Raw genomic sequence first — 492318 nt, 5'->3', positions numbered from 1 at the left:
CGAACGGGCCGTGAATCGACGAGCGACGGTGCCCGCGACAAGCCGGTCTGAGATGGAGCAATATCTAGAAGATCGTATCCGAGTGAGCAGTGTTTGCCTACTCTGTTGCGACCTTCGATTGTGAGCCGCGTATGTCGTCCGGGAAACTATGTTGAAGGACCGACAGAATGCGATCATGATGTAACCATGAACTCGTTCGTTCGTCGTTTACCAATATAAAAAAAACAACCGTGTCTACTAATAGTTGACTGTTGGGTTGGACCTCCCCGCCACCGTCCTGATCCCCCACTCCCACTCCTACATGCTCCCACCCCTTCCCTCCCCCGATCGGCCCAGCCCAAATGAGCATTCGCCGCCTCTCTCGCAGTACAGTACTGCACCTACTCTACTCTACTCTACTCTACTCTACTCTACATAGAGATGAGTGAGCCCGAGTAGAGTGGAGTGGAGTAGTTAAGCACTCGAGTACCGTAGATACCTACTAGCAGACAAGGCGAGAACGCCACCAAACTGCCGTGCAAGACACATGTATCTAGTAGGCACATACGAAACTCCGCTCAGACGGCGTTAGTGACGGAAATCACTCGTTTATTCCACTTGGGGCGTAGCCCGGCCCACCTCGTAGATCCTGGTTTCTCCGATGCGATTCTGCCTAGAGTAGTTATCGACAGCTTTGCGAGATTGAAAAAAAGCTTCACCCGTCCGGATACAAGTTAGTGAGTGAGTGAGTCCCTGCGCATAGAGACTAGAGCACCTAGGGTGGATACATGGACTCTCCTGAGGCGCAGGCCCTTGGTGGGTTTACGGATGGATAGAGAGGGAGGGAGAGAGAGAGGGAGATACCTAGAGAGAGGCGCGAGAGAGAGACTCGGCGCCTTACATTCTCTCGAGTCCAGTACAAAGTGCTCGGCGCCTTGAATCGCTTCCATTCGGATTTCCAGTCCAGTGCTCGGATGCGAATTAATCGCCAGGGCTTGCTGTGGGCATGTGGCTTAATAATCGATGATACCAGGTTTGCGGCGGACGACTCTGAGCAAAAAAGTCCTATCGAATCGGGTTCCGCACTCGCCTGCCATCCTTGTCCTCGCTCGCTGCCTCTCTCGCTCTTGAGTTCTCTTTCTCGCGCTCTCTCTCGCTCTTGAGTTCGTCAGTCAGTCCGTCAGTCAGTTCAGTCCGTTGCTGCTCAAATTCCGCCGAACGATTCGAACGCCGAGGGATCTTACGCATTCCGACAGCTAAACTCTGACTTGTCCGGTATAGTAGAGCGATTGGCCAGTGGCCACTGCCGTAACCACCACCTCCACCACCACCACAACACTCCTGCCTTGTACCTTTTTTCCAATCATCTTCTTTTTCCCATCCCACACCCCTCATCCCATCCCATACCCACCTACCTTCTTACTTACCTGCCTCCACCCGTGCAACACTCATATTCATCGCAGTCTCACCGTTTCCCTGCCCCCACCCATCCCCCCCAGATATTCCTTCGGTCTGCTACCTAACTGCTACTGCTGTGTGCGGTCCCGCTGCTGCAAGCCTCTACCCTCGATAATAATAATCAGAAATCCTGCAATCTACGCCCAATCAATTTTCGCGCGCCTTCGTCGTCGTCATTGTCCGCAGCCTCGAATCGGTCTCTCTAACCCACCCACTACCACCCCCTTCCCTCACCCACCCCCCCGGCTTGTCTCATCTGGGAATATTGGTTGCCGGGCCACCCCCCCCCCCATTTCCTTCCTTCCACTCCGGTCGTCTGGAAAGCTGTGTTGAATACTTCAGCTCCCAAGCTTTAATTCCTCACCTCTCCGCCAAACACATATTAGAGTAAAGAGTCCTCGTCTCGCAAACCCCGGCCGGCGCTGCACGGAAACCTACACTTACGCCCTTAACCCGCCGTCTCGTCCCCCCCCTCCCGCCCCGCGCTCGCCTGTCCGGAGAGAGAAATACCTTCCATACTTTGACCGGCAAGGCCCTCCGAAAGCCAAACGCGCAATGAACCACCAATACATGGCCGTCTCCGACGACCGCTCAACACCGCAGATGTACTCGGGAGACACCTACGTGCCACATCTCGGCTCTACGCACTCTTCTCCGGAAGGCTTCGACGACGAATCCAATATGCTTGTTAACGGGTCCGGTTGGCAGCAGCACATTCCTCCGCACATACCCACCACGCCTGCATCCGCCGGCAGCAACACGTCCTCCGTGCCGACGAAAATCGACGGCCTGCCGCAGCAGAAGAGAAGAAGAGTCACACGCGCCTGCGACGAGTGTCGGCGGAAGAAGATCAAGTGTGACGGCAAGCAACCTTGTACGCACTGTACGGTCTATAGTTATGGTTCGTGGGTAATCTTTGCGTCGGGGGTGGCGCGCGCGCGCGGGACGTTGGTGCGGAGAAAAAAATAAAAAGTGAATACCCTCAATCGCTAATCTCAAAGAACTTGACTTCATAGAATGTACATATGACCAGCCGTCAAATAGGCGTCGAAATCCCGCACCGGTGTACCTTGAGGGCCTTGAAAATCAGGTCCAGCGCTTAAAGCAATTGTTGAAGATCTTTGCCCCCCACCTAGACCCCGACAACCAAGAGTTGGACATCTCGAAGGTACCCACCGGATCTCAAGCTCCGGCCGCTAAACCGCAAGATTCGAAAGGAATCTTCCCCGGTGTGAATTCGGTCGGACTATCGGCGGCAGCGGCAGCGGCGGTGGACAGGGACTCCCGGCTGGACTCGATGGTGGAAGCGACAGGCCGATTGGATATAGACGAGGGACACAAGGTGGAATTCCACGGCCATTCCTCTGGCATGACATACCTCAACCAACTGAACAGTCAGTTTGGAGGAATTTTGGGCGAAGTGAGATTAAACGCAACCACTTGGCCTATGCCGAAACCACCGAAACTGCTGGCGCAGGATTCGCCTCATTCGTCGTCCTACTCACCACCGGAAAACATTTCGGACGTAACATTATTACCGCCGAAAGAGACGGCGGCGTCGTTGGTGGAAACGTGTCTGGACAAGGCGTGCGTCTTGATGCGCTTCATCCACAGGCCGTCCTTCGTGAGCATGATGCATCGTCTCTACAGCAAGAGACCGGAAGACTATGATGATGACGAGAATACATTTCTGCCTTTGTTCTATCTCGTCCTGGCAGTCGGTTGCTTGTTCGTGGTCGATGATGATGCGGCCGAGGGGTGCGAAGTGGGCGCCGGTGATGCGTAAGACATCCAGCCCTGCATACCGCGGTTCACCTCCGCCCAACCACATTTGCTGATTACCAGTAGATTAAAATACTTCAATGCCGGTCGTCGGATGATTGAGATGACGGACATCCGCGACATCTACTCGATCCAAGCGGTCCTCTTGATGGCGATCTACCTGCAATCATCCACGAGGATGTCGACATGCTACTCGTATGTCGGAATTGCGCTGTGCGCTGCGGTGAAGATGGGTATGCACAGGGCAGTCCCCGATGCTAGGTTCAATCCTATCGAGAGAGAAGTAAGAAAGAGGATATTCTGGACTTGTTGGAAGATGGACACATACGTCGGCGCCATCTTGGGACTACCGAAGGGAATTGCGCCGGAAGACATCGATCAGGAGATGCCGGCGGAAGTAGACGATGAAAACATCACACAAGACGGAATCGCCCCCATGAAGGATGGTGAAACGTCGACCATGGCCGCCGCAAACGCGCACATCAGGCTATTAACCATCATGGCGAAGACGGTCAAGTGCATATACCCGCTGAAGGGCGTCGAGGCAAGCGTGGCCGGGAACAACCGAGGATACAGCGTTAGTCAGATGCAGTTGCACGAGATCGAACTCGAGTTGGCAGCATGGCTAGAGTCGGTACCTGCTATCCTCAAGCCTGGAGATAATACTCCTAGAGAGTTCCTGCAGTAAGTGTCTTGTCGCTTGTGAGTACTTGCGCTAAACGCTCAATGTCTACAGGTGTCAATACCTGCTCAAAATGTCTTTCGCCCACGTGCAGATGATGCTGTACCGGCCGTTCGTTCATTACATCTCACGTTCCGAAGAGCGGCCATTCGCCATCGCTGCCGCTTGTGTGAAGGTGTCGAGGAATATCGTCAATACCGCCGAGGAGATGCGACGGAACGGCTTGCTGAACGGAGCCTACTGGTTCACCATCTACACCACCTTCTTTGCGATCATCACCCTCATCTACTATGTCTTGGTAAACCCTCCCGACAAAATGTCGAGAGAAATCTTGAAGGACATCATCACGGGGAGAGACTGCCTAGTCAGCATACAAGAGAAGAGTGCCGCCGCACATAGATGTATCAACACGTTAAATGTGGGGCCAAGGATCCACTCTACTCCGAATCTTGGAGTTGGTGTGCTAACCGGTTTGCAGCCGTTGTTCGAGAAGGCCTTTGAAAGGATCAGTAACGCTCCGCCTCTGGCTCCGGCTCCGGCGGAATTGGTTCCTCCGAAAAAGAAGAGGGCAAGGGCACTTTCGGGGGCCACGGACGCGGAGGGCGAAGATGGAGAGTCTCCCTCGTTTCACGGTCATTCCAGTCCGGGAACGGTATCTCCTACCGAATCCCCAGTCCACCGGGTGATTGCCACCCCAATCTCGCCGACCGAGGCCAGCAAGCGCCTATCTACTCCCCCCAATGTTTTTGGTACCAAATTCACTGTCTCTCCTGATCCAGTCAATCGAAGACGTTCTTACGATTCGTACCAAGCTGCAGATTACAATGCGCAAAACTCGGAGTCGCCGAACCAGCAACCACCAACAACGTCGATGGGCTTTCAGACAACTATGGCCGGCAGCGGAATGCCGGATCTCACCAGCATGATGTTCCCGACGAACGACTTGTTCAGCTTCGTACCGCACAACATGGTGCCGGCCGTGCAGCAACACACCACAAAAGACGAACAGACCAACCAGATAAACTCCCCAGTTTACCCAACGGCGCCCAACGGCAACCAATTCGGCAGTCTGGAGGGCAACATCCTGGGCCCGCTACCGCCGTATCTCCTGCAGGGCCAACAGCCACTGATGGGCGATTACCTGGGATCCGGAACCCAGTCGCAAGGCCAGCGCATGGATGGCAACGGAATCGACACGTCCATGTCGGGACAGTTCTTCATGTCGAATGGCGGCGGGGGAGACACGATGGTGCCGGATTTCTTCCGCGATGATTGGGACGACACACTCATGCAGCATTCCTTCCGGAGCACGTAAACCACGAGGGTACAATCATTCGATCGGGGCGAAGGTTCCACCTAGTCTTCTCTTTCTCTGCATTAAAAAATTGGGGACTGTAGCGATGTTTGGGGTCGTATTTACACACAGCCTACTCTCCCCATATCTTGTCCATCTTTCCTTATTTCACCTTTCCTTTCCTTTCGTTTTTTCTTTGTCATACTTTATAGAGGATTTTCGGGGGGGTCCATGCATGCTCGGGTTTATCTTTATGTTTTTTTATCTTGTATCTTCGGTACGGTGCGGTGCGGGTTTGGCGCTTCTTTTTTTTGTATATTTCATTACCTATCTTTTGCATCTGGTCAGAAACTGGCAATGGCAATGGCATTGGTAACTATTAAATCTCGATGTGTTACAAATTTCTTGATGGGTTTCAAATTTCTTGCTGGGTTCTTGGTAGGTTGAAGTCTTGTGTCGGCTGTGTCGACTGTGTTGGGTGTGGTGGTTATGAGTGATGAGTGATGAGGCATGAGTGATGGGACATGAGGCATGGGGCGTGAAGGTCTGTTGGCTGGTTGGCTGATTGGCTGATCAGCTGGTTGGCTGATCAGCTGGTTGGCTGATCCGCTGGTTGGCTGATCCGCTGGTTGGGTTGGAATGGGATAGTGGGGGATGGGATGGTTCGGGTCGGGATGTGATGGGATTAGACGGGTTAGTGGGGGACAGGATCGGATGGGGCGCGGGTTCTAAGGAGTATGTATGCGAATACATGTATTTGAATAATGGAATTGCGTACAGCCGTTCAGTTGTACTCTACTCTATGATTGTCGTGGCTAAATGGGTTGACCGAATGGGTTCAGCGAGACGTGATTTTCTGATTCCCCGGATCTCGACTCTCGAGTGAACGACAATCGCAATGCTTGGTGAACGACAATGGCTGCTCAGTGCTGGCTGGTGAACGATAATGGCAATGGCAATAGCAATAGCAATGGTGAACGATAATGGCAATGGCAATAGCAATAGCAATGGTGAACGACAATGGCAATGACTGGTGGACGACAGTGGCTGCTGGATCTCGAAGTGAACGACAATGGCAATGGCTACTGGATCTCGAGTGGACTACAATGGAAATGGCAATGGAAATGGCCATCGTAAGACTGGCTATCGTAACTCGTAAGTACCGGCATGATGCTGCACCGGCTAGCTGGCTAGCACAGCTTGAGGTTGAGGCTTGAGGCTTGGATAGCTACGACCACTACTCCGTCGGAGATTAGAGGCTGCTTAACGCATCAGCAGGAATGAGTCATCGCAGAAGTCACCGCACCTCTCCCTTCCCCTCCTCACCCTGGCTTGGAACTCACGGCCAAATGTATCGCGGGTATCACATTATATCACTCACTCACGCCTCCGCAACGGCTCCGCAAGATGGGTAGGTACAAGAATGAGTCATCGCAGAAGTCACCGCACCTCGAGCTCGCCCATGGCTTAGAACTTCGTCCACGCAATATCACTCACTCACGGCTCCGTAAAATGGGTACTTAGGTGCTCATTCACGTTTCATCATTGCACGTACTGCTCACGTACTGCTTCTCCCCTTGGACTTCCAACTTCCCAAGCTCTAGCAGACCCCCTCCCTACCCCCTCCCGTCCATCGCCCATTCATCCACCCATTAATCCACCCATTAATCCAGTCTGTACAGTCCATACAGGTCCGTACACTCCGTAGAGTCAGACAATCCAGACAACTCATACAAGCAAGGAGAAGCAGTACGGTACTCTTTTCGTTTCATTCATTCCCACGAGCTACAACAACCAGTTCGAGCTCTCACTCCTCAAGATAAGAATACACAGCACATCACAGTAAAATAAGTACCTATCGGATCTCAAAGCAACAACGAACAACACAAGTCAAGTCAAGTTCAAGTTAAAGCAGACATGCAGATCACCACCACCTATCCCAAAAAAATACAAACGAAAAACGCACATTGAATCCAATCCAAGCCAAACCGAGCAAGCAAACGTAGTAGTCAAACAAAAAAGGAACCGTAAACACCTTGGGTAGCAATAAAAACACACAGGAAAGAAAAATAAAAAAACAAACGGGGAGAAGGAGAAGCACGCATTACCAAAGCACACTGGCGGTAAAGAGAAAAAAGAAAAGTAAGAAGTAAAAAAAAAAAAGTCAAAGGTGGAATCCTCAAGAGCGCTGTCTATGACTCCATGCTCCCACACAATCGACACTCAAACAACAACAAAAGCACAAAAGCACAATAAAAGATACGTAAAAAGAAACGGGAATCATAATCATGCCCTCCCCCCAGGCCAAACGGAACCGAAATAACTCCCATACACACACACACACACACACACACACACACACACACACACACACACACACACACACACACACACACACACACACACACACACACACAAAATACACACACTTTCTCTTTCTCTTGCTTTCACCCCCAGCCGTAACTCCAGTAAAATCCTCCAGCTTTCAGGTAGTGTAGTGTAATACCTCCGAACCCGAACAATGCAAAGTGAAGTGCCCTAGGAACCGAATGAAGAAGGAAGGAAGAAGCAAGCATACAGGTGGGGATCTGCTAACCCTTGGAAGTAGACTAGACAGATGCTGTCTGCCGTTTCGTAGGTACGTAGCTTGCTTCTTCAAGTCCGGGTAATAGAAGGAGCTTTGGGTTTCGTCAGTCAAACCAGCCCCCTGCCTGGTCTCAAAGAAGCCTATTACCACTACTACCTCCCCCATCCAAGAAAAAGGAATAAATCCAAATAAAAAAAAAACCTCCCCCACTTCTCATCATTCTTAGCCAGCAAGAGGTGGCTAGCCAAACAAAACGCTCACAAAGAGGGGTTTGTTTTTCCTCCATCGTGAGTGTAACCGATCATCTCTTGACTCATTCGATAGCGCAAGCAAATGGTTCGTCGTGTGTGTGCATGTGTAGACACTGATGCCATTGCCACTGTCGCTGCCGCCGTACAATAGCCCATCAAAGTCGTTCATGATTCCGCAGTGACCTTTTCTTGGTGGGAGTCCCGGCACTCGTAATCTTCCCCGCTCAGCAGGGGCGACGGTAATTCGAGTGGCGATGGGCGGTCAACATTGATGAGCGGCTCAAGTATTCTTTCGGCACTCGGTTGAGGCTGCTGAAAGAAGTTATTATCAGCGGGTGGTGTTGGGTACGAGCCTGGCGGTCGTGATAGATATGATTGCGGTTGTGACTGGGCTTGGGGGTGATGTGGTGTTGGTGCTGCTGGTGGTGGTAGTAGTGGTTGTGATGGCTGCGTCTGCGCCTGATTCTGGGTTTGCGCCTCTGCAGGTGGAGGTAGAGGTGGTGGTGGTGGAAGAGGTAATCGCCTTCGGATGGTTGGGGTTTGTGGGACGGTTTCAATATATGAGCGTCCCTCGGCTGTCGTGAGTAACCTGATGTTACTGCTGATGAGAGGTGCGACTACCCTCCGCACTCTCCCAGCAACACTCTTCCCGCCGGTTTCTGTCTCGTATATTCTGACTCTCGGGCACGGAAGGGTCGGTTCGATGTCGAGATCAACGGAGGGTACACGTTTCCGCTTTCGTTTTCGCTTGGCGGAGTTCGTCCCGATCTTACTCGGGTCGACCACGATGTCGTCGTAAATCATATCCTGCTGGCTCCAGCTAGCATTGTTCCAGAGTAATTCCGTCTCGATGGTTTCACCCCCCTCGTAGACCCGATCCTCCTCCTCGATACGAAATCTCGATTTGGTGGCCTCCTGGATTTGATACGGAATCTCCCAGATGCTTCTTTCCTCTTCCAGCGTTGGCAGGAAGAGTCGCTTTATCTTGGCCTCGACCGATGCAAGCATCTCTGGCACGCCGCACGGAAGCTTGTAGTAGCCCCCTCCGTCCAACATCCCGAACCAAGCCAGATCGCAGGTCCCACTCCTCTCATCGATCCAACAGAGTAGCTCGGCGGGAACCACCCATTGGACCCAATCCATGTTCTGCCAGAACCTGGTGCGCCACGTCTCCTTGATCTCGTGCGGAACGCATCGGTTGGGGTAGCTGTTGAGAAAGCTCTCGTAGGCTCGGCAGAGTGCGTATTTGGTCGACGGGTGGAGGCCGATGAAGATGATGTCGTCTTCGAAGTTGATGTGAAGGACGGTGGCTTTAATTTCGGGGATGACGGAGTGCTTGTCGTAGAGGGAGCGCGGCAGTCGGATTGGTGGTGTCAGGATGAGATGTGATGTTGGCGCCGAAAGGAGGGTAGAAAGGTATTCGTAAGGATCGGATGTTTGAAACGAGGCGAAAAGAGCGACAACGTATGGCGGCGCCGGGTGGGCGGGGACGATGGCCACAGGGCCGTCCATTGAAGCGACGGACGAAAGACTTTTTAACTTTTTTTAAGTTCGAGGGTGGGGGTGTACGTAGAGGTAGGAGGTGGAGGTAGGGAGGGGAGAGGAGGGAGGGAGGGAGGGGGGGGCGGGGAGGAGTGGAGGAGGTTGAGGATCGGAGGTGGTATGTGGTCGGGTGGTAGTGGTGGTGATGGTAGTGGTGGCAGTGGTGGTGGTGGTGGTGGTGGTGGTGGTGGTGGTGGTGGTGGTTGCGGTTGCGGTGGTAGCAGTGGTTGGTGAGGTGACGTTGAGGGGGGATGGAAGGTGTTGGATTTGATGCGGGTGCGGCGACGGGGGGTGATCCACAGCTTCGGGAATGTGTTTCGATTGGCGGACGACTAATCGGAGGAGGAGAACGGAGAAGGGAAGGACCCCGACGACAACGGCGAAGTCGATGACGGCGAAGTCGATGCTGGCGGGAACATTTTTTTTTCCTCGCAGCGACGGCGGGCGAGTTGTAGTTTTTCCGATCGACTTTTTTTGTTGGCAGAGTACTGGGCAAGGCAGCGAGTAGTGGTAGTGAGTGGGTGAGTAGCGAGTAGTGAGTAGTGGAAGTGGTAGTGGGTAGTGGAAGTGGTAATGGTATGGTATGTGTGTAGAGTATGTAGTTGTTGCTACGTTACGTTGGAGCGATGTTGGGGATTCGATCGGTGGATTGATTCGGCCAACACTGCCGATTAGGGGGACGTGAGGGATTCCGACACAGCAGAGATTTCGGGCTCTCTCTCTCTCTCTCTCTCGTTCACGGGGAGGAGAGATGGAGGATCGGAGAAGCGGTGGTTGCCGCCGGTACCTGGCGATGATGGGATGAGACGGGAGAACCGATTTTAAATTTTTCTCTCTCGCCTGTAAAGGGGCTGCGGGGGGTGGGGAGGGTTGGGGGTTGCTGGGTTGAGCGAGAGAGTGTGAGGTTCGAGCTCTCGAGTGTATGTATTGCGCAGTGCGTGTTGGTATGGTTAGTGCCGCCGCGGGATCGAAGCAAGCTGGAGGGAGGAGTGATCTGATCTGATTACAAAGTGAGTTGAAGGCTGACGGGCTTGGACGACATGGGAGGTGGGAGGCGCAAAGGGCGATTGTCTGGATAGAGTACGGCTGAGGTTGCTTGGCGCCGAGTATCTTTTTTCCCAAGAGTCCGCCCCAGACTGTGCGGCTGTGCTGACGGTGGTTGTTCTCGTCCTGTGGCGCAGCTTTGCTGACGGTGGTAGTTCTCGTTCTTGTTCCGCGGTGAATGGTAAGTTTGAGAGTTGTGAATGACACGCTCGAGAGTCGTGGGTACTTTACGCCTCGAGTGAGGGCTAGGGGAGGACGAGCTGGGCTGCATGCTCGAGACTCAATTCACGCGCGCTAGCGTCGAGCGAAGTGGTCGTCGAGCCTCTAGTTCACCAAAACCCCGAGCCATATCTCGTGGTGGTAGTGGTATCCAGCTGCTATCGGTGCTTCGAGGATTGCGGCTCCATGTCTCAAGGAGCCATTGATAGCCAATGCTCCGAACTGGCAGTCCGGCACAACTGTCCTTCCAAGCGATCCAAGCGATCCTATCGATGAAACCATTCGAGGGGGTAGTCGCTCTATACGCTCCAAGCTGTCAGCCGTTTCATCTACACGGTATGTAAATAGGTTCAAGTAGTTGTTGAGCGGCCGATGTTAAAGCTAACCCTCGATGTCTCAACCGTGAATGTCCAATGCGCATGCCGGGGAACCGTCATGAGTAGGTAGTCCGTGTAAATACCGTAGATACTCTACATACCGATCAACACGCCGCAGCTTCAACCCGGATGCCCATTGCCCACGAGCATCTACGGTATCCTGCCCTTCCTGAGATCTTCACCCCTTTGTGCAACCCCTTCCACCGTATCCAGCAATGCCTTGCAGCGATATCTTCCCTCCTCAGCCTCCCACCCACCGCCTCCGTTTGTTTCACATTCCCTAGTAACACTAGCCCCGTTCCTAAAGTTCGGAAAGTTCCACGCTGGTGGTAACTAGACGCTACATACATGCTAGTGAACAGGTACCGCCGCACCCTCCGATCCGAATCGCGCTTCGCTCCCCACCCTCCCACCCACCGCAGCCACCACCACCACCCACAGAGTCAGTGCATGAGATGCTCCGGATCCGGCTCCGGCTCCGAGATTTGTCTATTCGTCTATTTGTTTGTGGGGTACATAGAGTCTAGTACCCAGGTAGAGTAGGTAAGTGGGTAGAGCACGCGCAGCGCGGCGGCGGCGCGGCGGTGCGGGGGAGCTGGTGGGTGCGTGGGTGGTTGGATCTACCTACTCTACCTTGGTAGATACTCTGCTCTACTGCGCGGTGCTCTGCTACGCGGTCCCAAACATAGGTAGGATTTCACCGCGGCCGCCTACCCCCACGCGTGTTTAGATATCCCCCCTCCCCCCCTTCCCCCCACACACGTGCCTGCTAGAGACAAACCCCCCACATTCCCAATCCCATCCCAATTCCCAATTCCCAATTCTACCCCATTCCACGATACCGACGGAAGTCAATTCCATCCTTGCGGATGCGTTCTGCATACACGCGCACGCGCGCGTCCCCCACAGTCTCAGCTTGCTCTATGCCCTTTGCTCTTTGCCATCCGCGCGTGGCAGTTCTGGTCGGGTGCGAGTGCACCAGTGTGCTCCGAACCTCGCAGCCCAGGCGCGTAACGAGGAGGATGAGGACTCTTCCGTAGCTCGCTGGTACATAACTGCACACCCGTAATCCACAATGTCTTCTGGCTTCTGGCTTCCGGAGGGGAATATCTACTTAGATGTTTTCCTTCCCTACGCGCCAACCACAACATATCTATCCATACCTATACATCTAGTACTAGTATGCGTGTCTGTTCCTAGTGCCCACTCAGCACCTGCCTGCCGCCGCCGCCGCGCCGCGCGTGTAAACTGTGCGGGATGCTGCTATGTACCGGTAAGTACGGTAGGCATTCGCCGTGCTGCTGGATAGACACGCGGTGGTCGGCCGCCTTGCCCTGATCCTCATCCTCGATCCCCCAGTCGCCCTGGACGGCAAGACCATACATACCCGATAGATAGAGTATGCTGCACATGTTTCCATGCTCCTCCTCCAAAACCCGAAGTCCCTCCTTTAGAGCACGCGATCACGCCGCGGGCTCCAAGTTCCAAGCTCCGAGTTCCAAGCCTCCAACCGTATGTAGGCGCATCCAGAGGTAGCAGCTTGGACCGCCAGTTAAGACCGCCAGTTGGGAACTTGGAAACTTGGGACGGATATCACTCGACTCGACTCAACCGCGTCCATTCCACTGTGGTTATGTAACCAAGTAACCAAGTATCCAAGTACGCGTCTCGTCTGTACGGTAGTCTTGCCTCTGCCTTTGCTACTCTACTCTACTCTGCCTATTAGTGCCAGGATCTCCTCTTGCAGTAACTATAGTAGCACACGAGATCACTCGCTCGCCCCCTCCAAAAGCGAACACCCGTATGTACGAACACACACACACACTCTCTCTCAACTCCCAGGCAAAAAAGTAATGTTTGAACGTTGGTAGCAGCAGCAGCAACACACGCATCCCGAATTCCGCATCCCGCATCCCGCAGTGCATCGAACACAACAATAGTACAGTATACACTACCACTACCGGTACTACATAGAATAGAGTCTAGGTAACTCCTTTCCTATATCCTCTCGCTCGCCCACTCTCTCTCGCTGACTGCTCGCGGTGACCGCTTCCCCAAACTCCCCAGATGCTGCCCTAGAATAAAAACTAAAAAAAAAAGCCGCAATATGAAATCCCTTTCAGCAAAACGAAAGAACGAAAGAAGAAGAAGAGAAGTTTTTCCAAACCCTATCAGAAAAAGAAGTAAACGTGAAAAGAAAAGAAAATGTGTGCAAGTGAAGCACGATCATGAAGAAAGAAAAAAGAAGAAAGAAAGAAAAAGGCTACAAAGCTATCTACAAGAAAGAATGAAAGAAAAAACCGGACAGAAGACTGGAAGGAACCAACCAAACATTTAAACGCCAAATATTGGGATCATTAATATGAAGACACGTTAAAAGACAAAGTAGGAAAAAGAAAGAAAGAAGAAGAAAAAAGAACTACCCGTAACCCCAGAAAGCGTCACGGGTAATGGAAGATGAAGATGAAGAAACAAGAAGTGAATTTGACGTGGTTCTCGTCGGCTCGCTTTCGCCAGGAAAAAAACAGGCGGAATGACGATTTCCAATACTGCCCAGCTACAAAGCCTACCCCTCCCACCCCTTCCCTCCGAATCCCGCCTCCACGCTGACTAACAGTGATTACACTATATCCTCTGTAAACTTTGAAGCTCGAGATCCATCATGTGACGGCAATGACCGGCCAAGTCCATCTCTACCAGCACTGCTCCCAAGTTGCGGTCGCATTATATAATCGGGTGGTGGTCTGGGTAATGACGGTACGGGTGTCATTTCCCGCGGGACATCGTCTTGCTGGTCACCTTCATCTCGCTCTTCCTGTATCTTGGTTGGAGGCGGGAAGGCAGTGGCCGCGCCGCCCACGGGACTTGTGGGAGATGCGGCAAACGGGGTCGTCGAACTTGCAATGGTGGGAGCCATGGATGTCACGGTGTAGCCAGAGAACCTGGAAGGGCCGGGGCCCGTGGACGATGTTGGGGTCAGTGGGCCTTTGGTACCATCGTCGTCGTGAAAGTATGACTGTTGGCCTTCCATCGAAGGTTGACCTTCCTCCATGGCGCCTGATCCACCGGGACGTGGCCCGCCAATGACGGGCGGCAGCTTCCGGCCGGTTCCAGCGACTCTGTAGAATCCACGCTCTTCTGCAGCTGGCTCGGGGGCTGCGCCTTGAGCTGTTCGGCAACGTATACCGAAGAGACCGGCGGCAGCAGCGAACGGGGTCATGTTGGTTCGTTCCGACATGCCCCTTGAGCCAGGTGGGAGTGGACCGCCGTATGCTGCTTCGTCGCGAGCTGCTATTGCCTTAAACTTCTTGTACCGCCTGACGGCAAACAGCAACGCCACCAGAATCAGTGCAAATCCCGCGAGACCTCCGAGGATCCCCCCAACCAGTACGGGGTTGATACCGGGCGCCGAGTCGGATGCGGTACCGGTGGGCGATGCAGTAATAATCGTGAATCCTCCGCCTGTGGCTGTGGCCCCAGTGCCAACCCCGGCTCCACCATCGGTAGCCAGTATTATCGCAGACGATGATGGCTGGGTCGAAGTAGTGCTAGTCGATGTTCTGCTAAAATTCGTTGAGCTCGGCGTTAGAGGCGAACGGCTAGATGTCGCCGTGCTGAAACCAGACGCTGGAACGGGTGTTGGCGAAGCGATTACGATTACTGTTCCATTGCTGGTGGTGGTGGAGAAGCTCCATGAAGTGCTGATGCTGGCAGTCGAGTTCTGCACCGGAACGATGGGCCTAGAGATGAAAGAAGTGATTGTTGCGAGGGATGGCGTGGCGGTCGCAGAGAAGCTACTGCTTCTGCTGCTGATGCCGCCGACACTGGTGATAGTACTAGACCTGCTGCTAGTGATGAAGCTGCTGCTACCGACACTTGGGTTCACAGCGGCACTGCTTGGACTGGAACTTGCGCTTGGACTGGAACTTGCACTGAAAAATGGAGTCGACAGCGAATTAGGCTGCGATTCGGCAGGCGAGGGTGGCGGCGTAGAGCTCAAGACAATCTGACTTCCACTTGAAGATCCCACGGAAAAGGTATTAATTGTAGTAACTGTATGTGTAATTGTGGTTGTTGGTGTCGAGGTGGATGATGTTGCGGTTGGTTGGTCCTGGGCCGGCGATTCCCGGCTTGATGACGACTCTTCTTGTAGCGAAGCAGCAACTACGCTCTCGGGCGTATCCTGTCGTCCGTGCAGGTGTCCATACAGAAAGCGCAGCCCAGCGTTTTGCATTTGTCCGGCGACCCGATTTCGCGGAGACTTAGAAAATCCCCGATCCTTCGTGCCGACCCACTGCACAATACTTCCACCCAAGTCCTCGTCATCGTCTGTTTTCTTCCCAGACTTAACTCCACTCCCACCTCCTCCGCCGCCGCCTCCCCCACCCCCTCCGCCGCCTTCGTCTCTCGTAGATGTCTCTGACTTCTCCATATTCCCAAGTATCCGAGGCAGCCAGCGCTACCAGTCAAAAGGTCTAGAAAAGACCCGTCACAAGCTGAGTCGTAAGGCAAACTGAACCGAGACGTCCGGAAACCACCACTTTATCCGCCACTAACCGTGGAAAAGATCGTTGCAGTATGTCGACGGTGTAGATGCTTCCTAGTTGAGACCTATCCTTCTCCCTCCTTCTCTCTGTCTCTTCTTCTTCTTCTTCTTCTTCTTCTTCTTCTTCTTCTTCTTCTTCTTCTTCTTTTTTCTTCGTATCCTCCTTGGTGATCGGCGAGACCAGTCGCAGCTTGGTACAAAACACTCAAAACCCAAAAATCCGGAGTCGCGAACTTCGTTGGGGGAATTTTTCGTTTCGGACGCCGAAAACGAGTGATTGGCGAACGAGCGATTCCGGTGGGGGGAAGGGTAGGAGGGATGGATGAAGGTGTCGTGTACTGTTATCGTGGGTTGTCGAAGCCTAGGAGCGGGCTCGGTCGCGGGTGTGCAGGAATCCGAATCAACGGTTTACAGGCTGTTGTTCTCGAACCGGTGTCGATTGAATGAGTGGAATGCTGGAAATCTAGCTGATGGAGCTGAATAGAATTGCGACCGCGCAAAGGTCAGCAGAAGCTCTCGCTCGTTCGGGACGACGACGGACGGGGTGGTTGCCGAGATTTTTCGTGTCGTCGCGCATCGAGGATTCCGTGTTCCCCATCCCGCGTCATTGCCTACGACAGGAACGGAAGAGGCGCAACCAACCAACCCAGCAGCGCAACGGAACAACAGGTGGTGGTGGACTTACCGATGGGGTGATGCATGAATGAGCGATGCAAGTAAATTGAAGATTTCGACGGGGGTGTGTGAGCTAGACACCAGTGTAAAGAGTGACTGGGCCACGAGCAGCTGTAGCAGCGCCGGGCGGTGGTGGGCGAAGGGTTTTTTGAAAGGTGTTGATTATTATTGTAATTGTATGTATGTATCGTCTCCGTTTCGATGGAGTTGGTTTTCTGTCCTTCTATCCTCTATCCCAGACGGACCAGAAACCCCGTGAGAGAAGCGCGTACGGGAGAGAGGGAAGCGCAAAACGAACAGAAGGGGGAAGGGGGGGAAAGGGAGAGTGGGGGGGGAAGGAGAGTGATGGGCCGATTCGCGGAGGGGCGACCTCGAAGGTAGGAGGAGGAGGAAGGGGGAGGAGGAGGAAGAGGAGGGAGGAGGAGGAGGAGGAGGAGGAGAGAAAGAGGAACGGCCGCTGGGGTTTCAAGCAAGACGACAGGCCGGGACTGGCTGGGTTCGTAGACGCAATCTGGGTTCAGCAGATGTGGTGGTAGTGCTGAATTAAATTATGCGCCAAATAGGCAAGCGACTTCGGGGCGAGTTGGATGGATGGAACCGTTCGAAGATTCGGGTTCGGCAGCAAACACACGCAATGCAATAACAGCAGAAGCAATCGCAGGCGGCAGGCAGCCGTTAATTAAGATAAGTGTAAGTCGGGCAAAAGCAGAGAGCGAGCGAGAGAGGTGGGCAAGTATGTGTGTATGTAGGTGTCGATAATCTCGTGCGGCACATTCATTCATTCACTCATTCCGCACCGGCGCCAATGAAGGATGCGAGAATTGCAGGTGTGTAGAGGGTACTCGATCACAAGTGTCCGCGCGCGCAGTTCGGCGAGGGACGGCGCTCAGTGAGTGGAGGGCTGGGGGGGTGGGAGGGGGAAGGTTATTGGTTATTGGTTATTACAGGAGCCCCAGCGAGCGGGAAGCTAGAGATTAAATTTCTGAGAACGAATTCCAGGTCAACGGCGAGCGAAAAAGTACCCACTCAACGACGATCGCGACGTCAGTCGGAGGTGGTGGAGGTGGAGGTGGAGGTGGAGGTGGAGGTGGAGGTGGAGGTGGAGGTGGTGATGGCTGTGGTGGTGGTGGATGGCTGATTATTGTCGACTATGGGTGGACCGCCGGGGGGTGGATGGATGAGTGAGTGGGTGAGTGAGCGAGCGAGCGGAAGTGAACGGACGAGCAGAGGGGACAGCGGACGGATTGATGGACGGACTGACGGACAGACAGTCAGACAGACAGAGTTTAGACAGACAAGCGGACAGACAAGCGGACAGACAAGCGGACAGACAGACCAGCGGGCGAAACGTGGTTCTTGCTCGAACGAACGGACGGGCTGGCTGGCTGGCTGGCCACGGGTACATGTACTCTACTGACTCTACTTCTTGTCTCTGCCCCGCTGTCGAAAGTCTGCATGTCTGTATGTACCTGGGTTAAAAGTCAACTACATGAATGCCTACATGAACTGCGACTGCCTTACTCCTCCATAGCCTCCTTCGCAGTTGAGCGAGCGAGCGAGACGGCCCAATTATCATGGCTTCACCTCGCCATCTCTCCACTCGGCTGCAGCATTTCCTCGTGAGCCAAGAGATTATTTATAGCCGTCAGACCAGCACTGATTCCTGAACCAGTGGGCCAGTCAACCCACTGATTCCTGAACTAGTGGGCCAGTCAACCCACTGATTCCTGAACCATACCGGAGCCATCCCGTATCGGTGCAAGGCAATCGTGATCCACGCACGGCTCGATGGAGTTGCGTTTCTTTGGGTAGGTGAGAAACGAGTCTGCAGAGTCTGTCCTTACCGATGTAGTCAACCACTCTGCATACAACTCGTACTCTATTCCCGTGCCTAGGCTCGCTATCTACAGCTAAATAGATACTTTAAACTCGACAGGACCACGCCGCTCTCGCCCTTCGTTTGCGCGGCTTTTCCGTCGTCAACATCCTCGATCGACAATTGAGGGGGGGCATCTGCCTTCTGGCTCGTGCCCACCTTCGCGCATCCGCGGGCGGGCGTGCGGTGGCCTAAGTACATAACCAACAGGTAAGTGACTACTCTCCAGCTGTGAAGTCTACATCGGTACTTACCTAAGTGCTATCACCATACATGCGCCCGCTGCCTAGTCGATAAGTCCCCAGGCATCTGCACTGCTGCGCGCGTCCGATGGTGAACGAAGACCGAGAGGAGGGAAAAAAGGAAAGCGGAAAAAGGAAAGAAAAAAGAGGGAGGGAGAGACTCGAGTTTAACCGACAGCAGACTCGTGCTATGAAGAACTCGCGAAGGTGTCGTCGTCGCCACTGGTGGGTACCTGGGTACCTGGGCCAATGTCCCCCTGGTATGAGGCATGTACCATAAACTCCAGGTATGCTGGTTATCTACTGGCAAACGATGGCTGCGCTCGCGTGTCGCATGCCACTTCCACGCCCACGATGACCGATGACCATTGACCACCACCCACAAAGTATCGAAATACTTCCTACTGGCTGGCTGGCTCCAGACTCCAGAGACCACTACTAGTACTGGCTTTAGAGACGGGACGTGGCCGTACCTACATAATCTACGTACCTCCCCATCCCAGGACCAGGCCTGTGGAACCATCGTGGCTTCAGGCACCCGAGACGCCGGAAACGGACCGGAACCACCAGTCCGCCCGTCCACCAGGACCACGACGGAAGGCTGCTGAGTGCTGGCTCTCCATAGTGCGTACTCTAACCATACTCTGTATACTATGCTCAAGCCGATAGTTGAAGGGGGGGATCACTGATCAATCCGTTGCCGCCTTTAGCCCTCCCCCCTCACTGCTCGTCTAACGCGTTTGCACAGATCGTGACTCATGCACCTGTCAGTCAGTCAGTTGCACGCACATGAAACGGAACGGATCGTGCAAAAACCTCTTTCAGACCCGCAGAGCGCCTTCGGAGGTGTAGACAAGGTGTGTGTTTCGCGATCGAGGTTGCGCCGTGGTGGGTAGGGGCTCAGGGCTGTGCTATATCCGTCTCCGTCTCCAGCCCCGTCCCACTCCCACGCCTTGCTTCCTTCCTGCCTGCCTGCCAGGCTGCCATCTGAGAGGTCCACCATCTACATAGGAGTCTGGGAAACCGCCACACTCCAGCCCGGCAGGTGTTGCAACTTACTCTATATTGCACCTGCACGCTTCCGCCCGATAGTTACTCTACTCTACATACCTTCCTTCCTTCCTTCCTTCCTTTGGCTTCTATGTAGAGTATTTGCTCCAATCACCCACGACGCATGCGCATGCAATACACACATCCTAGAGTGCGTACTGTACTGTACATACATACGATGTATCTACAGGGTGTGGTAAAGTTTCCTTCTATTGCTACATAGTCCCCCCGAAACGATCGCGAAAAAGGGAACTCGACCCCGACTCGACTCGACCCGACTACGGGTATTTCGTCGCCGACAGCATTAGGCATTAAGTAAGCCGTTGCCGTTGCCATGGCGTCGGCCATGGCGTGGCCCAAGGCGCTGGCCAGGGGGTTGGACGGGGGACGGGGGTGCAGAGAAGAGCATAAATCACGAGCTGCGCATGCCTTACGCATAGATACTCGCATGCTCGCAGAGTCGCAGTGGAGACTTTTGCGACCAGTATGTAGAGTAACCACCAGCTGGCCACATACATCCCAGCTGGACAGGAGGACAGGAGATCATTGAACTTGCATACGCTAATTTGCCATCGTGCGTACTTGCGTACTTGCGTAGCGCAATCTAGATTTGTTTTCTTCCTGAGGCGGAACGATGGGAATGGTGGGAAGGTCTGGATTCTGGATTGATCGCGGTAACTACAGGGTAGGGAAGTGGTGGTGCAGGTTCTTGCACTGGGGATCACTCGCGGAACTGGAACTCAGCTGAAATTTGAAAACGGGGCCAGCCAAGAGGTCGACACTCGACATATGCGAGGATAAGATTGATTCTCCCCTCCTCTCTCCCTACCTCTCCCGGTCGACATATCTAAGGTATGCACACCGCGGTGCCCAGATATGGCTTTCGTGTATGTATGATACGACGGCGCCATGGGTACCGTAGATTAGCATACCGTACCGTACCGTATCCGCAGCGAGCCCAATGCCCAATACACACTGCCTACCGGTGCAGTTAGCATGTACGCAACTTGCCCGCAACAGCCACCAGACCAGCGGCCAGCCTTCCAGGAGAGTACGTCTCCCAAGTCCCAGCAGTGTTTCCTCCAACCTCCAACCTCCAACCTTTGCTCGTCCACCACCCACCGCCCACTACCAGTCCACCGCAAAGGCTAAACCCGTCACCCGTATGGCCTTTCGTTTCCGTTCTAGAATGGGTGTCCGAGCCCGGCAGCCCATCGACAATGACGACGATGGACGATGTAGAGCACACTCGACCACACTCGACCATCGGCCAGGCCAGGGGAATGACCATGCGAATGTTGGTGGCTGCATGAAAGTATGAAACCATCGTCCGATGGATGATGGATGATGGATGATGGATGATGGATGGTGGATGCAGAGTACGATAGCGGTAGCGGAGTACTCTGCCTGGGCGCTTCGAGTGGTGAACACCCAAGTACCCAAGTACCGGCACCTACTCCATGTGCCATATGGAACCATGCCCGCCGCACCAGCTCCCCCCGTCCAATCGGCCAAGCACCGTCATAGTGCCCGTCCGCAGCCTGCCCAACGCCCAGTATGCATGCCTCCCCAATCATAAGCGGTCCCGGACAGATCCTCGCGGCAACTTTCTCGTATTCGCGGCCAATGGTCGCACCGTGTCCCTCGCTCCTAGGTACGGTGTACGCCAATCCTCCGTCGACGTTTCTACATGCCGGGTTCGGTAGGCAGCAGTTACCAGGCAGCAGCAGCTGGGTATTCGTCGACCGGCATGCCTGAAAGTCATTAAGCGCGTCTGACGCCGATCCAGGGCAGCCAAAGAGCCCACGGGGGGAAGGATTCTGTCAGAGTGACGTCCGCCCATCACCGCCCATCACCGTCCATCACGGTTCACCCCCCTGCTCCGATAAGCATGTGGTGGTGGGCGGTGGACGGCGGACCAATTACTGACACCGAATCTTCGAATCTCCGATGCATGAGGCTGGTTATGGATGTGGATGTGGATCTGGATGTGTGCATCCGTTCCATGAGATTCCATGATTTATCCATCCAGCCATTCTCGCTGGCTGGCTGATTGGCTGCGACGACCAACGGTAACCACTCATTTCCTTCCACTGTGCATGGCAGACTTTGGCAGTACAACGTCATTATTTCAGTCCTCAATTGAACGGGCGGCACCTTTGTTTTTCCTCGAGAGAGAGAGTTCAGTGGCCGCTTTCCTCGAGGGCTGAAATGATATGTCGGGTGTGCAATACCTATATGCATCGCAATGTTTCGATGCTTCGGTGTTTCTTGACATGACTGCTGCGGCTGCCGGAATTGTGTTTTGATTTGTAAGTCCTACATCTCAAATACACTCGACGTCTCCGAAGAAGCCCGCATACCAACCAGTCGAACCAGTAAACAAGGAACTGGATTTCCCTTGCAACTTGCCCCTTCCGAGTCGTAAGGTAGGCTAGATCATAGGATCGGAGGCTGTATCCGTCTTTCAATGCCTGCGATGGCAAAGTCAATAATTCGAGACTTCCGGGATGCGGAACTGAACTTCTGCTTGCAATACCTCAATAATTGAGCCGCAACGCCTCAATCCATCGGATCCTCTTTCACAATCACCCTCTGCCAGTTTTTGGGAATCGGGATGCTCCCTTGTGACGATCGTATTGAGCTGTTTCTCGATCCTCATTCTTCGTGACTTCGTCTGGATACCTAGTGGAGATTTTTAACGGGCTCTAGCAATACATCTAGTTGAGGTCCTGAGAATGCTGTCTTCGCAGCTGCCACGGAGACGGCCTAGAAATCACGCCGCGGCCCGTATCGGGAGGCTTCTGGAAGATAAATTATGAATCAATCCGCCACTGCCGACTCTGTTTAATCCGCCACTCCTCTCACTGCCGAATCTACGTTCATCATTTCCGTCACTTCCACCACTCATTCCCTGCCGGCCCTCAGTCCCCCCAACGATCACCGAATCACCGACGGTCTGTCAGTCCCTGCGCGAGCCTCACAGCCACCACCTGCCAACAATGAACCGCCGACACTGTGATCTCTCTTATATTGACTCTTGAGTGCGGATGATGATGTTGATGATGTTGATGATTGTCATGAAGGATACGCCATTTTTTGCGGATACGAAGGGTTGCAATACAACATGAGCTAGAACCATGCACTGACGTAAGGATGTAGCTGTCAATATGGCCAAAGGAAAAAAATAGATGGTGGTATGAGAGCCTAAAACCGTGTAAGTAGCCTACTAGCCGGTTGGTGGACTGGTGGTGGAAGGCTCTGGCGACATTTGGTCGATAGCGGGTCGAAAGCTCTGTATTTATGTCTCTCTTCCTCCTTCTCTCGTAGCTAGAGCTCCTAGACACAAACACACCACTTCTCTCATCCTTCCACCCCGTGATCTCCACCACCATCGATCCGTCCAATACCCTCTCTCTTCCACCCTCAACTCCATACCGTAGCTTCCGCATCGCCGCCGCCGCCAATGCGACACTCCAGCTTCGGGGACGAGTTCATCGAGTTCATTTTGTGTGGCCCGATTGTTGAGCGCTGGGGACCGGAACTGTGGCTGGGCTGCTGCTAGGGCTGTATAGAACCGTCCTCGTTACTGCCGCCGATCCGTAGCACGAATATCTTTTTCTCTACACAGTGAGTGCATAGCGATGAGGCGAGTGACACCACGTGCCCGTACCCGCCCCCCGTGCCCGTGTTCGGATTTCGGTGATGACCGAAGAACCTCGGGTCCTCGGGATCATCCTGCATTGGGAAGTTCTCCGATCCGCATAGAAAAAAACAACTTTATTCTATCTACCACCCGAAAGAAAGAAACGTCTATGTATTCATCGCTTTTGTAATTACAATCTAGATATGACTCCGCTGCGAAACATATGAAATGACCAAACTACCTACCTAGCTGGAAAATGTTTAAGGGTGTGTTCTTCCTTCGCCCTCATTGTCGCCATTGCTGTTGTTGATACACAGGGCTTTGGAACGGTTGCTGGAATGGCTGCTGGAATGTTTGCTGCTGTGGCTGCTGGAACGTCTGTTGTGGTTGTTGTTGGAACGGCTGCTGAAACGTTTGTTGTTGTTGCTGTGGTTGCTGAAACTGTTGCTGTGGTTGCTGTGGTTGCTGTGGTTGCTGGAACTGTTGTGGTTGCTGTTGCTGCAGTGGCGGATTCACCGGCGACGGCGAAGGTGCTTGGTAAGTCTGCCGATATGGCGGGGCGAACTGCTGCATCGGTATCGGCGGCTGCTGTTGCACGTATTTAGCGTCTGGTACCTGAACGTAGCCTTGCGTGGTCGGCGCGGCGGAGGGGGCTACCACTGCCGCGGGCGTGCCGGCAACAGCAGCGGGCGGGGGCTTAATCCGGAGTTTTCGCGAGTAGATGCATGTCACCAAGAAAGCCAACCTGCCGAATGCCTCCATCAATAATCGTCCCCCGCTCGACAGAGGATGTTTTTGGGGCTACGAACAGGAGAACGATCGATAGGCCAAGAGTCGCCTTGAAAAAGACCGCGTGCGGACTGGTCTTGTTGAACACTTCGTACTCTTCCATCACCTTGGCCAGAATCGCCATCCCGATCACCCACATCACGAAGAGGAACATGTCCATCTTGTAGGAGAACACCATCGCCTTCTGCCAGAACCGGACGCAGAGCATGGTGCTCAGAGATACGAGGGCGGCGACAAGGGAGATGACGCTCTACACCATCAGACCATCTCAGCAGGGGATGTTCAGAGTGGGAGGGATACAGGAGACATACCACACCGAGCAAGAGCATCAACGGCATCTGCGGGTCGGTAGGACTCTTACTGCCACCACCCCCGCCGCCGCTGCCGCTGCCACCAGAATAGGATCCACCGCCGCCACCGCCCCTGCCGGGCATGGCCTCGCGCTTGCGTCGATATCCCATGGCATAGTCGCTCTTTGCGATATCATTGCCGACGAAGTAAAACACCAGCGCGCTGCAGACGTAGAGGTGCGCGGCGCAGAGTAGGAGCTGGCCGACCCGGATGAGGATATATGCGATGGGGCGTGAGGTTTTCGTCGTCATTGTTGCTGCGATTGTTGACTGCCGTATCGATGCAATGAAAATGTCTGTCTGGAGGGGAGCAGGCGGCGGCGGCGGGGGCCAAACAGAGGAAGCCGCCGTTCTTTAAATCCCACCAGACCGACTTGACGAATTTTGGCTTCCACCTCCTCTTCGCTCGTATTAATCCCACGATCGCTGCCGTGGGGGAACGTTGGTGGTGTCGAATACGAGATCATTAAAGGGAGGCTTGTGAAACCGCAGGTTAAGCATGAGTTCGTGTAACACTGCCGCAGTAGGGCTGATTGCCGGTTGGATATATAGTCCCGCTTCGGATATCCTTCTCGATTGGAAGCTTAGTTAGCTATAACTGCTGCTATAGGTACGACCTTCGGAGGTGTCCAGAATTCGTTCAAGTCCTGGGGGATGTGTGACACATCGACTGGAAAGGGGTGAAGGCATGTCTACAGGACATCACGTTCTACCTAAGTAGGAAGAGCCTGGAAAGGAGGGATTCTTTGAGCTTTGGTCAGGGTTTGGGGTTATTATGTGGATATTTTGTTGCCCGTACATAGTTGCAGCAGATCATATCGCTTTCAAAAGCTCTGGCGTAGCCATTCAGACCAGAAAAATACCCATCGACCATCGCCCTGGCGGCTTTGACCAACCTGTATTTGCTTTGTGTTCTGCCCAGACACACGGGGCGGCGGGCCATGACGGAGTCGTGTTACGTGCATACTCCTTGGTCTCTCACTCAGCTGAAACCCGAAAGGATTTCAGATTAAACTTTAAAGGCACGGCGGAGACGTCTGGATCTACATTACCGTATCCACGGCTCCGTTACACTGGAGTATTCTCGCTGGCCTATAATCTCGCACATTTGCTTGGTGGCTGAGTTGCTCTAGATAGGTACGACTCACGAGAGAGGTGTGTTTCCCTCGCAGCTCCACCAGGCGCAGGCCTGCGGAATCGGGATCGGTGCCGCAATACGAGCAGGCACAGGCCTTTGTGCATGCTACCAAGAGTTCGTTGGAGTCTCGAGCCGAGTGATCACTCGGATGTATCCCGAAGTGTTGAACACCGTGCCGGCCCGTGTGATGGGCCGTAGGTTGGTTTCGAAGGAGTTCGCGGTTGGGCCGGTCGGGGAGTTGACCGACCGAAAAGCTATCACTTCCTGTCGGGCCAGGGATCTCCATTCACTAGTCCAGAAGCACCGACACGGCTCGGTGCTTCTCATCCTCCAGCAGAAGGTCGGCCGTAGGTGACACCGGTATTGGGGTGATACGGCAAACTGGCTAGGTAGCCGACCCCAGAGCAATATGGTTAGCCAGCTTTCAGGAAGCTTAAACACTGCTATTCCCGTACCGTAGTCGTCAAGGCTTGCGGGAACCGTGGATCTGGTGGGCTTCCACGGGAAAAGTCGATTGAGGAGGGATTCCGGAGTCTGGACATGGCCGAGGAGGATGTTCATCCTGTTCGTGCTGGGAGCTCCTTTGTGGTCTAGCCTACTAGGTATACTGGTGGGGCACACCGAAGACGGAGTCTGGTCGTGTGATGGGGAGCCCCCACATCGGATCGACTTTGCGTTGGCGGATATTAACCGCCCGCATACGGTCTTCGGGCAGACCGAGGGAACTCAAGAAACTTCGAACTGGCCTAGCGCAGCTCGCCAGCTAGTAATGATTACGGCTTCCCCTCCTATGGCGACGACCTAGAGATTCATGTAAGCATTAATACTACTAGTAGGTGGTGGTGCGCGCGGTAACTACTCGGTGTCACTCGCTGCAGGCAACGCCTCAAACTCATGGGCTCTTTTGGCCAGGAAACCCAATTTGTCTTATTGGAGGGGATCTCATTACAGATACCGGTATGCATGTAGGTACTCGTGCTAGGCGAGATGGTATTTGTGGACCGTTATCCGCGACTCCCCGAGACGTAGGTTGTACAGCGTTGTACCAGTACATACAGACAGAAATCTGATATCTATAAAACCTCGTGTCGAGAGCGCCACCAAACTTTCTCCAAATCTCTAGCCTATGTACATAGGAGGCAAAAACTATGGTCCCAATTTAGAGTAACGTCCTATCCTCACGATGCCGGTCCTTCCGAGCACCAGCGGGCCATCCTTGCAATCGAACATCGTGAGTCACAGACAAGCTTAAGCCAACTTCCCGCTTCAGACGGGCAGGCAGATTAGTTAGAGCACCGGAACCCCTCCTAGCTCTCCAGAAGCGAAGTTTTTAGCACTATGATAGTTTAAGCACCCCTTTTAAGTTTTGCTCACACGATACTCTCGGTACGTCGGAAGTATGTATAAGAACGCGTTCCACCACCGCGACTGGATGAAATCCACCCATCCATTCATTCATTTATTTTTTCACGCGTCGAACCGACTCGACCTCCTACGTTCGTTCTTTGTTTTTTGTTTTCTGTTGGTCAGCAGGATCGGCCGAACACGGATATCACTCGTTTTTTGTCCTACATTGCAAATCGTCGAGATGCCTGACGCAAGATGGAGCCTCTGGCTGGCGTTGCCAACACTGCTATTTCAGTTCATTGCACTGATCTGTGTCATCGGCCTCTCCAGTTCTTTGTAACGTCCCCTCCCCTGCGTCCCTATCATCTCGCCATCAAGGACTCCGCACTAACACCGTACCCCCCTCGCAGTATGAACAACGGCTTCGTCGTCTCTATCGGCCCGCTCTCGATCGCGGCTCTCGGCGTGATATCCGCTCTAACGCACTTGATATGCTACGTGACGTCGTCTTTGCACCCGCTCGTGGTGCTGACCATCTCGTGCGAGTGGATGGTGCTGTGGATCGCGACGACGGCGTTTGAGATCGTCATCTACACGCAGGATCCGTCGACGGGATGCGGCAGCAGCGAGGACTTCGACTATAATTACTACTATGGCTACCACGATGGCAGCGACGACGAGAAGAACGCGGAGAACAAACAGATGCTTGACGATTACCGCAAGAAGGTCTGCCAGAAGAGTGGTGGGATTTTGGCGCTGATGGCGCTGATCACGTGAGTACCCCCCTCCCCCCCAACCTGGAGGCTGCAGGCGAGGTGCGGTGGAAAAAAGAGAAGGAGACTGATAGAGGACGTCTGTAGGGTGTCGTACATCTGGCTTGTAGCGTACTCGGCTATCGTCAGGAAGCACACGCGAATGCCCTTTGTGCCGTCCGACCAGAGACCGTTGATGGGGCAAGTGCGACAGCAGCAACAAGAAGATCCGGAGAGGGCTATGGGTACGACAGCAAGCCCCATTGCGGGAGCGACAGCGCGGAGGGCACCGTTGGTGGGAGTGCCGGAGGAGGAAGAGGCAAGGCGCTCGCCGGTGGAGAGGCCGAGTGGGGATGCCATCACTCCCGTCGCTCCTGCTGCATCTGCGCATGCGGGGACGGCGGTATAATGGTAGTAGTTATCTAGCAGAGGCACGGAGGTGTATCATGGTTACTTATGTACATACATACGACGCTTACGTGTAGTACTTGATTAATGCCTAATCGGAAGCTTGGGGTGGGAGGTGTTCGCCATACTAGGCCTGTGCGGTGAGGCTACCTAATAATCCAGGAGACTCGCGGGTCTTCCTGGACCACTTTTGCCCAAGTGAGGCCGACTGGGAGACAAGGCTCACACGAGTCAACAGCCGAGATCGCTTGTTATAGGAACCGAGTGATCACCGCTGCGCCCTCGAGTGACGTAGTCAAGAAATAAGCTCTCGCTTTCTCCTAGAGAACCCTGTGGATCATCTCATGGTTCTGTGGACCACAGTATCGGGCACAGCAACGACAACGCCTCACCATAGGGTATGATTTTTTCCATTGATCTTCGTCGCCCGCATATCAACGATTTCTGACAAGTAACCATTGCAATCATCATCCCATCTCCCATTCCGTTTCATCGATCATGTGACTTCCCAACCCGCCCGCTCCATTCGGACAGCCACACGTCGTCCGCACCCACTACGGCTTACTTCTTTCCGCTGGCGTTTCCGGAAGAGGGAGGCGTGTATGAAGCACTTCCCTTGCCGTCGTTGTAGTAGGAGGAGCCTGAACACCCCATCAACTTTCGCTTTGCGGTATCATAACGGGCAGAACATACCATTGGCATTCGAGTAGTAGTAACTTCCGTTCCTACCCTGATTGTCAACGCTCACCCACCGAGCTTGCCTTCCTCGATGGCTAAATAGTAATTACGTGTTGGAGTAATGGTACGAGTTCGTGTTCGGGGCACTGGAACCGTAATCGCGGCTGCAGTAGTGGTTACCTGTACGCGTGTACCGTGTTAGGGCCAAGGAGAGAGAAAACATGAAATAAGAACGCGGGGAGGAGAGGACCCTGGGAATTGGTGCCAGATCCCGAGTACTGGTAAGACTGGCCGCGGTTGTCGGTAGGCATGTTGACTGCAGTCTAGAGTAGCTGGGTATTAGAGAGATGGAGGATGTGAAGATCGCTGGAGGTGGGGAAATACTGTTTGCTTTATGGATCGATGATGTGAAGATTATTGGTGGATGTGGAAAGGAGTGAAGTGTAGAAGAGATAAAAGAAAGGGAGGTCGAGCTGGTCGGACGTTTTAAGGAGGAGGGGGGGATGAATGGAGACCGGAGCAAGTTACCCTCCCCCACAGCCTTTGTTATTGAATGGTGTGTGCGACAATCTTGATAACTTGCATGTAGAGCACATCCCCCGCATGCAAGGTCATTCGGGCGACGACACCGATGCCGGTGAAAATGCGGGGAAGTCATTGTGCTCCCCGCCCTGCTGTGGCTGATGCAGGTCATGTGCTCGTAAGTGTGTACGAAGCACCGTACTAGTACCTACCACTGGGTCTCTATCGTATGTATGAGGGTCAAGTTGCCTGTGCGGAATGCATAGCGAATCCTGTATTCTTCATTCACCTATGATCACTAATTCCCCAAAATCCATAAAATCCAACATGTCTTGTCCGCAAAGAGGACGAATCGACGTGGATATCTGCAAATTTCAGGGTGGTGAATCGTCCTTCCGGACCCCCAGTCCAATATGTAGGAGACCGTGGGACAGGCTGTCCTGGACAGGCTTTCGCGAGGACTACATAGTCCGTCCAGTCCGGAAAATTAAAGGCTCAAATACCCTACAGATACAGGTCGGCCTGCTCAGTAGCCCGCCTAGCGAGGAGCTGGCTCTCTGACTGGACTGGCGCGGCGCCCAAAGGCGGACGGGCTAGGCGCTTCTTGGCTTGAGCCTACGATGGCTTGAGCCTGCAAAGCCCTGTGATTTGTGTCTGGAATACCAGTTGAGGATGCGCAATAGTAGTATAATAGCTGCGTAAACGAAGGGGTGAAGACCATGGCCAGTTACCTCACACTCGGCCTGTTAAGGTGCTAGCTGCATTTTCAAACGTGGGGTTTCTGACGAGTTGAAGGTTACCAAAGCCGTGGTTATATAGCTGCAAACTCATATGTCCCCTGACGACCCATTCGGTAACCTAAATGTTCAACAGCACGCCACACTTTTGTTTGTATTGTGGCTCCGCCAACAATACCTATGCAGTTTCTCAAATTGTTAACTTGGGGTGAGATACCGAACGCTCGCCCGTCGCCCGGAAACTGAATGTTTCAAACTGCATCTCAATTTTGTGTGGTAGATTCAAAATGCAGCTGGCATAGCGAATCCAACAATCCCGCGGACGACGCCATCATCTCTAGCCACAACACTGTGCGCAGGATTATCTGACCAGCCGGTACCGACGCCCAGATAGAGTAATGGCGGTAATGAACTGCGGTGAAGTCACTGTGCCACAGATTCTGCGGTTGCTAACGCGGGGTCTTTACAAATCCCGCCGACGACCAGCATCCGGCGCTGGAAGTGCTGGTGGAGAAGCTGGGGCACTCGTGGCTAATGTCACCAATGAAGAGACGGATTGGCCTTCACTATTCTCGCTTATCTCTTGCTGCCCTGTCTAGGAGCCGAGTGATCGCCGCTGCGTCTTCGAGTGATGGCACCACAAACAAGCTTTCTTGCTTTCTCCTTACAACTCTGCGGATCATCCCATGGGCCATGGATCGATTTGGACACGTCACCGGCAAACGCTTCTCCATCAAAAGATAGCATTTCCTTTACTCCTCCTCCCCCCCTCCCCCCCCCAACCATCCCCAGCCACCGTTCGCACCTGGGCGAACTTCGACCAGTACAGAATCATCACCATCAAATCTCCCCAACCATGTGATTTCCCGCTTCCGCCTTCCGACCTATCTGCTAGTAGGTACATAGTAATAGTTATATATGAGTTAAGGCATCCGAACTGCCCAAGAACTTCAGCCCTCTGGCTGCGTTCCGGAGCGATCTATACCCTTGTCTTCGCCCTCGGTGATCGTTGCATCCATGGGTCGGAAGTCCTTGGAGCAGTTGACCGTTCTCCGGCAACTGCCTTGGTGTCATTTACGCTAAGCCGAGCTAGTGACTCAACTGCGATGGTCAACATCTCGACATGTAAACCCAAAGAGTACATAATCAACCAATCTTCAGTAATACCTTCCTCGTCTTTCTTGGATATCTTAAACTCAGGGCCGTCTGCAAACGGGGGCTTGGAGGCTGACAATGGCCTTGCAACTGCAGGCGTCGCAGCGTTCTTGGTCTGTCCAGGAGCCAAGTTGAGCCGAGCTAGCGAGTCGGCGGCATCTGTCAATACTTCGATCAATTTGCGCCTGGATATCATGGAATCGTCATCACGGAGCATCTCGACGGTGTCCAAGAGAGATTTTTCGACTTCCGCGGACACCCGTTGGACTTCGGCAGTCACACTGGCGTTGTCGGGCGCGGGAGGCGTGTAAGTAATATTCCCCTGGTTGTCTTTGTAGTAGGTGGAACCTGTTGAACACCCTCAACATCCGCAGCCCATCCCACCACGAGAGGCAGAACTAACTTACCATCAGGGTTGGTATAATAGTAGCTACCATCGCTACTCCCGTTTGTTAATACCCATCTATTGAGCCTCGGTAGCTGGATTTGAGGGGGACACTTACGTGCTGGAGTAATTGTAGCAGTATCTGTTCCGGACATTGGGTCCGTAGTCGCGCGTATGATATCGAGTGCCTAGTGGGCCCGTATACTGTGTTAGAATCGCGCTGCTGAAGGAGAATATGGCGCGAGGGCTCAGGGAAAGGACCCTCGTGGTTGATGCCAGATCCAACGCACTCATAGTGCTGGTTGTGATTGTCGTAAGGCATGTTGACCGGACTCTGGAGTAGATTATCGAGGGCGGTGATGGAGACGGCGAGAGAGAGGGGACTGCTGCTTCTTCGATTCGGTTCAGCGGGGCAGTATTTATGATAGTATTCGCGAGGGATGTGAACAGAAAAACGGAGCAGTGAGGAGCTAGAGGAAGGAAGAGGGGGAAGAGGGAGAAGAGCGGGGGTTTGGCAACATGGCCGTGTAACTGCTACTCTACGCCAGAGGTCTGGTTCGCCACGGCCTCTAACTGCGTGGCCTGCAGGATGCATGTGTAACGTCCTGATACTTGTTTTGAGCACGGACATGCGCACATTCGGCGACGACACCGGTGCCCCGGGCAAAGAGCTGTGATCGTGGCGAAGTCACTATGCCACCGATGCCCGCGGAGGCTAGTAACGATGGTTTTTTACTCGGTTATGAAGTGCTCTCTTTCAGCCGCATACTTGTTCGTCCATGATCTGCGGTACTGCATAGCCGCCAGAAACATCATGCGCTAAGCTGAAACTGCCAGTTCCGCCACGAACCCAAGCTTATCCGCTGAAGGTCAATCTTGGGATGCCTTACGACTATTGGCTATATGGAGCGCTGGGCATATCTCCGAATTGCGGCCCGCCATCGTTGCAGATGTCGCTGACGATATAGTGGTTTACTAAGCGCATCACCCAAGACGCACAGAATCGGGTTTCCCATGGGGTCTGGAAGGAAGGAACAAGTCGTGTTGGAATTCACGTACGGACTATGCCTCATCCTTATGCGTAAAACCGCGTAGTCCTACGCTCCTTCTACGAGCAGCCGATCGTAATCAGTAGCGATATCACCCGGAATTCTGTCCTACCGGTACTTGCACACTGAGAGATCGCTTGCCGGGGTGCCGGCTGGTACGGTACCGGTAGTGTTCCGTCGCCCAAAGTTGGTACACTGGTACCTACACCTCATGCGCTTTCGATTGGCAATGGATGTGGTACCGTGGTACAGTGGTATGTAGCCTGGTAGGAACCATTGAGGCTAAATCACAACTATTCACTTGACGGAAACAGTCAAGCACTTATTATTTATAACACTCGTTTATGCTTATTTGTGAGCCGTGAGGACACGGACCACTTCCTTCAACCTTGGCGTTGCAGAGATTTCGCACTGCAGTCTTCAAAGTTCAGCCCCAAGTGTCTTATATTTTATGCTTGATAAATGTTCAATGCTACTACCTACTGGTATTTACAGCTTTCTTGTCACAACTTCCAACAGCACCCGCCGAACCTGGTATGGAGGATTCAGCCTGGTATCCTTCTAGGAGTTTCTGTAGTGCAGTTCCGCGACCACTTGGTAATGATCAGGCCCTGAATACTGCGGCGTATCTACAGCCTTTCCCGCGGGCCGTCCGATGCTGCCAGCCCTACATACCTACACAAACTGTGGCTGGTTGATTGATGCAAGCCGTGTGTATAGCCGAGAGGCTTCCACCGTTGCCGTCCCTATCCAACTAGCCGCCGGATCCGCGCAACCCGCTCATCCACTTCACATCCACTTCATATCCGCTCGTGAGTCGCGTCGTACATACATGGTTCGAACTTCGCTGAGACAAAGCTCGGCGAAGCGCGAAGCTCGAAGCGCATGCCGAGGCGGAAGAAGCAAACCCGGGCGGGCATCTGGTCCCCAAGCTACAGTACAGAGGTACTCAACTGTACTCTGCTGCCGCGACTGTGCATGCAAGCCCTCCGGACCTCCGGTGAATCGTTTCGGGGTGCGAGCGACCGCGGGCGGAAATATTCTTCTCTTCTAGCGGCAAATGTCGAGACTTGAGACTTCTGCGCCTGTGGGATCGTGCATACTAGTATACTTAGTACACGTTGCTCGACGTGTAAATGCGTGGCAAAGGTCTTGCATACCAACTGAGATGAGTAGATACCAGGACGGAGCGCTGCTCCGTCGAGGTCTTACCGTCTCGCGCTACATTACGTCTATTCCGTTCCCGCTCTTGATATAACATATACTGACTTTACCCTAGGATTATCCCTATAGACTATCATTGCACTGTCCTATCCGTCGCTTCGGGGTTTTTATGTACTTTCCCCTCATTCGAGTGACGGCGCACCTACACGGATTCTCACTCGAAACACGCACAAATCCGTTGTAAGTTGTAAGTTGTAAGCTACAGCCGAAATACGTATCGCCACAGTCTATTTAGCCAGACCGTATGCAACACTGACAGCTCTCTCTCCTACTCTGCCGAGATACGTAAAGTAACACGACTACGTATGGGTGTTTTTAGGAAAGAATGGGCCTTCACAAGTGTGGTACGGTAAGGAGCGTCAGAGCAGAGTCACGCTCTCGATGCTCAACCCCCCAAAGAATCACAGCTCCTGCGGTACCTACTACCGATAGGCTCCGGTGACGATGAGACTACGATGGGGCATAATGGGGAGTGGTAGTCTGCCACAACTCACGACAATCACTCGACCTTCCAAGCCAGTCCTTCCAAGACCAAAAACAAATCGGCCGAAACAAAGCCTTCTACGTGCCCTTTGCGGGATGACACTGAACCCGCAGGGCTTAAGGCTTGAGCCGAGGGCCTGGTGAAAATGGATGTTGAAATCCCCTCTCCGTGCCATACCGATTTTTGTTTTAACTTTTAACGACAGGAGAACCACACCCGTGGTTGTAACTTGTAAACCTCTCCGACTCCGCATCCAGCACACCTGCGATATATATAGGCTTGGAGTTGTCAAAAACCGAACGTGCTGCAATCACTCGCCCGTATCCAGTGCAGCACCGCCTATCTACGACCACGAGAACCAGCCTCCAGGGGATCTTCGCCTTCGGTCAAGTAGGTAGTCCCAGCACGCGTCATCGCCGAGGACTCCAGAGTCCATGGCAGTTAGGTAACCTGCTGCTTTCCCCGCCGCCATCTCAATGACTCACCACCCATAAGTCCACGACGCCCCACCCATCGCGATCCTGTACCGTATTCCGCTCATCCAAAGGCGCGGACACGACGACCGGCTATGCAATACGCAATACTCGACACGACCAGCCCAGCCCAGCCCGTCAGTATTCTGTCGAGTCGAGACTCTGTACGCCCACATGCCACGGGTCGATTCGCTTTCCACCACCGTCGCAGCGTCGCGGCGTCGCACACTAATCTCGCTCCTTCCTTCCCTCTTCCTGCCCCCCCTCGCTCCCCGGAGAAACTATTCCGGCGAAGGCTCGCTTTCAGCTGGTGACGCTATAACTATGGGTCACGAACACACGTACGCATACACATCATGTCAGCTCCGGTGCAAATACCAGAAGAGAACCGAGCGCCGGCTGTCGCATCTCACGACTCGCGACTCGCGAAACGATGGGCGGCGTGGTAATCTGAGTTTGGCGAGTTTTATGCACCGTAACAAGGTGCCTCGGGAAGCCGAAGTGGGAGTTTGATGTCCAGGTCATCCTGTGTGCCGGCGCCGTGTCCTCGGGGGTGGCGGGGGGACGAGCAGGAATCAGGAAGAGTGGTCGCGCAAATGAGAACACTGGAGGAAGGGGAGGAGGAGTGTTCGCTGCCCGTCTATGGGTCAGCCGGGGAAATTGGCCATGTCATGTCGTGGGACTGGATTGGATTGGATTGAATACGTATCAATCACTCGCCCCCGGTTATTTTTCACAAGCGGAAAATTGAAATGTTCGCAATCACCCCCACGCCCACGGCCGGATATTCCTTCTTCCCGTGGCCTTTCGAGACTCGAGTACAGACGCACCTTCATTTCGATGATGGCTTTTTTCTTTCTTTCAGTTTTGGTGGGTTTTGATGTTTTGATGACGACGGGGGAGAGGGGAGAGGGGAGATGGGAGAGGGGGTTAGGGTCCTGGACGTTTCATGCAGTAGATAAAGCAAAGCACAACTATGATTCGGCGGCGCACGTGCAGCGTCCGGAAAATAACCCGTTGCGTTGCGTAATGACGGACGGACTTGGAGGAGCACAATGGCTTTGTCGGGAGGCGTAGGCACCGTGTGTTGCTGACTACATATTACTCTCTCCCGACCATTGGGCGCTAGAGGATTGGCCTTACCGTCAGTGCAGCTAGTGCTTCATCGTTACTGGTTCGCTGGTGCCGAAAGGTACCGTCTGCTACTCTACATGCTCTATAGGGCATGCACCGTGCATTACATACAGACATACATCTGCAGCTAAAACCCCAGAACTCATCCGTTTGGCTGTACTGCACTCTATAGTACTCTACTCTACTCTCCATCATGCACGTACGAACGTACATACGTACCTATCTCTGCATACCCGTCACAGCCTCACTTTTCTATTGCAGCTTATATAGAAGATGATGAGCGCCGCCGCACAGGATATATATAAAAAGCTTTCGGGGGCGTCCAGGACACCACAGTCACAGCCACAGCCACTGCCAGCCCCCTCCCCTCCCCTCCCCCGATGGATGATGATTACATCGGGGCCCTACGAATCGATCACCGCCTCCGCGCCTTCGAAGCTAGACCGCCCTCTTTGACCGTAAAAAGGACCCAATCACGCCATTCCCCATTGCCCCTAAATTCCCCATTTGCAGGGAACCAGTGGTCTTGGTATAAGATTCGTGAAGCAGCTGTGATGTGAGTCTGTGACGCGGCCACCGCCATCCATCCATCAAACCACTCATCCATCCATCCCGTCCATCCACTCATCCATCCCATCCATCCATCCACTCATCCCATCCATCCATCCATCATCCGTCATCCATCCATCCCACCCGCTCACACTGCACAGTGCCTGCGCTTGACAAGTTGACCTACATGTTGCGATGAGCAGGCAGGCCGCAGGCAGGCTTGCCCTCCCCCCCTCCCCTCCGGAGTCCGGACTACTCACTCATATTAAAATACGCTTTTTGCGGACAAAAAACTAGAAAACCTGCCAAAGCTGAAACGCTTGCTGTTCGCCCCCCGCCCCCTAAGAGGAGGGGAAAAGGAAAGACGGAAGAAGAAGAAGAAGAAAAACATACGACGGCGGCGGCGGCCGGCGACGAAGACGACGCGCGCTGGTGGCGGGGTCCAGGGAAATCCGGAGTTTCTGCGCTGCCTGACCTGGGCTAATCTAGATTACAGTTCCCCGTCCATCCAGTTGCGGAAGACCTTGCCCGTCACATGCTGCACGGCGAGGAGGAGGAGGAGGTTGAGGAGGAGGACTGGCCAGGCGGTGACCGCCAGGCCCCGTCGACTGAGGGCTGAGGAGATACGCGTAGGCGGCGAGCCAGTAGGAGCGTCCGCGCACCATCCTGGCCCTGGCCCCGCCGGACGGTTCCTGTTGGAACTTGGAGCGGAGTACCATGCCCCCCTTCCATACACGTGAAGAGCACTGGACGACGACGAGGTATCATTTGCCGGAGCCATGACTGGGGGAATCCTCGCTAGTTGGGCTCCATGGTCGGCAGGTGGTGTGTAGCACTGTGTGTGTGTGTGGGGTGGGGGGGGGGAGTCTTGCTTTTCCTTTGTATGGACGAGTCTTGATTTCCTTTGGGGGCCGATGATCGATCAGGTCCTTGTTCCTCCTGTGTGTGTGTGTGGGTGCCCTCCCCCTCTCACCGTACCACCACCATCACCTGCTAGCCTGCCTTCCTGCCTGTCTGTCTGCCCACCTTCCCCGCTCCATATGTACCCAACGGAACAGACGGCCCTCCAAGACGGCCCTCCAAGACGTCTGGCGCGGCGCTGAAACGCTGTTTCTGTCATTCAGGGGGGGGGCTACGATAATGGCCATGGTGCCTGTGGTGGTGGTGGGGATATCGATAACCACCTGCAAGGTATATCAGTGGGTGCACACTGCTTGTCTGGACAGACAGACGGACGGGAGCGGTGATCACAACACCTTCTTCTCTTTTCATTCCTTGCTCCGGCATTTGCCCTGACGCTTCAGGTCCGGGTTCATCCTATCTCGTCTTCCTGTGTTTGGCTTTGTTTGCCTGCACCACCTTTCGGTGCGGGCGCCTATGTATCACTGACTGACGGCCGCATAGTAGATAGTAGGTACCCAGAACCACCGGCTTAGACTTAGACTTACGCAGGCCCTCCTCCTGACACAGACTTCACTGCTGCTGCTGCTGCTGCGCGGCCCACCTCCCGCTGGTGCGCCCTGCGGCACCAGGTCTGCACTTGTTGCTTTTCCGCTTTTCTGCAAACTTCTCCCTCCCCCTCATACCTAGTACCGTATCGTCCAGACTCCAGACGCCGGTCTGGTCTGGTCTCCCCAGTTCAAAGTCCCAGTCCCCCCCCCCCCCCCACCCCGCACCTCGATGGCCCGCTTTTTTCTCACTGCATACATCCCTTGGAAGTTGGGCCCTTGCTGCGCTGTACGCGAAGCTTGCCCTTCTCATGGATGCTCCTGGGAGACGTACAGCCTTGTACATCATGGGTCGTTCGGCCGTGTATGTACTAGGTATGTAGTAGCCTTGCCAGCCTTGCCAGCCCAGCCTTGCCAGCCCACCAGGCTCCCGCTCCCACACGCACACGGTACCTACCTTCATACCTCGTAGCACAGGTGATTCGTGAAGAACGTAAAACTAATCCTCCACCTCCAAAAAAACTCTTCCCTCAATCCTCGCATCGCGTCTCCAGCGGGGGCAGGTGTATCCGAGCCCTCAGCGATGGTTGGCCAGCAGTGGAGACGGCGGAGGCGGTGGAGTAACTAACGATGCCCAACGGGCAACAACCGCCCATGATCGTCCAAACAGATCACTCGGTGTTTTTCTACGTTCCCTACCATACCTACCATGACCATGCCCAATAATCCTCCAGAAGAGCCCACGAAAGGCAAGGAGAGGAAAGAAAATCCTGCGCCTTCGATGTATACCGTACCGGCGTACGTAGCCTGCATTATAAACACCCAGCCCAGCCCAACCCAACCCCAACGATGAGAGAGTATTTCGTTTCAATTCAACGATCTTCCTCCGCTTCGCTTCGCTTCAGGCTCGTCTAGTGTCCACGTCGGCCATCCGCACACGGGGTTGGGGTTAGGGTTCCATGCGCCGTTGCTCCCGAGTCGCAATCATCCCGTGCGCCCGTGCGGCCGGATCGAAAACCAGCGCACGGCCGTTGCGACCGACCGAGCGGCCCGGCCCCGAGCCACCGAAGCGGGAAGCGGGAAAAAACCAGCGCACGCACGCACGAAATGAACTCGCTCACCACAACGCAACGCAATGCGAGCGGTGACACAGCTATACCTAGAAGGTGCCGACGCCACCAGGAAACGTGCTCACGGCCATTGCGAATGAATGAATGAATGAATGAGCGCGTTGGTGGTGGTGGTGGCGGCGAGCTGTGGGTAGCTGGGTGTGTATAAATGGCTACCTACCACCGGACGGAGGGGGAGCTTGATGCTCAATACTCAGTGCTCAGTGATCAGTGCTCAGTGCTCCGCTCGACTCCTGCCTCGATTCTCGACTCTCGACTCTCGACTCTCGACGACGACGACATCGACGACACCGAGGACATCGGCTCCGAACCGAACGAACGGTGGCAACTCGCAACGCAAACACAGGAGCATCTTAATCGCACCTCACCTCACCTCCCTCGGTCCCTCGGTCCCTCCCTCCCTCCGAAAAGATGTGCAACGGCTTCTCCCACCGGACCTCTCTCGGCGGCGCAGGTACGTACGGCCCAGGAGTTTCCCCTTCGCATGAGGCCCTCATGATGAGGGTCGGGCACACACACACTAACCCGCAGGCTCGCCCTGCTCTGAGTAGTCGCAAACCTCCAGTCCACCTCCCTCGACGCCGACATCGACGACGGCTTCAGCAGCTTCCAGTTACATTTCCACAACCCGCTGCCTCCCCCGCTGCCCACGGAGGTATCATACACGTTCGCGGTCCCCGAATGCGAGATCCGGATACAGTCAGTCCTCACCCCTGCCCGCCCGCCCGCCCGCCCGCCCGCCGGCTGGATAGCTAGCTAACGAGGGGATAGTAACCTGGGCGACCTCACGGGCGGCGTGCAGACCGCCGGCGAGATATTGTTTTCGCTGGAGGTGGCGATGGAGAAGGCGGATGGGCTGCCGCTGGATAGACGTCTGGATCTGGGCGTGGGCGGCGACGGGATCATTGGTAGGTCCGTCTCCGTTGTTAGGAAGGGCGTCGTGCTGGGGGAAGGAATTATTGGGTGGAATTGAAGGTTGAGAGGCCGCTGTGATGGGGGGGAGGTGGCCGGTCAGGTCCGTGGCGTTGGGTACGTTCGTTCGTTCGTTTCTGTGGCGTCTCTGGAGCGGGGCTCTGGAGACTCTGGAGAGACTCGAGAGTGTACAGTAGGTACGGTACGTACTACGGCGAGTAACGGAATGAAATTTGGATGGGACGGTGTTTTCTCTCTCGATGTTTGTGGAAGATGTAGCCAAACTTCAAAGTGTAGCCAAAGTGTAGCCACAGACACCTGAGAACTCTGCTCGTCGAAGACAACGAGAATGATCAGCGAACGCGTGGAAACGCAGTCCTCAAGCACGGTATTGATCTCGTTAACTTTGTGATGTGCGATGTGTCCTACTTTTCGCCCGTCAGTGCAGGCCTTCCAAGTTCTCACGAAGTGGTCGGCGACGCTGGGAGCCTGGGACTCAGTCTCCCTGCCACGATTCTACGAACCGTGGTTTCATCCAAGAATAACTCTAGCAACACAGTCAGTACGACGATACAATGTACATAGGCGCTGTTCTGGGCAGTGGGGAGGGGGGACGGGGGAGGGGGAGGGGGGAAGTTGTGCTCACCAGTCATGCGGTGGGTTTCGCCCGGCGGTCTTGAGTCCTGAGTCCTGACAGGATTGCGTGCTCACGGCCGAGGAGAAAGGTAGTCTCGTCCTGCCTGCTTGCCTGCATCCATCCATCCATCACCCCCCGGAATAGCTGGGTGGGGGAGGGGAGGGGAGGAGACGAGGTCCGAGGAGGTGCGGAGACGATGGACGACGGGCAGATGCCCGTCCTCAGTAGCCGGCCGGTCCAAGTTCCAACGTGCGTGCGAGCCCCATGATCACGAGAAGCAGTTGGAACTTGGATGGATGGGATCGCCGACGTCTGTACGTACGTGCAGCACAGTCCGCACGCACGCAAGAGACTCCAACTTCTGGCGACTGCATTGCAGCGAGTCGACAGCACTCCCAACGCCGTTCGTCCTCCTCCTCCCCTCCCCCTTCCCCCCTCCCCCGACGAGCAGGATCAGGATTCCGGATAGGAGGGGGATCGGGCGCCGGGGCACTCAAGTAAGGCTGTTTGGGCTGGGCTGTCTGGGCTGTCTGGGCTGTCTGGGCTGTCTGGGCTGTCTGGCTGGCTGAAACCTCCGCCATACACCGTATCCGATGTGCGATATGTAGTTACATGTTGGGCGGGGGGAGGGGACGGACATGATGGTCATGGCCATGGCCATGTATGTACCCAGGTATCTCTCGGTCTGCAGTTGGCATTCGTCTGCTGAAGTCTCTGTTGCAACTTGCAAGTATCATACATACTCAGCTACATGTACATGTGCAGTAGAGCGCATATCTTCCCTTGAGCTCCGTCGGTGCATTCCGAGTCCTCACAACAGCAGCCACCGGCCCACCGCCGCTCGAGACTCGAGTTTGTGCTGCACAAGCTCGGACCCGGAGGCTGGCCAGGACCATGGGAAGCTATCTTAGAACCGGAGCGTACCGTGGATATCATTCGTCTGGCTGGCTGGCTGATGGCTGATGGCGCCTCCGTCCGGGCCGGTGGTGGAGGTGGAGGTGGAGGTGGAGGTGGAAGTAGTGGAGGTGGCTGGCAGGCAGGCCAGCAGTATCGTCCCCAAATCCCAAACCCCAAATCCCAAACCAAACCCCATCTCCTCTGTAAAAGCAAGAAATTCCGCGTGCAAGAATCCGAATCCGAGTTCTCCTCCAAATCTCCGCCCGGTTAACTTGGGTAGTTTCCCCCAGTGGCAGTGGTGGTGGTATCTCACTCAAAGGGGAAAGCGAGATTGATGGGAGGGGGTAATCGAAAACCAAGTATACTTGGGTGTAGTATCTAACTCTACATATCCCGGCCCCACAGCGCAGTTGCGAGATCGAATAGCGTTGCGTTTCTTCAAAGCTCGGCCCTCATTGGCCACATCAGATTTCCTGCAGCACCCCTCCCAACTCCCTCTCTTCTCTTTCTTCCCCCATCCACATCCACATCCATAATCCACCATCCACCATCCACCATCCACCATCCACCATCCACATCGTACTACGGTACTACATACAGGACCTCGGGAACTCGAGCAGGAAGGTAATGCGAAAAATAACCGAAGGGTGAGGTAAACCCATCCAAGCGGTTTGTGTGTGTGTGTCTGTGTGAGTGTGTGTGGGTTCGGGATGGGGGAGGGGAGGGGGAGGGGGGAGGCCGGATCAATTCATTTCTTTCTTTACAAAATTAGTTCTCCTATGGGGTTTTCTATTATTATTAGTATTATTTTATCATATTTTCGCATTTCGCAATTCGTTCTCGGCATCATTATCATTATTATCATTATATTTTTCCTCTCCTTTCTTTTTCCTTTCTTCCGAAACAGACAGACAGAAAACCGACTTGATTGATGATTGATTGATTGACTGGCTGATAGCTCGAGCTCGCAGCTCGCAGCAAGAAGATGCTGATATGCTGTTGCAGTTCCATTATCCACCCAGCACGCAACGCACGCAACGCACACGCAGGAACCGGGTTCGAGAGTTGCAGTTGAGATGGCTGCAATGGCAGCAATGACTGACATGACATGACATGCTGCAGTGCAGAGTTTCATGCAAGCGTGTGGAGGAGGGAGGGAGGGAGGGAGGGTCTGTCCTGGCCATACAGATAGACGGACAGACAGACGGACAGACAGATAGATTTGCGGGAGGGAGGGAGGCAGGAATCGCTGCCACCATCCACCACTCACACCCATACCCACATCCATACCAGAAGCGCAGAGAGTACACTATCTATCTCTTTGGTCATGGCAGCAGTTACATCTTAGCTAGTATCTAGTAGCTCCACCCTTCCGTGAGGGGAAAGGAAAGCAAATGCCGCCAAAGCCATCAATTTTTCGCCTCGCCCCGCCCCGACCCGCCGTCCGCAGAGCGGAGCTGATCCGCGCTTCCTCATTGTCGTCGCCGGAGGAGGAGGAGATCGTGGTACTGACATTTTACCCCTCCCCTCCCCTCCCCTCCTCCCCCCCGCACGCCCCATTCACATGGGAGAGCATGGTAACTAGGAGGCATGGGACTCGACCAATTGGAATGAGTGACGGACAGTGATGTTTCACAGCACCACACAGCACCACACCGCACCGCACCGGCGCACCGGCGCACCCCCGGTCCGCCCGGTGCCAGTTAGCACGTGCCACCACCACCTTAAGCAGCAGTACCGCCCATCAATCAATCATCAACGTCCTCCCCCATCCTCCTCCAATATCAGATCCGAATCAACCTCTTGTCCCCCCACAGGCCGTTCACCGCACTCCATTCCCTTCCCCTCCCTTCCCCTCCCTTCCCATCCATCCCAGGCCACTCGCAGAGTCGCACTGGCAGGGAATCCGGATACGACGAGTCAACTGCTGCTGCTGCTGCTGCTGTGCCTACTACGGTGCCTGCAACTGGCCCGCCTACTTCGCTATCAAAACTATCAAAACTAGTCCGTTTTCTGCCTTCTCGTAAAAATCGAGATTCGAGACCTGGCCGTTCCTACCCCACTCCACACCACACCACCACCACCACACCTAAGGGAATGGAAAGGAAAAAATGATGTGTGGGTGAGTGGGTGAGTGGGTAGGTGGGTGGGTAGGTGGATGTGATCAAGCTGCTGCAGCGCAGAACGAGAATCATAGGTAAGTATGCAGGAAAACGGCGTGCGTGCGTTCAGGGCTAGATATCTACGGTGTCTATCTATCTGTTAGTATCTATCTGTCTGCCTGTCAGTTGAGTATAGTCGTTAGAGTAGTAGTAGTAGTAGTAGTAGTAGTAGTAGTAGTAGTAGTAGTAGTAGTAGTAGTAGTAGTAGTAGTAGCAGTAGCAGTACGTTGGTTGCATTTACCGTACTGCAGTGCAGCTGTTGGCCCAACATGAAGATCAAATCAACGGCCTGACATGCCAGCCAGTACTCTAGTTACGTTCTACGTTCTAATTGATATCTCGATCCTCGCAAACCTGTAACGGCGGCGCGGGGAAATCCACCAGACTACAGTAAAGTCACGAACGAACGGCGGAGAAGAAGTACCCAAGAACTCAGTGACAGTGACAGAAGTGGCTTTGTATTTCATCCACGATCCAATGCTATGTAGAGACCGGTCCGCGCTTCCCATCCATTCACTCCCCTCCACCCATGTCCAGCCATCCACCTCCCAAGCCCCCAAAAAACTAACCCAAGAAAAGAAAATCCTTCAAATGACCGAGCTGTGCCTCCAAGCAAGCAACTCCCCAGCCCGAGTGTGGTTTCCCCAAGTTTCCCCAAAAGTAAATTATCCCGTAACAACCCCAAACCTCCCAAACCCCATCCTCCCAGAACCGTCCCATCCAAATCCAAATCCCATCCAACCGTCCCGAAACCCAAGCCCCCTTGTCGTAGCTCGTTACATACGATTCAATCGAAGTGCAGTGCGTGGTTTTATACAAGCCAAAAGCAAAGAAAAAACGATAAAATCCAAGAATCCAGAAATAAACAGACGTAAAAGATAGTGGGGTACAAGTAAATGCAAAACCAAAGACAAAGACACACAATTAGAGCCCGGTTTCCAGAAGAAGAAAAAAATGAAGAAGAAAAAGCAAAACAAAATGAACGTTATGGACTGTTCCAGCTAGCTGGCTCCTCCCCCACCTCCCCCAAATCCACCCTAGGCTATACCACAAAAATCAAAATCAAACCCCGTCCTTCAACCGCCCTGCCCTGAAAACAAAGGAAAAGGTCCAGAAAAGGAGAAAAGATAAATACCATCAAAAATTCACAGAGAAGAAGAAAGGAAGAAGAAAGAGAAAAAAAGATACAGGTAAAACACAGAGGAGAAAGGAAAAAAAGATGAAGAGAAGAAGAAGAAGAAGTGAAAAGGAAAAAAGATGAAAAAAAGGATGAAAAAGGGGTAGAAAGAAGAAATACTAAAGTAAAAGGCAAGAAGAAAACTCAAAAACCCAAATTCTCCGGTTATTGTGCTTGTCCCCGATGTTTTTTCCGTGCATTGCTGCGACCGTCTTATAAAATCCCAAAAAATCGTCCTGCGAAGAGTAGAGAGAAATGAAAAACAAACCATGAGAACGCAAAAGAGGCAGTAAAAACCGATCGCCAAAAATCAACCGCTAAAAAAAACAACGCTTGAAGACTTGAACGCTAAAGACATAAGAAACGCCGTGGAAACCCCTCTCACAATCGTTAACCGTACAAGGAAACAAGGGAATAAAGAAAAGGGAAAGAGATATGAAGCCGAGAAGAAACCAGCCGAGAACAATACATGGCCATTAGTTTCGTTGTTGAGGTGATCCGCGCCGCGTATGGTAGTGATTTAATAGTCGAGAAATCATCGCATGGAAATCGTCAATTTCGTCCCTTTGTTGCTCCGTGCTTATCGCCCGTCGTCTTGGCCGCCAAAATTCCCCTGCCCATACTGATCGCACTCGTCTCGTCCTCGCTCCTGGGAACCGCCAGCTAGTCACATCGTCGCACCGTAGTCCTGGTAGCGGTCCCAGCCAAACCCTCCAAATCCGCTTCCCACGCTGCACTGCTGAGCCACCATACTGGGTAGCGGCAGTTGCGGGATCGACATGGAGAGGGTTGTAGGCGCTTGAGTGTACTGCGGTCCCGGAGAGCAGGTAACGGGCATGTCATAGCCAGTGGTCGGGCCCCAGATTGTCGGGAATCCTCCAGAGCTGGAAACAGGCGAGTTGTCCTCGATGGGACTTGACGGCAGAATCTTCCAGGACTCAACGGGAGGCGGAGGGGGCGCATTCGAAGGCACCGGCGAAGGGTTCCACCAGTTTCCGGGGTTGCTTGGCAGCATCTGCGCAACTGGCCGCACAACGTCGACAACTCGTGGCGGTGGCGGCATGAGCGGGTAGAACAGCGCTAGAACCTGCGCCTTCACATCCTCGCTGCGTCCACAGAGCAACTCTCCCGCTCCGTCGTCCTCCAGCCCTTCCAAGGCGATCGCATCCGTCCGGTACACATATTTGTTGACCGCCTGATGGAACTCGTCGTGCAGCTTCTTCACCTGCGCTTCCTTCTCGGTCCACGGCCATGTCGTGTCCGTCTGATCGACCAGGTATATGTCCTTGTGGTATTCGCAGAGATCGTCAATGGTGTCTTTCGTCAGCTTGAATGCCACCTCGTGGGACAGCACCAAGTCGATATGCACCACATAGGCCTGAACGTGCAGCAGCTCGAACCGGGCGAAAGCCTCAACCAACGGGTTGTCGTGCCTGTCAAGTTGCGATGCCGGGGCTTTGGGCACCATCAACGTGCAGAGATTCCAGATTGCGGATTGCTGGGAAAGCGTCTCGGTGAGACATTTCATGTGCTGGGGAACGCTGTTCAGTGATCTTTTGATCCGGTTGATGCGCTTGAGCGTAGCCGTTAACCACGGATCGACCTTGGTGTTCAGAACTATGGTCGGCGAAGACCGAGGCGCAAAAGGCGACGCTGTGTTGGGGAGTAGTAGGGCGGGCATTCTCGACATAAAGCGGAGGGATGCCGATGATCATGCACGTTGGGGGGGGCAAATTCGAGAAAGGCGAAGAGTCGTTGGGAGTCTTCAGTCAAGTGCCAAGAAGTCCAGTTCAGTATGCCCGGCGGGGCGAGTAACGCAGTAACAGTCGGTCAAGACCGCAGGTAGGTGAAAACGAAAGGACTTGAGTTAAGAGCAAGGAACGGGGATGGTGGTGATGATGACGATGGTGATGATGGTGGTGGTGGTGGTAGTGGTGGTGGTGAGATCGGTGGTGTTGATATATCGACTTGAGGTTATCCAGAAGAGAGTGTGTAAATAAGCCGAGAATGGAAGGGTTGAGGGCAGTGGCGGTGAGGGACAGGTCGCGGTTCTTATAAAGTCCCACACGGGCCACCGGTATGTAGGACATGGATTCCGGAAGGCAGAGTGTGGGTGGTAGCGATCGTTGCTCTCGCCTGTCGACGTTCGGGAACCCATGCCCTGCAGCTTAGATCCCCCCCCTCCTCCTCACACCCCCCCTCCCCCCGACCACACGAACACACAGGGTATGGGACGGATTGCGCCCGAATCATCGGCTCTTGCAGAAGAGAGTACCCCTCATTTTTCTTTTGGCGTCGAGGCGGAGGAAGAGGCAGCGAGCGAGCGAGCAATTTGCAGGCTGGGGCCAGGCTAGGCTCCGGAGAACACAGCAACGCTACAGCAGCAGCAGAGCAGGTGGAGCTACCGAAACCAGGAAAGTGAAACACACTCGGAGCGGCGACAGAGATGTGAGCACAAGCTCCCGTTTCACACATCCATCCATCCATCCATCCATCCATCGCCGCTCGGGCTTGTTCAGTCGATATCGGTATGGAATGCAGATGCATCCAAATACGGTTAAAAGTCAATATCAGTGAGTCCAAGCAACCCAGGTCTCTGGCAACGGACCGATCAATCATCATCCCAGTGGCGCAAAGACATTCCATCCCCACCACAACCACCACCACCACCACCATGACCACCATGACCACCACCATGAGTCCATGACCACCACCACAACCACAACCACCATCTCTAGCACCCACTCCTCCTCCTAGTCCTCCTTCCCCTCCTCCTCCTCTTCCCCTCCCCCTCATGCACTCCCTCGCCCTGCAGGCGGTATTTGGTTGACACCACCGCGCCGCCTCATCGTCGACCTATCGAGGGCCCGATATGTATGCCCTTCCTACTGCAACTATCCCGTACCTGCAGAGTCTCTCTCGGCGGTATGTAATCTTGAGGCCCCCAATCTTACTGGGCTGGGGGGGGGGGATGGTGAGCCAGATACGAGTTGCGGTGACAGGAGGGTATCGCTACTGTAGGTCAGAGTCTTTCCGTGCCTGATCGGAGGGCGCGGCTGGGCGGCTGGAAAGGGCTTTCCGCCCATCAATTTCGATACTCCACCTCTAGCATCCCGCCGTCGTTCCTGACCCTTGGGCATACATAGGAAAAGGCGGTGCTCTGGGATGATTTTTCCGCACCAGATGGGTTCACGGAGGACCTAGCACCCTAGGTAGTGTCCCCACCCCCCTCTTCTCTTTCCCTCAGCTCGGACGCAGACATTCACGTGGCGAATCCAACAATCGATTCGCTGAAGTCTTGTGTTTCGATCAGCCCTTGTTTGGAAGGAATGGGTTGTGATTGGATGACAACTGAAGTGAGGTTGCGGATAACCCCTGCCCCAGTGCCGACTAGTGTGGAAATGGAATAGGCCGAGTCACCGATTTGTGACCGAGTCACCGATGGGTCCGGGAGGAGAAATCGCAGGTAGGGCATGATGGGAGCGCGGGCGCGAAGAGCAAGAGAGGGGTAGCTTGACGGGCAAGACCTAGGTATCGCCGGTCGGCACGTCTCCTGCTTGCTGCTCCCCGCGTGCTATCTCCCTCCCCCTCCCCCACTACTACACCGTTCGACTTCATCATCGTGCATTTCACGATACGTCGACGTCAAGGTGGTGAACAGACAGATAGCGAGGAGATGTGCACGCGGTGCGTCGGACGTCGTCATACTTGGTTCTGGAGAGGGGGGGTTGCTGCTGTGTTGTGGCGATTATAGTAGAGTACCTAGAGCCGTTGACTTTGTGCTGCTCAGCTGCGGTGCAGCAGACCACAACGTCAGCTCGCCGCTGGGTTGCTTCGTTCCTGCGGTGCAGTGCAGTGCGGTGCGGTTCCGATTCCCGTATGGAAGGGCGGAAGGATGTACATCCAATCGCCGTCGGCAGCAATGCAGGTGGGCAGTCCGTCAAGTCAGGCAGTTACTGCGGGCTGCAAGTCGCGTGACAAGCGCTACATACTTCAACTAGCTTACATGGCCAGACCAGAGCATTTGACTCTAGAGTAGGGACGGTACGGTACGGGGCCATACCGGCAATCATGGGAGCTGGAGTCGCAGCGACGAGCGACGGCATTACCTGCTCTACCCATAAGGCACCACCACGAGCGAAATCGCTACGGAGAGCCACTCAGCACCAGCGGGCATACTCGGATGCAGCGGTCCCGCTCAATTTCCGGCCGCAGAAGGACTGGCCGAGTGCAAAGGTACTTACAAAATAGCAGTCGGATACTTGATGTCCAGGCGCTCCGTCCGCACGGCGTTGATGTACATCAATACTAGTAGTAAGGCAGCTGAGGGTGAAATACCGTACCTAGAGTATCAGACCTACATCTCTCGAGGTGCAGAATATTCAAAAAATAGTCATGATGTCTCGTCTGGCCAGTAGCCACGGTAGGGCAGGCAGGCAGGCGGGGCGGTCGGACGGTCGGTCTATCGGTCGGTCGGCCCCCACTAGCATAGCGGCGGGCAGTCAAGGACGAAACCCTCGACCACGACCCACGACCCACGCCGACGTCCACAGAACTTACCTTACTCACCTCGCTCCCTTCCCTCCGCCCCGCTCGATCTCCTGCAGAACCGAACATCCCATATATCTGGTTTAAGTCGAGCATGCACGCCGCTGCAGAGAGCCTGCAGGCAATGCACTTACTGTGTGTGGGTATTCCACCCAACCCTCCGCTGCCCGCTCTCGCCCTCGCCCTCGCTCGCACCCGACATCAACCCTTTTCTTTTCTTTCCTTCGCATCGTTCACCAATGCTTCCGCCGCGCGTCACACCCCTCCTTTGCTGCCGTGGGGTGGGTTTCGGATCCCGATGAAACGGCAATCGAGGCTTCTTTCGGGGCGGTCACGTTCTTTGGCTTTCTTTATTTCGCTCTTTCTTTCTTTCTTTCCTCCGACGGTTGACGGGGCGGGGCGGGCGGGGCGGGCGGGCGTCTGCTGGCGCAGAACAACAGTCCCGCTGGAATGGATGGAAGCCTTGGTCCAGCCAGCTCGGTTCTCTGCTGCGGCGCTGCGCCTCAGTTGACCCGCATACCTCGCTGCGCTGCGTAGGTATCCTCAACACTATCATCATCATCATCACCACGACCACGACTACCACCACCATCATCATCATCACCAACACCACGACTACCCTTGCGGCGCGCGCTCGGTCGCGCTGTCGTCGTTGTCGAGGATAACTACCGCCTCACCACGCTCTGGATGCTTTGGAACACTCATGGAGAAAGAAGTAAACAATACGTGACGTTGCTATGTCATCACGTACTCTACATAGCACATTTTCGCGCGGACACGTCAGTTGGGCGGCAACTGAAGCGGTGATAATTAAAATCTCGGACGACAACGAGGCTGGCGGAGAGGTGGTGTTGTTGTTGTTGTTTACGGTGCGTGCACGAACACACGAACACACATATCATACAACACTCGATTTCTCCTGCTGCTCCACGTAATATAGATCCATACCACGAAAAAGATATAATTGAATTCTGACTGTGGTAGATCCGTTACAGGTCATGTACGGGAGCTCGATATGTACTCTACTGTATGGTACCTACTATGCTCTGGTTAGCTCGGTAGCTATTTTCCGGTTCGAGCTCGCGAATCCCCTAAGACAGGTCCGGGGCCGTGCTTGTTTACCCAGCACCCAGCAAGCCCAGAGTAACATGTTGGGTCTATGTATGGTATGTACCGTACCTACTCTACCTACACTAACCACCCAACTGCCTACTGACCTATGCATAGAGCAGATATCTACATGGAGTGGGAGCACACCGCATGCTCTACATGCTCTAGCCACGGCCGGCTACCGTACGTACTCCATTCGTCTTTATCGATTACGGATAGATAGCGATAAAACCCGCCGAAACCAAACCAACCTCAGGTGTCGCAGGAACATGGGTTAGGAGTGTCTGTACACAATGTACCTACTTACTCGATACACTCGGTGCGCGTCGAATCGGATCCACGGTTTGGCAACGAATGCGGGCGCGAATAAGAGCTCTCGGTGGCAACTACCGAAATCCCTTTCCTTTTCCTTTTCCTTTTCCTTTAGTGAGGAGGGTTGCAGTTCGCCGAAGGGAGATGCACGAGAGGCTCGATATGGGGTGGCGAAAGTCCAGCATCCACATACGTAGTTGGGAAAAACACCCATTTCGTTGCGGCACGCGCAAGGCACGAAAGCAAAGGAAACGTTGCAGTTGGCAGGCGAACGTGCAGCGTTCTGCGTTCTGCGAAGATACGGTGCTGGTGCTGGTGCTCTAGAGTACTCTGCTCTACAGTTCTGCGATCGAACTTGCAGGGAGTCATACCTCCTCACCTACCTACTCACTCTACTCACCTACATGCTCTACTCCATGAGTCCATCTGGGAGCGCAGGCGCAACCTCCACAGATGTGCGCCGTAGCTTGGACACGTCTATTGCGGAACGATTTCCGTTGCGACTGCTTGCCTGCCTGCTTGCGTGCCTGCCTGCCTGTGTGTCTGGCTGCTTGCTCATACACATCAGACCGATAGACTGACGGACAGACATTCGGAGTTGGCGGTGCATGAATGATGAGGACGAGAGCGATGTTGGCATAGCACACTCCCTCCTTCGTGTGTGCGACGTGAATGACTACTGCTCAGTTACCTGCGACTCTACCGTACTCTACCGTACTCTACTGTACTCTATTGTACTCTACTCTACCCACTCCACTCCACTCCACTCCATACGACAAGTGTGGCTTGCGTGCTTGGGTGCCCCGCCTGACGAGCGAGCGATGCAGGGAAGCTAGGGCGGACCAGCAAGACCTCAACGGCCATCCGAAAGCCTGGCTGGTGGAGCGATGGTGCCGGGATACCAAGGAATCAAGCAGTGAGGCTTCCGAGTCGCCAGCGCCAGCTACACCCGGCCTAGGTACTTGCTTGACTACTCATGCAGCCTACTATTTCTCAGCTGTACAGGGATCCTCCGTCTCGACCGGCGGCGTTGTTGAGGGCCACGCAACTGCGGGCCTGCGCCTCACAAAGCCACACGTATTCATCCCAAGATTTCCCACCACCACCACCGCCTCCACCACCACCATCACTGCTGGGACCGGGATGGAGGGTCACATATCAACAACCAACAACAGCGACCAGCATGCAGCCTGCTGTAACTATCGCATTGCACGCCCTAAAAAACCAGCATATCGCAACTGGGGACGCACCGCCCACGCACGTGCACTGAACAGGCCAAGCACCCACCACATTCACCACATTCACCACCATCACCACCACCATCACCACAACCACTATTATCTATCGACACACGATGATGCCCTACCCTACATACAGACGCATGCCAGTCTCCTACATCAACCTACACGTCCTTCTCTCTCTCCGCAGGCATATTCCATGGCCACAGCGGATGGGCTGTGGGGGCCCATGTCGAGTCGAGTCGACCGATTCCTTGCTTTCACCTGTCTGTCTGTCTGTCTGTCTGTCTGTCTGTCTGTCTGTCTGTCTGTCTGTCTGTCTGTCTGTCCCTTGACTTTCGGGCCGCCCATTCGGCGTCCAACTAACTACTGCGGCCATGACGACTTTGGGACTGTCTCGGCCCGTCGATCTACGCGCATGCGATCACTCACAGCTTTCAACTTTCATGCACGCAGCTTTTCAATGCGAGTTCGTGTGTTCGTGTTGGCGCTGGGAATGTGTAGGCGAGCTGTGCCCTGGTCCGCTAATTTCCAACCTTCCCCCCCTCCCACTCCCTCACAAGCGCGCATCGCACCGCAGCAGCGCAGGTGCCGGAGGACGGGACCCAACCTCCCCACCCCAGCACGTTTCCCCGGACTGTCCGGGAATTACATAAGTGCACAGATACTTGGGTAAATACTTGCTTTATGTACGCCCCAACGAGGCGGTGGCCAGGTCCGGGAATGTTGGATGTCGAAGGCTCCTTGGAACCCTAGATACCTACCTACAGGAAACGTGAAACGCACTGCAGTGCTTGGGACCGACGAACAAACAAAGCACTCATCGTTTTGCTTTTACTATTCTGTGGCATAACCAACTATTACTAGGTACTAGCCACTTGCTTGCCTACATACCTAGCTCGACTCGGTGGAATGAATTCGACGAACTTCGTTCGCGCACTTCACTTCATGCGGGGTCGAGGGATCTGATCGCCAACATCCATCGGGCGATTCCTCGCGGGAGCGGGGCTTCCTACTCTTTGTGTGGTATGTATGGTATGTATGGTACACATTAACGCACAAGAAGGACATATGTACATACATGGCATACCTAGCATACCTAGCTGGTTGTGAGCTTTCTCCCGCATCCTGGGTCAAACCTTCGTGTGCTTCTGCCCCTGGTGGCCTGGTGGCCTGAGTTCTAGCCTCGACGACAGACGACTGAGACGACTCAGACGACTGAGACGACTGAGACGACTGAGAGTTGGCTGTTGACGTGATCGCATGGAAAGCCACGGCCTACGGCTTGGTTACGAAACTTCATCACTCATCGGCGGAGGCCGTGTACTTACCTGGGAGAGTGATACATGTTGGCCGGGTGGTTCCGACATACCTACATCCTCGAGGTCGGGCGTTCGATGATGGCGGGGGTGTGGAAGGCTTCAATTGAAGTTCCCACTTTGCTATATAATCCTCGCTCCGCAATCCCTCACCACATCTCAAATCTCTACATGTCTATGCCAGCCCCATACCTACGCACAGAGACATTTGCACTTTCCCCTTCACTTCCCTTTCACTTCACTTCCCTTCCCTTTCCGTTTCCCGTCGCAACGACCCTCGCGCTCGCCGACCATCGCCGAGAGCGAGCGAGCGAGTGAACCTAAATCCCTAAGCGAGCCGTCGCGTGGCGACCAGGATGACCAGGATCAGCCGGTAGGGTGGATATGATAGCCGGATGGATGGGGGATGGTTGCAGTCGATGGCGGGATCGCGCAGATCTTTGTAGTTCGTATCATAGCTTATGGTCCATAGCTAATGGCCTATACGGTAGCCCGTGGACGTCGAATCTATACCATCAGCGTAGGAAGAGGATGATATAGGGACCGTGGTGGGTGGGATGTGCGAATGGGAAGATTGTTTCCACCGACACCATATCGTGGCAGTGCGTAACCATCACGTCCACGTCTCGGGCCTGCCGGCCAGCCGGCCGAACATTCGCAATCGCACCCCAAAAATCCGCTCGGGTCCAACGGCTCCCCATGCCACTGCTGCGGATTCGATGTCTCTCTTATTTTTTAATTTTTTTCTTCTAATCACCGGGCCTTCCCAGTTTGGACGCAATATCCAACCTCCTCGTGCTCCTTGTGCTCTGCGAAACAAAACGAATGGCATGTACTCTACAAGATGTAACCCGGACTCTCGCGCTGTCTCGCTGTCTCGCTGACCGATAACGATAATCGATAGCTGACCGATACGAGACATTTCTATATACCTGGTACCTGGTATGTACATACATCCTAAACATATCGCTTGGAGCAGCAGGAGAAACGACAGCAGCAGCAGCAGCAGCAGCAGCAACAATCGGTGCCGCCGGTGGGTGAAACAAACAATATGTCTGTCCATCAGTTGTCGTCGTCGGCGATGTTGATCGCTCCAGCCTCCTGGAAGACGTGCTATATTCTCTGTAGAGTGTGATACATATGATGCATTTGATACATATGCATACCAGGTATACGGTACCTTGATGCCTGCGAGACTCGAGAGACAGACAATTGGCTAATAATAGAGCAGCACGCGGAGGGCGAGTGCGAATGCTGAGTTGGGGCCACTTTCTGAGCTCTGAGCTGGGTTGGATATAACTACAAATGAACGAAAAGTGATGATCGGGAGCTTTACTCTAGCTTTACTCTACTCTCCTCTACTCTAGCTTGGGGAGTTCAAGTTCGGCCCCAGTTCTTTCTTTCCAAGTCGCCCGCCAAGCTGGGGCCAAGCTGGGGCCTACTATTCTAACTAATAGTTAACAAGCAACTAACCGAATAGAGAACAGAGAACAGAGAGAGACAAAACATCTCAGCTCCCCCGGCCTAGCTAATAACTAAAAACTACTAGTAACCAGCAGCAGCGGCAGCCAATGAACAGCCAGGATTCACACACCTCACACTTGCAACCACTTGCAACCACTTGCAACCACTTACAATTGAGGCATAAAGAGCCCCCCCTCCATCCCCCAAAGAATGCGCGCAACACAAGCACAAGAACCCACGCAGGCTGAATGGTAATTCGCAAAAACTCCAACTGCAACTCCAACTGCAGGAGTAGTTAGGACACACTTGCTGGAAGCTTGGAGAAATACTCCAGAAATGTGAGGGATTGAGGGAGGGATTGAGGGAGGCAGGGAGGGATTGAGGCGTTATCGCGATCACGACACGATGCGATGCGATGCTTTATCTCTAGCTCTCTATCTAGCTCTCTGGCTGGAGAGCAGGGGGATTGATCACGAGCTGTAGGGGGTACGAACTGGGGGGATGGGGGAGGGAACACACTTTCCTGCAGATGAGGTTTGTGACACGAAAGAGGCAGACAGACAGACACACAGTGCACACACATAGTGCACACACACTCACACTCACACCTGCAGATATCTACACCTACAGATATCTACACACCGTATCCTACCTACCCCCGTCTCCGTCCCTCGGTGCAACCGCATGATTTACTACCTAGCAAATACTAAAGGGTGGGAGGGGGGGCTATCTATCTGCGATTACTCTACGGTACATACTAGCAGGGCAGATTGAACTCAATTCCACATTTGCAGTTGACAGATCGATACAGTACTATGTACTAGTGGATATATGTGATAATATGAGCTTGCGTTTCTGCCTCCCGGTTGCCGGCTACTCTAGGTAGAAGCCTAGGAAGGACGTGGGACGTGGAACTGGAGCCGCAGATACCCGTGTCGGTACGAATGCGAGTGCTCGTGTCCGTGTGAGTGCGAAGGGAGGGAGTGCGAGGGAGGGAATCGCCAGATCTGAGATACGGACCGGACGAAGTGGGCATGCGGTGAGTGGTGAGGGTTTATGCTGAGGCTGATGCTGGGACAGCTGGCTAGTATGTACAGCTATCGTACGCAGAAGTCCCGCTGGGAGGGAGGAGGGCACAGGGGGATGGTTACGATTTATGAAGCTGAATGAATTATTGTTGTTGGTCTGGAGGCAAGACCGAGCGGAGGAGATGGTATGGGATGTATACGTACCAGATTACGGTTAAAGTCTGTACATGACGATATTTTTTTGGAGCGGATGAGATTATACGATCCTATGTATAATGTACATACAATCCTACGATCTACATACAGGCTTCAAATGTGCAGTGCCAGTGCCAGTACCAGTCACACAGAACCACGCCGACTACTCGAGTAGGTAACGATCGCTCACGGACACTCGTGACTCGATACTCGGTACTCAACCGGCGGATTCCCGAAATATCCGTATGTACCATACTTGCCCAAGTATATAGCCTTGGCTACCTGGGCAAAGGAAAAACAAGCCACTCTTCCAGTGGCTCACCCCCCGCAAACAAAATTGTGGCTCACACAAAACTAGGCAGCAGGAAACAGGCAGGAAGAGGCCACGGTTTAACCACGGTTCAAACTTCAACCACGGCAGCGGATCCAGATCGCGCTGAACAAGTACCGTAAGCACCCTATGTAGTAACCCGTGCTTGGCACGAGTAACAACTGTAATTTGCACTTCGTCAAGGCACGGGAGTTGGGACGAACCTTATTTCGACATCGAGTCCCGAGGACCGAGGACTGACGAGGACCAGGAGCGGACTGGAGCTCCAACTACGACAGAGTCTTCAACCCGCCCCTGGCCACGGTGATCCTCTGTTACAAGACCCAGACTACAGGCAACCGTATGACAGTGAGTCAGTGACAGTGGAATCGTCGGTACTACTACTCGAGTACCTAGACCAGACGAAACCCCCGCCCGACCAACCTGGGGATTCGAGGATTCGAGCCTCAGCTCTACCAGTGGGGAAATACATATCGTAGGTCCGTAGCTGGAAAATACACCGTCGTCCCACCATCGTCCTACGGTACCGGTACCGTGGAAACCAGGCAGCGTGCCTGGTTCGTAGTGTAACTACTTACCATACGGCCGTATGAAATACCTACCGGTCGAGGAGATTTTTAGGGGAATCTACTGCAATGCCAACAGTGCTGCTGCCGCTGCCGCTGCTGCCGAAGAGATATCCGGAATACCCCCCCCCCCCCCCCCCCCCCACCATCCCACCCCAGCAAGCACGAGCCCGGAGACCTACCTTGTACCTACAGACTACAGTCTTCTTGGTGCCGATATATGTAGTACTACATACATACATACATGCCAGTTGTCACGACCCACGACGAACCCGTGGCCACACGTGTGATGGTGTGACGTCTCCGACGCACTGGTGGCAGCCTGGCAGGTGGATATCAATGCAGTACCGTAGGTAACTGTGCATCGAACCGGCCACGTCGTTGAACGGTGTCGTTGTGCATGTACGTATGATATGTATGAGGTATGTATGATATGTATGATATCGGCCAGACCTGCGGCCAGCGGCCAGGCTACGCGGTACAGCTCATCTTGATTCTTCGCCGGCATTGCAGACCGCACTCCCGATCCGGGGACACTTGGAAGTTGGTCGGCTCTGGGGTCGTTCTCAATATCCTTCGGTGGCAGTTACGACGACGGAGAGAAGTTGCTCGGAGTCGGCCGTTTGCAAATTCCAAAATTGCACCGAGGAATTGATATTGACGGTCCACGGATGGACCTGCACTGCTGGTGGGTGGATAGTGAGACTCGTGTATAGTATGGTACATACTTCCCATAATTTAGCCTCATAAATCTCGCATCAAATATACGCATCTCCAGACTCCAGATCTATCATCTTTGTCCGCGCACCATCACATCACATCCCATCCCACCACCACCACCACCTAAGATGCATAAGCTCGAAAGTTCGAAACAAAAAAAATGTGACATAACCCCCATCCCTCCATCCTCCCTCCTCCTCCTCCCTCCTCCCTCCTCCCTCCTCCTCCTCCCTCCTCCCTCCTCCCTCCTCCCTCAAAAAAACGACCGGCGTTTTCCACCAGCTGAACTCCATGTATCCGCACATACATACGGCAGGTGGCAGGTGGTAGGTGGCAAGGGCCAAAAAAACAAAAAAACAAACAAAAGACCGCTAGATAGATACATGGGGATGATGGATAAACGAGCTCGCAGAACCAGGACCAGGACCAGGACCGGGGCCGCCGATGGCGATGTTACCCGTCCCGGAGATCAAGTTGATAATTGCTTTTTTGTTTGGTGATGGTGGTGGGGAAACAGCTATGAGACTAGTAATTGACTAGTGATGCGATCCGATGTCGATATCGATATCTATGCGGCGTACCAAAACCGGGCTTCGGAATCGGACACGGCGGATCGATGCCGATGCCGATACCGATATGTATCCGCTCTTCAACTACTAGCACTTTGGCACTTGGGCTTTGTGGTGTCTGCCACCACCATGAGGAGCGATATGTTCGATGGACAGGGGATCAGATAAGATATGATGAGGGGCTAGTCTGATCGGGTGGCACCGAACGTTGTGCCTATGTAGGCAACGGAGGAGAGCCATGAGATGAGATGGCTCTTCGAAATTGAACAGAATCTCAACTTTTCTATCATCCTTTCATTTTCGCCGTTTCCCTTCCAAGGTTATGACACCCTGGGCCTTGGAACAAACTACTGGTACCGGCACATGGATTATGGATACCAGTGAGCACACATGCCTTGCGGACTGACTTGGAAAACGTTCTCCATTAGATAACTATTGCGCACTCGCTCTTGAGTCTTCTCGTTCTTCTCGGTTGTCGCTTATCGCTTGTATGTAAGTTGTTGGATGCATCTCTCAGTTGGACTCTCGAGTCTCAATCTCCCACCAAGCCCACCCACCCCCCGGTACTCTCCATAAATTGGCAAAAGTTTGTGGGTCCGCCCCCCCCCCTCCTTAGGCCCCCGCCCCCGCCCCCCCTCTCCAAGTCCTGAACTGGACCTGAAGACAGCTCCGCAATATTGGTGGGGAAAAATCATCCCACCACCGCCGCCACTATGATGGGCACTGGGCACCAACGAACCAACTTTCACCTCCACCTCCTGAAACGAACGAGTCGACGCGGATCCGGATCGCCACGTTACCGTGGATGGATGCTGGATGCTGCCATGCTGGATGGGACGGAGATTGAGAAGCACAGCACTAGGTACGTACCAATACACACAACTGCCGACGGCGGGGACTGGGGCCAGGTACGAGGGGGGGAGTGAAAAAACGATAACTCCCGAGCTGTGCTGTGTTGTTGGAGTTTCGAGCTTCGAATTCCCATTCGTGGTTCCTTCTACTCATTGGAAAATGGTAATCGGATAACGAGACGAGACAGCACTAGGTACTCTAGAGTAACTACGGTAGAGTACGTTGGAGAGTCGAAACCCTGGAGGGGAAAAAACACGAGATTGTCTTGAACGCGTTGTGGTTTGGTTGGTTGGTTGGTTGCGCAAAGAAGAGACCTCGTCGTCGTCGGGGCCGGAGATACGGGGATACGATGACGTGACGACCGAACCCCTCCCTCCCATCCCCCTTCCGAGCGAGCGAGCGCGAAGGGGAATTGAGTTTCCATCGGGGGTTCCGGCGGATGATCCGATTCCTTCCCGCTGGTCTAGGCCCTGTGTAAGCCTCCTCCGTCATGAGGGTCCACCGTGCAGCTTCCAGCCAGAGAGAGAAGCGCCCTGACGTCGCCGCACCCTGGCGGTCTGACGTCGTCGTCCCTCTCCCCCCTCCCCCCTCCCCAATCCCTTGCACTTTACCACGGCGATCTGCCGGCCGGAACGCGAGCCGCCCGCACTTTGGAGGCCGTAACTGCCCTTCCCCCTTCGCCCTTCTCCACTCTCCACTCTCCACTCTCCACTCCGCCGCAATCACATGTAGATAATTATCGAGGTTAGTTACCCCTTGCCCCCATAGTTGACATTCTCTATCGCCATGACCATGACACTGCACTGGCGACTGCATTGCATACCCGAGTCGTATCCAAGTCCCATCCAGCACATGTGTAAGTCGCACGACAAGCTCCCGAATCCCGCCCGTAAGTACTCTACATACTTTTCTATGTACGTGCGCGCGCGCGGCGAGTCGATGCGGCAGGCCCGCAGGCAGGTAGGCAGGCAGGCAGGGGGAGCAACTGAGGGTCTAGAGCGCGCGCGGAACGAAAAGTGCCCATGGCCATGGGAAAGGCAGACAGACAGACAGCGGAAGCGGAAGCGGACCGACGATGTCCGGCGGCGCTGCGAGTCTGCGACGGGGGTGGCATGTGCGATGATGATGTTTCGCGCACGACGTGAACGGGGCAGGGCCAGACCTGGTCCGCGCCCTGGCCCTGGCGTATGTCGTTAACGAGGTGGGTATACTCTATATCCGCGCGTGCGAGGGGGCGCTCGAGAAACAGACCCCGACCCTGACCCCGCCCGTCCGCCTGCCTGCCCGGCACACTCCCTGGCGCACGTGGTACCTACCATCGCCGCACCGCCCGCAGGTGGGCACACAGACAGACAGGCGGATAGGCAGAGCCCTCGACGCGACTCTTTCGCTGCTCACTGCTCACTGCTCACTGCTCACTGCTCACTGCTCACTGCAGAACGGCAACTTGGAGCACCCCCGCTCAATTACTCTAGGTAATCCAATCCATTATCCATTATCCATTATCCATTATCCATTATCCATTATCCATCACCGCCACGGGTATCCGGCTCACCTCCCACTCCAGTGACTCCACTCTCCACTCCACTGCACTGCAATGGACTGCACTCCACTTCGATTCACAGTTCACAGTTCACAGCTCGAATTCGAGGTCACAACCTTTTCCCACTGAGAGCCTCCTCCGACTGTCCGGCTGTCCTGTCCGACACCTTCTTCCTTCCCGACACCTGCTTCCCGACACCTGCTTCCCTCGCCTTTGCGAGCCACTGTTCGCGTGCATTATCCTTCACGAGCGTGCTTCGCATACATACCTCACACCCACTCGTACAAAAAAACAAGATTGAGCGATGAAAAGAAGAAAAAAAAGTAAAAAAATCCACTCCCCCCTCCTCGACGACTTCTTGCGAAAACGAACGGCGCGATGCGATGCGCGCGGGGGAGAGGGGGTGGGTTGCACACTCCAGATCAAGATCTTGCTGCCTGCCTGCCTGCCTGCCTGCCTGCCTGCATATTAGGTCAACTTGGGTATTCACTCACTCGGCGCTCACCAGCCCTCACCAGCCCCACAGCCCCACGTACCATAGATAATCCGCATACTCTAAACAATAATCCGCATCGCATCGCAACCAAAGCGAGCGGGCGAGCGTCTGTGCCCTCGAGCCTCGAGCCTCAATTTCCCCCGCAGTAAGCAGGAGTTAAGCAGCCAGCCACCACCGTCGCTGCCTGCCTGCCTGTCGGGCGGCTGAATCCGCGCGGCGCGGCACCAATTATCCCCCAGTGAGTGACTGGTAAACCCCGCGCTCCCGACCGCCCGTCGAAACACATCTCCGATAGGTAGGTAGAGTACATCCACCGAGTCACCGACCGACCGAGTATCCACAAAAACACCGCAAACTGCAAACTCCAAGAGTCCGAGGGTCCAAGCCCGAAACGAAACAAAAAAAAGAAAATCCCCCGTGCACAGTGAATAGTGAAGTAAATCGTTACCCCCCACCAATCCGCACCCCACACGAGATCCCCCATCCGCAAAAACTCCTCAATAACCACAACGTTCCACACCCCCCCTCCGCAGTCCCTCCCGATGGCACAAGCACGCCCTACACCATAGCACCCCTCCCAGCACCCCTCCCTCCCACCTCCCCTCCCACCACCTCCCACCACTCTAGAGTAACCAGAGTAGATTACTGGCCGGATATATAGAATACCCTAGGTGGGTACCACCACACACCACTCACGTGATCAAAAGCTCATGCGGGTCATGCTGCTTAGCGCCCGGGTCCCTGTAACTATCCTGTACTATCTATGGTCCTTGTACTATCTATGGATCTGTGGGAGTAGCTCGGAGCGGCCGTGGGCAGCCGGGTGTATGGATGGAGAGGAGAGAAGGGGGGGAGGGGGAGGCGTGCTCCTTGTTTGTGCTCCTTGTCTGCTCTGTTCTCCTTGTTTGCGCTGCGTGCTCCGTGGTTTCTGTGTTTCTTGTGTTCCTTGTGTTTCTCATCCATCCCGATTTGATTCGAGACTGGAGGCTGGAGAAACGAGAGAGCACACGCCCATCCCATCCCGCCCATCCCATCCCGTCCGAAAGCGGGTACACAGGCGAGCACGAGCGCGAAAGCAGTGCGGTGTGGTGCAGGTGTGCACGGCATTCCATAGCATTCCAAGGTGTACTGCGAAACAATGGACTCTGGAGAGGACTCAGGAAACAGGGAAACAAATGAAAAGAAATCGGGAATAGTGGTGGATGGTGGTCGAGATGGGGATGAGGATGAGGATGAATGGAGGGTACCGATGCCATGCGATACGATGCGAAAGTCATTTGACATGCAGAATCCTGCGTTTTCCCGTTTTCCCGTTTCCCGAACACCGCCTGCTTCATCCTTCTCCTCCTGCATCCTCCTCCTCCTCCTGCATCTCTATCCGCATCTCTTCTGCATCTCCGGCTCTTCTGTATCATCTCCATAATCTCCATAATCTCCATCCATGTCCCGGATATTCAGCCCGTTCCGTTTACACTATCCAGTATCCAGTATCTAGTATCTCAAGATCGATCATCGGAGCAAGTTTCAACTTTCTTCAGAAAAAAAATGGTTCATTCCCATCCCATCCACCCATCCCCCCACCATCCCTCCTCGATTCAATATGTAGGCCCATACCGGTATGTAGGAAAATAGAAACGAATCCCCCTCCATGAATCCTTGATACGATAAACGAAACACCCCCCCCCCCCCAGGAGTACATAAAGAAAGAGAAAATAAAAATAAAAATAGTTCCCCACCACATGGTGGTTATAGTTATCATAAATAGTACAAGATAAGTTACGGACTGGACTTCCCTTCGAACGCCCGCTAACTAGCCGCTGCTGCGGACCCTCCCCCATCCACTACTACCAGTGACCACCTGCTACTGCCATCATGACTGACGAACGATTGTGCCGTCAAACAGGTGAGTAACAAGCAAAGGAATAGATAAATAAAAAACTCCCGTAGAAAATATGGGGAAACAAGAAATGAAGGTATGTATGTAGGCCCGCTCAACGTCACCGTGGTTGTTGCTGTTGTTGTTGCTGTTGTTGCTGTTGTTGCTGCTGCTGCTGCTGCTGCTGTTGCTGCCGCTGTAAATGTCCCCCGTTGGCACCGGCATGATACACCGCCGTGCTACTCAGTATCCCACCAGGGGGAACACTGGAGGTACTTCCACTCCCCGGCCTGTCCGCTCCAGCCTCGGTAACACCTCCTCCGGCGGCCCCGCTGGCCGCCAACATCCCAAGCGTATCCAGCCCTGTAGGACCCGTTTCGAAGCCCGGCGGCACCGAGTTGAACGGCATGAACCACGCGCTGCTGCTCGTCTGGTGGTGGTGGTGGTGCTGTTCCTGGAACGCACTCACGTCCGCCGTGTTTATCGGCTGGTCGAATCCCTGCCAGAGGCCGCTACTAAGCGCCGCGATCAAACTGGAGTCTGAGCCGCCCGGATACGAATCGTAGGAGAGGTATGGAGCTTGCGATACTGGCTGCTGCTGCTCTTGAGACACTACCGGTTGCTGCTGTGGGTGATTGTGATTGTAGTTTGGTGATGGCGTGGATGATACAGCATTCTGGGGTGTCATTGCCGCTGCTGAATAGCCGGTGAATTGTTGCGGCGAGGCTGGAATACTGGGTAATCGTGCTGATAACGGCGATGCCAATTGAGACGTCGTATTTCGTTGCACGAAACCTGTTGGGCCTGCTCCGTATGGAGGTGGCGATGCTTGGGACATGCTTGCTCGTCGCACATGAGACGCCTTGTGCGTATCTATTTTGCGGGGTCGATCCCCCGGTTTCGAACTCAAAGAAGAAGAAGGGGTACTCGTTGGCGCTGGGGCCGCGTGGAGTGCCGACGACTGCTGCATTGGGGAGGGACCTGGTACTGGATGATTCATTGGTGATTGACCATGACCAGCTGAGGCTGGCGAGCTACGGTTATCCGGCGGTGAAGCGTGCATGAAGGTTTGCGGGTGTTTTATCGTGGTCGGTAGCGATTGCGATTGTCGTGTGTCGATACGTGGCCCCAATCGAGTGAAGAATTCATCGGCCGTTTGCAGATCTGGCCGGTGACTCAGTGCACCATCGTCGGCGAGAGACTGCGTATCTCCGTGCATAGATCCTCGTGCTTCGTCATCAAAGTCCCCAGCCGAATAACCTTGAGGATATTTCAAGAACCAGTCGCCATACTGCAACATGCGAGAAATCTCTTGGTGCCCCGACACGAACAATCCTTGCGCAGAGCTCTCCGAGAATCTCCTGTAGATCGACTTCAAGTTGTCCGTGATGGAGTGGAATAGACCCCAATATTGTTTTAGCTGTAGCAAAAATTTGAGGCACGTCTCCATGTGCTTCTTGGCCACCAATTGGATCTTCTTCTGCCGGTGAAACATCCTGACAAGATGCACCAGACTGGCATTGAAGGCGCAGTATCCAGTGAACGGAGCCACAACTAACACCCCTCGTTCCTGTGAGTCTTGTATGATCTCTGCAATCTTGGTAGCTGCATCGAGGGTGGTCTCTCTGGCCGCTTCCCCAAAGTCTGCCGGCATTACTGACGTTGCATCGCTCGGCGCGGACCCGGACATGGTCAAAGCTGACCGATGGAGGAAAAGGCGGATCTGCTGACATCCCACATGCAAGAAGACGAACTGGCCCAACGTCCTCTCCGTATGCTGGGCCTGAATGTTGGCTGGTGTGTATTGAAACGTATCCGGGAGATCGTCAATGAACTGCTGGATTTCGGAGCTAAGCTCGTAGAATTGGGATTCTTGGTCCCATATGTCACAAGCATCCTTATCCTTTCCGCCCTATACCGTGTCAAAAATCAGCAAAATTTCCCCACTAAAATACCTCGAGTGACATTGGGTGAACGAACCCGGCTGAGATACTTGACGACCCTACCATAGATGGCCACCACGCGAACCATATACGCCCCGATACCCATACTCTCTGCGGCCTTTGCCATCTTCTCCTCCTCCGAAAGTTCCGATGTATCCTTGACCCCTCCGTCCAACTGCTCGGTGATGGCCGCTGCGTCGAGTTGCAAGTTCCTGTCATGAACCGGAAGCTGTATCTCCAACTCGCCTTCGTTGATGATGCACGGCCTCTCCGTACCGGATGAGTTGAAGCGATCCATCACGAAGCAAGCCCACATGCACCGTCTCCGTATCTCTTTGTCGGTGAATGACATGTAACCACCCATGTGGCCACCGTCGTGGTTGTAGTCCGGCCGCATGAGTGGATGCACCTTTCCCATCGGATCCTGGTCCGCCTCCTTGTGTAATTGTAAAGCGTGGGCCATTCTGGTCGCCATTCCACCCAGCGCCCAACTTCTGCCGCCGTGGCATGTCCCAAACTCGTGCAGGCCCAGGATGATGCAGACGATCAAGTTCGTTATGTTGGGAGTGTCGAAATTCTTCAACAGTAGCCGACGAGCTTCGGAAGCGAAGTTTTCACCGGCGAGGAAGGGCGGCTCATGCCGTACAGCTGGATGTTTTGAGAATCGAGCGGACACGGCGCATATTGACAGAACCAAGATTGGAGGTGCTGTCCCAGCCCTACAATAAGACACGATTAGTCTGGCTACTCGTGCTGCCCCCCTCCCAAAACGAGACCGGAAAAGAAGAATCCCCACCTCAGACGCCGCATAAACGATGGTTTATGTAGTAGAAAGTAGGGCTGGCCGTAAACACAATCAAAGAAAACCTCAGCAAGGTGTTCCTGTATGTCCTTCGACGGCAAAGCGCGGGAACCATCGTCGGTGTCCACGGATGCGTCCTTTGTTGATGATGGTGGTCCGCCGAGTGCGCTTCCATCCATGGCACGTTGCTTCGTTCTGGGCCCTGTCCGGCTCCAAGAACTGATTTCGTCTTCGAATGCCATTTCAGCCGTGCGTTTCTTGCCCGCCGCTGTTATTGCGGGCCTGACCACGGAACGGCCGGTGTTGGCAAGGATGGCGTTGATTTCTTCCTTCGGTACACTCTTGAGCAATCGTTCTTCCATCCTCTTTAGTCGCCGATCCAGCATGGTCATGTAATCCGTCCGAGGCACCGTTTTTCGAGCGGTCTGCTTGTAAACGCAGGGTATCCGTGATCGAAGGCAGTGTTTGCAGGCCGGCTTTTCTCCCGAACATCGTATTCTGTTCGAACGGTCAGTAAAGTAAAGCAACGACCCGTAACCCTCACATGGAGGTTGGGACCATCTCACTTCTTTCTTCGACACATGATGCACGCCAACGGCAACCGTTTCCGTTCTTTCCCAGCCTATCGAAAGTCAGCTCACCACTCTTGTTTGGAAAGCTTTCGGTTCCAGACTGCACTACCAAAGGTTTCACAGGCTCAAGAGCCCCATTGGCGGGTCCGCCATAGCTTACCTTTGTCTTCGTCTCGGTCCAGGTGCCGGATTGCTCTTGATCCTGTCCCTCACCCTCAGACTTCATCTTGAAGAGACCGCGCGCGGCCTCCGAGTCGTCGACTCCATCCTGCTCGCCGAGATCGCCAATTGCATCCTGGCCGTCATAGTCTCCACCATCCATGTCATAACCCGGACTGATACGGCCGCCATGCATTCCGAACTCTCCGAGTCCAACACCACCCATCATGCCACCTCCACCACCATACCCATCGTCAGTACCGCCAAACTCACTCTCCCGCCTCACCCCATAACCGCCCTCGTCCTTCATTCCACCGTATGAGCTGGTAGAGGTCGGTGTGGGTGCGCCTATGGATCTGTTGCCGGCCATCATGGCCACTTCATGTTCACTCATCCGTCGCTGTGACTGGGCCATTTCACGGGTTGGTGAGATGCGGCCTGTAGGATAGGTTGCTCCACTGGCCGCATCTGCTGCTAGTGGAATATTTGGTTTCGTGCTTGAGCTCCGCTGGGGTGACAGGCTTTCCGACGCCGGGCTTGTCTCTTCGGCAACGGCGCGCCTAACAAAGTCCGGACTGACTGGACTCTGGGCGACGGAGGAGGGAGAGGAGGAGGAGGAATGGTGGCGTGGCGAGTCCTCGCCGTGAGAGGAGTCGACGTGAGACCGAAACTGAGGCTGTTGTGACTGCGGCGGCTGTATCGACCGGCCGCTTCGTGTGGTGCGAGGCGTCGTCGTCGAGGTTGTAGGACTGGTGGCCGTGATCGGGGCCGATGCACTGGAACGGGCTGAATGGGTGGCAGGCATCCTTATACTTGTAGCGATGCAGGTACTTATAACGGTAGGATCCAGTAACTGACTGAGCTGCAACCAACAAGATCCCCCCACAGCAGTAGTCGTTCGTTCCTTTTGCCTCCGTCGCAGACAAAGCTTCCACTTCACAACCCACCCCTGCAAAGTAGCTCCCCGCGTTTCAGACGGCCCAAAGCTCTCCTCGGTACAGAGAGACGTTGCTTTTTGTCGAGGTATGTAGTAGCCCTTATTTCGGAGACCGCGAAGAGAGAGGACGTAGAGAGGAACGAAGTTCGTTGGCCAGTGGTCCAACAGAAAGCGAAGTTCTGGTTTCCCCAACAGGAGACAGACCTTTCTCTGCGCGTAGGGCACGGGCAAGTTGGTTTAATTATAAAATTTTCCCCGAACGAAGATCCTCCCGCACGCCTCTGTGTTTTTTTTTGATTCTCGCTTGTTGGGTCGCCCGCCTGTCCGCGAATCTCGCTTCGAAGCAACAGAAGCTTCCACAGAAGGGCCCAAATGCAAAAGCGAGGCGCCCAGCGAGATAAATCCCGGATAGAGCAGATAAAAGATTAAAAAAAAATAGAGAAAAAATAGAAAAGATAAGAAAGAGACGCCGCCGTGACAGCCGAGAGAAAAGACTCACACTCACAAATCAGGCTGTTCGCTGGAGGAAAAGTGTGACACCGCCTTGGCTAGTGGCTGCTGTTGCTTTGGGCAATGGTGGTGGTGGTAGTAGTGGATGTGGTGGTGGTGGTAATGGAGGCTGTGTGGAGGTTGAGGTGTTGTGAACGTCTAAACCAATTACACTCCGCAACGATTGCTATTCCGGCCACTTCCCTCTTGCCTCAAAGAGCGATCAACGAGCGCAACCTGGGGCGCAGAAAGGATGCGAAGAAGGCACTCGGAGACCGACACGTCCCGGGAGGTGTGGTTCTTGACGGCGAAACTCAAGGCCTCTGCTGGAAGCCCCTCGCTTCATGCGTCGGGTTGGTTCCTGACGTCCGAGCTGTTTCGAGTGAGTGGAAGTCACTAAGCTTGGGTGATCTAGATTTCTCCGCGTGGAGTGGGAAAGAAAAAAGCACAGCCTCCGGCCTGGCTACTGGCGACGTAATCGATCAGGAACGGATTCGCCGCTCGGTGGTGTCAATTGATAATCCTGAGCAATGATGGCAGGTTTCTTGAAATAGATTTGCCGGGAAAAGGGAGGTCTGAAGTCGATATAACCGGGATCGTGGGGAAACTGTATGTACGAGTTCGGTATCGATGCTGCTGCGGCTGGTGTTGTTGCTGCTGCGGCTGCTGCTGTATGTGCGTATGTGGGTATATGATCGGAGATTTGGGGGTGAAATGGAGGAATCTTGCTTCGCAGCTCTATAATACACGTACATATGCGATTGAGAAGCGTAGATTAGTTGAAGGGACCCACCCAGCAAGCTCCACTAGTTGATTAGGGAATTGCAGGTAGAGTGTGCGGTGAAGCGGTTATTGGCGGTATGTACTCAGAACTCGGACCCATCTACTGGAGTGCCTGGGGGCGATGTTTCCAACTGTCCGACTGCCCGACTGTCCGGTGTGTTTTGGCGGCGGCGGTGGCGGCGGAGGTGGGCGGCGACGGCGGCGGCGAAGCAGATTGAGTACAGGAGCAGATGTGTGTGTGTGTGGGGGGGGGGGGATCTCTGTGTGGGTAACTCAAGGTGATACAGCGGGTTGCAGATCGACGCGTGTGAAAGGTGGGAGCCCTGGAATTTCAAACGCGACTGTCGTACGTTCCTTTCAGTGGAGAGATGCCAGTAGACGCGCAAGGGGGGCGGCAGGCGTTTGAGTTGGTATGGCTGGCTGGCGGACGGCTTGTGAGCGAGGCAAGGCGATCGAGCGAGAAGGTGGCCGAGGGATCCGGGGAAGGCAGGTTGGTTGGTTGGGAAGGCGGAGTCGGAGTCGGGGGAGTGGGGGGAGGTTGCGTCTGGCCGGCACGGATCGTTCGGGGTTTACTGGAAAGGCTGGGCTACTTCCACCGGTCGTATATAGTGGTACACTGGACGGCCGAGAGTGCGAGCGGTCCTTCGCCGGAGAGATTTTTCGGGGGTGGGGAGGGGGGGAGGACGTGTGATCGAGAATGCCGAGGAAAACACCAACTGGCGATGGCGCTGACTGACTGGCGGACTGACTGGCGGACGGTGCGGCGAAAGGGACGACACGCACGGCGGAAGGGGAGGGGCGAGTGTCGAAGAAAGCGCTCAACTTCGAAACCGAGAGAAGCCTCGAGCCCGAGCAAGCGCACGGGTTTAGTTTGCTTTAGAGGACAATCACCAACCATCCTCTTTGCAGGCTTAGGCAGGCCCGCCCCCAGACTACAGGACATGAGCATGCACATCCCTTGTGGGCAATAATAATGACACTACCGTGTAGGGTATATTGCACACAATAGGATTGTGGAAGGGGGGCATGCGATGTCTCATTACGCCCTCCCGTCACGACTATGCAAGAATGCACTTACTTTGTACGTACTCTTGCGTAGACAGTTATGTAACCACTTCGTATACGTACTCAGCATCGGTGATGTTGGTCTGACTGGCTGATGTCTTGCTTGCGCTGCGGCTGCGGACACCCTGCTATTCCCGGTGTACATAGGTACATCAATACACATCTTCATGGGATTGGCATCTATTCACAATGCGCATCGTCCCTTCCCTCCAGAGAACGAAACGGACGCTTTAGAGTTGATAACTCTACGCCAAAAGCAAATTAATAACGGTGCCGCTCCACGTGCGAGGGATCATGACATCCTTGTCCGTCCGCGCAATGAGCCTACCGTGTGTATGCAAGAAGCCCTTCTGCAGTTGGGAAGAAGCACGCGTCGCGGTGGTGGTGGAGGATGAAGGACGGTGAAGGGTCCCGTGGAGGCACGATGGTCGGTCGACGCGGGTGTACTAACTAACTCCATCTACCGGTACTACGGTAGTGTGTATTGTACATCACTCCCTGAGGAACTCCATATGTATAACTACCACCCTCCGATTTACGAGCAGTCAGCTGCTGTGTGCGGGTTTCTTCATCTCGGGCCTCCTCCCCCTCCCCCTTCTCCAGGTCTTGGAGGGCTGGGAGTACTCTACTTCTAGTTACTCTACAAGACCGGCGACGGTAAGCTGAAAAAGCCCGCGAACATTTTCCGCACAGACATCCATCCATCCATCCCACCCCATCCCTCCCCATCCCTCCCCATCCCTCCCCATCCCCCATCCATCCACCCCATCCCCCCATCGATCCATCGCTCTCAGCCCTCTCCGACGGTCGGACCAAGCAAGCCAGCCTCCGCAAAGCCTCCGCAAACCTTCCCCTCCCCCGGACGGACCAACCCCCGCCAGCGCCAGGCCAGTACTTAACCACTCTACGAACTTACCAATCAAATCCTCGCAAACACCTCTGGGCCAACCCCAACCCTGGCCAGGACTGAGGAGCCCACCGGTTTCGCTACTGTAGTTAGCGGCGGTGGTACAAGGTTGAAGGCGCGCGCCGACAGCCGATGACAAACGGAAGAAGCCATAGATATCAACCGAGGTCATGGTCATGGACCACCAAGGCCCAAGCCCCGACATAACCAATTGCCGAACCCAGGGAGAGATGGCAGTTCGAACTTCGGACGAGCATGCCTTGAAGAGTATAGTAACGCGGTGCTCGGTATTCGGACCGAGTTTTCTTTTTCTTTTCCTTTTTATTCCTTTTTACCTACCATTTTATTTATTTTCTTTTATCCCGCACCAGCACCCTCCTCCCCCAAGTACCGTAGGGGCCCAGCAGCAAAAGGCTTGTTTATTTGTTTTTTTCCTGCATCGTTCCCTCGATTTGACCGCTTCCTGCAGCAGCAGCAGCGCGCTCGGAAATTGTAAAATCGTATCACCGGCGAGCACTCGAACAGACTCGACTCGACGAGACGCCCCATGCGGCAAGTGCTCCCCGGACCCCGGGGGAGGCTAGGCAGTCGGTCAGGAAGGAAGTCAGGCAGGAAGGAAACCAACCAGGGTACCGTAAGTTGAACTATCGAGTACCTATGATATGCACTTTATGTACTATGTAGAGTACCAGGAGCTGAGTACTTGGGATGTGCAAGAAAGAAGCAAAATTTCCGGCAACGTCCATAGAACACACACATACGCACTCTCACTCTGCACGGATACGAAGTTCGAACGGGGATGGGGGAGGGGGAAACATCCCAGAGCCTTGTCCCCTTCCTACACTCATATTTCTGCACCCAATTCATCCAGTGCACAGGCTCATCAGCACACGTACATACGGTACATTACATATCTACACGAGTACATACCGTACATACACGAGTACTCTACATACACAAGTTTGTAGAGCACCTACCTACCCACATACGCACACGGTAGAGTAGATTACATGCGGATATGTCTCGGAAGGCGGTACATATTCGCTCGGAGATTCACACTTTATCTACATCCTCTACACATCTACTCTTGCACGGAACCTTGACAGCCCCGGATCCGACTGGATCCGCCATATCCCCCGCCGGCGCAGTGGCAAATATAGTATGGTAGGGCTGTCCCCCTCGAGTCCTCAGGGCCGCAAGGCTTGCTTAACACCGGTACATATCATACACTCGCCTTTTTTTTCGGACTTGACTTGACTGGAACTCGAACTTGACGTGAAGAACCACCATCACCATACTAGGTATAAACGGTAAATCCACATCCATTGGGGGGGGGGGGGTTCGGTAACTACTGCAACTGCAGCAGCAGCAACAGACAAAGCCAAAGCCAAAGCCCATCTGACCTCGCTGTGCTGTGCTGGGGTGTTTATCCGTACCACAGAAAGAGCACCCTACACACGGTACATGCGTCCAGTTCAGTTCGCCTCCCGGTTGCAACTTGCTGCAGGTCCGGCCAGCACCAGGTACTCTACATACCATTGGCTGTCCATGTCCATGGTGGCCATTAATCATTACACGCGCACACATACACAAGCCACAGGCCACGAGAACTGTCAATATGTACTACTGTTGTTCTTACACACCAGTTTGTTTTCGCCATCATGGAGGATCGAGAATCGATCGCATCAATGGCCGCGCAGCAGCGCAGATAGATCGCCGCAATCCCGCCGCCGCCACCGCCGCCGCCGTTGTTGCGCTGCGTTGCGTTGCGTGGCCCGGCGTGGCGATGTAAGCATGCGCATCGGCATGGGGGTGGGCTTGCATAACCGTATGCGTGGTGAATGGTGAATGATCAGCGCGGCCGTGTTGTCGCGTCCGTTTCTATTTCTGCCCGCGCCGCCGATACATAGAGTAGAGTATGATAGTCCGATCAACCGGCGCACTCTGCTCTAGATCGTTGATCGTGAGCGGTTCGGCCGACGAGGGCTTGGGTTTGGGTTTGGGTTTTTCTGTGGCTGTGGCTTTGGCCACAGCGGCGTCGGGCGTCGTCGTCGTCGTAGAGCGTCATTGTAGAGCGTCGCCGGATTGAATACCCGCGAGCAGTGTGGGATGGGATGAGATGCGAATCAGAGGGATGCATGGAAAAGGGAGGTGTGGAGCGTGGAGTGTAGATATGTGTGGATGTGGATATGTGTGTGGATACATCTTTGATGATGATGATGATGACGGTTATCGTTCGCTCGTGTTCGTTCGTGCATTGCATAGACATGAAGCGCATCTCCCCCTCCATCTCCTATCTCCCACATCTCCCACATCTCCCACATCTCCCACATCTCCCACATCTCCCACATCTCCCACATCTCCCACATCTCCCACATCTCCCACATCTCCCACATCTCCCACATCTCCCACATCTCCCACATCTCCCACATCTCCCAGCATTCATCGCGCATCGGAGGGCGTTTGATTGAAGGGGAGGCGTGGGAGTGCGAGGGGAGAGGAGGGAGGGGGGCAAATGCCGTGCTGTGGGCCTGTAGTCCTGTGGCGAGGTGGGTGGGCCGGACGTTGGGATAGAGTTTCGGCGGTGCCCTACCTTCGCTCCCACCTCAAGGCTCGAGCATCCGCAGCGGGATTGCGCTTTTCGATGGATATATACACACACGCATACACACGTACACACGCATAACTACCACGGTCCACAACGGGATGAACGGGATGAACGGTACATACGGTACCTACCCGGGTATCGCCCTTGGCCTTGCATTGGCCTTGCCGCGGTGGCCTTGTAGGGACGAAAGTTGAAACATGTGTTTGCCCCCCCCCAGCCCCGCAAAAAAAAGCCGACCTACATACAGCCATACATCCAATGTGATCGCCGCGATGAAACCGAAGCATCATACCTGTAGTACCTAGTCCACCGCATCTTCCCATGGCCCATGGGATCCCATGGGAAATGGCAGTGGACCAATGACCAGACCAGACCAGACCAGGGGAAAAAAACCGCTGCAAATGCATTGATCGAATCGAACGAAAGAGAAAAACAACAGCCAGCAAGCAGTATAGTATCCCAACCCGACGAACCCGACGAACTCGACGAACGAACCAAACAGAGTACTAGAAACTCCTCATGCATGCATGCATCCATCCCATCTCCTGAACACTCGCTCCCTCGCTCTCTCCCTTGATGATCTCTCTCTCTCGCTGCTGCTGCTGCTGCGGGCATATGTATCGAACCACTTCTCCTGAATATCAATCATACCTAGAGCATTCATGATAACATGCAAGCCAGCAAGCCAGCAACCCTGAAAAGAGAAATTCTTCGCACCCCCCCCCCCCCAACCAACGCCTTCCCAGCCAGCCAACCATCCCAACAACATATCATCACATCATCTCGACTCCCAAGTCCTCGCCACTCGCCTTGCGCGCCGGGGGGGTCTTTGAGCCAACGGCCAGCGTCGTCAACCCCTTGACGCTGTCGACCATGGCCGTGACTCCTGCTCCTCCCGGAAGTGCAGGCCCAGCAGCAGCAGCAGCGGACGAACTACTGGATTGAGTTGCTGTGTCTGCCACCGTAACACCAGCAGCAATGATCGGCGGGGCCCCGTTCATCTCGTGGTCCTCGCGGCCCCAGCACTGCGCCCACCACTTGATAGCGCCGGGGCCGGTTCTGGGAAAGAGCACACGGCCGCCCTCGACCTCGCGCTCGTGCTCCTGGCCGTCGAACGCGGGGTTGTACTGGTCGTTGAGCCACATCTTCCTTCTTGCCAGGAAATAATCCCACACGCTGCGGGTGCGCTCCTTGACACGCGAGTCCAGCCGCTCTTTGTCATTGTTGTGCAGGAACGTCCCGTACTGACACGAATACAGGTGGAACAGCAGCCTACGCAGGAACCGTTCGTTGTACTCGAAGCGCGTCGGGTACTGCGCCATCAGCTGGTACGTGCCGTCGAGGAACTGCTGGAACATTGGAGACACTTCTTTCGGTTTCGTCACCATCGGAGCTTCGACTACGCGAGCTACCTTGGTGCGCCGGTCGTAGAGATCGTCCGAATCCATGTCTGGAACTGGAGACGTTGCGCGTCCGTTGTTGGCATTTGAAACCGTGCTGAAGAAGTTCTTCGCCTGGCCGAACATCGCTTCGCCAAACGCCGCGGCTGCTCTGCCGGGCGCCGATGGAGCCGACTGCGCTGACTCGTCCTCGTCTTCACCAATAATACCCTCCTCTGGAGCGGCTGCCGGTTGTCCATAACTACTCTTCTCGACGAACCACTTCTCATGGCCGAGATAGCCTGAACGCTCCCGGAAGCGATGACCGAACGACACCCAGTCCTTCTCTACGAGGGTGATGAAACCGTCGATGGTCCTGAAGTATGGATCCAGACAGATCTGCGCAAGCGACGAGAGTTGACTGGTTCGGTCCCAGCCGTCCGAACAGTGCACCAGAACATGGGCGTGTTCCACGGCGACCTGTCGTACAATCGCACTCGTGCCATCCATCATGAGGCCGATGTGTTTCAACCATCCCGACTTGGCCAGAAGCTCTCGGTTTGGCGGAAGCGGGGTGATATCCGAGTCCTTGATCGCTTCTATCACTTTGTTCAGGGAGTCACGCATGACGTGGATGTTATCGATTCCGAGGTATATCTTTGTGCATGGCGGCGACGAGCAGTGTCGATAGTTGTCCATGTCTTCACTTCCCATGCCTACTACTTGCATGGCGTATGCATTGACCGTTGGACGGGCATCGACAATGAGGTTGCGCTGTTGCGCACCGTACACCCGGCCAACCGGGGAATCGGGATCTGAAGTTGGCGTCGCCGCCGTCTCCAACGCTGGTAGATCCGAGGATGACCCTAGCGGCGACGGTGTCGTGTTCCGCAGATACGCGGGAGTTTGAGAAGATCCTGGTGGTTGCGAAGAGGCAAATATCGCTGCCACAAGCTTTTCATCCTGAATGCTACGATTCCCGCGCACTCCAGTGAGAGGCTGCGCGCACCGCGTAATCGTGCAGTTATTGAGGGGATGCAAATAGCTGTATCACAAGGCTGAGTCAGTTGACAAGTACGTTGGTGATCTAGATGGATCGGAAACAGACGTTAAAGCGGGGATTCGAGCTCGGGAACGATAAGATTTGGCATGGGTCAACGTCGTATCACTTATTGTTGCTGGAACAGCCAGTGTCGCAGGATATGTGGGAGAAAACTACACCCATCCATCAGCGTGCATACTCACGATATCAACGCATCGGTAAAAACCGCACCGAGTAATCGTGGTTGAGATTTGTGATTCTCCATCCCTTACTCCTGTCAGTTCCGACACCCATGCGCTCAAACTCTTTTACAGGGTTGTAAAGCAACCAGCCGTTGCACCTCCGCTCGCTTGACTTCGGCTGGTAGTAGAAGGCGTAGAGCTTCTCAAGACCACCTCTCACTACTGTCAAAGCCTTGATCGAATCAAACACGTCTCGACATTCACGATCTGTGTCAAAGCGGAACTGCAGGAACGAGAAATCCCTGTTCCGTAGTCTGACATGGGCAGGAGCCGACGCGCACGACGGATACCTGAATGCCGTCGCAATGATGGGATAGGCAATCCATATCTCGGTTGGGGGTTGGGGGGTGGACAATGTCGATAGCTCTTCTTGTTCGGCTTCGGAAGCGACACGTCTGAAGATCAGATGATGGGCGGTTAGGTGTAGGGTTCCCCGCTGCTCGGATCCGTGATGGAGGATAGCGACGTTGTCTACCTTCGGGGGGCCCGCCGTGTCAGTTTCTATCGTTCAGCAGCGAGCCGGCGGAGCTGGTGCGGCACTCACTTTCGCGACTTTAATATGCTCCATGACAAATTGTCCGCCTCTTCTGGAGCAGGCCGAACCCTCCAGACGGTTTCGACCTGATCGTGCGTTAGAGGGTAGGAGGTTTCCGAGAATGCAGAGCCGTAGGATCGTATGCCGAGGGTGGTAATGACACCAGGCGAAGTGTGTCGATAGTGTCAAGGTGTCCGGTTGTTGTGAATGGCTGGCTTATAGTTGACCAGAGCTCCCCCCGCTATCGCATGCATCATCGCGGAGCCGCAAATGGTTACGTAACCCAGCCTTCAGGTCACTCCACCTCTAGCTCTGACAGGCAGTTTCGGAGGGCTTCAATTACAAAGATGATGTGGAATGGCCCCAGAAGAGCCCTTTACCTACCAAGTCGATTCAATCCCAATAAAAATGTTAAGATGGCGTGCATTATAATTCTTGTTGGTCACTTGATGCATAGAATGCGATTTCCGGCCCGGAGCGAAGTTACGCCGGGCTCCGGATTGAAATCCACAAGAGCAGAATCACTGGAGGATAACCATTCTTTACAGCAGTCACCCTGTAGGGCGTGTAGAGCACTCTACTCCGTGAATGCATATCTTCGTCCAGCAGAGTGAATTTTAACTACCGCTTGAGGCCGAATTTCGACCGATTCCATGGAAACTCACACAGGTAACTGCAGCGAAACACTCGAGTACTTTCACTAGGTTTGTACATACTATTGCGACTCGGACTTCCTTGTGTGTACATACGACCTGTCAACGAGCAAGGTTATTAATCATAGACCATCACTCGCTTGACAATCTCGTACTCACTCGCCGGCAATATAATCGAGTGGGGGGGGTTCAGGGAGCGGGAAGAGAGACAGGCGGAGAGGAGGCGAGAGGAGGAGGGGGCGCTGAGGTTGCGGAACTGGGCAGCCTAACTTGACATATTAATGAGATACTGCGCCGAGCCGAACGCTTATGAAGTCAAATTATGCGTGAAAAACGATGTGTCAAATTTGTGTGGTAACAGAATGACATACCGGGAGAAGAACAGGCCCTTAGATCATGGCAATATCTACCCGTTCACCCCCCCCCCCCCCCCCGCCCGTTTCCACGCCACTGTCCAACCCGACTTTCATCAAGCGGCCCGATGTGGCTTTCCCTGCCCTCCGGCCTGTCCCAGCAAAGTAGATCCACGGTAAAGACTGATATGGGTCTGCATGCCCGCTCCTTCCCACCTCTCCTCTCTCCCCTCTCCCCTACGGGCCGATACGCTGGCTCTCCCCACCAACCTTCTGCCCTTCTGATTGAGGGTTCTATCGCCTCCTATCTGTACCTCCATTGGAGGTTTTCCCGGCTCTGCTGGTTTGTGGGATTTGCGTGCCTTTTGCGGCCTGGAGTCCTTGTTCCCACCAATGAAGACGGTTACCTGTGCGAATGCTGCCCCTGCTGCGAGCTTTATCAGCCCGCGATGGGACGCTTCCCTCTCTTCCAAATCCCGCCCCTCTCTTCTCCGCTTTCCGTTTCCGCTTCTTTTCAACCTTCTTCCATCCCTCATCCGTCTCAGTGTAGCGAGGTGTAGGCACCGCGGACATGTTAGATGTTAATGGTTCGGATTTTACGGAGTCGGTCCCCAATTCCCTATGCTCAGATTACTCAGGCGTCGGGATGGGAGAGGTGGATCTCGCCAGCTTCTTCGGTTGGTGCGGGGTTGACGGCCCCGTCCGTTTCCGTTTCGGCCGCGGAAAATCATCTGAAGCTTTTCGTACAGTAGGTGGATGTTTTTGGCAATGGTGGGCGACGTGACAGATCCGTGGTAACCAAGGACGGAACGGTCATCTTCCTCCATTGGCTCAGAGAGCGGTGGAGGGAAGGCGGTGCACTGGTGAGCCAGGTACTCGAGACGATCGCAGAGCAACATCGCAAATTTTACTTCAGCTTCATTTCTCCCCTCTTGAAATGTCGTACCGCAACTGTTACAATGGCGCTACGTGTCACGCTGGCATTGAAGTTTATGGATCACAGGCGAGTGATGGGCAGATGAACTTCGGCGTGCTCTGTATACATGAGAGGGCCAAGGGCTCAAGATCAACATGTCGCACACTGCATCGCCAACTTGTGGCTAAAGTGGGGCTCTTGTCACGTGCTATTCGTTGTGACCCCGTTTTTAGCGCTTAGGGCTATACCCCTAGTGAACGCACTGTCCGGCTGTTCACACACGAACATTTCGAACCCCACGAAATGTAGCTTGAGTGCAACGAGACTACGACGACTGAACGAACGACGATACACCGCCCGCCCTCCACAACCAGCCAACTCGACAACCCCGGTCTCGAATACCCAGCAAATCTACAACCATGGCGTAAGCTTCCCCTCTCGACGGCAATTTGTTCAGCCACAAAAGAGCGCGGCTGTGTGGGAATGGGAGAATGGAAACGAATGTGGAAAGCTGGGGCGGGGTGGTGGATATGGATTAGTGGAGGTTTTGGCAGACGCAAATTGGGCTGACGGAAGTTGCGCCGTATAGTGCTGCTCAATCCACTACCATCTCCAAGCGTCGCAAGTTTGTTGCCGATGGTGTTTTCTACGCCGAGTTGAACGAGTTCTTCACTCGTGAGTTGGCTGAGGAGGGATACTCCGGTGTTGAGGTCCGCGTTACGCCCACTGTCACCGCCATCAGTACGTCATACACACAACCGAGGGGCATTGCATCGACAAACGATGCTCGTCGAGGCTGCATAGAGGTCGATCGCTAACTGTAGCTCCCAGTTATCTCCGCCACACACACCCAGGAGGTTCTCGGTGACCAGGGACGCCGCATCCGTGAGCTCACCTCGCTCGTCCAGAAGCGATTCAAGTTCCCCGAGAACTCGGTCACCCTGTACGCCGCCAAGGTCCAGAACCGTGGTCTTTGCGCTGTCGCCCAGTGCGAGTCCCTGCGATACAAGCTCCTCAACGGTCTTGCTGTCCGAAGAGCGTGCTACGGTGTCCTCCGTTTCATCATGGAGTCGGGAGCCAAGGGTTGTGAGGTTGTTGTGTCCGGAAAGCTGCGTGCTGCCCGTGCCAAGTCGATGAAGTTCACCGTACGTTACCTGCTCGTAGATATGGAGGAAACTATGCTGATATCTATGTAGGACGGTTTCATGATCCACTCCGGTCAGCCCGTCCGCGACTTTATCGACTCTGCCACACGTCACGTTCTCCTCCGCCAGGGTGTCCTCGGTATCAAGGTCAAGATCATGCGTGGAACCGACCCTGACTCCAAGGCCGGAAACAACAAGTCGCTTCCCGACACCGTCACCGTCATTGAGCCCAAGGAGGAGATGCCCATCACCACTCCCTCATCTCAGGACTACGTATGAATCACTCAATCTCGGTATCATGGGCAACAGAGAGCTAATCCGTCTTTACAGGGTGCCAAGGCTGCTGCTGCTGCCGCTGCCGCCCAGCAGGCTTCCCAGGAGGCTGCCCAGGAAGACAAGGTCGAGACCGGAAACGAGGGCTACGTTCAGGAGGAGCAGCCCGCTGCTGAGGCCGCTGTTGAATGGTAATCTGTTTTCGAATTTCGCACTGGGTTTTTTTTGTAGAAAGGGGCCAAAATACGTCACGGTAAAATGACGACCTGAATCACACAAGTCATGCGGTGTAGTGCATTTGTCCTACATACTGGGGAACTGGCGTAAACAATGGAGTCTGGGATATTCAACCAACCAACGGCGAGAGTTTCCACTGAATTGCGGGGTGAACATGCAGTCCAGTGTAGTCCGCTACCTATCAATTTTGGCTCCATTCACGACTCGATTACGCAATTGTCTACTTCCATCTTCCCATTGCGTTCGGTGTAGAACCTTAAGGCGAGAGTCTATTCTCTAGCGCTTGCGGGTTTACATATGTCGTGGGGCCGAACTCTCCTTCACAAGGTAGCACTCACAAGCTGGCATCTGCCCAGAATAGTCTATGATATGAAATCATGAATGGGTGGTTTATTTACTGCAAGATCTCCGGTTCAACTTCAGACCTGGGGGGAATGTGGTTGCGTACACAGCAGCGGCAGGACATAATTGTCTGAGTGGACAATAGGGTATCCATATGGTGATAATGGGTGAATGTAACTGCCAACCATGAACCACATACCCAAATATCTCCAGATCTAGCGAGTATATCATGGGCATCGTGTGCTGTAAGTATTCATAAGAGTTGATTCAACGTATGGGGAAGCATTCGAATGGAATTAGCAGGAATGGACAAGACCTGAATTGGAGTTCGAGATGTTCTGGGACTTTTATGGAAACTATGACTGACTTAAATTCTTGTCGAGCCAATTGGGTAGGAAGGATCGGCACCAATTGGCACAGAGCAGATCGCACGGCGGGTATCAATATTGCTGAAGGATATGTAAAAGTGGAAAATGAAAGCTTATCTGTCGCCCATGGATTGGTCGCGTGTCCTTGACACGTCCTGTGTGTCAGTGCGAGCCAGCGTTTTATGTATTGGTACATAACATGTATCTACGACTTCATTCTACATACTAGTATTCATTCATGCTGTATTTGCGTTTCCCATTGCTCGACTCGCTTCCATTTCATGGTGGGTGAAGAACTCTTTGTTTGTTTTTTGTTTGAAACCATCATTCTGGACTCGATCGTATCTGGTCATTATTCTCTGTATTTTCTTTTCTTTTCTTTTCTTTTTTTTTTTTTTTTTTTTTTGGGGGGGGGGGGGGGGGCTTCATCGTTGAAGTGCGTGTGATCCATCTAGAAATTTTCTTTGCGTGTACATAATTGAGTACAATGTACCGGTTTCTCGGTAGCCTTCACTATGTCGTGGCCAAGTAACTAAAGTGCGGTGAATTCCAAGCCGTCACCAACTCTCGCTACGTCACACCATAGCCAACCCCGACCAGGCTGCTACCTACTCTATCCTCCCCCAACCTTCCACCATCCCTCCACATCACCTGCATCCCACATACACACATCCACACAACATTTCACCACTGGCCACTGCGCAATGTCATCCACATCGCCCCTACGACGCGCCTCGCGCAAAATTCCTACAAAGCTGAAGCCTGTACTGGCGGTCGTGCTGAACTTGGGCCTCTCCACGCTGCTCGGATATCTCGCGTCGCCATGGATCAGCGGCGATCTCGCGGCCGTGGATAGGCCCATCAAGACGCTGGCCGATTACTCGAGCCTGGTGTCATGGCGCATCGTGGAGATCCTTGGGTATTGGATTGGCGGATGGGATGGTAGTTTCCCCTCTCCCCCCGCGCGACGCAGAACCGTGGACTGACGAATTGAACAGCGACTCAAGCCGCGTCCCTGAGCATGCTCTCTCTCGCACCCGGACTCCACTACTTCCACACCTACCACCCCACGCACTCGCCGCTGGTTCCGACCCTCGCCGTCAGCACGTTGATCGACGTCCTCTCCGTGTATCTCCCGATGCGTTTCCTGCGCCCCGACAACAACGCACGGTCCTCTGCGGCCGACTCGGCACGCATCACGGCCGCACTCCTCACCTCCGTGATCTACCAATTGATCCTGCAAGTTGCTTCCAAGAAGTTCCTCACCTCATGGCTCCTCACTTCTGGCTGGGAGCTGGAGAGCGTTGCGAGCGTGCACTTGGTCACCGAGGCGCTGATGTTGACGCGTGCGGTCATGATGCTGCCGGTTGGGTGGGCAGTCACGGAGGTGTTCAGTGGCGGGGAGAACAAGCAAATTAAGGAAGAAGGGATTGAGGAGGATGCCGGGGGCCTGCTGAACTGGGTTGCCAAGATGTGGATGGAGAATTTGAGCCCGAAGACGAGGAAGATTATTAAGAGGACGGCACTGGTTGCGGCGTATCAATCTGCGGGCGCGACTGCAGGTGTTGCGGCGACAGTTAAGGGCGGTGACTTGGTAGGTGCGGCGGGGCTGAGTGGGGTTTGGGTTGTCGCCACAGCGGTTGTGGGGATAGTTTTGGGGTGGGTTGGTGATTTCTAGGTGGGAGAGAGGGGTGGAGATGGAATGGGCGTTTCTCGGGGGTGGAGCCGTAGGATTGGGCTGGGGGTTGATGGTTATTGAGTTCTAACGTTATTTTCATGTCTGATTTTGTTCTTTGACAGCTACTTCTGGCGGGTTGCGGACTCGTGTTGTAGGCTCTGAACTTTTGATTTTGAATAAATACCTTGTGCTTTTGCTATTGCCTGCTGAAGTCAAGTACTTTGTATCTACAAGTGTTTGGGCTCAAGTCCATGTTGTGGCCACGAATTCATCCCTCTGGCACGACTCGGTGGGTGATCTCGTATGATTGTCCATGGTCTCTTCACCCCCGCTCTCTATCCCAAAATACAATCATGGCTTCAACAACACCCATGATATCTCCCATCTTACGTACAACTGTCCGCTACTCCAATACTAAGCCAACACTGAATTCCAGCAAAAACAGATCCCAAGCAATTACGCCATGTTCTCCTAACCCATCATTGCAAAGACGAAAAAAAGAAAAAAGTAAAAGAAAAAAGTTGAAGTAAAAGTACAAAAAAAAAGTATTAAAGTGTCACTGAGAACCCCCCGTTATGGAGAGCTCATTCCGGTGGGCTCATCCCGAGCTCTTTCCACTGGCCATTCAGCTTCGGGCACAGCTTCTTGTTTGTACCTACACACACAGGGGTCAGTGGTCTGCAGAGGTGAAATGAGGAATGGGGGTGGACTCACGGATGTGCCCGGCTTGACCACAGGTGGCGCACTTCCTAGTGGTGGCTGCTTTGCCAACATTAGGAGTGGCCACCATAGGCGAGCCGGGGCTCATCAGCGCGTCTGGCGACATGGCATCAGCGGCTGGTCTCTTGCCGGATTGGCGCTCGCGGGCTTCGCGGCGCTCGCGGTTGCGGTGGAGACGGGCGAGTTCGATTTGTAGTCTGAAACGGAAGTGGAGTTAGTAAATTACACACAAAAAGAGGATAGAAACGGTAGGTAAATGTTACCTCCTCCTAGCGAGTCTATCTTCCTCGGGGTTACCAGTTGGTAGTAACGTCTCCACTTGTGTCTTCTCGGCGTCGATTTCCCGGCGCCGTTGGAGGTACTGTCGGATCACCTTGGGATCTCGGACGACTTCCACCGCGGTTTCAGGCTCGCCTGTATCCTTATTGATGACCTTCCTGGTGATGCGAAGGACTTTCCGACTCTGGGTCTTTGCACTCATGCGGGAGAACTGACTCGTAGTCTCGTCATCGCGGTGCATCCAGGTGCTCTCTGACCGTGGTGTACGTCCCTCTTCGAATAAGTCGTCGTCTTCGTCACCGCCGCCGTTTTCGCCATCCATGTCGATATCCAGGGGCTCCTCATTCGAGGCGAGAGACTTGTGCTGTGCACGCCAGATGCGATCGATGGCTTCTTCGTACTGTTTCTGCTGTCGTGCGACGTTGTAACTATGGCCGCCGAGCTCCTTCAAGCGCTGCTTGTCCATCTTCTCATCGATACTCTCCCCAACATCCTTAAAGCCTCCCTTCATGCTTGTCCTCACGAAACTAAACGCTTCTCCGCGGCCACTAGGGTCACCCTCGCCATGGAGTTGCAGCATGGCTTTGCCCTGGGTGGCGTTGATGAAGTTCTTCGTCGAAACCCACGGAGTAAGTTGCTGCTCTAAACTCATGATGTCCTTGCCATCATCATCTGTGTCTTCCACCGTCTTCGAATATCCAGAATCTTCCAGGTTGCGAACACCGACTTGCATGGCCTCGAGCAGGCATATATCCTCAGGTTTAATCATGCTCCGGATGTGTCGCTCGTCCATGACTCCCTCACCCGGCCTGATCTCCCACAAGCCACTATGTTTCTGATAGTGCATGAATTCCTTCATCTTCTGGCGGTTTTGCATATCGTTATTCTCGGGGAAATGCTTTGAAATGTCCTTCACAGCGATGGCTTTCTGCTCCTTGCGTTTCACCACCCGGTAAGCAATCATCTTGAGCCTGTTTTTAGCTGCCGTTGTGACCTTTCGCGAGTGCGGTCCGGGGACTTCGGTAACAGGAAACAGCTGCCCAACTACAAACAAATATGGGATGTTTCTCATGTAGTACCTGCTGGCGTTGTCGTAACTGCTTCTCACAACCAAGAAATCTGTATTCTTCGGTTCATGTCTGAAGATCGGTGCGCGCACCATCTTATTGTACAATGTAGGTACCGTCTCGCCTGGATCGACGGTTCCGAAATTCCAGAACGGCGACCTATCCTGCGGCATGAGCACATGCGTCTCGCCGACTTCAATCTTTGGCCGAGACTCATCCTCTGGGCTCTTTCGTCGGTAGTAATTTATGAGTCGACTTCCCATACCGAAGTTGGACAAGACAGTAGGGTATTCTTCCGAGTATTCGAGGAGAACAAACGTCGAGCCATCCGAGAGCGAGATGTCTTTTGTACTGGCAAAGATCTCCTGGATTTCCTTGCCCTTCCACGTCTTCCTCTTCCGACTCTTGATCTTATCAAAACGGATTTCGTGCTCTGTGGTAAAGTGCATATTGGGTCGATGGAAAGCACGAGCTTCCTTAACGGAAAGCTTCGTCTTGTAGTAGGGTGATTGCATTCTCAAAGCAGGCAAGGTGTGCTCGATGTTCAGTTGGCCGATTGTGCTCCTGACCCGGTTCTGGTGGTTCTCCTTCAAGAGGTCGTACGCCTCATCGTTGCTGATGTTGTACTTGTGTGTGATGTCCTTATTAAGACGTCGTTTGAACTCTCCACCAATTCGTCTTGTCCGTCGGATCTGATCGGGTTGTCGGATATCGACCAGGAGATGAGGGTCATTCAGATCGAGTACAACCTTGGAAGAGATCATCGAAAGGTCGCCCTCAAAGATAGCCTCCTCATCAATCCATGAATCGATCACATCGAGATACATAGGCTCTAGTCGTCGGCGCTAGGAATAATTAGTTGAGTGAATCATTGCAAAAGTCAGGAAGACATACTTTGACGGGACGTCCAAGCTCAATGACATCGTCCAAGTCCTGAAGCTCCCTCGGTGGCGATGGGGGTGGCGTCAACATCGCCGCTTCAAGTTTACTATCCCAATCATCACAGGCGATCTCCAGGTCGCGATCAAAGATTTCATCCCTCATGTCCTCTACATCCTCCATCTCCTCATCTTCATCGCTCACTTCCTCAACCGCGGGTTCGATGAACACTACGCCTCTGCTGCGGCTTGCCACAGTGCCCTTGTGGGTTGCACTAGTAGCCTTGTTGAATAGATTGGCCTCGTCGGATGCCATCTCGATGTTGATCTTAGTCGGCACGCAGACCTTGGGAACCTTCTGGGGACCAGTCTGTAACGTTCCGGGCTTCGCCTTAAACAGCGTGGAAAAACTCAGGACCGAGTGCGGAGTGAAGTCGGCATAGTACTGCTTCGCCAGCTCTACAGGGTCTTGCACCGCCGTCACGCGTCGCATCGCCATGTCCTGCATGCCATAGTGAAACAGATCGTCCACCGAACCAGCACCCGAAGGCGGCTGCGCGGCCTCATCCGAGGCTCTGAAACCCAAGTCCATATCGCCATCCAGAACCCCCAACTCGTCGTCTGCGCGCGGCACCACAGGATCGCTCAACATATTCTGATCCTCCATATCGCCAAACAGTTCTGAGAAATCCACCTCTCCCCCCACCTCTTCCCCCTCTTGCGCCAGCTCTCCTAGTAGGTCGTCGTCTAAATCCATAGTGACATCGTCGCCGGCGGGTTTCGGAGACGCGTCTTCTTCGGGGGGTAAATCGTCGTCGGAGATATCTTCGTAGTCAACCGCGTCGTCGACTTTTCCGACAGTGTCGCCGAAATCAAAAGTTCCACCGGCCGCATCCATTCCCTGGTTGTTCAGAAATGAGGAAATGAGCGCATCATCTTCGTCCATTTCGTCCTCGGCGGGAGGATTTTGCTCCTTGTTCGCCATCGTCGCGCGCTCGTCTCGTGTGGATTGGGGTCGATTGGGGTTGTGTGGTCGCAGTGTGTGTCGTGTCGATTGAGGTTGTGTGTGTCGTAGTGTGTGTCGTGTTGCTGAATTGGGAGAGTTTCGGAGGAGATATTGAAGCTGTCGTCGAGTTGCCGCCCACAAAATGTGCCAAGACTATTGCGTAGTGCTAGCGCGCGTTTTTGGTGATTGTCCTCACGTGATCTTGTACTCTAGCCAATCAACGTCAAACAACGTCACGCTTGCCTCTGTTCCACCGAGTTAACCTGCAGCAGCCATTCAACTCCACGAAACCATCAACCTCATCACAGCAACACCTTCAACCCGCCGCTTTCAATCCTTCAACCCTTCAACCACACCATTCAAAATGTCGCTTACTGAAGAACGGGAGCTCCAAATCACCCCGCTGGTCGTGGAAAATGTCATGCACAACACCAAGGTAACATACCGGAGACCGAGACAGCTCCCAGTTAGCTAACTCGGCGCCAGACGATAACCGACATTCGCTCCCTCACATCCTCCGTCCTCGGTGTCGCAGCGGGTATCCTCGGCCTCGAGTCGCTCGTGGGGTTTATCTTCTACCTCGTGGGCAGCTTATTTGTCGGAGTACTCATGCTCCTCCTCATCGCCGACCGCGCGCCAAAAAGCTACTTCCAAAGCCAATTCGACATCTGGGCGCATGAGGTGTTCGGAACGAATTCATTCTTCTCTTTCGTGTTGACATGGACGCTATTCTACAATCTTGTGCGGGCATGAAGGGATACCTGGTTAGGGGATGTGTATTTAATAGTGGTGGCATCGGCGTCTGGTGTTCTGTTCTTGCGACAATGACAATGATGACAGTGGTGGAAATGTTTGAACTTTTGTAATAACGCACCGGACTACATCTATATTACACCGAAATATGGTTCCGTCCGCTTCCTTTCTTATGCCAAAGTTGCAAATCCACGCTTCTTCTTGTTGCGCTCCTCCATGTCCTTGAACTCCTCCTCGTCTATAAAGTTCTTGGATTTCTTCGCGTCGACACCACCCTTGATGTATCGCACTGCCGCAAGGTTGAAGCCCATTTCATCCTTTTGGTGTTTCAGCGCTGCCCGCAGATGACCGCGTATACTATCCAGCATGTTCCTCATCGTCTTGCTCGCCACGATCTGTTTGTGATGTGTCTTGAGGAGGAAGAAGAGGACGCGACAGGCGAGAGGGATATTCCATTCCTAGAAACCGCGTCAGTAATGAAGCGAATGCATTTTACGAAGAAGCCTATACTCTTTCAGCAAAGATGTCAAGGAAAGTGAGCATATCCACAGCCTTATCGAACGGCAAAACTAGCAAAGCATCCTGCAAGCTTGCTGCCTTGATCTTCCTGACAACATCGAGCACATGCCTCTCCGCACTTATCCCGCCGAGTGCGATGTACAGCGCATTTCTTGGTGGCATGGCAAGGTTTGGTGTTGACTCCTTCGCGGCGTAGTACTCCTTCATCAAAGCAAGATCGTTGATACCCAGTTCAAGCGCTTCCATGATGTTCTCTCCCGCCGTGAGAGTCTCCAAGGTCTGCTTTCCGGCGGAGGTTGCTTCACCATCCTCACCTTCGCCCTCAAGGGATGTGGTAAGAGTGGTCTCATAGAGTTCTTCGAGTTCTTTCTCCCGCTCTTCCTCGAGGAATATCTGGTGACACTGTTAGTGAGCATTCTAGCATTTGCTATGCAGTCAACTTACAGGCTCGTCGGTTTGCTCCCATACTCGGATACTCTTGTCGTGACTCGCACTGACAATGATATCACTGGACTTACCAGCCGCAAGCGCAAGCACCTCTCCGAAATGGCCTTCAAGCTTCATGATATGCTCAAACTTATCACCATCCCAGTACTTGATCAACTTATCTTTACTAGCGGAGAAAAAGTTGTGCGAGTTCTTCTCGAACTTGACCTGCATGATTGAGTCCTGGTGAGCAAAGAAACTTTTGTGGCAATCACCGAAGTCAAGACCCCAGATTTTGACGTTCTTGTCTGCGGAACATGTGGCGATCAGCTTCGAGTCGTGAGAGATGTCCATGTTCAGCACGGGCAGCTTGTGTCCGTACAAGTTGAGGAGATGTTTTAGGGTGTCGGTGAAGAAGACTTTGACGGTGTTGTCGAGCAGCGCCAGGGCAAGGAGCTTTCCATTGGGAGAGTAGCAGACACTCAGAACGTCATCGGTGACTTTCAGGACGCGGGTCTGCTTGAGTCTCAGCCGTGGCGTAGTTCTCTGGAGAGCTGTTAGCAAATCTAGATGTATCCATATAGGTGATTCTCGCTGACCTTTGTTCCTGGGATCTCTTCCTCTACAACTTGGAAATCCCAGAATTTTGCAGACTTGTCGGCGCTGCTGGTCACCATGCTCTTTCCATCCGGGTGGACTTGCAAGGCCCACACTGCACCCTCATGGGCATTGATGGTCTCGATCAGTTGTGACGATGCCACATCAAACATCTCAATTTCTCCGGTCTTGGTTCCCACTACGACCTATTTCGTCTGGTTAGCAACTCGAGACACCGTAAGAAGGGTTCAAGGAAGGGCTCACAATCTTGTCACCGGGCAGGAAGGAACAGCATAGAGCGTAACCGCATTCGAATGTCCTAATACATATCCCCGTCCTTACGTTCCATATCTTCAAAGAGCCATTTGACGCGGATGCCAACATTCGATCATCTGTGCTCAATGACACCGACCGGATATCTGTTCTGTGTCCTGGGAGCTCAACGGAATATAGCTTATTGTACTCAGGTAACTCCGCGGTTTTCTTTTCTCCTTGCTTCTGGATAGTGTAGAATTCCAACGAGTTGTTAGTGCAAGATATGAGCAGTTCCAGATCAGAGCTCTTGCTCCGAGGCTTCACCGCCCAATCTACGCTCTTCACTTTCCCACCAGACCGTACCACCACATAAGAGACAAATATATCCCCTATGCTTGCCGCCATTATTCCCTCATCTTCCAACTTCTCGCCCTTTTGCTCCTTGCGCTTCCGTTTCCGCTTCATCGCTTTCTGTACCTCATCTGCATTTCGTATCCGCCAGACCTCCACATTCTTGTCGATGCCATGCACCGCAAAGAAGTTTCCATCCGGATGGAAATTTATTGATGCTGTTCGGTCTCTGATCTGCCGATATAGTGTTCCCCGGTCGACCAGACAATCCATGCCACTACTCGCGCGCGATTCGAGATTCTCCGTGTCGATTGACCATACCTTCATCTCTCCGTCTTGGCCTGCAGTGATACACCCCCGGTGGTCCGGCATGAGCGCCATGGTCCAGCACTCTCCGTGGTGTGCCACATGTGTCTCCACGCAATGTTGCGTAGACAGATCCCACAACTTGATCAGAGTGTCCTTTCCAGTACTGAGAATCCAGCCGCCGCCGTCCGCCGCATCCCGCATCTTATGGTCCCCATCGTCCTCCGAATGCCGCAGGAATTGTAGTCCGGTAATCTGATCCTTATGTCCACGAAGACGGTATAACCCCACTTCCGCAATCAAGTCCCACACAATGATATGTGCATCGCGCCCACCACTCGCCAGTCTGGTGCCGCTCTCGTCCCACGCTAGTGCCGAAACCGCAGATTTGTGCCCATTGAACGAGATCACAACCGTTCCCGTCTTCGAATCCCACAGGCGAATAGACCCATCGACGTAACCGACCGCAAATATATCGCTGTCCGTCCTGCTCTGCGAGATCACCGACACCTCCGACTTGTTCTTGGGGTCGTTCCAGCGGGAGAGAAGCTCGCCCTTCTTGATATCCCAGGTGAGCACTTCTTCGTTTGCGGGGACAACTGCGCGACCTGCGGCCGTGGTACGCGTTGTGGCGGCCGTGGTAGAGGGTTCGGGTGTCCAGACGGCGTTCGCGGTGCCAGAGGCGACAACACCGAAGGTTTTTAGGTGTTCCCACCGGCTGTAATTTCACAAAATTTTGTTAACGGGCAGTTCGGAGGGTGAGGAAAGGGTTTGGCATACAGATATGACTTGACCATGGCTGTTTGGGCTGTCTAATCGAATATCGCCGTTTCGAGGTGTTTCTTCAAAAAAAAAAGTGAAACTCGGAGCAAAGCTAATGCGGTTCCCTGTCAGTGCCCAGGCTTAAGCTACACCATTACACAGGGTAAGCGACTGGCATTGAGAACCCTCTTGAACCCGCCATCTCCGCGTGTCACCAGTTTCCAGCTCTTCGCGTGAAAGATCCAACAACACCCCCGAAACACCCATCAATGTCGAAACGCAACTTCCTCGAGCAAGAAGCGCCGGCAAACTACGTCGCCGGATTGGGCCGTGGTGCCACCGGCTTCACCACCCGATCCGATATCGGCCCTGCACGGGAAGGACCGTCGGAAGAGGCAATCAAGGCAGCTCTCGCACGGCGGGCGGAAGCTCAAGGTCTCGCGCCTCCCACTGCCTACGGCGCCGACAAGAAAAAGGACGATGACGACGACGACGACCCCCGCTTCCAAGATCCTGAGAATGAAGTCGGGCTGTTTGCCGGCGGCGCGTACGATGAAGACGACGACGAGGCCGATAGGATATACCAAACGGTCGACGAGAAAATGGAGAAGCGGCGGAAAACTCAAAGGTACTACCTCCCCCACTATACCATTTCTACGGTACTTTGTTTATCCCGTCTGTGTGTGATCTTTACTTTAGATGGAATACGTTTACCGACGAGATTTTTTGCGGCGCGTTAGGGAGCTGAGAGAAAAGGCCGAGCGAGAGGAATACGAAGCGATGAACCCGAAGATTCAGCAGCAGTTTGCCGACTTGAAGCGAGCGCTGTCCACCGTCAGCGACGACGAGTGGGCGAATCTACCGGAGGTTGGAGATTTGACTGGTCGGAATCGCCGCGCAAGGCAAGCCATGCGACAGAAATTCTATCCTACACCAGACTCGGTGCTTGCCGGTGCAGTCAGTGGATCGGAGTTCGAGACATCCGTACAAGAGGATGGAGCGCCTTCCTCGGCGAGTCAAGATCAGGTCGATGGTACGATGACGAATTTCGTCAACATTGGAAAGGCGAAGACGAAGGTGCTCGAGGCGAGGCTGGATCGGAGTATATCTGGGACGAGCACGAGCGATTCAGCATCAGGCTCGACCAATATCGACCCCAAGGGATATCTCACCAGCTTGTCACGGAATACTACGCAGAGCGCTGAGCAGATCGGCGACATCAAACGTGTACGCGAACTGTTGGAGAGTGTTATCCGTACCAACCCCAAGCATGGACCGGGCTGGATTGCCGCTGCGAGATTGGAGGAGGTGGCGGGAAAGATGGTGGCTGCGCGGACGATCATGCAGCGTGGTTGCGAACATTGTCCCAAGAATGAGGATGTGTGGCTAGAAGCGATGCGATTGAATGAAGTCCATAACGCCAAAATCATTGCAGCAAATGCGGTGAAACACAACCCGAAGGCGGTGCGATTGTGGGTGGAAGCTATGAAGCTGGAAACTGATCCCAGAGCGAAAAAGAAGGTCATCAGAAAGGCGCTGGATATCATTCCGCAGTCGGTAATGCTGTGGAAGGAGGCAGTCAAACTGGAGGCAGATCCGAATGATGCTAAGATCCTGCTGGCTCGTGCGGTGGAACTTATCCCTCTGAGTGTGGAGTTGTGGCTGGCATTGGCCCGTTTGGAGACATTTGAGAATGCGCAGGCCGTCCTCAACAAAGCCCGCAAAGCCATCCCAACAAGCCATGAGATTTGGTTGGCCGCCGCAAGACTCCAGGAGCAGCAAGGCAATGCGAACAAGATCAACGTTATGAAACGTGCCGTCCAAGCACTCGCGCGTGTGGAAGCCATGTTGTCCCGTGAGGACTGGATTAAGGAAGCTGAGAAATGCGAAGAAGAGGGAGCGGTGGAAACCTGTCATTCCATCATCCGTGAAACCCTTGGCTGGCAATTGGAAGAAGACGACGGCCGTAAAAAGATCTGGATGGATGACGCCGAAGCCAGCATCTCCCGCGGCAGATACGAAACTGCACGAGCAATCTACGCCTATGCTCTGCGAGTCTTCTACACCAAAAAGAGCATCTGGCGCGCCGCCGCAGAATTGGAGAAGAACCACGGTACGAAGGAAGCGCTGTGGAGTCTTCTCGAAAAAGCAGTCGAGGCGTGTCCACAGAGCGAGATCCTGTGGATGATGCTCGCTAAGGAGAAGTGGCAAGCCGGTGAAATCGACGGCGCCCGTGTCGTCCTCGGGAAGGCATTCAGCCAGAACCCCAACAACGAAGACATCTGGCTTGCCGCCGTCAAACTCGAGGCGGAGAACCAACAACATGAGGCTGCACGAACACTCCTCGCCACGGCACGACGGGAAGCAGGTACCGACAGAGTATGGATCAAGAGCGTGGCGTTCGAACGACAACAGGGCAACACCGACGCCGCCCTCGAACTTGTCAACGAGGGTCTACAACTCTATCCCAAAGCTGACAAGCTATGGATGATGAAAGGCCAAATATATGAATCCGAGAACAAACTCCCACCTGCTCGAGAAGCCTACAACGCCGGTACCAAAACCTGTCCCAAGTCGGCACCACTATGGCTCCTCCTTGCGCGTCTCGAAGAAAAAGCCGGTGTTTTAGTCCGCGCCCGTTCCATCCTCGACCGCGCTCGCCTCGCCGTGCCCAAATGCCCCGAGCTCTGGTGCGAATCCGTCCGCATCGAGCGCCGCGGCAACAACCCCACACAAGCAAAGACGCTCATGGCAAAGGCTCTGCAAGAGTGCCCGCACAGCGGACTTCTATGGGCGGAGAGTGTATGGTATCTTGAAGCGCGCACCCACCGTCGCCCACGACTAGTCGAAGCTATCGAGAAAGTTGGCAACGATCCCATCCTCTATGTCGCCGTTGCCCGCAACTTCTGGGCGGAACGAAAGCTTCCCAAGGCTATGAACTGGTTTGAGAAGGCAATCCTCGTGGACCCGGACTATGGCGACACCTGGGCGTGGTACTGGAAGTTCTTGGCCCAACACGGCAGTGAGGAGAAGCGCGCGGATGTGCTGGTTAAACTCTCGATCACCGAGCCACGGCATGGTGAGGTGTGGCAGAGGGTTGCGAAGGATCCGCGTGCAAGATTCAAGAACTCGGAGGAAATATTGCATGCGGTTGTTAAAGAGCTGGAATGAACGGAGGTGATAGACTGAATTTTTTCCGCTAAAGTACTTGACATGTTTTTTTACTTACGGGGTTTGGAGCGAATTGGACTGGCCGACGGCTTCTCATTGGAGATTGGAAGGAGATGTGTATATTATAGCTGGGTAATCACGAAGAGGGTCGTAACTTGAATCTGGAGCATGCACACATCTTGATTCTTCACTGGGCAGGCCGTCATCTGCAGCAAAGGCGGATCAAGTATCAGCACCAGTGGCCACTAGGGCATATGATAAACACATGTAAAACAGCTTTCCCGTCATCACGTATGGCGAACAGGCACAAGAGATCCGAGAATCGCCAATCTAGCGGCCGCAAGCGAGTGGTATAGTTTTCCCGGTTCGACGGATAGCAGGCCATCGTCAGCCGAACGTTCCCGAGGATCCCGATGCCCGATTTCCGAAACTGTTAACGTTCGCCTGGCCCCATGAACAGCCAAACAGAAACTTTCCCCACAAACAAATAAGCTTTCCTAGTTGTCCGGATACCCTGAGGCGGATCGACCGTACCTGGCGTATCTTACCTGGCGGTAGATCGTAGGGCTGAGTTGACGTCGGCTTAGGCTTCGGAGTGATGGGGACCGAGACACTCCACCGACCTACTCTATGTAGGGCTGGCCGTATGAAGGGACCACGGTAGTGGGTGAGGCTTGCATGATAATCAGTGGTTTTGCTATACTTTTGGACTTGTTCATGTCAACGGCCTGTGTAGAGTTGAGGATCTACAGCGGATGCTGAAGCCGACGACCGACAGTCACGTATGATCACTCGTATCATTGCAAAAATTGTGTTGTGACCTCACTGGGCATCACACATGCATCTCAAGACCTTTCCACCCCCTCTTAGAGGAGCCATTACTACTGGGAATAGATGTATTTGAGTTCCGAGGTCAACCCTTTGGGCTAACACCGCTCGAGCCTTCCGTAGGTAGAGTGACCGGCCGTGCCAAGTGTCGTCAACCTTCTGTCCAGTGCTCTGCGGTTACACACTCTCCGGCCATTTGCTGCCCGTTCTGCGAGGATTTTTTTCCGGATGCTGGTCCGCTGGCCGCGATGACTTTACATACTCATCACCCCCATCATGCAGGAACTATCTTGAAAGCCCGAGACATCGGACACGCGTACGGCGGGGTCGGGGGTCGGGGATTGGTGGTGCTCGCCGAGGCGGGGATGAACTTGAAGTTTCAAACTCGGAGTTGCATCCGCGGGTGGCGCGAGAGCCGTGGCGGCCGGGGAGGGGTTCCTTATCTGTCGCTAATTAGGTCGGCCATGAGACGGTCGTTGTCAAACAGCCAGTCCTGTGAGCCCGTGTGTAACTGAAGACTGGGTTTTCCTCAACAAGATGTTGTCCCCACACCTTTCCTTCTTTTTCGGAAAATGTACGTAAATTTTCTGCACCTTGGATTTTTTTTTTCTTTCTCGCCGTTCTTGGGGATTTTTTAGATGTCCCACGGTCTAGCTGATGGAGCTCGCCGATGATGCATCAGGACTAGTTGGATAGGGCGCCGCCTGCGGCTTACACACTGCTTTTAGGAATTAGATATCCTTGATGGTGTTTTATTTCTTCGCGCTGGTCTGGTCTGGCGTTTGGTATCTGTTACAAAATACGCACCGCAAGACTCGGCAGATAGAGGCATGAGATCTACACGGTGGAATAGAATGTCTTATACTCTCCTCACCGTGGTGGGGGTAAGCATGCCGATTTGTCGACGGACTGGATAGAAGCTGTGTGTGGCCATGAGGCGAGAGGAAACGAAACTAGGCCAGATGGCCGGACACGACGTCAGCCGTAGTTATCGAGCCCTCGTTGCTGCGGGAGAAGACACAGATGAAGCCGCCATGACAACTAGCGCATATATTTCTCAAAACAACAAACATGACCATAGCACCATCTTGGGAGCTAAAAGGAACCCCTCATATCGCCCGCCAAAGAAAAAAAGTCAATCTCTCCCACCATCACCTCCTCCTCCTCCGCCACCCTCCATCCCCAACTTCTCTCTCTTCCTCTTCCTTCTCCTTCTCTTCACCCTCCTCACACATCCTCTTCGCCCTCCTACATCCCTCCTACCACCGCCATCATGTCCTACGCCAACGAGAACGTTAGCACCCACTACGAGTGGTTGAGCAGGCTCAATGTCGACAACCGCCCTAAGAACAACTACAGGCGGACGTCCATCATCTGCACGATTGGTATGCTACCACCCACCCCGCTTTCCCTTCTTCCGGGCTCATACCTGCGCCGTTCTCCGTGCACCGTTGGATATATGTGTTTGTGTATCCATTTGCTGACAGCGCATCGTGAATAGGTCCCAAGACTAACTCCGTGGAGATGATTAACAAGCTCCGTCAAGGTATCCATCAGCTCGCAGACTCCTGGTAGTAGCTGGCGCACGATTTGGATCCGGTTCGCTCATCATGTTATGCAATAGCTGGACTGAACATCGTCCGTATGAACTTTTCTCACGGTTCTTACGAGGTATTTACTTGATCCTCCTTCATTGCAATGTTCTGCTCTGCTTTGTCGTGGTTTTGAGGGCTGCGGGGTAGTAGTGAGCTTATGGTGGGGGATGCATCTCGATATTCCCCTTTACGCCTAGCTTGCCGCTACTTCCCACCCTGCGTCATACCTCCTGGATGTTGTGGCTGACGAGAGCTCCGATCGTCTAGTACCACCAAAGCGTTATCGACAACACTCACCAGGCCGAGAAGGAGTACCAAGGACGTCCCGTTGCCATTGCTCTGGACACTGTGAGTGCTACCCAATTCCGTGGTTCGCTATTCGGCGAACTCGTATGCTGACGGCTGCACAGAAAGGACCCGAGATCCGTACTGGAAACACCAAGGGTGATGAAGATTTTCCCATTTCCGCTGGCACGGAAATGATTATCTCCACCGACGACCAATATGCCACCACTTGCGACGACAAGATCATGTAAGCTTGATACTGCTGGTTCTCCTCTACGCTGTAGTACCGCGCTGACGACCGCAGGTACGTCGATTACAAGAACATCACCAAGGTCATCGAGGCTGGCCGCATCATCTACGTTGACGATGGTGTTCTGTCTTTCCAGGTCTTGGAGGTCGTTGATGAGAAGACCATCAAGGTCAAGTGCTTGAACAACGGAAAGATCTCTTCCAAGAAGGGTGTTAACCTTCCCAAGACCGATGTCGACCTTCCTCCTCTGTCCGAGAAGGACAAGGCCGATCTCCGATTCGGTGTCAAGAACAAGGTCGACATGGTCTTCGCTTCGTTCATCCGCAAGGGATCCGACATTGCTGCCATCCGTGAGGTCCTCGGTGAGGACGGAAAGGATATCCAGATCATCGCCAAGATCGAGAACCAGCAGGGTGTTAACAACTTCGACGAGATTCTCAAGCAGACTGACGGTGTTATGGTTGCCCGTGGTGATCTCGGTATCGAGATTCCCCCGGCGCAGGTGTTCATTGCGCAGAAGATGATGATCGCGAAGTGCAACTTGGCCGGAAAGCCCATCATCTGTGCCACTCAGATGCTCGAGTCGATGACCTACAACCCCCGTCCCACTCGGGCCGAGGTTTCTGACGTAGGAAACGCCGTTCTCGATGGTGCGGATTGTGTCATGTTGTCCGGAGAGACCGCCAAGGGCAACTACCCCATCGAGTCCGTGTCGATGATGCACGAGACCTGCTTGTTGGCCGAGACCGCCATTCCCTACGCCCCTCTGTTCAACGAGCTCCGCTCGCTGGTCTCCCGCCCTACCGGCACCCCCGAGACTTGCGCCATCGCTGCTGTTAGTGCCAGTATGGAGCAGAGAGCTGGTGCCATCATTGTGCTCTCCACTTCGTGAGTTCATTTGTCCTCCCCAAATACTGAGTTCCATGGCTGATGATCTGGCGCACCTAGTGGTATGACTGCTCGTCTTATCTCCAAGTACAGCCCGACCTGCCCGATCATTATGGTCACTCGCAACGCCGCTGCTGCCCGCTACTCGCACTTGTCGCGTGGCGTGTACCCCTTCCACTACCCCGAGCAGAAGCCCGATTTCAACAATGTTATCTGGCAGGAGGATGTTGACAAGCGGTTGAAGTGGGGCATGGACAAAGCTAAGGGTCTGGGTATCTTGGAGGGCGGCAGCACTGTCATTGCCGTCCAGGGCTGGAGAGGTGGTTTGGGCCACACCAACACGTAAGTTTCAAATCCCTCAGACGACTACTCTTCCGTGCCCCGCCTGTTTGGCTGGCTGGCAGTATGAAGGGATATAAGCGTCCGCGCTGCTTTTGATTTCCAGATGAACTGATAGATTAACATAGGCTTCGTGTCTTGACTGCTTAAAGCATGAAAATCCTTTGCGCGGCGGATCAACCCTTCGCATAGAATCGCGAGTGAGCGAGCGGAATTTGGGGAGTTTCATAGGAAAATGGGTGTGGAGAACTACATTAGGATGTAATACGGCCTTTAAGTGTAGCGTTAATGATGATGGGCGATGAAGGGCTTTTCTTTTTGTTCTTAGCAACAAAAAATAATGGAGAAGTGGGCTGGGCTTCTACCGTTTCGCTATGTCAATTAGCTTGAACTGTTAGATACAAACGTGTGGATAGCATCTGAAACTGCTGTGCTCTTGAAATGATCGGAACTCGTCGGCCCAAGACATTCTCAGCGGTCCCCACTGGCAAGATGGCCATTGGCCACTGGGTATCGCCGACTCGGTACTCTCTTCCGCTGTTTGATATCAATTGATCCAATTCGTATTTTTGAGTGGACTCTAACACGTATGGGGGAGATGCGGAATGGGTTGTAAACGTCATTCGCCGTTTCACTTAAATGGCCGTGGATTCGCGGGCTGAAATCGATACGTTTCCGCGGCCATGCCAGCGAGCGGCTGATCCATAGTATCAGGTGAGAACAATGCAATGGCCAGAACCTAAATAGAAACATTATCCTCTCCGCGTGTTCTCCACGTTTGGAACGCTTCAGAGAACTCTAGAATCGCTTTAGGTTGATCAATCAATCATGAAATATTGATATCATACATGATATATAGAATATCTCATTCCTCTCTCTATTACTGGGTTCCTCCGTTTCATCCCAGCGGCTCTCAGAATAATCTTGGCGTCAACTCAACGGAGATCTGCTTGTGACCTACTCTAATTGGCTGGAGCACTCTACTCTACACTACTAGTGTCCTATTCCTTACTCACCTTGTCTGCCTGCTCCTGTAACGATAATCCCATCCCGTATCCTTTTACGACCCCCTCCTACCCTTCCTCTCGCCCAGAACCTCGGAACCCCTCAGTGGAGCTGCTTTCCCCAACGACAGATCCACGAACTCTTACCGCCCCCTCACAAGCTCTTTGTTCGCTAGAGAAGCTCTCCTCCCCTTCCTCGTCGGCAAGAGAGAGCACAAGATTCCGAAACCATGGTCTCTCTATTAGAGATCCAGAAGAACGGTACGACATACCTTGAAGATCCCCCACCCTCCCCTGGGAATCTGTCAAACTAATGGTGCCTTTCCTCAGCTGTCATTGAGGCCATACGGACTACAAACCCCCCGAATACGGTCCGCATTACCTACCCAACCTGCCCTCGACATTCTCCTTGCCATACTAACGAGTGTGGATAGTGGCGATGTGTCGTCACCGACGAAAAGAGCTACAGGCTGTTGACGAATGTGATGGAGGAGCACCATATTTTGGACGAGAAAGTGTCGGGTACGTACGCCGCCGCTACTGTCGTCGAGTGTTGGCAAAGAGTGCTGATGGATGTCGGGCGGGATCAACAGAGGTGAGGAAGATCGAGGAGAAGCGCGTGCCACAGCCCATGGAATGTATCTATATCCTCACGCCAGACGATTTCTCGGTGAAGTGCCTGATCTCCGACTTTGCGCGGGAACGGCCACGGTACACTGCTGCGCATCTGTTGTGGACTTCTGGTATGCATACGGGATTTGAGGGGAGGGGGAGCTCGAGGTTAGTGCTAATGGCACGACACAGAGCTCGATAATCAGTTGCGGCAGCAAATCCTCAATTCCCCAGCTCGTGGTTTCATACGCGGCGAACGTGTCCTCTCGATCGATTTCTTCCCCCGCGAGTCCCATCTCTTTACCATGCGCGAGTCCACCTCATTCTTCAACCTATACCACCCGGAGTGTCGGGGCTTGGTGTCGCAGCATCTCGCCGACATGGCGCGTAAGATCGTGTGTGCGTGTGTATCGCTCGGAGAGTATCCCACAATCCGATACTACCGACCTCCGGGGTTTATGTTGCACGAGGCACGCGTACTGTCGGAGATTTTGGCAAAGAATGTCCAGGAAGAGCTGGACGAATACACAAAGAGACACCCGGAGTTCCCGCCACCCGCGGGAAATCGCCCACGTGGTGTGTTGTTCATCGTAGACAGATCCATGGACCTGTATGCGCCATTCCTGCACGAGTTTACGTATCAGGCCATGGCACAGGATCTTCTCGACATCAAGGAAGGGGATACGATCACGTACAAGGTGGACATAACGACCTCGACGGGGGAGTCGGAGGAGAAGGAGATGACCATCAGCGACGAGGACCAGGTCTGGGTTGCCAACAGGCATCAACACATGAAGGATACCATCGACCAGCTGATGGCCGACTTTGATAAGTTTTTGGGAGACAACAAGAACTTCGTCGACAGCCAGTCGTCGACAAGTCTGTACGCCATCAGGGATATGATGGCTAGCTTGCCGCAATACCAGGGTCAGAAGGATATGTACTCGTTACATTTGACTATGGCCCAGGAATGTATGGGTCAGTTTGAAACGAAGAAGTTGCCGGAGGTTGCGCTTTTAGAACAGGTATCTTCTTGATAATCGAGTGTCTCCATCATGGTCTGTCACTTACGTTGTGAATAGTCACTCTCGACTGGACTGGATGAAACCGGTCGTCCACCACGAAATGCTGCCGATACTCTTGTCCGACTCCTGGATGATCCGGCTCTAGGGTAAGCTCTCTGTTGCGATCGCAGCAATGCTCACTTGCTAACTGCATCTAAGACCTCCTGAGCGATTACGTTTGATAATACTCTACTTACTCTTCAAAGACGGCCTGCTGGAAGGCGACCTTCAGAAGCTGATCTTCCACTCGGTCCTACGGCGCATTGACGAGCGCGTGGTCCGCTCCCTCCACCTCCTCGGCGCCCGCATCACCAAACCTCTGAAAGATCCCACACCCAACCGCAACAGGTTCCGGAAACCCCGGCCTCTACCCGGAGCCGACGAAGAGCCCAACGACTTCTCACGGTACGCAACCGCGATGAAGCAGATGCTCGAGGACCACAAATCTGGCGTTCTGGACCCCTTGATCTTCCCCTACATCAAGCCCGAACTAGTATCTATGAGTACCGGAAGCTCCACCGACTCGGGTTCCCAATCCCTCCGCTCCGCCAAACCCACCTGGGCCGCCAAATCCCGCAACTCCATCATCGAGCCCCGCCAACGTGTGATTGTATTCATGGCCGGCGGCGCAACCTTCTCGGAAGCGCGCGTCTGCTACGAAATGTCCCGCGCCTCTCTCCGTGACGTATTCCTCGGCACCAGCCACATGATATCACCCAATTCCTTCCTCTCGCAACTCCAGGGCTTATCCGAATCGCGGGACAAACTCAAGATGCCGGCCGATGTCCCGGTAAAGACGGTACCGAAGCATCTCACGGACCCCGATCCGGTAATCCCAAAGCCTGCGCCACCACCGCCACCACAGCCTGTCCATAGACCTGCTGCACCAGCGACACCGGCACCGCAAGCCCATGCGCCCCCAGTAAAGGAGATGGGCGGGCTCACCGTGCATCATAAGCCTAACCGTCCGTACTACGAGGAGGACAAGAAGAAGAAGAAGAAGAAGTTTGGTATGTTTTAGATGCGTGGATGCGTGGAGTGGTGATTAGGGTGGGGGGTTGTAAGAAGATTGGACGACGGTGTGCGCTTTTTTCTTTTTTTTTCTTCTTTTCTTTCTGTCCCCGTTGGCGTAAATAGGGATATAATTCTTTGTGTTGTATTTGATTTCTAAAGTCGGTTCTTTTATGCGAATGGTGTGTTTTATTGATTGATTGATTGATTGATTGATTGATTGATTGATTGATTGTTGATTGATTGATATTGATACCTGCTCAGCTCATGCCGTGGATTTTTTTGTAAGTAAAGTAAAGTAAAGTAGCACCTAAGTAGCACCTAAGTAATACCTAAGTAACACCTAAGTATGGAATGAACGCTGGAAATGATTGACTGGACGGGACTGAGACTGGGATTGGACTGAGATTGGGACTGGGGCACGAGTGAGATATCGGGATTGAGATTGGAGCATCGAACGCAGGCACTTGGACTCCGTTAATGATGTCCTGCCATCTACGCCGCAAGCAGTGGGCCTTTTTGGGGGGGTTTGTTTAATCATTGATCGCATGCGGCCTGAGATGTGGCTAGATCATGGCAATATACACACTCCGTTTCGGTTTCCATGTCCACTGTCCAGACTCCAGCTCAACTTTCGTCAAGCGGGCCGATTTAGCTTCCCCCAGCTACTTATCCTCCGCCATGGCCTGCCTCATCTGGCATCGATACGTGTATATGTAGAACGCACTAGGGAAATAATGCTGGGAAAAGATACATTCCGCTCCTGCCTCTCCATCAGGAGATGCCATGAAAGATACCGTACATAGTGTGGCGAGGAACAGCGGGAGTGATCCCGGCTCCCCGACTTCAGCGCCCTCCTCCTTTATTCCCGTTTCCTGAGCTCCCAACGCGCGCAGTATCGTGATTTTACGTGTATGCACGAGTGATATACGGAGAACGAACTCGGTATCCGGACCAAAAACCCATCTCTCTTGAACCCCATATGTATGTACCATCCCAACACCCGCAGAACAAAAAAAAGACACAAAAAAGACATAGAAAAGACACAGAAGAATAGGAAAACTAGAATTACAATCGGTATCATCGCTGTTGCATCCCACATGCCATGCCATGCCACAATGCCACAATGCCACCATGCCAACCAAAAACACCAAAAACGCATGTGTACTTCCCAGGTGGGTATCAAATCATCTACTCAGCCCTAGCCCTCGCCTTCTCCTTCTCCCTCTTCTCCTCCTTCAACGCCTTCTTCTTCTCCTCCTTCTTCCGGTCTCCCTCAATCTTCTTGACCTTCCTGGTCTCCCACCACACCTGTCCGCCCGCCAACCCGGCCACAATAAACGACAGCGCGACAAACAACCCCGTGCTCCAGCTCGGGCGGTCATACCGGTTCATCCCCCACATGAACCCGCTCAGACACGCCTGGAAGAACGTATTCCAGACGTACAGCCAGATGACGTAGTCGAGCTTCCAGCTGCCGGTGGGGGGCGCATGTTGGCCGGTCAGGGTTTCCTCCTCTTCCTCCTCCCCGTCCTGCGCGGCCCCCTCCTCGTCCTGCGCGGCGGCAGAGGCAGTGGAAGCCTTGGGCCGGTACCAGTCCTGGTTTATCTCCTGCAGCTTGATGTAGCCCATCTTGTTACCCTTGAGGCGCCAGTTGAGCAGGTGGAACAGGTCGCGGAAGCGCCACGGGATCAGCCCGAACCCCGTCAGGCAGAACAGCGTGTTCAGGATTTGAGAGGTGATTTCGATCCAGATCCGCCGTGGTGACTGCAGGTCGTTGCAGGTTGGGTGGCACATTGCGGGTGAGGCGTTGCAGAGAAGGAGGAAGAGCATGCCGCCCCAGGCGATTACTGTGTTGCTGCGTTAGTGCTGGGGGGGGGATGGGGGGGGGGATGTACGTACCGTTGAGCATGTAAATCGTCACGAAGAATCCCGTCCACGTTTTGAAAAACTTCCAGAACGCCTTGAGGCCGCTGACTGTGACCGCCCACCAGCCGGGTTTTTCGTCATCGTCATCATCACCACTCTCCACCTCCCCATTCCCGACACCATTACGCTTCTCCACACCCTCCCCCAGCTGCACCCCACCCCCCTCCACCGCAGCAACAACAACAAGCCCACCCACCCCACGAGTATCTTCACTCCTCCTCTCAGCAATAGGCGGACTCGCGGACGTCCCAAGGGCACTAACGGAGCTTGCGCGCCTCGCGGCGCCCGAGCTCCTCCGACGCTCAACACTGTGCCGCCGCAGGTCTGCCAGCGACGGCGCACTGCCGATTGCGTCGCCCGTTGCCGCGAGCGCCCCCAGCGGCGCCCGCGAGTTCATGTACGACTCTGTAAACGATGGGCGGCGCGGCCGCGCTCCGCGGGCTTGCCCGGCGAAGGCCGCAGCCGGTGATGACGGAGAGGCAAACGGCGCGGTGGACATATGTAGGGGTGGAGGTGGAGGCTAGGTGGCGAGCTACGTTTAGGCTTGTTTCGATTCGTGCGTGTCGCTTGCGCGGGCTTGCTGGCGGTGGTGGGAGGGGGGTTTGTGAGGATTTCGCGCGGGCGATGAGAGGTACGGGAGAGAAGGAGGAGAAGAGAACAGCAAGCAGGCAGGCCGCAGCAAGTAGTTAGATACTCTATTTCTCGTTTCCGTTCCGTCCAAGGTTTTTCTCAGACAGAGCGATCGAAAACAGGTGTCTTCGATTATCCAGCCAGCCAGCCAGCCAGCCACCCCTGTCACGAATGGAATGCCAGTGACGCGGTGAAGTGGGAGACTTGGATTGGATAGTGGCGCCAAGCACGTGTAAGGACTCGGGAGACGTGCGATTGCGCGGTCTTCGAGAACGGAGCATGGAGAATTGCGGATTCCGATATCTAATTCTGTTAGGCGTCGTGGAAGGTTCCCTGCTCCTCCTCCTTGGAAATAATGAGTTCCATACTTCATCCTGCTCCCGAACCCATGGGCTCCTACAGTAGGTATTCTGGTTTCTGGGGCTTTGCCCGGTACCGGAACGCTGCTCCGCCTGCCCAATGTCTCCTTCCTCCAGAGTATGCTTCGGAACCCCGCCGGCCCGAGTAGAGCTGATGCGATGGCGAGATGGCGAAGCTTTGTGGCGGGGAAGATCGCGCGGAGGATGGATGGGCAGCAGGGAGTGAGGCTATGGCACTGGGCACTGGGCAGAGGATCCGACACTCTACTATAACTACACGTGAATCGAAGCAGGCTAGAATCGCTAGATAGATAGCACGGCTGCTTGCGTACCGTGCCGGCCTCTGACATCGGCGGCACCCGACATTCCGGCAATATAATTCTCCAGATATCTATGCCATGGCACCTATCCCACGTGAATCGCGGATCCCCAGTTCCCCAGTCTCAGATCCAGCTGAGGCCCTGAGGGGCTGCTTCACGTCAGCGCTGACATACCCACCTTTGTATGTACCACCATCGAAGATGAAACAACCGCGGCCCCGTCTCGGCCAGCGTCTCGGTCAGCGTCAGCGTCACCGTCCGTCGCCGACGATAACACAAGAACTTCGTCCACCTCCCCCTCGTCACCACACGCAAACCTGCCTCCGCGCGCACAAAATGTCCACCACACTGACCTCCGACGCCCTACCACCCGCCACAGCGCTCCAAAAGCTCTCCAAGCTGAACGTCTACGACCACACGGGGGCGGCCACAACTTTGCCGCAGCTGCTGACCACAGGCCAGCCAGACTACATACTGACCATCTTCATCCGACACTTCTACTGCGGCAACTGTCAAGAGTCCCCCTCCCCCTCCCTCTCCCCCCCGCCTCCCCTCCCCCACCACTCTCCCCTTGGACTAACACCCCACAGCTACATCCGCACCCTCATCTCCGCGCCCTTACTATCCCCCTCTGCACTGGCCGCGCATGGCAAGAAGCTGATAATAATCGGGTGCGGCTCGCCGTCGCAGATCGCCGGGTACAAAGCCGATCTGGGGGCGCCATGGGACATCTACAGCGACCCGAGCGGGGCGGTGTACAGCGCGCTGGGGATGCACAAGTCGTTCGGGCTCGGCGCAAAGAAGCCAGAGTACATCACCACACCCGTGTTGACCGGGATCTGGAACGGTGTTGTCGGTGGCCTGAAAGGCGGCGTGTTTAGTGGCGGGAACTTTGCCAGGGTGAGTGGTTGATGAGAACCTATATACATAGGGAGGGAGGGAGTGGGTGGCATGGGTGGGATGGGTGCTGATGCGATATACACTTGCATAGAATGGTGGGGAGTTCCTGTGGGTGGATCAGAAACTGGAGTGGTGCCATCGGATGGCGAATACTCGGGATCATTTGGAGGTGCCGCAGGTGGTCAAGCTGTTGAACGACTGGCCAAATCTGGGGTGAAGGAGGTCAAGGTCAGAAGGGAGACACATCACAGCACAAACACGAGCATGCTAGACATGCAGCACGAGCGTACGAAGGAAGAACAATTGTTGTATTATTCTTCAGGATAACTATTACAAGTTATCAGAGTGTTTACCAGTTGATGGTAACAATGGCTGAACCGAAGAGATCGAAATGCACCCAGACGAGAAAACCCTTTTCCAACCCATACCCTGAAATGAAAATGAAAAGAAATCGAAATCCGCAATAAAAGTTGGACTTTTTGCACCACAAAACGCCGATGTTGAATCCTTCCTACCTCACAACCCCTATCCTAGAGATGCTACAAATTAAAATCGTGAAAAACACAAGGAACCGACAAATTAAGCCTTGGAGTGCTTCTCACGGAAGAACTTGGCAGCAGAGACCATGTTCTTCAGAGCGGCACGGGTCTCGGCCCATTGACGGGTTTTAAGACCACAGTCGGGGTCGATCCACAGCTGCTCAGGCTTGAGGTAGGTTAACATCTCCTCGATGCGGGTCTTGATCTCCTCCTCTGAGGGAACACGGGGAGAGTGGATGTCGTAGACACCGGGGCCGATGTGACGGGGGTAAGCCTCGTCCTCGAAGACCTTGAGGAGCTTAGCGTCCGACTTGGAGTTCTCAATCGAGAGAACATCGGCGTCGAGCGCAGTGATGGCGTGGAAGAAGTCCTGGAACTCAGAGTAGCAGAAGTGCGAGTGGATCTGAGTGTTGTTCTCGACACCGGTGGTGGCAAGACGGAACGACTTGACGGCCCAGTCGAGGTACGCCTCACGCTCGGCACCCTTCCTCAGGGGAAGTCCCTCACGGAGAGCAGGCTCGTCAACCTGGATGACCTTGACACCAGCAGCCTCGAGGTCAACAACCTCGTCACGGAGGGCAAGAGCGAGCTGCTCGGCCTGGACGGACTGGTGAACGTCGTCACGGGGGAACGACCACCGCAGACAGGTGATGGGACCAGTGAGCATACCCTTCATGGGGCGGTCGGTGATCGAGGCGGCGTACTTGGACTCCTTGACGGTCATGGGAGCAGGGCGCGAGATGTCACCGACAACGATCGGGGGACGCACGCAACGGGATCCGTAGGACTGGACCCAGGCGTGGGTAGTGAAGACGTAACCGTTCAGGCGCTCACCGAAGTACTGAACCATGTCGTTACGCTCGGGCTCTCCGTGGACGAGAACATCGAGGCCAAGAGCCTCCTGCTCGCGGACGACGAGCTCGATCTCCTGCTCGATGAACTTCTCGTACTGCTCGGCAGTGATGTCACCCTTGGTGAACTTCTGACGGTTGATACGGATTTCCTTAGTCTGGGGGAAAGAACCGATGGTGGTGGTGGGAAAGAGGGGGAGGTTGAGGTGAGCCTGCTGGGAGGCGATACGCTCGGGGAAAGCAGACTTGCGGTTGTACATCTCGGGGGTGATCTTGGACTGACGCTCCTTGACGGCGGGGTCGTTGGTGCGGCTGGATGTGGCACGGGCCTTCATGGAGGCAGCGTTGGCCTCGAGCTCAGCCTTGAGCTCAGCGGGGCCAGCGGTGACAGCCTTGGCAATGGTGGTGACCTCCTTGGCCTTCTCGGCGGCGAAAGAGAACCAGTCGGCAACCTCGGTGGGAAGGTTCTTCTCGGAAGAGAGGGTGTGGGGAGTGTGGAGGAGGGAAGAAGAGGTGGCAACGATGACACGCTCAGCGCCGAGGGCCTGGACGGCCTTCTGGACAGTGGCAATGGCGGTCTGGAAGTTGGTCTTCCAGATGTTACGTCCATCAACAACACCAACGGAGAGGACCTGGCTAGATCCGAGGGTCTTGATGACCTCCTCGAGCTGCGCGGGAGCACGAACAAGGTCGACGTGGACACCGGCAGTGGTCTTGGGGAGAACGTCTAGGTTGTGGACGATGTCACCGAAGTAGGTGGCCAAGACGAGCTTGGGGATCTTGCTTCCGAGAGCAGCGAACTTCTCGTAGGCGGGGCCAAAAGCATCCTTGCTCTTCTGGGGAAGGTCGAGAACCAGGACAGGCTCGTCGATCTGGACAGTCTCGGCACCAGCCTCGGCCAACTTGATCAAGAGCTGCTCGTAGACGGGCAGGAGAGCGTCGAGGAGGGTGATGGGGTCGACAGAGGCACCACGGTCAGGCTTTCCGAGGTGGAGGAAAGAGACGGGTCCGAGGATGACGGGGCGTGTGACGATACCCTGGGCCTTGGCCTCAAGGAAGTCGCGGACGGGCTTGGGGTCGGCAGACAGGGTGAAAGTCTGACCGTCCAGGAGAGTAGGACGGACGTAGTGGTAGTTGCTGTCAAACCATTTCACCATCTCCTATAGTACAGAACAGCGCCATTAATATTTCTGTTTGTGGCAAGACCAGCCGGTGGGGTAACTCATTGAGTCCAACACAGCTGCACAAACCCCGGAAGCAACTTACCAAAGCAGTAACATCGACAGCAGCAGTCGTCTCAGTGGCAGCACGCTGCAGACCACGACCCATGGCGAAGAACTCGTCAAGAGCGTTGAGGTCGTACTTGCGGTACCTCTCGGGGACAGCCTATCATCCACCCAGTCAGCGAATTGAGTCAAGGAGGTCAATTGAGCGGTGAAGGGCTTACGTTGAACATCTGGATGTGGTCAAGGACCTGGTCGTAGAACGAAAAGTCGTTGCTGGCAATGATGTCGGCACCGGCATCCTTCTGGAGCTTCCAGTGAGCAGCACGGAGGGTCTTTCCGGTCTCGATCAAAGACTCCTGAGAGATCTTTCCGGACCAGTAAGCTTCAGTGGCCTTCTTGAGCTCACGGTTGGCTGTGGAAAAGGAATTGAGTTAGCAACTTCATCCTCCGACATCCCCAGCAAACATTGCACTCCGGTAAACGGTAAACTGACCTCCCATGCGGGGGAACCCGAGGACTGATCTGTTCAAACTGTCAGCGAATCCAACTCAATCATCACAGTGGGGCTCAATTGACTTACGATTGAACCATTTTGCTTAGAACTCGACTCGTAGGTGGAAATGAGAAGATGTCTAAGGGATGGGAGGGAGAGATGGAGGACGGAGGGAGAGAATGGCGGGTGGGAGACAAAGATAAAGGGGCGGCGGGGGGACTGGCGGGGTAGTGTGCATGGAAAAAAATCTAAGCAAGGGAAATCTTGGCAAGTTGGATTGCGTGCTGTCCAAGGGATCTCCTCGAAAAAGAGACCCTGCTCTCAGCCAGCTTTCCAATTCGTCGAGTTCGTGCACCTGTGGTCAGGCAGGGGACCAAACGCGGACTCTTCCCGCTCTGTGTGGCTGGGACGCGAGCGAAGCACTAATTGAGGACGCCGGACACATGCACGATAAGAGACGAGCCATACACATCACCGTCACTCGCTTGCAGGACTTGGAGTAGCGTCGGCAACCTCAATCAAGAGTAAATCCAAGCTCTCATAACGCCCGCCAATGCCTAAATCATCACTATGCTCCATGGATATCCTGACTACGTACAGCGTACAACAACATAAATTCCGTCACCGCTCAAACTGCCCACTCTGCGAGATCATCTGTAGGAAGGACAAACGGCTCATCGATCCTCTTGATAGCAAACTCACTGCACAGGATGCTGCAGGTAGCGTATATAGTTAGCCTTTAGGTTCCCCGCTCCATCAGCAATAGGAAGGACTCACCATTCGGATGCAACAAGATTGTCAAGATCTTCTACTGCTTTTTCCCTCTTCCTCCCTGTGACCAGTCCGCGTTGAATGCCGTTCTGCAGGTCTTCGATCCTTCGGCTTTTGCCGACGCCAGAGTGTCTAACAACCTCCGTCGTCAAGCAGTCGCCATGGAATGCATGTTGACAGGGGAAGACGAAGAACTGACGCGACAACAACGGGTATTGACAGACATAACACCGCTCGCCCGGCTCGACAATCGCATACCTTCGGTCGAGCGACGCGATGTCACCCCGAATATGTTCCGCCGTCCGAGCAGATTCGTCCATTTCCTTCTTTAGTTGGTCTATGTTGTGGCTATAGTCCTCCAAAGCGGTGCAAATTTCTTCCTTGAAATCATCGATCACTACAAAATCTGGGAAAAAGGGTATCAGATCTTCAATCTTGAGAAGCTCGCATCGCCGTAAGAACTCAATGGCGCTGCAGGTAGCCTTCGGTTAGTAATCGCTGTAAAAAGATAGAAGGGCACACAAACTTCTTGGTGCTGTCCGACTTCGCAATGACCTTCTTTGCCACTGACAACCACAGCTTCTTGCGCAACACAGGATCATCTTCTGGTCTATCTGCAACGATGCTCGCTAGCTCGACATTTCCGTGCTTCAGTGCCAGTTCGACCGCGTCGGCGTATTGCCCCATGCTCGAGTAGATGTGCACGCAGCTTTGCACATGGCCGTGTTGGATGCACAATCTCAACGCGAAGTCTGAGTCGTACTGCGAGTCGCCGGTGTGTGCCTCGAGGTATTGCAACAGTTGCTGCTCGTCCTGCGAAAGATGTGACGCGTAGATGCTGATGAGGGTATTATGTACGGCGGCATCCTCGCTACCCAGCTGGTGGATTACGTAGAGGAGGTAACGGACTGCTTGGTTCTTCATACTGTCAACACCCATCATTACACCAAGAATTTCATACGCAACATACCTGGTTTAGGGGAACATTCGTGAACTTGTTGTAGTTCAGCAGTGCGGGTATCAGATTTCTTGGCTTCAGGTTGGATTGCCGCATCAGGATGTCCACAGTCTCCATGGGAACATTGGCCATCAAGACGCTCGAATACTTGTAAAACATCTCAGGATCGGTCTGGCGTTTCAGCACATCCAATCCCTCGAGCCACTTCTCTCTTTGCACCCAGTAAGCTAGCACGTAGCTGTAATCGTTGATGCTATTCGCATAGTGGAGCAACTCGTGCTGTCGCCCGTGCGAAGATATGATCTCATATGTGGTCTTGCGGTCCAGATCGCCTTTGTACTTATTCACAAACTGCCGGTATTCCTCCTTGACATTTGCGAGCTGAGCTGCGATGGCGTCTGATGATGTCTGTGACGCGTGGGCATGTGAGGTGATAGTAGAGAGCTGGTCCTCAAGTGAATTGAGCCGGGACATAAACACCTCAACAAGCCAACTGGCCACCATGATCCGCTGCATTGAAGACTGCAATAGTATTAGAATTTTCAACGAGGAGATCTTACCAGATGGACTCACAGATGGCTTTAAGGTCACGAGTTTCTCCAATAGATACGTCCTCAGAGCGTCCTGCTCCCCGTTCTCCAAGAACGTAAGAGCAACTTCTTCGAAACTCTTGCTACTCCTCCCATACACACCGGCTGCCTCCACATACTTTCCATGGGCGACGAGGTGGTCTCCATGAGCCACGGCGACCTGGTCCTTCTGAGTCGGCAATCTAGCAAATCTCATCGCAGCATCGAAAGATTTTTCTGCCAGGTATATTTTCCACACGTCTCTGTCTTCATCCGACACAACCACTTCAAAGATCTCTGCCGTGGTGAAGACCCAGAACGTGGACTTTTTGACGTCTGAGCAAAGACCGAGTACTTTGGTACCAGGATCCACAATTGCTTCCTGGAAGGCAATGGAGTCGTCCAGTCGGTTGACCGCATATATATCCGTTCCGCAGAGAATAAGCACATGGTATTCCGTCAGAGCTATCGAAGTTATGGGTGATTTCATGGTGGGTATTGCCGCCTTCGAGAATAGTTTTGAGGTGGAAAACACATGTGTACCAAGTTCAGGGCTACTAGGCTGGGTAAGGAGCTTCCCATGGTAAACACCAGCGGCAGTCAGCCAAGCGTATATACGCGCAGGATCGTCTTCGTCCGTGGACTCGGGCGATATCGAAAGCATGCTGTATGGCGAAGAACTATCCCTGAAATCCTCGACACCTAACCATCGTTCAGCCCCCAAGATATTTTGACTTAAAATGAAGCTTGTTGGAGCTTACTAGGACCCTCGGAATCAAAGAACTTTGCAAAGATAGACGCGATGTCCGCATGTCCGTACCGTTGTATCCGGCCAACCCAATGCATGATGGAGCTCGGTGTTGTGAGAATCACCCTGCGTAGGTCCGGCTTGCCTGGTAGCATATCCACCCACAGTCCAGTCACAGGCGACCCATCCGCCGTCTTGTACACGAGCTTGGAGTATTTCTCTTCCCGCCGCATAAAGCTTTCTTCCACTCCCTCGATGTAGGTTTCATACACACTTCCATCTTGTGCACCGACCAAGATCTCGCGCGTGGACGTTGAAGGAAGCGCCGGTGACCATGCAATGCACTCGATATGTACCGACTTTAATCGCGAGAGATGGCGCGGCTTCGTTGAGCGTGAGTGTAGATAGAAGTTTTCGCCGTGGCTCGTGGATATTATGAGGTGTGAGGCTGTAGGATCGAGAAAGACCTTTCGAATGGTGCCGACTTCGGATGCTTTCTTTGGGAGGTCGATGTCTGACAACGAACCGTCAGTCGCGACAACCTCACAGAGCTCCGAGAGGTATGCTCCCTACCATCTACGTCTTGCGGATTTGCCAGATCGATGCGCAGAAGCCTTCCGGAAACAAGAGCTAGAATGATGACATTGTTCGCGACCTGAACAGCAGCAAAATCAGCAGCCACTTGGAACTGCAATTGGACCTGTTCGACATGGAATATGGGCGACAAGTCGGCGAAGTCGGGAAACCCCGCAGCTGGGTTGAAGGACGCCGGATCGAAAGCCATTCAGCCTGAGAAGTAGAATCAATCGATAATTGAAGTAGTGAATCTCTCCGTCTCCGAGGGTGGGTTGTTGCACACGGGTGAGCTCCGACTTGTCGAGCTGGAGGTCACGGGGATTGGAGTGTTGTTGTGTCTTGCGTCGTGAGGTGGTGACGTCTCGTAGCAATGAGCCGCAATAAGCCTCGACTCAAGCGAGGACTCAGAGCCAATCCTCAACAACAGTTACATGCAACCTTTGTGCCATGCAACTCCAGAGATGTCTCCCCGCTGCTTAAAGACACTGCCCAAATACCCTAGGAGTCTACATGTGAGCTCACAGTGATGATGAGGCCTTTGCACAGCATCTACCAGGCCTCAATTCACTCACAGTCCACAGGGTACCCATACGTCCGTGGATCCGGATATCCTCCAGATTTCCGAGTTTTTAATCTACTCCGCACTGGAGCCACGGCCCACAAATGCCCGAAGAAAATCTGCAGCCAAATTCTTTGGTATAGCAATCCAATTCATCCAGCTATCCAGCCGTGTCTTTCCCCGAGTTGGCGGAGCACCCATCTAGACAACCGTAGATACGCGACGGATAAATGCGCGGATAAAGTGGGAGCTTTCACAATAGCCAAACTAGAGCACTCCCACCGCCATCGAAAATCAAACGGCAGCAGAAGCAGGTACAAAAGGTGCATCACGACTGCGATGTTTCTACCATCCGTCTGTCTATCTATTCTTCCAGGATCTCTGTCGCTCATACCGTTGCACAATTTTCACCAAATAAATCTCTTCCATTGTCCCTGATTGTCCAAGCTCCAGCTATGCCCGCAACATACATCGGATTCGACCTCTCCTCCTCTGGTTTGAAGTGTACGAACCCCGCATCGGAGTAAGTTGAGTCTTGTTCTGACGTCCCGAACAGGTCTTGCTGTGACCGCCGACCTCAAGCCAGTCCACGAGGAAGCTATCCTCTTTGACAAAGACACGCCCCACTATGGCGTTCATGGCGGGGTCCACAAGAACGAGGTAGACCACGAGGTTTACGCACCAGTTGCCATGTGGATTGAGGCGCTCGATATCCTCCTCACTCAGATGAAGGCGAGCGGCTTCGACTTTTCTTCCGTTAAGGGTATTTCTGGTGCTGGACAACAGCATGGCAGTGTGTATGGCGAATCTACCCCGTCATACGACCCTTGCTAAAAGCGGGACAGATACTGGTCAGAAAAAGCGGAGGAGATTCTTGCGTCGCTCGATCCCAAGGCGTCCCTCGTCGACCAACTGAAGGATGGAGCTTTCACACACCCTTGGAGTCCGAACTGGCAAGATCACAGCACGCAGAAGGAGTGTGAGCAATTTGAGGAAGCCACTGGTGGCGGTGAAGCACTAGCACGGATTACGGGCTCGAAGGCGCATCATGTCAGTCACGTTTCTCCAGCGTTCCCGGCCAGTTTCCGGCTGACTTGTGGTTGTGCAGCGTTTCACCGGGCCGCAGATCAAGAAATTCCACCGTCAGAACCCTGAGGTATACGAAAAGACTGCACGCATCTCTCTCGTCTCCTCATTCCTGTGTTCACTATTCCTTGGACGCATTGCACCGCTTGATATCAGCGATGTATGCGGAATGAACCTCTGGGACATCCAAGGCGACTGTTGGGACAAGAAACTGCTTGCCCTCACCGCCGAAGACTCCAAAAGTGGTGTGGCGGGATTATCTGCAAAGCTTGGGAATGTCGCGCATAACATGGGCAGTATTCTGGGGGGTATCTCGAAGTGGTTTGTTGAGCGCTTTGGGTTCAGTTCTGGTGGGTTCTTCCCTTACGGCCACGTACGACCTGGAGGCTGACATATCCACTTTACAGACTGTGCAATTCTGCCTTTCACTGGTGACAACCCCTCCACAATTCTTGCACTTCCTTTGAGGCCTCTGGATGCAATCGTCTCCTTGGGCACATCAACAACCCTCCTGATGTCCACTCCCACCTACTATCCCTCAACCGAATACCACCTCTTCAACCACCCGACCACCAAGGGGCTGTACATGTTCATGCTCTGCTACTGCAACGGTGCCCTTGCTCGTGAAGGCGTACGAGACGAAATAAACAAGTCCAAAGGGGTCACTGACAAGTCCTGGGCCGAATTTGGCAAAGCCGTGGACTCGACGCAAGTCGCTGGACGGTCCACCTCCTCAGACCCGGCCAAAATCGGCGTCTACTTCCCGCTTCCAGAAAACATTCCCAGCGCGAACAAAGGCACCTGGCGATACAATTACTCTGCCACGGACGGAACGATCAAGGAGACGCAAGAGGGCTGGAACCTCCCGCACGATGACGTCCGCGCCATTATCGAGTCCCAAGCACTATCCATGCGTATGCGCTCAGAAGCACTGCTCTCTCCCGACGCGCACAACGGACACAAGGCCCAACCGCGCAGACTGTACTTTGTTGGTGGTGGGAGCAGGAACGCGGCTATCATGAGTATTACAGCCGAGGTCCTCGGCGGCTTCGAGGGTGCATATAAGTTGGATATCGGCAGCAATGCGTGTGCGCTAGGTGCGTCTTACTATGCTGCGTGGGCGCTGGAGAGGAAGGGGAGTGAGGCGTTCGAGGATTATGTGGATAGATATTGGGAGGAAGAGACGCACGCGGTTAGGATCGGGGATGCGTATAAGGAGGGTGTTTGGGAGGAGTATGGCAGTGTCATGAAGGGATTTAGGATAGTGGAGGAGGAGATCATGAAGACAAACTCGCATGCGTAAATGCTGTCGGGTTAGCAATTGCTTGGGAGGATGGATAGGCGAATAGTGGTACGTCAATGAGATTCAAGTAGATCTGGTCCCTGAGCACTTTTACGTCCCCAGCCTGAGGCCAATGGATCACTTTCCTGCGGACTCTCGTGAATATAACCATCACAGCCTCTTAATTGAACATACTGGTAGGCCTATGGGACGAGTTTGTTCTTGTCCTATCGCCTCGTCTTCCCTAGACTAGGAATAAACCATCACCAATTTCCTCCTACACTCCATCGACAATCTTGTTCCCGACGTTGATACACCTTTCTTCCTCAACCCCTAAGCGGACAGTTGCCGGGACAAACGACTCACGAAGACATCATACTCATCCATCCTTACGGGCTGGTTGTTAGCACGCCCAAAGTGCTGTTCCGATTGTTGACATTGTGCGTCTTATTGCCTACCTATTCCGGTGTCACTGGCACTTTTCTCTGTCCCTTTGCATCGCATACAGCCTTCATGGCCTTCGTGGCTTCTTAGCATTGTCCCTGGCTTCTCACCAGAATCAGCCTCTTTAAGCCCTCAGCCCTCAGCCCAGTCCGGCGACGGCTATCGTCGCATTTTCTGTCTCCGGCTTCATCTCCGTCTTCCATTATAAGCAGTCTTCTTCCTCGTCTTTCTCATCTTTCTCGTATCATTACATCAATCAAGTCAAGTTCTTCTCTTAGTTTCAACTTTCGAGTTCGGAAATATCCGAGTCATTTTATGTGAAGAGCTTCGCCTGATGCTGCTAGTTTTTTGTCCCAGTGGTATGGCCTTAAGCTTGAGCTTAAAATGCAAATACGCTACTCTGGTCATTTATCGAAAACCCCTTTCAGAGCCAATTGAATATCTACTTGCTGGGTTGCATCTCGCATCAGCAAACAGCTCAGCCATGCTCCACCAGCGCTTCCCGTGCTACGACCCGCTTTGGGGCTTTCGCAGGGTTATGTGTGTAAAGCTCTTTGGGCTTAGTCCGGTGATGCCGGTGCGAGTGATAGGCGGAGCAATCCAGTGCCGAGACATTTTGGGAGCCTCCGACGCAACAGCCTAACGTAAACGTTCATCCCCCCGCCTCTCCCCTAACACTCCAAACAGCTCACCACGAACACGCTTAGATTCCATTCAACTGTCATCTGCAGCTTTCCAATATCGACGTGTAGATACCATCCTCCGCTATGGCTTCTCAGACTCCAGCCGTTGTCATGGACAAGTAAGCTCCCGCGCACCTCCAGCTTCGCCGGCCACGCATCCCCAGAATCAACGTTTACTGACACAGCTTCCAAACAGCGGCACAGGGTATTCGAAATTGGGTTCGTCGCATCGCCTCAGCCCAATTCGGTCTTCTCTCGAGCTAAGAGTATACAGGATTCGCCGGCAATGATTCTCCTTCCTTCGTTTTCCCCACGGCGATCGCGACAAAGGGTCCGGCCGGCGGCGGCGCCGGAGGTCCGGGACGTCCAGCTGTGGCTCAGAAGCCATCATATCTCACTGGAGGAGGAGGACCTTCCGGTCATCTGAGCGCAAAGAGAGGAACTGAGGATTTGGACTATTTCATTGGAGATGAAGCTCTTGCTCAAGCTGCGGGTCCCGGTACGCTAGCTCGGTTTCCCGTCCCGGGAGCTATAGTTGGCTCAACGACTGATGGAGAAGCACTGCAGGATACAGCATCAATTACCCCATAAGGCATGGACAGGTTGACAACTGGGTATGTGATACGGAGGATGTTTTGCGTATGCTCTTTGGTAGCTGACGTGTATCGCAGGATCACATGGAGCGCTTTTGGCAGAATTCCATCTTCAAGTACCTACGCGTTGAACCCGAGGACCACTACTTCCTCCTCACCGAGCCGGTATGTTCTGGACTTCTTGAAGTTGGATAGACATAGCAGCAAAGCTAAATGCATCCACAATTTAGCCACTCAATCCTCCGGAATCCCGAGAAAACACTGCCGAGATCATGTTCGAATCCTTTAACTGTGCCGGTCTCTACATCGCCGTCCAAGCTGTGCTCGCTCTCGCCGCAAGCTGGACCAGCAACAAGGTTCAGGACCGGAGCTTGACAGGAACCGTGATTGACTCTGGAGACGGTGTCACCCACGTTATCCCAGTCGTAAGCTTCCCTCCGCACACACTCCCACAGGCTACTCCGAACTAAACCGGACTTCTCTCACAGGCCGAAGGATACGTCATTGGTTCATCTATCAAATCGATCCCCATTGCCGGACGAGACATCACGTACTTCGTTCAATCGCTACTACGAGACCGTGGCGAGCCCGACTCGTCGCTCAAGACCGCTGAGCAGATCAAGGAGGAGCTTTGCTACGTTTGTCCCGACATCGTGAAGGAATTCACGCGCTTCGACCGCGAGCCCGAGCGCTTCCAGAAGTACGTTGTCGAGCAGCTCGGCGGAAAGAAGGTAACCGTTGACGTGGGTTACGAGCGCTTTTTGGCGCCGGAGATCTTCTTCAATCCCGAGATCTACTCCAGTGATTTCTTGACGCCGCTACCCAATGTCGTCGACAATGTCATTCAGTCCTCTCCTATTGATGTTAGGAGAGGCCTTTACAAGGTATGTTCACTCCCTCCCCACTCCCACAACCTATGGCTAAGCCGCATGGGTAGAACATTGTCCTCTCGGGTGGTTCAACACTCTACAAAGACTTTGGTCGTCGTCTCCAGCGCGACATCCGCCACCTAGTCGACGACCGCCTCCGCGCATCAGAGGCCCGCTCCGGTGGCGCCAAGTCCGGCGGCCTTGAGGTCCAGGTCATCACACACAAGCGACAACGTCACGGACCATGGTTCGGAGGAAGTTTGTTGGGTCAGACTCCCGAGTTCAGGAGTTACTGCCACACCAAGGCCGAGTACGATGAGATTGGTCCTAGCATCGTGAGGCGGTTTGCCCTCTTGGGTGGGCCTGGCACGTAATTATTCTTCCTTTTATGGGAAATGTCTGAGATACCTTGCTTGGCTTGTGGATGGGGTGCTTCAGTAGTGTAGTGGTCGGTGGGATGGGGGGATGTTAGATGGAAAAGCGGGATTTATTGATCGTGGGCAGTCGAAACATAAAGACATTACTTGCAAATGCGCGTACGTGAATCGGTGTCTGTTTTGATCACATAGGGGGTTCAAGCAGCTCGTAAAAAAACCTAACCAACCCCCACAAATTTTGATATTCGCTGCGCCGCCTACAATTGTCTATCGGTAGTAAAGAAGTATAAGACTTTCCAACCCATCATTATCCCGCCATCCAACTTCGCTGCAAAAAGGTACCAAAGTTTTTCGTGAGGGTTATCGAAGCAAGCAAGTAAAATCGACAATGCTACACAAGAAACCCGCAAATTTACTCCTCGACACTACTGACCTTCTCCCATTCACCCTTCAATGTCTCCTTCCACAGGGTAACCTTATTATCTCCTCCGCTGGCCGCCAGCACGTTTCCGCTAAGACTCCAAGAGACCCGCCACATGACCGAGTCCATGGGGAGCACCTTCTTCGTCCAGGGGCCCTCGGCGCTCTCGGCAGTCCAGATGATCACGCTCTTGTCCTGGCTCGCCGACGCGATGTAGGATTTGGGGAGGATGCTGGGCGCCCAGGCAACATCACGGACCCAGTCCTGGTGGCCCTCGAGCGTGGTTTCTTCGGTGTAAGTTCCGACCTCGGCACTAAATCAATCAGCAACTATCCTTCCATAGTTCCTTCGTCCGGGAGGGGGGGACAAACTTGAAGCTCCAGATCTTGACGAGGTTGTCGCTACCACCGGTAACGAACTTTCGCTGAGTGGCGGGCGCAGACGGCTGCGAGGTCTGCACGAGGCTTCCGGGGGTGGTGGCAGGTGCCCAGGAGACACTGTTGCAGCCGATTGCGTGCGCGCTGAAGGTCTTGGTATCCCACGAGCCATCGTCTTTGAACTCGAGGACTGAGACTTTTCCGTCGCTGGAGGCGCAGGCGAGGATCGCGCCGAGCTCATGCGGGCCCCACTGTACCGCGTTGACTATGGCATGTTTAGCTGGATTGGGAAGAGAGGGAGGGGAGGGAGGGGGGAAACGCACCAGAGGCGTGGTGGTTCGCGTGCTCAATCAGCTTCGACCATTGGCCTTGTCGCTCCTGCCAGATTATCACCTTGCCGTCGTAGGAGGCGCTCGCGAGGATGTTGCCAAATTTGGGGTGCGCCCAGGAGACCTGCCAGACGGGGCCGTTGTGGCTGTAGAGCACAGCATGTCAGCCGTGGGTATGGGAGTATGAGGGGGTGACGGCGTGTACCCTCGTAGTGTCTCGAGCAGGCGGTGGTTCTCGCGGTCGACTTCGAAGATCTTGATGGTCTTGTCGGAGGAGCAGGTCTGTGTATAGATGTCTTAATAAGGTTTGCTGGCCAGTTGGTTAGGAGGGGCATTGTGCATACTGCGAGGCGCTTGCCGTAGTAATCCAGAGCGGCATCATGCTAAAGGGCCATACGAGTCAATACTGGTATTGTTTGTGTGGATCCGGGATTGGGGCGCTCACGATCATGTCCTCGTGGAGGTTCGACATTTGGGTGTGCGTCTATATACCACATTTGGTCAGTCAACCCTGCACTTTTTTTCCCCCTACTGCCTGAGTAAAAGCTTACCATGATGGCAAGATTCTATTTCTCGTTCGTGACGTCGTGATAGTGCGTGTGGTTGGTATGTGGTGGTGTTGGAAAGTTGTTTCTCCAGGAAGGACAGCTTGTTAGATTCAGATCGATGATGGCTTAGAGCAACAGCCACAGCTCTCTTCTCCGTGTTCGCAAAGAGAATGGCGTAACGGGATTAGCGCGGGTAGTGATGTTCTTTACCCGGCTAGTCGGTTTGAGGAGTCCCTGGCGTGCCCGCTTGTGGAATGCCCCTCCATCCCCCCACAGCTCGTATCCCCGCCAACCAATATAACTTTTTTTTTGTTTGCTTGTGCTTTTCTACTGTGCGTGTTCGGAGTGCTCTTGTGGGGTCGTCTTGAGAAGTTCTATTGTCGCGGAACGCTGACACGACCAGAAGCTTTAATTCAACCGTTCCAAGCCGTTTGGAAGTCGAAGAAAAGAAAAGTTCGGAAGCTCTTGCCAGTCCATACCTGCGATCACTTGCTGCAAAACGCAAACAACAAGCAGACATGGCTTCCAACTCAATCAAACTTCTCACCGGAAACTCCCACCCCGAGTTAGCGAAGCGAGTAGCAGACCGGTATGCAATCACAATATTCTAGCGGTGGGCGCGGTGGTGGTGGGTGGCGATGGCGGTGAGCGCGGTGGTTCAAAGCATGCGCTGACATCTACGAGACTGGGAGTTGAGCTTCTAGACATGAGCGTATTCAAATACTCGAACCAAGAGACCTCGGTCATAATGCGAGAGTCGGTCCGCGACGAGGATGTATTCATCCTGCAGACAACATGTCCCGGCGAGGATTTGAACGACCACCTGATGGAGCTTCTGATCATCGCCAAAGCTTGCAAGACCGCGTCTGCTCGTCGCATCACCGCCATTATGCCAAACTTCCCATACGCCCGTCAGGACAAGAAGGACAAATCCCGTGCACCGATCTCAGCGAAACTCATTGCGAATATGATTCAGCGCTCCGGGTGCGACCATGTCATCACGATGGACCTCCATGCGTCGCAGATACAGGGCTTCTTTGATGTACCAGTCGATAAGTGAGTCTGATTCACCACGCGCACTCAATAAGGACGCAAGAGGACTGATAGTAGAGTAAATAGCCTGTACGCCGAACCCCTCACCCTCCGCTACATCCGCGAACACTTCGACTACAAGAACGCCGTGATCGTCTCTCCCGACGCCGGCGGAGCAAAGCGTGCCACCGCTCTCGCCGACCGACTGGACCTGAACTTCGCCCTCATTCACAAGGAGCGCTCACGGCCTAACGAGGTGTCCCGAATGACGCTGGTCGGAGACGTGACCGGGAAGATCGCAATCCTGGTGGACGACATGGCAGATACCTGCGGAACCCTCTGCAAAGCTGCCGACGTGCTGATGAGCAACGGAGCGAAGGAGGTGGTTGCCATCGTAACACACGGTATCCTCTCGGGTGATGCCTGCGAGAAGGTGTCAAACAGCAGGCTGAGTAGATTGGTGGTTACGGATACTGTTCCGCATGAGGACAAGAAGAAGAGATGTCCTAAAATCGATACGATTGACGTTGCTCCTACGGTTTGTTCCCCGCGGTGAACGATGAAAGGCGCGAGTGCTGATGTGTGATGCAGATTGCGGAGGCGTGTAGGCGGACACACAACGGTGAGAGTGTGTCGTTCTTGTTCAGCCATGTGATGGTATAGAATACCACAGTTCCGATTGACACGAATTGAGAAAACTCCTGCTTTGTTACCCTACGAGAAGCGGAATTGGGCGGATATGGATTTGCGTTGATGATGAATCGTGTTTTCAGTTTGGCTGGGTATCAAAAAGTTGGGTCCTGTTACTTGTGTTAAGGGTGTGTAGAAGGAGGAAGCCTTAAGTCGTGACCGTCTCCATTGCAGTTGTACGGGAGGCCAGCCCTAAAAGGGCCATACACTGGCCGGTTGCAGCGAAATAAGTGAGATTTTGTGTGGAGATCAACTAGATACTAGGCCTCATGCTGGAGATCGCCTTGTATGTAGTGGGGATGGATGTTGGAACTTGGTTGGTGTAAAATAGACTATTTTAACTATCCCGCGCAACTCGGATGTGGGGAGTCAACATTGACTCGGCAGCACTGAGAAAGCAAATAGTGCAGTTGCCATTCAAATCATGGAGTCGGGACTCTGAGAGTCTATATATCACACTTACGACGAATTTGAGGTGGTCACGACTTACCCTTTCACCCTTGTACTTTACTAGGCTGAAATTGACGGAGAATCCCGTGCCAAGCTTCTCGAAAGGCATCTAGAGTATCCAAGTCGCATCTCTGAGTAACCTACCATTCACCACTCAACTCAACCCCCACCATGCCTCCAGCACCAAAGGTCGCCCGTGCCGGCAAGCAATCCACATTGCAATCAGCGACCTCACCGCCAGTACCCATCGCCACCGAAATTACAGAAGACACCCCGCTGTTCGGTCCCGGCCCTTCAGGTACGAATTATTCCGACTCAGAGGACAACGAGACAACTACCACATGCAAAGCTCCGGCACCCCCGAGGCTCAATGTCGACATCAGCGATGACGCCAGCGACTCCGAGCCAGCCTCACCCAGCGAGGACGACGACGACTACGAATCCGACGAGGATCCCGTAGTCCGCGAGTATGACATCTTCATGACCGAGGAACTCGCTGAGAGCCTATATCTATTCCAGTACCCGGTGCGCTCAAAGACGAAGCCGTACAACAAGGCGCAGAGCTCGTGTCCCGTCGACGCGAGGTGGAAACCGAAGGCAGGACTGGTGGAAGTTGATGTGCCCGTTAATACCGCGATCAACTTCGATCAAGAAAAGGGCAGGATCTGGGGTGATGTGCTGAGGAAGAATCAACAGGCGAAGGAGAGCGGGTTGCCAGGGAAGGCGATCGGTCCGAGGGCGGGGAAGAGGAGGAAGGTTAAGGGAGAGGATGATGATGAGGAAGAGGACGATATTATGTTCGTGGACTTCCAGGAGGCGGTCAAGAAGGGGAGGATATTGAGTAAACAGACACTGGGAAGTAAGATACAGGCCGATGAAGCCAAGTATATGGTTGGGGTCTTTACGGGCGGTACGTTATCTACCTGCACGCCTCCATCTTTGTTTTGCACATATCTAAACCTCTGTCGCAGACCAACTACACGTCACTCCGGTTCGCTCCACCCTTCAACTACGACCTCAGTTCTATCACGTCGACGCGCAACATGCTGCAGAGAGGGCGCAAAGCAGGTCTCTCCGCGACGCCGAGGAGCCTGAGAAACCAGCGCAGGCCCGCGCGGTGCACATGACAGTCAACCAGGAAGTGTCCCAGATGAGCTCGACTATGAAGGCATTGCGTCTCGCCGAAGAGGAGGAATGGAAGAAGCTGCACTGGATAGATCAAGACGAGGATGCAGCATGGGACCAGTACGAGATGCTCTGCCTCAAGGATCCTGAGCTCGCGAAGAAGCTGAAGTGCAGTACTTCGAAGAGCGAGTATATGGATTGGCTCAGCGGCGCCATGCAGAGGAAGGGTCTGACTAGTAAATGAAGAGGGTTTACTTCTCGGCGGGGAAAAGTTTCTAGGAACGGAGTTTACGGTGCATTATATTAATGGGCTGAATATCGCTTTTTTTTTTGCTATGATGCAGAGAGGCCTCGAAGCTTTCTTATGGGGGCAAGAATAGATTTTTAGAATTGAACAAACCAAAGACTTTCGATTCAACTTTTATTCCAGCAAGTTTGCAATTGATAATCCCCGGTATATATATAAAAAAATCCACCATAACGCATCACTCGCGCAGAAACCCTTCTATGAAACCTTTAAAACACCTCTACTTTTACCTCGCACCAATGGAAATACCTGTGACCGCCTCTCCCTCAAGCTCAAATACCAGCGCAACACCATCATCACCCGCCGTGATGATACGGTCCCTTGTCTGTACAAAGCCGAGCACACCACCCTCACCCTCATTCCCATTACCACCCAGATGTCCCTTCAAGTTCGCAATCTCCACGCCCGCTCTAGCATCCCACCTCTTCACTGTGCCATCGATACCACAGCTAGTCAACACCCACGCATCGGTAGGAGCGAACTCTACCTTGACGACGGCATCAACATGTGCATCCAGCATCTTCCTGAGCGCAAACCCACGAGCCACATCGTAGAGTCCAATCTTGCCATCGACGGAGCCCGAGGCGAGGAGAGGAACAGTCGGGTGGAATGCAAGACTCTCGACGGACTCGGAATGGGTGTTCAGCGCCGCAAGGATCTGACCCGCCTGGCCTCCTCCGGTGGATCCACCGCCGCCAGCCTGCGGGCGACCAGCAGTGCGCTTTCCTCCCGTGGCAGGAGCGGCGCCCATGGGGAGTCCAACGATACGGATTTCACCGCTCGCACCGCCGACGGCCGCGACGCTGCCGCTCGGCGAGGTGGCGACGGAGTAGAGTCCACCCTCGATTGCGAACCGCTGGTCGTTCGATGTGAGAGCCACGATCGCCTGGCCAGAGGACGTGTCCCAGGCAATGAAGCTCCCGTCTTCAGAGACGGTACACAGCAGCGTGCCGGATTTCGTGAAAGTTCCTGCGGTGCATGAAGTGGTGTGCGAGTACAGCACATGTCGGATGTTGAGCGCATCGCTGTCCACATCGTATAGCCACACGGAACCCTCGTTCGTTCCCACCGCCACCAGTGGGTCGCTAGGGTGTGAGGCGATCCACACGATCTCCTCCACCTCTTGCGCAGAGTCGACCTTCTTCCAGCCAACGGCGGCGGAAAAAAGTTGGAGCTGGCCGTCGAGGCCTCCCGTGACCGCGTAGGCGCCGTCGGGCGCGGTAAACGCTGTCGCGATGACCGAGTCCTTGTGTGCTTCGAGTTTCCGGATGCTCTTGCATTCCCGCGGGGTGACGGCGGCATCGGCGGCCGACGACGGCGCGGACGTCCAGATGTGCGCTACGTCGTCGCCTCCGCCGGTGAGGAACAGTGAGCTGTCGGTGGGGTGGACGGCGATGCTGAAAATACTGCTGCTGCTGTGCCCGTCGAAATAGGCTTTGGAGTCATTGACGACTTCGAGCTGCATGTCGTCGTCGTTGTCCTCGTCCATGGGCGCATCGTCGTCGGAGTCCTCGTCCATGGCGTGGTCGTGGTCACTGTCGTCCGCGATTATCTCCTCGATCTCGTTCATGTCCAGGGTGTTGTCGTCATCGTGCTCGTCTTCGACGGTGGGATTTGTCGCTGTTGGGGCGGCCATTGCGGATGTGTGTATGTGGTGTATAGTTTCGGTGTGGCCGAGGAGGGTTCGGGTTCTGCTGGGAGAGAAAGTGCTAGTAACTTTAGTACTCAAGCAATATTCGAGTGGATTTAAGGATTGATAATACCTACCGGTGGAGCAAATAGAGGAGGTCGCAGATGAGTGAGCGTGGGCAGTTGTGGTGTCTTCGGTGCAGATGCGTGTTCGGTTCGAACTCACTCGCGATGAATTTGTAATTCAAAATTTATTTGCGTGTGTTGCCGCCATCTGCCCCACCATAGTTAGCAGGAATAGCGGGGTGACCGCGCCGGAATTTACCGTCGCCTCCCAAGAGTGTAGCTACAGTTACACCACTTTATACTCGAGTCTATATCCACTCTTGACATCACCACACCTCACCTCGGCAGCAAAGATGGAGATGCAAAATGCCAACCCCACGATCCTCAGCATCGCCGACCTTCCCACACGGAAGCCCGCGGCTTCCGCACGGCCAAAGCGAGCGCATGCGTTTCTTCCGCCGACGTACGCGGCCGACCCGTTCGCCGCCACCTCCGACCTGGTGGCCGACGAGGGCACGGACGAGAGTGAGGATGATGATGAGGCTGATGGTATCGATGCACAGGAGATCTACGGTATACTCTTATTTCCCGTATCCACATTATGTTGGGCCAACTAGCTGACGCAAGAAAACAGACCTCGTAGCAACAATGTGCGATCCCGAACACCCAATCACCCTGGGCGAGCTCGCCGTGGTCAACCTGGAGCACATCTCGGTTCGCGATAACACTGACGAGCTGACCGCAAACGTCACCCTCGAGTTTACACCCACCATTACCCACTGCCACCTCGCGACGGTGATAGGTCTGGGTCTAGTAGTGCGGTTGCAGCAGGCCTTGCCCCCAAGGTTCCGCATCGATGTTAGGTGCAAGGAGGGAACTCATACGACCGATAAGCAGTTAAACAAACAGCTTGCGGATAAGGAGCGGGTCATGAGTGCTCTGGAGAATGAGACATTGATGGGGCTGGTGGGGAAGATGATTGAGACTTGTAAATAAATTTACGGAGGGATAGCTGGGATGGACCACGGCGTTTTTTAATTTCGATTTCTGTTGGGTTGGCTTGCACACTCTTTATACCTTCACAATCACTCGTTGTTTGCAGAATCTATTCGCATTCTCTGCCGTGCTGATACTGCAACTCTTCGCTGCCTACAGAACTGGCTTGATAAACCACCTCAGTCCCCCAAGTCGGTAGGTTTCTTGCACGAGCCCCGAGAGCGCGATGTCTGCTGGTTCGGATTCGGGACCCCCGAGGGACCAGAGAACTTGATGCCGTCCCAAAGTTCAAGAACAACGAATACCACCACCAGTGCGAAGCTTGCGCTGGTCTAAGGAATGTCCCTAAGTACCTCATTGAATAAATTCTCACAATAGTAGCAAAGGATTTCAACTCGTATGATACATCACCCAATGCATTCTGGACGATGCATCTTTCAGGCAGAACGGAAGGCTCAGCAATAGCTAAATTCAAAGGTTTAACCATACTATATACTTCAGTGCACAAATTGTTCGGCATGGAACTTCCTCCGATTCACCGACATTCATGGATACATTCGATATGCGGTGCTGACAAATACGTAGTTCAAGTTCCCACCGACTTCGCGGCATGTGACAGTCCCATGTCTTCAAAACGGCGGTTGCCTCCCCGGTCGTCCATCGTCTCGGAGTGATCCCCCGCGGAGCATATCTACATACCGTACTCTGTGGCTGGCTCGGCCTGTCGGCGAGAATGTGTATGTAGACGATGTCTGAATTCTATAGGTGGAAAGCTCGGAGTGGAGAGAACCGAAGGCAGCCGGGTGGCCACAGAGGAACTAATCACGGAGGACTTTTGTGCGAAAAAGGATCACAAGCTTTAGGTTCCAGAGCATGAACGTCTCGAGTGCAGACGAAAGAGAGGTCTTCGGGTATTTAACTAAAGACGAATAGAAATTCTGCCTCACGTATCATCTCATCTCCGTTGCTTGCTTTTTGTGCGGGCCAATGGGTATTCACGGAGCAGACGTCATACAAGCCCTTAGCCTCGGATACCTACCGTCACCTTCTTCCCCACAACCCGTCCCTTCCACGTCGACGTCCAACACTAAACACGCGACATAGAGTGGAGTCGAGATCGATTCCGAATCTACTGACTCTAGAGATAATCTCCGTCCCGCCGTAGCCCAACATCGCACTACCATCATCTTCTCCGATCAGCGGCACGTTTTCTACGGTTGGGAATGCCAGAAGCCTTGACTTTCAAGGGCCACGACCAGTCCCTCGTCGCCGCCCAAGTATCAAAGACCGCCGAAAATGCTGCTGCTACGGTAACGTCGACGACGCGGGGGCCTTCCTCGCGCAACGACAAGATTCATAAACAGTCCCTCGACTACATGCTGCGCAGTGGACTCGCCGGAGGTGCCGCCGGATGCGCCGTAAGCCACGCTCACTCCCTCTACCCTCGGCCCACAAACTCACATCTTCCAGGCAAAAACCCTCATCGCGCCGCTAGACCGTGTCAAGATCCTCTTCCAAGCCTCGAACCCGAAATTCCTCAAGTACTCAGGCAGCTGGTCGGGGGTCTTCCACGCGGTACAAGAGATCCGACGGCACGACGGGCTGCTCGGGCTGTTCCGCGGGCACTCGGCAACACTGCTACGGATCTTCCCATACGCGGCGATCAAGTTCGTAGCGTACGAGCAGATCCGCAGTGTTCTGATCCGCAACCCGCAGCAGGAGAAGTCGTGGCGGCGGTTCGCGTCGGGGTCGCTCGCGGGCGTCACATCGGTGTTCTTCACCTACCCGCTGGAAGTCGTGCGTGTGCGCTCCGCCTTCGACACAAGGAAGGAGAGGGTCGGGTTGCGCGCGCTGTGCAGGAATATCTACCGCGAAAAACATGCGTCGTACCCGGTCCTCCGGGGGTTCAGTAACTTTTACCGCGGGTTCTCGCCGACAATGCTCGGCATGCTGCCGTACGCAGGCGTTTCCTTCCTGACGCACGATATTGCTGGCGACTGGCTGCGCTCTCTGCCGGTGGCAAGACACTCCCCGCCGTATGTAACTCCCGGCGGCAAGGCGAAGAAGCCGGTGCTCAAAGCGTGGGCGGAGTTGGCGGCTGGTGGGTTCGCGGGCATGGCGGGACAGACGGCGAGTTATCCGTTGGAGGTAATACGGAGGCGGATGCAGGTTGGTGGTGCCATGGGCGATGCGAGGTTCCCCAGTATTGCGGAGACGGCGGTGAAGATTTTTAGGGAGAGGGGGATCAGAGGGTTCTTTGTTGGACTGTCGATCGGCTACGTTAAAGTCATTCCCATGGTTGCGTGAGTAATCCCTTCTCGTCCCATCCCATCCCAAGTCCTTCTCGAGTCTTGACGCTCATACTGACTTCTCTCTCTCGGCCAATAGAACCAGCTTCTTCGTCTACGAACGGTGCAAGCTGTACCTTGGGATCTAGGCAGAACGCCACACGCCACATGACACATGCCTCCCTTGTTGTTGTACCTATTGTTTTTATGTTCTCGGCATTGTATGGGGATTTCTTTTCACGTTTTGCGTTTGTTTGTTCTTTCCACATGTTCTTTCCACATGTTTTTTGTCTTTCTTTTCGTATATGAAAGATGTTGGGATATCCTTTTTGGGGGGTGGCAGGTTGGTGTTTGGTTTGGGGTTCTCTGCTTTCCGCCCTTTGAACTTTGAAGTCCTACGGTACTGTCCTAGATGTAGATGCTATAAATGTATGACGATTGCTACCTATTTGATTCTGCCTGCCTCAGATCTGGATTCTGAAAGATGAGTGGGGGGAAGTGTAGGGACCGGGCAACGGCCAAATCTCCTAGATACCGCGTCTGAAGGAGTTCAACGGAGCTCGTTGGTTAAATGTGTCTCCCTGGGGGCCTTGAAGCTTCGTCTCCACGTCGGACGGTATATGTCTATCCAGCCCAGCCCTGGACATATGTTTTGATTCAATGTCGGCTACATCAAGCTTGTAGATATGTAGATACCGAGGAGACCGACTGACCGGTCCGCGCCTTTTGGACAGGTCCAACCGAGCTGTATGATTCCCGGTTCTCGATTCCCGACGTGTCTGGGTAGGTATCGAGAGGTCCAACGCCCAACGCTCGGTCACGGTCACAGTCGGTATGTACGATGGTCGTGCCGGCGACAGATAGGTACCGACGCTGCAAGACATTGAAGTTGCTCGATATAGAAGATTTCCACAGACTTGCTTGCTTCAACCCACGTTTCATAGGGGAGTGGACTTTGAATGACTCGAGCAGCGAAGGTGGATGAGATGGATGGGAGAGGAGGGGAAGAAAGAAGAAAAGGTGGAGAAGTGGAGATATAGAGAGCAGGATATCCACCCGAGTACGTTGGGTGCTACAAACCCACAGCCGTACAATATATACCTGTAGCTGACTGTGCAAATCAAGCCCAACCAGTTCCACGAGATGGGGGTATCTACTCGGGGTATCACTCCTGGCTATTCGCAGCTCGCATTGATGTTGCCCTGCAGCCGTTGTCATACTGCGTTTGATGTAAGACGACCGGTGTATTGTACTCCTTAAACACTTGGCTGCTATATACCTGCTTCGATACCTGCCTGCCCGTCAATCCGGTAATCGGAACTCAATCCCCCCCTCCCCCCACACACACATCGTTATCGCCGTGGCACCGTGGCACCACCAACTCTCACTCGCAGATGTACCGGTACCGTCGTGATGGATCGGATCGGATTGACAGGCTGTTGGAACTTGGCCACTCCCCCGCGTAGATCAATGGCACATACGAGAACGAGAACGAGAACAAGTCCAATCTTCCCCTCACCGCCCACCCAGCTGCAATTTTCCATTCCCCGAGGCGTCTTTCGCTTTCATTTCCGTATCATCTTTCTTTCCAGATACCAATCCCTTCCCCACCTAGCACCCATATGTCAAACCAACCTGCCCCCCTCCCCCCTCTCAGAACCCGCCGATCCTTCCCCCAGCACCGGGACCCGTGTCGATCCCACCGAAAACCCTGGAAGCGGAGTAGGTAGAGGTTGACATGTGAAAATATCGGCAGGGATGTCGACGTCGACGTGGGTGTGGATCCTCAACACTTCACTTTGCGAAGCGGCTTCACTTTGCGGCGGCGGGGGAAGGGGTGACGGGGAGGAAAGGAAAGGAAAGGGAATGTGCGAGAAGTTCGAGCGACAGCGGGCGGATAGGTAGAGTACGTAGGTCCGCTGGATTTCCGTCGAGGACGGTACGGTAGGAAATGCGCAGGTGACGGTCAATTACCTACGGTATGTGCGGTCCGGAAACGTTACGTGCGTAGCGAAGTGTACTCTATTCTGTGATGGGCTGCGGAGAGGACAGCAGCGGGATCACAAGCTTCTGTCGATGTCTGCATCCATCCCCGGATACTCTACTGAAGGCTGAGGATAAAAAAATAATGCGGCAGTTATTACGCTTCATCGGTAACGATGACAATGGCATTTTTTCTTTGAAGGGGGCGGGGGGCGGGGAGAGGATTCGGCACGAATTGCGTATGCTAAATCTCACGTTCAAAATTGGTCTATGTATCCAGCTACATAAACTACCGTATTGACCGGTAAAAAAAACCGTGCGTGACCTGACCTTCGCTCCATCCCATCCCATCCTATTCTATCCTCACCTCACCAGTGAGCGACGAACGAACGACAACAACCGAGACACCCACCACCGTCCACCGTCCACCGTCCACCGTCCACCGTCCGCACCGCTACCACGTACATAAATCCACCACCTTTCTCCTCACACACACGCACACACACACAGCGTCCTCTCCTCACACACAGCGCACACACACATACGCCATCACCACCACCACCACCACCACCTCCCCCCATCTTCCCATCCCCACCGTTCCCCATCACAAAACAAACAACCAGCACAACATGACGGACGCAACAAGCCCCCTCCTGCACCGCCCGGTTCCTCGCCGCCCCTTCGACCTCCCAGGCGACTCGGAGCACCTCGACCCCTACTCCTCAGACGCGGACCGGGACGCCCCCCCTCGGCGCAACCGGTCGGCCGTCTCTCTGACCGCCAGCACTCTCTTCGGAATCTACGGCCGCACCTATAACACCGACGAGTCCTCCACTCCCTCGCAGCTAACTCGCAACAACTCTATGGCGGACTTTAACACCAACGGGCTCACGCCGCTCACGCCGTCCAACGGCTTCGCCCCTCGCAAACCCAGCCTGGCCGCGCGCTCCTCCGCCATGGACGCGGCGCTGCACCGATCGAAGGAGACGGCGACGGGCCTGGCGCTGAAAGTGGCAAGCCTGTTCGTGTTCGGCGTCGCGTACGGCGTGATTATCACGCACCTGCACGAGGGCGGCGCGGGCGCCGCGCTGCGCGTCGACGTTGACCGCTGGTCGACAAGGTACCTCGCGTTCTGGGGCCTGGCGGGTGTCGGCCTGGGGAGCGTCCTGCCGTGGCTCGACGGGAAGGATACCGACGACGAGGAGGTCAATGAGGGTGCCGGAAGGACCGAGTGGATCCCCGTTGTTAGAAGCATTGGCGCGTTCGTCGGGATCGCTTATGCAATTGTACTTCCCCCCCCCCTCCCCTCCCCCCTCTCACCCCCAGATCCGGATGCTAACACCCCCCAGCGCCGCCTCCCATGGCAATCGAACCTGCAAGTCTCGCTCGCACTTGCGCTCGTAAACCCGTTCCTGTGGTTCCTCGTGGACCGCACGCGCTCCGGTTTCTGGTTCGCGTCGCTCGTCGGCGTCGCCGGCACCGCATTCCTGCTGCAAATCAGTCCCGAGATGATACAGGCGCCGGTCGGCGCGCTGCACGACGAGCTCGTTGTTGGCGGGCTCGTGTCAGTGGGATCAATCGCGGTCGGCACCTGGATCGCTAGCGTCCTGTTCTGTGCTTGCGTCTGTTTTGGAAATATCGGACGGAAGCTGGCGGTTAAGGGCGTGGGCAAGTAAGGGATGCGGAGGGGACCGGCGGGCGGGGGAAGGGGAGCGGGCAGGATAAACGAACGCGCGGAGAGATCTGTATCTACATATGCTTATTTATCCCGCTACTTGGTGCTTGGTGCTTGGTGCTTGGTGCTTGGTGGTCGGGTCATACATGTACTGGAATGTTGTATTTATACCTCCTGCTAGCATAGCATTTCTTGGTTTAGTTCTGGTTTGGTTTGGTTTGGTTGTTGAGGCTTGTTATTGTGCCGTCTTTGTTTTGCACTTGTCCGCGTTTGCTTTGCTTTGCTTGCTTGACGATAACGATGTTTCTTGGAGGGGAAGGGAACGAATACTTGAGCAGTGGGATGTTTCTCTATGACACGACACGAATCAATGATATTTCGTGATTGCGCGCACACCCCATCGGCCATCATCATCATCAGTTGTAGATCATCGATCCTCTCCTCTACCACCACCACCACCACCACCACCACTACCACTACCACCACTATCCATCGTAACGCAGTGGTATTCTATCGCCGCCCCGCCTCTATAGCACCAGCACAACAACAAAGAAGACAAAGAGGTTTGAAGTCCTAGCGTAGTATGGTACCCAACCCAATAAAACTGGAAGGACAAAGGACTATGCTATCGAAGCTGCTTGAATGTGGACTATTTCGTGACCTTGTTGACCTTGTCGGCCGCGGTGTTCACGGCGTCCTTGATGGCACTTGGGGTTCCCTGTTCCGCCAGGTGCTTTTCGCGACCTCCGTTGCTGTGGAGGAAGAGAAGGTGTTGTTAGCAACAATAAAGTGTGTGGGTGCGGAATATCGAGCATGAGGGAGGGAGGTATGTGTAGACGCGAAGGGTGCAAGGGAAAGACGGTGAAGTGCGGGGAAGCATGATTGCGGGGAAACAGCACGACGGCATATATGCAGGTGAACGCGCGGGAGATCTGCGCCAGGTGGGGAGAGCGTGGACGACACTGGGGCAGACAGAGTGTTTGTATAATGTGTGGTCATAGTTCTCATGCAATGCAGGACAGACGTCGAGCAGGCGAGCGGGCAACCAAGCGAGAGAGTGCGGGGGAAGGGTGTTGGGGCGCATGTGGAGAGGACGGTGATGGTAGGTGGGAGCAGAGTGGGAGGAGAAGAACGTACTGCCAGTACTGGAGGTAGCGGTAGCCTTGAGTCAACTGCGAGATCTCGTTGACGAAATGGCAACCTGTGTTTCGTTCGTTGTCAGATAACTGTCCTCTGCTACGTCGGAGTTTCGGAGGTAAGGGAAGAAGCTGGCCGGGTATAAGGTGGTACGGACCGAACAACAAGTAGTTCGCAGGAGTCACAGCCATCGAGTAACGCATGAAAACCGCGGAGTAGACCACAAGCGCTGAAGTCATCTTTCCCGAGATACTGTATCGGACAAGAGTTTCGTCAGTCTCCGCAGCTGTCTTTTCTCGCTGCCGCCGTTTCAAGTTCCGGGGATGTCGCATACACTTCAGGGTCCTTGCCAACAATGTCCATCACTGCGGCGACGGGGATACCGAAGTTGGAAGCTGGGCCCCAGAAGTCTGAATCCGTCACGCCGTATCAGCATTCTGCGTGCGAACAACGCGAGACACGGTTCGTCTCATGTCTTGGAGGGGCATTGGTGGTGATGGTGGTGGGGGTAGTGGTAGAACAGGGTAGCGTACGGGTCGAACAGAAGTAGTCGGTGTACTTGTTGCTACGGATTTTAGCATTGAGTGCTTTGATCGCGGCCGCCATTTCTGAAGCTATGAAGGGGGGTGTGAGGGCTGTTTTTGGTTGTAGGGTGGAAGGTGGCGGGGTGGGTGTTGGGGATGCGAGCGAGGGTGGAGGAGTGAGTGGGGAGTGGGTGGTCGTGTGTTTGTGGATGACGCCGGTAGTGCAGGCGAGCAGCGTGACAGAACAAACGAGAGGGTTACTTCTATCCCTGCTCGATTCTGATTATTTTGTGGTCGTCAAAGTCGTCGCGGGTCGGGTTTGGGGGTTGGTTGGGCTAGGAGGGGGAAGTGGATAGTTGGTTGGCCGGATGGACGCCGACGGGTGGTAATTTTTGGCTTCTGCAGGCATGGCTAGGATTCCCTGGGTTCAAACTTTCTGTTGCTCGGCGGCTTCCGGCAACGAAGGCCGGTTTGGGGTCTGCGGTGAGTTTGTCACCCAAACTGCACCCCCTCTCCGATCCCACGTTCGGTCTCCGATCGCAATCTCTGGCCGCCGTCTGGCTGCGCCTTTTCGGGCCTCCGAGGACAAACAACCCTCGCCCTCGGGTTCGGCGGCACAGTCGCCAGCGGTGACAGCGAAAGCGCGGGATGTCTCTGGATAGCACTCTATGTGTGCAAGTGCCTACGTAAGTACTTACCACGGGCACCACAGTCTCAAATGCATGTAGGTATTCCAACCCATCCATCGCCGTCTCCACCTCCACATGGTCCACTCTCCTCCAGTAAGAACCGAGGGCATGATTCCCGTGAGCTGGAGGAGGGTTCAATTCGACAGGGTGTCCCACCATCCTGGGCCAACCATCACCATCACCACCACCACTATCGAGACTGGCCATCCGCTCTGTGTCCGTCTCACTGGCCACTGCTGAGACCGTCGGCTCACATAGGGTTTCGCCGGTCCTGGGATGAATGCACGCATAGCCCATGAACACCGTGGGCATGAACAGCGTAACCGCAACCTTCACGGTGTGTTTAGTCAATAGTTTGACGCCCGAATGCATCGAACATCGCCGCTATTCGTACTTGCCGGTCGTTGCAGGTCTGAGACGTTGAAGCGTTTCGCTAGCCAGCTGGAAGAAGTAGTGGTGGTGTTGGTGTTGTTGGTGGTGGTGCTGGAGGTGGTGGGTAAAAGCCTCACTCGCATCATGGGTATGCTCCAGAACCTAGAGCCTAGAGCCCAGAGCTCGAGCGAGTATACGCAGGGAGGAGTGCACGCAGAGTGGAGATGTCTTCAGGCTGCTTTCTGCTGCCTTGCTGCGACCTGCACACCCATCCTCCATGCACGCTCTTTTTCCGGGGTGCTTCTTTTCTTCTTCTCCCGACTTCTAATTTATGCGTCGGTCCAAACATCGCGTTACTCAACGGTAACCAACTGACTTACCCACCAACTTACCCCTCCTCGTCCTCCGCGGACCGGGCTTCCCTCCCTCACTCCGTGCACCCCCCCCCCCTCCCCCCCTCCCAAGCCATTGCGTGGGGCTGGCTGGCTTACATGAACAGTAATCAGTAAACGCGTACTTAACTCTGCGAACCCCTCCCCCTCCATCAACCCCTCCCTCCCACTAGAAACTCCGCAACCTCCCTATCCTCCCTCTACTCATCTCCATCCAACCCGAAATCCCATACCCACCCCACACCGAACATCTCAAAACGTCAAAATGGCTGATACTAAGGCAGTGTGAGTATCCTGTGCGTTTTGCTTGTTTCTCGTTTCTCGTTTCACGCTGCTCGTTGCTCGTTGCTCGTTGCTCCGTCTTCCTCTCATCAGCTTGTGGCCATGTCGTCATCGTGCCGATGCCCCACCAGTTTCTTCTGCCCTCCTCTGGTGCTGTGGACGGCGGCGGCTCAATCAACCCCCTGCATTCGCACGCCCGCTCCGTGATGCGAAGAACGACGAGAGGGCCTGTGTTTGGTGCCAACGGTGGCTCTATTCATGGGCTCTTACGTTCTCCAGTCAATGGCTTTTGGTGGAACTTTATGAGTGTATATTGAACTCGAGGCTGACTGTAGGGCGCGACTGGCTGCCATCACTGGCGGTCTTGCGCATTCGCAACCCAGTGGAGGTTAGTAACTCTTGTTCTCGATACGATGACGACCATACACCCCCCACGAAGTCGCACGCCGCGGAGAAATCGATGTCTCTTGGGCGTTTGCACGGAGAAATTCTCCGCGCGCTTGTTGACGTTGTTTTTGACATCGCCATTTACTGACGCTATGTGCCCGAAGATTTCGGTCTTATCGGCCTGGCTGTCATGGGTCAGGTAAGTCAAAAGAAAAACCAGAAAAAAGAAAAAAATCTGAAGAAAAAAATATTCCCCAACCGCTCGTGGTGATGTCCAATCCCGGGACGTTCAACCAGAGGGGGGGTAACGTGTGCAGAGGGCTAATGCAGGTACTCTATGGGACAGAACTTGATCCTTAACGCTGCCGACCATGGTACGCCTCGCATCCTACACCTGCATCGCCTGCGATCATGAACTATGTGTACTGACAAAGCCGCGCAGGTTACACCGTTGTTGCTTTCAACCGGACTGTGTCCAAGGTTGACCACTTCCTCGAGAACGAGGCCAAGGGTATGTTTGGCCCCGCACGATTCCCGCGTCGAGTCCGACGTGTGCTGATGAAAGCGCTCCAGGCAAGTCCATCGTCGGAGCCAAGTCGCTCCAGGACCTGTGCGAGAAGCTGAAGTCTCCCCGAAGAATCATGCTCCTCGTCAAGGCTGGTTCGGCCGTTGATGACTTCATTGCCGCTCTCCTCCCCTTCCTCGACCAGGGCGATATCATCATCGACGGTGGTAACTCTCACTTCCCCGACAGCAACCGTCGCACCAGGGAGCTCGCCGCCAAGGGTATCCGGTTCGTCGGCGCCGGTGTGTCTGGTGGTGAGGAGGGTGCCCGCTACGGCCCTTCGCTCATGCCCGGCGGTAACGAGGAGGCATGGCCCCACATCAAGGACATCTTCCAGAGCATTGCCGCCAAATCCGACGGCGAGCCCTGCTGCGACTGGGTTGGAGACGAGGGTGCTGGTCACTTCGTCAAGATGGTCCACAACGGTATTGAGTACGGTGATATGCAGTTGATCTGCGAGGTGCGTTGAACATTTGGCCGTTCCCTCGAGTGCATACGACTGACCCTATTGGTTTAGGCCTACGACATCATGAAGCGCGGATACGGCATGAGCAACTCTGACATCGGTGATGTCTTCACCAAGTGGAACACCGGTGTTCTCGACTCGTTCCTGATCGAGATCACTCGTGACATCATGAAGTACAACGACCCCGCTGATGGCGCTCCCCTCGTTGAGAAGATCCTCGACAGCGCTGGCCAGAAGGGAACCGGAAAGTGGACTGCCATCAACGCTCTGGACCTGGGTATGCCCGTCACTCTGATCGGAGAGGCTGTCTTCGCCCGATGCCTGTCCTCCATCAAGGAGGAGCGTGTCAGGGCTTCCAGCATCTTGGAGGGACCTGAAATTCCCGCATTCACTGGTGACAGGGAGGCTGCCATTGCCGACCTCGAACAGGTTAGTTTCCATTCCGTCAGCGGAGTCGGTGATAGAGGTTTCGGTGATGTTGAGAGGGAGCGGGGGGCAACACCCGCTCTCGCAAAATCGCTCAGCTCTCTTCCGGAAGACTTAGGCTAATATCCGCGATCCAGGCTCTCTACGCTTCCAAGATCATTTCGTACGCTCAGGGCTTTATGCTGATTCGTGAGGTAAGACGATGCCCCACTTCTTCCCCCGCCGGAGGTCCCCCACGTGTGTGGGGCCTGGACGGCGGTTAAAACGAGTGTTTACTAATGCGACAATTATCCGATAGGCTGCCAAGGAGTACAAGTGGAAGCTCAACAACCCCGCCATCGCCCTCATGTGGCGCGGTGGATGCATCATCCGCTCGGTCTTCCTTGCCGACATCACCAAGGCTTACCGTGCCGAGCCCGATCTTGAGAACCTGCTGTTCAACGACTTTTTCAAGACTGCCATCCACAACGCCCAGGCCGGATGGAGGCGTGCCGTCAGCAAGGGTGTTGAGTTCGGTATCCCGACGCCGGCGTTCTCGACCGCCTTGTCGTTCTACGACGGTTACAGGACCAAGAACCTGCCCGCCAACCTGCTCCAGGCCCAGCGTGATTACTTTGGTATGCTCTGCCCACTTCGTTGTTTAGAGTGTGATGCTAATATACGACTACAGGTGCCCACACTTTCCACGTGAAGCCCGAGAACGCCTCTGAGTCGCTGCCTGCTGGTGAGAACATCCACATCAACTGGACCGGAAGGGGAGGAAACGTTTCGGCCAGCACCTACCTCGCATAAGGGAAAAATAATTAATTTCAGTTCCCTTTGTATTTCTTGCATGGCTTGTTCTTTTTTTCATCTTCCTTTATGTATGTCCTTATGCGGTACGACAGGCAGGATAGTGGATGATTGGATGATTGGATGGTAGAGTAAAAAAATGAGGTGCTGTCATGTCCGCCTTGTATCGTGAATTCTCGGTGACTCAGCGGTGACACCTCGTTGAAGCTCGTCCGCCCTACAAAATCGCGTGTGTGAGTCAATGGATGGGAAGATCACGTGCCATCGCGTCTCCTTGCCCCACCATAGAAAAACCCCCCTCCATCCGCAAAACGCAAGCCCCGCCGCCATCGAAGAATCCCCTCTACAACATCACATAACCACAACCATATCACCACCACAACACGGTCCTTCTTGTCCTTCCCACCAGTCCGAAAACCCCCCACCCTTAAATCAGCCATGCCCACCGCCACGAGCACCCCCACAACCCCTGTCCCCACGGCCCTCTTCGGCGGCGCCCTGCACGTCCTCCTGCCACCAGGATACCTCGACGCCTCACTCATCCGCGAAGTGCCCAGTACGCAAGAAGTCTTCGTGCCGCAGTCCACTAGCACAGACACGTCGATCATCTTCGATATCCTTGAGCCGCCTTTGCCGATTCCGGCTGTCGGCGGGGACACAGACACGGACGGAAGCGGGGGCAGGGGCGGGGATGGAAGTGGGGATGGGGGTAGGGACAGCGATGGGGGTAGGGACAACGAGGCGCTGAAGATCCACTGGGACGATATCGTGTCCCCGCGGGCGTCGCGCGTGGTGAGGGTGCAGGCTGTGGATGTGCCCGGCGCGCAGATGCCTGGTGCACAGTCACAGCTGCGTGAAGGGCGCACACGGAATAGGGCGTGGTGTATTTGCGGGACTGTTGGCGAGGGCGAGGGCGCGGAGGGAGAAGGGTACACGGCTATCCTGGCCACCGTCGTGCGCCTGCACAACGTCGCAACGGATCTGGTCGTTACGGTTAACGTGCCCGTTTCGGCGGAGGAGGCGAGGGCGGAGGGGCCGGGGGCGGTGGGCGAGACTATGGCCAGGGCATTTGAGCTGAGGGATTTGCTACTGGGATCGTTGGAAGTAAGGGATTGGGGGTTGTTTGTTAATGAGTGAGTGAGCTGGGTTTTTGTGGGGTGGGGTGTGGGGTGCGGGGTGCGGGGTGGGCTTGACTTTGTTCGTGCCATGGATGAAGGACGTGGGAGCGTGGAGCGTGGAGATGGTGACGGGATATATGGGGCTGTAAGGGAAAGAGGGTGGTGTTCACGGCGTATATGGCAAATGGAATGGGATGGAGGGGAATGATGGGAGGAGGGAGGATATTGGGATACGGATTAGATAGCTTCCATAGCGTCCATAGCACAGCATACAGTAGCATCATAGCATAGCATACCTACCACAGCATGGCATAACAGCATAGCCAGCATAGCCAGCAACACAAGCAACAGACCCAACAACTGAAGGTCACCACAAACATCACATCCAGCCACTGCACAACGGCAAGTGAAAAAACACAGCGGTATATTCCATTCCCACCCCTCCTCATCCCTCCCTGTAGCGTTGGTATCATACCAAACCAAACCATCATCACGGTCATATCATTCATCAACCAACACCAACTCGACCGAGCCTAGCCCAGCCCAGCCTAGCCCAGTCCATTCATCCAGACAGACTATCAAGATTCAAGAAGAACAACAAATTCTTACTTTACTCGAAGAAAAAGAAAAGGAAAAGAAAAATAAGAAACTCATTGCCACCAAACGAAACGGAACGAAACGATTCCCAAACCCCATAACCTACGTATACGCCAGCCAACCAACCAACCAACCCACCGAAAAGAAAAACAACCGACAACCGACAAACGAAGACAAGATAAGGTATACTCTTAGAAAAAGCAGCATCAACACCACAGCAACAGCAACAATGTCATTTCAAAGAGTAAAAACAACAAATACGCCCCACGCCCCGTGCCCCCAGTAGCAGCACTGCGCCTCTCACCGCCTCTCCCTGGACCTCTCCGTCGGCGGCAGAGGACTAGGGCCTCTACTCAACTTCCTCGCGGCCTTCTCGCCCTCAATCTTCGAGATGTACCCATCGACGCCGCCCTCCTGTTCCATGATGCGGCGCTTCAGCTCCTCGCCAGAGTAACCCTCTACAGCCAGCAGCACGCTCTCGCGGTGGGCCTTCCTGGCAGCCATCTCCTCGGCGTCGGCTTCGGGCTCCTCCGACTGGCGGCTGCTGCTGCTGGGCGTCGGCGAGTCAGAGAAGATCTCGTGCGCCATGTAGTGCCCGAGCTTGTGCATCTGGCCCTCCTCGTTCTGCAGGTATTTCGAGTGCAGCGAGACCTCGGAGCCGCGGCGCGATGACGGCTTGAGGATGTGTGTGTGGTGTGTGGTGGTGGGAGAGAGCGGCGAGTCGTCGTGTTCGAACTCGTGGTCGTCGCGTGTGATGCGGGTAGTTATCCTGTGGAGAGGGGCGCCCGACGTTGACGACGACGCCTTGCTCGGCGGCTCGGCGATGGATGGCAGTGGCTGGCGGCATTCGGGATATTCCTCCTCAAAGCGGTGGATGACGCGGTAGAGGGTCTCGTCCAGGAAGAGCAGTCTTCTGTAGGACAACTCCTCGATATCCCCAGTGTAGCCCTTCCGCAGTGCCGGCTGGATGCGCGCCTTGATGTTTCGAGCGCGGGTCAGGAGGGCTTTGGTCATCTCGTTCGCCTTCTCCTGGCCCGCTTCGTCCTCGCCGAACGAGCCGATCGAACTGGCACTTTCCACTTTCTGCAGACTCGGGAAGCCACTGAGAGAATTGGCACGGGCACCATGGTGCGGCTTGTTGCCGAGACACACTCCGAGTGCTTTAACCACACCGGTGCCGCCGACAACGTAGTTTTCTTCGTCCTGCCACACCCCATCCCCATCGTATTCATAGTTGGCACCGCGGTCTTCCTCTTCGAGATCGCCAACATTGACGCAGACGTCCGGCGAGGCATGCTTCATCTCCGAGCCATCCCGTGAGACGGCTGCCGTGTCAACCGTCCAGTCCTCCTCGGTAGCTCCAGACTCGATGTTACGCAGGCAATACGCGAGCAGTCGTTTGGACAGTGCGTGGATGACTTCTCCCGCGGACGAGCCGGCTTCGTCGATGTCGACCCTGACGATTGTCTTCGAGACCTTGACGGCGGCCACCAGTGCCGTATACACAGCTGCGCCCTCCTCCATAGATCCCTCGTCCATCCCAGCGTGACCGGACTGAATCAACGGATTCTCGGTAATCTTGAAGAATGACAACTGCTTGACTTCCGGCAGGATCTCGCAGAGTGCGATGGCATGATCCGATGTCATCGATGTACCCGCCAGATCAATCTTCCGCAGCGCCTTCATCTTCGGCAAGAATCTCCGAAGAAGCGTGAGACTGTCCGGCTGCTCCGAGAACAACCGCGGGTTGCGCGACAGATCGAGCCATCGGAAATGAGGGAGAGTCGCGAGTGCTGGAAGAAGGCTCGACAGCGATGCGGGAGTGAGGTTGCAGTTGGATAAGCTCAATGCACATAGGGGGGACAGTTCATTGATCGATGCCGACAGGATGTCAATATGGTCCTGTACTGATGTTAACTCTTGCGGGGAATAGATGGGACCAAATTTCAAAATTACCTGAACATCATTGTGGGACAAATCGAGAGCCTCACAGATGGAAGCCCCACCAGTACCGGCGCCCTTCATCCACTGTCCAACCATAGCCAGGCCATCGTCGGTGAGCGAATTACCCTCGAGTCCCAACCGCTTCGTCCCGCCGGCAACGACGCCCTTCATCACGAGTTTCAGCTGGTCCGAACTCAGACTGCAATGTCCCATCACCAGCTCTTCGAGCCCATGGCCGCAAAGCCGTTCCGCCAACGCCCTCGAGAATATCGCCGTAGCATCATTGGAAGGCAGGTCCTTTGATTGAACTATCCGCCCCAGGGTGGTATGGTGAACAGGCATGGGCCGTGGCAGAACAATTCTGGACAGATCGAGTGCTTTCAGTGAATGCGACATATGCACGAAGCAGCTGATGTGTCTCCATCCCTCCCTTCCAATCTTTGGGTTCTTCTTCAGGGACAGTCGCTCAACGACGCCCCTGTGGTGCTTCTCATCTTTCCCGTTCGGCTTGCCTTTTGCCTCACCCTCACTCTCTTCCGAGGTGGTGGTGGCCACAATTGGCCGGACTGCCGAGAGCGCCGAGAGCACCATCCGAAGTATCTCATCCGTGAGATCGCAGTCGTCCAATATCAGCCGTTTGATGGGCACCAGAGCCAAAAAGTCGGCAAATGTAACCGCATCTGCAACCTGGAATTTATGCCCGGTGAGATCCATGACCCGCAACACAGTGGGGTAGTTTTCCTTGACGAGCTGCTCCTTGACCTCGGGCAAGACCTTTGTTTCCCGCAGCTGGCAGCATTGGGTATATATCTTGAGCGGATCGGTTGTGGGCTTTGGGTGGATTCGCCGACGGACCTTGGGCACTTTGTCTGTCGCCGACCCAGACGCCGGCGCCAAGTCTGGATTTGCCGACGGGTTATCCTCGGCGGCGGTGGAGTCTTGTGGCCGATCTCTACTAGTGCCATTGGCAGCCCCGTTCCCTGATGCTGGGTCTACAGATCCATTCGTCATCTCACCCCCGCGCCCTTTCTTCTCCGCATCTCCAGTGGTGGTGCTGGCGACGAGCGGCGCACCATCGGTACCAGCGCCATCGCAATTGGCGATCTCGGGAGAACCATCTTCCATCAGTTGTTTCAACCTCTCCTTCTCCTTCTCCTTCTCCTTCTCCTTTGCCTCCTTCCTTCTCCTGCGGGCCTCCTTGCGAGCCTCGACATCCTCGTGGCACGGCGCAACCTCGACATCGACGCAAAACGAGACCTTCCGCAGCTTGCCGCCGTCCAGTTCGGGGATTTCAGAACGTTCGCGATGCTGATCCCTGTTGAGAATCACCCGGTCGCACAGTCCCACGGAGGGCACCGAGGCTCTCCTGCCGAACGTTTCGCGAGCGGTCGATGAGGACAGCCGGCGCAGCGTCGAGAGCAGGAACCCTGGCGGGGTATTGTGGGGCTTCGGTGGCTCGGGGGTTGCCGTGGGCGAAGTGGTCGCGGACGTACTACTTCCCGACGCCGCTTGCACTTCGACGCTGGACGTCGACGAGAATTTCGACGAGAAACTGGTCAGCCACGAGGGCCGCCGCGAGGGGGCATGGTTGCCGCCGCCGCTGCTCGGCGAAGTGGGGGTCTCGTGTGTGGGGTGTGCGCTGCCGGTGCCGCTGCTGCTCGTCATGGAGTGCGCTGAGGATGGCCGTGGGGACATGGGTGACTTGGTGAGGTTCTGGGTGTCGAGGGTTATTACGCTCTTGCGGTGACGACCGTTCTCGACGGGTCGCGGGGAACCATTAGTTGGCGCCGCAGTTGGACTCGAACTCGAACTTGGAGGATGGTGTGGTCGTGCAGACTCTAGCATTACGCGACCGTTATTATATGAATCAGCAAGTATGTGATTATGTTGTGTGGTGGATTGGGTTTGGTGGTTAGTAGTGGTGGTGGAGGAAGAGGTAGGATGTAGTGGGTGGTAGTAGTGTGTGGTTGAAGTCAGAATGTAGCATTCGCAGTTGGGTAGGTATCAAGGCAACGATGCAGGACGGGAGGTAGTCGAGTGCTTCGAGTAACTACAGGTAGTACGAGAGTACATCAAGACTCCTTGGTGATCACAGAACACACATCCCTCCCTCTCCACCACCTCCTCGTCCATCTTCTTCTTGCTCCTCCTCCCCCTTCGCCTCCTTCTCCACCTTCGCCTCCTTCCCCCCCTTCACTATTTGAAGAGAGTGAATAGTAAGCAGCACACAAGAAGAATATGTGTGTGCAACCCGACACAGTGCCAGGCTAAAGACTGCCGGAAGGCGCGGGGAAGGAGGAGGCGAGAGCGAGCGAATGGAGTGGAGTACAGAAATGGGAGATGGGGGTGGAGGTGGTGGTAGGTAGACAGTGGTGGCGGGGAAATAATATCCAGACATGCACAGTGCACACAACCTCTCGATCGATAATTCTGCTCACCTTGTTTTTCCTGGCTCTGACTGTGGTGGCCGATGTGCCGTATGTCGTGCGAAAAATGCATCGAGCTGCTATTGACATACATACAGTTAACATCCATTGCTATGAGAATATCGAGACACCTTGGCCGCAGTAAACAAGCAGTCGTTCGCTGGAGCAGCCCGTCGTGATCTTGTTCCCGGCAGAGGAGTGCAGGGCCGTTTACCAGTAGAGTGTGTAGTTTGTATGTAGGACAGCGCGTAGGTGAAGAATAGAGTGAAGCTAGGTTCTCTAGGTAGTTGGATGTAGGTATGGGGTGCTTCCGTTTGTGATGTAGGTATCTGCCGTAGGTAGGTTGTGTGTGTAGAGTGCAGTGGAAGCGGAGTAGGTAGTAGAAGTGGTATGTCTCTGTGTGGAAGGAAGACTTTCCCACCTATAGGTCGCTGGAGGGGGGATGGGGAGATACAAGTATCCGTGGAATGGAATAGGGCAGGCGTTCCCAGAGCCCACAAAGAGGGTGGTAGCATCATCTCCCCCGCGTGAGAAGGTCAATACCGGCATGTACTCTACATGGTAACATGCCTCCCTACCTATGTTGGATTGGAAGCAATGCTATGCCACTCAATACCGTAGTAATCCGCGCAACGGACGGACGAACTTCTGCTTTGGATCCACAGCCATGGCGGATGCCGGCCGGAACCTGAGGTCTACTCATGAGGATATCATTTCGTCACCGCCTGGCATCCTCCGACAACTGTGGAGATCAGGTGGTGTCACTTTGGTAGCCGCCCGGAGGGCTCTGGAGTAGGCTAAGTGCTGCCTGGTAGCGAGCTCGTTTATATCACCACACATAGGAAGTCGAAGTCGACACCCCTCCCATTCATTCTATCCGATCTATCCGATCTATGGGTACATATGGGCTCAGTGAAAAAGACCGAAACTGCTGGTTGGTATCTGTAGCACTCAGTACGCCGACCTTCGGAGCCAATACCAGTATACAATGTACCTATGACAGACTGTAGCAACTATCCCCCGCAATGCGGATGTGGGGCGCCGGCAGCACTGAGAAAACAGTTGCGGTTGCCCTTCAAATCATAGAGTCGGGACTCGAAGAGTCCATCCATCACGATTTGTCACCGTCAGCCTGGTGACCAGTCGCAATGCAGCCTCGTGATCTCTCGCCGCGACGCGACAGTGGGTGACAGACTAACCGTGAGCTGGGCGTTGTAACTTGTGACAGCCTGACAGGTCCAAGACTCCGAAACAGGGCAGCATCGGGACCGACTAGGTAATAATAACCATAGGGCCGTGGTCGTGAATCGGGTAGCTACTTCCTTGGGTACTTGGGTAGGTCATACTGGTTCGCAATTGAGCTTGGGGAATAGGTCGATGCCGTGGCTACGCGCATCGTAGTATCGTACTGGTACATCTGGGTAGCTCTTACCCTGGCTATTCACCCTTGAGCTCGGCCCTCTGTCCTCCTCCTCACGTACTCTATTTACTCTATCTACTCTAACTTGCACCGTACGAGCAGATCAGATCATTCTCTGTCGATGTCCCACATACATGTTATTTACCACCTTACAATCCTACTGATTTCGATAGCAGCCACAAAAGTCAGAAACCGACTCCACACATCCACAAATCTGCAGCTTGCAGCTCGGCAATGCCCGAAAAGAAGTCTCTCCTTCTTTTTCAAATTCGCCGCACGGGCGATCATGTTCGGAACTCGGCAGTCAGCATCCAGCAAACGGAAATTCAAACTTCCGGTATCTAGATTATGTAAGCGGGTATGTAAGCAGATATGTACTCGGGTGTGAGGGTAAGTGCTGCCTCACCGGCCAACGGGCCGGCAGACAGACAGTCCCGCACCCTCTGCCATCGTCGCCGTACATCCACGGATCCGAGAAAGCAGAATACGAAATGCCGGCGTGGACCGTCGAGTCCGTGGAGGGACTCATGAATCATCACTCCCACACTCCACCACCGACCTTTGATTCTCTATAGTAGATCTCCCGACGTCCTCGTCTGCCATCCCGCTTTGGTACGGTAAAGGCCGGTACCTATGGGCCTACACGAAGGCTTCACCTCCTCCTCTTGTCTTCCCTCGCCGCCGGCTTTTTCCTCGGTCTTGTGGCCCCGTGCGGCCTGGTGGCCGTGTTTCCATCGACGAAGGCGGTCTGATAAACGTCCATAGCCCGAGCTTTATCGGCTCAGGTTATGACCCGCCCTACCCCCCAAGAAAATGTCTCTTTGTGCTTCCTCGGGATGCTATTGAATTTTTTGGTTGAATCATCATTGCATTCGACCTTCCTACCACCTAGTACCATAGATTATGGCAGATATACATGTAACTACCCGTCCCCACCCCGCTGTCACTATCACCGAGTCACCGACTGCTGGCCGCGAACTCGATACTCTACATACGGGTTCCTTATTAATAACATACCCGGGATGCTACATATCAATGATCGGCACTAGCTAACTACTAGCGGGTCTTCATGTTGATGTCAGGGACCGTGTGCGATTCAATGATTCTGGGAATATCATCTATTGATACTTATCGTGTTACGGGATACCTACTATGTGGATATGTGGATATAGTTGTCAGGAGATCGTATTGAATCTTGAGTTTTCATTGTTGCAGGTTGTGTGTACTTATAGCGATGTGATAGGATCTTGGAATATCAGAACATCATGCCCGGTCAACCGGCTTGGATTGGATTGGTTGAATGGATATGTTCAGACTTAGCCCGTGATCTTTCAACCTCAAGTCACAATTCATACTGGTGTGATGGATGGATCTTGGAATGTCAAAAGATTATGCCTGGTCAACCGTCAACCGGCTTAGTTTGGTTTGGTTGAATGGATATATTCAGACTTAGCCTACCTAGCCATTCCACATATCCGGTAGCCCGTGATCCATCGTAGCAACCTCAAATCACCATTCACACCCATCATTCACTCTCACCATTCACTCTCACTCTCACCGTCGACGGATCCATCATCTATGCTTCTCAACGCCCCCATTCATCCCGCGTTCGTTATCGTATCGTACCAACCTCCCGCGCCAGTTCATAAAACTACATACACAACATCCCGCACCACTCACAGTTCACTACACATGTCTACCCCTCCCTCTCTCGCTCACTCGCCCGCTCGTTCCTCAGCATGATAACAAAACCGCCGCCGTCCCAAAAAAAAAAACCACAGCCATAAAAAATGAAACAAAACCAGAGGAACATTGAACTTTGAAGCAAACAAACTCCCGAACCACGAAAGACGAAAGAAAAGAAAAAAAATACACATTTCAGCCCATCCCATGCCGTGTATCCCCCAGCCCACCCCACCCCGCCGTCTGCCGTCTGCCCCAGCCCAGCCAAGCCCACGCCGAAATGCACGCCAAATAATACAAACTATATAAGGAAGAAAGAAAGGGTATCGGTATCTATCATTTCACATAGCATGTCATGTCATTTTTCATAATCGGTTTTTCGAGTCGGATTCGGAGCCGGAATCGGATGGGTTAAGTCCACTGCGACTCAGGCCCCTGCGGACCATAGTACCCTCCATCGCCGCCGCCCAACTGGCTCGCGGTCCCCGCCCTCTCTTCCCGCCGCTTCTTTCGTCGCTGCTCCTTCACAATTTCCTGCTCGATCTCCGAGTTCTCCGCGGTGGTTCCGCCACTGGTGACGCTGGCGCGCTGGCTTTGGGAAAGCCCATTAGGAGGCGCTGGTGAGCGAGTGACGGGATGCATGCCGACAAGCGGACTCATGGCGTTGAGCGGCGTCTGTTCGTTCGACGGAGTTTGCGGCTCCGGTACTCGTCCGAGGAGTCCGCCGGATGCGCCGGCGATCGTTGAACTCTGCCCGCCAATGCTGGGCGTGTAACTGCCACTGCCTGGAGTGCGGATGCCGTCGTCGAGGAGCTGCACCCGCTGCACCCGCTGTTCCTGGCGCTCAATGTTCTCCGGCTGTCGAGACCGTCGACGGTCACCGCTCCTGCGCTCATTGCTCTGGGATCGCCGGAACTGTCGTTCGCGTTCCAATTCTAGCTCTCGTTGCAGTGCGCGGTCTTGCCTGGCTCGCGAGCGTTCCCGGCGTTCTGCCTCTGCTTCTTCGGGGCGGAGCCGGCGAACCGTAACGGATTTACCGTCAGGGTTGAGTTTGACCTGGACCGCAACTTGGGGCTGTTGGCCGCCAGCATTCGTTTCTCCGCCGACCATGATCGTCTGGCCTTCACCGGCGCTGGAAGCTCCTGGGGAATCGACGATGGGCAATCGGTTAACACTACTGTCGTTGGATCGTTCTCGGCGGTGTGGGGGAAGCGGGAGTGGACGTCTCGGAGAGTCGTCGGCCGGCGTGGGAACGAATCCGTTGTCTGCCTCTATATAACCATCTCCCAAAAGAGGGCTGACGGGCATCTGGTCGAAATTTCCAGGCGAGTTCTGGTACGACTGGTGGGTGTTGTGGCTATGCCCCGAGGAACGTGGCGTGGCTCCGAACATCGGTGCTATCTGTCCATACTCGGCAGGAGACTGGGGAATGCGTGGTTCCGGCATATTGATAATTTCCTGTTGCTGCTGCGGCTGTCCTCCTCCCCTCGGTGGACCGAGTGTTGTGCTGTCTCTCAAAACCGTGTCTTTCAACGCAGAGGGGTTTCCATATCTCTGCCTGAACTCCTCGCTTGGAAGACTGCCGGAACTGTGATGCTGTTCGTAGTGTGTAGGTAGGGCTGGAACCGGGGGAATGATTTCTTGCTTTCTACCTGGCCCAGGTGCCAACCCTCCGATAGCAGGACTCTGGGCGCTCGGCACACGACTGCTATCCATCGTGGCAGTGTCATACTGGTATGGAATCCCGATGGTATCGTGGGTCTGCCTTCCGGAACTGCGGCGATTACCGAACCACGACAGCTTGCTAAAGCGGGATCTCTTGGGCGTTTGCAATGGCGTCTCATCCATGCCGACAGGTGTGTAGCCGTTCTCAACATCTGGTGTGCGGCGGTGTTCACTGGGTTGATGTTCCGACATCTCTGGGATGGGTGTCGGAATGCCGCGGACACTTCCGTATCTGTGCTCAAACCACTTGCGGTTCTTGAGGTATTCTAGTACGAACCAGGCGGTCAAGAAGAGGAAGGTGCATATGGCGTATAGGATGAACAAGGTCTTCGGCGATCCATAGACATATAGTCCGAGGGGAATCTGCGCCAGACCGAGCATGAAGACCGCGCGTCCGAGCCATTGATGGATCTGCCCGACAAGCCAATCAGCAAACAGGAATTGAATACCATTATGAGGGGTAGCTACCATCTTGTAGAGCGGGGGCGCTTCTCTAATCTTCTGTGGGTCCCTCCATCGAACGAATGCGCCAAAAAAGATCTGGAAAAGCATGATGGCATATATCGTAGCGCCAATAATCTACCAATATGTTAACTCGTGCCCTCCACTGACAATCCAGATACCAGACAAGCTTACATGATGTGGATTATTCCCCCAGTCGCCCTTGTCGACCGCGAAATAGCCGGTAATAAACGTAACCGTCAAACATATGACGCTCGCAACCTGGAAACCGATGTGGCCCCCCATAGCGAGTCGCGGTCTGGGACCGTGGATGAGAAACCTAGCGCATATTATAGCGGCGGGCGTAAACACAAGGAACGCGAACGATGCGAACAGCGCATGAAGGAGGATTAAACGGTAGTATTCTGGCTCGCCCTGATGCCGCGCTCCTTCGCCTGCGGAGTGCACATGTCACGGTTAGTCCCGCTGTAATTGAGGCTGTCGCGGATGGCGGGGCGCATACCATTCCTGACCATCTCATCGAACGGAAGACCCTGTAACGGCGCGAGAAGGTATCTCCCGGCCGCATCGGTGTGGCCCGCGTACGGTGCCAGTATTGTTGGTGAACCAGACATTGTGACGACAGTTGTTGCTCTTGCTCTTCACCAATTGGCGCGATGAAGAGAAGCTTGTCCCGAACCGCTTCCTCGCAGAGGAAGTGTCGCGAGTGACGGACAGTGGTTTTGTTTTTGTTGTGATGCTGTCCGAGCGCGCGGATAGCTCGATGGGAACTGCACGATAGCTTCCGTTCGTTCGTTCGCTGCCCTGGCTTCGAATGCCGAATGACCGAGCCGGGAATTCGACGCAATGGGGGAAGGGGGGTCGAGGGGGTTTGGACGAAACAAGAGTATGAACAGGAGGAAAAGGAAGCAGAGGAGGGCGAAGGTGGGATATGGGGGGGTCTGGCAGGGGTTTGTTTTGGTGAGTGGTGGAGAGGCTGGTAGTCAGAACACCTCACTTGTGTGTCTTTGCCTGGACTTTTGTCTCCAACCTCTGCAATTCTCCGCCGCCTTCTCAAAAAAGGTGTGATGCCGCGCAGCACCTTGACTAGATGTAGTGTTACGTCGGTTTATTGGACAGCTCAGAGGGGGGCGGTATGGGTTGTGATTGGTGAGTGGGCGTCAACAGGCGGTATCCACAGCGACGACCAGCCACGGCTTTTTTCAATTCGGCGCGTCAACAGCAGCCAGCGGCAACCTTCGTATGTGGCTTGGTCTATGTACGAGTACTTCCTTACCTGACGTTGATATAGCCGGGAGGTACTCTACTGTATGATGTAGATGGTGGGGGAATCGCCTTTATATTTATCGACGGAAGATCGATCCAGAGGGGTGTCTCGCTTAATGGTATCTTGATCGTGGTCGGACGAACGCACAGCTTCAATCACAGCGGTCACTTGGTGTTGGACAAAGATATGCCCGGCCCAATGCCTACTTTTCCAATTCAATACAAACAGATGTTTCCTGGTACAAACTTTCAACGAAAGGAGCGTGCAGTAATAGAAAGCAAAAACATGACAAATAAAATATACCCATAGGCTACAGGCAGCTTGAGATTCACACCGTCCACACGTGTCCACTGCTGAGAGATTCTCAGTCGAGACAAGCAACCTGCTCGAAGATGAGCCTCTGGCAGTAGTTGGGATTACCAATCGAGGTCAGGCCGGGAACGGTGTCGGGGCAAGCAATCGCAAGTCCCTTCGGGTCGGTGTTGATACAGATGGAGCAGCCATCTCCGATGCAGCCAGGACGACCTTCGAGGAGTCAATACTATATATCAGAGGGGGGAAGCAGTGGACTCGATGACTAACCCCTGAAAGTAGCCGCGGTAGCCTTGTCTGCAGTGTAAATCTTGTGGTTCCCACCGGCATAGTTGTTGATCCAACCCTTCGCGCCAGTGGCATCCTCCGGGATACCGAGCTGATCTTGGAGCGAGAAGTCGTCCGCAAACTTGACGGGACCGGTAACCTTGCAGTCGAATTTCGAGCTACAAACCTTGAAGGGAATGTCCTGGTAACGGCCGTTCTTCTCGTAGGCACGGTTGAGTTGACGGCCGAGTTGCTTTCCATCGGGGAAGGAGAGGACGTAACACTTCCCGAATTCGATGCCGAGATCGGTCTCGGTGGGACATGCAACCTTTCCGTGACAGAAAGCAACCTTTGGACCACCAGAGGTACCGCAGTGGGAGGGGCATGGCCCGGGCAGAGGATCGGGCCCCTTGGGAACAACGCACTGGGATCCATTGAAGATCTTGTCATCGGTGCAGCAGCTTCCTTTTCCGGAGGCGGGATCGACCTTCCACGAGTGCCCGATAGTTGCGCAGCAGCCTCCGGTCTGGGGAAACATCTATCAGCTTCCGAATGGCGAGTAGAAGAGTGGATTGCCACAAACCTTCGAGACGGTGTCGTAGGACCACTTCGTATCACTGGGGCAGCAAGCACCGGTCTATAACCAATCAGTTAGCCCACCATCGAAAGCAAAAAGGCAAGGTATTGTCTCGAACCTTGCTGACAGCGTCAAAGGAGTAGGCCGAATTGACGGGGAAGACAGGACAGCACTTCGTCTGGTTGTCCACTGGATCCTTATACTCGTTTCCGAAGCACGAGGCGCTCGAAGTCACGCATTTGACGGGGTTTCCAGCAGCATCAAGCTCGGCCTTGAAGCCGGCGCCCCTCTGGTCCTGGCACCACTTGTCGGCCTCAACCTGAGTCATGGCAAGGACCGCGGGGAGCACGGAGAATAGGATAGTGAACACGAGCATTGTGGAATAAGAAGAAGAGAGCACGGTAAAGCGAATTTGTTGCTGTTTGTGGTGGAAGAGGATGTTCGGTGAGATCTTGCTGGATTATGAGCATGAAAACCCTCCGGAAAGCCCCCATTATATACAATTTCCTGAGCACTGAAGCCCTCTAGAAACGAGAAGCTGGCAATTCCTCTTGGGAACGTTGAGACTCGAGTTCTGCTCGAATTTTCTGCCTCGGTCAACGAGAAGCCCAACGCGGGCGGCGATATCACCAGCCTGCGCCATCCGTTGGCAATTCAGCTCACACGGCTTTAGCCAGTCAGACCCGCAGGTGTACTGTTCATGCAGGGTCCCGAGCGGCCGGAAGTCGATTTGGCGTACGTAAACGGCTTAATCGGTTTCCATCGTTGTGTATCATTCCGCATTAGATGACCGGCTTCGCCAGAGCATCACTCGTTTACAGTACCTACCGCACTTCCACAACCTCCATCGCGGAGCTGAACTCTTGGACACCTGATATACAATTCTCTGGGCAATTTCGGACCAACACAGTTGTGATGTTGGCTTTTGATTTAGCTAACCCTGTCAACCCGCGGGTGGCAGCATATCTGGGGAGAAGACAGGCCCAACGTCCGAAAAATGGGAGCTACGCCGGTCCGTGATATCGAGTATAAGACTACTCTAGGTGGAGGAAGTCGTACAGTGGTTTACCTTGCAAAACCCATTGTCGGGTCTCACTCTAACAAAGCCGTGCCTGCGCATACTGCTTCATCCCGCACCGGTTTATAGGCGCTCCAATGTCGGTATTTATTGTGTCTCGCACAACAGGACAAACGGAGCGGCAGATCAACATAGTTTGAGGATATACCGCTCCCGAGTACCGATCGAGCGGGCGTTACCACGCCTAACTATGTAGTTGGATTTGTCCCTCGTTGCGAGCGAGCGATTGAGTGACAGTGGTTGTTGGAATCCGGGGAATCGAAACAACCTCGCACACATGTCTGACTTTCCATTCAGCTTCATCTAGCAACGACCCTCCCCACCGTCCATCATAGGCTTTCTGTTCCCGACACCGTCCGTTGGTTCCCAAGGCTGCACTAAACCAACACAGCTGAATTGCCTTCAAAGACGGCGCAATACATGGACACAAGTGCTGGGCGGTCATGTTACATGTAGCATGTAACCGTAACGTTACTATATGCCGCAAAGTTATCGTCCAGAATACCTTGCGTCGATTTGTGCGAGCTGTATCAATGATATTCATGCCGCATTTACCTGTAGATTCAGCGTGGCGGGGATATGAAGATAATGAAAACTGCAGTCAATTTGCGGCGGTCGATTGCACTGTGTAGGTCGGTAGAAGAGAATCGGCATCGTGGTGGTGGGAATCTCGGTACTTGGCTGGCTGAATACCGTTACAGTGAACATCAATCAGATCTGCTGTGTGCACTACAGAGTCACAAGTTTGAACGTAAACCCACAAATCCAAGCTCATTAGACATTCATCCTTTTCACAGCGACAAATCCGATGTGTAGTGTACAAAACAGCGCCAAGGTAACAGCAGGTACCCCGTTTTCAAAAAAGCAAATGCAAAGCTCTCAGCCGAGACAAGATCATTACGTCGTCAGTGACATACACCTAGATTCATTTCTTCGTCTTGACCTTCTTCTTCGCCGGCTGCTCTGTGACAACAGGTGCGTCTTGCATGTCCTCATCGTCGTCGTCATTGCCGCCAGCGTCGCCGCCCGCCTCACTACCGTCTGATCCACTGCTCTCGTGGGCAGAATCATATTCCTCGGCCACATCGGATTCTGAATCGGCCTGGAAATCCTCATCGACGGATTCCTCATCTTCGTCCGCGGATCCACGATCAGCCCGAGCCGCAGCAACGTCTTCATCGTCCATATCGTCATCGTCGAGGGCAGAGGCGAGGAGGGCACTAGCATCGTCGACCAAATCGTTTTTGATTTTCAGGTTCTTGATTTTGAAAAACTCCTCAAGCGATGGTTGCTCCTCGCTGTGAACATATTAGCTGGTGGCCTTAGGATTGGTAATAGTTGTTGGAATCACCGATTGATGTTGTTAAACTGGTACTCTCCTTCACCACCCTTCATGGTGACGGTTACATCAAATGTCCTACTAGCCGACACTGATCCACCGACACTGCCGTGATGTTAGCTAGCAAATTACAAAAGTGGTGGAATAATAGAGGTCCCTACCGCGAGAGAGTAACGTGCGAGACACGCTCGAAAGGCACAAATTTAGCTGGCTTCGGGACAAACAAGAACGCCTTGTCCAGGAAGAAGAGGTGCCCTTCATTGGCTTTGAGGGAGCACTTAACCCCCGATTGCTGATGATGGCTAACGAAGTCCTTGGAAGGAATCGTAATCCTCTTGCCGGTCAGGCCCTTGAAGATATCTGAGACGACTCGGTACGCGGGGTTCTCGTAGTGCATCTGTAGCCGGTCGCCGTACTTCTCTTTCAGGGTTTCTGGAGCTATGTTCAGGTCGAAGTCCATATCCTCTTCCTTCTTGAACTGCATCACCAAGAACGGGTACTTGGTCTGGCCCTGTCTCAACGGCGGTTCGAGTCCGATCACGATCAAGCTGTGGACTTCGTCGGGCTTCTGAAGCAAGAAAAATTTCTTGACGTTCTCGAATTGAATCTTGTAGTCATACGTCTTACCACGCAGACGGAAGGATGACTCGTACATGTCGATATCGTAGCGACCTCTGAAAGCATTGTTTAGTCCCAGCTCCTAGACAAAACAGAATGAACAGAAAATACCTCGGCGTAAGGAAGAGAATATCCAAGAATGTTGCAAAGGTATCTCCAGCAATCTCTCCAATATCCGCCTTCTCCTTGAGGGTATCGTAGAACAGCGTAGCAGCACTCATATCCTCTCCTTCAGCGTCACTAGCACCGTCTTCACCCTCACCCCTCTTGGCAGTGCCGGGAACGTAGAATCGCATCTCAACGAGCTGGTCCACAGCAGCAGTGTTCTTCTTCGTGCGACCGCCCACCAAATTCTCAGTTGTGGCGAACTCGACCGCAATCTCGTTCTTACCAGCAAGGTTAGAGTTGGAGACCTCCGAGAACGGAATCTCGAACGCGGGCTTGTTGGCGACGTTGAAGTGAAGTTCTTGCTTAGAGAACTCGGCCTTTCCCCAGTTCCATCCCTTTAGAGCGTGCTCGCGGTGCTCGAGATTGACCTTGTAGTAAGATTTGAGAGCGGCCTTAACGCGGTCGAAATCCTGTATTTCACGGAAGCAATCATCAGTAATCAACATGGCAATCGACCACGCCCGGCCGGCGAAGTAACGTAATACACACATCCTGCTCAAAACCGTCCAACTGCACAATTCCCATGGTCCGGGTGATGATCTTCACTTCGTAGCCTTTCGCTGCTCGTGACCACTGTGCAGAAGCAATCTCTGAGTTGACGAGCATCCGCATCTCGCCGTCGACAGGTCTCCATCCCATCCCGCTGGCGTTGAAACGACACCTTCCGGGCTGTCGTGAGAGATCCATATAGATACCCTCGAAGTTTTCGTAATCTCCTGCCATGATGCCTGCTTTCCGTATGTACTGTTTTTGGTGGGCCTGTTGCCTGTGGGTTGATTGGGGTCAGGTTCGGGGTTGAAGTGTGGCGCGGCGCGTTGTGTGAAGTTGGAAAAGCAACGCGACACCTCTGCTCTGGTCTCCAATACTTTATCCCGATTAAGTGGCGCCAAGACATTATTCTAATTTTCGAAAGAGTTGCTTGCCCGCTTCCCTCCATTATTTTGGAGGCGTCAGTCAGTTTGGTGCATTCCATCAGTCTATCTCGACTCTCCCACTTTTCCCACCAAACCCCCCACCACCATTTTCTAGGAGGGATCTTTACATAAGTCTCCTTTCGCCATGTCTATGCAGCTTGATATGAGCAATGCTCAGATGGTCCGGGATGAGAATGGACGGCCATTCATCATTGTGAAAGAGTAAGTAGCTGCTTTGGGCATCAAACTTCAAAGGTGACGACTAGCTAATACAAGCATTGTAACTGCAGTCAGGGCAAGAAGAAACGGCAACACGGTACCGAAGCCATCAAGTCGCATATCCTGGCAGCAAAGACCGTTGCGAACATCGTCAAATCATCACTGGTATGCTTCAGCTCCGGGGGTGGTGGGGGGTGGGATGGATGAGGGGCTCGGGATTATGCTGACATCTATCTCTCAAGGGACCCCGTGGCCTCGACAAAATCCTCATCTCTCCCGATGGCGACATTACGGTGACGAACGATGGAGCAACCATCTTGAGTCAGGTACGGATTTGTCAATTTACCTCGAAGCTCTCCCACACACGCGGATGTTGATTTTGGGACAATATTAGATGGAAATCGAGCACCACGTCGCCAAACTGTTGGTCGAGCTCTCAACCTCCCAGGATGATGAGATCGGAGATGGAACTACCGGTGTTGTTGTTTTGGCGGGTGCCCTTCTGGAGGCTGCGAGCGACCTGATCGATAAGGGAATCCATCCCATCAGAATTGCGGACGGTTTCGACGCTGCTTGCGAGGTTGCGGTGGAGACACTGGATGCGATTGCCGAGACAATAGAATTTACGAAGGACAACACCGAGAATCTGCTGAAGTGCGCAAAGACTTCCCTCGGAAGCAAAATGTGAGCCACATTACACCTCCAGAAGCAAGGTGGCTAGTTTAGTTGCTGATAGTCTATCCCGCAGTGTCTCGAAGGCCCATGACAAGTTCACCCAAATCGCTGTCGACGCCGTCCTGTCAGTTGCCGACCTCGAGCGAAAAGATGTCGATTTCGAGCTCATCAAGGTTGACGGAAAGGTCGGAGGTTCGCTGGAGGACTCGCTGCTTGTCAAGGGTGTCATCATCGACAAGGACATGTCGCACCCCCAGATGCCGCGTATTGTCCGGGACGCAAAGATCGCTATCCTCACATGTGCGTTTGAGCCCCCGAAGCCCAAGACCAAACACAAGCTGGACATCACCAGCGTTGAAGAGTTCAAGCGTCTCCAGAACTACGAGAAGGGTAAATTCGAGGAGATGATCAAGCAGATCAAAGATACCGGTGCCAACCTGGTTATCTGTCAGTGGGGTTTCGATGACGAAGCGAACCATCTTTTGTTGACGAACAAGCTTCCTGCCGTGCGGTGGGTCGGAGGTCCTGAGATCGAGCTGATCGCTATCGCTACCAACGGAAGAATTGTTCCCCGGTTCGAGGATCTGTCCGCCGAGAAGCTCGGTCATGCTGGTCTCGTGAGGGAGCTGTCTTTCGGAACCACAAGAGACCGCATGTTGGTGATCGAGGAGTGTGCCAACACCAGAGCCGTGACCGCGTTTGTCCGCGGATCCAACAAGATGATTGTCGATGAGGCGAAGCGAGCTCTCCACGATGCTCTCTGCGTCGTACGAAACCTCGTCAAGGACAACCGTGTCGTATACGGTGGAGGAGCTGCCGAGATTGCTTGCTCCGTTGCCGTCTCCGACGCCGCTGACAAGGTCAGTTCTATACACGTTCACCTTCTGGAGAAGGGTTGACATGCTAACCTCGCATTTAGACCCCCGGTATCGAGCAATACGCCATGCGGGCATTCTCCACCGCTCTTGACAACATCCCCATGGCCCTCGCCGAGAACTCTGGTCTTTCGCCTATTGAGACGCTAGCATACATCAAGTCTCGCCAAGTACGGGAAAAGAACACCCGGTTGGGAGTGGACTGCATGGGCACTGGGCAGAACGACATGAGAGAAGCGTTCGTCATCGACCCGCTGATCGGAAAGCGTCAACAGCTGCTACTCGCTACGCAGCTGTGTAGAATGGTGTTGAAGGTCAACAACGTAATCATATCGGGCAGTGGAGAGGATGAGTTTTAGATTTGGAACATGTTGCGTACTTGATCTAAAGTAAAGACTGTCTGTCAGTTGGTGGCGATAATAGAACCGAACCACCTGTATTGCCGGATGAAACGGAACCAGTGTTCTGAACAAATCGATCGTCGTGAGAAATGAAGTGATCCGGCCAACCCAATCACAATATCTCACCCGCCATACCGCCAAGCCACCAGCCTCAGCCTAGTCCATGTACAACGTCACCTCCCAACCTCACAATACCTCTCACCACCTCAACGCGCCTCACCTCAATCACCACCACCACCATCGCCACTGCTAAGATGTCAGACATAACAGAGCTGAACCCAATCCACGCGCCATTCTTTGGCCTCGCGGGCGTGTAATTATCACCCACCCCCTTCCGTTTCACCCGTACTAACACCACCAACCATCAGGGCCGCCGCAATGATCTTCTCCTCGTTCGGGGCCGCGTACGGGACGGCCAAGGCCGGCATCGCCATCGCAGGAATCGGCACGTTCGCACCCGAACTGATCATGAAGTCGCTGATCTCCGTCATCATGTCGGGTATCATCGCAGTGTACGGACTCGTCATTGCCGTTCTCATCGCCGGAGACCTGGGGCCCAACAACAGCTACAGCTTGTTCTCGGGGGTGGTACACCTGGCTGCGGGGCTCAGCGTCGGACTGGCGGGCCTCGCCGCTGGATACGCTATTGGCGTGGTGGGGAATGCGGGCAGTCGCGCGTTCCTGCTGCAGCCGAAGGTGTTCGTCGGCATGGTCCTGATCCTTATTTTTGCTGAGGTGCTGGGTCTCTATGGCCTGATCGTCGGGTTGATTTTGAATACGAAGACTAGTGGGTAGACGCATGGAGGGGGGAGAGAGGGGAGAGAGAGAGAGAGGTGTATGCTGGATGATGGGAGCTGTTTCCTTGGTTTGGTTGCGCGTTGCTTTTTCTTTACTCTTGCTGCTAGATGAGATGGCGGATGTGCACAACTTGACTGTAATTGCTATTGCATATGTTTCCTGCTTCTTGCTTCCGCTATATCTACTATGAACGAATACCCCCATATCCAACATATCCGCACGCGTCTGTCCATCCGTATGTGCCATGAGAATCGATTGATAGTGTAAACATCCAACAACAGCCACCAGCAAAACAAGACAAAAAACCCATCATAATCTATTTCCCTTTCCATTTCCATTCCCATAACATGAGCACGGCCGAGCAGTTCCATCCATTCCATTCCATCCATCCTATCCAAAACAAAAGCAGAACGAACCAATGAACCCCCAACAGAAAACTCCCGAAGCAAGACAAAAGAAAGAAAGAAGTGGGAACGAAGCTTTGATCGAACCCTCGAACGAAGGAGGTAGAAGAATTTTGTGAATAAGGATTATAGGTGATGGAAAGCAAGAAACGGCAAAACACAGAGTAGGACGCAAAGCAAAAGCACGGGATGGACAAGCAAGACGGAGACAAGCAAAGAGTAAAAAGGGGGGGGGGGAAATGAAGACCTACGACTACACCGACACGAAACAAGATTGAATGAAGAAATCCAGCTCCAACGTCCACGAAAACAGACAAGACCCAGAAAGAGAGCCCCAGTACAGATGAGTAGAGCGGAGAGAGTGCATGAACAGCAACTTTATCATGATGCAAATACCCTAACGCTCATATCCACACTTCCCGTCGCAATCACACATCTAACGTTCACCTTCGCCGCCGCGTCTTTGCCCAGCGTACCATTGATCCTTGTCCCGCCGTTGGCGGCCTGTGGCGGTTCCTTTGCCGGTGCCGGTGCCCATCGTATGCAACTGATGAAGTGGTTGTGAGCATCGGTGACCGTCTTTACGCATCGCCCGTCCTGCGTCAGATCCCAGCACCGTATCGTCTTATCGTCGCTCACCGAAAGTAGATACTTTCCGCCGGGATGGAAAACTAGTGCTCGAACCCAGTTGTCGTGACCAGTGAGAGTTTTGAGTAGTGTACCCCGCGAATCCCATAGCCTGATTGTCTTGTCTCTCGACCCTGTGGCGACGAATTCCGACGACGATGTGGCTGGGGGAGGTTTCTTTAGACCGGCGATTTGGGCGAGGTAGGGATATGCGGCTGGGGGCGCAAACACGCCGCATTCTACCACATGCTCGTGGCCCATGAATGTAGCCTTGTGCTCCGCTGTCGATGCATCCCATAATCTGGCGCTTTGATCGTTTCCAACGGAGACCAACCACCGGCCATCAAACGACGGCGAGACATCCCGAACCCAGTCGGCGTGGCCTTGAATGGTCTTTACGCAGTATCCCGTGGTTACGCCCCATATCCGCAGGGTCTTATCCCTCGATGCAGACACCAGATACTCTCCGGCCGCACTAGGGATGAACCGCACCGCCGATACACTGTGGTCGTGACCGGTGAGCGTGCGGATATTCTTATACTCGTTGGCTGGATCCCACAGTTTGATGGTCAGATCGCTCGAGCACGATGCCAGCAGCACCCCAGCTTTAGGGCCCCCAAAGTCAACATCCAAAACAGCCTTGGTGTGGCCCTTCACTGTTCTTTCCAGTTCCCCCATCTCCCAATCCCAGATCTTAATGGTCGAGTCTTCGGCGCCAGACGCCAGTACCGAGAACACTGGATGGAAGGCTACAGATGTGACTGGGTTGCGGTGACCGTCGAGACTATGCCGCGGAGGTGCTCGGGGGAGCCACGCGGTCGGGTCCACGTTCTTGCGCGCCAGAGATGTCGGTGTGGTCGAGTCGAGCTCGCTTTGTAAGGATGATGTCCGGGATTCTAGCTCCATGATCTAACAGGTACAACGCCATATCAGCTTCCCGAACCCCTTCTACGCTGTACCGCCGGTGGTGGCGATCGCAGTAGTTGGAGTTGGAGGCGCACCTTCTTCTGTAGACGCACGACCGAGGTCCACTTCTTCTCCAGTAGCCCCTCGTACTTCTTCATCTTTCCGTCGTCCAGGAACTCGTCACCGACGCCGAGCTCTTCCCGCATCGCGGCGCACGTATTCGGTAGCCCATTAGAGTTGAGGTATGCAAGTATAGCTTTGTGTCTGGTGTTTGGGTGCAGGCGGAGAGTGAAGCGGCACGTTAGCTAAAAAAAACCCGTGTGTGCGCGGGGAAGAACAATGAGGCGAACAGAAGAGAAGAGGAGGACTGACAGTTCGTCCCTTTGGCGAGGAGCAAGGATGTTGATCGAATTCATGGCGATGAGGGTCGTCGTAGAGGAAGTAGCGATACTAGCATGGAGAAGGGGTGTGTGGGGTGGGCGTGATAGGTGGTATGGATGACGAGCGGAGGTGTAGAAGCGCGTCAAGAGGGCGAGCGAGCGATCTACTATTGATTGATTTGATCGATGGTGATGCTAGCAACGACGGGGGTGACGACCGACCACCGAGGCGAGGATAGGGAGGGTGAAACCCGGAAATGAAAGGCCAGAGAAGAAGAAAGGCCAGCGAGTGCGAAGCTGCGAAGCAGATATTGGAAAGGAAGACAGCCGGCTTGCTGGAGAGTTTTAGGGTTGAAGATCTGCCCGATAGAAGTGCAGACACTCAATCGTCTTCACAAGCGGGTAGAAGCGTCTTTCAAGGCGAAGCCCCAATATGTTCTGTTCTCTCCCACCTGTCTTTTCCTACTTCTGCAAAGCGAGGACGATTATCCTCGGCGGTGTGACCGTTACAACAGTCAATTGTATTTGAAACTGTCGGTAGTGAAATGTCTTGTGACGAACCCCAATAAATGTCCCTCCACGTGATCAGTACTCGCTGCGTGTCCGCCATAAATAAATCGAAATAAATGAACCTCAAATTGGCAACAAAGCGCTGAATTGAGGATCCAACGAACAACAAGTCCACGCTTTGATTCAGCAGTATTGATCGAGTCTGACTTCTTCCCCACCACCTCCTCACCGCAATTTCGACTGCACTCTACAATTGTGTCCCTCTGTGGTAGCGAATGCACCCGAAAAACGGTCTAGAGGTGGGTGGTAAGCGAGGAGATCGCCGGGTAAATAGCGTTTCTTCACGTTCGACTTCTTATCCTTCGCGTCAGTCACCACACGACGCATTCACTTGCCGCGCCGCCGCCAGCCCGCCAGCCAGCCAGCCAGACATTCCAAACATCGAACCGACAACGACCACCAACGACTCACCCATCACACAGCAAACCATGGCCTCGGGTATCTCTCTCCGCTCTCTCTCCACAACCCATCAATTGTCTGACTAACACATGTTTCCAGCAACAGCATCAAACCAGCGCGAGCTCCCCTCACCGCCGTCGGACGCCATCTCCTCTCTCACATTTTCCCCCCAAACGCCGACGCGGCTCCTCGTCTCCTCGTGGGACAAGTACGTGCATCTTTACGACACGCATAGTGGCGTTGATCAGGCCGGGTCGGAACTGACGCGATTTGCACATGCAGCGCCTGTGCTGGACTGCTGCTTCGGCGAGGGTGACGGTGACGTGTTTTCTGGAGGGTTGGACTGGACCGTAAATCAGTATGCAGCTCCTCTGTTGGGTGGTGTGTGTGCGAGTAGGCGAGAGTGATGGCAGGAGCTGATTGAGAGTGTAATGACAGGCTGGATCCGGAGACGGGAAAGGTTAAGCTGCTGGGAACTCACGAGCAAAGCGTTAAGTCTATTTGCTACAACACCGAAATCAGTAGTCTTCCCCTGCTTCCCCCTCCCCCGCTCTGCCGCTAACCACCAATCAGAATCCCTAATATCCGGCGGTTGGGACAACCACGTGCACCTTTACGACCCGCGGTCCTCGACCCCACTGACCAGCAAACACGAGCAACTCCACAAGATTTACTCTCTCTCCACGAGCGGGCACACGTTGGTAATAGCCATGGCGGCGCGCGCCTTCCACCTCTACGACCTCCGCAACATGTCGGAGCCGTCGCAGGTGCGCGAATCCAGTCTCAAGTTCATGACACGCACCGTTGCATGCATGCCCAACGGCCTCGGGTACGCATCGTCGTCGATCGAGGGACGGGTGGCGGTCGAGTTCTTTGATTCCAGCGATGAGGTCCAGGCGAGGAAATATGCATTCAAGTGCCATAGGCAGGTTGAGAATGGCGTCGATGTGGTCTACCCCGTCAATGCGTTGGCGTTCCACCCGGTGTATGGAACGTTTGCTTCTGGTGGTGGTGACGGTGTCGTGAGTCTGTGGGATGGAATGGCGAAGCGGAGGTTGAGACAGTACCAGAAGTTCGGAGCCAGCATTGCCGGGTTGTCGTTCAACAAGGATGGAAAATACCTGGCGATAGGAAGTAGTGGTGGGTTCGAGGATGGCAGGAATGACGGAGAGTGTCCGCCCGACACGATCAAAGTCTTCATCAGAGAAATGGCCGAAGGCGAGGGCAAAGGGAAAGGACAATAGTAGGTACTATAGTCAAAGCGGGCAACATACTTGAGGAAATGGGATTCTTTGCGTGTAAACTACATATGGCGATAGGGAGTTTTGGTGTTTCACACAGGTAGACAGAGACAGTACGTAGGAGAACTGTTTCTATGTACAACATCGTAGGATACAGACAGAGGCAAAGGGAACCTTCTCCTACCCACCAGCAACCCATCCATCCATCCATCCACGCTCTATCCTCCTTCACTGCTACCGATGCACGCCGGTTTTCTTCAAGCACAACCACAAAATCGTACAATGCACACCACGTTAAGAAATCGAGAGAAGGGAAAACGACAAGGAAAAAGAACAAGAGCAAAACCCCAAGGAGAGTGACAAAGATCCTGGGGAGAGATTGAAGGCAACCCTTTCATTAAACTTTTTCTGCCAATGCCAGCTTCCCCACGAAATCCAAACTTATCAAGCGAGCAGGGTCTTCGGCCACGGTGGATCTATGGCTATGGTGGGAATGGGTAGACGTCTACTCGTCAAGAAGTGGGCCATCGACGTCAGTGATGATACTACGGTCGACGGCCAACATCTCTGCGAGCAGGTCCAGGACGTGCTGAAGCGCGGGTTAGCAATGTGGTCGGAATGACAAGAGAGAAGGTAATACCTTGGGCACGGTCTTATCGTAGATCGAAATCAGGTCCTGTGGCTGGGGGTAGACCTTCAAAGCCCTGTAGAAGCACAGCGCAGCCTCGATGGCACTGTCGGGGCCTATTCACCAGACCATCAGTTCTCCCCCTTCCCTTCATTCCCTTGGGCAGAATATACCCTCAGCACACAGCGTCTCTCCCTTCGCGACCTCGCTCATGAAGTACGCCTCCTTCTCCTCCACATCGGTAGGGAATCCCTCGGCCTGTGCTTGACGCACCGCCAGACGCAGCTGTTCCCGTTGGGACTCATTCGCTGCGTTCTGCTGTGCCCGCTGCGCCTTCGCGTGCTGGCGCTTTTCTCTCTTCAGGGACTTGCGGAAATTAACATCGTTGCGGCGCTTGTAGTCAAAGTATGCGGCGTCTACGAGGTCAGTGAGTTGGGCGGGAGCGGGGGGTGGGTGGGTGGTGGTGGTTGGAGATGAGGTGACGTACATGCTGTGGATAAACAGTTAGTGGTGGGAACTTGCGTGCGGGTTGTGAGGCGTACCACTTGTCAATGCGAATGCCGCGGCTACGCCATAGAGGACGACTTTGGAAGTTTCTACCATTGCTACTGCGGTGGTGGTGGAAGTAAGCGTGGAGTTGAGTGGGTGGGGGTGGTGGTTGGTGGGTTGGAGGGACGAAGAATTTGAATAATGTGGCGGGGGTGTGTATTATTTGAAGGTTGCCTGCCGCGAGTGTGAAGATGTTTGTACTCTAGGTTGGCTGTGGTTGGTACGTAGGTTGGGATGGATGCGATGGGCGGGGGACAAGCCGAGGCGGAAGCAGCAATAACAGCAGTTGGCAACTCACGTCACAGGCTTTCTCTTCGTTGGCAGTTCTTCCGTTCGACCTCTCCCTCCGAGTCTCTCGCCCTCTTCGCCCGACTCTTCTTCTCTTTGCCGAAAAGATATCTGCTTATCTTGTTATCTTTCTGCTGATCTAATCACCACTTATCAGATCACATCAGTCTCTATCTGATCCGATCTCCATGTACCTCTGACTAACTAATGCCAAGCGAATCCCGCTAATCCCCATCCGAGCTGCGGCAAAGAGCATCGAGCGACGCATCACACAACTCTGTCCTCTACCGAAGATTATTGTTACCAAAGTAGTGGCGGTGGTGGTGGGCTGCGGGATGCTTGTTTCTTGCTACATCAACATCATACGCAAGAACCATTCCAAAAAAATAAAGCTCTCATTCTATCTTTCTCCCCAGCCCTTGGATCACTCCCATTTTACTTACCCTCCATCTCTTGTACACTTGAACTCCTCACCAGCTAAGATCTGGGCTCTGAACTGAAACATACTGGTCGGCATCGACTCCATTAAACCACATCATCCACAACTTCTCTCCCATCCATCACCCACGAACCCGTCGCCCCCCGCTACCTACCTACCCACCACCCAAACAAAGTAACGAACGGAACATTCACACTACAGCATCATGGCATCTCCTCCTCCACCGGGTGCCCCATACGCGGACCCCAACCAACAGCAATACCAGCAGTTCGGTCAGCCCGATCTATACGCACAGCAGCAACCCCCCGCACAGTATGGTCAAGGCCCGCAACCCGGCTATCCTCCTCAACAGCCTGGCTTCCCAACGCCACAAGCACAAGGTCCACCTCCTACCGGTGCTGCCGCTGGTGCAGGCCGGGGGAAGAGACGGGGCTACGCCGAGCAGCAGTTTGAGTTCGGTCAGGGCGCCAATGCCGCGTTGACGCCGGGCTCGACGGGCGCCGGGGGAATGTATCAGGGCGGGGCCCAAGGATACCCGGGAGCTCAACCGGGATACGCGGATTCGGCACAGCAGCAGTCGCAGTTCGTTCAGCCGATGGGGATGCAGCAGTCTGGCTATCCTGGTGCTGTTGGCGGTGGGTACGATCCTGTCGGGGGTGTGACGCAACAGTTTGGCCAGATGGGAATGGGTGGGGCTGCACCGATGCCGGCGACGGCACCGCAGGTGATGCCGCAGCCGATGGGAGTGCAGAAAGCTCAGGGCTTGAACCAGCTGTTTACTGTCGATCTGATGCAGCAGCCGTTCAATGCCGCCGAGTTGGATCTTCCGCCGCCGGAAATCATGTTGCCGCCGAATGTACGTTTGTACTACTACTATTGCTATTGCGCGTGGGCTCTGGAGCTGATGATGAATACCCCACTTGCAGGCCGCTTTGACTCCTAGTCCGAACGCAAATTGTCCTCCGCAGTACATGAGATCCACGATAAACGCGGTACCGGCCACGAACCACCTGCTCAAGAAGTCGAAACTGCCGTTTGCGCTGATCATCCAACCCTACACCTCCCTCCACGATGCCGAAGACCCCGTGCCGCTCATCTCCGATACCGTTATCTCGCGTTGTCGCCGTTGCCGTTCTTATATTAACCCATATGCCGCCTTCCTAGACCACGGCCACCGCTGGCGCTGCAACATGTGCAATCTCACAAACGATGTTCCTCAGGCTTTCGATTGGGACCAGGCACAGCAACAGAACGTGGATAGATGGCAGCGAGCGGAGCTGAACTACAGCGTTGTGGAGTTTATTGCGCCCCAGGAGTATATGGTTCGCCCGCCGCAACCCTTGGTGTACCTTTTCCTCCTGGACGTCAGTTATCAGGCGGTTCAGTGCGGTCTGCTTGCTACCGCTGCGCGGACCATCCTCGAGAGCTTGGACCGAATCCCGAATGCGGACAGGCGAACGAGGTTAGGTTTCGTATGCGTAGATAGCTCTCTGCACTACTTCTCGATCCCACGGGATTGCACGGAGCCCAGTATGCTGGTAGTTTCGGACCTGGATGAGCCTTTCCTGCCCATTCCGGGAGATCTCCTGGTACCCTTGGCCGACTGCCGCGAGGGTGTGGAGAATCTTCTTGCAAAAATGCAGGATATGTTCCAGTACACTACGAACCCTTCCAGCTGTATGGGCAGCGCCCTTCAGGCAGGCCACAAGCTCATCGCTGCTATCGGTGGAAAGATGGTGGTTCTTACGGCCACTCTACCGAATATGGGTGCCGGCAAACTGGAGATGAGAGAAGACAAGAAGCTGCTAGGAACTGGTAAGGAGAGCTCACTTCTGCAGACTGGCAACAGCTTTTACAAGTCGTTCGCTGTCGAATGCTCTAAGAACCAAGTTTCGGTGGACATGTTTCTCTTTGCCAATGGTTACCAGGACGTGGCTTCGCTCAGCAACCTTCCAAGGTACACTGGTGGGCAGACATGGCATTACCCTGGATGGAACGCCACCAGGAGCGAGGATGCGATCAAGTTTGCGAGAGAATTTTCAGACCATCTGTCCGCCGAGATTGCTCTCGAGGCGGTCATGCGAGTTCGTGCCACTACTGGCCTCCGGATGCAGACGTTCTACGGAAACTTCTTCAACCGGTCCTCGGATCTGTGCGCTTTCCCGGCGTTCCCCAGGGACCAAGGATACGTTGTTGAGGTGGCCATCGACGAGACTCTCGGTCAGAAGTTCGTCTGCATGCAGACTGCTGTTCTCCACACCACCTGCAACGGTGAGAGACGTATCCGTGTGATGACACTGGCACTTCCTACCACCCAAAACGTCGCGGACGTCTATGCCTCCGCCGACCAAGTAGCCATCACCACGTACTTTGCTCATAAGGCTGTCGAGAAGACGCTCAGCAATGGCCTCGACGCCGCCCGTGATGCCCTCCAACAGAAGATCACCGAGCTTCTGGTCACCTACAAAAAGGAATGCACGGCCTCGCACATGGGCGCCTCCAGTCCTCTCTCCTTCGCCGGCAACCTCCGTGGGCTCGTCGTCCTGTTCCTAGCACTGATGAAGCACGTCGGTCTCCGCAAATCCACACAAATTCCCACCGACCTCCGTTCCGCCGCGCTGGCCCTCCTTTCTACCCTCCCTGCTCCCCTCCTAATGCAATATATCTACCCGCGCCTTTACTCCCTCCACGACATGCCCGACACTTGCGGCACCATGCATGCGGAAACCGGCGAAATCATCATGCCTACACCAATGAACCTCTCCTCCGAGCGCCTACACCCGTACGGGCTGTACCTCCTCGACGACGGGCAGACGCAGTTCCTCTGGGTAGGCTCGCAGGCCGTTCCGCAGCTGATCCAGGACGTCTTCGGCCTGCCATCAATCGAGCACGTCAAAGTCGGCAAGACCACTCTTCCCATGGTCGAGGACGGCGAGTTCAACGAGCGGATCCGCGCAGTTGTGGAAAAGTCACGCGATCACAAGAGCAAGAAGGTGGGCTGCATCACTGTGCCCCATCTCTACATTGTTCGCCAGGATGGTGAGCCCAGTTTGAGGCTGTGGGCCCAGACCATGCTCATCGAGGATCGTGCCGATATGGGGGTCGGACTACCGACCTTTTTGGCGGCGCTGAGGGACAAGGTGGGAAATTCATAGGTGTGTGTGTTCGGCGGGATGGGCTGTAGTGGATATTGTATTGCGGTTGCTCTACCTTTCCTTTCCTTGACTTGACTTTGCGTTATTGTTTAAATGTTTGATTTGGATGTTTGTTCATGTTACGTGTTGTGCTGTGCGTGTGTGTGCTACGTGCTTGTGTGTGTGGGGAGGAATGGAAAATAAAGTGGACACAGTTTAATGATAGCTGAACCTGAATGGAAGCCCGAGATTCGAGTGATGCTGATGCGGCCAGTGAAGCAAATCAATTCTACCAACCCAAAAACGCCCGAGGTATAGTAGTAGTACAGCACAACAGCAGCAGACTCCAAACACCAACAGACAGAAACACCAACAGAACGGACAAACAATGACACCAACAGAACGGACAAAACAATGTACATATACCTAATAAGTACAACCATCAATACAGAATTGGAAACAAGAAAATCACACATCTCCTACCTCCCAAACTACCTCTATTTCCCAACGATTTGGTACTCAGGTTGTTGTTCGCTTTTCCGGCGTATCACATCATCGTCAGCTCATCCTCATCGTCACTCTGAGCCGCGGCCACAAGCTTTCTTCCACGACCGTGGTTCCCTCGCTGTTTCTGCGCGGGCTTAACACACAGCAATGATCTGCGCTTCCTGCTGCGTCCCGAGAAGACGGAGTGCGTAGTGTTGTTGCGAGCAGTACTGAGTTCGTCTTCCTCCTCCTCGCCGCCTGCATCCTCCACGTACAGGTCATCGGAGCCCGCATGCTTACGCTTGGGAGGCTGGCTGGGACGGAGGTTGTGGGGGACTGCCGAGAGCGGGCGCGTGGTGGGCCGGGTGGTGGGCCGGGTGGTGGGCCGGGTGGTGGACCGAGAGCGCTGTGGCGGGTTGACGGTGATGTCCTCATCCTCCTCCTTGTCCTCCTCGTTCGCGCTCTCCTCCTCGTCCGCACTCTCCTCCTCGTCCGCGCCCCCAACCTCTTCTTCCACCTCACTCATGGGAGATGGCGACGAGAAAGTAACCACTGGCTGTCTCCGTTTCTTTCCGTAATCCCTTAGGGGGGTAAACGCGCGACCAAACGTCATTGGCGACGAGCTGGGCAGCATAGCAGACAGCGAGTCGAGACTACGCTTGATGCGCTCCGTATTCCTCGGTGAGCGGCGGATGCTGGACATTGGGCAGACGGGGGTCGCCGCATAGTACTTGACGTCCTCATCTTTCTCTTCACCTTCTTCGTATTCGGACGCCGAGTCCGCGGAACTAACGGAACTCTCGGAGTCGTTGTCGAAGAGCCGCGAGAACGAGGTGTTCGGGTAGTCCGATTCCGACTCGGGTCGTGAGATGGAGGAGCGGACTGAGGCGGGCTGCTGCTGCGGCTTTTTGGTGGACTCGGTGTTCTCCTCCGACTCCGACGCCTCCTCCTCCTCCTCGTTATCACTCTCTTCTCCATCCATATCGACATCAGAAAAGATCTCGTGTTCGTCCCTCCAGTTTGGGTTCTGCTTTAAGTAGAAAGGTATTTGCATCTCGATATGATCAAGCGTAGCCTTTTTCTTCTCAGAATTCTTGCGCGCAGCCTTGTTCTTGTCAGGATTCTTGAGCATAGCCCTCTTCTCCTTCCTAGCCTTCGCCAGGGCACCACCCGGAGTACCGCCCACTTCGACCCACTCAGAAATCCCCTCCTCGAATCTCCACCCCTTCCTCTCCTTCTTGCCGTTCTCGGGAGCAGTTTTAGTCACAAACTTAGCTGGCGTGCGGACCTTCAACCCGATGATCTGGTGCACCACGCTTCGCTGCCAGCCGGCCCACCTCTCACTATGCTTGGTACTATCGAGCGACGAGAATCCGTTTGCCACGTTGAGCGCTAGCCTCGTGATGTAATAGCGCGCCTTTTCCTGCTGGTAATCGACGGGCTTCTTCCCCGGGGTGAACATTATGGCTCCGTACTTGGGCTTGAAGGGCGTGGTCGGTTCGGCGGCTGTAGTAGATTCCTCTTGCTCCGCGTAGCTGGTTTTTGGCGGATATGTCCCCGTCGTGGCGTAGGTTATCAGATCTCGCACAAGAGAAACAACCTCATCGCCGCTAGTGATGGATTTTCCAGTGGCCGTGTAGAGGTTCCCGTAGCATGCCGCCACGTATTCGCCCAGAGACTTGAGGCCGTCCTCTCTAATCCCGTCCTCTCTAAGGTCGTCAAGACACCGAACTAGCTCTCCAACGATGAGTGCATCATCCTCCGGGTCCCGTCCCAGGCTCTGGAGGAGAATAGCTACCTTCGCGGCGACAGGATACCACTCCGACCACACGTCCTCGACCGAAGTGCGTATAGCCTCGTCTTGCAGGAGAAACCCTCGGGTCAGATGGTTGATGACATCCAGCGCGTTGGTGTCCGCGGGGTTGTGGCTCGCGGCGACCAGTTTCTCGGTGAGATGAAATACTATTTCCTCGGCCCTCTCGCCGATGCGCACGGAAACGGGTTTGCCGCCACGGGGTTTCTGACGGGCCGCATCGTTATGGCTGGTGGCAGTTTTACTGGACCGATGCCCGCCCTTCCGCCGAGCGAGTTGCTTGCGTTTCTTTGCCGCAGCGAGGACGTGGCCCTTGCCCCATATCCCGAAGGCGACCTCAAGCGCTTTCGTCACGAGGTTGCGCGACACCTCGCAGTCTGCCACGGTGAACATCGCGCGCTTCAACATGCGGTTGACGGTGATATTCCCGAGCAGGGCGGGATTCCCCTCGTCGACGAGGGCGTCCCCAAGAAGTCGGAATAGTTCTTTATCCTCGTGGCGCCAAAACGAAGTCAGTGTGACCAGTGCCGGATTGGTGACGTTCTCTGACAGCGGGTACACCTCCGTCAACGTCTTGAGGAGGCTTTCGGCCTCTGCGTTCGCCTTGAGGCCTCGACACAATCCCACCAGCACCCCAGCGAGTCCCAACCCGTTCTTTTGCTGCGATGGCAGCAACCCCGAGCACACTGCATCCCGCACCAGCTCAATCGCATGCCAGCGCACAATGTCTCTCCTGTACTCGCCGGCCACGCCGATATCGCCGACGGAATCGTACCACACGTCGTCGGACTCCAGCTCCTGGTCGGTTGCGAGGATGCACACGGCGATTCTCCGCGCCGCAAGAACCCTTAGCGACGGGGCGTCACCGGCCGGCAACGGAAACGCTGTCGATACGAGAATGTTCTCGAGCGCGGCATAGATCCCAGTGTACATTTGAAACACCTCGGGCCTGACAATTGCTTTGAGGGACTGCAGCAGTGTCGGCGGGTGCAGTGGATCTGAATGTTCCCGAAAAAGATCTACGCCCTTGCGACGGAATGGCCGCGTCGCAGTCCGGCTTTCGTACCCCAATAAGGGAATCGGGAAGGCCATGTCCAACACTTCTCTCGTCATAGGCTCATATTGAGGCAACACCTGTGGATGTAGAGCGAGCGTTCTTTTGCCGGACGTGTACGTGTTCAGCGCCCGAACTGAGCGTTTCGTTTCCCCGGTGAACATTGCGCCGACATCTTCGCCGCGGTTCTTCCTCCTCTTTGCGGCGGCGCCGATGAATTTCGGAGGGACGTACGGTAGCTCATCCGCGCTTTTCTTGATCCCCTTCGGAGGGCTGACGGCAGCTGCGACTGATGGATGCGCAAGAAGGGTCTTGAGTCGGTGGAGTTTGGAGGTGAGCGGGCGGATCAACCGGTGGCACCGCGCGGTGGACCAGTCTTGGTTGTTTTCTCGCCGCGTGTGAGGGCCCCCAGGTCCCATCATGGCTGCGATCGTACTGCTGAGCCGATTCGATTATAATACACTGAGATTGCAATCGGAGTTGGGCGTGGACAGCCCCCGGTCGAGAAGATGTCCACAGAGCTTATCGGAGAAATGTAGCGACGGCGGTATTATGGTGGTTGTGGGGATCGTGGGAATTGTAGAGTTGTGGTAGTTCCAGTAGCTGTGACGGTGAAGGCACGGGGCGAAGATCGAGAGCGTTGTTTACCGCATGGACGTGTTGTTGCCGACACCCTGAAGGTTGTTAGGGACCTAGCCCCAGCATGCTCATCGCGTGTGAACGTGTGAACCTTAGCGTAAAGTAAAGTACAGTACCTTAGTGCGGCTCATGCCGTTCGTTTTTCCTTCCACGACTTTTCACCGTTGGGAACACGAGCCCCACCAACGTTACGTTTCCACAATCCAATCCTTACCATCATGCCTCGTCCCAAGAAGAACAAGCAAGTCGCCGCCTTAACGGCTCCTGACACACCCTCGGCCCAGCTGCTTGCCGAAAAACCAAAGACGCCGGCCACCTCGCGAGTCCTGATCGGCGACTCCGACTCCGAGGAGGAGTTCCACTCCGCCGTGCAGTCGCCTTCCATAGTCGGCGGGGTGTTCAAGGTCAACGAGGAGTACGCTCGCAGGTTTGAGTACAACAAGAAGCGCGAGGAGTTGTCACGACGTACGTATGCGCACTCACTCATGGGCAGGGAAGCCAGGAAGGCTGACGGGGACTACAGTGGAGGAAAAATACGGTCCCAACTCGGCGAAGCGTGGTCGCGAGGACGAGAGCGACTCGGAGTCGTCGAGCGACGACGAGGACGACGTTGGTGTTCTTGCTACGGAAACCCTGGACAAGGAAATCTTTGCGACACTTGCGGCCATAAAGAATAAGGACCCCAGAGTCTACGATGGCACGACGTCGTTCTACACACCGATGGATGCGGCGGCGGAGACCACCGACGCCGCCGAGGTGAAGAAGGGAAAGCCAATGTTCCTGCGCGACTACCACCGTGAGAACATCCTTGCCGGTGACGCCGGAGGAGACATTGAGGAGGAGGAGGAGCCGAGGACCTTTGTGCAGGAGCAGGAGAATCTCAAACGTACGGTTGTGAAGGAAATGCACGAGGCTGCGGAGGTGGATGACGGTGGCGATGGCGATGACGACGACGGGTTCTTAGTCCGTAAGCCCAGCGAGAAGAAGGAGAAGAGCGAGCGGGAATCAGATCTCCCTGATCCATCGCTCGCTGATAAGGATCCCGACGAGTTTCTCCAGAAGTTCCTCGCCTCCCGCGCTTGGGCGAAGACCTCGGCCAAGGCTTATGTGCCGATCGAGTCCGATGACTCGGAAGAGGATGCCATGGCGGAGGAGTACGAGGTCAATTACAACTTGAGATTCGAGGACCCCGATGCCGCTGCCCGCGCAAAGCTTGTGTCATACGGCAGAGATGCCATCAGCGCGAACACGGTGCGCCGAGAGGAGAAGAGTCGGAGAAAGAAGGCTAGAGAGGAGAAGCGGCGGAAGAAGGAAGAGGAAGAGGAGCAGCGGGAGATCGAGAAAGGGAGGCTGAAGAAGCTCAAGACAGAAGAGCTATTGGAGAAATTTAAACTGATCAAGGAGGCTGCCGATCTCGATGAGGGAGACGAAGAGACTGAAGCTGCTGTTCTGGCCAAATTGTTGGAAGGTGACTTCAGCGATGAAGAGTGGGATAAGTGGATGCAGGAGCGATTCGGCAACAAATATTACGAGACGGATGGCAAGCCCAAGAAGCCCAAGTTTGACGACGACATCGATATCGGTGATATAGTTCCGGACTTCAAGGAGGATGAGACATCAGACGATGACGAGGGTCAAGAAGCAGCCGGCGAAGCTGCATATGGAGACGAAGAGATGAACGATGTCGACGACGACGCTGAGGAGGGAGAGCCCGCCAAAAAGAAGTCAAAGAAGGATCGCATCAGGGATAAGCAGGCAAAGAAGGCCAAAGAACGATCTACGCACCGCAAAATCGAGCGCCTTGTTGAAGAGAACTTCGACTTTGAGAGCGAGGTATGGCCCCACCCCGCCCTGCACCTCGAAGCCGTGCCACCCCCGCCATGTACTAACACTCGTCCTAGCTCGCCGGTGGTTCCAAAGTTTCTGGGTTCCGCTACCGTGAGACCACACCAGAAACGTTCGGACTCGGCACACTAGATATTCTGGCCGCAGACGACGCCGATCTCAACGCATACGCCGGACTCAAGAAGTTTGCTACTTTCAGAGACGAAGAGAAGAAGAAGAAGGACAAGAAGCGGTACGCCAAGAAGAAGCTGCTCAAGCAGTGGAGGAAGGAGACGTTCGGCGACGCGAACGGAATACAGATGCCGGCCGACTGGAAACCGACGGGCGAAATAACGAAAAAGCCCGAGGCGGCCGTTGCTGGCAAGGTTGATATCCGGGAAGGCGGAGATGGCGAGAGGAAGAAGAAGAGACGGAAGAAGAACAAGGACGGCAAGGCGTAATGGATGGTTTATGTACACGATGGGATCTTTTTTCTTATTTTGCGTATTTCTTACTGGGTGGTTTTTCAAAAGTTTGTGTTTTTATATACGCAAGTACTAGCATGTACTCGTACTGTACCGGTGTATGCCGTCTCAGGTGAGCAGCAGCAGCAGGCGGCGGGCCCTTCCGGAGCTCACGCGACACTGCGATAGAAAGAGTAATGAAGACCACTCTGGATGGGGTGACATCGCATGATGGAATCTGTTAAGTTTTTGTATATATGACTGGGCGTTGCTCGTTTCATTGCGGGTTGGATTCCATGTCCTCGTTCACTCGCACACAAATGCTATTCATCTACTACCACCAGTATTCCTTTGCATCCAGCTAGGAGCCCCGCGAAGAATCGTCCGAACGTATTGCTGCATTGGTACTCTACACCCACGGCCAGTGGTTGATGCTTCCATGCAGGCCCGACGCTTCCGTTGCACAATCGCAAAGATCCAGGTACTCATACCTATCGTACACACTTTTTCTGGACATAGTACTGCGCATTCCACTCTATCTCATCATCGGCGGGGATTGTTTCGCATGGTTTATGGTTTATGTTTTACGTTTTACATATGGCAAAGACACACGTACCCCATATCTGTCTACTCTATCGTCGGGTTGCCTGGAGCGGTAAGTACCTAGAAAAGCACCTTACTTCTCTTTCCTGTTGTTATTGTTGTTGCTGCGTGCCACAGAAAGTTGGAGTGGAGGAGGGAGTCCAAGTCCAGGTCGGATCGAGAACTGCCCGAAACCATGCCGAAGAACCGTTGATCCGGGGCGATATTGAGATATTTTGACTGGACCACGATAATCTTGCAGCCGGACTGCGCACTGCGGACTTTTCAGAAGCGTGCGTGCAGCTGGGACTTGCTCCAGGCTCGCTCTCCGATTGCCGCTCTTCCCAAGGGCCAGAGGGAAAGAAAGGAAAGGGAAAAAGGAAAAAATCTTTTTTTTCCCGTGTCGTCTTTTCCTTTTCTTTTTTTTTCCTTTCTTTTTTTTTTCTTTCGGTTGGCAATTGGAAGCTCTGATTTGAGGCTGATTTGAGGCTGATTTGATCCGCTGGCCGCTTGCTCCAAGAATCAGAATCACAGGCAGGATGGAAGGATGTCCCTCGGGTGCAGGGAGCGGGAGAGAGGGAAAGAAAAAAAAAAAGCCAACCAACCAACCTTCCGCTGCTTCTTGGTTGGTCGGACAGGTTGCTTTCCCAAGCTCCGCCAGCCAGCCAGCCCATGGCCCAGACGTCGAATTGGAAGACGCCCACTTTGCCTTTTGGCTCTTCGAAGCACGATCAAGAATCCGGTTGGCCGGTGGTGGCAGAAAAGCAGGTGTGTGATGCAATGCGATCCGGATACTGCGAGAGAAAAAGGAAAGAAAAAAGAAAGGAAGCTCCTGAAGAGATACCTGCTTTGCTTGCTTGCTGCTCCGGATAGACACTCTACCTGCTACCTATTCTAGAATTCTAGAGTACAGCTTACTGTGTCTGCAAACCGACTGGTCGTCGGTCCGTCGGCCTCCTCGAAGCTCATATTCGCAATACCTAATGGCCGGCTGCTGGTATGAAGCATGGAATGCTCAATCCTACTACATTCCTATACTACAGTATAGAGTAGATAGCTCCGAAGCATTTACGCCGCGGCAAATAGAGGAGGTTGATCGAACACTCAGTACAGTTCAAACAGAACAGCGGCTCGTTGCTACCGTATACCACAGTCACAGACATCCAAAGTCCTGCGAGCAATCGTAACGGCAGGGGAAGCACATCCGTTGGCCGCTGCCATCATCTATGTATGTACTCTACACACATAGCGTCGGGAGCAGAGTGAGGCCAAGGAGGAAAATGCCCGCTGTATCTACGCACTGCCGGTATCCTCTACGGTACCCGTAGCAGCATGGCTGGCAGCTGGCGGCGGGCACGAGTGGAGAAAAGGGATGTAGTTAATCCTGCCCCGCCAGAATTTGGGCCCTTTGCCCTGATTAGGCTCCGTTCCTCTCCGACGGCGCTAAGCCGCCACAAAAACTTTCGCCAAGCCTGTGGTTTTCTGGCAGACCTTCGCTTTTAAGCCCTGTTGCTGCTGCCGTCGTTGACTTCCTCCTTTCCCCCCCCAACCCAGAAGTTCCCTTCCTCACTCTCCTCTCTCCCCTCCTCATCCCACCCCACAAGAGTCGTTGATCCGCTCTTTACCCCTCCTCACATCACCAGTCCGAATCAAAAAACACCGCCAACATGTCTGAGAAGAAGCAATCCGTAAGTCTATCGATCTGCTACTACCACCTAACTTCTCCCCCCCAATACCCGGAGCGTACCGAAGAAAAAATTTTCCGTAATGCCGGTCACAACGGGGAATCCATCATAGCTCGCAACCAACAGCTCCGATAAGACTTCCGGCGAGGGGGATCTGGCGGATTGATGCTTTCAATCGCAGATCTGCTGTCTCCGTCTGGTCTCGTTGGGCTGTTTTGCTTAGATGGGTTCTCTCGATGGCCGAGGGTGCAACATTGGAGGGTCGGGTGGCATCTGGTTGATCGTGTGTACTAACGCTGTTTCCACATACAGAACTTCATGATTGATTTCATGATGGGCGGTATCTCCGCTGCGGTCTCCAAGACCGCCGCTGCCCCCATTGAGCGTGTCAAGCTCCTCATCCAGAACCAGGTTCGTACACACTATCCTTATCTGTGCCAACCCGTCAACGGCAAAGTCTAATTGCCGGTTGCTCGTATAGGATGAGATGATCAAGCAGGGACGTCTCGACCGCAAGTACAACGGTATCTCGGACTGCTTCAAGCGCACCATGGCCGACGAGGGTCTCGTTGCCCTGTGGCGTGGAAACACCGCCAACGTCATCCGTTACTTCCCTACCCAGGCTCTGAACTTCGCTTTCCGTGACAAGTTCAAGGCCATGTTCGGTTACAAGAAGGACCGTGATGGTTACGGCAAGTGGATGGCCGGTAACTTGGCTTCCGGAGGAGCTGCTGGTGCCACCTCGCTCCTCTTCGTCTACTCGTTGGACTACGCCCGTACCCGTCTGGCCAACGACAACAAGTCGGCCAAGACCGGTGGTGCCCGTCAGTACAACGGACTCGTCGACGTCTACAAGAAGACTCTCGCCTCTGACGGTGTTGCCGGTCTTTACCGTGGTTTCGGTCCTTCCGTCCTCGGTATCATCGTCTACCGTGGTCTGTACTTCGGTATGTACGACTCCATCAAGCCTGTCGTCCTTACCGGCAAGCTTGAGGGCAACTTCTTGGCCTCGTTCGCTCTTGGATGGTGTGTCACCACTGGTGCTGGAATCGCCTCCTACCCTCTCGACACCGTTCGTCGTCGCATGATGATGGTAAGCTATCCCCCTCTATATCAACTATTCGATGAAGACAGTCACTGATACATCTCCACAGACTTCCGGTGAGGCCGTCAAGTACAACTCCTCCATGCACGCTTTCTCCTCGATCGTCAAGGCCGAGGGTGTTAAGTCGCTCTTCAAGGGTGCTGGTGCCAACATCCTCCGTGGTGTTGCTGGTGCCGGTGTGTTGTCCCTGTACGACCAGGTCCAGCTCATCCTCTTCGGAAAGGCTTTCAAATAAGCGGATCGCCAAAGGTGAAGGTTGAGTCGGTGGTGGGTGTTCGGGTGCCGTGTTGCTTGGGGACGTAGATAATGCTTTGGGAGAGCTTTCAAAAATGGGATGGGGTTTGTTTCGACAATTTACTGTTGTACTTTATGCGGGGCAGGTCTTTTCATAGGGGGAAGGGGAGTGGGAATCATCTACTATATTAGGGATGGAGTCAAAGGGTTGTGTTGTCTGTCACGCATAGTGTGTGTGCTTTTGTAGAAAAAGGTTTCCTCTTCCATGACAACCCACCCATAGCCTTCATTCACTCCAGTTACTATTTTTTTTTCTTCCGGTAGTACTCCGTCTTTTGCCTGTCGGGTTTCTTCGTTCATTCGGCTTTTGGGGATTCTTCGAGAGCGCTGTTTTCGGTTTTGTTGGGTTGCCGGTGCAAAATAGATGACATCTCGCTTTAACTTTTCACGTTTCCATGTGAAGCTGGTATTTATGAAAGAGACACGATGTCAAGATGTCAGAGACAAATCTTGTGTGCACTGTGGACTTTGGTGTGGAGTACGTAATTTTTTTCACAGGCTGGTAATCCTGTAATCTTCACGTGATGGACCAGGGACGAGGGGCAGGGGGGGACAGAGCACACGACACTTCCAGGGTTCACGGGTCATCACTCGAGGCCAGGCCAAACAACCAAAAAACAAAAAACAAAAACAAAAAGAAAGTGATTTCTTCGGTTATGCTCATTGCATAGAGAGAGGGGGAGCATCGATCTATATCCTCCCGGTGTCATTCCCAGGTGCGATCTATGAACATACACTGCTTTAGATATCGCTGGAATAGGCCAAGGCGGTGGGCGGTGGGACAGGGGAAGCAATATCTATGATCTGATCGCGTGATTCTGGTTGTGTTGAGCTGAGCTGGACACTGAACACTGAGCACTGAACACTGAACACTGAACACTGAACAGTAGAAACCAAAACAGTGAACAATGGAAACCAAAAAAGTGATCTCTTCGTTTATCATAAGGTCGTTTCGTAGAGAAAGGGGGAGAGAGGGAGAGAGAGATCATCAATTTACAGGCAGAGAGATAGCTCGCTATTCTCATTGCATTGCATCTGGCAATTACATCTTACATTAATTCACTGCGGTCAATCGCTGCGGTTAATCACCACTGATCTTCCCGCCAGCGGGCCAGCGAGCCATCACGGGTCATCGCGGGTGGTATTTCGTGGTTCGGCGCCGCTGGGCTACTTAGGCTGTGTAATGTCGGCGTCGGAGATGGCGCTGGGTTACTGAGTAAGGCAAAGCCCCCTTCCACTCGGCTACAAGGTATAAACACCACAGGCAAAGAACTCCGATGCTTCGTCTTCTTCCGAGTCATGATGTCAGCCAAGGCTGAGGAACCGCTCCTCCCACGGTTGGTAGCCGGTGTATGGCTTGAGAGAGACTCTGCCATTCATCCTCAACGATGCCGCCTTCAAAGTAGATATTCCCAGCCACAGTCACACCAGCTCAAGTCATCACCAAGCAAGCAAGTATTGTATGTAACGGCCGTTGAATCCCTTCATTCTCGATCATATGCATTTTCTACCGCAAATACCATCCCCAGTAATCCACAGTTCACGTAAAGTATATACAGCTATACAGGCCATCATCATCATCATCATATCGACAAATCGCACCGAATCGAAAGAAAAAGATAAAGAAAAACATAGAAGAAAAACAAAGGAAAAAAAAACATATGCACAACAGGCAATCATGCCCACACCTTCAGAGTCCAGACATCTACTGGAGGGTACCAGACAAGGGAAGGTTCCTGGAGCTAGCGCCGACCTTGACAGTCTTGACGCCCTCGGTGACGACCCAGTCCTGGCTGACGACGTCCCACCTCATGACGTCCCTCCGGGCGAGGGTCATGGTGACAGTCTTGCTCTCTCCCTTCTTGAGGGCGACCTTCTCGAATCCACGCAGGACGCGGATGGGGTCGTCTGCAAGACCGGTCTCGAGGTACAGCTGGGCGACCTCCTCACCGGCACAGCTACCGGTGTTGGTGATGACAACCGAGACCTTGTACACGGTCTCGTACAGCGAGGGGTTACCACCGGGCGCACCACCGGCGGCCGGGATCGGCTGCGGGGTGATGTCGTAGGCGCCCTCGGGCATGTCGTAGGTGCTGTTGACGATGACGTCGGCGGTCGAGTTGATGTAGGGGTAGATGAACTTCTCAAGACGGTAGGACTCAAAGTCCGCCGGGGGAAGGTAGTCCTCGACGACAAAGTCGGTGGCGGGCTTGGTCACAGCGTCGGTTTTGCCGGTCATGGGAGTGTAGGCGGAGACTTCGCCGACCTTCTTGATGCTGAGGCGAGAGTAGTTGAAGGTGGTGTAGCTCATACCGAAACCGAACTCGAAGCGGGGCTCGATGTCGTTCTTGTCGAAGTGACGGTAGTCGATGAAGAGACCCTCGGAGAAGTCCTGCTGGGGGGTGCGAGTGGTGGGCTTGTACATGGGCTCGACGCCGTAGTCCTCAGACTTCTTGCCGACAGTAAAAGGGAGCTTTCCGGAGGGGTTCACATCACCGTAGAGAACATCGACGATGGCATCACCGGACTCTTGGCCGGGAAGACCAGCGAAAATGACAGCGGTAACGTTGGGGTGGTCGATGAACTCCTCGTAGAGAACAACACCGACGGCATGGACGACAACGATGGTGTTGTTGCAGTTGGACGCAACAGTGTTGATCAGAGCATCTCCGGCGTTCCAGAGGGTAAGGTTCTTCCTGTCACCGAGGTTTCCGTCCTGCTCGAGGTAGCCCTCTCCGGCGTCTGCAGCGACAAAGACCAAGCACGCCGAGGCGACCTTGGCGGTGGCATTGATCTGAGCGTATGCGTAGTCATTGAGAACGGACTGAACGACGGTGCCCTGCTTGATGGCCCGGCGCTTGATGGCCTCGAGGGGAGTGATGAGGTAGGGGAAGCTGGCGGTTCCGGATCCCCAGCCCATGGCGAGGGTTCCGTTGTGGCAGCCACGGTCGTTGCAACCGTTGGGGCCGTACTGGGCCTCGCCGGCGTCGGATCCGAAGATACCGATCTGCTTGAGCTTGCGGAGGGGAAGGGCACCGTCGACGTTCTTGAGGAGAACATTGGACTTGGCAGCAACTTCGCGGATGTTCTTGTAGTGGTCGCCACGGACATCGACATCCTGGTTGACGAGTCCGTAGTTTGCCTTGGGGGCGAAGGCCTTGTAACCGTACTCGTCGGTGGTCCAAGAGTTGAAGTTGGTCTCGGGGTAAGTCTCGGGGTCCTGGCCAACGAGGAAGTAGGCTGCCATGATACGGGTAGCCATGTCGTCGAGCCTCCATTCAGGGACGGTTCCGTTGAGCACGGCACGAGTGAGGTTGCCACCCCAGTAAGATACACCAGAGTTGAAGACGGTGTCTCCAGGCATGCTCATGTCGAGACCTGCAAGAGCCTATTGATGGGGTCAGCTACGAAGTTCACCGGACACTTTCACCAGAAGAACTTACAGCATCGACACCGGCGTGCTGAGCCTGCCAATCAGACATGACGAAACCCTGGAAGTCCATCTCGTCCTTCAGGAGTCCATTGAGCAATTTGCTGTTCTGGCAACCGTAGCTGTTGTTGACCTGCTGGTACGAGCACATGATGGCTACATGCTGGGTCAGCACGAATTCGACTCAACTCTGTCGTCGAGGGGGGGGAACGCTTACCTCCAACATTGGCACGAACAGCGTCGGCGAACGGCCATCCGTAGAGCTCATGCATAGCTCTGTCGTCGACATTGGCGGAGATGGCCTGATCGATGTCGAAGCCCCACTGGTTCCACTCTCCACGCTGTCTGAAATGTTCCTGCTCGTTGCCGATGAAGTGCTTGGCTGTGGCCACAACACCCGCATCCTGCATTCCCTTGATGGTCTCCATCATGCCAACACCGGTCAAGACCGGGTCCGAAGAGAATCCCTCCCAGTTACGTCCACCTTCGGGGTGACGTCCAAGAGGTCCCGCCTACACTGTCTTAGCTTCTGACCGTACCACAACATGGGCGGGGAAGGGGGAATGGATCTTACCACAGGGCCCAGAGCAACGTTGATACCCTTTCCTTTGAACTCCTCACCCATGGCGTATCCGCGCTCGTACATGAGCTTGCGGTCCCAAGTCATGGCGGCGTTCATTCCCGCGGGGAAAGCGGAGGAATAGGTGCCGAATCGGATTCCGAGGGGAGAGTCCTGGAGACATATCGAAGCAAAGCCAATGCGGGGGATTGTTCCTGGAAGGATGAGGTTAATATCAAAACTCCTCTTTCACCGCCAGCAGTTCAATGGGCATAGGAATAGAACTAACCAACATTGCCAACGCAGGCATCCATAGACCATCCAGTACCGGTGGTGAGATTGACCTTCTCGGGCAGGGTGAGGGCACCGACGAACTCGCGGGCCTTGACGTAGGCCGCAGCCCAGTCTCCAGAGCCATCCGTGCGAGGCGAAGGATAGTAGGGCTCGCTGTAAGACAAGTCCTGACCGAATGCCGCTCCGGCGAAGAGGGCGACTACCAGAAGGTTGTGAATCATCGTGAAGGGTGAGTGTGATCGACCGAGTGGATGTTGAGCGAAGAACTGCTGAAGAGAAAACCGAGGGGGGGCTATAACCATATACTTATACGCACACACACCACGAGGGAGGGAGACGATACTGAGACCGCCCTAGAGGAGCACGAAGAGGAGGGGTTGGTTCGGTATTCGGAAAGAATTCAGGTTTCGAACCCTTCGATCCAGGCCCCGCCTCGCGCCCTCCCTCCCTGCCTCCCTTCCTCCATGCCTCCATGCCTCCATGCCTCCATGCCTCGATCCGCATGTAGCCAGAGCAACACGAGCACGACAGGAGGGAGGCGCATGAGGCCAAATCGGATTCTACAAAATTCCACCCGTCACGACGACGCCTGCACGCAGCGTGCTGCCCTCCGCAACATTGTCCGAGCCAACGAGCAAGGAACAGTGTATGTTACATCTCCATTCTTGGTCCGGCGCCGCACGGATGAATTGCTCAACACGGAGAAAGATCACCGGAGGTAAGAAATCCGGGGGGAGGGGGGGGTCGCGGGGGCTGTCGTGGGTTATCGACCTCTCCGCTTGTGGGGTACATGAACCATGTGGGTTCGTCGTGGTGGTGGGGTTACATGCACAGCAGAACGTGGAAGGAGGCTGGGATGGATCCGTGGGAAAGTAGAGTGCTCTCTACATACCTTGGAGGATCGTCATCATTCTCGCTCGCCAGTTCTCGCTCGCCAATTCTCCCCCCCAACCCTCCCCCCCTCCTTCAAAGTCCACTATGCACCGCCAAATGGCTGTGGGAAGGGCAGGGAACCCAACGTTAAGGTTACGGGGACCCACGGTTCACATAGCTACTGGAAACACCCCATCAATGGGCGGAGGATGCCTCAATCCATCCCGCTTGCGGTAACGCATCCAGATTGTGGTGGGGCCGCCGGGTGGGCAACCGGGACGGGTCTTAATTATTCCACGAAGTAGAGGGAGTCCACAGTCCCAGCGAACCCACTCCGAGCCCGATGCCGGACCGTTGTCGACGAAGCGGCGTAACTAAGCTGTGGTCTAAGTACCGTTGGTAGTACGACTCTCTCTTTTTTTCTCCCACCAGCCAGCCAGTCAGCCAGCCATCTGCACGGACTTCCGGCCGTTATGCGGTGCGTACGTGGGTGCATAAGTGAGTACAAACGGCCATTCCCACGATCCATCGGCTTTTCCGCGCATTTCGGGGGCTTTTTTTGTGACGCAACCGCGTGGAAGTTGCATGCACCGGGTGAGCTAACCAATGCATACGCATACTGGCTTACCTGCTTGCAACGTGAGCGCCAAGCTCGAGTGCTGCTGCGCGGAGCTGCTTTCGGATTGCTATGTATGGGAGTCGGTGGACTCTGGCTGACTGGCCTGTCGGTAAGTAAAACATGAGACGAGAGTCTGCCGTTGCTGCACTGGATGGGACAGGAATGGCATCACAGGAGTCTTCAGAGGAGCGGTCAATCGGTCGGTGTCGGTGTCTGGAGGATACCGACACCTAGGTACTCCAGTTACTCTACCAGTACTAACTACCGTACTTGCCTTACCCACTCACAGAATGTACCAACCACAAGTAGTATTCTATGTACCTATCTTCCCTTCACTGTGGGGGGTAGGGGCCCTTGGTGCGGGGGGCGAATCGAACGGTCAACCGAAGATACCAGGTATAGCCCCCTAGCCCACTGTAGCCAAGCCCGCTAACAGCAAACCTTCTCCCCGGCCCCCTGTCCGGCGCACACACCGGCGCCCACTGTTTTCCCCCTTCCCCTTCCCCGCCGTTGTCAGGATGCGTCTCTCCCTTGGATTTGGCGTCGGCGTCGGCGAGTGGGAGCCGAACCCCGCAAAATCACAGGGGGTCACTCCACATCTCTCCGCACTTTCATGAGCCTTGATCATCCTCGGTCAGCATCCAAACTTCGTGATGTAAACATGGCTGGCGGCCTGGGCAGGGCCTGGCCGGAATCCGGATGCGTGTCAACCTCTCGATAAGCAGAGTACTTACTGTATATAGAGTAACTTAGAGTATGATACATTGATACATGCTCCGTGAGAGTGGGCGGCCTGTGCTTGTTTGGTTTGGCGCTGTACACCGCGCTGCGTCTCCGCGAACGAGGCGTTTTTTCTTTTCTTTTCTCTCACGTTATTTGTTCCGTACTTGCTTCCGTCGTGCTGTGTTGCTCGCCTCGCATCCGTCCCACCGCCCAGTGCCCACTGCCCAGCCCACCGGCCAGCCATCCGGTTTCATCTCGGTAGCTATCCGGTACGCACCATACCTATTCTATATACGGTACTTACTCAATAGTATCCACTCCACTGACCTCAAAGGTGAGAGGTGAGAGGTGAGGAGAGGTGTGTGGAGGAGTGTGGAGGAGCGAGGAGCGAGGAGAGGAAAGAAGCAAAAAAAAAACCGCATATAAGTTACGTGTTGCGCGCGCGCGTTCCCAACATGAATGATGGAAACCTCCGCTCACCGCCCACCGCCCACCGCCCAGTGGACAGTGGACACTGGACACTGGGCACTGGGCACTGGACATTGGACGGACGATCAGCACCTCGAGGCGGGCTGCGAGCTACGAGCTGTGAGCAGGAAGAACAGGATTGCGGCGTCAACGTCGGCGGCGGCAATACTTTTACATACTCTACCGGTACGTTAGCACCTAAGGGGGAGAAGGACGGGCAGACAGAATCAAGTATGTACTCTACCCACCTCTTACTTACCTACACAGGTGGAGTGGCGGCGGCGTTACTTTTACTCCACATCCTCTACATCCTCTACATCCACTACATCCTCTACATCCTCTACACAAGTACACACGGTACATACGGTGACGGACGGACAAACAGAATCAAGTATCCACCTACCTACTTGCCCACCTACATACCCACCTACCCACTGACGGAAGGAGACTCCCTCTCCCTCGAGGGAGTGTGAGTCGTCGTCATGACTCATGAAGTCGCACTCAGAGTCAGGCACCCAGGCACCCAGGCACCCGCCCAATATCATCATTCATGTTCCGCCCTTACATTATGTCCTCTTTTTTACCTCTTTTTACCGCTTTTCACCTCTTCACTTCAGCCGTCAGCCGTCTCCGGGACCCTCGGGATTGGAAAGTGCTGTTCTCCACAGTGTATTGTATAGTCACCAGTGAAAGTGTACGAGTTTGGCCGCCGCCGCCGAAAGAAATGCACAAGTATTTTTTTTGCAGACTGAATTACTTACGACACGATTCATGACACGGACAACGTCACCATGCCAGTGCCATGCCAGTGCCACGCAGATAGGTGGAATTAGAGCTCCTGTTCTTAGAATTAGGGATGTCGAATTACCGTACCTAAATGCATGTCAAGCCTTAGGTCTGACGGTCAATTGTTATGTAAACTTGTAAACTCTTGGCCGTCATGAATCATGATACCTACTGTGCAGTGCAGTGCAGTGCAGTGAAACACGCCATCTACGTGATACGGATACTGCCGATGGGGCTGATATATATGTGCCGGGCGGGAGGAGGAGGAGGAGGAGGAGGAGAAGGAGGAGGAGGAGGCGCCTTAAAATAACTAAGGGGGGAGTAAGGAAATGTGAAGACTGAAGAATGAACGGGCCCGACGGTCGCCAGCCACAGTGCCACACGTGACACCACCGCTTACCAGCCATGCTTGGCAATACCATTACCGGTGCTAAACCGTCATGGCTTTTGCTGTTCAGTCACATTACGTGACATTACCTACGTGACATTACCTACGTGACAATACCTACGTGATATGACATGACTGTAGTTAACAATGACTGCCGTTGTATCCATACGCGAATAACGGCACACTGCCAGTGCCAGTGCTATGCTATGATGCAACGCAAATACGGAATTACTAGTAGAGCGCCTGGTATCGGAAGCTCTTCTTCAGGGTCCAGATACCAGGGATACCGGTAGGTACAAAGTTATCGACATCCCGTCACCTCCTCGGATCCATTAAACGGCACGGCATTACTTTACATACATACTTCATACATTCCAACTCGCTACCTACATCGGCACTTTGATCGTGTGATTCGGCAGAACATTAACGGAGCGCAGGGTCTCGGTGCCGGCAGTTATCGAGCGACCTACCATGTACCAGTATGTGCCAACGCGGTTGGTTGTTGATCGTTGATCGTTGAAATTGTGTTTTGTTGTTGCTTTTCTGTTGTTGCTGTGAAACTGTTCGTCTTGTCTTGTCTTGCTTTGTCGGTCCGGTGCGTCTCTTGTTTAACACATCAGAGAGAGAGAGAGAGAGAGAGAGAGATCTTGAATTTATTCGATTTACAGACATTACCGATAACGAGTGTGTTCCTGTGAGTGGAGTATGCAGTCCACTAACTAGCCGTTCGGAGGACCGGTGGTGGGGTTCTCCATCTCGAGCGTTCTAGTGATTACTTCCACAAGTCGTTTTAACAATAGATGGGTATTCCCAAAAGTTCGTATATAGACATCTTTTGCAATTGAATCACGGTTTATAGATCTCATAGGGACATACATGATACTCGATCTTGGGTCTCTCGATATACATCTCTTTTCGGCATCGAGCTCGTACCTATGATATGTTTGTTTGTTTAACCATTTTTTGTTCTTCCGTGGTTCGTTGTTACATATTATCACGAGGTCGGAGGGTCAGTGACTCGGCGACTCGGCGACGCGGTGCGGAAGGCGCGTTACAAAGAATCACGAAATTCTCGAGAATCTCGTTCTCGGCACTCGAGTCTCGAGCTTAATTCTCCATGTGCAGGGATAGCTGGCCCAAGTTCCAACTGTCGACTGTCGTGGCAGCCCTACAACGGGCCAGTCCAGCAACACACCGTATGTATGAACATAAGAATTAAGTTTCCACGCAAGTGAGAAGCTATGTGAATCTAATGAGAGATCTGTATTTGCAATGCCATCTCCCATCCCCCACCCCGTGCACGCAAACTATGTACGCGCTGGAGCCTGGAGTCACCGGACGAGACGAGATGGAGCATGACAGAGAGCGTGATCGAAAAAACGAGTGATAGCGCGGGTAGGGCGGCTTCTAACTCTACTAGTATGTAGAGTAGCGATGATGATGGTGATGATAGTGGTGACGATGATGGTGATGATGAGGAAATGGAAGAAGAAGAAACCAGCACTTCGCTGGCACCGTAGTCGGGCCACGGATGGTTTCTATGATAGCTATGGTGATGATGAGGAAATAGAAGAAGAAACAATAGCTTCGCTGGCACTGTAGTTGAGCTAAGGATGGTTTCCATTGATCATGAAAGAGCTCAACGGCCCTACCCACCTATCTATGTTTCTTTGCGCTCTCAGGATCCGGCGCTGATATATGTCGAGTATAGGTATATCAGCCGGGCCGGGAAGGGGCATAGAAGCTACCGGTATCGCAAGACATACCGGACATCCACCCGATACCTATTCGTGCTTTATTTAACTCCCTCGCGCACAAGTGACGACCCACGAGCCGACTTCTCATGATGATGAGGAAGAAGAAACCATAGCTTCGCTGGCGCCGTAGCATGGTCGGGCAAAGGATAGTTTCTATCATAGCTATGATGATGTTGACAATGATGATGAGGAAATAGAAGAAGAAGAAACGAGAGCTTTGTTGGCACCGTAGTCGGGCCCGAATGGTTCCCACTGATCATGAAAGAGCTCAACCATCCTATCTAAGTATGTTTCTTTGCCTAGGACCCGGCGCTGATATATCATAGAGTCTATATCAATTGTGCCGGGGCCGGGCCCGGACGGGCCTACAAGCTATCCGTATCGCAAGACATGCCGGACATCCACCCGATCTATTTACATACGGTACGTGTTTCATTTAACTCCCTCGCCTACGACTCCACGAGTGACGACTCCGAACGAGCCGACTTCTCGTCTGTAAGTAAGTGAGTAAGCACTTATGTAATACCCAATAGGTACCCAATACAGTTCGATTTCCAACCGGCGTCGGCTCCGGCTCCAGTGTCTTGTTCGATGCGAGAGAGCGGAACATTGTAAGGTAAGTACCCCTCTTCTTCTCCACCATGACTACCATGACTGAGCGAGATAGCTGATACCATAATGCACTCAGGCGTGGCTGGCCGTGTGGTCGTGTGTCTGTCTGTCTCGGTGCCCGATAATAGGTACATTATATAATGTACCTATGCAGTTCCACACTTTGGGACCAGCCAGCCAGCACTGATAGGATGGGATAGGATGGTTGATAGATAGCACCGCTCGGATCAGGTCAGCCCTGCTGGCACTGGCACTCTACGGCTGCTCTACGGCTGCTCGACGACTGCCCGACGAAGCTGCGGCCACAGGTACCTACTACCTATCCGCCGGGGACCGGGCCGACGCATTCCCTCCCTCCATCCATCCATCGTTCATCGTTCATCCCTTCCTGCCATCAAGTCGGGATGCTATTCATCTCCGCAGAGATAGGTACCTCAGCGCTCTTCTCTTCTCTTCTCTTCTCCGCTCTTCTCCTCTTCTCCTCTTCTCCGCTCTTCTGCCTTCTCTACTCTCCGGAAACCAGTTGAAACGAACCCTTTGCGCTGCCATCGATTAGTTTGCATCTGTCTGTCTGCCTATCTATCGCGGCCGATAGTTAGCTGGTGGGCTAGTTTAGTCAGGGCGCGCACACGCGGCGGACGTCTTCTCCCTTTACAGACCTTCGCAGAACATGTACAGAGCGGTGGGTGGGCGGAGAGGGTGCGGTTCATCTCATCGATGTTTCGCGGAGGGGATAGGACAGGATGTGAGAGGGTAGGTGTTGATGATCCGATTGCTGGATGGCTCTTTGCTCGTGCTCTGCTCCTGCTTCTGTTTTAGCTGCGGGTGTGCTGCGGGTGGGAGGGCTGCGCTATCGCCCGTTCATTCATTCGTTCGTCCGGGGAGCAGAGACTGTCCGCGCCGGCAGCGAGTGTGATGATGGTGGTGGAGGGCCGCGTTGGCTTCATTCATTTGCACTGATGCTCATGCAGAATATAGGACCGCGGATGCAATGTGGATGTGAACGTGGCGACATTGATGTGATATGGTGATAGTGGGAGCAGGAGCGGGGAGGAGGACGGGGTGGATGAGGAGGAGGAGGAGGAGGAATCAGAGTGGAGGGATTGAGATCTTTTGCAGGTGATGGTTGGTGGAGTATATCTGCCTGGTTGGTACGAGGTAGCTGGTTGGCAGCTGGTAGGTTGGTTGCACCAGCAACGGGGTCGCTGGACACAACGAGTGGGACGACAGACTCGACTGAAGCTCAGCTCGGCCCACCACCACTTGCAGTCACTCTGCCCCTGCATTTTTTTTCTTCTTTCTTTCATTTTTATTTGAGCCCCAACCAATACATCATCCGGGTGCTGGATGTGGATGGATGCCAGATAAGGTTCGCAGGTGGAACTCTTTTAGTGTTCCTTCGAGCCGGAATTATCCGAGCGGGGGGCAAAGGCAAAGCGACGTTGTTTTGTCCGGGCGGCGGGGCGGCGGGGCAAAGGCAAAGGACCTCAGCTCTGTCTGTCCAAGCGGGCTGCTTCTCGCCTCTTGCCTCTCTCTTGCTTGTCTTCTCTTCTCCTCGCGCCTATCACCTCCAACGGCCAGAGACCAGGATCCCGAACAATCTTTTCACCAGCTACCGTAAATTCTCACCTAGGTAGAGCACTCTAGCGAAACCGACGTGTCCAAACATCTCTGCAGACATATTCGACGCTTCTCACGTTTTCCCTTCCCTCCGTCCTTTCCCTTCCCTTCCAGTTCCGCGCTCAATCAATCAATCAATTGCCTGCAGAAATCACATGCGGAGAGATACGATAGGCTGCGCATGCGGAATGATTGCCTGCCTTTGCTTCGACTTGATGCCACCAGCTTCTTCTTCTTCCGCTTCTCCTTCTGTTTCTTCTTTCTGCGTCTGTTTCTCCGGCGTATCTAGAGTAGCGATGTAGAGGAAGGAAGGCTCGGCCCATGCAGGGTGGGTAACTATGCGCGAATGTGTGTGTGTGTGGTTCACAATAGTCGGCAGGAGAGAAGAGAGCCCTACTCTAAGGTGCATTGCGTCCACGATGCAGTGCTACCATATGTAGCATCATCATCATCATCATCATCATTATCATCACCATCATCATCACCGTCACCGTCACCGTCGCGCCTCTTTCCCCCCCCTCGTCGTCGGCGCTCAAACTCCCACAGAGCACAGAGCCCAAAGACGAGGTTTCCTTGACAATACATGTAACATATCACCGAAAGAAACATTCTGCATCATCTCGATGTGGCGACCTCACCACCTACCTCCTCTCCCCTTCCGGGTTGCCATTTCGCCCTTCTTCCCTCTTCTTCTTCTCGATGGGCTGGCTGGCTGGTCGGCATCATCACAGCAGGCAGGTTATTGCCACTAATGCGCGGCCAACGCTCTGTTCTTCCCTCCCGGACCGGGATGGGATGCTATCATGCTGGCTTAGAGTGGTTGTGATGAAGCCTGCAAGCAAGAAGGGGAGAAGTGAGGAGAGGAGGGACGGAGAGAGAGGGATGGAGAGGGATGGAGAGGGGATAGACAGAGAGAGGGAGAAATGGAGGGCGAGGGAGAGAGCACAATACCAGAGTCGAGTAGGTATGATGGGTTGGAGTGGAATAGAATCGATATCATAGATACAGTGCTCCACAGCATGTAGAGTAAACTACTCTACTCTACGGCGACGGCGAGGGACGACAGATCCGTTATCACTGATGTCAATCAATTGTCGCTCCGCCCACGCCGCCAGCCAATACCGTTGCCGCGTTCGCGATGATCGAGCGACTTCTTTGCCTGGGTCCACCGCCACCCCGCCCTCATCCAGGGCGGGTTTTTTGCGCGATGGCCTGTAACTAACGTGTAGCTGTCGACGACGTTGTTGCCACCCCCCACTACCACATCCTCCATCACCACCACCGGCGTTGCTGAGAGGAGGAAGCTGACGGTGCCGTCGGTTGATTGGGCTTCTTGATTGCTGTGCTTCAGTTGATTGATTTGACGACCACTCCGCAGCGGGGAAGAGGGGAAGCACGAAGAGAAACCGCGCCGGCAGCGCTGAGTGGGCGCTGAGCGCTGTTGCAACCACGATAGCGAGATTGAAAACGTCGAGCGAAAAGAAATCCGAACTTCCTAGCTAGCTCTTTGCTTCTTGTCCGCCTAGTATCTATGATACTGCTGTGTAGAGTATGGCTGCGAGCTATGCTATGCGATCCTGCTCTATGATATGCTGGCTACTCTGGTGCTGCAGCTCACTGCCCCTCCACCAACCCAAACTGCGCAAAGCGGACCCGCCGCGGGGTCATTGAACGACCCCTCGTGAGAGAGATCCGGAGGGGGGGGGGCGTGAACTGGCAGATGTGCTAGCCAGAGAAATGTCTCGTTCTGCTTTGAGGATATTTGCCTTGCCGAGTCCTTGTTTTTGTTTACGCCCCCCTCCCCCCTCCTTCAAACCCGTGATCCTCCCAAAACACTTCAAAAAGTCGCCCGTCCCTTCGGTGTTGTTGCAAGAACATCCTCATCCAAGTCCGTGCCAGAAAAACATCCAGTTCACCTGCACCAGCAAGCCATCAACCAAGGACCCTTTCCCAGCCCTGGTATAAGAACGGCCTAAGCGCGTCACTGGATTCCTCCTACCAACAACACACAACCCACCGCTCACCTTCTAGCTCTTCACTCTAGCAAACTACCTCTTCCAGCCACTGAGCGACCAGTCTTCACACGATGGCACCCGCTCCGGAGGATGTCTACTGCACAGTATGTTGTCTCTATCTTCTCTCGACGTCGCGGAATGCTGCAGCGCTATGACGACAGTTCATGCTGACTCTTCGCGCCTAGCTGCTGCTGAACGATGCCTACCTCCCTGGTACGATTCCCATCCCCGCGGCTACGATAAGCCCTATACGCTCTTCCTCCTCCTCCCAGCGCCGTCGAGGAGAAAGACGAATAAGTGGAGAATGGAATTGTTGATGATGAACAGGAGCCCGGGTTATCGCCCACTCTCTCCGCGACTCTGGCACCAAGTACCGCCTCGCCGTAATGGTGACGCTGGCCGGTGTCACCGAGAACACTGTGACGGAGCTGAAGGTTCGTACCCCCTCGCCTCGTGGCGCATCTATCGATCTTGAACCACGAGCTGATGCTGGGCAATACACAGAAAATCTTCGACTACGTTATCCCAGTAGAGCCCATCTACAGCACATCGGCCGCGAACCTGAACCTCATGCGCCGTCTCGACCTCCATGCCGCGATGACCAAGATCAACCTGTGGAACCAGACCCAATTCCGCAAGATCGTCTACGTCGACGCCGACATGGTTGCCCTGAGGGCCCCCGATGAGCTCTTCGACATCGACGCCGTCTTCGCTGCCGCTCCCGATGTCGGCTGGCCCGATTGCTTCAACAGCGGATTGATGGTCGTCAAGCCCGACCAGAAGACCTACGAGGAGCTCATCAGCCTTGCGAGCCAAGGACAGAGCTTCGATGGTGAATATTCCCGTGTGCAAGACTTTATGCCTGAGTGTTTGCTGACCCCGTGTAAAGGCGCGGACCAGGGTCTTTTGAACCAGCACTTCAGCGACTGGCACCGTCTGTCTTTCGTCTACAACTGCACCATCGGTGCCAGCATGGGTTACCAGTGAGTCCTCCAACGAGACAGCTTCAGGCGTCGTTGATACTTACCTCTGCGGCACAGGTATGCGCCTGCTTTCAAGCACTACGGATCCAACGTGTCTCTGGTGCACTTCATTGGCGGAACCAAGCCCTGGGACCGAGGCCAGTCCACCAACACCGGCTCGGGCGACCCATACGAGAAGCTCTCGGGCCACTGGTGGTCTGTCTTCAACAAGCATGAGGGGTATTCTACCAAGCAGGCAGCAAAGGGAGAGAGCGCACAGACACCGACCTACTCACGACCGACGGGCACTGAGGTATAGATTTATTTTTCCCTTTACATCCTTTGCTTCTTTCTTTTCGGGATTTTCGTGTTCTTGTATTCTTCTGGCATAATGTAACGAACTATACCTCAACCTCAATGTATCAAAAAAAATGTGATGTACTAGACTCCATTATTCACTCTATTCATGAAATCATTCACCTTGCTTCACGGATTCTTTGCTTTGCTTGACTAACGCGCCTCGTACAGAATGCGGGGTCTGAGCAGAGAGGGGAGACGTACTCGGGTGCCCAGGTAGAACAGTACCAAACGCACACCCATCATCACCCCGAGACAAGGCATGAGGCCCACAAAGAGACCTACCATGAGCCCCAACACCACGAGGTCCACCACGAGGTCCACCATGAACACCACCACCACCACCACTACGAGACTCGCGAGGTCGAGGCTGAAGTCCAGACAGAGTCTCGACCGGAGGTTGAGGCTGAGGTTCAGACGGAGTCGCGGCTAGAGGTCGACATGGAGGTCCAGACCGAGGAACAGCCAGAAGTACGGCCAGAGGTACGGCCAGAGGTACGGCCAGAAGTGCGACGGGAAGTCCAGGCAGGAACCGAGCCAGAGGTCGAGCCGGAAGTCCAGCCAGAGATCCGGTCGGAGAACACAGTCGATTCGGAGGCCGAGGAGGAGTCTGATGTGGAGCCCGAGCAAGCCGGCAACGAGCCGAAATTCGTGCCCATCCGCTCTATCGACAAGCCGAGCCGCTACCTCGAGAACTTCACCACCCACCACCATTACGAGCACTTCAAGACTCAGGGCAGTCTCGGCGAATACGTGATAACCAAGCATGGACGGGTGGCCCAGGACGAGTACTTCCAGACCGGTGCCAACACGTATCTCGTCAAGAAGCACGCCAGGCCTGTCACGCACGACCAGGCCGCTGGACCTGGCCAATTGTTCCATGCCCCCCAGACCCACTGGGACCCGACCAAGTCCGCGCCGCCGCAGAACAGTGCGCCCGAGGGCAACAAGCTCACCATCGAGCCATACACCAACGCCTGGGACACCACGGCCTCGGCGCCGTTCGTCGCGACGACATTTGCTCCGCCACCGCGACACCACCTCTGGTACGACATCCCGGAGACGTCCAAGCAGCCGCAGGCCTCCAAGACGGTGTTCCCGTGGGAGGAGAAGCCGCGCCACAAAGTCACCCGTGTATTCATGGACGACCCCCAGTCGTCGCACGTCGACTCCCCCGAGGGCAGCCAGCAAGAGTGGACACCACCCGCGCCCGAGTGGACCGCGCCCGAGCCCGAACACGTCCCGGCGGCCACTGAACCCCCGCTGAAGCCGCTCTTCCCCTGGGAGCAGAAGCCGCGCACCGTAACGCGCGTGTTTGCCGACGACGAGAGCACCAACAGCCACCATGAGGAAACATTTGAGTACGACGACGACGGCAGCTCCGTCGTCTCGACTGAGGGCAACGAGTGGAGGAGGTTTGTATCGCGCGAGAACAGGTGGGACACGGACCCCGCGATCCGCGACTACGTGCTGGGCCTGCGCAAGCGCCAGCACCAGGCTATCGGTGAGGCGCCACCACCACCACCCCCCCTTGTCGTCGCCGCCCGAGGGGAAGTACCCTCCCCGCTCCGGCGAGCGGCTCCCGCACAGGCACAAGTTGAGGAAGAACATGAAGCCCCGGAGGAGCCGGAATGGGTGAGTACTTCCTCTCGGGCGCGGAACGGCAGCGCGGAATGGCAGCGCTGACTGGCCACGTGTGTTGCTGTAGGACCCAGAGAAGAAGCTGGAGGAGCTGCGACGTCTCCCCCCCAGCTTGCTGAGCCAGCTCATCTCGACGATGCAGCAGCAGCAGCAGCAGCAAGACGCTGATGATGAAGACCGCGGGAGAACAAAGGTACCCTCCTTCCACTACCACCCGAGGAACCCAAATTATAGAAACGCATCTACACAGTGTGAGCCGCTGTCAACCACTACCATGGTCGATGTCGGGACTCAGTGCGCAGATGGGGACTTCTATGACTTGGGCGCCTCTAATAACCACGGCTGGAACCCTAACCGTACCACGTTGATACAGTCCGTCACGCCAAAGGCCTCGATGAGGTTCCGCGAGGCGACGGCGACGGAGCTTGGCGGTTTCGACGACTCGGACGCATTGAAAACTCCCCGCGCTCGCAGTATTGACTCCGCACTGGGAGGGTCCGCGTGCTCGACTGTTGAGGATAACTAAACGGAGTAGGAACGAAATGATAACTTACTTGCTTGCTTTGGGTAAAACAATGTTGTTCTGGTGCGAGTATAACTTTTCTTCTTGTTTTTTTCCTTAAGGTCTCTTTTGTCTGGGATACGGTTACGATTATGATTTTTCTTTGATTTTTCTTTTCTTTGATTTTTCTTTTTCTTTTCTGTTCTTTCCATGGGGTTTCATTGTCTTTTTCGTTTCTTCTGCGATAAATGTTGTCCTTTTCTTTCTTGTTCTTGCTTCTCGTTACAAAGCGTATCATTACACTATCTTCCACCATTAACCATCAACCATCAACATGGCTGCTTCTCTTTGTCTTAGAACTCACGCCCATTTCCTCTCGTACTCTATTTCCTTTCACTGGTTAGGTACTTACCTACCTACTTAGCTGCTGGATTGGGGTTTCGATGTACCTAGCATTGCAGTTACATCTCTATATACTATATATGATATGAATGAATGAATGCAGCTCGTCCATTACTATAGGCGTTTTCACTAAATCCGGACTCTGGTGCTCAGTGAGCGGGCAATTTTCCCAGTGATATTGGTATTGAAGATGTGTTGTGGCTAAATGGGAGACTTGTTTCAAACGGAGACTTGCTGCATCACCGGGAATTATGTTCCGCCTGCTTACCTGCCTGCTTCATGACATGACATGACTCCGACAATCGAATCCAACATCCAGACGTTCATTGATCAATAACCTGTCCCGCCTCGAGCTCCCTCTCGCTCTCCCTCTCTCCAACCAACCAACCAACCCCACCCCATTCATCCCACTACGGCCCCAAATGCACCCCCTCCGGCCTGACCAGCTTCAAATCAACATCCCTCCTAACATCCTCCTGCATGCGCTCCCTCTCTCTATCCTGGAGCTCAATCTCCTCCACCTCCTTCCGTGGCGCATCAATGTGTTGCGCCTGTGCACCCGCACCGGCAAAATTCCCCGCCCCCCCGCGCCCCGCCCACTGCCGCGTACTCCCCGCCTGCGCCGCGGGTACCTCGGTCGTGTCGTCGTCGGCTGTGGGAGTGGAGGTTGTTCCTCGTTGCACGAGGTCGGAGGGAGTAAACCAGTTGCCCGCGCCGCCGCGGCCCCTATATCACCACAGGATCAGCGGGGAAGGGAGGGGGAATGGGAGGGGAAGAAGCGGACATACATGTGCTTGTACTCGCCCGGCGGCGGCGAGGCGACTTCTTCCTGCGCCAGCTGGTTCGCGCTGGATAGGCGCTTGGAGGCGGAGGTTTGCGCGGTGACTTCTTCGGCCTGGGGGAGGACACACATGACCGTCAGCGGGGTAAAAGCTCAGGGACTAGGTGGGGGGAAGGTGCCTGCTTCTGAAGCTCCTCCTTCGGAATGTGGTTCCCTGCGCCGCCGCGGCCCATGCGCACGTAGGTTGTCATTGGAGAGGGAGGGGCGGTTGGTTGTTTGTTTTGCTGTGAGGTTTGCTGTGGAGTGTTTGTGGAGTGTTTGTGGTTGTGGGTAAATCGGAGCTGTACGCAATGGCAGTGCTGTAGAGTCTAGAGTCTGGTTACGGAGGACCTCGGGATGCGATGCGATGCGATGGGATGAGCTGCTTTATGTGGTTATGTATAACTAACAGTGCAACGTAACGTAAGGTAACGGAGAGGCGCCGCCTACACACATACCTCATACTATATAGAGTATCTCCTCCCACCGTCCCCACCACAACAGTGGCTTTTTCCATTCCATTCCGGCTTCTGGAATCATGTTTCCTGCTAACTACACCCTCGGTTTCTTTCTACATACTTGGTATGACGACAGCTAGAGACAGTTTTGGTCGCCGATGCTGGGCGTTTTCTTTTTTCTTCGAAAGACGTTTTCTAGAGCCCGTTGGAGTTGATTCGCTGATCGGTAGGTAGCGCAGTAGCAACGGCGGTTGAACATAGAGTACCAAGCGAGCTCCTTATCGGACCCGTCCCGCTAAAAGCATGATGTCCCCCGGGCCCCACTTCTGTTACCACTGTCACCCGTGGCCCATGGGCGCAAAACCCTTGCGCCGGTACACAGGCTACGTACATGGCTGTTTTCTTTTGCTGCGAGTCGATGTCGATGATGAAGGTCCCAAGATTTCGTCCTCGTCCTCGTCTTTTTAACGGGAGGGTGCCCACTGCTCACTGCGTGGTATGTAGGTAGGACTCGGGAGGCTCAGCCTTACGCTAAATACGTCATCCACTGGACCACAGATGGCGGCCGCGATAAGGGCCTTGGCCCTTGGCCCTTGGTTGGAGGTTAACTTCGATATGTAGGGCTGGCTGGGCGGGCTGGGCTGATATATGGCGGCGTCGCTCTCTTCTTCAGTATTCGTCCCTTGGCCTTAGACGAGCATCCGGCCATGTGTGCACTGTGGGTATCGTCCGCCGTCAGCTTGGCAGACAGTCGAGTCGACGTCGACGTCCAATCGGTCGTGATTGACGAAACGCCGTTACCTATCAGCCTTCATGATCAACCGCCGACCGGAGGAATCCGTTCTCGCGAGCGCTGAGCCCTCCGCTGGCCACCCACCGTGAAGGAGATGAATAACCAGCCAGCCAGCCAGCGGCCCATTCCCATTCCAAAAACCGATGAAGCCCCCCGTGGTTGATGGACTACGACACACTCCACCAGAGTTACACCGTTTGCAAACACCAAACAGACCCAAAACAAAATCGCACGGCTGGTTGCATACATACAACAGGCTCAAACCTGATTTTATATAGGTATACCTACCGTCGTGGAAGCCTGGAAGCCTGGAAGGACATGATGTAATTAGCGGTGCCGTTTTGCTCTCCGCGGGAGTCTGGGAGGTGGTCAGTGCGGTGGATGGATATGTGAGGTATGTAATATCGTCATCATCCCGCCAGGCAATTGATGTCACGGACGACATGACATATAAACACTTCACGACTCTCTCCTTCCCTCCAGAAAACCAATCCTCACCCCCCACCTTCCTCCCACCTCCCACCACTACCACCAACATGTCCCCCACCCCCCGCCCGACGCTCACTCACCTTCTGCGGCACCTCTCCCGTTCCCCCCCCTTGCACAACCCGCGCCACCCGCGCTCCGCCTCCCTAACCGCGACGATCTCCTCGGCCTCACTGCACCCAACGCTGGAGGCAGCACTGCACCTTCTCAACGGCGACCTGCCGTCCGCCCACTTCCTCGTGCGGCACATGCAGTCTCCGCCCGCCGTCGAAGGCATGCTGCTGCACGGCATACTGCACCGCATCGAGGGCGACTACGATAATGCCCGCGCGTGGTATAGCGACGTCGATCAGGCGGGGGCGGAGGTGCTGGGGGTTGCGTGGGTTGGCGGTAAAGAGGGCGGTAAAGGGGGCGGCGAAGGGGGAGGTGGGTGGAGCGGGTTTATAGACGCCGTGGAGAGGTCGAAGAGAGAGGGGCGGGAGGAGCGGGAGGATGTGGCGCTGGTGGAGGAGGGCGGCAGGGAGCTGAATGCTGTGCTTGAGTTCTGTAGGAAGCGGTTTGGCGACGGAGAGGTGCTCGACGCCAGCGATGCGTGGGTTAGGCCCAGTGAGAAGATTAAGAACATGGGACAGGGACAGGTTACGGGTGATCAGCAGAGGGCGATGTTTTGATCGAGTATGTAGGATGAACTAGAATACGAATAATAAATGGGATTGCTGCTGGTTGGGAACTCGGGATCTGGCCGTCATGCAGCTTCGCTTCTCAGCTGGGCCAGCGGGATATCAATCGGACCTGCAGGTTCTCACAGGCGGGCGGTCGACATGCGCCGGGTGCTGTCTCAAAGAACTCCGAATTTCGGTCCAGACCCCCCAAAAAGCGAGTGATACACCATGTACGCTGCCACGATTTCGGGGAGAGCTGCGAGTCCGTTCTGCCGTCCAGTCAATTTCCTCCGTACCGCGGGCATTTCTCGGAGATGCTATGCAGGGAATGCGCGGCATCGGTCAAGGACATCGGGCAAAGACACCGGGCACAGACGTCGGGCATCGGTCATTAGGCATTGGGGATCGGGCACCGACATCGGCCCCCACTCCCAACTCGGTGCAGAAAATTATCCCGGATTCGCGGTGTTCACTCCTATTGGGCTCCGATATACTTTTATGCATACTTGTACTTGGAGTTATACGCAGCTGTGTGCTGTGTGTTTGTAGTTGTAGTTGTAGTTGTGTGCTGTGTGCTGTGTGTGCCGCCGGTACCGCCACAGATGCTACCGCAGATGCTACCGCAGATGTCACCGCAGATGTCACTGCACATAGGTAGCGTACCATGGCTGCTCATGGCACCTGTCTACCTATCATATCTACGATACCTGCCTATGTATTCTACCTACCAGGCTACCTTCCTACGTACGTACGTAGGTCAAGTAAGCATGTAGTATATGTACAGTACATACGTGGAGAGAACACTGTGCTGTACTGTACTGCACTGCACTGTACTGTAGGTATTGTAGGTAGAGTAGAGCAAATGGTCGGTAGAGCAGTTAGTTAGCAGCCGGATATCGGCACTGTCACAATCTCAGTCGCCATGGTCGCCATCCGGATCGTCGTCTCGGAGACGGTAAGATCTACGTTGGTATATATCCGTGTTAATACGGATATGTACTCGATTATATACAACCACTGGTAACTAATAGTACCAAGTTAACATCGTCGTTCCAGAGGTGGCATATAGCGGGAGAAATCTCGCCACAACAGCTCACAAAACCGCATCCGCTTCTTTTTTTTCTCGTCTTTCTTTCCTTCTTAGTTTTGTTTTGTTTTCCTTTCTTTTTGTTTTTCCTTTCGATTTACTTAGCTTTAGCTTTTGGCTTTTTACTTATTACTTTTGGCTTTATACTTTTGGCTTTTGGCTTTTTACTTTTTACTTTTTACTTTTTACTTTTTACTTTTTACTTTTTACTTTTGCTTCTTGCTTCTTGCTTTTCCTCGAGATCTGCGATCCCCATATACTAGTACTTGGATAACTAGTAACTACGGTAGTAACTACTAGTAAGAAGTAGTAGTTGCCGAAAGCTCTGAGCTCTGAGCTCCGGCTCCATACTTCTTAGGGCAGAATAGTACTACTTGGTACCGGTAGTATACAGGTATATAGACTACTGGTACAGAAACCAACATCAAAAACAAAACCCGCCAAAAAACAAAACAAAAGCCCAGTAGTTTTGCGCTTTTTTCCCAGACGATCCTCTGTCCATCGCCGCTATTCCGGAACTCTATATACTCTAGTAACTCGATGTCTCTGCTCAGTGCTCTGCTGCTCGAAAAAAATATTTCGCGCCTCCACACCCCGCTGGTCCACACCCCGCGGCCACACCCACCCACCCCCAGCTCGGTTCCTGGGTTGATTGGATGGATGGGATGGATTGGGGCGATCCTTGCTCGTTCCCGCGCTCCGTAGGGCGGTGCTGGATGGTGGTGCTGGTGGTGCTGGTGGTGGTGGGTACTGGGTGGTGGTGATGGTGGGTGATGGTCGATCCGTGTAAGAAATCCGATGATGGGAGCTGCCTGCAACTCTTGGAGCTCGGAGGGGAAGGTTGGGAGGAAACAAAAAAGGTAGAGCAAGGAAAACAAAAGGAAACAAAACGAGAAAAAAAAAGTTGGTGGAACTTGGGAGAGATGGAGCAGCACGTCAAACGCGGAGGAGGAGATGGAGGACTCTGAAGGAGGGGGGGTGGTGGGGAGGAAGTGTGTGCGTTGCGTGTGTGCGTGCGCGCAAGGTGCGGCGGCGGAGACGGAGAGACAAATCGATGCTCGATGCTCAATGCTACTAATTGACTGACTATTCTAATTGTGATTATGATTCTATTCTGGAGAGGAATACCTAGCAACTATAGCTCTACGATGATCGATCATAAAAGGCCCCCGTTTCGTTTCGTTTCGTTTGCTCGATTCGATTCGATGGATCGACGACAACGAGGAACGAAAGCTCTCCGCCGGCGCCGATGCGTGACAGCGTGACAAAGCAGAATCGCGCGATGGAATCTACTATTCTAAATTGCGTGCACGCCTCGTTCTGTTCTTCTCCTCCGCCTTGAGGCCTCCTCAAGGCTTGGTCTGGTCTGACTGACATTGGTACTGAACAGTAAAGTACTTGGTTACAGCACACTGGAATTTGGCAGAGTAATTACTTGGGTACTTGGGCACTTGGGTACTTGGGCACTTTCTTGGGTACTTGGATACCTCTATCGCCGGACCGTGGATGAGCAACTGTGTTTTTTTCTTTTCCGACAGTGAGGGGGGCCTTCCCCGCACTTCACTCTAGAGAACCCTACATACCGGGCCGAAAGCGAAGGTACTTACGATTTACTACTATTTACTAGTATGCGGTAGTACTCTCTATATAGTGAAACTCATACTGGGGCTCGGCTACGTTTCCTATGCAGATTATGCTTCAAAAGTTATCTACAAACCCCTCGTGCTGTGATCGGTGGCTGCTATGCTGCTATATACACCTGTGTACCGTATGTGCCTCTTCAGGCTGGCCGAGAGGAAAGGAGTTGATGCCATGGCCGGCCGGCCGAGAACTTTTCCTTACCTTACCTACTGCTCTACTACGGTAAACGTATGTACAATACATATGGTACTAGATATACACGCCCAGATGGCTGGCTGGCTAGGTACTACTATAATACCGCAGCACTATGGTAACGAGCACCATCGCCGGCGTGAAAATCCTGTGGACGCTTGTCGAGAGGATCACTCCGTGATCGCCGCCCCTCCTCTGTTCTTCTCTGCTCTAGACTCGACTGGACCGCACTTCGCACTCACTCACGCCCGGAAGGACATGGTGTAGTGATTGTCAGTCGCTAATCTGATAGCTCCGAGTACGGTGGGCGATCAGCGATACCGTCTTTCTCCCGGCCCTGGCGACGATGTGGGATTTATTTGTCGTTATCCGTCCAGGATCGCGGTGTGTACGGAATATAGTTGTATACGGTGTTAGGTAAGGAAGAAAGGAAATATGTAAGTAAGTGGTTACTAGCACATCAGACGTCAACGCTGTGCTGCGCAGTGCACGGCACAATGTATGTACGGTATGTATGTAGCAGCTTAAGCACGTCGGAGTTTTACATACGACATACTGGTACCGGTATCGGTATCGGTACGGGCTGTTGGATTGGAGGGAGGGCTGGTTGGTGGGTGGGTTGGTGTGAGGATGAGGGGTGCGTGGGTGCGTTGGATGGTGGGAGGGCTGGATGGGTATGGGTTGGTGCGAGGGGGCGGCGGGTGCGAGGGAAGGAAGGAGTGAGTGAAGGGGAAGGGGCACATATGGCGGGGAACCCATGCCGCACGACTTTTTTTTTCTTTCCGGTTGGATTATTGGACGCCTCCATGTAGATTCGAGCGAGGTAGGCCGGTGGGACTTGGTGGGCCTGGGGGGAGGGGAGGGGAGGTAATTGTCTGTGTCTGGCAGTTGTGGGTACCGTAGTTAATTGCCTGTGTTGGGACGTTTTGTGTAGCTGGCTGTTGCTGGTAATTGCCTGTCTTTGGACTTTTTAGCTGGCAGTTGCGGGCTCAAGTTTCAACGGGCAGCTAAAAGAGCTCGAAAGGGAGCTGCAGCAGGGTAGGGGGGTCATCTGAGAGAGAGAACGTCAATTAATTGTCGCATACCTTTGGAGAGAGAGACAACTTCAATTCGTTGTCGCATATGGCTCTGCTAGAATTCTCTTCATGGGAGAGGGAGAACATCAATCTATTGTCGCATAACTACGGCCTTGCTGGAATTCGTTCCTCGAGAGCGAGAGAGACAGAGAACATCAATTAATTGTCGCATACAGCCATAACTACTGGGCTATGGCGACCGCAAACCCGACCTTTCCTGTCAAGGGGGGTCATCTGACGGAGCGGGGGACGGGGGTGAGAGGACACTGGCCTTGGAAGGGGAAGTGGAAGGGGAAGGGGGAACATGTCGACGGTGCTGCCATGCGGACTCCGTCTCTACTCACAGCTGGATGCTGGTCCGTCGTCTGGACTCTGCATCCGTTTCGTGAGCCGAGCAGGTCGCAGTGAGTGGCATGGACATTTCTCTGAGGAATACCGATATGTCGAAATCAGACATGGCCATTTCTCTCCGGAACATGTCGACATCATCTCGCGAGCAGAGAAGAGCTGCCTGTCGATTGTCGGTGTCAGCCTGCTCGGTGCTGATCCGTGGGAGTCTCTTGTCCGTCGCACCGGCCGATTCCCCATATGCAGGTCTCTGGCATTGTCCCTGACCACTGCGCGCCACAGACAAGAAAGAGGGAGGGGCGTCCGTTGCCAGAGGCCATCCCGTTCGCTGGTTTCCCGTTTGCTCGTCGGAAATGACGAGGGCTATAAGAAGTTTACACTGCACCGCTCCGCACCGCACTGCACCGGCATTAGAATTTCTCTCACCGGCATTGGAATTTCTCTCACTCGCGCTGCTGGCGGAAATCCAGGCAAGCAGGCAGGAAGGCAAGCAGGCAGGAAGGCAAGCAGGCAGGAAGGCAAGCAGGCAAGCAGTCACTCTGAATTCCGCCTTGAGGCTGGCCATGGATGTATTCCACTCTACTCTACTTACTCACCATTATTCTACCCGCCTCTACTCTAGAGTGATGTGGATGCGTGAGTGGCCCCAACGAGCAGCTGGCTTTGGTTTGGACAGAGACGGAGGAAGAGAGTCAGACAGACGGAGAGACAGAGAAACAGAACGGAAAGAACGGACGGCAGTGGGCGCAGAACACTCTAAAAGTGAGAAAGAAAAAAAATAGATGTGAGAACGTGGAACAACCACACACCACCTCCACCACCACCACCACAAACTACCACCTCCTCCCCAAGGTCCTTCATGGCCCACCACCTCCACCACACTATTTCCCCATCCCCGTTATTTTCCCGCTGTCCCGACCTGCCTTTCTGTCCGCCCAGTCCTCTCCCCACCCCAAATCTTTTTTTCTTCGCTTCCTGACGTCTCTCCAAACTGATCCTCTTCCCGCGTGCATCTATCTCATCCTGCCCTTTCGCATCTCCAAGCTCACCTGTCGATAACTATCCCAAAATTTACTTGGCCAGCCATAGCTTTCGTTGAGACACCGGCTCCCAGCACAGGCACAATCCCCCTCAAGAAAACCAAAGCCCCCCCATCCCCCCGCTAACCCACTATAAATCAACCCCCACCGTCTCCGGAACTGCCCACCCCAGTCAAACTACTCGTGCCAGATCTGAAGCTTTCCGCTTTGGGCCCGCAGCAACATTCTTTTTTTGGTGCCTACCTACCTACCTAGCATCCTTATTCCTTAAGACCAAAATCACCTCCTGAGCTCCAGTTCCAGTCCTTTATTTTTTTTCCCTCGGTATCGGTCCTCATCTCCAAGTTATCAACTGCGTCAGCAAGGTCAGAGCACTTTGGCCCTTCCGTATAGTTCGTCCGTCGTATCCGCTTCACCTCCAACTGCTACCTACTGCTTCTCACGTTCCTCCACGTTACGATTCCAAACCGTCCCTTTTCCTGTCCCTCCGTCATCCGCAAGGAAACACATACGCGCGAGAGTCACATAGTTTCGACCGGTATTACTACGGCTCCGCCTCGGCTCGAAACGCTTCAAGATCGTTGAAGCCTTCTCCTCGATCGAAACGGAATCGGAAAGAAGAAAGGAAGAAAACAAGACAAAGCACATTCGGCTCGAAGCTACACTTGGACACGAAGCGTGGCAGGCTGGGATCGCCATGGCTTCATCCGTGAAAACAGTACATCCTCACCCTCCTCGATTGCTTTACTGGCGGTGATGAGTCAAAGTGGTGGTGGTGGTGGTTGGGCGGTGGTGGTTGTGGTGTTGCCCGGTGGTGTTACTCGTACTGCTGTTGGTGTTGGTGACCGTGGTGACGGCGGTGGTAGTGGTGGTGGTGATGATGGTGGTGGTGGTCGTGGCGGCGGTTGAAGCTCATCGCTAACGGCAGTCGTCCATTCATCAGGAGTCGATTCCCGTTATCCGCATTCCCGCTCCTTCGTCGTCCACATCCACCGCGATCCCGACCACTAGGAACCATCACCGCAATCACTCCGTCGGTTCCCTCAACGCGTCGCATCGTGTCACCCGGCGGAAGAGCATGTCATCCAACTCTGCAAATATCGCCGCTGTAGCTCAGGCGATGAAGGAGGCAGCCGAGGCTAGGTTATCGCCTGGGACGGTACCGGTACCGGCGCCGACGGCGGTGGTGGTACCACCTCCTGGGATTTCCGGGCTAGGGAAGCTTCAAGCGGGCACCGGCGATGGAGTTGGTCCGGGAGGCTACCCTAGCCCGCCCAGCAGCTTGCCTAACCCTGGCCCTCTTAGTAATGCCACCATCGCAACGCACGACCACGGCATCCATCAACTCGTCAAGGCCGGTGGGACTACACTTCTCAGCGGTAGTGCAATCGCCGAGGGCCATGCTCCGGAGGTTAATCGGGGATCCCGCAACCGGCGGGCAAGCGACGGAGCCGGTGCATTGGGCGGTGTGGGCAAAATAGGACGGATGAGGAGCGGCAGCGAGCTGAAATGTGAAAAGTGTGGGAAGGGATATAAGCATAGTTCCTGTTTAACGAAACATTTGTTTGTCTTCCCCCTCCCTCCCCTTCCATGTTTTTCAAGGCTTGGTTTCGTACGGATAAGAACTACTTCTCAATCACTCCCACCCACACTTGGGATCCATTGCGTGCGAGCCATGGAGCCGCACAGAATCGCATGATACCTCTCCACCTGCATCTCCCCCTTCATTCACAGTTTATCATCCTCAAATTTACCCTCGCATATGCGGAATGCCCTTATTATCCCCCCATTCGTGCGGAGCCCACGATGGATTACAAATACCGTCGAATCTCCATCCCTACCCGACAGCCTTATCGCACACTCACATACACCTAACCTCCCAAATTATCACTCGGAAAAAAAGTCCCACGTCCGAGTTCTTGGGGAGACCACTTTAACTTACCGTGGGATATCGATGCAGATGGGAACATACGCCAGAATGGTCGTACACATCCAAGCTCTTGATCTCCAAACATCAGCAAGTACAGCTCCTGGAGGCTGCCTCGATCCTGGTGTCCATGAACCCAACACCTCCGGATTCTTCATCCGGTGCGTCGAATAACGAAGGCAACTCGGACAGTTCGTCCTCCGATGAGACTACCCCGCCGCCTTCGGGTATGAGCTTGTCCAGTCCCGTACCGACACCACGCGGCATCCGGAATGGCTCCGGGAAACCCGGCAAACGATACTCGTCGGGGTCCTACTCACGGTCGTACAACGGGAGCAGCGGGTTCCTTGCCGGTAGCGCGCCCTCGACGGGTCTATCGTTCCCCAACCATCTACCACAAAGGCCCTTACCCAGGCCGAGAGCAGGCAGTTCCGTTTCCGGTGTACGGGGCTCGGTTGCGCCTTCGCCGTCTCTGCGACCGTCGATGAGCGAGGATGATGCGTTGGCGGCCGCAGTGGAGCTGCTGAGTTGTTCGTTCAACACTCCGATAATGTCGCCGTCCATGCCTGTCGGTAGTGTTCCGAGAGGATTCGGATTGGGATTGTCCGATATCGGATCGCCGCCAGCGGGCGGTAGGGCATATATGGGTCCGCTGAACGACGTGGTCGAGATGAAGAAGGAAGAGGACGAAGATGAAGAGGACCGCGACGAGGAGGATGAGGACGAGGACGAGGATGAGGACGTACGGATGGAGGATCCGAGGATACGTGGGGACGGGGAAGGGTATGGGTGGAGTAAGAGGGGGCGGAGCGAGGAGGAGGACGATGGGGTTTTTGGACGGATGGAGGAGTAAGGAAGGATGGTGGTGGTGGTGGTGGTGGTGGTGGTGGTGGCAGGCTGGGAAACAGAAGGTGGAGGTTTGATAAGAGGGGCGGTCTGGGCCTCGGTCTGGGCTTGACCACCTGTTGCACTATCAGCTCGTTGCTTCCTTCGTCATGACCACTTGTGTTTTCTCTCTCCTTTGTTGGTGATTTTTTCTTTTTCTTTTTCTTGAACTGTTCTTTTGGAGCCATAGGCGTTCTTGTATCTTTTTTGGTTCTTTTTTTTGCTGCCATCTACTGTACTCCAAGTAGGCGGTTCTCATACATAACACCTTCTATCCTACATTGTACCGACGCTGGACACATGATATCATCATCGTCACTAGGAGCTGATCAGCAGCGGGGTAGAGTGACGAAGCTAGCACCTGCTGCTGCTGCTGCTGCTGCTGCTGCACACGCAATGCTTCTGTATGTAGCTCCAGAACGTCCCCGCATGCTGTATATGGGGGTGTATTTCTGGAAGCCAACGACGATATAGGTGCTCTATGTAGTAGTAATGATGGCAGTTCACATGCGGGTGGGTGTTGGTGCTGGTGGGTGCTACTGGTGCTGGTAATGGTGCTGGTAATGGTGCTTCTCCCGCCGTTCCAGGCTCCGGGCTTTGCGCTCTATACTATGATAGTATTTACACGTCTGGATGTCTTCGCTATTGCTTTTTCTTTTTCTTTTCTTTTCTTATTACGCGGATCCTGCAGTTGGAGTGGGGATGGTGCTGCGGGGCCGTAGGTAACTATTGCGGGACGGAGTTCGGGGATTTTCGTCGTGTATGGAAGTACTGAGTTAAAATGTAGTTGCTGGACAATAATAACACTAGTAGTAGCGCATGTATTCCTTCTTCTTCTTCTTGGTCTACTTCTTGTACTCTATAGCACAGGGCAATTGGAGATTTCTGCCTCAGGATTGGACGGCTGGCCTGGCTGGCGGGTAGGGGTGCGGGTGCGGGTGCGGGTGCAAATACATGTACACATGGTCCCCCAACGTCCCTAACGGTCAACCATATGTAGTAGTGTATTAGTGTAGTAGGCCAGTCCAGTCCAGTCCGACAAGAGCGAGTGCAATTCCAGGAATATTTGTTCAAAATTTTAGTTATCTTTTCGGCACTGTGGCCATAGCTATGGCCGTGGCCGTATCCGTGGCCGTAGCTATGGCCGTGTAGTGTGTACTATAGCGGCGGCGGCGGCGATTGAACGAACGGAGGGACGGACGGTGAAGCGGACGGAGGAAGGTCGGAGGAAGGTCGGAGGAAGGTCGGAGGAAGGTCGGAGGAAGGTCGGAGGAAGGTCTGAGGAAGATCGGAGGTCGGAGTAATCACTACTCGGCTCTCATCCCCTCCCTTCCCCACCTACGGCTCACACTCGGCCCACCCACGGATCCCCCACGGCTCACTCGCAGGCGGCGGTGAGTCAATCTACTAAGGTCGAATGCTATCGAACCAAAAAACAAAAGGCTCTCACAGGCTGCTATTCACCCACTCACCATCCCTCACACCGCACCACACACCGCACACCGCACATATAGCGGGTACGGTACTCACCTAGTTACCTACTTACCTACCTGCAAACGTAGATACGTGCCCATGCCATGCCAATGCCGTACCAATGCGAGAACGCGGGGAACAGGGCGAGATACCTACCTAAGTATGTACGCAGCGAAGTTTGCGGGGGGTTTGTGAGGGGTTTGTGGGGGCGGGGAGCGGCGACTGGGGAGTGCGGGTACCTATCGGATGCGTAGGATCGGGCGATAGGAATCGAGGATGTGGGATTCGACGTATTTTCAATAGCTAAGTACTCGGAGTGAGAGTGGTTTGCTGTCCGGATGGGACTGTGGGGGTGGGGATCACTGGGTAGGTATTGGTATTGGTATCAGTATTGAGATATGTGTACACTACATACGGGGAAGGAACGAAGGCATCGAAGGGGTGCTTCCCCTTCCCCGAGCAATGATATTCTACTACCTAGTAGCATGGTAGGTATTCTACGGCTCACTCGAACAGGATAACTCCTCCTGCGCCAAACTGTGCTCTGGAAGGTCTGGGGTCTGGAAGGTCTGCAAACGTCCACGCAGCAAAGTAAAACAAAGCAAAGCGAAAGCTTAAGGGAGGGACCCAGGATCGGATCCAAGTCCGAGCGGATCCGAGTGGGTCGCAGGAGCGGGGGATATCGATTGCGATCTTATCTACCTATCTTCCTCTCACGTTGACGGACGACGGACGACGGACGAGTGAGGAGTGTGGACATGGAATGCCTTTGTGCTCCTACCACCTAACACATACTTAACCTACGATGTGCGAAGGATAATACTACCTACCCAGGAAGCGAACTCGAGCTCGGGCGGAAGGCGGAAGGAAATGTGAGGGAGCTTTCTATGCGCATGCTCCGGCAAGATGGACGGAAGGTGGAAGGTGGAAGGTGGAAGGTGGACGGAAGGTAGAAGACGGAAGGTGGAAACTGGAAGCTGGAAAGGTGAGCGATAAACCCTCGCCTCGCCTCCAGGCTCCCCTCCAGCTCCCCTCCCCTCCCCGTCTACCTACCACCCACCACTCACCCGGGTGGTGGGCAGATGAGAAGGAAGTCTAAAGGAGGAAGTCTAAAGAAGGAAGTCTGAAGGAGGAAGAGCTACCCAGTAACCCAGTAACCCAGTGATTGGGATTGGCTATATATGCGGACGAGTGATACCCGCTGACCGGCGGACCAATCGCTAATCGCCAGCGGCCAATGGTCCATTCTGCACAGCCGGTTCGGCTCATCCGAGTTTGGGGGGAAATATCCGAGCGAGTCATAGCTGATGATTCACCATCACCCATGGCAACACCAAAGTAGAGACACACGAAGACAGGGTTTCGGCTCTGTTTTGTTCTGTTCTGTTTCGTATCGTAAACGAGAGTCCCAACTACTATGTAACTAGAGCGGAAAGCGAATTACACATACAAGACATGTGCTCAAGTCTTGAGTCTTTGCCGTCTCACCGCCCCCCGCAGCCCTGCTAGACGTCAAAGCCTCAAAGGGTACTTTTGCTGAGTCATCCATCTCCCTACAAGGCCACCCTGATTCTCCCGACCACTCCGACCACTCCTCTCCGACGATCAAGTCAAGTCAGATCAAGGGACCTGCAATATATTTGCCTCTCGCCGAACGTCCAGGTTCAGCTGAACCGTTCCGTTATTTATTTTCTTCTTTCTTTAGATCTGTCCGTGTTTTGCATGATACCTACCGTAGTCAGTCGGTCGGTCGGTGGGGCAGGGCGGGGCGGGGCGCGGCGGGGATCGATGCTGAATGTTCAGATGTAGGCATGTAGGTATGCGTTGGCAGTTGGGGGGCATGTTGGGGGGGGAGAGGGGTGTTTTGACTGGCCATTGACCAGGCCAGGCCCTCTGCTCTGCTCTGTTCCCAGACCCAGAGAACGGAGCTGTAGCTAACTGGAACGCGTGATATGACATCAGAACCACCGAACCACTGGCACTGGCACTTCGAAGTTCGAAGTTCGAAGTGAGGAAAAAAAAAAGAAAAGAAAAAAAGTGAAGCAGGAGGAAACAGAGCACTGTTTCGCAAGCGCTAGCATGGTTCCGGAGTAGTCTCTTAAGGCTTGGGCTCCAACGAGCCTGCGGATTGGATCGCAAAGACCTTCTTCTTCCTCTTCTATGTATGTACTTCTTCTTCTTCGCCTTCTTCTGCTGCTGCTTCCTCTTCTCTGTCAAATCGGCATCGTCTAGCATCAAGAGTAGTTTATCTATCTATCCACCTACATACATACGCCACCCACCCAACCCACTCAACCCACCTAACCCAACCAACTGTGTCGTCGTGCGTGCCGCTTTTTCGACATCTAGATCTCATGCAAGCTGTCGTAATGGTTCGCCTGCAACACCTAAGAAGAGATCTAGAGATTTAGAAATGTTAGTGGTGGTAGTAGTTACATAGTAGTGGTGGTGGTGGTGGTGGTGGTGGTGGTGGTGGTGCGGGAGGGAAGCTACGACTGTCACCCGGATTTTGGTTTCTCCGATTACTCGGGTCCGGAGGCGAGAATTAGTACTGTTGCCGTGTAGAACCGTCTAAACGGAGTGGACCAAGGAAAACGTCGGCTCCGATTGGATATGTCATTGGCTGGTAGTTAGCCCGATCCAGTGCTGGGAACTTGGTAAGTCCGCACAATGGCCGGCCGAGCTGCGAGCAGGCATGGCGGACGATCGAATGGCGAGTAGTGAATCACACGACACAACTGCGGAAAATGATTCTCTCAAGCACACGAAATGATAGGTACTTATTGATAAATACTGATACGCCAACAGATAGCTCAGCAGATGCCTAGAGTAGGTATAAAACCATAAACCCACCGGCCCGAGTGGGTTCCATCGAATCGTGACTGGGCATCAAGAGATGTCAAAATCGATTCCACGGTCCAAGGGGGCTGATACGGTTGAGGATACGGACTGCGGACTGGTAATATTTGCGTCTTTCAAGTTTCCTGCATTCCTCGAGTTGCTCGAGCTGCGGCACAGGTAGGTATTCTGTTGCTGTGCTGTGCTGGTACCTTTCAAGTTCCAACAGCACGCAGAAACCCATGGTCCATCATATCCCCTTCGACCGCCTGGCCGCGCGACAGAGCGGACGTATGATACCTAGTATCGAGGAGCCGAAGACAGTGCCGTAGGTAATATCGCCTCGCCCCGTTGTCGAGGCATGTATGTACATAATGTATGTACTATATCTGATCGACGGGTTGCCATCGAATCTCGATCCCGCTGACGCCGCATCCAGTACTATCCACGAGGCCATAGTTAATAGTGAGCAAAGTGCAATCTTTCATGTGGCCGATGGTCACAAGACCTTGAAATTCCAAGAAACGTATAACCATCCCAGTCAACGGTTCCGCTGACCAGGACTTGGGGGGCTCGGGAGGGAGGACTAGGCACTGAGTTCCCCAATTCCTACACAGAATCCGGCCAAGGCCCAAGGGAGCCTTCCGATTGATTTGGAGGTTTCTGCTGCTGGCTACCTACTGTTAGCTGAAGGCCGATCTGAACTGAACGGTAAAGTGGTTCCAAATACATAGTAGTGATGTACAATACACACTTTGGGGAGTTTGCAGGGTTTAGATTGATCATTGGCTCACGCCGATTGTTCAGCTACCGTAGCAGTACCTAGGAGCCTGATCGAGAGGTACATATGATGGTCGGATTCCAGGCTTCCAGCCAGACTAAAGTAGATGGTGGAGGAGAGAAGACCCGGATATCAAAATGTTGCTCTAGGTATAGGTATACCGGTAGCTAGTAGGTAAGGTAGAGTCGAGGCGAGTGGGGATTTGCAATTGTCCAATTGCTTCCTCTCGAAATATCCGGCTACACCTTTCCCGTAACCACCGCGAAGACGGGGTGTTCTCTCAGGCGCCGTTCGTTTCCCATGTGTATCACAACACCACCTACCCAGCCAAAAGGGCGCAATCAGTGCCAATCAGTGCCACGCATTGAAACCCGCCCCGGGTCAGGTGACAAACAACCATCGGGAGCACCCGCCCACCAAGCCCAATCCCATGCCCACACCCATACCCATACCCATACCCATACCCATGCCGTGCCATGCCCATACCATACTCATCCATGCCCAGGGGCCAGGAGGGGAGGACAACGCATCGCTCCAGAGTCCTCCAGGCCCGCGGTGATCTCCATTTAAACCATTTAAACGGTCTCGTGAAGATCCATCCATGATCCGAGCGTTGAGCGATCGTGTTGTTTCGTGTTGTGTTGTGTCAATGCGCATGAACGATTGGCTGGCTGGGCTGGCTGGGAAAGAGAAAAAAAAACAAACTGAAACTTTCTTGCTACCGCTGCCGCTGAAGCTGGATTGGGGGAGTGAAGGGGGAATAGATAGATAGCCTGGCCAAGCCTGTTCCGGTGTAGGCGAATGTATGTAAGAGTACGTCTTGGTTCGGGAGCAGCTGAAGCCTGAAGCTTGAAGCCTGAAGCCTGAGGGGGGTTTGGCCGGGGGAGGGAGAGACATTTTTTTTTGGTTTTTTTTGGAGGGGAGGGGGCCCGGGGGGCTCAGCGTGCCGCCCACCCAGCTGCCACCGGCCACCGGCCACCGCGGGGTGAGTTACTTTGGTACTTGGGTGTAACTATGAGAAGGTGAAGGCAGTCAAGGTGCAGAGTATGTAAATGTAAATGTAAGGGTGCGACAGATAGGTAATCCTGGTGGCCGGTGCATTGACATGGGCATTAGGTGTTATTGGACATGGGGAGGCATCCCAAGCTCCCAAGCTCTCAAGTTGATTCCCAACAAGACGAGACGTTGCCACCTCCGAGTGCGAGTGCTGCCATTCGTTTTGTACATAGATACATGTCTAAATACATACGCCCGTTCGCCCCATCCCGAGTTTCTGTTGGGCGGAGGTGCAGATGGGCTTGTGGGCTCGTGGGTCAATCGGTGCTGTTGCATGCGGACATTCGTGAACGGGGCCGCGCGGGGGGTATGGCCCTGGGATATTCACATGTCGGAGTAAGGCACAGAGATACAGAGATACATATGGGCGGAGAAACATTGTTTTTGGAAAGAGAGCTAGGAGGATGAGGCATTGAGTGGTGGCGGTGGTGATGATGACAGAAAGTGGAGAGACCAAGAGGGAAAGACCAAGAGGGAACCTCCATCGCGAGAGCTTCTGTAGCCTGTAAGTACTACCTACTACGGTAGACTCTCGCCGGAATCCAATTCTCACCACGGGATGAGGGGAGAGAGACGAAGGGAGTACTCCGAGCGAGGCGCCCTGCCGTATATTGCAGCGGTGTTACACATACTCTGTACAGTACAGTACACTCTACATACACGCCTCGGATTTAGGCCATGCTGGGGCAGATCGCGGGAGATCTGCGCACTGAGATGGATGCATCACATCACATCATCGCCTCAAGGCACTCTTCCAGTATCCACCCGGTTCGAACGCACGAACGAGCGAACGAACGAACCTTACCATCCAGGAATCCCCCTGAGGGGAGGGGGAGGGGAGGGGGGTTTCGGACAGGAAGACGGTTTTCCGCGGGGATCAAGGAGGCGGCGGTGACGATGACGATGACCGGCATGAAACGGCCGATGCAGTGCTTCAATTCCTCACCCCCCGTACATAACTAAACGGGGCTTCTGGAAAACTGGACTGTCTGTGATCACGTAAATCAGCCCCCTCGCTCACTCGTGCGGAACGGTGCACTGGGCGATCGGCGGTCGACGCCGCGGGGTCTTACCGATGATACCGATCTGGCGGGGGGCGATGGCGCTCGTCGAATCCGAGGTGTGGAAAGAGGGGGGTTAACTACAGTGGACAGCACGGTGGTGATGAGCGGATGTTGACGGATATGTATGTATCAGAAGTAGGCAAGTATATCTAACGTCGAGGGGAGGGGGCTGTCCAATCTGCTGGTGCCGCTTAGACATCCGAGTTCTCCACACGACCTCCAGCGAATCGGAGACGCTGTGTGGGAGATGAGAGAAAGCACACTGTGGCACTGGTGACTGCAGGCCTAATATTTGCGTCAAAGGCATAAGTTTAGCGTCATCATCGCCTTCGGTCAGTCCCATCGCCGGCAAAAGAATACCTATGTAGGTTTTCCATCGAGCCCCATAGCGGTGATATCCCGAGGACGGGGGCCCCGAAACATGCTGCGGCCACATGGACGCCAGCATCTCAGCTCTATGTATGTACCATCGCCGCCAATACCCGTCAATGCGGGGCAGAGATGCCCGTGGGTAGTTGCTTACATATGTACTATACGCCGAAAGCCTTACTTCAGGCCCGCTCAGCCTCGTGGGTCGATCCGGATGGACGGCCACTGCGATCTCGAAGCCGTACAAACTTGTATATACATACAAGTCCGAATCGTAAACCCAGCCATGATGATGGTGGTGACTACCGACTCGGCTATCGCGGTTCGTCATGGTCGATCCACGATGGGCGCGGGCGGATGGGGGCCGTGCACAGAGAGGCAGTGGGCGCTGGCCGTCGGTAACGGCGGTGATGGGCCTAACTGACGAGAAGGCTATCGGTGCAAGCCACCACGGCCGCCGCTGTCAGCAACCCTGCTATCGGCCCTTGGCATCCATCGGAAGTGAGGCTTGTGGACGTTATCTGGCTATTGCTCCAGAGTGGTCTCATCCGTCAGAAGTGAGGCTGGTGGGCATTATCTGCTCACGTCGGTCCGGAATGGCCTCATCCGCCATTGATGACTGGAGTCGAACGGATAGAGTACTCGGTACTTCACCCGTACATTCATATCCATACCTACACGAGGCTGACGATATTTGAGGCGCGTTGGCCGACGTGCGTCCGTCTCGGGCCCGCCCACCTGGATACTTACCTGCCCACCTACCGACTCGATATCCGCTCCGGTCTCCTCACTCCGCCTTGCCAGGTTCTTCTGATTCTGCTTCTTCTTCGCTACATACGCACTCATGTCGTGAGCTCGCTCGGAGGAGGAGAGAGCCTGGACGTGGGTGCGTCGACGATCCAAACACGGTCTAGGCGAAGTTGTCGCTGCGGATGCGGTTGGACCGAGACCGGAAAGTAGCGCAAACCTACGCACGCCACTCCACGGAGCGAACTGGACTGGATGGATGGAGGGATGGATGGAGGGGGTGGGTGGGTGGGGTGGGTGGGGTGGGGCGGGGAAGAGAAGGGACAACTCAGAGGTAAGGTTGTTGTTCGCATTCTCAACACACACCGAATTTCTTTCTCTGTGCGGCGGACATGACAATTTCCGACTGAGACCCCGTATGTGCGCCCAACCACCAACCAGCAACCGCCAACCGCCGACCATCAACCACCAACCACCGCACACCGCTCTCACATCTCACCTACATACATGGCCATGCACCAAGACCACCCATGGCCTACCCACCACCACCATCACCAAAACCCATGGCCCACCACCACCACTACTATCACCATCACCTCCTCCTCTTCCTCCTCTCCTCCTCTCCTCCTCCACCACGGCGGACCCGTGCCACGGCCATGCCCTCGAATTCACGCCTGGCCTTCTCCCTCCTACCCACCCCACTGCCGAGCCCCATCCATCCATCTTCTTCCCAACTTGCTCTCGCACTCACATACATGATGTTCTCTTCCCTACCCTACCTACCCTAACCACCCAACCCACATCCACATATGCAGCTCGATTGATTATTCTGTGCTTCTGCGCTTGTAGCGAACGAACGCAGCAACGCAATGCTGTGGCGATTCGCATTGGCCACCGTCGTTTCCGCCCCAGAAATCCCGTCCTCCCGCTAACCATTCCCCAACCGTGCCGCCGTGCGCTGGGATCCCGATCACCGCTCTCTTTCTTTCTTTCTCTCCCACGCGCTGTCTCCGGAGGAGGGGAATGTTCCCCTCCTCCGATTAAAACAATACCCTCAACTCACTGGGGAACTAACCAACCCTCGACGCGCGTAGCCAATTGTCGATTGTCTACAGCTCCAAGGCAGTTTTTTTTCTTCTTTCACCGTGGCTATCTGCCAGTCAGAGATCTGTGGCCGTGCATGTCCAGACTACCAGCATGTAGAGTAACTGCCTATGACTGCGACCTGCATGGGCGTGTACCGTCCTTTGGTGGGTTAAGGGTCGGTAGGGGGGGCAGGCAGGCAAGCAAGCAGGCAGGAGGCAGCATGCGGAGATTCCTTGTCTAGCAGCAGCAGAAGCAGAAGCAGCAGAAGCAGAAGCAGCAGCGGCGCAGCGTTTAGCACAGGTTCGACGTGGCCGACGATCTATTTTCTGCTACGCCTGTAGAGTACTCTAGAGTCTATCCCCTCCCATCCAAAACGTACACTACATATCTCATACTCGACCACTCTCAACCATCATGGGCCCGGCCTCCACCTCCATCGTTACCCACCGCTATGTACATACCACTAAACCGCACGGTGGGTGCGTGAATTCCAAAGTAATCGAGCACCGTAGTAGCTCACTTGTGTCTTCACCAACCGTGACGACCGAGCCGTCACTTGTGCCTCCGCCCTCCCCATCCCCCCCTCCCTCCTCCTCCTCCTACCTCCTCCTCCTCCCCTCTGCCTTAATCGCCAGCCCACGCCTGCCTTCCTGCCTTCTTGCCCCTCCCCTCCCCCCTCCCCCCTCTCTCCGCCCTGCCCCGCCCGGCCGCGCCACCGTTTCGATTATTTCTCACAATCTCCCCTCCCCCTCTGCATCGTCATCATCATCATCCATCGTCATCAGCCATCAGCCATCACCGTCTACCTTCTACTCCTCTTCGCCCCCCCGTAAGTGGCCGTTTTCAGAATCGGATTAGTTCCCGCGCTTTTGTCGCCTTGGCGTGAAACCTACTCAGCTATCCGCAATCAACGTCCATATACACACCCCACATCTTCTTAGGCCGAAGAGGGGAGAGGGAAGAACCACAGACGCTGGGAATCAAGAAAAGAAAAAGAAAAAAAACAAATAGGAAATAACGTGGTGGAATATACTCGGCCAGATATCCCCATCGATCCAGCCAGCCAGCCAACCTTCTGCTGCTGCTGCTGCTGCTGCTCCTTGTCTTCCTCCTCGCCCTCGTCCTCATCCATCTCATCCCTCTATCCTCGCGCGTGACAGCCAAGTTACCTTGCCACCCCGCGCCGACCAGCCAGCCAGACAGACAGCTAGACAGCCTACTTGCCAGCGTTATCGTTCCAGGACTGTCTCCTGCCTGCCTCCTGCCAGCGTTCCCGTTTCGTTTACCTCCAAAAAAGTCCCCCGAACCGAGTACGACCGACCGCATCCCGCAACGAACCAGCCGCCAACTGCAATTGTCTGTGTGCGTGTGTGCGTGTGTGGGTGGGTGTGTTTATCTGCTGGCCCCCGGGATAGCTATTCGAAACATCGAGGCCACATCAACGACGACTACTACTCTACCACTACTACTATTACTACTACGACGTGGTTGGGATATTTAGAGCCGCGTTCCCACCCATAACCCCCGCGCACTCCCCCCTCCCCCCCTCCGCCCCTCCACCCGCCCGCCAATTGGCATCCGAACAGCTACTGCATTCCCCTGTCCTCACAACCGGTATTTATATATTGCTCCTATCCTCCCCTCATTTCTGGTGGCTTCCCCTGGATCTGGAATGCTTTTAAGAATTGATCTGATATAAAAATCGATAAATAGAGTAACCTTGACACGAAAGCAAGAAAGAAAGTTCGAAAAAAAAAAGCCATCGCCTTTTGTACGCCCCTCCCTCCCCCCGCGGCGCCATAGAAACCCTCCCCACTATCACCTCCGACTCGTCGACGATCAGTACAACCGCAACAACAATAACAACCACAACCACAACAACTACACCTCTTCCGAATACACAGGCCCGACCCACTACAGCCACCATATAGAAACCTCGGACCCCCACCTTATCGGCCTATCGCAATCGAGAATCGGGGAATAGCTCGTCGCTCGCGTATGACTAGTGGGCTCTACAGGCATCCGGACGCAAACATGGCAGCTTCGGTCGTTCACATACCTTTGGCGCCGATGACGCTGGAGATCAATGCGGTGTCGTCGGAATACGTGACTTGGACTGTATGTCATCTTCCGCGCTCCCTCCCGCAGCTTCGTGTGTGTGTGTGTGTGTGTGTGTGTGTGTGTGTGTGTGTGTGTGTGTGTGTGTGTGTGGCTATGTGGCTAACTTTGTTTCCGACGTCTAGTATAGATGGAAAAATGTCGACTTGTCTGCAGATTTCGAAACGTATGTACCCTCCCTCCCTCCTCGACTCGGCCGCGCGCGTGGTTACAAATCCACTGACGCATTACTCCTGCAGTTACTCGCCGAATTTCGGGCATCCGGACGGGTGGGTATGGCGCATGCTATTTCAGCAGAACGTGGATGCGGCAGGGAACCGCGTCTACGGGATCTTTCTCTACGTTGTCATGACCGACAACGAACTACAAGAGCGCACGTGGACTCGAGATATCCGATATCTGCAGTTTTGCATCCTCAACTCGGAAGGCCGACAGCTTAAGGACAAGACCACGGTCGCACTGTACAGGGAAAACCAGCTCTCGTGGGGATTTCCAGGATTGCTCGACAACAGCATATTGCTGAGGGATCCGGTGGTGAACAGCAGACGGACCATCGACATCGTTTGCCGTCTGAGATATCACCCGAATCAGGAGAAGCTGCGACGGCCCATGAGCCCGACGATACCCGCCAGCTTACTCAGCAACTCGATAATAGGCAACGGGCACTCGACATCGCGCACGGCTCCGAACCCGGCGAGCTACTGGGATCAACAAAAGGCACCCCATACGGTCGTGGACCTGGTTGGAAAGCACTTGAAGAAGCTATTGAACAGCCGCGAATTCTCGGACTTGGAAATCGTCGTGGGGCCGGAACAGAAGGTTCTCTATGCGCACAAGGCAATTCTTGCCGCGCGGAGCGAGTGGTTTCGTAGTGCTCTGCGCCCCGCATTCAGGGAAGCTAGGGAAGGGAGGATCACAGTTCTCGAGGACGATCCCAAAATATTTGAGGCGCTTCTGGAATTCCTGTACACCGGAGAATATCCTCTCTCGAGCCTCGAGAATAACGTCCGGACGGGGATGGGGATGGGGACAGGGACAGGGACAGGGACAGGGTCACGGATGGTGCAAGCCGCTAAGCCCCAGACACCGATACATTTCTCACCGCGCTCGCCGCCGACGATCCCGCCCCGAGTCATCGAGGATTCCAGCTCCTCCGCTAGCAGCAGCAGCGCGTTCTCCGAACCGCCGAGCTCGTTCACCGAATCGCCCAGTCCCTTCGCCGAAGCGCCCAGCCCTTTTAGCTCAACGCCCAGTCCTTTTAGCTCAACGCCCAGTCCCTTCACCTCGGCGTCCAGCTCGACGGAAGACGCGCCGTTCACTTATACGAATACATACGAGCGCGAGCCGGATGAAGACGAGGAGCTGGACGATCAGAAGTTCCAGCTGTTCCTCATGGCGGATAAGTATGGTGTAACGCAGCTCAAGACTCTGATTCGCCTGCACCTGACGAATGACCTGTTGGACACTTCCAACAACCTGCAGCCCGGACAGCGGTTGATACGGTTGATACGATTCGCTTTCGAGGAGCTCCCGGAAACGGCATTGACGAGAACGCCGACTCGATCCAGCGGTCGTGACAGCGGTGTCGGCAACAGCCTCTCCAACTCGATTTCCGAGCGTGGCCCCTCCCCCAGCCATCCGTTCGGCTATAGTTCGGCCGGCATGAATGGCTTCCCCTTCAACGATTTGGAGAACCGCGAGGGCACTGCATCGGCATTCGGACACAATTCGGAAGGCAGTGATGTGGGCGTGGCCATGACCACCGAACGACGGTCTCTGAGCCGGGTATCGCAGACATCGACTGCCAGGGACGAGTATGCTGGAATTTACGGGAGGGATAACGAGACGAACATGCTGAGGGAGAGCATAACGTCATACGTCGCCAAGATGTTTCATGCTGTGCGAAATCTGGACGGATTCGTGGATCTATTGCGAGAAGGGGGAGAGATGGGGGGATTTGTGAAGATGGTCTTGGATAGCATGTATCGACCATAGTGCTGCGGGCCTTGATGATTTTTATTTTTGAGTTTTTTTCGCGTATATATCTCTTTACGTTCCATGTTTACTTTTACTCTACGGATCGGAGGGGAATCTTGATCTTTAGGATAGCTCTAGGCTGAGATGTTAGATGCTTGGATTTTTTTTGGATTTTTTTTGGATTTTTTTCAGGTTTCATGACCACCGCAATGACGATCTGCGCACGCTTCACGGATGGTTTAATAAGGGCTCCTCTTTTTTTTCGGTTTTTTTTTTTCTTTTTTTTTTTTTGGAAAAACTGGTCTTCAATTGCCGATATCGCTTTTTCTTTTTCGAAATTTCCCCTTTCTTTTCTTTCCTCTCTCTCTGCGCATGGTTTTGGCTGGGTTTTACTTTTTGCTTTCTTCGACGGGTCGGATCTTTGCTTTGTGAACTTTTATCATGCTTTTTTTTTCCGAGGTCAAATCGTTTCCTTTCGTTTCCTTTTCCTTTTCCGTTTCATTTTCCTTTTCTCTTCCGAGACGGGTTCTTTTCTCCTCGGCCGTTTCTTTTCTCCTCCGAGACCGGGGGCGATGATTCCTCCCGCTACGTTTTTTTCGTTTCAAATAGGTACTGGATGTTTTCTTTCTTCTTCATCTGTCATTTAGGATTTCTTATTCTTAGCATATGGAGTATTGAGAGTTCTGGAGCTACTGTTATACATTCTATGATCTACATCTTACATACAGGGGGGGTTTTGATTGGTTGTTTGGTTGATCGATGGGTTGGGGTTTTGTAGGGGTTGTGTAGTGTTTTTGAGAATTGAATTGATTATTGGCTTGATTGTTGGTTTGTGATTATTGAGGTTTGTTTGTTGAATTAAATTGTGGTTCTTTGATTTCTTGTGGGCTTCTTTGTTGGGCCGTGGATTCGTGGACGGTGGTCTCTGCTGCTCCGGCTCGTGCATTTGGCTGGATACCCGCACTAGGAAGAAAGAAGTATATACTCGAACTCGGTATCGTTTCGTTCATACTTTGTCCAGTTCGTCGTTAGTCATTGCTGAGGGGGGGCTATTCCTCTCTGTATCTTTTTGGTTTGTTTCCCAGCGGTAGTGGTAGTGGCGGGGGAGGGGTGGGAGGGGGGGGGGGGGGGGGGGGGGGGTACATAGAAGCATGAGGATGAGAAGGAGCAGGAGGAGCAGGAGGAGCAGGAGGAGCAGGACGAAAGCGGAAGGCTCCCGTGCACGAAGCACGACTATGGTAGGTAGTTGGAGTACACACTTGAGTCTTGAGTCTTGAGTAGAATATCTACCTACATTCTAAGCGTCCACTCCCAACTCCCGAGTCCTGGCATCTATAGATATAGATACCTATGTAGTTCTAAATCTATACACACTCCGCAGTCCGGTTCCACGCCCGTGACGCCACTGTCCAAACCCGAAACCCGACTTTCATTAGGTGGCCCCATGTGGCTTTGCCTGCCCTCTGCGCCAGCCTGTCCCTTCGATCCTTCGATAGAGGGCCGCCTGGCCCACCTGTGCCGCCTGCGAGGGCCTCCTGTTTTTGTCTGGGTTAGGAGCGGGGCGGGGGGAGCAGGCGGAGTGAGAAGTTGTGATTCCTCTGTTTTGTTTTGGAGCACCGAATCCCCGATGTGAGATTCCCAGCGCGAAAAAAGAAGAAAAAAGAAGAAAAAGTGCCGGTGCGGTGCGGTACGTGCCGTCCCGTGACGGAGGATGACTTGTGGACGGCTAACTAGATTTCACCAGTATGCTACCTGCGGTATAATACAGATTACGTACCTTCGAGTCTCGAGTCTCGACGGCTTGCTTCCACTGCCTGTAGTACCAGTAGTTACTGGTAGTTGCCAGTAGTTATGGAGCACGGGTTTATACATAGTACGTATAGCAAGGACATTCGCATTCGCATCAATAACCGGGTCACAGTAACAGTACATGTAGATAGCGGGGACATGAGCATGAGCATCTGCATTATTATTCACAACAACAAGACCCGAACCACGACCACGACCCGACCATCACCGTCGAATGAAAAAAATGCACTACACAACAAAGTTCAAACTCATCCCTCAAGCCTAGCCTATACCGGTAGTACACGTAGACAGTAAAAACACTCAGTCCGTCTCGTATCATATCGTATCGTATCCCTATCGGTACTCTACACATAACAGAACGGAATCGGAATCGAAATACCCTATCAAATGGCAACCGTTTCGCAAAACGTTCCCTAGTTGCCACCATAGTACCCACCACCACCACCGCCACCACCACCCCTGGCCAAATCCTCCGGTCTTGGCAACTGCACGCCCGCCAACAGTGCGACCATCGCCTCTGGCCTGAACCGCGCAGACTGGTATTTATCCGCACCGGGGAGGATACTCAGGAGATACCAGATGGCCTCTGGAAGTGGTGGGGGATTGTTGTTGTTGCTGTTGATATTGTTATCGCGGCGGACCGGCGCGTTGGCATATTCCCTTCTTCCGCCTCCGCCGCCACCACCGGTGTTGTTGTCCTTTAATTGGGACTGGTTTGCGGCTGCCGCTGCGGCAGCCGCGGCCTGCTGCTGCTTGATCTGGTTTAGACGGCGGCCGGCGGCTCCCTTGAGAGTGGGCACGGGCGAGTCCGAGCGCGGGAGCTTGCGTGCGCGCGACGAGTAGTCGCCGTCGTCGTCGTTGGCGGCGCGCTTGGGGGAGCTGGTGCGTGGCGGCATGGGTAGCGGCGGCGGGGGGTGGTAGTTGGAGCCTGGGATGGGTTGGGTGATCGGAGGCGGGGGAATGGGAAGGCCGGCAGCGGCGGCGGCGACGGCCTCCGGGGGAAGAGGCATAAGAGGCTTTTGTTTCGCCTGTTGGGTGGCCGAGATGACGGGAAGATATTTGCATGGATCCACGGCATGGTAGGCGTATCGGTTGGAGAACTGTTCGAGTTTCTGGTCCGTGGGGTACAGTTCGGCCATTCTCTTCTCCAGCTTGTAGACCTGCGCGAGATCACCGTAGTGGGCTTCGTATTCGTAGAAGAATCGGTATACCCGCTGAGCCTTCTCTGCTGGAACCTTCGACACGAATGTCTCAAACATCGCCCTAGCATCTGGTTTCCGTCAGTATGTGGTATATTGATGGCGGGGGCATGTCGCTTACTAGTAATATCATTGATATTGACGAGATGCTTCAAGTACTCCAAAGCAAAATCTTCGTCCTCGGGGAAAAGTTTCATTCCCCGCTCAAAGATTTTCAGAGCGGCAGGATCCCGGTAGCAATGATACTCGATCAACGCAGATGCAACATATACATCACTGGTGATCTTTCCCCTCTTCCTGGCATCGGCAAAGATCTGTCGACTACCACCAAGAGGCTCATTGACCCTTCCATGGCCCTGGATCCGTCTCATCGCCCGCATCAAGTTGATCCAGACAGCCGAAATGACTTTACTCAGCTTCAACATATCCGCTTTACTTCGATCCTTGACTTCATTTATTCTCCGCTCCCTGAAGCTCTGCTCGGGGGCCTGCCGCTCCTCATCGTCGTCATCGTCGTCCCGGCCGGGGCTGTCCGGATACGCCGGAGCTTCTTCTCCCAGTTTCTCAATCTCCTCCTTCTCACGGGCCTGCATCTTGGCGTAGTGGCCGTACAGAGTGTTGAGTAAATCGTCGTAAGGTTTTCTCACAATTTGACCCTTCCTTACAGCGGCCGCCTCTCCGTCCTCAGCAGGTGTGATGGCCTCCAATCGCTCGGCATACGTAAACGTAAGCAGCGTGCTCTCGGGATTAGCCTGTAGGCCCTGTCTCAAAAACTCGATGCCCTGGGCGTCCATACCGTTCTCGAGGCAGTAGTCCGCCGCCTCGAACCACATCTCGGGCCAGAACCGGAGCGCCATCAGAGCTTGCTTGTAGGCGTAGATGATACGGTTGCGGAAGGCTGCCGGATCCTCCTTGGCCAGAACCACGGGGTCGTCGGTCTCCCACTTGATCCACTTCTTCCACAGTGCGACCTGGTAATTCCAATCGTCGTCACCTTCGTACCCCTGTGAAGGCGGTAATCGCGGCAACGTCTCGCGTCTCAATCCTCGGGTGAGATTCGTAAGCTCAACGAGGCAGGCACGGGCCGTCATGAAAGCAGGCGACCGCTCTTGAAGGAACTTCTTGGCCTAATTCACGGTATCAGCTCCCGAGCATGTACGGACGAATGATCGTTGAGCATGCAATGAATCACGTACGGTTATCTTATTGAGCCCATGTTCAAACCCATCATACTCCCGCCACATCGCTTCTACTCCAATAACTGGTTGCGTGACTGCCTTCTGATAGATCTTTCTCAGACTATCCATCTTCTGCTGATCCATCCAGTTACTACCGCCAACAATTCCAGGACCACTCTTTACGAATGCAATCTGATCCTGCCAGATCCGCCCGGCCTCCTTGTCACAGCCAATGTTATTTAAAACAAAGTCATAAGCCTGACTGATCGTCCTCCTGGCAGTACCAGACGGATCGTTGGTAAGGTTGTTGCGCCGGCGGATGTAATCTAGGTATAAGCTCCACAACTCAACATTGGGCACGGTGAGTAGAGACCGCGAAAATACTTGTTCCACACGTTGGAATTCGTTGTTGTCCAGCTCCATCCTCACAAAACTGATCCATTGTTCGGCCTATGGACGAATGATCAGCCGCGCATCTCCGCACGAGAGGAGAGGAATAGTGAACTTACTGCTTGTGGGAATAGCACAAAGAATCGCTCGTACGCATTTCTCGCATCGTCAAACTTCCCCTTACGCTTGTGCTCCGAAATCAGTGACAACCACGCGTCCAGATCGCCTCGAGGATCTTCGGCGATTCTATCTTCCAGCTGCCCGACCAAATCCTGCGGCAGGCGTTTTCGCTTTCCGCTGTGCACGGCCTTGTGGGCTTGAGCGGGCTGCTGGGCTTGAGCAGCATGCATTGGCGCGCCAAACTCGGATGGTTGCAGAATCACCGGGGTGGTCGGCGCAGACGGAGCATGAGCGCTTTCCGCAACTTCAGCCTTGGGAGCGGTAACGGGCACGGGAGTGGCACTGGAAGCATCAGGAATGGCAGTGGTAGCAGGCGCAGCAGCCGCTGCAGGCGTGGTGGTCGCTGACGCAGTCGCAGAAGGCGCGACGGAATTCCGAGCAGACGGGGTAGCCGACATGACTTCTTCTTTCACCTCCACCTCCACCTCTTCAGTGGCTTGCTCCTCCATCGAAGCGGGTCCATCACGATCGCTTCCTGCGTGTCCATTCGAGACTGGTGAATCCTCCGTAGACGTCATGATGGTCGCGGGATCATGGTCGTCGTCATCGTCCTCTACCCGGGTACCGATCTCTTCCTGCTGTTGCTCCTCGTCTTGTACATCCTGCACCGCCTTCATCGCATCAAGGAATGCCTGCTCCGCCTCAGACACGGGGATCTCGTCTTCGTCTGCCATCGTGCACAAAATTCCGGATCCTGGTCGTTGGAGGGAAAGGAATGTAACGAGTCACAGAGGAGCCAGAACACGATTGAGGTTCAATTTCTTCTCTCTCCTTCTCTCTGTCCCTCACACAGCAACAATTCTCTTCCCTCTCTCAGTAGTAATATTAACTTTTTTCTTCCGCGAATTTTCTTTCCGCGCACGTGCGCCACCAACAGCAAATAGTCAACAGCACACAGCAATCTCCCTGGACACGGTTTCCGCAGTCAGTCGAAGCTCCGAATGACGCGACCGGGGACGTGTTGTCGTCGCACCTGATGTAGAATCTTTCGCGTAGAGTCGTCGCTGTAGTAGTTGGTGTCGTGCTGTGGTTTGGTAGGGTTGCGCAAAGAGGGAGTTCGTTAATCTTGAAAGGACACGGTGTTATTGTAGTCGTTAGTGTTGTTGTCTGTTCTGTTGTGTGGGTAGTTGAACAGAAAAGAGAGCAGGGCGTGGTTGTGGTTGGGTCCAAGAAGGAGGTGTGAGAGATGGGACGTCAGACAAAAAGAATGCGACATTGAAAGTGTGCCAAGCCAAGTCTATCCCTTCCTCTACCCAGCAGCATGGATCAATGACGACTTGCGACATGTCTCAGCACTCATTTACCCAACTTGCTGGTCCAAGCCCTCATGCTCCCCAGGAACAAAATGCAGGAAAGGTCGAGAAGTTGGTGGTCGCCATAGTCTAGTAAAGTCCTCATGCAACAATAAATTGATGTTCTCTCTCTCTTCCCAGGAAGAAATTGGTCTATTAAGGCCATATGCGACAACACATTGATTCTCTCTCCCCGAGCTAGGTATCATCGGGAAATTCAGCCTCATCGCCATCTGATTCACTAGTAAGCATTTCTAGATGAAGATACAAAAAGACGCTTCAATTCTCAATAAACTCGCAGTCCAAATTCAGATCGTACTGTTGCCCTTGAGCTGAACAACTCCCATCGTCCCTCGGATATATGTAGATAAATCACACGGCATAACGGTTAATTGGGATGGAATATACATAAAGTGGCAACGCGAAGCAAGGTGGAAGGGAAAATGGAACCGAAACAACGGAAACATGGCAATGAAACATGAAATTGCCTAACCACTCTGCATAAAAAGAAAAAAAAATCAAAGAAAACATCAAGTGCTCCACATTACGGCTTTCCCTCTGGTTTCTCCGTCGCTCCTTCGCCTGTTTTAACACCTGCTGGAGCAATGTTGGGGCTTGTGGGCTTTTCCGGAGCATCTAGTAGGCTTGGTGCAGGTGTTGCCACTGCCACCGCGCTTGGCTCCGAACCCACCGCAGGAGTGGTTGCCACGGCATCGTCAGCGGCTCCGGGCTTCTGTGATTTGTCACCGGGCTTGCTAGTCGGCTCGACGTCCATCATATCCTCGTCGTCGGATTTGGCCTTTAACCGCTTCTCGGGGTGAGTAGGCTCATCGTCCATGTCGATATCTCCGTCCTGCTGACGTGCCAACGCTTCGAGTTCTTCATCGTCCTCGCCATTATAACCTGGGATTTTCGTTACCACAGGGGCACCGGCATCACTGGTGGATGCGCTGGCCCCAAGTTGTGGTGTAGCGACTCCAGACCCGGTGCCACTGGCGTTGGTCTCTTTGTAGTTACGCTCGTTCCTTCGTCGCTTCTTTCCGTTGTTTTCTCGCCGGACGCCGATGGCGTCGCCCATGCCCTCGTCCTCGGAATCTGAAAGCTCATTATCTTTGTCGATCCTTCTCTCCCATTGACGTTGCGTCTGGCGTTGATCCATTCCAGTGGTGTCTGCGTCAAGATCGTCCAGGATAGCGTCTTGCTCCTCTTGGTGCTCGGTTGTTCCCCTGCCGACGTCCGACATCTGGACCGATGGAGCGTGGCGTGTGCGTTCCAGATTGGAGAGAACCTGCGTCTTGATCTTTTCAAGATACTCTCGGGAGTTGAGGTTCTCCATGTTCGAAGGTCGGACATCCAACTCGTAATCGGGACCGAAGTATTCGTAGAAGTCGCTGTAAGGCAAATCAGGGCCCACTTTTTGGCCGACCAGGACACCAGTCTCGTAGCACCAAGCTCTGCTAACGTTTCGCATGGTGTAACCGCCTCCACCGAGGACTAATGTGGGAAGACCGAACTTCTTGACGAATTCGACACAGTTGGCATGTCCCTTCATACTCAGGTTGAAACATCCTAGCCTGTCGCCAGATAACGAGTCGGCACCGCATTGGAGCACGACAGCCTCTGGGCGGTAGAATTCCATGACATGGTTGATGACAGGTTCAAAAACCGACTTGTAGGTCTCGTCCGTGATACCATCTCTAAGAGGGAAATTCACGGCATAGTACTTGCCAGCACCGACACCGATATCCCTAAGCTCTCCAGTACCAGGAAAGTACTCTCCATATTTGTGGAAGGAACAGGTCATGACTCTGTCTGTGGTGTAAAAGGCCTCCTCGACACCGTCACCATGATGAACATCGATATCGATATACAGCACACGCTGCTTGTACCGAAGTAGTTCGATGATGCCAAGTACGATATCTAATCACACCGGTCAGCTGAGCCTCACGACCACGGAAGACACAAACGCCGTACCGTTCAAGTAACAAAATCCAGAAGCTTCGCTTTTCTTGGCATGATGGAGACCACCAGCCCAATTGATCGCAATGTCGCACTTGCCACGGTTCAAACGCGCAGCACCCTCCATACTGCCGCCACCAGAGATACCGCAAAATTCGAAAAGACCGTCGAAGACGGGGCAGTCGTCGCCGACGTTGTATTTGCCTTGCTCTTTGGCGAAATTTTCCATGTTGTCCGGCGTAACCTTGGAGAGGAACTCGATGTATTCATCGGTGTGGAATTGACACATCTCGGCTTTCGTCGCAGGTTTCGCTCTCTGTAAAGGCTGTGAGCAAGTCGAGGATAGAGTTGTACGGTGCACCACCTACGTAGATTTCCATTTTCTTGTAAAGACCGTAGTTCATGATGAGGCTATGGGTCATTCGTATTCTGTGGGGCTTCATCGGATGGCCGGCGACGTAGGAGTAGTTTCTACATTGCGTCTGTCAGTACACCGAAGTCGCGAGTGGTGGCAAGAGGAGCAATACCCGACATCGGCTGGTTCGAAGGGAAAAGAATCAGGTCAGTAATAGCCCACCATCAAACGCGAAGGAATCACCCTTCATGAACCACTGATGACGGGTATTCTGCGAGGCCGTTGTAACTCACAATCGTAGAACTGTCCAATGTCAGAGCTCCCCTCTTCAACTGGGAACGCTCCCAGAGCAGTGAATGCAGGATGCGGGAAGGAGGCCACTCACATATGCAACTCTCTTGTTCTGCGCCCCATTGGTAGTGGGCGGGTCTATGGGCGCCGCGTAGTTCTTGCCGTTTGACATGGCTGCTTCCTGCGAGCGTATTCGGTGCTGCCTGAACTCGGGAAACCTGGCTGTATCAAATGTTGCAGTCGCGAAAGAAGAATGAAGGGGTGATGCTCAAACAAGAGTGTGAGAATGGAGGGGTGACGAGGGAGGACGTGACCGGAGGGGCTGAGAAAGGTAGGGCGAGGGTGTCGCGAGCTAGAGTCCCAGACGAGAGAGAATAGGATCTGAGTAGAGTACATAGCCGGCAGGTAAGACGCGCTGCCAGCGCCGGCCGGGGTTTCCGGGTAATTCAGTCAGCAGCCAAGCCACTCCAAGCTATGGGGAGCTGTAGGCAAGCTCAATGTATTCTTCAAATTCCTTCGGACTTGATCAGCAGGCACTCCACTACCGCCAGAATGCATTTAATGGTTTCATTATCGATTAACTATTGGCTACCGGGGAGTAATTAATACTTTCCTCTTATGTTTATTTCTTGCTCTTTTCCACGGAAAACGAAGCTCATGTTTGAACTTTGGCTTCCAAATATACCTATGCTGGACTCAATGTGGCTTTATTCTTCGGGCTGTTTGTTCTTCACCGGCAATCGGAATCCATGCGCTCGCCTCATGGTCGCTACCAATCCAAGCCAGAATTAAGAATCACATACACACATGTGCTGCCAACACGCTGCTCCCGCTTCACGCATCATCGTCACTCGGCGGATCTCCTGTGCAGCAGCGAATTTAACCGTGTGTAGTTACTACCGGTACATAGTGGCTTTCGTCCGGTGGTAGTGGCGTAGGGCAAACGTCATCCGCTATCCTGGCCCGTCCCTGGTTACAGCTTCCAAACAGGAATAATCGTGGAATTTCATCCCGGGATTCTCTCTACGCTTCCCTCTCTCAAGTACATAAGCTCTCCTTCTTTCCAGTACTCTTTTCCAAGGGTCCCTCTTGTTCTTAGTACTCTCCGAGCCGATCACACCGACTTGCGACCAACATACCAACCCAATATCAACGTCAACCCAACACCTTGAGCCTCACCAAACATGACGGACGTCCATGCAGCTCTCAAGACTCTGTCGCCAACCGAACATTCCGAATTTCCTTCGGATCCATCATCGCTCAACCTTCACCTAGCTACGTCCCTTGCGGATGCCCATATCCTGATATCCTCTCTTCCGCCGCCGACGATCATCCCCGAATCAGTAACACTTCCCGAACCGTCAGATCCAGACATAGCAGCCCTCCAGAAAGAATGGAAGCCTGTCAAGCTATCCGCCAAAGAAAACCCTGTGGGTATCAGCGTCTTCAAGCTCTCGGCAAAGGACGGGAAGGGTACTTGGTTCGCACGACGTTCCATCCACACCGATATTCCTTTCCGCCGATTCAAGGCAGGGCTCCAGCAAGAGTTCCAGCAACCCCCAAAAGAAGTTGTGGAAGAGGGTGTGGTACAGGGCCCGGTGCGCGGAATCGGTAAGGACCTTCGGATCCACCACGAAACCTGCGAGCTCGGCAAGGTGGAGATCTTCCAGTTATCAGCACAGTTCCCCGGTCCCTCTGCTCCGCGGGACTTCGTGGAAGGTTGCCTATCGAGTTCGGCCCATCCGGAGGACATATCTGCTGCGGCCAGCGAGAGGGGTCGTCCTCCCTCGTCGACGGATCCGGGGGATCAACCGGAGAGCAGCGCCGAAGACAGACCGAAACAGTTTACGCTCATATCGAAACCAGTTCTGAATCATCCGCAGGGTGACGAGAGGTCAGGATACGTACGCGGGACTTACGAGTCTGTGGAATTCATCCGGGAGATCCCTTCCATCCAGAATGCCCTGGCTAGGTCCCAGAGCACATCAGATGTTCCCTCGGCTGAACCCACCTCCCCTAACCGTCCTCGCGGAAAGACTGTGGGTATGACCCCTGAGGAGGCGGCACAGGCTAGGTGGAATTGTGCGGTCGATTGGATCATGATTACTCGTTCGGATCCTGGTGGCAGTGAGTATTCCCCGTTTTCGTGGAGGGAAAACTCTCGTACTGACTTGGATAGGCGTGCCGAAGTGGATGGTCGAGAGGGGAACACCAGGAGGCATCGTCAAGGATGCGGATAAATTCCTGAAGTGGTGTCGCCAGGCCACATTCCTCGATGACATACCCGAAGCATCACTCGATTCTATCACTAAGGAGATGGAACACGGCGAGAAACTGAGCAAAGACGAAGGCGTGAAGACGCACACCAAGCGACACCTTGCCGAGCGCGGCGCTCCAGCAGGAGCAGTCCTCTCATCGGACCACGCTCAAGCCGAGATATCGCCGGCCCCTAAGCAGTCTGAGAGACAAAACGGCAGTGCTGCAGGTAGTGGAGGCGGAGGCGGCCTTTTCGCTGGTGCACTGGGCACTGTGGCGGCTGGAATGTCCTCACTCGCCCAGTCCGCCATATACAGTAGTTCCTCGTACAACCCTACCCCGCCACCTACATCGCCATCCGACGATAACACCCCGTCTTCCACTGTTTCCCGGGCGTCTTCACCAAACGAAGAGCTTGACGACAGCGCCTCCGAAACGGCCTCTATCAAGACCTTCGCAACTGCTGATTCCTCGCGACCCGACGTTCCGGAGCTTCCCTCACGGCCTGCGTCCGTCACTTCCACTATGACAGCGGCATCTGCCACCCACGATAGCCAAAGCCCGGAAGAACGTGCTCTTGCGCAGTTCCTCAAGGAGAAGCAAAAGCTCGACGAAAAGCTCAAGCGTGAAGACCACCGCCGCTCCGAACGTGAAAAGAAAATCGCCGAGAAACACATGAAGAGCCTCGAAAAGCAGGAGCGCAAGTATCGCCGTGCTCTCGAGAAGGCCAATGAGAAGCGGCAGAAGGAGGAGGAGAAGCGGAAACGCGAGGCGCAGAAGCTGCTCGAGAGGGATGAGAAGGGAAGGAGACGCGAGATTGAGGAATTGAGGAAGGTTGTCGAGGGTCTCACTAGGGAGAATCTGGCCCTGAGGCAGAGGATCGAGGAGTTGGAGGGCACCAAGACGAAGGAGGGGGTGGAGGTCATCACCGCTGAGAAGGTCGAGGCTTGATTTACCCATCGAAATCATACTTACTTTTGCTATATTTGAGGTTTCTTTGGCGCGTACTTTATAGCTTTTGGGTCTCTACTGACTTACTTGCGTTTTCTGGGGAGTTTCAGATGTTTTCTACTGTACTTTACTCGTTTAGCGTTTTCTTTACCGTTGTAATCATGACAAATTACGCAAAATGCATGCCCGTATGACATGCACGATTCATAGACATTGTGGCGGTTGATCGTGTACGAATGAGAAGCACTCCCTCAGTGACAGCAGGACTTTGTATTCTTGAATTGATCCGATCTAGTGGCGCAGCCTGGCCATTTGAGGGGCGTCGTCCCTTACATGACAGCACTCGGTCGAGCATTTGCGTATCTACTTAGCCCCCCATAGGTATGGGATGCCTCCAGGCAACCTGCCACGGTGGGGGCCATATGTACCACGCTACCGAACTATCATAGGTATGGTGGAGTACGTCAAAGCGAAACCATATCAAGAATAGCACGGGTAGAGTTTAGTAGAGCTGAATATAGAACGAGTGAGGGGGCCGCCATGTACTGGGATAGTGTCTTTGAGTATAATACTGGGAGCGAACCTTCAGAGTGCACAGGAACAGAGACGCAAACTACATCCTCTAGGAGACCCTCCTCCGGGAAACTGCGTACAAATAATGCGTCTTAACCTCGAGAAACCACAAGCCGAATCCGATCTTCGGTCGGGAGTCGGGACAGGGCCCCGAAGTCTGAGGCTAATCAGCGGGTTCGTGGAGTGCTGAGAGCGGGAAAGTAGCACAGAGACAATAGTGCAGAATATGTACTTGGCGGATGACGACGGTGGGTCCGAGAGGAACGAGATACGGATGAGGATTGCTTGGTAGTATATGTATACACGGAGGTACCCTTCAAGTTTGTGGAGATTTTGATGAGAATACTGAAGGCAATATCCTTTCTCTTCGGGGCTATCATGTGGTAGACTTTTGGATCAGCCGATGCAACCAAAATCGAGCTGCCTACTCTAGTGAGAAACTGTGATGGTAATGCATGTCAGCTCCTCGGCTTCTCGTTATATGTAGACGGGGAATAAATTCCCCGATTTGCATCTGAACGAGTGCCCTTCTTGTGATCCCGTGTGAGTTGCAAGCTCGGGCTGTTCCTGGCGCTACCGCAAGATAAATAGCCTCGCTCTTATGTAACCCCCCACTCTATGTCATCAGCGTCAGGGATCCAGCACTGTATTGTCGCGTTTCGATATCTACTCTACCTACTCTACCTTCGGGGGCGATAACCACGCGCATCTCTTCGTCCGCTCGTCCTCCCGATATCTATCATGTGTTCGTCCCGTGCAGCTCCCTAAATAACTCCAACGATTCATCCACCCTCAACCCCCCACACGCCGTACTGCACGGACACCACAACAATCATGGCGACCTGGCAATGCTGGTGGTCGCCGCACTCCACCGCCGATTCACAGCGCTTCGTAAAGATCAATACAAGAGACCAGGAGCTAGCGGTCTATGATGTTTACGATTCGGTAAGTTCGTGGAGCGGAGAAGCGACAGAGTGTGGGGCGAGAGAGGAGAGGGCTGATGGGTACCGGTGGTGCAGAAGTTTGAGCTGTACAAGAGACATTCGAAGATTCCGTATATGCGGGTGAGTAACTTCTTGCGCCGGAGGGGGAAGAGGTTGATGGTGGGGTGAGGCTGAACGATGGGATGGAATGGTGGTAGTGCTTCGATTGGTCGCCCGTTGAACAAGGTCTAAATATCATCCACGGTGGAATAATTGCAGTGGCTAAGACGAGATGATCCGAAACAGACCTCGCAGCTATCGGCCAATCCTCCGGCGAAGCACTCTTACTCCGCCTCTCCGACCCTTCGTCAGCGCCGGTCCCTCTCGCCGTCAAGCAGCAACGTTCCTGCAACAGTGTGAGCTTCAACAGCACTGGTTCCATGCTCGCCAGCGGCCTGGACAAAGTCCGCAACGATTCGTGCCTTCACATCTGGGACATCAACCAGCGTCTGGGGTCAGGGTCGGACCGACCAATCCGGCAGCTCCCTAGTAGTGAAGCAATTGTCGCGTGTCGGTTCACCCGGGACAACCCACAGATACTGGTGGCAGGCGTGGCGTACCGCTGGGTCCGCATCTTCGACCTCCGCGAGACGGCGAGTGGCACCGCCGCAATAAGCTGTAACTCTAGGTGTGTTTACAACATCTCGTTGGATCTGGATCCGAACTACTATGCGGGCCACTCTGATGACGGTGTGGTCGCCGTGTGGGATCGGCGTTTTGCGAAGGGGAGCCCGACACAAGCACCGGAGCCCGCGCTGCAGTTCGGACGGGCCGCCGGGGATGAGAGCAGGAGCCTGGGAATCTGGCATCTCAGATATTCCAATGCGAGGGAGGGCGCGTTTGCGGTGCTCAATGGAGGCGGTGGACTCAGGGTCTATGAAACCGCAAAGGTTCTGAACGTCGAGAACCCGCCAACCATTGGGATGATGGGAAGTGATAATGGCGCTGTGGAGAATCATAAACGTTTAGGCTGGAGGGACTCGGCAGCGAGTTTTCTCGAGGCCAGGGCGTATGGTAGTAGTGGGAAGGAGGACAAAGGTGGCGGCGGCGGGGGTGGGCATGGCGGCACGTCGACGTCTGGTTCTCGGACGCCAGTGTACAGGAATGATGGCGGGGAGACATTGCTCGTCAGCCGAATTAGCGACATCCGATCTACCGACAGATCTAGCTCTGGGGACACAAGCCAACGAATTGTATTCTTCGACTGGGTGTGTGAGGGTGTGGGTGCGGGTGGTCCACGCAGCGGCAGTATGAAGCTCCTCACGGTCAAGGGGGATGGAAGCCTTGAGATTATCAAGTGTCCCGGCCCAGCACCAAGTATGGCGTGGGGCAGCAGGAACGAATTCGCCATTACCTGCGAGAATAACCTCGAGATCATGTCTACTACCAAGGCTGAGCAGCCAGAAGAGGAGATCACGTTGCGGCCAAGACGGAAGAGTATCTCTGAGCTTGAGGACCTGGATAGATACCACTACTCTGGTGGAGAGAGTCCAGACCAGAGAAGCCAGGGTCAAGAGTTCTTCGGCCGACGGAACCGAGCGAATAGTCTTGCACGGCCAGAGGATTTCCTACCGGATGCCCGCCAGGTTCTGCAGAACGACATCTGCGTGGTGATGCGGAAGCGCGTGGAGGCCGGATACCTCATGAACTGCGCCAAGAATGCTACTCTAGTCGCGCACGACAATCCCTATATGGAGGACATGTGGGTGTGGCTTGACGGCGCGCATGAGTGTGCCCGTGACGAGGGGATGATGACCGCAACACTGAATCTAAGCTTTCTGGGGGTTCTTGGAGTATGGCATGGAGGGAGGGAGCCGACTCCGGAGTCGAGGATCAATGCGAACCGCAAGATACGGAGGGACGATTGGACTGCCGCCTGCCATGAGATCAATAAGCGGAATGGCAGGAAGAAGTTCAGTGATCGAAAGACAGACTTTCCTGAGCAGCGGAGGCTGTGTCTTGCCATCGCTGGTTGCAACTACGATTCAGAGGAGCTAGAGCGGGAACTACAGCGGCTCGAGAGGAATGGGGAGCACAGCAAAGCCGCCGGACTGGCACTGTTTCACGATAAGATCGAACGCAGCATCAAGGCCCTGCAACAAGGTGGAAGGACGCTCAAACTAATGTCCACAGCTGTAGCGGGATATTTCGCTACCATCCGTGATCCCGCCTCAGGACTGTACGGCACGTGGAAGGAACTCGCCGGCATGATGGCGAACGAGCTCGGTGATCCTTATCAACGCGCCATCTTCGCCTATATATCCAACAGCGACTGGCGCGAAGTCCTAGACGAGCTAGGGGTCCCAATACGTGAACGCATCGGCATCGCCCTCCGCTGGCTCGATGACGACGAATTAACCAACTACCTTGAATCTACCGCCGCCGCCGCAATCCGATCGGGCGAACTCGAGGGAATAATCCTCACCGGCGTGACCGAAAACACAGTCAAGCTATTGCAGGAGCACATCAACCGCACGGGCGACGTACAGACCGCCGCACTTGTCGCCACCTTTGGCTCCCCACGATACTTCAAAGACTCGCGCGTAGAATATTGGATCGAGTCCTACAGACAGTTGCTAAACTCCTGGCGGCTATTCCATGCGCGTGCCCGATTTGATGTTGTGAGAGGTCAGGCCTCGAAGGATCGAAACGGCACGATGACAATGACTCCACCGCAACGACAGGTCTATGTACGTTGTGCAAACTGCGATCGCTCCATCTCTGGCCCTAAGAAGGATCCGAAGAAGATGACGGTAAGAGAGCGGCAGCAGGTCGCTAGTACCACACCGAGCATAATCGGCGGCGTTAGCACTGCTAAACCGACCGTCTGCCCACACTGCAAAAAGAGCCTTCCACGCTGCGCGGTGTGTCTACTCACCCTGGGAACCATTCATTACCGCGAGGGAGAGAAGAGTTCCGATGTTGAGAAGGATTATGATAGATGGTGAGTCTTCCCTATTTCTCTCAAATATCGTAGGTAGGGACTAATAAAAGCAGGTTCAATTTCTGCCTCAGCTGTAATCACGGAATGCATGCGGGACACGCAAAGGACTGGTTCAGCAAACACAGGGTCTGCCCGGTTCCTGAATGTAAGTGTTGCTGTAAGATGTAGGTTGGCTTCTTCCTGGAGATTAGGCCGGGAACGGTATACTGATGATGGGTAGATTCCATATCCCTGGGGAGGAGACTACATAGTAGAGAGATTGAGATAGGACGGGTGTTATGGCGTTGGCTCTTTCTGTTGAGTTTACGAAATATGAAACTGAGCGTCATCGATCAATGATTGCGAGTGAATCTTCATGAGGCACTAATTCTAATGCACCTAGTCCGTCCAAAAAAATCGCGGGTCACAAAGTTCACCTCATCTTCACTCCCCACCAACGCACCCATCACCGCCCGTCCACCCCACACTCGCAATAATGCCGCCCCAACGTCACGTAAAAGGCACCTACAAACCCAAAACCTCATACAACACACGCACCAAGTCCGTCTCGACACTCAAAAAGAAGCTCCGCGACACACGGCGACTTCTCACACAGCCGTCTCTGTCCGCGCCCGTACGCGCTGACCACGAGCGCGCGCTCGCTGCCTACGAGCTTGAACTCTCCGTCGCAGCAAAGAGCCGCCGCGACTATGAGATCCGCAAGAAATACCAGATGGTCCGCTTCTTTGGTATCATACCCTTTCCCCACCACCGCCCCACCACCGCCGGTCGACCCACCAGCTAACAGTGGCAAACAGAACGGCAAAAAGCGACGCGCCGCGTGAAAAAGCTCGAGAAGGAACATGCCGCGGGCGGGGACGTGAGCGAGGACCTGGAGGATGCGAGGGTCGAGCTGAATTACACGCTGTACTTCCCCGACGGCGAGAAGTACATCTCGCTCTTCAAGGACCCGGGCGATGCCGGTGGTGTCAAGGAGAAGCGTGACGAGATCAAGAACGATATCAAGAGGAGGATGGAGAAGGGGACTCTGGGCAGGTGGACTACCGGCGATGAGGCGGGTGGTGAGGAGGAGGCGGTAGAGGAGCAGCAGGAGGAGGCCGTGGAGTCCGAGGAATCGATGCCCGAGAAGAAGATACTGAAACCCAAGAAGTCGGAGAAGGCGAAGACACTGAAACCCGCGAAGCCGGAGAAGTCGGAGAAGCAGACTACGGAAAAAACACCTACAGAGAAGCCGAAAGAGAGGAAGGAGAAGAAGGAGAAGAAAGACGGCAGCAACAAGACAAAACGAAAGACAAACCCTGAGCTTGTTAAGGACACCATCGAAAACGACGATTTCTTCGAGTTTTAGTGGCATGGGAGCGATAAAATCATGCTTTGCATTTACTACAGGAGTTTGGAGAATTTTATATACTCTATTGTACTTTACGTGATCAGGAATATCATTTTTGTGTGCGCCTATACTATCAATAACAACTGCTCGTGGTATCTAACTCCCCAAAAAAACAAATACAAGGTCCAACAAAAAAGCGACTCCATCCATCACTACGTTACAACCTGGCATCCAGGACACCCGATCATCACCTCGCCCTGCACTTCCGGAAATCTGAACAAGCCGTCAGCGGCATGTTGTTCGAGTCCCCTCTTCCTAAGTTCATTCCTCGCCACCTCGAACCAAACCTCTCCCATCCTCGGAGCCCATGGTAGATCCTTAACCATCCCACTAGCCCTCCTCTTCCCGACCTTTCTATCCCCACCAAAAACCACACTTGCTAGCAACTCAGCCTTCTCCTTCTCATCCTGCATATCCATCATAAACTTTTTACGCAGACGACTCGGGCTTCCTGGGGAGTCGGCAGCAAAGAATTCGCTGCACCTTTGCAGTGGATTCGTACACCGCAGCATCACCGACACCGTGTCGTCGTTGGTATTATGCGGCGGCTCGGGGGATAGCGACAGCCGGACAGTGTTGACGAGGAAGTGGAAAGCGTGGTGTGTGCTGATAATCGCGCCGTCCGACCACGTCGTAACAATCGACTCCTGCACTTCGCGGTAGATCTGCGTCAGCATCGCGGCCGTCGGCGGACCATCGGCATGTGTATTCTCCCTGGCGACGGTGACGAGGTTCGAGCTGAGGTACAGCCGGGTGTTGATCAGGAAGTGTTCGACGTAGTAGAGCTGCCTTAGTAGTCGGCGCTGGATATGTTCAATCGCCTGTTCCTTCCGCGTCTCGAAATCCTTCTTATCCTTCCTATGCGATAGTGCCGCGCTCTCCCTGAGGCGGTTGAAAAGCGGGGTGACTGCCCGTGAAGCGAGGCTGTACGCCAGGTCGCTACACGTTCTGTTCCGTCGTTCCAGCGAGTGGAGGTACATGAGGTTCGGCTTCCTACCCTGCTGCGGGTCCCTAGCCTTCGGCGGGAGGAATAGCTGCGTGAGCAGCGTCATATCCGCGCCTCCGAACCGGATCATCGTGCCTACGATGACATGCTCGTGGGCGTCCACCAACCCCTTAAACGCACTGCACACCATCCGCAATCGCACCACGTCGCGCCATTCCGTATAGCCGAAGATGCTGATGATGAGCTCCAGTGGCAGGCGGTCGAGATACGAGCCCGACGTTGCGCCGCACACGCTGCTGCAGGCTGTCAGTTTCGGAGAGCGAGGTTGTGTTCGGTGCGGGGAGCGGGGTAGCTCTTCCATCGCCGAGGGAACCCGTGGAACCCACCTTTGCGAGCGCGACTTCGCTAGAAATTGGGAGCGCGCACGCTCCACGGCTCGCAGTAGACGCTGTGTCTTGTTCTCGAGAAAGGCGGATTGCCGGTCGTTCAGGTTGGGAAACATCTCGTGTGGGGTGGAGTGATGTGTGGAGCTAACGATGTAGAGTATGTCCTCGAGCTGGTGCTATTGTCGACTCGCTGTGATCATGGATATCGAACAGAAAGTTTTTTTTTTCCTCCGGAAAGAGACAAGTACTTTAAGGGGTGGTTGAAGGTGGTCGTTCGACTTGGTAACGGGATGATTGAGTTGAACGAAGTGGAAGGAGAGGTTGCGTCTCAGGCTGGCACCTGGCAGTTATCATAGGATTGGCTGGGGGCCTGTCGTCCCACCAGGGTTACTGTCAAGGCCAGGAAATCCGTCGAGTGAAACCAGCCGCGCCAGCCAGTCAGCCATCCAGCCACTGACGAATCGATGAATCTCCCTCCGCCCTTCCATAAGCCCTTACATCCGTGGGTAGAGTATATTAATAGAGCATAGGTAGATATCTCGAAGCCGCACTGCGCCGGCCGTAGTCCCAAAACCTGTCTGTATGGAAACGATTGCGTGGCGGTGGTCTGGTCTGGTATGGTCGGGTCGGCACACGACTTTTCCGATGACTGCTGCGGAATGTATGTAGATGAAATAAATGGATGTCGGACTTTCGGATATTGGGCCAGTGCCGGGAAATGGGGTATCGATGGCGACGATGGCTGCCATCTGCGTGCTGCGCCTCAATGGCTGCATTGTGTCTGTTGCGGTTGGTGGTACATATGGCACGTCACGAAATGTCACCCGGCAAATTAGCCCCGCTCGGTCCATTGAACTCGGGCGCGGGCCCTTCAGGCTTCTGCGGTTTCAGACAGTGGGGCGGAGCCGGCCCGTAACTGTCATGATCTAATAGGTATGGTCAAATGCAAGATGATTGAACCTAAAAAAAAAAAGGGCGGGCTCTTCTTGAAGTCAAAGAAACGTGATTTCCACAAAGTCAATTCCACAAAGTCAGGCTGGAACTTCCAAAATGGTCTGCGGAGATCTTCCACCGGTAAGTGACGGCTGATGCAGAGCTTCAGTTTCTCACTCGGTCTTGAGAAATTCGGCACGGAAAAACATGCAATCCCACGAGTAGTCAGGCTTCCGATTACCGCAGTTATCGCACCCTACTGCCACCACCTACCGCGCACCAGCAGTTTATGGCCCTTTGCTCGACCCAGAAGATACAGGTACTCGATCAAAGAACCACAGAGAGCCAAAGCCTGTTCCGACTCTCGATTGTGCCGCCACCTTACCAGCATTTCCCGGCCGGACACCCCCACATGGGGCCGATCACAAGCCAGAACTTGGAAGATCCAAAAAATCCAGTCATATTGAAGCCATCAAATCGTCATACATAGATCATGTACCTAGTAAGAATACATCAATACCAAAATCGCACCAGCTCCGAATCAATCTGATGAAGTATGCGCCCAAAAGAAAACCCCCAACCCAAAAAAATGAAGAAAATGAAGAAAATGAAGAAAAGAAAATGAAGGGAGAAAATGAAGAAAAAGCCGCAGGTTAGTATGGTATTCCTATCTCCGGCCCCCCCCACCCTAGCAACTGCGGACCTTCAATGGCTGCTTGACGACTCCGTGGACGGAGTAGTAGTTGCACATCTCGACTTTCGTCTTCTTGCTGGTCTGTTCGTCAAAGCAGTAGCAGCCGCCTATAATACTGTTAGTCCGAGAGCATTAACAGGGGTGAAGACAGGATGGTGGTACGTACGTTTTGCCGCCCATGGGGGCGTGTAGAGGTGCAATGACACAGCCACATCGTCCGAGCTCTCATTCTGGATCTTGTGAAGTCCAATCTGCTGGTGGTTAGTAGCCGTAAGTGAGAGTTGGTGCTGCGGGCACTTACGTCGTCGGAAATGTAGGTCACAGCGTCATTGTTGTAAAGCGAGGTTTTCCTAACCTTCAATGGCTGGGCACCCGAAGCACCCGAAGCACCCGAAGCACCCGAAGCATCCGATGGCATCTCGTACTGGGTCTCCCGCAGAGTACCTTTCAACACCTTCGTTGATATGCGTCAGAATAAAGAAGTGTGCATGCGGAAGGAAGAAGAAAGAACCTTCATGATGCAGTGAGCACCAGCATGATCATGGATCAAAGAGCCCTTTCCAGGCGACCACACGAGAATCAGAAGATTCGCCTTCCCGTTGCCGTGATCGACAAAGTTCCGTGTGTAGTTACGACTGTAGTCGGCGTGGGCGTACTCCGCCCAGTCACGTTCGACAGATGTATAGTCGCCCATGGCGCGCATGAGGTCTTGCACGTCGACATCTGAGCTGTTGATGCCCGAAGAAGGGCCCAGGATTATGTTGATGTCCTCGACGAGGCTGTGGAAGGCGTCCGGGACAGGCGGAGGGCTATGTTTCTTGCAGGCGGAGCCCATTGGCTGGGTGCAGACATCGGTGAGCTCGTGGGAAAACGATCGTAGGTTCGGGGCCGGCATTGTGGCTGTTGTTTTTTGGCGGTTTCGTTGGCGGGCCGTGGGTTTGGGGGATTGTTGCTGATGGTGAAGTAGGTAAGGGAGAGTTCCGGGCTATGGCAAAAGCTCGGAAGGATTTCGGTGGGCGAGGCGATGATTCCCGGAGGAGGGACGTTGATCTTTAAGCTGGCCATCGTAAGAGCCTAGCAGTTGGAGTGGTAGGTAGATCCAAGTTGAATATAGAAGTGAAGATTCGCGTACCTCCTTCAAAAAGAGAGAATGTAGTTACCGGCAGGTACCTGTCTCAACAGCTGAGCTTGATGATGCACACCCGAGCCCTATTGTGACCAATTAGCGCCAGAAGCTGCAGGTGAAGATCTTTGGGAGTTCCTCTGATAACCGATTGGCGCATATATGGGGGTTGGTGTTGTGCTCAGTCCCGACAACCAGCAACGGCACGCATAGATTAACCGGACTGAGCATCTGGAGAGAGAGAAGCGGTCTTGGGTGGAGGGAGGTCACTGCGTCGTTGCGGCGGCGCATGGTCAGCTGTCGATGGATGGCTTTTGAGTGTGTCCGTCTGACTTTGGGCCTGCCGATGATATGCGCCGCAAGACGAGGACGGCCGCCGGCTTTCGCTCTCTCGCTCCTTATCGGTATGCCACGACACGGCTGAGACTCCATAGACAGATAGGTGCCTCAGCTTGCTATCATATCCTGAATACGTACACACATAGGTAGGTGTTCTGCAGGCGAGTGCCTCCAGCGCAACTGATATAAACTCTCCATACAATACGGGATATAGCTACATCCGGGTACTTTCTGCTGCAGAGTGAACTGCCGTTCACCAGCTGCAATCGGAAAGATCTTGGCCAGCGGTCCGAACGTTTTAGAGGAAGGCCGGCCCTAGCCACATGGTTGACGCAGGTGCCGGACGCTCGACGGAGCGGCATTCAGATCCGCAATAGGCCATGCCGCAATTACCCTGCTTTCCTGCAAGCGGCCATCCATTTCTTGAGCCCCACTAAACCATCAATCTTCTGACACGAACCCCACATTCACGGCGACGCCACCATACCAACGAAGCTTACCGAATTCACGAACCACGCCTGCGTCGAACGAAACGCGGCTTTACGACAAGATCACATACACCCCGTCACGGAAGACTTTGAAAATCACCTACCGCCACCATGTCGACCACCGGTAAGCCCGCAGCGACAGCGCACCATTACAGTCGACGCAAGATACTGTTCTAACAGCATGCAGTGGAAAAGATCAAGCAGATTGAGGATGAGATGGGTATGTACACGCCGACCCCCGATTGTTGGTGCATAGCGCATGTGGTGTTAACTCTCCGACAGCCAAAACGCAGAAAAACAAGGCCACTTCCTAGTGAGTGCCGATATTTCTTCCCCAACGCGCCAATTCATGATTGGGCTCACACGACGGTTGCAGTCATTTGGGTCAATTGAAGGCGAAGCTCGCTAAGCTACGGAAAGAACTTGTCACGCCTTCGGGTGCCGGCGGAGGTGGTGCTGGAGGTATGCGGAAAATTCAACTCGCTGCGGGCGCATGGTGGTGCTGATTCCGTTGGATAGTCGGTTTCGATGTTGCCAGAACTGGTGTGGCGAGTGTGTATGTGATTCCCGCCCTTTAGGCGTTGTGTGGTGGTGTTGTTTGGTGGAGTCTAGGCTAACATCTTGGTAGTGGTTTCATCGGTACATTCCTCTCTACTCTAATTTTCGGGATGTCGCGCAGTGCTGAGCCGCCTAGGATTCCCGTCCGTCGGAAAGAGTACGCTTTTGAATCTGCTCACCGGAACTCACTCGGAGGCCGCCGACTACGAGTTCACCACCGTACGTCGAAATTCTGCGTCCTAGAACCGTGAGCATCAGACTAACAAGGGCACAGCTTACTACCGTCCCTGGTTGTGTTGTTTTCAATGGAGCGAAGATTCAGATGCTGGATCTTCCCGGTATCATCGAGGGAGCAAAGGACGGAAAAGGACGTGGTCGACAAGTCATTTCCGTGGCCAAGCAGTGCAACCTGATTTTCATCGTGCTGGATGTCAACAAGCCCCTCACCGACAAGAAGATCATCGAGGCGGAACTGGAAGGATTCGGTATCCGGATAAACAAGGAGCCACCGAATATTGTCTTCAGGAAGAAGGATAAGGGTGGTGTTTCCGTCACGAGCACAGTACCGCTCACACACCTGGACAATGACGTGAGATTATTTTTTCGGAGGTCGAGTGATCGCTGAGCTAACCATCAAATAGGAAATCCGTGCCGTCATGAGCGAGTACAAGATCATCTCGGCAGACATCGCCTTCCGGTGCGATGCTACCATCGATGATCTGATCGATGTCATTGAAGAGAAGAGTCGGAGATATATACCCGTCGTCTATGCCCTGAACAAGATCGACGCCATCACAATTGAGGAGCTTGATTTACTATACCGAATTCCCAACTCGGTGCCGATCTCGTCGGAGAAGGTACATCCGGATTAATTCTGCCGTGTTATTTATCCAAAGACTGACTGATGGCGTAACAGGGTTGGAATGTCGATGAACTTCTGGAGATGATGTGGGAGAAGTTGAACCTCAAGCGCATCTACACCAAGCCAAAGGGTGAGCTGGGTTTCCATATTCGGGAACAACCTGATAGCTAATCGCGGGACAGGGCAATTACCCGACTACACATCCCCCGTTGTCCTGCGATCTGGAGCCTGCAGCGTCGAAGACTTCGTTAGTTCCATTCGCGTCCCCCCTGGACATGCAATTGCCTAAACTGACGGAATATCCATCCAGTGCCGATCCATCCACAAGACCATCATCGACACCTTCAAATGTGCTGTGGTGTACGGTCGGAGCGTAAAGCATCAGGGCCAGCGAGTGGGTTTGTCACATGTGCTGGAGGACGAGGACGTCGTAAGTGCTCCCAAGCGGCGGCGGCGGTGCGCGGGGATTCCGGGATATAAACTAACCTTCGTTCTTGCCACCAGGTTACTATCGTCAAAAAGTGATTTCGGTTTGTTTCTGTGAATTTTGTCAATATACTTGGTTTCACTTTCGGCGCTCAAAATGGAAGGATATGGAAGGGAACCGGGGGGAGGGGGGGAGGAAACAGGCAAATGACCCGCTGGGCGCTGTTAAGTACTCTATGGAAAACAACATCTCGCAACCTTCATCTGAACGGCTACTTTAGCCATAATCTACGCGTACTTATTCTCCTGATGGTGGTCTACATATGATATATCTCCCTAGACGGGCAATATTGTGACATCCACCGGCACCACCACCATGTGACCTTGATTACAAACCTGTTCGGTCTTAATTTCTGGTGTCCTCTACGTGCCCCCAATTTACATACACCGGGGGGAGTGAATTGATTGATTGATTGTCTGGCCAAGAATTGGGGGGGCAACGTACTCCACTCTACTCTACTTTGGCCATCTAGATAGTGATATTGAGCCCTCGCCGCACGTCGTCGAGTGGACTGTGGAGGTCTAAATTCCAAATTGCCGCAGGCCCGCAGGCCCCCAGTGGCCCAGCCGCTTTTCAGGTACCGTACTCTACACTCCGGCCTTGGCCAGCAGCTGTGTGTGTGCATGAGCGCTTGTGGCGTTTATGTTATGCGGGCTGCATTGCAAGTGGAAGTGTTCGAGAAGGCGAGGCTGCAGCTTCCGTGCATGAACGGGATGAGCAGAGGGCAAACGTCATCCATACAACTTTGATTTCTCCCCTCCCCCCTGGCCGCCTTCTTCTTCTTAAAGACAGGGCTGTGCTGGGTAGCAATGAGGTGTTTTTTCTTTTCGTTTTCGGGATTTGTTTTTTTTTTTTGGATTGTCCCTCCCCCCCTCCTTTTCTCGCTACCTGGCGCTCAGCCGTGTTCCGTGGAATATTAAAGTACCTTAATTCTATCAAAGAATGTTCCGAGTGGCTTGCTTGCTGCTGCTGCCGTACTCTACACACATCATGGCTGTGCTCACTTGGCGTTGGTTTTGGTTCGGTTGCACGGGTGTTGGTTCTGGTGATGTGAGTAGATGGATAGACGCCATTGTGCTGCAGCTTAAGCGAGTGCTCTTCTTCCGAGGGCGGATGTTGATGTTGATGCTCACATACGGTACTATATGGACGGTATCTAGGGAGAAAGGACACATCGCTGCACGCAGCTCACCCTCCCCCCTCCCCCTAGATACATGATGTATGTAGGCAGGCACGGGTACGGGATATACTTGCTTATGTTATGTATGGCGGCATCATCATATAGAAGTGCGCGCGCGTGGGAGAGGAGAGAGAGACAGCGCGGCCTTTTGTTTTTGATGGATCGCGTTACCTACCGCATCGGTGGGCGGCGTAACTACGGTGGGCGGCATCCACAACAACTTCCAGAACTTTCAGTGATCCCTGTATCGATACTATATCCAGGGGGTTCCCTTTTTTCTTTTCTTTTTTTCGTGCTGCTTTCTTCCTTTTTTTGCAGGTTGGTCTTCGCCGTCGCCTTTGCCTTTGCGATGAGCTCTGGCTGCTGGATGGCTGCGACTTCCGTGGTGTCCCCCCCATCCCCCCCAAGGTGACGGTTATGGCTGCTGCCGAACCTTTTGCTTGCTTGCTTGCCCCCTTGTCTGACAGGAAGCCGGGCGAGAGCGAGACGACAGACAGGGCACCTGTCCGGTTTGGGTCTGGGTCTGGGGGAGGAGGCGGAAAAAGGGATCTCCGAAATCGCCGTGGATTATTGGAGACCTTTTTGTTGCCTGCCTGCCCGCCTGTTGGATTTTGTTTTCTTTTCGGGGCGTTTCTTGAGTGTTTTTTCCTTGGATTTCCCGCTCGGACAGCTGCGAAGAAATCACCCGAATGGGGTTCGGCGGGATTATGTAGAGTGCTCTGCTGTACGCTAATTACTCCCTAGAAAGGAAAAAAGGAAAAAAGGAAATTCCATTCGATCCTGATCCTGATTCCTGATTCCTGATTCCTGATTCCTGATTCCTGATTCCCAGCTGGCTGTTCGGATCCCGAAGAGCTGCTTCTCGAATCGAGCTTCAATCTGGGACCGGACTGTTGGTTGGGTTGGGTTGGGACAAAAGGGGGAAGGGCTTTGATGCGATGGAAAGACACTCACGCAACACACACCAAACAAGGAGACAGAAAGACTGCCCGAGCATCGGGAACTGACAGACAAGACAGACAAGACAGACAGACGACTCGTCGGCCGCGCTGGCTTGATGAATTGAACCTGGCCGACTCTCCTCTCTCCTCTCTCCTCCCATGGCTAGAACGCGACCCCCCCCTCTAAATCGGCAAACCACAACAAAAAAAAAAAAAAAAAAAAAAAAAAAACTCTCGCTCGCCAAATTGGAACACCCCCCGGAAACCCAACCCAACCCATCTCATCCCAGCCTAATCCAACCCCGGACAAAGCCCATCCCCTTCCCCCCCAAAGGGACTGACCCAGAGGCGAGAGCGAACTTGCTTCCCTTCGCCTCGCCCGTCCGTCCCGTCGTCCGTCCGTACCGTCGTCTCGTCGTGTCGCCTCCCATTCCCGCTGCTGCCCGCCCGCCAGCCTGCCCACCCTCCCTTTTCCGCCGCTTCTGCTCCAGAAAGCCCAGCCAGTCCAGTCTGCCAGTCACTCACTCACTCACTCACCCTCTCACTCACTCACTCTCTCTCTCTCAGCCAGCCAGCCAGCCAGCCCAGTCAGTCAGCCAGCATCTGTACCCAGTCGTTCTTTGTCATTTCCTTGCTGTGCCTGTGCTTGCTTGCTGTACTTTGCTGTGCTCGCTGTGCTTGTGCTGTGTGCTTGCTTGCTGCCTGCTGCTGGTCCCCACCAACAAACTCAACCCACCCCCTCCCCACCCCCCAATTGCACGCCAGCCATACCAGTCCGGTCACTCCCTTACATAGCCCACATTCCCTCGCATGCAATGGACGCTGTGCAGAACCCACATGACGGGTACGTCGACCAGCAATGGGTTGACCTGGGAAATATGCAGCAACAACACCACCATCACGCGCAGCAGCAGCAACAGCAGCAGCAGCAACAACATCACCATCACGGACACCATCCGCTCTCGCCGCATCACCAGCAGCACCACCAACACCAACAGCAGCAGCAGCAGCAGCAGCAGCAGCAGCATCACCAGCACCAACAGCAGGATTATGGAGCTCACTATGGCTATGTCGAGGCCTCCGGCTTCGCGCCGCCAGACTCCTTCAGACTACAGAATCCTTCCATTCCGATAGCTCCCAGTTATCTAGGGCTCCCGCAGCAATGGGGCCAACAACAACAACAACAATCGATGCAGACCGGCCAGCAACCGCAGTATGGAGGCATGCCACAGCAACAGCAGCCAATTGCTCCTCCGCAGCTCGCAGCTGCCGCGGCCATAACGGCTTCCGCCAGTAATCCCACGCAGTCGACTTCAAGTCCGCGCCGGACCCTGACTGATGCTGACCGCCGGAGAATGTGCATTTTCCACGAGGAGAATCCGAATGTGAAGCAGACCGAGATAGGAGGTATGCTAAGATGCGATCCATCCTGCCCTGCCTTGCCGCCCCTGCCGCTGCTATTGCCGTTCACCCTTGTGCGCGTCGACGTGCACGTGTGGCGGCGGCGGTGAAGCCGGCGCTTTGTTTACCCTCAATTGGCTGACTCAATGGCGGCGTTGATAAAAGCGATGTTTGGCGTTGAACGAAGGTAACCACACGCAACCGCCTTGCAATCGATTGGAGGGGGTTTTGACCACCAAACGAAATGAGCACCCCAGCTAACTTTCGGGGGAAAAAAATTGCAGCACCGTATCCAAAGTCCTCCGACAAAAAGAAAAATACCTATTTCCAGATGATGGCAGTAGATCGCCAGTCAAGCGGAGCAAGGGCAAATTTCCGGACATAGAGCGCGCATTATCGGTGTGGGCAAAAAATACTAGGAAGCAGGGCATCACGTTGACGGACGTGATGATTCGCGAAAAGGCCAGGTTCTTTGCGACGAGCTTGGGCATCTCCGACAGCCACTTCAAAGCCAACAGCGCCAGTTGGCTGGAGAAGTTCAAACATAAAAACAACGTGCATCCAAACGGACGGGGGAGATCCGAGAGCGATGTGAGTGGCATGTCGCGGGGCAGGATGGGTCACTCGAGGAACGACTCGACCGTGAGTTCGATCGCTTGCCACGAAGGCGACGGCGATTCGCCCATGGCCATGAAACACTGCAGGAGTCAGGATGGCGGCGATTCCCCGGAATCGTACATGCCGATGGACATCTCGTACAAGTCGTTCCAGCACTCAGGTTCGGGAAGCCCTGGCCCATTCATGTTGGGGACGTTTACCGATGCAGGGGATTCACTAGGACCAACTTCGCCGCGATCTCCATTCTTCTCTCCGGACTCTGCCCAGCCGAGCCCGGGATTTCCTTCCCAACAGGGCCGCATGCCCGGTACACACCAGAGGCCGCGGTCCCAAACGTTCCCGTGCATGCCCATGGACGGGAGTTACATCTCACCTCCGCCTTCATCGGAGCCATTGACTCCGAAGCTCTTTGGCCAGGGCTCGACAGCGCTTGCATCACCCATACCGGAGGTTCCCAACCCATTGGCTTCCCCGCACATGACCCCGTCTTCATCGCACACAGGGCCATCGGGCAGCGGAAGTCCAGGGACACCATCCGGGGTTGCACCGAGTAAGGACGACGCCAAGAAGGCATTAGAGGTGGTCATGTCGTTCCTCCGACAGCAGCCCGTGGGATACGTCGAGCAGGATGAATATGTCATGGTTGACAAGTTACTGGAGAAGTTCGGATTGAACGGTCTTCCAGTTGGCAGCGGCAGTCCGATAGAAGCTGTTGCCGCCAGCATCGGCTTCTCCACGGACACCCCTTGACACCATCTCCATCGCCATCCTTCTCTTTTTGTCTTTTCGTCCTTTTCCGGATATTTACGTTTATTAGAGGGGGTTACCTCGGGGTTTCTTAACTGCTTCGCCTGCGTATTCCCTGACGTCTTTTTTGCTACTCCGGATGATACCCTCTCGCATATTTCTTTTGCATGGCGTATCCAGGACTTCTCCCTGGGCTTCATTTTTGGGTCTGCTTCTACTACTGTATTTCCACTTTTCTTTTTTTTTCCTACGGCATCGTCATTTCTCAAAGAGGTTTTTCTTTTTTTTCTCTTATTCTTCTTCTTTTCTTCTTATTCTTTCATATCTATCGGTTCCGGCGTTTGCTTTCTTTCTTCTCTTCTCGGAGATGGCGAGGGAAACGGGACATATTTTCTTGTTGGGGAGCCTTCTGGGAGGGTTCATGGGCGGGGGTTTTCATCGACAGACAGCAATGGTTGCCGGTGGGGTTAATCAATGGATGGTGAGCTGTATTGATAGGATAGGATAGGGTAGGGTAGGATAGGATAGGGTTGGTTTGCGGGTCGGGGTCGGGGTTGGGGCTGGGGGGGATATATCAGGGTTTCTGGGACGGTTGGATTGGACTGGATTGGATTGGATTGGATGGGTATTGGATGGGTATTGGAGTCTGGGGCATTCTGAGGGTGGTATGGTATGGTATAGTAGTTTGTACAGAAGGAAAGGACAGGAGAAGGGATGTTCTCCCGTGGTCCGTGGCTCGGATTCTATGTAGGTTTAGGGGGGAGGGATTGTGTGGTGTGGTGCGTGATCTTGTGTCAGCTTTTTTTCGGCCATATTCTTTAGTCTCCTTTTTCTTTTTCTTTAGACCCTTCTTCTTCACTTCACTTCACTTTTCGATTCGATACGGGGGGGGGGCTTCGACAGCTCAGCTCTGCTTTTATAGGCTTTTATTTTTTGGATGGATGGGTTTTTGTGGTTTGGTTTGGTTCTAGCTTTCTTCTCTTCTCTTCTTCTCTTCTCTTCTTCTTCTCTTCTCTTCTCTTGTTAAGACTCTAGGAGGGTGTTTGAAATTCCCCAAGTTATGTACAATACGGTACGGTATGTACGGTACGGTAGCGGTCTCTCTACTCTACTCTCCTCTGGTACTCGGTCTCGGTGTGTTTACACTTTGTATATCATGTATGGATGTTGCTGTATATACCTTGCCTAGATGCGCGCATTCTTCGGTCCGGACGACGGACGGCGGACGACGGACGAAGGAGAGCGGAGAGTGGACGGCGGAGAGCGTGCTGGATCGATAGATATGCATACGACTACTTATGCAGGGACTCGTGGCCTTGGGGCTTGCGGCTTGACAACTGTCAACGGTTGTGAGGGGTTGTTGTTAGCACGATAGGTAGGTAGGTGGAGACGGCGGATCGTGTTGTGATATCTCACTTGTTGCTTGGGCGCTTATGTACAATACAATACGCGCGCGGTCATGACGGCGGGATTCGGGAAGGACTGGCCGCCTATGTATATGTACCACCCAGTGTTCTCCATCGTTTGGTCCGTCCATCCTGGGCCTCGGCCTCAGACAGTGTGCCTCCCATCCGTCCTCAAAAGCCTAGGATGTGACGACCCAGGCTTTTCCAGCGGACAGCCGTCTCGTCCGTCCGGCGTCCGCCAAGCCCTGCTCAAAACCGCGATTTTGTGTGTGGCCTTTATGTGTACGAGTGAGATATGGTGCCTACATAGAGCGCTGTGATAGGTACATAGTTAGGGGCCGGGCGCCGCCGTGCGGCACCTTAGTTAGGCGGCCAAGTTGGAATACTGCTATATAGGTGCTTTTTACAGCTTGGGGAGCCTTGGGGAGCCTTGTGGAGCGGTGAGGGATTCAATCAGCCGAACATATTCACGTAACTTGGACGGCCGTCCGACGGTGGAGGACGGACGGGGACTGACTCGTCCGTCCTAGGCTCGGACCGTCCGGAATTTTGGCCGTCCGGACTGGACGCTGGAGAACACTGCCTACATACCTACTTAGCTTCCATATACCTACATACCTACTTAGCTTCCATATACCTACATACTTACCGTTCTCTCATCAACGGAGTACCTAAATGTACCCACCTACCCAGGTAGGTAAGTAATCGGTTCCTCCTACCGTACCGTACATCCTCTCTCCTCTCCTCTCCTGAGTCTCCTCCCATCATCCCTCTTGAGTCTTTCTCCTTCAGGCTTCCGCTTCCTCCTGGAGCCTGGAGCTTGGAGCCTGGCATGTGGTTTACGGCATGGCATGGCATGTCACTTCCTGCAGTGTTGCCGACAAAAACAAAACAAAAAAAAATCTGATACCTAGGCGGCACGGTGGGTGTGCGAGTTGATGGATCATGGATAGAGCTGTAGGTATTTGGTAGGTATGTAGGCTGGTATGTAGGCTGGTATGTAGGCTGGTATGTAGGCTGGTATGTAGGCTGGTATGTAGGCTGGTATGTAGGCTGGTATGTAGGCTGGTATGTAGGCTGGTATGTAGGCTGGTATGTAGGCTGGCTGGCTGGCTGGGCGAGCAACGATTGGGCGAAACAAAACAGAACAGAACAGACGGACGGCATCGATGCTCATACTTCTAGGTAGGTAGGTAGGCATTTATGTGAACATTATGTGCATAATGGATCCAGAACATTGCTGTGATTGCAATTTGCAGCCGGACATGCTTATATGTACCTACCTACTCTACATGGCTGTTCCGACACTGTCGAACGTAGGTATCATGCCTACCTACCTCTGGCGGGTAGAGGCCGGAGAGTAGGTACTAGTATTGGACCTTTGGTGGTTCGTATGTACATACACACGGAGTGTTTCGCCTCGGTGGGGATCTATAGACGGCACAGCCCACACAGCCCACACAGCCCACACAGCCCACACAGCACACACAGCTCACACAGCACAGCCCACACAGCACAGCTCACTCGCTCGTGACACTCAGGATATTCCAATTCGCAGCACTCGGCACCTACTTTAGTAGTAGTAGTACCTACTTCCTTCCCTCGACCATGATGACATGATACCTATACACCCGTAACCATCAGCACCAGCGTCCGCCCACTTTCCCACCTCCCCATCCTCCTTAGAGTTCGAAAGCCACTCACCCAAACCCCGACTTGACGGGCTCCATATTATAACTCGGCCTATCCGTTTTCGAGACGGGCAGCTTAAACGCGACGTCCTCAAACTCCTTGACCATGGCACCGCGGATCTGCCAGCCGAGACTGCCGCCCTGCCGCGCCTTGTCCTCCGACAACTCGCGCGCAACCTTGTCGAACGCCTCGCCGGCACCCAGCCGCTCCAGCGCCGCCGTGATCTGCGAGTGCTTCGCACACAGCACGTGCCGCACGTTGATCGATGTGCATGGCTTCAGTTTGTCGTCTTTCGACCCCGACGACGATTCTTTGGAACTGGAGCCGGAGCCGGAGCCGGCTTTTTTGTCTTTGCCGCCGCTACCGCCGGCTTTCTTGTTGTCCTTGCCCATGGTTGCTGGGTACGTTGGTGGGTGGTTGGTGGTGGGGGTGGTGCGCTGTGCGGGGTGGTGGGGGTGCAGGTGAGGATAGGTGTGGGAGAGCTTGTAACGTCGTTGTGTCGCGAACTACTAGTACTCTACTACTCTACCTATACGCTCGCGTTTCACAGACATGATGCTTACATACTACCTATTCACGATGGTAGCATATTGTATCACTCGTCAGGTTGCACCATCGAGCTTTTGGAATGTGTGAACAAGTATTGTAGTTATTGTTTTAGTCTGAAAGCCTCGAGAGAAGACAGAAAAGAGGGGTGGTATGTAGGCGGCCAGTGCTTCCCGCCGTCATGACCGCGTGCGTAAGCGACTAAGCAACGAGTGAGATGTTACAACACTTCCTCCTTTGCTGCGTCCGGTATTTCCCCGTGAAAACCAACCAGCAAGCACATATAAGAATCAAAAAAGGAATATGTACATGTCTGATGACTCAATGATTCCCCGTTAGCCTCGTTAAAACCTACTTACGCAGTATGTAAACCCAGTGGGAGAAACCTGCAGGCTGCTAGGAAAGAGTACCAACTCAACTCAACGAAAACGTCCGTACAAACAACAAACTAATAAACCAGTACATAAACCAGTAAATGTGTATATATCCAATGAAATTCAACTGAAATCCCTGTGCAGTTGTGCTATATAGCCGTTAAGCTTTTCGAGTCGCATCGAGGTTCGAAACAGGCAATGTATTCTGCCTCCGAGCATGGGCGTTCGATACCGTCAGGTAGCTGCATGTAGACATCGGTGTCTAGTTATCATGGGATTGAGAAACGCCGTGACGACGTCTAGATGATCGATCTTATAGGTAGTTGTTCTGTGCCGCCCCGCGAATCTCAGCAGGTACTGACGTACCGTAGGGTTATCAACTTATCAACTATAAGTGCATAGGTTTACTAGTAAGTACATAGCAATTCCACCGTCCACCTTCTTAAGCGCCCGTGACAAGAGTACTGTACCTACGCAGCACGTTGCGTTGGGCGAATGATACCTATGTGCGCGTCGCCGATGCCGATGCCGAGGGCCGAGTTGTTGGTGTTGCATTGCACAGGGTGTGGATGTGGAGGGATCTTCATGAAAGATCACGCAGCCCGCCCCGTCTGCGATGGATACATTGTACAAGACGTTGTCCGTGGGTGTAATCATCAATACATTCTACCTAATACATATGTACCTACATACCTACTTAACAGTGTAATGTAGGTACATAAGTTAAAATTTCGATCAGCAGAAATTCTCAAATGATACTACATGACCTTCCGCTCCAGAGGCCCAGTACGAATTACTGCCCCCACAGTTGGCTATCGCCAGTAGGTTGAAGCCGGTGTCGCTGGAATAGGTAGCATTAGGGAGTTCGCTCCTCCAGTGAATTACACACTGAAACCGAAATCTTCCCAAGACGCCCTCGAAAATGACGCATCTCCAAAAACCAACAGAAACAACGGCGGAGACAACGACAGCAAAGACAGCTACAGCAAAGAGAAATGAAGGTACAAAAAAGGAGAAACATGAGGTGTAAAAGCCAAAAAAAAGACACCATATGATACGCCTTCTCCGGTTCCAGATAATTCGCAATGACCACGAGTAATAAATACATGTTCTGCCTTCCTTGACTTCTCGTGACAAGGCCATAAAATAAACCTGTACAACGCAAATAATTGGCCTGGCTCAAAAGAAAACTAACGAGATTTACTCCGAGATCTTCAGATATGCTGGACGACCCCTTCGCGCCAATAAGATGTGGAGTATGCCGGTCGGAATACGGACGGTGGGCGGTGCTGGTTCGAGAGGCTTCCTGGTGCTGCCAGCCGCGGCTAGGTTTCGGGTCCGTCATTGGCTCGTTCCCGGATAATGCCCCTGCATTTAGAAAGACTCCACCGAGCGCTGATTGTGTGAGGGTGATCCGACCCGAGATCCTTCTCTCTCACAGCAACAACTCGCTCATACAGCTCCAGAGCCTGATTGTGCTGTCCCGCCTTACTGAGCACAATAGCCATACTACTGAATGTGACCAGTGTCATTGGGTGATCCGCCCCGAGAACCTTCTCTTCCGCAGTCAAACTCTGCTTGTGCAGCTCTAGAGCCTCGTCATATCGTCCCATATCGCGCAATACAAAGGCCATGTTGTTGAGAGTGGCCATAGTCGATGGGTCATCCAGCCCAAGCACCCTCTCCTGCACAGGGAGGATCCTCTCATACAACTCCAGAGCTTCAGTATACCGTCCCATTACACAGAGCACGCTAGCTTTATTACCAAGAGTGATCAGAGTTATTGGGTCATCCGGCCCGAGTGCCTTCTCTCCCACGGCCAAAACTCGATCGTACAGCTCAAGAGCCTCCTCGCACCGTCCAGCCTCTTTGAATATGGTAGCCTTGGCGTGGAGAGTGTTCTGAGTTACTTGGTGATTCGGCCCAAGCTCTCTCTCTTGTATAGGTAATACCCGCTCAATAACGTCCAATGCTTCTCGCATACTGGTGATCGCAAACCGCCGTACTAATTAATCCGTTGGCAGCACTTCTCCAAGAACGTTCCTTGTACCCAATGACACTTTCAAGTCCGGCAACCGCAACCCTGAAAAGAGGCATTGCCTCACTGTATCTACCCCTCTCCATATAATACTGAGCAAGGCGACTTTGAAGGTCATAAACTGACTGCGACCCTACTATCTGCACTGCATGAGCGTGTCGCAGGGCAACTGTGGCATGGGTCGAGGCTTCTTCGCATGCACCCCAAGTTGCAGGTTCCCCAGGATTGTAGGGAAATATCCCAAAGCATAGTTGAATGGCGACATTGGCAAAAAAGATATCGTTCGGATTTTCCGATCACGTACAGCGCCATCTCCGAGACAAGATCGTGTATCCAGATATTGCCCTCCTGCTTCCGACCGATCAGAGCCGCCGTATGAAGTTCCGAGACTGCACGCTCAAACTGCTCGGAATCCGAGAAAAGCTGCCGGAGAAAACCGTACGACCGGTCGCTTTCGATACCGATAGCATTGCTGGTTTCATCGGATTGCTCTACAGAATCCTTTTTCTTAGAAACTACCCGGCAGAAAGCACGGTGGGCTCCTCCAAAAAGCTTGGATGTTCTGCTGCTCAATTTGGTGGGAGAGTGTATTTCAAAGGCCTCTGAGATGATGGCATCGCTATCCTTCGCTTTAGGGACCTCCAAGATGGTATTCCTAATTCCCGCCTGCAGCAGAGACATGGGGGTATTATAATGGTTCAGATGCGCACTCAATTTCAACAGGACCATTACAGTAGACGAAAGTTGCTGAGTAGCGAGGGCGAAGGTCTGGGGAAAAGGCGAATGGAAATTATCGAGCGCCGGGCCGAGACCGAGAGTCTCCACCTTTTCCCGCTGCAAGAGATCCAGATATTTGGATAGCCCCCACTTCCTGTAGGAAATACAAGCGGCGCTTTGTTCAAGGGCTAAAGGCAGATTACCAACTTGCCGTCCAATCTCTGCAGCATCGAGACGATCTTTGGAAGTAGATGTTGCTGGATCCTTGCCCGTCCCTTTCAGTATCAAATCGGTCGCTTCTTCATTATCCATTGGCAGCAGTTCCAGCATCCCCGACGACCCAAGTGTTCTTGCCAGCCACTCATCCCTCATTGCGAAGAGAATAACTCTAGAACCACCCGATGGGAGGAAGAGCCGAACCTCGTCCGCTGAGGACACATTGTCGACCAAAAGAAGCCACTGTTGCGTCCGTGTGAGCCACTGTTTGACCGACTCGGTCATAGCTTCATGCTGAGTTGCCCGTGGGAGTTTTAGGATGGTATGAATCCCTTGGAAGCCTTGTGTGAGACTCTCGCGTCCGGTGGCGTCGACGTGGAACACATTACTGCATGGGTGCGTTTGCTGATAATCTCGCGCGAACTCCAGTATAATCTGGCTCTTGCCAACGCCCGGCATCCCATAAACTGCCGCCCGTTTGGAGCCCGATATGGAAGCAGAGGTCATTGTGCTTAGTTTCTGAAGTTGATGTTTTCTTTCCAAATGCCAGTTTATGGTATCTCCGAAAATGCTCCAGCCTTACCTTCCCGTAAAGCGGTAACTCAAGAGATCTGGCACTATGAAGATGCCAGATGCCACCGGCGGCTGGATAACATTGCTTCCTCCTGAACCGATGGTCAGTCAGTACGGGTTGTGGCATCGCTGATACCATCAGGCACATGTATCAGACAAATCATATACTTGCCTATCCGGTCAAAGCCTATTCGCACTCCCATCAGTCTCTGTTCCAAAGAAGCTCTTATTTCTATGCATACCATCGGAAATCATTCTCGTCTGATTAGCCTACGCCATCATCTGCTCGGCCTGTGCAGCTAAGTCGATCTCCCTTGAATGTTTCCCAACTTTCTCCTCGATGTCGTTGAATGGTCCCTGCAACGATTTCCAGACCGATGTAGCGACTTTCCCTGCGAGAAATCTCAATGTTTATCCTGGGCTTGCATGGGGCGTAACTCATGGTCGCCACTCACTTATCTTGGATCGTCCATAAAGTTTTGCAACCTCTATGCTAAATTCCAGGATATCCTCGTAGAATCTTGACGGAGTCAGTATGTACTCTGTTGCTGGATTGGTTGGCCATGTCAGTTGCACAACTTACCTTACCAACCTCCCTCGTAAAAGCGTTGTCACTCCATACGTTTCCACATACGCATGGTATCTCTCGAGACACAACGGCACCTCTTCCACCAAGCGGCATATTGTCGCATATGCGTCGTTACAATCCCGCATGATCTAGCACGTATCATAGGTGGTCAGATTCCCGAACAGCGAAATACAGTCACAGGAAAACCGAGGCCGCACGATTAGGACAAACTTGATCGAGCTCCAAACTAGGGCAGCCACATCGGGATCTAGAGCTCCAGTCAGAAATTGTGATAATTTTAAGGGTAACTTGTGATATATAACCCACTCGCTGAGACCGCAGTGTCGACGACGCTCGAAAATCTTTCGATCTTGGTGACAATCTCCGGAGACACCCTGCGAAATAGCCGGTCCATTGCGTTTCGCTCTCCCTCATTTTTGACCCCCGCTTGTTTGATCGTAGACAGGACATCGCCGAGGCTTGTTCGTTCCCGGATAAGTATGAGATGCTCCTCTTTGATTTTCCCTTCCCGATGAAGCTGCTCGTATCGAGAAAGAGCTTCATCGTACACGGAGGACAAGGTACGGTCCATAGACATTATGGTGGAAAAGTTGATCGTATGCGGTTGAAAAGCACCACTCGTGGGTGACAGCGGGACTTTGTACTTTTGGAACCGGCCTAAATGCTGTGGTCAACGAAACAGTCCGGGATACCTCCAGGACAGCTGTTGGTTGCCTGGTGGAGTAGTACATAGGCACAAGTAATATTTCTATCAATCCTACCATCATTATGCGTCTAAGCCTCCATGCAACTTCATGCGGACATGCTGCGGTACGAGTCATACCTATCGTGCTTCGGAGAATGTGTCGTGTGGCGAAGACTGCCAACAAGACGCCATCGAGATAAGTACGGGTAGAGCTTGGCTGAGCAGTCGAACGAGTGGGGAGCTGTTCGTGTGATATTGTGAAGTGCGATGGACTCCAATCATGGCAGTTGTTTCTCTTCAAAAGGTCCAACCGGACCAGGCTTATCGTGCCAGAGTACATAGCAACCATAACCAAAGCATTGTCGACCACGATATCAGAAAAAGTGATGGCTTTGAGAGTAGTAGGAACGGGGTAAAGGAGAAAGCTGTTTAGTCGGAGGAGTGCTTGTGTGTACCAGTACATACCTCAGTATGAATTTACACGCTAGTTAGCACTAACCAGCCCCCGCCGCCAAGCCCTCGAACTGCAACCATCGTCACTCCCGTACCACTCCCAATCCCTCGTCTCATACCACCACGAATCACGAACAATGGCTTCCGGATACGGTCTCAACGGCGGTACGTCTTCGTATGCGGGAGGGTCGGGAGAGAGATAGGTAGACTGACGGTTCGGCAGGTGTTGGAAGGGTACGTCCAGTTCAGTTCGTGGGGTCGAATAAACCGCGGGAGCGGAAAGGGATGCTTGGGCGGAGGGAGCGGACGGATGGCGGCAGCGGCGGAAGTAGAGACGCTTGACGGTCATGGCCTGGGGAAACTGCAGTGAATCCGGCAGTGAATGCGCCCAATGGTCCACCTCGTGAACCGCTGATGGGGGAAGCCAGCACTCGCCCGCACGACCGGTTTCGCAGGCCATCCGTTCCTCCGTCACGTCCTGCTGCGTCCGCGCCGACTATCCCCCCGCTATCTGCTCCTGCCGCCTTCTCCTCCGCTACACCCATCGCCGTCTACACTGCTGATCGGTCTCCAATGTAGTGCTACCCATACTGGCAAGACTTCCTCGCATGCTACGTCATCAATACGAGCGAAACCAGCAACGAAAACCGCTGGCGCTGCGCTCCGCAAAAGAACGATTACTACGAATGTCTTCACCACCACAAGGAGGTATGGCATCCTGCTCCCTCCACCTCAAAACACCAGCATTACAATTCTCTCCACAATGACCTACCTACGGCTACCAGAGACTGATACCCACGGCCAACAGATCGCGAAGACGAAAGCCATCCGGGCTGCCTACATGCGACGCATCGACAGCGGTGGAGGCCCCGGAATGCCGGAGGGAGGAAAAGCTGGTGATGCAAAGAGTGTCGGCGTGCTTTCGAAATAAGGCATTAGTGGGTGGCGAAGGCGATGGCGGCACAGAATACTCTTCGGGACTGGAATTAAGAGCGCAGCGTTATTCCGTGGCGGAGGTGTTCGGAAGTCATATGGAGGCAAATAGTGAGGGTAGTCTCGTCACAGTATCCAGACCGTCGCCCAAAACACAGCAGATTTCCCAACTCCGCTATATTTTGGAGTCCATGTGGGCACAGTGCCCCTGATTGCACAATTTGGCCGAACGTATCGCAAGTCTTTGAATATGCCAACCCTGTAGCAGGATATGGTGGTGTTGTACCGGGACTCTCAGTTGCTTCCCTTCCATTACCGGATTCACATTCGCGCTCGTGGATACGCGTCGACGGCAATAGGTACAGTATCAATACCTAAAAATACAGCCAACAGGCTGGTGTATGGATCTGGTTCGGTTTGGGTTTCACATTCAGAGAGGACTCCATTATGGGCCCCATATTCAAAATTCAAATGCGCCCACCCTCGATTCTGTAGGATGTAAGATGTATTCATGAGAATCCACTGCACTGCGTATCATATCCTACCGACTGTATACCTTGTTCAAGGGGGGTAATAAAAACGTTGCTTCCCGCCGGACGCATATTGATATCGTATAAGGGCATTAAAAACTCGTATTTTGACCGTACTGATACCATATCACTACCATTTTTACCCCCCCCCCCCCACCCCTCCACTAGGTATACCTATACAGGATGAATGTGGCCTCTTTTCGATTCAGCAACGGCACCGTTTAGTTATAGCTGCCAATGTCCACCCTCTCCAGGCCTAATTACCTATTATCTTCCCCCGCCAGGGCCGCTACTCCCGTCCTCCGCGTCCCCCGTTTCCCTCGGTCATTAGAGGAGAGTTCTCGACTCCCATACATACCAGCCGCTCCTCTCCTCTCCTCTCCCGCTCCTTCCACTCTTCCTTCCTGCTCTCTCCGGCCCCCAGCGGTTTACAGCTAGGCACTTAGTTGGTTACTACAGTACTACCGCCGCAACCGTGATCACTCGTGAGTCGTAACTTCCGCTACACACTGTCCTCCTCCTCAGTGACCCGCTGACGCCTGGACAGTTACTCCACTGAGGTCTGGCCGTCCCCCATTGTCATACCCGCCCCCCTCCGTGGTTAAACCATATCACATCCGACTCCGCCGCCTGGACGACCGGCGGTAACTGTCTACCTACCTATCTGGCTTGAGCGTTAAGCTGGGATGCGGTTAAAGCGTTTGTAGCTTTCGTCGGCGATTTACCAGTCCTGTCGAATACTGTAATCGCCGGATTCACCTCCCCGTGCTGTAAGCTTGCAACTGCCTGTTACTGCCTGTGCTTTGTCGATATGCACTGTCAGTTTGTCACCTCCCGCTCCTGTCCGTATACTTCTCTCCGGTCTCAGATCTCCGAGATGATAGTATGGGTAAGAGGTAGGTACCTAGGCAGTATTCTACTATAACCCCCCAAATGCGCCGTATGATTGATTAGTTCGGATTGGGATGAATTCTATCAAGTCACATCCGATCTTCCTCGCAGGATATATGTATCAAGCATCCAACTCCTGAGTCCCAATCCCACCGGCGTCTTCACTGGTCCACGATCTCTCCCTCGAAGGAGAACAAGCCCACGGGACAGGATAGCTTTAAAACGCGCTTTGCAATAAACAATAAACAGACGTACGGATGCAATAATGCAATAAACCAAGCAAGCAAAGCAAAGCGAAGCACAAAAGTCCCCGATCAATCCGACCCCACACATCATAGTCATGCCACCGTCACCACCGCCACCACCACAGTTACTGCCCTTACGCTGCGCTGTACTACACGTGCTCGACGGGCCCTTCCGGCAGCAGTCCTGCACGCGCCTCGTCGGTGCCGGAGCCGTCCTCGTCCTCGGCCTTGCGGTTTCCGAGGCAGCAGCGGAGCGGGGGTTGTACCAGTTCTGTATTTTGATTAGTATGTGATGATGGGAGAACAGGGGAGGCGTGTAGTTACCATTGAACAGGAATGTGCCGTAGACCAAGAGGGCGAATCCCAAGATCTGCAGCCACTTGAAGCTCTCCCAGTGCAGGGCCAACGACACGACCCAGATGAACAGCGTGCGGCAGGTATCGATGATGCTCCTTGCGGTAGCGGAGATAGACCTAGTAACCGAGATACCAAAGAAGTTGAAGCCGCCGATGGAGACCATGATGGCGAGCGACGAGAAAGCCACAGTGGGGTACGACGTGATCTCCCTCCAGCCCTCGACGGCATCGAAGTAGCCATTCTGACCCTCGGGCGTAACACCGACCGTAAAGTGGAGGATCGTCATTCCGAGCACGGTGACAACGAAGCCAAAGATTCCCTCCCAGCCGACGACCTTGAGCGGCTCGAGCGAGTACTTCTCGAGCACCCATTCCTCGACCACAAACTGCGTCGCCGTGAAGATCTGCGCGAACGCGATCAGGAGCACCCCGATGACCGTGCTCACCGCCGGCGACAGATCCCCCATTCCCTTGCCCTGGTTCGCCTTGATCCGGTCCTCTGGCGCCGGGTCCTTAAATATCGCGCCGGCCATTCCCACCACACCCACACCGATGACGACCACGAACAGCGCGAACCACTGGAACGGGTACAGCACGCGCTTCAAGAACAGCACACTGAACAGCCCTACAAAAAGCACGAGGGCGCCACGCGTCATCTGGTAGATACTCGCCGCCACGAACAGCAATCCGACGTTCATCAGGGTAGTCCCGGCGATATCGCAGCAGGCCGGGATCGCAAGTAGGAACACCTTCATCCCGGAGATTGGAATACGCCCGTCGTCGTAGACAGCCTTTGGCGCCGTGCTCATGCTCGCGGTGAGCGCACTGTCCTCTTCGTCCTCGGACGGACCCACCGGCTGGTACCCGTCGTTTTCGCGACGTTTCCGACGGTACAGCGATCGCAGCGAGAAGCAGCCGACGATTAACCAGCATCCTACGCACACACGACATCAGCACCGCGCTCGCACCCCATAGCCCCGCCACTCCGTAGCAAAAAGTCGCGTACCCATCTCGCCGACAAACATCTGCAGTCTGCATACACCCTATTAGCTCCTGCTAACCGGGCTCGTTGGACGCGAGGGGGAAGCTCACGTCTGCATCACCGGCTGCTCGAAGACATGGCGCTTCTCGGGATCGGGGTTGTCGCAGTCGCGGACACATTGCATGTCCTGGTACTTGGTCAAGAGGGTATTGGCGACACCGGTCGCCAGCATCTACACGCACGCATCCTCATTAGCTGTCTCTCCCTCTTTCTCTCCATCTCCCTCTCTCTCTTCCCAGTACGTACACCAGTAACCAGGGCAATAATGACAAGATTTGGCGGCATGGCTGCTGCGTTTCCTCGAGTCTCGAGTCTCGTACGTGTATGTGGAAATTGGTAGAAAGTAATAAAGAGGTCCTTTCTCTTCGCCTCTCTTTCGGTGATGTCGAAGCAGGAGGGAGCGAGGGAGGTTGGGACTGGGGGAGCTCAGGTGCTCTCGTAGCAGATAGGTAGTAGTCGTGTGTCAGTCGGTTAGCGCATGTACCTTGCCTCCGTCCGCCGTGACCACGGCCACGACCACGACTACGGCTATGCCGCGTTGATCCCCCGTCAACCGCCACGATAAGGCGCGGCATGGGCGGGAATCACACTACCGTAGTTAAGTGCGGATTTTGGACCCATTCAAAGACGCAACGGGAAGAAAGCAGACGATCGAGTCGAGAAAGAAAAAAACTCGCGATGTAATACTGTAAAAAAAACCATTTCCTAATAGAAGAGTCGAGATGTATTTAGCAGAATATTGGAGCTCCTCCGTCCCCGGCTCCCCGCAACAGAGAAGGATATATCATAAAACAATAGGTACCCCACGGAAAGGCCGCATCATAAGAACTCACCCGACCACCCGCCCCATTTCGTCCCTTGCTTTGCCTTGCCTTAACTCGGCCCCCGATCTCGGGGAGGCTGTCCCATCAGTTCCCCCGTCCCCAGCACTGCACCCGGCTGCACTGCACTCTCCTGCACCGTCGCCCTGGCCGTCGCCCTGGTCTCCGTGTCGGAACCATATCCGGTGGCACACCGCACCCTCCCGCCTCACTCCCCCCCAGCACTGCCTCCTCATCCTCGTCCTCATCCTCATCCAGGAGTATCACACCTACACCAACAATCACACCCACCATCCCACTCTCCTCACCCTCCTCCCCATTACTCTCCTCCCACTCCTCCCACTCCTCCCACTCCTCCCACTCCTCCCACTCCTCCCACTCCTCCCACTCCTCACCATCCTCACCCTCCTCCTCCTCCCCACTCTCCTCACCATCCTCTTCCTCACTGTCCCCCTCCTCACTCTCCTCTCCAATCTCCTCCCACTCCTCTAGATCCACGACATGCTCGCACTCCAGCACGACGCCGATGCGCTCGCCCGTGGCGGTGTCGTATATGTTCCTGCATTTGTGAAGGACGAAGGTGGGGCGGTCGTGGGGCATTTTGTTGGTGCTTGGGGGCGGGGATGGGGCGGGACGGGGCGGGGGAGGGGGTTATATAGGTATATGGACGGTGGGATGGTGGGATGGAGGGATGGTGGGTTAGTTGGTTGGTGGGTTGGTGGGTTGGTGGGTTGGAGGTCAAAGTAAAGAAGGTTTGGGTTTGGCCATTGCTTATTTGAGGAATGGTAGCATGATTCCATCTGGAAGAAGCTTATCGAAGGATCAGGACCGCACACACGCTGGAGTGGCGGGCGGGCCATACTGTAGAGTAGTGTAGTATTGTCCAGGCTTCCTGGCTTCCTGCCGGTTTTTTTGTTTTTGTTTTTGTTTTTGTTTTTTGTTTAATGATTAAGGGCCCCGTTTGGATGGATGGATGGCCTCAGTTTCCAGTCTCAGACTTCCAGTTCTAAAGCCATAGGTACCTACCAAGTATTCAGTTCCTCGCCGGGACACTGAATACCAGGTACCTACTGGTCAGTTTCAGTTTCAGTTTCCGAAAACCCGTGAGGTAGGAAAACAGAGTGTTTGACAGTTCTCAGTATACCAGGTACTCAGCCATAAGTCCCAGCCATAAGTCCAAATACCTAATAGATAGGCTTCACCAGAACTTCAATACTAGTACCTAGACACATTTTAGCCCGCTTTTATTTCCATCGTCGGAAGGTGAGTCCATGGTGAAAGTTGAAATGCGGTACTGAGTGGTGGTACTGAGTGGTGGTACTAAGTGGTGGTGGTGAAGAAAAGTGGTGAAGAAAAGACCTCCAGATGGGAGGCCAGTTCCCGTTGTATGAGATAGGTACTTACGTTGCTTGCTATATGGCTGGATCACAGATCATGGTAATGGCAATGGCAATGGGGGGAGGGAGGGGCGGGGGAGGGGGTTTATATAGGGATATAGGGACGGTGGGATGGTGGGATGGTGGGATGGTTGGATGGAGGTCAAAGTAAAGAAGATTTAGCTTTTGGCTGTTGGCTTTTGCGGAATGGTAGCATGATTCCATCTAGAAGAAGCTTATTGAAGGATTAGGACCGCACACACGCTGGAGTGGCGGGCCAAGGTGTGGTCTAGGCTTCCTGGCGGTTTTTGATTCAAGTTGCTTGCGACCTATCTGGATTCCAGACAGTGGCAATTTCAATGGGGCTTTCTGGCTTCGAGAGCGAGCACTTTGTGGAATCGGCAAGAGTGTTCTGTCCGAGTGACTTCACATGTATCGCCTAGTACCCAGTACCCAGTGATCACTGATCATACAAGACATCTATTCACTATGTATCACCACCACCGACACCACCAACACCAACACCAACACCAACACCAACACCAACACCAACACCAACACCAACACCACCGCCACCGCCACCGCCACCGCCACCGCCACCGCCACTAGAGAAGTAACTACCATCTAGAGTAGACAAAACACCAACCGGACCAATCGACCAAACAGCTAACCTCCCAAACCGCCAAACCTTCAAACCGACCGACCACCCAAGCCAACGATTTAAGAACCAGCAAAAGAATGTACCGTATGTATGCCGAACCAAAACCGTTCCTCTGTCATTTCCTTCCCCCCAAGCCCTCAAGCCCCCAAGTAAAGCCAAAGCCAAAAACACCACCCTCCCTCCCAACAAGACCAAATCAAACCAATCCGCCCAATCCCAATCCGCCCAAACCAGTCCCAATCCGATACCGTCGCAAGCAAGCGCGATATATAAACAAGCAAAGCATCGCAACGTAGTTCCAATAAAACATAAGATACGGTAGGTTCGTCCGTCCGCCCGTCCGCGTCGATCACATGATAGCGCAGACGCCCCCCCTCGAGCCCCTACGTCTATCGCCGTCCCATCCGCCGTTAACATTGTTGTCCCTCCGCCTGCCTCTACGATGACCCGCACCGCCGACGGCGGCACTCGCCTCCTCCGCGGCCATCATATGTTTCGCCCAGGTATCCTCGAGCAGATTCGCCTTATCCACGTCGCGCCCCAGAACGTGTCGCGTGTGCTCATCCACCGTCTTCTGGTACTCGTAGTAGCACTTGAGAAGGATCAGCCCGGGCTTGATGGGCTCGGAACTCATGTGTTCCGTGTTGCGGCTGAGGACCTCGCGCACGCCGGTCCATGTGATGTTTGGGCAGTCGAAGACGACGAGGCGCAGGGCGACATGCGAGAGCGAGGTGGCAGGTTTGTTGGTGGGTGTGGGGCGCTGACGGACGACGCGGGCTGCTTCGGCGAGGGTGTGGTCTGACACTCGGGCTGGAGAGGGCCACGTAAGCTTTGCATTTCATCCACAGGTGACCGGCGATGACAAAACATACTGTTGTCCATCTCGAGATTCCACAGTTTCTCGCATTTCCGTAACAGCTCCACGATCCCGACGTCGCCCATGTTATCGCAGTAACTGACCTGGAGGTGTTTGAACACCTTTGCCGCAGGCCCCCGGGCGATGTTGAACAGCGTAGTATTCGAGAGCTCCTGACACTCCTCGATATCGAGATGTGTCAGCTTCGGCAGCGTGGGCAGCAGCTGCGAGAACCCCGCGTCCGTAAGAGAACGGACTCCTCCGAGCTCAAGCTGCTGCAGGTTCGGGACATTGCCGGTGAGATGTCTCAGCGTATTATCGGTGAGAAGCGTACACCGGCCAAGATCCAGATGCACCAGCTTCCGGGCAGGCGCAGTGCTACGGTCCGTAAACGGGTCGATCTCGGGGTCGACGCCCTCGACCAGGAGACGGATGTGCTCGTCCGTGACGCCGGCGGTATCCCCCAGCTGCAGCCTCTCAATCGTATTCCTCTTGAACAGCGCCTGCATCAACCCGGCATCGTTGATGTGTAATTCCGAGGCTCTAAGCTCCTTCAGACCCCTACAGTGCTCGACCACCCTCTTAAGCCCTCTCGCATCGGCATTGGTGCAGAACGAAACATTCAAGCTTTGCACCAGCGGACAGCTCTGCGCGAGCATGCGGCAGGTGGAGTTCGTCACCGACGTCAGCCCGGAGACGTTTACGTGCACCAACTGCGGATTCCGCATGATGATGAAGTGGACGATCGATCGCTCGAACTTGCAGCCTTCCAGCGACGCCGAGACGAGGTTTCTGCAGACGTTCGCGACCGCTTCGACTCGCCAATCCTTTTGGAGCTGGACACACCCGCTGTACGGACGCGATGTCAGCGCACCCGCCAGGAGCCCCCGAGTAGCTAGAGGGGCCAAACCGTAGGTTCAGATGCCGCACAAAATTCCCCGCCGAAACGATCAATTGCGCCAGTTGAGCGACGGGAATACGATTGTAGAACTCGGACGCATCGATGGTGTTCCACAGCTGTCCATCATAGCACAACCGGTGAAACTCCTTGTTGACCTACCACCCCGCCATCAGCACACAGACACACACACACCCAATCCCCGAGCTCTCCGTACTCACCGCCGAAAGCTTAACGAGCTGCGTAGGCCCACAAAAGCTGAGGACATTCATCTTGACCTCTTCGGGCAGGTCACCCCACGTGGCGGTAGCGACGGGTTTGGGGGGCTCGGCGCAATCGACGAACAGCTCCAGCTCGCTCCCGGAGTCGGAGCCCGAGTCGGCGGCAATGTTCAGCAAGTCGACGCAGCTGACGCTCCCCCGAGCGGGGGCCGGCACCTGCTGCACGGACGGCGACGATGCGAAGCGGGTTATGCGGTTGAGCAAACGCCGACGCCGGCTCTTCCGGTCCTCTTCTCGGTGGTCGGCGACGGCGTCCCAGGTGCTTCTGCGCGGTAGGATCGGCATTGTCGCTTGTTTCTTTGCGTGCAGTCAAGCTCTCTCTTTCTCTCTTTCTCTCCGTCCAACAGAACAGAACAGAACAAAACGAAAAGGGACCTCCGGCGACTGCTCCTCGGGCTTTAAGGAATGCTCGCTCGCTCAATGGACGATCTGTGGCTTGCCTGCTTGCCTGCTATCTTGCCTGCTTGCTGGCAGTTGTACGCGCCGACCGACTGGCACGGCAAGTACAGCCAGTCTCTCTCCTTTCTCCTCTTTCTCTTTCTCTTTTTCCTCTCTCTCCTCACGCAACGCAACGTTTTGGAGCTGTGGCGGCCCTGCGGCTGCCAGTTGGTTGGTTTGGTTGGTTGGTTGCGCCGCCGCCGCCGTACGTCTGGGCCCTGCAGCTGAGCTGGGTGGAGCGAGAGCGAGAGAGCGTCCTGAGCTTCGGAAGGCGGTTGGTATGGGTAGTAGGTATGGTATGTAGGTTTAAACCTTCCTCTTCCTCCAGTCGTTCCGTTCACTGTCCGTCGATGAAGAAGAAGTCGGGCAAATAAAGAAGCTGAAGCAGCAATAGTCCTCCCTCTCTCTCTTCTCTAACTCCGTGTGTGAGGAGGAGGAGGAGGGAGGAGAAGGAGAAGGAGAAAAAGCAGGAGAAGCAGGAGGGGGGAAAGAGAACGAGGAGGAGGGGAGAACTTGAGCTCTACCCCCGCCTAACAAGACAAGACAAGACAAGACGACTTTGGCAACTATCCCACACGAGCGCGTCGGCTGATTCGGTCACGTATGGTATGGAGTACGGATGAGGGGGCAGGCAGGACAGGGCAGAGCGGACCCTGCATGGCATGGCCCACCGGCCCACATTTTTTTTTATGTTTTTTTTAAAAAAACAAATTGCGTTTCCCCCCGAGCGAGCGAGCGAGGGGAACACTACCGGTTCACGGACATGAAATGCGGGTGCGTGTTGGGTGGGGAAGGAGTTGCTTCTATGGGTGTTCTGGTGGGCTTTGGGGCTTTGGCTTTTGGGAGGTGGGTAGATTACATATTCGGAGAGCTGTGGCTCTATGGCTCTGTGAGAGCTCGAAGTGGGGAGAGGGGAGGGGGAGGGGGAGGGGGCTCATGATAAGCTGGAGCTAGAACTGGAGCTGGGAGCTGGAGCTGGTACCCTACATAGAGCTTCCCTAGTCTTCACGCGTGAGCCTCGAGCTGTCTCGAACCACCCCCCCGCACTCTCTCTCGTGAGCCTCATTCGCTCCCTGAATTCCGCAACCGTTCCGGTCTGGCCAACGTCTTCTCCCGCACCAAACAAACTGTCGAGTAGAGTAGAGTACCTACCATACTTTCTATATGCTTGGTGAATATTCCACACAACCACCACTCGACCTTCGACTGCAGCCACGTCTCAGCACTCTCCCATCTCTCAGTCTTACAGACCCGCTCCCTTCGCGGTCCGAGCACAAGGTAAGCTGGTAAGCTGGTAGGTGTAGTAGGCATGTAACGTTTCATGATCACTATCACCACCGCCATCGTCGTCAGCGGGATGGAATAGCAGCTTCGGGATAACAGCAGAACATGCTTGTCCCCCCACACCCCTCAGTGCCAGTACCAGTGGCTCTCTGGCCTCTGGTACCTAGAGTAGCTTGGGACTAAAGTGCAGGATGTGGCTTTCGAGTCAAGAGGCGAGACAGGTGCACTGGACGTGATCACGATCACGATCCTTCCTGCTACATATCATACCCGATATCTCGGAACACATGAGTGCGCGCCGCGCGCGATGGGGAAAAAGGAACAAATGACCTGTTAACTGCTATCTACTATAGCCACCCCCCGCTCCCACACATGGGCTCGAGGGCGAGAGGGCGAGAAGGTAAAGAAAAGAAAAGAAAAAGAAAACGCCCAAACTCCACACGACAAATCACCAGTACCTAGAAGCAAGTATGCAATGCAGATGACGCATATCAAAGCAACACTACGCCCTAACGACGAGCACTTTCCCACCATGGAGCCGCTTCTCCCCCCGCAGCAGCTTCTCCTCCTTCCCGCCCTCCTCGGGGCTCTCCTCGGGGCTCTCTTCGGAGGGACTATCACCATCACCAGACCTAACCCCCCTCAGCTTTACCCCACCACTAACCAGCAACTCAGGCAGCAGCCGTCCAACGATCAGATCGAGCAGTCTCACGATGAGCACCTTATTCACGTCCTTATCCGCGAATGGGTCGAGCCAGTGTTTCCCGACCAGCCTGGCCATATCCTTCTTCTCCCTTGCGCCCCACCAGACTTTGGTGACAACCTCTGGGAACGCGGCGAGGAGCGTATACTCGGCAACGGTGCGAATGCGCTTCTTCTCCTTCTCGGAGGGGTATTTCCTCGGGGGTGCGGGCATGTTCCCGGGAAAAAGCGTGGCCCGCGCGGATCGGAGGATGTCGATGAGGATTTGCGGCGAGGTGAGGTGCGGCGTCAGCTTGCTGATCAGTAGGTCGTCGAGGAGCGTGCCGAGGAACGTGTTGCGCGACTCGAAGGGCTTGGTGAGAAGTCGGATGGCAGAGGGCAGCCACGGTTGCAGCGACCGGAAGTTGAGCAGCGTAGAGAGACACGTCGGGAGTGCGCTGCGGATTAGGGTGCGCCGCTTTGGCGGGCGAGGGGGGAGGGGGTTGAGTAGGAGGTGGTGTAGTGAGGCGAGGACGCTGTAGATGGTGCTCACGGCGCTGGCGACGATGGTGAATGTGCGCTCGAGGCCTCCCGGGGGCGCGGGAGGCGGCGACGGTGGGCCTGGCGGGGGTGTTTCTATGCGCACGGCTCCGGGCTTGACGGAGCTTCTGCGGGACGTGACGACGGACGGTGGGTCGAGCGGCGCGAGGTCGGGCTGTAGCTTCCGGACCAGCGTAGTGATGATTTCGTAGAGCATGAATGGCTCGCTGAGCTTATCGAGCATGCCCCCGAACACCAGCGACGCAAGTATCTCTCGCAGCAGCGAGCGCTCGCAGTCGCTATCCAGGTCCTCGTTCGGAAGGAGCACCGCAAGCAAGCCGTTCGAAAGCAACTGTAGATACTGCCGCTCACTCTCCGCACCGTTCGCGAACGCCGGATGCGGTTGATAACTCCGAAAGATCTCTGCCAGGTCCATCTGCGGCGCCAGAGCCGTATCCTTTCGCTCAACCGCCCTCCTATAATCTTCACGCCACATTAACCCCCATCCCCGCCAGGGGCCACCATAACTCACCTGCCACATGCGCCTCGACGACCGCAGGGACCTCATCAAGCAACAACCCCTCCAAATCCAACTTCCTAACCCTCTCCTCGACGCCCCTGGTGAGATGTGCAATCAACGCGACGACCTCAAGTCCAAACGCGCTATCGTTCGACAGCGCCGCATACCACGAGAACACGTAGTCGCGCGCGACAATCGCCACCAGCGCGTACAGCTCCACGTCCGTCTCGGCGCTGCTCGTCAGCGCGGGGAGGAGCTCGTCCAGTGCTCGCGTCGGAGGCGAGTGCGTGCAGAGAACGCGCCGGATTAGCGCCAGGGTGCGGAGGTCGGTTAGGACGGTGTCGTCTGGTGGGGGGGGTGAAGGGCCGACGGTGGTGGAAGGGGTGGGAGGGGAGGTGGAGGTGGAGGTCGTGGTTGCATGGTGCCGGATCATTGCTGCTATACGGGACGCATGTTTCGTCGTCTCGGTGTCGGTGTATGTGTCGGTGTGTGTGTGTGTGGGTGGGTGAATGGGAGGTGGCCGTCGCTGTCGTTCGTTACCGTATCTATCTTGTATGTGGCCTGCGCTGCGGCCTGGACATGGGAGGGGGAGGGGGAGGGGGGAGCTGGGGGATGGCCTCGGCGGCAGCGTTCAGCACGTGATCGGAAACGATAGATAACCGTTGGTATGACAGGCCGTTTGTACTCGGTGAAAGGCCCCTTGGAACGCCTGTTCAGAAATCCTACGCCCAAGCCCAATGTGCGCTCATACCTATCCGGGGAAGTCTGCGCATAACCCGCTTGGAGGAATCTCGACTTGGATCCACTCATGTTCCAAGCTCGGTGGAGTCACAGGTGATCACTCGTGAAACTCAGATTCACCGGAATGGAAAGTTGGCGGTCACCTCTCGCGACCTTCCAGATACCTCAAGTACCTATTCAGTCTCACCACTTACCTTTGTAGCTCACACTGCACAGTCGACTCGGAGGCTGGAGCTCCCCACACACACACATACAAAATCACGTGCTAATCAATCACACCAATCACAAGCTATCACCCGCGAACTCGTATCTACTAGTACCCATTCCATATGCACCCCCATTTCGGTCTCCGAGTCCCGAGTCCCGACCCACCACGGAGCGAGTGATAATCCATCCTCCATCCTCCATCCTCCATCCTCCATCCTCCATCCTCCATCCTCCATCCTCCTTCCTCCTTCCCCCTCCCCCTCCCCTTCCCATCCCTCTCCCCTTCCCATCCCTCTCCCCGTACCCTCTCCCTCCCCTCCATCACGATCCCTTCCCCCTCCCCCTCGTCTTCCCTCCGTATGCACCACCCATGCCTGGCACGGCAATTATACCAATACGTATATTTGTACGTAACCAAAACTCGCAAAACCCCAACGACCCCAACGACCCCACCCGCGCTTACCCGGTACAAGTCCACTGTTCCATAGGGTACTCTACATACCATACACAAGTCCGCTGTGCCATACATGGTTACCCAGCGGGAACGCGGCCCTCCGCGCGGGCTAATGCAGGTATGACACTTACTTTCCTCCTTGTACTTATATACGGTACAGATATATGTATGAGGTATGCATACGAGTACGTCCGTATGTAGCGGGTGTGCTTTATGGATGTGTAGAGTACATGAAGCTACCGGTGTGTACTGTATGTACGGTAGTTGATCGTATTTCAGGGGGAGAGGGGGAGGGGGAGGGGGGAGAGTCGGATATGAATGCTCCGCGGAGAGGAGAGGAGAGGAGTGCTGGAGGGGGTGGTTTAGTGTTGGGACAGACAGGCAGACAGACCGGAAGCACGTGAGAGTTGAGAGTACCTAGATTACATTTCATCATTCACGCCGAAACTCAAGTTCTGCAGTGCAGTGCGGCGGACCGCCCGCCAGACCGCCCGCTCGCACGTCCGTCCGCCCACACGCCCGTCCAACTCTCGCGGCCCAAGTACTATATGTACAAGCAATTCTCGAATAGTCCCCCCATCGGGTAGTTACTCCATGTACTGTCCTCCGTCAGCATGCTCAGTCGACCTGCTTTAAGCGCTCCAACTGCTTCAACATCTCTTTCGCGGTCATCCTGCCCTTCATCTTTGCCCTTCTCCGTTCCTCGGCGGCGGCGGCGGCAGCAGCTGCCTCGTCGCGGGCTTTATCCCTCTCGTACTCCTCCTGCTGCTGTTCCCAAAAATCCATCGGCCGGCGGGCCGGCGTAGGGGCTCTGGCGTTAGTCTCTTCCTGCGTGGTCTGCGTGATATCACCTTCCACAAAGGCAGCAAGGTCAAAGTCCGGCTCGGTCTTCTTCGGGGCCTCGCTTGCCGCCTTCACCGACAGTTGTCGCGGCTGCAGGCTGGGGACTAGTGCTGGGGGCAGCTGCGAGGCCGCAACGTGCTCCCGAGGTGCAGTAAAGGCCCGGCCGGCAACGAACGACTTGGCTACCTCTCGGCCATATCGATCCGCTATGGCTACGGTGACATCTGGAAGGTCGTTCGGAACGATGTCGAGGGAATTCTGCCAGACCGTTAACTACGCGTCTTCATCGGAGGATGGGCATCAGGGACTGAACCATGTGGACGATTGTTACTGGTAGTTGGACCCTTACAGTACGCCTGCATCGTTTCGTGAGCTTCCCAGTCGTACCCTCAATGTAGAGGCGTTTCAACATACGCGGCAGGGGTGCAGACTCCAATGTCAATGAGATACTTGACCTCAAAGTACCGTCCCATCTTGACTGTTGATTGATTCCGGGGTATTTCGATTTCACACGTGATCACGTCCAGTTGGCTTCCCTTGACGCCTTTCCATCGAGAGCCAATGTTGAGTTCGGAATGGGACAGTGTCTTGCGCTCGATCCAACTGGGCACTCTGAGATGTCCAGCATTCTGATTCTCGGCCAACGCCACTGTCTACACGGTCGTCAATAAATGCCAACCCCATACCAAGATTGCGTGCAAACATTTTTGTATGCCAATATGTGTCGACGCAGCTTGCACTTGATCTTTTTCACGTGGCGATTGGTGTTGTTGACGATATTGACATCGACGTAAGCCGCCGTTCCAGCAACCCACACCGCACGGTGCAGCCCCGCTGTGACCTTCAAAGTGTTGTGTCCGCCATACCGCAATGTGTGCTCTTCGGTCGACAGCAGTGGGGTCTCGAGAGGGAGAAGAGCCGTCTCGGGGTCGAGTGCAGATATGACTCGGATATCTCTGCAGCTCCGTACGATCGACTTGTTGCCGTTGATCAGTATCATTATGGTACTACGTTGCACCGTTCATACGAGTTAGTTTGACTCCGTGGGAAGCTGGAAACGAATGAACTACCCATGAATAACATATCTGATTCTTGCTCTCAGCGAGTGGAACGGTGGGGGGCCAACATTCAAGGGTAGCTTCAATTTGAATGGCAGGAATGACCGCGATGGCTTCACTTTCCAGAACAGTTTCTGGTCCTCCTCCACGGTTTCCAGCATGGCTGCCGGAGGTGGGTGATCTTCGTCGATGAGCTCGCTGGCTAGACTCATAAACATTGTTTTCCGGGTGAACGATAACTCTGGGCACACTATGTCAGAATCCGCACATTCCTGCCCGTAGATCGCAGAATCTATGTACATACCTTCGACACCTGCAATATCGATGCTCACTCTTCCAAGACGGATATCATCCAGTTTGGTCCCTCGAATATGGATGTTGAGCCGTCCATCGACACAGCCTCCTCCAATGTACAGCGGCTGCGTGATCGATACCATCATTGACACGCGCGGATTGAAGATGACGGGGTATTCGAGGAGGTCCAGCGGAGGTTCCGGACGCACAAATGTTTTGGCGATCGCTTGGCCGGGCTCAGTGACCTCGACGCCGAGCGCTTCCTCGATCGATTTCCTTGTCCGTGTCCCACCAGTGCGCGATCGCTCACCGCCGTCAGGTCGCCGTTCTCTCGCGCTCACATGACTAGGCGTGAATCCCTGGTCCTGCTGACTCCTCTGGATCGAAAAGGGATCGAGGGGTGGGGTCGGTGATCGGTCCAGAATGTTTTCGACATCGGGCGAAGCCTTGTTTCTTCCAGATGTAGACTTTGCCCTATCTCCACCCCTGGAGCCCGAAGCCTTTCTTCTTACCTCGCTGTTTGGCCTCCGTGGAGCCTTGCGCACCCCCGTGGCATCGAACACCCCAGGATCGAACGACGAGCTGACGTCCGGGGTGTCGACCAGGTCGCCGAGCCCGGCTGCTCTGAAACCTCCAGCAGAACCTCCAGTCCCAACCTGGGATTTCTGTTCGTCTCCGCGGGGTACGGACCCTGTCGAGATGAGATGGCACTTAGTTTCGCAGTGTACTACACGCGCATCCGCCTGAGCTCACTAGGTAACTAACCATGTTGACTCTGACTCGGAGCTCGTTGCGGCGATCTCTCATACTGCCTTTGGCCGGCTCCGGTAGCATCCATACGTCGGCGACGAGAGGAGTCTATATTGAAAAATAACCCCCCGCCCGGGCCCCAATCAGATCAGCGACACACAAAAGTAGGAACCCACGCTCGCAGCAGCCACGTTTGTTTATGTAATTACCCACCCCTTCTCTGAGCTGTTTCCGATGGCAGGGCTTGTTTGTTTCTCGCGCCACGCGGCGTTCTCGAAACATCAGCGCCACCACCACCACCACCACCACCACCACCACCACCACCACCACCACCACCACCACCACTGACCTGGAGCGGTGATACGACATGGACTCCTAGATTAGCTTGACGACGTGGGCCGAGTCAGTACCCGAGATTATTTTTTCTGTGGGACAGACAGTGGGCTCTTTCCCATGTCGGCGAGGAGGAGGAGGAGGAGGAGGTTGCATACTCGGAGCCTGAGAGGCGTTCGTCCTCCGACCTGTAGGAACATTGCGATCAGCGGGTTGTACTACCACCACCACCGTGAGCAATCACCGTGAGCGATCACCCCTCTACTTACCACTCCGATATCCCACGGTGCTGCTGCCACTGGGCCCGGGGCCAATTGGAGCGTCGCCGTCGTCGTCGACAGGGCTCTCGAGTTGCGTGTATAACGGCGAGGGTTTCGCGATGAAGTATCGTTGCTATAGTAGAGTGACGAACAGTTTCAATATCGGACATCACGGCGTCTTGACATCAAGCAGGCAGCCGTGAGCCCTATACGACGGGATCCTCGGGCTGGCTGGCAACTGGAGCCCGCACGGGGAGGGGTACTCACTTCCGGTGACGAATTAGACATTTCGGAGGGGAGCTGGGATAGAGCTGGAGGAAGGGAGTAGTAGTAGAAGTAACAAGTAGTACTATGTGTGCTATGTGTGGCTGCTAACTAGGGCTCACGCAGAGGAGAGCAGTGTATGTAGAGTAACCATCAGAGTAGAGTACGGTGGAGGGTGCAAAATACGATGTTGGACCGGTCACCGCATGTGTAACAGCACGGCTGCTGCAAGGCTGCAACCGGCCTTCCTTGATACCTATCGGACGACGGAACTCCACTCTGCTGCTGCAGGCTACAGCAGGTTGCGCCTATCCTATGGGTACTCTAGAGTAGCAACGCCGCGTTTGACACAAGTGGGAACCCATTGATTGGTGCCACAGGTTAAGGTTAACGATTGGCCGCACTGCGGATACCCTTTGTCCAAACACGATCTGCGCATTTCGTGCAAGGCAATCCTCGCACCGAACCCTCCAATCCTCCAATCCTCCAATCCTCAATCGTGCCCAGCCAGCCATCCAGCCAACCAGCCACCCGCCCAGTCATATCCGCAGCAGCTTGCGGATACCTTACGACCCGCTGTCCGAATGCGGCCAAAACTTCCCGCCCATCGGGCCATCGATGCTCTCCCCCGCAAACAGCCCAGCCCCGCTTTTCACAGCCCACTGTCCACAACCCACTGTCCAGTCCCGAAGCCGGCCGGCCCATGATCCATCTCGATCTCCCAGAGCAGAGGACCGCGGCCCCCTCTCCCCCGCCCGTCCGTAACCCGTAACTAAATTTCCCAGATCACCCGGCTGTGTTCCCGCTATATCCCCACTGTGTTCCCCCGAAGATCTCAATCCACGACCTGTAAGTTTACCCCAATCAGCAACGTCCAATCTGCAAGAGTGTGCGCCACGCCCATACATATCACATCATCCCCATCGCCATCGCCATCAACTCAATCCCTCAACCGCCCCTTCACCATCACGCTCCTCCCGCTCCTCGCGCTCCTCTCACGCCCACTGCGCCTCTTCCCGCCCGCCCGCGCCTCCACCGTCCACTCGTCGAGCTCGTATCCCTCGCCCCCGCTGTCGCCCTCGTCCCTACTGCTGCGGCTATCGGGGGCGGCGATAGCCATCGACCGCTTCGCTAGCACGAACCGCGTGTACACGAAGTATTCGCTGAGGCTGTTGTGGAGGGCCATCGCGTGTGTTGTTTCGTGTGTGTGTGCGGTGTGTTGTGTGGTATTACGCTGTGTAGGATCGAAGAGCGCGGAGGGGGAGCGAGGAGAAGGAGAGAGCGGGAATGAGTAGAGAGCGGGGCGTAAGTTATATATGATAGGATGCGTTGGCGCATTGCTCAGCCGTACATACTCTACATTATCTACGTGCGAATATACTACTCATATTGCTGCTGCTGCAGCAGCTGTCGATCAGCGTTCAGCTCTCCAGCACCGATGGATGGCCGGCCTAGTAAAGTACTGCAATGCGTGGATTCCTTATAATAGGCACCTAGAGTATGAATCGGGCACGCGAGCAAGCGAGTGATGGGTATCCAGAGAGATAAGAGGCGGCGGTTATCTACCAGGAATGGATAGCCCTCTACAGTAGTTATCTCTATCTCCAGGTAGATATCTCGAAACGCACAGTACGCATTCTGGCCTCCCAGCGTTATCGCGGCGGTCCCCTACCTGGGAAGCGAGGGAGGGACTGACGGACGGACGATTCCGCGCGCATGCCATGCGCCAAGCGTCGATCTCCCGCGCCCCAGAGCACCCGGCCCTCACGCTCGCTTCTGCCTGGGCTCTCGGTCGGTCGGAGGTGGGTCGGAGGTCGGAGGGAGGGAGGGAGGTTGAGCTCATCGCCCCGCCCCCGCCCCCCCTCATCCCGATCCTCTAGCCGCCGAGAAAAAACGAGCCCCACCCGCCCGGACCACCCCATCAAGCAGTAAATCCCCAGTCCACCCAGCCCACCGCCGCAAACTCCGAGCCCCCTCCATTCCTCCATTCCTCCAGTTTCCAAGACTGACTCCAGGATATCACTCCTCCGACATGCAGGATACATACTTTATGTACCTACGCAACTACGCTTTGGACAGGAACCCCTCTGTCTGTCTGTGCCAACTGCACACCTTCCCCGCGCGGCTGCTTTCCCGTATTCCGCAGCACGCAGCCAATGCAACTGGTCCCCACCATACCTACCATACCGTACCATACCTACCGTACCGTACCACGATCCACGCCCACAGTTCCCGATGATCGCTGATGACCGATTCTGGCGAACCGCGATGATGATGGTGGTTGTGGGGACCATGATGCGTACTTTCATAGAGTACGGTAGAGTGGGTAGAGTGCATACCCGCCGCCGCAGCAGCAGCAGCAGCAGCAGCAGCAGCAGCAGCAGCAGCAGCAGGAGCAGGTGGAGATGACCCGCCAAGCCACAAACAGATAATTATGCGGGCATGGAATGAAAATCCGGGACCATTCGATGTGTGCAGTTCGATGCTCACTGCAGTTCGAAATCGTCGATTATCTCAGTATCCCGCTTCTCCCCAGTTGCCACGCCAAAACTCGTCCAAACTCCGAACTCCGTACGGATGGCTACCACCTACTACGAGTATGTACCATGATAGGTGGGGTGGGAGGGTGGATGGGTGGGAACTTCTCATGCAGGCTTTTTTTCGTCTGCTTGGGTGCTTGGGTGCGGTGGCTAGGTAGGCAGTGAAGATCTACCGTACCTACTCGACCTATTTTATCGGTAATCGAACATGACAGAAGCAACTTCCTTATATATACCGTAGCACTCTATAACTACAAGCTATTTACTATTCCCCTCCCCCAATTTGTCTCGCCGGTCAGGATCTCCGGTCCTTTCCTGCTGGGCGTTGCTTATTCGACTCTCCTCCTCCTCCTGTATGTATGTGTGTACTCTATGTAGAGTATGAGGTATGTAGCTGAGCCGTTATGCAAGCTGAAAATCTCCCTCAAAGTATGCAAGGTGCTGTGCGGTGCGGTGCACAGCGGCGAACTGCGAACCACCTCCCCTCCTCCTCCTTCGCGTGATTTCGTGGACTACATATCGGCCACAACTTGCGGGAGGGGGGAGGTGAGAGGGGGAGGGGGAGAGAGCGGTTAAACCTACTACTAGGTAGAGTAAACTCTAGTAGAGTACCGTACGTACATGGCCATGTCGAGTGGTTACATCAGCTCGCGACGGCACGCCGTGTTACTCACTCAGCGGCGCCAAGCTCCGTGTAGAGTATGTATAAATACCGAGCTTCCCGTGACCTGCGGCGCACACAATCGTCATCCTCGAGGCGAGCTCCGACGTGGACGGACGGAAGATGCCACACGCGCAAAACCCGGATCGCCGGCTCGCAGTGCACCCTGGAGTCCGACAACGGGGGTCCTCCTCTTCCGGAGTCCTGGTTGGGCTCAGGAGTAAGTACATAGAGTGGTATGTAGCATGTTCGGTACCCAAGCATCAGAGGTAGGCCGCGGTGATGCTGCTGCTCCTGCTGCTGCTGCTGCTGCTGATGCTGACAAGACGCGTTGTGTGCGAAGGGATTTCCCCGGCGATCTGCGCGCGCGCTGATTCATGTGGTGGGTGTGTGGGCTGCGTGGGCTGTATGAGTGGTGGTGGTAGTTAGGTGGTGGAGGTGGTGGAGGTGGTGGTGGTAATTGGGTGGTGGTGGTGGTTGGTGGTGGTGGCGGTGGTGGTGGTGGAGGATGAGCAGGTGTGTGTAGCCTCCTGACTGTGGCTGGCTAGCGCTGTGCGACCTGGAAGTCTCTGATCTCAGTCGCAGTGATCACTCCTCGAGTTGTGGGGAGATGGCGTGTGAGGCGTCTGCAGGCAAGGATGGCCGTGCTCGTTTCGACGGGTCCTGCATCTCCGCGGACCGCCAAAACCAGGACCCATGTCCTTAGCGGGCTTCCAACTCAGCAGAGGTCGAGCGTGGGCTACCGGTTTCTACTAGGGGGGAGGAGACAGCTGTGAGGAGCAGAGGCACATCGACGACGGCGACGACGTCTGTGAGCGAACGGGAAGCGGTCCGTACATACAGAACACCTTGCGGGCTCGTCCTTGGTTTCGGCCAACATGGGAATTATTGGAAGGGCATCTCTGCAGAGTGGAGGCTCTGCTATAAAGTTGCACTTGTTGCTGGCTGGGGGGGGGAGGGGAGGGGGGGACATGGGTGGAAGAACCCAGCAAGCTGGGACATTTCGTTAATGTGACCGGGGTGCTGGAGACGGCAGATTGGGGGAGGGAGAGCGAGGGGAGAGCGAGGGGAGAGCGAGGGGAGGGAGGTGAGGGGAGGGGAGGGGAGAATGGCGAATTCGACGAGCCAATCCCATCCACACCGCACACAGCATGACACGGAGGAGGCCGACCGTCCACCATGCGCAGAAGAGATCTTGTGATGCGAGGCGGATTGGTCGAGCCGCACGGAGAACAGAGCGTTGAGGATTTGCTCGAACAGCAGGCCCAGCCAGCCAGCCAGTCCAGCCAGCCAGCTAGCCAGCGGGTGGGCGGGTGGGACGAGTAAGGAGGTGTGACGCGGGGCAAGTCCGAAGCGAGCGAGCGAGAGAGAGCGAACAAAGACGGGTGTTGAGCGAGCGGATTCGGATCCGAGTGAGTGGATGGATGAGTGGATGGATTGATTGATGGATGGGGTGGATGGGTGGATGGGTGGCTGCATCGAGCACGGAGGGATGAGGGAGGGAGGGAACGATTTGCTGGATCGGTGTGGGACGGAGAGAGCGGACATGGACGACGACGACGACGACGAGGAGGAGACACTGCACGGCGACGAGGAGACACTGCACGGCGACGAGGAGACACTGCACGGCGACGAGGAGACACTGCACGGCGACGAGGAGACACTGCACGGCGGCGAGGAGACACTGCACGGCGACGAGGAGACACTGCACGGCGACGGCTTCGTTAACCGTTTGCGCAGGTTGCAGCCAGCACGCAAAGAAATGGTCGCCGACGAGTCCGGGTGATGGTTCCCGAAATATCGGTTGGTTGGGCCAGCCAGCATAGCGCACTTTTATTCGCTGCTCCGCGTTTTTTTTCTTCTTTCTTTTTTTCCCTCTTTCTCGCTCGCTCTGCAACGCCCGCCCCCGTGCTGCTCGCATACGTGCGTTGCTTGCTTGCCTGCCACCACCACCACCTCCACCACCTCCATCATCACCACCGCCGCCGCCATGGTCGACGGCCATCGCTCGCCGGGATTCTCAGTAAGCCGTTGATTCGATCGATTCGTGAGTTCGTCTGGCTGTGGCCGGTTGCATGTCTGCATCCAGAAAGGAAAAAAGTCAGTCAACCAGCCCAACCCCATGGCCACGGCCACAGCTCCAGGACAGGCTTGGGCATGGACCACCATGAGCATCTGCACTACTCCACTCTAGAGTAACCAGAGTGGAGTGTAACTAAAGTAAAGTAAAGCATCTCTTCTTCAACCCGTTGTCCTGTCCTGGATCTCTCCTGCGTGTCTCCCTGTCCGAGGCCTTTCTTTCTCTTCCTTTTTTATTCTGCAGCCTCTTGAGGAAAGCCGAAGAGGAAGAAGAAGAAGCACCAGCAGGGGGAGGAGGAAAAGAAGGAGGAGAAGACAAAAACAAAGAGCAGAGCAGAATGGGAGCGGGACTGTGTATAGTCGTCGTAGTAGTATTCACCGCCGTTGAAAAGGGGAGCAACGAGAGGGAAGAGGGGCAAAACGCACATATACATTCCTGTCAATACCCCCCATATCTCTGCAAAATGTCCTGTTGAAGCTGGAACAACTGACAAGGGCCCGCTAAGGACCCCGCGGAGGATCCACGAGGAGGGAAGAAAAAAACAAAAAAAAATGATCCAGGGCGGACGGCTGCTGCTGCATCGAAGTCTGCACCTACTGCCTGCCTTGCCTACCATCCATCCGTCTACACCACCACCACCACTCCCACCACTACCACTCCCACCACCACACACACCCCCCGACCACCCACCCCGCCGTCTGCAATCGGCCTTGTCCACTTTTCATCTCGGTTCATGCAATTGTGACCGCTCCAGTCGGTCCTGAGCCAACCTCTTCTCTCATAAGCCCTTGCCAAATCCTCCTCTTCCGTCTTTCTGTAGCTTCCTACAAAATCCCGCCACACCCACACACCCCCCGCCCCCAGTATCCACCCTCGTCATTGTCGCCCGCCGCCGCTCGCCGCTCCCCGCCCGTCATTGCCGTCACCACAGTTGTCCGCGTCCGCGTCCGCGTCCGTCCGCCGTCGCTGTCGCCGTAGTAATCGTAGTCGTCCTCGTCCTTCGTCATAACCTAAACCCGCCATTCCCCCCCAAAACTTGTTATGGCCGCCGTCAAGACTTCCCCGCCTCGCTCGACCGCGTCTCCGGCGTCCTCGCCAGAGGCCACGGCTGCCGAACAGATCAACCAGCCCGTGCAGAAGAGGAAGGGTGGAAGGAAGCCGGTGTATGCAACCCAGGAAGAGCGGAAGATGAGGAACAGAGCCGCCCAGGCTGGTAGGTTAACTTTATATACTTCTCTAATCCGCACCTACGCATCATCCACCCCTTCCAATACCTTACACAGCTGTTATCTTGCAGTTACCATGTGTCATGCGAAACGTGGTCTATCTGTTGATTTGACACATTGGTTGACACATCGAAATAGCTTTCCGAGAACGTCGAACCGAATACATCAAGCACCTCGAAGCTACAATCAAGCACCACGAAGAGCAATTGTCGGGATTGCAGCAGTCTTCCCGCAATGCCGCCGACGAAGTATTGATGCTCCGCTACAAGAACTCGTTGTTGGAACGCATCTTGATGGAGAAGGGGATCGACGTCACCGCAGAGTTGAGGGCGGTTTCACAGTACGACGACCGGCCACCGCAACCTCAGATACCTCAAGCCACCGCCCCTCCTCCCCAGAACCAACCAATGCCTGTACAGGCTGCGATGTCTCCGCTGCAGCAGATGCACCGTCCCGTCATTCGACGACCACAAGCCCCGCTACCGAAGCGATCCATGATGAGCCCATCCCAAGACGCAGTTTACATCAAAGCCAGTCCGGACATGCGGCCAATCCCGACCTCACGGAACTCGTCGCCGTCCGTCGCCACCATGCCGACGCCTCCGTCCCAGCCATACTCCCTCCCTCCACAGCAGGGCAACCCGTCACAGCAGCAGCAGGAGTTCCAGCAACTCCCTTCCGTCTCCTCCTACTACCCGTCGCCATACCAAACTCACATGGAAGAGCTCGGCAAGCTACCCCGCGTACTTCCCGTCCTTCTATTTTTCTTCATATCTTATGAAAGAACTGTGCATCCTAGATTGACTCGGTGTGTAATTTAGAACAGGAATATGATGCCGAGCTTCTCGAGAACAACGACGACGATGTCCCGGGTCCCCTTGACCAGCAGCCTACTCCGGACAACCGCGGCGATTCCGATCTAACGATGGGCAACACGATGACTCGACCCCCAGAAACGAGCGCGCAGCCCAGCGGTCCCCCCGCCACCTCGGCAGGCCAATACAACGTCGGCGTGGGCATATTCGACTCGGGCTTCGAATCGATGTTTGCGTCGGAACAGGCGCCGAAGCACGACGCCGGATTAAGCGACTTGATGCGGCAGTACAGCCAGATGCCGTTCGGCTTCGCGACCAGCAACCTCCGATGAGGCAAAAAAATACATTCTTCCATATACATAACTTTGAGGTAGCCTCACACTACCTGTGGCTTCAACATATCGATTTACGTACTAATTTTGGGGGAAAACCGTGTAGACGGGAGGGTTTTTTTTTTCTTACTTTTCATCTACTGTGTTTTATTCTTGTAGGGCGTTTTGTCGTGTACAGTTCAATTCTTTTTTTTACTTTTTTTTTCATATCAAAATGGGACGGGAAAGGATCAGCGGGCAGGGCGGGGTGTTCTTGTGTATCAACATTCGATTCGGATTTATGCGTTTTCTTCTTCTTCTTCGGCGTTTCTCCCACCTACTTACTCCTCGTCGTCGACCGGATGACCGATCGGATGACCGCGACCGACTTACCTATTCTACGCTACATACTCTACATACCTCATAGTTGCCACCAACCAGCGCTTCTTTTCTTCCTTCTTCCCTTCCTTCCTTCCTGTGAAAAATACCCACTCCTCCAGCCTACATACGATACGGTACGAGACGATCGATACGACAGCGGGTCATTCGATACGATACGATAGCGGAATCGCGAAATCTGGGGGGTTAAATCTTTTTTCCAGTTCATTTGTGTTCATTTCCTTGGTTTCATTGGTTTCTACTCCAATATCTGCGTTTGTTTTTTGTTTCGAGTACTTTGTTTGGCGCATTGGTGTTTTTTCTTTGATTGATTGATTGATTGATTGATTGATTGTGGGGCGTGATTATGGCGGTGATTATGGCGGTATTCTGGACAGTATTCGGCAACGGGGAGGATTGAGGAAGGATGGGTGCTGAAGTACTTACTACTAAAGGAATACTGGTCGTAGCAAAAAAGCAAAAAAGTTTAAGTTGAAGCTGAAGCTGTCGAAGGGTGACGTGAATGGGATTCTGAAGGGTGACGTGAATGGGATTCCGGAGGATGATATGAATGGGGATTCCGAAGGGATTCCGAGGGGTGACGTGAAGTTCGTGGTGCCTGGTGCCTGGACAAGGGGAGGGAGGAAGGGAGGGAGAGGGCGACGAGATGGATGAATGGGCGAGATGGATGGCGGGATGGGCGGATGGTGAGATGATGGGATGAACGAGGGACGAGTGTGACGGGTGAACGAGGACGATGAGTGAGATGAACAGGCAGGCAGGCAGGCAGGCAGGCAGGCAGGCAGGCAGGCAGGCAGGCAGGCAGGCAGGCAGGCAGGCAGGCAGGCAGGCGGGGGGTGTGAAAGGGTGGGAGGGGTGAAGAGCGGGTGAAGCGGCGGGTGAAGGGTGAAGGGTGATTGAATCGGCGATTGAAGAGACGATTAGGAAGTGCAGTGTGCACTGAGTTGACCGAGTTAATCGTTGAGTTGAACGGGAGCGGATGATACGCCGGGCCGGGCCGGGAGGAGGGAGGGTGAATGAGTAGCCAGAGCCGGAGGCGTCCTACCGTCGGCTGGTTGGCTGATCGTCTGCCGGTGTGAACGCCAGGACACGGGGCACGGGGTGGGATGGGATGGGATCGCCGGACATGATTCCGGTTGCTTGTTACTTGGAATCTGGGAGATTATGGCCCGTTGTAAGGCACTCTTGTCCACTAGGTATAGTACCAGGTACCTCGTCTTATCATGAAAGATCACTCGTCTAAATCACAAAATCTGATTCGTCGACTTCCCCAACAACCAAACCACTCGAACCACTCAACAGAATTCCACTCATTAAACGTTTTTTTGAAGGCTATGTGCAAATAAATCAATGCTCTCTCTCTTCAATATCTCTTCAGTATCTCTATTCAGTATCTCTCTTCAGTATCTCTTCAATAATCATCTCACAAAATCTCATCATTACTCTACTACTAGTACTCTAATCACATAAAATCCGTTCCGTTCGGGGAGAAGAAAAGGCAGGAAGGGAGAAGAAAAGGAAGGAAGAAAGGAAGGAGATAATTCATTACCCATACCCGTCACCCGTCGCCCGTCACCCACTATAACAAAATCCCCACCACCACAACCTCCGTCTCCGTCATCATCGTCATCATCATAAGTAAAGACAGGTAAGGTAACGTACACCACAAAGGTATCCAAAAAGAAATAAGAAAAAAAAACATGCAAATCTATATCCGTCAAAAGAAGTCAAATGAAGTGGAATCGAAACGACTCTCTCTCAAAAAAAAGCTACGACCTCCTCGCGCCCCCACCGCCACCACCAGCAGCACCGGCGGAATCATCCGAAATCTCCAATCCGCTCAGGCTAGGATAGCGCTTTGCAAAGTTCCTCTCCCAGTCCTCGTCCGGCTGCTGCATCTGCTGCTGCTGCATGACGGGGCTAGCACTGTTGCTGCTGCCGCCGCCGGTCCGAAGCTTTTTAGGTTTTGGTGGGGGCGGTGGTCTTGCTGCGGAGGCGGCGGCGGGCGGTGTAGGCGTGGGTGTGGGAGTTGGGCCGACGGGTTTCCGCACCACCTTTGCAGCAGCAGCAGCAGCAGCAACGCTGGCGGCCGAGACGGGTGTGCTGGGTCGGTAGCCGGTGCTGCTCTGTGTGATCCGGTACGACTCCGGTTTGTTGGCGGGTGTCGTGGAGGAGGCGGAGGAGCCGTTTGGCAGTTGCGACACTGGTGCTTCAGCCGTGTAGCGTCCGTATCCCTCGGCGGTCTTGGGAGGGGGCTCCTTGTTCGTCTCGTTGAGGAGGGCGTGGACGCGTTTCTGAATCGAGTTTGCGCGGGTTCGCCGCACTGGTTCGCCTTCGGCTCTGCTGGCTAACTGTCGTTTGTATTCGGCTGCGGCGGCGGCGACTCGTTTCTCCTCCTGCGACAACTGGCGTTTTTCGAGCTCTCGTTTCACCTCCGGCGGGATGTCCTGGCTGCTGACTTCCCACTCGTCATCGATGGGGGAGGCGCCGTTGCTGTGTGAGTTTCTTTCCGGACTGGGGGTCCGGACGGGTTCGGGTCCGTTGTTGTTTCCGGCGTTCCCACGTTCGAACCGACGGAAGGCGTCTCCAAACTTGCCGCCCAGCTTGTTTTTCGGCAGGGATATGCTAGGCATGCTTGCTCGCTTGACGTGCTTCCCCACGAAGTTGCTGGTGATATTCCGTTTTTCGGGCTTGTTAGCATCGGCCTCCGCCTCCATGACTTGCAGGAAGACAACGTTGGAATCGATGTGCTCCGATCGCATGGATGAGACTGATCGTCCCGAGTGCTGCAGTTGGAGCCCTGCGATAGGTGGGAATCCTCCGGTCGATGTTCCCTGCGAGCTGGGGGAGTCCAAGTCGCGGAGAAACTCCAGGTTCGACTCCACATACACGCTGTGCGGCCTTGGTTTGGCATTCGCCGACTTGGACCGGATCGGTTCACCGATGTCTGTCGACGAGAGCGCACGAGACATTTCGAGTGATGGTCGTGACGAGCTCGGCTGCGAAGTGGACGAGATGAGAACATGTGTCTGCGAGCGTCCGACATCAAGAAGCGCTGGTCGCTGTGGCTGCTCTTGGCGGATATAGCTCTCCGATACTCGATCATGGGTACTGCTCGACGGCGGAGTCGTCAGTTTTTGGCTTTGCGGGAGAGGCTCATGCCGCGGAGGCGATCGGGGCGGGGATGGGGATGTCATCGTTCCGGTCGAAACCATAACCGGCCTTTTGGGCTGTGGTTCATACAATACGGGTCGGACGTAGTTACTCGTGCCTGTTGCGCCTCGTGAAATGCTCTGGGGTTGACTCAATAGTTCTGTCGAGGTGCTCCTGAGAAGACCCGCCTTCGGGGACGACACTGTGGCGAACGCATCCTCCGCAAGCCTTTCCGCCAGATTCTCATCGAAGCCTTGACCTGCACCGGGTGATTTATCATCCATGAACTGGAATTTACTGCCAGAGTCGTGAAGCAACGAGAACTGCTCAACACTCGGAAACCTATTCGAGAGTTCGTCCTGGGAGAGATGCGCCGTATTTTTATCCAACGCTGCAAATGGGTCGATTGTTGTGGGTCGGACTTGAGGCGATGGAACCCCCACCCGGGTCCTCGACGTTGCGGTCGAGTGAGGGTTAGATGAAGCGGGCTGACTCTTTGTCGGTCTACCTCGACGCATGGGAACAATATCCGGAATCGGCAGCGATTCCGCCTGAGCCGGCACCTGATATGCTACAACGCTCGGAGATGATTGAACCGGGAGCGAAGGCAAATGCTTTTCGACTTGAGCCGGCACGGGAGTCGATCGCGGGGAATAAATCTTTCCGGTTCATCAGCGTCATTGGTCGGCGGCGGCGGTGTCGCACAGCTATATTTACTCACGTCTTTGATCGGCACCTCCCTACCGCGAAGGTAGCAAACTTCCCGAAGAACTTGATAAATATTCGGCCTTTGGTGCGGTTGTTCGCGAAGCATAGAAGCTGCCTACATTAGCCGTGCTCCGAGGCGGGAGAAGAAGAAAAGAAAAAAAGTCAAAGAATGCGCTGGCAACTCGGGCCACCAACCTATCAAATTCTTGAGCCTATCGGAGAATACGGGATGCGGGGGAAATGAAAACGAGGCATTGAGGATTGCCAGTTGTCCCTGTTCCTCGAATGGCGTCGTGTAGTAGCAAAGCTTGTAAAGAAGCACACCCAAGGCCCATATGTCGGACTTTTCGTCGATAGGCAGCTTGCGGAACACGTCAACCATTTCCGGTGACCGATACTGAAGTGTCGTGTGCTTCTGGATATCCTCTTCCAGAAGCCGGCATTCGACTACTGACTGGGGTGCCGGTTTCACGGCAGAGCAAGAGCCAAAGTCGCAGACCTTGTAACCTCCACTCTGAGCTATCAGAACATTCTCGACCTTTAAATCACGGTGGAGCAGTGGGGGTTGCAGGTAATGCATGCAAGCAACTCCTTGGGTGACATCGCTGAATATTTTCAAAACCTCCGGTTCGGTAAGCCGGTGCTGTAGTCGAGTGTTCATGAAGTCGATTAACCCGCCGCCTGACAATGAGTAAGATGATGAGCCCTGGAACCGTACGCCGCGCGGGGGGGTTACGGGGATGTTGCCGTACCTGAACAATATTCCATCAACAGAAAGACCTCATAACCCCCGCCCTTCAGATGCGACGCGTGCGAATCAATGTAGGTTACGATGTGTCGATGTCCTTTTAACCGTTTCTGCGATGGTGCACCGGAGTCAGACGCAAATTGTGACAACAGGAGAGAGAGTCGGAGGAGGGAGCTTTCAACACACGCACCATTGTGTCCACTTCGGTCCGCATGCTGGCGAGGGCCTCCTTGTCCGGAACAGCCACACGCTTCAGCACCGCTATGTCCGAGCCATGCACGGGAAGCGACAATTTCACCAGGTAAACGTGTGCGAAGCCGCCTAAACGTCGCGATCGCGGTTAGCAACAGGGACCCGTCTGTCTCACGGCATTGCCGGCGGCGGCGTCGGCAGCGGCGGGGGTGTGCAACATGCCTTCGGAGAGATATCGTTCTATGACACATTTGTGTGCTCCGACGGTGATGGCGGTACCGGGAGGAAAGGTGCCTGGCGGGATGTTTGGAACGGGAGCTACCGTGGGACGGTGACCCGGAAGGTGTGATGCGAGCTGGTGCCCATACGCTGAGGCCGCCATAGAAGACTTTCCCGAGTTGGATGCCGGAGGGAACGGTTTCGCGAAGGTGACAGGCTTCCAAGCTAAAGAACCGCGATACGAGACGAGATCGCTTTTGAGGGGGGTTGAGGATGTCGGAGAAGTTTGGTGGTCCAAGGGGGGAGGGGAGAGGGGGGGGTCTCTGTCGGAACTCGGGGGGTTCGACGTGGGAAAGAGGGTAGGGCAGAGAGATGGCGATGAACAGTTGTCAAGACAGCTGTTAGCACGTTCGATGGAGTTCGCCGGCAGGTAGGTAGCAGTTGGGATCGGAAGATGGTTGAGTGAGCTGTGCGAGGGGGGCCAGAGGTGTTGAAGATGTTCGTTGGCCCGAATAGGTAGCAGTAGTATGGTAGCGTAGTTAGTCGCAGAGCAGGCCAGTTAGGTGCTACTCTATTCAACGGGCTTGGAGTTGAAGGGCTGTGTGTCAGTGTCAGGGTGTGTTCGTCGCATCATGCATCAGTAACCCGGCAAGGGTATAACTGAGAACGGGGGGATTTATGTATGCGGCTGCCCGGAATCTGTCTTGACTTGACTTGTCTTTCATGTCATGGGAATTAATTCTCCAGGCGAACTGTTCACGACGCGTGGTCACTCGACGCCCTGGCCATGGCCACGGCCACCATGCGGTACTTGCTCATACCTATCGACACGGGGGATCACAAGTTCCTCGCAGTCGTCATCATCTCTTGGCTGGATGTGCTGATACTGTTGATGTCTTTTCGCGTGGATGACTATGAGACACTCTCACCGGCGAAGCCCAATCATCATCACCGGTTGGAGAACAGTACTAGTACGTACATCCAGCAGGCGAAGTGGCGGCATTCACGTTCTGATCTGATCGACAATCATCACCCCGCGAACGATACATAGGTAGATAACCAAAGAAGAACCAATCTGGACGGTTGGCCTTCTACCCAACTACTCTATTCGTATAGCGCATATCTACAACTTATGATTCGCCGGCAAGCATCTGTCTCTCGGTTGGGGGAGAAGGAGACAACACGTGATCTCGTTCTGGGCTTCGTCTCATCTCGTCTCCAGGTGGAGGTGGACAATGAACCCTCAGCTGAAGATAGACATACCGGTATCGAGCGTTGAGACACAGCCGCTGAGGTCTATTGGAATGACTGTACTCACGATCGCCTCCCTTGTCGGCCCCAACGCGCCTGTCCAGGCTCCACCTATTGTACAATACATACCATCCCCGGATCTTCCGGGCCCATCATCGTGGGAATCATAGACCGGGCGGGAGCGACGATACCGTAGGTCCGTAGCCAATAATGACGCCTCTCTTCGTGCTTACGTCATCCAACCGAACTGAGCATTCAGGTCAGAGAGACAGAGACGTCGGCCACGGCGGTATGTATCTTTTTAGTGGGCCACCTCGTCCAGTGACTGCAGCACTTGGAATTCCCATGCTCGCATAGTTAACCGCCCAGGTTCCATCAGCGGGCCATGATCCACGGGGTGGAGGTATCACGGGACGAGATAGCTAGGTAGTCAGCGCGGACAGGGTAGATCCAGGTTTACGAGAGAGAGCATTCGATGTTGGGGGAGGGAGGGGGGGGTCCTCTACTCTATCACAGGTAGTACTGTGGGGATGAATCCGTCGCCCCTCGCCCTCGCTACTCGTCTCGGGGCGGGTTGGAGTCCAGCCGAGCGCAGGTTGTATGACAGACACGTCCGGACCCGGCTCAGGCCCGTCACCTACATATCATATGTACACAGATAGGCGGCGAGACGAGCTTTGAGATTCATTGTCCAACTCCAAGTACTGACGTTTCTGCCTGCGCCGCTGCGCGCGGCACTTCTCGAATCTCGCGTTCCACAGTAACCGTCAAACAACGGCAACTTACAAGGGACGGTAGATAATGCATTATGCATGTGCGAGTCAGGTCGGGCGGTCGGTCGGTCAGTCAGGAAGTCAGGAAGTCATCTCCGCAATATGTATGTAGAGTAGAGTAAGGTAGGTAGATGCCGCGTGCAGAAACGGGGTGTGGCACAGTTGTGTTTGCTGTGTTTGCTGTGTTTGTTGAGTTTGTGGTGATTGTCGTGTTTGTCCGATGTCGAGTCTGTCGTGTGGGACATCAAAGGAAATCATAGGTACTCGGTCTTTTTGAGATTCGGCCCATATGAAAAAACCGAACACTTTGGTAGAACTCAATGAGGCTTGACTTGGAGAGGAGCGCTGCGACTCTAGGTGGCAGTTGGGTACAGCTTCATTCCTTGCAGCTGAAAACTGGAGTTGAATTAGGTAGATAAACAGCATGAACCGTATGGAGACTTTCGATTGGGGTAGAGCATACTGGCTCCGGAGAGTATTTTTCTTGTGCTTTCCAGTTCAAATCGAAGCTCTAGATATTCGTCCGGATCATTCCCGATGATTCGCTGCAGCCTGCAGCGTGACACGGCTGGTCGGACGTAAGTATGACAAGTTTTTCCCGTGCTCTTCGTTCTTGGAGTCTACCTATCTGGCGACACTTACCGTCGAAAGGATGTACATACCGAAGCATTCTCCATTGTCTTCCCAAGCAAGACCTCTAGGCGTTCGTCGATGGTTTTGTGGGGAACGTGGAGAGCTTGTCTTCCCCGGAGACCATCCGGCGGAGATCATTGCCTTTCATCAATTTCTCGACTGTTCGGAGCGATAGTACTTTCTTCGTTTTGTCCGGGGTGACTGGCGAGTGGTATGTGCTATCTATAGAGTATCGACACTCCGCCGCGATTAGCGGGCGATTGACGGCATTGTTTGGGTGCAGACAGTGGCGGGGTGTCAGGGAGGTATCATAGCTACGGCATTGTGCTGGAGTGAAACACGGAGAGAAAAGAACACAAGTCGTTGGAGTTTGGCATCTTAGACAATAGTGGCTAGTCGGGAAGCGCGAGCGCGAGTGCGAGTGCGGGGGAAAGTGCGCGACAAGAGCTTGAATTAAGCTTTTAAGCCGCACTGATTCATCCCCAGACTTTGTTCGGGATGTCGACGATCAAGCTGCAGAGCGTCAAACGGCGGGATTCCAAGAACAAAAGAACGTGGCGTTGAGGGCTGCGATGGGCAAAATTGATGTGGATCAGCTCTCGGGAAGGGGGTGGACAGCCGGCCGGGCTGCCGTGGTCACCGTGAGAATGGGGGCTCGTGAAAAGCCTCCGCCACTGTTCCACTCCACATCACATTTCCCGATCCACTCCAAATCGCAGTCGAGCAAAAAAAAAAGGAAGGAGAGAGTGTTCAGCCAATCATGCAACCATCTAATCTAATCTGATCGATCCGCTTGCTGTCAAGTCCCTAGAGTGCTCTACCTAGTCAAGTGTCACCGCTTCCGGACCTGGGACTCGCTCTACATATCCAAGTCAGTGCACACCTCTCACCATGGCCGGTCGGTGTTCAGCTTCGAGATCAGCGAACGTTACGGCTACAGATAGAAGCGATCTCCCTTCCGATGGGGGATCGATATATCTTTCGCGAGCCCCTCCCCATCGGCCGAGCATCCACTGATGTCCGTGTACTGACCTACATGCTGCGGTAAGAAATCGACAAAGGTCGCATGTTGAGATGTGTCCCGTAGTGCGATGAAGCTGAAGATGTTTTCGCTAGGCAACGGGAGTAGCTAGCGTGCCTTGGCGTCACTGGCCATCGCGCGTCGTTCAGATAAAAGGAGCCCGAGACCACGGAGAAAAAGGGTGACAGCGACAATCCCTCGAAACGCTTGCGTGCTGCTTGTGGCTTCCACTTCCGACTTCCCTGCGAGCCCCCCCCACCCCAACGATTCCTCGTCATTCCTGCGCATATCGTTCGGCATCATCATTACGGGTCGATGCCTGATCGATTGGCGACGAAGACGACGCGTACGAAGACGACGAAGAAGAAGACTGGCTGTTAGTCTACCGAATTTGGTCCTTTACGCACCCCAGCGATCCTCTTTTATATCTTCCCCCCACAAACCCGTGTATTCGCTGTTTCTCGAAGGTCCCTTTGACTTTGTTCGTTTTGCTTTTCTGGCCACGCCAAGGAGCAGAAGCGAAACGAGCGCGGACGACTCAGCCTGCTGGGGACGCTGAAGCGACCGGCCAATCACAGCCGAGCAGCCAGCCAGCCAGCCCCCGCCCTCGTTCTGTCCCCCGGCTGCTGTGCTGCTACCCTGCCTGCCTGTCTGACTGCGTGTCTGCCTGCGTGCCTGCCACCTACGAGAGATAGAGATAGAGAGAGAGTTGCACCTCCACAGTTCTTCGTCTTCTTTCTTCTTGCCGTGACCCTGCTTCCCCTCGCTCACTTTATCGTGCTCCCAAAGCGATCAAGCGGCGCCGCACAGCACCTTTTAGCCTCATCCGCCCCAGCTTACCTACCGCCCAGGATCAAAACCAAAACCAACCAACCAAACCGCACCCTCGAACCCTAGCTCCGAACCCGTGCCCCGGCGCCATCCACATCCCACCCTTCCAAAAAACGGAAAAAGCGAGAGCCCATTAAAAAGCTGCTGGTGTCCCCCGTCCCCCCTCGAACAATTATCCTCCCCTCCCCCCCCCCCCACTACTACTACCACCACCAACCCAAACCCTGGCTCCCCAAAGAAAAAATACACAAACCCAAACCCTAGGACTCCTTCTCCTCCAACGTTCGTGATTGGACATCCTCGCCTCTCCCAACTGCTCTCCAAAACTTGTCAGCGTCTCTTGGTGGGACAACCAATCCAACTCGGCCTAACTCCTATTTAAGCTACCACCTGCGTTGCTGCTGCTTGTGCTTGCTTGCTTGCTGCAGCCCGCTCCCCCTGTTGCTACCTGACTGAAAGAGAAAGAGAAGAAAAAAAGGGCGAAAACAAAAACAAAAAAAAACAAAAAAAAAGGTTTATATCCTGTCTATTTCGATAAAGTATCGACTTACTCGGTGCTCTCTTACGCTGCACCTTATTCAAGCCCCCCCCCCCCCCCCCCCCCCTCCACCCCATACTACATATACCCTCTGTTCACCTATCCCTTCACCTACCTTCTTGAGCTCATTGAGTACCTGCTTGAGTACTTCCTCCTCACATACCTTACACACAACCGCAATCCCTTCCCCCACCTTCATCCACCCCACACTCAGTCCCTGCGCCTACTACACTCCTACTCAAACACACGCCACAATTTGCCCGCTTAAGCACCCATACTAATCGAAAGTACCTCTTTCGTCCTCTTTAGCGTCCATCCCTTCCCGCCTCGTCACATCACATCACTTTCAACCGCTTCCTTCAACAACCGCCAAGGAGAAAGTGGTCGAGCATCGGCATCGGCAACGATAACCTTTTTTACTCTGGTTGGTTACTTTCAACTATGGGCAAAACATGTCGAGGTGAGAGACAAACTCGTTTTATCCTTCTTTTCTTTTTTCTTTTTCTTGTTTCTTTTTCCTTTCTTGATTCACACCTTTCTCATCCAAAGAAAGCTCTGTTTCCATTTCTCTTCCCCCCATCCCCCCCTCCCCCCCTCCCCCCTTCCCCCCGAATTAGCCGAGCTGAGCACGTGGTCTCTTACATGAGATGGATGTCAAGTGAGGGTCGAGTTTGGACGGAGAAAGCTATGGACGAAAGAGGGAGCGTCGGTTGTGGGCTTGGGGAGGAGAGATGATGATGAGTGAGATCGGGTGATTGCTTCCAAGGGATACGGACCGAGACGGACGGAGGCTAGGGACATGAAGAGGGGCAATGGAGATTTCCACTGGTCTTGGAATCCTATTGTTTTCCGCCGCACCCTGACCTGCCCGATCCTGATATCGTCTCCATCGAGATGCTAATGGTCACTGTCGTCTGTGCCCCGGTCTTCCTCCTTGCTCGCATCCCCGAACTTCATCTCTCTACTCATCCCCCTTGGTCGAATGTCTAGTTAATTGGTTGCTCAATTGATGAACTGCATTCCCGTCCACATGTACAGTCACCATATGAGATATGCGATGTGTGCCCCGTATGGTTGGGGTGGCTACATCGTGCACTGGCAGCTGTTGATGCCGATTGATTTTGCTGCTGCTGCTTTTGTTTCACTTCATCTGCTCGCTTGTTGTCACCTCCTCAACGGCCCCTACACCCTCCCTTTCTCACACTCGGATCATGGTTCTGTTCGGACTGCTGTGTTGTCGATTCTCAAGACCTTTCGCTAACTTTCATCTCTAGACTTGACCGACTTGTAACGTACGTTGCTTTCCGCTCCGACCCCATTCCGTTGATTGGTGCTCCTGCTGGTCATTCGGTGGCCTTTGGCTTTACTGACATGCCATCCGGTCTCCGTACAGTCTACTCGATTCCGGATCGACTGCCCTGGTTCGGAATACGGCCGCCGTTCAGCTCGCAGATATCCAGAAGGCCCACCCTGACGAACTCTTCAATCTTCTTAACCGTGTCGTCCCCCACCTAAGATCGAAAACATGGGAGACCCGTGTAGCTGCTACAAAGGCGATCGCGGGGATCGTGGACAACGCGGAGAGGTGGGACCCTAACGTGGGCGAAGAATACGTCAACTACAGCGCTAAGAACGAAATAAAGAACGAAATCAAAGAGGAGGATGAGGAGGAGGATACGGCCGACGGAACGGAGAATGGGAACGGGTTGGACGACGGCGTGCTGAGCTTTGAAACTCTGGATCTGACCGCGGTGCTCAAGTACGGAAAGACCTTACTAGGCAGCTCGGGGAGGGAGTACGATTTCTCTCTGGCGGACCTGGACCCTGCCGAGAGGCTGGCGGCACAGAAACGTAACGTCACGGCTCGATTGGGCCTGGGCGGGGAATACATGGATGATGAGATTGTCACCGAGAAGGACTTTGCTGCAGGCGGGTCCAATCCGATGCCGACTTCTCGGATAGATACGTCGGTGGGTCACTTTATTCGGCCGCCATTGCAGTCCCCATCCGTCAAAACCCCCATGTCACCAATGGAAGCGCATCCCCAGACTCCAACCGACGAGTGCACGACACTCAGCAAGAGGCAGATCAACGCCTTGAAACGAAAAGCAAAGGCAAATGCCAAAAACCACGCCAATAAGGTGCGTGTGGTGGATCTGGGCAGCTCGCGGCGCATGAGTTCGGATGTCAGCGCAATGGTGAACGAGGCGACACCTCACCCGGTGAAGAAGGCCGAGAATGGCGTCACTCCGCAGGATTACTTCTCGTTGGGCTCCGATGCCCTGCCCGACGATACAAAGATCGCGGTGGAATACAAGGGACCAGCACAGCCCCCATCACCGCTGATCCAAACCTCCGGGGAAGACATGGATTGGCCATTCGAGCGGTTGTGCGAAATCTTGATGGTCGACCTGTTTGATCCTAATTGGGAAATACGCCACGGTGCTGCTATGGGGTTGAGGGAAGTTGTTAGGGCTCACGGAGCGGGCGCTGGAAGGGCGCGTGGAAGAAACCGGAAGGAAAACGATGTGCTCAACGAGAAATGGCTGGACGACCTTGCATGTCGGTTAACATGCATCTTCATGCTCGACCGTTTCGGCGACTATGTTTCCGACAACGTGGTCGCACCGATACGCGAGACCACCTCTCAGACTATGGGTGCGCTCTTGAAGCATCTCTCGCCCGGATCCGTCCACAAGGTTTACCGTAACCTGTATCGGTTGGTCATGCAGGAGGACCTGGGCATCTCGAAGCCCATCTGGCAGGTGTGCCACGGTGGTATGCTTGGTCTCAAATACCTCAGCGCAGTCCGGACGGATATTCTTACCAAAAACGCCGAGCTGTTGGACGGCGTGGTTCAGGCGGTCATGCGCGGCTTGGCGGATCTGGACGACGATGTGAGAGCTGTCAGTGCTGCTACTCTGATACCCATAGCAGCTGAATTCATCTCCTTGCGTCCTCAAGCCGTCGATGGGTTGATCAATGTTGTCTGGGAGTGCTTGTCACACCTCAAGGACGACTTGAGTGCGAGTACAGGGTCGGTTATGGACTTACTTGCCAAGCTCTGCTCGTTTCCGGAAGTGCTGGAAGCCATGAGACACAAGGCTTCGACGGATCCATCGCAATCATTTGCGCTCTTGGTTCCCAGACTCTACCCGTTCCTGCGTCACACCATCACCAGTGTCCGTTCGGCAGTTCTGCGAGCACTGTTGACATTCTTGAACGTCCAGGGAGATGGCACCAAGGGCTGGGTGGATGGAAAAGCTTTGCGACTTGTCTTCCAGAATCTGCTTGTTGAGAGGAACGAAGCGGTGTTGTCGCTGTCGTTGCAGGTCTGGGCGGCATTGATCACGGAGCTTGCCAGAGACAATCCCGCTCGTCTTGCTCACGAATTTGGACCTCATCTGGATCCACTCCTGAAGCTGTTGACCACTCCTATCGGTGTTTCTCGTCACCCGTATCCCCTCGATCCCTCCCTCTTCATCCGGCCATCGGGTCAGATACTGGTGCTTCCCGGCATCGCGGTTCCGGCCCGAGTCGTTTCGCCGACCCAAGCACCCCCAGGCCAGGAGCCCGAGCGAAAGCGGCGGCGAAAGAGTGAGAAGAAGGAGGAACCAGTGGCAGCTGGACACAACGTTGATGGTCATATGATTCAGGGAGACATCGATCTGGTCGGTTACGAGACGATCGTCAAGACAAAGATCGCTGGTGCGACGGCAATGGGTCTGGCAATGAGTCTGTGGCCCGAGGACGAAGCGTTGGATACGTTCAAGCCCAGAATAACCCACCACCTCAAATCGCCATATGCCTCGACTCAGCTGGTTGCTGCCATGACTGTCGAGGAGTATGCGAAGGAATGCAAGCCCGCGAGTCCGCTCAAGACCGTCTTCCTGGAGGCCCTCCTCGATGTTCTCAATGCGGATCGCCCGGCATTCTATTGGGACCTCGTTTCCTACATGCAGATCGTCCGCTCGCAATGCCAAGCGTTGCTTAACTCTTTCAAGTCCGACGGAAAGGTGGCGGCATCCAAGATACCAAACATAGCAGTTGTGGTGCAAGGAGATCCCGACGCCGGCCCCGATGCGTTCAGCATCGAGAAAGCTGAAAAGATTGTCAACGACGATTTCACTCGCCTTAAAAAGGGCATGATGTCGGCTCAAAAGCTGCTGTCATCACAGGTACTTACCGACGCACGTACGAATGCGATGCATGCAATCGAGGAAGCCAAATCGGCCAAAGCCCAGCGAGATGCTCGGATTCTTGCGGCGGCGGCTGGTGCTTACATTGCTTCCGGAGAACTCCCGAAGAAACTTAACACTATCGTCCGCGGAGTCATCGAGAGCGTCAAGATGGAAGAGAATGTTGACCTCCAGAGACGGTCGGCCCTTTCAGTTGCATCCCTGGTCGGTCTATGCTCCGGAACGGGCCGCAACATTGTGTCGGACAAGGTTACCAAGAATCTCATCTCGTTCCTTTGCGTCGACACTTCCGAAGTTCCGATCTTCCATGTCAACTCGACTTTCACGGACAACATCCTGTCGCTGAGGAAGGAAGAGGACCGCCGAGAGCACGCGGATCAGGCAGCATTCGAGAAAGAGGCTCGAGAAGCAAGAATCAAGCGACGCGGAGCGAAAGAGGCTCTCGAGCAATTAGCCAAGACGTTTGGAGCCGACCTTTTTGCTGGCGTACCCAAAATCCGGGCTTGCATTGAGGATCCGCTGCACACTGCTTTCGATGGCGCTCTACCAGCCAACATCACGGATCCAGGCGTCTCCCTTGGGCAGGAGGTTGTGGATGGACTTTCAACTCTGCGTGCATTGCTGCCAAAGTTCCATGGCGATCTGCACTCGGCCATCATCAAGCTTTTCCCGTTGATCATTGGTGCCCTTCAGTCCACGTTCTCGGTCCTTCGATACGCGGCTGCCAAATGCTTTGCGACGATTTGCAGTGTCATCACGGTGGAGGGAATGACTGCACTGGTCGAGAACATTCTGCCCATGATTGGAAATGCCGTTGATTTGCACTGCCGCCAGGGTGCAGTTGAGTGTGTATATCATCTGATCCACGTGATGGAGGAGGATATCCTTCCTTACGTGGTATTTTTGATCGTGCCGATCCTTGGACGTATGAGCGATTCGGACAATGACATTCGACTAATTGCCACCACCACGTTTGCAACGCTGGTCAAGCTGGTTCCGCTCGAGGCCGGTATCCCCGATCCACCTGGACTCTCGGCGGAGCTGCTGAAGGGCAGGGACCGTGAGCGCAAGTTCATCGCGCAGATGCTCGATGTGCACAAGGTTGAGCCGTTCGAGCTCCCCGTGACGATCAAAGCGGATCTCCGTTCCTACCAGCAAGAAGGTGTCAACTGGCTGGCTTTCCTCAACAAATACCATCTACACGGTATTCTCTGCGACGATATGGGTCTCGGAAAGACATTACAGACTATCTGCATCGTCTCTAGCGATCACCACTTGCGTGCCGAGGAATTCAAGAAGACAGGATCCCCAGAGCACCGCCGGCTGCCTTCGTTGATCATATGCCCACCTACCTTGTCGGGACATTGGCTGCAGGAGATCAATCAATACGCTCCCTTCTTGACGGCCACCTGCTATGTTGGGAATCCAGCCGAGCGTGCGCGTGTGAAGAGTCTACTTGGCCAGACGGATGTCGTGATCACGTCTTACGATATCTGCAGGAACGACATTGAGCAGATAGCCAAGCTCAACTGGAACTACTGCGTTCTCGACGAGGGCCACATCATCAAAAACTCCAAAGCGAAACTCACCCAGGCTGTCAAGCGAGTTGTCGCAAACCATCGCCTCATCCTGTCCGGCACACCGATCCAGAACAATGTGCTCGAGCTCTGGTCGCTGTTTGATTTCCTCATGCCCGGTTTCCTCGGCACCGAGAAGGTCTTCCTGGATCGATTCGCTAAGCCTATCGCTGCGAGTCGTAACAGCAAAAGCAATTCCAAGGAGCAGGAAGCCGGTGCGCTGGCGATCGAAGCCCTTCACAAACAGGTATTGCCGTTCCTTCTACGACGGCTGAAGGAAGAGGTGCTGGACGATCTACCCCCCAAGATTATTCAAAATTACTACTGCGATCTCAGCGAGTTACAGAAGAGGTTGTACGACGATTTTGCCAAGAAACAGGCAAAGACAATCGGCGAAGTCGTCGGCGAAGGCGACAAACAGGCCAAGCAGCACATCTTCCAAGCTTTACAATACATGCGCAAACTCTGCAACTCACCTTCACTGGTCGTCAATGAAAAGCATCCGCAATACGAATCGGTCACCCGTCAACTAGTAAAAGAGAAGTCGTCGTTACGTGATATTGTCCATGCACCGAAACTGGGCGCCCTCCGAGATCTTCTGGTGGATTGCGGTATTGGCGTTGACTCCACCACTCAGGCTGGAGAACTACCCACAGGCGGCAATGCCATCAGTCAGCACCGAGCATTGATCTTCTGCCAACTCAAGGAGATGTGCGACATCGTCGAGAACGATGTCTTCAGGAAACTACTCCCGTCGTTGACGTACATGCGGATGGACGGTAGCACCGATGCCCGGAAGCGCCAGGACCTCGTCACCAAGTTCAATGGAGACCCTTCGATCGACGTTCTTCTCTTGACGACCCATGTCGGTGGTCTAGGCCTTAACTTGACTGGTGCCGATACCGTGATCTTTGTGGAACACGATTGGAACCCTCAGAAGGATATGCAAGCCATGGACCGCGCCCATCGAATCGGACAGAAGAAGGTGGTCAATGTCTATCGTCTCATCACTCGGGGGACGTTGGAGGAGAAGATCATGAGGTAACCCCACCACCCCCAACTATTATACTCCAAGTCGTATGAAAACTAACATGTTGTGCAGCCTCCAACGCTTCAAGCTAGACGTAGCCTCGACGGTCGTGAACCAACAGAACGCCGGTCTCGCAACCATGGAGACGGACCAAATTCTGGACCTGTTCAACGTTGGCGACACGATCGCAGCGCCGAAGCCCGGCAACGAGGAAGAGATGGTTGATGCCACCACGGGTGAAGTCAGACAGAAGGGTGCCAAGGGACCTCTCGACGATATTGGCGAATTGTGGGATGAAAGTCAGTACACTGATGAGTACGATCTCAACAACTTCATCGCCAGTCTTCGCGAGTAGTAGAGTGAACGATGGGGCGTGTTTTTTTCCTCTCTCTTTCTGTTCGCTGTTCGATTCTCTTGTATAGGCCCTTTTTAAACATCACTTCTTTCTTTCTTTCCTGTTCTTCCTTTCCTTTCGTTTTAGCATACGGTTCTTTTTTTCTGTTTTTTTCTTTCGTTCTTGAGGTGATGGGTTGCTGGCTAGCTCCATGCGTTTGTTTACTCTTTTGTGCTTTTTCTTTTTCTCCTTGTTTACAACAGCATTACATGACTCGAGCATCCATCCCCCCATTTCGATACGATACGGATAGACATTTGGATTGGATTGGATTGGATTGGATTGGATGGGACAGGAACGGGGGACGGGGGACGAGGGGCGGATTTTTTTTGTCTTGTCATGTTCTTCTTCTGTAGGGAATGGATCACCCCTTCTTTCTTTCTTTTCACGTGTTCTTCGTTTTCTCACCCTTTTTTTTCTTTTTTGCCGTGTTTTGTTTCGTGTTTTGTTTTCTGTACATTAGCGACTTTCTTTTTCTGGCTAGGAAAAAATTATTCCCTAGGTAGGTTAGGTACTTAGGCAGGTAAGGTGACAAGGTGGGGACGACGACGATGGGCAATGGCAATGGCAATGGCAATGGCAATGGTATTCCTGTGGTTTTCATCATCTTCTTCTTCTTCTATGGGTCTGAGTGTTGTGTTGTCACTGTTGTGTTGTCACTGTTGTTGATTGATTGATTGTTCATACAGCATGGAACCCGAAGGTTATGGCCGATAGAGATAAATTGTCACTGTTTTGTTGTCATTGCTGTGTTGTGATGGTTTTTTAGACGGGAATGGAGACGGGAATGAAGACTCAAGAGAGGAAGGAAGGATTACAATGCAATGCGAGATTCGTGCAGTTGATGTTTCGAACTTTCGATGTTTTTGAAGGGCATTAGGGTATTGGGGGTATTAGAGCACTCAGTGTATCCAAACTACTACAGCTACCTACTACAGCTACTACAGCTACTACAGCTACTACACTTACAGCTACTACAGTACGCGCACCGCACTGCGGAAACATGGGGAAACATGACAGAATATGACAGAATATGACAGAACAAACTCCGAAGCGCCAGGCGCACATATGAAAGATTAAGGATATGGGTAGCAGAGATGGCAGAGATAGGTAGCGGCTCACTTCACCTCCTGCTCCACCGGGCTCGCCATCGTCGTCGGCGTCATCGTCTGTGGTTGTGGTTGTGGTTGTGGTTGTGGTTGTGATGGTTGTGGTTGTGCCACTGATGGAGGAGGTGGCGGTGGCGGGGGCGTCATACTAGGCGACTGCTCGTGTGCCGCCCTCCTCGCGGACGGCAGAGGCAGGCGCTTCGACCCCATTCCCCCACCGCCGACGACGACCGACAGATCTCCCGCTAGAATTCTGAGTCGTGGCCACTCGATCCACGGCAGCCACTCATCGGCTAAACACTGTTCGCACCGTCTGAGCTCGAACAGAGCGCTGCCCTGTGACCACCAGAACTCCTCGACGAGTGAGAACAGTGCGCAGTAGTGCATGAAGATCACGAGGGCGCGCGGGCGGCGTTCAACGAGTAGCTCCACGTACTTGTCGTTTGCCGTGACGGGCCATACGAATATGCTGCCGATTATGGACCCCCATGCCGAGATTGTTGCGAAGGTGCGCCGCAGCTCGGCGATCGCGGAGAAGTATGCTGTTGACGTCGCGATGTCCGAGAGCTCGTTGGAGCCCGGAAGTGTGCGGTCCGTGCAGAGACGGTACAGGCTCTGGATCACACTCTCGGTCTCCGGGTCGAGGCCTTCGCTGGACGGCGAGCGGTCGTATTGCGTGAAGAGTGGGGAGAGCGGGCCGCTGTTGACCCAGCTCCACGCTTGCTTCAGGATGCTGTGCACGCCGCGGATGAGAGGGACCCAGGAGGCGATTTGCGTCGGGCTGTGGCTGTTGTTGTTGTTGCTGCTACTGCCGCTGCTGGCGCTGGCGCTACCGCTGCCGCCGCTGGAGCACACTTCGTCGATGCGCGATGCAACGAAGGAGTAGATCACTACCAGCGAGGACGCGATGAACAGGGCGTCGCAATTGTCGCGGGAGATGTGCGCGAGGCAGCCGGCCATGCCGCGGACGGCGCACTCGTGGTGGTGCGAGGCGACGGAGAGGTAGGGGCTGCTCTCGGAGGGGTCGGCACCTTTGTAGTGGAGGTGCATCGCCGAGATGGCGAGGAGCGCGTGCATTAGGAATGGGTGGTGGACGGCTAGTGTGGGTACGTTGAGGCGCCATATCTGCTGGATATGGTCGCGGTTGCTCATCGAATCCACGGTGTAGATGGACCAGTGGTGCATCAGCGAGAGGTCGAGCACGTTGAGTGTGGGAGGGTGCGCTGTCGGGATTCGCAAGTTGACGGAAGACACTACGGATTGGTTCGTCGAGGTGGCGAAGGACGATGAAGACAGTGTTGATGATGGCGATGGTGATGGCAGCGCTTCATGGGGCGACTCTTTACTATGGATATTCTGGTGAAGGAAAGTATCCGTAGTATTGCCACCACCACCACTACTACTACTACTAGGCCCAATTGTAGAAGACGTGATGGGAGACACCGAGGGCGCCTCCGATGTTCCGCTAGGGATATTGCAATGTTCATGTGCTCCCGGCGAATGTTGGTGATAAACCTGCGAAGGCGCAGGAGAAGGCATATTCCCAGAAACCATCAGCCCCAGTGTCGGCAAGTTCGACGACTGTTGTACTATCATATGTACGGGCGACGGATGAGACAATGAGTGCTGCTGCAGCTGCGGCGGCGGGGGCGGCGGCGGCGGCAGCAGCAGCGGTGAAGCGGCCGATGACGACGACGACTTCGCCTGACCTCCGGCTGCAGCCCGCGGCGCCGATTGGAACTCCAGCGAAACAGCGCGTTGCTCTTCGGGCGACAATGAGAAATCGCAGATGATGGCATGCTTAAGGCAATTACCGCACGAAGGATGGACCTCATCGCACTATGATACAGGAAGAAAAAGCAGTTAGCATATATATACAAAAACACACGCGCGATAGGGATTAACACTGCCCATCGGCCCGAGTTACGTTGGATGGTTATTCCTCGGCCGGATTTTGTTTCTCGTGGTTGACCCGTATTCGCACCCGGCCATGGTTTAAAAACAAATGTAGGTACTATTTACCTTTATTCTGCGTCTCTTGCACTTCTGGCAGCCAGTTCGCGACTTCTTGTGGGATCTCCTGGGCGCCATTTTTTCTTGTCGGTCACACCAGCGTATTCGTTATTTGAGTCGCCACCGCGTGGGGTAGGGGGAGGGATGGGAATGAATGTGTGTGCGAAGAAGCCGTGATTCGCAGGATATATCACGGATTTTGTTGAGAGCTGGTGAGGGATGAGGTGGATTGTAGAAGGGCAGGCGTACGAACACGAATACAGAGCCTGTTATGTACATACAATTAATTAGGGGCCAATCCTTAGTTAACCGGCACGCCATCCCTTACGAGTCACGGTAACTACCAGCCTCGTATCGGATACGAGTCATTCCGGCACCTTGACGGCATTTGCCGAATTTGGGGCACGCATGATGATTTATTCGCCTACGTGACGCACCATGCGCCAGCCAACGGTTGCATTCCGGGGGGACAGGGCATGCAAGAGTGTGGTGTTCTTCGCGGTTGGCGGTGAGAATGTAGTTCGTGCCGGAATCTACCGGTAGTCCCGAGTGATCCATTATGAGTATTGGATACGCCCCACGGCTATATATCATAGCCAGTCGATTGACACCTAGGATTGGCCCTGATCTTCGAGTCAGCCTGCCTGGCTGACTGCTCACACACCTCAACCTACAAGCTTGACTAACTACAGCCCGACGGTCGCACATGCAAGCTATCCAGCACGTCAAATTCACTTATAAAATTCGGTGGATAAACCGATTCACTTGCCATTATTCTTCTCATAAAGTTTGAAGGAAAGCGACCAGTGGATGGCCATTGATCGAGTGGAGATCGAATAACGATCATGAAACGTCACTCGAGAGTGTTCGGCTTTCGCCTGGTGTACGGCAACCCCAACCCGGACGCGCATGCGAAATAAACTAAAGATCGCTCTCTCTCCCAACCCGGACGCGTGTCGCCATAGTCTGCGGTAAACAGGCCGTATGCAGCAATAGACCGATGCTCACCCTCTCACTCAGCCCGGGACATACCGACAGTACGCCCTGGCCAAATCATCCTCCGGATAAACCCGATGTCCACGGAAGCGAATGGCTGCGTTGCAATGACAGATACGGGAGACGCGGCGCGACTTTACCAGCATCGCTAGCCCACCCGAAGCGACGCATCAGCAACGGCAAGGGGCGAGAAGCTCGTGATCGGGCCGAGCAGACTTGGGAACACCACTTCGACAACTACCACACCCGGTAGAAAGCACAGCAGTCGGCTTTATGGGCGCGAGTGGGGAGGGAGACGGGGCGAGAGAGGTTGTGGTGGAACATGGCTGAACTATTCGCGGTCGAGTGCTGCACTGCAGCGAAGCCGTGCTGGAATTCCCGAAGATGACGGACGTAGGTAGGTGGGTGCATAGGTAGAAATGCCCCCTCTATGAATGTAGTGGCCGAAGGGGAGAGCGAGGCTTCCGAGTTCGAGTCCGAGCACGAGTGTCCGAGGGGCGGGCGTGTGTGTCGAGGATGCGGGTAGGTGGAGAACATGTACAATACGTAGCCCTCCTCGACTGGTCCCAAACAGCAGCTTGTCCGTACGTCGTGGCTCTACGGGACCAGCGGTAGGGAATGCCATCGCTTTAGTACATGCAACAGAGGGTTTTCATTCCACAACCATATGCCCGCACTTAATAATTACACTGGAAATATACCTCCTTTCTCTTCTGCGTATCACCACCACCGCCACCACTATTCCCCCCAATCCCATCCCAATGCTTTTCAGCCCTCGCAAATCAAGTAAAAATAAAAATAAAAAGGAGAGAAAACGCAAATCCGCCGAGCTCATAAGTCCAAACGCCGGAGCCCCTATCAAATGAAATATCAAACGCATGAATCGTAGGTGTACATAGAAAGCAATCGTCATGAAAAGGAAAAGACACAGCGCATAGTCAATCACTGATGGAAAACTCCATCAAAAGCAAATAAACAGGATCTAGGCACCGCTCCAGGTCATATCAGAGTGGATCCGGCTACCTAATAAAACGTGGACCCGTCAACGGGATGGGCTTGAGATAATATGAGTAGCTGCCTTCTGCACCAAAGTCCTTCATGTAGACTTCCGTCTGAACTGGTTGCTGCTGAATGGTGTAAACGCTCGTTGTCTCAACCGGAAGGCCCCTCGAGACAGGTGGGCGCGCAACTCCCTGGTATCCAGTCCTCGGGAAACGTGCCGGAGACTGAGTGGGATATCCGCCGTATCCATAGCCCCGGTAGCCTTGTTCGGCATCTGCGGTGGTTTCGAAGCGAGGGTTGTAGTTCTCCTTCAAATAAACTGGAATGCCTTGTTCGTTAGGAGGATAGCGGTAGCTGGGTTGACGTTGATGAGCTGAGTGGTCAGGGCTGGCCGGTTGGAAACGAACTGGGAAAGCTGAACCAGTCGCAGAAGAGCCAGCTCCGACTGGGTTTTCAGCTGGGACCGTAGCGTAGGTCGAATTCTGGCTGGGGCGAACACCAGAAGCTGCCTTAAATCCTCCTCCACCAGTGCTAGAAACTCCACCAGTGCCGGGAACTCCAGCAAGGTGGTATCCTCCGCCCTGTCCAAATGCTCGAAACATAGCCTCGTCGAGATTATCCAGATTCATAGAGCCTTCCTTTTCACCGGAATAAGGCCCCCACGTCTGGACCACGGTGGCAGCTGGAGAAGTTGTTGATGCGTGAGATTCAGTGGGCCTGGCTGGCGCGGTGGCGGGTTGTGCGTTCGTGGTAGCGATAGCCGTATCGATTCGAAGCATTGGACGCCCTCGGTGATCACTCATACGGCGCTGGGGAACACAATATTTCTCTTTGGTCTGGGCAGTGCTATCCGGGTGTCCCGTCCTATTCCATTCATTGTTGCCCCTGACTGCCGTGGTACTGGCGCCTTCGTCAGTGGGATGCTTGCCGTGCATCTTCATGTATCTAGCAATAGTTGGATATTCATCGCTAACAGATCGAACCGTAATTCCGAGGGCCTTGGACGGGGACGGGGTCGGAGGAGGAACCTGGTAGTCATCCATGCCCTGGGTGCTGCTAACACAGCTCTGCTGAGAGTCGGGTTCCAGTTGCTGGGGAGATTTCAACCTGATACTAGATTTCAAGAGGCGTGACAGTACTGTCATTCCATGTTCCTCGCGAACCTCTGCGGACATGAAGGAACTTGGCCCAGGAATGCTCCTAGAACGTGACCGGCCGGTAAAGACATCGTAATCAGCTGTGAGCCAGGGATTATCTGAGACCGCCTGCTGAGACTTAGTCAGGGCCTTGCTATGAAGTCCTTGGAACCCTCCGACAGGGTCGGGCATTTGACCGTTATGCGGTTGACGGTTGTCCTTATCGTCTGGTCTCGCACGTCCCGAGTCGTTGACAGCATGGATCGTATCCTCTAAGGAATGAATTTCGGACAGCTTGATGTCGTCCAGCTCCTTAAACGGTAGGCCCATTTCCCTCAGTGCGGTTATAGCTGCGAGCAAGGTTCTGCTGTCCTTGGCACATACCCTAATTTGATGATTATTGGTACTAGTATCTGGATCGTATTCGGGGGAAGTGATGGACAGGAGTTTGACGCCAACCCTCTGGAACAGACGGTAAAGGATGTCGGGGTACTTGAGTCCTGTGAACCAGTAGCAGGTATCAGCAGTAGCTCTCAGACCTAACCGTAAAGTGCATACCAGGATAGCCCTTGGGTAATTCAAGAAGGTGAGCATTGGTGATGGAGTAAGTTGCGTAGTATTGGGCAAGATCTCCAGCAACGAAGTTGGGTCCATGGGCCGAGGCTAGACTGTGGGTAGAATTGGCACTCGATTTCCGCCTGGTGCTGGTTGGATCATGGCTGCAATGGGAGCTGGTGGCCATGATGGCCTTTGAAGATGAAGCGTTTTTCGACGGATGCAAGTAGGAAGAAAGGCTGTATTGCTGAGCATTGAGCATTTTCGAGGTGAAGGAGTTATTATGAAGAGGAGGAAGACGAACAAAAACGGGTTGAGGAGCTTGGCTGTACGGGGGGTGGGGGGTAGGGTTGGGGGGTGGGGGGGTAGGAGGAGAGAGTAGAGAGAGTAGAGAATGAAGAGTGAAGAGTGGAGAGTGGAGAGTGGAGAGAGAACAATGGAATATGCAACATGTATGCACGGTACAGCGGACAGGGCCAGAGATGTCTAAATCATTAATTCGAATTTCCATTCAGGCCCCTCCGGTGGAATAAGAGTTCACTTGTGATTACTAATTTTGATACTGCTGCTTTGTTCCTATTGTAGTAGTTTTTCTTTTCTTTTTTGACCCGTGATTCAGCAAAACTCCACCCCGAGTGACAACCAATGCATGTTTATGTGGGCCTAAGCGGCTAATGCATTTGCTTCAAAAGGATGAAGCTCCAAAAACTCCTTCCTTCCCACAATCAACCAAAGGCACAGTTTTCCCTCCTCGCAACTTCCACAACCCTCGCTCTTCCACAACACTCGCTCTTCCATAACCATCGCTCTTCCATACCCATCGCTCTCACCTCACCTTTACCACTACATTTTCCACGATTGCTACCCACGATCCTCTCAATCAACTCTCGTATATCTGCACTGAAACTCTTCTCACGCCCTTCCAACCTCCCTCCACACATTACCTTCGCACTCGCCACTTCCATCCTACTTCGAATCAAACATCATCGCAAGCGACATATTCATTCCCAAAACCATGGCGGAGAATAAATCCAACGACGAGAGCGCTCTAATCAAGGAAACCGGTGACGAAAACGTGAAGAACGACCTCCACGACAACCTCGCCAAACGCGGTCTTTTCGGGTTCAACGGGCCAGATGAACACCAGAAAGAGCTGATCCAGCACAACATGGACACTCTTGCCGCTACAGTAGACGACCACTTCGGTATCGTCTGCGATATCAATGCCATCACCCAGCCAGCGGGAACTGCGGGAGCAAACATCACCTTTAGCAAATATCTCGCCACAAGCTACAAAGTTGGCTATGATGCCGGTATGGATGCGGACGAGCTCCGCTTCAGTCTCGAGCAGCTAGTCCTGGAACCGCTGGTAACTAAGGCCGCGCGCATCAAGGGTCATTTGGACAAGCTAGACTTCCGCACCGATGGTCTGATATTCTACAACCAGCACAAGCTCCCCGCGCTGGCCGAGATCGATTGGAACATCAAGAACCTCGACCGGTTCGTCACTTGGTCGAAGTCCGCCACGGGACCTAGAACGGACAAGGAGATATCGGCTCACCTGGGCATCCTCAAGTATAACCTCGAAGCTTCCAACAAGCTCGGTCTCCACTACCGCATGGTGGGACGGTACATCATAGTTGGCCCGGAGACGATTGCCGCAGAGAGGGAGCGCCTGCAGACGCTCACGGGAATATTCAACCGCGGCGGGATGGGGATGGATGAGGCCATGTTTACGAATCGCAAGTTCCAGGAGTGGCATAGCGACAACACGCGCAACAGCTTCAGCAACATCCTTTCTATTTTCGGAGGCCTGGCTGATCAGTTGGTTGCGGAGAGGTCTGATCGCGCGCGAGCCTTCGAACTCCCGAGAGGCGATGAGAAATGGGATGTCAACTTTGGAAAACCGGCGACCTCCAAATCCGACACGTCGAGTGATTGTGGCAGCAGTGGCGACGATGGCACTGTAACTCAAGACGACAAGCCAGTGGTATTCAGCGCGAATAAAGGAGATGACTCACCTACAGCCTCCGAAGATGGCTACCGATCCCCACACAGTTCCGGTTCTTCGTCACCGAACGGCTCGAAGCGTCGTTATCTTGCCTCGAAGGGTAAGAAGTCGAAGCCGAAGAGTCTCCGCGCCCTGAATGAGGAGATGAAGAAGCATCGGGATAAACCGGAACATGATTCGGTATTTCCGCCAGAGCCCAAGAAGAAGCATCAAAAGACACAGCATGCCACGGATGCCACCAGTCTGGGAAGCAGCGGAGCAAACGGAACTTCAATTGGATTCGCAGAGGGCATGACCCTTCAGGTCACCGAATGTGAGGGAGACCTGTTCAGGCTCAAGCTGGTGGATAGCGACTCCGATTCCGGCAGTGACGAATCCTTCGTATCGGCGGCTGAGGTTGCGGAGGATACGGACGAAGAGGGCCCGGCAGAACCAGACGCGGCTTCCGACACGACTGTTAAACTAAAGAAGGAGGCCACCGCGTTATCTGCAAAGGTCGAAGAGGAGAGTTCGAACAAAGAGGTAAGCTTCATTGTGCCTGTTTACAAGAGTGCAAGATCAGATGACTAATGAGATTGACAGATCCACAAGTCCGCTACCGACCATGTCGATGACCGTACGTCCGAATCTCACGGAGCCATCAAGGACAGCACCGGCGGCGCGGACGCTTCGGGCTCGTCCAAGCCAGTGAAGAGGATCGACAAGCCGCGTATGCAATCAATGCTTGCGGCGTTGCTCGATTCTACGATCGAGGTGTTGACCGGCGATCGTTCCGTCAAGAAGGAGGCCAATAGCGCTTCTCAGTCCGACGAGATGGGATCTGGCAAAGAATCGGCTTCGGACGACATCGCGGGGCGGAAAGGTAAGCAACTCGTCGATAGAATCTCCAGCAAGGTCACGGCCAAGTTCGATGGAACCGAGGCCATCGATGCAGCTTCGGTCGGAACTCAGCACCCGAAGGATATCCCGGAGCCACCCCCGAGCCAGTCTGTTTCCCCGGATGCCCTTACGCCCAAGTCCGACGTCGGAGATGGCCCCGCGGAAGATCCTATCGAGGCGTATGCGGACGAATACCTGGCATCCTCAGCGACCGGTACCTCGACCCCGCTATACGGAGACTCCCCCGACTATTCGGATGCAGCCGAGAAGAACAAGAAAAAGAAGAAGAAGAAGAAGAACCGCGCTCGCCGAGGGAGCAAGACGAAGCATCAGCCTTCCGAGCCCACTAGTCCGGCTAGGTCTGATGGGTACGGAAAGGATCTTGCTTAAATACCGGCTGGGGGCTGGGCTGAGGGCTGAGTGGTGGGGAATATGCACAGGGTGAGCTCGTAGCATAGTTCGCGGGGATACTACTCAGTCGTTTGATACGTTAGATCTGGTTCGATTTGTTTCTTGTTCACCTGAGTACTTGCTCTGTCTATTTTCTTTGCGGGTTATCTTATGGCTTCGAGCCCAGTGCATATGTCTGTGCCGTATTTAGTTGCGTTGAAAAAGGTGAATGGCCCGACTAGAATCTCCACAGCGGAACATCACCGCCATCGGGAATGTACATAACTTATCACTCGCATGCCGAGTGACTGGCAGTGACGACGGCATCAGAACAAGCTGCACAACGCAGAGCGCAATCCCTTCCATGTAGTAACGAGATATAGACCGGTACACATGGCGGCTGCTGTCTTTCGAGTGAGATCGTGTACACCTAAGTACCTGCTTTACCTACGGCAGATGGTCGCCCACACATGGCGGCATTCGCGGGGAACACCAGCAACCAGTGACCAATCACAATTCGTTTCGTTTTGTCGACTCGACCAATCCCGTTCCAGCAAACACGTAAACACGCAAAATACGCACAAGCACAACAATCACAACAATAACAACAAACAAACCACTTTTTCCCCAGCCTCCCTAATACCATACGTGTGCAGATATAGAGTAGTAGTAGTATTCCCAGCCCCGCCGGCCCGCCGCAAGAACACGGACAAGACGAGACATCCCATACCATCCTATTGACGAGTCGGAGTTGTAGTCTCGCAACACGCAGGATCCGCGGGTCCGGGGGGGAGGGGGGGAGGGGGGGAGGGGGGAGGGGGTGATGCAGGTACCCATCTCTCAACCACCTCATGCTCCCCTCCCATTGGCATGTCCATGTATGGGTGTGAGGTGGGAGCGTGATTCCCGCGACTTCGGAGACTTTGGAGGACCACTACCCTCATTGACACCTAGAGTACTTCCTACCTAGCACAGTGATGCGTGATGCGCGAGCGATCAGCGCGATCATCACCGATGCGCGGTTAACTAATAGTTGAGACTCGGTACCAAAAGCAACGATAACTTCCTGCTTAGTTGAGGCCAATCCGCATCCGGCTTTTTGCTCCACCTCGTTCGTCCAGTGTCCGCTCGTGAAGAAAAAACCTCAACACGCTGCCCCCTCCGCCCCGCCGCCACGATGGGTATTGCGCACGTAATGGGGAGTGCAGGTGGGATGGCATAGACATCGACACACCGGCCGATGCCACCGTGCTACCATGCTACCTGCGATCGTGGCGATGGGTAGCCACATACCTGCCACATACCTACCACAGCGCGGACAGTGGCCACGACACTGCGGATCACGACAGCTACCATACCTGGAAGTTAGGTAGACCTCCAGAGTCCATACTCTAGATCGACTCCGCGAACTGCCGCAAGGAATGCCAACATCTCGCACCTCACAGTGAACACCGAGGCAGCCGCGCGGATATCCATCAATCAAGAATGCGAGAACGCGAGAATGCGAGAATGCGGGAATGTGTGTCGCGGCGGCTGCGGTGAAATGAAACGAACGAGGACCTTCCCGAGTTCCTCCAGCTTCCAGACGCCTGCATACCTACTCTACTTCCCTATCTACATGCCTCTTACTCTAGACTCAATGTAGAGTCCTTACGACTTCATTCCGCGTCCGGCCAAAAAACCCATCGGATTTTGGGGGGCGCAGCAGTGAGCAGTGAGCAGCACCCGTAGGCCGTCGCGAGTCCCGACGCGGCCTTTCCAAGAAATCCAAGCCCAAATATAGTAGGCATCTATGTGGGAAGATTACACTCTTTTCTCGATATTGCATTGCCGGCGCGCATCCGCCTGTGTCGGGGAGAAAGACAGAGGGAAAGGAAAAAGAGGGAAAAAGAGAGGGGGAGAGGGAAAGAGGGAGAGGGAAAGAGGGAAGAAAGTGAGAGGGAAAAGCTCTCACTCAGCTGTGGGCGATGTGCAGTGGCCGGTGAGGGGACTCGGGGGAGACACAATGACACAATGACACATGTCAGAAGTCAGAAGTCAGGCTTCAGCAGTCCTTGACTCCTTGTCGCGAATCCCTCTTCTTCCAGTGTTCACCGCAGCACGCAGAGTAGAGCATGTAGCGTATGTAGTGTTGAAGGTCGTGCGCTGCGCAGGCGAAGGAGAATAAAAAGTCATGTCTTGCATGAGAATCAGGCCCCCCCTCACCTCTCCTCGCCTCCCCTTGCCTCGCCTTGCCTTGCCTTTCCCCTCGCCTCGCTGTGCCTCCCCCTCCCTTCCCTTGCCTGCCCATCACTTCAGCTCCCTCCGTTGTTTGTTTGTATTTGCATGTTTGCGTGTGTGTTTGTTTGTTGTCCGTCGTCGCCCGTCGCCTTGCCATTCGGCAGTACCCTACTGTATGGTAGCCACAGCAACGGTGGAGGAGCGTAATCTCCGACGGGCACCGGGAAAGCATGGGGCATCTCAGAAACGAAATTCGATCCACAGCTACGACCTCGCTTCGGGAGCTGGAACGGGGACGGGGCTAAGCCTCGTTCCATTGGGGAAGGAGATGTGGTTCAGGGGGGTCTGGGGTTTACATGTGGGTGGAAGCGCGGAATGGCTGATTTTGGATGGGCCGATGATAGTAGAAAGGATTATCTTTGTAGAGTAGAGTAGACGAATTAGTGCTAGTTAGTTACTCGAGGCGGTTCCAGAGTTGAGGGGGTCGAGTTTCGAATCTGAACGCATGTGTGTGGAGTAGATACTGTGAGATGCGGATGCGGATGTGGATGTGAATGGTAATGGTAGTGGTGATGATGCAGATGTGGACGATCGCTCTGCTCAAGGAATGACGAGACTGCGCAAGGCCATGATTGGGGAGTTCCAAGATGGATGGATGGATGGGTGGATGAATGGGTGGATGATGATGTGCTCATGTATGCTCTGCAGGAACCTGGGACAGTCCCATCGAGAACGTGAGGTGAGGTCAGATCCCACAATCGGAGCCTGTCCTTTGCTGTGTACTAGCAACTAGCAGAACTATCCCCCACATGGCGTTACTCGCTCGGTTTCGAGTTCGGTGCGAGGCGAGCGCAGAGGAGCAGGAGCAGCAGGAGGAAAGGAGGGGGGCAGATGGGGGGCAAAAATGTTCCCCGCGCCGGAGAGAATGAGGAGAAGAACGGAGGGACTTGATTCGATGGGTGATCATTCCCCTCCAACGCAATAAGTATCATAACGAGGAGCCATCAGCAATCAAGTAAGCCATCAGCAAGCAATCAAGGAAGCCATCAGCAAGCAAGAAGAAGTAAACTCGACTCGACTCTAGCTGATCTCCATGTATGCACACACATCGTAAGTAGCACCGTTTTGCCCGCGCTCTCCTCCAGCTGTCCGATCCATCATTGTTTGCCGGCCTGCGAGTGGTGTGCGTTTGTGCGTGTGGTGTGTGTGGTGCTGCAAAACTTTCCCGACTGTCGGAATCCAACATCTCCCCTTCGGTGAACCCTTGTGACCCCATTTCCCGCACGGCGGCGCACGCGGACGGAGCGAGAGGAGTAGTAGGAGGTGGTGGTAGAAGTCGAATCTAGAGCTCTCTCCTCATTCTTTGCTCATTTCATTCTCACTTTCATTTTCCCCTCCTTCCTCCTGCTGCTGCTCGTCCTCCTCCGCCATAATCATCATCACCGCCTTCATCTCCTGGACGACTACTGCTGCTACTATTACTACCACTACTACCTACCATTTCGAACACGGACGCTGCCGAACTTACCGCCGCCAACGGTCCGAATTACACACACGCGCCCGTGCCCTTTTCCTTTTTTGAAGGGACCGCGCTCGTAAAGTAGTGCGAGCGAACGGGCGCAGGCACAGACAGGAACACTCCGCGAACGAGACAAAACAAAACTGGGACCGCTGGATTGCCTCACGAGCGCTTGGGACGGGGAGCGGGAGAACAAAGGAAGGAGCGAAGGAGCGAAGGAAGAAGAAGAAGAAGAAGAAGAAGGGGAAGAAGGGGAAGAAGGGGAAGAAGGGGAAGAAGGAGGGGATAGGTATTCTTGATTTTTCTGGAGGATTGCCAGCGGGGGGTGGTGGAGGTGGTGGTGGCTTGTTTTTTCTTTCTTCGTGGTGGGGACCAAGTGAGGCGGGGGTTCGGTTTGTGCGGTTGTGTGTCTTCGAAGGTAGCAGGCAACAGAAGGCAAAGGCAAAGGCGAGAAACGGGGGAGGGAAAGCAAGAAACACATTCTGGACGGCGGCGCACCGGGAACGCATGGGTGATGGAGAACAGGGAAACCAGGTTGGCCAGCAGCGGTAGCAGCACTCGCAGCATCGACAGCAGAAGCAGCCGGGTCAAGGAGCTGTTGGGTCGCGGAAGAGTGGCCAGCGGAGGCAGTGGGCCAGCTGGAGCAGTTGGAGGCCTAGGGAACACGAATAGCACCAATCTGCCCCAACGAACAACTGCGACATTATTATCATCATCATCATCATCATCATCAGCCACTGGTAACCCTTCGCCGTTAACCACCAGCGCCGGCTTCCCTCCGGCTTCACCTCGCACTGCTGCCGCCGCCGCTGCGTCCAGTGCCGACTCCAATTTCACGAGCAATCATCTCCATAGTCACGGTCATCCGGGCCGGAAACTAGCCAGTGCAACGTCTGGAGCTGGCTCATCTGTAAGGACAGGAATACCGGCCTCCACGACAGCATCGCGATCGCGGGCTGCAACTCTATCGTCCACTCCAAAGTCAGCAGCACCCCCTCCTCACACTCCTCTTCCTCCCCCTCTTCCCTCCACTCCTCTCGCTCGGCCTGCCTCCATTTGTATCGTACCACGTCCCCCGCCCGCGCCCACTCCGTACCGGCACCGAAGAACATCCTCCTCGTCGTCGGTTACCAGTAGCTCCTCGCGTCGAGTCGCTGTCCCTCTCCAGCTCCAACTCCAGTTGCAGCGGCCGCAGTTGAATCGCTCGGCCACTGTCCCTTCGCGACACAACATTGTGACTGCCGTGCACGTCGATAGCAAGGAAGACAGCAGAGTCAGCATCGGCAATACCATCATCCCCACAACCACCACCACCACCAGCAACAGCAACAGCATCAGTGGCGCTACCAGAACCGAAAAGCGCTTGAGCGGAAGAGCGAACGGTAACAACAGCAGCAGTAATAATAATAGCACCGTCCCGACATCCTCGACCGGACTGACCCCCACCAACGCCGTCGCCAGCGCCAACGCCGTTTCTTCTGCGCTTGCAGCCACCTCTAGCAAGCCCGCACGACACCCTCCACCGCATCAACCACATCGACCACAACCATCCCGGAACAGTCGTCACACAACGCCTGCCACCACCACCACTCCCACTCCTACCACTACTACTTCTTCCGTCACTCACCCGCCGTCCGAGCCCACCCCCGTACCCTTACATCCCATCACCTCCCCGAAATCTGCTGCACCCCAATCACTCCTTCCGACTCCAAAAAATACTATTGCCACACCTGCCGCTGCCTCCGGCTCCGATAACCACAGAGATAATCGCTTCAATTTCCACAACAATAATACCAACACCAATACCACCCCCAACTCCCGACCTTCAAGCTCGTTCGCGTCCACTCGATCGCACTCGCCGACTCCTCCGAAAAAACGCGCTCCTGCCCGCTTCAGTAGTAATGGTGTAGAGACCAGCGCTGGACCTCCGCCATCTTTAGCTTTCAGAAAACGATTCACAATGGACAACCGAGGCCACTACACTGTGCCCTCGACGCCCAGTCGGGCCTACAATAGGGACCAGGGCAGCAGCAGTGCCAGTAGCAACACGATATCGGCCCGGACACCATCGAGGACCGGAACCGCTCAGGGGCACAGGGACATCTCGAGAACTACCTCCGCGATGAAGCGAAGACAGAGCTTCAGCAGCTTTGACGACGAAGAGGAAGACGAAGACGACGATGAATACGGCGAGAAGGATAGAACCATCAGGGGTCTGGAGGATTTACGGGATGCGCATGCGCCCGTAGTTCAGAATACTGAGGATGTGTTTTTAAAATTGGCGCGATCGAACTCTACCAGCAGCAGAGCGGCAGACAGGCTGGAAAGAAGACGAGTACGATTGACCTTTTCCCTTCTTCTTTTTATTTTCTTTTTTCGTCTCTTTTTTTTTTAAAAAAAAAGGCCATTGTCGCGTTGTTTTTTTTTTTTTTTTTTTTTTTTTTGGCATCTCGCTAACAATCCCCCTCCTTGCAGGCACGACTCTCCCAATACCGTAATTCTATGCCCGCCGATGTGACACAGTCTTCTCCCGCACACCGTCGCGAAACCGCCGATTTCAATTCCTCGCCTCCTCAAGTCGATGAAGAAGTGTGGCGACGCGCACGACACATGTCTTCGCCTCCACCTGGCGACTACCGGGCGCGCAGGATGTCGCAGACTTCCGACCACGAGGAACGGCCCTCGATCACTCCACGGCCCACCTTCAATGCGCCTCGTCCTCAGAGCGTTCTTCGTCGCGACAATTCGCATGGCCATGCGAGAAGCTTTTCGGTGGTTGAGTCGAGCCCTCGGACAAGCTTCAACAGCAGGCCGCTAACTCGTCTGGGCGCATCTCCACTCATCGATGATAAGCTAGCACCGCCACAGGTGGACGAGCGCGAATATGCCGCATCCATCGCCGGAGTTGGTAGTGGAGGTCGATCCGCCGACTCGGCGTCCACCGCCTCGACGACCGCTGCATCTTCGGTCTGGGACGAATTGGACGACCTGAAATCGCGAATCCGTCGGCTGGAGGTCACCGGGCGCATGCCCGCATCCGGGGCCGGAAACGCGTCCAACTCGTCGGGCGACCGCCCCAGAACGGCGACTACAACAGTCACCACGGTGTCTTCGTCGCCTCGGACTAATGCTGCGGCTGGAATCTCTCCCATAAATTCCACTTTTGGTGGTAGCAATCCGTCCAGTACAAACAACACCACTACTTCTCATCCTCTTTTGCACACCGCATTGGCGAAGTCGAAGGCGGTGATGCCGCCTGACGTTTACAGGCACCTCGAACTAGCTGCGAAGGACGCGCTAGACATGGCGAACACCGTTGGTGCGCCCGGCTCGGGTGCGCCCACAGTCGCCGGTGTCGATCGGAATGTGCGGCGAAAGGCCGATAGCGTGTGCAGGAGCCTTACGGAATTGTGTCTCGCCCTGTCGGAAAACCGGCATACCATTGCGCCTCCCCCGCAGATTCCATTCATACAGGCGCAATTCGTCCAGACGAGGCCCGCTAGTCGTGGCGTGGGGGCCGAAAGCGTCTATGGTGGCCGTAACCGAGATTCGTTCGACGGTCGCGAGAGCGTGCTTAGCCAACGCCTTCCATCCCGGACGATCGGACGGTTTGCCGAACGCAAAGGCAGTCTAGCCTCACTCAACGTTTCTGCGGGCTACAGCCCAAGAAGTGATCCGGCACCATCGCCCGGTATAAGGCATCGCAGCTCATTGATGTTGAAGGAGGGTTTCTCGGAAAGCGATCGCTTCAGGGCCCCATCTCGGGCCGGTACGGAGATGGGTGGCCTGCAGCGTGTTCCCAGCAATCGGCACTCGATGCCCCGAGAATACACCACGAACGATGTGCAGTCGACGCTGGCGCCGCGGAGGAGCTCCATGGTACCCAGCATCCAGTCGTCGCCGCTCGCGTCCAGCAAGCGGTTCCTGTCGAGCCTGGGTGACAGCGCATCGAGGTCCCAGGAATTCACCATGACCGGTGGCCCCATCAACGAGCGCCTGGCCAGCGCGATGAACTCGCAAGATCCCGAGTCATCCGTCGCCCGGTTCAGGAACGGTACCTTGAACCGCGCACCCAGCAACAGGAGACTTGCTGCCCGCCCGTTGCGCGAGGGCGGCATGGAAATCGACCGAACCATTGCCATTCGACGTGCCGAAGCTGCGACGGAACGCCTTCTGAGGCGATGATTTTTTTTTCTTCATGTATGCATTACGGTCACGGTTGACCCTTACCTTACGGCTATGAGAGGAGTAGAAGGGGTTTGTTTTGTTTGTTTTTTCTTTCTTTCTTTTTTCTTGTTTCCCTATCTTTTTTTTGATCTATTTTTTTTTGACTTGGGGAATGGCGCAATCACTGTATTTTTGGGTGGTCTCTGGGTCGCTTGCTTGCTGTTGGTTTTTTTGTTTTTTTCGTTTCCTTTTTCTTGCTGAACGGAGTTTTAAAAGGAAAGTTTTTCTTGTATTTTTGGTTCGATTCTGTCTGTCTGTGTGGGGGGTATTCCTGTTTGTTGTTTCGGGCCGGCCGCGATCTGAATCGGGAGGAGGGTGGGTGGGGGTGGGGTTGGGGTTTGTGGGTGTTGAGGTATTGTGGTATTGCGGTATTGCGGTATTGAGTATTGGAGTGTTGGAGTATTACGGGTAGTTATATGGGATGGATGGATGGGATGGATACTCTGGACACGGACACGGCCGGAGGACGGACGGAGCAGGAGGAGGGAGCCACGGAGTTTTTGTTCGGCGTTTAATCCCGTGCTGTTGTTGGTGTTATTCGTTGCGGCGAGTATTGGCTCCACTGGCTTTGGACGAGTTATTCTGCTTCTGCGTCTGAAGTCCGGTCTGGCTGCGTTTTTTTTTTGTGTTCGGGTGGGATTTATTGGGCGGGGAGGAGGAGGGAGGAGGGGTGGGTTACAGGTGTGCGAGTGTCTGGCTTCTTTTTTTTTGTCGATCGATTTGACTTGACGCACATCACGAGCAGGGTGGTGGATGATGGGTTTACGTTTTTCCTTTCCTTTTCCTTTCCTTTCTAACTATCTTACGATTGATTTGTATGTGTATCATAGGAGCGTATATTTCCTTTTTTTGGTGAAACTGGTGGTGGGGGGATAAATGTTTTTGCATTAGTTATTCGAAAAGAATTTTGGGCGTTTCTATGATGATTTCAGGTGGGAAGCGAACATTCGTCATCTTTGACGGCTGTACCAACAAGTGTAGATCCGAATGACGGCAGTATGTACCTATGTATGCTCGGACCGATCGTCTGAAGACTACCGTACTTACCGGTACTTGCGGACGATAGCCGAGGAAGTAGGAACCTAAGGCAGGTAAGGTGGGATCGACAGCACCTGACCTGCGAGCCGGCCGGTTGTGTAGGAACCAGAGGGCGGGGACGGCAAAGGACTCCCCGCCATCCCGCTGTTTGCTGTCATTCGGTCTTTGATTCCTATATAAACGTTGTTCGGCGGATGTTCGGCGGATATATAGGTGTGGCCTGCGGCGCCGTTTTGCAACGGAGCTTCAACGGAATAATCTAAATCCGCAAGCACGCAAGCAAGCGTGGTTTACCGTACCGGTGCCGGTACGGTACTCTACCCCGCAATTGGCAATCCGCAGTCCGCAGTCCGCAGTCCGCAGTCCGCAGTCCGCAATCTTTAATTCAACCACATGGGCCGCCTGTACATCGTTTCGCAACGGCTATCGTAGTACACCTCGTGGACCGTGATATCCCGACGGTGGTTGTGGTTTTGTAGTGGTATATATATACCGGTATACCTATATCTCGTGATGTCGTGATGTTATGATATCGTTGCACGACCGACCGGCACAATCGGCACGACCGGGCCTCTACCAAGTATGTATGCGCGACCGCCGTCGGTTCCGCGGTGCTCGCATGTATTGTATAATTTGATGATTACCCAGCTATCCGCCGTCCGTAGCAACGTTCGTCCGTTGGTTGGAAATCAGATATTTCCATAACAGGTATGTGGAGTATGTGGAGTATGTAGAGTACATACATGAGATCGTCCACGCTGGGGGTTGTTCACTCCTACTTTGGGACATTGGGACATTTCGGATTATCAAGCAATCCGTCGAGCACGCCAACGATCCGTCCAGCGCGCAAGCACGCACGCCAATGACGTGCCCAGTAGTGCCCATCCCGCCCCGCCCCCGCCCTGCTTGAGCTCGGGGCGGGATGAGGCGGGATGGGATGGGAACGGCTATATATCCCCACCATCGCCCCCCGCATCCCACAGAACTCAATGCCCATACTCCGCGGTATTACCTCTGCCCTTCCACGACTCCCACGACTCACGCTTTTGTCGCAGCACCTCCGCCCTTTCATCACCAGCACCCAAACCCGCACCCCCACCCCCTTCCCCTCCACCACCGCCGCCATGTCCACCCCCGACATCACGCTGTACACAGCGCAAACGCCTAACGGCATCAAGGTCTCAATCCTGTTGGAGGAGCTCGGGCTGCCGTACAAGACAGTCGCCATCGACATGTCGGCGAACACGCAGAAGGAGCCGTGGTTCCTAGCGATCAACCCTAACGGGCGGATCCCGGCGATCACCGACGGCGCGCGCAACGTCTTCGAGAGCGGCGCTATACTGCAGTATCTCGTTGATACGTATGATACCGAGAGGAGGATTAGCTATCCGCATGGGACGGATGAGTATTGGGAGGTTGTGCAGTGGTTGTAAGTCTAACCCGGACGGGGGGCGGGGAAGGGGAGGGGGGGTGCTGATGTGTGGAAAAACAGGTTTTTCCAGAACGCCGGCGTCGGCCCGATGCAGGGCCAGGCAAACCACTTCTTCCGGTACGCGCCGGAAAAGATCCCGTACGGGATTGCACGTTACCAGGCGGAGACGCGGCGGCTGTACAGCGTCCTCGAGACGCGGCTCGCAGCCAGCAAGTCCGGGTTTCTCGTTGGCGACCGGCTCACTATTGCCGATATCACTACGTATGGGTGGGTTCGCAGCGCGGGGTGGGCGGGTGTGGAGATTGAGGATTTCCCGAGTCTGAAGAGGTGGGAGGAGACGCTGGAGAAGAGGGAGGCGTTTAGGAAGGGCGGTGATGTCCCTGTGCCGAGTAAGATCAAGGAGTTGATTAAGGATAAGGCTAGGGCGGAGGAGGAGGAGAAGAAGGCGAGGGGCTGGATTGTGCCGGAGCAGAAGTAGGGGGGGTTATGTGTACTCGTGTTGAATAGTAGCATGAGGCAATGAATACGGGCCTCAGGTCGTCAAGAACGGAAGAAGGATGGGAAATAGGAACAGTGCAGAATCACACATCACACTCGGTGTGCCATATAACTATTCGTATCATTCGAGTTCCCAAACTCATCGCTGCACCGTAAGATTTCCATGCCGCTTCATACCTCCGAGCACCCCCCCCCCCCCCCCCCCCCTCCAGCAGTAGGTATAAACGACTAGGCGTGCACGGCTCATATATTCACCCGTGACTGAGCGACTAGCAAGAGCCGTCGAGGTAATCGTGGCTGGGTGAGGTATACTCCAGTTCTCTAGTATAAGTAGTCAAGATCGAGACCTCAGACACCAACTTCCACGGTCCACAGTTCCAATACTCGACCGCCACGGTGCCACCAGGGAAGCGTATGTACCGGTGTGTACCAACCGTTACCAACCATCGCGGGCCATGTCCGCCTCCATCTCCATCCCACCTCCATCCCACCTCCATCCCACCACGGCACTCAAGTACGTGAACCGAGGAATAGAGTGGTAGCTAGCTCGAGTTGCCTCGAGCAGGACCGCAGGGGGACGGGAGGAAAAGCCACCACACACACATACACAGAATACTCCACCCGCGCCGCACAGCACACCCGCCTTCGCGGCATCACTCAGCGAGTGACCATGCGTGCAGAGTGAGGCGTGTGGCGTGAGCGCCCCATCCGATCCGCAGCGAACCCGCAGCGAACGCCAAACAACGAATACCCCGCGCCCAGCACTGCCGCAGCCTTCGCGTCCGACCGTCCGTCAGATCGATAGCTGTGGGCTGTGGAACGGTGCGGAACCGGCCGCTACCATCATAGTCAGGCTAATAGTCAGGCCGCGCGTGCGTAATCCAACTTCCGCCCGCCTTGTGGAGACGACCATGTGGAGCTTTACACAGCCATCCAGTCAGCTCCACCGACACCAGCACTCCGCCCCCTCCCCGTCCCGCGGCCGACCGATTTCGTAGCCATCTAATATCACCCGTGACCTAGAAACCCTGCGTCGAGACAATATAGAGGAACCCGTTCATATCCACCGTAACTACCTCCTATCAAACTGTCCAAAGCTCAAACTATCAAGCCATCAAGACAAACACACACACACACACACACACGCCGTACTTCATTCGGCATCACCGCATCACCGCCGAAACGAATGAACAAGTAGGTAAGGTAATAAAGTAAAGATAAAATACCCCCACCCCACCCCTTCTCTCCCGGGCCATACGCACCGCTCTTCTACCTAAGCTGTACCCTCCCTCCCTATGCTCAAATAAAAGGGACAAATGAAAGATAGAACAGAAAAGAAAAAAGATGAGAAAAAAGTGAAGTGAAGTGAAAAAAAGATCTTCACAGAAGATCTTCGATAGATGATATATAAACAGACCCTTGAATTCAAAACAAGAAGATACTAGGAGAAGAAGAGGAAAGAGGAAAGAGGAAGATGAAGAGCAAGAGGAGGAGGGTATGATGCGCAGAACCGAAAACCATCCTAGAAATAGAAAGAAAAGAAAGACAAATAAGGAGATGTAAAGTAGTGGATGGACAGGACAGGACGCCAAATAGCAACAAAAGCGCAGCAAGAGGCAGAAAAGATCAGCAAAAAATGAAAAAATGAAAAAATGAGACAAACATCCGTGCAATGGTGATGAGTGCAAACGACTGTAAGAAAAGCAAACCCCGATTATCACGCCCCCTAGTAGTTTCCTCAAGCAATTCCCCCATCCCCCATCCCCAACCCCCCATCCCCTTATTCCCAAGTTTCCTCCGATCCCCCCAGTGTCCCCCAGTTCCCCATCCTCCGAAGCCTACCATCATATCCCGTCCTGCGCTCCCCCCACCAAATGATAACCCAGAGAATCCGCTATGAGCCCAAACGAGAGTATATGAACAAACAAATTTTGAACTCTCCCCAAACAAAGGAAAACAACAAAAGAAACGCAAGAAAAAGAAAAAGAAAAAGGCCGCTCCAAAGCATCCGGTTGTCGTCCGATGCCGTCCCCCCTAAACTCCAACGCTCGCAAGTGCGAAGACTCATATATTTGCTGCATTCATCGGCTGTCCTGTGTTGGGATCGATTCGTGAAACGACACTCGCTTCCGCCTATCATTCTGGGCTGCCTCGTCGTTTGACCGCCCCCACAGTAATTGCTATAGGACATCGAAGATATTCCGGATCACTGGCGTTGTCGTTCCGCTCCGTTCTGTGGGACTCCGGGGATCCGAAAAGAATCCAGCCCACGGCGACATCCTGCGGTTCGGCACTGTGGCGTAGAAACCGCTGTTCCTCGGGCTCGTCAACTGCGGGGATGGAGGAGCTGTGTTGTCATCCATTTCGCTGTCAAACTGCCCTGGCATGCGGAGAGTCGATTTTTCGAGCGAGTACGAGCTCGAGGGATTGGGGCGAGGCTGAGAGGCCTGGGGTGGTGGTGGTGGCGGCATCCGTGTGGGTTCCGGAGGCGGATACTCACTCGTTGCCGGCCAAGGAACGTGTTGTTGAAGCTGTGGTGAGGGCTGCGGTGAGGGCTGCGGCGAGGGCTGTAGCCGTGGTGATGGCTCCACCGACGGCGGGCAATAAAGCTTTGCATCGCCATCGGGCCACGACTGCCTGTTCTGGGACGATGTGGTGGAACCTGGAACGCTGCCTATGCCTGGGGGGGCCGAAGATGGCCCCGAATCGAACCCGCCCGTCTCCGATCTCGTCCTTACCACCTGCGGCCGCTGGCCCTCCGGAGACAACTCGGCCGGGGACATCATGGGTGATGTCCTTCTGTGTGGCAGAGGTGCCGTTTGTGGCTCCGGAAACTCAGAGCCGTCCTCCATCCCCCTTCCACGTCCCAGACTCATATTTCCAGGGCCCTGCAATCCTGCCGTCTGTGGACCCCTCCTTCCTCCGAATCCACCTACCAATTTCGGCCCTTCGTTCGAAATCATTTTTTTCCAGTCCGTCAATTGATAGATCAAACTCATGTTTGGTCCGATCCACTTGCTCTTCGCCTTGACGGCACTGTACGCATCCTGCATCGACTTTTCCGGGTTCTTGAACATGGAGTAGGCGATGAGCAGGGTAGCTGACCGACTGACACCACATTGGCAGTGCACCAGCACCTTTTTTCCTTGGTTCGTCCGCTCGTTGATCAACTCCACCAAAGCCGGAAGATCGGCCAATATGGGGGTGTTGTGGTCCCACGGCATGTGCACGTATTCGGGTTCCTTCCTTTGTTTCGGTGTCTCCGGGCGGCAGATGGGCGAAAACATAGCTTCTTCGAAAGCCGTCTGGAAGCTGGATTCTGTGCATGCGGTGTCGGGAACGGGAATGTCTGCCGATCCTCTTTGGGTAGCTGCCGCCTTGAACGGGTTGAGAACTTCTCGTGCGACATTGATGACCAGATCGAATTCCGAAGCGAGTTCAGCGTTAGGCTCCGAGTAAAGATAGATGTTCGGCTCGAAGATCAGCGAGGGTCCTTGGGGATATGCTGGTGACTTGGCTTCCCCGGATCGGGGAGGCTCGTCTTCCTCTTCCATCTCGTGTAATACCTCAGGCGACCTTGGAGGCGAGTTCGTCGTTGCGGACGACGATCCGGAAGAAGCTTGTGTTTCCGATGCCCACCGGTTGTTGAATACGGGTCGTTCCCGCTGTTTGAACTGGAAACTCATCTGGGCGGGATTGGGAGATGCCGGGATCGCCATTCCACCCGCCATTCCACCCAGGGGTCCTCTTCCGGTGCTGGGAGAAAACAGAGAAGGAGAAGATTGGTGGTGGCGCAGTCCGGTGGGTTTCGTATCTAATGTTCCCGGGAGCTTGATGGTTAGGCCGAGGTGGCTAGGTCTCCGCCGGGGGTTCTGCGGGGGAGGAGGCACGATGAATGCCGGTGACGGTGGTGCCGACATCGACTTCGGTGTAGAGGCGTTGGAGGGACCATCATGCCCCATCTGAGACATGCCGGGCGAAGGTGGCACGTTGAGCGAGAGGTTTTTTGTGTTTCGGGGTTTCTTGCTCGGTGAGAGCGGACTTGGTCCCTCCAATCCGGGACTGGGGGGTATTATCGAAAGGCCGTTCGGTAGACCTCTCCCAGACCTAAATGACGGCAGAGCCATCAAACAATCCGGAGAATCTGGGGATGAATCTGGTGTGGTCTTGTCGTCCAGGGACGCTGTCGATTCGTCGGTCGAAATAGTTGTTGTTGGGGATGAGTTGCTGGAAGAAGAAGCCGATGTGGACACGCTGCTGTGTGATTTGTGGGTGGGAGGGTGCTTTAGTGAGAATCGCGGACCGGGAGAAGCTGGTTCGGAATATGAAGCGAATTGGTTCGTTTCGTTGACGGGCGAGCAACCTGACATATCGGTATCGAAGATGGAAACAAAAGCTGGTACTGCCGACTTGTTGGCGGGACCGGTCGGGCTCGCTTGCGTTTTACAGAACGGATAGCGACGCTTCAGCGATAATGACATGCGATTGTCGGCGTCGATCGCAGGCGAGCTAAGAACAGCGACCTTGAGTGGTGGGATTCTGTCGTGTGAGTCGGACGGCGACGAAGGACTGGAAGCAACGAGTGTGTAAGTTCTCTTCAGCGAATGAGTGTCAGTCTTTGTTACAGACGCCATAGCGACGGGTGAGTGTTCTCGGGACAGGAGAGAGAGAGAGTTGAAGTTGGAGGAGAGAAGGGAAAGATGTCTTGAAAGGGAATAAGACTGGGGGTGGTGGGTAGGCGGACGCGCAAGGTATGGTGGGAGGGAGCACGACGTTGCGCAAGCCGAGCAAGGGTCAGCTGGGGGGGTGAGGAAAGGGGTGGTACCGATGATCCTCTTTTAACAAAGTGAGCGGGTCAAGTCACAGGTGTTGCTTCGGTGCAGGAGCGTTGTCTGAGAAGAGATCCGCCCGCCACGCGCGATGTTGAAGATCGAGCAGTAGTCCGGGGATGGGTAGGTGTGTGTGGGAGTGTATTTGGCGATATGCAGATTGATGACTGTCGATGCGGAGACGGAACTGTGGCAGCTTGCGTACTCACAGGCAGAAGGCGGAAAGGGGGAAGTGGATGGTGGGCAGTATGTCGGGAATCACCCGCCTCGATGGTGATGGTTGTTGTTGTTGGGAAGGGTGTTTGGGTTTGAGTTGAACAACCACCACAACCTACGTAAGTAAGCACGGTGTGCGGTATGCGGTATGCGTGCGGGTTGTCGTCGTCTTCTCCGGCGTGGTGCGGGTCGGCAAGAGCAATGGAGAAGAAGGCACAAACTTGCAGGCAGAGTAGATTAGTCGTTACAGCCTTTCGATGAACCACACACACGGTGCAGGTTGTTGTCGGACGGAGCGAATGAAGACGCCTTCGAAGCGACTATTGGGCGTGTCGCAAGGGTTGAAGTCTGCGGCGGAGCGCCATCAGCATAAGCCTCCAATCTGGAACTGAGGCACCCTTGTCAGTCCCGAAATAGGACCGACCAGGGACTTCGCAGCGGTACGCGGTAAACACTCACCGAGTCGAAAAATAGAGCCCACCACTCACAACCAAAGTCGCACCTACCAGTGACCACTGCCTCTGCCTCGCTATCGCTATCGATCCGGAGTGCGCAATAATTAGAAGAATCAGCCCGATCCAAGAAGGGACTGCTTTTCGCTTTTCGCTCTTCGATTTTCGATTTTCGACTTTCGATTTTCGACTTTCGGCTTTCGCTCTTCGCGCGAGGTGTGGATGGGTGGATATAGAGTAGAGCAGATGCTACAGCGCCACCATCTAGACCGGTAAGTCGGTCAGTCAAAATGCTTCAAATACACCTCCAATACCGTCCATGTTCCAGTTCGCTCCCCCCTCTCCTTCAGCGTTGGCCTAGCTGGCCACGCGAAACAGAACTTTGAGCTTATATGAGGGGGATAAAGGTCTCGGTACCCAAAAAAGAACAGACTTCCGAATACGATTTCAACGATTCTCGGAGAAGCAACCAACCGGCCGGAAAGGAGGAAATGGTGCTGCTATTTCGAAACCTCGTCGTGTATTCCTGACACCCTAAAAAACAATAAAAAAAAAGCAACAACGTCCAGCGTCTGGGTCTCGTTGTCCGGTTGCGATCAACGAACGAACAAGAGCTCTTAACTCTGGCCTCTCGAAGTCCAGTACCTAGCCTGGAATTAAAAATACCTAAGTGGTCGTTGTCGCGAAAGTCGAGATGATCAAGCCCCTCCCCCCCACGAGCGACGTCCTTGGCTTTTCTTCTTATTCTTCTTCTTTCTTTCTTTCCTTCTTTCCTTCTTATTTCTTTCCTTCTTTCCTTCGGTTCGTCTTTCTCCAAACTGCGCTCACACAGTTGTACGTGCTGAGAGCCGTCGGTGGATTAGGATTGCACTACTCGGGTAGGCGTATCCTGTCGCTGGGTTGGGCGCGCGCGCTCCAGGTACGTCAGACGTGCGCCGTAGAGGCCGAGAGCACAGTAACGTCGGAGAAAGGGTTTATCGAATCACTGAACGCCCATCTTAAAATCAGTCACGATCGATGCCAGAATAATGCGAACCCCATGCGGAGCCACTCCATGCGGGCAGCATAATCACGGCACAGACGACGCGGGAAAAGTGAAGCGGCGCTGTGCGCTTGAGGGTCGGGGGCAAGCGACGAAACTCGGCTCAAACCCGTAACCCCCCAGGAGCATGACATAAGAGCCAGCGCCCTCGAGATTTGACACTTGGTGGAGGAAGGTAAAATACGATACCGAGGAGACAGGAGGAGGAGGAGGGAGGGTCACTAACACACGCGCAAGAGGAGGAGGAGGAGGAGGAGGAGGAGGAGGAGGAGGGCTTGGATGCTCGAGCCGAAGGTACTGTAGCAGGACGGTAGTGGTAGCCGCTGAAATATCGGAGAATAGGTGTCCAATCACGCAGTGGTTGTCGCCAAACCAACAGACAATAGATAGACAAGGGAAAGGTGTATAGATTGATCTGGGAGGGGGGTGGAGGGGGTAAGTAAGATGGCGGCGAAGGTGCGGGGAGGATGGGTAAGTGCGTAGGTAAGGAAGTATGTATTGGAAGAATCTCGCGTAGAGTGAACCGGAGAATGCGGCGAGAGGGTGAACCGGGGGTGGGCCCGGAGTTGGGGTGGTTGGTATGTAGGATGGCGCCGTGCGGTTCTCTCTCTCTTTCTCTCTTGCTGTCTGGCTCTTACCTTCGTGGCTCTCACAAACACACACACACACTCTCTCTCTCTCTCTTTCTCTCTCTCTCTCGTGGTGGTAACTGTGGAGGTAGGAGGAGTAGGAGGATGAGGAGTTGACGGTATGGAGGTATGGAGGTGGTGGTCGAGGCGGTCGAGGTGGTGGTCGAGGTGGTGGTGGTGGGGAGTTGATGCGGATTGGGGATGAGGGGTGAATTCCTTCGGCGGCAAGAGGGGAGGCGGCGCAGGGTTCGATCAGAGTCCATAGGGTGGTCGAGATCAGAGAAGATCCTCCCTCAGAGGTTCACGGGACTTTTGTCTTTCGTATGTAAGAGTGGCCGAGGTCAGAGAGGTTTGTTTCTTAAAGGTTTATGGGACTTCTGTCCTTCGTAAGAGTGGCCGGGATCAGGGAGGTTCCTCCCTCAGAGCCAGAGGTTCACGGGACTTCTGTGCTTCGTAGGAGTGTCGGGTGCTTTCACCTGGGACATGGAATGGAGTTCGTGACGCAGACACTGAAGGACATGGCGATCATCAATGAACGCTTCCGAAAATAATAGAAAAATGACGGTGTCCCATCATTGGAGCCATTCCTCCACCGGTTCCCTCACGGATTCAGTGCTGTTACGCGGGCGAGGCAGGACTCTGATACGGCGGAACGAAGGGAAGGTCTTTGTCCGTCCGCGAGTTGTTTGCACGGTTGTGGTCCTCCCCTCCCCACTGGCCATCCTTCTGGCTGGCATCGGTGCTCCGAAGTCTACGAGGAATCGATGGAAAGGAAGTGCTGAGAATCCACAGCTGCTACGGTGTTCATCTCTGCCGCCGCCAATTTGGAGTCTTCACTGTTCAGCACCCCTCCCTCCCTCCGTCCCTCCTCCTTCCCCTCCCTTCCCTCTCCACTGACAATTCTGCTGGCTGGCATCGGCACTCCGGGTCTCCATGAGGAATCGATGGGAAGAAAGTGCTGAGAATCCACGGCTGTTGCGGTGTTCATCTCCGCCGCCGCCAATTTGGAGTCTTCAGCGCCCCTCCCTCCCTCCTTCTTCCCCTCCCCTCTCATCTCCATCAATTCCCTCCTCCTTCCTCTTTCCTCTTTCCTCCCCCCTTCTGTCTCCTCTTTCTTCTTCCTCTTCTTCTTCTTCTTCTTCTACTTCTTCTCCCCCTCCTCTGCGCGCTCGTACTCTGCGTCGGCCATCTCGTGGCTAGCGAATGCTCTCATCCGCACCAGTTGTTGGTGTGCCCGAAATAGCAGCAGCCCAGCGCACCCCTGTCCGGCCCTCCCACCACTCAGCGAAATTCCCGACAGTCGTCTGCGGCCAGTTGGGGAATAACGCCATGCGCCTTGCCACTCGTGCGTCTCCGGTTTTTCGGCGCTAAGGTTTCATGTTTGTTCAGGATTGCTGCACCTCCCTTTCACGCGCGACCACTCTGGAAGAGGGGAAGCCAGCCAAATTCAATCGAGAAGCGGAAAAGCAAAGAAGGGGAAGAAAAAAAAGAACGAGAAAAGAAAGAAAAAAAGAAAGAAAAAAAGAAAGAAAAAAAGAAAGGAAAAAAAGGTGTTCTAACCGCTTCCCTTCTGTCCTACATGTTCACTATGCAAGAAACGTCTACAATCTTCACTACAGCCTTCGTATCCTCGATGCATGTGTGCGCTGCCCATGCTATCGGCACGCATTGTATGTGTATTACTAAGTTTGTCGTAAGTGGGAAACTTGCTGTGGCTGGCACTTGGTTACTCCACTATCATAGCAGTAACCAAGTGGGTGGTACCAGGACAGCACGCACACACCGCACTGCACCGCACCTATCGTCAAACAGCCGCGGCAGCGTGGGAGGATATATGTACCGGCCCTACTGTACTATGCCTCTCGTGAAGACTTTGACCGGGGGCCCGGTGCCGTCAACGGAAACACTCTTCGGCAGGACACGCGGCGGACATGACTCGCCGTTCGACTTTCCGGGGACCATGACGAGGAAACGGAAACGGAAACAGGCACGGAGCAGCTTTCTATAGATCCGTCCATCTATAGATCCGTCCAGTGTCCGGTGTCCAGTGTCCACTGCCCGAGGCACTGCGTGGCGCACTCCGATCCTCCATTCCTTCCCCCCATCGCCAAACGTCTCACGGTTTGTGACTCTGGTTTCCAAACCCGCCGTTTTCGACCGAATAGAAACCATCGCATCGATATGTTGTACATGCGGCCCCCATCCGTCAAACGCTCGGACTGTCGGACAGCGGGAAGCATAAATAATAGCCACCCCGAATACGTACGTGCAATACATCAGTACAAACACTACACATTATTCTGTGTATCCACCGTCTATGTAGGGCTGAGCATCTTCATCTGCCCCATCATCATTCTCGAAGGCTGATAACGAATCCGAATCCGATGACGATTTCGATGACGATGACGGTGAGACGTTTTGTCTCAGGGTTTCACGGAGATCATTCGTTTCGAGCTACATCTAGTCGAGCTGGCGGCGGCAGGAGTTGCTGCTTGCGGTTCTGCCGCGGCCCCCGAGCCTATCTAGCAGGCAGGGCAACTTCTCCCTCCCTCCCTCCCTCCCCGATCCACTCGAATTCGAACTGCACAAACAGCACAAACAAACATCCCGACGTCTCCGTGGTTTGCCTACATGCCGTACTCTACACACATAAATACTCACATACGTGTTCCGGCCTGCTGCCGCCTGCACAGTGCACATGCACATGAGCAGAAATTACTTACTCTACACACGTACAATACAAGCCATGGGATCCCGGTGATCGCCGTGGCGTGGGGCTCCAGCCTTAGTTACTACCGCCACTGCCCCATCGGCCTTGCTGCCTCACTCGCCTCAATTCGGCTTTCCCCGCCACCGTCGCCGCCGCCTCCACCGCCGCCACAGCCCTCCATGTGTTTCCTACCTGGACCGTCATTCGCCGTCCACCCGTTGGTCGGCCCTGGATTCTGGATGCTGATCGGTAGGGCATAGGCACGGTTTCATCTATCCGAGTGACGAGTCTCTTACGGGAGGTGTGTGGACTACACACATACCGTGGTCCGTAGTACATACGGCGTTCGAGGACCGAGGTGTTTGCCACGCTGTGCCACATCGATCGGCGTCAGCGTCCGTTTGTGGCGCACGAACGGAGGTGCAACAACGGAGGTGCCGGTCATCGATGGATCATGGACCCGGGGTATCGTACCAAGTGTTTCTATGTAGCTTCGAACACAGGTGCTGCGCTGGGGGCTGTCGGGGAAGATTTGTACCTACCTGCCATATCTACATCCTCAGCTGGGTTGTCGAGTGAAAACAGCTTTTAGCGCCCTACCGTACTGTGGAGCGGCATCGCAATGGCGATTCAGTATGCGATCCTATGTATTGTACCTTTTCCAACCTCCCAATCAGCTAACGCGTCTCCGCACAACACACTGCGCAGCACCGGTACCTAATCATAGGAGCACCCATTGCCCAATACACCCAGCGTCACCGAAACCGGGCCCTGGAAGTACCAGCACATACACAATCACGCTCCCCAGCGGCGGCGCTTCAGGCGCCGCATCAGACATCTCAGCCTTCCAAAATCCAGAATCCATTATTCAGCCGCTCCCCATACACTTGCGAAGTCAAACCTCAAGAGTTCTAAGAGTTGCCGGATAGGTACATCGCGAACGGAGCGAACGAACGGAGCGAACGAAAGTGCACAATTAGTCAGTCCTGGATGGAATCGCCGCGGACGAGTTGACTGGATGATTGAGAACCACTGGACAAGACAGCCAGCGCTTGCGGCGAGCGCTGGCGGTGAAATAACACTTTTGCTCTGCTCTGCGCAGTGCAGTGGGTTCTAGGTACATCCCGCATGCTGTTCCCCTCCCCCCCCCATGAACTCTTCCATCCATCTAGATTTATCTAGGTACTCATTCTGTGATAGTCAGGTACCTACCGTATCCCATATGACCGTGTATGCATGCGAGCCATCCATGATCGATATCCGGAGCCGAAGCCACGCCTGACTGTGCTGGCGGGCTGGCTGGCTGGCTGACCAATCCACAATCTTCACTTTCTCCGCAGATTACCGTGCCTACCGTGTCTATTTCTCGAAGTTCAAGCTGCCGAGATCAGACGAAAGCTCAAGCCTCAGACTCAGAGACCCGGAACCCCAAAAAAGGTAAAGTGGTAAAGTGGCAAACGCCGGCGGTTGGGATTGGTCTTTCGGGCTCAATCTTGGTATGATAGGTACACGCTTCCCTGCGTAAGCCTACAATGGTGCAGCCTTGCAGGTATGGATGGATCTGGGTGGATCTCGAGGAGATATACTAGGAATAGCGCGGTGTCAGCCGCGCTCCCCGCTTCCCGCCCCGCTTCCCGTCGTCTTCCGCGTCTCCTAGTCCCGCGTCTCCTAGTCCCACGCCAACAGTAAACCGACCAATACCTACTGGTCTCATGCTTCCCTCGACCCCGACCCCGCTCCCTCCCCTGGGCCTCTTCTCTTCTCACATCCCAGGCCGGATATGACAATTCCTCTCCTCCTCTTTTACCACCGGAGGCCCGATATTACTGTACATACGACCTACCGACCTACCGACCTAAGCACCGACCTAAGTACCCACCGGTACCAGCCGGCCGCGCGGGGGCCAGTAAAGAGGGGCAGATACCGGACTCTACCGTACTCTAGGCACCGTACATCCGCTCGTATATATGCGGGTGCGCTACTTTCCCGGGTCCGCGCCTGAGTCTGACTGTGGTTTCTTGGCTCCGAAAGAACAGTCCGTTCCAAAATCCCGTGGCATTCGGAAGGGATCTGCAGCCTGCTCCATAAGAGTCCAAGCCTCCAGAATCCAAGCTTACATACAAGCCTCCAAGCCTCCAAGCCTTCGAACGTCAACTTTCAACTTTTAACTTCCAAGGCCCAACTTCCAAGGCGGCCGGTCGACTAAAAATAAATATCATGAGCAGCCAAATAAAGTAAAAATAAATTAATGCCACATGAGTCAGGAAATGTGACAGAACTTGGAGCTTGGAACTGAGAACGCCCGGTACCCATCCAGGTGCCAAGGATCCATCATTCCTCGAAGTAGGTTCGATTTTGGAATCTGGAATCTGTCGAGCGATAGACTTTACATAGACTCCAGAGTACCAACTATATCCTAACTTTGGGAATAACATTCTGCACTGTGCAGTGTGCAGCAATCTTGAAAGTTGAAAGTTGAAAGTTGATAGCCTTGGCGCGCACCTCTCAGGTCAATCCCTCGTCAATCCCTCGTCAATCCCTCGTCAGTCGTCACCACGGGGTGTTAACTAGCGGCTTGCCGTGTACTCTACTCTAGGTACATAGAGTAGAGTAATGATAGTAGTGATGGGCACGAGCAAACGAATGAACGAACGCGGCACGGTAACGGTGACGGTGATAGACTCTGGAGAGCGCCCATTTCGTCGGCTTGGGGTTTGTCGGGTGGGGGTTTAGACTTTAGGGTTGACACCGATGGCTGTTAAGAATAGGTGTGAACCAGGGTCCAGGGCCGTAAATCTTGATGGATTCACGGAGATCTTATGTAAGTCTTAGAAACACACTGTACGGCCGGCCGGCGGCGACGATCACCTGGCGGAATGAAGCCGGCGGCGTCTCGGAGACTGCCGGGGTGTATGCACATCGATCCGGAACACTACGGTAGACGTCGGAAGGATCGCTTGTCCCATTTCCGGTATCACTCGATTTCGGACTACTATGCACACAGCTTCCTAACTTGCGCTGAAGGACTTGGTGGTACCAAGTAAGAGATTAAGGTTGTCAGGAAGTAGCTTAAGATAGCTGCCCCGTTTCATCAACACTTTGGTACGATACCTGGAAACCGAACATGCCCGCGTCCTTCAATCGCAGCCTCTCGATCACAAGCAAATTGCAAATTGCAACCAACTCCCAAGCGCTGTTGTGTGAGGTGAGGTGGGGAGGCGCGCACTCAACACCCAAATCCACGGCCCCAGCCTCCTCCAGCCTTCCAGTCCCCCCAGCGCTAGGCGCTGAGCGTTGAGCTTTTGCACTCCCATCTCATTCCCATCCTTTACGCCTACTTGGCTGAACACACTCAGCGACATCAACATGCACCGAATAATCCAGGCGCGCTGCGAGCTCCTATGTAGGAAAATGACATGCCAAGTTACCAACTCGGAGGGCTGAGATATCAAAGCCGTATGCCGCATCCTACGACAGACGGATGGAAGGCTGCCGTCGTAGCCGCGAGGACGAAACCTGTTACCTCACGGGAGGATATGTATTGTATGTATTGTAAAACGATGCAAAACGGAGAATTGACTGTAGAGATCGGGGGATTCGGGGAGCGCCGGCCAAGCGCGAGCAGTAGGCGGCAAACGCGGCATTCCCCGCGGCCACTGTCAGGACATCCGACACTGTCCCGGAACCCGACATCGACAGTTTCTGCGTGATAGGGGCTAAACGGGGGTGCTTGGAGCATCTCCGCATTCCTTTGAGAAATAACCCCCTTTCCTTCTCGCACTTTTTCTTCCGGTGACACCTGGGAATCTGCGATGTTGTCTCATTGCTATTCTGCCGCGCAAGGCGCGGCTACTAGTAGGTTGGCCGTCAGACGAGTATTAGTTAGCATGGGTGCACGGAATGATGAGGCTTGGCGCCCGTAAAACGACCGCCCCACAGCGATTCCCGGCCGATGGGATTATCCGAGAGCCTACTCAACTGTCTCTTGGGTGGTAGCTACTCTCGCGTGCCGTCTATCGTTCTTTTCGATGGTCGTGGTGTTGTGGCGTGGTGGTGTCAAGACACGATCGTTTCGTCACCCCATGCTACTCGTTGTGGAGGGTTAGATTGGAGTAAAGTACCTAGGAGTCGAACGTTTAGTGTTTTCTTAGCATATGTAGTGGGTGGAGACGAGCAGCGCAGGAGCAGACTCTCTTGTGGTTCTTCTTTCTATACCGAGATACACGCCAATCGATCAATCGTCTGAACGCCAATCCATCATCACACGCATCGCGTCGATTCCACGTACAGGAAGCTCATTGTCTGCTATCACTAGTGTACACTAAAGGACTTTGATGGCTTTATGGTTGTTGGGATACTTCTGCTACATGGTCTGTCTAAGGCTCATGTCACCTGGACGATCTGCTCTGATATGCAACCGGTCTAAATAAATATCTCGAGCGGCCGCATAAAAAAGACATCCGTGAAACGGGGCAAAGAGTCGCCATCTGATTCGACGCCAAGGGCCTATCGTGGATCCATCTTGTCGGCACAATGATTACGTAGAGTGCCATCGGTGCTGAACAAACTCGCACCCTCCTCCCCCATAAGGCTGAGCATAAGGATCCTTTGCGGTACGCAAGAAGTAGGTACCCGATCGCCATCCGCTCGACCCCTCACGCTCGCTCGTGACGATTATTTCCCTCCCTCTCTGTTTCCCTCTCTCTCTCTCTCTCTTTCCCTCTGTCTCTCTCTCCCCCGTCGTTCTCTAAAATACGTCCCTGCATCAACCGACCGGCCGTAACTCGCACTCGCACCTTCGGCTTTTGAAAACCTGCTTGTTTATGCACACATGCACATCTTCCACACTTGTTGGTGTGCCAATCCTCATAGCCGCCGGACATGCATAGCGCACACACCCCTGATTTGGTTGTTGGGGTCGTGACGCTAGCGATTGCGAAGATCGCGGGGGTGGGGCTGGGGGGGGGGGGTGCGAGGGGATGCTGATGCTGATGCCTTATCGTATCGACCGGGCAGCCCGTGGCGGTGGCGAGTGGGGAGAGAGAGAAAGGAGTGAGTGAGAGGAAGGGCGGGGAATTCGATGACTCTACGCAAGTACATAGAGTACATACATTGGTACCTCATACTCTACGACTGCCTGGAGGCTGGAAGGGGCCCAAGTGGGGGCTGCGGCTGAACGTGAAATTGAGGGAGAGACTCCGAAACGGAGGATCGGGCATTGTCCATGCGCGGTACGGAATAGGTAGCTGCGGATGTATGCATCGGTGTCAGCTCCGAAACAGGGCGGATCATGGTTCGTCACTCGTGAGCTGCCGGGTCGACGTCCGCGAGATCGGGAGTTGTCCGTATGGTCGGTGGATGGATGGATCTCCTCGCCATCATGTAAGCTCTGAGGTGATCATGTCTGTTTGACTTTCGACGTCGATTGGTATGCACATAATACATATCGCCTTGCAGATTCCCAATCTCGAATCGCGTATGTAGTGATTGCTAGGTGGGGAGGGAGGTACTCGATACTCAAGGACACACCGCGGCTCGTTGGACGAAATGGGTAGAGTATTGCCCCGAGACTTGTACTGGTTGGACTATATACTTCGCTAACCATTCCATCGTGGGCATCGAATAACGGAGTGCCTACCCTCAGACAAAGAACGAGCAACCCAATCTTCTCTTTGACAGACCGGCTACTCATAAACGTTGACTCGTGCGAACTCGACAAGAGCATAGAGTTGTTCTCACATGTGGGTTGCTAACAAACAACGAATAAAAAACGAGTAAAAAAACGAGTAAAAAACGAGTAAACAATCAACGATTAAACAATCAACTAGTAAAAAACAACGATTAAACAAACACCGATTAAATAAAAAAACACTTTGTGAGCTTGCACCCACCACACCATTGCGACTGCCGATAGTGTTTCGCAGCACCGAATTGGAGTTGTACATGTAATGTCACTCGTCTCACGCGTGAGAAGTCGTGATTAAAAGCATTGAAACGAGGTGAGATCTTCACATCAAGTAGGAGTAACGCTCAACGTCTATGCGGGGTCGAACTAGTCCCGGTATCTTACGGCCATGATTACCGATGCCGACGAATGTCATCACTTTCCGCACACTTACCCCGCAGTTGGGTACAGTGTACACCGAGTGCCCCACGCCGTTTTTACACCTGCCGACTCGCAGGCTGCCGCGCGTCCCACACAACTCAGGGTTCTATTTTCGGGCTTGTTTGTACTGTTCGATTGGTGAAGGCAGGCACCGTGTCTGGATTGGGAACTGATGTGAGTTGATGGGACAAGATCTGCGGTGAGTGCTGGGACATGACGGCGATATTGTTGCTGGTGATATGCGGGCAACATCACCGATCATCCGATGGAGGGCGTTAGCGTCGCCATATCAAGGTCAATCGGCGAGTGAGATTTTCTCTACGGAGCAAAGGAGATGACGACGGTAATAGGGAAACTCCTGATTATTGCGAAGTCATGCTACACATACCCCCTTCAGTTCAGCTTCCGGCTCGGGATTATCCATTCATGCGGCCGGCAGAATTCCAGGTTACGTCGCCTGTCTGGATTAGAACCCGTGGCCGAGGCTTCCGTGTGAGTCACCAATCCCAGGTATCCGTTCAGAGTGACCTGGAGATCAATTAGCCGTATGGGCATGTATGTCCTATGGATGTTTTATTGTGTAGATTCACTACATACCTAAGTAAGCAAGTATCCATATATCTTTTGACTTTCAGCAATATCGTATTCTTTTGAGTCATACTTCGAGAAAAGGTGATTCTCAGCACTCGCACTCGCATTTGCTGAAGGATTCTCGTTCAACAAGTGAACTCATGGTCTCCGTCCCCTACATTGACAGCCCGCCACATGATACTCGGCACTTCAGAAGGAATTCAAGTTTTGCTGGCTGCCAGAGGTGGAGATGTTGGCTGTTTGCGGAGGCAAGAATCGATTAAGGAGGAGGAAGGACCCCTGGGTAGGATTTTTAATAGCAGAAGTGAGCTCTCAACTTCAACCCCCTACTTCTGGAGTATCGTTGACGTCCTTGAGCGTGAAGATGTTCTGAGAGATCGGATTCGGCTTGGTGACAATAGCTACAATAATAGTAACATGTCGAGCGTTGGTCATTATGGCTGGTGCATTGTTCTCCTGTTACTCTACGGTTGCTTGCAGCGCCGATGGTATTTCTGCTTCGAGGATACAGCTGGTACGGAAGTGATATAGGCAAGTGCGTATGATGACGTAGGCTCCATCTGGATCTTTTAGATGGGGACTCGAAGAAATCCCAATTCTCAATAACTATGAAGCAGGTATCCGCTCGCGGCTCCGCAGCGGAAGAGCTCGTCAGCGGGGGAGCAGTAGATATCTGTGGTGCCATCTAGGCTGAAGTCATGCCAGAGATCAGTCTGACTCACTGCCGAGAAGGACATACCGTGAGAAGCGAGAATCCAGTGGCAAGAAGCGACCACTGTCTTTGATGATAGACCTCTTGAAAATGACCCAAAGTCAAAGTTTACTATACTCGTCACGATAGCACAACATAAATTGTACCTTTGTGATTGGCGTAAAGCTTTATCGAAGTTCGCTGTCGGTGGAAGTCTGGAGGTCAATTGACATGCTCCGTTTTAAGGTATACGAGTATTTGGTCTGGAGGCTGCGGATAACCGGCGAACGTCTGAAACGGACCTCGATACGAGTTTGTTGACGAGTCTCCCCGTAGAGATGAGAAGGCAGCAACAGCAAGAGCCAGCCAGGTACCTATGACTCTACTCTAAGCTGGAGACTCTCCAACGGATGAACCAAATCCGCTCGATAAAACGCTCAATGAAAGTATGCTTGTTGATTATGGCTCATCATGGCACACAAGTGAGTCGACACGGCATGTACAAGGTATGTGCTAACGTCACAAAATCATGCGGAACGGTCCATCCCCAGGTTCCCGGTCAATCGCTACGCTGAGTTTGGGGAGCGGCGAGGTTGCGGACGGAAAGCTACGAGGATCTGCGCTCGACAGCGGGCGCTTGAGCAAACGCTCCCCGGTATATACGGTGTGATCGGTCATGAAGAACTCGACGACACAAAGCGGTATTCGTGTACAACCTTACGAGATAAAGTGCCTACAGCATGCACTATTCGCGCGGCTACGATCGGACGCGAGCGGGCGCCTGGAATCCCGCATCTCAGAGGGCTTTCGCTAGCATAAGGTGCACTACTCTGGAGGCACTAAGGAGACACATAAGGCGGAGACTGGAAGATGGGCAGGGCAAAGGCAGGCAGGCCGGGACAGTGCAGGGATATAGATATGATCGTGACGCTAGAGGAGTTCGAGGGACTATCCGAGGATTCCGTGTAGGGGAAACTTGAATAATGAGGGGTCGTCGGAGGGGCTAGATATTGCTTGGTGCGTATTCGAGGGAATTCGAGGACGGCGGAGAGGAGCAAGCGTTTGTGGACCACACAGAGACGCCTACGCCTGCGCGGACTTCACGACCGATGATGAAAATGCTCTACATCGCCGTCTTTCTTTTGTTGACATGGCGTTGGTTGAGGGTTAGGGTCTGGCTGAGCAGCTGCGAACTCCCAAAATTTTCCGTGTGCGTTCGCCCATCGGAAACAGCGGGCGTAGGTTTCGGCGAGAGCACGCACCCCCACCTAGCCAGGGTTGAGGCTCGCTGTCGAAATATGCAGTCACAAACTTCTGTGCGGGCTGTTCTTTTGAGTGAGGCATCCAAGCTAATTTATTTTTTGGCTTTTTTATTTTTTCGCCGCTGTCGTGGCCAGATTAGGCAGTCGAACGCTAGCGGGGGTCCAAGAAAACCTTTTTTTTTCCGCCGTGCTTGCGCTAAGGTCTGTTGTGACTCGCCTTGGCAGTGAGGGGCACAGTGGTTTTTACTTATAAACCCCGCTTCCTTCACAACACCCGCCTCCCTCCCTTTCTCTCTCTTCTCTCCTTGTCACTGTGAGTACTTCCTTCCCCACCCCCAACTATTCGCACTTCTTCTTCTCTCCTGCTTCAACTCGCAACTCGTCTGCTTTGGTCAGCAACTGATTGAATACAGCATACCGAACAAGCCTACGTTCTTCTGAGTATCATCACATACCCCCCAAAACCAACACATCTACACTCACCACATCCAACCTTCAAAATGGGGTACGTTTCCGCTGCTCTTGCTTACTCACTTCATCCATCGTGCACACTTCGGTCGCCTGCCGATTGGACTTGATTGCGACTTTGTATCGGGTCCTCTCGTGAGGCTGATCTCGATGGTGATGTTGACTTTTTCGACCCCTCAATTGCTAATCACTTATACGTGTGCAGAAAGGAGAAGTCTCACATTAACGTCGTTGTCATCGGACACGTCGACTCCGGAAAGTCCACCACTACCGGTCACTTGATCTACAAGGTAAAATTCATCCATTGCTGATTGCGGCTCATTTTCAATGCGTGTTATCTGACTTGCCTTACCTATCTAGTGCGGTGGTATCGACAAGCGTACCATTGAGAAGTTCGAGAAGGAGGCCGCTGAGCTTGGAAAGGGTTCGTTCAAGTATGCCTGGGTTTTGGACAAACTGAAGGCCGAGCGTGAGCGTGGTATCACCATTGATATCGCTCTCTGGAAGTTCGAGACCCCCAAGTACTACGTCACCGTCATTGGTATGTCACGCTTTCCATCCTTCTGTGACTCCTCATACTAACGTTTCGAAACAGATGCCCCCGGTCACCGCGACTTCATCAAGAACATGATCACTGGTACTTCCCAGGCCGACTGCGCTATTCTCATCATCGCTGCCGGTACTGGTGAGTTCGAGGCTGGTATCTCCAAGGATGGCCAGACCCGTGAGCACGCTCTGCTCGCCTACACCCTCGGTGTTAAGCAGCTCATCGTCGCTATCAACAAGATGGATACCACCAAGTGGTCTGAGGACCGTTTCAAGGAGATCGTCAAGGAGGTTTCCAACTTCATCAAGAAGGTCGGATTCAACCCCAAGACCGTCGCTTTCGTCCCCATCTCCGGGTTCAACGGTGACAACATGATCGATTCTTCCTCCAACTGCCCCTGGTACAAGGGTAAGCTTTCTATTCCTTCCCCTCACTTCTGAAAATTCGTGCTGATTCGATTTCAGGTTGGGAGAAGGAGACTAAGGAGGGTGGAAAGTCCTCTGGAAAGACCCTTCTCGAGGCCATCGACTCCATCGACCGCCCCGAGCGTCCTTCCGGCAAGCCCCTCCGTCTTCCTCTTCAGGATGTCTACAAGATTGGTGGTATTGGCACAGTGCCCGTCGGACGTGTCGAGACCGGTACCATCAAGCCCGGTATGGTCGTCACCTTCGCGCCCGCTGGTGTGACCACCGAAGTCAAGTCCGTTGAGATGCACCACGAGCAGCTCACCGAGGGTCTTCCCGGAGACAACGTTGGTTTCAACGTCAAGGTTAGTTTCGATCTTTTTTCGCTTTCGTATCATCTACATTTACTAACTTCTACCCCTACAGAACGTCTCCGTCAAGGAGATCCGTCGTGGTAACGTTGCTGGTGACTCCAAGAACGACCCCCCCAAGGGTGCCGAGTCCTTCAACGCCCAGGTCATCTTGATGAACCACCCCGGTCAGGTCGGAAACGGTTACGCTCCCGTTCTTGACTGCCACACTGCCCACATCGCCTGCAAGTTCGCCGAGTTGATCGAGAAGATCGACCGTCGTACCGGTAAGAGTGTTGAGCAGGCCCCCAAGTTCATCAAGTCTGGTGATGCCGCCATCGTCAAGATGCAGCCTTCCAAGCCCATGTGTGTTGAGGCCTTCACTGAGTACCCTCCCCTTGGACGTTTCGCCGTCCGTGACATGAGACAGACCGTCGCCGTCGGTGTCATCAAGTCCGTTGTCAAGGTCGACAAGGTCGGAAAGGTCACCAAGGCTGCTGTCAAGGCTACCAAGTAAGTTTCTTCGAGTCTCATTCCTTCTTTTGCATCTTTCTAACCTCTACAGGAAATAAGTAATTTTCTTCTGGGTATTTGGGGCGGGGTATTTCTGGTGTTCTTGTGATAAAAGTTGGCTGGCCATGGGTTGGGGTTTTCTTTTGTTCTGAATGAGAAATGATCGAATCATTTTTTCGGGGTTAATTGGAAGTGTTCCACCTGATCTACGTCCTCTGTGAATCTGAAACCTTACACGTGAATTGAATCATCGTGAAAGTTTAAAAGGGAGCCCGCAATGTAGTTACTTTCCTATTATACCGGGTAAGGATACATCGACTGGTCACGATGCACGTCAGCCATGTTCTCTGCACTGTGCTTTGCATACTAGACTCCACCTGACGCTATCATGGCTGCATCATTTTCAAAACCTTCCCTCGCATCTTCTTTGCTCAGGTTATCTGAAGTCCGCCCGGCGGCGTGGGGTTCCCTTTCTACTTCCTGCAAACCGGTGGACGATGTCCTTATGGGCGGATTCCCCTATGGTTCGATTACCACTATCTCCGGCTCACATCCGCCGTCACGAACACTGGTGCGAATCTGACTCGTCCCACTTTACTGCCATGTCGTTGCTAACATCAGCCACCAGATAGCGCTGCACACCTTCTCCTCACATATCCTCTCGGACCCGACTACCGAAGCGATATGGGTGGACACGACGGGGAATTTCCCCGGCGAAACGCTCAAGGAAATCATTTTTGCCACATCTCCGTCACAAGAGGTCGCCACTTCGCTTCTGGAGCGGGCAAAGATCACCCGCGTCTTCGATCTCCAGGGCCTCGTCGAGACGATCGATGAGATCAGAGATGATCACCGCACGCGGCAGAGGGAGAGTAACGTTGTGCCTGATAGTGAGGGGGAGTCGGAGGACGAGGAGGGGGATGGTGGGCGCGAGGTGCCGTATGAGAGGACCAAGCGCGGCGTGAGGTTGGTGGTTGTCGATAACGTCACGCTGCTGTATGCGACGATGGTTAATAAGAGCCAGCTTCAGGGTATGTTTCCTTTCCCCCACCGATGGATGCGGGGGAGGGGCGTATGTGCTGATGTGCTGGGCTCCGTGCAGGCCAGGCTATGCTTGTGGAGGTTCTCCGCAGTTTTGCGGTGCTGGTGAAGACCTACGGGATCGCTGTATTGTTGCTAAACGATACACCCCATACTACCACCCCTCCTGACACGCCAAACTTTCATCCTAGATTTGCGTTCAAGCATAGCACACTGCCGAGTGTGTTTGCTGATTCGTCGCTGAGGTTCTTGAATGGATCAACGTTCTCTTACGGGGCTGACCTCCATATCTTGCTTTCGAGACATCCATATGAGCCCAACGAGGAGAGATATGGTAGGAGAGGGGCAAGGAGCACGGTTGATGAGGGCACGGTCTTCGAGATTGTGGCGGATAGGATCGGGGGGAGGACTGGACGTTGGACCGCGTTTGGGATTCTGGGGAATGAGCTTGTTGCGTTGTCTTAGGTCAATCCATTGAACTACATAATTCTTATAAGTGTGCTCAAAGAGCTTTTTTTCTCATCGATTTTGTATTCGGGCAATTCCGGCCATGGAAGCATGCCTGAAGAATTCCGAGCGTCGGGGATTATCCTGTGCACGAGTGATAAATCGTGTGGATTACGTTTGCCCAGACGCCTCCCGCATCGGCGCTAGTGGGGACAATTTACATCCCAAACTTTTCTCCTGGCGGTGGTTCTACAATACTTGAACGATCTCATATGCCACCAACAACAGGCTCCTTGTTCGCAGTATGCTGCCGCTGCCACGCCCGCTCTGCATACGCGACGTTCCGGACGCCCACCCGCATCGGCGCAGCACTGCGGTATACCACAGCAGCGAATTCTCACCACTCTCCTGCCGATGATCACGATGCTACCCCCACCGTCAGCGGCGGCAATGTTGGCGGGCCCACCTTGACGAAAATCGGCAACCCCATAAAAGAATACGCTGGGAAAAGAGTAGGAGATTCCGGCCACGAGCTCCTTGTCCTCGCCCCGCCACGGCCGAAATACACAGCACCGAAGGTTACTATCTCGCCGCTGGATAAGCTGCAGCTGGCGAATCTGTCGAATGCGGTGCTCACGTACGAGATGGAGGCATTGCTCGATGCCACCAAGATGGAGATATCGCTGGCCAGACCTCTCGAGCCACGGGTGTCGCAACAGCGATACGATCAACTTTACAACCAGCTGTCCCATGCGTTCAACATGACGCAGTTGCAGGACTACTTTGAGAGTTCGCTGCCAGAGGATACCACTACGCCACCGGAACACCGCCGGTACACAAGGAAGCCGGATGTCATCCATGCGGTGATGCGCGATCGGTGGAAGATGATTGTCGCCGAAGAAATCGCGGAACGCGAGGACGTGATTGTGCTCAAGGACATCAACATCACCACCAGAGATATCTTCTTCCTCATTGGCGAGGGTAGGTTTTCTCCACTCTCATCACCCACCCCACTATTGGCTCTTTGTGTTCTTGTTTTGTCGCTATGGGAAGAAGTTTGTGACAGTGACTGATAGATTTAGACGGGCGGATCCTACGACAATGGGCCGAAAGCTCTGCCGCCAGGATCACGGTCGACGTTGCGAAGGGGCTGCTCTCTATACAGGCCAGTTTGGCTAGTATAGAGAAGATCGAGAAAGCTCTTGCCGAAACGCTCAAGGCGGTTATAACTGAGGAGTTTTCCATCACCGCTACGAATCGGATTGCGCCTTTGAGGGATGAGTTTATTCCTACCATATCTCGCCTAACGAACACATTCATTGAGAATATCTCTCCAGATGCTGTATGTGTTTCCTCTCTCCAAGACACTCATTGTAAGGTTGCTAATTGTTGGTTCAGCTTCGCATTTCTACATTGGGCCCTTCACGACACAATCTCGACGATGCCCGGCGGCTCCTAATCTCTTCAATTGACTTACAGCTGAGGACGAACAGCTGTCTGCTGTACAACCCACCTATCATCAACTCGGAGATGGTTGCTCTTTACCCCACGTCCGAGCTTGCCTCGTTACCATGGACTGCGCGGAACCGAGAATGGGGCCGTGTGAAACCGGTGGTGCAGAACAAGAAGATCACTCGCGCAGCAGCCGACCGACTGACATACAAATCCGCCGACGTAATCCGACGAGTGGGAAGCGGAGACCGCGGATACATCTCTACCGTCTGGGAGGCACTGAGCGAGATATCCGAGAAAGCGAACAGCACATTGGACCAGCGGTTCAGCACAAAATACGAAGCAACGATTGGTCACCTCCTCTATGCCATCAACACCGATGACTACAACATCCGCACCACCAAGGATTACGAGCTTGACATCATGCGCTTCCTTCAATTATTCCACGACAAGCCTCGCGTGTTCGGTCATACCTTTGCTGGAATCCCCGTCTTCTCTCAGGATCCCATCCGCCGCTCCGACTTTGAGATTCCTGCGCCGCCGCTCGAGAACGCCACCTCGAAGGAATACTTCCAGCTGCGCTTCCTCCCCTCTCCCTGGGCGCATCCCTCCGTATTCGAGCAATACCCTCCGATCCGCATGACCTTCAGCATCGACGAATCCACGGGCTCCCCGCAGACGCCGCAGATCTTCGCGCTTGGCTCAGAGTCGCACGCAGACCTGATGCTCCCGCGCTTCAGCTGCGACCTGAAATTCGCGCGCCGCCAGGAAGGCTACCTCGAGGTCCGCGAGGACGCGCCGGAACTCGGCGGCATCGCCACGTCGGAATGGTCCCGCTTCGTCGCCAACTCCCAGCTCAACGTCGCAGAGGACTACACGCTCCGCGCCTCCACCAAGCTAAACATCCACATCCCCCGATGGATGGTCTTACCCCCGTCCGGAGACACATCTCCCGCCGACGCCTCCAACCCTCCTCGCCCGGAGGCTCCAGAGGCCCCCGAGTCGGAAATGATCTCGTACCAGTTCGTGGGTATGGAGTTCCGCCGCGTGGTGGAGCTGGTGGGCAAGGGCTACAAGATCTCGCGTGCGGTGGTCGAGGGCGGAGTCAGTGGTGGCCGCCGCACAGAGATCACGATGCAGTACTTGCCTGCGGCGGGCTCGAGCAGCAGCGGCGACGGCGCCGTCGACGGCTTCGTCGCCTTCACGAATAAGGCCATCAGCATGGTCTCTAGCGTTGATAACTTCTTGGAGAGGAAGAGGATGGCGCGGTAAACGGATGGGTTGTAGGATATCGAAAATAAGATGGGAACGGCTGCTGTGAGTGGGTGGGTGGTTGGTGGGATGGTTGGGTGAATGGATGATGGATGAGTGGATGGCGTATGATGGATGATGATTAGTTCGTTTTGCTTTTCTGGTCTGGGATTGGGAGACACGTTTGCGATGACGATGGTGTGGTTGAATGGTTGAATGTGGGATGTGGGATGGACGTATGTACGATATGATATAAACTAAGTACCTACCATATGTACTTGGTGTTGCTATCACTACCTAGTGTAAGTAATTACCCACAAGAAAAAATCTCCCGCGCGAAGCGAAAGCGGCGGGGAGTCAATAGAAATAGAGTTCATCACAATAGCTGAAGGCGGAAGAGGTTTTTTTCCTCAAGCATCTATTGTAGTTGCTTAAAACCGTTCGTCGTTCGTACAAATCAAACCAAACCCGCATTTGCCCATCCGTCGCCCTGACCTGACCTGTCCTGCCCTGCCGTAGGTACCTGTTGTCCCATTCCCATTTCATTTGACCAGAAAAGAAGTAAAAGAAAAAGAAAAAGAAAAGAAAGGAAAACAACGCCCATTGCCATTGCCATACCATAGCCATACCGAACCGATTCTGCACAAATACCTAAAACACTCCGGAGCGCCTTCGAACGAAAAGAAAAAGAAACAAAACGAAAACGAAAACCAAGCAAATCGTACCTACTAAAGGCGAAGGGCAAACACTATCATAGCAATAGAACAAACAAGCCAAGCCAAAGTACAAAGTAACAGGCCCTACATAGGCAACAAACACGGAACACGGCAAAGGGTAAGATAAGGGGAATGCACTACAATAAAAATAAAAATAAAAAGCAAATGTAGATTGACTTTCTGTCTGTCGGTGAAGGAGACATCACCTGAACTCATATGATGGGAATAATCGCTTGTTGGGCATCAGCGTGAGTTCTTGGAAAGGTTGGCTCTGCGAGTCGTAGTAGTAGCCTTGGATACGACCATCATCTCGCCTCAGTGCGAGGTAGTAGAAGCCGCCGATGGTGAGACCCCCCACGTCTGCCTCTGGCACCGGAGAGATAAAATCAAGCTCTGTATGGTGGCATTGTCAGTTCGAGTCCGGTTGGGCAGTTGATGAGATAATTTCGACCAACCTTTGATGCGTAAAAACAACCATCGATCATTGAGCTCTTTCATGAACTTCCTAGACACAAGGCACTTGACGAGCTCGTGGTTGGAAAGACAAACGAAAGGATCCAGCTTGCGCCAATTGTTGGCATCATCCCCCAACGTGCTCGCAAAAGTGAGGGTTTGAAGTGAGTGTCCGTTGAAGTCTATAATCTCGCCCTCGAAATAAGTCTTGATATTGGTCTTTGCATCCGTGAATGCCTCCATCGTACCCGCTGTTATGCATGCAAAATAAACTTTGTCAGCCATCTGCCTCTCAATGGAATAGGTATCTCGGTGGGTAAAGTATGGGGGTGAACTCACTTAGGCGCAATTGCTTGTAGTCGATACTCGATATGCTGAGCTTCACGGTCCATTGGCTAGAAGTTGAGCCACTCGAAGATGCGTTTGAACGGGTCGACGACATCTCGTAGATAGGTGATATCGCTGGTGCAATTTGCGAGCCCCAAAATACACCTCCAGCTTCCAGCCACGACGTTTCAGCAACTCGCAAGAACGATGTATCCAAGACAAGATCGTCACACCTTGGCTGTTCGTCGAACAGCCGCGCCCAATCGTCTCCGGTATAAAATCCCAGTCGTACAGCCAAGCGTAAGCTCTCCTGGGGAGTTTTGCATCCGCGGACCTTAGAAAGATACTCGATTGCTTTTTCAACCTCGTTGGATGCCTCCGGAAGACGCGAATCCTGTGACCCCTCATGTCCGTGTCGAGTCCTAAAGAATCGAGAACGAAGGATCGCACCAGTGTCATCCCAATCGGCATCATCCATCATTCTGTCTCTGGCCTGGTGATCTCTGCCTGACGATGTCGCTGGATCCGGCCAATAAACTCGTGGGCGTGTGATTCGTCGCGGATTCGTACTCCGCGTGGTCACCGGAGCAACGGTCGCAGAGGTACTGGTAGTGGTAGTAGCGGATGACGATGATGAATATGATGCGCCACTCCCACCCCCACCACCACCTCCTCCTCCTGATCCTCCGGCTCCTCGGCTTCCCCCTGCTCCTCCCCCACCTCCACCTCCACCACCAAATAGATCGCTGTACCGCGATCGCTGGGCCTCGCCCATCAAACGGAACCCTCCGGCTTCGAGCATAGCACTGAAGTCTCTGCTCATGAAGGGGAAATATCTGGGCAGATCTTCTTCGTAGCCGAAGAGTGGCGGTAATGAACGGCTTGTCGGTTCATCGTCGATTCCTGGCGGGGCTGGAGCAGGAGGCACCGGCGGAGCGGGGACCGGGGCCCAGTCATAGATCGATTGCCGCTCTCCAGGCCGCACCAGTGGTATACGGGGACCATAGGCGTGCTCTCTCGGGTGGCGGAGATCCTGGTCTCGGGAATTGCGACGTGGACGACTGGCGCCCGGTCGTCGCGGCCGACCACCGTCTAGCCCGCTAGTACCAGCTGGATCGTGCCGGTGAGAGCGATTTAACAGTGGCCCAGAGGCCCGAAGCCTGAGGGATTCATCAATGAGAGGTAGTTGATAGCGAGCAGTAACCTGGAAGTTACGAGCGTCAAGCTCAGCAACGCCAGGAAGGGTATCCGACCTTCGATGCGGCGACAGCGAAGGCGTGTCCTGGACGAGCAGCACACACACATACCGTTAGTGCAGGGGCGCTTTTTGTCTCTCTATCGTTTCGTTCGCGAAAGCAAGAAGAACCAACTACTACAAAACAACGAAACCATGAGTGTGAGTGAGTGTTTACCGATGGGGTGTTGGCGGGAGGCATATGCAGCCTAGGAGGGGGGTGGGGACCAAGAGGTGAAGGCCGCTGCCGAACGAAGTTACGAGACGATAAGATCGGTCGGTCGGGAGCGGTATGACCGAAGCTAAGGCGGTGCCAGCTGTCGACCAGTCGGAGGGGCGGGGGGGGGGAGGGTTGTGTGTGTGTAGTTGGAGGTGGCGGTAGCAGTGGGAGGACGAGGGAGGTGGAGGTGGAGGCGGTGGTGGAGATGGTGGTGGAGGTGGTTGTGGATGTGGAGGGAGTTGATAGTGGGAGGACGGGATGGTGGTTGGTTGGTTTTTGAACGAGCGGAGATGGAGGTGGTGACGGCCGAGCTATTGGACGGGAGAGGATTATGTAACTGGATGTAGAAAATCAGTCTGTCCGTGTAGTCACTATGCTCTCTCTTTCTCTCTCTCTATCTCTGTCTCTCTGTCTGTCTGTCTGTCTGGCTCTCGGGTTCGAGCTGGCTGTGAGGAGAGCGCGTTTCTTGAGGCGATATTCTCTCGGTAGAGCTGGAGCTGTCCGGAGCTTGTCGCTTAGCGCTTCCAGAGTCCAAAGTCGTTTGAAGCGGTCCCGTGGTGTTCGCGTTCAAGGCTGCGTTCGAGCTGTCTATCTATTTTTTCGGCAGCCGCGGCGGTAGTTTGCGATGGATGGACGGCCAGGCGGATCGGCTGGGGGAGGGGGCGCTGGGCGCTGGGTGCTCACCCTCGGGGCAACCCCTAACCCAGGGAGAGCTTCAGAGTTCAGTCGGCGCCGCGCTGGGTTCGTTGGCGAGCTCGTCAAGGCGGCTGCTTCCGGACGGGGCTCTAGGTAGCCCTTCTCTTCCACCAAACGCTCCACTCATCATCATTATCACCATCATCATCATTATCATTATCATCATGCCGACCTTAGCTTTCTAGCTCCGCGCTGTCGTTGGCTGACGACCTACACACATAACTCTAGTCACTCCCCTCAGTATCGGTACATGCCTACGAGCCCACTGCTGCTGCGATCACAGAGACGCACATATGCAGACGGCCTTACCTGCTTCTGTGGAGAAGAACACTTAAATACTTCACTAGACTATTCGGAGATGCATTGTGGCCGATTCCGATCAAGATCCAAGATTGACAGGCACCCCACCCCACCTTCCATTCACGTTAGCCCAACGATTCTTTTGCGGTGGTTTCCCTGCGTCAACTAAGTTACAGGCTCCAACCATAAGACCGCCTTGTATCTATGTTGATCTGGGCGGGGAAAAAAAATTCGCCAATCGGTGTTCTCTTCACCGAATTGCGACGAACCCCAGGAGCAGGATTGTTCGCGCGGACACCGGACACCACCGTGGCACGGTCACTTGGACGAGCGCCACAGATGCGAAATGATCAGCCACCCGGTAGATCCGTTGCGGACGGATTGACCGGCGGCCATAACTACTAATATATGGAATGTGCAAATGATGAAGTAAAGTGCGCCACTGCGGATTGTCACCATGCGTCATGGGGTCGGAAATACATCCCGTGGAGCATGCCCGCTATGAGCAGTGGTTACGAGCGCACACAGCAAGCCCTCCTCGTCGGGTCCGAAGAGCCGAGCTCGTCGAGGAAAAGTCTCGATACTTGTGGACGGCTGAGCCACACCGTGGGCGGCGGGGGTTGAGCCACAGGTGGAGTGCAAAGGCCGGGAAATTTCAGTCTCTTCTCCACCATACTGCACCTCCGTCCGCCCCTACATATCATCAACCCAAGGGAGCCATCTTCAACCGATCCCCATTCATACCGCCGTACTCAGCTGCCATACCCCCCGACCGAGTACCCAGCCTATTTGTGCCTCCGGGCTCTCTCACTCGAGCTCAATCGATCCCACCCCCACCACCACCACCCCACGTCAGTCGAAGCAGCCGTGGCTGGGCAATATCCAGGCGGATTCTATCCCCGGAAACTCCCCGAACGTTGATGGTACCGTACTCTGGGTGGAGTATGTACGTGTACTCTACATCAATGATCACCACCTCCATCTAGTACATACGTCGGTGATACGCCTACGATCTAGGTACTCCACCCACATATATACGGTACATGATTCCCAATCTCGCTCTCGCTCTAGCTAGCCAACCAGACCGGCAGGTGTAAACCCGACTCCGTAGATACTAGTGATACATACGCCGAACCGGAAGCAGAGATAGGAACCGACTGACTGACGGCTGCACTGCACTTGTAATGTGATGTGATGTGATGTGATGCCACTGTGACTACTATATATGCCACGTTTATTCGTGAAGACTCAAGACTCAATTTGTAATTCTACATACACACATACACACATACTTGGGTACATACACCCTACCTACAACCCGTATGTATGTATGTAGTGCCATTTATCTCCTGTAGATTCCCAGGTTTGGAGACTAATGGGTAATCTATTTAGTCTCCGACTCTCCGGGCCTGCTTTGGCTACAATGTATAGTACTTTAAGTGCCCTACTATAGAAATATCTCGGCAGTCACTTATCTTGATTCTTGCGTGATTCAAGTGCGTGCTCACTGCTGGATGGATTACCATGTCCGCATGGCCACATCTTTCTGCCTCGTATTCCTCCTCGTGTTCCTCCTCCTCCCTCGGAGACATATGTGCCTGTCCTATTATGCCTCCGAGAAGTGCCTTGAAAGTTGACATGCCGATCCCACATTCCGGTGCGGCGGTGCCTTGACGGGCCAGGTATTGGCCAACCGCCCGAGTACCGGTATTTTGCCCCCACTCTGCACTTTCAGCCCAATGCTCCGGACCAGGCAGATTTTTTCGAGTGTGCTGGATCCAGGTGTACGGAGCTTCGGAGCGGAACAACCGCGCTGCAGTCTACAGAAACAAGTGTCGTCCCAGTCCAAGTCACGCATCCTGATGGATGGGCTGGCTAGGACAACTCAATGCCTCCCACGGTGCGTACGCATAGACATAGCAAAACCATTGGGAGGTTGCAAACACAGCTGCATCGATAACGCATACCGTAATTAGTTACACTCGACCTCGCAGCTTCGAGTGGAGTGTGTATAGGTATATGATGCCCTCTATTACAATAATATGCTCTCGCGAGTCGCCGTTTTTCCCGCGGGCCGGGTTGGCTGTGGCAGTTGTCTCCTGGCTGTGGGCTTGTGGTTCCCGCCGCGGCGGTCTAGGTTTGAACTTCGCGATGGCCGAAGAGTCGTTCGTCCGGTTTTTCTTCTTTCTTTTCTTTTTCCTTGATTGATGGTGCCAGGTGGAAGAGAGCTCAGAGCTCAGTGTTGCGCGGATAAGGTATATATGAGGTATGTACCGGTCTTTTGGTCGTGATTGAGCGGTTGAGCGATTGATTGATTGATTGATTGAGCGATTGATTGCCATGTATAAAACGGGCGATAGAGTGCACACTGCAGGGGCCGTTTGGAAATTTGGAAACGATGTGCATCTCTTAGTGGAGCAGCCGGCTTCGGTACGTTGGTAACTATGAGGTATGTATTTATATGTACGGATGTATGTACGGATGTATGTACAAATATTCTGTCCTGCAAATTGTAATTGCCGGCTGGATGGGTGGACGAAACGTCCGAAGGCAGTAGTTAGAGGGACCGGACGAGCGGGAGATACTTGTGAAGTAGGCACTTTGCCGTTTCAGCCTGGACGCAAGTACGGTATTTACTTGATGTAAGTGCATACATGACCGACGCAGAACATGGGATTCTGCAGTCGGACTCGATATACATACGATCCAAGACCGCAGGCCGTTGTGATTTGGACGACGTTGTGACCGGAATGCGGTTAATTTAGCGCCTCCTCCTCCCTGTCCGGCGCCTATTTATGTATGTTACATACGCTTCTCCAGGCTCCTGCCAGTCTAGGTAATATGTAAATAGGTGTGAAGTATGTAGTGTTTCTGTTATCTCATGCTCGTTCCGTCGTTCGAGATGTTCTGAGCCTGGAGTAGAGTAGAGTACTACTGCTCCGGCCCCGTTTGGCCCTTGGGGGGATAGACCACTATTGGCACATATGTGACACCGAGCAGAGCAACACGGGTGATTGTAGGTGATCTATTGTGGCTACCTCTCTCCCTCCTGCTCACCTACATACCTCCTACTCTACCTACGGGGAACCACGTCCACCTCCCATCGACCAAACAGACAACAAAAAGAAACAGTGAACACCGAGCTCTCCTACTAACTAGCAGCGCCCAAGCTTTTGGCCAGCTGTTCTCTCTTCGTTGATCTCAAAAACACCTACAAGCTTGCCTCGGTGAGCGCGGTGTTCGATTATACTACTAGTAACGATGCTTATACGCCGGCAACCGGGATTCGGCTGAAGGGGATGCGTGGACGTAGATGGACGGTGTGTTTTACTCTCCCTCTCCCTCTCCCCCTCCCCTCTCCCTCTCTCTCCACCCATCTCTCCACAGCATTCCGTGAGGTTGAAGCCCGTTGGGCGGATACGAAGAGTTTCGAACAGCGAACTCCAGTACCTACTATCTATCCCCGCCTTCTCGTCAACAGACTACGGTACCGGTCAATATGTACATTGTACATACCCACCTAACGTGCCCCTCAAGGAGGGAAGGGGGGTTATGTTCCACCTACATACATACCCATTGAGAAATGACGGCAACAACCTGCGGCGTTTAGCCATACATACACACGACAACGGCACCGACAGCCTGAAGGGTCACGATGGGGCCTTCTCGGATGGCTCAAATCTCCCGGCACCTCCTCCTATTAGCCGGATTGTCCGGATTGGCCGGTGGTGCTTCTGCTGCTGCTGTGCGTCGGGGGGAGAAAGCAGCCCACTCGGAGTCGGAGGTGCACTACCTACCATGGCTAACTATGTACCCTATGTACATACTGGCAACCACCGCGGAGTGCGGACTACGACCGCGGGCTCTCCTCCGGCGAGGCCATGCTCTAGGAAAGCATCCATTGGATCGGAAGCAAAGCTCCCCCCGCAAGAACCACATGCACGTATCATATCACTTTTGGAATTCGCGGGAATACATACGCCCACATGATTTGAAGGGACCTGGAAAGTGGGCCTACTGCGAGGCACGATGCGATTGCAGCTGCTGCACAGCGCAGAGGAGGAGGGGGGAGGGGACACCGTCATCGACGGTATATGAGCTCATCGACGAAAAATGTGTTCCTTCGGAAGCTTTAGTAGCTAAGTATGTAGATACCTATTCCATATCTGCATGTGAATGTGAGAGGACCGACTAACTAACTACTCTACTATGCAGCGAGGACGCTGGCCAGCCCTGTCACGCACGCAAAGCACCATCTTCCGCTCGCTCGCTCTCCTCACAAGTGAGAAGCAGTTATGGCAGGCAGCTGGCGACAATGGACGAGCAATTGGCTGGCTGGTTACCGCAGCTTTTTTTTAATATTATTATATATTTTTTCTTTTCTCCGGCTCGCATGAAGGCTCGCTAGTTCCGATTGTCGATACTATCTATGGCCACACGGCGCCCTGGGTTTCGAATAGTTTACCTGCACCAACAATCTATCAACCGGGCATAATATCCCCCACCGAGCCCGGCAATTGAGAACTGTGAAACGACTGGCGGAAAGGAAACACATCGCTGCTGTTCTGCTCCGTTGTGTCCCGTGGTTCCGCCGTTTCCTGGCCTCTCTCTGCTCTGCTCTGGGGGTTTCTGCATGCATTAGCCCGGTTTTTTTTTCGGGGGTTTTTTTACTTTCCAATCCGGAATTTATGCTGGCCTTTTTGCCGGCCCATGGGAGAAGACGAAGGGACGTGGTGGGCGCGGTGGTGGGCGTGGTGGGCGTGGTGGTGGGGGGACGATGGGGGGAACGAGGACATTCGGGAGGAGGAGTAGGAGGAGTAGGATGAGGAGCCGGAGGACAATGACGACGAATCCGAGGCGACGGTGATTGCGGTGGTCTGGCTGACTGGCGGCCGGCAGTCGTTGCGCACCCTCAGCTTTGGCCTTAGCCCGTCCGAACTCCTTCGGTAACTGCAAACTGGCGCGAGAGTTCTGCCGCTGACGGAGAGTGCTCACTGCTCACTGCCCCACTTCCCACCGCTCAACCCCTCTCTTCCGCAAACAAATCCGAGACACGCTGGCTTTCCAGCGAATAATACAGCGAACCCTGGTGGGCCATGGGCTGGCCTTGCCGCATCCAGCAGCCACACGCGTGGCTTCGCTGTGGGCCAGTAGTGCACCCCTACTCCTGCTGGCTCCAATTGCGCAGGACCAAGACGACGCACGCCCATGGTCAGATAGAGTGGTAACTACGGGTCCACCGGTGTTATGCATCTGCCTTCCCACGAACGTCCGGCGATTCAGCAATCGGCCCTCTCGTTTTCATCCCAAGCGTCTCTGCGGCCGGCCAGCCATCTGGCGGCGATAGGTATCGGGAAACATGTTGCAGAAGCAGCGCCAGACTGAACGGACGACCCAGAAGGCCGCAGGCAGCACTGTCCTAACTACATGGTCGAGCCATTCCGAACGCGGAACAAAGCAAAGGCCTTGCTGAATCGCTGTTCTGCCCCACCACCCCTCCCCCTCACCCGGCTCTTGCGATCTCGATGGCCCTCGAGCTTCCCCTCATCTTCATCAGCTGTCTTTTCTGCGGGGCTCACTCTGGCTCTCTCGCTCGACCGAACCGATCGACTGCTGGTAATCCGCCCCACTGGATGGAGGCGGTTCTTGTCCTCGGCCTCGCCAAGGACAGTTCGGAGGGACGTAGAGTACCGTACTACGTCTCTCCACCACGAACCGGTTGCAAGCGTGGATCCTGCAGGCCGCCGGTTTGCTAGACATGGAGGACCGATGCTGGTCATTGATAGGCGATTTCGGGCGGCTCATCCTCGGCACTTACCCGAGAAACCCGAAAGCCCTTCAAACCACGTATCTGACGCGAACGTCCTCGAACGGAACTAACCACTCTAGCTCACGATCAACTGCTATTGCCTCCTTCCGCTCTATCTATCTATCTCCAGGTAGGCAGGCAAGCAAGCAGTCAGGCAGGCAGACAGGCAGCTGGCTTGAATACGCACAGCACATCCAGCTGAACACCGTGCTCCATCTGATGCGACTGCTATCCTACCATTGATCCTCCGCCGAGCGCAAGAATCAATCCAACTCAACAACAACCCCTCCTTCCGCCGCCGCCGCCACCACCACTCGAAACCCTGAGGTGTTTATGCACGGCAAGGAGACAGACAGTTCTCGGTATCTGAGGTTCCAGCGGCGACGACAACGGACAACGGACAATCTTCGATACCTGACCTGTCCAAACGGACTCCCATCCCAAGGCAACGGTGGCCAACCCATTGGAGCTCTAAATTTACACCGGACAGTGTGGAAAGCTGCAGCCCTTATCTCTTGCAACCGACGCCAAAACATCTCTGGGTTCTGCCCTGTTTGTTGCGTTTCGCCCCCCTTCTGCTCCATGACATGGCTGATTGATGGTCCACGATCTGGAGGCTTTTCCAACCCGGCATCCCTATCTAGGCTCTCAATCTCTTGGTTTTTTTTCTTCTTTCCGGCGAGCTCGAGTGTGCCGCTGAAGCGCTGCCCCATGCTACGGGACGGATATCGGGTGACGTCGTGGGCTGTTTCTGGTTGGGATGCATTGGTTCTTGCATGCTACCACTTGCTTCCTGTTCCTACTGCTGCAACTTCTACTGCTCAGCGTTGAAGTACGGTCTGTATGGCTGGCTAAGAAGACACACACAACACCCTTCTTCTTCTCCCTAGTATATTGCCCGCATATGCAGAAGATGCTTCCAAATGAAACCCGAGAGAAGCGAATGCAGTGTAGGTCTACGTCTGCGTGGTTAGCAGGGGGGGCCAAAGTGAATTCACACGCGCCGGAGCTCGGAAAGTTGACGCCCAAGATGTGGTGGATATAGAAATGTACCGGTAATTTGTGTACTGTGTATGTACAGAGAGATGTGATATCAATTGATACTGGGATGCAAGTGGATAGAAAAATCGTCCTCTAGTATCCACGTCCCAAGCAGTCGATAGCTTGAAGAGCATCTTCCGTGAGATATATAATCGACTACCCGGACGTCTTACCCAGCTCATCTTCACACACAATCTTCACCCTTCAAACCTACAACATCCTGAGCATTTACTGCCCCAATCAACTGCTGATAGCCCTCCTACAGCTACAGCCTGCTCCGACTTTAGGTATATAACATTGACGTCCTCCGGCCACTTCCTCTCCCTCATCACCTCCACCACCTCCTTCAACTTATAAGACTGGCCGGCAATCGCAATTAGCAACCGCAATTGCTAACACAATCTGTCACCAGCTTTGCCTATAGAAAAACACTCCATCACTTATCCGCCCAGCACCTCACTCATATCACATCGCATCACATCACATCAAAAACAATGGCTAAGATCAAGTCCATCGAGTACTTCCGCGTTCTCCCGAGATGGCTCTTCGTCAAGGTCACTACGGAGGACGGCCTCTATGGCTGGGGCGAATCCACGCTTGAGGGACATACGGAGGCCGTCGAGGGCTCGCTGAACGAACTCATCCTCAGATTCGTTGGCTACGAGGCAGAGTAAGTGATAATAATAAAATCAAAAGATCTGACAGATCACCCCCCCCTTCCCCGCTAGAGTCATATGACAGCACTGGGGACATCCAATTGACACTTCGTGCGTGCGCAGTGATATCGAGCATATCTGGCAGGTGGCCTGGCGGTTGGGCTTCTACCGTGGCGGCGCCGTCTTCATGTCCGCTATCTCTGGCATTGATATCGCCCTTTGGGATCTGAAAGGTACTTACTATGATACCACTACCACCACCACCACTCACAATCGCTCCGGCGGACTCATCATTTAACCGGGCTCTCTTCCACGATGCACACCCTCCCCCCTTGCTTGTCCCTATCTAACCATGCCCGGTAGCTGGGGAAAAAGAACTCTCAGCTGACTAGGGGGAAATGTAGGACGCAAACTCGGAGTGCCAGTTTACTCGCTGCTGGGAGGCAAGCTGCGTGACCAGCTCGCCGTCTACGCGTGGATCGGTGGTGACAGACCTTCCGATGTGGCCATTCAAGCGTATGCAAACCCCTCCTCCTCCCTTTCCGCCTACTGGGCCGTTCGTATCGTCTAGAGCCATCCATGAAAGTTGACATATTTATTTTTCTGCGGCACTAGTAAAATGCGCAAGGCGCAGGGTTTCACGGCCATCAAGATGAATGCCACCGAGGATCTTGGCTGGTTGGATTCTCCAAGCGCGCTAAATGCGTCGGTTGAGCGTCTGAAGGCCGTCAAGGCCGAGGGACTAGATGTTGGCCTCGACTTCCACGGCCGCCTGCACAAGCCGATGGCGAAGCAGCTTGCGAAGCTGCTCGAGCCGCATCAGCCGTTGTTCATCGAGGAGCCGTTATTGTCGGAGCACCCGGAGGCTATCAAGGCGTTCTCGCAGCACACCACCACCCCGATCGCCCTCGGAGAGCGCCTCTACAACCGCTGGGACGTCAAACCGTTCCTAGAGTCCTCCAGCATCGATATCCTCCAGCCCGACGTATCGCACTGTGGTGGCATCTCCGAGATCCGCAGGATCGCTGCCATGTGCGAGGCGTATGACGTCGGCCTCGGTAAGCCAGCCCGCTCTCCTGCCCGCGCTAGTGCGCTAGCGGCGTTCCTTCCTTCCTTCCTTATTTCCTTCCCTACCCCGCCATTCGGGTGACGACCAGTGACTGACTCTACAAACACAGCTCCGCACTGTCCACTCGGGCCGATTTCCCTTGCCGCGTCACTGCAGGTGGCCGTGGCGTGCCCCAACTTCGTGATCCAGGAGATGTCCCTGGGCATCCACTACAACAAGATGACGCCAGCAGGCGCGGGCACCTTCGACCTGTGCAGCTACCTCAAGGACCCGTCGGTCTTCGACGTGTCTGGCGGCTTCGTCAAGCGTCCCACCGGCGTTGGCATCGGCATCGAGATCGATGAGGAAATGGTCAGGAAGGTCAGCAAGGAGTGCACTACGGCCTGGAGGTGCCTCGAGTTTTTTGGCCCCGGAGGCGAGGTCAGGGAGTGGTAGGAGATAAGGGTGTTACTACTTCTTCCTTCCTTCTTTCTTTCTTTTCGATTCTTTTCACTGCGTTGTTCGTTCGTTTTCAGCTGTGTTCCCCCCTTTTCCTTCCTTCCTTTCTGTCTCTTCTCTTCTCTTCTCGTCCTTGTCCCCCCCTCCCCGCTCCGCTCCAGTCGGTCAAGCCCATAGTTACGCTTGGGTATGATGCTAAAGTGAGACGGAGCGCAAGAGTAAGCTGAGGAGATCTAGAGGCGTCGGGGGGAGGAGTGGGGAGCAAACGCAAAATGGTCATCATCATCGTTGTTGTCGTTGTCGTTAGGGGAAAGTGGTGTTATCTTAATGGGGCGGTGGATTCGCTTTTGTTTTCTTTTCTTTTCCGCATGTCTGTTTTTTCTTCTTTCCTTCTTTTATTTTTCTTTCCTTTCTGTCTTCTTTGGGGGTACAAGCGAAGGGTTCGTCACAGTACTGTAGGTCTTTTGTTTTTTTGGAATGGAACGCGCGAAATGAAAAAAAGTAAAACCAAAAAAAAAGGAAAAAAAGGAAAACCGACCGACATCGTGTCAGTGCAGTGCAGACTGTGCAGTGTTTGGTCTCCGGGTCCGAATGTCAGCAGGCAGGCAGGCAGGCAGGCAGGCATGAGTTTTATATCGGATGACCCCCCTCCTCTCTGGCCCCACCCTCGCCCCTCCATTTCGTCATGGAGTTACTCTACCTATCGTATCGTATGGTAACCACTGGTAACCACTGGTAACCACTGGTAACTACATACACTGGTGTTCCTGATCGTCCAATAGCACACCCGACAACAACTTTAGGGAAGAGTGCGGGGCCTGGGCTTGGCCAAACATATTCTCCGACAACCCCGTCCGGAAATCTTTAAACCAACCTCACCTCACTTCGCCTCTGATCCACTTTCCACTTCCCCTCTTCTCCCCGCTTATTGCAATATCGATGATGACGACGACGATGACGGCGATTCGTGGTAGTGGGAGTGGTGATGGTGCTGAGTGCTGAGTGGTGGGTGAGACAGCCATACAGACGCGAGTGACCACGTTTCACATCCGTTTGCTTTTGGGGTTGACGTCGGTAGTGGAGCCGTGGTGCGGGGCAGAATGAGATAGAGAGTACTTGGGTATTGGTGCTTTCCATCGCCCAAGAATCCTCTGCCTTTCATTTTCCATCGGGTGAATGAAAACCTCGGGGTCCTCCCCGTGGCATAACGATTACACGAGGGAGTGAGTGAGTGATATCGCATGCATGAATTACTCCCTGCGCCTAAAGCAAAGCGTACAGACCGTCTGCCCTGCGACGCCACCAAACGTAAAGCTAGGATACTTGACCCTGCCGTAGACCTGTAGCTCTCCTGCGGCGCCCTCCACAATCCTCCTCCCCAGCTCCTCCTCCGTCCAATTACAGCTCGTGACGACCAGCCAGCCACCCTTCCTCATCGCCGCGGCGACCTTGGCAGGGTACGCCTCTACCACCCGCCGCCCATCGGACAGCATCTCCTCGCTCAACGATATCGCGTCAAACGTGCCCTTATCCAGCACGACGTCGAAGCCTCCGGGGGGCACCCAGTGCTGTCCCATCAGCTCATCCTGTATGACATCCACGGTCTCGAACCGCACGTCCAGCCCCCGCTGCCGCGCAATCGTCCTCGCAAGGTCTACACTCGCGGGCGCGTAATCGATCCCGACCATCAAGCCGGCGTACTCCTCGTCCTCGTCCGCCTCCCGCAGCTCGAAGAGGAGGTGCCCGTTGCCCGTGCCGACGTCGAGGAATGAGGCGCTGGACGCTGATAACGGCAAAGAAGATAGGTACTGGATCATACGCTCCTCCGCGCATGACTCCGAGAACCAGATTATTCCCTCGTCGGAGGGGTTCTCGAGGAAGTTTTGTGTCTCCCGCGCGTATGCGCTCTCCCAGCTGGGGATGGGTTAGTGATGCTGATGGTGATGCGCGCGGAGGAGGGGAGGACAGACTGCTCTTTCGTTCCCAGCTCGGATGGGTCGAGGTGCTCTGGGAGACCATGGCCGGCCGTGGTTGTTGCGGGTGTGGGTTCGGGCATTGCGAGATGGTGAGCGCGGCCACGGGGTGGGGAATGAGCTATGATGTTTGGTGGGGTCAGGGCGTGGAGGCTCTGTGGGAAGTTCCGGGACTCCCTGCATGGCCGGCTACACACTCTATGTAGAGTAACTAGAGATTCTATATATGTGTAGATATATGTGTAGAGAAGATTAACATTCATCCTGCCCGCGAACTTGAAGACGAATTGCGATTCCGTGGGAAGCTCTCTTCTTCTTAATCCCGCCGAATCGAAAAGCTCTGTTGGTGGGAAGTGAGTGATCCGGCAAGCATCACTCTCGACCACAAGGTGCTTCCATCACCGGAATATTGATGGAGTGGGGGAGACTTCAACCCTCTCCTTCATCGTCACCGTGCCCCGCCTAACTTTCTTCTCGGGTTCGACATGGGAGACTGGATATGGCCAAGGTGACTTGATCGAGGAGCTCCTCAAGGTGGTGGAAGTGTGTCGACAACGTTGACGGATTGAATTGACCATGTCATTATCAGAATTCAATATGATCATAACAGAGTCCATTGAGTGAAATTGATAGCTGTGTACCTATCGGCCATTCAAGGTGTTTCCCTCGGTAACGATAGCTGCCGACCATCCCAGTTCGATAGATACCGGTAGTCATCTTTGCATGCTTCCGACCTCCCGCCCAGCTGAAGCGGTGCCTCTTCACCAACACATGCAGGGGCAGCAGGTACGCATTTGCTCTCAAGTAAGCGCAGTGAGCTGCAGGGCTGATTGTTGATAGATAATATAAAGCACTTCAATCCACCCTCTCAATCATTTGTACATACAATACGGTATCTGCTTCACAATGACCATCAAGAAGACTCCCATCTGGCTCGATTGCGACCCCGGTTTGCCCCCGCCAATCCCGCTCAGCTCAAGCTGTTAGTACACACATAGTTAACCCCACCTCCAGGTCACGATGTAAACCCTCCCTTCCATCGCCTGGACCCGCCAAAACTCCAGCTGATACAGACAGGATGCCTTCGCGATCATCCTCGCGGCCGAGCACCCTCACCTGGACCTATTGGGGGTGCGTTCCTCCCCTCCCCCTCCCTCAGCTCCCCCGCTGACCCACCAGATCTCGACCGTCCACGGCAACGCCTCTCTCCCCCGCGTAACCTACAACGTCCTCAGCATCCTGACGTCCATCGGGCGGACCTCCATCCCCGTGTACTCCGGCTGCTCCAAGCCCTTCATGCGGCCGGCCGTGCATGCGCCGGACATCCACGGCTCCAGCGGAATCGACGGGACTTCACTGCTGCCCATCCCCACCGCCTCCGCCCAACCCGCCAACGCGATCACCGCAATGGCGTCCGCGATCCTGTCGACTCCTCCACAGACCTGCGTTCTCGTCGCCACAGGCACACTAACGAACATCGCTCTACTCCTGGCGACGTTCCCGGCAGTGGCGGGGCACCTCCGGGCGCTGTCAGTGATGGGCGGAGCGTTCGGCACGCGCGCCGACGCGCGCGGGAATATCACGCCGCACGCGGAGTTCAATATCTACTGCGACCCTGAGGCCGCCCAGAGCATTTTCTCGAACCGCGCGCTGTCTGGCAGGATCACGCTCGTGCCGCTGGATATTACCCATACGGTGCTGGCGACGGATGAGGTGCTGGAGAGGCTACGCTACGGAGGAGAGGGCGTAAGGGGCAGCAGTGAGCTGAGAGTTATGCTCGTGGAGCTCCTCACGTTCTTCAGGGATACGTATGCCAAGGTCTTTGGGATTACGGCTGGCCCCCCGCTGCATGATCCGTTGGCGGTCGCGGCGGTGTTGCCGACGGACGAGGTGCAGTGGGAGATGGAGGAAGTGCGGGTCGAGGTTGTGTGCCATGGCGAGGAGGTCGGCAGGACCGTTAAGACGAGGGAGGAGCCCGCGGTGATCGGTGAGGGATTGGGAGCGGGCGGAAAGGATCCGTATACTACTGTTCTGGTGCCGAAGAAGGTCGATGTCGATGCGTTCTGGAAGTTGCTGTTGGATATGGTGACGGCGGCGGATGGGAGGTATACATGGCCGGAGACGGCGACTGTGGACGCCTAGACGGGCGATACCTACTTGTTTTTACTGTACTGGGAAATGGAGAGCTATGGATATAGAACCTTCATATACATTGCGAATGAAGTATAGAAGTATTGGTATCATCTAAAGTAGTGTACAAGTACAAAGCAGCAAAACTCCGCATTGCGCCGACATGATATGATCCAGGCGGTCGAGATGCGACACCCGAAAGTAAGTAAGTCTGTAGACAGCCAAATTCAACCCTCGACCTCGACCCTTCCCTCCTCCTCATCCTTCAGCACGCGGCGTTTCTGGCGCTCCCTGATCCTCCTCTCCTCCTGTCTCAGGGCCACAAAGCGTTCCACACGCTCCCTCTCGCAATGATGCTGCTCGTCTACAAACAGCGTGGACCACCCTTTATGAGTGCGGCAATTCTTCTTAATACAAACGCCGTCTCTGCCAGGGATCCACTCAGTCTCGAAAACGTTTGCGCCCTCGTCCGTCTCGCACCACTCGTCCCACTCGAGATCGTCGAGCGCCAGTCTGGTGTCGTAGCCACAGATGGCGGTGACCTTGCCGGCGTCAGGATCGCTCTGCAGCTCCTCGAGGATGCGGGCGCGGCGCTCGATCGCGAGCTCGACGTAGCGGCCGCGCTGCTCGATCCGCTTCTTCTGCTTGGTCAGCGCGTGGCGCTCCAGCAGGATCTTGGAGAGCCGCAGGGTTTCCTCCGTGGTGGGAGTGCAGGCGCCGCGCGGCGGCGTCGGTATGTGGTCGCCGAGACGCTTGAATTCCGCGCCGGTGGTGACGACGCTGGCGAGCGCGGCGACTTGCGGACGTGAGAGCGTCGAGCGAGGGATTGCGTATTTGTTCATGTAGTCGACGCCGCATTTCGTGGAGCAGTACTTGGACGGGGGGTTCTGGTCGATGGCGGCGGGTTTGCGGCAGTGTGGCAGCCGGCACATCCGTTTCCACGTCGTTCGCTGCGTCGATGTTTGACAGTGCTGGCCTTGGGGAATGTTAGCAGGTGGCCGACCGCAGTGGAGCTGATGGGGATGGGGGCCGTCGTACAATAGTACTTGTCAATGAGATTCCCATCCTCCTCCTTGACCTTGACACACTCTCCATGATACCAATCCTCACACCCATCACAGCAGATCATCCACTTCCCCGTATCCGGCTTGCGGCATATACAGTACAGCTCCCGTCCATCCTTGTCGTACTTTGGCAATCCGACAATGTTCGTCATGCTATCCTTCGAGTGCGCCTTCTTCTTCGTCGCCGCCGCCGGAGCATGCACCTTCTTCAACTTCTTCTTTGGCGATGCCGCATCCTGCATCACCTGGTCCTCGTCGTCGCCTCCGAAATCCCCGTCGTCGTCGTGCGTATGCCGCTTCTTGCTCTGCGCCTGCCCCTTCTTTTTCGGCGCCGGGGGCTTCTTCTTATGGCTTTTCTTTGGCATTGCGCTGGCGGTGCTGGCGGTGCTGGCGGTGGTTGTGGTAGAGGTGGTGGAGGTGGTGTTTGTCTTTGAGGGCAGAGGCAGAGGCAGAGGTAGAGGAGGTGGTGAAGCTCGCGTCCTCTGAGCCGCCTCGTAATCCATCGTGGGCGTGTCCGTCTCCGTCTCCGCGACCCCATCTCCCTCCCTCTCTCCCTCCTCCGACTCACGGTCGGATTCCTCCTCCGAGCCATCATCATCAACTGGTGGACGGTCCGACTCAGTCTCTGACGAGTCCTCCGGCGGCGGCAGCACGCGATCGGCGCGGTAGTCGGACATTTCCACCTCCACCTCGACCTCCACGTCCTCAGCTATCCGCTCGTCTTCTATTCCATCATCGTCGACATCGACGTCATGTGCTTGTGCTTGTGCTTGTGATGGTGCTGGGTGTGGTGGTGCTGGGTGTGGTGGTGCTGGGTGTGGTGGTGCTGGTGGAGGTGGAGGGTGAGGTGGCGCGGCGCGGTGGACGGGACTCGACGGACCGGACGACATTGGATTTAGCAGCGCTTGCAGTGAAGACATTGTGGAAAGCCCCCAGTGGTCGTGGTGGTTAGGTGAGGTCCTTAGGGCCGTCGTGGCGACGCTTGTGGACCGTGGACCGGGATAAAAGGTATCGCCCGCCTGGCGAGAGGGCTTGGCGGGAAGCTTCTTGTATCACACGGCCGGGGTTGTGGTCACCATGCCATGGTCTACATATAAAGGCCATATTCTATATGTACGACAATAAATTGATGTTCTCTCTCTCTTCGCAGGTGTCGGGCCGGGCGGGCAGGAAAGGTTGGGTAGGCGGACCGTCATAGTCTAGAAAGGCCATATACGACAATACATTGATATTCTCTCTCAGGAGTCAGCAGTCACCACAGACATATATACAAAACTTCTCAATCACACTCAATAACCACCCCTCCTCACCTCACCGCCATACCTCTCCCAAAAACCCCGACAGCTGGCATGTCCACCCCAGCGCTCATCCCACCATCCGGCCTTGTCCTTCTGCTCTTTAAGCGCGGGCACCAACTCGCCCTTGCCGAGTTTACAAAGTTTACAAGCCTGCCCACCCCTCCACACGCCCTTCCACTCCTCATCAATCTCCGGCACCGCTCCCGCCGTGGCCGCCTTTAGCCGCCCCGTCCCCTCCTTCCAGATCCTGCACGCCTCCTTGACCTCCCTCTCCTCCTTCTGAACCTCTGGGCCCCCGCCGGCGCCAAGTTTCATCCCGCCGGCGCCTGCACCACCACCTCCCACCCGGGCGCGCCGCTTGCGACCGGCAATGATCCGCCCGGCCACGCGCCCAAATTCACACACGCCCTCGAGAAACTGCCGTGTCTTTGGGTGCGAGAGCACGCGCTGCCGCAGCGGGAACGGAAGGCCCTTCAAGCTGTCCAGGAGCTTCTCCTGCGGAAGCAAGAACAGTGGCGAGAGCGTTTGTAGCAGTGCAGCGACGGGCGGGAATTGTTCTGGCGGGGGCGGGGGGAGCGGCTTGGGCGGCGTGGCGAAGCGGTGCAGTGATATACCGTGTGCTGCGGGTGCTGGTGAAGTACGGAATTGCGCTGGTGCTGGGGCGGGTGGCAGGGAGGTTCGTGCGGGTTGGTGGGGAATAGACGGTGATGCTGGTGCTGCAGGTGGTGGTGGTTGGGCACTCTGTGAGCGCGGCGGTGGGCGGTAACCGAACGCCTTCTGTGGTTCGGGCGTGGTGATCGGCGAAGTGACAAAATCTCCAAAATCATCATCCACATCCGGCGCTATAGGAGGAGGCGGCCGTAGGTCCAGCAGCCCGGGACTTGGTCTCTGCTGCCAAAACTGCTGCTGTACTGGCGGTGGCGGCGACGGTGTGTGTACAGGTGCACTCGGCCCAAAAATCTCAAACAAGCTCTGCGAATGTGAATGGCCCCTCACCGCCGACGGTCTGCGAGGAGGAGGCGGCGGGTGATCAAAGCTTCCCATTCCCATCGCCACCGAGGGCCCCCTCGGAGCGGCAGCCTCAAAGCCACCCAGCCCCATACTCATCGACGCCGAGGGCCGCCTCGGAGCCGCAGTTTCAAAGCCACCCAACCCCAGCCCCATGCCCATCGCCGCCGACTGTCTCCTCGAGCCGCTTCGTGCCGTCTCAAAGCTCCCGAAATCATCGAACCCGTCGTTGGCATACAGATCACTCGTAGCGGTGCCCCTCTGCGGCCCAATATCGAATAGCCCCGACGAGTACGGATCCATCGGCGCCGCTGGCCGGCCAAACGACCGTGTGCCATGGAGACTTACGGGGCGGCGTTGACGCTCCTGGTGCTGCAGTGCGCTTACGGGTCGGTGTTGGGGCGGACGGGGGTTGGATTTCAGGCCGGTGTCCATGATCCCCAACAGGTCGTCGAAGGTTGTGGCGGTTGCGCCGCGCCGCCGGCCATGGTGCTGCGGCGGCGGTGGCGGTGCCGGCGATGGCTGTGAGGGCGCCGGTGCCCGAGGTGGTTGATATAACGAGTCGAATTCACTCAGGATGTCCTGTGACATAGCTGTAGCTGTTTCTGCTGCTGCCGTAAGAAATTACGTAGAAGTGGGGGATCGATATCTGTGTTGGTATGCTGACGGGGGCAGGTAGCAGTCGGGAGGTAGGGGGGCGCGTGTAGGGGGAAGGTATGTAGATGAGATGGATGGGATGGATGGGATGGGATGGGACAGGAGATGTCCTTTCTCCTTTGCTTCCTCCTTCATCGAATAGAAGGACCTTGGTGGTCGTCTTGCTCCTTCTAGAATTCCCGAGTTCAGGGGACGGAGTCAATGCGCATACGGCAGCGCACGGCTATCGGATCGACAACTCCCATCCAGACTCCAGTCACCAGTGGCCGTGTAGAGTATGACAGGAATAGGTAAAGTGTGGTTGGCATGAGTAGTGGTCTAAGCGCGCTTTCAGGACACGGTTGCTAGCCAGGAACCTTCGACATGACGAGCTGACCTGGACGGACGAGAAGAGCATCTCATCTCAAATGGCCACAGTCACTTGACTCCAGTAACTATACCTCCATACTTTCCCCACATCTTTTAAAGTGTGCGAACCCACGCTCTCTTCATAGCCCACCAGATACGCTCTTTACGTACATACAGACTACGGTACACTGTACAGACCCACCCGTCCAACCAGCCAAGAACCATGGCGCGCCGCAAGCAGTCCCCGCCAGATCACGACCCGATCACCGAAGCGGCCGAGTCGCTCACTCACCGCGCCGAGTCCGCGCCCGACCACGGCAGCTCCATCTTCCAGCTCATCATCTGCGTAGGCGGGATCTACGCCAGCTTGTGAGCTCCCCCGCACCTCCCCTCCCCGTGCGCGCAGCTAACCCACTCCCCCAGCCTAGTATGGGCGCTGCTCCAAGAGCGGATCACGACGACCTCATACGGCCCTGACCGCAAGATCTTCCGCCACTCCTTGGTGCTCAACACGGTGCAGTCCCTCTTCGCGTCGCTCAGCGGCTACGCCTACTTCCGGATCTCGTCGTCGTCGTCCTCTCCGCCGCGGGTGTTCCCCGGCGTCAACATCACGTCGCGGCTCCTCCTCGTCGCGCTCACGCAGACCCTCGCCTCGCCGTTCGGCTACAAGGCGCTCACGCACATCGATTACATCACGTACATCCTCGCGAAGTCGTGCAAGCTGCTCCCCGTCATGTTCCTGCACGTCACGCTGTTCCGGCGCAAGTACCCGCTATACAAGTACCTCGTCGTCCTCGCGGTCTCCGCCGGCGTCGCAGTGTTCACACTGTACCCCAGCGTCCCCAAGACGCCCAAAACCCCGCGCACCCCCTCCAGCACAGACACGGAGAAAAACGTCCTCTGGGGCCTCTCCCTGCTCGGCATGAACCTGCTGTTCGACGGCCTGACGAACACGATCCAGGACGACATCTTCACGCGCGCCCCCAAGGGCACCGTCAGCGGCCCGCAGATGATGGCCGCGCTGAATACGCTCTCCAGCGTGCTAACGGCAACATACCTCCTGCTGAACCCGTGGAGCACCGAGCTGGCGGATGCTGCGGCGTTCGTGGCCGAGTTCCCGAAGGTCGGACTGGATATCCTCGGATTCGCGTTCTGTGGCGCTGTTGGACAGGTGTTTATCTGTATGAACCACCCCCCTTCCCCCCACCCCACGAAATGATTGACTAATGAGGTAACAGTCCACACGTTAGCGAAATTCGGCTCGCTGGTCCTGGTCACGGTCAATGTTACGAGGAAGATGCTGTCGATGGTGTTTTCGGTGGTGGCGTTCGGCCACAGCCTGTCGGTGATGCAGATGCTCGGAGTCGGGCTGGTGTTCAGCGGCATCGGCGCCGAGGCCGAGGTAAAGCGCCGCAGTGAGAATGCTAAGAAGCTGCAGAAGATGAAGATGAACGTGAACGGAAATGGAAATGGAAATGCGAATGGGTATGAAAAGAAGAAGGAATAGAAGATGTGAGTTTATAAGTTTATAAGCCACGGCGTTGTTAAATGCAAGGATTTGTATTTTGCGGGGCATAGCATAGAGATATAGATTATCACATGTATTCCCCAGTACACAATTCTAGCGATCATTCCCCAGTACACAATTCTAGCGATCTCGATTGAAATTAGTTCAATAGTATATCCGCAATTGAAGACGCTTTTTGGTTTTGATTTTTCCCAGAACCTTTTCCAAACGCCCACCATAAATCTTCCGTCTTCGCTTGTCTACAGGAAAGTCTACAGGAAAGCCTCCAGGTTCAACTCGACTGCCGAAACGGGGTATGGAATCTCAAACTTCTCCAAAACCGAAGGATGCAATCTGCAAGTACAAGAACGGTTAGTGGGTGCACAGTACTATAGCTTCGAGTGATAAAGAGTGAACATACATTCCGAACGAGCCAATCTTCTGCGTCTTCTCGCCCAAGCCGTCGACGGGAAGGTGTCGGAGGAAAACGGCCGCTCCTCGGCCAGGGAAGTAGGTAGAGTCTGAACGATGTTAGCTAGGTGCCTAGGTGATTGCCAAGTTGGGTGATGGGTGATGGAACTTACCGTCAGCCGCCTCGATCCAGTATCCCAACTTCGGCTCGACCGCGCCCGTCTCCGAGATGTCCGTGCTAAGCATGGCCATCAGACGGTCCAGCAGGCCGTGGACGACCTCGAAGCCGCTCGTCTTTCCGCAGTAGGCAGCAGCAAAGTGGCGTTCGTTCCTGCTCTTCCGCTCAAGGCTCATGTCCTTGAAGGCGACATCGCTGGCCTCAAAGACCTTGATGGGCAAGCTGTGCTTTCGGTTCTCCCTGATGGTCTTGAGGATACCGGGGAGCAGGCTGGTGCGCACGATCTGGTACTCGGCGGTCTTGGGGTTGGCTAACCGCACGGCGGTGGTGCCGTCGTCCTTTCGGTTGAGCCAGGCGAAGTTCTCGTCGTGCGAGCACAGGATCAGAGGCATCACCTCGGACCATCCGCACAGAGCCGATTCGAGACGGACGATGTCGGCGAGCTTGTTGAGAGGCAGAGGGCTGGCGATGGTGCCGCCAGTACCCTTGGGGAACGTTCTTGTGAGGTTATCGTAGCCGTACGAGATGGCAACATCCTCCATGATATCGCACTGGTGCAACACATCCGCCCGGGTGACGGGTACATCGACGTCGAGGATATCCGCGTTGGCCGCAGAAGGTTTCGCCGAGTAGCACATCCTTGTGAGCAGCTTGCAGATCTCCTCCGCCGAGAGCTCGAGTCCGCAGCAGGCGTTGATGTAGGAGATCTCGGCCGTTGTCGCGCGAGGCGTGACGTTGGGGACCTCTCTTGTCTCGTTGTTGTGGGGGGAGATGATCTTGACGGGCTCGACGGTGAATTCCTCATCGCAGTACTGCGAGAACATGGCGACAAGCATGTTGGTCACGATTTCCGCTTTAGTCCGGTCTGTAGCCGTGACCTCGATCAGGACGTTCCGAGTCTCCAGAGTGATTTTGGAGCGGTCACTGTTGATGAGCGGTGGCAACGAGCACACGTTGCGCTCCGCGTCGAGGACAACCGGGTACACTGGGGAATCGCGGATGATGTGGAGGTATCGTCCGATGTGTTTGTCGTTCTAAATGTAGTACATACCAAGTCAGGGTGTGCGAACATATGCTGAAAGGTTACAAGGCCTACCTCGTAGAAAGTCATGAGCTCCCGAGCATTCATGGACTTTGTCTGGTTCAACGGAGTAAACACAACATCCTCCGGAGCGAGAGCTTCGTAGGTGAAGGGCCCCTTCACAGTATCCAGATCGTGCGTGCCCATCGAGACGAGGGTTCTTTGCCGGCAAAGATTCTGGTGCAGCTTGTCCTGAAGCCCGATGAAGGAGTCATAGCGCTCCTGCGTGAATTTGACACCGCGCAGTACGGCGGCCGAGATGTATGGACGGATTTTGGTGGTCTGAAGGATCGGCCGGTCAGCGTTCCGGGCGCACCATTTCTCCCGAGGGAACAGAGGCGATTACCTCCTCGGTCACAGTGATCTGATGGACCTCGCCGTCCGGCGGCGCCACGACCCTGTAGTTGGGCACTGTCGCCCTGCCCAAGAAGATGTTGAGCATCAGAGCGATACCCTCGAAGCAGAGCATATCATATCTAACCAGCAACGTCAGCGAACAGTGCACGGCACCCGCGTCGCCCGGTCATCGCATAGTACCTGTTGGCGGGGATCTCGATCTTGAGCTGAGGAGCCTCGTCCTTTGGCCGATCCTTGTCATGTTCGGTCTGCGGCGATCGTTAATTCGAGGGATCCACGAAGACCGACTGGACAGAGCATTCAGTAGCTCGGTTGTTGGGGGGAGTGGAATGATCGTACGTCTTCATCGAGTTCGATGCCTGCACGAAACATGACCAAGTCAGTGACCCGCGCGGAACAAGAGAAGCACAGGCAAGCAAGCAGGCGCCAGTACCGAATTCGAAGCACAGTTCGTCGAACTCCTTGGTGGTGTAGTTCTTCCCCAGGGCGTCGAAGAGGGCGTACTTGTCGACGGAGATGGTCGGCATGTCTGCGAGTTATGGACGGGTGACAATCGGTGAGGGTATGACTGAGATGGAGGGGCTTATGGAGGGGTTATGGCCGGTAGCGGGAGCGACGTTCGGTTTTGGATCGATGGTTGGCTGGTTAGGCTTAGTGTCACACAGCCAGAAGCAGGAGCAGCGGGGAAGCAGGGTTTCCGTCCTCTCCGAGCCAAGCCGCGCCCATCTCTGCGCTCACTCGTCCTGCTGAGTTCCTTCCGCCAGAATTCCCCACTCTGCTGGCAAAGAAGAGGCATATGTACATCGTGGATGTGAGACGGACAGGGGAGCTCTGAAGATTTCTCTTCCGCTGCTAGTGCAGAGTAACTGTGCAAGTCCAGGTAACTATGGACAGACACCACTGATCATTCTTGACCTCTCGCTCGCCGTGTCGGTACGGACAGCCTTTCTTTCTACCCCACATACAGTTCCGAGGGGCCGATAGAAGATGTCAGATTAGAGCAGCACAGGTCCTAGTAGATCGACGGTAACGAAGCAAGCAATCCGATTGCTACTTGAATGGCCACGCGAGAGGTCAGTGGACGAGAAAGTGCTTGTGGTCGGCACATGCCATTGTACTTAGAGTCCTCGGGAGACGTGGGAGGTACCTGTATTCGAAGAGAGAGAAAGAGAGGTCGAGGGAGAGTGGGAAGACTTCTATGGGTCTGGGTCTTCTTCGCCCATTATGGCTCGAATCTCTCTGTCTTCGGAATCGAAAGAGAAGAGATCAAGATGGAAGAAAACATGCTCTCTCGCTCACTCTGTCTCCGCAACGTCAACAACGAGCCCCTCACCAACAGACCAACCACCCAACCCCCCAGTCTTGCCTGCATTGTTCTCTCACAACACAACCCAACCCCAACCATCCTCCAACTACTATCAACTACCACTACTACCGCTACCACTGCCATCACTCTCAGATTCACACAAACCACACTCCAACTCCCCCGCCTATCCCATTCCGCCGAAGCCCGCCCGCCCCCGCTCCCCGCCATCATCGTTCGAAAGTATCAAACTCGATAACAACCCCCCGTACCGTTGGCTACATACCAGTGTCGGTCGCACCTTGTTCGCGTCAGTTGCCCCGCCATCACCCACCACCATCCCCGCTACCTTGCTTCCCTCCCCTCCATCACCGTCATCAACTCCGTATCATTTGCATGCTGCTCTCGTTCCCACACATTTCGAGAGAAAGCGTGTCAAAGGATTGCGGTCCCTCTTCTGATGCCCTTCAGCCCCCGAGTTCCTTACACGTACTGAAAGCAAATAACTAGCTCCACAACTACCCCCCTCCCCCCGATAACGGCCTAGCTGCGTATTGACACCAACCATCTCTACCTCGCATTTCATATTCCGTCGGTACGAACTCGGATCTTCTTTATTACATATACTCGAACTACGCTCATAGCTGAAGAACCACAGAATATGGATGCCCAAAACTCAAGCGATGAGCTCTACCCCATAGCCGTCTTGATCGATGAACTAAAGGTTGGAACCCCCCTAGGCTTGATGCTCTGTTCAGGGGTGGGGCGAGGACAGGGTGCGAAAGAAGGCTACATATGGTGCAACGGAGGGCTGATTGCGTTCTGTTCTCGATAGCATGACGACGTTCTTCTCCGTCTCAATGCTATCAAGCGTCTCTCAACCATCGCGCTTGCACTCGGCGCAGAGAGGACGAGGGATGAATTGATTCCGTTTTTGGACGGTATGCAGCGTCGGTCTTACCCATAGCTACAGGGACTAGTACTAATGGTGCTCAAAGAATCGGTGGAGGATGAGGACGAGGTCCTGACAGCTCTCAGCGAAGAGCTCGGCAACTTCGTGGAATACGTCGGGGGTCCCGAGTTTGGTCATGTTCTCCTGTCGCCGCTAGAGAACCTTGCTGCGATCGAGGAGCCGCTCGTTCGCGAGAAGGTCAGTGATCTCTGCATCTTTCTTGATTCTCTGCTGGCGGGCACTGTGAGCAGTAACGAGAGAGAAGAAATTGACATTGTTCTGTCCAGGCTGTCGAGTCTCTCAACAAGATTTGCGAAGATTTGTCCCGCGCCCAAGTCGAAGAGTTCTTCATTCCCCTCGTAATCCGTTTGTCCAAGGCCGACTGGTTCACCTCTAAGATCTCTGCGACCGGACTGTTCACCGCACCTTACCGTAAGGCCTCGCCAGCGCTCCAGGAAGGGTTGCGACAGCAGTTCTCGCAGCTCGTACATGACGACACCCCGATGGTGCGCCGACAGGCGGCGACAAACCTGGCCAAATTCGTGGCTGCCATGCCCCCGGAGATCGTTGTTACTGAGATGATCCCGTTGTTCCAACACTTAGCACAGGACGACCAGGACAGTGTCAGACTGTTGACGGTGGAGGTTTTGATTAGCATCGCAGAGGTTGTCCCCAAGGATCAACACTCAAGCCATGTGGTGCTTTTGACGACTTTGAAGAATCTGTTCGGTGACAAGAGCTGGAGAGTCAGATACATGGTTGCGAATCGGTTCGAGAAGGTAACAGCAATGGCCAAAGTTCTGGTCCTAGTCCGTGCATCTCTCGGGGAGTGGGTGGGCTAACGATGGAATTATGCAGTTGGCAAAAGCAGTCGGCGATGAAGTAGTCCGACGAGATCTCGTACCCGCATTTGTTAAGCTTCTCAAAGATTCGGAAGCGGAAGTGCGAACAGCTATTGCCGGTCAAATTCCCGGTATGTCAAATTCGGGTATGATGCTTGTTAGCTCCGCTGACTGGTGATATCCCAGGGTTTTGCGGACTGCTCGACCGTCAAACTCTCTTGGACGACATCATGAGCGCAGTCGAGGACCTTGTGAGCGACAGCTCTCAGCATGTCAGGGCTGCATTGGGAACCCAGATAAGTGGTCTCGCACCTATCCTTGGAAAGGAAGAGTCAGTTGTTCAATTCCCACAATGCCTTTAGCGACCATCCTAACGCGCAGATGCCTGCAGGACCATTGCCCATCTACTACCAATGTTCCTCCAGATGCTCAAGGACGAGTTCCCAGACGTCCGCCTGCACATCATCTCGAAATTGGAGCTCGTGAACGACGGTATGGCATATGTTCTTTGCCCAACATCACTGACTATGCTGACGGTTATACAGTGATCGGTATCGAACTCCTGTCCCAATCTCTCTTGCCTGCGATTGTCCAGTTGGCGGAAGACAAGCAGTGGCGCGTTCGACTCGCCATCATCGAGTACATCCCCTTGCTCGCAAAACAACTGGGTGTCGAGTTCTTCGACGAGAAGCTCGGAAACCTTTGCATGAGCTGGCTCGGTGACACCGTCTTCTCGATCCGTGAGGCGGCGACACAGAACCTCAAGAAGTTGACGGAGGTGTTCGGAGTCGATTGGGCCAGACAGACCATCATCCCCAAGGTCATGGCGATGGGTAACCAGACAAACTACCTCTACCGTATGACGACTTGCACGGCTATTACTGTATGTTTGCAATTATCCCCAAACAACACATTACTCTCTAACACATGAATCTAGACTCTTGCGCCTGCGGTCAACATCGAAGTCATCCAGGAGTTTATCCTGCCCATGATCAACCAGCTGATCGATGATCGGATCCCCAACATCCGGTTCAACGTGGCGAAGTCCTTCGGCGTCTTGATCAGCGTCCTCCGACAGCTACCGGCCGAGGGTACACTGACGAACCTGAAACCCGAAGAGATTCCTACTGGCCCGAGTCCTGTAGCTCTCGAGTTGATACAGAAGCAAATCCTGCCAAATCTTGAGAAGCTCAGGGCAGATCAAGATCGTGATGTGCGGTTCTATGCGGAGCAGGCGTTGGTGAATGCGGGAGATTTCATGCAGACATCCTAAAAGAGCATCAGACTGGAGAGCGGGGCGGATTCTTTTGTTTCATAGATCGTGAATAGGCAGATCGGTCAATGTCTTGTATCCTGTGATGTGCAGAAGATGAGATGCCAGTTTTGTCCCTGCAGTGAACGGGTGAGGGAGGAACAGCGCATACGATGGGAGACGGAATGGGATCGGGCATACTTGCTTTTTTTGTTTGTACTTCCTATACGTAAGGTAGAAGCATCGCCTTAATTTGTAGTTTCTGTGTTTCGTTCTGATTTTAAGCACCGACCCACAAAAGGCAGGGCAGCATGAGGCACCTGTCGTCACTCGAGAAATAACTTGCTGTGCTATTATTAACCGCCAGCCGGCCCAGCGCTAATCCATGGCAGCCAAATGCTTGGCCCGTGGTCTCGCCAGCTCCATTAGCGAATGTGGGGTGGTTACCTAACATCTCTCGACTGCGATGCGCTCCAAATCCGACGCAAGGTGAGTTCGCCTTCTTCCTGCATTTGCGTCTCTCTCTCTCCCTCATTGAAGCTTATGGCCCGTCTGCTACAGCAAACGATGGAACACCATCCTCACCAAGTACTCCTCCGCGGCCTCGCTGAAGGATGGCACCGCCCAGCGAGACGGCGATAGTCCCTGTGAAGCTGGGTTACGGTCGATTTGCTGGAGGGTACTACACCTCGATCCTCTTGTATTGCGAGTGGGCTACTAAGTTTTACGCAGATATTCCTACTGTACCCGGACCTCGCCCCCGAAACCTGGATTACCACGCTCCGCTCCGAACGCAAGGCGTACGCCGAGCTACATTCCCACCACTTGCGGAACTTCGAAGACGAGTCACTCTTTGAAGTGCCGGATGTAGATCCTCTAGCCGAAGACGAGTCGGTGCGTGTCCCCTCGTCCGTCCGTCTTACTCTCGCTTTCGTCTGACTCGTAGGGGGGGGGGCAGAACCCGTACGAGATGTACAGGCGGGATGAAGAGTTGCGGCAAGAGATCCTGCAGGACGTGGAGCGGTGCATGCCCGAGAACACTTTCTTCCGGGAACCTCACGTGCAGAACTCGCTGCTCGAGATCCTGTTTATCTACTGCAAGCTTAACCAGGACGTGAGCTATCGGCAGGGCTTCCACGAGCTCGCCGCCGTCATGTATTGGGTTGTGGCGTGCGATGCGATCACGCCCAGTGATGAGGAGGTGGTGGTGGAGGAGGGGGACGAAATCATGCTGGAGGCGCTCGATGCCAGGTTTATCGACCACGATGCGTTTTCGCTCTTTCAGTGCGTGATGCGCGCTGCGAAACAGTGGTATGAGCTCGGTGAGGGCGAGCCCGGCAGGAGGGGCGGGTCTATCGTTAATTCGCCCATCGTCATGAAGAGTAAACATATTCATGAGACGCTACTAATGACCGCGGATCCGGAGTTGGCGGAGCGTCTGAAGGAGTTGGATGTGCTGCCGCAGGTGTTTTTGATGTCAGTACTTTCCTCTCCCCCCTTCCATCGGGGGACTGGCTGACTCTCTTTGGCAGTCGTTGGATCAGGTTGCTGTTCGGAAGGGAGTTCCCGTTCGAGGAGCTGCTCACAGTGTGGGACGTTATCTTTGCAGAAGATCCAGATCTTCATCTCGTCGATTTGATCTGTGTCTCGATGCTCCTTCGGATTCGGTGGAAACGTAGGTTCCCTCGAATTGAGCTTGATGTGATTGCATCGCTGAGAGGCAGATGATTACAGTTGTGAAGGCGGACTATTCCACTGCGCTGACGCTCCTCCTACGTTATCCATCCCCGTCGGCACCGTACGGGCCTGTCTCTTTTGTCGAAGACGCAAAGTATCTCCGCGACAATCTCTCCACAGGCGGCGGGAAATATATCATTACGAAGTACTCCAAGCGGGCACCCGAAGCCCGGCAGCCACGGCCATCTACGCAAAAGCCTCCCACACGCCGGACATTGAGCCCCTCCAACCTCCCACTCTTCCAAACCGCACAAATTGAGAGCATTGTTCAAGATGTCGCGAAGAACGTCCTGGATCGCAGCGAGAAATGGGGGGTCAACCGCGCTGTTCGCGAGGCGGTCGTAGAGGTCAAGAAGAACGTTCAGGGATATCAACCTAAGCCTCTGCCGAATACGAAGGAGGAGGAGCTGGAGCGGCGCAACCGGGAACTTACCAGCCGACTGCAGAAGGAGGAGGAGCGGAGAAGGCAGCTCGCACGTATTTTGGACACCAGTTTAGGCGTGCTACAGACCGAAAGTATCGGCCAGAAGGAGAGCGACGATGCCTTCCGGCGGATCACACATGTCAAGGAGTGTTTACTCGACGACTCCCGACCACTAGACAAAGACCTTCTTGTTTCACCGTCCACTCCCACGGCCACCTCCCCCGTCGCGGCCAAAACCCGGCGGCCCTCCGCCTCCACCAAACCCACCACTTCCACCACTTCCACCACCACCGCCACCACCACCACATCCTCGCCGCGTCCCCGGCGCTCCCCCACCTCCCCACCGGGCTCCTTCGTCAAGACCTCGTTCAAAAACAACTCGGACCCGGACTTCATCTCTCTCGCGCAGCGGCCGCGGGTGACGCTGGCGCAGAGCAGCTTTGCGTGGATGCTTGGCGACGAGCCGATCTCGAAGCATCGTAGCGGCTTTGTGGCCGCGCAGGGCGGAAAGAGTGCGCCTGTCGTAGAGAAGCAGATGGAGCCGAAGAAGGGGAAGCTGAAGGCTGCGGAAGATGGGCTCGGGCTGCAGAATGAACAGGGCGATACAGCATTCGATTTAAGGGATTTTAGGAAGGGCTAAGGCAGTTGGGGGTAATCGGGACTCGGGAGGTTGGTGTGGGAGGTCTGGAGGTCTTTCGTTATACCCGCATGCAACGCTCTTTTTCTTCTTTTTCTGCTTCTTGCGCTCCTGTCGTTAAATTGGCGCGGTTGTGAATTGTAGACAAATGAATTAAACCATAGTTACTCTAGCCTGTAGATCTTGAAACCCTCGTGAGCCTTCAGAGCCAGAAAGACTCCACCACAAGCCGTCACTCGTATCTAGGTATCTAAGTGTAAATTTACAAGTACTATCATGAAGGCACGGGGTCGAATACAGAATGATGGAACGAAAAAAATATTTACCTGCTCAAGTGACGGATCAGCCTCGGCCCCCTGGGCGGAACTTGGTCAAGGCAACACTGACGAAACCTAGAGGGCGAAGAAGGTATCGATGCTATGTAGGTAGGTAACCCTTTCTACGCCTTGCCCAGTGCCCACGTTCAGCCTTGTGAAGTTGGAACCGAAGTGCCAAAGCCTGCCAAAGCCTGCCATAGCCCGTCATAGCCTCCATACCGAAATTCGAATCTTGTCAACTTGTAGATCGTGGCAGACGGTGTAAGTATTCTATGTTATACATAAGGGATCGGTTTAGAAGCTTGCCCAAGCTCCACGATGTGTACCCCAACATGTAGATACTATTCAACTTTTAAGATTAGGAAGTCGGAGACCTAGGCAGGCAGGCTGCTGTTTCAACTAGGTAGTCAGCGAGTCACGTTTTAAAATCTGAAGAGAAGGGGGGAAGCAGGCGAAATACCTACCGGAGAAGCGGGGGAAAGCCGAATAGGTAGGTTGGTTTTCGAAGGGCATTTGAGGAAGCGATGGAACCCTCAAGGGATTGTGCCAGGCCATAGACATGGTCCATAGCATCCTAAATCCCATGATGTAGCTGCTGGGAGAGACACGGCGATCACTCGGCGAGGACGTTCGCAGCACCAGCAGTCTTAGAAGTACTGGTACCGTTGATAGGGAGTTGGAGGTGCGGTGCTATGTGGCAGCAGTCTTCGTGAGGTACTCGCTGATCTGGAGACTCCCAGCCTTTTCACTGAGATAGAACCTACCGCAGCATCCACCAGGTTAGAAAAGCCTAAAAAGAACGAAGACGACTCGTATCATACATACCCGGACTCAATAGCCTCCGGGAAGGCTTTGAAACCTGTTTTTAATGACTTGATTTGTTCAACGAAGATAGTATCAACTATGCAAACTTTTGGTTCTCTCTCCTCCATGGGAGGTGGGTGACCGCCGTTGTCGTCATAGGGATGATGGCGCCTCATATTACCTATTCAATGCCCGGTTGGGCACTGTGCGTATGTTGATAATATGAGTTTTGTGTCAGGCTGTGCTTTGGTCCACAAGCTCGTATCATCTTGGAATCGGCCTTCTCTTTCTCCAAGTATTATCTCCACCTAATTAATTGTCCGTCTTTGATAAGTCGAGTCATATTGCATGTCGCTTAGTACTCGACACCCTTGCCACGCCATTTCCTTGCACCCACCGACATATTTTTGCTCTGTCTTCATACCCAACTACAGTGCTCTTCTTATTGTGCTCTAATTTGAATGCATTGCGGTTGGTAGGTCAAAATCTCGACACGTTAGGTGGCCTTCAGTGACGGAGGAATTCGGACACGAATCGAAGATTTCTGGCGGCTGTGATGTCCCATCAGCTCACGCCCAGATATCGCAGTGCACCTATACATTGTGACGCAGTCCACCATCCTTCAGGATGATCTCCCAGCAGATCGTTGATCGCAGAGAAATGCTTCACTTCATCATACATCACTCGTCTATTTTCGGCCAGCCGAGAAACTGGGCCCCGAGCCCGTATCACGTGAGCGCACGGCTCGGAAGTGCCCTCGCCTCCGCAGTTTCTATGAATACATCGTGTAATAATCTCGGGCTCGGACACTGCTCTCAGGCCGCGACTGTGGGGGGGTCATATCCCTACTCTGTAATGCACCTCTCTCCTGTCATGGAGTAAGGAGGGTTTCATGGAGAGCTCTCTGGCCGCATAACTATTTCCACACCATTCTGGACCATCTACATACTGCGATACCTGTTTTGCATCCCCAGCTACGGGCTTGTCGTACGCATCTTGACGTAAGCTACAGGCAGAATGAAGTGCAGTGCAGGTACCGAGCTGCACCATGACCGGAGGCAGGGATTGCAATGCTGGCGCACACAGGAGTAATCTAAAAGTACTTAGTGCCCGAAACCCGCTTCCCTGCTGAGCTCTAATTTTGAACCGGTACTTCAGCTCCAGAGTTACTTTACTCCTCTCGATGCTTCGCGCGACAACGACTTCTTCTCCTATTCATACGAGCAACCACAACGGCATCTGAGATGGCAACAACTACTTCGACAGCGATACATACGGCTGGTGGCGATGGGGAAATGCGTGAGAGGAGGGAGAAGGTGACGGATAGAAGCAATGGCAGTAGCAATGACAGTGGCAATGGTAATACCAACGGCAATGGATTGCTCCGTCCGGATCTCAAGAGGAACTCGAGCGACTCCTCAATACTGTCTAGGTGAGTCCCACGCGTGCGTGCTGGCGGACGGGGGGATTGACGGATTGCTTCGACAGTGGAACAGCGACACCGCTCCCTGAAGACGCACCGCCGTCGCTGGTCTCGATCAGCCATGCCCGACACATCCGAAGAAAACGGATCTTCCCCACGGTCACGTACGAAAGCCGCGTGTCGCACTTCGACTCTCAGTCGCAGCACCACGACTTCCGAGGATTCTTCACGCTGTTCTGGATCGGGCTGTTCATAATGGTGCTCACTACTGCCCTGCGGAACCTGAAGGATACCGGGAAGGTGCTGCGCACAAGCATCTTCTCGCTGTTTGTCAATACACCGATGGAGCTCGGCGCGGCAGAGCTGTTGATGGCGTTGAGTGTGGCGTTCTGTCTGCCGCTGCAGAAAGCCGTCATGAGGGGTACGGTGAGCTGGGGGGTTTGGGGGTCGTATCTACAACATGTGCTTCAGGCCATCTGGTTGGCTGTTTGGGTGTATACGCCGTTCTTTCTGCAATGGCAATGGTATGCGCGCCCCCTCTGCGGTGGCGTTGGGTAGTGCTAACCTGCGGAATGTACAGGACACACCAAGTATTTTTCACACTGCACGCTCTCACGCTGCTGATGAAGGTACCGCTTCTCTCTCACTGCTCGCCTGCCCATTACTGTTGCTAATATACCCCGCTGTCAGATCCACTCCTACTCCTTCTACTGCGGTCACCTCTCAGAATGCTTCAAGAAGCTGCGCGCAATGGACTCCTCGCCAGTCGAGACCGAGTCCGAGAAAACCGCGGAGCTGCGGGATGCACTCGCTTTCGAGCTTACCAGTCCGTCGGGGAGAGTCACGTACCCGGAGAACCTGACACTGCACAACTTTGTGGATTTCATGCTATGTCCTACGCTGTGCTACGAGTTGTCTTATCCCAGGACTGAAGGTATTCGCTGGGGCAAAGTCGCCGAAAAGGCCGCCGCCATCTTTGGATGCATATTTCTTCTGACTGTCGTCAGCGAGGAGTTTATCCTCCCTGTGGTATGTTCTCACGGCCGAATGAGGAGGAGGATCAGAGTGGTATTGACGATGCGTACGTAGATGAATGAAGCATCTGCGCACCTTGAGAATGCGCGGACGGCCTTCGAGACGGTTGTTATCCTTATGGAGAGCATTAGCATGCTTCTCTTCCCGTTCATGGTGACCTTCCTCCTTGGTACGTAGCCTTTTACCCCGCCGCCGCCCTGCAGATCAACGGTATGCGTGAGATACTGATCATCCGCTAGTTTTCCTCGTAATCTTCGAATACGTTCTCGGCGCCTTTGCGGAAATCACCTGTTTCGCCGACCGCCACTTTTATTCCGACTGGTGGAACAGCACGGACTGGCTCGAGTTTTCGCGCGAATGGAACATTCCCGTGCACCGTTTCCTGCAACGCCACGTCTACGGTGTCAGCCGTGCGCACATGTCGCGTCCCCTCGCCATGTTCGTCACATTCCTCATTTCCGCGCTCGCCCATGAACTGGTGATGTTCTGCATCACCCAGAAGCTCCGTGGTTACGGCTTTGCCTGCCAGATGCTGCAGCTGCCCATCATTGCCGTGCAGAGAACGCCGTGGCTCAAGAAGAGGCGCACCTTCAATAATATTATGTTCTGGTGCTCGATGATTTATGGGTTGGCTATGGTATGCTTACACTTCCCCACCCTCCCTGCCCTCCCTCCGAAACCGATGGATCAATGCAATTACTAACGCACCGATAGATCAGTGCATTATATGTACTCCTCTGAAGCCCCGCCTGCCTTTCCTTCTTCTCAACTTTCCTTGACATTTGTACCATCATATAGCTAGCATATATTGAGCCCCCCCTGTAGCATTAGATTTACCCTTTTGGTTTTTGGTTTGGTTCTTTGGTTCTTTTTTTTGGCGTGGGCGTGGAGCCCGGACTTATTTTGTGGTTTTTGGTTTCTTGGTTTGCTTGCTGTTTGAGATCCCCTTTTTCCTTTCCTTTCCTTTACCTTTTGCTTCGGAAACATATTTCGTATTTAAACTACATCTTTATACCAGCTTTGTCGAGTAGAGTTTCATCCATTGTTCTTGAGTATGCATACTTCCGACTCATCCAAAGGATTGACCGTTGACTCTTGCGTGGAGCTGGCTGGCTGGCAGGAAAGACTCAAGAGGTCGGGGCGGGGTTGTGCTCAAAATAGTCTGCCTGGTGAATACAGTGATGTCCTCTCTTTCCCCTTTCTCTCTCCCTCTCTCATCAGGCCGGAGTGGAGTATCTACCGGAGATTTATACCCAAAGTCATATTGGATTGGCCTGCAAAGAAAACGAAAGAGAAGAGAGAAAAACGAAACCGAAAAAAAAACCCAGACTCCAAAGAAAGAGAGCGGACCACCATCATACCATCTCATCATCTCCAGCACATCTGCAGCCTTATTTTTTCAATCTCATTTCATCATCTCGAATGTCCCCACCATATGGTTGTTTGTTTGAAGTTTGACTTGTTGATGACTACTATACTACACGGATGGAAAAAATGATGAGACAGTTAAGAACCAGGAAGAGAAGAAATTGAGAACACAATGAATTTTTTTTATTTCCATCCATTTTTTGGACTTTTTTTCACCTGCCAGTAAAAAAAAAAGTACGACAGAAAATTATTCAAGAACAAGAAAGTGACAACAGCAAAAAGAATGTAATGATGGTCCTGTTTAGCAAAAAACACTCTCTGCTGAAGTCTGTTTTCTTGTATCGAGAAGTGGGTAGGGGGGCGGTTGGGCCGGTTCCCCTCTAGGCACCGAGGGCAGGGAATGCGGACTCGTCCTGGACGTTGACGTTGCCGCCGGCGGGCCTGCCACCCTGGTAGGCATTGCGGGGAGGGCCGCGGTCGTTGCGGTCGCCACCACGGTCGCCACGGTTGCCTCGTGGGGCACCGTCGCCACGGCCTCGGTCACCCCGTCCACGTCCGCCACGTCCACGCTCTCCTCCTCCGCCACGGCGCTGCTGATTAGGTTCGACGAATCGGGGCTCGATGTCGAGGAGGTTCTTGGTCTTGCGTTCCCTCGTGCGGGTCTTGTCCTTGGCGTCTCCGGCGAAGTAGTCCTCTCCAGCCTCCTTCTCGAGGGGCTTGGCGGTGGCCCACTTCTTGTCCTCGCGGGTTCCCTCGTTCGGGCGGCGAACGGCGGCGGGGGGGCCGAGGTTGGCCTGGCGCGCGGCGAGCTCGGCAAGGTACTCGTCGTAGGTCTTTGTCTTCTCCTCCTCCTCGGCGGCGGCGGCAGCCTCGGCATCGGCATCGGCGGTGACGGCGTTAGGGTCGGCGGGGTCGGCACCGGCGGCGTCCTTCTGGGCGAGCTCCTGTCCGGCGAGCTCGTCGTTCCATTCGCTCTCACCCTTGTTGGCGCCCCAGCCGTGCTCAGCCTGCTTCTCGTGCTCGCTGCGAACGGTTAGCTTCACAGAAACCTAATCGTCATGTGACGTCATCACTCGAGGTGAGATGAGGGGTAGGGGGAGCCGTACTCCCTTCCAGTTCCACTGTGACGGTCGAATTCACGGCCACGGCGGGCACCACCACGACGTGGGGCACCACCGCGGGAGTTGAAAGCGTCAGCGGCGCCGTCAGCGGTCTTGGTACGGTTTCTATCGCGACCAGCATCGCTGTCACGGAAAGCTGCAAACAAACAGTCAGAAGCCGTAATCATCCAAGGCGGTGCCATATCCGAATCGACTCACCCGCATCGTTGCCGGTGAAGCCTCCACGACCACCACGACGACCACCACGGGCGTTACCACCAGCGGGGGCGGCAGCGGCCTCAGGAGCAGGCTTCTCGTCCCGCTTCTTGGAGGTCGTCACATTCTTGACTACCTGCCTGGGGGCCTTGCTGGGCAGCTCGTCCTCAGGGAGGTCGTTGCCTGATGACCGGAGAGAAGGCGTATTAGCGCATTGCAATTGCAGTGTACAAACGAGGTCGGTTCATGCAATGCTCATCCGTCTGCGAGCGACGTAGAAGTGTCGAGTGGGGCATGACGGATGGGGGGACTGTGGACGGACGTACCGAGAGCATCGTAGGGATTCTGCAGCGAGAGCAAACGAGTCAGTAGCCGTTGGAAGAATGAAAGTCGTATCGTCCCAGCACGAGACGGAGCAGCCGTAGCATCAACAGCGAGCAAACTTGCCCGCTAGGTGCTGGGCGACAAATTATTCGGACGAACCTTGGACGCCACAGAGACAGACATGTTTGCCTGCTCTCTCCTAGTCACTGAACTTTTTCGATATGTGGGTGGGGGGGATGGTAGATGGGAGGTGGAGGACGGATGAGGTCGGAGGGGAGGGGGGTGTGGTTGTAGTTTGGATTGGTGTGGGGATCTGAGTTATCGCTGGCAGTGGACAACAGCAAGCAACTTCAGCCAGCCAAAAGTTTGTGGAATTAACGAAGATCCGAGTCCGAGGGAGGAGGGGAAACACCGCACTATTTTTCTCTTTCACAACGTGCAGGCGGAATTCCGAGCACTGATTGGCTGGAACTGGTGGAAGCTTGGCATGAGATCACTTGGACGTTGCAGCAGCTGTGGGCGGGGCAAGACTGCTGGTGATTAGGGCTAGGGCTGCATAGGGAGAAGGTGCGGTCTGAACTTGGAACCAATATAATTAGAATGCAAACAGCGGCGGGGTGGGGGTTGCGTGTTCAGCCGCATTCGCTCGTTTCGTGTCCGTGTGGCTGGCGACGGTTGGGCAGGCTCGCGGGCCACACCTCACCGCGACACCGCCGCAGGCAGAGGGTTGTGCGAGCGAGTCCGGAGCGACCTTTGGGTCTTCGCTCGGATAGATCTTTCTCGGTAAAAGGCCATCATCGTCATTATCCAGCATCATCATCGTCATCATCGCCATCATCATCATCTCATCGACCCATCAAACTCATCAACTCATCAACATCATCGCGAGCTAAATCTAACGATTGAGACTATTTCGCGATCGCGCGACCGCGGGAAGAGGAGCGGCGATGTGGAATCCTTCCTTTGGCGGACAAACAACACCCACACGTTTTGACGACGTCGGGGCTGAACATTGAATGGCGCTCGTCTTTCTCTCCCCGTCCAAGTCCGACGTCATAGGCGACCGAAACATTCCTCCGTCTCAACTTCACCGTCCCACGTCTCACACAGCTCGAGTATCGGATCTATCTAGTGCTGACATTTTTGTCTCCCGCTTTCGTCCCGCCCTCTCGCACTCGGAATGAGAAATCATCAAGGATGACGGCCTGTGCTTGTGCTTGTGCCTGTGTGCCTGGAGTGACGTGATGGGGAACGGTGGTGCTCGCAGCCTTGTCGACGGTTTTGAGAATTGGTTCCGGTCCGTTCCTCTTCCGTAGTCGTTTCTATCGATAGATACTGCACTTGATGCGTATCCGGCAATGAAGAGTTTCCTTTTACGAAGGTATTGGGAGAAGAAGAAGAAAAAGGAGAAGAGGAAGAAGAAGAAGAGGAAGAAGAAGAGGAGGAGGAGGAGGAGGAGGAGGAGGAGGAGGAGGAAGATAAGGAATGCCATGAACGTGAGCGTTCTCACCCATTGCTCGGAAACGTGATACGCGTATAACTACAGCCAGCCACCGTGTACTATTCCACACCGTTGGGCCTTACCGGCACGGCGTTGAGGCCAACACACCGACGACATATACACATTGCTGTGGATTTGTCGTCAATGTTGGGGGTTGGTTGGGTACCCAGTCATGTAGGAATACATGCTTGCACTCCCGTGGTCATCGGCGAAGTAGCGGTGGCAGATGGAGGCAGATAACGCATCTCTGCGTGTGTTTGCTTCTTCTTATTTTATTCTTCTGCTTCTTGCGGCTGGTGATGGCTTTCCGCTTCAACAGTTGCGTGCCTAGATACATACCGTACATGATGCATAGAGTTCGAGCTGAGGGTGATCTTGCACCGATTCCCTCCACAGTGCGGCGGACGGAGAGAAGGTGGGGGGCAGTAGCCAGTGTAGGGTGTGATGGTGCCAACTAGCAGTTTGTGGAGGAGGTGTGATACTCGTGATGCTCTACATACGCACTTACTTGGGTGACTACATGATATATGGGGAATCTGGCTGTAGAATAGAGTGTCTACATACTCCAGATACTCCACAGCATACTGGCGGCGGCGGCGGAAGCGCTGCACACTGCACAGGCAAACCCCTCGTCCCTCTCCCTCGTCTTGCAACTCGCTGTGGAGCAACGATGCCTGCCCTCCTAAGGCCTTGGCCCTCCGCCCAGGGTCACGCCTCCACGCCGCCGACCGAAAAAGCAAAAGTGGCGGTATGTTGCTCTACTCCATCACGTTAGCATGACTGCCCAACTCCGGGGACTCTGGTCTAGCTAAGAAGCTACAGATGACCGGTCGACGTGAAGCGAAGACCCTGAACCCAAGAAGAGAAAGTGGGAGTATCGTGAGACCCCCGGCCTCGGACCAGGCCGTCCGGAGGTCCCAATGTAGAGTACCCCAACGTATCCCCTCCCCTTCCTCCGCCTGATCTCATCTTCTTCCTCTTGATCTCATCTTGCTCCTCTTGATCTCATCTGCCTCCTTCACTCCTCCTCCTCCACCACCTTCTCCGCCGTCGCCGCGTCTCCGCCTCTGCCCGTCATCTCGCCGCTCTCTTGTGGAGATTGCCCTCCCATTTAACCACCCAATCCTCCCCCACCTCCTCCTCCCTCCTGCCCTCCCTCTTCTCCTCCTCCCCCTCTTCCCTTAACCCCCCGGGAAACGTGAACCCGACCATCCGACCGAACCAGACCACTCCCGGTCCTGCCACCATCCCATCCATTTCTTTCCTTGAAACGGATCGCCGTACCTGGTACGTTGCTGGGATTGACCACAATCTCCCTGCGTGCGAACAGACAGAGCATTTCAAAGCCCAGCGTCCGAGAGTCGTCGGAATAGAGGGTGAGAACCACAGAAAGAGAGAGTGTGTGTCTGCGTGTGTGTGCGAAACGTGCGTGCGAGGGAGACCCAAGACCAGGGAACCAGACAGGTCATATCAGGGGAAAGACAGACAGAACGGCCGCGAGAACTGGATCCGGAGAAGAGTGACGGGTGTTGTACTTTGGAGCAACAGCAATCTGGGCGCTCCGATTCCCCCCCAATTTGGCCGCATCTCGCACGCATCTCCCTCTAGTGGCAGGCGGTATCTCGGTCGGATTTCGAGCAACTCAAAGTGTGCCTACCTATTCCTGCGGCGCCCGGGACGAACGAGCGAGCATACGGAAGAAGAAAAGTTGTGGTGAACCCCGCCAACCCGTTGGCTTTGCGGCTGGTTCTTTCTGTACTCTACTACTACTTCTGATCTCACTCTATCGACGTTTGGGACCCAGTAAAACTACCCGCCCTCCCCCCCCTTTGCCTTGTCTCCAACCCTTTTCCTACCGGGCAACATAAACTACCACTCCTCCACCGTCGCCGCCATCTACCACCATCATCACCCACCAACCACCAACCGCCAACCACCAACTACCAACAAGGACAACCACAACCACAACAGCCTCCTCCCCTCCTCCCCCCCTCCCCCTCCCTCCTACTACTTCCTCCTCCCCCTCCACCTCCTCCTCCACCAAGTAATAATATCAACTACCACCAACTACCAATACCCCCCATCGCGATATCTAGTTCCCTCCTCCCAGCAAGCTTCTGCTCCAATTCCCTCTTCAGGGGCTTCCACCACCTAAGTACACCCACTTCGCCAGCCAACCGCTGCTGCAACCGCCACTCGTCTTTCGAACGCATCTAGACAGATTACAGGATCTCCGTTTTTCTCGATAGTACCTCCTGCTACGAGTCGCAAGCTGCCGCACCACCTGGTCAACCCCCGACCACCCCGGCGCAACCTATCAATCCTCTTGAATACCCCATAGCAAGCAACATACACAAGCATCAAGCATACGTACGTACACCGCATCTCCCCCCAAGTGTCGCTCGCACAACCCCCTGCCTTAGGGTGTTTATCTCTCCGAAACTTGGTTTCCTGGGAAGACCCCGACGTCTGTCTTCTGGCTGGATATGCCCGTTATCTCCCCTCTCCTTCTTGATTCCGCAGAGCAAAGTAAAAAAAAAGAGACCGCAAGGATCGCAATCGGAACTGATGTCTGGAGTATATAGAGCGGAGAGTATCGCCCACCATGTCTTTGGGTACCAACAATCCGTTTCGTGCACGACTTGCGGGCGCACCTGGAGGACCTACTTCTCCGCAGTTACAACCCGCCGATCCCTTCTCTTATGCACCCCCGGGACGTGAACGACCAAAGTCTCGCAATCCATTTCTAGACGTCTTTGACGACGACGCTGGCGATTTCAACCTTGGAAACGACCAGTCACGACATACACCTCGCGCAAACTCTTTTGACGTCTCTGCTGGCAAAGGATCGCTACTTACGGGGAGTGCTAAAGAGCTATTTGTACGTCCCTCACCTGATGTATATACGTTGGTTTGCGTTGCGATTCTAATTATTCGACGCAGGAGAACCTCACTATTTCCGACATGAACCGACCAGCACCACCGAACGCTCCCAGATTCCGGCCTCCACCACCGGGTCACCATAAATCGAGCTCTGCCGCCCAGAATGAGGGTATATTGATCACGTTGGAAGGCTCCTCGCGACCACCGCCGCCCCCAGGTGGCAGGCGTCCACCTCCCCCTCCTGGCAGCCGAATGGCTCCTCCCCCTCACGATGCCGAGCGATCTCGTAACCCTAGCAGAAGACCTCGACGGAACTCTGACTCCTCGGTGATCGATGTCCATGAGATTGAAGCTCGGGACCGGCAGAGACGGGGAGATAGACGGCCAGCCGAGAAGGGCCCGTCGACACAGAGCAAATCGCGTGGTGGTGATAAGCCACGACGCGATGCCTCTTCGGACCGGCGGAAGAAGCCCGCTGGGTTGGACGTTATCGATAAACTAGATGTGACTGGAATCTATGGCTCTGGATTATTCCATCACGATGGCCCGTTCGATGCGTGCAATCCTCATCGCAACAAGAGCTCCCGCCGGTTGGCTCCCGTGCAAGCCTTCCCAGCCGATTCGGCCAACAACTCGATGAGCGGCTTTGGACCCCTCCCGTCGAAGGCCGATCACTCGCACATTTTTGGAAATGGAAACGGCGAGGCGTTCAACGATTACACATCTAACGCTCGCCGCCCTTCTACCACCCGCGCGATCTCGTTCGATCCCAAATCCGCCATCGAGACGCTTCACGGCGATGAGTCCCTCGGCTTGGGTACATCGACCTTCCTAGACGGTGCACCCGCCTCGAAGCTTGCCATTCAAAAGACGGTGGCGGAGGGCTTCGATGACCGTCCTCGTTCGTCGAGCGAGGGTGCATTCGGCAACGGCGGAGGTATTCAGCGCAAGAAGTCGTTAGTGCAGAAGTTCCGTTCCATGAAGCCGGGCGAGACACCTATCGGTGGACGGAGACGTGCACCGCCACCTCCCGGTAACAGACAGCGCTCGCCTTCGGAGGGACGTTCCCCGACGACGCCGAGCAGCGGCGGAGACAGCCCGTTCTTCAACGACTACGACGATGCCTACGACAAGAAGGGGGAGACCATCTCGGTCGTCGACAAGGGTGGACGTGAACGGGTTCCCAACTCGCCAAAGAAGCCCCATCTCAACCGTGTCGGCACCGACGAAGGCAACTCGAACGGACTGATGAAGAGAGTGAGGAGTCTGTCCAAGCCCAAGCGGAGGGATTAGGAGGGGGGGGGGGGGGGGGGGGGGGTTTGATATCACTCAAATGATGTAGGCGGTGGCAGCGGCGACGCGGGTGACACTTGATTGTGAATTTTCCATTTCGTCGTCTGTATGTTGCATGTGTGTTTTTTTCTTTTCCCTTGCTCTGTGTGTGTGTGTGCTCTGTGTCTGGCGTCTTTGAGTGTGTGACCTTATTCTGTCCATTCTTTGCAGTTTTTTGCTTCTTTTTTTTTCTTTGTAAAACTTGGGTGGGGTGGAGGGAGATCCACTCAACCAGAAGAAAGGAAAGGAACGGAATGATTTTGGGATAGTTTTTTGTATCGTGTGTCGTGTCTTTGTCCTTGTTCTTCTCTGTCTGTCGGCCCTACTTCATTCATCCATATTTTTGTGTTCCATGTTTAACTACTACAACGGGGGGAGGGGATTTGGGGGAAGGGGGGGGGGGGGGGTTAGTAACTTTGTGGGTACCTTTTGAAAGGGGGACGAGGGGGCTGGCTGGTTGGTGACTTGATTGATACCTTGTGTGTGAAAGTACTTAGCATGACTGACTCGGACTTCCCTGGATTGGATATCATCACAGTTTTGTACGCAAGAGTTTATTTTTTTATTTTTTTTATTACTATTATTATTATACCAATTACATCCTTCCGTTTTGATTTTGACGATGGATTACCGTGGTGGTGATGGGAGGGGGGGGGGTGGTGGTTGTGGTGGTGAGTTTGGCAATGGTTGGTGTGGTGGTGGTGGTGGTGGTGGTGTGGTGAGCGTGGCGGTGCGATGGTGTGGCGAAAACACTGGGGGTGGTCCGTGCGGTGGCAGTTGCTCGGCTGGAAGCTCTTCTAAGTTGTGCCTAGCTCGGCTAACCTCACGCCCAACGCCAACAGTCAACTTCCAAGGCTGTTGAGTCCTGAGTCTTTGCAGCCATAGCTCCCCACCACCGCACCGCACTGCACCGCACTGCACAGTCGATGTTCCAGCCTTACCTATCTGCACTGTGCACTCGGTCAAAATCAACACATTCTGCGGGCGTAATTGAGACCATTGACCACCGTAATGTACCGGTACAGCGACAGGTGCAGTCATAGACTTCCCCACTGTCCACTGCCCAGTCCCCTCGCCGCGCTTGGGCTGTGTGGTCGTCGGCAACGACGGTGACTGCGAAAAAGCCCTCAGTCAGTGCTCGCGAAGCAGCATTGCAAGTGGGTAGCTCAATTCCGAGATTCTACGCTACTCTACTCTCTACTCCACTCCACTTCATGATCCGCGTCCCTCGAAGGCGGAGGAGGGTATAGTTACAATGCAATCTGATTCTCACATCTTCTCATCTTCTTCACATCCTCTTCACATGCAATCCCCACCTCATTGCCCAGCCCAGCTGCAGTAGCTCAGATACCTACCGCAAATAGCATCACTATCATAGACATGCATACCCGGTTGCCCAGCTACCTAAGCCAGCTAAGCCAGCTAATCCAATCCAGCGCTTCCCCATACCCCACATTCAGCCCCTCCGCTTCCCTTGCCTTCTTCCCCAGCATCCCCCCAGCCCCAACCCCCCTCAGCCAGACAGAGAGATAGGCGAGATCTCCGGCGGGGCGACGACCGGACCGGCCATGTGTGCTGTGGGCGTGTGTGGGCATGTAGAGTACATACGAGGAAGAACCGAATGTAACCGCCATATCAGACTTATCAGTAGATCAGTGGACATCTCCCTTTCCCCGGGGACCGGGGAGGGCGGATGTCGACTGTAGATAAAGAGTACGGGCCTGTGCGACCCACCCACGTACACGTCCACCACCATTCGTCACGATACCTACCGATTGAACTGTACACATACATTGAACTGTACACACACATTGAACTGTACACATACATTGAACTGTACACGTGCATAGTCTACCTGTAGCAAACGAGTACCTACAGTACAGTGTCTACAGTATCTACAGCACAGTACCAACAACAGCAATGTCCTCCCCCGCCTCGCGCCTCGCCGCGCTCGCCAGCCATCTTTGGGCCCCTTCGTCGTCCTCGTCCACCAGCTCCACCAGCACCACCTCCTCCTCGTCGAAAACAGAACAGCCCCCCCCTCAGAAGCGCACCAACCGCCACGAGCTCTCACCGACATACCTGCTGCCACGAGCCGCAAGCATCGAGCCAGACGCGGAGGCAATCGTGCACACGACTGCCACGGGCAAGGTTCTGCGGCGGACGTACCGCGAGTTTGCGGACCGCGCACGGGGGCTGGGGTATTTTGTGCGGGGGCGGGGGTATAAGCGGGGTGAGTTCCCCGTACTTATGATAAAGATGGGGGCTGATGTGATATGTGATGGCAGTGGGGATTCTCTGCCCGAACACGCCGGCGCACCTGGAGAGTATTTTCGGGATTGCGGCTGGGGGCGCGTTACAGGTTGCGGTGAATTATAGGCTCAAGCCCGAGGATATACGGTACATCTTCGCGCATGCGGAGGTTGAGGCGATCATTGTCGACCGCGAGTTTGTACACCTGCTTGATGGGTTCGATGAGGGTGTGCGCAGGATTATCGATGATGATGTGGACGCCACGGAGGGAGAGCTGAGTGGTGGGGAGTTTGACGATGTTATTGCGGAGGGGCTGAGGCTGGATGTCGAGGGGGGCGCGAAGGGCTGGGAGGGGCTGCAGATGGAAGCGCAACACGAGGACGATATTATGGCGCTGGCGTATACCAGTGGGACCACGGCGAAACCGAAGGTGAGTGATGAGTCCCCGCTCTGGATATTTGTGTGCGGAGATTGACGAGGTGAAGGGAGTCGAATACACGCACCGGGGGATCTACCTAGCGGCGCTGGCGAACGTGATCGAGTCCTCGCTGTCACCGCGCGACGTAATGGCGACCTCGCGGGCGAAGTACCTCACGATCCTGCCACTATTCCACGCGGTGGGGTGGACCTTCCCCTGGGCGGTGGTATCCGCGCGAGCCACACACTACTGCCTGCGCAAGATCGACTACGGCGAGATGTGGCGCCTGCTGAAGGACGAGGGCGTAACACACTTCAACGCCGCTCCAACAGTGAACACCCTGTTGTGCGCACACTCTTCCGCAGTGAAGCTCGCGGCCCCCGTCCGCGTCACCGTCGCCGCCTCCCCGCCCACAGCAAAGCTGTTCGCGGACATGATCGCGCTGAACCTGATCCCGGTGCACGTATACGGTCTCACAGAGACGTACGGGCCGATCACGCGCGGGTACTTCCTCCCGTCATGGCACGCCCTCCCCGCCGGCGAGAAGTACACGCTCATGGCGCGGCAAGGGCACGGCTTCGCGACGTCCCGACTGTGCCGTGTGATCAAGCCTGGTATCTCGCCGCCCGTCGACGTCGCGCGCAACGGGCTCGAAGTCGGCGAGATCGTGTTCTCAGGTAACATCTGCGCACGCGGCTACCACAAGGACGCGGCGGCGACCACGAAGCTCTTCGCGGACGGCGTGCTGCACACCGAAGATCTGGCGGTGTGGCACGCCGACGGCGCGGTGCAGATCATGGACCGCGCTAAGGACATCATCATCTCTGGTGGTGAGAATGTTTCCTCTGTTGCATTGGAGGGATTGTTGGTGCGACATCCAGATGTCCTGGAAGTGGGTGTCGTCGCTGTCCCCGACTCCCATTTTGGGGAACGCCCGAAGGCGTTTGTTACCCTGGCCCCCGGGGCAACGACCAAAGGGGAGGAGATTGTACTCTGGGCGAAGAAGAGCCCTGGCATTGCGGGGTTCATGGTGCCGCGCGAGGTCGAGGTCGTAAAGGAGCTGCCGAAAACTAGTACGGGGAAGATTCAGAAGAATGTGCTCAGGGCGTGGGTTAAGGGTGGAGAGAGGGCGTTTTGAGGGTTGGGTGGGTGGATTGATTGATTGGGAGCTTTTGGTTTGATTTTTATGATGCGTTTATGAGTGTGTTCGTTTATTCAGCTGTGAGGTTATGAGGTTATGAGGTTATGAGGCTATTCAGTTGTGAGTTTGTGAGTTTGTTCAGTTATGAGGTTATTCAGTTCTGAGCATACGACAATGCCGTTATGAGCATGAGCATGTACTCTACTTCTTACTAGATGAGATACCTACCTTTTACTTATGTACCTTAGGTACCTAGAGCCGATGGGCGATGGGCGATGGGCGATGGAAGGAAGTTGGCTCACGACTCACGAGGCACAAGCTTCAATATGTAGTTTAACGGTGGAATCTGATAGAGCACTCGAGTCTCGGAGTCGTGTGGGTTTATGAGTTTGTTCGTGCATTCAGTTATTCGTTTGTTTGTTTGTTCAGTTTTTCAGTTATTGCATAGGCACGGGAATGCCGTTATGAGCATGTACTCTACTTTGTACTCTTAGATGAGATACCTTCTTTTTACCCACCTATGATACCTAGAACCGTCGAGACTCGGTACCTATGGCACAAGTGATGATGCGTGATGCAATCCAGCAGTGTGCAGTGTGCAGTACCTATTCAGTGTTCACCGGTGAGATACGATGGGCGGTGGAAGGAAGTTGGTTCACGAGCCACAGACTTCAAGTCTAACGGTGGATTCTGATAGAGCACTCGGAGTCGTGGCCTGCCTGGCAGTATATCCTCAACATCTCGATACACTGAGGAATATCCCTCTTTCACGATTCATCTACCCAAGCACCTGAGTATCCAACTAAGTCATCAACCAAGCAACCAAGTCATCAACCAAGTAACCAGGTAACATGTACAACACAATCCACATTCTCAACATTGCCACTTAGATTACTCTAGAACTGTATTGTACAAGTGACTACATACATCATCCTACTCTCCAACCACATCTCCAACCACGTTTTGATCCCCACTCCACAGCCATATCCCACGATCAGATCCATCTACGAAAAGGGTAAGAGGCTTAAATGAAATATCAGGAATCGAAAAGCCCCACAAGCACAAGCACAAGCAACAACTGCCCCAAAAAACTCCAAAAGAAAAAAGAAAAAGAAACAAAAGAAGCAAAAGAAAGAGAAAAGTGAGTCGGAACGGGCGTGTCGGCGCATGCATGCTTGCCGGGTATCTCACTATAAAAGAAAAAGAAAAAGAAAAGAAAAGAAAAGGAACAAGAGAGAGAGAGAGAAAAGGAAAAGAGGAAAAAAGGAAAGGATGAATTACTCTCCATAGCTCACTTCGACGGCATCCTCCAACTGACCAGATCGTCCCTCAGCTCATCCACCTCCCGCGGGCTGGACTTTACCGACTTTACCGACTTTACCGACTTGGCCCCACCCCCGCTGGTGCCCCCGCTGGTGTGTACCGTCAACTTGCTCCTCCCCGTCATCACACTAACCGCGTACCCTCCTCTCTTCTTGCCATCCCTAATCGGCTCGACCGTCAACAGCGATGGCGCTGCAGGCGTCGCCTTCTCCACTCCCAGACCCCCAGTGGTGATCGGCGTATTGGTTCCCACGCTGAGCTGGCTTATCGAGTCGCTGTCGCTGCCTTCGAACATTCGCACGGACTTGGGTTTTCCTCCGCCGCCACCGTTGCCGGTCCAGCCGTCGCCGCCGGCAAAGATGTCTTCGATGCATTCGTCGGCGTTGAGTTCGCCTGGGATCAACTGCCAGCTTGCCGTCAGGTTGCGCCGGTACATGTCCTGATTTGCGCCGGCATCGCGATTCTTGATGTTGGGAACTGTCATTTCTAGTAGGATATTCCCGTCAGTCAAATCGCTCGGCTATATCGGCAGGATGGGAGGAGCATACTCCGCGAGTCGTCATTTTCCCTCTGCTCGCCGATGATCCCCGCAATCCCCGAGAACACCTGGGCGCCCTTCAACGGCGGCGTCGAGAAGTTCGGGTCACCCCCGACCTGATGCATCTCGATGCCGATCTTGACCGTCGAGTTGATCTTGCTGTCCTGCATCAGGTACCTCCTCGTCTTGCCCTCGAGTCCCGCGTACTCGGCCAGGTTCAGCCGTACCACACCCAGCAGTATGCGCTCTCTCCCGCCCGAGTACTCCTGGTGCACCTCGAGGACGATGTGGCTCTCCTGCAGCATGCTACCCTTGCCGATATTGAAGCGCAGGCCTTGGATTGAGTGCTCGTACCCCCATACCACCTTGTGCTCCTTGATGGGTTCGTGGCTGGTGCGTGAGCGGCAGTCGGCGCGCGTCGAACCTTCGACGTGCCATTTGATATACGCGTGACCGGAGACCAATGGGACGTTGTTCAGATCATGGATCTGTATGCCAAGGGTGGAAAACGTCAGAACTCGCGATCGATTGTGCCGCGCGTAACAAAGAAAAAACAAAAAAACAAGGAGGTAAGACGACGGACCTGTAATTTCAAATCGAATTTTGCCTGTACGGAACAATTGTCGTGTCAGTACGGTGGTCGCCTTGAGAAAGTACGTATGCGCAATATACGGGGGTGGGGGAGGGGTTTGTTGGCCGGGATATCTATCCACACGGGACGGACGGGACGAGCTTACTCGGCGGCTTTTGGGAACTATCAGATTGTCAAACCCCAGTTCTCTGATCAGCAAGTGGCGTCGCAAGCTCTCCGAGTTGAACGAGAGAGAAGAAGTGGAGGAGGCAATGGAGGACGAGGAGGAGGACGAAGATAAGCTCCGCTTCGGGGAGGAGGGCAAGATGGGCGGGGAGAACAGGAAAGCTGGGTAGTCCGGCGCGGGAGACGGCGGCGGACGGAGCACAACCGAACTCTGTCTCGTTTCGGAGGAGGAGGAGGAGGAGGAAGAGGAGCAGGATGGCCGCATACCAAAAGTGTTCATAGCTGCGAAGGAAGCAACGGAGCTCGACTTGTTTCTGGTGTTCTTGCGGCGGCGGTGGTAGTGGGTTCGCAGGGACGAAGAGGGAGAAGTGAAAGACGGAGACGAAGTGGCAGCACGACAGCAGTTTGGGTCATGGCATAAGTTAAAGGCTTAAGTCAAGTGCTTAATGGAGATAAGTAATTAGGATGTACGGATGCGTTTCTCTGTACGATGATGTACTCTGCAGCGTTCTTCCGGAAGCGACGGGGGAGGGGTGTGGGGGGTGGGCGAGTGGTGGGAGTGGGTGGGAGGGAGGTGGGAGGTGGGAGGAGGGAGTTGGAGAGGTGGAGTGGGAGGGTGATGGATTATTGTTTGGGTTCAGTTGGGAGGGGGGGTGGAGGATCTGAAGCAGGGGTAACTGACACCGTTGAGCTACATACAGCACTGAGACTTTTTTATTTTTTATTTTTTATTTTTTATTTTTATTTTTTATTTTTTATTTTTTATTTTTTTATTTCCATGTAGAGAATTGTGTCTTTTTGCTTACAGCTGGGCAGGCACGAAGCGGGCGTGCGTGCGACGTGCGTTGTGCGTCTTGCGTGCGTGCGGACGGTGTAAGGGGGACGAGTGAAGAGGGAGCGGAGACGAGCGGATGGGAGCGGGCGGAGCGGGGGGGGGACGAGCGGGTTGGCTGGAGAGGAACTGTGCTGTAGGGCAGAACTACGGGGTGAGTGGGTGCTTATGTAAGTGGTGTGGAAATCAGTGCGAACTGGCGAAGGCGGCGAAGGCAGCGAAGCGAGGGGCTTGGTTGGCTGGCTGCGGGCTTGGAGGGGGAGGGGAAGATGACCGGAATCGGGCAGCGCGATATGAGTGGACGGTGGAGTGCAGCTGGAGACTGGGGGCTGGCGGAGGTGTCGGGTTCCAGTGGGCCTCGAGAAGCGGACAGGGGCAGCAAGCAAGTGCGGTAGTCTGGAGAATACCAGCAAAGGGAAAGTGCGGCATGTGGGTAGGTGCTTGTTCCGATGATGTGCATGGCCGACGTGAAGCGGAGCAATCCATCAGCAAGAGGTGATCGCGATGTGTGTGGGGCGAGAACAATCTACTGACTGCCGATTTTCGGAGGTGAGGGACCATCGGATCCGACCAGTCCGAGGGAGGAGGGGGGAGGGGGGAGGGAGGAGGGAGGAGGGAGGAGGGAGGAGGGAGCGACGTGAATGAACGCGATGCAGACAAACGTCATCGACTGACTGGCTGCTCATCTCCATCCGTCACGGACTCGTCCCGCCGACATCTCGACGTTGGCCGTGTCCGCTGCGTCGGAAATCGGAAGCGACGGGCTCCCCCAAGTCCGGAGAAGCATCAAGCGTTGAGACGTTTCTTGCCTTGTTTCTGTGTGTCGGGAATCTCTCCGGTGAGTTGAAGTGTCGATGAAGATACATAGAGTGCAATCATGTAAATGTACCCAACTGCCAGGCGGCTGAATGCTCCCTGCCCACTGCAGTGCTACTCTACATTACCAACTAGCGACTCCCCACCCTCGTCGAGCAGCGCCACCACCACCACCACCACCACCTCCACTGTCACCATCACTGAGACCGGAGGTCGATCGCGTCACTCCTCCCACCCTCCCTCCTCACGCGCGTCAACAAACACCCCCCCTCAACAAACAGCCAAACAACCATGGACCAGCAGGAGCAGCAGCAACCGATCCCCCACGGGCGCACCCGACTCGAAGTCGAGCTCGAGGTAACTTCCATCCATCCTTCCCTCCCAACACACGCTTGCTCGTCGAGCATCTGACAGCCCACCCTGCTGACCGCATGCCCCATTTTACCACCGCCACACAGTTCGTCCAATGCCTCTCGAACCCCTTCTACCTCAGCTACCTAGCGCACACCAAAGTCCTCGACGACCCGCGGTTCATCCGCTACCTCGAGTACCTCGAGTACTTCCGCAAGCCCGATTATGCACGTCTGCTTACGTGAGTTGTGTCCCCGTCCCCGCTGCTGCCCACGCTGACAGTACACTACCAACGACAGATACCCAGTCTACTCCCTCGCGGCGCTCACCCTCCTGCGCCAACCGCAGTTCCGCAACGATATTGCGAATCCCGCACTCGCGCAGGAGATGATGCAGGATATGGTCGCGAGCTTCTTGCCGTCGCCCGCTGCTGCCGTGGCCGCAACAGCGCCTGCGGCAGAACCGGTAACAGTACTGGTGCCCGCCGTTAAGGAGAATGGGGGGGTGGGGGTGAATGTGAATGTGAATGTGAATGTGAATGTGAATGGGGCTTCTACTTCTGCTTGATACTTGATTTCTGGCTGGCTGGGTTGTAAGGCGTTGGGAGTGATTGGGAGTGATTTGGTTTTGTATAGGGAGCATAGGTGTAGGTTAGGTATATTATAGCATAGTGTCTGGTCGGGCGTTTGAACTTCAAGCTGGGTGTTTTGGACGGTTACATGTAGGTATCATAGGTACTCTAGGTATCATTGGTACTTAGTCATGTAGTCATGAAGTGGCTGTGGCGGTGAAACCCTCTGTCCGGTGACTTCATTTCGTGTGAAATTGTGCTCATTAATGAAACTGGGGGCGACGGGGGCGGGGAGGGGGGGGAGGCTGCGCGGGCCGTGAGTGTGGCACTGGCACTGACACGGATCACGACTCATGCAGCCACTCGGCCAATCCAGTTCCAGTTCCATCCCCGTCTCGTCCACCACCACAACCACCTGACAACACAGATTACCCTACCATCACCAACATCCCCACCGCCCGACCGAGCCATCACAGCCAACCACCTAGTTAACTACTCTGCATAGGTAGTTAATGGCCACGAATCCCTCACCACCACTTCCCTCATCACCATCCCCACCACCACCCCCAACACCGACAATATGCCCAGCATCCCCCCCTCCATGCCCACGCCCAAATCCGTGCACCTCGCAGCCATCGCGCGCATCGAGCGCGAAGAACAGCTCTTCCGCGAAGAGATCGAAAAGAAGCTGTCGGAGCGGCAGGTGCTGCAGACGATCCTCGACCGCGACTCGCTGCCAAAGAAGGAGAACGGGACTGGGGCTGGGGCTGGGGCTGCGAAGCGGTGATGCGGGGTTGGGGTGTGTGGATTAGGTGGCAGGGGTCAGTGGTGGCAGTGAGAAGTCGTCGCCGCCCGTTCGGATCCAGGCGCCTAATGCCGTGCGAACGTCGCGCTTTACTACCGCCCGCTCGGGTGATGCGGATTTTAGCTGAGCGTAGCTCCCGCTCCCGCCGTTCACCAACACACCCGCCGCCCCCGCCCCCAGCAGCACACCCACCTCAACAACCGCCCTCCAAATCCTCGCTTTACACAGCATACTCCCCGCCTTCTCCCTCTCCCTGTCCCCCACCACATCCCCGCCGAAAGCCTTCCTCCCCTGCAACACGCCACCAATCAGCACCTCCTCGCCCCTGCCCGCGACCTTCACAGCGACCAGATTACACGCGTTTGGCCCTGCGCCCGCCCTCCTCGAGAACGCAAACTCCCTTGTCGTCGTCGCCACCTCAAACGGCGCGAACTTATACCCGCCGCCCCATTCCCGCCCCAGCAGCGGCGCCATCCTTCCCGTCTCCGCCGCGCCGAACGCGCGCGCGCAGCCAGAGGTGGAGTACGCCGCCAACGGGAGCACGAGGGTGTCGATGTACGCACGCGCGGGGGAGAGGAGGAGGGATGCTGGTGTGAGAAGGAGGGAGATGCAGCAGCGCAGGGACAGCTTGTCGCTGCAGGATTTGGAATGGGTTGGTGGACTGTCGGCCCGCCCGGGCTTCGTGCGCACGGCGCCGAGGGAGGAGAAGTAGCCGCGGCCGCGGAGGTGCGGGGGGACAGCGGTGGAGGTGAGAGTGCTGGAGATGGTGGTGGGGGTGCTGGGAGTGGGGACGGCGGGAACGGTGGGAACCCAAGGCGTTGGGTCCGCTGCCGAGGCGATCAGGAGCTCCATTGAGCAGTCGCCGCCTGGGGGGTGTTAATGTATGGGAGGTAAGGGGACGGGAGGGGACGCACACGGCGCCTCGGAAGAATAGAAATGGATCTTGATGCTGGGGCGGATCTCGAATGGCTGTGGCTGTGCTGGTGATATCGATGTCGAGCGTTGCACGTATGCGGAAACGTAGGATTCCGAGTCCTTCGAGTGGGACAGTTTACGGCATTCTTCGATTAAGAAGCTGGGGTTGTGTTAGTGACGTGCGCTCGTCGTGCAGAGGGGGGAGGGGAGAGGGGAGAATACCAGTTAAACCCCCGGATCGCGATGACTATATTGTACACCCCACCCATTACCATCAGCCATCACCGCCACCGTCACCATCAGCGGGAAACAGCAGTGGGCACAGGCGGGAACCATACCCTCAGCATGGCAATCATGCAGCACCCACCCCTTCGCCAGCGGGACCTTATTCTCGGGGAGCACCTTCATTCCGGTCCTGTCGCGTTACGTTACCACCCGTTACCAGTTACCACCCACCATCCCCCATCTCGCACCCCCATCCCCCCATCCCCCCATCAGGGCGGCATCATAGCGAGTGAGTAGGTGGGTGAGCGGGTGAGGGGGTGAGCGACAAACCCGAGCGCAGCACAAAACATCTCTCCACATTCTACGGTGCACAAGTACATCAGTCCCTACTTTGTACAATACTCCAGTCCCTAATTTACTCCAGTCTCGAGCGGGAGGAAGAGGAGGAACAAGAAGGAGAGTACTACCGTCCTCAAGCACCACCCCCGAAAGCGGAACCCACTCGCGCTCGCGCGGCTGGTACTTCCGCGGCAGCGCGGTGAATGCGCGGATCACGGTCGTGGCGACTAAGTCTGCGAGCGCTTCGGTGGCTGAGGCCGAGGGAGTGGTTGTGGTGGTGGTGGTCATTCTGTCGAGGCGGTGTGGCGTGTGGCGTGACTGGAGTACAAAGGACGGTGTGTGAAGTAAGAGTCGAGGTTACGTCAGGGTACTTACTCAGTACTTGCATACACTAGTTACATAGCGGGGTGATCCGGACCCCGCCACCACCACCACCATCCCACCACCATCCCACCCCACCTCATCACTCACATCACATCATCTTCATCACCCTCGACCTCCAACCCACGACAGTCCAACCCACGCCAACCACCAACCCCAACCATGGCGGGCAAAAAAGCCGCACCAGAGAACACCAAGAAGGTAGCGGGCAACGCGAAGAAGGCCGCAGCAGCGGAGGCCAAGGCCGCATCCGACAATGCGAAGAAGGCGGTAGTCGAGGCTGAGGAGTGGAGCAAGGGCGCGAAGAGTAACGATAAGAAGTAACCCCTCCTCTCCCTTCCCCGCGCTGAGATGGGTAGATGTGAGGGCAGAGGGCTGATGAGCGGGATAGGGAGGCCGCGGAAGCCAAAAAGCGGGAGTTAGCTGCAAAGAAAGCCGAGAAAGACAAGCTTTTGGCGGAGGAGGAGGCCGCTGCGCCATCCAAGCCGAAGGGTGGGAAAGTAGCGGTGAAGCGGGGCGGGATCGATGGTGCGCTGGACGCGATCAACGCGACGGGAATCGACGACGCCCTGGACGCGCTTGCGATCACTACGAGCGACGGGAAGACGGTGACTGTTGACCGGCATCCCGAGCGGCGGTTTAAGGCGGCGTATGCCGCGTACAAAGAGCGGAGACTGCCTGAGGTCAAGGAGGAACATAAGGGCCTCAGACTTAACCAGATGGTCGAGCTTATCAAGAAGGAGTTTGATAAACACCCTGATAACCCCTTCAATCAGACGGGTATCGTCGCCCATAATGCCACTAGGGAGGAGATTGATGCGAAGAGGAGGGATGAGAGGGATAAGATCGAGAAGAGGCTGGCGGCGGGGAAATAAAAGGGCAGGCTGGTTTCGTGTGTTCTTTGCTTTTCGTTTGGCTGGTCGCTTGCTTTGAACTCTCTTTCTTGATGGACTGTATGGCTGTATGGGGGCTGGAGGCGCAAAAGCACACGGGCTCTCTACTGCTACTACTACTACTACTACTACTACTACTACTACTGTTTGCATACTACGCTGATCACCTCTGATAAACTACGGGTTGAATAAATCTTTTTCACTTATCAAAGTCCATCTCTAGCCGTGTCACCGTGTGAGTTCCTGTGACGCCGAACACTCGGTCATCTCGGAGAGTCGAAGCGACTAATCCCTGTGTAATGCCGGCAGTGCTTACTCTACGTCCTAGCTAACTGCAGTAGCTCCAACAGTACCTACATACAAAACACATCTCTAATCCTCACTCCTCCCCCCATCACCATCACCACACTCGGTAAATACAAACAGACATACAAATAAGATGTGGGACTACGACTACGTTTCGCTCACCGACGAGCAGAAGCTCCTGCGGCGCGCACAGCTGGACTGGGCCGGCTACTACGTGATCCTCTCGCAGCTGCTCGTTGGCGTGCTCGTGGGCTTATACCGCAACACTAGCGGCGGGAGTGGCGGCGGGAGGTTGCGCAGGCTGATGTGGAAATTGTACGATCCCATCTCGCTGCGCTATCCGAAGCTTAGGTGCTGGCGGGACTGGCTGGTTGTCGCCGCGTGGACCGGCTGGTGTATGTCACTCGTTGTGGTTAATACCGGGAATGGTTTGTATCAATCATTTCATTTCATGATGGATAACTGATATATGGCAGACTACTTCCACCTAACCAAATCCCTCGGCACCGTGGCGGCAGCGAACCTGCCACTGCACTTCCTGCTGGCGATGAAGCGCTCGCCGCTGCGCTGGCTGTTCGGGCTGTCGTACGAGGGCCAGGCAAACTTCTTGCACCGCTGGCTGGGGCGGATCATCAACCTCCTGCTGTACACGCATGCGGCGCTGTACCTCGACTTTTTCTGGCGGGCGGGGAAGATGAACACAAGGTTTCTGGAGGGAGACGTGCTCTGCGGCGTCGGCGCGGTGGGCGTGCTGTTCGCGATCGGCCTCTCGGCGAACCACACCATCCGCCACCGCTGGTACCGTACATTCTACCTCCTGCACATAACGCTAGCACCCCTTCTCTTCCCCCTGCTATACCTACACGTCTCCCACCTGCGCCCCTACCTCCTCTGCAGCATCTTCCTCTTCACCGTGGACCAAGCCCTAAAATACCACTTACGCATCCAGGCGCTCGCCAGCATAACCACCCCCTCCCCCGGCCTCCTGCTAATAACCGGCACGCTCCCCTCCGCCCCGCCCACCCCTCCACCCCCGGGATCGCACTGCCAGCTCCTCCACGCACAAAGCAGCTTTTGGGGGGCGAATCCATTCACCATCCTCCCCAGTAGTAGTAACAGCAGCGGCGGCGGCGGAAAGCAGATCCGCCTCATAGCCCGTGTCCGCGGCGGGACGACGAGGCGCCTCGCCGCACTCGCCCTCCGCACCACTGCCAATGGAAGGCCTGTGCAGGTGACGATTGATATGCCATTCGGCCCGACCACGCCGAGGCTGGACAGCTTCGACGACGTGGATAACGTGTTGTTCATCGCGGGCGGCGTGGGCGCTACGTTTGCTGTGGGGTGGGTGGTGCGGCTGCTGCAGCTCTCCACCACCAGCAACAGGGAGGGCGAGTGGGGGAGAGGGAAGGTGCGGTTCATATGGGCCGTCAAATCACCCGCCGAAGCGGCGTGGGCGCTGGAGTACCCCGGGGTCGCGGGGTGCGTGGAGTTGTTTATCACCAATCCCACTGGCACCGCCGCCACAAGTGATGTCCATGGGGACGAGGAGGGCGTGGAGATGACGGAAGGCCTGCTCTCCTCCACTGCGGCAACGGCGGGGGATGGTGCGGGGGATGGTACGGGTGATGGTACGGCGGACGGCGCCCTCGACGCGCTGGTACGGCTGGGGCTGGATAGGCACCGGATTGAGCGCGGAAGACCGAACTTGGCGAAGATGGTTGGTGAGACGGTTTTGCGCGCTGGCGAGGGGGGCGGGGGGAGCGGGGGGAACGGGGGGAGTACCGCGGTAATGGTGTGTGCGCCTGCTGCTATGGCGGCGGTGGTAAAGAGGGCGGTTGCGAGACAGGGCATGCACGGGAGAGATGTGTCGATTCATGTTGAGGAGTTTGGGCATTGATTCGTGGTTTGGGCTTTGGGGAGGGGGTAGGTAAATAGTGATATCCCATGGAGTAATTAGTGGTTTGATGTACATTAGGTATTGTGTGGTAGTCAATGGATAGCAAGTGTGTGCGCGCGTGTGTATATTTATATTCGAGAAAAACGTCTATACCCAAACTCATGATATCATCCAATCATAACTCACAACTCGATGTACCATCATATCGCGCCCCTACCCCGCAAACCCAACACTCCCCCTCCCCTTATCCGTAACCCTGGCATACTCGAGCAGCAGTCTAAACATCCAGACCTCCAAATCCTGCCTCCTTAGGGTCCTGCGGGCCCAGCTTCTACTCTCCCTTGCAATCCTGCTAGCAAACACCTCGCCCTCAGGCTCATACCTAAAAAAGCGCATGATCTCTGCGACCTCGTCGAGCTGGAGACTCAGCGGCACGTAATGTACCCACGGATGCAGCCACTCATCGTGCGACTCGCGGAACACCGCGAGCTTGAACACCACGGAGCGGGACTTGAGGAATGCGTGGTAGCGTCCCGAGAACGCGTTGCCGTCCATGTCTAGTAGGTATTTCCACGCCCAGGCCGAGTGCTGCGCGGCGACGGGCGCGAGATGGAAGAACCGGGATTGTATGGAACAGTCGGACGGCGTGCACTGGCCGATGTGGCTGAAGTATACGTTGAATAAGGACCGTAGGCTTTCGCGCGGAACGCGGGTTGTGTGCCAGGTTGTACTGTTGGTGGGGGTGAGGGTGCTGTTGGGGGTGGGGGTGCGCTCCAGGATCAAAGCCGTGTCAGAGGCGTCGATGACGGAGACGACGCGCTGGCGGTGGTGCCGCTTCCAGCCGCCGTTGCGCGAGAACCCGCCGGTCGTGGAGCCGCGCCAGTACAGCTTTTGGACCTTGCGGTCCCAGGGCAGGTCGCGGTGCTCGTCGTACGGCACCTTGTGCGCCCAGTACCACGGCGAGGGGTAGACGATGTCGCCGTAGGACGAGACCTTGCTCTGCGAGAACACCGGGTACAGCGACTTGACCACGTTGAAGGTGTTGGGGCGGTCGAAGAAGCCGTGGCGGTGCTCGAGGCTCGGCGACAGGCAGATGTCGGATGACGACGTGGCGTTGACGATGAAGCCCAGCAGCTGGCCCGATGGATGGTCCTCTTTCGTGTGGTGTGGCTGGCGCACGGGGGAGTCCGGCGGACAGGAGAGCGTCGAGTGAGCGAAGATGGAGGAGTGCGCGAAGCCGGTGAACGACGTCTTGTGGTACACGGGGGGCATGGATTTCTCCTCCCTGCTCAGCGGCGTGAACGAATTCCTGCTCTTTCCCTTCCTGAGATCCAGCTTCGCAATCTCCTTCTCTGCATCGGCGAGATGCTTCTGCAGGGCATCGAACGGCACCATGACCCTCGGCTCGTCATGAATATTAAACGGCAAGTCCATATCCGGCAGCCACCTAGCAAAGCCGCTTAGCATATCCCTCGTCGCCTTTTTCTGCCAATCCTGTCCCTGCCCTCCAACCTCTACCTTTCCACCACGTATATACGCGTGGAGCAGCCGATTATTCTTCATGAGCAGATCATCCCGATACCCCATCGCGGCGCGCGCACGCCTCCGGATCTCGTCGGGCGGCAGCCCCCAAAACGGCTTGAGCGAGTGGTATATGCTGTCGTACTCATCGACCAACACCACGTTGCGCGCCCGCGCAAACGCCCACCACGCGTCGAAGTGCGGCGGCGGCAACATCCCGTACCGCCGCTTGTACTCCACTACCGCCTCCGCGAGCGTGCGGCTCTGCCGCCCCCGCATGCTGTAGTACCGCTCCTCGGCCGCCGCGATCAGCAAAGGGATCGGATGCCCGCTCGTCGACGTGACCTTTTCCGGCCTTGCGCCGGGCCCACCCCCGTCCCCCTCTCCGAACAGCACCACCGCCAGCCCGACCACGCAACACACCAGCACGGCCGTGTGCGCCCTACCCACGTGTCCGCCCGCCACGACCAGCATCGCCACGAGCGCGAGAGCACTCGCCGCGGCCGCCGCAGCCTCCCACGCAGTCCACAGCGCGAACACGAGCGCCGCAACGAGGTGCACGCCCGCCACGCCCATGCCAGCAGTGCGAACAACAAGCACGGGCACGATCCCGCAGCGCAGCGCGTCGACCGCGGCGACAGTCGCAACCCTGGCCGCCACTGCCCCAAGACCGCCCGCATTCAGCACTGCCAGCGACCGCCATCCGCTGCCCCGCCACAAGGTAACATCGCCCAGTAGGTCTTCGACCACCACGCTGGCGAGTAATAGCGCGGGGATCAGGTACGCTGCCGCGTCTTGTAGTAGCCGGAAGTGCTCACCCAGCTCAATCACTTCCCGCTCGAGTACCCATAACACCCCCGCTGTCCCCGCCGCTCGTAGCACCACCGCGACTAAATCCTCAGTCCCGAGCGCACACACCCCCGCCACCCCTACAACCCCCGCAGCGGCAGTGAGTTTCCAGCCGGCCCTCCCCCATGCGGCGGCAAGGAGAACGGGGACCAGTGCTGCTGCTGCGCCCGCTCCCCCAGCTCCCCCGGCAGAACGTCCCGTTTCCGCGGCAAAGGCGCAAGTGGCGAGGAGGGCGGGCTGCCATTTGCGTTTCCACTTCCATCCCCAGCTCCAGTTCCAGCTGCTCCAGCTGCTGCTCTCCCAGCTCTCCTCCATCAGCCCTGCAGCGGCGTCGGTGTCGGCGGCGCTCGTGCTCGTCGTACTCCCCGTAGCAACGTAGATAGCAGTATAAACAACCCCCCAAGCCACCGCGGCAGTAAGATACGTAAACAGCGGAAACGCGTGCGCCTCCGAGACGAGTGTCAGCACGAGTAGCCAGCTGGCGGATTGTGCTGTTGAGGGGGGGTGCAGGTTCATGGCCGGTTCGCGTTTACGATGGGTTGGTGGCAGGGGAGGTGGAGGTGGTGGTGGGTCGTGAGGGTCGTGAGGGTCGTGAAGGTCGTTGTGTGTCGTCGTGAGGGTCGGCGTGAGGCATCGAGATGGTATATGGGTTGGGTTGGGTTGGGTTGGGATGGGTTGGGTTGGATGCGCCAAAGACGCCGACGCGGTGATCGTGCAGTGCACACCCAGGCCCGACGCGCTGGTCGATCGAAGCGTGGCGGCCACGCTAACAACTGGCAGGTGGGACCTGGGTGCACGGCGGGGGGTTACACAGTACACAGCTTCGCCGTGGGGTTTACACAGGTACTGGGTATGTAGATAAGCTGGATTCAGTACTCTACAGGATAGTCCTCAGTCCTCAGTCCCCCCCACCCCGTCTAAGTTGATCTCAAACCGATCTCATTATCAAAACCAACTAATTGGTACTCCCAGCTCCCTAGAGTACTCTAACTAGAGCGCTCAATCACCTATCACACACTCCCCCTCCCTCCCCTCAGCCCTCCCTCCCCTCCCTCCCCTCCCTCCCACAGTATTCATAGGTATCCCACACTATCCAGATTCCATAGGTATTCCCACATCACATCAATCAATACATCCCGATCCCGTCCCGTCAGGTCCAGTCCATTTTCGTCAACCAGTCAATCACAGTCCACAATCAAAATGCAAATCACATTCAAAGCCACGAAACAAAAAATTACCCCATCCCCTTCGCCGCCCATACGCCCGCAAAATGAAAGAAGCAAAAAAATCAAACCAAACAATCAATGAAGAATCGAAAAGTGAAATGGCACAAAGATTACAGTAAAAAACGCCCATCCCCACCGTATACGCCCATCCCCACCGTATATGCCCATCCTCTTCCCCGTAAACAAGCATCCCAAAGAATGAAGAAGAAAATGGAGATTACTGGACAAACATCATGAACCCGCTCGCCTCACCCCAGGACGCACCCTCCTTGACCGAGCACACCGACGACTCCATGCCGCCCGTATCCCACACAACCTCCTGCAGGATCTCGGAGCCACACACATCCTTCATGCCGAAGGGATCCCAGTCCTCGTAGTTGCTCATCGTTGGTGGCTTCTCGTCGCCGGTGGTGTCCTCGGGTGTGTACGCGGGCGTGAATAGCGAGCTGTCGAGTTTGCTCAGAGGCGAAATGTCCTCGATCCCCTCGAAACACTGGTGCAGTGCCATCGGAGAGCCGGCCGTGTCCCAAAACGTCGTAGGCGGGGTCGGAACCTGCTCGCCGTCTGGTGCGACGGGCTTGGAGCCCGACGCCGTGCGAACGGGGAGCGACACCTTGGACTGCGATGGCGACTTAGCCTTGGGTGTCATCGCGTTCCTAAGCGGGGTCGAGCCGGGAGGGAGCGGTGAGGAGCCAGCCTTGATCTGTGGGGTGGATGATGCACTGGGCCGCGGGGTAAGACCACCGGGAGCGGGAGAAGCCTTCATCGTTCCGTCTCGGTTCAGATGGAGTGCACCGGCAACCGAGGAGAGCGTGTATTCCAGAGGATTCTCGATCTTGAACTTGGCTCTCTCCCCTTCCAGGCGCCGTCTCTCGGCATCGCGCTCGTGCATCTTGTGGTGCTCCGCCAACTCGTTGCCGAGGGTGAACGCACCGGTACATCCCGGTCTGTCACACTTGAATTTCTTCTCGGCGGGCGGGGGCGGACGGGCCTTGGGCTGGGGCGAAGCTGTGACTTGCGGGGTGGCGGGCTTGGGAGAGCGGATTTTTGACGGCGACGCATTTTCCGGCTGATCGTTCGACTTTCGCTTGCGGTTGTTGGGAAGTCTCAGATCATCGACGGTGAGGGACGGCTTGATGACGATAGGCGGGCTACCATCCGGCGACATCCGGCCAGCCTTCTGGGCCAGCCGATGCTGCTCCGCAAGCTGCTCCGCATGCCGTTGCAGATTGTTGGCATTGAGGGCGGTCTGTTGCTGGGACGGAGCCGTGGCAGCAGCGGCAGCAGCCTCGGGTGGCACAGGTGCTCCGGGTGCTCCAGGCGCACGCGGGGCCGTCCGCTGAGTGAGTTGATGGATGGCGGCCGTGAACGCCTTAGCCTTCTCGGGATCGATCTGGTTCATCTTCGACATCTCCGCCTTGACCATGTTGAAATACTTCAATAGAAACCTGTAGCAATGATGATACTCCTGCAGTCCTATCGTGAGATTCTCCTTGACCTCCCCGCTAGGAAGAACATATTGAGACGCCAACAGGTTTTTCTAAACTGGCCGTCAGTCCTGCCCCATATCCGTAGACATAACACAAGCAAGGAACGGGATATCTTACCGCGCGCATTAGTTCCCTAGCATTCGTAGCATCGCCTCCAAGGAGCAGACACATGGGCAGTAGGTGATCAGTCCGCTTAATGAGCATCTTAGTCGCGTTAAGAATAAGATTATTCCTCAGCTCCTCCTTCTCCTGTGGTGGCATCTCGACGACCGGCCGCACGGGAGGGTTCTTCTGCTCCTCCTTCGACATGTATATCAACTGCTCAAAGACAATCTGCGACTGCTGAGTGAGGTCGACCGGTGGCCTCTGAGATGCCTGTGCGGGCGCATTCTGCGGTGGTGGTGGCGGTGGCTGCTGAACGGTCGGCTCCTGTTTGGGCTTCACAGCGGATGCATTCGACTGGGTGAAGTGTGCAAGGTTGTGCGGAACCTGGGTGGGCCTTGCGACCTCGGCTTGCGACGGTGGACGCTGCACCATTTTCGGCTCCTCCGGCTCAACCTTGACCTTCTTTGACAGGGTGGGAGAAGCGGTCTGCCTCTTCTGTAGTGGCTGCGCGGGTGCAGCGACGGGCGGCTTCGGCACTTGCATCGGAGCGGTCTCGGCGGGACTAACTGGCGCGGACGGAGGACGCGAGGCGGCAGCAGCGGCAAGGGCCTGCTGTTGCTGCATCTGTTGGGTTCGCAGATGTCGGAATCTCATGTACTGGATCGCGATCTGGAGGATCTGTTGCTGTTGGGGATTCAAGCCGCCGGCTGCATTCTGCTTGTGCATCTGCTGGATCTGCAGGTCGGTCATGTTGGCAACCTGCTGGGCCAACTGTGGAGGCAGGCTCGCCAGTGGAGATTTTATCGGTAGAGCCCCAGGACCGACGCCCGGACCTGGAGGACCACCGGGCTGCGCACCGGCCGCAAGTCCCCTCAGTCGCAATGCCTGCAACGCCTGCATCTTCTGCTGATACGCCCATCTAAGCTGCTTCGCGTTGATGGTTTCCAATAGTTCGGGCATGTTCTGCTGAGCCCATTGCTTCAACTCACCCCACTTCTTGAACTGTGGCGGGATTTGGCGTGAGACCGGACCCAGAATCGCGGGATCGACTTCTTTGGAATCGAGCACCATAATCTGCTCGGGTTTCAGCGTCATCGGTTGTTGCATTGGGACCCCTGGCCGTTGTGCGGCTGGATTCGCGGGTTGGGATAAACCCATCTGGCCCCCCTGTACTGCTGCGGCAGGTCCAGGCATCATATTTTGCACCTGAGCTTGAGCTTGCGCTTGTGCCTGAGCTTGTGCCTGGGCGTGAGCTTGAGCTTGAGCTTGAGCTTGAGCTTGAGCTTGAGCTTGAGCCTGGGCTTGTTGAGCTTGAGCTTGAGCCTGTGCCTGTGCCTGGGCTTGTGTCTGTGCCTGTGCCTGGGCTTGTTGCTGTGCCATCGCTTGCTGCTGCTGCCTCTGTTGAGCTTGGTGACGCTCAAACTTATCTAAAAAATTCCTCAGCTGCTCTGGGGGGAGACTTCTTATCTTCTCAACCACATGCGGAGGGAAATTTCGCAGCGTCTCGGGGGTCAGGCCGACAGGTTGCCGCTGCGCTGCCGGTTGCTGTGCTGTGGCGCCGCCCGGTTGTGTTGTCGGTGGTGGGAACGCGGCACCGGCGGGTTGGGGAGTGGGCATCGGCCGGTTGAGAGCCGCGAGCGGAGGCTGAGGCGGCGAGCCGTTCGGCGGGAACTTGCTCGCGTGCGCACGAGCTTGCGCCATCCGCTCGTTCCGCAACATAGTATGACGCCGTTGCTGTTCCAACTGGACCTGCTGCGCAGGGGTGAACGCAGTAGTCGGGGCCTGATTCGACACGGGAACCACCTCCACGCCACCGTTGGCCAGGGACCGCGCCGCCGCCTGTTGGTTTTCGTATTGCTGGGCGGTCCGCATCAAATCGTTCGCCATCGGTTGAGGTGCTCTGTTCACTGGGACCGAGGCCGGGGAAGGTGACGGACCACCGAGTCGTTGTGTCACGTTCTGGGGCGTCTGCTGTGGCGTGGGTCCCTGTCCTTGCATCCGCCTTATCTGAGCAGCCTGTGCCTGGGCTTGTGCGTGAGCCTGCGCCTGTTGGGCCTGGGCCTGAGCGGCTGCCTGTTGCTGCGCTTGCTGCTGTTGCTGTTGCTGCGCTTGCTGCGCTTGCTGTGCCTGAGCCTGAGCCTGTGCCTGTGCCTGAGCCTGAGCCTGTGCTTGTGCTTGTGCCTGGGCTTGTGCCTGGGCCTGTAACTGCCGTCTCAACAGAGCCAACGCTTGTTGACGGATGACAACCTGTGCGGGGGTTACATTCATTTGCGCTGCGAGTTGCCGTACTTCAGGCGTAGGGTTCTGGTTATAACTCTCGATCTGGGGACGGGTCATCTTGCCGGCGATCGCCTTCATAGCCTGTTGGATGTATTGTTGCTGTTGCTGAACCGTAAATGTGTGCACCTGTTGCTGCTGAGGCTGAGGCTGTTGCTGCTGCTGCTGTTGCTGCTGTTGTAGTTGCTGCTGCTGTTGCTGCTGTTGCTGGGCTTGCTGTTGCTGCTGCTGCTGCTGCTGCTGTTGTTGCGCATTCTGCGGACGATTCATGAACTGCTGCTGCTGGCTCTGCATCACGATCGCCTGTTGCTGTTGCTGTAGCTGCTGTTGCTGGTGTTGTTGCAACTGCTGCTGCTGCTGCTGCTGCTGCTGCAATTGCTGTTGATGCTGTTGCTGTTGCTGTTGCTGTTGCTGTTGCTGTTGCTGTTGCTGTTGCTGTTGCTGTTGCTGTTGCTGTTGCTGTTGCTGTTGCTGTTGCTGTTGCTGTTGCTGGACCAGAAACTGTTGCTGCTGCTGCTGCTGGCCGAGGGCATGCTGATTCGGGAATCCGCCGAGGCCTCCGCCGGCACCTCCGGGTCCGGGTGGCATCTGATTGCGCAGAGCCATCTCCGTCTCCTGCATCCTCTTCTTTCGCGAATCGCGAATGAGCAGCAGCTTGCTCCGACACTGGATGTGGTAATCGACCTAATGTTTCGGTTAGACACACGAACAGCTCTCCCGCTCTCTCCCCGCCGGAATCAACGGCGGCGAGTTGGTGGTTGGTGGCGCACCTTGTCTACAGCCTTCTCGTAGGTGCTCTTCTCAAACGTCGTCGCGATCTGGATGGCGTGAGCTTGCTCGACGTCGACGCGTACCAGCCGTAGCGATGAGGCACTGCAGAGACGACGGTTAGTAGCCGAAGGACAAAGCAAATCTGACGGATGGCTAGAAGTGGAGGGATAAAGAAAGAGTTTTTGTCGCTATTGCCATGGCGAAGTGCTGGCCATGAGCTAGCACACTTGCACGTCCACTCGCCTGAGCGGAGCACGATGAATGGTGCGTATAGAAAGGCAGCAACTGGGGGTGGGAGGGGTGTTCGTGGCAACGAACTAGGGGGGGAGGGGGGCCGAAAACAAACAGAAAGAAACCTTCACGCACATCTCTATGATCGTCTGAACTCGTTCTTGTAACGTCAACTCGCGGCGCCAGCCTTCGGGGTTCCAGTTCTGCCTCAGCTGCGCAGCGACATATTGAGACAACCGGTTGCCATCGGCCATGGGCACCATTCCTCCTCCATTTGCTGCTCCTGCTCCCGGTGTTCCTGCTCCTGGTGTTCCTGTTCCTCCTGCTCCTGCTCCCGCCACCGGCGCAACACCGGCCGGGTTCATATCTTCTTCTTTTTCAGCACCGTAGCTCCCGCTGCAGAGGAAAGCAGTGGCCCGGGACTGGGACTGGGGGGGTTGATACGATGATCCAGGTCCGTTAAACGCGAGTAGGTATGTCGGGACTGATCTGTTGCGTTATGGAGGGGGGTGTTTTTTTTTAACTCCGACTAGCCATAAAAGACCAAAGGTAGTTCGAGTAGCGACGAGAAGAGCAACCTTGGGCGGGTGGGCGTGTCGATCGTCACTGGCGTAGCGTAACAAGTGGACTCGGCGTGATGGCGCGCAGAAGTTACGGATGTGCTGTGGGCGCGATGTGTGGTGGGTGTGATGTGTGGTGGAGGTGGTGGTGGTGGTGGTGGTGGTGGGCGAGGTGTGTGGGTGCGAGCGTGAATGGGTGTGTGAGAACGAGCGAGCGTGCGAATGACGGGCAATAAATCCGAAGCGAAGGCGAAACGGCTCGAGTGGGTGGATAGGAAGGGTGCCTACTAAAGTAACCAGAAATGAAGTGTGAGTGGGGTCTCAGCTGGGCGAGCAGAGTGATTCGACGCACCGAAGTCGCTGACCTCGAACTGCAGCGCGACCGAGTTGGGAGGAGAATAGGCGATACGAACAACACAACCGTACAGCACGCCGCGATGGGGAGGAGGGTGGGTCCGGGAATTCTGGTTGGTAGTGGTATTACTGAGAGATTTTCAGGGAGCGATGGCCGTCATGGAGAGTCTGGCGGAGCGTTCGATTACAGGACCAGCAGTAAACGCACGGGGGTTTCGAGTGGTGGGAGAGCGAGGACTGCGGATGCGATGATGTTGTTCTTTGTTGTTGGTTTGCAGTTGCTGTCTACGGTTGACGGGGATTGGGGGGGGGGGGGGGGGGGGGGGGGGGGAGAGCCGTTTACGGGGTGAACAGCGGAGCAGACTCGGCGAAGGGTAGGAGACGACGGATGAGCACTAGGCTTTAGTCTTTTTGGGTTTTGCTTCGAAATACAACGGATCTCGAAGCGGGAGCGGCGATGGGCGAGACGAAGCGGAGGAGGATAGTGAAGAGGAAGAGAAATATAGCTGAGGAAGCTGGGCTGGGTTGGGGGGGGTAAGGTGGAGTGGGAGGTAGTGAGAGTAGTGGTGGGTGGAGGTGGGTGGTAGTGGTGGAGGGAGGTGGGTGGTAGTGGTGGAGGTGGGTGGTAATAGTAATGGTGTAGTATGTAGTGCAGTAATGTGGCGGGCAGGCAGGCAGGCACACACACGCGCAGCAAGCAGGCAAGCAGGATTCGCGGTATGTAGCGTACGAGTACGTAGTGGGCTGGCCGGGGGGTGGCTTTGGATGGATGGAGGAGGGTGGATGGATGTCAACGAACGAACGGAGGGGAGTATCTATTCGAGGTTTCGGAGTGTGAGTACTCTAGTAGAGGCAATAGAGGTAGTGGTATTGTGTAATGAGGGAGGGGGGAGTGATGGAGGTTGAGGAGGAAGAGGAGGATGAGGATGTGGTGGAGGAGGAGGATGGTGAAGCTATGGATCGACCGTTTCGGGAAGGGAAGCAAGTCAGAACTGGTGAGCGAGCAAATAGTTCGATAGATGCTACTCTGTAGCAGCAGCAGAAGCGGCGGCGGATGGAGAGAGGTTGACACGGTGGGATTGGGATTGGGCTGGCTTTGGTTGGGCTCTGGCGGACGAGTAGGGGTGCGGTGTAAGGGTGCAAGTGTGCAGAGTGCAGAGTGCAGAGTGCAAGTGTGCAAGTGTGTAGGTAGCGCAGTTGGCTGGGGGAGGAGGTGGGTGGGAGAGGATGGTGGTGGGTGGTGGGTGGATGGTGAGCCAGGGTTGAAATTCGCCAGGGTTTGGAGGGGGCCAACTTACTCGGATTGGCTGGGGCAGGGAAGGGGGACTTTGACTCGACTCTGCACGATGCTGGGGGGTGAGGTTTGTGATGGAGGAGGATGGAGGTATTTTTCGGAGAGGAGGCAGAATGGAACGGGTGAGGGGATGGTGGGAGGGGACGGTGGAGGGAGACGGCGGAAGAGATGGGAGGGAGACGGCGGAAGAGGTGGGCTTTCAGGGAGTGGGGATCCGAAAGGATGAGAACAGAGTATAGACTTCGAGGTGGTAGAATGATGGACGGTGGGCTTTCGGGAAGTGATGATCAGGGAATAGAGACTTCACGGTGGCAGCAATATGGATGATGGGTTTTCGGGGAGTGGGAATCCAGAAGAATGGAATAGAAACTTCACGGTGGCAGCACGATAGATGAAGAGCTTTCGGTGAGTGGTGACCCAGGAATCGACTTCACAATAACAGCATGATGCACGATGAGCTTTCGCGAAGCAACAATCCAAGCATATGGACATCACTGATGTACGATGAACCCACGAGAGTGAATGGTGGGCGATAGAGTACTTGCCAAGTGCCCACCCATACAATCCGTAAGTGCTCGCTCCGCAACGACAGCCATCACACATATCATACTGACGCGGTGGGTGGGTGGGAGGGAAGAAGTATGCCTTGCTCCAGGTACATCATACACACCGGCTGCTCGTGCTCTACATACACGCGGCCCACGGCCGTGGACGTTCGTTTCTCGACACTCACACTCACGAGTCACTGCGTGCCCGCATTCAATCCGGACATATATATCTACATCGCCTTGGCCTACTGTTTGATCGTTGATTGCATGCGACGTTCGAACATCACCTTGGCCGGGCGGGCTTGGAATCTGTCGGAACTCGAGCGCCGAGTGCATGCTCATGTCGCCACGGACGGGAAACTGCTTCCTTGGCTTCTTCCTCGTCGTCCTCCTCCTCCTCCCCTCCTCCCCTCCTCCCCTCCTCCTCCTCCTCCTCCTCCTCCTCTGTAGACAAACGGACGGCCAGATACTTCCCAACCCTCGAGAGTCCACCCCGTAGCTCCATGCAGGGTGGCATGTACTCTACCTACAGGCTCTAGATATGTACTCTACCCAACTCTCCCTGTAGTCCGCTCCAGCTTGGAGTATGTAGAGTATCAACATCTGCACGCAAGAGCCAGGGCCAGGGCCCCCCTCCATCGCCATCAGCATCCATGCCCTGATTCTGGGTGACCGAGCGGCACCGCAGTCGTGAAGAATTCAACCACATCCTCCGTCCGCGAGAGAGAGAGAGAAACGACACGGCCTTCGAGCTCGTGCGGATATCGCTCGGCACCCGTACGTCGTAGAATGCCCATCGCACGTTTCGTATGCGGCATCAGGTTCGAGGTATGAACCTCACCACACCATCTCGATTCTCGATTCTCTGCCCGCCGCCGCCGCGCTCGCGCCTCCTCGTCTTCGTCCTTGTTTTCGTCCTCCTCCTCCTCCTCCTCCTCCTCCTACTCCTCCGAGAGCTTCTCCCAGGCGACCGCCAGGCGAGCCCGAAGGATGGACACGTCCACCAGGCCATAGTATTCCCACCATCTCCTCCCTCCCTCCCTCCGTCCCTCGAAGTCCTCCCACCGTCGAAGACCTCATGCCTTGATCGTCTTCAAACCCTAGCCCAGCTCAACTACTCCACCCACCGGGGGGGCACCCCTCCCCCCCCCCCTGCCCTTAACTACAGCCAAGCGCAAGGCTGACTCGTTCAACTCCGGCCCCGACGCTAGTGAAATAAGCTGCGCTGCGGGTGGAGGAACCATTTTTGACACCTTTTGATGGGTGGTTATGCGCTGTGGCTTGATGGGCGGGAGTGGCGCGCGTGTTGTGGCGGGTGGCGGTACTAATAGAAGTCTGGAAGTACATAGCACGGACATGCGCCATGGGTAGTTAATGCCATTGCTTGGTGATGGTGAAGTTGGTGAATGCGATGCTTGGTGAATGCTGGGTGAATGCTTGGTGAATGCTGGTGAATGCGATGCTTGGTGAATGCGGAGTGCGAACCACGATCCATGCCATGCCATGCCGTTCGCGTATGTTCGCGAGATGGAATGGCGTTGCCGGGTTCCATCATGCCATGGTGTACTCACCACTCACCTCAGGTGTGAACATAGCGGTACATATCACGGTGGCTCAGCTTCGGCTGAGCCGATCGGATCGGATCGCGGGCGGCTGGAGATACTGGGCGGGAGACCGGTGAAGATGTGAAGATGTGGCCGAACCATAGGTCCACAGGTCCACAGCTCGAGCTAGATGGCTCGTTGTGCGAATTCTATGGTGCGCGCTGTATGTGTGAACCGGCGATCCATCGGCTCGGTCGCGTAGGTATGATACAGTGATTCGATCGCCCGGGGCATGGCCTTGCCGATTCCCATCCGCCCGCCGAGCACTCGGCCCGAACCTTGAAGGCTTGACCTGGCGATCCCGTAATCACGACTGCGATTAAGACGGGTCTGTGCCATCGTTGTCGCCGCAGTCTGATAGTAGTAGTCGTGCCTAGTGCTCTCTCCCTCTCAACCACCTTCTCTCAACCACCTGCTCTCAACCACCTTCTCTCCCAAGTTCCAACTCCGAGAACTCAATTACAATAGGTACGGTACATAAATACCCACCCACCAAGCCCTGTCGCGGTATCCAGCAAGCAATCTTCCTCGCCTCGGCCTACCTAACTTCCAACTACCGGTACCTATTTCCAGAAGAGAAGCCTCACTCTTGCATCTCCAGTATCCACTGTCCAGTTTTCAGTATGGTATCCACCAAGTTCCAACGTTGAACGACCACGACCACCACTTCAAAATTATAGGGGGTTGTGATGGGGGGGGGGGGGGGGGGAATTCCTTTAGGCCTTCTCAGCCGAACAAATCCACCGACGTTTCACATCCCCTCGCCCCTCTCCCCTCCCCCCTCCTCTTCCCAGGACACATCTCCGGCTGCCCCCCAGCACTCCCCAGCAAACATCTTCCTGGCACACACCGCCCTGGCACACATCTGGATTCTCCACCCCACATTTTTTTCTTTCCTATTTTGCTTTTTCGCCAGGCTAGGTATCCAGGCGAGGTATGGAGGCAGGTACTGGACGTTTGGAAGTGGAGGTGGAGGTGGAGGTGTCTCGGCCGACGACCTTGACTGTGAGTCTGTGACTACCTAGAGAAGAAATGGGCTATTCTGGAAGCTTTGCGCGCGGTTGGGAAGAAGAGAGAGGAGGAGGAGAAGGAGTAGGAGAACGGACTCAGGCGCTCTATACCTACAGGTACAGGTACAGGGCGGGTTCGGGATCATCAAGTCGACATCAACCATGCTACTATCTACACCTAGTATTCTAGAGTACTAGTAGTGGGATCAGTTCGGCACTCACGGGATATGGCGGATAACCGTCCAAAACCGTCGACTTGTTGACATGGCAAGATGGTAATGTGCGGAATACCCAATCACCTACAAGTTTACAAGTTACATGCCAACTCTGGACGGAGCGGAGTTTCCACTGTCCACTGTCCAAGGCACCCTTCACTTTGTTTCCCGGGTCTGCGACTCTGAGTGACTGTAGTGACTGCAATGGTGAGGTCAGGCGATCAAGTGTATGTACTCTATGTACTCTATGTACCTGTGCATGTACCTAACAGTGTAATGCATGTACCTGTACATGCACTCACTATGCACGTACCTAACGTACTGTATGTATGGGTGAAGTATGTACCATCCCATGCTGCGCATAGTAAGCATGAGCCTGCGCAACTGTCAACGTATGATACCTACATTCTATGCTACGGTATGCTACGGACGGTATGTTTGCGTCACGGAGCTGCACTCGGAAAAAAACATACCCCTCGACGATTCAGCCCGCCAGCTAGCGAGCCAGCCAGCCAGCCAGACAGCCAGACAGACAGTTTTTCTACTGCCTGTGTTGCGTTTGTACGAACTATGTATCCGGAAGGCGTCTATCGGCCCTGTAGGCTGTAGGCTGTAGGCTGTAGGCTGTAGGCTGTAGGCTGTAGCTTCAACGGACCGGGGCCGGATTGAAAGTTCGAAACCAGCCCCCGATTAGGTGCCTTTATCTCCGTCTCCATCTCGATTCCTGATAACCAGGGCTCAGGGGACACGGACGGACGGGGGCGGACGTCAATAATCGGGATCCATGCCGGAGGCTGCGGCTGCGACTGCGGCTGCGGGGTGTCTGGGTATCTTGTATGCTTCATGTCGGTATGTCAGTATGTGGTGGTGGGAGCCGAGATCGGGGCGGAAGAGTACAAGTAGAGTGAACGAGGTGGATACCCATTATCATAATGGGTGTGTTCAAACTTCGAGCCTTCGAGGCGCACGGATGAGATAGGTGCGGTACTAGGTACCATACTCTGCATAGCAGCGGTGGAAGCAGGTACTCCACATACGAGACAGGCAGGTAGGTAAATACATAGGCCGGATCGCGAGCGCAGACGTTCGAGTGCGCTTGAGCAGAACATCACTATCCGCGGTAGAATAAGAAGTCTCATTTGGCTTCTCTAGTAGGCCTCCATACCCAGACGATTCGGCATCCTCCAATCCACCACGGCCATACAAACATCCACTCCCTTCACCGCCCAAGTCTCTCGCAACACCTACCTGATCCTTATCCCAGTTATGGAGCCTGGATTCTGGATTGTGGAACATCCCCGCCTCGCCTCTCCACGCCTCGCGTCAACGGACGAGTGCTGGCCCCTGGGCCGAGAGCCATGATCCAGAGTGCCGCGAGTAGAGTAAAAATGTCGACTGCAATAACGCAAGAGCGCTGATGATGATTCAACAAACCGAACAAACAAAATCATAAGAGAACCCTCGCCTCTCATCCATACCTCCATACTTCCTACTGAAGTGCCATGCTCGCGCCGCCGCCGCCATCGTCGTCGTCGTCGTCGTCGGCAAAGTAAGTCGGCGCTAGAGTAGCTAGCAGAGCCACCCCTACTAGTATCCACAAGCTTGATGCACGCGGCAAGAAGGCTCCCGCTGAACAAAACCGCTTGGGGAAAGTTGTGACGGACTCGAACCAGAAGAAAGGAAGGAAAAAGGAAGGAAAAAAGGAAAGAAAAGAAGGGAAAGGAAGGAAAAAAGGAAAGAAAAGAAGGGAAAGGAAGGGGAAAAAAGGAAAAAAAACGAAGGGAAATGGACATGCTCGTGCTTAAACAAATCCGAAGAAAAAAAACAAAAGAAGGAAAAAGGGAAAATACACTCCCCGTGAGGAGCGTTGGTCGTGAGGCTTGACACGCTGGGTTTTGTTTTCCACGCCGGCGCAGACGTTGGGTTGGGATGAGTTGAGTGACGTGTGGTGGGTGAGGGGGAGAGTGCAATCCCGTGGCCTCGGTCGTCCATGGGCGCAGACTCCAGAGTGCGTGTAAGGTGCGCATAGTTGCTGCCAGTCTGCCAGCCTGCTGATAGTTGTGGCGAGTTATGATCTCGTTTTATAGAGGATGTATAGTACCTACTGAAGGCGTAACTTCTGGTGATACTTGTAGTGTCTGTACTCTGTTTGCCTCTTCCAAGTGGGACAGTGGGACGCTCTGCGCGGAGAACGACTGGGCTGGGGGTCTTGGAGACTGGGCGTTGCGACGGCGACGGCGGGCTGTTCAAGACTCCGGGATTTCAAGACTCCAGGTGTACAGTGTGCTACCGTATTCTAGGGCGTGCAAACAGTGAAAAGAAGGCAGCATGTGCTTGCAGCACATCGTACCGGCCACTGGACTCACAACCCTCAACTTCCAAGGCTTGTACTGGTACTGGCGCCTACATCGAGTATTTACGCCGTGTGGAACCTGTGCAACCTGTGGAGCCTGTACTGCCTACCTGTATGTAGAGTCAGCCCGCCAGCCCGCCAGCCCGTCTCTGCCCTATTCCCTACTCGCCACAACAGCAACAGCAACAGCAACAACAACAACTACCGGTGTTCGCCTTTCGCCTTTTCGCCACCGGTCCCGCTCCTTCGAGTCCAAACTTCAAACTTCAGCTGGCCCCGATCACTGCGACTCGACTCACCGCCGCTCACCCATCCTCACCTTCACCTTCCCCCCTGCCCCTCGCCCCATACCCCCGTACCCCCGCGAGCGAGCAATGCGTAAAGTATGCCCTCCCCCCCGAAACGGTTTGATCGCCGCAATCCAGGACAGACATCAAACATCACCCTGTCGCAGCTCCCGCCGCACCGCGGACCTGCGGTTGCTTACCAGTATATATACTAGGAAGGTATGAGTAGTTCGAGTCCTTGATTCCTTGATCCGCTCCCGCGTGCCAAGTCGCGTTTCCCGGGGTGTAGTTATCATCCGTCGCCATAGAGAATTTGGGGCGACGAGTGACGGCTACTACCTAGGAGGTATGTAGTACCATATATGGGCGCACGCACAAAGAGTGGGCTTGGAAATTGGTCGGCGCGGGGCATGGCGACGGGCGGGGAGCTCGACGAAGACTTCTGGATCGCTGAATACATAGTGGATATGTACTCTATATATATAGGCGTTTCGACGTGCCTCTGCGCGGTGGTAATGGTGACGGTGGTGCCGGTGGTGCCGGTGGTGATGGTGGTGACGGCGCTCGCTGGAGGGGGGGAGGGGGGAATATACTCGTAGTAAGGCCGTGGGAAACTGGGGAAACGGGGGAAACGGGGTACTGCTGGTGAAGCTGAAGCTGAGGACGGGGATGATGCTCCGAGCTCCGAGCTCCGAGCGCAAGGCTCGAGGCTCGAGGGCGAGAACAAAGCGACAACAATGCCTGGACTGGCTCACCGAGGATTCCGGTGGGGAGAAGGAGGAGATGGATGCAGTCGGGTAGTGTCGCTTTATTACGGTAGACCAGCTACCTATACTGTACATGCTAAACAGGTCGTCCAAAACCCAAATGCCGCTGTCACTCGTACCTATGATATCTACGATAGATAATTCCATGCTCTTTGTCTTTGATACATATTGCTACGGCATGTGTATTGCCAGCTTCGGAAACCGTCCTTTCATTTACACATCATCACCTCGCAGTGCCATGATCCATCACAGCTATCATCTACTACCATCTACATCATCGCCCCACTTAGAGCCCCGTTGTCGGCATCAATACGGTACGGTACGAACGATACGGCAACATTTGATTTGATTTTGTGGGAACGTTCAATCACCACATCGCACTCGCATTATCGGACTCGGCTCGAGTGATATCTGCGTACCCAGCCCCCCCCCCATAATGCGAGACACAAAGTGGACATGAACACGACGTGTGCGGAAGCCCAGGAAGCTGGGAAGGCGTGGAAAGATGGACGGGACGCTTGGGGAGGAAATATACATGATGGCATGATGTGCGCGCGGGAACAGGAACAGGAACATCATCAGCTTATCTACTTATCTATCTATGACACCTAGGATCCATACCTATGATCCATACAGTACGTAGAACTGAACCAGAGTGGTACAGACTGTCCAGTAATTGCTGCGAAGTCCGTTGCTCGGATAACAGCCATTCTACTATCGTTGATTTGGTGTAATCCCAGAACTGGCAACAGCTCTCGCTCCCGCTCTGACGCACGTACCCACCGAAGAGAACCCCTCACTGCCCACCGCTGGCTCAGCCTCGGCGTCGGCGTAGAGGTTGATTATTGCCGAAATCCTATATGATACATCCGTAGCGAGATCCACGGTAGGTACCCCACGACATCCTACTGCAGTACTAGTACCTGGGTATCCTACCGTACATCTTTGGTCAACCGCAAACTATGCTTGCTCGACTCTGCTGGCTCCGCTGGCTCCGGAGATGACGAGTAAACATTCGCCGGGAAAGACTCAAGAGGAGACAATGTCATACCTAGTTGCCGCGAGCTCCTGCACAGAGGCGGTGAGTGACGATGAGTGACGAGTGACGAGTATGTACTTGGCATCTCGCACTTTTGGTGGTGGTGATGGGCAAAGTAGTCCATGCTAGCGTTGTGAGAAATGGTGAAGAGAAAACCTATTGGGCCTCGAAGGGAGCACGCTGGCTGGCTGGCTGGCCGGCTGACTGACTGGGCAATGGGCAATGGACAATAGGCAATGTGCAATGGCCATCGATCAGATACCATAAATGGCCGATGTCAATGCCGATGTCAATGCCAATGCCAATGCCAGTGCCATTGCCATTGCCATTGCCAAGGGACAGCCCTCGGTAGGTACCTGTTTCTAGATACCTATTCCCTTGACGATGCCGGTAGCCAACAGGCGCAGCCTGCGGGACGGTTCAATGTCGATGTCGATGTCGACGCCGACGTTGGTGGGGGCGGGGGGGGGGGTGGTGGAGGGGCCTCGTTTAGGCTGCTAGGACGGGGGACAGATCGGGGTATGTACATTGTAGCCTGCGGGGAGATATGGAGTATGGACCATGGAGTATGGACCATAGTGGTGGTGTATTCATGGTGTCATTGGTCATTGTCGGGGCATGGGGCTTGAGGGTGGTTCGTCTTCCGAGGGTTGGATTGGGCTCCCAGACGGTGTGCCGGGGCGGTTCTATTCTGTTCTAGCCAGCCCGTGGATACTTCTCATCACTGGATCACTGGATCACTGGATCACTGGATCACTGGATCACTGGATCACTGGATCACTGGATCACTGGATCACTGGATCACTGGATCACTGGATCACTGGATCGCTAGGAGAGGCAGTACGGTATCATAGGTATGCCAATCCGCGGACCAATGACTATATTTTTTGCCTAAGTAAGTAAGAGGTAGGTATTATTCAGCGCAGCATCACATGTACAAACACGAAACATGGTATCATATATCGTCCACCCCCCCTCAATCCCCACCCTTTTATCCCCCTCCTCCCACCCTCACCCTCCCCCCTCTTCCCCCCTTTTTCACACCCACCACCCTACAAAACCCCACAAACCGCCAAAACCCTGTTCAGCCCCTCCTGGACCCAGTCCCAGGGCATGGAAAAAACCACCCTGAAGCAGCCGGGCGTTTCCGCGCGGAACTCGTCACCGCCGGCAATGAACACTCCCGCCTCCAGGAGGCGGCGGGCGAGCTCCCGCTCCGCCGTCACGGCGTCCGCGTACCCCGCTGGCAGGAAGGGGGAGAGGTCGAGCCAGAGGAAGAGCGCCGCGTTTCTTTACTCTGTTAGCCGCGCTCGGGGGGGGGGGGGGCACACACCCTTTGCAGTGGTACTTGATCCCGTGGGAATCCAGGATGGCTGTGGCGCGGGTGTAGTTCTCGCCCAGTCGCTGCGAGTTGGTGGTGATCCACGAGTCGAGGAATGCAGCGTCCGAGAGGATCGCCGTCCATGCTGCCTCCGCCAGGCCGCTCGGCCAGCCGAAGTGGCTTATGCTCCCCAGTCCCTGTAGCACCGACGGGTTGCTCTGGCTCACGAAGGCGCCGAGGCGGAAGCCGTTCGCGCTGAAGTCCTGCGTGGGGGGGGTCAGCGGGTGGGGCAGGAGGCGGGGGGAGGGGACGGGGGGAAGGACTTTGCTCATCCCGTAGAGCACGTGCACGAGCGCGGGGTCGATGATGCCGTGGGTATCGATGCTCAGGGCGCTGGTGAACGACTTCTCAGCGCGGGGGTTATCGTAGGCACTGAGGGCGTAGATCTCGTCGCAGACGAAGTGGATCCTCTCGCGGTGACAGAAGCGCATGATCTCTTTCAGGGCTTCTGGGGAGTAGCACTCTCCGAGGGGATTGTGGGGATTGACCACGACCAGCGCGCGGACCTTCCCCGGCACCAGCGGCCGCCCGTTCCATTCCTGCAGCGCCCGCTCGTAGTAACCCACGCAGCTCTCGGCGAACGGGTCGCTGCCGTGGAACCCAACGGCGACGGTGTGCACCCGCGCCCGCGCGTAGAAGTCGTTGGGAAAGGCGCTGTAGAATGGGCGGCCGACGAGGATGCCGTCCTCTGGGTCCGCGAGCGTCCAGGCGAGGGACTCGAGCAGCGTGGTCACCCCCGCGGAGACAACGATCTGGCTGGGTGTCACGGTGGTGAACGGCCGGAAGCGGGTGTTGAATAGCCCGCTCAGCGCGGTGCGCAGCGCGGCGCCACCGGTGGGCCCGGAGCCGTACGTGCACGTGAAGTTGTCGACCGTGAGCTGTCACCCCACCACCACCGCCGCTACTGTCAACCAACCCCACCATGCATACGTCACGCCGCAGAGGGGACTTACAGTTTTGTTGATAAACTCGGTGAGTTCTCGATACATCAGCGCCTATGTACCACGCACATATTAGCCCACAGAATCTTCACCACCCACTAATCCGCCCCACCGCGAAACATACATTCTCGGCAACGCCCAGGTTGATGATTCCCTCCGGATTGTGTTCGGCATGGTACTGATCGGCCAGTATGCGTGCGAACCGCTCCATTATCGCCACATCGCCAATGTTCTTGGAGACGCGCGTGGATATGAACGGCAGTGGTGGCGAGACCTGGGAGCGGCCATTGACCTTTCCGTTGCCATTGCCATTGGAGTGCGAATGGCGGCGGCCGGGATGCTCGCTGGTCGAGATGCGGTCATCGGTGGTGGTCGGAGACATCGTGTGTGTAAGTAGGTGCGGGTATGTAGAAGGCTTGCAAACAACGGCCCCGAGTGTCCAGAACAGAAGCCACCGACGGTGGAAAACGAACGAGCGTCCTGCCGTATTTATAATCAATCCGACTGACTGCGAGTCGCCATGGAATCCCGGCGCATGCTATCGTACATAACATACTCAGCGACTACTTCTGCTAATACAGCTACATAAAACTAGCATGTATGTATGTATGTATAGACAGACAAATATGGATGGGATGCAGGGCTGCGGCGTATGTATGGCGTATACACTCGGATGCGGATATGTAACTGCCCGACACTGCGACCTGATACTGCACGTGCGTACAGGGGAAGGAGCCGGTGAAGATCTTCGCACATCGAGATGTAACTCATCGCGAAGGTATGTGATGTATGTAGAGTAGCTATTTCGGCTGCCAGTACATGAGATGTCTGCTGTCTTTCTGGCCTTGGGGCTTGGAAGAAGTGGATGCCTAACCAGCACCAATGGCCTGCCTGCCGTCTTGAGCTTCGCCGGCGTCCGTCCGTTCCTTCCCTCGCTCCCTCGCCCGCCGATTCCGCGCGCGTGTCATATCCCATCACGCGGGTGCGTGGGGAATGTTTGCCGCCGCCGTTGCTGACATATCGGTGGATTAGTCGCCATGTACATACCTGGTCTGGACAGGCCATACTTGCTATGCGACAATAACTTGATTATTCTCTCGATCTGTATCTGGACTCTGGACTCTGGAGCTCATATCGACGGAATTCAGGAACTCCGGCGTGACAATGATGACCTCTACCTACCCACCGGATGGATCGATTGAAATGGTACAGGAGGGAGTTTGCAGCTATTTGCCCCCACCCCACCACAATATTTCGACGTCACTCTATTCCAGCCCAGCACAAATGCCAAACTAGCGAGATCCGACCCCCCCAGAAATCGAGACGAAGTTAGACGGGCGCATCGGTATCTACATCTGTGGTATCTACATCTGCGCCATACATCTGTGCATCGACGGCGCCAGCGCCGGCATTACCCGCCGCATGCGTACATAGATTAGATAGTACCTGTATGTACGATTGCCTTGCCTTACCGGGCATTTACGATTGATTGACTGGCTGCCTCCACGCACCCGCCGTTACCGTCCGTTGGTTAAGTGTTAAGTATGGTTAAGTTATGGTTAGGTATGCAAAGCTACCACGGAACAGCGGAATGGATCATCCGCGCCCTGCTGACAACTTAATCGTTCCCCGGACATGGATGGAAACGAAGAATGTTCCCGTACGGCTGGAGGGAAGAGAGCTGGAGGAGATGGAGCTGGAGGGGACGGAGCCTGCGAGTGATGCGGCCACCGCACGAAACGCGGAATGCGGTAGGGCGTATATTGAGTGTATATGCTCAGCTGACCACGAGGCTGACGGCTAGATGGGATGGGAGGATGGGAGGATGGAAGGATGGGAGGAATGTACGATGCGATGCGATGGGGTATTGGGGGATAGGTGAATGGTGGATGGTAGATTGATTGCATACGGTACTTACAGAGGTAGGTACGTATTTGCCCGCCTTTAAACTTGCTGTTGAACCCCACCCCCACACCAATACCGTAGGTCCGTAGCCGTCCCATGACGGTGTAGGTAGGTAGGGTACATATCAATATCACCATCCAGACAAACGGACAAACAGACAGCCTACCGGTCCACTTCGTCCGGTGGGTTTTAGGCACCAACATGGCATGGCATGGCATGGCAGACACCGACGAAGGCAGGCAAACAGGCAGGCCGGCCGGGTGAGCATCGAGACGAAGGCCGAGCTGTGACTCGTGACTCGTGAGGCGAACGTACATACATCGAACCGGTGCGGCGGTGCATGCTGGTGATTCCCGCAGCAAGCGGGATGGGGTGCAAATGCAGAATAGGACAGGACAGAACTGGACAGAACTGGACGGATAGTACCAGAAAAGAGAGGGAGAGAGGGAGAGAGAGAGCATCAATTTCTGCCGCATACGGCCTGTCCAGACCATGGCGACCCTCATATACTAATTTGTCAGTGAAGGAATGAAGGAACGGTGGATCCACACAATCTCACTCCCCATGCCCGCGTGACAGTCCATGAACCAATGAACCAGTACATGAACCAGTGCATTGATTTCCCATTGGCTTCCCCTTGAATTCCCATTGGATTCGCATATAAATCAACAGATTACCGTTCATCTCATCAGTTCAGCTCAGCTCTCTTAGGTAGGTAGACCACCTACTAGTACCGGTACACTTCTCCACTTCTCCACTTCTCCGCAAAACCAATAATCCAATAGGTAGGTAGCTGCAACAAATATAGATAGCATACAGTAACACAGTAATACAGAACGAACCCTCAAGGTAGCTACAAAGTCAGCCCTCGGCAGGTACTTTATGTGCTTAAGTAGCAGAGCTTGTAACTTGTAGAACTTGTAGAAACGCAGAAAGCATTGTACTTATCCAGCAGGACAAAAACAAACATACAGCAGCAATAATAGTGCAGAAACGACTAGAAAAGAAAACAAGAGCAACACCCGCGCACGACTCCGCCGCCCCCAGCCCGCCTCATATCCCGCCCCGCCCGGCATCCCGTAACCTGCAACCTGCAACCCGCATCCCGCAACATAGATATACATCCACCACCCCAAAGAAGTCCCATCGCTCCCCAATCTAGCTATCATCGCACACTGTACTGTACTCCTTTCCATTCCCTACGCGCCAATGCACCACACCCGCCCCGGCCCAGCCCAAAAACCCCCAGAAAAGCAAAAAAAAACCCAGTGTGTAAAGTAAACCCCAACGAGTCACCAACAAATCATTCTGTCTTAATATGCAACCATTCCACGCATCAGTGCCTAATGCAGCTCATAATCACTCGCCTCATCATCCAGCCCGCCCAGGCCGATGCCGCCATCACCATCATCCCACAGATTATCCGCCTGCTCGCCTTGGCCGGTGTTTTCGGCTTGGCCCTGGCCCTGGGCTTGGCCCGGTTGGTCTCTGTCTCTAGGTTCTCTTGCCTGGCGGTCCTCGCTCGCCTTCTGCTGGTTCAGGTAGTTGCGCAGCTGCTTTACGCCGCTGCCAGAGAAGACGCAGAATACGGCGCGCTGGTTGTCGTTGAATTCTAGGGACGGGCGGGTTAGTATTGCGGTGGTAAGGGACGGGGATTGCGCGTAAGACAAGACATGACATACCCTTCGGTGGCGACCGGCAGAACTTGGTGTAGTCCTTCCTCCTGTAGAATGCTTCCACGCCGGTCAGGGACAGGTGCGTCAGGCGCTGGCAATGGTTGATGAGGTCGGTAATTCCCTATGTCAAGTTGGTGGGATTTAGTCCAGTATAATACATCGAGTGATAAACGACCGACGGCGAGGACGGAACATACCTTGACAGTAAGATTCATGCAGTAACTCAGATGCACCCTCTCGAGTGGGCAAGGCGAGTTGCTGGGTCGTCTGCCTAGACTCTGAATCGCGAAATCCGTAATGTTGTTACACTTGACTAGTCCGATCCTTCTAAGTTTCGGTAGCAACGCAAGCTGGCACACACTTGCATCGGTGAGTCGCAGACAACACGCCAGATCGATGTATCTGATTCTGGTACAGCTCTGCACCAGCTGCGAGACGGCATGGTCCGTGATGTTGCTGCAGTGGCCGAGGTGCAGGTTGTGGAGGTTCTTGCCCAGCCTTGTGATGGAGTGGACGGCTCTGTCCGTGATGTTGCGGCATTTCGCGAGGATCAGATAGCGCAGGCGGTGCGCCATCTTGACGATCTTATCGACCGCTTCGTCGGTGACGAGTCCGCAGTCGGTAAGGTCCAGAATCCGGAGAGACTCAAAGGTTTTGTGCGGCGGAAGGTGCAGGAAAGCATCGTCGGTCAGGAGATCGCAGTACGCCAGCCGCAATTCTCGAAGGTGCTTAAGATTCGAGAGTAGGTGCGTAACCGAGTCGTCCGATATTTGGTGGCAGCGGTGGAAATCGATCTCGAGAAGCTGAGGACAGTTGGCTGCGAGTGCAAGAACAGTATTATCGGTGATTTCGACGCAGTCATTGAGTTTTAACTGCAAGTGTTAGCTTCGTTCCGCGAGCCCTAACACGAAATCACGAGGAACTCACCCTTCTCAACATCCTACGATTCTGCGATAAAGGTATTAGAGAGACATCCGTGATCTGCTTGCATCCGGCCAGATTCAATCCTTGCAGCCTCGGGCAGTTTTCGGCGACGGCCTGCATCGATTGGTCGGTGATGTTCACCATCTGAGACAGATCCAGCGCCTGGAGGCGCGGGTTGCGCTGCAGGATCTCCTGAAGCGGCGAATCCGTCAGTTGCGAACAATTGGTCAAGGTAAGCCTCTCGAGCCGGGTGCACTGGGTCAGCGGCTCGAGCGATCCGTCATTGACGAGTTCCGAGATCAGGTTGAGGTTGAGTCGTCGGATCAACTGCGGGTATGCGAAGAACGCGTTCTCCGAGAGCAAGGCTGTGACCATCTTCTGGTACTGCTCGAACTTGCCGAAGTACGGTCGCTGCCACAACAGCTCCACGCTGCAGTTGGCCCACTGCTTCGAAACCAGCATGCAGTGAGTCAGGTCCACGGGTGACGACAACTTGCTGAATATGGCCATCAGCAGCTCGGCCGGCAGGCGATGTACGGGGCTCAAGGGTACTGTGGTCTTCTGGGATTGGCCGGGGGACACCGCCATGTTCCGGAAGCCGGTGAGTTCGCCGATCGTAGTCTGCGAGTCGTCGTTGATCATCATGATGTCCTGCTCATCGTCGAGCATGCGTTCAGGACTACTACCCGACGAGCTCTCGGAGGGAGCACGCTCGGGAGAGCCCGAGTTGTGCTGTCGTGGGCGCATAGCTCTGTAGTGGTAGTGGGGATGGTGGTGGTTAGGGTGGTAGCGTAAGGTGTAAGGGGTGCAATGGAGTCGGAGAAGACGGGTCTTAGTCAAGGGCTGTAGCCACTTGTCTGTTGAGCTCTAACGGGACGGGGGGTCTCGGCGGCCGCTTAGTCGTCGATGTTCCGTTCCGCACAGATTATCGTCAAGTTATGGTTGGCTGTGCTTCTTGGAGTAGTTAGTTGCGTTGCGATCGCACACGGCTGGGGCGATGGCGGGTGGATGTTGATAACGCGGAACGGGGAGGGGAGTCGGGGGAGTCGACGGGAAGCGACAGATCCGTGTGATGGCCTGGAGTTAAAACGGGAAGAGGCCGAGGGTGATGATCGATAGGTGATAGAGGTGGTAATGGAGGGGGCTAGTAGTGGGCGAATCGGACTCGAAGCTGCTGCTATTGTTGTCCTGTTTTTTTATTCCAGCCGAGCAGGGGGGAATGTGCGTGTCTGCAGCGACCGTCGTAGCTGAGTAAGGACGTTTGTTTTTTGGGGGTATTCAGGAGGGCGCAATGTCCGACAGTTGGAGGAGAGGGTCCTCGAGTGCGAAGGCGGTGGTAGTGCGTGGATGGGAGTGGGCGGGGGTGGAGGGGAGTGGAGGCGGGGGAGGGCTCGTGCGGAGAAGTTGCAGTATTGTACTAGATATGATAGTACCGCGATGGATGCGGGACTGGGTAGAGCAGAGTACTGGATGCGTGTGCAGATTCACGAAGCGAGCTGGCTGGCCCAAGCCACCGCCACACTCTGGACATTGCTGGACCGTGATAGTCCAACGAACGGGAGCAACGTATCTACATACAAACGCCGGTTCACATTGCGGCGGATAGAAGGGGAAGGAAGCAAAAAATCACCATTCGCTTCGCACCGGCACGTTCGTTGTGCCGTCGGGCCAGTTCTCGGGGCTTCTCTGGAGTGTTGGAGACACTCCTCCCCCAGAACCGTCTCCTGTTCTCGACGACTACATACAGTACTCGGCCACTCTCCTCAAGCGGCAATCGGCTCGCAAGAGTGTGGGCGTATGTAAACAGTACTCGCTCTGCTCCTGACCCCGCTCTTGCTGATTCCCTCTTGCTGACAAGCGCCTGTAGACACACAGATCGCATCTCCAACACGCAGTGATCCAGAACCGCCCGCCCGACCCAGGCTCGCAGTCGAGCGGCATGGATATCGAGAAGCCGGGTCCCTTACATCCAAACATCCTCAGGTTCCCCTCGTTTCGTTACTCTGCCAGGAACTTCTCGATCTTGGGAAAGAGAACTGCTGAGCAGGAGCCGTGGCATTCTCTTCCGCCCCACGCGCTCTGAATGTTTGCAGGCTGCAAGGCTCGAAAGGACTTCTCATCTTCCATCTTCCCCACCCACTAACCGGAAAGATAGGTACTCCATCCTGATATCAGCGCGCTTATACCGCCCGGACCTGCCTCCTCCCTCGAATGATTGGTGAGGACAAAAATACTCTCACAGTTGGGCCTCCACCCTGCATTGTCCAATGTCCAGTGCTGCGGTGCATGATCCGTAGAGTGCTATAGGTACTCTATGCACCATGGTTCTTGCGACTCGTGGGGATGCCAGTATGGGATACCTACCTGTGTGCTCCGTGTCTTGGATCGCCATCCGTACCCCTCCCTTGGAGCCCCAGACTCGCGCGGGGAATATGCAGACCCAAGAGCTCCAGGCGCGGGATTATAGATGTGCGAATTACTTGCCTGATCAGGCCTTGACCGGGTGATTATCGGCGCATACGACTGTCTTTCTATGTGGAGTGACCTGACGTTGTATGTACTCTATTATCATAACGAGACTCTGGGAGTCTGGGAGTCCTGGGGCCTTGGAGATCCGGTCTCCCTGCCATCGTGCAGAATAGAGTGCTTCTGCTGCGTGATCACCGTCCAGAACCGTCCGCATCTGTGCAACCATGGAGTTTCGCACATCCGACGTTTCGCGCGTACGTGTCGTGGGCCCCGCGTGGGTTAGGTTACTCTAGTTATAGTTAGCTGGCAGGTCGGGTTAGCCCACTAGCACTGCGTCAACCTCAACTTCCGCTCCAAACCCCGCCCTTTGAGCTCTCCATGCTCAGCTTGCCTCCACATCATCCACGATGATCAGTTCTGCGATCTTTTTTGCGCTGTGTCTATTCTTCATCGCGGTGGTGACACTGCTGCTGCAGCGACGGTATCTGCCGCTCCGAAGCTCGCCGGAGTACCTGCTCGTCTCTACGTTTCTGGGACTGTTCCTGTCGTCGTCGATTATCGTACTCGTGCCCATTGATCTTGCATCCAGCTCGGCCACGGATGATGGGTCGCGGGGTATACCTGATCCCCTCTGCTTGACCGGGATGCAGCTGATGTGGAGAGTAAAGGTGTCACGCTTCCTCAGCGAGTTCTCCTGATCTCCTGGCGAATCTCCTACTGGCTCTGCTTCGTCCTCACCTGGGCGATCCTCCCGATCCTCCTCTCGTACTCCGACTCCGGCCACCGGTCGCCGCAGAAACGCCTCCTCCAATCGCTCCGCGAAAATGTCCGCTACCACCTCACGATGCTCACCGTCGGCGGTGTGGGTCTTGTCTACTTCTTCATCACGTCCGGCGTGCACATCTACAGTATCCAAGCGCTCCTCGTGGCGATATCCTACTGCTACGCCTTATTCCTCGCGATATCACTGATGGGGCACGGGCTCGTTGCGATCCCGCGGGGGCTGTTCCGGGCGGCGAGTGTGTCCGGCACGTTGCGGGAGCTGCAGCGGCGCGCGCCACGCGCATACGAGAAGCTAGTCGAAGCGACGAGCAATCTCGAGGCGGTGGAGGGCGAGGTTGCGCTCGTGGCTGAGCGCAAGACGGGGACCGCGCTCGAGTTCCAAGACTGGATTGAGGAGATCGCGGACATGGCGCGCGTTCCGCTGTCTGCGGGGAGTGCGCGCCGCGGTGGAGGCGCTTTCGCGGGTGGACTGCTGGGTCAGAGGTCCAGTGTGCCGCAGGTCATCACGGAACAGTACCTGGCGGCGTTGACGAGGAAGCTGAAGCTGTGCATTCACCGCCGTGCGCGGTTCCTCTCCGAGTGGGAGAACCTGGTCCAGGCCGCGGCGGACGCGCAGTCCGTCCTCGACTCCAAGTCGTCGCAGCGCTTGACGTTTATAAAACACTTCACGTCGCCCACACTGCTCGAGAACATCTCTGTGCTCAACCCCTACACGCGACACATCTACCACTTCCACGTTGTCCCCTACATTCACCTGCTCCTAGGTGTCCTGCTCTCCATCGCGTCGGCGATGATAGTCTGGACCGAGCTCGTATACTCCGCCTTCCCCAAGCTCGCTGTCATCCGATACACCGTCGTGCACCATCCCAGCTCCTCGACGGGCAAAATCGGGTTCGCGGGCCAATGCATCTCGAGTCTCTGGATCGCCTACATGTGTTTCGCGGCGTACTACACCCTCAGCTCGGTCAAAGTGTGGGGCTCATACGCGCTCGTCAAGCGGGGGACCTCCGCGAGTTCCGCATGCTTCTACGCCTCGTACGCGGCACGGCTCACCGTGCCGCTCGCGTACAACTTCGTGCTATTCCTGCCGGAGGAGGACATCGTGCAAAAAAGCGTGTTCTACAATTTCCTCGGGAAGCTGATCAAGCTCTCGACCATCTCTGAGGGCTTCAACGATTGGTTCCCCGTGCTCGTGCTGATCCCCGTCTGCGCAAGCCTCTTCAATCTCTACAGCCGCGTTAAGAACGTCTGTGGCTTTGGCGATGTCGAAGACGACGACGAGGACGACGTATTCGGCGGCGGCGGCTGGAGGGAGGGGAGAGACCTTATCGAGCGCGAGCTACAGGGCGTGACCACGGGAAGGCTGATGAACTACGGCTCCGCCACCACCAACCCCACCACCACACGACCCTCGAGGTATAGAGACAACCCTACGGAGGAGGAAGAGGACGCGGCGCCGCCGCTCGACGGCGGAATACTGGGGCTTGGCGGGTTCGTGCACCGCATTCGGAACACGTTCGATACTGTCGAGGCGCCCAGGTGGTTCAAGGACGCTACGGCGGCCGCGGAACAGAATCGCCCCAGGTGGATGAGGGGCGATGGCGCGGGTTAGCACTGAGGAGCGGAAGGGAATCGCGCATGCTGCTTTTGATACGAGGTCATGACTGAGATTAAGGATGGGATGGGGTGGGATGGGATGACATGGGATGCGATGCGATGGGAAGTGGGGTTTTGGTTTCATTGTTGCTTGGTGGTCGTGGTGGGATGGCAGAGGGATGGCAGAGGGAATGGATGATGGCGCGAACATGTGGCTGGCCGGGCGGATGCAGTCGGCGCAGGTCGAGAAGTCCCAGAGTGGGATGGACACCCCCAGGTGATCGTGACATCGAAGACATTTTCGAGCACTTTCTTCACATAAGTCTACCCTGGCGAGTGAGATATGGATATTGGCTTTTTAGCATCACGAAGTTACGAAACCGTCCCACAAACCAGGGTTTATGAGCAGACCGAGTCACAGCATTCGTGAACCGTGGAATTGGCAAACCCTTATTTCATTTACGAGCCAAGAAGAAAAAACACAAGTAAATTAACACCCCTTTTTTTCCCCGATTCCCGAAAACAGAACTCCATTTGCTCAACATCGCCAAGTCAATTTTTATTCCCATACCATCTCAATAGTCGTTATACTGAAAGAGAATCTGGTATCCTCCAACTAGCAATGACAGGATGCGATGATGTCGTAGGAAATGTTGTCGATTTACCGGGTCTCGAAGTACTCGAGGAGGACGTTGCGCTCCTGCGACTCCTCACCCCAGTCGCGGACGACACAGCACGAGCAGTTGACGACCTTGCGGGCGTTGCCCTCACGGTCGAGGACGCCTGATATCGGTGTTAGTTCCGACTCCGATGCGTTTCACTAGTTGCGGAGGGACATACAAAGACCAGCCCACTCTCCGAGCTTCTTTCCGTCGGCAACCTTGATGAGGGGGATCTTGTGCTCTGAGCACAAGGCCTCAACGAGCTTTTTGTAGGCGTCCTCATCGCAGTTCTCGTTCAGAACACACATGTGTGCCTGACGACGGTCCAGAGCCTTCGAGGCCTCACGGAGACCGCGGGCGAGTCCGTCGTGCACGAGGGCGTGGCGGAGAACACCCTTGAGAGCGTCCTCGACGGACATCTGCCCCTTGGTAGCAGCGTCGGCGGGGACCTCGATCTCCTCGGCGGCCTCGACCTGGGGGATCTAGTAGCGTGTGTTAGGTATGAGTGGAACGAGGGGGGCCCGGTGGCAGCGTCGTAGCTGCGACTGCTGGGATAACAAAGCGAAGACGTACTTCCTCTCCTGCGTCAGACTGTGGTGGGTGTTAGCGACTTTTCTTGTATTTCAAATTTATGTGTTCGATTCCGACGCTGCAAACGTACCATGATTTTTGATGTAGTGGGTGGAGTGAAGGTAATTTCTGATTGTCGTGATGTCTTTGGCGGTCCTCGAGGAAGTTCCTTGCTTTGTCGGTAAGATGATGGTTCGGGGCTTCGTTCTTCGGTCGTTGGTGGGGCTTCCGTCGTGTGTGAAAAAAATCCAGGGCTAGCCTGTGCCCTATCGCGCATAAGCGCAGTCACACTTTTTGGTGCGCCACAAAGGATTTCACACGCACTGTGCGCGCAACCCCCCCAGCAAACAGGACCCACCCAAAAAATATACCCAAAACCACCCCCCCCGACGACCGACCGAGCTCGACAAATCTACACTAACACATCGCAGCAATGGCAGTCGCGAAGTCCGGTACGTCTACTCCAACTCTACACTCCCACCACGGTCCCGAATTATTGCCGCTCGAAATTCCGACGACGGCAGGCGACGATGCGGACTATGGCAACGATAGCAAAGGGGACACGCGGCTGATCGAATGCTTCGAATTATAGGTATCGCCTACGGGCCCAACAAGGGATACAACAAGCTCACTCCCCGCGACCCCAAGGCAAAGATCTCCCGCCGCAAGGGACACCTTTCCAAGCGCACACAGTTCGTCCGCGAGATCGTTAAGGAGGTTGCTGGGTGGGTTCACTTCACATCTACGCTGCGTCGGATCTCCCCGCTGACAGTCGTTGAACAATAGTCTCTCCCCCTACGAGCGCCGTGTCATTGAGTTGCTCCGCAACTCCAAGGACAAGCGTGCCCGCAAGCTCGCCAAGAAGAGGGTGAGCATCCCTCCCTCCTCCCCTCGACCACCCCTGTCTAACACCTGCGATAGCTTGGAACCTACGGACGCGCCAAGAGAAAGGTCGACGAGTTGACGAACGTCATTGCCGAGTCCAGGAGGCACTAAACGGTGTCGCTTTTCGGAGAATGCTGTTTTTCCGTCGGGGGCTTAGTGACGTACGTGGTTGAGCAAATAAAAATACGAAAAAAGCTTTAACTTCGTCGCACAAAAATCGTTCTCTTTTCACGTTTCACGTTTCGTTCGGGATACTTGCGGTGTTACTACTTGTTGCTTTATGGGTTTGGGGCGGGGGTGAGAAGGGGGGAGGGGGGAGTGAGCGGTAGTTGTCGACGAATACGATTGATTGACTGCCGGAACTGATGACTTGACTGGAGTGCGCCGGCGGACTGGTGGATTGTGATGCTTAACTCCAAGTTCACTTGGCAGCAGCCATAACCACAGATCTTAAGAAACATGAAAACTAGACTCCAAGAAACACACTGCCTAAAGCTCGGCCATGAATCAGAGATATGGGCAGAGCAATGGAACTCTTGCTAGCTACTAGAACACTAGTAGTCATCACTCTTAACAGCTCTCCATGGATCGTAGACGTGCCTTTTTCAATCACTCATGCCGAGGGATTCCAGATGTATCCTCATGTAGACAATACGGAAGACCGATAAGCGGCAAACCCAACTTTCCAACCGCCCTTAAATCCTAGGTATCTAGTAATAACATAGGTACGGGGACTAGATATCCATGAGTAATGCACACGAATCTTACCTCCGTCCGAAACCTCTGTCAATGGACCTGCGAGGGTTAGGTATCGCAACTCTACCACCCCAGCGGACGAGGTAGACGGTCCGTCCCAGGGATTAGGGAAACTTCCAATACAACTGTGTTGTACCGTCGGAAGGACAGTGTTTGTGTGCGGACGGAGCTCCCGGCAGCACACATCCCACATCCCATACGGTAGAGTACATACCCGGTATGCCAGCGTCGGCATGCCGGCGGGACAGTTAACCGGCGCCGCCGTCGGGTAACTCACTAGTAGATAGTTCGGTACGTTGCGCTCTCCGGTCTTCCGGGATCTTAACATCTTATCGCATGTGCTAGCAGCTACGGACGGTAGAGTACTCGGCGGCGGCGGCATCAGGCGGGTGCTCGCCTCATGTCTTCTCACATCATCTCACATCATCCAACTCCGTCAACCCATCCAAGTACCTATCGTACTTGTCATACAAACCACGGCCCACCCTCACCCATTACATAGAACTTAGAAGCCGGCGGCGACTGCACAGTGCAGACGGGATAAGTGAAGTCTGTGTATTGCCGTGTCCTACTTACATACCTAGCCTCAATGATACAATGATCGATCATCAATCATTCAATGATTCAATCATCAACGATCAAACAACCCAACAGAATCATCAGCCTCCGGCCCAGTAGGTAGAATCCTCGGTAGGTAGAATCCGCAATAGGTAGAATCCTCAATCCTCACGCGGATCGAAAGGGCTAACCAAACACGATGCTTGAACTGCTTCACCAAATACCTATTGAATTCCCAGTTCTTCCAAGTTCCAAGTCCCTCAGAATGCCAAAACACCCACCCATTCACAAACCATACGTCATTAACAACATCACATCACCCTACCCATCATCACCATCGATCACCATCGGTCAAATCATCCCATACAATGCTACGCCTACAGCCAGCCAAACAGAGACAAAAAGGATAAGGTATTGGATATCATATCTCCCCCTTCACACGCTCTCCCCCCTGTGTCCTTAGACCCCATCACACCCTCACACCCCCCTCACCCCCCTCACCCCACACAAAAACGAAAAACACACCCCCTCCCCCACCCATCCCCCCCCCCCCTTCATCAATCCCTCGTAGAACACATACACATGCACACACAGACACAGACAAAAACATGATCAGAAATAACACCAGATCCAAACTCCGCATGCGGAAAATTCGACAATGGGAATATCTACCAAATCAGAAAGATCCGACAATCCGACAATCAGATAGACAGAGTTGACACACCACACGACACGCCACGACAACACGACACAACGACACGACAACACGACACTTGCAATTCATTGAAGCTAACCTCCCCCCACCGAGCAAAAAAAAAAAAAAAAACAGAAAAACCCAGGGCAAGTTGAAGTATAGTAAAAGTAAAGTGAAGAAAAAAGGAAGAAGAAAGAACAAAAAAAACACCCAGTACACAAGGGAAAACATATCAAGAAAAGGAAAAACATTAAGAAAAGGAAAGGAAAAAAAAGGAAAAGAAAAAAAAAAGAACACCCCTCACGCCGAGAACGCCAATTATCCGGAAGAGTTGTGGATGCCAGGAGGTGGCATGGATTGAGAGTGAGAGTGAGAGTGAGAGGAGGAGGTGGTGGATGGAGGATCGGGACTGGTGGATGAGGACGAGTATTGTTTGGCCCAGGCCTCGCTGACCGGTATGCTGAACCGTCTCCTGACCCGTTCTGCCATCTGCTCGCGGCTCGGGGGGAGGGAGAGGCTAGCGGGGCTGCCCTTGCCGTACGTCGGAACGTCCATGGCCACTTCGACGGTGGGAAGGCCTTGCTCGAGGAAGCTGGCATATCGCGGATCGTGTGAAGCGATGGCTTGAATGTCGCTGAACTAAATCCAATCAAAAGTCAGTATATAGGACGACATGCGATAGTTTGGACATGCATAAAACGCACCTTCACCCAGAAGACCGACTTGATGTTCAAGTACTTCTCCATCTCCATAGTCCGCGCCTGCGCCCGCTCTTCCATCGTCTTTTTGCTCCAACTCACGTCTTCACAAAGGATGGGCGAGAGCACGCTCCACATACGCAGCCTCTCGTGTTCCGTCGCCGTCCGACGTTCCGTCAGTTGGTATCCGTTGAGTTCGAGATTCGTAGTGCCGAGTACGAGGGCGACCTGAAGGTTCAGCACCCACCGCTCCTGCTTGTGCACGGTACCGTTCGGGGTAGACTCCCCCAAGTTGGGCAGCGTGGCGACAAAGAATGGGATGAAATGCCGGAAATCTTCGGCAGGGAGAGCGAGAGTCTGTTGCTCTGCGGCCACACGAAGGGTATGGGGAAGTGACTGGATTCGAGCTTCTTCCTTCGCCTGTTGCTGAAGGCGAAGAGCTTCCTGTTCACGCGTGATCTGCTGCTGGAGTTCCTCGGCGACTTTCCGGTCTCTGGCCTCCTTCCTCGCCTTTTCAAGCTCCAGATCTCGGCGCTTGGACTCTTCCTCGGCGGCTCTGCGTTCCTGTTCCAGACGCTCGTGCTCCAAACGCTGCCTCTCTGCCTCCTCCTTCTTGTGTTGGATCTCAAGACGGCGTTGTTCAGCGCGGACGGCCTCCCTCTGTCGTTCTTCTTCGAGTCGTGCCTCCTCCTCGATCCGTGCCTGGCGTTCCCTCTCCTCCTTCTCTTTAGCCTCCCTCTCCACCTTCTCCCTGGCTTCTCGTTCCTCACGCTCCTGCTCCTCCCTCTCCTGCCGTGCCCTTGCCTCGCGTTCAGCCGCCTCCTTCTGGATTCGTTCGGCCTCCGCCTTGGCATGGGCTTGACGTTCCAGTTCCCCTCGTCGTTTCGCCTCCAGATCGCGTTTGATCTGTTCAGACTTTTCGCGGAGTTCCTCTTGAAGTTGTTCCTTCTCGGCTTTCTCGCGAGCTTCCTTTTCAACCTTCTCTTTCTCCTCCTGCTCCTGTTCCTCCCGCTCACGAATGATCCGCTGCCTTCGCTCTTCCTCCTCCCGTAGTCGCCGTAGCTCCAGTTCACGGTTGATGACCTCGTCAGCACGCTTCTCCATGGATTCCTTGAGGGCCTTTTTTTGGATCGAGGCCAACTCCTTGATGAGATGTTTTTTCCTCAAGACTTCGCGGGCTTCCGATTGGAGCTGCTCCTGACTGATTCCACCAGCCAGTCCCTTTTCCCGTAGTCGCCCTTCCTTCGTCGTCCTCTTCTCCTTCTCCCGTTCCTTGACCCTCTGACGGCGGTCATCTTCGCCTGGGCGTGACTTATCGGCGTTCGACGAGGTTGACGCGTCGCGGCGACGTGGGGGCTCGGGAGCGGCGGGGGTGGGAGGTTTCGACGACTCTTCGCGTTTTAGGCGTCGGGGCTCTTCGGTGATGGAATCCCTTCGGCGGTCACGATCATCCGGATGTTCCTCCCTCCTGCGTCGTCTCAGTTGCTCCTCCTGCTGACGTCGTTCGATATCCGACCGTGGAGCCCGTGGTGGGGAACGCGTTCTGGAAGCCGGTCGCTTCATTTCCCTCGCGGTGCTGTTCGATCTCGTGCTGGACGGTCGGCGCTCCCGTGTAGACCTTACTTTCGCTGGTCGAACGAGCGGGGGAGCATCCTCCATCGGAGCATCCTCGGAAGGCTCCTGCTTCGTCTGCTTCTTTGGGGGGGCCTCGACTTTGATGGTGTCCTCGATTTCGGTCTTGACGGCCTTGACGACCGATGGCTTTTCGGTAGTCTTCTTGCCACTGTCACGTTCATCATCGCGTTCCTTCATCGTCGTCGGGGAATCGGCAGCACGCGCAGCCTCCTCGTCACGAACTTTTCCAGAGACTAGTCTCCGTCGTTTCTTAGCTGCTGCCGCGCCACCGGCCGCCACGGACTCCGACTCGCTGACGGTGGGAAGATCGCTCGCACGATGGGACGGATTCGCCGACGTCGAACGTTTCTCGTCGGTGTTCGATGATCGTGTGGGGCGGCCGCTCTGACTCGGATTGGATGAAGAATTACGTCGTGACTGTTTCGCTGTGGACGTGTTCGCATTCATTGTCGGGTGTCTGGCCTTTGGCGAGGATTTATGACGGGATGGTGACTTGGCCTCGCTTCGTCCACCCGCCTTTTGCCAAGCCTCTTGCAGCAATGCGACTTCCTCCTGCCAGTATTCCCCTTCCCTCTCGCGAGCGATTTCGGGATATGTCCGGCCTTTGCTGTCTTTTCGGAGAGGATCCGCGCCGTTTTCGAGGAGGTAGCGTAGAATGACATTGTTGCCACGTCCGATGGCTGCGAGCATAGGCGTTTCCTCTGCTGCCGGCATCGACACTTCTCGCTTCCTCCTGCTCCCTTCTCTGTCCACCACTCCGGGCGCCGGATCCACCTCGGCCTGGTACGCCAACAACAGACTGACAAGTTCAGCATGCCCACCCTTGATGGCTCCAACCAAAGCTTCGGTATCAGGTTTCAGGCCGGTTTCCAGCAGAGCATGCACCATCTCCATATCCCCCTCCCTCGCCTTTTCTCGAAGTTTGATGACTGAACCCTTTCCGGAATCCAACCACAACAGGTCCTTCCTACTCTGTTCGGCCCTGGCATTCCTCCTCCGAGTGCTCTGAGCGGGCGCAGCGGGGGATTGATGGGCGGGACTAACGACGGAATCATCCCTCGACGACGGACTATCACGGCCTCCTCCTCGAACACTTATATTCTCATCGTCGGAGGCTCGCTGCACCGGTCGTTGTTTGGAGGCTGCTTTGAGTAGTGCTTCAATCTCCTCACGAACTTCCGGAGACTCATCGCCCTCACTGTTGGCATCCAAACAGGTCCTTCCCCGGTTATCGCGTTGTGTCGGATTGGCGCCCAGGCCGATGAGGTACTTGATCACTGGGACGTGACCGTTCTCGACGGCATCCAGCAGCGGAGACTCGAGATCGATTCGCGAACGAACGTCATACTGTGCTCCGTACTTGACCAATACCTTGACGACACCGAGATGGCCATTGAGGGATGCCTCGTGGATAGGCATGTAACCTGCATTGTCTTCGGCATTTATCAGTTCGGTGCTCTGTTCGAGTATTGCCTCGACCTCAGCAACCGCCCCACGTCCACACGCCCGGTGCAGGTGCGTACGACCCGCAGTATCTCGTTTTGGCTTGTGAGACATGCTTATCGGCGACCCAGGTGTGCGAGCGGCAGAGGCAAGTCGCCGACGACTGGCGGGCTCGCTTTCGGATTCGGATGACGAATTATCGGAGAGGTGAACGATCGTTGTCCGTATGACTGGTAGTGGTATTTTGCGCTGGGGTCGACCAGCGGAGTTGGTGGTGGTAGTGGCGGCGGTGGTTGTGGCAGATGTTCCCTTAAGTTTCGTAATTCTTGTCGGGCTGAGTCGCGAGTTGGGGGGAAGTGAGGGGGACGATCGGGAGGTTTGCTTTCTTGTCTGCGGCGAGGAGGATTCGAAGCGTAGGGCTGGATTTCGATTCCGCCGGGGTCGCGTCCGCGTTCGTTTTCGAGGTTCGGGCTTGGGGTTTAGTTGGGGTTCATCTTCATGCGGTGGCTCGTCGTCGTCGCGATAGTCATCGTCCGATGTAGCACCATTGACCGGGGCCTTCCGTTTTTTGAAATTGTTGCCGTTATTGCTAGTGCCCACCGTGTTACTGCTGTCATAGAAATTGGTGGAAGCCCACGAATGACGCCTGGAATCAGGCTCGATGGTGAGCGACTGCGTGTGCGTGTGCGAAGGATTCGGTGGGAATTGTCGAGTATGGGATTGCGGCTGGCGGGGATTCCGTCGCCGCACCGGCGAAGTCTGGCGTGACGACCGTGTTGAACTGAGAGCCGACGAGTACTCGGCATCGTGCTCATCCTCATCAACATCCCCACTGTCGCTACTTCCCTCTGCTCGCACCACTCTTCGGGCACCAACTGCTGCTCCCAGTGGCTCACCGAGCGATGCACTCCTCTTCCTCCTCTTTCGCGGGCTCTCTTCCCCGTCTCCAACTGTTTCCCTTCCCCGCCATGAATTTCCCCCCGTCCTTTCCATCGTGACACGCCTGCTTCCACCGTTCCCCCGTCTCCCCCTGCTGCCATTCTCCATACGCAATTGTATGGAGCCCTGGCCTTCTTCCTCCTCCTGCCCGTCCAAAACCACCGTTTCGGCCTCGGAAAGGTCACCGTCACCATCGTCGTTAGAGGGGTTATTCGCGGGTTTCGCGAATGAGGAGGTAGTGGAGGAGTGGGGTGGTCGCGGAGGATTCTGTAGTTGTGTCTGTTTTTCAGTATTCAGTTGTTGTTGTTGTTGTTGTTGTTGTTGTTGTTGTTGTTGTTGTTGTTGTTGTTGTTGTTGTTGTTGTTGTTGTTGTTGTTGTTGTTGCTGTTGTTGTTGCTGTGATGATGATGATGTTGATTTATTCTTATATGGTGCCGCCGTCGAAGAGGAGGGTGGTATTTGCGAGGAGGGTCTGCGTGGAGGGAGGCCGCCGTTCGCGCTGGTAGTCGTCGATGATTCTGATCGAAGACCTTGGTGGGACGACATGTTATGCTATGAGGGTCCACGGCGATGGGAGAGCTTCATTGCTGAAACGCTACTACCCTCTGTCTGCGGTTGCGGACTTCCGGCGTCGAGGGCTGGAGGATATCTGGCGAGGGACGATGGTGAGGGTGGAGGGTGAGGGTGATGATAACGACACGCGGCGGAGGGCGTGATATGTGTGTGTGTGAGTGTATGTGTACGATATGTACCGAACGAATGAACGAGCGAACGCTTATTATTTTTTGTCCTCGCGAAAAAAAAAGTGAATAACGGTTATGTATGATCAAGGAGGGAGAAGGGGGTAGAGGGAGAAGGGAAACCGGACGGTGAAGGGGGGGTGTGGTGTGTAAGGGAGTGTGTGGGACAGGGACGGGGGGGACGGGGACGGGATAGAAGGAGAGCGAGAGAGAGAAAGGCGATAGGTACTTCTTTCTACTCTACTGCAGCACTCTCTCCACCACCAGCACTACTGCTGCTGCTACACTTCCCCACGACCACCGGGAGACGTTGGTGGCGAGGAAGGGGGGAGGGAGGGGGAGAGGGAGGGGGGTGGAAGGGAGGGAGGGAATTGTACGGGTAGGAGGGCGGGAAGGAAATAGACTTCACGGCAAGTGGGTCTTTCGGGGATTGGTGGTTTTTGGTGGCAGAAGCGGAATTCAAAATGTATGTGAGTTGAGTGAGGGTTTGGGCTTGGGGGGTGGAGGAAATGGCCAGAGCAAGCGGTCGCTGGGTGTGGGATGGAAATGGGTGTGTGGGCAAGTGGATTCGGTGGTGGTGGTGGTGGATGGATGCCCTTGCGAGGGAGCTGGAAGTACTCTAGTTTGGGGGCCGACGGCGGCGGAGGCGGGCGCACAAGCAAAGAGAGTCGACTACCTAGGCTTAGATGGTCAGTCAGTTCTGCTTGCGATGTAGGTTGACTTGACTTGATGATGGTCTGCCTGCCTGCTGACTGTCTGACTGTCTGACTGTCTGTCTTGCTGTGTCTGTCTGCTGTGCGCTGCTGCGATCCGATCTCGTAGGTAGAGTGCAATAGGGCACGTAGGGTATGTAGATACTATTCTTCAGGAGATAGAGTGCGGATAGATGGAGCAGGTCAGGTAGATGGGTTGCAGAAAGTCGATATGGGTAATAGAGTAGAGTAGGAGTAGATTCCGACTCGAAGGGAGATTTGATGGGAGGACTGGAGACTGGGGACTGGCTGGAGACTGACTGACTGGCCGACCGACTGATGGAACGGGCAGGGCGGCCCACTCGCTCTCTCTGTCTCTCGGTCTCTCTCTCTTCCCTACTCTCTCGTATCTCGCGCCTTCTCGTTCGTTCTCCTTCCGTTCCTCTCTCTCGCAAGCAAGCAAGCAACCATAAGGGAGGGAGGGACTGGAAGCAGCCGCAGCGACCACACATGCAACCATCAGCCAGCCAGCAACAGCAACCTGAGCCAGCCAGCAACAGCAACCTGAGCCAGCCAGTCCCGGCAAGCAAGCAGCGAAGCAACAAGCCCCCCCAGCGCAGCACAGAAAATCAAGGCCGTGGCCCAATCCAAATCCAATCCAACCCCAATCCGAGCCTGCACATCCATTCAGGCCGGGATGTTTTTTGCTGCGGCGCTTGCTCCCATCACGGGAATCGCTTCTCCGTTTCAGGGAGGGTCTCGGACCGCTGTGCCATGGTTGAGCGACGCTGCCCTGCCTTCTTGTGCTGGCGGTATGGAGGCCGCTGGTTTATTTATTTGTATTTTTATTTGTTTTCTATTTATCTATGCGAGGCAGCAATGAAGCCTAAAGGTCAGGTTACATGAGGTCGCACCTCGACTCCACGACTCCTCAAAGACTTGCCGACCGGCGACGGTACTCTATCATAGCACCGATGCAAAACGTGCCATACAAAAATCCATTTGGGAAACCTCGATTCCAGATTCCAGATTCCACTACTGTCAGCGTTTTTCCCGATTTCCCGATTGCGACACTTGTTCCGGTCCAGTGTCCACTTCGCTTCGATCTCTAGTAGGTAAGTCCAGTGCACTGCTCACGGCTCACTCGTGACTCGAGGTCAAAAATAATCGTAGAAAAAAACAAATAAAAAACAAATAAAATATTACGATCCATCGAGCGAACTAACCAAACGGAACACTGGCGCTTGTGAATGTACTCTATCTATCATATGTGGCCGGTACCGGTACCTGTCCCGCCGAGCGGCTCATGTTTCCGCACCCTATCAATCACCCGGGACTTTACTATAAAGTATCGATTAACGATATCTTCGATCCGGACCGAGCTCGCTGAGAGGAGTGCGGGCGTGTTTGAAATTGTCTTGTCGACGTGTTCGATTCTCTCTCTCCGATGTGTGGGCTAGAGTAAAGTACTGGCGGTGGGCTACACCGTTGTGGCGGATTGCACGCACGCATAATTTACACGTGACTGGAGCGGAAGATAAGATTGATCGATCGGATTAAGGTAATGGCCGGAGTGTTTCACAGCTCATCACACAGCCGCGCACAACACCACCACCATTATAAGTTCACAATATCCCTACTTAGCCAGTTCCACAGGTATTATTCCCACAAGGGAGGAAGCTTCATACACGACTGTCAAGTTGGCAAACCGTTCCGTTTGATGATGTCAGCAGAGCTCGTCCTAGCACATTAGCACAAAGTCCACTTTCCTCCCGGTCTTTGTGCTGTGATGACAGGATGAAAGTTTGTAGTTTGATCCACCAATCTATGTACTCTAAAAGGACCCATTCGATCTTGAGCTCAGGCAACATGCTTGTAGGTTTATCCACCAAGCTACCCAGGAACTCTGGAGTCTGGAAGGACCCATTCGAGCTCACGCAGCATGCTTGTTCCAATGGCTCTGGTCACATTAGCATAAGATCTTTTCTTCCACTCGGTGTTTGTGATGTGATGATAGGATGACAACTTATGGTTTGATCCATCAAGCTACTCACTCTGGAGTCTGGAAGGCGCCATTCGAGTTCACGCAGCATTACTTAGGTATTGTTCCAATAGCTTTGGTCACATTAGCATACCTAGGATCCTCTTTTCCTCCCGGTGTTTGTGATGTGCTAATAGGATGCTTGGAAGTTGTAGGTTTGATCCACCAAGCTACCTAGGAAGGTACTCTGGAAGGCGCCATTCGAAATCGAACTCACACAGCATTATCTTACCTATTGTTCCAAGTTCCAATGGCTCCGGTTCGTCCGGGGAATACCTACCCTATGTGGGGGAGTTTCGGTACCCAATACCGAATAGCACGCCGGAAGGCACGCCAAAACGCACCTTCATCGTTTCATTGAACGGTCATTGAATGATCCGTCAATCGGACACATCCATCATCCATGCAAGACGGCCTGGACATCAAGCCGTAGCAAGCCGTGCGTGCGACAGCCACTCCGGAGTCCGGACTGTTTCTACATAACATAACGGCAGCGGAAATTCTTGTTTCCGTACCCGACTGCCCCGGCAAGCCTGAGTACGATCTCTGCTCTGGCAATCGACCAATTAAAGCAGCCAGGCGGGAACAAACTGCACATTGTTTCGTTCTCCCCTTGGATTCCCCCAGGGATACTCACCTTGTGTCACTCGTGTGCATGCTTGCGCCGCTAATTTGCAAAGTACTGGTACTCATTTCGGCTGATGTGATTGATGGGTTGCCGTATGTCTGACACAAGTTTGTTGATCTAAAGAGTGGAGGACTTCCCTTGCGGTGTTTGCTACCTACCGCCCCTCACAAAGGCCTTGGATTTGGCGCATTTCGCGCACTGCACCCTTCAAAATCCAGATCCGCAGCCGCGCGACCGGGGTGGAGTGCCTGGGGCCTGGGCAAGGCTGATACCGCACAGCCACAACGGCAAATTCCGTCCGCAACTCCGCCACGCGTCATCCATCCGCATCCACACTCCACATCTCCACATCTCCACATCTCCACGAAACCCACCACGACGCATTTCTCTCTCTCCACGCCGGATTACTCCACCCCCCCCCCCACACACACACGCATAACAATGATACCACCACTCCCCCCCCTCCCCCTCCTCCTGCAGTCCCTCTACACCCTCGCCGCAGCGTCCATACTCCTGGCGAACTCGATCCCCGCGCTCCAGCGGCGGTTCGTAGGGTACGGCAAGACCGCTCCTCCCGCCGCTCCCTCCATCACTACCAAGGGGACCGCAACAGGGCTGCTAGACAAACTCGCGGCGATAACCGTCCCGCACACGTGGTTCACGCACTTCTACGTTTCCGCCGTGGTGTTCAGCGTATTCTGGATGATGCAGATCCTTGCGCGCGGGGGGTGGTACCAGGTTGTGGCTGGTATGGCGGGCGCGGGTGCGGGTGCGGGCGCGGGAATGGAGGGGACGGGGAAGGCGGGGATGGGGAAGGGGAAAGAGACGGGGATGAAAATCGAGCAGGTAGTGCTTGCGTGGGCGTGTTTCGTCGCGCAGGTGGGCCGGCGATTGTACGAGTGCCTGTACGTGCAGAAGAGCGGGGGTGCCAGTCGCATGTGGGTCGCGCACTATCTCGTCGGGCTGCTGTTCTATGCGGCCATGGCGGTGGGGGTGTGGGTCGAGGGGACGGGTATGTTTTCCGTCATCAGGAGTGTGGGGGTGGTGAGTGTGTGCTGATGGTTATCGACGTAGCGGCGATCGATGCGTTTAAGTTTTCGCCCACGGCGCTGAAGGGTCTGGTCAATGCGCCGTCGCTCAAGTCGTTTGTGGGGCTGATACTCCTGTTTGTCGCCAGCGGCGCGCAGCACGACTGCCATACTTACCTGGCGAGTCTCAAGAAGTACTCCCTCCCGACACATACGTTTTTCCGGGCCGTGGTGTGTCCGCACTATACCGCCGAGGTGGTGATTTACCTTGCCATCTCTGTTATTGCGGCGCCGCGCGGCGCCGTGGTAAATACTACGGTGTTTGCGGGCGCGGTGTTTGTGGCCGCCATACTAAGCGTCTCGGCGGGGAGGAACCGCGAGTGGTACAGGCAGAAGTTTGGGGAGGAGGCTGTGCGAGGGAAGTGGTGTATCATTCCAGGGGTCTATTGAAGCATAGGTAGGTTTGATAGAATAGATACCTATGGTGCGGGGGAACGATGAAGTCGTGCGTGTTCTGTTCTGTTCTGTTCCATCACTTCCGTCCAAACAACCTCCCCACGTCCGCAACCTTCAGCACGTCGCGGTACGTCAAACTCGTCCTAGTCTGCCGCTCATACCTGCCCTCCGTGAACGCCTGTGGCTCTCCCAGCAGCGCCCAGTTCGCAACCGTCTCCGGCCCCAAGTCCTCATCACTCGTCCGCGCCTCGATGCCGTGTAGGTGGCTCGCATACACCTCTCCCGTCGTAACCAGCAAACTGAGCACCGCTCCATCAGCCGCGCACCCGTCACCCCCACGCCCCCAACAGCACTCACCTCCGCGGCTCCTGCAAGATCCTGAACTTCGGCGTCCTCCCGCCCTCGCCCTTCTCGTAAATATCCAGCACGATCGGCGCGCCCAAGCTCACCGTGGCCACGACGGGATGATACGCCGCGCCGTCCTCGTGCGGCATGATTCCCTCGCCGGGGGTGTACTCATTGACAAGGACATGGTTCGGGCGCTTGTGCGGAGCGTGGTCCCACACGCCGAGAGCCTGCATGCGCGGGACGAGGGACTCGAGGAACGCCGGGAGCGCCGCAGAGAGAAGCACGTTGCTCGAGCTCAGCGCGCTGGGGTGTGTTTGCAGCCGCCGGTGGCTGAGGATCGTCCATTTCGGCTTGGGTTGAGAGAGGATGCTGGATTGCAAAGAGGATTCTTCGGCGGGCGTGATGAAGGATGGGATGTAGTGGATTGTTGGGGGGGGAGACGGGATGGCGGTTGCGGCGAGCGGGGCGGGGGTGGACATGCTGGTGGGGTGGGTGGTGGTGAGGTGCGGTGGTGGGGTGGAGTAGGACGGGCGAGGTCAGGCAGCTGGCGTTCACACTACCTATTCAGGTACAGGTCGCATGAATAGTGATGGAGCGTGCGGGAGATGGAGCGTGCAGTGCGGGCCCATCGTGTAACTCTCGGAGCTTTGGCGGGGATGTCAGGTGACTCGGGTGAGGCTCGAACAAGCTCGGTAGACCCTGACTGTGGTGAAGACTCTTAGAAGAAACTTTATCTCTTCACTCCCAGATACAGCAAGCGGTATGTGGGCGAGAAGACGAGGTGGAGTTGTGGGAAGAGGCGCACCAGCTATCACTCTGGAAAACACACCACTTATGGTATAGCCAGAGACGTGGGAGATATCTCGTATGAAGACTTGGCCCCCGCAGCAGAGAATTTTCGTGAGGTAACTAGGGGTGCGAACCATGCGGGAAGCATCTACAGCCGGATGATAAGTGTTGTATGATAGGTGGTATCTCTACCGAGTTGGAGCTCAAGGAGCGGGAAGATATACAGGCGGAGACGACGATGGCCAAGCGGCTGGCTGTAGAACGGGTTGCTGACTGCAATAGGGCATTCGGTACCGGCTAGGCTCAGTGGGAGTGTGTGCGGCGTGTAGAGAGATGTGTGAGAACTGTTTTTTGCGCGTGGGTGGATCGGGGGGCAAACGTGACGAGATGAAGATTCTGCACTGTTAGCTGCCCTCAGCCCTGCGGTTGGCGGATACAGCCGGAGGATATGCATTCAGGTAGGCAGACACGAACGACGGTGAAGATTCACATAAAGTAGACGATCCACCTAGTCGGAGAAAAAACCAGTAGTGCGGCTGCCGTTTGGGTGGAGGTACCCATGGGCGGCTTCCCTACTCACTGCAGGTTATACCCGGATCGTACCTGCTTGACTCGGAACGATGCTCTCACGTCCGTCCGTTTCTTTTCTTTGGCGAAATGTGGGATTGCGGGGAATTACTCGACTCCTTCTGGAGCTATCCAGGGGTCCGGTGTGGTTTCGTTTGGTGGGCTGCTGCAACTGCGGGCACTAAGCTCATCTTTCGGCGCCGCTACTCCCTGCTGAACGTTATCGATTGGGGTTTGCCCTACTGAGCCGCACTAGCCACTCCCGTCCCACACACCAAAACACCAGTCACTCGGAATCGCACTGAGTTTCCCAGCAAAGCCTCAACGAGTCTGCAGAACTACACCACGACGAACGACGACAAACGACAAACGCCCAACGCCGACGACAGACAACGCCGACCGACGCCGACCGCCGCCTCCCCGGATTCAGCAACCTCTCGTTATCACGCCATCTACACTCCTGCAAGAATGTCCACATTCGAGCCTGTGGTGAGTTCTACCTCCCAGCTGCTTCGGTTTTCCAGACCTTACGCGAAACTCAATGATCGCGTTGCGGCGCGCGCGCTATCTGCGGTGGAGCTTGGATGTTGGGAGCACGGGGAAGCTGGCAGAGCTTGCGAGAAGAGCATTAGATGTGCTAATAGCTATTCTTTTCGCTTATAGGTTGTCATCGATGGCAAGGGACATCTCCTTGGTCGCTTGGCCTCTACTGTGGCCAAGCAGCTCCTCAACGGACAGAAGATCGTTGTCGTGAGATGCGAGGACCTCAACATCTCCGGCGAGTTCTTCCGCGCTAAGCGTAAGTCTACACTCCTCTATCCTCGCTGCTGCCGCTCTCATCGCGTTCAAGCATGCTTACTCGATCGTCTCGCATACAGTGAAGTACCACGCCTACCTCCGCAAGGCCACCCGTTTCAACCATACCCACGGACTCTTCCACTTCCGTGCCCCGTCGCGTATCTTCTACAAGGCCGTCCGTGGTATGATTGCCCACAAGACTGCCCGTGGTAAGGCTGCGATGGACCGCTTGAAGGTCTTCGAGGGTGTCCCCCCTCCCTACGATACCAAGAAGAGGATGGTCGTGCCCCAGGCCCTCCGCATCTTGAGGTTGAAGCCCGGACGCAAATACTGCACCGTCGGACGGTTGTCGTCTGAGTTCGGCTGGAGCTACGGTGAGGTCGTTAGCAGGTGAGATCTCCCCGCGATTGTATCCGTTGTCGAAATGTCATACTGACGTCTTTCGCCACAGACTCGAGGAGAAGCGCAAGACCCGCTCTGAGGCCTATTACCAGAGGAAGAAGGCCTTGATCAGGAAGTTGAACGCTGCTAAGAGGGAGGTCACTACCAACTCTGAGGAGTTGGCCAAGTTCGGATACTAGACATTTGCTACGATGAATGCTATTCCCGATGTTTGACTGCCTCTCGACTAGTGACCTCAATGTAGACCATTTCTACGCTTTTCTTTCTCCATTTGGACATGTGATGGTTGAGCTATGACGGTTCAAAAGTTTTTTTTTCTTTTGGGGGCGGGCGCGTTTTTTTGTACGAGGCTCTCATACCCAAATGGGGTAGTTGAGTGATATATAATGTAGCACGTGACTCTCCTGGCACTCATACAGTGAATTTCCAGTAAGAATCCGCCTGCGCAATGCAAAGGAGCCTACTCCGATGCCTACGTGGGGTAACGATACCCATCTTTTTATCAAGTGCACTGCATCTAATGGCGATGAGAGGTTCTTTCGGATCTTCTGTCTTCTATTCTTGTCTACCATGCTATGCGTGCGCCGCCGTGGAGACTGACTTTTGGTTACAAAGAAATGAAAGAGAATGGAACGTAGTGCCCCCGACTGAATACTAGGTTCTTCTGAGGAGTGGCGGCGATCCGACGGCCTGAGGGGTTGCCGGCTGTGGTGATGAGCATCTCAGATACCAACGGACCTTATAACGGACCTTGGCCATTCAACCTGAGTCGTAACGTAATGCCCTTTCGTATGTATATTCCCACTGGTTGTAACTGGGTTAGTAGAAAAGCATGGGCGATGAGCTGGGAAATTGGGAATCATGTGCCATGACCGTAGTGACAATATGTGAGCCAAGCTTAGCGGGACTTCCCGCTCGGGACGCTAATAGCCATGTCCTGAATCAACCCCGTGCGTTACATCACCTCTCACCTTGAGCTTGAATGGGTGGGGAGAAGTCTATTCTTACACAGATCTCCAGTGCCAATCATACAAAGTACTCCTGTTTCTCTGTTTTGCCGCCCTGAATCCGAAACGTCCGCTGCCCCACCACGCCCCAGCCCCGGTGGACTCTATCAGCCGCAGCCTTCCATCCCACTGCAACCACCACGACCAGCGACCGTTCCCCACGATACCCCCTCCTCCACAAACAACCGATCCATCATGGCAACCCACAACACCGACGAAGTACGTGATCTCTCGCCGCTCCATCGGGCCACAGCTAACACGAGCTCCAGGGCGCCTCAGCCAAAGAGCTCCTCCTCGAAGCCGCGCGTCGCGACAACACCGAGCTTCTCACAGAAGTGCTCGAGCACCACCACACGCCGGAGTTCCTCAACAACTCGACCGACGCGCTCGGCAACACCGCGTTGCACGTCGCCGCACAGTATGGTGCTTGTACGCCTTCCCTCCCTCCCTCCCTCCATCCCCTTTGCGCGATTGATGCAGTGCTGATGCGGGACGTGCGAAAAAGACGACGTGATGGACGAGCTCCTGGACCAGGAGGGCCTCGAGGTCGACCCGCGGAATCGCATGGAGGGGAATACCCCGTTGCACAAGGCTGTCTACTTCGCCAAGGGCGAGAAACAGCTGGGATTGGAGATAGTCAAGTTGTTGACGGAGGCCGGGGCGGATCCTAGGTTCTTTCTCCTACTCCCCTACATCACCTACCCCCCTACCTCACCTACCCCCCTACCTCACCTACCCGGTACCTCGCCTGCCTACCCCGGAAACTAACGAGTAGAGTGAGTGCAGAGTCCGCAACAAGCAGAAACAGCGTCCGATCGATATCAGTGATCCGAGGGATACGGAGCTCCGCCAGGTTCTGCAGAGTGCGGAGTACATGATGAGTATGGGCAACGACTTGGTTCCCGAGGAGGACACAGACGACGGGCCCAGAAGCGGAAGCGAGAGTAGTTAAGCCGTGAATGGCGGGGGTTACTGCGTACATACTAAAGTTTAGACCGGTAGACGATTAGGGCTGGTGCTGGTGGGGTTTGGTTTGAAAAGTGGACGACGGGAGGGAGCATCATTGTGTTTTTTTCTTTCTTTCTACACATGCAATTGTGTGAGATGGGCGTTTGGATGGGTCATATGGGGCATCTCAGATTACTCGCGCTATACTATACCTACACTTTTACTTCCCAACACACATACATAGTTGCAGGGGATTCCTCGGGCGTTTGTGAGTGCTTGTCAACCGGTCAAGCGGGGTGGGAACGGTGGTGAGCCCTGACAAATGTGGAGACAGTAACTTGGGTTTGTGCGAGACAAGACTTCCCGAGATGATCAAAACCTGCCGGGGCAGGCCTCTTCGGGCTGCATACATCGCCTCGATGGTAGAGATATGTGGCTAAGGTCGAGTACTCTCTGACGCCAAATCTAAGGGGGCCGAGCAAGGCGTCTCGTTTGTCTCGATGCATCACCATTTCAACTTTCAAATGCCTCCGCTGCAAAGGCGGTCATAGAAACTCACGCAAGTTCAAAGCAGTAAAAATGGCTATTCAAGAACACCACCTTGCCCTCCCCGAGCTCTCAATTCAAACTAGAGTTGAACCTAGCTGTCATATGTATCCGACCCAACTCGAACCACTCTGCACACCTACATTATCTGTCCGAGCAATCACTCGTCCCCCAACCCACACCTCCCTTCCAGACCTACCTACATACCAAAAACACAAACACCACCACCACTCCCACCACCACCACCACCACCACAACCCTCACCACCACTTCCTCCTCCACGATGACGCATATCCAACCACCCGCCATAATCCTAACCCGCTACACCTGCGGTTGCGTCAGCCTCCCCAAGGACCTCGAGCGGGTGCAGGAGCTCCTTAGCAAGCGGCACGGCGGCGCCGGCATGTACCTCTCGCTCGGTGCGGCTGCGGACGCCTCGCTGGCGCAGGCGGACTACGAGTGTCTGCTGTGCGTGATCGCTAGGCTAGGGGAGGATGCGAGGGTCGGCATCGTTACCATGCGGATGCGGAGCGGCGGACGGGGCGGGCAGGGCGGGGAGTAGTGGAGATGGATGTAACGCCGTTAGAGACGGGGAGGGGATGCTCATGCTGCTTGATGCTGCATCCTTTACTGGTGAGCCGTTCTTCAGATGTGCGGGTTTAGTGTGCGGGAGGGCTGATTCTGTAGGCCTACCTACTTAATATTTAGAGTGCGATCAAGATGGGAGCGCGGGAGAGCGGATAATATTATGTTGCAGGTGGGCAGTTTGACATGCGTATGTACGACGATGTGAGTAATCCTTGGGCTTCGAGATCTAAGCTCGATGGGCATTGCTGATTGTTTAGATGCAGAACCACTTTATACCATTAATACCTATTCAGTGGGAAAACAAGTTACGGAGGACCTTAATAAGAGCGGAAACATCAAATCATTGTTGCATACGGGCCGTCTAGTCTATGGCGACAGCCCACAGGACCTAACTAACGGGCGAATCTCGGTCAGATGTTGGAAATGGTGAGTGATAAGTTGTGCAAATAGGTCGACAAATCATCACCACATCCTGGCATAGAATCTCGTTGGATTTTAATGTCTTCCATGATTGCTGGTCGTATTTTACCCCCATCTATGGACTTTAGAGTGGAGCAGGTCTCTGGTGGGTGTTTCCGATTATCGATAATCCGTATGGGTAATATGATTCACGGTGAAGGACTGAACTCAAAGTGGCTCGGCCGATGAGATGAGACTTTGTTTAATATAGAGTTGGCTTCTGTTGGATCTTCCGTGCGAAGGGCGGTACGATAGCCAGATCAATCCCTCTTTGTTTAGCTTTTTAGATTTCTCCAGTGGATCAAGACCGAACAAATTTGACGGTCAGGATCCGCTGTGACTATTAGCACGGTGTAGAACTTAGTGTTATCATCAATCGTATCAATCAAACACCTGAGAACTAGAACCTTTTTTGGATATTTCTGTCCCTCGTGATCATTCGTGGAACGGCCACGTCAGCACGTGATCTCCCCTGTCGCGCCCCTACTCTACAGGTATCCCCGCGACCTTTACACGTCGTCCTGGCATACCGTCACCACGTCGTCCCGTCATACCCTCACGACCTCAACCCGCCAGTTCCCCACCACGAAAATGTCCTCCACCTGCAAGCGCAGCGAATCCAGCACTCACAAACCGAAGCGAGTAAAAGCGGAAACCGGCGCCTCGACACCCCGCGAGCTCATCGTGCTCCAGAAGCTGCCGCCGCTGGAGATCGCGCCGCCCGCCGAGCTCCAGAGTCCGGTCGTTATCGATCCGCGAGCTACGGAGATCGCGCGGCGGATCCTCAGCGATGTGTGGGGATACCCGGCGTTCAGACTCGAGCAGGAGGCGGCGATTACAAGGCTCATATGTGGCGGGAGTGCGGCCGTCGTGTTTCCTACTGGTGGAGGGAAGAGCTTGGTATATCAGGTCTCCGCGCTGGCGTTTGATCTGTTCGATGAGATCTGTGGAAGGAAACCCGGGAGGGGTGTCACGCTGGTTGTCAGTCCGTTGATCGCGTTGATGAAGGTATGGGCTTTTTCGCTGGCGGAGGGGGGGATACGTGCTGATCGGTCGGCGCAGGACCAAACCGAAGCGTTGAAGAAGCGGGGGGTTAAGGCCGCTGCGCTCGATAGTTCCCAGGACAGGCACAGCGTGCTGAATACCTACGATATGTTGCGTTCGGGGGAGTTGAAGCTACTGTTAGTTAGTCGGGATATGCACGACTAGGGCCACCAGCTGATCGGATGCTAGTTATGTTGCGCCGGAACGACTCAATAACGAGGCATTCGTCGAGACGATCAAGGAGGTTAAGATCCGCATGGTGGCCGTGGACGAGGCCCACTGTGTTTCTGAATGGGGGCAGTCGTTTCGTCCCGATTACTTGAAGGTTGCGCGGTTCGCGAAGGAAGTCAATGCCGAGCGCGTGCTCTGCCTGACGGCGACGGTGCGATAAAATTTGAGCTTGTGGGTTTGAGTTGTTGCTGATTAGCTTGTAGGCTGCGCCGAAGGTTGCCAATGATATCCTCGTGGCATTCGACATCGCGCAGGAGGGTCTTTTTAAAACTCCCACGTTTCGTCCGAAGTTTGTTCCCATCTCCCGAACGTAAAATCGGTCACGGCTAACTTCCACAGTCTCCATCTCAATGCGATGGCTGTTGAATCTCAGGTCAAAAAGAAGACCCTTCTCTCTGAGTTTCTCAAGGCCAACCCAGGGCCATCGATCATCTATGTCACGACCCATGCTGTAGGCATCACCCTCCGTAACTTTTGACATTATGGCTGACATTCCCAAGGAAGCACAAATGGTGTCCGACTTTCTGGTGAAGCAAGGATTTACTGCTGCTGCATACCATGCAGGACTTGCTACTGACATACGTACCAAGATCCAGGACCGTTTCATGGCATCGAAAGACATGATTATTGCGGCAACGATTGCTTTCGGTATGGGCGTTGACAAGGCGGACATTCGCAATATTGTCCACTTTACGGTCCCCAAATCCCTGGAGGGCTACAGTCAGGAGATAGGCCGTGCCGGAAGAGATGGTCTTCGCGCCAACTGCATGTTGTATCTCACCGTCTCCGACATTCGGCAGCACGAATCCTTCTCTCGAGCCGACGTCCCTTCGCTCGCAAGTGTCACCGGGTGCCTCAAAGCCTTTTTCGGGGAGTTCCCACACGCCGAGCAAGACCACGTCGTGGAAGCGAACATGTACAGCCTCGGAAAGGATTGGGACATCCGCCCCGGCACTCTCACCCTGCTCTTCGCCCAGCTGGAGATCCGCTTCGGCATCCTCCGAGCCATCACTCCCAAATACTCGGCCTACTCATACACCCCCAATGCGCGCTTCTCATCACTCGTCGACGCATCCGACTTCATATCGAAAGCGATCGTTACCACCACGCGGAAAGCCAAAAGCCTCAGCCACATCGACGTGGACGCGACGGCGGAGCAGTACAACACGCAGCGCGAGCAGATCATCCGCAAGCTGCAGACGTGGTCCGAGCTAGGCGCGATCGATCTCAAGCCGTCGGGGGTGATCAACCGCTTCCGCGTGCTCAAGGCGCTGCCCACCGGCGAGGAGATCGCACGCCTTGCGCGAGAAACGCACCAGCAGATGGAGCTCAAGGAGCGCGAGAACATTGAGCGCGTCAGGGCCGTCGTCGAGCTGCTCGCGGGATACGAGTGCTACGCTGTCGCCCTGGCTGACCACTTTGGCGACGAGCTGGATGAGGCCTGCGGTGCCTGCGGATTCTGTGTCACCGCCACCCCCGTCGAGTTCGAGTGGCCCGGAAAGGAGGATGAGGCCACAGAGGTCGATATGGTCAAGATTCGTGCGGTGCTGAAGGCTGTCGGTCAGGATAATTGGGACGATCTGAGGTTCCTGGCCCGTGTCGCGTGGGGCATCACCAGTCCGAGAAGTACGAGGTTGAAGGTCGCGAAGACCCCGGCTTGGGGCTGCTGCGAGGGCGTCAGCTTTGAGAAGCTGGTTAAGGCGTTTGGCGTTGCGGTTGCGGTTTGAGCGGGGTTTCTTGCTTGGGTTATAGGTAGGTGTTTCTGCATGACTACTATATAGTACAGGGGCGCAAAATGAACGATGGGACAACCGCGAGCTACGTACCGACCGTGAATAGCCCCCAAACAATATCATAAGAGCTCACGGATCGTCTGGAAGTTTGATTGCCTGTTTACGATGCAGCGAGTTAGGTTTTAGGTTTACACCCGGCCGCCCAAATGTCCGGTAAGTATAAACTTGTAACACATGGCTAGAAAAAGTCAAAATATAGCCTACTGCCTACTGCCTACGCTGTCGACTCTTGACATATTGTAGATTGAGTTACGGGCAAGGGAACGTAATTCGCTCTAGCTAAGTTTTCGTATGTATAGGTACGGCACCGCCGCACCGATGAGTAACCAAGACTCGGAGGAGATATGTATGATATCTAGAGCTATGGAAGTCTGGAAGAAGGCCTGAAGTCCCTTCGGCTTCACACGGATACATGGAACGGCTGGGATGGATGGGATGGATTCTAGAAGAAACACGCCCCACAAAGACCAAGGGAGCAGCAGATAGAAGCCTACCACCTGATAACCAGGTCAATTCATGATTCATGTGCTATCACTCGCCACTTACCGCTCAACACTCTGCTCTGTGTTCCCATTATCGACGATAATTGGTCAGCCAAACGAGAGTACAGCCAAAGTATCTATTGGGCCCAAAATTGAGCAAGGAAACAACTTATAGAACCCACCGGCGACCGCCTTCCAGTGCCATGATCCATCATGAACAAGAAACTAAGCCTTTCGGGCTCGTGCTCGGACGCACGGGAAGCAGCCAGCACAGCGGAAAAGACTTTTCCCCAACCTCAAAGCTACGGAGCTGAGCTGAGCCTGCGTACTATATAACCGTGAGGCCTTCCGCACACCTCTCTTCGATCACCCACCCGCACACCCGCACACCCGCAACGAGCCTGCTATGTCAATGCCGGTGCCCGCCACCGGAGTGTTGCGCTGCGACCGCTGCCATAAGCCGTTCTTCAGATACCCTAGCGGCGAGGGTGTGCCCGGCGGAGGAGCAGATCATCGGTGTCAGCCCTGTTGTGCCGGTCGGGCCTGGCGGCGCACAAGCTACCGAAGACTCCTGAGGAGTGTGGGCGGCAGGCTGCGCGGTAGGCTGCGCAGTATGAGGTGGAGGGCTGGGAGGGCCTGGAAGAGGAGGGTCTGTAGGGGATGGAGGAAGGCCTGGAGGGCTTGGAGGGGGCGGTGGGTAGGTCTGATGAGGGCTATGGGGAGGTTGGGAAGGTGGTTTGCGCGGGGGTGCGGAAGGTTAAGACCGCGGTGAGTAAAGAGGTTGTGGTGTCGGGGCACTGGGGGTGCGGAGGATGTTGGTTGAGGTAACTTGAGTACTGGGGAAGTCGCATTGCTCGTTGGCGCGTCACAGAAGCGTGAGGCCTGCCTTGAACTGGGGAGGTTGAGCGTTGAGCGGACGAAGGCGCTTGGCTGGTATAGAGGTTGGGCGATGCTATTGGAACTTAGAAGGTTGCTCAATGAGCATTAGGAAGTTATATGGTGAGTGAGAGATAGTGTCGTAGTCACTCGACGGCATACCAGTTTCAAAATTCAAGCCTGCACCTATTCCCAAATATTCAATGAAACTTTCGTCCCAACTATGATCTTATGGCCACCGCCTAGTGAGATCATTCAACTCGAGCCTCTCTATCCGCCATTTCCATTCGAGTTGCCCGCCTTCGACATGACTGCCCACCAGCGTTCTATCGCCCACCGCCTCTCCCATTCAATCAAGCACCTCCCACCTCCGACCTCGCCCATAAAGAAAACCCGCGACTCGTCTGCTGTGATCCAGACGACGCCAAAACTCCGACCACCACGACCACTGAGCACCACGATTTCGACCACAACGAATCCGCACGAATTCGACCACTACAAATCCGACCACTACGAATCCGCACACGAACAAACACCCACCCACTAACTTAATCCGCGAATCCAGAATCCAGAATCCAGAATTCAACCCCCCCCCCCCACCCAGTATGTCAAGCCCCCCCCGCCCCCGCCCCCACCGCCATACGGCCTCATACACATGCGGGCACGCTCACAGCGGTCCCACAACGAGCACACGTCTTCTCCCACGTCCGTGCAACGCCTGCCTCTCGCGCTCTCCGTCATCGCCCAGCTTCTGGGTCCACGAGGCACAGCAGGCGACGCACTCGACGCACTCGACGCACCGGACGCTTGGAAAAGTCGTCGTGCTGGCGTGCGGACATTTTGCCCAAAAGCCTGGGGCGAGGGAGTCGGATGTTTGCGAGATATGTCAGCCGCGAGCTACGCCTGAGGGATGGGGTCGTGGAGGGAAGAGGGGGAAGGGGAGGGAGTGGGAGTGGAGGAGGGAGTGGGGGGAGTGGAGGGAAAGGGATGCAACGGGGGTGGAGGGGCTGAGGGGGAGGGAGCAGCGGAAAAGGGAGCAGGAGGACGCGAGGAGGTGGGCGAATAGTAGGGCTAGGGCCCCTGCGGGTCAGATGAAGCGGCAGCTGCAGCTAAAGGAGCCGGTACCGGTGGCGCCGAAGCCGTTCTTGGGGGCGGCGTGGGAGAGGGCGAGGGCTGAGGCGCTGGAGAGTGAGATGGCAGAGGAGGGCCGCAGGGTTATCAAGTCGGCGGTGGTCAAGTGGAGATGTGGACATCATGGTGCTGAGGTGTTTAGTGGGCAGGCGCAGGTCGAGAAGCAGTGTGAGAACTGTAGGTTGGGGAAGGGGGCGAAGGACAGGGTGAGTGCTTGGTTGAAAGGTATGGATGGCGGGAGCTGACTGTTGTTTGGCTTGGTTTGTTGCATCTTGTTTTGGGTTGAGAGCTGGATATCTCTGTTGGTATTTTGGGTCTTTTGGGTCTGTACGGTGACTGATTTTTTGTATTTAGCGTTGCCTGTATCCTTTGTTGTGTCCATCCGAGAAATCTTTGGTGTTGTCAAGCCGATACGTAGTCGGTGCGAGACGAACCTGTACCGTCCATCTCAGTAAAGAAATAACGGATTGAACATGGTGGCTGTCCCGACTCACTTAATCGAAATTGCCGAGTGACATCATGTGTTTCATGGTGGCAGTTGCACATATCACGGTTGCCTACCAGTCGAATCTATGCACCTCCACTAGCCGCAAAGACTGGTATGTAGTTGGAGTAGATGTGAAGAGAAGACCGAACTTATTTAGACTCTCGTCGGCATCATCGCAGCAGAGAGCTCCGTAGTCGGTTACACAATGGATCGCTTATAACATAGACGCCGGAAGAAATCTCTGCACCGTTGACGTCTCAACGGTTGTTGAGCATCTACCTACGGTACCTAGTCTTGTAATATACAGATACTAGACTTTCGCGATGAGATAGATGTCCGCCCATCAGGCTTCAGGCAGAGTATTCCCCTTGCCCGCCCCCGCTTTGGGCTCAGGATTTTATACGGGTAAATTAACCGTTTCGCAGAGCTGAAATTTTACATGGCACTCAGCCCGCATGAATCGCACGACGTTAGCCACAGGAATGCGCCGTGGCGTTGGCTGGGCCCGCGACCGAGCATCTGTCAGTTAGGTCGGCGACTCCATCGAATCGTCGATAAGTCCTTCCCCACAATGCCAAGGGCCTAGTTACGGCCGGGGTGTAAGAAATCGACGAGCTAGGGAGTTACGCTGGAAAGTGCAGACCTGAAACTTACGAGCGCACCGAGCCGGCCGCAAAAACGAATCTGGTGCCACATGATGGGTACATACCGGAGCTGGCGTGGATGGTATGTATGTGCCCTACCTACATACCCGAAGACTGCTTCCGCGGGTGGCCTAGACAAGCCTGCATGCTCCCGGTGGCGGCTTTCATGGTTCTTTGCACTTCACATCGGCCTCGTGGAACAGGATGCTCCGTCTTGCCACCGGAGCAGGACACACAGACGAGAATTGAGCACGGCCGCGCGTTGGAAATCGTGCAGAAGAATAGGAACAGCCGTCACAGACTGTTGCAGAGGACCAGGAACTAACTACCGCCACAGTCCGGTGGGGAGGATCAGGAACTACCGTCAACCAGGAACAGCCGCCACAGTCCGTCGCGGAGGATCAGGAACTACCGTCAACCAGGAACAGCCGCCACAGTCCGTCGCGGAGGATCAGGAACTACCGTCAACCAGGAACAGCCGCCACAGTCCGTCGCGGAGGATCAGGAACTACCGTCAACCAGGAACAGCCGCCACAGTCCGTCGCGGAGGATCAGGAACTACCGTCAACCAGGAACAGCCGCCACAGTCCGTCGCGGAGGATCAGGAACTACCGTCGCAGTGTTCCGCGTCACATATAACTATACGCCACAAATCCCGAAGAATGCAGACTGCCGTGCCAACCTTCCATCGCCCGCGGAGAATTGATTATTGAACGGGCTGAGCCCAGCGTCTGCCAGCACGCGTCAGCTGACCCGCACCCCTGTCGATTTGGCGATTGGTCCCATTAGCCGCAACACCGTCTCGAATCCTCCGATCCAAGCTAATCCCCGCGTCGTTCTGGTCGGCGACTTCTCGTCTCGCACGTCATGCTCGCTGGGCAATTAGTTACGTACTTGTAACCGCCAGAGACAAGGCCCAGCAACCAGCAATTGCGTGCAAATCCTATCATACGGACAACAACAACAACATCTGCAACAGCAGTCTCACACACTGCATAGAGCCCTTCCACCCGGCCGCCTCGAGCCCATGATGCCATCTACCCGGAACTCGAAAGGCGGCGCATAGGGAAGCCGGCGCTACAAATTACCTAACGACATCTCGAATTGTGCACTTTGTGCACCACATCCGCTGTGAATCGACAAGCAGCAGCAGCAGGAACAGCAGCAGCAGCAGCAGCAGCAACAGCAACAACAATGGTTAGTGAGACTGAGGTGGATGTGCCGCCATTCCGCACCGACGAAGCAGATATCCCTCTCCATTACGTCCCAACAACCGACACGAACATGGTGCTTTGGATGCTGCTGCTGCTGGCTGTTGCCTCGAAAGAAAAATCTGCCGTTTGCGTGCAAAAAAAGGAGGGCGTTCTTATAGCTTCGGGCTGTAGCTCCACTTGGCTTTGTCGCTCTGGCTCCCGGATCGTGGTTCTATTAAAGTAGCTCGAAGCAGTCTTTCTCTTCCACCCCCCATTCTCCGTCGCAGCAAAAGTGACCGAAGCTCCTCCTCCTATTTATCAGTGAAAGACCCGGCACCGGTCCCGCAAGAAGTCGTCAAGTTGAGTCGTCAAGTCGTTCGGTTGTCGTTCATCGATACATTCTCTCCCACTTCATCTCCAAGCTCGAGCTTCAAGGCGTCCTTATATATCGAATCCAAACCTACCTCCTCGCAAAAAAGCAATCTTGCCGCTGCTCCCCCACACAATACAATTCCGGTTTCTTACGAACACTCTTCACTAAGGGAGATGGCCGAAGATAACGCTCTGTTCCGCGTTGTAAGTACCACTCGCTGTGCCCAGTGCCATCCACCATACCCAGCCGTTCCATGCGGAATCCCGGCCACTAGCTTCCTTCCTTCGCCTTCCCCCCCCGCCCGGCCCGTCCGTACATATCATACATACATGCATAACTATCGCTCGCCCGTTGAAGTCGGCGTTCATTCACATCTCGAATACCCATCTCTTCGGCGATCAAACGTGCGTGGATTTGCTAATATGCTAATGCCCGAACGCAAATCCGTAGGTGTCTCACGGTACGTCCTAATTCAATCCTGGCTTCCGTTCAGCCCCCACACACACCCACACCCACACACCCACTCCACTCGATTGGCCGTCTTAGGCGTTGCCCGTGCGTAGTGTAGGTAGTGCTGCAGCGATCTGCCACGCAGCATCTTGATTCCGACATTATCTCGACCTGGCGGTTTAGGCCCAATGAGATCCCCCAAAAGCAAATAATTGGGCTCCAGACCAATAGAGGGGGTGGTTCTCCGGGGGAAGGAGACGGGGGAGGGGGGAGGGGGAGGGAGGGAGGGGGTGCGGGCGGGCGAGAGATAACTATCTACATATGGCCAACTGGCTGATTGATTTCGGGAAGGTCGCGGCGGAGCAGGCAACATTCGTGAGACAGCGGACGCGTATAAGGAGTCGGAGTCGGATCTGAAAATCCCCACCCTCAAGAGCGCCGTCTACACGACTGGAAGAGGCGGCACCGGAAACATGGCCATCAACGACCCAAACCACCCCGAGAACGCGCGCATCGCACAGGACGTCGAGGGTGTCCCCCCCGTGCTTTCGAATGACTTCCATGGTGGACGTGGTGTAGGTTTTGGGAATCCTCTTGATTTTCTGTGGTGTTACGGGTGGTGGTGGTGGTGATGCGTGGGAATATTGAACTGATGTTGGTGTGTTGGACATCACAGGGCGCCGGAAATGTCGTCTACCTTGACGACAACGAGTCGGACGCCAACACCATCGTCGAGGAAGCGCCATTCTCTGAGAGCCTCGAGAGCGAGAAAGCGCGGCTGGCAGACGGCGAGGTGAAGCGCGACTACCGGTACATTTCCCCCCCTCCCCACAATATTTCCCCCCGCCACCAAACCACCAAACCACCCACCCCTTCCCACAGCCACTAACACGGGAGTGTGTGTACCTAGGGGCTGGGCGGACCGCGGCAAAGACCTTCTAGTAATGAAGCTCACGGGCCGAGGCAAGAAATCGACATCGTCATGACTCCCTCTGCAGCCACCCTCCTCCCCAGCGTCGTCGTCAACGTCTTCGGTAGAGCAACCGAAACCGTCGTCGACGCCGCAGGTGTCGCAGACTTACGGTGCTACTATATTACATCGGGCTGGGTGGTTGCCGACGGCAAGGGGCGCTTGATTGATTGATTTTTTGGTTGGGATGGGCGGGGGATGCGGGATGCGGAATGGGCGGGGGATGGGCTGGGGATGGGCTGGGGATGGGATGCGGGAGGGGCGTATGACTTTTTAATTGGTGTTTGGATTGGCTGCGATGTTGCCCCTCGAGGGGGGCATGGCCCATGGGGGGTTTCGGGTTCGAGGTTTTGCTCGGGTTGTGCTTTCTGCTTGCGTTTTGTTTTATTTCAGAGTCTTGAATACTTGAATGGGTTTACCTACTTTACTATACTCTGTGCATATACGGCACTCCGTGGAACTCCAGGGTCTCGGGGGTCCCGGAGGCCGTGGTGATAAATATGTGATGGCTGTGGTCTGGAGAAAGTAGACGGTAGACCTAGTGTTCCCGAGTACGGGATGGCGGTGACGGAGGCGGTGACGGAGGTAACAGGCAATGCAACGTGGGATGTTGGCGGAAGCCATAGAAGCCATAGAAGCCATTCCTTCCCCTCCTCGCACTCTCGCGATCTCCCGCGATCTCCCGGGCCGAGAAAAGCGGGACGAGGTAGAAACAAGTACTTATCATACTTATGGAGTAGATTCTGGAACAAGCTAAGTATTGATCCACCCAGTCATAGCCACCCAGGATCGTTCGTGTTTACCGCAGAAGATCTCTCGATATGCAGCCTGTAGGTACCTCGAGTAACGTAGCTGACGAATCGATCCCACCATCTGTCCCGACTCCCGACTCCCGACTCCCGAGCGAACCAACCAGACAACACAGCTCTGTATAGTGCCCACTGCCATAGTCTAATCGGTAGGTATCCACCAATACTGACAACTCTACGCATATGTTCCCCCCTTCTACGACCCCTCTCCAAGCAAATCAGAAATTAGGAAAAGACGTCAGCTTTGCCCGCCCCTCCATCATAATCATCATCATGCAGGACCTCCCAGTAGACTCCCACCCACTGCCCAGGTCCCAGGGGGCCCAATCAGCCCCCGCCCCCGCCCCCGCCCCTGCCCCCGCCGCTGCCGACTGCATCCTCCAGGCTCCAGACTCCAGACTCCAGGATCCAGGCTCTAGCTATCTGACACGTGGATCATGTATGCGATAGGGGAGCTGCCAGTCTGCCAACCTGCCAGGGCTGAGCTGAACGGAGTCGTAGCAACGACGCAGCCCAGCCCGCTCGCCGGAGGCCCCCCCGAGGCCCGGAGATGCCAGTGCGCCCACTGCGCTCACAGCATCAGCAGCGAGAAGACGCGACCTATGATGTATGTATATACATACTCCCACTCTAAAATAGTGGCGGGTGATCGACGGGCCCATCGCATACGTAGTAACAGAGGTATACACGACGGAAGACGGTGCATTTATCCGAGTGGCTGCATCCCCTATCGGGGCCATCGGAGACATCGGAGCCATCGGGGCCATCGCCATTATCTGTCTACGAGTGCCTACCTACGGCAAAGCAAACAGAATCACCTCGCCTCGACTCGACTCGTACAGTGCTACAGCCTACGGTGCAGCGGTGATACTTGGCCTTTGGTGATACGCCCAGCACTGGCCGCTGGGGAGGGCGGTGATAGGCTGGGTGTTTGGATCGCTTCCGAGTACTAATAGTGATAATAGTGATAGTAGTGGTGAGGTAAGAACCCTGCCCTTGAAAGTTGACCTCGTAGGATAGATACTACCTACGTGTTCAATTGAATCGTGAGGCTGATGACGAGCTTCACAGTGCTCACTCGCACGTTGAGTATACTGCCGTAGGTAGTTGTGGCTGAACATTGTGGCAGCTTTGTTGTAGGAATGGAAGTCGGGGTGGGTACAGTCTTGTGGAGATGTTGTAGTACGTCCGAACTCGGAGGCACGGATGGCGGCGTGAGCCTGCCGATGATACAGGCGTGATGTTGCGAAGTGCCACTCGGCTCTTCACGAAGTTCGAATGCACCCGGCGTGGATGTTAGATAAACTTCTGACGCATATCGCACCCAGATTCAGGCTGCACGTGTTATAATACTCTAGAGCGCCTCTTTGGTAATCTAATAATCCCCATACAGGTTAGACCAAGATGTCGTGCTTGACAAGATGGAAAGATATATCGCAACAGGCCCGTGACCTCCGCTCATTCTATCGTACGTACCACATCAAGAATCTGGACTGGGGAATCAAAGCCGCAGCTGTAGGATACCTCCACGATAGGAGGGTTCGGAGTATTGTGTTGGGAATCCAATGTGAAGTCTTTAAACTCGCCGTGGAAGCTGGAGCCGGCTGGATGTGGTGACCTGAACTCAACGGGATCCGGTTCAGCTGGCGTTCGCAATATTTCCGATCACTGCTCATGGATAGCCGAGTCCTCTGGATCTTTAGCTTCTTTTCGTTTCTCCTCGGGGAATTCAATGTTCCCGCTGCAACAAACCTTGAAACTCTGTCAAGCCTTCAAGCCCGCACTTCCGCAGTCCAAGATCCCCCTAACGTGCAGTCCAAGACCCCCCTAACGTGCAGTTCCAACCCTTAACCCTTTACCCTAAGTCACAACGCACAACTCACAACGCACAACCCGCAACAAAACCGCTGCACCGCCCGCTCACCACCACTTTTCTTCCTACAATCACCACCTTCCCTCCAACATCCACTACCACTACCACCTCTATCAACTCCACTAGGAGCACTCCACATCGTCAACAACTCCATAATCAACAACTCCATAATCAAACCATAACTCCATAATCAACAACTCCATAATCAACAACTCCATAATCAACAACTCCATAATCAACAACTCCATAATCAACAACTCCATAATCAACAACTCCATAATCAACAACTCCATAATCAACAACTCCATAATCAACAACTCCATAATCAACAACTCCATAATCAACAACTGCTACATTCACACGGATGTGGGTGACCAGCCACTTGGGGCTTCTTGCCCTTGGGGCCTGCGTGCGCGCAGGGAGTCGACGGAGCCGTTGCCGCTCCGGGCCTTTGGCCCAATAATACACCTTCCTCCATCGAAACATGTTAGTACTCTCATCTTTTACTCCCTATCGTCTGCCACTATTCGCGGGCACTGTCATTATCATCAACCGCGTCGCTGCTGCTGCTGGTGGCGGCAGCATATCACTGTGGTAGTGCGCGCTGTCTGTCGCTGTTGATAGTTGTCGTCATGTGAATGGATGGATGGATGGAAGGCTAACGATACCAGCTGAGCTGTAAAGATGAACCCCACCAATGCCGACAACGACGATACCCACAACGATGACGCGGCCGTCTCAGATAACGACTCAGTCGAGACCATGTCCGATGCGAGCGGTTCGGACGACGTGGAAGAGTAACCTGTGGTCGCGATACTCGGCCATAAATGGTCGGAAGAAATAGAGCAGATGCTCTACCCCGTGCGCTGGGAAGGCTTTGGTCTTGTCGCGGCTACGTGGGTGAAGAGGAGACGCTTCTGACCGAAAAGCAAATTAGTTCGATCGAGAACGAGAACTATACCGAAGAGGAGACCGAGGAAGACGAGAAAGAAGCTACCTATCACTGTGGTAGCGATGCCACTGTGGTAACGATGCCGGTAGCAACTCCGACTACGGCGGAGGCGGGCCAGTGAAGCTGGCGGGATTCCTTGACGATGGAGGATATTGTCAAGAATATGGATGATGGAGATAGAGATGGATAGATAGATAGACAATGTTCAGTTGGTTCTCTACTTCTGATCGGGCTAGAGAGGCCCTCTATATACACATTCTTCTTGTCTAAGACATAATACTCTTACGTAGGAGATACTCAGGTCCTTCGGCTTCTGAGACGAGCACGGTTCATGCCGCGTCATCAGGTGGAGCCATTGGGATCGTGAGTCTTCTAGAGCCTTCCGGGCGTCTAATCTTGACAGATATCAAGATGCTGAAGCAGAGTCTCGACAGCTTGGCATATATGAAGTTCGAAGACGACACCACTGAATGGGTCGATAAGACCGGAATACGTCCGGCGCGGGAGACCCGTCGAGTTCTTCGATTGGGTGAAATGGGACAAGGAGCGACCTGCGGAGCAGGATGCTAAGGGGGCCAGAGAAGCTGACGGAGGAGGAGGCGGAGGCAATAGGCAATACAACATGCGCTGCTGGTGGCAGGCGAAAGCTATTTCTTCCCCTCATCGCACTCCCGCACTCCCGCACTCCCGCTATCTCCCGCGATCTCCCGGGCTGAGAAATGCGGGACGACGTAGGAACCACTTACTTACTTACTTCATAAGTAGGAAGTACTGGAAAAAGCCCAAAATCGATGCAACCAGTCATAGACTCACAGGATCGTTCAGGTTCACCGCAGAAGATATCTCAGTATGTAGGTACCATACATACCTCGAGTAAAGCATTGCAGCTGAGGAATCGATCCCATCATCTGTCGGATGTCCTAACTCCCGACTCCTGAGCGAAACCGGCCGGCCAACACAGCTCTGCAGAGTCCCATACGGTATCAATACCAATACCTATTACTGACAAAACTCTAGGTATGTACACTGGCGACAGCTTTTCCAGTGTGTCAACAGTAAGAGGTAGGTACTACCGTACTAGGTAGGCTGTACGAGTAGGTACCTAAATATGTATTGCGCGTCACTGTCCCCCCCTATCACGAACCCTCTCCAGTCAAATCGGAAACCATCAGAAACCGGGAAAAGACGTCAGTTCTGCCCGCTCCTCCATCATCATCATCATCATCATCATCATCATCACAGGATCTCCCACCTAGGGACCAGGGGAGCCAATCAGTCCCCGCCCCCGCCCCCACCGCCGCAGACTGCATCTTCCAGGCTCCAAGCTCCAGCAATCTGACACGTGGATGCGATAGGGGAGCTGCCAACCTTCCATCCTGCCAGGGCCGAGCTGCCAGAGTCGAGTTGAGGAGAGGTGATTCTGTTTGCTTTGCCGTAGATACTGGCGATGTTCCCGATGGCCCCGATGGATGGGGGATGCAGCTAGTGGCCACTCGGATAAATGCACCGTCTTCCGTCGTGTAGATATGTCCTTAACCACCTATGACATATGTATATACCGTAAGCGATGGGCACGTCGATCACCCGCCGCTATTTTAAAGTGTGAGTAGGCTGTTGATGCTGTTGATGCAGTGGGTGCAGTGGGCGCAGTAGCATCTCCGCGCCTTCGGTGGGGCCTCCGGCGAGCGGACTGGGCTGGGATGCATCGTGACTCGTTGCTATGTACGGTGCAGTGGTGATACCTGGCCTTCGGTGATACGCTCAGCACTGGCCAGGCCGCTGGCAAGCGCGGTGATAGGCTACCGGTGTTTGGATCGCTTCAAAGTACTAGTTAATAGTGATGATATGTAGTGGTGAGGTAAGAACCCTGCGCTTGACCTCATAGGGTACTACTCTACATGTTCAATCGTGGTCCATGAGGCTGATGACGAGGTTCACAGCGCTCACTCGGACGTTGACCGTAGCGCCGTAGGTATGTAGCTGTGGCTGAATATTGTGGCGGCTTTGTTGTAGGAATGGAAATCGGGATTGTTGCAGTACTGCAGAGGTGTTGTAGTACGCCTGAACTCGGTAGAATGGACGGTGGAACTGGCACGCCGACTGCAGCGATGATATGGGCGAGTGATCGACTATATTGCGGATTGATACCATTTCTAACACATATCCCACCTGGATTCTGCTTGGACGTCATCTAATGCAGTAAAGAATCTCCCGAGTAATCTAAAAATCCCCACTTAGATTGGATCAAGATGTCCCACCCGACCAGATGGAAAGAAGTATCAATAGGCCGGTGACCTCCGCTCACCTATCATACGTACCGCATAAGAAATCGGGCTTGAGGCACTAAACTGCAGCTTTAGGCATACGCCCTGGATTTGAGGGCTCGGGTGTGATATTGGAAATCCATTTTGGAGCCGGCTAGGTGTAGGTGACCGAAACTCGGCGGTGTCCGGTTCATCTGCGGTTTTCAATGTTTGCGATCACTGCTAATGGATAGCCGAATCGTCTGGATCCCTACTTCTTTCTTTCCGTTGCTCCTTGAGGCTTGCGGCATTCAACGTTCCCGCTGCAAAGAAGCTTGGCATTCTGCTGAGCACGTGAGCCCGCACGCCCGCAGTCCAAGATCCCACAAATGTGCGGTCTCAACCCTCAACCCCAAGTCACAACCCATAACTCACAACCCACAACCCGCAACAAAGCCGCTGCACAGCCCGCTCACCACCACTTCTCTTCCTACAATCACCACCTTCCCTCCAACAACCATTAACACAACCACCTCTATCAACTCCACTAGGAGCACTCTACATCGTCAGCAACTCCTATATCAACAATTGCTATGTCCACCATGATACACTCGAGGCTTCTTGCCCCCGGGGCCTGTGTGCGCGTAGAGAGTCGAAGGAGCCGTTGCAGCTCCGGGCCTTTGGCCCAATAAGACACCTTCCTCCATGGAAACATGTTGGTACTCCCATCTTTGCTTCCCTATCGTCCACCACTATTTGCGCGCACTGCCAGTATCATCATCCACGTCGCTGCTGCTAGTAGCGGCAGCATATCGCCGCGATGTCTGTCGCTGTTGATATTTGCCAATCTGTGAGTGGATGGATAGATGGAAGGCTAACGATACCAGCTTGTAAAGATGAACCCAACCATTGCCGACAACGATGATGCCGACAACGATGACGACAACGCCGCCGTCGTCAGCGGTGGAGACTTATTCATCGAGACTACGGTTCCGGACGATTATCGATCTCCTGATGGCTCCGTACCCCCGTTCAATGTTCGTTTTCTGGTATCCTCATCGGTTCTCTGGGCGGCCTCGCGAGTCTTCAATTGCATGTTCGGCCCCGATTCTTCCTACCAAGAAAGGATCGATCTATGGCAGTCATGGATCACGGGACGTGGAGGTCCGTCAGTAGTGGTGCTTGACGACGATCGCGATGGCCTCGAATACGTTTTTAATGCGCTCCATTTCCGATATGGACTACTTCGAAATCCCAGTGTGCCGCTGATGGCAGCCGTCTCCGATAACGACTCAGTCGAGACCATGTCCGATGGGAGCGGTTCGGACGACGTGGGAGAGTACCCTGTGGTCGCGATACTCGGGCACAAATGGTCGGACGAAATAGAGCAGATGCTCTACCCCGTGCGCTGGGAAGACTTTGGTCTTGTCGCGGCTACGTGGGTGAGGATTCCGACCCGGAGGAGACCCGGAGGAGACGCTTCTGACCGAGGAGCAAATTCGTTCGATCGAAAACTAGACCGAAAGGAGACCGAGGAAGACGAGGGAGACGTTACCTTTCACTGTGGTAGCGATGCCGGTAACAACTCCGACTACGGCGGAGGAGGGCCAGAGAAGCTGGCGGAGGAGGATGTTGAAATAATTGAGCAGATGTTGGCTGTTCTTTGTGAGGAGGATTTCGTGTACTAGTAGTGATAGTCTATACTGAAGAGTTGTTTCTACTAATTACTCCTGGCTGTGTAATGAACGTGCCTGGCAAATAAACGTTTCTTAGCCAGATTTATCCCGACCTATGGTTGGTCGGTCTGGATATATCCCGACCAGTCCCAACTATACCAAAAAATGGTCTGGACTGGTCTATGTACAACACTGCATCACGGGAATCCCTTTGAAGCCTGGGGAGTGTGGGAATCTGATACGATTAGCACCACGAGTCCGTAGCTCCGTGAGCCCGTCCTTCAGTCAACTTACGGGAATTCTCGGGGTGAGGGAGGTTGTTTTCTTATCCGTCTCTCCGAGATGAAAGAAGGAAGACCCTCCTTTGGGGCGAGATGACCGGCCCGAAGAAGAAGAATCTCTGGAATGGTATCAGCATGAGCCGTGCAACCGGCACCTCTCTGCCGCGTACTCCAGAGCACCACGGCCTTTGCAAAGCATCTCCGCCGCCGATAGGTCAGAACAGGGAAAACAGAGTAACAGGAGAAGCTACACGGTGGTATACCTTTTATATGCTTGAGAGTTCATAGATATATTGTGTACCCAGCTAGCTACTCCATCCAGCATCCCAATCACCGATTGGTACACATAGTTATATGCCCCTAGCAACTCTTCACGCAGCTCTTCGCCCAGCTCTTCGCCTAACACTTCGTCTAACACTTCGCCTAACACTTCGCCTAAGTCTAACTCTTACGCTATGTGCCTCGAGAATCTCCTTCTGCTCATGGATAGGTTGTCTCAAATCTTGATCTTTCATTTCCTCCATAACTATCTGCGGTGATATATCACCCATTTAAAGGTATTTCTTCGATAGGTAAAATACACTCGTAATAACCATCTTCGACTCTGTATGCCAGGAATGCGATTTAGTTAGTGCAGTTCGGAGGGCTATAGGTATTGCGAAGCGGCAGCTCCATCAACCAGTCGCTAAGCGCGTATCCTGCACACCCGCTTATTTCTTACGATTCGAGAATCAAGATGCACCGCCGTAAAGGGGGGTGATGAGCGTGCAGGGAAGGAAGGCTTGAGCCTCGCGCCTGATAGGTGACTGGACATATTCATCTCATCCGCGCTCGGCGACACTCATGGCAAAGACCGCACGCAGCGAGGTGGAAGTGTGCCGTTGTCAGGCCCGCAGCCCGCTCCGGATCTCTATTGCTCGGTAGCTGCGGAAACACGGTTATCATGATCTTATCTTTAGTGCTGATTCTATCGTCGATAGAGGTGAATTTTAACTCAATTCAGGTGCGGGGTATATCGAGGGGTGGAGAGCGGTGTCTCGTCGTCTCCGATGGATTGTTCCCTTCATCCGCTGATACCGCTCAAGCGTTTCACACCTGGACCCTCCTTCCGCCGGCTCGATCCGTGCGATCCCGCGCCGCTGACAATGTCGATTATGCACTCCGATGGCACCATCCAGCTGAACGTCGTTTACGGCTGTGGACACTGCCGCACAGTGATCGTCGAGTCCTCCGGAGTTGACCTGCCAGCTCTGCGGCGGCGTCCGTGTAGGTACTGTGTCAAGAGCAGGACTCTGCTGGGTGCTTGGGCGTTTGTCAAGTGGCGGTCGGCGAAGTGGAAGCTGGGATGGAAGAAGGGTGAAATCGGAGTCGTGGTGGAGACTGAGGGTGGAAAGGATGCCGATCGGTAGGTGTGTGTTGTACCCGTGTCGAGTATCTTCGCACGGGTTCGGTGGTTGGTTGGTATTAGGGCGAACCGGCGTCACATTTGGACAGCACATTCAAAGAACGTCGGTCATCTTGAACTTTCCTTTATCCTCCCCCTACTGCAAGACACACCCACACCTCAACATACAACATACAACAAACTTCGCGCCATCACCTCAAAATGACGGATCCAACGGATCCCCACCTCGCCGAACGCCCCCGACTCCGGTTAGCACTGACAACATCAAAAGTGGAAATGGAGCGCTCAACCGTACACCTAAGAACTATGTCCTTCCAGGGCTCTACTTACCATTCCACGCCCAGTAAGACCCCCTACTTCCTATCGCCGAGTACTTAACCGCTAAAATTATATAGCCGTCAAGTACAGCTGCGGCTGCACCCGCGAAGCCGACTCACCCGCCGACGACATTCGCAACCGCATCGAGCACCCGTGCATCCACTGCTTCATCCTCAGCCAAGCCTCGCGGTGGGTGAGGCTGCAGGCCTGGGCGTGGAAGAGGTACAACCGGCTCCACAGCCGCTCGCCGATCAGGTACCGGATGCGCAAGCAGCCGGCTAGTATGGAAGGGGAGGTGGAAGCTTCGGGCTGGTTTTGAGCACCATGTGTGTGGGGGTACCATCTAGCCGTGATCATTTCGCACATAGAGTGGCTCATAAAAGGGCGTTTTGACGTTTCTGGTGCTGTTGGCAGCTGTACTGTAAAGAGTACCATAGCAAGATGAAATTGCGACACGATGTGATGCGATTCCTTCGAGCAAGCAAGCAGAAAGAGAGAATAGCCCTTCACGCAACTATAGCCACGGGAGCCTCCTCCGCGGAATAGCTGCCCTTCAACGCAATCGTGAACTTAAACTTCGGACCATTCCCCGAAGACAGCAACAATAGCCCAAACCCGGGCGCGAACGTAGGTTAGATAACCTTAACGTCCTCAAAAGCCCCATGGGTGACGCCCATATCTCCGAGCGTTCCTGCTTCTTCCCTGCAGGAACAGTCGCGAAATTCCATGCGGTCCTTCGGGAAACGAAACGTCCGTCTACTTCAAGTCTATGATATCAGCGTGTCCAACTGCCAAACCGACGGATACGCTGGTGCGTGTTTCATTCCATGCCTCCCTGCCGGCGTACTGGAGGTGAGTTATCGAAAGCTTTCCTACTTCAACGTACAGGGCATAGACATAGTCGAGCACTTTTGCCGAGGGCTGCACGCAAGGTCCCTCACTAGCGAGTGATTCTTTGTGAAGTTTACGGTGTAGTGCGGCATCTTGATTCTTGAAGGGTTGCTTTGGTTGGTACTATTAGGGTAGCGATACTCGCTAGGTATACCGGCAGCTACTGTCAGCTACGGTATGTAGGGGTGGAATGCAGCAGTGACAAGAAAAAGTAAATAACATTTCCACCTCTGTGGGTTACAGCCTACCGGTATTCCCGATCTCTCCCAGCCGTTCTTGCAACCTCACCCGCCGTCCAGCGTTTATAGCCCAGCTCCTTCATCAGTTCAACTCGACCCACCCCCTTGGACACATAACCCCCCTCAGCACCCCACCATGCTCTCCCCCACCCCTCCCCCGCTTACCACGGCTACCAGTTTATATGTCAAAAAACACGCTCCAAACTGCGAATTCCGCCGCGGGCCTCCTATACAAATGCGATCACTACACCGCCTCGTTCTGTCTCCTCCCGCTTAGCGAGCGCTATTACACGCACCAGCGCTGCCCAAACTGCAGGATCGAACATCCGTCTGCGTGGTCGAGGGAGTGGTGGATGGAGCGCCTGAAGTCGCTGCTTCTTGCGTCCCGCCTGTGGAATCTTGTGGATACCGGCGGCAAAGAGGTGCGGGATGGGACTGGCGCGTGGTAGGCAAGCGGGTGAGAACCTGCGATGAGTTGGAGGGAAACCGGTGGGATGATGGAAGAGGCTGTTCATGTGGAAGGCGCTTTCCATGTGGAAAAGGCTATATATTCGGATGGTCCTCCAATTCATACGCCGCAATGGATGGCTAGAATGGATCGATGGGCTGTGTAGGGAATCTAGGGATGTCTACTCCCAGGATATAACCGGAGGCACATGTGCCGATTTCCCCCTGCCAATACACACCCAGATTCTGTCTTCAAGGTCCCAGATATGTATTTGGTAGTTGGTTGGATTCAAGTCGCGCTCTTCAATGCAGATATCTTCACTACTGGATCACAGCGAGAGAAAGCTGTAGTTCATCAAAATGCAGCCATTCACTCCAGTGATGTCGAAGGTCCGCTCGTCTAAAATAGCCCCGTAGATCATCCGGAAAGCGCGGATAGTCTCCTCTAGTGCCATTGGTGCCATCCAAAATAACCTAAACTCAACCGCCACGACGGCTTGTAGTCTCGCTTATTAGTCCAGCTCGTCGTCGTGTAATCATCCGTTTCTCGGTTCCCCACAGTTTGAACTCTGAATCCAAAACTCACATCCGCTTTCTAGCCTTCAGGGTTGGCATAAAGATCGAATGCTCATCCGTCGTCCTGTGCGTTTCGGAGGGGAAATTACCTCGGTATAGTGCGTAGGCGAGGCGGGATGGTCGTGAAAGTGCCATCTTCAGAGTATATGACGGGTATCCGGCTTCCTGCTGCTCCACAAAATCGTCATAGCACCACCGGAAGGGAGGTTTCCCACAGCCTCATCGAATAGGGAATCCGAGGTGGTCAAACCGATGCTCGATGAAATTCCTTGGTTTGGACCTCATGGCTCCTCCTCCTCATTAGCATGCCACATAAGAGGTATGTAAGTGGCAGGATCATGACGGAGAACGCCCTGCTGCGCAAGTTGAACTGCGTCTCCCGGCTGCTCCACGAAACCGCCGATCAGTCTTGACTGGGTAGCTGTTGGCATGAGTTTGCCATCGCTCCGGCTCGTTTCGGAATCCATCAAATCCGCAGCAGAGCCGTTATTATAGCCGTTGTAGGGATTTCAGCGGATCCCTGGGGAATGGCCTATACCCGGTACGCTGATCATGGTTAGGAGCAGAGGATTTTCGTCTAGTGGGCAGTTATATATGAGTAACTACCATGCTGGTCGCGACCCTAAAGCGACACTACTAATTTTCGTTTCCGGGTACATGGTCCCTGCACTCCTGGACAAGTCACGCTACGCTGAAGATCACAGCTGCGGACGAGACGTGATACACCATCGGTATCCCATGTGAGTAAACGATACGAAGACAGCTTATATCGCGCCAACCGTCCGTGTCTCGCTACTGGATGGCACGATCGCCCGGCCGTAACGCCACCGTCGGCTGCCGGTTCGACCAGTCCTCCCAGACGCATGGTGTCGAGCGGTGGGGCGGTGCATATGCGAGGCGTTCTCCACTGTTGAATAATCGAACAGGCCCTGCAGACGGTGCAATGGGTCTCCCGATGAAGCCGTGGGACGACTGCACAGCCACACGGCTGCAGCACCGGTCCAATCACCAGGGGCCCGGATACACGTGTGACGACGGTTAGCCTTGCGCGTCGTTTGATGCATTCGCTTGACCGGCGGATATCTATTATCTACTACGAAGAACAAACGAGACTATGCTATGTATAGCGCGACCGGTCCTCTTGACATCTGAGGATTCGCTCCGTAATATAAAAATCGCCATATTTCTCCGGTTCTTGGGAGCTACGGATCAGTATTATCGACTCGCAAATAAATAGCCATGGCATCTGAATCCACAGGTCCACAGTTGCCGAGACCTCCTCAGGCCCGCGCCAACGGCCATCCACGATTAAGCAACGCCAGCTCTGGGACATACGTCTCTACCGCATCCAATAGCGACACTTCATCGACACAGCGTGGGTATGAAATTCCCACCGAAGAACAAGTCCTACAGCACTACCGACTTCTTGCTGCTTTTGAAAAGCTCCGTCTCGCCATCAGCAACACTCCCGGACTTTTCGGCCTCGGCTCACCGCCGGGTATTGGGCAGCACGATATCAACCGAATTGCCGAGAAGCGATGGCAGGTTTATGTGACCCGCGCGGTAGAGAGGTTTACCGTTTGGTGGCAGAAGGTGCTGCCGAGAACGTTCGGGGGAATGCCGATGGACGAGCTTTCGAAGGATAATTTGATGGAACGACTGGCAATGTGGAGGTCGTCACCAAATGACAAACCCAAGACTAAGGCAGCGAGGGTAGATTTTGGAGTCCAGGGTTTGCCGCCACTTGGTAATCATCCTACAGCGACCGTCCGGGGGTGCGTGAGCTGATCGATGCAGATGTGATTATGATTTGGCACACGTATATGCTGAACGCCCTGGTTTTCCTTGAAGACTGTCACCAAACCGGAAGACTGGACCTCTGGCTCTCCGGTCTGCCACTGGATGCCATTGTAAGTGCTTGGTTCTGTATTTCATCTTGAATTTTCTCCTTTGACTGACCCCCCTAGTGCAATTCCATCGACCAAAATTTCGACTTCACGATGGACCCTGTAGCGGAAGTGGCATGGACCAAATCATCAAGACTTCCTGTTGATAATCTCGACATGCCTGACCGGAAGGACGTCACTTGTCCCACTTGTGGAACAGTCACGGCTACGCCTTGGACGGTAGTCCAAAAGATCACTGAGCCGGCAGCTCCATCCACGCCTGCAATGAAAAGCAATGGCTGGGCCGATCACGGCTTCGAGTTACGTTGTACCAATGACGGCTGTCAAGATATCTTGACCTACGAATCACTTTCGAGCGGCCGGTTTATCTCTGCCCTTCGTCGTGCCGAAGCCACGGGCGTAATGCTTCCCGTCTCGTTATTCGCCAGAATGGGAAAACTGGAGCCTGATATCTCGCAATATCATGCAAAGTCCCCTAATCACTGGCCCCATGAACTCTTCTCGAAGCTCCTGCCCAAGTTCGACAAGGCAATGGCAACCCAGCCTCTAGTCGGTATGGAAGACATCTGGAAGTTCACCGTACTCAACGCTCGGGAGACGGCTATCTCCAAGCCCAACCCTGACCGCCAATTCTTTCTGGAACAGATGATGACGCACTTCCACCTAAACCCCTCGCCCTTCGGCATCGACCTGGTATCCGCCGTGACACGGCAGGGGATCTTCAACCGACAGGTCGTAGCATTCGACTGGTCCACCACTAACACCACTAATCCGGACCGCTTAAAATTCGCCTTCAGGAAATACCAGCGTTTCTTTACGCTCTGGAAGAAGTACGCGTTTCTTGCGCGGAATCCGCTCGTGCCGACGCTGGATATGGACCTGGTGTGGAGCACGCACCTCCTCCGGCCGGAGGGATATTTCAAGCACACCATGGCGACGACCAAGCGGTTCGTCAACCACGGCGAGCGGCGGTGCGAATGGGAGCACAACACGGCCTTCATCCGGACATGCCAGGTGTACTGGAGCAATTTCAGGGAGTTGTACGACTGCTGTGCGTCTCCCGGCATCATCCCCACTCCATGCACACGTTGAGCTGACAGTGATCGCGACTCCAGGCGGATGTTGGTACTGCGAGGGCGTGCGCGCCACCCACCTCCCCACGTTCAGCACCTTCATAATCCGCAAAGAGACCCTGCGGACCCTCCTCCCCGAGCCCGGCGATCCGGCGACGCACATCTCGGCCTGCAACGCGGTCTTTGCGGACATCGCCGACACCGCCGCCGCCGCAAGCCTGCGCGACCGTTTTGAGCAGCTACTCTATCATCACCGCCGCGCAACCGAGGTGCGCGCGAAGTACGGAGCTCCGAAGTTCGTCGCCGACGCTGGGTATCCAACAACTATCAGCCAGGCGACTGGGAGCAGCGTGGATTCGCTGTGCCCGGAGAACTTCGCGGTCGATCCGACGGTCAGGATGATGTGGAGTACACTGGAGATCAGGAAGAGCGGGAAGGGAGGGAGCGGAAAGGGAAGCAGCAGCAATGGTAGGTGGGGCGACGCAGTGAGTGATTCCCGAGATTCGGCGTATTGGGCTGGGGGGGATATGGGCAGCGGGAGCAGTGGAGATGGTGGCAGTAGCGGCGGCAGCAGCAGCGGCGGATGTGGAGGTGGTGGTGGAGGGGGAGGGGGAGGAGGCGACTAGCTTAGGATATCGCGGAGAGGAGAGCAATAGACATTTCCAGCGCAGTTGCACAATGATACATATTCACTTGAGTTTCCTACGGTTCAGGCCCTCTCCAGGGTATGTATCTTGCTATCTGTCCGCAAATTCCGGGCAGGCACTTGCACGATGAGCAGTGTGTAATCCTGGATTTTTCGGGGTACGGGAAAATTCACGGGCATGGAAATTTCATGAGCACATAATCACGGCGAAGAGTCTTCCAGTTATGATCCCAAAGTAATTTTTATTCGTTCAAATCGAACCATGCTGTCAAGAAACAGAGAAAGGTGCGTCATTTCTCGCGATGATTCTAGCAACATAGAATCAAAGCTTAGTGTCTGCTGGTATTTACCTTCTCAACGTTTCGCGAGGCACATCGGTACGGCGCTCGTCTCCTCCGTCGGCTTCCTTGATGTGGGGTTTATCGGTGTGTCCTTCAACCTTCTTGAGTTTGTCCTTCTTGTAACGTCCTTCTTCAGTCTCCTTGAGATCGGCCTTCTCGGTCTGCTGACGGATGATGTTCTCGAGGTTAACGATGGCCATGCCAAGACCATCAATAAAACCTTTGTGGTAGCCGTGCTGGTAGGCTCCTTGGTATACTCGACCGGAGCGGAAGCCGAGATTGAAGGCGTTTTCACCAATAGCCCTGCTGGGGTTGGTATCGAGAATTTGATGGTCACTCATGGAAAAACTCGAAAGGATATTAGGGCTGACGTTGGTCGGGTTATCGCTCGAGGCAGCAGCGACTGGAGTGGCCGTCTTCTGGTAGTATTCCAATCTTGAGGTAAGATCCACAAGAGTCGAAGTCAACAGTGAGTGCCCGTCAGTCGTCGTCTTGTCACTGGCCTTGCCAGTCTTCTTGCTGTTGGCTTTGCCGTTCGCATTATCGATCGGGTTCATCTGCGCCTCGTCGGGTCGCGATGCGTGCCACGAAGCTCCCAATGCCGACACCGGAAGTGCCGAGTACTTGTGATGCTTCCTCGGCAGCTTGACTTGGTCGTCGATGTTCGATGGCCTGCCGCAAGTCGCAGCCACAGAACACGAGCGAACCATCTCGGGGATGTCAGATGACATCTGGTATGGTCGGCTTAAATCAGCTTTCCGTGAGGAAGATCGCGGAGAGCTTGAAGATACCTTAGGTATTCTGGGTGGGGGTATTGTGGGTGGGGGAGAGGAGTGTTTGAAGGTAAAGTAAGGAGTAGCAGTGGAGATGAGAGTTGTTTGTAGAAAAGAGTGGAGATGAGAGTTGTTTGTAGCAAAGACGGTTGTGGATGTGGTTAGAAAAGGTGATGCTCTCGACGACGATAGTGGGCTTGCGTTCGCTAGCGGCTTCGCATTTGTGGCGCGTGACTTGGTATCTGTGGCGTGTGGGTGTGATGGCGAAATGCTGCAGTGGCGTAGTGTGGGAGCGGCGTAGTGGCGTAGTGGCTCAGCATGCATCTCAAGTGTCACAATCACCGTCAACGATAAAAAAAAAGTACAGAGTAGACAGCTTCAGTTCATTGATATTAGATGCAGTCCTCGAAGTCCAGTGTCCACACATCACCAACCAAGCCCTCAATCCACTGTCCGCTCTATCCCTTTATCGCCGCCGCCTTGACTACCAACCGCTCGGCCCATCACCTCCGGTCGGTCCGTCATTCATTAACAGAGTACAAATTTCGATTGTTGATTTTCGTGTTGCCTGTCCGCCGACTTTTTACCGCCGCCCTATGGCCCTCGGAGAATCGCGAACGTCTTTTCAATATCGATTTTCAATTTGGTGCACCCGATGGATGGTGCTTTTTTTGTCGCCTTCGCGGTAAAGTAAAGGCTCCCTGGGAATGTCGAATATTCATTGATTTACAAGTCATGTCTGGATTTTCGTCGTTTATCCGCCGAATTTGTTTTTTTGTCGCCTCTGCCGTGAGGTGAAGGCTCCCTAATGGTCGATCTGGTGGTCTCCGTCAACCCGATTGGTTTTATCGGGGCCAAATTCCGTTTCCGTTGTTGCTGCTGTTGTGGTTGCTGCCGCCTCGAGTTGCGTGGTTTGTTGAACCGGTGCACCCGATGGTACTTTTTTTGTCGCCTTTGCCGCGGGTAAAGGCTCCCTGGGACAGTCTCCGCTTTCCGATTTTTTACCGGTGACGAATACCGCGATTGTTGTTGATGCGTTGTTGTTGTTGATGATGATGCTGTTGCTGTTGCTGAAAAGTGCTGACGCCTTTCCACTGTCTCGATTTTCGTCCTATAGGTATCCGCCGATTGTTTTTTTGTCGCCCCGTGAAGGGCTCCCATGGGGACTCGGGCTCCACCAGCTGCCCGGGCAGTCATGCAGTGTCGTCCGGAGGCCATTTCGATTCGGTCGCTCGCGCTCGCACCGTTGGGGACGGGTTGTCGTATGTCGTGCCGGCGGCCCGAAGACGTTCGAATCGAAGAAGAATTCGCTCGTACCATGCGGCGTGGTTACACCGGACTCTCGCGAGTGGGGAGGAAAGAGGGAGGAAGGAGACTGAGGAAGAAGGGCGGGTGGGGTTTTGTGGGTGGTGGCTGACGTGGCATCGGCCGGCCCAGTGGCCTTCCTTCTTCGGCTCGCCGGTCGGTGGGGACGCGGGGTGTATGCTCTGCCAAGTATTTGTGAAGACCGTGGCTAATGGTACAGGAGCGTGGTGTTTGTGGACTCTGGAGCTGCAGTATGCGGTATGCGGCGTTCGAGCACCAGTTAGAGAGCTCCTATAGCTGCGGGGCAATGGGGAGGGCGGTGGCTGGATTGTTGCTATGCGTGGGGAAGGATTAGTGGCTGGATATCATATTCCGTACGTTTTCTTCCCATCACACGAGTAATAACTATAACTCCATTCCCAGCCTTGTCCCATCTCCATCCATTGCGTATATACCCACTCCCCCGTGAGTTATCGCATCGAAACTTATTACCGTCGTATAATGGTGCCCCTCCAGCTCATAGATCTCCAGACAAAATCGCCTCCATGTATCTATAGTGTCGTTGATGTCAGCCATGTAGAGTAGCTACGTTCTTCGGAAATGATGGAATTACCTTCGGTCGCGAATAGCAGCTTTACCCAAGATTGTGCCCATTGTGTCCACGGCGCTTCTGATACTCTTGATCTGCTCGTCAAGCGGAATTGAAAGCTGCTCTCTCTCATATTCGGCGGCAGCCAGCAACGCCGGTTCCGCCATACGATCCCTTAGATTCTTCAGACTCTCCTCGACGTACTGGAGCTGCGCCAATGTCCGCGTGACCAGTGCTACCGCCTCCGAGTGATACCCACTCAATCCACGCAGAAGGTGCCTGTTCTCTTCCGTCACCACTTTGTGGTCCGACAGGAACTTCACTAGCCAGTCCCAGGCTCCTTGGTACTCATCCGCGTCATCGATGACCATTGATTCGCGCTGAGCGGCTTCGAAGATGACAAGCAGCTTTTTTTCCATGTCGTTGAGCCCTTCTACAGCCATCACGGTGTTCACGAGTAGCCTTGCGATGGAGCTCCCGATCGCGTCGGAGGATCGGATGAACATATCCGATATTGCCTGTTCAGCGGCTGCAAGGTCGTGGCTCGGGAGAGGTTTGAAGGGAGACACGAGTAGACGGTACATGTCGGAGTAGGGTTCGGCGGCGATGCGTTCGGCTTGCAGATGTTCCAGCTGACGGACCACCTGCACATCCAAGTCACTGATGTCGTGGAGCAAGCTGATGGACGTGTGGGAGAAGCGGGCTATCTCCTTCGAGCTGTCTCTTGCGGCGTCGGCAAAGTCGGCGAGACGATTCGATAGGTCTTCCCTATATTCAGAATAAGCTCGATTAACCGGAAAGACCTAACGTGGGTTGGATGGGGAGGGGGGACAGACCTGCCACCCAGCCTCGACATCTTGACCAATGTATGGAGCTGGCGCACCGCTATCTCGCTTTGCTTCAGCTTGTGTGAGGTAACGATTCCGCCAACGCTGTTCTCCATCATACTACAAAGCCGCACCTGCATATTCGTGAGCGCTGGGAAATCGGCGACTGATGGCTCAACGATCAGTGTGTGGCCGTGGGAGAAAACGCATTCCCACTTCAGCTCAGCTGCGATCGCCAGGAGTAGGAATCCCAACGCGAAAATGATTCGGCTCCGTGACCATCGAGTAGTCGCGCGCCGAGTACCCTCCGCGAGCCCAGTAACCTCCACGGGCCCATTGCCTGCCACCGGCGGTGCAGCGGGCGGTTCCGTGCGTGTAGTGCTTTGAGGACGCCTACGCTGGCGAGTAGGCGTGGGAGGGGGGCTCATGGTTCGCGGTGTCAGGATGCCGTTTTCGCTGTCATAGCCGTGGTCATAACTGTACTCGCTTCTGGTGGGAGTGGAATAGCCGGAGGAGCTGGCGATGGACTCTGGAGGCGTGGAGATATTTTGTCGCGTCATGATAGCTTGTTGTGGACGGGACAAGATTCAAGAGAGGGGGTGGTGTCCGTGATAGAGTTGGCCGCCGGGTTGCGGGGTGGGCGCGTGTAAGCTCCCGCATACATTACGTGGCTGACAGTTCCGGTTGCAGGAACCAATTGAGTACTAGGACTTCGTGTAACTTGAGGAATCTCCCACTCAAGCTATCTGCCATGCCGATCTTGTTGCCATTTGGCCGGAAAGTTGAAAATATTGAAGGCCACAAAAGGCCTCAACTCCACTGCACCAACATAATGAACGGGAGTTAGTACGGTATCGGGGGATTCGCAGGAATCTCGGAAGCGAGTTACGGTAATCTACAACCTTAACTACGGTCAACGCAGGGAAACAGGCCCGGAGTCGGTGTTGGTGGCGAAATATGTCTTCACGAACCACTAATGGGGAAAGCTGCAAGGGATACGAGCAAATTCATCTTCTCAGCTGAATATTCTTATTTATTTTGTCACAGGCATCATGTTTTGTCGGTTGGAATTTTGACTCCTTCAAGATTTTTCCTTTTGTGGAGCCGGCGGGGATGTGTCACTTCCGGAGGACGGAGCGGCTGGCCGTTGGCGGCCGGCGGGAATTGGCGGGAGGCTGGAGCTGGGAAGCGTGTCCGCAGTAGCAGTGGCGGTGCGGGAGTGATGGGAAATCCTTCACATGGAGTGCTACGAAGTAAGAAGAAGAGCACTTGCACTCCAGGCGGCGGTATCACCGCTGACGCAGCATCTGAAGGCGGTGACAGTGCGTAGAATCGAGTGACATCATCCGCCACGGAATGGTGGCTTCGCCCGAGTTATCACTAATGATGCGAATGAAGGCTTTCATGATGTTTCGGTCGGTCACACATTTCGAAGAGGTGGCCTTAGAAGCGACATTCATAGGACAAGCAAAATCAGTATTCATGGTATACGCCTTGAGGCTCGTATCTCTTGGGAGATCTATCAACAACTTCTTGTAGATAGGCTTCGCCTTCGCTTATGTCCGACTGTCTTCCAACAAGCAATTTTGTCCTCACCCGTTCACCAACTCTATCTAAACTAGCACCAAAGCTAAGCTCACAATGCCTGCAAACGCCACCGCAGGCACAAGCGCTCCCGCACCCACAGCCCTCGCCCCCACACTCGTCGGCTTCGCCCCGCCATCCTCAACAGTGGTTGATTTTCCAGCAGCACTAGCAGACTCCGACTCTTGCGTCTTTGGCGCGTCAACATCTCCCACCAGCAAGTTCTGGAAGACCTCGAGGGCCGCCATGTGTTCGCTGACACCACCCTCCGCAATTCCATACGGAGAGTCATCGTACTCCCCGATGATCCAGCTGAGTCCGCAGGTGTCTCCTCCGGGTTTTCCAGTGCACGACCTTGCAGCGCCGAGAGCCGAGGCCCGCAGCCGCTCGGTGATGTAGTCGCGCGTGAAAGGTGCGAGCTGGTAGGTTGCGCCGAGGAAGCGCGACATCAATGCTTTGAAGAAGCGCTGGTCGGTGTTGCAGGTGGGGGAGCGCGTGAAGGGCGCCGGTGACTCACACGCGGACTCCCGCATGATGTTGTCGGTGCCGTCGTTTTGATTGAAGAACGCCTCGTCCGTCGCGTTGAGGAGGGAGCTGGTTTCGAGTTGCCATTTTGTCGTCTGGGAGGTGTCGTTGGCCGAGGACTGGGGTGGGTATTAGTCAGGAGGAGTGAGGCAGGGAAGAGGAGGGACAAACATAGTAGTCGTAGAGATTTGCGGCGCCGGCTATATAGGCTCCGGCTGTGTGAGTCCACCGAACTTTAGACGGATCACCGCACATGTCGTCACTATCATGCAGGCCATCGTAAACTTCGTACTCGGGGCCGATGAGCTTGACCGCCCTAGCCCAGTTGTAGGCCTTCTCGCTCCACTCCACATACGTTTCATTCCCGGTGTACCGGGCCAGTCTCGCCGCCAGCTGGAAGAATAGTCCGTTCGCAGCTGAGTTCTTGTAATCGTATCCTTCGCTCGAGTTGAACACCAGCCACCTGAGGCCACCACTGCAGTTGCCCTCGTCCCACCGTGCCGCCTGGCGATCGAACACGGTCTTTGCGAGAGTGATCCATTGCGGTTTGTCGGCGGGAGGATCCGGGAACCCGCGTTCTGCTGCGGAAAGGGCGGCAATTGCCCAGGTTGCTTGGTCGTCGTTGGCGATGCCCAGCGTTTGGTTCGCGGGCTGAAAGTCGTTATTTTCGCCCACCTGGTGAAGGATGCCTTCGGTGACGATGGAGTTGTAGCTATCGTCGCCGGTTATCGCCCAGTAATCGATCCATGCCTGGTGATGTTGATTAGCGGAGTGGCGGAGGACTCGGGGAGAGAAGCCACGCGCACCCCCATCGCTGCACCGCCTTCCCACCAATAGTATCCCTTATCATTGCGCCCATCCGCTGTTTGGATCACACCAAAGTCGCCGGGAATGAACCAGGTTTCGTTCCGCGGGTAGAGTGCGGCCAGCTTCTTTGCCGCTGTAGCCGCAGCTTCCTTGATCGATTGCTTATCGTCGACGTTGAGAGAGATTGCGGAGGCTGCCTGTGCCACGGCAAGGAGTGAGATGAACGAATGTAGCTTCATTATGTTGGTAACGAATGTTGAAAACCGAATGTTGGTTGCGCTGCAGTGCAATTTCTGGGGATTCGGAGGCGTTAAATACTACATATGCCTAGCACTTGACTCGGGTATAAAAAGGAGTGGAACGGGACAAGTGTTCTGCAGGTGACAATTCCAACAGAAAGGAGGCAAAATTAAAGAATTAGAGTCATACTTAAACCCAGTCACCAGGTACCGTACTTGAGTATGCTCAAAAAGGAAATCGAACACCTCCTCCGCAAGGGTTGTGACCAATTAGCGCAGAGCCACTAATAAACCCAGGCACAATCATCGTATCGACAGACGCCCTGTCGGGATTCAGCTGGACCACAGGGTTCAATAGTGACGGTTGTGGTGCGGAGTCATCCGTTCCGCGTGCAGGCGGGAATTAGAGGTACGGAAGATCCGATACCCAGCGGATGGGAGCCTTATCTACAATATCGGTAATAGGGGTTCTCGAGGTTTGGCGGCAAGCGTATCTATCTTGGCAACGCACTTGGCGGATTCGTTGGTAACTATTGGAACAGGCTGGATGATGGCCTTAGCAAGGTTTAGCCTTGCTGAGGAATCGCGCGGTGATTCTCAATTTATCACCCACCATCACGGATTCACGACCGTGACCGATTTTCTTACCTCAAAACTATGCAGTCTTGCAGGAGAAGGGGAGAGATGTGCGGTTTGTCAGTGGTGGTTGAGAGCGTGACGGCTTGAAGCTTCTCCGGTGTCTCGTCAGCCTTGTCTGCGCGCCGCTAGTGATGCCCCGTTTCAGCCTGTCGGAAAGCCAATGAATCCGTCCGCCTGCGATAGGTAGTACAGATCTCTAACGACTGTAACTACCGCTACATATCTGGTAAGAAATACCTAATCTGTATCCCGCATGGTGAATTCCGACCGTTAATAAAGTAGGTATCGCATTGCATCCGCGAGCATCCGTAAACAGTGCACTGCCCCGGGAATCTCACGTTACAGCGAATACTATATACTAGTAGTGATAAGTACGCATAGTAGGGAGTTACCGGTAGGTACTTGTCAAGAACTGGGCGTGCAAGATTGGGTGTTT

At 54.6% G+C, this 492318-nt stretch overlaps 142 protein-coding genes across 142 annotated transcripts; 76 read left to right on the top strand and 66 right to left on the bottom strand.

Moving 5' to 3' along the window:
• Positions 1–2118: 2118 nt before the first annotated feature.
• On the top strand, positions 2119–5216 carry BZA05DRAFT_336673 (fungal-specific transcription factor domain-containing protein; the record flags this gene model as incomplete). Its single annotated transcript, XM_051480819.1, has 5 exons — positions 2119–2338; positions 2454–3219; positions 3286–3903; positions 3956–4679; positions 4755–5216. 5 exons carry the CDS (start codon positions 2119–2121, stop codon positions 5214–5216), a joined length of 2790 nt encoding a protein of 929 aa, XP_051340048.1.
• Positions 5217–8198: 2982 nt separating this feature from the next.
• Positions 8199–9545, bottom strand: BZA05DRAFT_444465 (uncharacterized protein; the record flags this gene model as incomplete). The annotated part of the gene is made up of 1 exon (XM_051486915.1): positions 8199–9545. One exon carries the CDS (start codon positions 9543–9545, stop codon positions 8199–8201), a length of 1347 nt encoding a protein of 448 aa, XP_051340047.1.
• Positions 9546–13789: 4244 nt separating this feature from the next.
• On the bottom strand, positions 13790–15590 carry BZA05DRAFT_396110 (uncharacterized protein). Its single transcript, XM_051483503.1, has one exon. The coding sequence runs from the start codon at positions 15447–15449 to the stop codon at positions 13836–13838; it is 1614 nt and encodes a 537-aa protein (XP_051340046.1). The 5' UTR covers positions 15450–15590; the 3' UTR covers positions 13790–13835.
• Positions 15591–18280: 2690 nt separating this feature from the next.
• On the bottom strand, positions 18281–19391 carry BZA05DRAFT_396104 (uncharacterized protein). Its single transcript, XM_051483502.1, has 2 exons — positions 18567–19391; positions 18281–18503 (listed from the first exon to the last, which is right to left on the bottom strand). The coding sequence occupies exon 1, from the start codon at positions 19075–19077 to the stop codon at positions 18577–18579; it is 501 nt and encodes a 166-aa protein (XP_051340045.1). The 5' UTR covers positions 19078–19391; the 3' UTR covers positions 18281–18503; positions 18567–18576.
• A 3882-nt stretch (positions 19392–23273) lies between these two features.
• On the bottom strand, positions 23274–24793 carry BZA05DRAFT_435847 (uncharacterized protein). Its single transcript, XM_051486381.1, has 3 exons — positions 24351–24793; positions 24060–24289; positions 23274–23995 (listed from the first exon to the last, which is right to left on the bottom strand). Exons 1-3 carry the CDS (start codon positions 24639–24641, stop codon positions 23536–23538), a joined length of 981 nt encoding a protein of 326 aa, XP_051340044.1. The 5' UTR covers positions 24642–24793; the 3' UTR covers positions 23274–23535.
• Positions 24794–27115: 2322 nt separating this feature from the next.
• On the top strand, positions 27116–28035 carry BZA05DRAFT_418243 (uncharacterized protein; the record flags this gene model as incomplete). The annotated part of the gene is made up of 3 exons (XM_051485503.1): positions 27116–27210; positions 27285–27647; positions 27735–28035. 3 exons carry the CDS (start codon positions 27116–27118, stop codon positions 28033–28035), a joined length of 759 nt encoding a protein of 252 aa, XP_051340043.1.
• A 560-nt stretch (positions 28036–28595) lies between these two features.
• On the bottom strand, positions 28596–29023 carry BZA05DRAFT_444461 (uncharacterized protein; the record flags this gene model as incomplete). Its single annotated transcript, XM_051486914.1, has 4 exons — positions 28596–28675; positions 28728–28759; positions 28823–28892; positions 28963–29023. The coding sequence occupies 4 exons, from the start codon at positions 29021–29023 to the stop codon at positions 28596–28598; spliced, it is 243 nt and encodes an 80-aa protein (XP_051340042.1).
• Positions 29024–30728: 1705 nt separating this feature from the next.
• Positions 30729–32076, bottom strand: BZA05DRAFT_396094 (uncharacterized protein). Its single transcript, XM_051483501.1, has 5 exons — positions 31773–32076; positions 31630–31699; positions 31534–31565; positions 31139–31474; positions 30729–31072 (listed from the first exon to the last, which is right to left on the bottom strand). The coding sequence occupies exons 1-5, from the start codon at positions 31831–31833 to the stop codon at positions 30951–30953; spliced, it is 621 nt and encodes a 206-aa protein (XP_051340041.1). The 5' UTR covers positions 31834–32076; the 3' UTR covers positions 30729–30950.
• A 7337-nt stretch (positions 32077–39413) lies between these two features.
• On the top strand, positions 39414–39975 carry BZA05DRAFT_444459 (uncharacterized protein; the record flags this gene model as incomplete). Its single annotated transcript, XM_051486913.1, has 3 exons — positions 39414–39456; positions 39554–39701; positions 39774–39975. 3 exons carry the CDS (start codon positions 39414–39416, stop codon positions 39973–39975), a joined length of 393 nt encoding a protein of 130 aa, XP_051340040.1.
• Positions 39976–45256: 5281 nt separating this feature from the next.
• BZA05DRAFT_29360 (uncharacterized protein) lies at positions 45257–46658 on the bottom strand. Its single transcript, XM_051480319.1, has one exon. The coding sequence runs from the start codon at positions 46475–46477 to the stop codon at positions 45455–45457; it is 1023 nt and encodes a 340-aa protein (XP_051340039.1). The 5' UTR covers positions 46478–46658; the 3' UTR covers positions 45257–45454.
• A 3314-nt stretch (positions 46659–49972) lies between these two features.
• Positions 49973–50796, top strand: BZA05DRAFT_29316 (uncharacterized protein). Its single transcript, XM_051480318.1, has 3 exons — positions 49973–50204; positions 50331–50501; positions 50568–50796. Exons 1-3 carry the CDS (start codon positions 50073–50075, stop codon positions 50721–50723), a joined length of 459 nt encoding a protein of 152 aa, XP_051340038.1. The 5' UTR covers positions 49973–50072; the 3' UTR covers positions 50724–50796.
• Positions 50797–51255: 459 nt separating this feature from the next.
• BZA05DRAFT_29265 (uncharacterized protein) lies at positions 51256–52780 on the top strand. Its single transcript, XM_051480317.1, has one exon. It carries the CDS (start codon positions 51430–51432, stop codon positions 52669–52671), a length of 1242 nt encoding a protein of 413 aa, XP_051340037.1. The 5' UTR covers positions 51256–51429; the 3' UTR covers positions 52672–52780.
• Positions 52781–62902: 10122 nt separating this feature from the next.
• Positions 62903–67440, bottom strand: BZA05DRAFT_29226 (fungal-specific transcription factor domain-containing protein). The gene is made up of 5 exons (XM_051480316.1): positions 66381–67440; positions 66266–66321; positions 65694–66197; positions 64935–65616; positions 62903–64866 (listed from the first exon to the last, which is right to left on the bottom strand). Exons 1-5 carry the CDS (start codon positions 67233–67235, stop codon positions 63076–63078), a joined length of 3888 nt encoding a protein of 1295 aa, XP_051340036.1. The 5' UTR covers positions 67236–67440; the 3' UTR covers positions 62903–63075.
• A 6552-nt stretch (positions 67441–73992) lies between these two features.
• Positions 73993–76450, bottom strand: BZA05DRAFT_444455 (protein phosphatase; the record flags this gene model as incomplete). The annotated part of the gene is made up of 4 exons (XM_051486912.1): positions 73993–75643; positions 75707–75813; positions 75872–76357; positions 76427–76450. 4 exons carry the CDS (start codon positions 76448–76450, stop codon positions 73993–73995), a joined length of 2268 nt encoding a protein of 755 aa, XP_051340035.1.
• A 2308-nt stretch (positions 76451–78758) lies between these two features.
• BZA05DRAFT_451639 (ribosomal protein S3) lies at positions 78759–80281 on the top strand (the record flags this gene model as incomplete). The annotated part of the gene is made up of 5 exons (XM_051487448.1): positions 78759–78763; positions 78929–79080; positions 79171–79484; positions 79536–79757; positions 79815–80281. 5 exons carry the CDS (start codon positions 78759–78761, stop codon positions 79950–79952), a joined length of 831 nt encoding a protein of 276 aa, XP_051340034.1. The 3' UTR covers positions 79953–80281.
• Positions 80282–81221: 940 nt separating this feature from the next.
• Positions 81222–82508, top strand: BZA05DRAFT_29117 (uncharacterized protein). The gene is made up of 2 exons (XM_051480314.1): positions 81222–81646; positions 81703–82508. The coding sequence occupies exons 1-2, from the start codon at positions 81409–81411 to the stop codon at positions 82380–82382; spliced, it is 918 nt and encodes a 305-aa protein (XP_051340033.1). The 5' UTR covers positions 81222–81408; the 3' UTR covers positions 82383–82508.
• Positions 82509–82667: 159 nt separating this feature from the next.
• BZA05DRAFT_352503 (uncharacterized protein) lies at positions 82668–86449 on the bottom strand. The gene is made up of 4 exons (XM_051481322.1): positions 85343–86449; positions 83366–85293; positions 83097–83299; positions 82668–83037 (listed from the first exon to the last, which is right to left on the bottom strand). The coding sequence occupies exons 1-4, from the start codon at positions 86309–86311 to the stop codon at positions 82967–82969; spliced, it is 3171 nt and encodes a 1056-aa protein (XP_051340032.1). The 5' UTR covers positions 86312–86449; the 3' UTR covers positions 82668–82966.
• A 147-nt stretch (positions 86450–86596) lies between these two features.
• Positions 86597–87212, top strand: BZA05DRAFT_396036 (Rab5-interacting protein-domain-containing protein). The gene is made up of 2 exons (XM_051483500.1): positions 86597–86768; positions 86819–87212. The coding sequence occupies exons 1-2, from the start codon at positions 86697–86699 to the stop codon at positions 87083–87085; spliced, it is 339 nt and encodes a 112-aa protein (XP_051340031.1). The 5' UTR covers positions 86597–86696; the 3' UTR covers positions 87086–87212.
• Positions 87213–90406, bottom strand: BZA05DRAFT_396034 (quinon protein alcohol dehydrogenase-like superfamily). Its single transcript, XM_051483499.1, has 6 exons — positions 90320–90406; positions 88892–90257; positions 88630–88833; positions 88049–88576; positions 87596–87997; positions 87213–87543 (listed from the first exon to the last, which is right to left on the bottom strand). Exons 1-6 carry the CDS (start codon positions 90334–90336, stop codon positions 87256–87258), a joined length of 2805 nt encoding a protein of 934 aa, XP_051340030.1. The 5' UTR covers positions 90337–90406; the 3' UTR covers positions 87213–87255.
• A 79-nt stretch (positions 90407–90485) lies between these two features.
• On the top strand, positions 90486–93724 carry BZA05DRAFT_396032 (putative Pre-mRNA-splicing factor prp1). The gene is made up of 2 exons (XM_051483498.1): positions 90486–90929; positions 91042–93724. Exons 1-2 carry the CDS (start codon positions 90571–90573, stop codon positions 93470–93472), a joined length of 2790 nt encoding a protein of 929 aa, XP_051340029.1. The 5' UTR covers positions 90486–90570; the 3' UTR covers positions 93473–93724.
• A 1478-nt stretch (positions 93725–95202) lies between these two features.
• BZA05DRAFT_396029 (pyruvate kinase) lies at positions 95203–98086 on the top strand. Its single transcript, XM_051483497.1, has 8 exons — positions 95203–95685; positions 95802–95846; positions 95925–95971; positions 96163–96243; positions 96306–96427; positions 96485–97318; positions 97379–97660; positions 97786–98086. The coding sequence occupies exons 1-8, from the start codon at positions 95574–95576 to the stop codon at positions 97805–97807; spliced, it is 1545 nt and encodes a 514-aa protein (XP_051340028.1). The 5' UTR covers positions 95203–95573; the 3' UTR covers positions 97808–98086.
• A 494-nt stretch (positions 98087–98580) lies between these two features.
• Positions 98581–101659, top strand: BZA05DRAFT_372601 (Sec1 family protein). Its single transcript, XM_051481709.1, has 8 exons — positions 98581–98922; positions 98992–99032; positions 99096–99183; positions 99255–99404; positions 99466–100298; positions 100356–100444; positions 100497–101563; positions 101584–101659. The coding sequence occupies exons 1-7, from the start codon at positions 98892–98894 to the stop codon at positions 101356–101358; spliced, it is 2094 nt and encodes a 697-aa protein (XP_051340027.1). The 5' UTR covers positions 98581–98891; the 3' UTR covers positions 101359–101563; positions 101584–101659.
• Positions 101660–102105: 446 nt separating this feature from the next.
• Positions 102106–104025, bottom strand: BZA05DRAFT_429929 (uncharacterized protein). Its single transcript, XM_051486144.1, has 2 exons — positions 103251–104025; positions 102106–103198 (listed from the first exon to the last, which is right to left on the bottom strand). Exons 1-2 carry the CDS (start codon positions 103774–103776, stop codon positions 102540–102542), a joined length of 1185 nt encoding a protein of 394 aa, XP_051340026.1. The 5' UTR covers positions 103777–104025; the 3' UTR covers positions 102106–102539.
• Positions 104026–104581: 556 nt separating this feature from the next.
• On the top strand, positions 104582–105791 carry BZA05DRAFT_396021 (uncharacterized protein). Its single transcript, XM_051483496.1, has 3 exons — positions 104582–105104; positions 105177–105486; positions 105578–105791. The coding sequence occupies exons 1-3, from the start codon at positions 104665–104667 to the stop codon at positions 105701–105703; spliced, it is 876 nt and encodes a 291-aa protein (XP_051340025.1). The 5' UTR covers positions 104582–104664; the 3' UTR covers positions 105704–105791.
• On the bottom strand, positions 105792–108854 carry BZA05DRAFT_352484 (cobalamin-independent synthase). The gene is made up of 5 exons (XM_051481321.1): positions 108683–108854; positions 108596–108624; positions 108324–108514; positions 108143–108262; positions 105792–108036 (listed from the first exon to the last, which is right to left on the bottom strand). The coding sequence occupies exons 1-5, from the start codon at positions 108691–108693 to the stop codon at positions 106066–106068; spliced, it is 2322 nt and encodes a 773-aa protein (XP_051340024.1). The 5' UTR covers positions 108694–108854; the 3' UTR covers positions 105792–106065.
• Positions 108855–109125: 271 nt separating this feature from the next.
• Positions 109126–112648, bottom strand: BZA05DRAFT_396018 (Pep3/Vps18/deep orange family-domain-containing protein). Its single transcript, XM_051483495.1, has 7 exons — positions 112215–112648; positions 111655–112155; positions 110898–111595; positions 110337–110846; positions 109893–110284; positions 109373–109837; positions 109126–109308 (listed from the first exon to the last, which is right to left on the bottom strand). Exons 1-7 carry the CDS (start codon positions 112423–112425, stop codon positions 109224–109226), a joined length of 2862 nt encoding a protein of 953 aa, XP_051340023.1. The 5' UTR covers positions 112426–112648; the 3' UTR covers positions 109126–109223.
• Positions 112522–113282, top strand: BZA05DRAFT_28920 (uncharacterized protein). Its single transcript, XM_051480311.1, has one exon. The coding sequence runs from the start codon at positions 112744–112746 to the stop codon at positions 113212–113214; it is 471 nt and encodes a 156-aa protein (XP_051340022.1). The 5' UTR covers positions 112522–112743; the 3' UTR covers positions 113215–113282.
• Positions 113047–115250, top strand: BZA05DRAFT_28934 (xylulose kinase). The gene is made up of 5 exons (XM_051480313.1): positions 113047–113280; positions 113333–113573; positions 113622–113826; positions 113885–114212; positions 114270–115250. Exons 1-5 carry the CDS (start codon positions 113232–113234, stop codon positions 115163–115165), a joined length of 1719 nt encoding a protein of 572 aa, XP_051340021.1. The 5' UTR covers positions 113047–113231; the 3' UTR covers positions 115166–115250.
• Positions 115251–116232: 982 nt separating this feature from the next.
• Positions 116233–118262, top strand: BZA05DRAFT_396015 (actin family). The gene is made up of 8 exons (XM_051483494.1): positions 116233–116390; positions 116468–116490; positions 116546–116770; positions 116839–116885; positions 116943–117029; positions 117095–117289; positions 117353–117748; positions 117802–118262. The coding sequence occupies exons 1-8, from the start codon at positions 116356–116358 to the stop codon at positions 118105–118107; spliced, it is 1314 nt and encodes a 437-aa protein (XP_051340020.1). The 5' UTR covers positions 116233–116355; the 3' UTR covers positions 118108–118262.
• A 54-nt stretch (positions 118263–118316) lies between these two features.
• BZA05DRAFT_396012 (WD40-repeat-containing domain protein) lies at positions 118317–120011 on the bottom strand. Its single transcript, XM_051483493.1, has 7 exons — positions 119789–120011; positions 119683–119721; positions 119582–119620; positions 119443–119519; positions 119232–119383; positions 118903–119173; positions 118317–118844 (listed from the first exon to the last, which is right to left on the bottom strand). The coding sequence occupies exons 1-7, from the start codon at positions 119789–119791 to the stop codon at positions 118523–118525; spliced, it is 903 nt and encodes a 300-aa protein (XP_051340019.1). The 5' UTR covers positions 119792–120011; the 3' UTR covers positions 118317–118522.
• Positions 120012–121881, top strand: BZA05DRAFT_396010 (phosphoribosyltransferase-like protein). The gene is made up of 5 exons (XM_051483492.1): positions 120012–120138; positions 120189–120374; positions 120470–120841; positions 120905–121355; positions 121409–121881. Exons 2-5 carry the CDS (start codon positions 120304–120306, stop codon positions 121478–121480), a joined length of 966 nt encoding a protein of 321 aa, XP_051340018.1. The 5' UTR covers positions 120012–120138; positions 120189–120303; the 3' UTR covers positions 121481–121881.
• A 224-nt stretch (positions 121882–122105) lies between these two features.
• BZA05DRAFT_352468 (Sin-like protein conserved region-domain-containing protein) lies at positions 122106–123492 on the top strand. Its single transcript, XM_051481320.1, has 2 exons — positions 122106–122867; positions 122929–123492. The coding sequence occupies exons 1-2, from the start codon at positions 122129–122131 to the stop codon at positions 123324–123326; spliced, it is 1137 nt and encodes a 378-aa protein (XP_051340017.1). The 5' UTR covers positions 122106–122128; the 3' UTR covers positions 123327–123492.
• On the bottom strand, positions 123493–125269 carry BZA05DRAFT_352466 (WD40-repeat-containing domain protein). The gene is made up of 2 exons (XM_051481319.1): positions 125153–125269; positions 123493–125098 (listed from the first exon to the last, which is right to left on the bottom strand). Exon 2 carries the CDS (start codon positions 125023–125025, stop codon positions 123616–123618), a length of 1410 nt encoding a protein of 469 aa, XP_051340016.1. The 5' UTR covers positions 125026–125098; positions 125153–125269; the 3' UTR covers positions 123493–123615.
• Positions 125270–125352: 83 nt separating this feature from the next.
• BZA05DRAFT_352463 (uncharacterized protein) lies at positions 125353–126208 on the top strand. The gene is made up of 2 exons (XM_051481318.1): positions 125353–125657; positions 125719–126208. The coding sequence occupies exons 1-2, from the start codon at positions 125438–125440 to the stop codon at positions 126078–126080; spliced, it is 582 nt and encodes a 193-aa protein (XP_051340015.1). The 5' UTR covers positions 125353–125437; the 3' UTR covers positions 126081–126208.
• Positions 126209–127019: 811 nt separating this feature from the next.
• Positions 127020–128706, top strand: BZA05DRAFT_28814 (mitochondrial carrier protein LEU5). The gene is made up of 3 exons (XM_051480310.1): positions 127020–127498; positions 127551–128383; positions 128469–128706. Exons 1-3 carry the CDS (start codon positions 127304–127306, stop codon positions 128515–128517), a joined length of 1077 nt encoding a protein of 358 aa, XP_051340014.1. The 5' UTR covers positions 127020–127303; the 3' UTR covers positions 128518–128706.
• A 2070-nt stretch (positions 128707–130776) lies between these two features.
• BZA05DRAFT_473488 (INSIG domain protein) lies at positions 130777–132149 on the top strand. Its single transcript, XM_051488071.1, has 2 exons — positions 130777–131637; positions 131701–132149. The coding sequence occupies exons 1-2, from the start codon at positions 130981–130983 to the stop codon at positions 132025–132027; spliced, it is 984 nt and encodes a 327-aa protein (XP_051340013.1). The 5' UTR covers positions 130777–130980; the 3' UTR covers positions 132028–132149.
• Positions 132150–132405: 256 nt separating this feature from the next.
• On the bottom strand, positions 132406–134059 carry BZA05DRAFT_395992 (uncharacterized protein). The gene is made up of 5 exons (XM_051483491.1): positions 133697–134059; positions 133498–133573; positions 133321–133415; positions 133164–133227; positions 132406–132778 (listed from the first exon to the last, which is right to left on the bottom strand). The coding sequence occupies exons 1-5, from the start codon at positions 133767–133769 to the stop codon at positions 132676–132678; spliced, it is 411 nt and encodes a 136-aa protein (XP_051340012.1). The 5' UTR covers positions 133770–134059; the 3' UTR covers positions 132406–132675.
• BZA05DRAFT_28448 (uncharacterized protein) lies at positions 133760–135109 on the bottom strand. The gene has a single exon (XM_051480309.1). It carries the CDS (start codon positions 134746–134748, stop codon positions 134023–134025), a length of 726 nt encoding a protein of 241 aa, XP_051340011.1. The 5' UTR covers positions 134749–135109; the 3' UTR covers positions 133760–134022.
• A 1037-nt stretch (positions 135110–136146) lies between these two features.
• On the top strand, positions 136147–138131 carry BZA05DRAFT_473486 (6-phosphogluconate dehydrogenase; the record flags this gene model as incomplete). The annotated part of the gene is made up of 7 exons (XM_051488070.1): positions 136147–136183; positions 136252–136320; positions 136383–136834; positions 136892–137269; positions 137404–137460; positions 137565–137883; positions 137937–138131. 7 exons carry the CDS (start codon positions 136147–136149, stop codon positions 138056–138058), a joined length of 1434 nt encoding a protein of 477 aa, XP_051340010.1. The 3' UTR covers positions 138059–138131.
• Positions 138132–138315: 184 nt separating this feature from the next.
• On the top strand, positions 138316–139219 carry BZA05DRAFT_435818 (uncharacterized protein). The gene has a single exon (XM_051486380.1). It carries the CDS (start codon positions 138497–138499, stop codon positions 139193–139195), a length of 699 nt encoding a protein of 232 aa, XP_051340009.1. The 5' UTR covers positions 138316–138496; the 3' UTR covers positions 139196–139219.
• An 847-nt stretch (positions 139220–140066) lies between these two features.
• Positions 140067–143773, bottom strand: BZA05DRAFT_28362 (uncharacterized protein). The gene is made up of 2 exons (XM_051480308.1): positions 141730–143773; positions 140067–141675 (listed from the first exon to the last, which is right to left on the bottom strand). Exons 1-2 carry the CDS (start codon positions 143560–143562, stop codon positions 140074–140076), a joined length of 3435 nt encoding a protein of 1144 aa, XP_051340008.1. The 5' UTR covers positions 143563–143773; the 3' UTR covers positions 140067–140073.
• Positions 143774–147556: 3783 nt separating this feature from the next.
• On the bottom strand, positions 147557–150163 carry BZA05DRAFT_28342 (uncharacterized protein). The gene is made up of 4 exons (XM_051480307.1): positions 149936–150163; positions 149608–149867; positions 149440–149550; positions 147557–149382 (listed from the first exon to the last, which is right to left on the bottom strand). Exons 1-4 carry the CDS (start codon positions 150045–150047, stop codon positions 147658–147660), a joined length of 2208 nt encoding a protein of 735 aa, XP_051340007.1. The 5' UTR covers positions 150048–150163; the 3' UTR covers positions 147557–147657.
• A 738-nt stretch (positions 150164–150901) lies between these two features.
• BZA05DRAFT_395970 (uncharacterized protein) lies at positions 150902–152360 on the bottom strand. The gene is made up of 4 exons (XM_051483490.1): positions 151975–152360; positions 151863–151916; positions 151283–151805; positions 150902–151225 (listed from the first exon to the last, which is right to left on the bottom strand). The coding sequence occupies exons 1-4, from the start codon at positions 152230–152232 to the stop codon at positions 151065–151067; spliced, it is 996 nt and encodes a 331-aa protein (XP_051340006.1). The 5' UTR covers positions 152233–152360; the 3' UTR covers positions 150902–151064.
• A 1547-nt stretch (positions 152361–153907) lies between these two features.
• BZA05DRAFT_327053 (uncharacterized protein) lies at positions 153908–155767 on the bottom strand (the record flags this gene model as incomplete). The annotated part of the gene is made up of 5 exons (XM_051480476.1): positions 153908–154232; positions 154286–154378; positions 154435–154947; positions 155003–155469; positions 155549–155767. Coding segments are annotated over 5 exons (1617 nt in total), but the record flags the coding sequence as incomplete, so codon positions are not given.
• Positions 155768–155903: 136 nt separating this feature from the next.
• Positions 155904–158199, top strand: BZA05DRAFT_395967 (chaperonin Cpn60/TCP-1 family). The gene is made up of 6 exons (XM_051483489.1): positions 155904–156195; positions 156264–156357; positions 156435–156518; positions 156587–156876; positions 156941–157727; positions 157787–158199. The coding sequence occupies exons 1-6, from the start codon at positions 156119–156121 to the stop codon at positions 158099–158101; spliced, it is 1647 nt and encodes a 548-aa protein (XP_051340004.1). The 5' UTR covers positions 155904–156118; the 3' UTR covers positions 158102–158199.
• Positions 158200–158328: 129 nt separating this feature from the next.
• BZA05DRAFT_395966 (uncharacterized protein) lies at positions 158329–159155 on the top strand. Its single transcript, XM_051483488.1, has 2 exons — positions 158329–158456; positions 158512–159155. Exons 1-2 carry the CDS (start codon positions 158398–158400, stop codon positions 158936–158938), a joined length of 486 nt encoding a protein of 161 aa, XP_051340003.1. The 5' UTR covers positions 158329–158397; the 3' UTR covers positions 158939–159155.
• Positions 159156–159726: 571 nt separating this feature from the next.
• Positions 159727–161084, bottom strand: BZA05DRAFT_444424 (nuclear distribution protein PAC1; the record flags this gene model as incomplete). Its single annotated transcript, XM_051486911.1, has 2 exons — positions 159727–160881; positions 160974–161084. 2 exons carry the CDS (start codon positions 161082–161084, stop codon positions 159727–159729), a joined length of 1266 nt encoding a protein of 421 aa, XP_051340002.1.
• Positions 161085–161908: 824 nt separating this feature from the next.
• Positions 161909–163595, top strand: BZA05DRAFT_395961 (WD40-repeat-containing domain protein). Its single transcript, XM_051483487.1, has 4 exons — positions 161909–162266; positions 162327–162585; positions 162666–162748; positions 162801–163595. The coding sequence occupies exons 1-4, from the start codon at positions 162044–162046 to the stop codon at positions 163469–163471; spliced, it is 1236 nt and encodes a 411-aa protein (XP_051340001.1). The 5' UTR covers positions 161909–162043; the 3' UTR covers positions 163472–163595.
• Positions 163596–165011, bottom strand: BZA05DRAFT_395959 (mitochondrial outer membrane translocase complex, subunit Tom20 domain-containing protein). The gene is made up of 4 exons (XM_051483486.1): positions 164639–165011; positions 164270–164512; positions 164109–164212; positions 163596–164057 (listed from the first exon to the last, which is right to left on the bottom strand). The coding sequence occupies exons 1-4, from the start codon at positions 164697–164699 to the stop codon at positions 163974–163976; spliced, it is 492 nt and encodes a 163-aa protein (XP_051340000.1). The 5' UTR covers positions 164700–165011; the 3' UTR covers positions 163596–163973.
• A 188-nt stretch (positions 165012–165199) lies between these two features.
• BZA05DRAFT_28177 (uncharacterized protein) lies at positions 165200–168568 on the top strand. The gene is made up of 2 exons (XM_051480306.1): positions 165200–166228; positions 166299–168568. Exons 1-2 carry the CDS (start codon positions 165578–165580, stop codon positions 168525–168527), a joined length of 2880 nt encoding a protein of 959 aa, XP_051339999.1. The 5' UTR covers positions 165200–165577; the 3' UTR covers positions 168528–168568.
• A 207-nt stretch (positions 168569–168775) lies between these two features.
• Positions 168776–172549, bottom strand: BZA05DRAFT_395954 (uncharacterized protein). The gene is given in 2 exon segments (XM_051483485.1): positions 168776–169357; positions 169370–172549. 2 exon segments carry the CDS (start codon positions 172279–172281, stop codon positions 169054–169056), a joined length of 3216 nt encoding a protein of 1071 aa, XP_051339998.1. The 5' UTR covers positions 172282–172549; the 3' UTR covers positions 168776–169053.
• A 723-nt stretch (positions 172550–173272) lies between these two features.
• BZA05DRAFT_336633 (KRI1-like family C-terminal-domain-containing protein) lies at positions 173273–174783 on the top strand (the record flags this gene model as incomplete). Its single annotated transcript, XM_051480814.1, has 2 exons — positions 173273–174331; positions 174400–174783. 2 exons carry the CDS (start codon positions 173273–173275, stop codon positions 174781–174783), a joined length of 1443 nt encoding a protein of 480 aa, XP_051339997.1.
• Positions 174784–176790: 2007 nt separating this feature from the next.
• On the top strand, positions 176791–178873 carry BZA05DRAFT_395950 (mitochondrial carrier domain-containing protein). Its single transcript, XM_051483484.1, has 4 exons — positions 176791–177056; positions 177366–177464; positions 177535–178146; positions 178208–178873. The coding sequence occupies exons 1-4, from the start codon at positions 177036–177038 to the stop codon at positions 178391–178393; spliced, it is 918 nt and encodes a 305-aa protein (XP_051339996.1). The 5' UTR covers positions 176791–177035; the 3' UTR covers positions 178394–178873.
• Positions 178874–180157: 1284 nt separating this feature from the next.
• Positions 180158–182956, bottom strand: BZA05DRAFT_336852 (beta-glucosidase; the record flags this gene model as incomplete). Its single annotated transcript, XM_051480827.1, has 5 exons — positions 180158–181840; positions 181896–182038; positions 182100–182394; positions 182457–182656; positions 182731–182956. The coding sequence occupies 5 exons, from the start codon at positions 182954–182956 to the stop codon at positions 180158–180160; spliced, it is 2547 nt and encodes an 848-aa protein (XP_051339995.1).
• Positions 182957–185300: 2344 nt separating this feature from the next.
• On the top strand, positions 185301–186040 carry BZA05DRAFT_28059 (uncharacterized protein). The gene has a single exon (XM_051480305.1). The coding sequence runs from the start codon at positions 185406–185408 to the stop codon at positions 185889–185891; it is 486 nt and encodes a 161-aa protein (XP_051339994.1). The 5' UTR covers positions 185301–185405; the 3' UTR covers positions 185892–186040.
• A 6627-nt stretch (positions 186041–192667) lies between these two features.
• Positions 192668–196082, top strand: BZA05DRAFT_336656 (nucleotide-diphospho-sugar transferase; the record flags this gene model as incomplete). The annotated part of the gene is made up of 9 exons (XM_051480817.1): positions 192668–192700; positions 192782–192809; positions 192924–193030; positions 193101–193428; positions 193486–193579; positions 193637–193871; positions 194537–195108; positions 195256–195550; positions 195624–196082. The coding sequence occupies 9 exons, from the start codon at positions 192668–192670 to the stop codon at positions 196080–196082; spliced, it is 2151 nt and encodes a 716-aa protein (XP_051339993.1).
• A 788-nt stretch (positions 196083–196870) lies between these two features.
• Positions 196871–197492, bottom strand: BZA05DRAFT_336729 (uncharacterized protein; the record flags this gene model as incomplete). The annotated part of the gene is made up of 3 exons (XM_051480821.1): positions 196871–197186; positions 197249–197355; positions 197403–197492. The coding sequence occupies 3 exons, from the start codon at positions 197490–197492 to the stop codon at positions 196871–196873; spliced, it is 513 nt and encodes a 170-aa protein (XP_051339992.1).
• Positions 197493–199067: 1575 nt separating this feature from the next.
• On the top strand, positions 199068–199929 carry BZA05DRAFT_451583 (uncharacterized protein; the record flags this gene model as incomplete). Its single annotated transcript, XM_051487447.1, has 1 exon — positions 199068–199929. The coding sequence occupies one exon, from the start codon at positions 199068–199070 to the stop codon at positions 199686–199688; it is 621 nt and encodes a 206-aa protein (XP_051339991.1). The 3' UTR covers positions 199689–199929.
• Positions 199930–202752: 2823 nt separating this feature from the next.
• BZA05DRAFT_27715 (uncharacterized protein) lies at positions 202753–203694 on the bottom strand. Its single transcript, XM_051480292.1, has one exon. The coding sequence runs from the start codon at positions 203356–203358 to the stop codon at positions 202873–202875; it is 486 nt and encodes a 161-aa protein (XP_051339990.1). The 5' UTR covers positions 203359–203694; the 3' UTR covers positions 202753–202872.
• Positions 203695–204015: 321 nt separating this feature from the next.
• Positions 204016–204588, bottom strand: BZA05DRAFT_418194 (uncharacterized protein; the record flags this gene model as incomplete). The annotated part of the gene is made up of 2 exons (XM_051485502.1): positions 204016–204386; positions 204450–204588. 2 exons carry the CDS (start codon positions 204586–204588, stop codon positions 204016–204018), a joined length of 510 nt encoding a protein of 169 aa, XP_051339989.1.
• A 1412-nt stretch (positions 204589–206000) lies between these two features.
• On the top strand, positions 206001–208009 carry BZA05DRAFT_27696 (uncharacterized protein). Its single transcript, XM_051480291.1, has 3 exons — positions 206001–206626; positions 207024–207716; positions 207792–208009. Exons 1-3 carry the CDS (start codon positions 206142–206144, stop codon positions 207841–207843), a joined length of 1230 nt encoding a protein of 409 aa, XP_051339988.1. The 5' UTR covers positions 206001–206141; the 3' UTR covers positions 207844–208009.
• Positions 208010–214794: 6785 nt separating this feature from the next.
• Positions 214795–215843, bottom strand: BZA05DRAFT_395902 (uncharacterized protein). Its single transcript, XM_051483483.1, has one exon. It carries the CDS (start codon positions 215785–215787, stop codon positions 215161–215163), a length of 627 nt encoding a protein of 208 aa, XP_051339987.1. The 5' UTR covers positions 215788–215843; the 3' UTR covers positions 214795–215160.
• A 687-nt stretch (positions 215844–216530) lies between these two features.
• BZA05DRAFT_27592 (uncharacterized protein) lies at positions 216531–217859 on the top strand. Its single transcript, XM_051480280.1, has one exon. The coding sequence runs from the start codon at positions 216622–216624 to the stop codon at positions 217528–217530; it is 909 nt and encodes a 302-aa protein (XP_051339986.1). The 5' UTR covers positions 216531–216621; the 3' UTR covers positions 217531–217859.
• A 1464-nt stretch (positions 217860–219323) lies between these two features.
• Positions 219324–221402, top strand: BZA05DRAFT_444411 (uncharacterized protein; the record flags this gene model as incomplete). Its single annotated transcript, XM_051486910.1, has 3 exons — positions 219324–219407; positions 219533–219573; positions 219647–221402. 3 exons carry the CDS (start codon positions 219324–219326, stop codon positions 221400–221402), a joined length of 1881 nt encoding a protein of 626 aa, XP_051339985.1.
• Positions 221403–221492: 90 nt separating this feature from the next.
• On the top strand, positions 221493–222067 carry BZA05DRAFT_27564 (uncharacterized protein). Its single transcript, XM_051480276.1, has one exon. It carries the CDS (start codon positions 221582–221584, stop codon positions 222029–222031), a length of 450 nt encoding a protein of 149 aa, XP_051339984.1. The 5' UTR covers positions 221493–221581; the 3' UTR covers positions 222032–222067.
• Positions 222068–223292: 1225 nt separating this feature from the next.
• BZA05DRAFT_451563 (uncharacterized protein) lies at positions 223293–226973 on the bottom strand. The gene is made up of 4 exons (XM_051487446.1): positions 226080–226973; positions 225589–226020; positions 224514–225519; positions 223293–224463 (listed from the first exon to the last, which is right to left on the bottom strand). Exons 1-4 carry the CDS (start codon positions 226812–226814, stop codon positions 223607–223609), a joined length of 3030 nt encoding a protein of 1009 aa, XP_051339983.1. The 5' UTR covers positions 226815–226973; the 3' UTR covers positions 223293–223606.
• Positions 226974–227683: 710 nt separating this feature from the next.
• On the bottom strand, positions 227684–229897 carry BZA05DRAFT_27541 (uncharacterized protein). The gene is made up of 3 exons (XM_051480269.1): positions 229760–229897; positions 229407–229707; positions 227684–229352 (listed from the first exon to the last, which is right to left on the bottom strand). Exons 1-3 carry the CDS (start codon positions 229832–229834, stop codon positions 227977–227979), a joined length of 1752 nt encoding a protein of 583 aa, XP_051339982.1. The 5' UTR covers positions 229835–229897; the 3' UTR covers positions 227684–227976.
• A 1128-nt stretch (positions 229898–231025) lies between these two features.
• On the top strand, positions 231026–233329 carry BZA05DRAFT_27510 (uncharacterized protein). The gene is made up of 2 exons (XM_051480266.1): positions 231026–232164; positions 232217–233329. The coding sequence occupies exons 1-2, from the start codon at positions 231222–231224 to the stop codon at positions 233242–233244; spliced, it is 1971 nt and encodes a 656-aa protein (XP_051339981.1). The 5' UTR covers positions 231026–231221; the 3' UTR covers positions 233245–233329.
• A 1064-nt stretch (positions 233330–234393) lies between these two features.
• On the top strand, positions 234394–238107 carry BZA05DRAFT_27465 (uncharacterized protein). Its single transcript, XM_051480257.1, has 6 exons — positions 234394–234762; positions 234837–234881; positions 234959–234986; positions 235047–237744; positions 237798–237908; positions 237965–238107. The coding sequence occupies exons 1-6, from the start codon at positions 234652–234654 to the stop codon at positions 237993–237995; spliced, it is 3024 nt and encodes a 1007-aa protein (XP_051339980.1). The 5' UTR covers positions 234394–234651; the 3' UTR covers positions 237996–238107.
• Positions 238093–239151, top strand: BZA05DRAFT_27498 (uncharacterized protein). The gene is made up of 2 exons (XM_051480263.1): positions 238093–238472; positions 238542–239151. The coding sequence occupies exons 1-2, from the start codon at positions 238220–238222 to the stop codon at positions 239090–239092; spliced, it is 804 nt and encodes a 267-aa protein (XP_051339979.1). The 5' UTR covers positions 238093–238219; the 3' UTR covers positions 239093–239151.
• Positions 239152–239286: 135 nt separating this feature from the next.
• BZA05DRAFT_336742 (uncharacterized protein) lies at positions 239287–240582 on the bottom strand (the record flags this gene model as incomplete). The annotated part of the gene is made up of 3 exons (XM_051480823.1): positions 239287–239988; positions 240043–240376; positions 240467–240582. The coding sequence occupies 3 exons, from the start codon at positions 240580–240582 to the stop codon at positions 239287–239289; spliced, it is 1152 nt and encodes a 383-aa protein (XP_051339978.1).
• Positions 240583–242071: 1489 nt separating this feature from the next.
• BZA05DRAFT_27432 (RmlC-like cupin domain-containing protein) lies at positions 242072–243122 on the bottom strand. Its single transcript, XM_051480256.1, has 4 exons — positions 242605–243122; positions 242395–242547; positions 242260–242344; positions 242072–242200 (listed from the first exon to the last, which is right to left on the bottom strand). Exons 1-4 carry the CDS (start codon positions 242986–242988, stop codon positions 242088–242090), a joined length of 735 nt encoding a protein of 244 aa, XP_051339977.1. The 5' UTR covers positions 242989–243122; the 3' UTR covers positions 242072–242087.
• An 875-nt stretch (positions 243123–243997) lies between these two features.
• Positions 243998–246199, top strand: BZA05DRAFT_395875 (P-loop containing nucleoside triphosphate hydrolase protein). The gene is made up of 13 exons (XM_051483482.1): positions 243998–244167; positions 244231–244263; positions 244326–244356; positions 244420–244505; positions 244563–244599; positions 244672–244682; positions 244738–244820; positions 244876–245190; positions 245243–245458; positions 245518–245593; positions 245646–245710; positions 245774–245893; positions 245968–246199. Exons 1-13 carry the CDS (start codon positions 244155–244157, stop codon positions 245986–245988), a joined length of 1107 nt encoding a protein of 368 aa, XP_051339976.1. The 5' UTR covers positions 243998–244154; the 3' UTR covers positions 245989–246199.
• A 2495-nt stretch (positions 246200–248694) lies between these two features.
• On the top strand, positions 248695–251120 carry BZA05DRAFT_27325 (uncharacterized protein). The gene is made up of 3 exons (XM_051480255.1): positions 248695–249478; positions 249638–249659; positions 249757–251120. The coding sequence occupies exons 1-3, from the start codon at positions 248887–248889 to the stop codon at positions 250838–250840; spliced, it is 1698 nt and encodes a 565-aa protein (XP_051339975.1). The 5' UTR covers positions 248695–248886; the 3' UTR covers positions 250841–251120.
• Positions 251121–251297: 177 nt separating this feature from the next.
• On the top strand, positions 251298–251845 carry BZA05DRAFT_395869 (uncharacterized protein). The gene is made up of 2 exons (XM_051483481.1): positions 251298–251333; positions 251404–251845. The coding sequence occupies exons 1-2, from the start codon at positions 251316–251318 to the stop codon at positions 251806–251808; spliced, it is 423 nt and encodes a 140-aa protein (XP_051339974.1). The 5' UTR covers positions 251298–251315; the 3' UTR covers positions 251809–251845.
• Positions 251846–253401: 1556 nt separating this feature from the next.
• Positions 253402–254425, bottom strand: BZA05DRAFT_395867 (putative peptidyl-prolyl cis-trans isomerase nima-interacting 4). Its single transcript, XM_051483480.1, has 2 exons — positions 253948–254425; positions 253402–253866 (listed from the first exon to the last, which is right to left on the bottom strand). Exons 1-2 carry the CDS (start codon positions 254325–254327, stop codon positions 253833–253835), a joined length of 414 nt encoding a protein of 137 aa, XP_051339973.1. The 5' UTR covers positions 254328–254425; the 3' UTR covers positions 253402–253832.
• Positions 254426–256180: 1755 nt separating this feature from the next.
• BZA05DRAFT_418182 (uncharacterized protein) lies at positions 256181–259565 on the bottom strand (the record flags this gene model as incomplete). Its single annotated transcript, XM_051485501.1, has 7 exons — positions 256181–256838; positions 257198–258361; positions 258410–258491; positions 258855–258919; positions 258983–259116; positions 259186–259235; positions 259295–259565. 7 exons carry the CDS (start codon positions 259563–259565, stop codon positions 256181–256183), a joined length of 2424 nt encoding a protein of 807 aa, XP_051339972.1.
• A 624-nt stretch (positions 259566–260189) lies between these two features.
• On the top strand, positions 260190–261328 carry BZA05DRAFT_395862 (uncharacterized protein). Its single transcript, XM_051483479.1, has 4 exons — positions 260190–260291; positions 260350–260360; positions 260706–260834; positions 260935–261328. Exons 1-4 carry the CDS (start codon positions 260264–260266, stop codon positions 261055–261057), a joined length of 291 nt encoding a protein of 96 aa, XP_051339971.1. The 5' UTR covers positions 260190–260263; the 3' UTR covers positions 261058–261328.
• Positions 261329–262559: 1231 nt separating this feature from the next.
• BZA05DRAFT_27190 (uncharacterized protein) lies at positions 262560–264614 on the bottom strand. Its single transcript, XM_051480244.1, has 5 exons — positions 264370–264614; positions 264174–264295; positions 264088–264113; positions 263050–264015; positions 262560–262996 (listed from the first exon to the last, which is right to left on the bottom strand). Exons 1-5 carry the CDS (start codon positions 264406–264408, stop codon positions 262875–262877), a joined length of 1275 nt encoding a protein of 424 aa, XP_051339970.1. The 5' UTR covers positions 264409–264614; the 3' UTR covers positions 262560–262874.
• Positions 264615–265031: 417 nt separating this feature from the next.
• BZA05DRAFT_451532 (uncharacterized protein) lies at positions 265032–265544 on the bottom strand (the record flags this gene model as incomplete). The annotated part of the gene is made up of 2 exons (XM_051487445.1): positions 265032–265213; positions 265253–265544. The coding sequence occupies 2 exons, from the start codon at positions 265542–265544 to the stop codon at positions 265032–265034; spliced, it is 474 nt and encodes a 157-aa protein (XP_051339969.1).
• Positions 265545–267303: 1759 nt separating this feature from the next.
• On the bottom strand, positions 267304–269612 carry BZA05DRAFT_27149 (uncharacterized protein). The gene is made up of 4 exons (XM_051480240.1): positions 268957–269612; positions 268748–268893; positions 267854–268686; positions 267304–267791 (listed from the first exon to the last, which is right to left on the bottom strand). Exons 1-4 carry the CDS (start codon positions 269299–269301, stop codon positions 267331–267333), a joined length of 1785 nt encoding a protein of 594 aa, XP_051339968.1. The 5' UTR covers positions 269302–269612; the 3' UTR covers positions 267304–267330.
• Positions 269613–271164: 1552 nt separating this feature from the next.
• On the bottom strand, positions 271165–273066 carry BZA05DRAFT_395854 (PXA domain-containing protein). The gene is made up of 2 exons (XM_051483478.1): positions 272492–273066; positions 271165–272442 (listed from the first exon to the last, which is right to left on the bottom strand). The coding sequence occupies exons 1-2, from the start codon at positions 272910–272912 to the stop codon at positions 271241–271243; spliced, it is 1623 nt and encodes a 540-aa protein (XP_051339967.1). The 5' UTR covers positions 272913–273066; the 3' UTR covers positions 271165–271240.
• A 1152-nt stretch (positions 273067–274218) lies between these two features.
• On the bottom strand, positions 274219–277113 carry BZA05DRAFT_395838 (uncharacterized protein). Its single transcript, XM_051483477.1, has 7 exons — positions 276842–277113; positions 276087–276767; positions 275795–276023; positions 275428–275731; positions 275139–275377; positions 275038–275080; positions 274219–274982 (listed from the first exon to the last, which is right to left on the bottom strand). The coding sequence occupies exons 1-7, from the start codon at positions 276912–276914 to the stop codon at positions 274500–274502; spliced, it is 2052 nt and encodes a 683-aa protein (XP_051339966.1). The 5' UTR covers positions 276915–277113; the 3' UTR covers positions 274219–274499.
• Positions 277114–281457: 4344 nt separating this feature from the next.
• BZA05DRAFT_26922 (uncharacterized protein) lies at positions 281458–282952 on the bottom strand. Its single transcript, XM_051480218.1, has one exon. The coding sequence runs from the start codon at positions 282706–282708 to the stop codon at positions 281806–281808; it is 903 nt and encodes a 300-aa protein (XP_051339965.1). The 5' UTR covers positions 282709–282952; the 3' UTR covers positions 281458–281805.
• Positions 282769–283650, bottom strand: BZA05DRAFT_395819 (uncharacterized protein). Its single transcript, XM_051483476.1, has 2 exons — positions 283051–283650; positions 282769–282963 (listed from the first exon to the last, which is right to left on the bottom strand). The coding sequence occupies exon 1, from the start codon at positions 283578–283580 to the stop codon at positions 283197–283199; it is 384 nt and encodes a 127-aa protein (XP_051339964.1). The 5' UTR covers positions 283581–283650; the 3' UTR covers positions 282769–282963; positions 283051–283196.
• A 358-nt stretch (positions 283651–284008) lies between these two features.
• Positions 284009–285095, top strand: BZA05DRAFT_314154 (uncharacterized protein; the record flags this gene model as incomplete). Its single annotated transcript, XM_051480355.1, has 3 exons — positions 284009–284177; positions 284329–284933; positions 285012–285095. Coding segments are annotated over 3 exons (858 nt in total), but the record flags the coding sequence as incomplete, so codon positions are not given.
• A 2235-nt stretch (positions 285096–287330) lies between these two features.
• Positions 287331–291372, bottom strand: BZA05DRAFT_26897 (kinase-like domain-containing protein). The gene is made up of 6 exons (XM_051480212.1): positions 290739–291372; positions 290515–290645; positions 290329–290434; positions 289772–290257; positions 289590–289687; positions 287331–289527 (listed from the first exon to the last, which is right to left on the bottom strand). Exons 1-6 carry the CDS (start codon positions 290896–290898, stop codon positions 287485–287487), a joined length of 3024 nt encoding a protein of 1007 aa, XP_051339962.1. The 5' UTR covers positions 290899–291372; the 3' UTR covers positions 287331–287484.
• A 5427-nt stretch (positions 291373–296799) lies between these two features.
• On the top strand, positions 296800–303155 carry BZA05DRAFT_26875 (uncharacterized protein). The gene is made up of 4 exons (XM_051480210.1): positions 296800–297001; positions 297057–297074; positions 297176–302599; positions 302661–303155. Exons 1-4 carry the CDS (start codon positions 296994–296996, stop codon positions 302941–302943), a joined length of 5733 nt encoding a protein of 1910 aa, XP_051339961.1. The 5' UTR covers positions 296800–296993; the 3' UTR covers positions 302944–303155.
• Positions 303156–304234: 1079 nt separating this feature from the next.
• Positions 304235–306364, bottom strand: BZA05DRAFT_451508 (uncharacterized protein; the record flags this gene model as incomplete). Its single annotated transcript, XM_051487444.1, has 6 exons — positions 306114–306364; positions 305710–305930; positions 305498–305499; positions 304945–305344; positions 304310–304872; positions 304235–304266 (listed from the first exon to the last, which is right to left on the bottom strand). Exons 1-6 carry the CDS (start codon positions 306180–306182, stop codon positions 304235–304237), a joined length of 1287 nt encoding a protein of 428 aa, XP_051339960.1. The 5' UTR covers positions 306183–306364.
• Positions 306365–307852: 1488 nt separating this feature from the next.
• On the bottom strand, positions 307853–309980 carry BZA05DRAFT_473442 (uncharacterized protein; the record flags this gene model as incomplete). Its single annotated transcript, XM_051488069.1, has 2 exons — positions 307853–309738; positions 309797–309980. 2 exons carry the CDS (start codon positions 309978–309980, stop codon positions 308120–308122), a joined length of 1803 nt encoding a protein of 600 aa, XP_051339959.1. The 3' UTR covers positions 307853–308119.
• Positions 309981–310808: 828 nt separating this feature from the next.
• Positions 310809–313073, top strand: BZA05DRAFT_451497 (uncharacterized protein; the record flags this gene model as incomplete). The annotated part of the gene is made up of 2 exons (XM_051487443.1): positions 310809–312326; positions 312387–313073. The coding sequence occupies 2 exons, from the start codon at positions 310809–310811 to the stop codon at positions 313071–313073; spliced, it is 2205 nt and encodes a 734-aa protein (XP_051339958.1).
• A 3957-nt stretch (positions 313074–317030) lies between these two features.
• On the top strand, positions 317031–321356 carry BZA05DRAFT_372496 (uncharacterized protein). The gene is made up of 2 exons (XM_051481708.1): positions 317031–319147; positions 319288–321356. Exons 1-2 carry the CDS (start codon positions 317327–317329, stop codon positions 320995–320997), a joined length of 3531 nt encoding a protein of 1176 aa, XP_051339957.1. The 5' UTR covers positions 317031–317326; the 3' UTR covers positions 320998–321356.
• A 7-nt stretch (positions 321357–321363) lies between these two features.
• Positions 321364–321805, top strand: BZA05DRAFT_26782 (uncharacterized protein). The gene has a single exon (XM_051480200.1). It carries the CDS (start codon positions 321469–321471, stop codon positions 321766–321768), a length of 300 nt encoding a protein of 99 aa, XP_051339956.1. The 5' UTR covers positions 321364–321468; the 3' UTR covers positions 321769–321805.
• A 916-nt stretch (positions 321806–322721) lies between these two features.
• BZA05DRAFT_395792 (glutathione S-transferase II) lies at positions 322722–324126 on the top strand. The gene is made up of 3 exons (XM_051483475.1): positions 322722–323082; positions 323133–323506; positions 323570–324126. The coding sequence occupies exons 2-3, from the start codon at positions 323202–323204 to the stop codon at positions 323985–323987; spliced, it is 723 nt and encodes a 240-aa protein (XP_051339955.1). The 5' UTR covers positions 322722–323082; positions 323133–323201; the 3' UTR covers positions 323988–324126.
• A 1657-nt stretch (positions 324127–325783) lies between these two features.
• On the bottom strand, positions 325784–328794 carry BZA05DRAFT_395790 (dual specificity phosphatase). The gene has a single exon (XM_051483474.1). The coding sequence runs from the start codon at positions 328639–328641 to the stop codon at positions 326188–326190; it is 2454 nt and encodes an 817-aa protein (XP_051339954.1). The 5' UTR covers positions 328642–328794; the 3' UTR covers positions 325784–326187.
• A 13977-nt stretch (positions 328795–342771) lies between these two features.
• BZA05DRAFT_395758 (translation elongation factor EF-1 alpha) lies at positions 342772–345089 on the top strand. The gene is made up of 8 exons (XM_051483473.1): positions 342772–342848; positions 342949–343040; positions 343209–343293; positions 343364–343544; positions 343599–343958; positions 344015–344319; positions 344381–344817; positions 344870–345089. Exons 2-8 carry the CDS (start codon positions 343036–343038, stop codon positions 344874–344876), a joined length of 1380 nt encoding a protein of 459 aa, XP_051339953.1. The 5' UTR covers positions 342772–342848; positions 342949–343035; the 3' UTR covers positions 344877–345089.
• A 29-nt stretch (positions 345090–345118) lies between these two features.
• On the top strand, positions 345119–346324 carry BZA05DRAFT_395756 (uncharacterized protein; the record flags this gene model as incomplete). Its single annotated transcript, XM_051483472.1, has 3 exons — positions 345119–345388; positions 345446–345848; positions 345920–346324. Exons 1-3 carry the CDS (start codon positions 345206–345208, stop codon positions 346321–346323), a joined length of 990 nt encoding a protein of 329 aa, XP_051339952.1. The 5' UTR covers positions 345119–345205.
• Positions 346325–346551: 227 nt separating this feature from the next.
• BZA05DRAFT_473435 (mitochondrial inner-membrane-bound regulator-domain-containing protein) lies at positions 346552–349388 on the top strand. The gene is made up of 3 exons (XM_051488068.1): positions 346552–347286; positions 347388–347647; positions 347704–349388. The coding sequence occupies exons 1-3, from the start codon at positions 346578–346580 to the stop codon at positions 349027–349029; spliced, it is 2295 nt and encodes a 764-aa protein (XP_051339951.1). The 5' UTR covers positions 346552–346577; the 3' UTR covers positions 349030–349388.
• Positions 349389–349926: 538 nt separating this feature from the next.
• BZA05DRAFT_444380 (vacuolar import and degradation protein-domain-containing protein) lies at positions 349927–350982 on the bottom strand (the record flags this gene model as incomplete). The annotated part of the gene is made up of 3 exons (XM_051486909.1): positions 349927–350117; positions 350180–350428; positions 350517–350982. 3 exons carry the CDS (start codon positions 350980–350982, stop codon positions 349927–349929), a joined length of 906 nt encoding a protein of 301 aa, XP_051339950.1.
• A 7291-nt stretch (positions 350983–358273) lies between these two features.
• Positions 358274–358965, top strand: BZA05DRAFT_26393 (uncharacterized protein). Its single transcript, XM_051480161.1, has one exon. It carries the CDS (start codon positions 358382–358384, stop codon positions 358832–358834), a length of 453 nt encoding a protein of 150 aa, XP_051339949.1. The 5' UTR covers positions 358274–358381; the 3' UTR covers positions 358835–358965.
• A 1234-nt stretch (positions 358966–360199) lies between these two features.
• BZA05DRAFT_26386 (enolase C-terminal domain-like protein) lies at positions 360200–362102 on the top strand. Its single transcript, XM_051480159.1, has 5 exons — positions 360200–360474; positions 360584–360693; positions 360865–360976; positions 361076–361518; positions 361639–362102. The coding sequence occupies exons 1-5, from the start codon at positions 360299–360301 to the stop codon at positions 361962–361964; spliced, it is 1167 nt and encodes a 388-aa protein (XP_051339948.1). The 5' UTR covers positions 360200–360298; the 3' UTR covers positions 361965–362102.
• Positions 362103–363217: 1115 nt separating this feature from the next.
• Positions 363218–364023, bottom strand: BZA05DRAFT_444378 (S-adenosyl-L-methionine-dependent methyltransferase; the record flags this gene model as incomplete). Its single annotated transcript, XM_051486908.1, has 2 exons — positions 363218–363881; positions 363938–364023. The coding sequence occupies 2 exons, from the start codon at positions 364021–364023 to the stop codon at positions 363218–363220; spliced, it is 750 nt and encodes a 249-aa protein (XP_051339947.1).
• Positions 364024–364564: 541 nt separating this feature from the next.
• Positions 364565–366173, top strand: BZA05DRAFT_395735 (Inosine/uridine-preferring nucleoside hydrolase domain-containing protein). The gene is made up of 5 exons (XM_051483471.1): positions 364565–364726; positions 364781–364889; positions 364955–364962; positions 365018–365071; positions 365120–366173. Exons 2-5 carry the CDS (start codon positions 364847–364849, stop codon positions 366080–366082), a joined length of 1068 nt encoding a protein of 355 aa, XP_051339946.1. The 5' UTR covers positions 364565–364726; positions 364781–364846; the 3' UTR covers positions 366083–366173.
• A 124-nt stretch (positions 366174–366297) lies between these two features.
• BZA05DRAFT_336623 (uncharacterized protein) lies at positions 366298–367286 on the bottom strand (the record flags this gene model as incomplete). Its single annotated transcript, XM_051480813.1, has 2 exons — positions 366298–367046; positions 367109–367286. The coding sequence occupies 2 exons, from the start codon at positions 367284–367286 to the stop codon at positions 366298–366300; spliced, it is 927 nt and encodes a 308-aa protein (XP_051339945.1).
• A 992-nt stretch (positions 367287–368278) lies between these two features.
• Positions 368279–370452, bottom strand: BZA05DRAFT_395732 (uncharacterized protein). The gene has a single exon (XM_051483470.1). It carries the CDS (start codon positions 370029–370031, stop codon positions 368424–368426), a length of 1608 nt encoding a protein of 535 aa, XP_051339944.1. The 5' UTR covers positions 370032–370452; the 3' UTR covers positions 368279–368423.
• Positions 370453–372102, top strand: BZA05DRAFT_352359 (UAA transporter). Its single transcript, XM_051481317.1, has 3 exons — positions 370453–370814; positions 370869–371626; positions 371684–372102. Exons 1-3 carry the CDS (start codon positions 370669–370671, stop codon positions 371950–371952), a joined length of 1173 nt encoding a protein of 390 aa, XP_051339943.1. The 5' UTR covers positions 370453–370668; the 3' UTR covers positions 371953–372102.
• Positions 372049–374664, bottom strand: BZA05DRAFT_395729 (uncharacterized protein). The gene is made up of 8 exons (XM_051483469.1): positions 374413–374664; positions 374319–374338; positions 374160–374227; positions 373969–374098; positions 373638–373904; positions 372537–373575; positions 372374–372473; positions 372049–372306 (listed from the first exon to the last, which is right to left on the bottom strand). The coding sequence occupies exons 1-8, from the start codon at positions 374504–374506 to the stop codon at positions 372225–372227; spliced, it is 1800 nt and encodes a 599-aa protein (XP_051339942.1). The 5' UTR covers positions 374507–374664; the 3' UTR covers positions 372049–372224.
• A 289-nt stretch (positions 374665–374953) lies between these two features.
• BZA05DRAFT_26157 (uncharacterized protein) lies at positions 374954–376011 on the top strand. Its single transcript, XM_051480134.1, has 2 exons — positions 374954–375877; positions 375941–376011. The coding sequence occupies exon 1, from the start codon at positions 375178–375180 to the stop codon at positions 375790–375792; it is 615 nt and encodes a 204-aa protein (XP_051339941.1). The 5' UTR covers positions 374954–375177; the 3' UTR covers positions 375793–375877; positions 375941–376011.
• BZA05DRAFT_395720 (armadillo-type protein) lies at positions 375570–378636 on the top strand. Its single transcript, XM_051483468.1, has 10 exons — positions 375570–375877; positions 375933–376006; positions 376118–376223; positions 376281–376432; positions 376522–377013; positions 377093–377207; positions 377263–377407; positions 377468–377568; positions 377622–377959; positions 378014–378636. Exons 2-10 carry the CDS (start codon positions 375944–375946, stop codon positions 378347–378349), a joined length of 1848 nt encoding a protein of 615 aa, XP_051339940.1. The 5' UTR covers positions 375570–375877; positions 375933–375943; the 3' UTR covers positions 378350–378636.
• A 97-nt stretch (positions 378637–378733) lies between these two features.
• Positions 378734–381300, top strand: BZA05DRAFT_26085 (rab-GTPase-TBC domain-containing protein). Its single transcript, XM_051480128.1, has 6 exons — positions 378734–378817; positions 378890–379007; positions 379061–379222; positions 379287–379804; positions 379861–380003; positions 380063–381300. Exons 1-6 carry the CDS (start codon positions 378795–378797, stop codon positions 381127–381129), a joined length of 2031 nt encoding a protein of 676 aa, XP_051339939.1. The 5' UTR covers positions 378734–378794; the 3' UTR covers positions 381130–381300.
• A 2039-nt stretch (positions 381301–383339) lies between these two features.
• On the top strand, positions 383340–385603 carry BZA05DRAFT_26057 (MBOAT, membrane-bound O-acyltransferase family-domain-containing protein). The gene is made up of 7 exons (XM_051480125.1): positions 383340–383679; positions 383736–384194; positions 384251–384299; positions 384361–384699; positions 384760–384874; positions 384945–385342; positions 385420–385603. Exons 1-7 carry the CDS (start codon positions 383492–383494, stop codon positions 385444–385446), a joined length of 1575 nt encoding a protein of 524 aa, XP_051339938.1. The 5' UTR covers positions 383340–383491; the 3' UTR covers positions 385447–385603.
• A 725-nt stretch (positions 385604–386328) lies between these two features.
• BZA05DRAFT_26053 (uncharacterized protein) lies at positions 386329–388012 on the bottom strand. Its single transcript, XM_051480122.1, has 5 exons — positions 387873–388012; positions 387716–387734; positions 387393–387572; positions 387180–387330; positions 386329–387096 (listed from the first exon to the last, which is right to left on the bottom strand). Exons 1-5 carry the CDS (start codon positions 387894–387896, stop codon positions 386454–386456), a joined length of 1017 nt encoding a protein of 338 aa, XP_051339937.1. The 5' UTR covers positions 387897–388012; the 3' UTR covers positions 386329–386453.
• Positions 388013–391532: 3520 nt separating this feature from the next.
• Positions 391533–393394, top strand: BZA05DRAFT_372458 (Pal1 cell morphology protein-domain-containing protein). Its single transcript, XM_051481707.1, has 2 exons — positions 391533–392095; positions 392158–393394. The coding sequence occupies exons 1-2, from the start codon at positions 391820–391822 to the stop codon at positions 393388–393390; spliced, it is 1509 nt and encodes a 502-aa protein (XP_051339936.1). The 5' UTR covers positions 391533–391819; the 3' UTR covers positions 393391–393394.
• A 1955-nt stretch (positions 393395–395349) lies between these two features.
• Positions 395350–397238, top strand: BZA05DRAFT_336737 (uncharacterized protein; the record flags this gene model as incomplete). Its single annotated transcript, XM_051480822.1, has 3 exons — positions 395350–395662; positions 395718–396112; positions 396168–397238. The coding sequence occupies 3 exons, from the start codon at positions 395350–395352 to the stop codon at positions 397236–397238; spliced, it is 1779 nt and encodes a 592-aa protein (XP_051339935.1).
• Positions 397239–398106: 868 nt separating this feature from the next.
• On the bottom strand, positions 398107–400522 carry BZA05DRAFT_395703 (N-terminal C2 in EEIG1 and EHBP1 proteins-domain-containing protein). Its single transcript, XM_051483467.1, has 4 exons — positions 399840–400522; positions 399686–399709; positions 399113–399590; positions 398107–399050 (listed from the first exon to the last, which is right to left on the bottom strand). The coding sequence occupies exons 1-4, from the start codon at positions 400137–400139 to the stop codon at positions 398533–398535; spliced, it is 1320 nt and encodes a 439-aa protein (XP_051339934.1). The 5' UTR covers positions 400140–400522; the 3' UTR covers positions 398107–398532.
• A 1301-nt stretch (positions 400523–401823) lies between these two features.
• BZA05DRAFT_395701 (mediator of RNA polymerase II transcription subunit 31) lies at positions 401824–402466 on the top strand. The gene is made up of 2 exons (XM_051483466.1): positions 401824–402099; positions 402158–402466. The coding sequence occupies exons 1-2, from the start codon at positions 401939–401941 to the stop codon at positions 402423–402425; spliced, it is 429 nt and encodes a 142-aa protein (XP_051339933.1). The 5' UTR covers positions 401824–401938; the 3' UTR covers positions 402426–402466.
• Positions 402467–402843: 377 nt separating this feature from the next.
• On the bottom strand, positions 402844–405050 carry BZA05DRAFT_395690 (adenosine deaminase/editase). The gene is made up of 6 exons (XM_051483465.1): positions 404842–405050; positions 404705–404735; positions 404488–404564; positions 404372–404396; positions 404149–404309; positions 402844–404100 (listed from the first exon to the last, which is right to left on the bottom strand). The coding sequence occupies exons 1-6, from the start codon at positions 404999–405001 to the stop codon at positions 403238–403240; spliced, it is 1317 nt and encodes a 438-aa protein (XP_051339932.1). The 5' UTR covers positions 405002–405050; the 3' UTR covers positions 402844–403237.
• BZA05DRAFT_395687 (uncharacterized protein) lies at positions 405051–406132 on the top strand. The gene is made up of 2 exons (XM_051483464.1): positions 405051–405414; positions 405486–406132. Exons 1-2 carry the CDS (start codon positions 405257–405259, stop codon positions 405967–405969), a joined length of 642 nt encoding a protein of 213 aa, XP_051339931.1. The 5' UTR covers positions 405051–405256; the 3' UTR covers positions 405970–406132.
• A 29-nt stretch (positions 406133–406161) lies between these two features.
• On the top strand, positions 406162–408335 carry BZA05DRAFT_25852 (ferric reductase like transmembrane component-domain-containing protein). Its single transcript, XM_051480099.1, has 3 exons — positions 406162–406222; positions 406297–406721; positions 406770–408335. The coding sequence occupies exons 2-3, from the start codon at positions 406427–406429 to the stop codon at positions 408188–408190; spliced, it is 1716 nt and encodes a 571-aa protein (XP_051339930.1). The 5' UTR covers positions 406162–406222; positions 406297–406426; the 3' UTR covers positions 408191–408335.
• On the bottom strand, positions 408064–410149 carry BZA05DRAFT_395685 (uncharacterized protein). The gene has a single exon (XM_051483463.1). It carries the CDS (start codon positions 409988–409990, stop codon positions 408404–408406), a length of 1587 nt encoding a protein of 528 aa, XP_051339929.1. The 5' UTR covers positions 409991–410149; the 3' UTR covers positions 408064–408403.
• Positions 410150–411617: 1468 nt separating this feature from the next.
• BZA05DRAFT_473414 (uncharacterized protein) lies at positions 411618–414677 on the bottom strand. Its single transcript, XM_051488067.1, has 2 exons — positions 413394–414677; positions 411618–413326 (listed from the first exon to the last, which is right to left on the bottom strand). Exons 1-2 carry the CDS (start codon positions 414576–414578, stop codon positions 412004–412006), a joined length of 2508 nt encoding a protein of 835 aa, XP_051339928.1. The 5' UTR covers positions 414579–414677; the 3' UTR covers positions 411618–412003.
• Positions 414678–418287: 3610 nt separating this feature from the next.
• BZA05DRAFT_25764 (uncharacterized protein) lies at positions 418288–419133 on the top strand. Its single transcript, XM_051480091.1, has one exon. The coding sequence runs from the start codon at positions 418594–418596 to the stop codon at positions 419092–419094; it is 501 nt and encodes a 166-aa protein (XP_051339927.1). The 5' UTR covers positions 418288–418593; the 3' UTR covers positions 419095–419133.
• A 4253-nt stretch (positions 419134–423386) lies between these two features.
• Positions 423387–424571, bottom strand: BZA05DRAFT_25711 (uncharacterized protein). Its single transcript, XM_051480090.1, has one exon. The coding sequence runs from the start codon at positions 424270–424272 to the stop codon at positions 423490–423492; it is 783 nt and encodes a 260-aa protein (XP_051339926.1). The 5' UTR covers positions 424273–424571; the 3' UTR covers positions 423387–423489.
• A 2389-nt stretch (positions 424572–426960) lies between these two features.
• Positions 426961–427707, top strand: BZA05DRAFT_451474 (uncharacterized protein; the record flags this gene model as incomplete). The annotated part of the gene is made up of 3 exons (XM_051487442.1): positions 426961–427039; positions 427093–427140; positions 427392–427707. Coding segments are annotated over 3 exons (330 nt in total), but the record flags the coding sequence as incomplete, so codon positions are not given.
• Positions 427708–427722: 15 nt separating this feature from the next.
• BZA05DRAFT_395668 (pyridoxal phosphate-dependent transferase) lies at positions 427723–429675 on the bottom strand. Its single transcript, XM_051483462.1, has 5 exons — positions 429138–429675; positions 429026–429067; positions 428336–428950; positions 428025–428275; positions 427723–427981 (listed from the first exon to the last, which is right to left on the bottom strand). Exons 1-5 carry the CDS (start codon positions 429393–429395, stop codon positions 427744–427746), a joined length of 1404 nt encoding a protein of 467 aa, XP_051339924.1. The 5' UTR covers positions 429396–429675; the 3' UTR covers positions 427723–427743.
• A 2586-nt stretch (positions 429676–432261) lies between these two features.
• On the bottom strand, positions 432262–435459 carry BZA05DRAFT_425307 (uncharacterized protein; the record flags this gene model as incomplete). Its single annotated transcript, XM_051485955.1, has 6 exons — positions 432262–432530; positions 432601–432715; positions 432792–433466; positions 433522–434229; positions 435260–435296; positions 435437–435459. The coding sequence occupies 6 exons, from the start codon at positions 435457–435459 to the stop codon at positions 432262–432264; spliced, it is 1827 nt and encodes a 608-aa protein (XP_051339923.1).
• Positions 435460–436238: 779 nt separating this feature from the next.
• BZA05DRAFT_352325 (LMBR1-like membrane protein-domain-containing protein) lies at positions 436239–438787 on the top strand. Its single transcript, XM_051481316.1, has 2 exons — positions 436239–436602; positions 436656–438787. Exons 1-2 carry the CDS (start codon positions 436395–436397, stop codon positions 438380–438382), a joined length of 1935 nt encoding a protein of 644 aa, XP_051339922.1. The 5' UTR covers positions 436239–436394; the 3' UTR covers positions 438383–438787.
• Positions 438788–439824, bottom strand: BZA05DRAFT_395658 (40S ribosomal protein s12). The gene is made up of 4 exons (XM_051483461.1): positions 439690–439824; positions 439602–439619; positions 439207–439510; positions 438788–439149 (listed from the first exon to the last, which is right to left on the bottom strand). Exons 1-4 carry the CDS (start codon positions 439690–439692, stop codon positions 439028–439030), a joined length of 447 nt encoding a protein of 148 aa, XP_051339921.1. The 5' UTR covers positions 439693–439824; the 3' UTR covers positions 438788–439027.
• A 125-nt stretch (positions 439825–439949) lies between these two features.
• Positions 439950–440794, top strand: BZA05DRAFT_395656 (ribosomal protein L36e). Its single transcript, XM_051483460.1, has 4 exons — positions 439950–440050; positions 440191–440323; positions 440385–440466; positions 440520–440794. Exons 1-4 carry the CDS (start codon positions 440032–440034, stop codon positions 440592–440594), a joined length of 309 nt encoding a protein of 102 aa, XP_051339920.1. The 5' UTR covers positions 439950–440031; the 3' UTR covers positions 440595–440794.
• Positions 440795–442703: 1909 nt separating this feature from the next.
• On the bottom strand, positions 442704–447582 carry BZA05DRAFT_395654 (uncharacterized protein). The gene is made up of 2 exons (XM_051483459.1): positions 443196–447582; positions 442704–443130 (listed from the first exon to the last, which is right to left on the bottom strand). The coding sequence occupies exons 1-2, from the start codon at positions 447312–447314 to the stop codon at positions 442810–442812; spliced, it is 4440 nt and encodes a 1479-aa protein (XP_051339919.1). The 5' UTR covers positions 447315–447582; the 3' UTR covers positions 442704–442809.
• Positions 447583–451458: 3876 nt separating this feature from the next.
• BZA05DRAFT_25522 (uncharacterized protein) lies at positions 451459–452965 on the top strand. The gene is made up of 2 exons (XM_051480080.1): positions 451459–452319; positions 452382–452965. Exons 1-2 carry the CDS (start codon positions 451749–451751, stop codon positions 452783–452785), a joined length of 975 nt encoding a protein of 324 aa, XP_051339918.1. The 5' UTR covers positions 451459–451748; the 3' UTR covers positions 452786–452965.
• Positions 452617–453770, bottom strand: BZA05DRAFT_25541 (uncharacterized protein). The gene is made up of 2 exons (XM_051480085.1): positions 453149–453770; positions 452617–453090 (listed from the first exon to the last, which is right to left on the bottom strand). The coding sequence occupies exons 1-2, from the start codon at positions 453616–453618 to the stop codon at positions 452868–452870; spliced, it is 693 nt and encodes a 230-aa protein (XP_051339917.1). The 5' UTR covers positions 453619–453770; the 3' UTR covers positions 452617–452867.
• Positions 453771–454823: 1053 nt separating this feature from the next.
• On the top strand, positions 454824–456168 carry BZA05DRAFT_395642 (ribosomal protein L13 domain-containing protein). The gene is made up of 4 exons (XM_051483458.1): positions 454824–454984; positions 455159–455294; positions 455374–455683; positions 455745–456168. Exons 1-4 carry the CDS (start codon positions 454964–454966, stop codon positions 455872–455874), a joined length of 597 nt encoding a protein of 198 aa, XP_051339916.1. The 5' UTR covers positions 454824–454963; the 3' UTR covers positions 455875–456168.
• A 471-nt stretch (positions 456169–456639) lies between these two features.
• On the top strand, positions 456640–458005 carry BZA05DRAFT_352306 (ankyrin repeat-containing domain protein). The gene is made up of 4 exons (XM_051481315.1): positions 456640–456921; positions 456972–457131; positions 457208–457373; positions 457489–458005. The coding sequence occupies exons 1-4, from the start codon at positions 456898–456900 to the stop codon at positions 457652–457654; spliced, it is 516 nt and encodes a 171-aa protein (XP_051339915.1). The 5' UTR covers positions 456640–456897; the 3' UTR covers positions 457655–458005.
• A 1768-nt stretch (positions 458006–459773) lies between these two features.
• BZA05DRAFT_395638 (ATP-dependent DNA helicase-like protein recQ) lies at positions 459774–462464 on the top strand. The gene is made up of 6 exons (XM_051483457.1): positions 459774–460251; positions 460306–460424; positions 460477–460669; positions 460722–460807; positions 460858–460969; positions 461019–462464. Exons 1-6 carry the CDS (start codon positions 459835–459837, stop codon positions 462243–462245), a joined length of 2154 nt encoding a protein of 717 aa, XP_051339914.1. The 5' UTR covers positions 459774–459834; the 3' UTR covers positions 462246–462464.
• Positions 462465–465542: 3078 nt separating this feature from the next.
• BZA05DRAFT_25373 (uncharacterized protein) lies at positions 465543–466885 on the top strand. Its single transcript, XM_051480051.1, has 2 exons — positions 465543–465646; positions 465713–466885. The coding sequence occupies exon 2, from the start codon at positions 465982–465984 to the stop codon at positions 466642–466644; it is 663 nt and encodes a 220-aa protein (XP_051339913.1). The 5' UTR covers positions 465543–465646; positions 465713–465981; the 3' UTR covers positions 466645–466885.
• Positions 466886–467670: 785 nt separating this feature from the next.
• Positions 467671–468933, top strand: BZA05DRAFT_418134 (uncharacterized protein; the record flags this gene model as incomplete). Its single annotated transcript, XM_051485500.1, has 5 exons — positions 467671–467700; positions 467948–467957; positions 468299–468522; positions 468624–468757; positions 468858–468933. The coding sequence occupies 5 exons, from the start codon at positions 467671–467673 to the stop codon at positions 468931–468933; spliced, it is 474 nt and encodes a 157-aa protein (XP_051339912.1).
• Positions 468934–475224: 6291 nt separating this feature from the next.
• BZA05DRAFT_395624 (uncharacterized protein) lies at positions 475225–476564 on the top strand. Its single transcript, XM_051483456.1, has 2 exons — positions 475225–475509; positions 475682–476564. The coding sequence occupies exon 2, from the start codon at positions 475691–475693 to the stop codon at positions 476480–476482; it is 792 nt and encodes a 263-aa protein (XP_051339911.1). The 5' UTR covers positions 475225–475509; positions 475682–475690; the 3' UTR covers positions 476483–476564.
• A 4982-nt stretch (positions 476565–481546) lies between these two features.
• BZA05DRAFT_352302 (uncharacterized protein) lies at positions 481547–484272 on the top strand. Its single transcript, XM_051481314.1, has 4 exons — positions 481547–482374; positions 482425–482537; positions 482595–483585; positions 483650–484272. Exons 1-4 carry the CDS (start codon positions 481867–481869, stop codon positions 484231–484233), a joined length of 2196 nt encoding a protein of 731 aa, XP_051339910.1. The 5' UTR covers positions 481547–481866; the 3' UTR covers positions 484234–484272.
• A 210-nt stretch (positions 484273–484482) lies between these two features.
• On the bottom strand, positions 484483–485554 carry BZA05DRAFT_395616 (uncharacterized protein). The gene is made up of 2 exons (XM_051483455.1): positions 485386–485554; positions 484483–485325 (listed from the first exon to the last, which is right to left on the bottom strand). The coding sequence occupies exon 2, from the start codon at positions 485323–485325 to the stop codon at positions 484600–484602; it is 726 nt and encodes a 241-aa protein (XP_051339909.1). The 5' UTR covers positions 485386–485554; the 3' UTR covers positions 484483–484599.
• Positions 485555–486708: 1154 nt separating this feature from the next.
• Positions 486709–488648, bottom strand: BZA05DRAFT_435740 (uncharacterized protein; the record flags this gene model as incomplete). Its single annotated transcript, XM_051486379.1, has 4 exons — positions 486709–487223; positions 487286–488029; positions 488098–488428; positions 488486–488648. 4 exons carry the CDS (start codon positions 488646–488648, stop codon positions 487190–487192), a joined length of 1272 nt encoding a protein of 423 aa, XP_051339908.1. The 3' UTR covers positions 486709–487189.
• Positions 488649–489527: 879 nt separating this feature from the next.
• BZA05DRAFT_395612 (glycoside hydrolase) lies at positions 489528–491666 on the bottom strand. The gene is made up of 3 exons (XM_051483454.1): positions 491004–491666; positions 490369–490947; positions 489528–490316 (listed from the first exon to the last, which is right to left on the bottom strand). The coding sequence occupies exons 1-3, from the start codon at positions 491241–491243 to the stop codon at positions 489702–489704; spliced, it is 1434 nt and encodes a 477-aa protein (XP_051339907.1). The 5' UTR covers positions 491244–491666; the 3' UTR covers positions 489528–489701.
• Positions 491667–492318: the final 652 nt, after the last annotated feature.

The sequence above is a fragment of the Tricharina praecox genome, assembly GCF_024521635.1.
Source record: "Tricharina praecox strain CBS 144465 chromosome Unknown BZA05scaffold_10, whole genome shotgun sequence".
Classification (NCBI taxonomy): domain Eukaryota; kingdom Fungi; phylum Ascomycota; class Pezizomycetes; order Pezizales; family Pyronemataceae; genus Tricharina; species Tricharina praecox.
The sequence above is the reverse complement of the archived record's forward strand: the minus strand, read 5'-3'. Positions and strand labels throughout refer to the sequence as shown.

Excerpts from the sequence above, each read along its gene's own strand:
- BZA05DRAFT_352306 (XM_051481315.1), top strand. The coding sequence starts at position 456,898 with ATGGCAACCCACAACACCGACGAA. Across the intron at positions 457,132-457,207 it reads CGCCGCACAGTATGGTGCTT|ACGACGTGATGGACGAGCTC; the intron begins GTACGCCTTCCC and ends CGTGCGAAAAAG. Across the intron at positions 457,374-457,488 it reads GAGGCCGGGGCGGATCCTAG|AGTCCGCAACAAGCAGAAAC; the intron begins GTTCTTTCTCCT and ends GAGTGAGTGCAG.
- BZA05DRAFT_395732 (XM_051483470.1), bottom strand. The coding sequence starts at position 370,031 with ATGTCACAGGACATCCTGAGTGAATTCGACTCGTTATATCAACCACCT.
- BZA05DRAFT_26393 (XM_051480161.1), top strand. The coding sequence starts at position 358,382 with ATGGTCGAGCCATTCCGAACGCGGAACAAAGCAAAGGCCTTGCTGAAT.
- BZA05DRAFT_429929 (XM_051486144.1), bottom strand. The coding sequence starts at position 103,776 with ATGTCCACCGCGCCGTTTGCCTCTCCGTCATCACCGGCTGCGGCCTTC. Across the intron at positions 103,199-103,250 it reads GACGATTTACATGCTCAACG|TAATCGCCTGGGGCGGCATG; the intron begins GTACGTACATCC and ends GCAGCAACACAG.
- BZA05DRAFT_395729 (XM_051483469.1), bottom strand. The coding sequence starts at position 374,506 with ATGCCGACCATCTCCGTCGACAAGTACGCCCTCTTCGACGCCCTGGGG. Across the intron at positions 372,474-372,536 it reads CTGGATCGAGGCGGCTGACG|ACTCTACCTACTTCCCTGGC; the intron begins GTAAGTTCCATC and ends AACATCGTTCAG. Across the intron at positions 372,307-372,373 it reads AAGATTGGCTCGTTCGGAAT|ATTGCATCCTTCGGTTTTGG; the intron begins GTATGTTCACTC and ends TTGTACTTGCAG.
- BZA05DRAFT_395612 (XM_051483454.1), bottom strand. The coding sequence starts at position 491,243 with ATGAAGCTACATTCGTTCATCTCACTCCTTGCCGTGGCACAGGCAGCC. Across the intron at positions 490,948-491,003 it reads AAGGCGGTGCAGCGATGGGG|GCATGGATCGATTACTGGGC; the intron begins GTGCGCGTGGCT and ends CAACATCACCAG. Across the intron at positions 490,317-490,368 it reads CAAATCTCTACGACTACTAT|TCCTCGGCCAACGACACCTC; the intron begins GTTTGTCCCTCC and ends TACCCACCCCAG.
- BZA05DRAFT_396032 (XM_051483498.1), top strand. The coding sequence starts at position 90,571 with ATGTCGAAACGCAACTTCCTCGAGCAAGAAGCGCCGGCAAACTACGTC. Across the intron at positions 90,930-91,041 it reads AAGCGGCGGAAAACTCAAAG|GGAGCTGAGAGAAAAGGCCG; the intron begins GTACTACCTCCC and ends GCGGCGCGTTAG.
- BZA05DRAFT_27498 (XM_051480263.1), top strand. The coding sequence starts at position 238,220 with ATGCCGCCCCAACGTCACGTAAAAGGCACCTACAAACCCAAAACCTCA. Across the intron at positions 238,473-238,541 it reads CCAGATGGTCCGCTTCTTTG|AACGGCAAAAAGCGACGCGC; the intron begins GTATCATACCCT and ends AGTGGCAAACAG.
- BZA05DRAFT_25522 (XM_051480080.1), top strand. The coding sequence starts at position 451,749 with ATGATACCACCACTCCCCCCCCTCCCCCTCCTCCTGCAGTCCCTCTAC. Across the intron at positions 452,320-452,381 it reads GGTGTGGGTCGAGGGGACGG|CGGCGATCGATGCGTTTAAG; the intron begins GTATGTTTTCCG and ends TTATCGACGTAG.
- BZA05DRAFT_27190 (XM_051480244.1), bottom strand. The coding sequence starts at position 264,408 with ATGCCGCCAAATCTTGTCATTATTGCCCTGGTTACTGGT. Across the intron at positions 264,114-264,173 it reads GAGCAGCCGGTGATGCAGAC|ACTGCAGATGTTTGTCGGCG; the intron begins GTGAGCTTCCCC and ends GGGTGTATGCAG. Across the intron at positions 262,997-263,049 it reads CGGCACATTCCTGTTCAATG|AACTGGTACAACCCCCGCTC; the intron begins GTAACTACACGC and ends ATCAAAATACAG.
- BZA05DRAFT_395735 (XM_051483471.1), top strand. The coding sequence starts at position 364,847 with ATGACCATCAAGAAGACTCCCATCTGGCTCGATTGCGACCCCG. Across the intron at positions 365,072-365,119 it reads CTCACCTGGACCTATTGGGG|ATCTCGACCGTCCACGGCAA; the intron begins GTGCGTTCCTCC and ends CTGACCCACCAG.
- BZA05DRAFT_395685 (XM_051483463.1), bottom strand. The coding sequence starts at position 409,990 with ATGCGGGGGCGGCAGAGCCGCACGCTCGCGGAGGCGGTAGTGGAGTAC.
- BZA05DRAFT_395959 (XM_051483486.1), bottom strand. The coding sequence starts at position 164,699 with ATGGTAGAAACTTCCAAAGTCGTCCTCTATGGCGTAGCCGCGGCATTC. Across the intron at positions 164,513-164,638 it reads GGCATTCGCATTGACAAGTG|ACGCCGCATACTTTGACTAC; the intron begins GTACGCCTCACA and ends CTGACCTCGTAG. Across the intron at positions 164,058-164,108 it reads ACGATAAGACCGTGCCCAAG|CACGTCCTGGACCTGCTCGC; the intron begins GTATTACCTTCT and ends CCCGCGCTTCAG.
- BZA05DRAFT_372601 (XM_051481709.1), top strand. The coding sequence starts at position 98,892 with ATGGTCTCTCTATTAGAGATCCAGAAGAACG. Across the intron at positions 99,033-99,095 it reads CTACAAACCCCCCGAATACG|TGGCGATGTGTCGTCACCGA; the intron begins GTCCGCATTACC and ends GAGTGTGGATAG. Across the intron at positions 100,445-100,496 it reads CTGGATGATCCGGCTCTAGG|ACCTCCTGAGCGATTACGTT; the intron begins GTAAGCTCTCTG and ends ACTGCATCTAAG.
- BZA05DRAFT_26057 (XM_051480125.1), top strand. The coding sequence starts at position 383,492 with ATGGCAACAACTACTTCGACAGCGATACATACGGCTGGTGGCGATGGG. Across the intron at positions 383,680-383,735 it reads GACTCCTCAATACTGTCTAG|TGGAACAGCGACACCGCTCC; the intron begins GTGAGTCCCACG and ends TTGCTTCGACAG. Across the intron at positions 385,343-385,419 it reads TGATTTATGGGTTGGCTATG|ATCAGTGCATTATATGTACT; the intron begins GTATGCTTACAC and ends ACGCACCGATAG.
- BZA05DRAFT_396029 (XM_051483497.1), top strand. The coding sequence starts at position 95,574 with ATGTCCTACGCCAACGAGAACGTTAGCACCCACTACGAGTGGTTGAGC. Across the intron at positions 95,972-96,162 it reads TTTCTCACGGTTCTTACGAG|TACCACCAAAGCGTTATCGA; the intron begins GTATTTACTTGA and ends CCGATCGTCTAG. Across the intron at positions 97,661-97,785 it reads GGTTTGGGCCACACCAACAC|GCTTCGTGTCTTGACTGCTT; the intron begins GTAAGTTTCAAA and ends AGATTAACATAG.
- BZA05DRAFT_395966 (XM_051483488.1), top strand. The coding sequence starts at position 158,398 with ATGTCAGACATAACAGAGCTGAACCCAATCCACGCGCCATTCTTTGGC. Across the intron at positions 158,457-158,511 it reads TTCTTTGGCCTCGCGGGCGT|GGCCGCCGCAATGATCTTCT; the intron begins GTAATTATCACC and ends ACCAACCATCAG.
- BZA05DRAFT_28059 (XM_051480305.1), top strand. The coding sequence starts at position 185,406 with ATGAATGATGGAAACCTCCGCTCACCGCCCACCGCCCACCGCCCAGTG.
- BZA05DRAFT_396012 (XM_051483493.1), bottom strand. Across the intron at positions 119,621-119,682 it reads ACCTCCACGAGGACATGATC|CATGATGCCGCTCTGGATTA; the intron begins GTGAGCGCCCCA and ends ATGGCCCTTTAG. Across the intron at positions 119,520-119,581 it reads ACTACGGCAAGCGCCTCGCA|ACCTGCTCCTCCGACAAGAC; the intron begins GTATGCACAATG and ends ATCTATACACAG.
- BZA05DRAFT_395642 (XM_051483458.1), top strand. The coding sequence starts at position 454,964 with ATGTCCACATTCGAGCCTGTG. Across the intron at positions 455,295-455,373 it reads CGAGTTCTTCCGCGCTAAGC|TGAAGTACCACGCCTACCTC; the intron begins GTAAGTCTACAC and ends TCTCGCATACAG. Across the intron at positions 455,684-455,744 it reads TACGGTGAGGTCGTTAGCAG|ACTCGAGGAGAAGCGCAAGA; the intron begins GTGAGATCTCCC and ends CTTTCGCCACAG.
- BZA05DRAFT_27541 (XM_051480269.1), bottom strand. The coding sequence starts at position 229,834 with ATGAAGCCCCACAGAATACGAATGACCCATAGCCTCATCATGAACTAC. Across the intron at positions 229,708-229,759 it reads ACAAGAAAATGGAAATCTAC|AGAGCGAAACCTGCGACGAA; the intron begins GTAGGTGGTGCA and ends CAGCCTTTACAG. Across the intron at positions 229,353-229,406 it reads TGGATTTTGTTACTTGAACG|ATATCGTACTTGGCATCATC; the intron begins GTACGGCGTTTG and ends CGGTGTGATTAG.
- BZA05DRAFT_352503 (XM_051481322.1), bottom strand. The coding sequence starts at position 86,311 with ATGGCGAACAAGGAGCAAAATCCTCCCGCCGAGGACGAAATGGACGAA. Across the intron at positions 83,300-83,365 it reads GATAGACTCGCTAGGAGGAG|ACTACAAATCGAACTCGCCC; the intron begins GTAACATTTACC and ends CTTCCGTTTCAG. Across the intron at positions 83,038-83,096 it reads TGGTCAAGCCGGGCACATCC|GTACAAACAAGAAGCTGTGC; the intron begins GTGAGTCCACCC and ends CTGTGTGTGTAG.
- BZA05DRAFT_28448 (XM_051480309.1), bottom strand. The coding sequence starts at position 134,748 with ATGCATTCGGGCGTCAAACTATTGACTAAACACACCGTGAAGGTTGCG.
- BZA05DRAFT_25541 (XM_051480085.1), bottom strand. The coding sequence starts at position 453,618 with ATGTCCACCCCCGCCCCGCTCGCCGCAACCGCCATCCCGTCTCCCCCC. Across the intron at positions 453,091-453,148 it reads ATCTTGCAGGAGCCGCGGAG|TTTGCTGGTTACGACGGGAG; the intron begins GTGAGTGCTGTT and ends AGCGGTGCTCAG.
- BZA05DRAFT_395819 (XM_051483476.1), bottom strand. The coding sequence starts at position 283,580 with ATGGTAGGCAAGGCAGGCAGTAGGTGCAGACTTCGATGCAGCAGCAGC.
- BZA05DRAFT_352463 (XM_051481318.1), top strand. The coding sequence starts at position 125,438 with ATGGAGATGCAAAATGCCAACCCCACGATCCTCAGCATCGCCGACCTT. Across the intron at positions 125,658-125,718 it reads CGATGCACAGGAGATCTACG|ACCTCGTAGCAACAATGTGC; the intron begins GTATACTCTTAT and ends GCAAGAAAACAG.
- BZA05DRAFT_372496 (XM_051481708.1), top strand. The coding sequence starts at position 317,327 with ATGGAGAACAGGGAAACCAGGTTGGCCAGCAGCGGTAGCAGCACTCGC. Across the intron at positions 319,148-319,287 it reads ACAGGCTGGAAAGAAGACGA|GCACGACTCTCCCAATACCG; the intron begins GTACGATTGACC and ends CCCTCCTTGCAG.
- BZA05DRAFT_26386 (XM_051480159.1), top strand. The coding sequence starts at position 360,299 with ATGGCTAAGATCAAGTCCATCGAGTACTTCCGCGTTCTCCCGAGATGG. Across the intron at positions 360,475-360,583 it reads TTCGTTGGCTACGAGGCAGA|TGATATCGAGCATATCTGGC; the intron begins GTAAGTGATAAT and ends GTGCGTGCGCAG. Across the intron at positions 360,977-361,075 it reads TCCGATGTGGCCATTCAAGC|TAAAATGCGCAAGGCGCAGG; the intron begins GTATGCAAACCC and ends CTGCGGCACTAG.
- BZA05DRAFT_395902 (XM_051483483.1), bottom strand. The coding sequence starts at position 215,787 with ATGACGAACCGCGATAGCCGAGTCGGTAGTCACCACCATCATCATGGC.
- BZA05DRAFT_372458 (XM_051481707.1), top strand. The coding sequence starts at position 391,820 with ATGTCTTTGGGTACCAACAATCCGTTTCGTGCACGACTTGCGGGCGCA. Across the intron at positions 392,096-392,157 it reads GGAGTGCTAAAGAGCTATTT|GAGAACCTCACTATTTCCGA; the intron begins GTACGTCCCTCA and ends TATTCGACGCAG.
- BZA05DRAFT_25373 (XM_051480051.1), top strand. The coding sequence starts at position 465,982 with ATGATGGGTACATACCGGAGCTGGCGTGGATGGTATGTATGTGCCCTA.
- BZA05DRAFT_473488 (XM_051488071.1), top strand. The coding sequence starts at position 130,981 with ATGACGGACGCAACAAGCCCCCTCCTGCACCGCCCGGTTCCTCGCCGC. Across the intron at positions 131,638-131,700 it reads TCGGGATCGCTTATGCAATT|CGCCGCCTCCCATGGCAATC; the intron begins GTACTTCCCCCC and ends AACACCCCCCAG.
- BZA05DRAFT_395703 (XM_051483467.1), bottom strand. The coding sequence starts at position 400,139 with ATGAACACTTTTGGTATGCGGCCATCCTGCTCCTCTTCCTCCTCCTCC. Across the intron at positions 399,710-399,839 it reads TAGTTCCCAAAAGCCGCCGA|GCAAAATTCGATTTGAAATT; the intron begins GTAAGCTCGTCC and ends TGTTCCGTACAG. Across the intron at positions 399,591-399,685 it reads AATTCGATTTGAAATTACAG|ATCCATGATCTGAACAACGT; the intron begins GTCCGTCGTCTT and ends CTTGGCATACAG.
- BZA05DRAFT_396036 (XM_051483500.1), top strand. The coding sequence starts at position 86,697 with ATGTCGCTTACTGAAGAACGGGAGCTCCAAATCACCCCGCTGGTCGTG. Across the intron at positions 86,769-86,818 it reads ATGTCATGCACAACACCAAG|ACGATAACCGACATTCGCTC; the intron begins GTAACATACCGG and ends ACTCGGCGCCAG.
- BZA05DRAFT_395838 (XM_051483477.1), bottom strand. The coding sequence starts at position 276,914 with ATGGATGCTACCGGAGCCGGCCAAAGGCAGTATGAGAGATCGCCGCAA. Across the intron at positions 276,024-276,086 it reads CGATATTGCAGGTGTCGAAG|AGTTATCGTTCACCCGGAAA; the intron begins GTATGTACATAG and ends TAGTGTGCCCAG. Across the intron at positions 275,081-275,138 it reads GGAGTCTGCACCCCTGCCGC|GCGTACTGTAAGGGTCCAAC; the intron begins GTATGTTGAAAC and ends GAAACGATGCAG.
- BZA05DRAFT_395875 (XM_051483482.1), top strand. Across the intron at positions 244,357-244,419 it reads AAAAACAAGGCCACTTCCTA|TCATTTGGGTCAATTGAAGG; the intron begins GTGAGTGCCGAT and ends CGACGGTTGCAG. Across the intron at positions 245,594-245,645 it reads CATCTACACCAAGCCAAAGG|GGCAATTACCCGACTACACA; the intron begins GTGAGCTGGGTT and ends ATCGCGGGACAG.
- BZA05DRAFT_395862 (XM_051483479.1), top strand. The coding sequence starts at position 260,264 with ATGGCTTCCGGATACGGTCTCAACGGCG. Across the intron at positions 260,835-260,934 it reads GTCTTCACCACCACAAGGAG|ATCGCGAAGACGAAAGCCAT; the intron begins GTATGGCATCCT and ends CACGGCCAACAG.
- BZA05DRAFT_395690 (XM_051483465.1), bottom strand. The coding sequence starts at position 405,001 with ATGACCACCACCACCACAACCACTCCCTCGGCCTCAGCCACCGAAGCG. Across the intron at positions 404,310-404,371 it reads GCGATCCGGGGGTTTAACTG|CTTCTTAATCGAAGAATGCC; the intron begins GTATTCTCCCCT and ends ACACAACCCCAG. Across the intron at positions 404,101-404,148 it reads CTATTCTTCCGAGGCGCCGT|GCGGCGACTGCTCAATGGAG; the intron begins GTGCGTCCCCTC and ends AACACCCCCCAG.
- BZA05DRAFT_352302 (XM_051481314.1), top strand. The coding sequence starts at position 481,867 with ATGGCATCTGAATCCACAGGTCCACAGTTGCCGAGACCTCCTCAGGCC. Across the intron at positions 482,375-482,424 it reads CCAGGGTTTGCCGCCACTTG|ATGTGATTATGATTTGGCAC; the intron begins GTAATCATCCTA and ends TGATCGATGCAG. Across the intron at positions 482,538-482,594 it reads GTCTGCCACTGGATGCCATT|TGCAATTCCATCGACCAAAA; the intron begins GTAAGTGCTTGG and ends TGACCCCCCTAG.
- BZA05DRAFT_473414 (XM_051488067.1), bottom strand. The coding sequence starts at position 414,578 with ATGATGCCTGGACCTGCCGCAGCAGTACAGGGGGGCCAGATGGGTTTA. Across the intron at positions 413,327-413,393 it reads CTAGGGAACTAATGCGCGCG|AAAAACCTGTTGGCGTCTCA; the intron begins GTAAGATATCCC and ends CGGCCAGTTTAG.
- BZA05DRAFT_26897 (XM_051480212.1), bottom strand. The coding sequence starts at position 290,898 with ATGGCGGCCTCAGCGTATGGGCACCAGCTCGCATCACACCTTCCGGGT. Across the intron at positions 290,435-290,514 it reads GGACCGAAGTGGACACAATG|AAACGGTTAAAAGGACATCG; the intron begins GTGCGTGTGTTG and ends GCACCATCGCAG. Across the intron at positions 290,258-290,328 it reads GTTGATGGAATATTGTTCAG|GCGGCGGGTTAATCGACTTC; the intron begins GTACGGCAACAT and ends ACTCATTGTCAG.
- BZA05DRAFT_395658 (XM_051483461.1), bottom strand. Across the intron at positions 439,150-439,206 it reads CGGAGAGTGGGCTGGTCTTT|GCGTCCTCGACCGTGAGGGC; the intron begins GTATGTCCCTCC and ends CACCGATATCAG.
- BZA05DRAFT_396094 (XM_051483501.1), bottom strand. The coding sequence starts at position 31,833 with ATGCCTTACGACAATCACAACCAGCACTATGAGTGCGTTGGATCTGGC. Across the intron at positions 31,700-31,772 it reads ATCTGGCATCAACCACGAGG|GCACTCGATATCATACGCGC; the intron begins GTCCTTTCCCTG and ends CGGGCCCACTAG. Across the intron at positions 31,566-31,629 it reads TGCTACAATTACTCCAGCAC|CGATGGTAGCTACTATTATA; the intron begins GTAAGTGTCCCC and ends AAACGGGAGTAG.
- BZA05DRAFT_27564 (XM_051480276.1), top strand. The coding sequence starts at position 221,582 with ATGACCACCGCAATGACGATCTGCGCACGCTTCACGGATGGTTTAATA.
- BZA05DRAFT_26085 (XM_051480128.1), top strand. The coding sequence starts at position 378,795 with ATGCGCTCCAAATCCGACGCAAG. Across the intron at positions 378,818-378,889 it reads CGCTCCAAATCCGACGCAAG|CAAACGATGGAACACCATCC; the intron begins GTGAGTTCGCCT and ends CGTCTGCTACAG. Across the intron at positions 379,223-379,286 it reads CTCTAGCCGAAGACGAGTCG|AACCCGTACGAGATGTACAG; the intron begins GTGCGTGTCCCC and ends GGGGGGGGGCAG.
- BZA05DRAFT_27465 (XM_051480257.1), top strand. The coding sequence starts at position 234,652 with ATGGCGACCTGGCAATGCTGGTGGTCGCCGCACTCCACCGCCGATTCA. Across the intron at positions 234,763-234,836 it reads TCTATGATGTTTACGATTCG|AAGTTTGAGCTGTACAAGAG; the intron begins GTAAGTTCGTGG and ends CCGGTGGTGCAG. Across the intron at positions 237,909-237,964 it reads TGTAAGTGTTGCTGTAAGAT|ATTCCATATCCCTGGGGAGG; the intron begins GTAGGTTGGCTT and ends GATGATGGGTAG.
- BZA05DRAFT_27592 (XM_051480280.1), top strand. The coding sequence starts at position 216,622 with ATGTGCGCCCAACCACCAACCAGCAACCGCCAACCGCCGACCATCAAC.
- BZA05DRAFT_27715 (XM_051480292.1), bottom strand. The coding sequence starts at position 203,358 with ATGGGTTCCCCGCCATATGTGCCCCTTCCCCTTCACTCACTCCTTCCT.
- BZA05DRAFT_435847 (XM_051486381.1), bottom strand. The coding sequence starts at position 24,641 with ATGACGACGAAAACCTCACGCCCCATCGCATATATCCTCATCCGGGTC. Across the intron at positions 24,290-24,350 it reads TGATGCTCTTGCTCGGTGTG|AGCGTCATCTCCCTTGTCGC; the intron begins GTATGTCTCCTG and ends CTGATGGTGTAG. Across the intron at positions 23,996-24,059 it reads GGCCTATCGATCGTTCTCCT|GTTGGCTTTCTTGGTGACAT; the intron begins GTTCGTAGCCCC and ends GGCATTCGGCAG.
- BZA05DRAFT_352484 (XM_051481321.1), bottom strand. Across the intron at positions 108,263-108,323 it reads ACCACATCCAGATGTTCAAC|GCTGTCCCCGAGAGGTACCG; the intron begins GTAAGCCCTTCA and ends GGTGGATGATAG. Across the intron at positions 108,037-108,142 it reads CTGTCGATGTTACTGCTTTG|GAGATGGTGAAATGGTTTGA; the intron begins GTAAGTTGCTTC and ends TCTGTACTATAG.
- BZA05DRAFT_26157 (XM_051480134.1), top strand. The coding sequence starts at position 375,178 with ATGGGTCTGGGTCTTCTTCGCCCATTATGGCTCGAATCTCTCTGTCTT.
- BZA05DRAFT_396104 (XM_051483502.1), bottom strand. The coding sequence starts at position 19,077 with ATGGTTCCACAGGCCTGGTCCTGGGATGGGGAGGTACGTAGATTATGT.
- BZA05DRAFT_395758 (XM_051483473.1), top strand. Across the intron at positions 343,545-343,598 it reads GTACTACGTCACCGTCATTG|ATGCCCCCGGTCACCGCGAC; the intron begins GTATGTCACGCT and ends GTTTCGAAACAG. Across the intron at positions 343,959-344,014 it reads CAACTGCCCCTGGTACAAGG|GTTGGGAGAAGGAGACTAAG; the intron begins GTAAGCTTTCTA and ends ATTCGATTTCAG.
- BZA05DRAFT_27510 (XM_051480266.1), top strand. The coding sequence starts at position 231,222 with ATGACGGACGTCCATGCAGCTCTCAAGACTCTGTCGCCAACCGAACAT. Across the intron at positions 232,165-232,216 it reads TCGTTCGGATCCTGGTGGCA|GCGTGCCGAAGTGGATGGTC; the intron begins GTGAGTATTCCC and ends TGACTTGGATAG.
- BZA05DRAFT_396034 (XM_051483499.1), bottom strand. Across the intron at positions 88,834-88,891 it reads TCCTGCCCGGTGACAAGATT|GTCGTAGTGGGAACCAAGAC; the intron begins GTGAGCCCTTCC and ends CAGACGAAATAG. Across the intron at positions 88,577-88,629 it reads AAGAGATCCCAGGAACAAAG|AGAACTACGCCACGGCTGAG; the intron begins GTCAGCGAGAAT and ends ACAGCTCTCCAG.
- BZA05DRAFT_395720 (XM_051483468.1), top strand. The coding sequence starts at position 375,944 with ATGGATGCCCAAAACTCAAGCGATGAGCTCTACCCCATAGCCGTCTTG. Across the intron at positions 376,224-376,280 it reads ATTGATTCCGTTTTTGGACG|AATCGGTGGAGGATGAGGAC; the intron begins GTATGCAGCGTC and ends TGGTGCTCAAAG. Across the intron at positions 377,408-377,467 it reads CCTATCCTTGGAAAGGAAGA|GACCATTGCCCATCTACTAC; the intron begins GTCAGTTGTTCA and ends AGATGCCTGCAG.
- BZA05DRAFT_28934 (XM_051480313.1), top strand. The coding sequence starts at position 113,232 with ATGCCCGCAACATACATCGGATTCGACCTCTCCTCCTCTGGTTTGAAG. Across the intron at positions 113,574-113,621 it reads GGACAACAGCATGGCAGTGT|ATACTGGTCAGAAAAAGCGG; the intron begins GTATGGCGAATC and ends AAAGCGGGACAG. Across the intron at positions 114,213-114,269 it reads GCGCTTTGGGTTCAGTTCTG|ACTGTGCAATTCTGCCTTTC; the intron begins GTGGGTTCTTCC and ends TCCACTTTACAG.
- BZA05DRAFT_396021 (XM_051483496.1), top strand. The coding sequence starts at position 104,665 with ATGGCACCTATCCCACGTGAATCGCGGATCCCCAGTTCCCCAGTCTCA. Across the intron at positions 105,105-105,176 it reads TACTGCGGCAACTGTCAAGA|CTACATCCGCACCCTCATCT; the intron begins GTCCCCCTCCCC and ends AACACCCCACAG. Across the intron at positions 105,487-105,577 it reads GTGGCGGGAACTTTGCCAGG|AATGGTGGGGAGTTCCTGTG; the intron begins GTGAGTGGTTGA and ends ACACTTGCATAG.
- BZA05DRAFT_28342 (XM_051480307.1), bottom strand. The coding sequence starts at position 150,047 with ATGTCTGGTTCACCAACAATACTGGCACCGTACGCGGGCCACACCGAT. Across the intron at positions 149,868-149,935 it reads CGATGAGATGGTCAGGAATG|GCGAAGGAGCGCGGCATCAG; the intron begins GTATGCGCCCCG and ends TGCACTCCGCAG. Across the intron at positions 149,551-149,607 it reads GGGGGAATAATCCACATCAT|ATTATTGGCGCTACGATATA; the intron begins GTAAGCTTGTCT and ends ACATATTGGTAG.
- BZA05DRAFT_26782 (XM_051480200.1), top strand. The coding sequence starts at position 321,469 with ATGGGATGGATACTCTGGACACGGACACGGCCGGAGGACGGACGGAGC.
- BZA05DRAFT_352325 (XM_051481316.1), top strand. The coding sequence starts at position 436,395 with ATGATCAGTTCTGCGATCTTTTTTGCGCTGTGTCTATTCTTCATCGCG. Across the intron at positions 436,603-436,655 it reads CACGGATGATGGGTCGCGGG|GTGTCACGCTTCCTCAGCGA; the intron begins GTATACCTGATC and ends TGGAGAGTAAAG.
- BZA05DRAFT_395701 (XM_051483466.1), top strand. The coding sequence starts at position 401,939 with ATGCCCCATTTTACCACCGCCACACAGTTCGTCCAATGCCTCTCGAAC. Across the intron at positions 402,100-402,157 it reads GATTATGCACGTCTGCTTAC|ATACCCAGTCTACTCCCTCG; the intron begins GTGAGTTGTGTC and ends TACCAACGACAG.
- BZA05DRAFT_395616 (XM_051483455.1), bottom strand. The coding sequence starts at position 485,325 with ATGTCATCTGACATCCCCGAGATGGTTCGCTCGTGTTCTGTGGCTGCG.
- BZA05DRAFT_28920 (XM_051480311.1), top strand. The coding sequence starts at position 112,744 with ATGATGAGGCCTTTGCACAGCATCTACCAGGCCTCAATTCACTCACAG.
- BZA05DRAFT_352359 (XM_051481317.1), top strand. The coding sequence starts at position 370,669 with ATGGCGCGCCGCAAGCAGTCCCCGCCAGATCACGACCCGATCACCGAA. Across the intron at positions 370,815-370,868 it reads GGCGGGATCTACGCCAGCTT|CCTAGTATGGGCGCTGCTCC; the intron begins GTGAGCTCCCCC and ends CCACTCCCCCAG. Across the intron at positions 371,627-371,683 it reads TGTTGGACAGGTGTTTATCT|TCCACACGTTAGCGAAATTC; the intron begins GTATGAACCACC and ends ATGAGGTAACAG.
- BZA05DRAFT_396018 (XM_051483495.1), bottom strand. The coding sequence starts at position 112,425 with ATGGCTTTCGATCCGGCGTCCTTCAACCCAGCTGCGGGGTTTCCCGAC. Across the intron at positions 111,596-111,654 it reads CTTTGATTCCGAGGGTCCTA|GTGTCGAGGATTTCAGGGAT; the intron begins GTAAGCTCCAAC and ends AACGATGGTTAG. Across the intron at positions 110,285-110,336 it reads CGAATGTTCCCCTAAACCAG|AACCAAGCAGTCCGTTACCT; the intron begins GTATGTTGCGTA and ends GACAGTATGAAG.
- BZA05DRAFT_395792 (XM_051483475.1), top strand. The coding sequence starts at position 323,202 with ATGTCCACCCCCGACATCACGCTGTACACAGCGCAAACGCCTAACGGC. Across the intron at positions 323,507-323,569 it reads TGGGAGGTTGTGCAGTGGTT|GTTTTTCCAGAACGCCGGCG; the intron begins GTAAGTCTAACC and ends GTGGAAAAACAG.
- BZA05DRAFT_27432 (XM_051480256.1), bottom strand. The coding sequence starts at position 242,988 with ATGCCGGCCCCGAACCTACGATCGTTTTCCCACGAGCTCACCGATGTC. Across the intron at positions 242,345-242,394 it reads TGACCTACATTTCCGACGAC|ATTGGACTTCACAAGATCCA; the intron begins GTAAGTGCCCGC and ends AACCACCAGCAG. Across the intron at positions 242,201-242,259 it reads GCCCCCATGGGCGGCAAAAC|GCGGCTGCTACTGCTTTGAC; the intron begins GTACGTACCACC and ends ACAGTATTATAG.
- BZA05DRAFT_29316 (XM_051480318.1), top strand. The coding sequence starts at position 50,073 with ATGTCATCACGTACTCTACATAGCACATTTTCGCGCGGACACGTCAGT. Across the intron at positions 50,205-50,330 it reads TGTTGTTGTTGTTGTTTACG|GTCATGTACGGGAGCTCGAT; the intron begins GTGCGTGCACGA and ends GATCCGTTACAG. Across the intron at positions 50,502-50,567 it reads ACATGTTGGGTCTATGTATG|ATATCTACATGGAGTGGGAG; the intron begins GTATGTACCGTA and ends TGCATAGAGCAG.
- BZA05DRAFT_28177 (XM_051480306.1), top strand. The coding sequence starts at position 165,578 with ATGGCATCTCCTCCTCCACCGGGTGCCCCATACGCGGACCCCAACCAA. Across the intron at positions 166,229-166,298 it reads AAATCATGTTGCCGCCGAAT|GCCGCTTTGACTCCTAGTCC; the intron begins GTACGTTTGTAC and ends CCCCACTTGCAG.
- BZA05DRAFT_473435 (XM_051488068.1), top strand. The coding sequence starts at position 346,578 with ATGCCACCAACAACAGGCTCCTTGTTCGCAGTATGCTGCCGCTGCCAC. Across the intron at positions 347,287-347,387 it reads CTTCTTCCTCATTGGCGAGG|ACGGGCGGATCCTACGACAA; the intron begins GTAGGTTTTCTC and ends TGATAGATTTAG. Across the intron at positions 347,648-347,703 it reads AGAATATCTCTCCAGATGCT|CTTCGCATTTCTACATTGGG; the intron begins GTATGTGTTTCC and ends TTGTTGGTTCAG.
- BZA05DRAFT_29360 (XM_051480319.1), bottom strand. The coding sequence starts at position 46,477 with ATGTCGAGAATGCCCGCCCTACTACTCCCCAACACAGCGTCGCCTTTT.
- BZA05DRAFT_26922 (XM_051480218.1), bottom strand. The coding sequence starts at position 282,708 with ATGCTGGCTGGCCCAACCAACCGATATTTCGGGAACCATCACCCGGAC.
- BZA05DRAFT_435818 (XM_051486380.1), top strand. The coding sequence starts at position 138,497 with ATGCCCACCGCCACGAGCACCCCCACAACCCCTGTCCCCACGGCCCTC.
- BZA05DRAFT_26875 (XM_051480210.1), top strand. Across the intron at positions 302,600-302,660 it reads TTGGAGGAGAAGATCATGAG|CCTCCAACGCTTCAAGCTAG; the intron begins GTAACCCCACCA and ends CATGTTGTGCAG.
- BZA05DRAFT_29117 (XM_051480314.1), top strand. The coding sequence starts at position 81,409 with ATGTCATCCACATCGCCCCTACGACGCGCCTCGCGCAAAATTCCTACA. Across the intron at positions 81,647-81,702 it reads TTGGATTGGCGGATGGGATG|CGACTCAAGCCGCGTCCCTG; the intron begins GTAGTTTCCCCT and ends CGAATTGAACAG.
- BZA05DRAFT_395950 (XM_051483484.1), top strand. The coding sequence starts at position 177,036 with ATGTCTGAGAAGAAGCAATCC. Across the intron at positions 177,057-177,365 it reads TGTCTGAGAAGAAGCAATCC|AACTTCATGATTGATTTCAT; the intron begins GTAAGTCTATCG and ends TTCCACATACAG. Across the intron at positions 178,147-178,207 it reads TTCGTCGTCGCATGATGATG|ACTTCCGGTGAGGCCGTCAA; the intron begins GTAAGCTATCCC and ends ACATCTCCACAG.
- BZA05DRAFT_395954 (XM_051483485.1), bottom strand. The coding sequence starts at position 172,281 with ATGATGGGACCTGGGGGCCCTCACACGCGGCGAGAAAACAACCAAGAC.
- BZA05DRAFT_26053 (XM_051480122.1), bottom strand. The coding sequence starts at position 387,896 with ATGTCTGTCTCTGTGGCGTCCAAG. Across the intron at positions 387,331-387,392 it reads CTTCACCGGCAACGATGCGG|CTTTCCGTGACAGCGATGCT; the intron begins GTGAGTCGATTC and ends GTTTGTTTGCAG. Across the intron at positions 387,097-387,179 it reads CACAGTGGAACTGGAAGGGA|CGAGCACGAGAAGCAGGCTG; the intron begins GTACGGCTCCCC and ends AACCGTTCGCAG.
- BZA05DRAFT_395654 (XM_051483459.1), bottom strand. The coding sequence starts at position 447,314 with ATGGAGAATGGCAGCAGGGGGAGACGGGGGAACGGTGGAAGCAGGCGT. Across the intron at positions 443,131-443,195 it reads AGTCGGTCTTCTGGGTGAAG|TTCAGCGACATTCAAGCCAT; the intron begins GTGCGTTTTATG and ends GATTGGATTTAG.
- BZA05DRAFT_28362 (XM_051480308.1), bottom strand. The coding sequence starts at position 143,562 with ATGCTAGAGTCTGCACGACCACACCATCCTCCAAGTTCGAGTTCGAGT. Across the intron at positions 141,676-141,729 it reads TGTCCCACAATGATGTTCAG|GACCATATTGACATCCTGTC; the intron begins GTAATTTTGAAA and ends ACATCAGTACAG.
- BZA05DRAFT_27325 (XM_051480255.1), top strand. The coding sequence starts at position 248,887 with ATGGACGCTGTGCAGAACCCACATGACGGGTACGTCGACCAGCAATGG. Across the intron at positions 249,479-249,637 it reads GAAGCAGACCGAGATAGGAG|CGATGTTTGGCGTTGAACGA; the intron begins GTATGCTAAGAT and ends CGTTGATAAAAG. Across the intron at positions 249,660-249,756 it reads ATGTTTGGCGTTGAACGAAG|CACCGTATCCAAAGTCCTCC; the intron begins GTAACCACACGC and ends AAAAAATTGCAG.
- BZA05DRAFT_27149 (XM_051480240.1), bottom strand. The coding sequence starts at position 269,301 with ATGCCGATCCTACCGCGCAGAAGCACCTGGGACGCCGTCGCCGACCAC. Across the intron at positions 268,687-268,747 it reads GTGCGGCATCTGAACCTACG|CGGGTGTGTCCAGCTCCAAA; the intron begins GTTTGGCCCCTC and ends GCGTCCGTACAG. Across the intron at positions 267,792-267,853 it reads GAATCTCGAGATGGACAACA|CCCGAGTGTCAGACCACACC; the intron begins GTATGTTTTGTC and ends GGCCCTCTCCAG.
- BZA05DRAFT_395790 (XM_051483474.1), bottom strand. The coding sequence starts at position 328,641 with ATGGCGTCTGTAACAAAGACTGACACTCATTCGCTGAAGAGAACTTAC.
- BZA05DRAFT_29226 (XM_051480316.1), bottom strand. The coding sequence starts at position 67,235 with ATGCCTGCCACCCATTCAGCCCGTTCCAGTGCATCGGCCCCGATCACG. Across the intron at positions 66,322-66,380 it reads TTGAGCCTGTGAAACCTTTG|GCTGGGAAAGAACGGAAACG; the intron begins GTAGTGCAGTCT and ends GACTTTCGATAG. Across the intron at positions 66,198-66,265 it reads ATCATGTGTCGAAGAAAGAA|AATACGATGTTCGGGAGAAA; the intron begins GTGAGATGGTCC and ends CCGTTCGAACAG.
- BZA05DRAFT_396110 (XM_051483503.1), bottom strand. The coding sequence starts at position 15,449 with ATGCAAAACGCTGGGCTGCGCTTTCTGTATGGACACCTGCACGGACGA.
- BZA05DRAFT_396010 (XM_051483492.1), top strand. The coding sequence starts at position 120,304 with ATGGCTTCCAACTCAATCAAACTTCTCACCGGAAACTCCCACCCCGAG. Across the intron at positions 120,842-120,904 it reads TTTGATGTACCAGTCGATAA|CCTGTACGCCGAACCCCTCA; the intron begins GTGAGTCTGATT and ends TAGAGTAAATAG. Across the intron at positions 121,356-121,408 it reads CGATTGACGTTGCTCCTACG|ATTGCGGAGGCGTGTAGGCG; the intron begins GTTTGTTCCCCG and ends TGTGTGATGCAG.
- BZA05DRAFT_29265 (XM_051480317.1), top strand. The coding sequence starts at position 51,430 with ATGACTACTGCTCAGTTACCTGCGACTCTACCGTACTCTACCGTACTC.
- BZA05DRAFT_27696 (XM_051480291.1), top strand. The coding sequence starts at position 206,142 with ATGTCATCCAACTCTGCAAATATCGCCGCTGTAGCTCAGGCGATGAAG. Across the intron at positions 206,627-207,023 it reads TCCTGTTTAACGAAACATTT|ATGGGAACATACGCCAGAAT; the intron begins GTTTGTCTTCCC and ends ATATCGATGCAG. Across the intron at positions 207,717-207,791 it reads GACGAGGAGGATGAGGACGA|GGGGCGGAGCGAGGAGGAGG; the intron begins GGACGAGGATGA and ends GTGGAGTAAGAG.
- BZA05DRAFT_25852 (XM_051480099.1), top strand. The coding sequence starts at position 406,427 with ATGTGGGACTACGACTACGTTTCGCTCACCGACGAGCAGAAGCTCCTG. Across the intron at positions 406,722-406,769 it reads TGTGGTTAATACCGGGAATG|ACTACTTCCACCTAACCAAA; the intron begins GTTTGTATCAAT and ends GATATATGGCAG.
- BZA05DRAFT_395867 (XM_051483480.1), bottom strand. The coding sequence starts at position 254,327 with ATGGGCAAGGACAACAAGAAAGCCGGCGGTAGCGGCGGCAAAGACAAA. Across the intron at positions 253,867-253,947 it reads CCCGTCAAGTCGGGGTTTGG|GTATCATGTCATCATGGTCG; the intron begins GTGAGTGGCTTT and ends ACGGGTGTATAG.
- BZA05DRAFT_395992 (XM_051483491.1), bottom strand. The coding sequence starts at position 133,769 with ATGGCGGCCGCGATCAAAGCACTCAATGCTAAAATCCGTAGCAACAAG. Across the intron at positions 133,574-133,696 it reads CGACTACTTCTGTTCGACCC|ACTTCTGGGGCCCAGCTTCC; the intron begins GTACGCTACCCT and ends TGACGGATTCAG. Across the intron at positions 132,779-133,163 it reads CGCTACCTCCAGTACTGGCA|CAACGGAGGTCGCGAAAAGC; the intron begins GTACGTTCTTCT and ends CTTCCTCCACAG.
- BZA05DRAFT_395638 (XM_051483457.1), top strand. The coding sequence starts at position 459,835 with ATGTCCTCCACCTGCAAGCGCAGCGAATCCAGCACTCACAAACCGAAG. Across the intron at positions 460,252-460,305 it reads CGTTGATCGCGTTGATGAAG|GACCAAACCGAAGCGTTGAA; the intron begins GTATGGGCTTTT and ends CGGTCGGCGCAG. Across the intron at positions 460,425-460,476 it reads TCGGGGGAGTTGAAGCTACT|TTATGTTGCGCCGGAACGAC; the intron begins GTTAGTTAGTCG and ends ATCGGATGCTAG.
- BZA05DRAFT_396015 (XM_051483494.1), top strand. The coding sequence starts at position 116,356 with ATGGCTTCTCAGACTCCAGCCGTTGTCATGGACAA. Across the intron at positions 116,491-116,545 it reads CACAGGGTATTCGAAATTGG|GATTCGCCGGCAATGATTCT; the intron begins GTTCGTCGCATC and ends AAGAGTATACAG. Across the intron at positions 116,886-116,942 it reads ATGGACAGGTTGACAACTGG|GATCACATGGAGCGCTTTTG; the intron begins GTATGTGATACG and ends CGTGTATCGCAG.
- BZA05DRAFT_395961 (XM_051483487.1), top strand. The coding sequence starts at position 162,044 with ATGCACCCGAAAAACGGTCTAGAGGTGGGTGGTAAGCGAGGAGATCGC. Across the intron at positions 162,586-162,665 it reads TTGGACTGGACCGTAAATCA|GCTGGATCCGGAGACGGGAA; the intron begins GTATGCAGCTCC and ends GTGTAATGACAG. Across the intron at positions 162,749-162,800 it reads TTGCTACAACACCGAAATCA|AATCCCTAATATCCGGCGGT; the intron begins GTAGTCTTCCCC and ends ACCACCAATCAG.
- BZA05DRAFT_395967 (XM_051483489.1), top strand. The coding sequence starts at position 156,119 with ATGTCTATGCAGCTTGATATGAGCAATGCTCAGATGGTCCGGGATGAG. Across the intron at positions 156,196-156,263 it reads CCATTCATCATTGTGAAAGA|TCAGGGCAAGAAGAAACGGC; the intron begins GTAAGTAGCTGC and ends TTGTAACTGCAG. Across the intron at positions 157,728-157,786 it reads TCTCCGACGCCGCTGACAAG|ACCCCCGGTATCGAGCAATA; the intron begins GTCAGTTCTATA and ends CCTCGCATTTAG.
- BZA05DRAFT_395624 (XM_051483456.1), top strand. The coding sequence starts at position 475,691 with ATGAACCCAACCATTGCCGACAACGATGATGCCGACAACGATGACGAC.
- BZA05DRAFT_395656 (XM_051483460.1), top strand. Across the intron at positions 440,324-440,384 it reads ATCGTTAAGGAGGTTGCTGG|TCTCTCCCCCTACGAGCGCC; the intron begins GTGGGTTCACTT and ends GTTGAACAATAG. Across the intron at positions 440,467-440,519 it reads GCAAGCTCGCCAAGAAGAGG|CTTGGAACCTACGGACGCGC; the intron begins GTGAGCATCCCT and ends CACCTGCGATAG.
- BZA05DRAFT_451563 (XM_051487446.1), bottom strand. The coding sequence starts at position 226,814 with ATGGCAGACGAAGACGAGATCCCCGTGTCTGAGGCGGAGCAGGCATTC. Across the intron at positions 225,520-225,588 it reads ATGGGCTCAATAAGATAACC|GCCAAGAAGTTCCTTCAAGA; the intron begins GTACGTGATTCA and ends ACCGTGAATTAG. Across the intron at positions 224,464-224,513 it reads CAATATCAATGATATTACTA|ATGCTAGGGCGATGTTTGAG; the intron begins GTAAGCGACATG and ends GACGGAAACCAG.
- BZA05DRAFT_352468 (XM_051481320.1), top strand. The coding sequence starts at position 122,129 with ATGCCTCCAGCACCAAAGGTCGCCCGTGCCGGCAAGCAATCCACATTG. Across the intron at positions 122,868-122,928 it reads GGTTGGGGTCTTTACGGGCG|ACCAACTACACGTCACTCCG; the intron begins GTACGTTATCTA and ends CCTCTGTCGCAG.
- BZA05DRAFT_395668 (XM_051483462.1), bottom strand. The coding sequence starts at position 429,395 with ATGTCTCCGACCACCACCGATGACCGCATCTCGACCAGCGAGCATCCC. Across the intron at positions 429,068-429,137 it reads ACCTGGGCGTTGCCGAGAAT|GCGCTGATGTATCGAGAACT; the intron begins GTATGTTTCGCG and ends CGTGGTACATAG. Across the intron at positions 427,982-428,024 it reads ATCAAGTACCACTGCAAAGG|AAACGCGGCGCTCTTCCTCT; the intron begins GTGTGTGCCCCC and ends AACAGAGTAAAG.
- BZA05DRAFT_352466 (XM_051481319.1), bottom strand. The coding sequence starts at position 125,025 with ATGGCCGCCCCAACAGCGACAAATCCCACCGTCGAAGACGAGCACGAT.
- BZA05DRAFT_395687 (XM_051483464.1), top strand. The coding sequence starts at position 405,257 with ATGGCGGGCAAAAAAGCCGCACCAGAGAACACCAAGAAGGTAGCGGGC. Across the intron at positions 405,415-405,485 it reads GCGAAGAGTAACGATAAGAA|GGAGGCCGCGGAAGCCAAAA; the intron begins GTAACCCCTCCT and ends TGAGCGGGATAG.
- BZA05DRAFT_395854 (XM_051483478.1), bottom strand. The coding sequence starts at position 272,912 with ATGATCCGGCACCATGCAACCACGACCTCCACCTCCACCTCCCCTCCC. Across the intron at positions 272,443-272,491 it reads CGTCGAGGCGCATGTGGCAG|ATTATAGGAGGGCGGTTGAG; the intron begins GTGAGTTATGGT and ends TGTGGCGTGAAG.
- BZA05DRAFT_25711 (XM_051480090.1), bottom strand. The coding sequence starts at position 424,272 with ATGCGCACCTTACACGCACTCTGGAGTCTGCGCCCATGGACGACCGAG.
- BZA05DRAFT_25764 (XM_051480091.1), top strand. The coding sequence starts at position 418,594 with ATGCTACTCTGTAGCAGCAGCAGAAGCGGCGGCGGATGGAGAGAGGTT.
- BZA05DRAFT_395970 (XM_051483490.1), bottom strand. The coding sequence starts at position 152,232 with ATGCTCGTGTTCACTATCCTATTCTCCGTGCTCCCCGCGGTCCTTGCC. Across the intron at positions 151,917-151,974 it reads CCTTTGACGCTGTCAGCAAG|ACCGGTGCTTGCTGCCCCAG; the intron begins GTTCGAGACAAT and ends GATTGGTTATAG. Across the intron at positions 151,806-151,862 it reads CCTACGACACCGTCTCGAAG|ACCGGAGGCTGCTGCGCAAC; the intron begins GTTTGTGGCAAT and ends ATGTTTCCCCAG.
- BZA05DRAFT_28814 (XM_051480310.1), top strand. The coding sequence starts at position 127,304 with ATGCCAGAAGCCTTGACTTTCAAGGGCCACGACCAGTCCCTCGTCGCC. Across the intron at positions 127,499-127,550 it reads GAGGTGCCGCCGGATGCGCC|GCAAAAACCCTCATCGCGCC; the intron begins GTAAGCCACGCT and ends CACATCTTCCAG. Across the intron at positions 128,384-128,468 it reads AAAGTCATTCCCATGGTTGC|AACCAGCTTCTTCGTCTACG; the intron begins GTGAGTAATCCC and ends CTCGGCCAATAG.